We start from the raw sequence: 496418 nt of genomic DNA, 5'->3' as shown, positions 1-496418 counted from the left end.
ATTTTTTCCTCTGGTGAATTGTATTCAAGCTACACACTCTCACACCATGTCTACACTGGACGCGACAAAGCGACCTTTGAAAATCATTTGAACTTTGTGTCAGTAAGTCATAAATAGAACGAGGCATCAGTTTACTGTCAGGGATTTGTTGTGTCACGCTGCATCCGGTGTAGACAGCATCACTGATTATAATAGGTTCTATTGTATTTAGTTGCGCTGTCCAGTGTAGACACGGTGTTAGAACTCTCATTAAATATTGTTACATATGATGTATGTATGATGCCACTTATCATTGATAGATCTTTTCTATTTCAGAGACTAAAAATCATCGATAAACCACAAGGTCACTGTAACTTATTTCAAGAATAATAACAAAAAATAAATAAAAAGTGCATCTGTGACTTAATATTGCTTCTTATTTTTCAGTGGGTTGAAAGTTCTCATTAAACATTGCTTTCTTCTCATCTTTGTGCACTTTCATATGTTGTGCATGAATCAAATTAAACTTTAACTTTTTGACATCATAATATTGTAACGGTACGTGGTTGTGGATAATCGCACGGAGACAGGAGTAGACAGACGTAAAGGAGTATTTAATAGGCTTCAACACACATTGACCATTATAAACATGAAACCAAGACAAAGACTAAGAGAGAAAAGAGGACTTATAAAGGGACTGGAACAAAGGAACAAACGAGATTATTAATACAAAACAGGTCAATGGAATAAACGATGATTACCTAATGACAGGAAACCGGAACAAAACCAAATAAGGGTAAACAGGAACTAGACAGAAATCAACACATGACAGATATGGCCCCCCTCCCGGAAGGTGCGGGGGGGGGGGTTGGAGGCTGGAGCAGGGTCAGGACAGGGAGGAGACAAGGGAAGCCTCCAGGGCAAATCAGGAGACTCGGGTGGCAAGGGCGGATCGCGGACTCTTGGGGGCGCTCTAGAAGCGCAGACTCTTGGGGGTACTCTGGAAGCGTGGACTCTTGGGGGCGCTCTGGAAGCGAGGAGCTGGACGGAAACAGCGGAGACGACAGAGAGCTGGACGGGACCAGCGGAGACGTAGGAGACGATGGAGGGCTGGACGGGACCAGCGGAGACGAAGGAGATGGCCGGGACCAGCGGAGACGAAGGAGGGCTGGACGGGCACCCTCGTAACAGTTCCACCAGGGAGGGGGGGCGGGCACCCTGGAGGCCGCTGCAGGACCGGGTCAAGGGAGGCCTCCAGGGCGGATCGGTGGAGTGGGAGTCCTGCGGCCATGGCGGATCAGAAGACTCAGGAGGCCATGGCGGGATATGATGCTCGGGGAGCCATGGCCGATCAGGAGATTCGGGAAGCTTGGATGGCCCTGGCGGATCAGAAAGCTTAGACGACCATGGCGGGACAGGAGACATGGGAGGCCATGGTGGATCAGGAGACACGGGAGGCCATGGCGGATCAGGAGACACGGGAGGCCATGGCGGATCAGGAGGCTCGGGGAGCCATGGCGGATCAGGAGACACGGGAGGCTTGAGGGCGCTCTTGCAGCGCGGACATTTGGGGGTGCTCTTGCAGCGCGGATACTTGAGGGCGCTCGGGAGGCGCGGAGCTGGACGGGACCAGCGGTGATGCAGGAGAGCTGGACGGGACCAGCGGAGATACAGGAGAGCTGGACGGGACCAGCGGAGACTGGACGGGACCAGCGGAGACGCAGGAGAGCTGGACGGGACCAGCGGAGACGCAGGAGGGCGCTCTTGCAGCGCGGACTCTCGGCGGCGCTCTGACAGCGCAAATTCTCAGGGGTGCTCTGGAAGTATGGGACCAGCGGGGATGCAGGAGAGCTGGACGGGACCAGCGGAGACGCAGGAGAGCTGGACGGGACCAGCGGAGATGCAGGAGAGCTGGACGGGACCAGCGGAGACGAAGGAGAGCTGGACGGGACCAGCGGAGACGAAGGAGGGTACTTGCGAGGAGTGGGCTCTGGTGAGAGGACCGGAACAGGAAATTCGGGGGGTATCAACCTATCCAAAAGTGGCTGTTCCTGGAAGTGTGCTGGTGGGCCCGACTTAGCCGCAGGCGGAAACATCTTCGCAGCGGGCGGGACCCTCTTCGCCGTGGGCGGAACTGGGCTGAGGACAACTCCAGAGCTGTAGATGGTATGGGGAAGGTTGGGGCTGGGCAGGCGGCTCGGACCGTTGGTGCGGTATGTGGAGGTCCTTGGCGGGAGGTGAGCTGGTGCTTCAGCGGAGACTGGGCAGCGAGACTGAAAATCTTTCACCTCTTCCACTTTGAAGTTTGAAGAAATCAAAAACTGGAAGCTCACATCTGATTGTCTCGCTGTTCAGCCCCAGCTGAAAGCACGCACCCAAAGAGGCGTCAGGCCAGCTCAGCTGGGATAATGAGATAATTAACACAGACCAAGTGAATATGATGAATGATAATTAACTAATGACAGGAAAACCCAAATAAGGAAAAACAGGAACTGAAAGGAAAAATAGAAAAACCCTAAACTCCTGGCATCTGTAGTATTATACGGAACTGACCAACAACTCAAATTCAGTGATTATAACTCTCTTGCTTTATGTGGGATTCAGTCACAGAGAAGTTTGTGTTTTTCAAGGCACTTTGTGACGTTTCTTTCTTCATACACAAAAAAAGCGCAAATCTTTTACAAAATTTGATTTCTTGATGATTTAAAATTTTATAACAGTGATTTTATAATTTCAAATTAAAAAGTAGAAATGGAGGACTAATAAGCCTAGAAGTCAGGGCTCTACAGTGTGACCATTTCAGTTGCATTTGCGACTGAAAACTACTGCGTGCGTCTATGAAAAAATATTTAGGAGCACCAGTGCGACTGACCCAATCAGCATTTTTTTGTTTGTGCTGAGGGAGCTTTAAAGGTTTCTAACGTACTTACGTGTTTTTGCAGAGTTGAGTAATGTATCACAGACGTATTCTCTCATTATACCAAAAAAAAAAAGTGTGGACAGAGTGGAAATAAGAAATCCATTGTGCTGTGTAAGGAGCTTTGTTGACTATAATGGAGTTTTGTGAGATTGCGATGAACTAAGATGAACGACAGCTTTTAATGATTATTAAGAGAGTTTGCAAATGTGATACTGATTTAATACAACAGTTAATTAAACAAGAAGTTAATATTAAGTGACTTATATTGCAGGGCTTAAAGTTCTCCAGCATTGTGCCGGACCTCCGGCGTGCAGCATTTGGCTGTGGAAAAACATAATGCTAAAAAAAAAAAAAAAATTGTTTATCACTTTCGAGTCCATGAGTTCGCCTATCAATGGTATGGGAGGAGCACAGCTTTCACTCTCAACCAAACAAACATTACATGCCAATCAGAATATTTGCTTTTATAAACACAAGGCGTGCTATCAGAGTCGCATGCCTGATGAATGGAGAAGTGCGACACGTTAAAAAGCTTCGAGGCACAACGGTCAAAGATGTCCATCTAGCACATATTTACATAGAAAAGCTAATTAAAAAGCAGCAGAGCTTTGTAAACAGCTCAGAGTAATCATGTCATCTCCATAAGAACGATATGATTGCCAGGATTTTTGAAAAGGTCCTGTTGACACATGATCTATTAATGGTAACTTACCGGTAGGGGTTTGCGATATATATCGTCTGCGATAATATCGTAGTTGTTGTTTTAGCGATGTGCAATTTTGACATTATCGAGTATTTTGCAAAAACCAGCCAAAACACCCCTACAAAGTGCACGCATTAATTTCATGAAGTCTAGACTAGAGCGCATGCGCATTAGAGTGTGTTTCACTGCATGATTCAGTCTAATAAAATGCATTAAGAATGATCTCAAAATTCAAGATATGGGGGCAGAAAATGTATATACTGTATATCATTTCATATAGTTAAAATTACACAGAGTGCTGCTTTTTGTTCAAAAATAAGCATGATTGTGATATTGATTTTATACAACAGTTCAATAAACGACAAGTTAATATTAAGAGACTTACGCTTTAAACACCATATTGCCTGTTTTTGCTCGATTTCGCAAAAAAATAAAAAAAAAATAGAATTCCAAACAGCTACAGCACTGTTTTTTTTTGTGTCTCTGAACAACATGACAGTGATTTGTTCCTGAATGAATCAACCTTTTAAATATTTTAGTTCAGTCACAATGACTCACTTATTAACAGTGACTTGCTGTCACCTACTGGCGATTTTAATTTCACATTCAAAGTATCTGTTCATTTTAAAATAATTTCTGAGCTGATTTAAACAGTGTGTAAACACATTTAAATGCCATTCAGATTCTACTTCTGCAAAGATTAATTTAGTTGCTACTGGTTTAATTTGTTTGGTAACAGCCTAAATGTCTTATTATTCTAATTGACTGATTTGTAACAATTTGACTCAAAAGATGCACAATTTTAGAAAAAAAAGAATGGCTTCATAAAAGGTAAAATTGCTCATAAAAGATAAAAATCAATTTGAACTTAAATTAAAAGATTAATTAATCACTGATGTGAACTGACCACACAGAATATGAAGAATATCAAAAACTGCAGCTGTCCACGGTAGTCAGATATCAGCACAATAACACACTTGGCAAAATATAGTCTAATTATCTTTATCAAAAAATCCCAAAACATATTGAGATATCATTTTTTTTCAATATCGCACACACTTACTTACTGGTAATTTACCAGTAAATACTGTATGTGTGAAAGGGGCTAAACCTTTCCCCTGCATATGCTGTGAATTTGAGAAAATCATCTGGGAAAACAGTGTGCATTACCTCACTAGATTTGTAACTTAAATCATTTATACCTTTGCCAACACAGGAGAATACATCAACCTATTTCTAAATATGCCATGTATTGTACATCGCAATTTTAAAATAAAAGTTTCAGAGTTTACATGTGGCCAAATATTAAAATGTAATGGATTTAAATGTCCTTTTAATCACGCTATAAAGTGAAACTTCACCAGTCCGTTGGCGCCCTCTGCAGGTATTTGTTATAATACATACTTAAGTTGTTTATGGTCATATTATGTATACATAAATGACCATAACCAGCTTATGTATTATATATAGGCATATTATATTATGTATTTTAACAACGTTGTTCAATAAACCATGTAATTACTTGGTTTCGATATTTTATTTGCATCAATTATTATTGCCTTATCGTTAGGTTATATATAAATAGTCATACTAAAGCCTGGTTTTCACTTAAATCTGTTTGTTTTACAAAAAAATATCAGATTACTCAGTTGTCAAAATAATCAGTAGATTACTTGATTACCAAAATAATCATTAGTTACAACCCTAGATTAGTTAAAATATTTAAAAATACAACTGCATTGTTTTACTTTTTGTAATTAAAAGACAAATATTTAGTAAATGAAAATTTCTTAAAAATAGCATTAAAATATTGTCTCATTCTAGTGAACCAAGTGTCTGTATTTTGTCTCATCTCGTGAGCTAAGTGTATTGACACACCCCTAGTGTTGATAAGTGGTGATATACAGTGCCCTCCAAAAGTATCGGAACAGTAAAGACAAAATTGCTCTTTTGGCTGTGGAGTCAAGACAAAAGATGAATATGAGACAAAACTACAGAATGTCACATTTTATTATTGGGCAATTCAACTCATAGATGTTTTACCAGCTAAGAAGTTCAACACTTTTAGAGTTTCATCCCTCTATCTGATGTGAGCATAAATATTGGAACAGTTGCCTCACAGGTCTTTCTAAGTGATCAGTGGTCTCCTGTTGCATTAATTCTTCAGGTATTAAAAGCAGGGAATGTGTCGTATCAGTTATATCCATTACTTCTGTATTCTGAAGGATGCATTTCGATGCATTCGATGATGACACACAGCAAGCAATTTGGATGCTAAAAGAAAGGAGGAAGTCAATTAGAGCTATAGCAAAAACAAAGGGCATGGAGAAATCAAGAGTTTGGAAACCACCAGCAACTAACAATTACCTGTTCGGCTGAGAAAACAACAGTAGTTGATGACAGACAAATCATAAAAACTGTGAAAATGAACCCTAAAAGACGTGTCTGTAAAATCACAAACAACTTCCAGAAAGCTGGGGTGATGCTCTGACAATCTACTGTCCTCAGGAGACTTTGACACAGAATTACAGATGCTACACAGCAAGATGCAAACCTCTGACCAGCACCTAAACTAGAAAGGCAAGATTAGAGTTTACAAAAAAGCACAAAGGTGAGCCAGAAGAGTTTAGGAACTGTGTTTATGGACCAATGAGACAAAGATGAACCTTTATCTAAGTGATGGGAAAGCAAAAATGTGGAGAAAGAAAGGGAACTGCAAATGATCCCAAGCATACAGCCTCATCTGTAAAGCATGCTGGAGGTGGTGTCATGGCATGGGCATGCATGGCTGTCTCTGGAACAGGCCCTCTCTACTTTACTGATGACTTAATATATGATGACAGTAGCAGAATGAATTTGGAAGGGTACAAAACCATCTTGCCCACCAATATTCAAGAAAATGCCACCAGATCAGTGTTAATTTTGGCAGGCATTTTTGATTTATCAGTCTTAGTCTTTATTTTGAGACGAAAATGCTTAATAGTCTTAGTCACATTTTAGTCATTTGAGTCTTTCATAGTTTTAGTCTAGTTTTAGTCGACGAAAAGTCATTGCATTTTTGTCAACTTTTAGCCATTACTTTTAGTCAAACTGCAGTTACCAACATTTATTTTGGTAGCTATTTTATATGTAGTATTCTAACAAAAATAGTCATTAATTCTTCTCTCTTTAGACCAAATCAATTAAGTTTAGTTATGAGAAATTTGAATCAAGGATTGAATTTGGAAAAACTGGAATAAATTTTCATTTTTTGGTAGAGATATAAATTAAACTCATTTTTCAGATACAGTAGGTTTACTTAACAACTGATCGCGCGCTGTATGAGAACTGAAGAAGTGGAGCGTGTGCGAGAGAGAGCACTTCTATCATCGCGTTTCCGCCTATCGCACCTTCACTAACTTTAAGTTAATCGACAATGAATTGTGACTCCCGGGAAAAACAGGACGTCTGGTCACCCACTCCCTAACCCTTCGGGTGCTGAGACCATTGTTTCAGATCGCTAGTTCACGTTTTGGTAGCCTATCCGTCCACTGTGGCTGCCATGCCCTTTTCCAAAGACGCACATTTTGAAAGACAAGACAGTTAACTTAGCCTATAGGATGTATTTTGAATGTCCGGTAGTCCTCAAATAAAAATTTAAGTCCTGTCTCGTCTTGTTAATGAAGACGCGCATAAATTTCGTCATAGTTTTTATCATCAGAAATTTTTTTATCTTTTATCAAGACGAATATTTTTCGTCGTCGTCTTCGTCGACGAAATTAACACTGCACCAGATTCATTGGGGAGTGTTTTACAGGTGCTGGTCATAAAATTAGAATATCATGAAAATGAATCTAATATACAAGTGAAACTTGTATATTAGATTCATTCATTACACACAGACTAATATATTTCAAATGTTTATTTCCTTTAATTTTGATGATTATAACTGACAACTAATGAAAGTCCCAAATTCAGTATCTCAGAAAATTAGAATATCAATTAAGACCAATGCAAAAAAAAATGATCTTTAGAAATGTTGGCCAACTGAAAAGTATGAACATGAAAAGTATGAGCATGTACAGCACTCAATATTTAGTTGGGGCTCCTTTGGCCTGGATTACTGCAGCAATGCGGTGTGGCATGGAGTCGATCAGTCTGTGGCACTGCTCAGGTGTTATGAGAGCCCATGTTGCTCTGATAGTGGCCTTCAGCTCTTCTGAATTGTTGGGTCTGGCGTATTGCATCTTCCTCTTCACAATACCCCATAGGTTTTCTATGGGGTTAAGGTCAGGCGAGTTTGCTGGCCAATCAAGAACAGGGATACCATGGTCCTTAAACCAGGTACTGGTAGCTTTGGCAGTGTGTGCAGGTGCCAAGTCCTGTTGGAAAATAAAATCTGCATCTCCATAAAGTTGGTCAGCAGCAGGAAGCATGAAGTGCTCTAAAACTTCCTGGTAGACGCCTGTGTTGACCTTGGATCTCAGAAAACATGGCACCCCAAACCATCAATGACTGTGGAAACTTTACACTGGACCTCAAGCAACGTGGATTATGTGCCTCTCCTCTCTTCCTCCAGACTCTGGGACCTTGATTTCCAAAGGAAATGCAAAATTTACTTTCATCAGAGAACATAACTTTGGACCACTCAGCAGCAGTCCAGTCAAGACGCTTCTGATGCTGTCTCTTGTTCAAGAGTGGCTTGAGACAAGGAATGCGACAGCTGAAACCCATGTCTTGCATACGTCTGTGCGTGGTGGTTCTTGAAGCACTGACTCCAGCTGCAGTCCACTCTTTGTGAATCTCCCCCACATTTTTGAATGGGTTTTTTTTCACAATCCTCTCCAGGGTGCGGTTATCCCTATTGCTTGTACATTTTTTTCTACCACATCTTTTCCTTCCCTTCGCCTCTCTATTAATGTGCTTGGACACAGAGATCTGTGAACAGCCAGCCTCTTTAGCAATGACATTTGGTGTCTTGCCCTCCTTGTGCAAGGTGTCAATGGTCGTCTTTTGGACAACTGTCAAGTCAGCAGTCTTCCCCATGATTGTGTAGCCTACAGAACTAGACTGAGAGACCATTTAAAGGCTTTTGCAGGTGTCTTGAGTTAATTAGCTGATTAGAGTGTGGCACCAGGTGTCTTCAATATTGAACATTTTCACAATATTCTAATTTTCTGAGATACTGGCTGTGTTCGAAATGCCATACTATCATACTACTCTTACTATTTCTGCAGCATCCAGTATGTATGCTGCTCATAGTATGCACATTTGCTGTACTGTTTCCCAGAATGCAATGCGCTCCATGTGACCTTTCATCTTCAAACGCATAAGTGAAGAGGCGGGGAATAATAATTATAAATGTTACACTTGTATATGCACGTTTATACATATACATGTAATCTACAAACTATCGCTGTGCATTTAAAAACAATATAATTTGTAGTAGGACATAAATTGTACTTTAATCTCTACGGCACTTTTCCGATCAAGTCAAATGACGTCACCTTTAGCTCTATAGCGCTTTATACATTGTTTCAAAGATATTACATAATACTATTAATATTGCAGTAATATAATATATAAATAAATTATATATATAACTAGAATTAATATTTAAATTAAGCAAACAGAATTAAATTCAGATGCAAACAGCTCTAAAAAGAAATGGAATGTATTTACTCTAAGGACAAATAGACCAATTTGTTGTCAGAGGCTATTTACATTAACTCCGCCCACCAATGCCTGCCTGTGATAAACAGCTCTGCAGAAGACACGTGTATTTCTGTAGAATCAGTGGCGGAGAGAGTAAAAGATACGAGCTGCTGTTGATACGAGTGATCCGAGTTCGATTTCGGCTTTTGTCAAACTTGTGCAACTCCTTTTCCCATCACATACCAGATCACAAAGGCATTTATTTTCAATAAAAAAATTAAGTAAATATTTGAAAAGTGGAGATTAAACACCTCATTAATAATACAGTGTGCTTAGCTGTTAGTAGGTTTTTGTCCCAATAAAGTGGCGTTCATCAAATAAAATGTATGATAATTTACACTAAAATGTTGTTGTCTAATATGTTATTGCATACTGTTTTATAATGTACTATAGTATAAATATCTGCCACCTAACTACTATTTACACACCTGTTGCTAACACTGCTCCGGGTGTGTGTTCACGGTGTGTGTGTGTGTGTGTGTGCATTTGTTCACTACTCACTGCTGTGTGTGTGCACTTGGATGGGTTAAACGCAGAGCACCAATTTCGAGTATGGGTCACCATACTTGACAATACGTCACGACTTTTAAAGAAAATGCTGCTATTTTATTGTAAACATAATTTATCATTATTTGCACTTAGTGTAATTAGATTATATCACTTTTTCCACTTAGTGTAACTGCCAAAAATATTGTTCAGTTAAAGACAGCTCATTCAGTTCAGTCCATAGCCTATGTAAAGTTATTCAATTATGAAATGAGTTCAATTGGCCAATATTGTTTACTAGTATGAAGCCTTAATAACAAGCCTTTGTAAAAAGACTAGTTAGCACATTTGTTTGTAAGGTAACAACCTTCACAGCTGTGCTGAATTAATGTTTGTGTTTGTCATGTGACAATTAAGCATACTACTCTGAAACATTTGTTGCTAACTGTATACTGTTTCACACACTATGCTTTAAAAAATAGTACGCAGTATACACTGTGTACTGGGCAGTAAGCAGTATGCAGTAAGCAAGTATGCCATTTCGAACACAGCCACTGAATTTGGGACTTTCATTAGTTGTCAGTTATTATCATCAAAATTAAAGGAAATAAACATTTGAAATATATCAGTCTGTGTGTAAAGAATGAAACTTGTATATTCGATTCATTCATTATCTATAAAATTAGAATATCATGAAAAAGTTGATTTATTTCAGTAATACTCTAATTTTATGACCAGCACCTGTATATTGCATCAGGTCAATGACCCAAAACACCCTGCCAGTTCAGTCAAGGAGTTTATAAGAGCAAAGAAATGAAAAGTCTTAGATTGCCCAAGTCAGTCTCTAGATTTAAATCCGATTGAACATAAACTTCACCAGCTGAAGAGGAGAGTAAAGGCAGAAACTCCCCAAAACAAGCAACAATTGGAATTGGCTGCATTAAAGTTTATGAATGAAACTTGTATATTTACTTGTATACTTACACTATAAACTGTATACTTACACTATAATGTATACTTACACTATAAACTTGTATACTTACACTATAAACTGTATACTTACACTATAATGTATACTTACACTATAAACTTGTATACTTACACTATAAACTGTCTAATTACACTATAAACAGTCTAAAGTTGTTACTGTACAAAGCACAGTAAACTATTTCTATAAAATATTGCACTACTGTTATTTTGCATAGAATACATTGTTCTATCAATACTTTGCACACTCATCCAGCTGTATTTATTTATTACCACTGTTCTCACGTCTCTGCTGTTCATAATGTGTATATATAATCCTACATTGCTCTGTTCATAATGTACATACAATCCCTACATTGCATTCCTATTTATATTCTGTATATACTCTGCTCAATACTGTATATAGCAATTCCACTGTACATTCTGTAAATCATATCTTCACTTACTCTGCACTTATATGTATATAAAACACTATATTCTTGCACTTCTGGTTAGATGCTAACTGCATTTCATTAGCTCTGTACTTGTACTCTGCATAATGACAATAAAGTTGAATCTAATCTAATCTAAATCTAAAGCCTGGGAAAAGTATTTCAAAGGATGAGACCAAGAATCTGGTGATGTCTATGGGTCACAGACTCACTGCTGTGATTGTGCGCAAGGGATCTGCAACTAAATAATAGCTTTTAATCTTTTATATCTGCCTTATGTTCAACTGTCCCAATACTTATGCTCACATCAATGAGTGGGATGAACTCTAAAAGAGCTGTTCTTTTTATTTGGTAAAACATGTATGTGTTGAAACTGCTAATAATAAAATGTGACATTCTGTAGTTTTGTCTCATATTCATCTTTTAATCATATTTGCATTGTTCTGTGTTATAAACATTTTCATTATATTAAAGATTTATTGTTTTGAAAATGTTTATATAGAAAAGATTGATTAATTTAATGAAAAGCTAGAGTAAAGACTTTTAAACTGTTAAAAAAAAACTATTTCAGATAAATACTGCTCTTTTGAAAGTTCTATCCAAAGAATACTGAAAAATATAGTGGTTTCCACAAAAATATTGTGCAGCACAACTGTTTTCCACATTGATAAAAATCAGAAATGTTTCCTGAGCAGTAAATCAGTAGATTATAATTATTTATGAAGGATCATGGGACACTGAAGACTGGAGTAATGATGCTGGAAATTTAGTTCACAGGAATACATTACATTTTACAATGCATTCATATAGAAAACAATATTGTGTAGTTATATTTCACAAAATTACTGTTTTTATGGTATGTTTGATCAAATGCAGGCTTAAGATGTGATCAGGAATGTGTTTTTAAATTTACATGAAAGATGTATTTAATGTGTCAATAAAGATTTTGGTACTCTTTTGTGAATTGTCTTATTTTGACAGTAATTATGAATATGAAATATAAATATAATCATGAATTCACGGTTAGAATTAGGCCTGAAAAGACGTCTTTTCAACTTCAACTTTACAACCACATTTATTTGTCTTTTTGGATGTCTTTTTATAGATGTCTTTTCGACGACCCGAAAAAGACGTCTTTTCACCTTTACTTTTCAACCAAATTTTCAACGTTGTTTAGACGTCTGGCATTGTCGTCTTTTCAACAAGTTTTTGCTGGGTGGGGATATTTAGGCTATAGCTGATGGAAATGCCAAATATGGATTCAGTTTCTCATGTGTCGACACAATCTTTTTCCGAAAGAATCAGAAAGAATAAAGTCATCGTTACTTTTTGTTTTGTTTTAAAACCTATGATCGCCTGCTGCGATATTACTTTTGGCTGCGTCTAAAACGAGACATCTCTAGTTATATCAAGAAGTGTAAAACCTGCCAGCCAACAAGTAAGCCAAATCAAGTGTTGAAACCTGCACCTTTGAAACAAATTGAAACACGAGGGGGAAGTCGTGGCCTAATGGTTAGAGAGTCGGACTCGTACTCCAAAGGTTGCGGGTTCGAGTCTCCGGCCGGCAGGAATTGTAGGTGGGGGGAGTGAATGTCCAGCGCTCTCTCCACCCTCAATACCACGACTGAGGTGCCCTTGAGCAAGGCACCGAACCCCCAACTGCTCCCCGGGCGCCGCAGCATAAATGGCTGCCCACTGCTCCGGGTGTGTGTTCACGGTGTGTGTGTGTTCACTGCTGTGTGTGTGCACGTTGGATGGGTTAAATGCAGAGCACGAATTCCGAGTATGGGTCACCATACTTGGCAGTATGTCACTTCACTTCACTTCACTTCACTTCACTAAATTCAAGCTGCTGGTGAGCCTTTTGAACATCTCCTTGTTGATTGTGTTGGACCACTTCATCGTTCTAAATCGGGAAGTAATTATTTGTTTACCATGATGTGCTTGAACACGCGTTTTCCGGCAGCATATCCATTATGTAGTATTACTTCGTGTTCTATTGTGAGAGCATTAACTCAATTTATATATGTCTTTGGAATTCCAAAAATCATCCAAAGTGACCAAGGTTCGAATCTGACCTCATCTTTTCCAGCAAGTTCTGAAACAACTGCACATTAAGCATAATCAATCTACTGCGTATCACGCACAAAGTCAGGGTGCGTTGGAGAGAATTCATCAGTCTTTAAAATCGCTTGTTCGAGCATATTGTGTGCAATTAGATCAAGATTGGAAAGAGGGTTTAACCTGGATGATGTTAGCCGCTCGAAGTAGTACAGGAATGTACGAGTTTTAATGATTTAGTTTTTGGCCATAAAGTTTGTGGTCTTCTATCCATTTTTCGAGAGGTTGGACAACTTCCGGAGCCTCCAAAAAATTTGACAGCATATGTTTTGGGGTTCAAGAATCGACTTATTCAGGCAAGAGAACTTGCCAAAGTAAGCCTTGAAAAACATCAACAAAATATAAAGCGACTGTATGACCGGACAGTCGAACGCTGAGAGTTTGAACCGGGAGATCAACCAATAGCCAATAGTATCTTTTCCCTTCGAAGCCAAATTCGATGGCCCGTTTGTCGTGCAAACGTAAAATAAGTGATGAGAATTATGAGGTTACAACTTCATCAGGGAAAAAGTCAGTTAAACGGTACCATGTAAATTTGTTAATACCATACTATGAAAATAAGATTAAAGCTGTACCAAATAAGATATCTGCGCATTCTGTACTTTCTTCTGTATCTTTTTGTGGGTGGTGGGGGAAAGGTGAGTTTAGTGGGGGAGGAAGAGGAGACCATTTCTCCTGACGATTGTGTGTTCAGTGATCGTTTAAAAAATTCTGAGTCTTTGCAGAACGCCGAGGTGCAGGATGCAGCCGGTAACGGTCTGATGCAGTGAATGGGACCGCGGGCCGGTTCGTGTCCAGTGCCGAGGGCACAGTGCTGGCGTACGGCAGCCTGCTAGTCATGGCCCTGCTGTCCATCTTCTTCAGAGCGTTCAAATCTGTGGGCTGCTCCAAGAGCAAGAGGTAAGAGGAAGTTTAAAGTCACTACTCTATAGTTGAGAAAGAAGCATTGGCTCTTATTTGGGCATTGCAGCATCTTAATTCCAGTGCACCAATTGTTATATATACAGATCACAATCCTTTGACTTTCTTGAATTCTCTACAGTGTCCGAATTAGAGGTTGATCTGGTGGTCCCTGTTCTTGCAGTCTTTCTGCTTGGACAATCGTCATGTTCAAGGATCGGAAAATGTGGTAGCGGATGCTCTGTTGCGCTTTCCAAATATGCCATAATGTATTGAATATTTCTGGTGTTCTACCCCCCCCCCCCCACCTACAATGCACCGCGAAAACGAATGTACAACTGATGTACACTCAACCGCTAGAGATGACCCAGAATGCACTGTGAGAGTCGCGCGCTCTGAGTGAATTCCTGCGTCTCACTAGGAGATGGCGCCCGCAGCTGAATCATCCATTCATTGATTTTAGAAGCGCTCGTCCACGGCGTAATACAAGTGATACAACACAGGTACAAAATTAATTGTAAATTGACTATTAGGGTTTATAAATAATTTCCGTGACAGAGTTCAAGATAAATCCTTCAATCTTACTATTGCAGCTGCCTGTTTCAAATGATTATTAAACAGCAAGATTGGCGGCTCCACCTTTGATTTCCCTCCGATTGGCAGTTTATTTAGTGCATCTGCTGCTGCGGTTCAGACGACCTTTAAAAGAGATTACTACCAGAGACAAAGTGTGTTCGGATTTGGACTTGGGATTTTTTTTGGGATTTTTGGGTTGTTTGGTTTGATTTGTATTGTTTGTGCACTTTCACATTGCTACAACAGCACATTACACTAGCAGCCTGACACCCCACTTTACACACTGATGATAACCCAAACCCTAACGTTTTCAGAAATGTTATCTTTTCTGTTGTGTTTTGTTCTATTATAATGATTTACTTTTGAGCTTAATAAATCCTTTTCTTTTTGAGCTTTATGTTTGCGTGCGTCCCTCCTTTTGTTGTTTCTCTTTGAGCCAGGGGTTGTAACCATACATGCATACATACACATACTGTACATACATATATACACTATTATATTCTTTCCAAATTTCCTGTCTTTTTTAGATAATTGAACACTTCTTCTTTAATACTTGATTGCATTTGTCTATTCCCTAGTAACATCTTGAGTGATACTTTATCTTATCCCATCAAACCTAATTCATGATTAAGTTGATTTCTTTCTCTTTCATACGCATCACATTCTAGAAGAATGTGCTTTACTGTTTCTGGATTCCCACATTTATCACATCTGCCAGTTTCATGCTTCCCTATTTTGAGTAAATTGAAATTTTAAAGCTGAATGTCCAATCCTCAATCTTGTTATAATATCTTTCTTCCTACTCCCACATCTTATTCTCTCTTCACCTACATACCCCTGTATCTGGTAAAGATGCCTTCCTTTTGTTCCACTATCCCATATCTTTTGCCATATCTTTCTTACTTCAATTGAAATTATTCTCTTGATATCAGATTTGCTAATTGCTATATTAATTTCACTATGTGAATGATTCAGAGCCATCTTAGCCAAGCAGTCCACTTCCTCAATTCCCTCCAACCCAATATGAGCCGTTATCCATAGGAAGTATACCATTATCCCTAATTGTCTAATTCTATACAAGTACTGTAATACTTCATATATTAAATCTTGGCGTGCTGCATATTTTCCACTCACTAGACTTGTTAGTACAGACATTGAATCTGTACAAATTACAATATTATTTGGTTGTATTTCTTCAATCCATTGTAATGCTAATATAATTGTTATTAATTCTGTAGTAAACACAGACATGTAGGGAATTATTTTAAATGCAGGAATATATACTGCTGCTGCTGTCCTTCCCGATTCAGGGTCCTTCGAACCATCTGTAGATATCTGTAACTGAGAATAATATGCTTGATTTATATACCGTTGAACTACTATATTTATAGGAATGATCTTCTCCTTTTCATTTATTTCTTTTTGTATTTGAAGTCAATCAAAGGCATTGGGAACATCCACGGTGGAACCACTGGAATGGCAGAAGACGTATTTTCATATTTATTCAGGCCTAATCTATCTGCCACTTCTTTACTGTACAACCAAAGCTCTCTAAATCTTTATATTCATATTCCCAACAGTTTTTCAAAATATTTTTAATTGGATGATACTCTTTACACCTGCCCAATATTTCATCCTCAACTGTAAACCTACGGAGTCCTAGGGGCATTTCTCCCATCTGTACCTGTAACGCATTCACTGGAGAGGTTCTAAAAGCTCCACTACATATACGCAGAGCCTGTTATTGTACTACTTCAACTTTTTTAAGCAGAGTTTTGATCGCCGAACAATATACTATACTACCATAATCTATATTTGATCTTATTACTGCACCATATATTCTTTTCAATGATTGTGAATTTGCTCCCCAAACAGCACCTGATAAAAACCTTAATACATTAATTCCTCTTTTACACCTTTCAATTAATTTCTGTATATGTATTCCAAAATTTTATTTTGAATCCATCCACATACCCAGGAATCTGACGACCTTCACTTGCTCTAACTAATGACCATACATCTTAATGTTTAATATCGTATTATTATTCTTATTCGAAAAACAAATTACTTGAGTTTTTGCCACAGAAAAACAAAATCCCCATATCTTAGCCCATCTCTCTACCTCATTCACCGCATTTTGCACTTTGCTTTCCACAAATGAAATATTCCGACCCCTTTTCCATAGTGCTCCATCGTCTGGATATAGTGATCTACCTACGCTACTCTCTATACTGAAAAAAATATATAATTTATCATCAGGTTAAAAAGAATAGGGCTGCTTACACTTCCTTGCGGGGTTCCATTCTCGATCGAATATATTGGAGAATACTTCAACCCCACTCTAACTTGAATTGTTCTTCCAAACAAAAAATTTAAAATCCAATTGTACATTCTTCCATTAATTCCCAAACTTTCTAATTTCATTAATAACCCCTCTTTCCACAATATATCATAAGCTTTTTCTACATCAAAAAATACTCCCACTAACACCTCCTTCTTAATTTGAGCCTTTCTTATTTCATCTTCCAGATAAACTATAGAATACATAGTACTATGCCCCTAGTCTCGCGTAGCCAGACCTCAGACTGAAGGCTGAAGGTCTGGAATGTATGGTAGCTTTCATTGGCCAAGGCCCGCCCATGAGGCCATTTGACCGACATGTCAAACAGCCAATCACAGTTCGTTTCGTTCAGCGTCACGTTTTGGGGCGTGGAAATGTCATCACAATAAAAAAACGGTGTGTGAAACTCTTGGATGTATTTTAAAGTTTTTATGCCACAAACTTTAAATATTTCACATACTTTTGAAAATCCAGCGTTTAGTTGACCTGATAAGCGTTCGTCGTCACATTTGTAAACACGATGGTTTTCTTCTTTCGTGAGGGGGTTTGGTGCCACGGCATCTTTGTTTCCCGGCGGACCGAAAATAAACGCGACACTCGTGTCTCCCGGAAATCCGGTTTAATTCAACCAGTCAGGTGACGATTTCGACATTCCTGAAGTGTTTCCAGAAAAGTGTGCCATATGCATCTGACGTTTAGCCAATGTTCCGTGGGCGTGACGTCTGAGGCTGAGACTACTACGCCCCATTACGAAACCCACTTTGATATGCTGAGAAAATATTCCTACTCTCAATCACAAATATTAATCTATTCATGACCATCCGTTCCATGAGCTTGTATAGGTTGGATGTCAAAGCTATAGGTCTATAATTATTAGCCTTTGAATGATCTTTTCCTGATTTTGCAATCGGCACAATTACTCCTTGCTTCCAATCCACTGGCATGATCCCGGTTTTCCAAATCTTGTTAAAAAGATTTAAAACCATACCTAAAGTTTCATCTGATAAATGTTTAATCATCTCATAACAAATTTCATCTTTACCTGGGGACGTCTGCTTTACCCCTGCAATAGCTCTCTTCAATTCATACATTCATGTGAAGTCTTAAATGTACTAGCAGTCTCGATCTTTTTTTCAAATATGTGAATATTTTCTCTCACTTTCTCTTCCCTATGCTTCCTCATACTATCCGAAATATTCATACTACTGTGTACCATTACAAATGCTTCCGCTACCATCTCGGCTTTATCTTTATCAGAAACTGCAATTTTATCATTATTTACTAAAACCGGAATATTATAGATTCTCTGTATGCCTCCCATCTTCCCGATCATAGCCCATAAATCATGTATATCAATTTCTTCCCCTATTCTATTACAGAATTCTCTCCAGTATGTTCTTTTTGCTGTTCTTATTGCCCTCCTCACCATTGCTTGAGCTCTCTTATGGTTAATATAATCCTTAAACTGTAACGTATGGCGAATAAACAAAGCAGTTTCCCATAACTCAATGCGGCGTTATGTCACATTCTTATTCTTGATAGGGAGATGAGAGGGTCTGTATGGGGGGGTGGCCAAGATGCTGTCGTAGCAAGACAGGTTTGCTGGAGCTCTTAAAAACTTTGCTCAGATGCCGGGTTGTTTAACAAACAGTTAGTTTGTTAAGTTAGTTCATGTTCAGAACTAACTGGAAGATACAGTTTATATTATGAGTTAAGTAGCCTCCTTTAATTATATTTTTTTCTGTTGCATTTTTTTTGCTGTTTGAGCTTTACTGAAGACGCTTTTGCCAGCTAGTCGCTAATATTAACCCACGTGCTTTTGCTATAAATTGTTGTGTTGTCTTGTGAATATGGAGGAAAAAGAAGAAACTGTCCTTGCTATGCACAGCTATGCAAGGAGAACTCTAAACGCTGAATTGGATGCAGTTGTTGGACAGGCTGAGTTCACGCTTTTACCCGATACACCTGAACCGAACCCTGTGAAAAAAGTAAACCGAGCTCTGACAGTCCTTCAGTGAGTGATGCCATGCTAATGAGATTCATGCAGAGAATGGAGGCCATGCACGAAGAAACTTTGCGCCGAATTCAAGGACTTGAAAAAACGGAACTTGAAAACTCAAACTCTATTAAACAGATAATCAGCTCCCTCGAATTCCATGGTGAACAGGTGAAGCATTTGAATGAAAAAACTGAGGAACTGGAAAAGAGAATCGTAAGATTGGAGAAAGACAACGTCGCACTTCGTGATAAGTATAATGATCTGGATGCGTACAAGAGAAGATGGGATCTTCGCGTCGCTGGTTTTCCAGAGAAAGCAGGAGAGAACGTAAAGCAGATGATCATCGACCTCTTCAGCCAGGTTTCCCCGAGCATCGCTGCAGATCTACCCCGTGGAGTTGCCATCGCTCACAGGATGGGACCTCGTTCTGCTGCGGAAAGATCCTCTCGTCGCATAATTGTCTTATTTTCGTCGTGGTCCCAGCGGGACAAAGTTTGGAGAGATGCCAAAACGTCCGTCCTTCTCAGGGAAAAGAAGATCAAGATCTTCGAGGATCTTTTGCAGAAAAACAAGGATGCAAGATCTCTCCTGTGGCCGACGGTAGAGAAGGCGAGACGGGAAGGAAAGAGAGCTGGCTTTCACGGTCCATTTGCTGTGATTGAGGGTGAAAGAGGGACTGCTAAAGATGTAGCCAACACTTAACATGTTGGCAATGCTTATTCAACAAGCAACTGTTTCTTCAGTGATTAGCTTGATAAGTGTAAGAATTTTATTTTTTTATTTTTTTTGTAATGAGATGTTTTTTCATCTATTTATTTATCTATTTTTATTTTATTTATTTTTATACTTATATATATATATATATATATATATATATATATATACATATATATATAATTTTATATATATAATTTTATATATTTTTTTTATTTATTTATTGTTAATTATTTACTTTTACTTTGGGCTCTTATATCTTTATTCAAAAGCTGAAGTTTAAGCGTAGTCTTTGTTATTCTCGGAACTTAAACCTGAGCACCTTATTCCCGGTTGAGCTGCTGTTGCTCTTTTCGGAGGATAGTGATTGAACGAGTGTACTCTTTTGGTTCACTCAAACTTTGTTCATTTCTTTTCTTGTTTCTTTTCTTTTCTTGTTTCTTTTCTATATTGTTCGTGGTTCATGTCATTGTCTTTAATATCCTTTAATGGCAGGGGCCTCAGGGATAGTGTCAAACGAAAAGCTCTTTTTTTGTTTGCTAAAAAACACAAATCAGATTTCTGTTTTCTTCAGGAATGTCATTCGACTATTGATGATTACAAATGATGGAAATCTCAGTGGGGTAACGATATTTGGAGTTCACATGGCACCGAACACTCAGCTGGTGTAAGCATTTTGAGAAACAAATTTGGTGGGGATATATTAGGGTCAGAATCAGATAGCTTAGCATTTTCATTTATTAGTAATTTCACTTAACCAACAAACTGTAATTCTCGGAAACATATATGGGTACAATAATTCTTTGGATAATGAATTCTTTTTTAACAAATTAAATGAGAAGCTTACATATTGGTCTAATAAATGCATTTTTCATTCTAGGAGGAGATTTAAATGTGTCATTTAATAATTCTTTGGACAGATATCCTCCAAAAAGGACCGCTTGTTCTAGTCCTGCACTATTAGACCTAATAAACAAGTTTGAATTGGTTGACATTTGGAAAGAGAGATTCCCTAATAATTTAGAGTTTACTTGGGCCAATAAAAGTGGTTCAAGACAATCTCGTATTGATTATTGGCTCATATCAAAATGTGTCAAATTTTGATCTGAATGTCAGCATTCAATGTACCCCGTTGACCAACCACACAACTATCTTTATTAATACCCCTTTAATGGCAGATTATGTAACAGGCCAATGCAGAGCTTCTTTGTGGAAACTTAACAGTTCACTGTTAGAATTACCAGATGCAAAAATTAAAGAATTAATTGTTAGCTATTGGAAAACAGTCACAATTCTTTTGGTACCAATTGGGAGCTTTTTAAGTTTGAGACAGGTGTTTATTTAAGAAAAGTTGGAACACTTTTAGCCAAAAAAAGAAGGGTTCTTGAAGACAACCTAATCAGGAAGTTATCTCAGTCTAATAATTTTGATTGCATGTCTCTAGAAATTGCAGATTTGCAAATGAAATTGGATAAATTGTACTTATCAAAGGCTAGTGTAACGGTCCGGTGGTTGTGGCAAAAAGGTGCTCGACGAAAGTATAAACAAAAGTAGGAATCTTTTAATGAATAGCTTCAACACACTTAGGACACTATGTTAACTTAAGATCAGACAAACACAAAAGGCAGAACTGAGGACTTATAAAGGGGCTGGAACAAACGAGAAAACAAGATAATTGAATCAAACACAGGTGATGCATATAACTAATTAACAGAACTAGGTCAGAACTAAAGCAGGAAGAACCAAATAAGGGCAAAAAGGAAACCAAACAAACAGTTCTGTTACAGATATCGCCCCCCTCCCGGAAGGTGCGTCCCGCACTGTAACAGTAACATCGGGGAGGGGGGGCGGGCGTCCTGGAGGCTGGAGCAGGACCAGGATAGGACAGGGAAGCCTCCAGGACGGATCAGGAGCCTTGGGAGACCATGTCAGGACTGGAGATTCGGGAGGCCATGGCGGATCTGGAGACTCGGGAGTCCATGGTGGATCCGGAGCCTTAGGAGGCCATGGCAGGACTGGAGATTCGGGAGACCATGGCGGATCTGGAGACTCGGGAGTCCATGGCGGATCAGGGGCCTTGGAAGGGTCCTCGGACGACCATGGCGGATCAGGGTCCTCGGGCGACCATGGCGGATCTGGGTCCTCGGGCGGCCTTGGCGGATCGGGGTCCTCGGGCGGCCTCGGCGGATCGGGGTCCTCGGGCGGCCATGGCGTGTCGGGGTCCTCGGGAGACCATGGCGGATCGGGGTCCTCGGGCGGCCTTGGCGGATCGGGGTCCTCGGGAGGCCATGATGGATCTGGGTCCTTTGTGGCCTTGGCCTTTGGCCTGGCCACACAAACTGCGGCTATATGCCCCCCTCCCCAAATTTCTTTGGGAAAGTTCCCCTCTGGGGCCCACATTGGAGGAGCGGGCGCTGGAGGGCGCTCTGGAGGAGCGGGCGCTTGGGGGCGGTCTGGAGGAGCGGACGCTTGGGGGCGGTCTGGAGGAGCGGACGCTTGGGGGCACTCTGGAGGAGCGGACTCTTGGGGGCGCTCTGGAGGAGCGGGCACTTGGGGGCGCTCTGGAGGAGCGGGCACTTGGGGGCGCTCTGGAGGAGCGGGCACTTGGGGGCGCTCTGGAGGAGCGGGCACTTGGGGCTTGGGGGCGCTCTGGAGGCGCGGAGCTGGACGGAACCAGCGGAGACGAAGGAGAGCTGGACGGGACCAGCGTAGATGCAGGAGGGCGCGCTTGCAGCGCGGACATTAGAGGGCGCGCTTGCAGCGCGGACTTTAGAGGGCGCGCTTGCAGCGCGGACTTTAGAGGGCGCACGGAAGGCGCGGGGCTGGACGGGACCCGCGGGAACTCAGGTGGGCTGGACGGGACCAGCGGGAACTCAGGTGGGCTGGACGGGACCAGCGGGAACTCAGGTGGGCTGGACGGGACCAGCGGGAACTCAGGTGGGCTGGTCGGGACCAGCGGGAACTCAGGTGGGCTGGTCGGGACCAAGGTTATAATCGTTAACGAAAACGAACGAAAAAACGAAAACTAGGTGGGAAAAAACATTGTCGTTAACTGAAATAAAAATAAAAACGAGGCATTACAAAAAAACGATAACTAACTAAAACTGTAATGTGTGTTTGGCAAAACTAACTAAAATAAAATTATAGAGTAAATGTCCTTAGTTTTCGTCTTTGTCAAGGTCTTTAATTTTTTAACGCTATTTAGAACATGCAGCGTATTCTTTCAGCTGCATTTCCTTTCCCTGCTCTCCCTCCGCCTCTCTGTCACTCATGTGTTTCTCACATGCGCGCGCGCGCACACACACACACACACACACACACACAGCCCCTCCCCTCCGTGCACACCGCGTCTCCATGAGAACGACTTCCTTCGACGTTGAAAGTTCGCGAAAGGTTGGTATCTCCATCTCTTGAACACCTTCAATCAAACATTAATATAATATATAATATAATTTTGTCAGTGTGTTAATGTTGACCAGAGAAGCGATTATGCCTTCTTTAGAAAGTTAACTAGTCGCAAGTTTGAGGTAAAATGCACTTTTTGGTTGTGGTTGTCGATGTCAAAACACTATATAAGCTGTGATTCAAATATAATGTTATGTAATTTTTTTACTTTTACACTGAATGTTTGCTGCTTCAATCCAGATGAGTAGGCTATTGACTGTAGGCTATAGGGTAAATTTAGTATAGGGTGTGAAAATTGTACAGCTGTGGTATTTGTAGGGTGTGAATTCTAGAACATGTGTAGATTTTTGGTACGGCGTGTGGATTTAAGAGGTATTCTTACACATGCTCACACACTCTCGCACACACACACACTCAAGCAACACACACACACACACACACACACACACTCTTGCTCACTCGCACACACACACTCTTGCTCAATCGCGATCGCACGTACAAACACTCACACACGCTCACTCACCCATGCACACTCACTCACGCACACACCCACGGCACACACCCACACAAAAAAAAAATGAAAAGCTGTATTTTAAACAGCTGATTCATTAATGCAAGGGACTTACATTATTTTGTTTACCATGTTGGAACTTGTCGGGACACAAGTTTATTTTTTATTTTTATTAGTTATGTTCTTTTCTCAGATTGAGCTCCCTGACAATCTTGACAGAAATGTCTTGTGTGGCTCAAAAATGGGTTGAATACATGTGGTTCATGTATGTCTTCTTTAGTCTGTTGGCTATTTTGTTTTTTTCTTGGCACACGTACGTCACTTACACATTTTGCACTTACTGCGGAGACGGTTTACATAGCCTACATATTTGTGCCCATATGTACATTTTATGTACTGGTGTTATTGTTGAATAAATATTTTCTAAAATTGTATGATGGTTTTGTTGAGTTATTATTACACAATACTTTTTCTGACCTTTTTGAATCTTGCCCCTGACAAATAACCCAAATTACAAAAAAAGACAAACTAACACTAAAACTAATAAAAACTAAACTAAAACTAAGCATTTTCAAAAAATAAAAACTAAACTAAACTAGCAAACTCACTTTAAAAACTAATTAAAACTAAACTGAATTTGAAAACAAAAAGTCAAAACGAAACTAATGAAAAACTAATGAAAAATGCAAAACTATAATAACCCTGGTCGGGACCAGCGGGAACTCAGGTGGGCTGGTCGGGACCAGCGGGAACTCAGGTGGGCTGGTCGGGACCATCATCGCCGTGAACGGCGTAACGTTCCCCCATCAAGAGAGCTGGCGAGGGCGAGAGGCGCAAAAGCCAACACAAAACTTGCTGGGTCCCGGTTGGCGTAAGCCAAATCAAAAAACTGCGCGAGCTCGCCCATCTTCTGTGTCGGTCTGATCTTCTGTAACGGTCCGGTGGTTGTGGCAAAAAGGCGCTCGACGAAAGTACAAACAAAAGTAGGAATCTTTAATGAATAGCTTCAACACACTTAGGACACTATGTTAACTTAAGATCAGACAAACACAAAGGCAGAACTGAGGATTTATAAAGGGGCTGGAACAAATGAGAAAACAAGATAATTGAATCAAACACAGGTGATGCATATAACTAATTAACAGAACTAGGTCAGAACTAAAACAGGAAGAACCAAATAAGGACAAAAAGGAAACTAAACAAACAGTTCTGTTATAGCTAGGGGTGCTTATATAAGATCCAGGAAAAAATGGCTCAAAGAGGGAGAACTCAATTCCGCATATTTTTTTTTAAGCTAGAAAAGTGTCATTTTACCCTCTCAACAATTGAACAACTTTGTGTTGATTCCAATATTATTAAAGATCCAAAAGAAATAGCAAACTACAGTGCCAATTTTTATAAGAATCTTTATAGTTCAAGGTATTCAGAGCAGACAACGTCCTCATTTCTAGACTAGTTAACTACTTAATTATCTTAAGGTTATATCTGAAAGTGATAGATTTTTTTTTGTGATAGCATTGTTACTTCTGAGGAAGTACAAAGAGCAATTAAGAGTTTGAAAAACAATAAGTCCCCAGGGTATGATGAACTTACAGCTGAGCTGTACAAATTATTTGATGATGAACTTACTCCTTTTTTAACTCAGGTTTTTAGAGAAAGTATCGAAACATAGGCTTTACCTCCTACATTGATGCAAGGTATCATAACTTTAATTCCTAAACCTAAGAAAGATCTTACCAATTTAGACAACTGGTGACCCATCACACTCCTTAACAATGACTATAAAATTTCTACATAATATTTGCTAAAAGACTTAAAGATTGTTTGGATACTGTTATAGATGAGACTCGGTCTGGATTTATGAGGGACCGACATATAATCAATAATATTAGATTCGTTTTAGACTTATTGGATAATAGTGATTTGCTGTAACATAATAGTTTTATTCTTTTCCTGGGTTTTTATAAAGCTTTTGATTCAGTTGAACATAAATTTATATTTAAATCAGTGGAAAAATTTGGTTTTGGTGACTATTTTTGTAAGCAGGTAAGAACTCTATATAACAACTAGTATCACAATTAAATTAAAATGTGGTACTTTTCCTAGATTTTACTTGTCACGTGGTATTAGGCAAGGGTGTCCATTATCCCCTTATTTATTTTTACTAGTTTCCCAGATATTCGCTTCTTATATTTCTAATAGTGGTCTTCATGGTATCTCTATTGCTGACAAACAGATACTCATCAGTCAACTGGCTGATGATACCACTCTTGCATCCTTTTGCAAGATGCTAACCAAGTTCCTTTAGCATTAAAGTATATCCAGCAATTCTCCAAAGCATCAGGCCTGTTCTTGAACCACTCAAAGTGTGAACTTTGATGTCCATCAAAGAATTTAATTTGTCAGAAATGTGTACTATTCAAATCAAAGATCAGGTATCTTATTTAGGTGTTATTATAACAACAACAACAAAAAAATTAATTAGAAAGAAGCTCCTTAAATTTTAATCCATTAATTGAGAGTACTCAGAAAAAACTGAATGTGTGGCTCCAACGTGATCTCTCATTGAAGGGAAGAATCTTACTAGCCAAAGCTGGAGGTTTGTCAAGGTTAACATATGCTGCTCTCTCTTTGAATGCTGACACTGCCATTCTTAAAAAAAATGATACAATGCTTCTCAACTTTGTTTGGAAGAATAAAACTCATTTTATTAGAAAAGCTGTACTTATGAACACCATTGAGAAAGGGGGTTTAAACTTTCTTGATTTCACCACTTTAAACAACACCTTTAAAATAAATTGGATAAAAACTGTATGGAATCTGATCCCTAATGTTGTTTTTTCCAAACAAGGTGGTTTAAGTTTCTTATTAATCTGTAACTATAACATCGTGAAAATCCCTGTCAAATTATCTCTTTTTCATAGGCAAATGTTGTTGGCTTGGTCCCTAATTTTTAAACACAATTTTACACCTCATTCGTATCTAATCTGGAATAACAAGAATCTACTGTATAAACACAAACCTCTTTTTGTTTTTAAATTGGTTTAAAAATGGTATTATTTTTGTGTCTCAACTTTTCAATCAAAATGGTTCAATCTGTAATTACTCTGAGTTTTTAGCTAAGCATGGAATTCCTGTTAGTCCGAAAGAGTTTGTAATTGTTGCTGATGCAGTGCCACATGGGGTTCTCATGCTTTTTAAAGCTCTTTCTTTTCCAATCACATGTCACTCAGTGGATCTTTGTAAAACATTTGTTGAAAAACAGAGCCTTTCGTCATCCAAGTCAAAAAACAATAAGAAAATAGTTTCAGATGGAGTCTATTTCTGTGCTTTATGTAATCTCTTATTGGAATGGATTATTTAGCAAGTGATATTCCCTGGAAGAAAGTTTGGTCATTACCTCACAAATATTTAATTACTAACAAAATGAGAGAAATTGCATTTAAGTTGATTCATAGAATTTACCCGGATAAGTGTTCTCTTAAAAGACCTAAGAATTATATTAATACCAACTGTTCTTTCTGTTTAGAAAACAATGAAACTTCTTTATATTTATTCTGGAATTGCTCTTACACAACATCATTTTGGTGTGACATTCTTGACTTTATCAAATGTTATGTGAATCCTAATTGTGAGTTTACTTATAGCATTGTCATTTTTGGCTTTCATGAATGTGAAAAAAAGGTGATACTTATTTCATAAACCTTATTTTCCTGTTAGCTAATTATCATATTCATAAATGTAAATTTTCTAAATGCACACCTCTTTTTGTACGATTCAAACTTGAATTGAAAATGTATTTTAAATCTATTGAATTCTCTACGAACTTGAAAGCAATAAGAGCAGTGGCTTTGTTGAAGGACTTTGCACTTCCTCTGGACTGAAAAACCGAATGACCCTGCAGTGTTGTTGTGATTTGACGATGACTATTGTTATTGTAATTTTTAAAAAAAATTTCATGCATTCAATAAAAAAAAGAAAAAAAAAAGAGAGAGGGTCTGTATTACTTACTATTGGAGAAAGCATAACAGCTAATTCGGATCACGTGTCCCTTAATAACAAATCACATTACAGCCTTGACCTCATTGAATTTCGGTTAGAGTTGTGCGATACTCTTTGGCCATTTACGGATACCATAGGAATGAATGGGAAGTGCCGTAAACTGAATCCCACCTGTCGCAAAAGTCAGTGACTTCTCTTATAAAACAGCATTTTTTCATTGTAAACTCTAAAAACAGTTAAATCCAAAAGTATCGTTTAGTGTAAAACATGTTGAAGATTAGCAGATAGGCTGTCGATTCATTGAATGATAAGCCGTTTCCTCTAAAAAGATGTTTATTCAGCGTAGTGAAGCCTCCCCTCCATTGACATCCATTCAAAAACACAGCCTCTGGTCTCCTTTCCCACGTACTGCCAGACCGGAAGCGTTAGTTACACTTTTTCGGCTAATGGTTGCAGGCTTGCCTTCTAGTGGCTTTGTTTGAGATACGTTTTCTCTTGTGTGGTGGATGTGTCAGCCCAATCAGCAGCAACATGTATAAACCACGCGGTATTAAAGAGACAGCTCACACAATGGGTTCAAGTCGTTTACAAATGTGTCCGCTGCAGCTCGGTATACGCAACAGTTGAGGATATTTAGAAGACATGTTTGTCGTAGAATTTTTATAGTAACATAGCCTATCAACATGATGACGATGAATTTGTAAGCAAGTGTAGGCTAATTAACATCAAAATAAATTCACAAGAGCAAGTTTGTTTGCGCGTTTATTTACATTAAAGACAAACTAACTGAAATAATAAGCACAAGAATAGATCTGGAACTTCTTTAAGTCTGTCTAAACATCATGTAGTAATTGCAATGTATTCTGGTCCATATCCTTTCCTTAGGAAGGTGTGCTAGACACTGATTAATGTAACATAAAAATACTATAGCCTACATATTTATATATATTGCTATTGTATTGAGGAGTGACACTTTGATAAACGTTTCTATGCTCCTCTGATTATATAATGGTAAATATTACAATATCATAGCACAACAACAGTGATCAGCAATAATGATAAGCCTAATACTCACAATAAAAATAATAAGGTCATATAGATCATAACACAGTCTCGGTGGTAAGAAGTGGATTATCCTTCACCTCAAATGTTTGTCTTTTCATCCTGAAATGCGAGGCAAATGTTGGATCACAATAATTAGGAACCACAGTTTCCACAAATCCCTTCACTCGATATAGGGATGTTCTCTTTTATTCTGGACGGCAAGGGCAGTGACTGTAACATCAAGCATATTTTGTAGTATTAAACACGTATTTACTGTATACCGATTTCATCAGGCTCTGAAAATTCTTCAAAAAGAACACAAAGAACGGCCTTCTCAGCTTCCATAGTTGCAACACTTGCTTCATCAGAACAGGGTGTTCAACACACCACCGTTTCTGTTTAATAAACTTTTTGCACCACTTTGTCGGGGCTGAACGCAGCCCAGTTGGATGGAAACAGGCTGTAGACAGCAAATTTCACAGTTTTTTTTACGCACAGAATTTATTTGGCTCCAACAGAATATCACACAGCATGGGTTTAAAACTAAGTGTCTAGAGCCATTACAACAATGAACAAATTGAAATTCCTAGTCCAAGACAAAACAACAACAATAAAATGAAAATGAAAGAAATTATGAAAGTGAATAATTGAGTAACAAAAAATATTTTGGCTAAAATCAGATTAGTAATAATTTGATAATTGTGGGCTACCAAATTATGTACAAGGTAAATCAAATAAACAGTTGAAACACTGTATAAACACACATTTATAGACACCAAAATTGTAGATTGACATAAATTACAAGGATTAAGAAAATAATGGATTTGTTTTGCAATAAACACATTTTAGCTAAGAAAATGAAAACAAAACAAGGAAATGTTTCATTCAAAACTGCACTAAAGATAAACAAATTTTAAAAAGCTGAAAGACAAATTTATCTCCCTCCCTGCCTTCTATACAAACAAGCCAAACCTCTTGTAAAGAAAGGTTTTGACATTGTAGTAGTACTAGTAACAATAGCCTAAATGGAAACACATTAAATATTTATGAAAACGCCTACAAATGGCTTAAAAAGGAAGCAAAGGAAATGATGTGACTGGTATGCATGCACATTAACAGCCACACTTATCAGTTTAAAAACAAATATTTTAAAAAATCCAGTTTAGCCATTACTGTTTTCAGTCTTGTTTGTAACAGTATTGTGTACTGTTAAAACAAGTGTTTCCCAAGTGCCAACATAAAAGTAATTCTTACATATTACAAAATGGTAACAGACATTAATATTCATTTGTGTCCTTGGTGCACATTACATCAATACATAAAAAGAAATAGAACTCGCACTTTAAACAAATGAAAAAAAAAATAAAAAAGTTAAATAACTGCACACCTATATTCCTCTATACACATATTAATCTACATTTAATGAAAAAAAAAAGATATGGAGAGAAAGGTCTCCTTCAAATTTCCAGTCAATATTTCACTAAATTTGTGTCATTTGAACTGATGATTAGTGATATATTTAATGAACAGTTTCAGTGAAAAAAAAAACAAAAAACAAGATATAGTTAAGTTAAGATACAGCTACAATACAGTTGGGAAACTACTATAATCATCACATAATCATATGTCTGAGCATGAATTACAAACTTTCTCCATCTGCATGGAGAAAGGTCTTTCCACTTTCATATTATGAGGAATGCCTGTTAATAAACAAGTTTGCTATTTTAAGAATAAAACATTTTGCTATATATAAAGTAGGGGTAAAAAGAAGAAAAGAAACCACTAAGAAAGAAATCACTTACCCTTCCTTATGAATAACTATTAAATTCAGTACATACAAAACTACTTTCAGTATAACTATGTCTGCATTGTTCTTATGATCTTAAATGCCCATTAGAGGTTGAGAAAATCAGGACCATAATCCTGCCACCTCCAGCCAGAAAACACATTATAACATCAGCAATGCTGTGATCATACTGTATATGTTTTAATGTATCCATTGTGTCTGAAGCCCCTTAAGAAAGTTCAAAGTATAATGGTCAAAATGGTTTTAAAGCTGTAAAAAATAAATTGACAAAATTATGCAATTTTCCACTCTGGAATGTAGCAGTGCTGGCTGATGATAATCACTGCTGATTTAGGATTAAGGCTCTCGATGACTGCTGTATGTTTGCATCTTGTACTGTACATTAACACTGTATTTGATGCTTATTAATACTGATTGCTTTAGAATGCTGTTGTTATGGTTACTCAGAATAATAATACCACAAAACCACAGTATGTCCCATTTGTCAAATTTTCTTCTGACACCCTACGGAAGTCTATAAGAATGTAAAAATTTCAGCTCCAACAATACATAAACAGCATTTTTAACCTTAATATAGCTGCAAAAGAATGCACTTAAAATGTCATATTTACAACTCATAGCATAGAGAAGAAGCAACTATTTCTAACAAAGGAATGAATAAAAAATGACATTAGGCACAAAGGCTATAATACACAAAATGAGCAAATCAAAAAAAGAAAGAAAGAAAGAAAAAAGTCATAATGAAAGAGATGGCATCCTGCTGTTTTCAGTAGATCAGACTGTGTAGCTCACTGCTACTAAAAGAACCCCACTGAAGAGTGAACAAAAAAAAGGTTTGCAGATGGAGGGATGAATGTAGCAACTTTCCATGCATCACGTACACCATCCAATAATAAAGATTTCTGAGTTTCAGTTGCCTGCTTACTCTCGAGCGGACACAGATGGTGCATCTTGTGTCCTGCTATTTCCATAATTTGAGTCTTTTAGTTGTCACTCTCACTACAAGGTGAGAGTTAAACAACAGCAACACCGAGGCGCAGGAGGGCCAGTTGCCACACTGACCTTTTTTGCAATAAAGAAATCCAGCAATCAATCACACTTCTTACTTTCTCAAGCCACCAGCCAAGGCGTGACACCCTTCACAAAGTGAAAAAAGAGAAAAATTAACCCCCTTTAGAATAACACATATTTTTGTTTTGAATCGACAAAGACTGACAGGTAGTTAGTGATTTGCGGAAGCCATATACTTTGACCACATTACAAAGTGATATGTACGTGCTTGTTTCAGGGTGTGTGGATGGAGTCTTTAGTCTTTTAAGCTGATAGTATGGATTGGTGTGAACACACTAAACACACAAAGATCTTGTTTAAGACCCAAAGCCGATCCCTCTGTTGCCTCCTTCTTCTTCTTTTAGGTTAACCCTGTTAGTCTGTTTGGTATCCACTCTCATTCTGGGCCATGCAAATCAGGGCAAACACGCCCTTGTGAATAGTCTCTTACTGGTCAAGACTTTAAATTCCACAGTGCTGATGTGAATGTAACACATGTTGCCATGAGCACACTGAAATGACAAGAGCAGCTATGTGAAAGCTTCATGACGTTCTTTTCCCGGAATAAAAAAAAAAAAAAAAAGTATATACAAAAAAAGTGAAGCCTTATTTACAAACTCCATGCGTTTTGTGTTAGACCGATCACTGCAAAGAAAACACAAAGACACGTACATTTTAATATAAAAGGGAAAGAGTTTCAAAGGCCAAAGGATGTGAGCTACCACTCAATTGCTTACAGTGGTGGCCCAAATTAATAGAACACTTGGCATATTTAAAAGGTTTCAGTTGTTTTTGATGAATTGGCAATTATAATACCCATAAAACAAATAAAATAACTACAAGGTCATCATTATGCTCTATAAACCATAGAATACAGCCATTATAAGGAGATTTAGCTAATTTTCCTTACAAAAGGGGCAGTCGTGGCCTAATGGATAGAGAGTTGGACTTGTAACCCGAAGGTCGTGGGTTTGAGTCTCAGGTCTGGCAGGGATTGTAGATGGGGGAGTGAATAACCAACACTCTCTCCACCCTCAATACCACGACTGAGGTGAGACCCTTGAGCAAGGCACCAAACCCCCAACTGCTCCCTGGGCGCCGCAGCAATAGCTGCCCACTGCTCCGGGTGTATGTTCACTACTGTGTGTACACTTGGATGGGTTAAATGCAGAGCACAAATTCTGAGTATGGGTCATCATACTTGGCCACACACCACTTCCCCTTCCCTTTCCCCTCTCCCTTTCACTGTCAGTACCTGTTTCCATCACCCTCTTTTTATGCGCATTTTGAAGTATTGAAACTTCAAAATAGCATCAGAAACTAGTGATGGAAACGGCAAAATCGAAAAGAAATCCCTTAATTCACAAAAGTTTTTACGCTCGCTTTAAGTGGTTTTTGACTTGTGTGAAAAAGGCTTAATCCGAATAGGAAATGGAAACGCATTTAGCGAATAAATCCCGCACGAGCGTTCAAAAACATCATGTGACTTTGCGCTATAACCTGACTAACCAGCGGACTGATTTTGTTGCACAGCATCTGAAATCTTGTTATGGTCATTCTGAAATGCCCGAGCAAAGTCTGTCATCAAAGTATTTCTGCATAATTGCCACCGAGAACGGTCTGTCACAACTGCATTCCCAAACAGCTGATATTCACCTCCGAAAGCAAGACCGCATTTATTGTGTTTCATCTGCTCTCTCGAATTAAATGTCATTTTAAGTATATTCCTGAGAAGTACATAAAGCCCATTTCTGAGAAGTACATAAAAAGCAAACTAAAAGTATACTTTCCTATTTTTTAGTCTAAAAGAAGTATACTAATAGCACACTTGAATAAACTTCTTTTTCGTAAGGGTACATCTAGAGGCTTTGAATTTATACCAGTTGGTGGTGTGGCCTCAGTGACAAAACCCTGATGCTACCAATCACTTAATGAGCAGGATAGGCCTTGTACATTCAAAAGAATCACACAGCTGTGTCCTAAGATTCTTGCATCACCATTTAACCATGATTTGGCTTCTTCTGTGAAGGAACATGATTGTGTGACACTAGCAGGGTTTCCATCATAAGTTGCGAAATTAACTTATGCGCAAAATTGGAATATCGCATAAAACATTTGCCAATAAGCACCATTTCCATCCAACGAGTTAGAGAGAACAAAACCGTCACTTCCTGATAAACTGGCACTAAATATCACTAAGAAAAGTAGGAGAAGCCACTGATTATAATAATTCTCAAATATAATAAATTACATGCACGTATACTTGACTTATACTTAGAAAAAGTCTAAAACATTCTTGGAGCTAAACTTGTGCTCCAAGAATCCGTAATTTCATTGTTATATGGTAGGGGGAGCTAGTGCACATCTTCTGTACAGAATTTCCAAAAAACACAAGTGAAGAAGAAAAAGAAACAACAGATACTTCCACATGTAATCGCAGGCTGTGTCCAAATTCAGGGTCTGCATCCTCCTTAGGATCCTTCCTACCCGGTTGAAGGAGGAGGGATCCTCCGACGTCCGCAAAACCCGGAAGTCGGTGTTTGTGAATTTGGACAGCCTACCCTTCTTTCAGTTCCTTCCCTTACCCGTTGCTCATATCCTGTCGCCTAGCAACCGTGACAGCGCCAAGCAAGAAGCGGGAAAATGGACAAACAAAGAGTTATTCTCCTCATTTTAATTCTTTTGGAAGAAATAAAGCAATTAAATAAATTAAATACTTTCTTTGCTCGTTGTCGGAGAGTTTTTTATATCAGACTACAAGACAGTCACATCCAGGTAAGCCATTATAGCCTATTTTTATTTGTTTTTAAGTATCCTACTAATTTCTCCTACAAATTCATTGAGCCGAAGCATAAACTTTAGCTTGTTTTGTCAGAGAAACTCCTCTCCCACTCCACTACCGCTCGCTTCGTCCGCCATTACGCTCTGCCGAAAAGAATTATGGGATAGGTAGGACGGGAAAGGATCCACCACACCCATCCTTCCAATTCGGGGAAAAGGAGGACGTATTTGTGGGCCGCATTTGAAGGATCCTACGAATTTGGACAGCCTTCGTCGCGGCTCTGTGACGTAACATCCTTCAAATGAGTACTCCGAAGGATGCAGACCCTGAATTTGGACACAGCCTAAAACAATCATCTGACATAAAACAGCATCAAAACTGTGTAACGTTAAGGAATAAAATGTTCACCATTGACGAGGTAATAATTGGCTCCATCTACGTTTTGATTATCATTCTGAATCCAATTCATAGTCTTTTTTCAGCTTTTTGTTCAAAATGTTGTTTATTTCTTAATTTTTTCTTTATTTATGAGACTTACCCACATTCAAGCGTTTAAAAAACGAATGCATGAAGTTAGAATAAAATGTTTTTGTTTACAAGCAGATACCCTGTTCTTTCTTTGAATGTTTTGTATGTTCAGATATTCATATAACACAATTTATACAAATTAACACCTAAATAGGGACATAGTAGTATACTTAAAATATGATGTAAAGTTCACTTAAAGAAAACTTACAAGTATACTTGCATTCTATACTTCAAAGTGTACTAAAAATGCTACTACAAGTATTTAATTAGTAAACTATCAGTATACCTATAAGTTCACTTTTAGTATAGTTGCAGTATAAGATAAAAAGATTGATGTAAATTAGTTGTGTACTCAAAGTTTACTACTTTTATATACTTAAAAGTATACTTTTATATACTAGAAAGTGGGCCAATTAGTCCCAAGGAGTATTGAAATAGTACACTTACAAGTATACTACTAGTACACTGATATTTGTATACTTACTACATAAAGTATACTTAAAATATACTTGAACTTTACTTAAGTGTACTTAATAAAATAAACTTTAAGTATACTACTTTTTGGTAAGGGTAGTCTTGAAGCAAATGTTTATCTTTGAACATGGCTAAGGTGAAGAAGGAGCTAACGAGTAAGCAACAGGTTCATATAAAGGCCCTTTTTGATGCTGGCTGGAGTTACCGCCGCATAGCCAAGGATGTGAGATGCAGTCCAAAAGTACACTTTAGACTGCCATGATGTCAATTCACACTAGAACCGGAAGGTGAGAGGTAGAAAAAAAGAAATTTTCACACAGCCAAGTGAAGCATCTAAAAATTCTCAGTCTTAAGGACCAAAGAAAGACCTCATGAGAACTGCATGACAAGATCAACACCACAATGACTAATGGTGCAAAAGTGTTTTCAAGAACTGTGCATTGAAAACTGAGAGAAGAAGGGCTCGTTGGCAGAATAGCAGCAAAGAAACCATTACTGAAAGAGAAAAATAGAGTGAAACGCCTAAAATTTGCTCACCTTAAAGGACGTTTAGTATAAAGTGTTGTGGACGGATGAGTCCAAGTTTGAACAGTTTGGCAACAAGCGAAGGGTGTATGTTCGACGAGGGAAGGGGAGAGATTTGTTTCTCTTGTCAACAGTTAAACAGAGGGTGTAGTATTATGGTGTGGGGTGCCATTTCAGCCTCAGGAACAGGTGACAATGAAAATTAAGAAAGTGTACCACAACATTTTGGTGAGGCACAGAGTACCATCTGTGAGTCATCTTATTGGGCCTGGATTTATTTTCCAAGAGGACAATGACCCTAAATATTCTTCTATTATTGCCGGAACTACCTGCGATGGAAGGAATCTGCTGGAGCATTTAAAATGATGAACTGGCCCCCTCAAAGTCTGGACCTCAACCCCATTGAGCAAATTTGTGGCGAGTTGGAAAATAAGCTGGACAGATCTATTGTACATTCAAAGGAAAGCCTTTGGCTTGAGTTGCAGAAGGCATAAAATAACATTATTGTTGAAGTTCTCAGGAAGTATATTGACACTATGCCAGAGAGATATGCTGTAATTGCTGCAAAAGGTGGACATACCAAATATTAAAGTTAAAAGTGAATAAAAACAGTACGACTCACTTCACCTGATATTTGTTGTGCTCAGAACAAACATCTGAATGCTTCATGAACATTATGAAATTAAATAATGTTTTGGAGGCAAAAAAAGGTCAATATTTTCAGATCTGTCATGTGTTCTAATAATTTTGGCCACCACTGTATATATGAATACAAAAATTAATGTTGTCGACAAAGCTGTGGAATTGATAGCGAACATGTAATCACACTTTAAAAAATATCTATAGGATTTTTGAGGATCTTCTTAAACTTACCTTCTGCCAACATCCAGGCATTGGCAATCCATCTGGACCCTATAGTGGAGAAAAAATAAATATTAAATATTAATAATATATTATTAGTATATAAATATTACATTTATATATCAATAGTTGAAAGTTAACAAGGCTTTTGAGGTATTGTTTAACCATGCTGAAACCCCAAAGTGGCTAACCATAATGATGTGCTAAAAATAATTAATATAATTGTGAGACTGTGATGGTGCCAGTCAAAGGTGCACGCAGAGACAATGCTATTACAACAATAAAAAAAAAGAAACAAAAAGGTTTAATAGATTAATTTATGTTGAAACAAACCAGACATGGTAATGAGAAGCATGTTCGCTGATTCAAAAATAATTGGACACACTACAAACACTTAGTCTTTGATCAAATGTTGTAAAAAGCACAAGAAAAACGTAACCTTAAAGATTCATGCAAATTATCATTCACAATTTTACTAAAATTAAGTAGGACTTTTATATTGCATATATACTTTAAAACATGCCCTAATGCTCTAGCTTAATAACAAACGTTAATTCATATATGCAAAATGACACAGTCAAATGTATAGTTAACTGAAGTCTTTAAACATGGTGATTCAGGATATTGCTTGAAGACTTAATTTCTTCTCTTTCATAGGATTGAGTGCCCAATTGGAACAGATATATGAGAGGTAACAGGAGAGGGTCAAAGGCTGGGGAAGAGCGACTCATGCTGACACTGCACTAAATAATGTCTCAGGAGTGGTTTGACACAAGATGGATTATTTAAGGGATCCAAGGTTAATTAGTACTGGTTATTTCATCTTGGGAAATACTATTCAATAAGCAGAAAGTATTTAATTTTTTTTCACTTAGGACAACTAGAATAACATTAAATGCTATTCCAGAAGGTGAGAAAATCACTAAAATGCTGATAGAGGTGCTAGTGAGCAGTTAATGCAGTTTTAAGTGGCCACAGGATGCACAACTAAATGGATAGTATATATTGCAAACAAAAGGGTGTATGAAACTATAAGGGAATAAATGACTGCTATTGATGCTAAGATACAGTTGGAAAACTTAATGTTAAAATGCCTTTTGACTTTACCAATAGAAAGCAGACAGTACATGCAGTACATGTGTTAAATGTGAAAAGGCAATGGGATACCCTACATTAAGCTCTACTCCACTATTTATAAGTCATGCATGGAGGTTTAAATTAAAGCTTTTTCACCATAAGAAAGCATGAGAGGTGTTCAGCGATGTGGGCGCAAAGCTGGCAGCATGCACAGGAGAGGTAGGAAAAGAGGATACTGTACCAATTGGCACGGGGCATCCAGCCCATCCAGGCCAGGCTGACCTGGCTCGCCCTTTTCACCCTTAAAGCCCCGGAAACCCTGTGTTATAGAAATGGAACTGGGAGTGTTACTAGGATAGAGGCTGCAGGCGCCCTTCCGGCCTCCAGACGAGAGAGCACGGCACAGGGCAGAGAGGAGCGGTCCAGTGGATTTTTAGCAAACCACCATTTCTTGATATGACCAGTGTTTTAACTTATGCACTTGTAGACCAATTTGTCCTGGCTTTTGTCCTAGAAAGCACCAGGCTTGGTTTGCTAGATTTAGGAATTCCAGTATTTTTTTCCAGTAGGCTCCAGTTTTAAATGAATGTTTTTTTAGAAAAACAATGCAGATATTTCAGATATCAAGGATAATGTGGGTTACTATTTTAACCACGGGACTACTCTTCTCTTAAAGCTCCACTTTCTTCCGTTTTCCAGCTCTCAGCTGGGACATACCAGTGGGCAGGGTGCATCTAATCCAGGGGCACCCTGTTCTCCTTTCTCCCCCTTAGGCCCCTTTTTGCCCTTCTTTCCCTTCTCCCCCTGTGGACACAATAGCTTGGTCAGTGGAAGAATATGCCTGATCAGAGAAGTTTTGTATAGTGTTTTGCGACCAGTACGTCTGTTATTTTGTTTACTGTATTTAAAGGTGCACATAGTAGCCTAATTTGTTTATATTATATTGGTTGATATGGTAGTCTTGGATTTATATTGAAAAGTAGTGTTTACTGCATCATGCAAATGCTGATTACATTGTAAATATGCTCTGATCACTTATTTAATTAATTTAGTAGAAGTCTTGATATCATGTCAAAGTGCCAAATATGCCTTGTATCTCAATAGGAGACCAGCTCAAGCTAGTATATATATATACATATATATATATATATATATATATATATACTGTATATAGTGTATGTCAAGGTCAGGCGGCGAGGCATCTATTCATCGAGGTGGTGAAAGGTCTTCTGGTGTACATGGAACCAAAATTTCAACAACAGGTCCTTCAGTTCATGTACATGGCAGGGTGGTGGTGATGTAGCATTAACCCGCTTTTCGATTGGGTTCATGTCAGGTGAATTTGGAGGCCAAGGCATTCACAACAATTCAGCATCATGTTCCTCAAATTACTTGTAGATGATTCTGGCAGTGCAGCATGGTGCATTATCCTGTTGGTTATGGCCATTACCGGCAAGGAACACAGTTGCCATAAATGGGTGCATTGGTCTGCAATAATGTTACCTGACAGGTGTCAGTGATTGTGCCCACAGGCCTGTGTCTGCCCAACAGTGCATCCAGGTGCCATATCTGCTGTTGGTTATTGCCATATCCACGCTCAGCCATCGACATGATGCACCAGGAATCTTGATTCGTCAGACCAGGCCACTTTTTTTCAATCATCCATGGTCCAATCTCGATGCTCGATGATCTTGAGCCCATCTTATGCGTTGTTGGTGATGGTATGCATTTAGCATGGGGACCCGGCTGGGTCATTGGCTATGCAGGCCCATACGCAGAAGGCTGCAATTAACTGTGTGCTTTAATACATTGCCCTGATCACCACTGTAGTAGCTCCTGGTGATTTGTCACACAGTGGTCTTGTCGTTGTGAAAAATACGTGACAGCCTCCTCCTCAGTTGTGGATGAGACACGGCTAGGTGACGGTTTGTCGTTTGGCCATCCGTGCACTACTTTTAATACATTATTATTATATATTAACATATATTAACACTTTGTTTCCGAGATCGAAATTCCGAGGCCATCACAATCTGTTCTTTGTTAAAATCCGATAAATCAGTAGTTTTTTCATTCTAAAACCAAACACTTTACTGGCTGAAAGCTGGTCCTCGGGTGGTATATATACTGCTGTGTGAACTGCACCTGCAGCACCATTCGGTTGGCAGCTATGCTTATTGCTCTAGGCTGAGGGTGATCATAACATAATGGCTCATCAATTAGCAGTTATTGAACTGAAGTGTCCTGAATAATGACGCTATTGCATTACTAAGTTTAGTTTTTAAACAATCTGTATTATATAAAGTGCTAAAAATAAGGTGACTTGACTTAGGCATGACTGGAGTATTGAACATTAATTTAAACATTTTTCAAAGGTACTATTCATTCATTTAGGGGTGTTTAATGAGGAAAAGAATACTCTGTGCACCAATACCCACTGCAACAAAATATATTGGCAAAAATTTATTTATAAAAATCTTATTTCCTAAACTGAGTTGTCACAATATAAGGAATTAAATGCATAACTGAATGAAATAGTAAATTATTAATGTGGGGAAACATTTAATATTACATATATATATATATATATATATATATATATATATATATATATACAGGTCCTTTTCAAAAAATTAGCATATTGTGATAAAGTTCATTATTTTCTGTAATGTACTGATAAACATTAGACTTTCATATATTTTAGATTCATTACAACACAACTGAAGTAGTTCAAGCCTTTTATTGTTTTAATATTGATGATTTTGGCATACAGCTCATGAAAACCCAAAATTCCTATCTCAAAAAATTAGCATATCATGAAAAGGTTCTCTAAACGAGCTATTAACCTAATCATCTGAATCAACTAATTAACTCTAAACACCTGCAAAAGATTCCTGAGGCTTTTAAAAACTCCCAGCCTGGTTCATTACTCAAAACCGCAATCATGGGTAAGACTGCCGACCTGACTGCTGTCCAGAAGGCCATCATTGACACCCTCAAGCAAGAGGGTAAGACACAGAAAGAAATTTCTGAACGAATAGGCTGTTCCCAGATTGCTGTATCAAGGCACCTCAGTGGGAAGTCTGTGGGAAGGAAAAAGTGTGGCAGAAAACGCAGCACAACGAGAAGAGGTGACCGGACCCTGAGGAAGATTGTGGAGAAGGACCGATTCCAGACCTTGGGGGACCTGCGGAAGCAGTGGACTGAGTCTGGAGTAGAAACATCCAGAGCCACCATGTACAGGCGTGTGCAGAAAATGGGCTACAGGTGCCGCATTCCCCAGGTCAAGCCACTTTTGAACAGAGAAGCAGCACTGGACTGTTGCTCAGTGGTCCAAAGTACTTTTTTCGGATGAAAGCAAATTTTGCATGTCATTCGGAAATCAAGGTGCCAGAGTCTGGAGGAAGACTGGGGAGAGGGAAATGCCAAAATGCCTGAAGTCCAGTGTCAAGTACCCACAGTCAGTGATGGTCTGGGGTGCCATGTCAGCTGCTGGTGTTGGTCCACTGTGTTTTATCAAGGGCAGGGTCAATGCAGCTAGCTATCAGGAGATTTTGGAGCACTTCATGCTTCCATCTGCTGAAAAGCTTTATGGAGATGAAGATTTCATTTTTCAGCACGACCTGGCACCTGCTCACAGTGCCAAAACCACTGGTAAATGGTTTACTGACCATGGTATTACTGTGCTCAATTGGCCTGCCAACTCTCCTGACCTGAACCCCATAGAGAATCTGTGGGATATTGTGAAGAGAAAGTTGAGAGACGCAAGACCCAACACTCTGGATGAGCTTAAGGCCGCTATCGAAGCATCCTGGGCCTCCATAACACCTCAGCAGTGCCACAGGCTGATTGCCTCCATGCCACGCCGCATTGAAGCAGTCATTTCTGCAAAAGGATTCCCGACCAAGTATTGAGTCCATAACTGAACATAATTATTTGAAGGTTGACTTTTTTTGTATTAAAAACACTTTTCTTTTATTGGTCGGATGAAATATGCTAATTTTTTGAGATAGGAATTTTGGGTTTTCATGAGCTGTATGCCAAAATCATCAATATTAAAACAATAAAAGGCTTGAACTACTTTAGTTGTGTTGTAATGAATCTAAAATATATGAAAGTCTAATGTTTATCAGTACATTACAGAAAATAATGAACTTTATCACAATATGCTAATTTTTTGAAAAGGACCTGTATGTATATATATATATATATATATAATTAAAATCATGATAGTTTTACTTAAAAGTGTTGCTAGAAGGGAAAGGGAGGTTTTGAAAACAGGAAAAGTTAGATGGGAATATCAGATTGGAGGACATGGGATGAGAGACTGTCAATTACAGATGAAGGGAACAAGATTGACAGCAGTCTTACAGGGCACAAGGGAAGAGAAAGAGAAGCAGGGAAACACCCCACAAAAGCCCATCCCCAACAAACCACACAGGCAGAAAAACTGTATCTCCATGTTGTGACAAAAACAGAAAAGTCAGTTCTCGCCATTTTCTTGTTATAACAGTGAATTAAACATTATGCAAGAATTAAACATTATACACAAACAGTTCACCTTTGACATTCCAAGAGATTAGATTGATTTTGAATTTTAAATTATGACAATTAAAGGAAAATGAATCCATGGTAGATTGAATTAAACACCAAAACAAATGTGATGAAATGGTCATGCTGCATGCACACATATATTTTTAGGAAAGCGATAGAGTTTTCTGGAGAAATGACAAACTAGAAATAAAGCATCTCGGTCTTGGTTAGGCATGTAATCCTGGTTCCCACAATAAAGAGGACAGTATCAGGAGCTGACCCCCAGGGAATGTCTGAAGCACCCCTGTGTCACCAGAGCTTCATAAGGACATGCCCAAAGAATCACTCAGACTTTAATGCATTAAGTAAACAGAAGTGAATACATATGCTACAGGCTATGCAGAGTCTTGTTCTCTATTCAGGGAACCAGGGTTACATACATAACTGATACATACAGGTTTACATATTCCTTTCATATGTTCACTCGACCTATGAAAGCTGTCAGTAGCTGACACAATGGAAACCCTATACCATATACAGTATTTAAATGATAGAATTTAATAAAAGTGAAGGCAAACTCTATGCTCTAGAATCATCTTCAAGATTCAGCTCATGGATGCCCTGAAGTTGAAATTGAGCCAGGGCAGCATCTGTGCACTTTGTAAATGCATGAGGTGCTAAGACTAGGCCAAAAGCAATCACTCAATATTGGCAAACTTTGCCCCCAACATGATCTAAGTAAATCAAAATAAAATCTATTGTGATAAACCAACCTCCTTGCCGAATCTTTGCCATAATATATGTTTCCGCGTAAGCATTCAAAGTAAAAATAAAAATGCACTTCTGAAGAGTGTAGTTCCATGATGGGGTGTAAGGCAGGCTGCAACGTTTATTAAGAGGGCAATGATGGCATTTCTGCTGACATTGCGTATAGCCCTGCTCCACTAAATCTACGATGGTGGTGAAGTCAGAAGAAGGACCACTTAGTTCGGATTAGAGACACAAACTAAGAATCTCTAATTACAAGATCTCGATCACTCATTATGGAAATCTGGAAAGAACGGAAGCAGTCTTTACAATGGACACAAAGTATAACCATCCATAAAGCGCTTATTCAGTTTGGACTGCTTTCTTGCATCTGGCCAGTCCAGCTTTACCCTGTCGACAACATGTGAAACCATCTTAGTAAACTCTTTAAATCTAGAGAGGGCCACGCCTCCTGATTGCTAGGGGTCTTCAAACCTGAAAGAAACTGCACCATGTGCACACAGCTCATCATGAGTGAATTCAACTGGAGGAATACAGTTGACATGATCAGGTGAGAGAGAGAGAGAGAAAGATTGCCTCCATTGTCTCAGGTTTGATCCCCAGGGCTCCATCTCATGAGGTGGCACGACAACCTCACAGATAGGGGGTTGACCAATCTTCTGTCCTCAAAAAGAAGGTGAGCCAGGAGCAAATCACTTAAAGTTTTCACAGTGCACACAATCAGATGTACGACTGAGCACTGCTCAAGCATGAGAAATTAGGTATACACTTCCTAATTAATGAGCCACAAAGAGATGAGAGCCAAACAAGCTGGCTGCTGAAGCATAACATTTCAATGCAAAGAAAACACACAAACATTTATCACAGGCTAGATAAATCGCTTCCTGCATGAAGAATAAAAAATCTGAGGAGTTTTGGCATGGATGCTTTATTAAATACAGCAGAGGCTGTATTTCCTCTGCCAGCTAAGGAAGTACAACCTGCCACAGGAGCTGCTGAAACAGTTCTACTCTGCCATCATTGAGTCTGTTCATCTATGTCTGTTTGGTTTGGCTCAGCTACCAAAACAAAACAGACCTAAACGGACAGTCAGGACTGCTGAGAGGATTATTGGTGCCCCTCTACCCAACCTCCAAGATCTTTATATCTCCAGAGAGAGAAAAAGAAAGTCTCTCTGGACCCCTCACACCCAGCTCACTCTCTCTTTGAACTGTTACCCTCAGGCCGGCGCTACAGAATCACTGAGCACCAAAACAGCCAGACAAGAGAACAGTTTTTTTTCCCCCAGGCCATATCCCACCTGATCAACAAATAACACACGCCAGTACAGTAGATCTGTAAATAACTCATCAAACCTTCATCTGTACATAGGACACATTCACAGTTCGGTCTATGGACATTTTTATTTTCTGTATATTTTTATTTTTTTTTACTGTTGTTATTTATAATTTATTGTCTATTCTCTTCATTATTAGTGTTTTCATTACCTTAATTATATGTTGTCTGCACTATGTTTGTACTTCTGTACTGGAAGCTCCTTACACCAATACAAATTCCTTGTGTGTGTAAACACACTTGGCAATAGAGCTTTTTGATTCTGATTCTTATTCTGAAGCACACAGTGCCTTGAGTCTTTCTATTCGGGCTTCAGACAATTTATATGGGCTTCTGATGCAGAATCGAGTGAACCTATGAAAGGGAACCATATTTAATATTATGAAGGTTATATTTACGATAGTTTCAGCCTCAGACGTCACGCCCACGGACCGCTGGCTGAACGTCTGATGCATATGGCACACTTAGCTGGAAACACTTTCAGGAGTTTCAAAGTCGTCATTGGATTAGTTAAATTATACAGGATTTCCGGGAGACGTGCGCATCATGTTCTTTAACGTTCCGCCTTGAAACAAAGATGCCGCGATGCCAAACCCTCTCATGTTAGAAGAAAGCCGTCGTGTTTACAACTGTGACGATGAGTACTTATCAGGATCAACTAAATGCTGGATTTTCAAAAGTATGTGAAATATTTATAGTTCTTATTCATAGAATCTTTAAAATATGTCTAAGAGTTTTACGCACCAGTCTGTTATTGTGGACATTTCCATGCCCATAAACATGACGAGGCACAAATCTATACACATATTAATAAATTTGATTGAAAAAAAAAAAAAACAGTTGAAAGTGGGAGGGCGTTCCTTTTTTGCGCTGAGTTTATTACATAATTTATAACATTTCAAAAACAAAAATGTGCCAAGGTTACTGTAAATAATTTCAAGTGCCATGATAAAACATCTACAGTATAAAACCAGATGATTTTGTGTGATTAAATTAAACTACTTTTTATGACCACTGTCTGGAATTATATATTTAATTAAACAACTGTATGTTTAGATATGTTAAGACTTAAGTTTTAGACTTTTAAACAACTTAAAAACTGAAATGGGTCTGAATTTCCTGCTTACTACATATTGCAGTGGCACATTCCGTGACATTAAAAACTTAACATAGTGGCACAGTGTAAGTCTATGAAACAGGCAGGTGAAATGAAAAGAATCATGCAAGAGAAGAAGCCAATACAGGGCCATTACAAAAGCAAGAGCCTGTTGTCAATGGACTTACTCTGTATTTCTTGCTGGAGCAAGAATCATTGTAATAAATATTTTCACTTGACAATAAACTAAACAAAGAATGATTTTTTTTTTCTGGCTTTTATGATTATGGGATGGTAAAATGCTATGTTAGTAATGAAACTCTGAATGATGACAAACAAATATTTATACAAATACAGTTGGAGTAAAAAATAAGTGAACCCTTTGACTATACCAGAATTTTCTTTTTTTTTTCTTTTTTTATAAATTGGCTATACAATTAATGTGAACTAAACTACAACAATAGACAAACACAGTATACTAAAACAAACGAAAGTGCCAAAAACACTGCATAAACATTCATAGTGTAGGAAAATGTGGGTACTCTTACATCACCCTTAATGATTTTACATGAATAAGGAAACCATGTTTGTCTGTTGTTTCAACTTCAGTGAAGATCAGATTAAACTGTGTGAATACTTAATTCAGAAAATCAAAGAGTTCATAAACTTTTTCCTGCAACTATAAATATTGCTATTTGCTATTGTTATTGTAGAAGAGAATCCATTAAATGTAAGATCTTCACACTGATCTTCAACTCCATGGCCCACATTCGGTCTATATAAAGATGTGCCTAAACTGCTTTGAAAATGTCCATTGACATCAGATCTAATCAATAAAGAGTGAAAGTTTCATTCCCTGTTTCACAACATCTATGTCACAATCACCTTTTCTCCTCTTTCCCCCATGTTGCCCTTGTCTCCCTTTAAGCCTGGTAACCCCTGCAAAAATACAACTTCAAGTAATTACAAATGCCTGGACACTCAGCGGTTCAGGGGTAAAGATCTTCATAGATATTGCTGGCAGCTACTAGAGGGTAGAACAGTTGCAGGAAGCAACCCAGGAGACAATAAATGATAAGAGTCAACACATAAGCAGTAAATGAGTGACAACTCACATCCATTCCAGGTGTTCCAGCAGCTCCCTTCAAAAAAGAAGGAAAAAAGCAAAATATTTTCTGGAACTACAATACTGAATAATGTGACCATTATTAAATGGCCAAATAATTAACAATTCTTTGAATACTTACAGGTAACCCATACGGCCCTCTGGGTCCAGGATCACCAACATCACCCTTCTCACCCTGTGACAGGTACATTGAACAGCACCTTTTATATAAATAAATCTAGTGTATAGTATTACCATAAACCCTTAAATATGTTAAGACTGCTGTGTTGGTCATTTGAAATCCTGAGCTTAAAACAGTAAAACACTGTGAGAATTCAGGTAAATCAGAGGTTAAAAACATAAACCAGCATGCAATAGTCATATTATTACAGTGTAATAGTCTACATTACAGTTTATGCTAAAATTAGGGGAAAAAAAGCTGAAAACAAACACAGAATTCTAAATAAAAATAAAATAAATAAAATAATATAAAATATAATAAAACTTACTCTATCTCCCTTCGGACCTGCTGGACCAGGAGTCCCAATTGGTCCATCCATACCCTATTAATAAAGGAGTATATAAAGTTTTGTGGTTTCATAAAAACTTATGTCAACACTGCCGCTGCCGCTGCCGTGCTTTTTTTTTTTTTAAGATTCTGCTATGTTAATCTTTAGACTCTATCTTGCAAATGTAATTGGACATGCAAATCTCAAATAAATACACGGAGGAGCGTATAATAAATGGCATGTTAATGGATGAGCAAGTGTTAAATCTGTGTTAATATCAAACTCAGCAGCAGAGAGTATCTCCTGTTGTTGTTTAATCTCTCACTGTCACAGAGATCTTAAAGTCCATGTAAGGTCAATGCTGAGAATTGTTTGTAAACACATTATATATGTTAGAAATGCATTGCTGAAACATGTTACATTACAAAGACTGTGAACTATGTAGTACTTAACTGTGAAGTTAGACTGTTAAACAGCTTTTTACCATTTTTGTGATCAGGATTTTTTGGGCGGGGCTAAATCATGACTTGATGACGCGATCGAGCCACTGAGCATGGCCCCTTTTCCAACACTGTAGCTGTATCCTAATCCGTAGGCCATGTCCTCCGAAGTGCGCATTTGAAGACCGTTTGCGTCATGGCGGCGCGGTGAAGACCGTCCCAATTCACGATGCGTCCTCCGAAGGCTGCATTTGAAGGCCAATTGACGCACCGTGACGCAACGAACGCTGGCACAATTCGAAAGCGACTCCAAATGCACCCTTCGTTTAGCGAGAAAATGAAGGATACATCAGATGGATCCTTTGCAGCCTACCCTATCCCAGAATTCACAGCGCAATTCACAGCGCAATTTGAATAAAACAATCACAATTGTTTTATTCAAACAAAATAGTGGGTTCTGTGGCGGCCGATGAATGCACTTATTAATTAAGTATTGTGTTTTAATTTACTCAAATAACTAGCGAAACAAATGGTCAAAGTCAGGTATTAAAAAATGTGAACTGAAACTAATACCACTGCACAGATTCCTTTGTTAGGTGCTCTGAGGCATAAATTCTTGTAAATTGAGGGCTGAATATGATAACTCCTTTACTGGGGATAAAACTCTGCCAGTCCACAAAAATAAGATCTGATCCAGAAATATGATTTCTAGAGTAGCCTGTATGCATGTCTGTTTCATATTTTCTAACCTTAAGATTGCAGCCCTGTCTTAAAAATTTTCATAAGTCTTTCTTCTCTTAGGACAGTTCTGGAGAGAATGGGGCTGCTGGGAAATGTAAAAATATAATGAATGACGCTGTTCTGTACATTACTTTTGTAATTTAAGTTAGCCTATTTGTAAATGAAGCAAAGTTTCTGTGCATTGTTTTATTTTTGTATTATAAGTTGAAACTTAGAAATAAAAAACAAGTAGTAGTTCTGGAAATGTATTTTTGCAAAGCAAAAAACGATAAATTGGTCTGTACTTTTTTACAACTAATTACAAAATAACAGATTGGAAAAAAAATTGTAGGCCTATGTACACTTTCATTCAGCTGAGCAGAGAGACCCTGCTGGTGCTGCTGGACCTGGATGGGCTGCTAATAGAGAGCCTGGTGCAGCCTCTGCCAGTGGAACATCATCTGGGATTGTCTCCAGAGTGTTTGAGTACATATTTCCACTGTCCAGCACTGGGACGTTCAGGTTTATCCTGCAGTAGGGGTCTGGTCTGATTTAAGGAAAGGACTAATTGTGTAGAGCTATGACGCGTAAAGTAATTGGTGGAAGAAATATTAAGTTATTTTAGTAAAGTACTTTCGATAACTACTAATAGTGCATTAAGGAAAAACTGCATGCATCTAAAACCTTAATTAAAAGTATGATCTTTACTGTAATGTCCTTAAGGTATGAACAGTAAAAGTAAAGGTATGTATTCTGCAGAAAAAAAAATATATATATAAATGGTCTTGCTTTGTTGCACTATACTGTGTATGTTGCATTTTACTTCTGAATTTGTTCAAGGTTGTTACATTTAAAATACTTTATATAGGCTACTGTTGGGCAGTTCAATGTATAACAGTGCATCATATTGTAAAAGACGATGTTTTTGTAGTTTTACTGTCCTGTGAGGAAAAATAAAATAAAAAATCACTGATCTGTAGGCTATGTGAAAACAAGGAATTTATTTTGTTCCACTCCACCACTTTATTTTGCAAATGAAAGGATCAAAGTTTATTGATATAATATTAAAAATAGTTGCTGATTACAACTGCGTCTGATAACGAAGGCTGCTTCCGAGGACCGGTTGCCTATCAACTGTGACAGCTGTAGTTAACGAACGGCAGCAAAGTTTGTAAGTGGACTTTTTATATTCAGCTGCATCAAACTAAACACGGTTGAAAACCTGTTTAAATATGTTCACCATAGTCCATTTATGTACATAATAATCAATAATAAAATAACATAAAATCACATTTTGGTAAGATAAGTCAACTTTAAACCGCTTTATATTTTGTATTTTTTCATGTCATTGCAATATTAAAGTAAGTCTAAACCCAATACTAACATGCAAATTGTAATTCGGTAAGTAAAAGTAAAAAACTAACAATTCAGTCTCCATAGTTATTTTCATTTTCATTAACAAATAACATCCAAGGCAGCTCTCTTCTGGCACCGTTGCTACGCGACAGGAGCTGCAATTGGTAACATCTGCTGGTGCAATCAGGAAATCCTGTGAAGGCTAGACTGGAGTGGCCTTCGAAGGCCACGTTGGCCGCATCCTTCGAAGGATCCGTCCTCCGAAGGATGCAGTCTTTGAATTGGGACACAGCTTATGACGTGTGTTCGACTTGAAGCAGCGCTGCAGACCGACCAGTGTGTGACATTAAAGTACAGTGAGAGGTACAGAGAGCAGACGCTCCTGATGCTTTCGAATCACGGTACTTGATGGTTCTGCAGTGCTGCTTCAAGTCAAACACACCTAATAACTAGAGCACATTCGCATCAGTGGTTCATGGCTCAATCGCAAGTTACTGTCATCACCATCTTCATGTAAATGCATAATACGTGGTTGCGATCATTTACAAAACAGTTCGGTCTCCTTATTAAATAAGCTAGAAGATGACGGCAGCTTTCCCGCAAGTGGGCGTGGCTTCAGCGGTTGAGAGCAGACAATACTGCTTACTTTATTTTATTTACTTTTTTTTTTTAGCATTCAAATTTGACTGGGTGGTTAATAACACATTTTTATGTGGTGTGACTCACTTATTAATCTCATATTATCACTAATATTGACTTTACACAGACTTTAACATTAATGAAACATTACCAACGAGTCTAATCAAATCCCCCGTTCACCATAAATGTGTCACATGACCCATTTTGGTATTTTTTAAGATGTAGGATGGCACTTGGGGGGGCGAAACATGGCTGCTTAAGACTCACCCTGGGTCCCAGCTTGCCGTCCAAGCCAGATGCTCCCTGTGCATTTATGGAAGTATGAGTGGAGGTTTGAAAAGTGAGATTAGTACATGATGAACAGTCACTCGGACAAAAAAACCCATCTCAACATCTACGTAACAAACATAAACAAATGGACGTTTATCCAGCACAGTTTAAGGGGCAGCAAAGCAGGTCACAACAATGAAAACAAACAAATGGACAACTGTGAATGTGGTAATGGTTAGATGATTTTGAGTCAAAATAAGTGGGGATGAAATATGAAGATCCCAGGCTGCATGGCTGTTGTGTACTTACAGGGAGACCAAGGGGTCCTCTGTCACCCTTATGCCCAGGTTCCCCTCGCAGTCCCTTGAGACCATGCAACCCAGGTTCCCCCTAAGTGGAGAGGAGTGGCAGAGGACAGGGATTGCTGGGTAACATTTACTCAGGAGTCAACAATCTTGTCTTTTGATTTTTGGACAAATAACACAGCAATTTATTAAATCCTCCTGAATAAATTGCACTTGATAGTCTACAATGAGTTGGATAACTAAGAACCTTTTGGTATAGGAGTACACAGTGAGAGTTTAAGTGGTGAAGACGACCTGCTGCAAGTCTCACAGCATTCTGTATGTACAAAACAACACTGCTCAACTAATAACTTTCATCTTTGAAAAAGGTGATTTGCTCTCTGAACAATTGATGGCAAGCTTGCAGCATGTCTTAAACACCAAATATCAGTATTCCATAAAAAAGTAGGGATTAATTTGTGTAACAGCATTAACTGAATTAATTTAATTAACTACTGATTCCAATAGTAACAAAGTTAAGACACAGGCTTGGCTGTGTCATTGATATCAACAATAGCACAGATATGCTTCATCCCGTAATGATGTACCTTTGGCCCAGGGAATCCATGAGGACCCTGCAACACAACACAGCATTAATAATATCTTTACTTTACTTTAAACTTCATTGTCTGTTCAGATTTTCACCAAACAGTCATCTTTGTCACTGGCATAACAAATCTTATTGACAACTACACGCCACTTAAATACATACACAATCAAACACAAATTCAAAACATAAAAAACATGCCACTGGAACAAAGGATCTTTTCTATGTTCTTTTCAGCCAATAGTATGCACACCCTATGTCCTGAAGGGAGAACATCAAAGCAGGAATGGGGGGGGGGGTAGGTTTGGTCTAAATATATGGAGAGCGGGGTGATTTGAGGCTGTGGGGAAGTTGAGCCACCCCTAGGCCAGTGGTTTTCAAACCTGTCCTGCAAGCACCCCTTCCCTACACATTTTGTATGTCTCCCTTATCAGACACACCTGATTCAACTCATCAGCTCCTTAGTAGAGACTGCAAGACCTGAATTGGGTGTGTCTGACAAGTGAGACATGCAAAATTGTTTAGGGCAGGGGTGTATGCAGGACAGGTTTGAAAACCACTGCTCTAGGCAACCTTAAAAAAAAATTGTGATATGACCATAAATATATGAAGAGTTGTCCTTTTTACTTCCCCAGTGATGGAGAGAGGCCATGGCATAATTGGTAGCTACATTGTTAAATTTTTTTTTGTTGTTCAGAGGGATTTTTTATTTTCTTGTGTCTGAACAATTACAGCCAAATTACACCTGAAAAAAAACATATTTCTGCTTTAGGAAGTTATAATATAAGGCTATACTGTTAGCATGATGTTAGCTCTAAACTGATATAGGCTTGTTAAAATGGTTGGTGTAATTTGAGCCGAATGTCATGGGGTAAGTTGAGCCAGTCGCTCAGCCATTCTTATGGTTATAAAGTATTATTTCATTGTAATTCTACCTTATATTTTATAAATGTTAAACCAAACTTTTTATTTTATTTTATTTGGTTCTTTGTTTTGAACTTGAAAAACCCTGAATGGATGGTCAGTCCATCGCAAGGCTCACAAATAGATTTTAAGAATCCTTTTATTCAAGTTCTCTTCCTTTGATATAGCATGAGGTGAAAATATTTTACTTCAGCATTATCAATGGCACAGTTTAACTCCATGCGGCTCAACTTACCCTCTCCCTAGGCTCAATTTACCCCTCACTGGGGGCAAGCCCAGATCCCACTTTTTTTAGAGAGCCATATTTTGAAAGCAATTTATTTTGTATCCAAAGTGATTATTTCCGAGGATACACCACATCCTGTAACTTATGTACATATTGAAGTTGGACCCATTTACATTAGTGTCATGTGCTCACTTTTAACACATTGTAAGTAAAAACTGGTTTAAATTACCCCACTCTCCCCTACTGCAATTGCCCTTTTTTCCCATAAAGTGTGAAAACAAGTCTTGCAAAATATTCTGTTCCTGACCAGTGATCTTATTTGCTTCCTTAATTATTTTGTGTTTTTCTGTTTTATTGTTAAATTACCGTACCACAAAACAATATTGTATGTTAGAATGCTTTTAATCATTGATCTATAGACCATGTCAATCTCTTCCTAAGTCTTCCTATCAATATTAAAATTCCTTAATTTCCAAAGTATACCTAGACATTGTCTTGCCTTCTTATGGATGTGTTCCACATTACCCTGAAATGTGAAATTATCATCAATAATTATTCCCAAATATTTAAAATTTGAAACTTGCTCTACATTTGTAAAAAGACTGGCACATACATGGCCCATTTGTGCGGCACACTCACAGTGCTTTTAAGACCATCTGGACTGGCTGCCTTATTTGTTTTTATTCTCCGGAGCATGCTGATAACCTCTCGTTCCTGTATTCTCATAGGTTCAGATTGTAGGTCATTATCTCATTATTCAAATCAACTACACTATTGCCAAATCGTGAATAAAAAGCATTTAGGTTATTTGCAAAACTATGGGGGTCATCATACAGTTGAACCGGTTTCTTTTTTCTACCCATCACTGCGTTTAATCCCCTCTTTGCATCTCATATATTACCAGTTTTACATTTCTTCTCAACTTTCTCTATATGCTGTATTTGTCCCTTCTTTATCTTACAGTTAACTTTATCTTTATTTATAGCTTTATTTAGCTCTTTTACTTTATTTACCTCATTATGTAAAAAAAAGAAAAAAGATTGCTTTAGATTCCTTTTTAAAAAGGGGTAAAAGAGGGGCTAACCGTCCCTCTTCCCTCTAGTTGGCAATGGAAGGCTAATGTTAACAAAGGGAAAAGGATCTCAGGGACATAAGCGACGTGGTGATCATCAGCGTCCTGAGGCTGGCACTACTTGATCATTCTTTTCCCAATCTTTCTCCCCCCTCTAGTGTTGAGACACCCTCTGGTGATCTTGGCAACTGTAGTGATTTATTTTTCTTAGAGCCTAGCTATCTGAGGATAGCTATATGCTAGCTCAGTAATTGCTGCCCTTCTTATGGTTTTAACTAGCGGTCTCCTCGAGCCCTTGATTAGACAGTGCTATCTCCCCTGCTTGGCTTGTAAGCAGATAGCCCACTCTCTGTGGTCTGGGCAGTTTCGTGGGAAGGTTTTACATCTAAGGCTAGCTGTGTTTAAATTGTATTTTTGGTCTACGTGCTTTTCATAAGACCCTTAGAATATACATATCTGAGGATAGCCGTATTCTAGCTCAGCAGCTACTCTCCTTACTTGGGTTTAAGTAGCAATCTCTTTGAGCTCCTATCTAGAGGTTTTCTAGTTAGCCTCTTCAGTGGTCTTGTGTATCCAGGCTGGTATTAATCACATAGCATAGTTTATTTTAATTATTTATGTGTCTAGAAGTTGAGTGATTAATGAGACAATATACAACCAGCCGTTTGTTATCGCATAATAAACTGAAGGTGTCAAGGTTCTTAGCACTATGTTGTATTTTTTTTCTGTGATAACAACCAGCTAAATGTGCATTATTCCTAATGTAATGTAATATATTAAGACTGGTAAAGGGTTTTTGTTTCAAACGTAAACCACACTGTATTTATGTATGTGTGTGCGTGTGTTAGTGGGGTAAGAAGAAAAATCTTAATTCAAGATTTTATTAAAAAAAGTGTTACCATCCTATGCCATTTCTGTTGTGCATTTTTAACTCACCATGGGGCCAGGTGGTCCATGTGGACCAGGTGTTCCAGGGGGCCCAATAATCTGTTAATGTGAGCAAAATGAAAATATAAAATGAAATATATAGGTGTGTGTGTACATATATTTATATACAGTTGTGCTCATAAGTTTACATACCCCTTGCAGAATGTGTAAAATGTTAATAATTGAAATAAAATAAGAGGGATCATGAAAACTGCATGCTATTTTTTATTTAGTACTGTCCTGAATAAGCTATTTCACATAACAGATTTACCCTTGAATCTTAATACTGTGTGTCATTTCCTGGATGATCCACGACTGTTTTTGTATTTTGTGATAGTTGTTCATGAGTCCCTTGTTGGTCCTGAACAGTTCAGCTGCCTGCTGTTCTTCAGAAAAATCCTCCAGCTCTTGCACATTCTTTGGTTTCCCAGCATTTTCTGCATATTTGCCTGAATGACTATCGCCCAGTTGCCCTCACATCTATAGTCATGAAGGTTTTTGAGAGACTTGTAAAGAGCCACATTTGCTCCTCCATCCCTGATACTCTGGACCCTCTTCAGTTTGCCTATCGCCCAAACAGATCCACGGACGATGCCATTTCTCACGTTCTCCACTCTTCCCTCACACATTTGGATAGCAACAATGGAAATTATGTAAGGCTGCTATTCATTGACTATAGCTCAGCTTTCAACACTATAGTCCCCATCAAGCTGGCATCTAAACTCACAGACCTCGGCCTAAACTCCTCACTCTGTGACTGGATTCAAGACTTCCTCACCGGCAGACCTCAAGTGGTGAAAGTTGGCCAGGTCACCTCAAACTCCATCACTCTGAACATAGGAGCCCCACAGGGCTGTGTCCTGAGTCCCCTGCTCTACTCTCTCTACACGCATGACTGCGTGTCCTCTCACAGCTCCACATCTATTGTCAAATTCGCTGATGATACTGTGGTTCTGGGCCTCATCTCCAACAATGATGAGACCGCATACTTGGACAAGGTAGAGAGACTCACATCATGGTGCCAGGACAACTGTCTCTCTCTGAATGTGAGCAAAACTAAAGAGCTGATCATGGACTTCAGGAAGAGACAGCAGCAGCCCTACACTCCTCTTATGATCAGTGGGACCCCTGTGGAGAGGGTGAGTAGCTTCAAGTACCTCGGTGTAAACATCTCCGAGAACCTGACTTGGACCACACACATCCAAACTCAGGTAAAGAAAGCCAGGCAAAGACTGTACCATCTGCGACAGCTGAGGAAATTCAGGGTCTCACCAGCAATCCTGAAAACTTTCTATTCAGGGACCATAGAAAGTGTATTGATTCAGTGCATCTCAGTGTGGTATGGAAACAGCTCCAATCAGGACTGCAAAGCACTACAGAGAGTTGTGCGCTTAGCTGAGCGCATCTCAGGGTCTGCTCTCCCCTCTCTGCAGGACATCTACCTCAAACGCTGCAAAAATAGAGCTGTCAAAATAATCAAGGACTCAAATCACCCTGGTAACCAGCTATTCACTTTGCTTCCATCTGGTAAGCGCTTCCGTAGCCTGATGGCAAAAACTGAGAGACTTAGGAGGAGCTTCTTCCCCCAGGCCATCAGGCTCCTAAACTCTAACTCTGTGTCATAACATCACTTGACTCCATGTAAATATCACCTTATCAATAAGCTATTCATAATTTTTCTCTACCTCATATTGCTGCTATTATATACCCTGTACAACGTTTTTGCACATTATTTTGCACATTCCTCTTAGTACTATTTAAGTCAACAACATACTGACCTGCACATTTATATTTATATTTTTTATCTATCTTTTTATTTTATTCTTTTATTTTATTTTATTTTTTTTTATTTTTTTCTACTTTTCTTCTCTTAATATTTGTATACTTTATAATTGCACTGTCCTTGGAGCGGACCTGACCTACATTTCACTGCTGGTTATACTCTGTATAATTGTGTATGTGACAAATAAAACTCTTGAATCTTGAATCTTGAATCTTGATATTTGAACCCTTTCCAAAAGTGACTGTATGATTTTGAGATCCATATTTTCACACTGACGACAACTGAGGGTCTCATACACAACTATTACAAAAGGTGAAAACATGTACTGATGCTCAAGAAGGCAACACAATGCATCAAGAGCCGGGGGAAATTAAAGCTTTAGAACAGGATGATGAAGTGTAAATTCTTCTCATTTTGTTTGTTGTTTTATATATATATATATATATATATATATATATATATATATATTGTGGCGGGAGGAGCCAACGACAGACACAGTGGGCGTGGCGTCAAGCCTCGGAGAGGTTTTTATTAAACAATATTTAAAATAAAGTGTCCAAAGGGGGAAAAGTGTCCAAAATAAACAGGGATCTGGTGTCCTCGTTGTGCTGCGGGGCTCGTGAAGGAAGGCAGTGTTCAGGAGGGAAGGGTCCAGGTAAGGGGCGGAGTCCGGCGGCCGCACGCGCTCCCGTCTGGAGGTCCCGGGGCGCGGGTGACGGCGGCTTCTGTGGCGGCTTCGTCCAACTCCTTGATCCCCGGGTGCTCGACGGGATTCCACGGCCCGGCGTCCTCGCCCGACGGCCGTATCGCGGCTGCGGTGTCGGCCGGACTCGCGTCTCTGGCGGCGGCGGGTAGTTCCCTCTACGCACCCTTTCCTGGACCCACGAGGACACCAGCGTGCATGCACGGGGAAGAGACCGGTCTCCCGAGGAGAGGCGCGCTCGGAGTTTAAACGGCGGCGGTGATGAGGCTCCATTCACGTCAGGTGCGCCTCATCACACGCCGCCAGCCCTGGCTGTTTCAGCGCCCCTCCTCTCTCTCACACACCCACTCCCGTCGGGAGCCTGGTGAAGGGCGGCGAATAAGGGACGGGGTGGTGATGATGGACAGGGGGGAGGCAGCCGACTCGTCACAATATATATATATATATATATATATATATATATATATATATATATATATATATATATATATATATATATATATATACACAGTGGGGAAAAATTATTTCAAGATCTGCTGATTTTGTACGCTTGCCCACTGACAAAGAAATTATCAGTCTATAATTTTAATGGTAGGTTTATTTGAACAGTGAGAGACAGAATAACAACGACAACAAAAATCCAGAAAAATGCATTTCAAAAAAGTTATAAATTGATTTGCATTTTAATGAGTGAAATAAACACTGATTTAATGCAAGATATGACTTAGTACTTGGTGGCAGAACCCTTGTTGGCAATCACAGAGGCCAGACATTTCTTGTAGTTGGTCACCAGGTTTGCACACATCCCAGGAGGGATTTTGTCCCACTCCTCTTTGTAGATCCTCTTCAAGTCATTAAGGTTTTGAGGCTGACATTTGGCAACTGGAACCTTCAACTCTCTCCACAGAACTTCTATGGGATTAAGGTCTGGAGACTGGCTAGGCCACTCCAGGACCTTAATGTGCTTCTTCTTGAGCCACTCCTTTGTTGCCTTGGCCATGTGTTTTGGGTCATTGACATGCTGGAATACCCATCCACTACCCATTTTCAATGCCCTGGCCCTGACGATACATGGACCTGTCCATCGTCCCTTTGATGCGGTGCAGTTGTCCTGTCCCCTTAGTAGAACCCCCCCCCCCCAAAAAAAAAGCATAATGTTTCCACCCTTATGTTTGACGGTGGGGATGGTGTTCTTGGGGGCATTCCTCCTCCTCCAAACACGGTGAGTTGAGCTGATGCCAAAGGGCTCAATTTTGGTCTAATCTGACCACAACACTTTCACCCAGTTCTCCTCTGAATCATTTCAGACGGGCCTGTACATGTGCTTTCTTGAGCAGGGGGACCTTTCTTGAGCAGGCTGCAGGATTTCAGTCCTTCACGGCGTAGTGTGTTACCGATTGTTTTCTTGGTGACTATAGTCCCAGCTGCCTTGAGATCATTGACAAGATCCTCCCGTGTAGTTCTGGGCTGATTCCTCACCGTTCTTATGATCATTGAAACTCCACGAGGTGAGATCTTGCATGAAGGCCCAGACCGAGGGAGATTGACAGTTTCCTGTGTAATGTTTATGTAAAATGGTGCACTTTATTTTACAGTCCTATTTCTATATAATTTTATGGGTTTCGTTAAAATCAGTCTCAGCAAACAGACTTAAACATACACTCTCGGTAGTGACATTAAAAAAATGCAGAACACATTTTAACAAAGTTTCATAATTTACAAAGAAAATATAAAATAAACTTTTTTTTTTAACTTGAAAGAATCAACTAGAATCAAAAAGATACCTTTAAAAACAACAATGGAAAAAATACAAAAATTGTTTCAATATCATTTTCATAAGTTGAAATTTGGGAGTTAGGGTTCAGGACAGCCACCTCCCAATTGAAAGTACCCAATAAATTATGATTTTATATATATTAAGCTTACTAATATTTTAAATATTATTGTGGGCTTCAATAGATAATAGAATAATCTTAATAAACATCTAAGATTTGAATATTTAAATGCTTTTTAAATGTGTTTTTTGGTTGTGGGACAGCAGTTTGCACTAATTCTGTGAAGAAGATTAATAAACGTGCGATTAGTTTACTAATGCATAAAATGAACAGGGCAGCCCTGTTATTCAACATATGAATAAACTAGGGCAGCCCTATTTTATTCATATGTTATGCTATGTATGTCCTCTGTAGAGGACATCAGGACTTTAAAAAGCTCAGTTTTAAAAAAAATAAAAAGACATGAATAGACACGAAAAGGCAAAAATTGTGGGATTTTTGTTTTAATCACAAATCAATTTAAAATTTTTATACCAAAATTTATATAAAGATGATTCTCAACTATGTTAACTATAAAACTGTTAACTATAAATTATATTTTTACAGACCATTTTTCTTTATGCAAAATGTGCGTAAAATGGCCATAAATGGGTTTTCCCATTTTATATACGATGTATTCAAATTCAAATTCAAATTGTATTTGTCACATACATATACATACATAGTACGACATGTAGTGAAATGTATTGTACGACTGTCCAACAAATTGTCCAAAAAAATTAAGAAAAACCTCAAGTTTACAAAAATACAAATACAAAAAGTACAGTAAACATATATATAGAAATAAACTAGCAATAAAATAAAATAACAAATAGATATGAGAATAAAATAGATATGAAGAATAAAAATAGAATATGATTCTATATAGATTCTATAAAAAGTAAAGTGTATGTCAGTGATAAAGTGTCCATGTGCTGTGCAGTGCAGTAAAGTGTATAAGTGAGTAAAAGGAATACTAAAGACAAAAGACAAATGGTATGTAAGTCCCACTCATTTATCCTTACGTAACCTTCTACAAATTAGTGCAGATTGTAATTGAAAAATGTGCAAAGTGGAAGTGTGGGGTGATGTGATTAGAGTGGAGAGAGGTTAAGACTCCGAATGGCCTGCGGGAAGAAGCTCCTCCTCATTCTCTCTGTGTTCGCCTTCATGGAGCGGAAGCGCCTCCCTGAACGCAGCAGAGAAAAGAGTCCATTGTTGGGATGGCTGAGGTCCTTCACTATCTTCCTGGCCCTGGTCAGGCACCGCTTGCTGTAGATGTCCTGCAGGTCAGGGAGCTCGGTGTTGATGGTACGTTCCGCTGAACGCACCACCCTCTGGAGGGCTCGTCTGTCCTGCATAGTGCAGTTCCCGAACCAGGAAGTGATGCTGCCCGTCAGGACGCTCTCGATGGTGCAGGTGTAAAAAGTCTTAAGCACCCGAGAGGGAAGTCTAAAGTCCCTTAAGCGTCTCAGATGGTACAGACGCTGCCTGGCCTTCTTCACCAGGGTGCTGGTATGACAGGACCAAGTCAAGTCCTGCGTGATGTGAACACCCAGGTATCTGAAGCTGTCCACTCTCTCCACTGGAGTCCCGTTGATCGTGATCGGCTGGTATGACCGCTCCTGCTTCGTACTGAAGTCCACTATCAGCTCCTTAGTTTTGCTGATGTTCAGATGTAGACTATTCACCTGGCACCAACTCTCCATGTTCTTAATCTCCTGTATGTAGGCCGTCTCGTCGTTGTCTGAGATCAGGCCCAACACAAGAGTGTCATCAGCAAACTTGATGATGGTGGTGGAGTTGGAAGTGGCCGCACAGTCATAAGTGTACAGTGAGTACAGCAGGGGGCTCAGAACACAACCTTGAGGGGCTCCAGTACTTAGGGTGATGGAGGATGGGGTGTGTTTACCCATCCGTACGGCTTGCTGTCTGTCCTTCAGGAAGCTGGAGATCCATTGGCACAAGTATGTGCTGAGACCAAGGACCTCCAACTTGGAGGTGAGTGTGGAGGGAATTATGGTGTTAAACGCTGAACTGTAGTCCACAAACAGCATTTTTACATAATTCCCTTTTCTGCAGTCCAGGTGACTTGTTGTGGTGTGGAGGAGGTGTGAGATGGCATCCTCCGTGGAGCGGTTATGTCTGTATGCAAACTGTAGTGGATCCAGTGTGTCTGGTAGTGATGCAATGATGAAGTCTCTGACCAGTCTCTCAAAGCACTTCATCACCACTGATGTGAGGGCTACAGGGCGATAGTCGTTTAGGCAGGTGGGCTGGGGTTTCTTGGGGACAGGAACAATGGTGGACTTCTTAAAGCATGAGGGGACTATGGACTGTTCCAGGGAGAGGTTGAAGATCTCAGTGAACACCGGTGCTAGCTGTTCAGCGCAGGCCTTCAGAACCCGACCTGTGATGCCATCTGGTCCTGCTGCCTTCCTGATGTTCACTCTCCTGAATGCCCTCCTCATAACATGCTCCGTGATGGTGAACACGTTGTCCTCACCGGCTTCCTCAGCGTGCATGCAGTTAGCACTGCTAGCGCCGCTAGCGTGATTAGCTGCAGCCTCGAAGCGAGCATAAAAAGTGTTCAGCTCGTCAGCCAGAGAAGCGTCCGCATTCCCCGATCTGGAGGGTGGTGTTTTATAGTCCGTGATGGTTCTAAGTCCCTGCCATAAGCTCCTAGAGCCGCCATGTTGGAATTGCGACTCTAGTTTCCTCCCGTAGCGCTGCTTCGCCTCCTTCACCGCTCTGCGCGCGCTGTAAGATGCAGCCTTGTAGTCATCCATGTTCCCGGTGATGAGCCCTGTGTTGTAGGCAGCGGAGCGGGATCTCAGGGCGTCGCGGATGGTTTTATCCACCCACGGCTTCTGGTTGGGAAACGTCCTGATGATGGTTTTCTGCACCGTATCATCCATTAGTCTCTCTATAAATCCCACAACCGCTTCCGTAAACAAGCTGACGTCATCAGAGCTGCGCCGGAACATGTCCCAGTCTGCGTCATCTAGCGCGTCCTGCAGAGCGGCCACCGATTGGTCCGTCCAGCGTTGGACCTCCCTCTGCACCGGCCTGTTTCAGCCTCTGTTTGTAAACAGGCATGAGGAAGATGGCGGCGTGGTCCGATTTCCCAAACGGTGGTTGTGACTGTGCCTTGTAGCTGTTCTTGTATGGGGTGTAACAGTGATCTAATGTCCTTTCGCCCCTGGTGGGGCAGCTGATGTGCTGATGGAAGTTCGGCAGTGCACGCTTGAGGTTGGCACTGTTGAAATCTCCCAAAACAATGAATGCGGCGTCCCGGTGCTGTGTCTGGTGAAGGTGTAGTGTTTCATGTAAATCCCATATCACAGTGTCCATGTCCGCTTGAGGTGGAATATAAACGGCACTGACGATGACCGAGCTAAATTCCCGAGGGAGATAAAAAGGGCGACATTTGATGGTCAGAAGTTCAAGATTCGGTGTGCAGGAGCGTGAGAGGGGAACAATGCTCGCGCTGTCGCACCAGTGTTTGTTCACCATCAGACATACTCCACCTCCCCTAGTCTTCCCCGAGTCCAGCGTTCTGTCCATGCGGTAAACCGAGAAGGACTCGGCCGGCTGGATGGCGTGGTCTGGTACCGCTGGGTTCAGCCATGTGTCGGTGAAGCAGAGAAGGTTGCAGTCCCGAATGTCCCTCTGGAACTTGACTCTTGCCCTGAGGTCATCGAGTTTGTTATCCAGCGACTGGACATTGGCGAGCAGGACACTTGGTAAGGGAGCGCGGTGTGCGCGTGCCCTCAGCCTGTTCCTGACGCCGGCTCGTTTCCCTCGAGGACGCCGGTACGGGTCGCGTCCTTTGTTCCTCCTCAGGATCTCGCTCGGCCAGGATGGGTCCGGGTTCAAAAACGGCGAAAGGTGAGTGCATTGTGCACCAATAGAAATAAGAGTGGCCCTGTCGTATGTAAGAATGGCCATCTTACAAAAAGAAACCGGTGTTTATAGTTTACAATACGAAAAAATAACAAAAGAAGACAAGGTTTGGTCGGAGCAGTCGTGACGGCAGCCGATCTCACCGGCGCCATCTTAGCATCTAATTAGCAAAAAACAATGTATCTAATTTGCACATTGTTTTTGGGGCAACATAAAATGAAAAAAAATAACTGCAATAATGGGAGTAATCATTGGCAAGATTTCCATAATAATATCTAATATTTCATAGGAATAGTGATATATATATTTTTTGCCTATACATTTGTTGTGTCTCTCAAAATGTGTAATAAACATTTGTTATTAGTAAAAATGTGTTATTAGTGGACAAATGGCACCGATGATTGCAGCTATTGTGCGTCGCTCTTCAGTATTCGTGTTGTTTTTGTTTGTTTTTCCTGTTTTTTGTTTCTCAAATACGATCAGTTTTACCAGGGATGATCTGCTGAACATTCGGCAGAACACACCACAAAATCTTCTACCGGATTTTGATTTTCCGGACGTTTTGCTGGACATTGTAGTTGGCGGAGCCGTAGCTCTGGTGAAACGCTACAGGAGGAGGCGCAGACGGGGGAAGCGAGCTGGCGCGCTCGTGAAGCTTCGTCAGCGCGGATTTCGAACGCCATTGCCTAGCATCCATCTGGAGAATCTCCGATCTCTACCCAACAAAACGGACGAACTCCTTCTGCTCTCCCGGACAAACAAGGATTTTTCTAACTCTGCTGCTCTTTGTTTCACGGAAACCTGGCTGAATGGCGACATACCGGACAGCGTGCTACATCTGCCTAATTATCAGCTGATCAGAGCAGATCGGGACACGGAATCAACGGGGAAATCGCGCGGTGGCGGGACGTGCTTTTACATCAATGAGAGGTGGTGTACAGATGTAACTGTGTTAAAGAAGATGTGCTGTTCAGATGTAGAAACGCTCTTCATTAACTGCAAGCCGTTCTATTCGCCGCGGGAGTTCTGCTCGTTCATTCTCGTGAGTGTTTACATTCCACCACAAGCGCACGTGAGCACAGCTTTACAGAAACTCGCTGATCTGATCACAGAGAGTGAGCAACAACACCCGGACTCTGTCTTAATCATTCTCGGGGACTTTAATAAAGCAAACCTCTCCCGCGAACTGCCAAAACACAGACAGCACATCACATGTCCCACCAGAGACAGTAATATATTGGATCACTGTTACACAACAATAAAGGACGCATATCACTCGGTTCCACGAGCAGCTTTAGAACTCTCTGATCACTGTTTGGTTCATCTTATTCCGTCCTACAGTCAGAAACTTAAGTCTGCAAAGCCTGTATTAAGATCTGTTAAAAGATGGACTAACGAAACAGAGCGGGATCTACAAGCCTGTTTCGACCTCACTGATTGGACTGTTTTTGAAGCTGCAGCCAATGATCTGGACGAGCTCACAGAGACTGTAACATCTTATATCCGTTTCTGTGAGGATATGTGCATTCCTACCAGGACTCATCTATTCTACAACAATGACAAACCATGGTTCACTGCCAAACTCAGACAGCTCCGTCAGGCCAAAGAAGATGCTCACAAAAAGGGGGATAGTCTTGTACAAACAGGCCAAATACACTCAGGAAAAGGAGATCAGAGTGGCAAAGAGGAATTATTCTGACAAGCTCAGGAAAAAATTATCTTTCAGTGATCCTGCTTCAATGTGGATAGGAATGAAGGACATCACCAGTTACAAGACACCATCCCCCAGCACTCTGGAGAATCAACACCTGGCAGACTACTTAAACGCGTTCTTTTGTCGTTTTGAACGATCACCCCACACCCGCCCTGAACACCTCTTCACACAACCCCTCTCTCCCCCACATCTACAATTCAAATCAGCAAAGAAGATGTGTGCCAGGTCTTCAGGAAAAACAAAAGAAGGAAAGCACCAGGTCCAGGCTGCCTACAAATCTGTGCTGATCAGCTGGGCCCCATCTTCACACAGATATTCAATAGATCACTGGAGCTGTGTGAAGTCCCCTCATGCTTCAAACACTCCACCATCATCCCCGTCCCAAAGAAACCCAAAATTACTGGACTTAATGACTACAGACCTGTGGCCCTAATGTCTGTAGCCATGAAATCAATTGAAAGACTGGCTTTGGCTTATCTGAAGGACAACACTGGACCCTTACTGGGCCCCCTGCAGTTTGCCTACAGAGCAAACAGGTCTGTGGATGATGCAGTCATCATGGGACTGCACTTCATCCTGCAGCATCTGGACAGACCAGGGACTTATGTGAGTATCCTGTTTGTGGCCTTCAGCTCTGCTTTTAACGCCATCATCACGGAAACCCTTCAAAATAAACTAACCCAGCTCTCCGTCCCCACCTCCGTCTGCCAGTGGATCAACAGCTTCCTGACAGACAGACAGCAGTTAGTAAAGCTTGTTAAATTCACATCCAGCACCCACACCATCAGCACTGGAGCTCCTTAGGGCTGCGTTCTCTCCCCACTGCTCTTCTCCCTCTACACCAACGACTGCACATCTAAAGACCCCTCTGTCAAGCTCCTGAAGTTTGCAGACGACACCACACTGATCGGCCTCATCCAGGACGGTGACGAGTCTGCTTACAGACAGGAGGTTAAGGAGCTGGCTGTCTGGTGCAGTCTCAACAACCTGGAGCTTAACACGCTCAAAACTGTGGAGATGATTGTGGACTTCAGGAGAAACCCCCCTGCTCTCCCCCCACTCACCATCATGAACAGCACTGTGACTGCAGTGGAGTCATTCGGATTCATGGGCACCACCATCTCTCAGGACCTGAAGTGGGATATTCACATTGACTCCATTGTCAGGAAGGCCCAGCAGAGGTTGTACTTTCTTCGCCAGCTGAGGAAGTTCAACCTGCCACAGGACTTACTGAAACTGTTCTACTCCACCATCATTGAATCCATCCTCTGCACTTCTATAACTGTCTGGTTCAGCTCAGCTACCAAATCTGACCTCAGAAGACTACGGAGGGTAGTCCGGACTGCTGAGCGAATCATTGGTACAACCCTCCCCACTCTCCAAGAACTGTACTCATCCAGAGTGAGCAAAAGGTCTGGTAAAATCACTCTGGACCCCTCACACCCAGCACACTCCCTCTTTGAACTGTTACCGTCTGGTCGACGCTACAGAGCTCTGTGCACCAGAACGACCAGACACAGGAGCAGTTTCTTCCCTCAGTCAATACATCTCATGAACACTCAACAATAAACGTGGAACACACAACTAATACATTATCCATTCACCACACTCACTTATTTCATTTTTATTTTTCTCATTTCTAATTTGCACATACTTGACCTGTACATACATAGTTGTCTGTATTATATATTATGTTATTTTTTATTTAATTTTTTTGCTGTTTTGTACATTGGTTATTGGCTATTTGTTGTTATTTTGTTTTTATTATCTGTGTCCTGTCCTGTTGCTGTCTTTCTGTTGCACTGTGGAGCTTCTGTCACTACAACAAATTCCTTGTATGTGTAAACATACTTGGCCAATAAAGCTCATTCTCATTCTCATTCTCATTCTCATAAACATACTTTAAGTCCTGGTGTCCTCTACAGTGTACATGAATGAAATCGATGTCGAGATGTTCCTGAGATGTTGATTTATGACAAACAATTTGAAAATTAGTCAGATTTAAACGATCATTACAAAATATTAGCATATTTCCATAATGGTGTTAAATTTGATCACTAAATTAATGTCAGCCATTTTTAAAGACCAAGGAGAGGGAGTGGTCATGGTGAAACATCCACTCATTTGGTATCTATAAAAAAGCCCTGTATGTGCTCTGTTCAGGACATCCAGACTTAAAACTGTGGCATGTAAGGTCTCAGAGAAATCACTAAAAAAAATAGTGTCCTCTACAGATGACAATATATATCCATTATAAAGTGATTTTGTATCACACATGTAAATTTATAAAACTTTTACTCACAGTGCATGTATGTACTGCTACATACACAGGGATGTAAGGAGTAATGATTCATTTTATTTATTTTGAATGATTTGTGTACCATGTTAGGCCTGTTTCTGTGGTTGGTCTGTGCTTAATCACAGATTTTGGAGCACTTTATGCTTCCATCTGCTGACAATCTTTATGGAGATGCTGATTTCCTTTTACAGTAGGACTTTAGCACCTGCCCACAGTGCCAAAACCACTTCCAAGTGGTTTGCTGACCATGATATTACTGTGCTTGATTGGTCAGCCAACATGCCTGACCTGAACCCCCATATGGAATCTATGGGATATTTTCAAGAGAAAGATGAGAAACAGTCAATCCAACAATACAGACGAGCTGAAGGCTCAATAGTGCCTCAGCAGTGCCACAGGCTGATCGCTTCCATGCCACACCTCACTGATGCTGTAATTTGTGCTAAAGTAGCCCTGACCAAGTATTGAGTGCATAAATTAATATACTTTAAAGAACTTGAACTTTTCTGTTTTGAAAATCCTTTTTTTGATTGATCTCAGGAAATATTTTAATATTTTGAGATACTGGATTTTTGACTTTCATAAACTGTAAGCTCTAATCATCATTGTGTCAGGCCTGGGACCTGGAGGTGGTAGTTCTCTTATTCTCTCCCCATTATTATTGGTACACTCCTTTTCCTACCCCTAGACTTAAAAGGGGGTACATAACAGTACTGACATCATGTAAACTGCCAATCTAATAAGGATTGCTCCAAGTTTGCTACAGCTGTTGATGACTGTAAGTGCACACACATTCTTAATTCACATTTTGTTGGCTGTACTTACCGAGGGTCCCTGAGGGCCAGGCAAACCAGTGTCTCCTTTGTCTCCTTTCAGACCATTCACACCCTGTGGATGCATTACCAAGACATGACTTAAACAGTATCAATAATTACACATAATGTGAAATACCACAAGCATCAACGAATTACATTTTCAGATAATTTTACCTGTAATCCAGGAAGACCCATTGATCCCTTTTCTCCTGATATTCCAGGGATTCCCATGTCCCCCTTTGAACCTTTGTGACCCTGAGAACATGTGGATTATATTAATTATGACATAGGATTAAATAACAATTTAAAGTGTGGTTAGATTTGGGTCACACAACAGACAATAGGAGCTAGATAATTAGAATATTTTAGTCCTCTTACCCTTTCACCATCCAGCCCAGGAAGTCCAGGAACACCCTGATCACCCTGTGAATAGCAAAAATACTTATTTATAGGCTGAAATTAACTGCAATCACATTAGGATCTTTGACTTCACAAAGTTTGCAGTTGCAAAAACATGAAATGCTTGACTCTCACATAGGACCCTCATTTAATTCTCCATAATGGCCACATTGTTAATAGATTAAGTTGTTACCTTCATCCCCTTTGGTCCAATTGGTCCAGGCGGCCCAGGGGGACCCTATGTCGCAAAAATAAATAAAAGAAGAATATAAGAAAAATTATAATGTGAAGATAAATGCATCAAATATTTATTTATTTGTTTGGTAAATATGCACATAATTAATGACAAATGACACCTGCAGCACACAAGGGACACATTTCTCATTATATACAAAACATGACACTTGCAACGTGTCATTTCTTACTTCTGTGATAACAAACATAGGTTATATTGGAGAAGTCTAATCTGAGCACTCTGAATATAGATAGCTGAGAAAGAGTCTAGACAGACTGAACAACATTCGCACACTTTGATCCTTGTTATTAAACAAGTCTTTATGTTAAATCAGATAAAACAAATGTTAACAAATATTGGCACAGCAGCACATAGTGTTTCATAAATAAGGCACCTATAAGAGAATTAGCAGAATTATGGGAGACATGTTTATGGAAGTATTGAATTCATGCTGATCAAAAATACAGCACATATATAACACACAGACAAAACAGAGGTGAATTACCGTAACTGTAATAGTAGTTATCTTCTGTTGTCGTTTGGGAAGGAGGGAAGGTAAAAGATAAGATTACAGTTATGCATCAGACCAACCTGTGTGTTATGCCTTCTGTCTGTGCCCATTACTTTTCAATCCCCACATATAACTCTACTGTAGAGCGTTATCCATTATGCATTGTTGAGTTTGTATTTAAATTATTTAAAAGTTAATTCAGTGTGAACAGTCAGACTGAAGTTCATGCAATTTTATGTCAGTCCTTACTTTCAGTCATAATTCTTCTCGATTACTTGACCAGATATTAGGAATTGAGCACTTTGGCTTGTGATATGAAAGAATATCTTAACTTGTGCAGCTCATTACTGGTGGTTAGAAATATGATTTCCAATGAAAGATAATAAATATGATATGATTCCACTAACCTGAAGAGCCTCTTGGATGTTTCCATTGTAGTCTATGATTTCAGTTGTACCCTTGTCACCTTTCTCCCCAGGTGGCCCCTGAACAAAAAGAATATATTCATTAAGTGGGTAAATATAAATTCCAGTACTGTTTATTCTAAAAACACTAGGAACTTGGGACAATTGTGGGTAGAGCATCCAAAAACTTTACTCAAGTAAAAGTACAAATATATGTATATTTCACTGCCACAGCAATTGATTTGCTTTCAATTGACTGTAGGTTCATCCAATGCTATTTATGTTCTGCATGTTCTTAAATTTCCTGTTACAACTCTGAGTGAGAAACTGCTTTAAACAATTCAGTGCATGCAGGGAACTGAACAAATAATTCAAACTGATTTGCCAACCAATTTAGACTGTTTTGCCTATTGTTTGATCAAGGCTTTGAACAAAATCGTCAGTGTAGTGTCAGTGTATCTTGTTACTGTCTGCTTATTTACCAGCTGCATTATGCCCTGGATTTGTGAACAATCAATAAATCCTGAATGTTCTGGTTTCTTTCAGTCAAGTGCAACCTTAACCCAATTATATCAGCAAAAAAATAAAATAAAAAATGTTTCATACAACACAGCAATGAAATGATGTAAGATTAAAGCTAATGTACAGACCAGTGTTACATTTGCTAGTCAGAGTTGTCCAAAAATCATTTTAGACTTTACTCACTTGTGATCCTGTTGGGCCTACATCACCTGTGTCTCCTGAATCCCCCTGTAATGGACCAATATTATATTTAAGCGTTTTGAGAAAGTGTAATATTGGCTGTTTGTTATATCATGTCATATGTTTGTTTGTAATATGTAACACATTTTATTTGTTTTAATACTTTAGCTTTACATTTTAATTGTTTTAACTTTCAAATACATGCAGGTTACAAAAGAATAAAGAATGACCTTTGAACCTTTCGGGCCTGGTGCTCCTGATTCCCCCAGCTCTCCCTTATAGTTATTTGAAAACAGTTAAACACTTATCATCAACAACATTAAACATTCAGAGGCAACATGATAAAATCAGTTGTGTGTGGCCAGATTAATTATGGTCCATGTTATTGGTTGAGCAATAAGCTAATTAAATACTGGTGCAAAAACAAATAAATGTATTTTTTTCTAAAAGCCCCCCTTGAAAATTACAGAGGTGGTAATATTGATTACACCATATAACATTTTAAGACTTAGTTTTCTTGAGGTAATAATCAGAGATTGTTTATTTGAACTTTGGATGACTGTCAATTAATGGCTTTTATCTAACGGCTGGAGATTCACTATGTCTCATTTGTCTTTTGTTTATATAGACTGGGTAAATAACTCCTGCAGAAATTACCCACAGCATAAACACAGCTAATTGCAGTACTGTTGTTTGTGAAAAGATAACAGGTAGAAAAAAAACAACCCTTGTCTAAATCATATTTAAAATAAATATTTTCCTGAGAAAATTTGGTGGGAATCATAATTTCTTATCTGCAAAACAATTTAGTTATTTTAAAATCATATCCATACAGTCAGCCATTCAACTGTTTATCCTCTGTAGGGTCATATGGAATTATTTATCATTCCATGTTTTACCGTGCTTGCATGTAAACTTATTTGTGCTTTTTCCGTGACTTTCAAAAGATATACACTGCTCAAAAAAATTAAGGAAAAAATCATCACATCATAAGACCAATGACCTTAAACTTCAGGAATATTAATCTGTCCAGTTAAGAAGCATAAATGATTGAGAATCAGTTGAAAGTGACAACCCCCAAAAGGGAGGCTTTTGTGGGTGGTGGCCACAGACAATTGCTCTCTTCGTATCCTTGATTAATTTGTCTCTAGTTTTGAAAGTGCTTACAGCCTAGCACCATGAAGCTCGATTGCCATTTGCCAGAGAACATCAGAATTGACATGCCCACCATTACACAATAGTGGGAGAAAAGTGTTTTTTACGTTTGTAATATGTTTACATTTTATCTTATGAAAATGCATGGATTCGCTACAGGAGGCCTTTATTAACCCCCCGGAGCCGTGTGAGGCACATTTTATTATGGATGTGCGCACTTTATTTGACGACTTGTGGACAGTTGAACAGAAAAACCTGCTGACTGCAATGATAGAGCTTGGAATAGCCAGGACAATTTTTAATATAACTCTGATATGATTCAGCTGAAAGAAGAAAGTCATATACACCTAGGATGCCTCGAGGGTGAGTAGAACACAGGCTAATTTTCATTTTTTATTTTCTAACCCTTCAAGTGTTCCCTTAATTTTTTTTGAAAAGTGCATACATAGCTGTGCGTCATACTGGACATTATCTGCTCATTGTGACATTGAGACTTTTCTCTACATTAATGACTTTTCTCTTCCTCAGACGACCATTCCATCTATTTACTGCTCATCTTACCTTGTGTCCTGCTGGACCTGTCTCACCACGTTCACCCTTGCCAGGAGGTCCTTGTTCTCCTCTCTCTCCCTACAAAATATTTTTATTTATTTAGTTACTATTTTTATTATTATTTTTACAGTGATGTTTTTTTTTTTTGACCAGCTAAAACTAGCTTAAAAGGTACACATTTTGATATTACAAAAGTGATTTAGATCAGTGGTTCTCAACCAGGAGACCATGGTACACTAAACTTACAGGTGGTCCTCAGTAAGTTTTAAAATTATTTACATTTAGTTATATTAACAATCTTATTTAACAACAACAACGATAATAATAATAATAATGATAATAATAATGTACATCATATTTATGATTTTGTATATTTTTATTACAGTAGAAGTACCAGAAGTACATGTCAGCTTAGATGGAAAGGCCTTCAAATATTGTTTTGGACAAAGGGGACTTTGAAGTCAAACAAGCTGAGATTCAATTAATTAATAAACCACTCTTTTCTCCATGTGTACCTATTTCTTTGAAATGTCCAATAGAGGGCAATATGACAGCACATGCTGTATCTTGAAAGGCATTGATTAGATATTTTGTTTTTTCATAGGCGCCTCACTGCATTGCCTCTTACATAAATCTTACTTATTTAATCAAATACTGATTTAATATGTACATTGGTTTAATAATCTAAGTAATAAAAAAGTCTGGTAAACATTGTTTAAATTAAACTTTTCTCTCAGCAGATTGCAGAGTAGTACTCTCACACAAACTGAACAAACTTTAGTCATTTGTTGTTTGTTAACCTTTCAGTCCTTAACAGAGCTATCACTGACACATCTGAATGAAACCACAAACAATGACCACAATATTAAACTGTGATATATATCTTTCACTGGCTGTGTTACAAACAAACCTTAGTTCCTGGCAGGCCTGGAAGCCCAGGCTCACCTTGAGGCCCAAAGAATCCAGGTTCACCCTGCATACAGAAGCAACACATGGAACTGTCTGTCAATTACTAGGACTCGAGTCAAGTATCTAAATTAAAAAGGTGGAATACTGTAGACAAAAAACATTCCATAGCAGGTGTGTATTATTTGTCATTAAAGATTTTCTCACCTTGATGATGGTGCTAGTATGATTACCAACATTAATATAAAATTCTGATGCAAAAACATTCATGGTACTACACGAGAAGAATATCTGTGTCTTTGTGCTAGCATTGATATTTTCATCACATTCTCACTCCCAACTCGTCACATATTGATGCTTGGTCAGGACCCCTTGGCATCACATTTGACACACAGGGTACCCCTTTAGTGTAATTTTTCGACGTGCAGGGTCCTCGTCAATATGTGACGAGCTGGGAGTGAGAATGTGTTGATATTTTCAGTGCCAATTAACGAAAACATTCTAACCTCTCTTATTCAAGTAATGAACACTGTGTGCAGATGTAAGGGTCTCAATTTCAGAAACCTTAAAAAGAACATGAGAGCATCACATTTGCACAATGTTAGCATTCAGAGCCTTCAGCCTCTAAGTGAAAACAGGGTTATATAAAAATTGTGGGATTTTTACAAGGCCAGCAGGTTGTAAGCGTACAAAAGTATACAGGCAAACAAACCAAAACAGCAACAAGCATTATCTCATGCCTATTTGAGCATTCTTTGAATTGCAAACTTTTTTTCCCATTGCTCCAGTAGTTTTCCACTTACATTCTCATTATTTTCAAAAATAAATTTAGCCAATTTGGAACATGAACATCTGCAATCAGCTTTTAATTTTCAGTTCAGAAGGAAAGAAAGAAAACAATACTCCATTACAATATAGACCCTTTTTCTGTTAGTAAACATTGTGACATTTTTCTGTGGGTGGAGCTTAGCTGGAGGCAGAAAGATTCCACTGACCGCTTCACTAATGCTAACTATGAAGTCTGTTTAGCTTTTTTTTTAAAAATATTAACTGGAGAAATTCCGATTTTACCTGCATATGTAAGGTACAGATGCACTGTCCAGGACCGTGATTGTTATTTGAAAAGGTTAACTTGAATTAATTTTGAATTAAGTTTAAAAGGTTAAACGGACGAAACCAGATTGGCCGACCCACACATACTTTTACTCAAAAGATGGTCGATCTGACAGGATTCCCTCCGGTTGAGTGACTCACATCTAACGTGTATAGTTAAGACAAACTCACCGCGTCTATCTAGTCGTGAAGATGTATATATATTTCAATTTCAGCAGGCAACTATTTTTACAGTTACATTATTATTCCAGCCACAATTAATCACAACAATGTATATGCAATTACATATGATGCATATAAATTGTCAGTTTGTTGTTTTACACACATACACACATTATTTCATACACGACATAGTGAGATGCATAAGAAATCTTTAGACGCGCCCATAATAACAAAAGACAATACTTTATTGAACCTTTTCTGATAAGAAGTGTGCGCTGCAAATGCGAGCATTTTTGACGATCGCTTCTGTCCACTCCGCTCGTTTATCTTGTTTATTCACAGCTGTTGTCGGTTTTTGTCTGGCAGTGGCATCAGGTATGCCTTAAAATGTCAAATTGGAGCCTCTACAACATTGTTTCGGGCACCCAACATCACAACAAGATGATATTTTAAGCTCTTTGTGTAGCCAAATCTGCGCAGGTTTGAATGGGCCGCCTCCAGTTTTTCCTTTGTTTTGCCTCCAGCTAGCGCTGTGACGTAATTGGGAAGTCGGCCCTAAAAGGGTCAAAGTGGTGGAATCTCTGGAAGAGTGCTCTGTATGATTGGCAAAGTAACAATCTGATTCACTGATGAATCATTACCAAATTATTCCACAACCAATGAATCCCAATAATATGCATTTGGATAAACCAATATAAAGCACACTCTGTTTAAAACTAAATGAAGCCATGTCAAACAGGTTAATGTGAAGGATACATTGACACAATATTGTCGCACTTCAACAACTGTTATGGAGTCTCTAGACATGATATTGGCTGCTGTACATGGGGGATGGGTGGGATCAGAGGTTTTAGGTTTATGAAGAAACAACATTTACCTTAATCCCGGGGAGTCCAGGCAGGCCTGGAAGTCCTGGCTCACCCTATGTAGGAAAAGTGCAACAAATTACAGCCAAACCAAGCCACCACCTCTGGCGATGAGCCTGGAAACCCAGCTCAACCACAATTGGTTTCCTCTGAACCAAAAGATTTTCCCTGGTTCACCAACTAAAGTGAAAACCATCAAGATTCGAATTAAAGCTAAGACATATTGGCTATCTATTTGTGTTGTTGGATCATTTCCATCAGACTTTTCAAATTAATGGTACTGCCAGGCACAATGCATATAGAGGCCTATTAAAATTGGAAGGGCTGTACAATTATATCTGAAGGTTCTTCTTATTTCTCATGCTAAAAGATATGGATAATATGGATCCCATTAGACCATAAAATATATTATTATATTACTGCGTAATATAAGTATATTAGTACACAATGAGAGGTAGAAAAGTTTAATTTTCAGAAGGATTAACACAATACATCAAGTCACGTCACAGTTTGTCTTACATACTCTGCCAAAATAAATACACATGTAAAAAGTGAGTAGGACTAGTGCTCAAATGGTGAGGTTAAATAGATCCCAGACTGCAGTTTGAGGATTGTATGTTTTCACAGCACTACCTTTAAGTGCTGTAAATATGATGAACATTTCTGTAAGAGTAGAACTCAAACTGTTCTCTTGGGTCTCATACTGAATTTGGAGCAGATTAATTATTCAGAGAAACCTAACAGTGTTTTACGGGACAGAACAAGAACAAGTAATAAAGTGTGATGCAAACACACATAAAGAAAAAAAAACAAAGTAGACAAACTGTAATGCCATGGTGTAGATTTATGTTTTTTATCAGTATGTTTTCAGTTCATCTGACAATGGGCTATAAAGTTGTCCTCGCTAAAAACACTTTCTTTTTTCATCAGGTTGGTGCCTGACATTCACATGCTTATAAGCAGCAAGCAAATGTTGGTAAGCTTGGCCTTTTACAGCCATAAGGTGCAAAAAAGTTTGTACACTATAATACTCTTTTGTTAATCATTAATGACAACATGTTTTTATTAAAACAAATTATCAGTGTTCTCAATTAATGAATCAGCTGTCATTAAGACACATTGTTCCAAACTGTATATATATTTCAAAAGTGTATACTCTGGCTTGGAGTACAATATAAGCTCTGCAATTTTACCTTTTGTCCTCCGCGCCCTGGCTCGCCAGGCTCACCCTGTAATAATAAGAATGCTTATAAGGGCTCATCTGCATACACCAAATGAAAGATGACAAGTAGCATTAGTTAAAAATACAGACTTAGAGACAAAACTATTTCTGAGGTCCTGTCTTACCTTGATTCCAGCAGCAGAGGATCCAGCATCACCCTGTGAGAGATATAAAAATCATGGTAAATATATTTGATAGTCATTTGAAAGTGTAGTATCTTCTTCATTCCTCCTTCATTCTGGAAGTCATAATGCTGCTGAGCATGTAAAAGTCTCTATTTAAAGCAGTGCATAAAACAGCTGTACTGCTATTCAAATATAAGATTATTTGAGAAAAGCAGATTAGTGTCAATGAGCTTCCATTCGTTAAAGCTTCTCCCACTGTCATAATACCAACAGGAACGTAAAAAAGGAGGAAGGAGATAGTCATTGGTCAGGTATATTGTATCACATCATTTGTGCAGAAAGGTCATTCTGCTGTGAAATTGTCACAACATAATGTCATAACCTTGTTCTATTAAGGCAAAATATGTATGCACCACCCGGCAATTCTAGGATTCCAAAGGGAATTTGTAAAATCTTGCTCAGCAGGCTTATGTAGTTGCATTTTATGTTGTAATTTAACGGGAACAGAGATACTGGGTAAGGATAATACTTCATGTAAAGAACTTTAAAGTTATTTTAACATCTGGTAAGAGGGGGATTCAGAGTGAAATAACCTCAGTTATCTTGCTGCAGCCACTGTTTTAAGTGAACGTGAAAAGAGATCACAATCACAGATTTTAATGAGTGCAGGAAGACCGTTTTTAAGGGGCCGACATGGAAGACAGTGTCGAAATGCCTATGGTTTTTAAGCTAGAATTGATTTGGTATAATCCCTGGTAGGAATTTTGTAGTGAGGTCATGAGCATTATTGAGCAAGTTCATGGAGGGCATTCTGTTCATTTAAGGTTAGCTTCTGTTTTTATGGACATCAGTTAGTACCTTGATTGTACTATTATGCCCAAATTTCCACGCACCATTTAAACCTCCACATTCCATTGCAGTAATGAGGTTAAATATCACTGAGAATGAGCTTCTAATGATGATAGTAATCATCTTAATATGTCTCCTAAGCTAATGTTTAAGCACTAATTACAGTACTAACTCTCTTGCTGAATGCCATCATTTCATTTCATTTTTCATTCAATGAAACTGAACCACACATAAGGATTTATGCCGACATCATACATCAAGTCATGGCAACCTGAAAAAAATCATAAAATATGCTAGTTTACTTATCCTGCACACAAACACACTGCACCATCTGTGTCATATTAAACAGATGTGTGCCAGTGCAGAACAGATCATTGACATTCAAAACAGTGGGATGGTTGAGTTCAGTCTGGGTGAGAGAGCTGGCACAGTGGATGCACAGGTGCAGCAGAAGATGTGAAAATGTCTTCCCAATTCAAAGTGCCACGTTTCCCAAAGGAACAAAATCTGGAAAAAAAACACTGGTTTCAATCTCCTTGAGAAAGGCATGCAATGAGAAACCTCTCCATCTTTTGTCTTCTGATTTATTTTAGCAACTTTTATCTTTATACTGTGTGATCAGACATCAGACAAAAATGCATATGCATAAAACAAGACTTTTAATTTAAGTTTAGTGTTGTTTTGAAGTGGCCACCATTAGTAAGTGTTGTTTTGGCTACATCTATGCTTTTATGTCTTTTTTTTCTGATATTAAACGCCAAAGAATGTAGTAATGCATAATTTAGTTATCTTTGGTTTCGTTGCAACAGCAGAAATAAAATGAAAGTTTAATAACATTAATTTCAGGGTAGGTAGATGTCTTGGGGACTTGTGCAGTGCAGTGCACCAGCAGGCAGAGTATGATTGGTGCTGGTGGGAAAGAGCTAGGCCCACTGCCTGCTGCTGAATTTGCAGTTCCACTTCACATACATCTTGAGCTCAGCGGCAGTTGAGGAAAGCATGCGCTGGCTTTTATAGTCATCATTATAATGCAAGCTTTAATTGCTGCATTTTTTTTCTGCCATAAACTACACAACAGTTATAGCTCAATGTCAGTAAACTACTTCTGCTCTGCCCTAATCATCACCTCCACGTGTCATCTTTTGCCTTTTCTATGAATATTATTAGTGCACAATGAATGGATGAGTAAGCTATGCCAAGAAATTATTATACAATAATTTCCCCTCATCTGTTGCTGATGAACTGTCAGGCCCAAAGGCATATCTTTTTCTACTTTATAAATCAGTATAAAGTTGAAAGCACAATACATCAAAGTGTATTCTGTTGTGCACCTATCAAATATTGCAGAGATTTACATTGGTAACAATTTATCACTTCTGGTTCTGATTAAGTTATGTCTCCAGGCCTTATGTTATTCCATTACAGAAGCCACCAGTTTGCAAGTGTGAAATTCCATGCAGACTAATGACTTACAAAAACCTATTACAGCCAATAGCACTTCTGTTTTGTCAGCAAAAAGAAAACTGTTTTCTTTGCTGTTGTTAATGGTATTTCATTTGTTTTTCAGAAGAACCGCAGGATGATATGAAATGTGATGATTAAACATGGCTTATTCGGTCTCATAAAAATCTTTGCAACATGCCTTAACAAACAGACATGGTAGACTCATAATAAACCAAGACTATTAAAAGATCACATGGGAAAAGATGAACAAGAAACAACACAATAGCTACTGCCACTAAACATAACCTACTGAAAGTGAGTGCAATTATTTTGTTGCTAACAAATAAACGACAGCCAAGGGGGGTCACTGACAGATCACTTGATGTAAGGCACTTAATTTTTGTTTTCTGGGAAAAAAGGCAAAATAGTAAAAAAATGTATCTGTAGTTATGTTATTCAACCAAAAGGTCAAAATAACAGAGGTGAAGCATCATAAAAAAAAACATAAAAATGACACATGACACAGTCATTATTATCCAGACAGGATTTGATTTTTACTGAGGACCTCTGAGGTAAAGGTAATGGAATAGTGATGTTGTCAGCATGAAGGTCAGCTTTTTATTATAAAGAAAACTGCTTGCACAGTTTATGGACTGACTTAATGGAACTGTGATACTGGCACATGTCAGATAAATCAACTAAATGCATTTTTACGGTGGCCGAGAGAGCTCAACGCATTTACAATTCTCAGTACAATTCTCAGAGCTCAACTAATTACACACCCAGTTAAATATTTATACACATAACACCAAAATCGTTGTAAGTATGCATGCCTACTGGGAACGAAACATCAGATATGTGTTTAACACCATCCAATGACAGATACACAAATCAAAATAGCTAAATATTCAAAATAGCTTAAATATCAAAACAGCTAAATATTCTGCAGTGAAGTTTAATTGGATGTCATCGCCTTTATTTATATAGCGCTTTTAACAATACAGATTGTCAAAGCACTTAACAGTTTAAAATTGGACGATAGAGTGTCAGTTATGTATAATGATGAGATTAAACACTCAATTTTCAGTTAAAGGCATTTCATTATTGAATTCAGAGATGTCATTGTCTAGCTCAGTTTAGTTTAAATAGTATCTGTGCAATCAAATCGACGATAATCGCTAGAAATTAAGTGTCCCCAACTGAGCAAGCCAGAGGCGACAGCGGCAAGGACCAAAACTCCCTCTGTGACAGAATGGAGAAAAAAACCTTGGGAGAAACCAGGCTCAGTTGGGGGGCCAGGTCTCATCTGGCCAGACGAAACCTGCAGTTCAATTCCAACCGCAGCCATGTCAGATTGTGTAAAGGGCTTATCTGATTCCCGTGGTCTTGTCCCGATGGGGCATTTTAATTTATAATTTAATGTATTTGTTATATTTGTGTTTTATTAATTATTTGAAGTTTTTCATTTATATGATTTATTTATTTGCTCTAATTGTAATGTATAGTTTAATGCATTTATTGTTTCTCTGTCTATTTTTATAATATATATTTGTTTGATTATAATTTAAATTTATAGTTTAATTCATTTAAAATATTTCTATTGTATATATATAATACTATTTATTATTTTAAAATGTATTTATTCATTTTTAAAATTTGAATATGTTTATGTTTTAATTAAAACATTTTATGTACTACAACCCTTATGTATCTACAGCCCTTATGTGTGAAATAAAGAGAAAAAATATCTCAAATGTATTAACGCATAATTAAATTCATAAGAACATATTTAAGTAACGAGCAACAGTGCTGCTGTTCCAAATATCATCATGACTGCAATTACCTGTGGGCCATGGACACATGGTCTACCACTGAATCACAGGCTTGCTGATGTTTGGAACAGCAGCACATTTGCGAGTATGTGTGATATTGCTTTTGTAAAACACAGTGCGTCTGGGACATGCCCCACCAGGGTAGAAAATGTAGGCAGAAAATCAGCTTTGAAAAAGGTGGACTTACAGACAAATTTCTCTCTTCAGCTCTCTCTCTCTCTCTCTCTCTCTCTCTCTCTATATCCATCTCTCTCGAAAACTCTCTAAAACTCTGTATTTCACTTGTCTCAAGCCATATTCTCACTGCTGTTTTTATGGAACCCATTCAATAATACTATTATTACTAGCTAATAATTTTAGTTAGTGGATGCACAATATTATGAGATAAATAAATGAAATAAATAATAAAAAAAGCAGCACTAACTGTTGTATAATAACATTCGTATAATTAGCCTATAAATAATATACAGATTACATATCTTTAAGATAAGACAAGATAAGATAAGATAAGATAAGATAAGATAAGATATCATATAAGATTTTACTGACAATCTTGAGCAATGGTTCAATTGTTGATTTGTAAATAAAATATATTCTAGACCAATTTGTCCTTATTTTTTTATCTGTGTGCATAATAAAGGTAACATTATGCAATCTCAATTTTAGGAGAGATGGGAGATATTTTCTCATTCACAGGGTGGCATCCAAAACACTTGGCCATATTCTTATACATTCTGGATGTGTGCCTGCTTCTGCCATCATTATTTTTCTCTTTTCAGCTTTTTCCAGCATAGATTTTATTCCTCTAGCCTGTTTTTTTTTTGAGTACATGTCTTGGCATCCCCAGACGACATGTGTCAAAAGGTCTGTATGCTCTCTGAATGACTTATAATTAGTGCTGTCAAATGATTAATCACGATTAATCGTATCCAAAATAAAAGTTTTTGTTTACATAATATATGTGTCAGTCCTCTGTCATGTGTGTCATGTGTTCCCGCCTCGTGTCCATATTTGGTTTGTTTCCTGTCCTTGTTTAATGTGATCATTAGTTAATTCTTGTCCAGCCGTGTTCGTCTCATTATCTAGGATTATCCTGTGTATTTATAGTCCTGTCTGTTCAGTTTTATTTCATCTGGTCTACTCGTTACTCCCCGGTGTTCCTGCCTTGCCTTGTCTTGCCCTGCCTTGATGTCTGAAGTAAAGACTGTTATTTTGAAGTTACATCCTCGTCTGCGTGTTCCTCGTTCCTCTCTGCTGTGTCCACCTTGACAGAAGACCAGACATAACAGTAAGCGGCGCCCACTCACCTCGTTTTGTTTTCCGTTTTTCAAAAGTCTTTTGTTTTGTTTTGTTGCTGTGTGTCTGTTCCGCGGCAAGGAAGTTGCCGCTCGTAATCCCGCCATAGCCCACTGCAAGTCAGCGTGGGAGTTCGGCGGGAACGCTGCGAGTCCGCTGGCCGCGAGCCCTCCAGGCCCGCCGTTCGCGGGAGATCACGCCGCCATCCGCGGCTCACCCAGGCCGGTGGCCTGCCGCTGATTCAAGCCTGCCGGCCCGCCGCCATGGATCCAGTTACCCTATCATGGCCAGGAGTGCCGTGCCATGTCCCCAGAGACATGTTTTAGCCATGTTGTGTCCACAGGAGCAGTTTTAATACAGTCTTGTCTTGTCCAAGGAGACTCGTCAAGGGCCAGCGGCTCCTCTAGTCATGGCTGAGGAGGCCATTCCCAGCCGCCTGCCCCTCCTGTCGCAGAAGTGGAAGCGGTTCCTGAGGCAACCCTGTGAGGGCAGCTGACTCCACGTCATGCCCAGTATGGACCTCAGCTTCCGAGCTTGCCCACGGAGGGCTTCCTGCTCCTGTTGAGTGTCTTGTTCCTTTGTGGACTGTCCTGTCATGTCCTGTCCTGTGTGTCTAGCGCCGGAGGGCTCCTAATACCCCCGAGCTGCCTCATGAAAATTTTTTTGGGGGGGGGTTGAAGACCACCTGGTATGGCCTCCTGAACTCCCTGCACCGCCATGGCCTCCAGAGCTGCCAGCTCCGCTTGTGTTCGCCTCATTATCTATGATTATAATGTGTATTTATAGTCCTGTCTGTTCAGTTTGATTTCGTCTGGACTACTCGTTACTCCCCGGTGTTCCTGTCTGTGTCTGCCTTGCCTTGCCCTGCCTTGATGTCTGAAGTAAAGACTGTTATTTTGACGTTACATCCTCGTCTGCGTGTTCCTCGTTCCTCCCTGCTGGGTGCACCGTGACAATATGTGTGTACTTTGTATAATTTATATATATATATATATTATCAGAAAAATGTTATGTTTATATATTAAATATTTATATATGTTACGGGCGAAAGAGACGTGCGGATCCATTTGCAAGCTTTATTCAAAGGCGTGGTTACAAAACAAGCAAGGTTTATTCAGTGGCAAACAGGAACACAGACAAGACAAAGAGTAATCCTAGGGCAAGCGTGGGTCGACGATCGGCGAACAATATCCAACAGGGCAAGGCAGAGAGATAATCCAGGTACACGAGCAATAGTCCAAGAGCGGTGCAAACAGAGTCCGAATGGCAAGGCAAAGGGGCAAATCCAGGAAAAACAGGCAAGAATCAAAACACTAGAAAGCACACAAGGCAATGACTATGATAACTGCGTGGGCTCCGTAGAGTAGCTATCGCTAGGAGAGTAATATATGCTGTACAATACTCGGCAGAGAGGATGAGGAAGTCCATGGTTTATGTAGGGTGTGTGATCAGTGCAATCAGCTGTGTGTCGTCAGTGCAATGGATGATGGGAATTGTAGTCTGAGGTGGCGTGCAAAAGTTAGTGTGGTGAAAGAGTCCATGTGGTGAGCGAGTGACCTCTGGTGGTGAGTTAACGGAAGTTCATAGACCAGATTCATGACAATATAATATAATTTATATTAATATAAATATATAGATGTAAATACATGTAAATATTTTCCAAATATATACTGTATGTGTGTATTTATATATACATAATAAATATACACAGTACACACGCATATATAATATAAACAAAAACTTATTTTGGATGCGATTAATCACGATTAATCATTTGACAGCACTTATAATCAGTTATTTTGGTAAAAGTAGCTTTAATTGTGAAGACAGGACTGAGACAATGTTAACAATGTAATCATGTTAACAGAAACTAACTGTGCTAATATTGTCTCAATTTTATTTTTATTTAATTTTCTGTACAAAAATTGCAGTAAAGGTGTTTAAAAGGTGTTTAAAATATATCACTAGACAAACCAGATTTGAGTCATATCGATTTAGATATGGTGCTGGAAATGTGCCTGGTAGTTGCCCACTATAGCTCTTAAAGTGAAGAGCTGGAGTGAAGAGCAATGTGTAGCATTTGGACCAATCAGACACACGATTTTGCATTTGATTTAACAAATCAATTAGTTATTAGATTAACAAATAATCACAGATCCCTCACCCAATATACATACTGGCTGCCCGTATGTCTGTGATGACTCCCGGCTGCCGGTTCCATGGCAACCAATCTGATAACACCAGTTTTATTGCTCAAAGGAATGCGGGCAGAGCAACACCCTTAGGAAAGAGACATTATGCCATAACAATTGACTCTTCTCTAATTAATTCATAGGAAAACCTTTCTTTGAATGAACACACATATCTTCAGGTCATTGTGTGTATTATTACTGTTCTTGTATATGTTCTTGTGTATTGTATACTGTTTTATACATGCTTATGATAGATCACTAGTTAATATCACCTCACTTATATCATGTTTGCTCTCTATCAATTCATCTTCGGATGATCTAGCTTAGAGTGAATATTACATGTTGATACCTATGCAACATATTAGTGTCCTAAGAATGTTTAGTAGTTTGTGCATTAATCCCAGGCGAATTACCTATGCAAATTACCATGTTCAGAAACCAAGAGCCGTAAATGTTCCCTCCAAAAGTTCAAGACACCATTGGCTCTTTGACACCCCAGAGGTGTGACCTCTACAGCAGATAAAGCTCTCACATCAGTGACACCCTTCTAGTCTGCGGTTCTGTTAGATCCTAAGAGAATGAGAAGGATGTGAGCTAGAGCTCATCTGGACCCTTGAGTTTTTGTCCCCTGGACTAGTTTTAAAGGTGGTCGTTAGAGAAATTTGTGTTTCACAGACGTACTTGGTGATTTTAATCCCGTCCAAATCTGCCATGTCTGTGTTTTTCTCAGACAACCACTGTAATAATTCCAGAGAAAATTACCTACTGTTTTTCAGCAAACTCAGTGATCCTCTGAGAAAACTAATTCTGTCCAAATGCGATGTCTGTGATTGCCAGTGATTTGATTTTTTTTTACAACGCGTTTCCTTGTGTGTTTTGGCCAATGTGAATTACCGTAGACGCTCTTACCGCGCTCATGTCTGATATATTTGCATCCCAGCAAAGAGAAAAAAAAACAATAATAAAATCAAGAGCCAGAACACGTAACTGTTCAGACTGGCTATTAAATCAGCGTCGGGTAAAATTATCTGCGTTCATTTCTGCACTCAATTACATAATGCTTTAATTACATATGTACCTTTATGAAAATAAAGTAGTAAAGTAACCACACATTAACATGGTTTTGCTATACTAGCCATTTAGCTTCACCATAGTATTTGTGTGATTATGGTAATCAATCCAAATGACTATACGCAATGCACGCATACAGAGCACGTGATCTCTGAAACTCGCAGGTGTCCAAAACAGACCCTCCCACCACTGTAATAAACATGGAGATGTTAGTCCCGTCCGAATTGGTACATGTGTCACGGCTCTGGAAGAGAGATGAGGCGAGGACTCAAGTGCAGGAGAAAAGTGGGTCTTTTAATAATAAAGAGAAACAAAAAATGAACAAAAACCACCCCGAGGGGGAAAAACAGGCAGAGAACTGCAGTACATGCAAACATACCCACACACGACTACAAACATCTGACATTAAACAACGAAACGGCACAGGACTGCAGACACCAGGAGAATAAATGGGGAGACAAACGAGGAGGACACAGGTGAAGTGACTGAAACAATAATGAGATAACAAGGAGGGCAGGGTCAGACAATAGACAGGAGAGCACATGGCACCAACAACAAACAACAAGCCATATGCTCAAACAAACACACAGTGACATTTGGTGGCCAAACAGGGCACACCAGCAGGACCGTGACAACATGAAAATCACAGACGTCAGGTGATAAGAATCGAAACTCATACGTAGTTTAGAAAACTAGTCCCGTCCAAATAGGGCTTAAGTTATAGACCCCGTTATAAACGGTGCTGATGGTTTTATTCAGGTGGTTAACTGCCACCTGATGGTTTCATCCATCAACTCTCATTGGCCCTTTCCCCATGTATGAGTGATTGTATGTTTGTTTGTTTGTTAGACTAGTTTGCGTTAGTGTTTAGTTAATAAAACTCTTGTGCACAAATTACATAAGTTTCTGATTCTGCCTTGCAAATTAATGGCCCTTTACGATTTTTGATCCTTACTACATGCTGTAATGTATTAATACTTAGGAAAGTATTTTCTGTGGCCAAGAAAATATCCTTTCTTAGAGTTGATATGAACTTGCACTGAATGTTCGCTGCACGAACAGATTAGTTGATGGCAATTTATTTCTGCTACAGTTATTGCTGTCAGCAAATATAAATAATTGTAATTAATCACAATTAACTAATTATTTATATACAATTCCCCTTTGAGCTAATTTGCTACAATTGTGTAAATGTACAATTGTTGTTAATTTCATTTTGGAATTGAGTGAACATATATATATTCATCGTTATTAGAGTAAGGAAAGATCTATCTGATAAAATCAATTTAACTTTGAAATTATAAACAGAAAAACTATTGGTTGTGAACATGTGGGACAACATGGAATCAACAAGGAAGCTGATTTGCCAATGGCATGTCATGCTCATGTCTGATAGAGGCAGGTGTTTCTGATTATCAGCGTGCAGAGGTTCTTGTTTTGTGAAGTGCATACACTGCTCCTACCCAAGTTGGTGCTGCTTGTAAAACCAATGGAGAAAGATTGTTAAACCTCTGCGGATGTAATCATCAAGTTTGGATTAATTTGCATGCTGAGTTCACTCATTCAAGGACACCTAGGAAAAGAGTACACACTGCATGAAAAGAGTCAAATCTGGTAATATCTGGCCATGGTAAACTGCCGTGTAATTTCAGGTTTGCCGGATGTATGTGGAAATGACCTGAGCCGTGTTACACAGACCAGTAAATTTCCAGAAATACCCACGTACTCCGGTGTACATGGACATATACAGGAATCTGTGCAGTTTCATGGACATATACAGCTGAAACACTGCTGGTTGTGAGGACTGATGGCTGTCAGACCTTTCATATGTTAATGGCCATGGAAGTTTCAGCAAACAGCCTCAAAATAGTCTTAATATTACTGATCTCAAATATAGCTATAGCCATATTATTTTTGACAGAGCCATTAGAGAACATATCTATGTATGTTTTATAATTTGAAGGCATTCTCTCTCCAGTTCCATTCTTTCCATATTATTTCACAGAAATTATGACCTGGTCCTTTAGAAGTGGTTTCTCTAGCAGTATCTCTACCAATAGTGATTAATTCCCTCCAAAAAGTCAGTGTGTTATGAGGTATGATGTGTATCTTTTCCTGGGCAACAGTGGAACTGTTCAATAGTTGTGTTTAGTCAAAACTAGCAAAGAGAATATATATAATTATAATTATAAACTACATATAGATAAACAATACTTAAAGATATCTCCCCTGATAAATATTTTAAGTAAAAAGTGTCAAATAGCACTGATCTCCAAAATATCTAACTCTTCATAAATGATCCCCTCCCACAACCACAAACACACACACAAACATCTCCCACCCACCCCCCACAAACACACACACACACACACACACACATTTGTTTTTGTGAAAAGTGGGGACCCATAGGCGTAATGGTTTTTATACTGTACACACTGTATGTCCTATAGCCCTATACCAACCCTACACCTAAACTTAGCCCTCACCGGAGACTGTGCATTTAAACAGAAAGAATGGGCAAAATCGTGGAAACCGATAAAATTTCTCTGGCTTCAAAGCGTAACCCTATGAAAAACCTTGCGGTTTCTATCTCACAACGGTGTAACGAGGCCTAGAACAGTAATGCCGTTAAACACACGGATAAAGTCAAGATATCTAGAAATTGTAGGCGTACTTACCAGGGATCAGTCTGGTGTGTGAAAGAGTTAGAACAAGCATTTGTGTTTGTGTTGTTAGACCATATTGTTTTTATTGTCTCTATAAAGATTTGTAAGTTTATATTCATTTATGAACGCTGTTACAGAATTTGTCTTAGTGACGTTCAATGGAATATTTTATTAAAAGATAACGCAGAGGACTTATTGAGTAACACTCTGGCAAGTGTTCGCCCAAGTACCGGAAACCTGTAACTTTATCGTAATTATTTAAAAAGACATATAAGCATCATGCCTGTCTAGGGTGACCAGACGTCCCGAAAAATTCGGGACAGTCCCGAAATCTAAGCTGCTGTCCCGAATCCCGAATCCCGCTCTAATTGTCCCGAAAATTATACTGAAGCAAAATCTTAATTAGTTACTGTCTGATAAAACATAAAAAACTGTCCGTGGAGCAAGGTTGAGTCATCCTGCAGCCTGGCAACCAGCCCCCGCCGGCTGCTCATTGGCTGCAGCATCTTGTTTTTTTTTTTTTTTGGTTCATTAACTTCAGTTTGAAGTATAAAAATAGCCTAACGTTACTTCTATACTATATAAAATCATATGTATATGTAGGCTACTTATATTAATAAAAACATGATTGGTTCAGTCACTTTCGTTTGAAATTCATTATCTTTATTATTCATTACCCCCCCACCCCCCCACCCCCGTCCCGAATTTCAACCAATCTCATCTGGTCACCCTATGCCTGTCGCTTTTGTAACTGACTAAAAACTAATATTTAAGCTAAACAATCATTTGCGATTGTGAAAAAATAAGAGAATTAAGAAATGTTAAAAACTGCTGGCTGCCTGTTTTCTTAAAGAGCAGACAGACATGACAACGCTCAGTTACAGTTGCACCTGTTGCACCTCAGTTACAGTTGCACCAGACGTAAACCTAAAACACAATGACTGAATAAGACATCGCTTTCGCTTAAAACAACTGTGATTTATTAAAATCATGTTTAGAGTACAAAAAATAGTGTTTCCACACCATATTCAACTTGTAATGTGTAATTTTATGTACTCTAAATTAAATAGATGTACATGTAACAGTGAAATAGGAAGATCGAGGCCTTGTGTCGCGCGGCCTCTTTGTAGACGGACCAGAAAAAGCTCTACACCACAATCTCGGTTTAAAAACTCTCTTGACTTTCATTTGATTTTCTTAAAATGTATTTGTTCATGTTTCCTGCAAACACTCGCAGGCATGTTTGCCCAAACTCTGAGAATAGTCTTCATCTAAAAAACTGTACAAAAACAATGAAAAAAGGTATAGAGTGGCATCAGTTAATGGGGGCCGGCCATCAAAATCAACATTAAAACTTTAACAATAGTTTAGAGGAGAGTATTTCAGAATTAAGTATTTGTTATACTAATTCATATTTTCTGTTGTACAAACATATTTCCTGTATAAAAGACTACGTCTATGACCTTTTCAAGGGCATGCAGTTTAATGTTATGGTTCTTAATTGTGATCGTATTACAACAAGTCGACATAGTCCCTCTACCAAATCTGCCAAAAGTGGACAAAACAGAAAAATTTTGCAAGCGGCAGATGCTTATGACCGAAGGGTAGAACGCATAGGTCTAATATTTAATAGCAAACAGAAACGTTGAAAGAAACGAGTCGTTGGTATGACAAATAAAATGTGAATATTGTCATCAGCTATCTTGAACAAGAGGTCTAAATCTAGTGATGTAAGGAAAAAAGTAATTTATAATTCAACGTTTACAAAAATGAGCGGAATTGTCTGTATTCATATAGCAATTTTCTTAGTGGTTTGGTCTCTTGAGATACATATGGTTTTTGTTCTCACAAAATTCCTTTATATTTTTGTCAGTAGCCTCTTCAAGAGCGTGGAACTTTTAACAACCTCAGACTTTACTGAATGTGTAGCTTTGAGCTCGATGGTGAGATGTGTAAATCAGCAAGCCTTACTTTTTGTGTTGACGGTTTGTCGTATTTATTTTGAGATGGATAATTGTCCTAAAAGTAATAACAATTTAGTCAAACGTCTCAAGTAGAGAGTAATTTTCTGAACTTTTGTTTATTTCTATAAACATCGAATGCTGACGGCTCTAAGAAAGAAGGCATCACCTAAAGGCATATGCAATCCAACAAACAAAATGTGTACAGCGTCATCTGTAAATCTGATAATTTCACTTAGTAAAATGTCAGTCACAATAGATCGAGAGAGGTTTTTCTGTATTCTGTATGCATTATGGCACTTTTCATAAATGATGTGTAATTGTTTTCTATAGGTCTCTGGAAATTACAACTGTGGCCCCATAGATCTTGTTTGGAAAATATCTTTGGGCTCTGTATAGGGGGAAAGCATGGACGACATGGTTTATTCCATAATTATTCAATATGTGAGTCAAAAATAATAATAACCTAAGAAATAGTAATAAACAGGTGAAACAAGCTCAGCTGATACAACTCTTTAAATTCTGTGTCGGATGGTGAAAAATACACATTCTGTAGCTCGAGCAAAAATATTGAATAAAATATGATGAATGAATGTAAATGTAAATGTTTTCTTTGTTCGGTTAAGAAGGTTAATCTATTGGAACTTAGAAAATAAGAGCAAACAATTGAAAGATCAAATTATTTTAAATGTAGGTTTGTCAAAAAGAAAGAATAATCTTTTATCTGGTTTTGTTGCATTTAAAAATAAATAAATAAATCAAATCCTCTTCTTAAAACTTAACTCAAACTTAATTGGTCGCCTGATTCTCGTTTCATCGTGTATTCATCACATATTTATTAGTAATTAAGTTAAGTACTAAAGGTAAATCTTATAAAACAAAGAGAAGCGATTAATGACTTTGTAAGAACACAACGGGTACGAAACTACATTTGGTAACCTTTTATTCAAGCTTTAAAGGAAGTTTATGCTTTAAAACAATAAGTCTTATACAAATGCTGACCTTTCTGAATGGTGCCTGTGTGTGTGTGTGTGTGTGTGAGTATCTGTTTGGAGTTAGCATTCCCCATTTTTAAAAACACTGCAACAACCACATTTGTCAACATGGTTCTTTTGTAATATCATGTTTGGCCTTATATTTACTAGGAATACTACAACTCGGCAGGTATCCAAAGAATGCGCATCGCGGAATACAATTTGAATGTGTTTTTGTCTGTGGCGGCCTTTTGCCCCACAAGTGGTTGTTTAAACAAATAGTTTAAATGACCCAGAATGCTATGGGCTAGATCACTGGGGAAGTCATAAACTCACTCTTCAAAGACCAGCAGACAAGCGGTTACATCAACATGTGGTCTGTCTATATCTATTATATTTTCCACGAAGGCTATGTTTCGCCCAGATATTTATCACGCTGATAAAGGTCGGTTCAGAAAAGTCTGATCATATACAACAATAAGCGCGGAACTAGATCTTAGCTCCCACAGGATGTCAGATATTCACTGATATGTCAGAGAGGAATATGCTTTGAAATAAAATAAGTATAAAATCTTCCTAAAAGATACAACTTAAATGAGGAATTACCAGCTCCACGAATGACGTAAGAGATACGTCAGCGCTGTGACAAACACAAGCTCCTTCGCATTCATTTAAAACAAATGAAATATTTTCTAGTTTTATTTTTAAACATACAGAAATACTTTGACAACATGCTTTATTAAGTGTGTGAGGGGATTAAACTTTGAAGATAATGTTTGTGTTACATATGAGGGACTCTGACTGCGTGACGTGAAGTGAAAAGTTTTTTATTGACAGACTTGAGGATATGGAATGAGACAGGTAAGCGATGATTCTCAGATCTCCCGGGGAGCCATGGCGGGACTGGAGGCCTGGGGAGCCATGGCGGATCTGTGAGCTTGGACGGCCATGGTGGATCTGTGAGCTTGGAAGGCCATGGCGGATCTAGGAGCTTGGACGAAGCTTCCCCAAGAATTTTTTCCGGAGGGCTTGAACGAGGAACCATAGTGACCATCCCCCTGGCCACTATGGTTATCTAGGACAGGGATATATAGCCCCCCCAAAAAAATTATTGGGGAAGCTTCTCTCTGAAGGAGCGGGCTCCGGTGGGCGCTCAGGAAGCGCGATCACTTGAGGACGCTCAGGAGGAGCGGGCACTAGAGGGCGCTCGGACAGTGCGGACTCTTTGGGGCGCTCGGACTGCGCAAACTCTTGGGGGAGCTCGGACTGCACGGACACTTGGGGGCGCTCGAAGCGCGGACTCTTGGGGGCACTCTGGAAGCACGGACTCTTGGGGGCACTCTGGCAGTGTGGACTCTCGGGGGCGCTCTGGCAGCGCGAAGCTGGACGGGACCAGCGGAGACATAGGCGAACGCTTACGAGGAGTAGGAACTGGAGGGCACTTGCGAGGAGCAGGCACTGGAGGGCACATGCGAGGACCTTCTACCACCGGGTCTACCACACTTTCTGCTGGTGGACTAGCCTCATTTTTTGCCGGCGGGCTTGCCTCATTTTCTGCCGGCGAGCTTGGGTTGGCTGCGAACGGCGGTGGGCTTAGGTGACGAGGGGAGGATTTCAGCGTTGACCGGACAGATGTTATACATGGGTCTAATACTTTTGCCCCCAGGTCAGTGCTGTTGGAGGTCCACTTATGGGCTCGTGGGGACTTCAGGGAATGTGGGCTACCGCCGTCATTGGGGGAGATCTTGGGAGGAAGACTCTCCAGACACCGGATGACTGTCTCCTTCCAATTCAGGTTGGAGGTGTCTGGGAGCTTTGTGTGTTGATGGTATGTGATGTAATCCCGAGCCGGAACAGGGTCTTAAGGTATTGTTCTTCTAGGGCACTGGAGAGGGCGAGCAGCACGAATGCCCTTGCGAAATTCAGCGGGTCAGGATTCGAATGGGCCAGAGAAATAAATAGGGCTCGGTCATCCATTCTGTATTTGGTCCGGTCTTCTGTTACAGAAGAGGGACTCGGACTGCGTGACGTGATGTGAACAGGTTTTTATTGACAGACTTGAGGATATGGAATGAGACAGGTAAGCGGTGATTTTCCGGTGATCAGGAGGAATGGTAACTTGGAAATCCTCTTTAAACAGGAGACACGGAACAGGAGTACACCTCACCAACACAGTGGACCAGGACGAGACTCGGGAGCTGACAGACATGGGATCGCTGGAAGACACACTTGGGATGAAACACAGCAGGTAAGTAGACAAGACGGTATGTATCAGGCATAGAGATATGATTACTATTTCCTCTTCGTAGGAACGATTCGCGTAGAATGGTAGTAATGAGACCAGACACTGAATTGTTGTGAGGTGTGTGTATTTGAAGCCTTGTTGATGAGTGAAAGATGACGTGCAGGTGTGCTCAATCAAATGCTAAGTGAAACCAGGTGCGTGAGTGCATCGTGACTGGTGGAGAGATGACAGATCCGGGACAGTTTAAAATAAGAATTTTGAAAAAAAGTGATTGATGTGAAATAAATCTAATATAAATTATTCTTTAGTTGAAATAAGAATCACTGGACATCAGCTGAATTAGGGAAACTCTCTCTTAGAAAAAGGTTAGCAGACTAACTTGACACAATGCACTGTAACTCCGCCCCGTCTCTGAGCGGGTCTGAAGAATTCATTTCACTTTGGAGTTTAACACCTGGGAGGACCTAGGAAAATTGTTTATATTTCAACTTAAACATTTTTGTTTTATTTTTGTAAATCTTTCATTCCCAGAATGGACATCGTTGTTCACAGAAAAATGTAAGGCTATTTTATATTGTCACCTAAAACTATAGTAAATGCTTATTTTTATACAGTATGTTACATATAATCGCTGGCGCACTGAAGAAGATCTGACATTTGACATATTTTTCAGTATCTTAAAAATATATTAATGGTTAAAGTCTGATTATAGTGTATTCAGTACAAACCGAGTTACAATAATATATTAGCATAATGAATGTACATGTTTGTGTTTTGCGATTTATGATTACATTTCTTGAGTTTTCATAATTAAGATTATGAAATTGAGGCTTACAATCAATATTTTATCAAAAATGGATGTATACGCAGAAATATTTGTATGATGGGTAGGCGTACAGTTTGTACATTAAAAAATCATTATGCCTATATGGAGTGTCCCACAAGTCAGATGTGTAGTAATACTTCAAATGATAGACCTGATCAAAATTTGTCCCCGAGCATAACATATTTTTTAAACTATAAATTATACTAAATTATGTTTATGAAAATATAAAAATGTAGAAAGTTTACTGTGATGGCCACTTTTAGGGGATGATACAGTATAAAATTATATATTCATATAATGTAAATATGAATATAAAAATGTTAAATACTTGTTTAAAATGCATGATAAGTGATTTGCTTTGCTTTAGTAACGTTTGTTACTACGACATATACAATTATATATTTTATTTAATACCACTTTCTTTGTCTCTTTTTTAGCTTGAAATGTTTATGTATGTGTGTTTATATGATTTATCAGAACACAAATTTGTATGACATGGGAGCTACACTGATTTAACAACGTAAATGTGGTTTATGATTGCATTTCTGGACTCCTAATAATTCAGATCGCTTACAAACAATATTTATTAAATATGGAAATATGCATAATTTTTTGTGATGGGTAGTTGTACAGTTTGTACAGTAAAAAAACAAAAACAAAAAAAACATTATGTCTATGGAGTGTCCCCACAAACCAAATGTATAGTAATACTTCAAATGTTTGACCTGAGCATAACAGCTTTTTAAATGATAAATTATACTAGATTATATGAAAATATAAAAATGTAGAACGTTTACTGTGATGGGGAGGTTTAGGGGATGATAATGTGTAAAATTAATTAAGATAATGTAAACATGAATATAAAAGATTATAAATATAATGTAGAAACGTTAATTTTCAGTGAAACTGCTTTTGCAACAATTTCTTTTGTGAAAAAGTAAAAACATTAACGTTAATTGAACTAAATTGAATTGAACTAAATTGATTTGATATGGAAAGCCTCCATTAAACATGACAATGACATGTCCGGACATGTCGAGGTCCAAAATAAACCTTATGGTTTGGCCTGTTAAATCATATATATATTTTATTGCCCTTTACTTATTTTGACGTTGCTGGCTCCTCACTACAACATTTTTGGAGTGTAAATGTTTCGCTTTGTCTTATATCGTGTGTAATTGCATATTTATATTTATTTATATTCATTTGAATTTGAATTTATAAAGGGAAAGCCTTTTAAAAGCATTTAAAAGAGGAGAATAAGACTCGGGCTATTGAATAATCATGCGTGAGAGAGAGCGAGAGCTCCAAGTAGACTCAAAGTGACCGCATTTTGTGAGCATCCCATTTGAAGCACCGCTGACAAATCTTTTTTCCTCAAAGAAAAAAATGTTCTTTATTTATTGCTTTATTTTTCAATTTCAATTTCAATATTTTTAGTCATGTTATTTAAATCCTTTTTGTACAACCATCAGATTATATGTTGTTTTTTTTTTAACAGATTTATTCTGTCATTGCTCATCCTTCTTTTTCTCACATCTCCCATACAGAGAGAGCGAGAGAGAGAGAGAGAGAGAGAGAGAGAGTGAGAGCTCCAAGCAGACTCAAAGTAACCACATTTTGTGAGCGTCTCATTTGAAGCACGGCTGATAAAACTTTTTCTCAAAGAAAAATTTAAGGGTTTTATTTATTGGTTTATTCCCAATTCATTATTAGGCATGTTATTTAAGTCCTTTTTGTACAACCATCAGATTATATGTGCGGGCACATACATATTGTAATATGTTCTCGTTTTGAGCCATTCCACGTTTCCAGTCCTAGTTTCTAGTTCCAGTTCTAGTCTAAGTCTAGTCATTTCGTGTTGCCTTGTTGTTTGTTTCCTGATCTTCTGCCTGTGTATCTTGGATTAACCCTTTGCCTGCTGTTTCGGACTCTGTTTGCACCTCTCCTGGACTTTTGCCCATGTTATCGGATTACCCCTCTTGTCAAGACCTCTGGATATTGTTCGCCGATCGAAGATCCACGCTTGCCCTAGGATTACTCTTGTGCCTTGCCCGTGCCATACCCGTTTACTGTTATTTGACCCTGCCTGTGTTTTGACTATGTTTACAAATAAAAGCTTGCAATTGGATCCACTTGCCTCACGTCTCATTGGCTCCGTTACAGCATGTTCATTCATGTATTTTTTTTTTTTTTATCCCCCTGAGGTCGAAGCCCAGTGTGGTCTGTCTCGTATTTTCTTTATGACCACGAAAAGAGCTAAAAATATTCCATTAGTTTTGATCGTACAGATAAGAATAAGGTATCGTTTGAAACTGCAAAGGGTCTACTTTTATTTGTGTATAGTCATAACAACAACAAAACAATGCGCTTTTAAAAAAATAAAGAAAATAAACAGGGTGCGTTCTCTGCCCGCTGTCTCTGTCACTTCTCTTCACAGACACGTAAATAAAACAACCTGAATCTCCGTGAATACTCACCTCAAATACATGAGAAATATATGTATAAAAAGCTTGAAATGTCTACTTTTAAACGAAGTAAGTCATGTCCAAAACAAATATTCTCTGTTAAAGTTATCCGTATGAAACCAACATGATGTCCAGTTTCCCGTCTCAACTTATCAAAACTTTTAAGTTTTTATTCTCCTCAGAGATCACTTAGATCTTCAGTCTAGCTGTTATTAAATGTCCAGAAATCTCGTTTGAAAACAAAAGGCGACAGGTCTTTTTCAATCTATGCTCCAAAACTTTGGAACACACTACCCTTAACTATTAGAGCTTCTCCTACATTAAGCCACTTTAAAGCATCAATTAAAACGTACTCATAACTTACTCATAACTTGGTTTTATTTTTATGCATCTCTTAAATGATAGGGGTTGTAGTTTTTTGGGCTATAGCAGGTTATGAGTATTTTTGACCGTTATAAATTTTTGATTTTATTATCCTTTTAAGTTTTCGGATTGAATACTTTTTGGTTCTGTTTTATTTGTGTGTATTTTGCTTTGCTTATGAAGCAAATACATTTTGTGCTATATAAAAAAAGAAATTGTGCAAAAGGTGCTATATAAATAAATTTTGACCTTGACTCATTATATCTAATGCGGTCACGCCCACGCACGATCACGCTTTTCAAATTCAAATATCCACATGAGGTGCGCGTGAATATAAATGCCCACATCTCCTCCGCTTAAACAAGTTAATCCTGGCTACTTTCTGTTTCTGGAAGAAGATCTGCTGAGAGAAATAACCCAGAATAATTTTTGAATTTCTTTCAGAGCACAATATACACTATGGAAATGCCAGGTATGTGATGTTCATTTATATATTTCACCATGACACTCTACAAGTCAAAAGATTTGTAATGTTTTTGTAAAGAATTCTCTTCTGCTCACCAAGCCTGCATTTATTTGATCCAAAATACATAAAGTTGTATTTGCTAAAGCAGTAATATTGTGAAATATTTGTACTATTTAAAATAACTGCTTTCTATTTGAATATATTTTATTCCTGTGCTCAAAGCCAAATTTTCAGCATCATTACTCCAGTCTTACGCCAAGTGTAACAATATACACTATACCATTGAAAAGCTTGGAGTCAGTATATATAGAAATTAAAACTTTTATTTAGCACACAAGTGATGATAAAGACATTTATCATGTTACAAACGATGCTGTTCTTTTGAACTTTCTATTCATAAAAAAAACACTGAAAAATTCTCAGCTCTTTTCAACATAATAATACTAATACTAATAATAATATTAATATTTTTTGAGCAGCAAATCAGAATTAGAATGATTTCTGAAGGATCATGTGACTAAAAAAATATATACATTTATTTTGTCCTCACATTCTTTCTGGTAACTCTTCCCTCTCAGTCACGTACCTGACGTACCTGACTCATTATGCAGCTCATTATGCGGGCCTTTTCTTCTCAGGTGTGAATCATATCATTATCCAGGATAGCTCACACCCTCTCGCATAGACCCTTTTACTCAAAAAGTGACTTAAAAAAATTTAATCAATATATTGTTTTCTGTGAGCAAGTGAAGAAGATGATTTCCCATTATTTTGAAGCAAAAACTCTAGACTACAAGATCCAGTTCTCAAAAGTCTTGTGAACAAATATTTTGTGTGTTTTATGGCCTTATTCCAGTGACTTCAAAATTTTTGTTTTTCACTAACCACGCATAAATGTTGCTTTCTCAAAAACACAATCATGTACATAAGTGCTGCTAACATATTATTGTAGCCCAGTTTGTGCTGTTTACAGTGTTATTAGACTTTAGCCATTTATATGTTTATAAGCAACTGAAAAAAAAAAAAAATGTCAGGGCATTCCAAAACTTCTCCAGGGCCCCAAAAAACCCTCAGACCCCAGAGGGAGAATTTGAGTCCCGATGTCCTCTACCGAGGACATAACATAACTTATGAATGAAATATAATTTTTTAATATCTTTAATGCTCTAAACAATGTAAAGACATGGAAAAAACTTTTTTTTTCAAAACTTTTTTATCAGGTCTTAAGAGGTTAAGTAGGGTTGCATCAAAACTGTGCAGGGCTGTGGCCCTCCAGGAATTGAGTTTGACACCCCGGATCTATCTGATAAAATGAATTTAACCTTGAAATTATAAACAGAAAAACTATTGGTTGTGAACACGTAGGGCAACATGGAAGCAACAAGGAAGCTGATTGGCCAATGTCATGTCATGCTAATTTCTGATAGAGGCAGGTGTGTCTGATTATCAGCGTGCAGAGGTTATTGTTTGTGAAGTGCATACACTGCTCCTATCCAAGTTGGTGCTGCTTGTAAAACCAATGGAGAAAGACTGTCAAACCTGCTTGGATGGAATCATCAAGTTTGGATTAATTTGCATGCGGAGTTCATTCATTAAAGGAGTCCTGGGAAAAGCCACAAAGTTGATGTCCAACGTAAACTTAAGTGAACGTAAACAGTTGAGCAAAAAATCGGATGTGTATCATATTGGATGTATTGTCTCTTAAAGTGATCGCGCCTAATTTACTAGCTGCTAGCTGGCCTTAATGTTAATCCAAGATGTTAAATCAGAGAAAATGTTAATGTTAAATCGGAGAAAATCACTCACAGCTCTTTACTGAACTACTTTGTAGTTTAACAAGAATGAATCTACAGTATATTTAATTTATACAGTGAAGACTATGCAATGCTATTTTATATTTGATTATTCGGTTTCTGTACCTGGACACCTACAAACTTGAAAAAACTTAAACATTGTGTAAATAGCACAAATAAATATATAGAACAAACATATATAAACTATTTAAAACAGGGCCCACAGGTACAACCTGCCCACAGGTACGGCCCCGCAAACCCCAGCTACGGCCCGGGGAGCAGTGACAGATCAGTCAACTGTCCCAAGCATCTTTCACAGTCAACAGTATGTTGACTTCCTCAGTCCAACATAACTAGCTAATAACTTCAGTAACATTAGTATGCAGATCAATGAATGTGGGAGAAGGGGAGAGTGTGTCTGTGTACAGTAGTTAAAATGAATACAATGTTTATATCTCCTTGTTTCAGATGATGAGAGAGATGAGAACTCCTGGCCAGCCTTGTGGACTGAAGGTCAGGCTAGGGAATTTAAAAACAGGCACTCTTAAATGAGCATTGAAAATTGACAGCTGATAAAACCTGTGCTCCAGGGACCATATTCAGAAAAATGTAGCTCTTAACTGGCTGAGTTAGATGATTAATACAGTAGAAAATCAGTCCGGTCTCCCCAGCTGTAAATGTCATTGGCTGTCTTGTGTTGCTTATAATAAATTGACATGTTGATATCACATAAGCAGTCTTTCCGAAAGCTGTCAGTTACATGTAGATGCATATTGTACACATTAGTTAGTGGTGCTTATAGGGTGTCGCTTTTGGACGTCCGGGTGAGGGAGGGAAAAATCACAGTATGCTCACTACAAAAAACTAGACTACACCACTGCTTGCAAGTTGTTTGTATTGTAAGCGGTTTAGCATTTAATGTGCTAATTAGCCATGTGCAGTAACAGCATTTCATTTAGCGTTGCTGTTGAATCACTATATTTATGTTTTTTGATAAGTGATTTGTGAGTATATTAGTAAGTTTGTAGTCACTATCCTTAAATGTACTTATTTCACTGCTGTGTATTGCCTTTGCTCTTATATAATTATATTTATATATGGTTTGTGTTTGCTGTATACAGAGGCGTCATGCCCATTCAAAGTGAGATTTTTTGAGCCAAGTGGATTTTGAATGCAGCTTTCTAAAGATAAAAAATAGCCGAATAATATTTTCTATATTTGATACAATCACACCAACGTGATTAAATAGTTCAGCGCGTCATATCTTCAGCTGCTAAATTCAAATATGCATTTGCTGGCTGGCGCTGAGCCAAAGACAGATGCGTACAGCACTGCACATTATAACCAATCACACACGTTGCTGTTGAGTTTATGAATGCAATGACCAATTAGAGACGTTCAGATGAGTCATCACTAAAATGCCAGTATTTTCTTTACTTGCTTGCAGCAGACTGAATATTTCTTTCTGGCGAATTCTCTCGTTAGAAAAAACAAAGAGCAGATGTGTGTTTGAATCTATAAGTAAGATATTAATTTCACAGTGTAAACAGCTTAAGTGATTTTAATGGGAGTTTTTGAGAGTGCTTGAACTCTAGACTGTCAGTGAAAATGTTCTTTGATAATGTAAATGTTCTTTGCTCTCTTTCTGTACAATGAAAGTGTTATGATAAGTAGCCTAACTGACAATGTTAAATTCACATTAAATATAAAGTCAGTAGTATTAAAAATATGTTATAGCATGACACCCATATCTGTTACTTAAGTAAACATACAGGTTTTTATGCATAATTAATAGACTGCATTATTAGGCTACATTATTACATCGCCCACCATAGAACAACTAACAATCTATAAATATGAGGATCAAAATATTTCATGATGTAGTTAATGTGTTTGGGAATGTTTCGAATAAAAAGGAAAAATAAATAAAACATAAGTGCTATTGTGGCTGCTGTGTGTCACATGATGACCCCCCCCCCCCCACTCGTCCCCCCTGAAAAATAATGAGTGCATGACGCCCCTGCCTGTATTAAGCTAAACAGATCTGATTGAAGCACTGAACTTTTGCAAAGAAGATCAAGTTATTATTTGAAGGATCTTCAAATAAATAGCATTAGTAATCAAGAATCAGCTGTTTTGAGTGAATGCACCCTTCATTGTTGAATGAAGCCTTTATCAAGTCGGGGCCGACATTGAGGCTGAGAATCCCGAGATAACTTGACAAATATTACCATGTCTATAATGTTACCTAGACTCCTACTTGCAGACTTTGTGTTACACAATATTTAATTCATTCATTCAGCACTTACTCACTGTACAAGATCCATTGGTAAGCAAGTGATGCAATACTACATTTTTGCAAATCTGTTCTGATGAAGAAACAAGCTCATCTACATCTTCGGTGACCTGAGAGGTAATTGTTGGCAAATTTTCATTTTTGGTTGAACTATTCCTTTAACCACCATATTGCTGCCTACCGCTATAAAATTACATACTTTTAGAATAAAAAAAATATAACTACACTATTCTGCATAAAACAATTTAACCAAATTACTTAATAATATGAATAGTAAAATATATTTTTAATAAAAAAAAATAATAATGTAGTTTTAATAATTATAATTATATAATTAAAATAAATATAATTTCAGTCCACAGTGCAGAAATGATGTCCTATGAGTAGCAATTTCACAATATCACAGTCCACACTGACATACTGATGCTATAGTTAATCATGTTATGCACATTCAAATTTGTATAGAAATTTAGGCTGACCTTCTCTCCAGGGTCACCTTTTGGCCCCTCCTCTCCCATATCTCCCTGTCAGAATAAGCACAGAAAAAGCACAATTTTTATTATTTTAATGAGGTCATCGGATGCAAAATTCACTTTTCAAGTTGATTGAACATAAATGTGTGTTGGAAATTTGTGTACACATCCATACTATAATGATAAAAATCCACCCAGTTTTTTTTTAAATCCCTATTTTAAAATCCCCTTTCTCAAATCAGGCTGTGCTGAGATTCCTGTCAGAATGACATAGTTCTGTACAGACCGCTGTCACGACAGTTGATTGACAAGACATCTTTGACATCTTACCTTAGACCAGCCCTGAGTAAACTGAGCGGCAGAGGATTAACGTTACTTTCGCTTTGAAGTGAATGCGCCAATCCCAATCTACATAAATGCATTTATGTTCGACGGAATCATTCGTGATCCAGCTTTATCTACAGAAGAAGTGAGTATAAGGATTTTTATGAATCTTTGCAAATTGCCTTTCCTAATAATGTGCCAGTTTCACGGCTGAACTTTAGTATGCTCCATAGATATATATATACCTAGACCTCATTATGAACTGTTTCTATGGGCCACGATACGTAAGCCATCCGCCATTTTTGGAACAGTCTGCGAATCTTTGAGCGCACTGTGACTGTGTGCGTCTACAACAGCAAATTATATGCTTGTAAATCTTTGAATATTCATTGATTATTATGGTGAATGCGAGATGGCTGACGCGTCAACGTATCTGGAGCGGTCGAATAGGGAATCTACACATATCTATGGTCTGCTCATCACACCACAGTGTTTGTTGCTCATCACACCACAGAAGAGAAGGGCGGAGTCAGCAGAGCTCACTGGCATTTAAAGCAACATGGACTAGATCAGCGTGCTGAAAACAGAGCTGATTTTGACAGGGTAAAGAAGGTGGTTTTTACACTACCACTGAGAAATTTTAACCAAAGTATGTTATAGACTTTTCATTAAGACCCTAAATAATCATATCAACTTGTGTAAAATGGGCATCCGATGACCCCTTTAATACATACTGAACACAAGCAGTGTTGCCTCGTTGTAAACTGCTGTTTTATAGCCACAGACATATCACCCTGCAGATCAAGACCGGTTGCTCATGGTAGCTAAGCAGAGCTTAGCCTGGTCAGTACCTGGATGGGAGTCCATCCTGCGAAAACTAGGTTGCTGTTGGTAGAGGTGTTAGTGAGTCCAGCAGGGGTGCTCACCTTGTGGTCTGTGTGGGTCCTAATGCCCCAGTATAGTGATGGGGACACTATACTGTCAAAGAGCACTGTCTTTTGGATGAGACGTTAAACCGAGGTCCTGACTCTCTGTAGTCATTAAAAATCCCACGACACTCATCGTAAAGAGTAAGGGTGTAACCCCAGTGTTCTGGCCAAATTCCCTCCACTGGCCCTTGTCAATCATGGCCTCCCAATAAGAGGCCCTCCACTGGATTGGCTCTATGACTCTTTCTCCTCTCCACCTGTAGCTGATTTGTGTTGAGCGCACTTGTGCCTTTGTGCTGTGGCTGCCGTCGCATCATCCAAGTGGATGCTGCACACTGGTGGTGGTTGAGGAGAGACCCCCTATATGATTGTAAAGTACTTTGGGTGTATAGCAATACACAATAAAAGCATCCCCGTGTCCATCCCCGGAACACGATTTCAACCATGGGGGTTCAGGTTATGTTAGCATAGCATGCTACTCTCCAATCACTGAATTTTATGCTTTTTAGAGCTGTAACTGTAAGCATACATACATGGCTCTTTTATAACATGATCATGTCATCTGTACCTCGCACAGTTTTGTAGTTTGTCCGGGATATCAAAAGTAATTTAACAGTCCCATCTAGGGATAGCATGTAAATAAATCTCATGGCAGGTACACTTCAAAAGTTTGCAAACTTGAAAGCCTGTCTGCCAGATTGTAATAGTCTACTGTCAAATGTATATGAGTAATGTGGTCTATTGTGTAATTTGATTACACACAAACACTACACTTTAAACGATTAGCACACAAAGTATATGTGAAAATGTTTTTTTTCTCCAGTATCTTTAACAAAACTAAACATTTCTGTACTTCCTATGCTGTTCTTTTTGTTGTGGTTGTAATAGTGCTCACCTTATAAGTCAACATGGTTCTTAACTTTTGAAATCATTTGTCAACAAATGCACATGTCCACTGTAATTATAACAGTGAAATCCACTCACTTACCTGTAGGTCACAAAAACACATTAAATAAATATGCAGTTGCTTTAAGGGTAGGTCTATTAAAAAGTAAAGACAGTAAAGGTGATTTTAAAAATATAATGCAAAGAATGCAAGAGTCAAATTTTATTGTAGCCTAAGTAAAAGTGTAATTTCTTCAATGAAGTGGTAGTGGTGATAGCACTCTTTGCCCTTTCTATGTTTGATTCCAGCCATTTTAAACTCCACAGGAAAGTCTGGATGCACTCCAAGTCTATAGTGGGATGGTGTCTACTTAAGACTGTTTGAAACTGTCTGGGCGTTTGACACATTAAGATGAAATGGTCAGAAATTTGTCTAAATGAGCAATTTCTAAAGGAAATGTTGGTGGAAGCCTGTGGTTAAGGTTAAGTCTGGCAACGACGTCAAGCTATAATCCTAAATAGTAGTGATCCAAGGCATAAAGCAGAGGTCATCAAACTTGATCCTGGAGGGCCAGTGTCCTGCAGAGTTTAGCTCCAACTTGCCATACTGTTTTATGCATGCTTATGATAGATCACTAGTTAATATCACCTCACTTATACCATGTTTGGTCTCTATCAATTCGTCTTCGGATGATCTAATTCAGAGTGTATATTATATGTTGATACCTATGCAACATATTAGTGTTCTAAGAATCTTCACTAGTTTGTATCTCAACTTCTGATCCAGTTACATATGCAAATTACCATGCTTGGAGACAAAGAGTCGTAAACTTTCCCTCCAAAAGTTCAAGACACCATTGGCTCTTTGACACCCGAAAAGAGTGACCTCTATAGCAGATAAAGCTCTCACATTAGTGACCCGCCCCCCCAGTCTGCGGTTCTTTTAGATCCTAAGAGGATGAGGAGGATGTGAGCTCCTCAGCAACCCTTAAGTTTTGCGCCAGGCCTTGCTTGCCTTGACTTTCCATTCAACCAAAGATCCTCGGATCTCAGCAGATCTCTTTCTTAGCTCTTTTTCACTTTCTAACTGAGAAGAAACTCCCAATCACCATCGAGTCAGGACATCTTTGGAATTCATCACTCTTCAACCCGGAAGAACGTGATCGTGAATCCAAAACCTTGAAACCATCAAGACTTTCATCCGAGATTGCATCCAGACACTAGTCAACGACAAAGGCAATACAAGTATTGTACATTTAACTAAACGAAACAGAGGTTTAGTATAAGCTATAGACCCCGTTATAAACGGCGCTAATGGTTTTACTCAGGTGGTTAACTGACTCTTTTCATAGCTTCATTCTCTAGTTTCCTGATGGTTTCATCCATCAACTCTCATTTGCCCTTTCCCCATGTATAAGTGATTGTATGTTTGTTTGTTTGTTAGACTACTTTGTGTTAGTGTTTAGTTAATAAAACACTTGTGCACAAATTAAATGAGTTTCTGATACTGCCTTGGAAATTAATGTCCCTTTACGATTTTTGATCCTTACTACATGCTCTAATGTAGTGGTTCTCAACCGGTGGGCTACAGGATGGGAGGAAAAAAAAATTGCAATTTTTTTTTTATCACTAAACTACTGTCATAAAAAGTTATAGTTTTGTATATACATAACTCCTGAATAAAAATTAAAATGTGTTTGGACTGATTTAAAAAAAAGCGTTTTGAACAAATTTGATTGGTTTGTCGATAGTGAGCGCAAATGCAGGTGATCAGCGGTTTTATTAAGCGAGTCATTGAGTCGTTCATTCAAACGATTCGTTCAAATGGCCGATTCATCAAGAATGAGACAGATGTTTGTGGATGGGTCATTGAATCTTTGACTCAACCGATTCGTTCAAAACACTGAATCATTCAAAACACGATTGAGTGTTGCTGTGAGATGGCTGCAGCCTGCGGTGGACATCCAACCCCGCCCACATCCGAGCGTGACATCACAAGCCACGCCTGTGTCCAAATACGTCACATACCTATTATTTTGCACCAGGAAAAAGCATCGACAAGAAGATAAGCCTAATTGTTTGCAAACCGAAGCAAAAGAAGTTTGCTGTGTTGGTAAGTAAAAAAAAAAATATCTTTTGTCTTTAGGAAGACTTAAAACGTTGACAACTTGAATGTTTGTATGCATATGTAAACAACAGTTCAGCATGCTTATGTGTTTTGAACTGTACACAGGCACGTTATTACTTAGATATCACTTAACACATATATATATATATATATATATATATATATATATATATATATATATATATATATATATATATATATATATGTATATATGTATGTGTGTTTGTTTGTATGTGTGTGTGCGTGTTTGTGTGTGTGCGTGTGTGTGTGTGTTATCCAGCAAGAAGTGAAATGATGTGGTTCCTCAACCAAGATACTGTGGAAGGGTACTGTGATCAGTGTCATTAAAATATCATGTGTGTGGGGAGAGATGAATACATATGTGAGAGGGATAGACTGTGTATATGAGTAGGTAAGAGTGTTATCTAGCTATTATAAAAAAAGGGTTATTAAAAAAATTGCACATTCAGTTAGTTCATTTTATGTCACAAAAAAACAGTGCACTATATATTTATTAGTGCACTGATTCTTACAACATATAATGAATGTTGAGTTAATGTGCAATTTTTTTATAACACTCATCTCACCCAGATATGTACTTACCACCCCACACCACGCCACACACACACACACACGCACACACACACACACACACAAAAACACTCACTCACATACAGATGATATTTTTAATGATATACACTGATCACAGTAACTTGGTTGAGCAACCACATAATTTCACTATGAATTGCAGGATAACTCTGTGTTTGTGACATATTATCTTTGTATTATTCTATATGAATGGAAAGATCACATAATGATTGTCAATCTTTGTCATGTTTTACAGCATTCTACACATTTTTGTTCCTAGCCTGATGCAGAGCAGTTCTGCCGGGATGAGGTGTTCCTGCTGCAGTTTCACCAGTAAAGAAAGGTCTGGAGGAATGGTGGGAGCATTTCTCTAGATACTGTAGTGATTGATTTTTGTGGTTTAAAATCATAAATATTCTTGTATGCAAAATTATGAGGTAAATACTATTTAGTATGACAAATATTTAGTGGACCAACACACATGTATTCTGTATTTTTAACAGGAGTGCCAAGAGGACATAAAGTCGAAGTTTTTAAGAGACATTGGCCCAGTGTTGTGCTGGATACAGAGTCACCGTGAGTTATTCTGTGGGGAGGTGAAAGGGCCTGCTTTACTCCAGATGGATGGTAAAAATCAACAAAATGCCATCAAAGACTACCTGGGGTCGAATCAGATGAAGCAAGAGATGTCTTTTTATTCATCTCTCAGGACCTGCAGTGGGACATTCACATTCACACTCTCCAAGAACTGTACTTATCCAGAGTGAGCAAAAGGGCTGGCAAAATCCCTCTGGACCCCTCACATCCAGCACACAACCTCTTTGAACTGTTACCGTCTGGTCGACGCTACAGAGCTCTGAGCACCAGAACGACCAGACACAGGAACAGTTTCTTCCCTCAGGCCATATCTACCTCACAAACAGTTAAATGTTCTCCCCACTGTGCAATAAAATATGTGCAATACCAAATTATCCATACTTATATTTATTATACATATGTTTTTGATTTAATATATCATACATCTATCCACATTCCCTTGCATAATTTGTATATAGCACATCTGTACAATACGATATTCTGATTGTTTGAGTATCTGCAGGAGCTGGACACATTCATATCAAATTGTGTTGCTGAACAAGGCTTGAAAGTCCATGCCATGTTTCTGTGAATAATCTAACAAAGCAATGAATCTCTCTGTGTAGTTTATGTATGTATGTGTACTGCATTTCAAGAACTGTTTATCTGATCATTCAGCTGTTCATTTATGATAGTTGAAACATATCTCTTATAGAACATATTTTTTGTAAAAAAATGTATTTAGTTATTTTTGGAAAATAATAAATATAAAAATACCTAATGAATCAAGGGATGTCTGTTTATTCATCTTTAAATATGTGGAGGACCTGGACACACTTCATATGACGTTTTGTTGATGAACAAGGCCTGAATGTCAATGTCATGTTACTTGTTATAATCTATCAAAGCAAGCAATCTCTGTTCAGCAAATGTATGTGTCTCCTACTGCATACTGTATGGAGAACTGTCAATCCTTTCATTCAAATGTTAACACTTGATGATAAGTGGAACAACACAACTTTAGAAAATTAAATGACAATTATAAATTATAACAATGTGTTGTGACTTTTACAATAACAAAATCTAATTATCCCTTTTAAATTTTATAAATCTAAAAGGTGTCTTAGGTAGTTCGAAATCGATAGTAATAAATGAGAATTTATCTCATTACAATAAGGTTGAATAAGGTAAGGTGTAGAGGTTTTTTATTACAATTAGCCTAATTTAATCAACCTTAATCATTTAATCAAATTTAAGTGTTTTACAGGCTCTTGTGATGAGAAATCAGCTCTGTACATTAGACATATTAAATATATTACATTTAAGTTGTGCCATTTTAGCCTAGACATCCTTTAAATAAATAAGAAAACGTGTATTAGTAAAACGAAAGGCAACATTATTTTATTTAGATCCCAGAAACTGCTGCAAATTGCTTGGACAAAACGTTACTTCCGGGTTTCCCGGGGAATAACAAGAGGTGACGTATATTATAGGGCGTGGTTTCTGACGTAACATTTTGACGTGGGCGTGACTGTATTGGTATGGGCGTGGCTTGTGACGTCACACTTGGATGTGGGCGGGGTTTGCATGTCCACCGCAGGATGCAGCGAGCCCTACTTGGTGAGATGCGCTATGCTGTGATCTTTGTTTGGATTCATCGGGTCTATTTTCGCTGCTAAAATAGACCAAAACAATTTCATCAAAAATGTAAGTGACTTAATATTATTAACTTGTTTGTTGAACTGTCATATGAAATCAGTGTCACATTTTCAACCGTGAGGTGATGGTAAATTAAGTGATGGTCAATTGTCAGCTCTCTTGGTCGTCAGGTCGTGTGATGTATGTTGCTAAACTGTATTCAAATTAGGGGTGTGCGATATGACGATTTTTGATCGTGGACGATAAAAATGTCTCCACGATCTGCTTTTGAAGAAATATCGTAGTATGGTGCTACAGCACACATTATGTCAAAAACAGTTCTGGCTCCTCTGTCTCTATATACTGTACAACACAACATACAGCAGTAGAGTTACTCTGACAGGACACTGCACTTATTCGCGATCGCAAAAGTACATTATTTGCACACAAGCCTTGCTGGTTAAATGTTTAATTCGCGCGCTGGTCTGATGTGCGCTTTTTCTGAGCGCATACACCTGAAGCACGGACACTAAAAACCCTGTCTAACAGCGCCTGATTACTCAACTAACTTGTCTTTTGCGCTAATACTGTCAAACACACAAGGTTTACATACAGACTCAGTTGGTTATCTCTAAAATAAAAGTAAATAGTTAAGAGAGAAACAGATGTGTGCCTGTATATTAGATGCGTGCAGCTCTTAAAGGGACAGGACACTAAACGTGCTGTCGACTGTCATTAAAGGGATAGTTCACCCTAAAATTTAATTTCTGTCATTATTTACTCACTCACATGTTGTCCCAAACCTCTATTAATTTCTTGTGCTGAACCCAAAAGAAGATATTTTGAAGAATGAGGGTAACCAAACAGTTGCTGGTCCACATTGAATTTGATAATAGGAAAGAAGAATCCTATGGAAGTCACTGAGGACCAGCAACTGTTTGGTTTTCCACCTTCTTCAAAATAGCATTTATGTTCAGAAGAAGAAAGAAACGCATTCAGGTTTAAAACAACTTTTGAGTAAATGATGGTATAAAAATAAAACATTATGACAGAATTGACAGACAGATGACAGAATATTTATTTTTGGGGGATCTATTCATTTAACATTAACAAAACAACAAAACGCAAAGAGAAAAATCACTCACTATTCTTGACTGAAAACCTTTAATACAGTTGCTTTAGGAATCAGTCTATCTAGTGTTTTATTTTTATATTTGTTTATTCAATTTCATTGAATGCTCTGCTAAATACACCTATTGTGTATGTCCTGTTTTGCCGGCCTCTTCAGTCGCACACTACAGGAGAAGCCATTTTCAATGTCCTTGATATTTTTATCCATGAAAATGGTTTGGCTTGGGACCGATGCGTTGACCTATGCACGGATGGTGCGCAGGCAATGACGGGGCGTGAGCGTGGCCTAGGCTAGCTGCTCGCGTTCAGCAAGTAGCTCCACTTGTGAAATGGACACATTGCATGGTTCATCGCGAAGCACTAGCTGCTAAAAAAATGCCGGTTCTTTTTGACTCCGTGCTGAACCAATCCATGAAAATTATAAATCTCATCAAATCACGGCCGCTAAACAAATCACGGCACTGGGGCCCCAACTGCAATGAACCAGCTTTGGGGGGGCCCAGCTTGCAAAAGGTTGAGAACCCCTGCTCTAATGCATTAATACTTAGGAAAGTATTTTCTGTGGCCACGAAAATATTCTTTCTTAGAGTTGATATGAACTTAAGACACACCAAGCCAACGTTGGCCAACGTCGGGCTGACGGCGAGCGATGGTCGGGCTAGTTTGTTTGGTGTGTTCCACTCGTTGGCTCTTGTCGGGCTCACGTCAGCAGCAGTTTTTAGCCAAAGCGTTTTTAGCCACCTGACATGCTGTCAGAGAGCCCTCGCTGCTGAGGGGGATCGTGGTGCTGAGGAGGTAGGGCAGCATGAAGGAGCGGAGACCACCGATGGCTGCCCGAGGCAGTGGTGCTTGAGCTATTGTGCAACAGGTGCGACGGAAGGCTCGCTACCGTGCTCCATGGTCCAGGAGGGGTGGCTGCCGCCCAAGAGGGAGCGGACAAATTGGTGCCGTTCACCAGGAGGCCAGAACCTGCTGCCGCCCGCCATGTTGGGAAGGAGCAGGGAACGAGGGACTTGCTGCCAGCTGCCCTCAATCCGGAGAAGCCATTGCTGTCCGCCAGGAGGTGGAGGAGCGGTGAACCGTCCACCAAAGGATGTCCAGTACCATCGCATGGCACCACGAGTGAAAGCCTCTCAGCTGGTTGAGGACCGAGCGGTAGTGTGTCCGGGAACTGGAAAGAGTTTTTTTTTTTCCTCTCTCGCCTCTGTCTCTCCTCATCCTTCCATCTCCTTTTCTATCGCCTCGTCTGTCCTTACCCCCGGTACGCCGCAGCCACCCTGATTGGCCCCCCCAGCCTGCGAGGGGAGACGGGGGTATGTAATGAGTGGGGCAGGGCCGAGAGCTTTGGGAGCGGAGCAAGGCCGGTGGAGTTTAATGATAATGAGCAGCACCTGCACCACTCACCAGTCTCAAGTCCCACGGAGGAGCTCCGGAAGGATAAAAGGAGGAGTGACGACAGTTCAAGACGAGAGAGGACCAGGCCTGGACTTTATTTTGTGTGGGGCAGTCGTCCGTGAGGGGCTGTCGCTTTACTTTTGTGTTTGTTTATTTTTATTAGTAAATTGTTGAAATGTTTGTCGATTCCCGCTGCCTCCTTCCCGTTCTACAAACTGGTACACAGTAATATTAACTTCTCTATTGTTGTTCAAGTAGGATGATTGGTCGGTGTGGTATTTGTCCCGCCCCTCCTCCATTGATTGGACGGCTGGCTAAAAAGTGACAGTGACAAGCGCCAAAGATAAACTGGAGCTAAACAGTTCATCAACTCTCAGCTACAAAAAAAAACAAAACAAAACAAAAAAAACAAAGCAAACAAGCTTGTAAAATATTATAATGGCAGTGCATCAAAATTCAGTGTCATCAGTTTGCCAAAAAGAACACAGAATGTTTTACGCACTACTTACACGTGGGTAGGGAGCAGGTGTAAATTTCTTACGTACTAACTGTTTTGAAAATTCAAACATTTTCATGAAGCCAAAAATTTACGTCAGAACAGCCTTACGAACGATTTACATAAAAATGTGTTCTGCTTGTGTTTAATGAACGAGGCCCATTGAGTGTAACATTATATTGTTCTAACAGCAAATATGTGCATATCCCATCACAGGGGCGTAGTTTAGGTGGGGAGATAGGGGGATATAACCCCCTCCCAATAACCAGAACTAGCAAGTTTTGCTAGTTTGCTAGTGCCCCCCCCCCCCCCCATTTATACCACAGTTAATGGAAACCTATACAATCAGGCTATTAATTAATAGTTTAAATCACGCCTTCAGTGCTTTTATAAGCTCTAACTTTACTTACCAACCGAACAGAGCAGTTATCAGCACAATATGACTGAAGCAGCGCGTGAATCACTGTATACTCTGTGTGCGTACACCAGAGCGCTCGAGAAGTGTGATAACATTTGCGCGAGCCATTCCTATCGCAAAGCTGATGGTAAAATGTGTCATCTTTTTTAATTATTTAGAGAAATTAAACAATTAAGCTACTTAATTAAGCTACATTAAAAATCTATGGAGAAAGTCGAACAGTATCTAAAAAACGCAAATAAACTAAAAAGACTTGAACCAGAACTAACATATAGGCCTATTAAAATCTTTTTAAACTACTCATGATCACTTTTACTAGAGTATCACGTTTTATTGTAGGATTATTTATTGTGTAAAATTTGGTCTAATTTGTTGTAGAATTTATGAAATAATCTGTTAAAGGGGTGGTTGACTTTTTTTTCTAGGCTTGATTGTGTTTATGGGGTGCAGTCAAACATGTTCATGCTTCGTTTTTTTAAAAACACATTATTTTTAACATAATTTACCTTTATTCTACTCTGTCCCTGTCCTCTGTCTCTGTCCCTTCTCTGATAAACACCCCGATTATTTCCTGATTTTATGAAGCTCCTCCCTCAGAAATACACGATGGGCTCAGATTGGTTAGCTGGCTCAGTGTGTTGTGATTGGCTAAACAGCCTCTAGCGCACGTCTAAACGTCCCGCCCCTCGCCCCAGCGGCATGTGCTCCGGTTGTGTTGTAAACAATGGTGTCGTTTATATTGCTTATCAATGTGAGCCCGATTGAGACGCAGAGGATATTAGTAAAGAGGATCATGCAGTACTTGTGCAAGCATGGCTCTTAATTGTATGTTTGTTTGTTGTTGGTTCATACTTTTAGATTCATTGTTATTTGTAAGTGCTACTGCTTCTGTTAGCTTTTAATATACAGTTTTATTCTGATTAAAGTTTTAATACAGCACAGCAACTGCACGTGTGTCCGTGTATAACGCTTCTCATTTCTATGTGAAATAATTGGAACAGTTTGTTGGAGCTGATCTGACGATCTGAATGAGATAGAGAGAGAGATGCAGAGCAGGGGACGCTTGGAACAGGATTAAGAACCGTTGCTTTAGAACATCGATTTTGAAACTTCTAAATCCATTAAAATTGCTAGAAGACAGAATTGTGATTCATATATGAATAGATTTTTACGTGAACCCTAGTTTTTAGAAATCGCAATCAACCACCCATTTAGGGGTATAGATTTTTCCCTGTAGATTTATATTTGAACTGTGGCATGTTGTAGGTATTGATTCTAAATGTGCTGGGGGTTGTTTTTTCATAACAAATGCTATATTGATAACATAACTGTCACAAATCTGTGGCCTTCTGCTCGATAGCCACCAGAGGTCGCCTCTCCATCATATTGACTCTCACACCACGCAGCACACTGAACTACAATTCCCATCATTGCACTGACGACACACATACAGCTGATTGCACTAATCACGCTCACACCTGAGAGCTATCACACAATCACACAATCTACTTAAACCATGGACTTCCTCTTCCTCTCTGCCGAGCTTTATCCTGCGTATGCTGTTCACCCTTCTGTGTTTTGTTCTCTATTGTGTCTTGCCCGTGCCATGTCTGTTCACCAGTGTTTGATCCCGCCTGTGTATTGTCCTGTGTTTTGTTAAACTGTCTGTGTGTATGTCTAGCTCTGAGTCTGGTCCTGCGTTTAACACTCTCCATGTGTTAGCTGCCTTACCGAGCCTGTCCTGTGTTCTGTTAACCTGTCTGTGTGTATGTCTAGCTCTGAGTCTGGTCCTGCGTTTAACACTCTCCAAGTGTTAACTGCCTTACCGAGCCTGTCCTGTGTTTTCTGCTAACCTGTCTGTGTGTATGTCTAGCTCTTAGTTCGGTGTTTTGTAAGTCTTAGTTTAGTTTGTTTATAGTCTCGTTTCCTGTTTACTGCTTGTGTACCTGGATTATCTTTCTGTCTTGCCCCTTGGACTCTTGTATTTGGACTTGTTTGTATTATTAAAAGTTTGCACATGGATCCGCACGTCTCACGTCTTGTTCGACTCGTTACAATGACTGTAATAGAGTAACATAGTTAACAATTACTTGTTTATGTAGGATATATATTAGGGGTGCTCCGATCAGGATTTTTGAGGCCGAAAATCACAGAAAGCAGTATCTGGCGATCCGATACCGATCTTTTTAACCTGTTAACTCGCACCAAGACGTCAGTGCACCAAACGCTCTTTGTTTGCCCATGTCATTGTTTACAATAAATTAAGTGAAACAGGACAAAGTTAAGATAAAGTTAAAGGTCTAAGCCTCAAGCATCTACGACAGATCGCTGTTTTTGGACGGAAAGCTTATAAGGGATGTATTTGCTACATTTGTGTAAGCAGTAGACATCAAAACATGCAGAATAAAAAAGCAGTACATACCAGATTCATTGTAATAACGAGTGACAAACGCATCCACTGCTGCAAATCCCGGTTTAGTTAGAAAGATAAGGGTCCACGGAACAACATTCCATAGAGCACTTTTAGTCCAACGAAACAATAACGTTGTAATTTGGATGGTAATTCCTTTGTTTACGTTTCATTTCTTCAGCAGAGTTATTGTTTGTGTCCGTTATGGAATAAATTACGCTCAAAAACAGCGTCTTGGTGGTAAAAAAAACAATACGGTGTTGTAGCATACTGTGCCACAAAAAAAAAAAAGTCACAGATACACAGAATATTGTTTATTTGAATTTGGCACTCTCTCGTGACAGCGCGTGACACACGCTGTGACGCAGCTGTCATCTGACTGGGGCGTAACTAAGTGATCGCCTTTTTTCACAAATAACTCTTTTTCTTTTTTTTCTTCAACATTTTTCATATATGTGTGTTTTGTGGGAAATGTGGCTGTATCTGCATGATTACCATCTGTATGGACGCACATCAGTGTGTGATTACCGATTCTATGACGGCTATCTATGGTGACGCATTGCTGCCACAGGCATGATATTTTTTCCATTCAATTATGTTGTAATAACGGCATCTTTTCTCATAATAATGAGATGTTATATTGTAAAAACGATATAATTTTCTTGTTAAAACGAGATCTTTTCTCGTAATAACGAGATATGTCGTAAAAAATATATGTTTTCCGTTATAATATATATATGGTACATTATGTGAGGGAGCTGAGTGATTGTCCGCGCTGCTGTCGCCACAGTCTGACATAAACGAGGATCTGCACGCTGCTGAATAATACACTGTTTTAAATGTATTTTAATGTAGTGGTTTCAATTGTAACGGCATGTTTATTAGGATTAATCTCCAATCTGTCTACAATATAGTGTTATCCAATAACTGCACTCAGACCCATGAATTATTAGGCTAGCTATATGATCAGATCAAAACAGTTATTTTTGAATAATCGACTCTCCCCGTTTATGTCAGACTGTGGCGACAGCAGCGTGGACAGTTGCTCAGCTCCCCACATAATGTGTCACGAATCTGGTCCATGCTCTCCCGATTAACCACCACTAGAGGTCACCTGTTCACCACTATGACTTTTTCACTCACAACACATTGGACTCAATTTCCCATAATCCTTTGCACTGACGACATTCACAGCTGTTCACTATTTCGCCCACACCTGATCACCATTTCTCAATCAGTATCACTGTATTTAAGTCTGGGACTTCCTCTTGCTCGGGGCCGAGTATTGTTAGCGTTTATCACTTATCTAGAGATAGCAACTTTACAGAGCCATTGTTATAGTCTTGTCTTGCCTTGCTTTGTTTATCTTGCCGTGTCTGACCCTGCCCGTGTTTCCTGGATTTACCCCTTTGCCTTGCCGTTTGGATTATTGCTCTCGTCTCTGGATTATCTCTCTGCCTTGCCCCTTTGGATACTGTTCACTGATCGTCGACCCACGCTTGCTCCACGGATTGCTGTGTCTTGCCCTTGCCATACCTGTTTGCCACTGTCTGACCCTGCCTGTTTTCTGACCATGTTTTTTAATAAAGCCTTGCACATGGATCCGCATGTCTCACGTCTCGTCAGCCCCGTAATATAATGTACCATATATCTGAGAAATATTCTCAGAAAAATGATTGCAGGAATCTAATTTTTCATGGTATCAAATTTGAAATATAAACTCACGAGACACGTGACTTTCAACCCATTACTTTTCTGGATTGCTCCAGAACTTATTTCATGTATTTGTATATGAAAAAAAATAAATAAATAACATTCAGTGTGGAAAAAACATTTTTAAAGGCACGTCAGTGTCTATAACTTTTTATCTTTTTGAGTATTATCAACTCTGGATGATGGATAGTAAAGAATAGAGTGTTTTCTTTCCAAAGACACCTAAATTGTGTGTGTAGCACACCATTTTAATTTAGGTAGGTCAAATTCCCCTCTTAGGTGATTCTTGTGAGAGAGAATTTTTTTAATTTGAGGATTGGAGGGGGCATTTTTTAAGACATTTCACAAAAGTTTACTTGTATATTTATCTCACCTAAATGTCTGATCATCCAGTGCATTTTTGTTTTTACAATTGTGCAACCATTATTTTGATTTCAAATCCAAACATTGTTACTGAAAATGCTTTTTAATTGTGATCCTTTTTTCTTTTACAGTAATACAATCTTTATAGAGGTGTTTAAATGCAATAAATATAAGAAACACTTTATTCAATGCTTTTTACCTTTGCATTTAGGCTACATCTAGATTTATATGTTAAGTTGCTCAAGCAAGTGGCAAAACATTTAAACTACTTTTCTTATGTTATCACAAACAATCTAAATTAACTTATGACTGGCAGAAAACTGTCAGCTCTACTGAATTTTATTTTGCATTTAAATCTTTATTACAAGCAATCCTGCGGTTCATAAAGAACTTTGCTTTCCATACTTCCATGAGTGAATCTATTATTGTCTTGTTTATCTAAAAGTGCTCTTTTCCTTTAAACCTAGCCAAAAAAGCCACGTGATGACTCTGAAACACAGTAGACTTTAACTATATGCATTTATAGTGTAATTACTACATTTTCATGTCAATCCATATTCATATTTACCGCAAACAATGCGCTGTCACTTTAATTCAGTGCGTGCAGTACAGCAAAGATAGGCTCCGTGTGAAAATTATCTCTGCACTGCTGCAGACACATGGCTCCTGGAACGCACTACCGGACCGCAACCGCGTGCAGTGTTAACACTCTGATCCGTTACATGATGAGTGCGGAAAAATAGGCTACGCACCATTCACACGGCAAATGGAGTCATGTGAACCTGGCATTATGTATGTGCGCTGCGAGTGTGCATGAGCGCACGGTCTCCAGGAGAGCGCGCGAGAGCTGAATGGTTAAACACTGGCAAGAATTAAGAAGAAAAGCAATTTATAAACTTTAGTAACGATGCGACACTGCTTCTATTGTGCAATGACAATTCCTGTGCCAACTACGCAGCCTGTAGCTGGCTTATAATGCAGACGCGATGTGATTTGAAGCCATTTGCGCATTTTGAGAGGGAAAGCACACGCGGTGATTCACACAGGCTGTTTATGACATGATGTCTCACAGAAAGTTTCAAATTACTTTATATGTTATTTAATGAATAAATATGAATCGCACCTCACCTTCAGCATTATAATTATTTCACCCGCGCCTGACAGAGAAGGTGCTGCTGCATGTCATGCCAAACCTCTCACTGCACGCGCGTCATCAGCTAGAGATTGTTATTTTTTTTTTTATTCGGCCTTTTAGAGACCGCCGATCAAACATCCTAAAGCGATTATCGGCCAATAATGATCGGTACCTGATCAATTGGAGCACCCCTAATATATATATATATATATATATATATATATATATATATATATATATATATTCCTGTATATATATATATATATATATATATATATATATTCCTGTATATATATATATATATATAGGATATATATATATATCTATAGGATATATATATATCCTACGTAAACAAGTAATTGTTACTGATGTTACTCTATTACAGTTATGCTATCAACCAGCTTTGCATATCACAAAAGACCATTTCACAAAAAATATATAAGCAAACAAATAAAAAACAAAGCAAAAAAATTATCAGATAACTTTGAGAGGGAAAACGTTTTACCTTTTCACCCCGTTCACCTCTGTCACCCTGTTGGAAAGAAAATTAAGCAGTGGTGAATATAAAAAGGTTATAATCTCAAGCATCAAGGTATACTAAAGCACATAGCTTGGTCAGATTACTTCTGGAGTTAAATTCATTTTCAATTAAGATATGAGACTCAAGTTACAGCCATTTTACATGACCTCTGATGTAATGAACAGGGAATGCATCCATTTAAAATAAACCTTACTCACTACCAGACATACGCAGGCCTAATTCATACACTGAAACACAACAAATCATCTGGAGATGAATGTCTCACTTTTTGTATAAGGAATAACTGATGATGGGCAGTTGAATTAGTGAAAGGTGGTGATGTGACCACGTGCAGAGTCAATTATTCCATTTATACCACGGTTACCACAAAGCAGGGTTGGACTGGGACAAAAAAACGGCCCTGGTATTTTGGCCCAGACCGGCCCACTACATACGATCAAAATAGGGTAGCATCTTTGCACGCTCTTGAATATGTATACCAGCTTCTATTCCATAAAAGCACTAAAGCCATATAATAATAGGTAGGAAAGGGTGAGAGTTGACATTAAAAACTTCTAAAAAGTGTAATTTATTAATAAAATAAAACTATAATCCACACTGATGAATCCTAAAACTATAGGCCTATATAGTTATGACACCCTGTGTATGTACCTGTGTGTTTGAGGGAGAAAGGGAAGAGACATGATAAATTGTTGATCAGATGATCACTGTTTCCCATAGTATAGCATTATATAAACTGTAAACTTACTTAGTCAAATTTGTTAACTCCTTGGATGAACCTTTAAAAGCATAAGAAGGCATCCTGCGTGTGTGTGTGTGTGTGTGTGTGTGCAGTGGTGTATAAAGTACCCGAAAGCCATACTCAAGTAAAAGTACAGGTATCTTACCAAAAAATTACTTTGGTAGAAGTCTTCGTTTAGAATATTACTTGAGTAAAAGTCTTAAAGTATATGATAAACGTACTTAAGTATTGAAAGTAAAAGTACAAGTAAATGCAAAATGGAAAAGAAGCAAATAAATATATATATTATATATACATATTCATACAGCTTTATTAGCAAGATTGTGTTCAGTTTGAACTCTTTCTTCCATTTTGTATTTTTGGGTAAGAATAAGAAACACTTCATCCGGTACTTGGTGTCTTTCATTCCAACATAAGAAAACATTTCTGGAATCTGCATCTGAAATAGCATTAAGATGTATTTATTTACACAGTTTAATGTATCTCAGAGGGGACATGGATGCATTTAAACTGCAGTTACAGATGCATAAATAGGCCTAATGTTGTTTTTTTAACATAAAACATTGAATACTGATATTTGAAATAATTTAAAACATGAAAAAAATAGTCAAAATGTGAAATTAAAACCGTTAGTAGGTGACAGCAAAGACTTTGGTGACAGAAAGTGACCATTAATGAGTGGGTCATTGAGATTCAACCGATTAATTCAAACGACTGATTCATTCAGGAACAGAGCATTTGACGGTGTTAATGAGTGAATCACTGAATAATTTATTCAACCGATTCGTTCAAAAAGCGGATTCATTCAATAAGTACATCGTCCATTGCTCAGAGACGCAAAACAGTGCTGTGATCTTTGTTTGGAACTATTTTCTTTGGCAAAATTTAGCAAAAACAAGCAATAAGTCTAAAATGTAAGTCACTTATTGCTTACTGGACTTGTATGAAATGATTATTAAATGTGTTCATGCTGATATCTGCAGAAAAACTGTACTCTTTGTGTGATATAGATATAGTCCAGGTGATATGTGCAAAATTTAGAAGTTAACTATATTATATAAGTATAAAAAGCATACAGAAGCATTTTTGCCATCTACAATTTAGAATGCCTGGAATTTTTTAATACATTAATAAATCAACGTGCATGCACTCTGTGTGTGATTTGATGATATAGCCTACTTGATAATGTCAGATCACACATCATTACAACAACACTTACCCTATTATTGCAGAAGATATACTGTATATCACACACCCCAGACTCGACTTTGAGTGGAAAATGAATCATCCGCGATTGTGTGCGCACTTGTTTGCACGGTTTGCAGATAAGCAAAGCTGTTCTAACTTACAAACGCCAGACCACTGATTCTCAAACCTGCTTTCCTGCAGTCTGTGTTCTTCTGACTATTTTGTTGAAAGTAACGAATATGCTTCGGGGAAATGTATCGGAGTAAAAGTAAAAGTTGACTGAAATATAAAAACTCAAGTAGGCTACAGATACTCCCAAAAAATACTTAAGTACTGTAATGAAGTATTGTTACTTCGTTACAATACACCACTGCGTGTGTGTGTGTGTATGAGAGAGAGAGAGAGAGAGAGAGAGAGCGAGAGAGAGAGCGAGAGAGCCCAAAAGGGGAGTTGTTTAAAGATGTGATTGGGTCAGCCCAATGTCAATTAAGAAAATAACCAATGGGCTGCTGATTAAATGTCTCATGGGCCGGTCTGTCTGGGGGGAAAAAAAAAACCTAAACCGACTTTTTTTGACAAATACATTAAACTGCCGCAAAGACCACAGCGCCGTCAACTATTTTGGCAGAAAAAACTATAGGCTGCTAAGAGTTTTATGGGCCGATCAGACAAATATGGTATGAGAAGATGTATCGGCCCGGCCCAAAAAGTCAGCCCAGCGGGAAAATGCCCGGTCTGCCAGATGGCCAGTCTGTCCCTGCCACAGAGTCATTGTTCAGATGTTTTATTTCAAGATATTTATTCAGTTTTTGTTCATAAAACACTCTTTGTGTGTAGAACTACTTTCTTATGCATCTCATCCAAAGACTCTGGTGCCAATTCCAAAATTATATTTTAGAGCTAATAATGGAGGCCTGTCAATGACAGGCACACTAATGCATTAATGTAATTATTAGAGAGAGAGAGATCGAGATTAAGCCTGTGTGAATTATTGTACCTGAGTCTGTGTGTCTCAACATCTCTCTACTAACTACAGTGTCTCTACTAATAGTTAAACTGTAAGTCAGACCTGGCACTACTTTATAGCTGTGTGTTTGTTGGAAAATAAGCGCACAGCTTAGAAGGTTCACCAACCAATCAGATTGACAGCCCTGTGGTATAAAGATCAATTAACATATGATGACAAATGATCTGCATTTTATGATATTAGTTTTCCTCAGTCGATTTGACACATTTCTCCAAACTCAGGTCACTGTTCTCAAAACAGTTAACACAGTGAGCTCAGTGGTCAGGAAATTTCATACAAATTACAAATCATGCAAATAATTTTCTCAAAACTTTAAAATATCTGAAAAAGGGTTTTATACAAATCACAAACATTTATGTACCATTTGTCCAAACACAACAAACAAAACTATCATTTGTCATTCTATCAAATGAACATGGTATATTTTGGATTGGCCCTAAACTGAAAACTACTCCATTAAGCAAACACACAACACAGGAAATGCATTTTTCTTAAATTTTACACATTTATCACAACTGCCTTAGGGTAATAATAAAAGGTAAAATATACAAAGAGCAAGAACGAATGTGCCATAATAATAATAATAATAATAATAATAATAATAAATATAGCTGCAAGCAGCGATTACCGGGGTTCAAGCACTTAAGGTGGTCTTGGCCAACCTGGATGTATGGTTGACAGTTAAACGCATCCAAAATGGAGAATAGGCTCACAGACACACAACATACATACACACACAAACACACACACACACACACACTGACATTAAATAATTTAACTAGTATATTAAAACTCTATAAGCATATTTACACACACACACACACACACACACACACACACACACACACACACATACACAGACATACACACACATTTTGTTGCATAGATATATACTTGAAATAAATGATAATTGACAATACGTACAAGTCTTCTCTTTTAAAGAGTTTATATGTCATTTTCAGGTTTTACTGAAATCAGCATCAACAAAATTTATCTTTGCAATGCATCTGAAGTGGCATTTAGATGTATTTACACATACTTTAATGCAGCTCAGAGGGACATAGAATGCTAACCTGTGGTTACAAATGCGGAGACGCTATGGGAATGAGATACCAACGCCGCCAGACTGACAAGTCCCTGCCTGGTGTCAGGACGAGAGGACGGATGAGCCTGGAGTGGCTCGGATGTCGAGGTTATAGAACCTGGCGAAAGTCAGGGGCGTGGACCACCCAGCAGCGTTGCAGATGTCCTGAACCGGGACACCTGCCCAGAGGGCCTTGGAGGCTGCCACACCTCGGGTCGAGTGCGCTCTGACTCCCAGCGGCGGGGGACGCTCAGAGGCCTCGTATGCCAGAAAGATGGCATCCACTATCCACCTGCTAAGAGTGGGCTTCGTAGCAGGATGACCCCTCTTAGGGGGACCATAGCACACAAGCAGTTGGTCCGATTTCCTCCACAGGGATGTCCTGTGGATGTACGTGCCCGGTGCTCGCACTGGACATATACCATACAGTTTTGCTTCTCCTGGTCTGGCTCCCTGAAGGGAGGAGGACAGAAGGCCTGGAGTACGACTGGCTGTGGTACGACCGATGGGTCTTAGGTACATACCCCACGCGGGGGTAGAGAAATACTTTCGCCATGCCGGGCGCAAAGTCAATAGAGGCCGAAGACAGGGCCTGAAGGCCACTCACCCTCCTCAGAGAGGTGATAGCCAGCAAGAAAGCGGTCTTGATGGTGAGGAGTCTCTCAGTTATCTCCTCAATAGGCTCGAAAGGTGCCTTGCACAGAGCCTCAAGAACCACAGCCAGGAATGGGTTAACCCTGCAGAGAAACGGGCCTGCAGGAACTCCAGTACTGTACCAACTGGGCAGTTGACTGGGTCGAGCTGGCGGTCCCTGCACCAAGAAGTGAAAAGCCTCCACTTCAAGGCGTACAGTTTCCTCGTGGAGGGAGCTCTGGATTGGAGGATGGTCTCGACAACCTCGGTTGACAGACCGGAAGCTATGAGCTGTGCTCCCTCGGAGGCCACACCCACAGCTTCCACAACTCCGGGCGAGGGTGCACAATGGTGCCCCTGGCCTGTGAGAGGAGATCTCTCCTGACTGGAACCCGCCACGGGGTGCCCTCGAGGAGAGAAATCAGGTCCGAGAATCATACTCGGCCCAGCCAGAACGGTGCTACTAACAGTAGACTGACCTCGTCCCGGCGCACTCTCGCCAGAACTCCCGGGAGCGTACAGACGAAGCCTCGGCCAAGTTTGTACCATAGCGTCCAGTCCCAGAGGAGCTGGAGGAGCTAGAGAGAACCAGAGGGGACATTGTGCTGACTCTCGAGTCGCAAAGAGGTCCACCTGTGCCTGGCCAAAAACTCTCCAAATCTGCTTCCCCACCTCGGGGTGAAGCATCCATTCCCTGGGCCTCTGCCCCTGTCTCGACAGGACGTCTGCTCCCACATTGAGATGCCCAGGAATGTGCACAACTCTCAATGATAGGAGCTTGCCCTGGGACCACACAAGGATCTGGTGTGCCAGCTTTTACAAGGGGCGCGACCGCAGACCTCCTTGGTGGTTGATGTAAGAGACCAGTGCCGTGCTGTCGGTGCGCACCAGCACGTGGTGATCTCTTAGGTCTGGGAGGAAGTGCTTGAGTGCAAGGAACACAGCTAGGATCTCTAGCCAGTTGATATGCCACGTCAGGTGGCTACCACTCCACAGACCGCGGGCAGGGTGGCCACTCATGACCACACCCCAACCGGTGAGGGAGGCGTCCGTCGCAATTGACACGCGGCGACAAGGAGCTCCCAGCACCAGGCCCTGAGACAAGAACCAAGGGTTCCTCCACATGTCTAAGGCACGAATACAGCGTGACACTTAGGGAAACCCCCTTGGTCTTGAGCCACCACTGTAGGGATCTCATGTACAGCAGGCCGAACGGGATCACGTTGGACGCAGCTGCCATAAGCCCAAGCAGCCTCTACCACTGCTTGACAGTGAGCGACTGGCCCTCTCGCACTCTCATGACTGCCGTGAGGATCGACTCGATCCGAGCAGGGGACAACCGAGCCTGCATCGTGGTCGAATCCCACACCAATAAGTGGTTCTCTGAGCTGGAAAAAGCGCACTTTTCTTGGCGTTTAGTCTTAACCCCAAGTCTTTCATGTGGGCGAGAACGACATCTCGGTGCTGAATCGCCAACCGCTCTGATCGAGCAAGGATCAACCAATCGTCGATATAATTGAGTATGCGGATACCCTGCTGTCGCAACGGGACCAGTGCCGCATCCACACACTTGGTGAAAGTGCGGGGTGAGAGTGCTAGGCCAAAGGGAAGAACCCGATACTGGTACGCTTTGCCCCCGAAAGCGAACCTCAGGAACTTCCTGTGAGAAGGAAGGATGGAGACATGGAAATAGGTGTCTTTGAGATCTATCGTGACAAACCAGTCCTCAGACCTGATTTGAGACACGACCTGCTTGACAGTAAGCATCTTGAACTTCAGTTTTCTGACTGAGCGGTTCAGCAGACGCAAGTCCAGTATGGGCCTCAGCCCATACTGACCAAATTTTTATTTGACCAAAGATTGAGCTCTGGTGAAGATATCTAATTTTGTTCACAAGTTATAGCCTTTATTATAAAATTGGACCCCACTTTCGAACGTTTTGGCGCACCTTTGCGAAATTTAGTAAGTTGAAATTTCAACTTTGTTTGATAATTATTGATATTCACTGTCAAGAGAATGTTTCTGCAGTCGTTTGGTTCAGATTGGGCAAAAAACCTAGGACTAATTCGCAAATGTAGGTTTTGGACATTTTTGCGGAAAATTTTGCGGAAAAACCGGACCTCGCAGGGCGAATCTAATGTCGTGTTGACCCAAGGATTCTAAAAATATAACATTGAGTCTACGATATTTGAGTCTACGATAAGCGGTCTAGGAGTTATGAACGATTTCACGTTTCTGTTCACTGTAGCGCACCCCATAGGCTGATTGGGGCGAGTCTTTGCGTCAGAGTAGCGAGCCAGACTACTACCATCTGACAAACTTTCAGCTCTCTAGGCCATACAGTTTGTTCTGCACAAGTTTTTGTTTACATATCGTGTGTATACTGTGTATATTTATTATGTATATAAATACAAACACATGCATGTATATACTTAAGAAAAATATTTTATATTTATATATTAAATATATTTTTATATAATATAAATTATCTGAATATAAATATAAAAATGTAAATAAATGTATTTTCAAAATATATACTGTATGTGTGTGTCTTTATATACAAAATAAATATATACAGAAGACATACGTATATTGTGTAAACAAACTTATTTTGGATGCGATTAATCGTTTGACAGCACTAATATATATATATATATATTGTGACGAGTCGGCTGCCTCCCCCCTGTCCATCATCACCACCCCGTCCCGTATTCGCCGCCCTTCACCAGTCTCCCGACGGGAGTGGGTGTGTGAGAGAGGAAGGGCGCTGAACACCTAACATAGGGCTGGCGGCGTGTGATGAGGCGCACCTGATGTGAATAGAGCCTCATCACCGCCGCCGTTTAAACGCCGAGCGCGCCTCTCCTCGAGAGACCGGTCTCTTCCCCGTGCATGCACGCTGGTGTCCTCGTGGGTCCAGGAAGGGAGCGTCGAGGAGGACTGCCGCACCCGTTAGGCGGCTGACGGGCCAGGATGCCGGGCCGCCGAGTCCCCCAGAAGCGCCAGGAACCTAAGAGATGGACGAAGCCGCGCAAGAGACGCCGCCGCCACTCGCTCCCAGCCCCGAGAGGGGAGCGCGTGCGGCCACCGGACTCCGCCCCTTCCCTGGACCCTTCCCTGATGAACACTACCCTCCTTCACTAGTCCCGCGGCACAACGAGGACACCAGATTCCCCGTTTATTTGGACACTTTTCCCCTTGGACACTTTATTTTCCCTTTTTATTGTTTAATAAAAACCTCTCCGAGGCTTGACGCCACGCCCACTGTGTCTGTCGTTGGCTCCTCCCGCCACAGTGGTGGAGAATGCGGGCAGGCGGAGCCTAGACAGCGCAGTTGGGCAACATCAGATGGCGTCATCCCCTCTCGCTCGCAAGAAGCCGTCGAGCCCGTACGGGGACGGAGGAAGGACGGGGACAGCCTCCCAGCCACCAAAGGGGTAAGTGACGTTCTTTCTATTTGTCATTTACCCTGTGGCTGGTTGAGGCTGATAACTAATACCCGGTTCCTCTGTCCCGGTTCCGGCGCGGTGCGAGAGGGAGAGTTGCCCGGAGAGGAATCCCTGCCGACCGCTGGAGCCTGGTTGAGGAAGATAGCACTCCCGCGTGGGCGGCGACCCTCAGATGGGGATGTCGCTTGGGGGGGGGGGTGACGAGTCGGCTGCCTCCCCCCTGTCCATCATCACCACCCCGTCCCGTATTCGCCGCCCTCCTTCACTAGCCCCGCGGCACAACGAGGACACCAGATTCCCCGTTTATTTGGACACTTTTCCCCTTGGACACTTTATTTTCCCTTTTTATTGTTTAATAAAAACCTCTCCGAGGCTTGACGCCACGCCCACTGTGTCTGTCGTTGGCTCCTCCCGCCACAATATATATATATATATATATATATATATATATATATATATATATATATACACACATGTATGTACAGGTGCATCTCAATAAATTAGAATGTCGTGAAAAAGTTCATTTGTTTCTTGTAAGTTATTTCAAAAAGTGAAACTTTCATATATTTTAGATTCATTGCATGTAAAGTAAAACATTTCAAAAGTTTTTTTGTTTTAATTTTGATGATTAGAGCTTACATTGGAACCTACAATATTTACATTTGAGTTTCAATTAATGACCATCCCTACAGTATAAATTCCGGGTATCTTTTGTTCTTTGAAACCACAATAATGGAGAAGACTGCTAACTTGGCAATGATCCAGAAGATGAACATTGACGCCCTCCACAAAGAGGGTAAGTCACAGAGGGTCATTACTGAAAGGTGTGGCTGTTTACAGAGTGCTGTATGAAAGCATATTAAATGCAAAGTTGACTGGAAGGAAGAATTTGGGTAGGAAAAGGTGCACAAGCAACAGGGATGACTGCAAGCTTGAGAATACTGTCAAGCAAAGCTGATTCAAACACTTGTGAGAGCTTCACAAGGAGTGGACTGAAGCTGGAGTCACCACGCTCAGACTTCTTCGGGAAAAGGGCTACCAAGCCACTTCTGAACCAGAGACAATGTCAGAAGCGTCTTACCTGGGCTGTGGAGAAAAAGAACTGGACTGTTGCTCAGTGGTCCAAAGTCCTCTTTTCAGATGAAAGTTAGTTTTGCATTTCATTTGGAAATCAAGGTCCCAGAGTCTGGAGGAAGAGTGGAGAGGCACAGAATCCATGTTGCTTGAAGTCCAGTGTGAAGTTTCCACAGTCAGTGATGATTTGGGCTGCTATGTCATCTGCTGGTGTTGGTCCACTGTGTTTTCTGAAGTCTACAGTCAACACAGCCATCTACCAAGAAATTTTTAGAGCACTTCATGCTTCCTTCTGCTGACAAGCTTTATGGAGATGCTGATTTCAATTTCCAGCAGGACTTGGCACCTGCCCACACTGCCAAAGGTACCAAAAGCTGGTTCAATGACCATGGTGTTACTGTGCTTGATTGGCCAGCAAACTCGTCTGATCTGAACCCCATAGAGAATCTATGGGGTACTGTCAAGAGGAAGATGAGAGACATCAGACCCAACAATGCAGATGACCTGAAGGCTGCTATCAAAGCAACCTGGCCTTCCATACCACCTCAGAAGTGCCACAAACTGATCACCTCCATGCCACGCCGAATTGAGGCAGTAATTAAAGCAAAAGGAGCCCCTACCAAGTATTGAGTGCATATACAGTACCGTAATTTCCGGACTATAAGTCGCAACTTTTTTCCCACGCTTTGAACCTCGCGGCTTAAACAATGAAGCGGCTAATATATGGATTTTTCCCGCTTTCAAAATAAAAAAAAAATAATAATAATTCTGTGACGTGCTCAGTTTTTTTGGCTGCATGAAGCTTTCATTAGACCAATGAAATTGCCGAACGGTTTAAGGTCAAACAACTTTTTGTTTACTGTTTAGATTAAATCGAGCGCGCTCAAACTTCCCATCATTCTGATTATGGTAGTCATTTTGTCACCCTCATCATGGCAAACACACAAAGAAATGCATATGATGCAGCTTTCAAGTTGAAGGCGATTAATCTCGCTGTTGGAAAAGGAAATAGAGCTGCTGCACGGGAGCTTGGTCTTAATGAGTCTGTGATAATATGTTGGAAACAACAGCGTGAGGAATTGACTCAGTGCAAAAAGACAACTAAAGCTTTAGGCACCTGCGGCTTATAGACGAGCGGCTTATTTATGTTAAAAATAGTATTTTTTTAAAAATTCAGTGGGTGCGGCTTATATTCAGGTGCGCTCAATAGTCCGGAAATTACGATAAATGAACATACTTTCCAGAAGGCCAACAATTCACTAGAATACTTCATAAGACCAATACAAAAACATTTTTAATTTGTTGAGATGTAGGGGGTTTTCATGAGCTGTATGCCAAAATCATCAATATTAAAACAATGTGTGTGTGTCAATTACATACATACATACATACATACAGTCCTGTTCGCTACTACAATAGGTCCTGAGGTAACATCCAATTTCTTGATTGAGTCTCTCCACCTGACCATTAGACTCAGTATGATATCCCGAGGTGAGGCTGACATTGATGTCCAACTGCTTGCAAAACGCCTGCCATGCCCTTGAGGTGAACTGAGGGCCCTGGTCAGACACTTCAAAGGGGATATATTGCCCTCCGAAGGGCACTTCGGAGTGAAAACAATCATGGCCGCCATATTGAAGTGTCATTCCAAACCTAAGTGCTTAAAACTTTGGAATAAAGGATTTCGAAGGGTACAACTGATGGACACTTCGGGCCCCCGTGATCCTTTGCCCTGATTCTTTCCATGATGATCCTGCCTCCCACTCAAAAACTTTGTGAAGCTGGGAGATAAAATATTCAAACGAAGACTGTATGCGAGTGTCACTCTCCCGGACAGCGGATGCCCAATCTAAAAGCTTGCCCAGTTAAAAACGACATTACCACAGCTCATTTCTTGGATTCTTGGTTATAAGTTTTGGGTTGACTAGTGAAGAAAATCTTGCATTGACGAATAAACCCTCGACATAGTTCTGGTGAGCCATCAAACTTGTCAGGTAAAGCGAGTCTTACCGGACAGCTTTGAGAAGTGGAGAGAGAGCAGATGTATTGCGTGAGACTGTCATTGGCATTTCTCAGATGCACCAGCTGTTCCTGACATCTGTTGAGCAGCTCACTTTGGTAGGCGAACGCCGCTTGAAGCTGAGAGACTTCCGCTGGATCAATGTTTGGCAAAGTATTCTGTGAGGATGCCGTAGGCGACAACATGGAGCCAGTGTAAGATCCAAATGCAAGAAGTTTATTAACACTCAGCAAACAAATCCAAATCACAAGGCTGTATCGTAATAGGTGAGACAGGCTGGTTACAAGCAAACGTGAAGTCAGTTCAACAAGGCAGAAACTGTAATCCAAAAGGCAGTGGTCAAATAAGGTAGGCACAATGGTAATAACAATAGAGCAAAACTGGATGAGAAACGCTTGGTAAAGCAGTAAGAACTGGCAATACATCGCAGTGGGTATATGGGCCTGCATGGTTTAAATATGGTGCCAAACAGGAAGTAACCAATGAAGAAACAGACTGTCAGTATTCGGTGTGGTTGCTACCAACTTCATTCGTTACAGGTGAGCTCAGCAACATAAAAAGGCCTGGACAGAGGACAACAGTGGTGGATGATCAGAGAATCCTCTCCACGGTAAAGAAAAACCCTTTCACAACAACCAGCCAAGTAAAGAACACTCTCCAGGAGGTAGGCATGTCACTGTCAAAGTCTAAAATCAAGAGAAGACTTCGCAAGAGTATATACAGAGGTATATACAGGGTTCACCACAAGGTGCAAACAAGGCCAGATTAGACTTTGCCAAAAAAACATCTAAAAAACCCAGAACACTTTTGTAAATGCTCAAAGAAGAAAATGATCTAGACCAGGGGTGTGTCAAGTGATCACAAGCGAGACTATGTGTGCTCCAGAGCGGGACCAAAATTCCCCATGGTTAGTATTACCGTTTCATATTTCAGTTATCATTATAACCATATTTTATTACAGCGATTTGAACAACTGATGATAAATAAATAGGGTAAACGTACCTATTAAGCTCACCAAAATCTACATTGAGACATTTTTAGTGCACAAGATATTGGTTTCGGTACAAAAAGTTATGTTAAAATAAAATATGAATCTCTCACATAACAATATTTAATTTTATTTTAAATGACAAAATAATTTGAATGAAGATATACATAATTAAAACAAAAAGTCTGGCTGTGCTTAATGGATACATTTGTGTACCCTTTAAGCACACCCCTGTTCCCATTAAGCTCACATCATGTTTTATTAAAAATTCTTGTTTATTTAAAAAAAAAATTTATTTGAAGGTACAAAGTCAATCAAACAAACAAACAAATAAAAAAACACTAAAATCAAGCGACAGGGCATTCAATTTGATCAGTTATATATTCATAGTGAACATCAAGACTAGTCCACGTTCAGCTAAATAATACATATTGAAAAATTAAATAAAACACAAAACATTTCATTCATGGGGATGAACAGAAACAAAGCGCGCATTTCTTTGTGAGTTTGTTGTGATTGGAAGGAATTTAAAGTCAGCTAGTGTGTGATCCTCAGTCTTTTAGTGTATGATGGCCAGTTTTCCTTTGTGACCATTTACAAAGTCGTTAAGTGTATGATGCCTGGTGTTTTAAAAATTTGTTCACATTTTAAAAATTGTGTAATTTATTTCAGGCTTTAGTTGCTTTTTTCCTGGACAGATACGACAGGTTTCTGATGGACGACATGCCTCTTTCATCTTTGGGCATAAACTATAGTTATGTCTCGATTTTGTCATCTTAAAGCTGTTAAAATAAGTAATTAGACATTTTATAAAGATTAACTTAAAGTGATAACGATCAGTTAATACAGGTCCTTTTCAAAAAATTAGCATATTGTGATAAAGTTCATTATTTTCTGTAATGTACTGATAAACATTAGACTTTCATATATTTTAGATTCATTACAACACAACTGAAGTAGTTCAAGCCTTTTATTGTTTTAATATTGATGATTTTGGCATACAGCTCATGAAAACCCCCTAATCTCAAAAAATTAGCATATCATGAAAAGGTTCTCTAAACGAGCTATTAACCTAATAACAGTTATCATTATAACCATATTTTATTACAGCGATTTGAACAACTGATGATAAATAAATAGGGTAAACGTACCTATTAAGCTCACCAAAATCTACATTGAGACATTTTTAGTGCACAAGATATTGGTTTCGGTACAAAAAGTTATGTTAAAATAAAATATGAATCTCTCACATAACAATATTTAATTTTATTTTAAATGACAAAATAATTTGAATGAAGATATACATAATTAAAACAAAAAGTCTGGCTGTGCTTAATGGATACATTTGTGTACCCTTTAAGCACACCCCTGTTCCCATTAAGCTCACATCATGTTTTATTAAAAATTCTTGTTTATTTAAAAAAAAAATTTATTTGAAGGTACAAAGTCAATCAAACAAACAAACAAATAAAAAAACACTAAAATCAAGCGACAGGGCATTCAATTTGATCAGTTATATATTCATAGTGAACATCAAGACTAGTCCACGTTCAGCTAAATAATACATATTGAAAAATTAAATAAAACACAAAACATTTCATTCATGGGGATGAACAGAAACAAAGCGCGCATTTCTTTGTGAGTTTGTTGTGATTGGAAGGAATTTAAAGTCAGCTAGTGTGTGATCCTCAGTCTTTTAGTGTATGATGGCCAGTTTTCCTTTGTGACCATTTACAAAGTCGTTAAGTGTATGATGCCTGGTGTTTTAAAAATTTGTTCACATTTTAAAAATTGTGTAATTTATTTCAGGCTTTAGTTGCTTTTTTCCTGGACAGATACGACAGGTTTCTGATGGACGACATGCCTCTTTCATCTTTGGGCATAAACTATAGTTATGTCTCGATTTTGTCATCTTAAAGCTGTTAAAATAAGTAATTAGACATTTTATAAAGATTAACTTAAAGTGATAACGATCAGTTAATACAGGTCCTTTTCAAAAAATTAGCATATTGTGATAAAGTTCATTATTTTCTGTAATGTACTGATAAACATTAGACTTTCATATATTTTAGATTCATTACAACACAACTGAAGTAGTTCAAGCCTTTTATTGTTTTAATATTGATGATTTTGGCATACAGCTCATGAAAACCCCCTAATCTCAAAAAATTAGCATATCATGAAAAGGTTCTCTAAACGAGCTATTAACCTAATCATCTGAATCAACTAATTAACTCTAAACACCTGCAAAAGATTCCTGAGGCTTTTAAAAACTCCCAGCCTGGTTCATTACTCAAAACCGCAATCATGGGTAAGACTGCCGACCTGACTGCTGTCCAGAAGGCCATCATTGACACCCTCAAGCAAGAGGGTAAGACACAGAAAGAAATTTCTGAACGAATAGGCTGTTCCCAGAGTGCTGTATCAAGGCACCTCAGTGGGAAGTCTGTAGGAAGGAAAAAGTGTGGCAGAAAACGCAGCACAACGAGAAGAGGTGACCGGACCCGGAGGAAGATTGTGGAGAAGGACCGATTCCAGACCTTGGGGGACCTGCGGAAGCAGTGGACTGAGTCTGGAGTAGAAACATCCAGAGCCACCGTGTACAGGCGTGTGCAGGAAATGGGCTACAGATTTTGCATGTCATTCGGAAATCAAGGTGCCAGAGTCTGGAGGAAGACTGGGGAGAGGAAAATGACAAAATGCCTGAAGTCCAGTGTCAAGTACCCACAGTCAGTGATGGTCTGGGGTGCCATGTCAGCTGCTGGTGTTGGTCCACTGTGTTTTATCAAGGGCAGGGTCAATGCAGCTAGCTATCAGGAGATTTTGGAGCACTTCATGCTTCCATCTGCTGAAAAGCTTTATGGAGATGAAGATTTCATTTTTCAGCACGACCTGGCACCTGCTCACAGTGCCAAAACCACTGGTAAATGGTTTACTGACCATGGTATTACTGTGCTCAATTGGCCTGCCAACTCTCCTGACCTGAACCCCATAGAGAATCTGTGGGATATTGTGAAAAGAAAGTTGAGAGACGCAAGACCCAACACTCTGCATGAGCTTAAGGCCGCTATCGAAGCATCCTGGGCCTCCGTAACACCTCAGCAGTGCCACAGGCTGATTGCCTCCATGCCACGCCGCCTTGAAGCAGTCATTTCTGCAAAAGGATTCCCGACCAAGTATTGAGTGCATAACTGAACATAATTATTTGAAGGTTGACTTTTTTTGTATTAAAAACACTTTTCTTTTATTGGTCGGATGAAATATGCTAATTTTTTGAGATAGGAATTTTGGGTTTTCATGAGCTGTATGCCAAAATCATCAATATTAAAACAATACAAGGCTTGAACTACTTCAGTTGTGTTGTAATGAATCTAAAATATATGAAAGTCTAATGTTTATCAGTACATTACAGAAAATAATGAACTTTATCACAATATGCAAATTTTTTTAAAAGGACCTGTATTTAAAGTCTGTTTACATAGATGGTTAATGTGGAAGAGCTTAAATTTTTTATATATTTCATGTAATATTTATTAAAATGACAAGATTTTGCTAAATAAATAATCTAGTTCATGTATTAAGTTCATACATTTTAATATGAACAACTATTATTAACAATATCTATAAAATTATTATTTTTCTTATTTATGTCACACTGTAGCTGTGTGATTTTCATAGTAGTGCACCCTTTAAGCTCACCTCAAAATAATATGAAATCTTTACAAATTACAGCACTGTAAAATGACAGACCAGCAATAAACTGTCAATTTATAATATTATGGATGTAAAAGTACAAGCCAGTAATGCCTGTGAAGTAATATGTTAGCGTAGCACACAATCTTCTACAGCTAGTCAGCTAACTGTGTTCTGTAGCATCTGGGCTATGTTGCTAAACCTATCTTTTGGATCTAATGTAATTATTTCCCACATCCAAGTTCCAGGTTACAAAATGTTACTTCTGCAGTGCGCTGTGGCATGCTTTATGCGTGTGCTTTATTAAAGGCTCATAATAATGATTTAAATGGTTTATTAATAAACAAACGATTAGTCGACTAATGCTTAAAATTAACAACTACTAGTCGACCAGAAAAATCCTTAGTCGAGAACTGACCTACTATTTTATATTTAACATTAAAAATGACAATTAAAAATTACTTGAAAACCACAAAAAAGATGACTTCACTTTGAATGTCAACTCCATCATTGGCCCGTCACCACCATCAGACAGAAAATCGTACAGTGGTGACATCTGATGGTGTTGACAAGTTTGGCACTTCTTTCACAAAACAAATGGAGTACATGTATTAGACTTTTTTTTTTTTTTTTTGGTAGATGCTAGATGCTAATAGAACTTGCGTCAAGAGAATAAAATGATCTAAATAATTCAAATAATTACCTCAGAAATTGGAAGAAGGTGTTGACATATCATGGTTGTGACACAGGAAATATTAACGTTAGGATTTTAAATATTCTAAAACCATAAAACTAACCAGAGCCTGTTGTTTAGAGTGACAGCTGCCCCTGATGTACTCTGATTTTTTTGTTTTTTTACATTTTAATGACTGTCTGACGGCGTTGACAAAAAGTGAGGACACAGCTTTGAAACCTTATGAAACATGCATATGTCACTGAAAAACAACCTTGTTTTGATATGAGAATATTATTAAGTGTTGCTTTTGATAAAACAAGCTCTTTTTCATCATTTAAAAACATTTTTCTCCATTTTATAGCATATGAATAATTGAACCCTTCTCTGTGGAAACACTGTTTTAGATGTAGTGAGAAGACAATAAGTGTCATAGATTTTAGCTAATAAAGATAAAATTAAACTGAAGGGGATAATTGTGTTAAATACATTTTCTTTGATCCCAAATAACATTTACAATTGAAAATATTTTAATTTTTAAACCTAATAGCAGTTACCATTGCTGGACATGTTTGTCCCATGTCTCAAGAATCAGTGTCCTGTAATTTAAAAGTGTCTAAAGGCAAAAACAGGAAACTTACTGTGTATTCAAAAGATTCATAAGATTTTAAAGGAAGTGAAGATAACTGTTATCTTACCTTCATTCCATCGATACCTGGAATACCAGGTGGCCCAATGGAACCCTACAAGTGAAAATTACATATTGTCATTAGATATATTTAAAATAAATTACATATTGGCATTTAGATAAAGACATGTTTCTGAAAAAAATTAATAAATAAACACTTAGTAGTATCATTACAAAAAAATAAATTAAAAAAGTCTGAAATGCTCACAGAATAGAAAAATACATAAAAGTTTTAATGACCTATAATATTTTTAAAAATTATTTTAATGAGCTTGTAAGCAGTTGTAAAATAATTACATAAACCTACATTGCCACAGTGCATATCAACTGACTCTATACATTTATTTGCCATTCAAAGTGATGAAAACGGAGTAAAACATGGATTAGGCTTAAAAGATTTCTTATCCTATGATCTAGTGGTCAACCTTAGAATTACAGCCTTCATCTGTCAGTTGAAATGTCTGACAGTTTATAATTTGCTGTTTGGACCCAGAGAATCATAAATTTATGAAACTAAGCATGTTTCCTCAGAATGACTTGTTCTTCACACGTACAAAATTTTTGAGGTGTTTGGACAATGCAGTGAAGAAGATATACTGTAGGATATACTTTTTTTTTCCTTTTTTCCTTTTTCTTCTGTTAATTTAATAAATCACCATGGCAACACTGTTCAAGCTATCCAAAAGCCGTTAGCAATTTAGGTTCCTCAATGCCTTGGCATCAAGTAGACAAAGTTTAGTGTGAATTGACTGTTCGCAAAGAGCTTGATTGACAGGCGATCTGACCAATCAGAACGCAGATATTATGTGCCGCCGCTGCTATCCGCCATCTTGCCTGACAGGTCCATAGAAATCTAAAATTGAAACTTTTTAAATATAACTAAATATAAAAATGTGCAGAGGGTTAAGCGGTGCTGTTGTTGGCTGCCATAGTAACGGCAATAAGCTAAGGAATTCCTTTAAAATACTTGTTTTGCATACCAGAAAACCTGTTTTGTCCGGCGCTGTATGCATGGCTTGCAGCGCTTAAGTTAAAATACTGAGTGTGAAAGAAAAAAAAAAAAGTTAAAACGTGTGCTCTTATCATTCTGTGGACAAAATCCCATGAACTTTGCCCCGAATGGGAGCTTTATATGCACTTTATATGTACATATGCTCATGTTTTCAATGCAGCTATCCTCACGTCACTTCATGTCATCTTCCTACTCATTAAACTGACAGGTCCTTTACTACAAAAAGACGGTCACTGCAACACTAAAGTGATGAAACCATGGCGCCGTGTGCTTTTTTATACAATTTTCATAGGTTTCACGTTATATTGTCGCTTGTCGGCTCATAAAACATGTAAATGTGCATGCCCAGTAACCTTAGCTGCAGCTGTAACTTATCCCTTCTAGCCTTAACCACAAATCAGACAGGAGAGTAGATTAACTTCGGTGGACTTAAAGGAACAATATGTAAGTTTTTGCCACTAGAGGTCACATTTTCAAAACAATAACAAAGGTGAAGTTTGATGATGCTATGGAGGAGGATGTTCACGGATGAGGTAATGAATTAATTTTTTATTACCTGTACCTTCCATAGTTATTAAAACTTCAAATAAATTATACAGAATGCAAGCAAAGAACGTTTACACTGTCAAAGAACATTATGACTGACTTTGGTCTAGCGCGAGTTTAAGCACTCTCAAAAGAACTCAATTATAATCAGTAAAGCTGTCTATACACGGTTTTATGAATGAATCTCTCACATCATACGTACATCTGCACTTTGTTGTTTATGATGAGAGAATTCGTGTGAGAGCTGAATTCAGTCGGAGACGCGTGCGTGCAGTAAACAAAAAAACTCATCTGAATGCCTTTGATTGGCCATTGCACTCATAAGCTCAATGGACTCGTGTGTGACTGGTTATAATGCGCAACACTGTAAAAAAATGCTTAAAAAATCATGGTGCAACATTTAGCAGATCTAAATTTAATGCTGCGGTCAACACTTCATTTCATTTTCATTTTATTAGCGACAGCCGTAATGGATTTAGTTTAACTGTACAGCAGCATTTGTGTCTGTGTGTTGCCATAGTTTCTACAAGGAAACTGAGGATATGCGGATATTGCGTCATTGATTGGCAACAATTACCAGGGACTAGTCATTATTTAAAACTGGAATTTCTCTGGATTTACAAATCCTTGGGAACTTTTGGAATAACATAATTACACAACTATAACACTGTGCAAGTAGTTTTTGGATATTTTATTATGAAAATCTTACATATTGTACCTTTAAACTTGAAAAATGGTGTGTTCCGCGGTTGACAAAGTACTTTCTGATGTTTATGTTCATTTCGTGCTTTACGTAAATACGAAAAGACGATCAGTTCACATGTTTTAACTGAGGCAATACAGTGATCTGTCACGACACATTGAAGAGCCACAAAATGGTATTTATTGTTTGAATTTCTTTAAAAATTACAACATTTAAAAGCTGAGAGTCCTGAGACCTTGTTTCATACCAGACGTAACCTGCTCTGTATTGTCTTTCTGCACGTTGTCAGTTTCCTCTTTGCTCTACGATGTATTTTTCATTGCGTGAGAACATGATGTGTAATGTGTGAGAGAGGCATTGTTTGTCAGGGATTGCAACAGTAACTAAGGAGGGTGGGTCTTTGCGAATGGTCAATTGCATGAATCCTCTAGGAGCATGTAATAATGTACAGCCGGAATTTTCCAAAAAATCTGCATTTTCACCAAAATAGCAGAATTTAGAAAATTGTCCGTCTTGATTAGAACGATACATGTACAGAGTTTGGTGACCGACTGAAAAAACTAACCCCCCACTTTTGTGAAAGGTGGCGCTATGGAGTGCCTAATTATGAAACTCTGATGTGTGTGTTGAGATTCATGAAATTCTAAGCATGTTAATGGCTCGTTTCCACTGAGTGGTACGGTTCAGTACAGTATGGTACGGTACGCAATTATTTCCGTTTTCATTGTCAGAAGTTGTGAATGGTACCAAAATAGCGAACTGTACCTTACCACTTTTTTTGTACCCTTCCGTTGGGGTACCTAGTACAGCAAAGGGTACCAAAAGGCTTATTTACATCAGAGTGCGCAAACACAAAAATATATAATATTGTGGCGAGCGTCCCGAACCCTCATCAGCGTTGCCCTGGAGACGGACGAGAAACACCTGCACCCGCTCATCACGGGCTGATCGGCCACAGCTGAAACCTGTTGACCTGCGGCCAGATAAGCTGTGCAAGGCTGGCTGGAAGTGAGTCTGAACTCCCTTATGCTGAGAACTAACGTACCTTCTCCTCTTGATTTCCAGAAGCCAGTGTGTGACCGATCAGCACCGCCACGAGCACCGCACGGAATCACCACTCACAGGAAACCCTCACGGAGAGCACATACCCACCTCAGCGACCCACTCTGCACCTTACCACCCTTGTTTGTGAATAAATCCACCCTCCGGGGTATTTATTTTGAGCTCTCCTTGTCGTGTGATTCTTCCACCCCATCACAATATGTATTTATGTAATATATAATATGTATATATAGTGTATTTTATGATTTTATATATTCACACAGACAATAGCCGTTTCTTAATATACGTTCTTGTCTGTTCTTGTTGACTTGTGAAAGGTCATTGCCCAAAAACCCGCGTAATTTTCAAAATATTACTGTTATTGTGTAATGAAATGTAGTTTTAAGAGTTTTTCAGCCGAGAATGTAGTTCTTTAAAACTCAAATATGCAGTTTATTTATAAAGATAGCAAATTTTCCAAATAGGTGCTATGCTGATTTTGGAGCTCCACGCGATCACCGGGCGCTCAGTGCTCATGCATCCACATAGAGCAGCCTTACGCACGGCTAGTCCTTCCGACATTTGCCGCTGGCTCTGATGTCTCTGTAGTAATTAAACATGAGATACAATTCGTTTTGGGTTTATATAACAGGCATTCGTGGTCTCATGAATCTATTATTTGTTCCTGGTCATATCGTTTTGGCTGAGCACAAAAGTTATGTTTAATTTTATATATTTTCAAGATTCAAGAGTTTTTATTTGTCACATACACAATTATACAGGGTATAACCAGCAGTGAAATGTAGGTCAGGTCCGCTCCAAGGACAGTGCAATTATATAGAATACAAATATTAAGAAGGAGAAGTACAAAACATAAAATAAAATAAAAGAATAAAATAAAATAAGATAAGATAAAAAATATAAATATAAATGTGCAGGTCAGTATGTTGTTGACTTAAATGGTAATAAGAGGAATATGCAAAAATAATGTGCAAAAAGTTGTACAGGGTATTTGAATAGCAGCAATATGAGGTAGAGAAAAATTATGAATAGCTTATTGATATATGATATTTACATGGAGAAAAATTATGAATAGCTTATTGATATGGTGATATTTACATTGAGTCAAGTGATGTTATGACACAGAGTTACGAGTTTAGGAGCCTGATAGCCTGGGGGAAGAAGCTCCTCCTAAGTCTCTCAGTTTTTGCCATCAGGCTACGGAAGCGCTTACCAGATGGAAGCAAAGTGAATAGACGGTTAGCAGGGTGATTTGGGTCCTTGAAGATTTTAACAGCTCTGTTTTTGCAGCGTTTGAGGTAGATGTCCTGCAGAGAGGGGAGCGTAGACCCTGAGATGCGCTCAGCTAAGCGCACAACTCTCTGTAGTGCTTTGCAGTCCTGATTGGAGTTGTTTCCATACCACACTGAGATGCACTGAGTCAATACACTTTCTATGGTCCCTGAATAGAAAGTTTTCAGGATTGCTGGTGAGACCCTGAATTTCCTCAGCTGTCGCAGATGGTACAGTCTTTGCCTGGCTTTCTTAACCTGTGATTGGATGTGTGTAGTCCAAGTCAGGTTCTCGGAGATGTTTACGCCGAGGTACTTGAAGCTACTCACCCTCTCCACAGGGGTCCCACTGATCATAAGAGGAGTGTAGGGCTGCTGCTGTCTCTTCCTAAAGTCCATGATCAGCTCTTTAGTTTTGCTCACATTCAGAGAGAGACAGTTGTCCTGGCACCATGATGTGAGTCTCTCTACCTCATCCAAGTATGCGGTCTCATCGTTGTTGGAGATGAGGCCCAGAACCACAGTATCATCAGCGAATTTGACAATAGATGTGGAGCTGTGAGAGGACACGCAGTCATGCGTGTAGAGAGAGTAGAGCAGGGGACTCAGGACACAGCCCTGTGGGGCTCCTATGTTCAGAGTGATGGAGTTTGAGGTGAACTGGCCAACTTTCACCACTTGAGGTCTGCCGGTGAGGAAGTCTTGAATCCATTCACAGTGTGAGGAGTTTAGGCCGAGGTTTGTGAGTTTAGATGCCAGCTTGATGGGGACTATAGTGTTGAAAGCTGAGCTATAGTCAATGAATAGCAGCCTTACATAATTCCCATTGTTGCTGTCCAAGTGTGTGAGGGAAGAGTGGAGAACGTGAGAAATGGCATCGTCCGTGGATCTATTTGGGCGATAGGCAAACTGAAGAGGGTCCAAAGTATCAGGGATGGAGGAGCAGATGTGGCTCTTTACAAGTCTCTCAAAAACCTTCATGACTATAGATGTGAGGGCAACTGGGCGATAGTCATTCAGGCAAGAGGGTTTATTGTTCTTAGGCACAGGGATAATAATGGATTTTTTGAATGAAGTGGGAACCACGGAGATAGCAAGGGACTCATTAAAAATGGAAGTGAACAAACCAGCGAGCTGATCGGCGCAGGACCTCAGAACACGGCCGGTTATCCCATCAGGGGCAGATAAAATGGGCGGCAAATAATGGAAAGATGTTCCAGATGAGGCGAGCAGGAACGCGACAGAATGGAGATATTCCTGGGATCACACCATTTCTTGTTGATCATGAAACACACTCCTCCACCCCTGGATTTACCGGCCTCTGCTGTTCTGTCCGTCCGAAAGACAGCGAAGTTATCACTCGGCATTACAGCAGTGTCCGGGACTGAGGACGAAAGCCACGTTTCTGACAAACAAAGGATGTTACAGTCCCTAATGTCCCGTTGGAAACTAATCCTGGCTCTAAGATCGTCCATCTTATTCTCCAAGGATTGGACATTAGCGAGGAGAATGCTTGGAAGAGGAGGACTGTGAGCCCTTTTCCTGAGTCTGACTCGAATTCCAGCGCGCTTCCCGCGGTTTTTCTTGATCCGTCGCCTCGGGGGGGTATTGTTCGTCTCCGCGTTCCGAAGAATCTCCAGAGGCCACGCAGGATTCGTGGATAAAGTGTCCTGAAGCAGGTTGGTGTAGCGGTTTCCAATGTCCAAAAGTGTTTCTATGTTGTAGGTGATCAGTGCCGACGTGAAATGTGTAAAAAGAGAAAGTAAAAGTAAGCAAAATCTCAGTGGAGTGACCCGAACGGCGTCCGAACACAGCGGCGCCATATTTTAATTTACATTTGACTAAATTGTTTAATTTTGTCTTTATTTCCTCTTATATAAGCCTCTTATACTTTGTACATATACATTTATAATGGCTATTATTGTTCATTAAAACTGACATTTAACAAAAAGAGGCAGAGTTGTGCTTATTGTCACGCTTTATTGTCGATCGCTACTTTCTGGCATACACCACGCCTATCAAGTAAGGGTACTGTTGGCAGTGGAAACACAAGCTGGATCAGGGTATTCCGTCCCGAATCGTACCGTACTGTACTGACCCGTACTGCTCGGTGAAAACAAGCCATAAGTGTCTCAAAAACACTGGAAAAGAATATTAAAGTTTGACTTAATTTGTATTGTGAACTTTGAATTTGCAATATTGCAGTATTCACTGTAACTTTGTCATTGCAACATTTTAGTACAGCCTTCACTAATAGCTGCATTTGGATTTATATGGACCTACATGCACCCAGATCAACTTACGCCACTGCTACAGTATCTAAGTCCACAGATGGATGTTCCTAACTGTTTTCGGCAAATCCACATGCTTTGCGATGCCTCAGAACAGGCTTATGATTCTGTTGCTTATTTATGAACAGAAAACCCTGAACGAGGTGTTGAAGTGTCATTTCACACTGCTAGATCAAGAGTGGCCCGAAGTGAAAGCTATCTATGCCAAGGTTAGAACCCCCCCATTTTTTTTATTTTCTACTGTAAAACCATCAATTTCCTGTCAGGAGATTTGCCAAAGAAAACCTTTTTAAGTGATTCTGACAGACTGCTGTAATAAGGTCGCATACACGAAAAAGTAGCTGTTTACATTGGGTCCTCAGGACATGAGTCAGCCACGAAGCACACCCAAATGAGGCCCTGAGGTGAGCACAGTCATTAACACAGGAGTGTTTCATCGCCCCAATGTTCTGGGGAGTCTATCGATTGCTGACAGCTCAAACAAACAGCGTTAATGAGGTTACTTTAAAAAACACTGGCAGCTACCTAATGTCAAGTCAAAGTACATCAGCTAAGTCGGGACTTCCAAAAAAACGTGCACTACAGAAAAAAAAAAAAAAAACTACCACTGCACATGCTTTTTCCATACAGAGTATGGAGTTACAAATGTGTGTGTAACAGTACAGAAGCTCTAACAGGCCATGCATTATTATTATTATTTTTTTTTTTTTCATTCATGTCTTTACATGATATTGGTCAAAGGTCGCTCCACAGAAGAAGAGGTTCATGATGAGATAATGAAGTCTTGCCACACACCAGACTCAGTCCATCCCCATTTTGGAAGTCTACAGAATTGTTAGTTTAGTATTCTTACACGCAATACAAACCTTCTGAAACCAGAGTGCTGAAACCTTCTTCATCAGCCACTCTGCTCTGTCTGATTAAAGATAACAATGGAGGACGACAATGATGTGTCAGAATGAGATCTTGGCGCACCCCCTACTTGGTCTGTGCCCATGCCTCAGGATCATTCTTGCTCACCTCCGTAGACAACGCCGACCACTGGGGTTATAAAAAAACTCCTCTCCTCCAAACAGAAAACACGGTGGTGGTAGTGTACATAAATCACCAGAGGGAGTCAAATCACGGCCCTTAAAGAAGCATTCTTGGGGCAGCCAACATCTTGTATCGATTCGGGTAATGCATGTGAGAATGCTCATTGCCTGAGGTTTTTTTCTCTGATGCAATTCCCTCTGAGAGTGGATATGCTCACACAGCAATGGTGGAGTGTTCCTAAATATGCATTTCCCACGGTGAAGATCATGCATCTAGAAGTGGGCAAAATGAGGAAGGAGAGAGAGTTGGTCCTTTCGTACCCCTTTTCCCAGCCTGTGTCCTTTCTAAAATTGAATGTGTTTCCACTATTGAAAGGGGGGTTCTGGGTGGAAAAGATAAGTTCAACACTGGCTCTAAAAACTTGCTGGTCTTGAATAGAGCTGGGGAGCAGGGCAGCTGTAGTCTCTTTAAGCAATGTGATAACGTTGCACTATATTTCTTTATATGTCTAAACGGCAATCACATGCACTCTAAGTGTATGTGGCTGCTATAACAGCATATCATTCTTTAACTGATCCTGGTCTGCAAAAATGACCTGCCAATAAAATTTTTGAGAGGCACAAGAAGGTTGAATCCCCTCACGCTACATTGCCTCCTTGGGCATTAATGCAGTCAGCTAATTTACGAGAATTCTCTCTCAAGACAATGCTTTTAATCATGCTGGCTTCAGTAAAGCAAGACAAGGAGATGCAGTATCTTTGACTTACAGCTTGGGGGCATACAAATACATGCCAACTCCACTAGGAGTATGGCTTCCTCATGGTTATGGGTGAAGGGGTATCCATTCAGAGCATTTGCTTAGTGGCAGTGGTCCTCTCTGAATACCGTTGCCAGGTTTTATAATCTTGATGTGTCATCACTTCCATAACAATCCTGTGTATGTGTGCGAACGGATCAATCACTGGCTGTACAGCAATGCTTCGGAATGACTAAGGGAAGTGGAAGGACCTCAGGGACCACCAGACTTGGTACCCCTGGGATCACTGTAACCACTGGACTTGGGACCACTGAGTGAGGGTACTCTGGGACCACTGGACTTGGGACCGCTGCAAACCATAGCGGGCCTAGCTCCATGGCCTGAGGCGCACAGTTTCAACTCAGAGTTTGTTGAACCTCCTTATTGAAATGGGCCCCAGGGCCAGTATGTATATGTGGAAAAGCTGACTACTGTTTACATTTAATTCGACATCATCGCTGTTAACATTACTCGTTTCCCCATGTAGCCTACATGTAAGCAGCTTTCTCTACCACAAAGGAGATGATAATGCTATTTTACCTGACGCTACGGAATACTATATCTGAGGAAGACATTGTTTTCGGTTGCTTAGTTTCCTTAATTTTGTATCATGACTTGAGTGACGCTGAATTGTAATACTGGTTTTGCCCTTATACGTGACACTCCAGGATTCCCGAACGTCGCTTAATGTGAAAAACTAATACAGTGATATAAAAAAGACCTTAGAGGCAAGCAAATGTGGCCAGACGAATGCAATGTGTTACATTTTCTTTTATGATCACTTTTTCTAGCGCCATAAAGTTAGTTTTAGGTTTGTTGTTCCCTGGACATTCGATTTCCTTGCCACTGATCTATAGATTAATTATGTGTAAACTTTCTATGCATAAAAGTCCAGTCATAATGTTTTCATGCCAGATGTTTAAAGAAACAGTGAGATGGAGTAGAAAAGGATAAACCAGACCATATCTAATGCCTCATAGTGTTGTCAAAAATAACAATATTTCGATAAATATCGATACTGAAATATCTGAACGGTACCAATATTCATTTCCCGAAGTATCGATACACCAATACTAGCCGAGCTGTCACTTTCACTTCTCTCCAAAGGCGCGTGGACAAGCACCACACGTGACCGCACTCGTCTCCTTCGCTCTGGTTAAATAGCAAAAGTGAAGTGAATAGAAAGATGACTGCTCTGGTTGTTAAAGAACACAGCAGGAGCGCTATCTGTAGGGATCTATGATCTCCGCGATGCAGAGAACGCGCAAGGAATCGCGGAATCCAGTCATAAAAACGGAATTTACAGTTTAACGTGGAATGTCACGGAATTTGTCAAAGTTTGGATGAATTAATCAAAAGTAGGTCATTACACCTAAACCAAATCGCGATATGGACTAGTATCTGTAAATATTAAGCTGCAAAAGTCGATTTAAATATGAATCCTGCATGTTCTGCACGTCTCTGTGTGAATGTGCTGCACGTGCGGTTGTTTACTAATGTGGTGCTCGCGGTGATTTCAGCGTCTGCCGTCTCAATGAGGACATAAATACATCAACAATATCTCCAGAACTGATCTGAAAGTCACTTTACGAGCATTTTACCATTTAATTTGAGTAAAACTAGAGTCATATCATGCACACACAGAACTTTAAAAGTATTCACGGCAACCCGTCAAAATAAAAGTTTGGTTTAACTTAGCCTATTAAAGACCGACCGTGTGCCAGAAATAGGCTATATTACTATTATTTAGTAGAATGTACATAATACTACTACTGTTAATTTTTTTTAAAGAAATAATCACAAAATATTTTAATTTTAATAGTAAATCCCCTTCGTTTGCCAAAAATGTAAATGTTTAATTTTCATTAATTCAAATATAAATTAATTAAAATTGTTTTATGCCTTCATCTGATATCCAGTCAAATTTAAACACACAACACATAATTTCTGAGGGGGAAAACACATTTCATAAGGCTACTGTAAGAATAAATAAAAATTTATTTGTTTTTATTTATTCTTAAATAAATAAAATTTAATTTTATGCATTCAAATAACAGTATAACAATAACAGTTTTATTGGTAACAATAAAACATAGGGTGAGAAAAAAATAAAACATTTCATATGGCCCTAAACGTGTCATTTTTGTTACACTTTTAATAAATTAAATGTTAAATTGTATAATTCTCATGATTTTAATGAATTAGACATACTTTTAGATTAATAGTATTTAATTTGACCATTAAAAAAAAAAGAGTCGGAAAAAAACGGAATCCAGAAAAATTAAAATGGAAAACATTTAATGTAGAAAAAAATAAAACGTAATTTGGGGAAAAATAAAATGGATTTCATAGGGCCCTATATCTGGAAATATTTTGGTTATGAAGCAAATGAGAATATCAACAAATAGAACTTTGGATTTTAATTAGTACATGTATTAGTAAACGTTAGTTTCAATTAACATTTAACTAAGATTAATAAAAGATTAATAAATAAATCAACAAATGCAGTACCTCAAGACATTTTTTTGTTCATGTAAAATATACCGCATGTTCTCGACTTGTTACATTTATCTTTAAATTAAAAAAATGACCCCCTTAATATTGTGGCAGTTTTTTTCTCCATGGTATCGAAAATGGTATCGAATATCGATATTTTTCAAGATATCGTATCAAAGTTAGAAATTCCAGTATCGTGACAACACTAATGCCTCATATAATTTCTTGTACCTGCACAAAACCACAATTCCCCCAGTCTACTCTATGTTCTGTGTATAGCACTGAATCAAGCACAGTAATTAGGTGAAATATTATTACAATTTAAAATTAACTTTTTTTAAATATATTTTAAAATATTGTCACATAGACTCTACATGTAGACTTGATTTTTTGCACCGTTTTCCTGCTTTAGTTAATGTTTATGTTTAGCTGTGTATGCCTCTATTTAAGTTCATGTCTTTTCAGTTTGTGTTGTCCAGCCACATATAGATAGATGTGTGAGTTTTCCCCATATTCCTGTCTGCCTGAGAATTATTCTATTAAATACCTTTGATCCTTATATATTTGTTTTTGTGCATATGATTTATGCTACAAGTTGTGAGAGTTATTTATTCATGTGATGGCAAAGCTGAATTTTTAGTGCTGCCAAATATATTTAACATTTGCAAAATTTTATGGAAATTGTTAAACTTTTTTTTCCAGATTCTTTGATGAATATAAAGTTCAAAAGAACAACATTTATTTGAAGTAGAATGTTTTATAACAATCCACAAGTCTGTCACTTCCGATCAATTTAATGCATACTTGCTGAAAACAAAAGTATTAATTTCTTTCAAATATATATATATAAATTATATATATATATATATAGTTCTATCTTCTTAAGCAGAAACAGGTTTCCATGATTTGTGAAATGTTGATTACTTCAACTGTACAGTACCTTCTGTCCTGGAGGGCCTTCAGGTCCCTGAAAGGAGAAAATGATAAAAAGGAGTTAAAACGTACCAAAATGAATCAACTAAACCAGAGCAATTCTGGATATAAAGGAACAGTCTTCTACACTGTGATGTGCTTTAACTTTTTCTGCTAAATAACTAGTTAGACTGTTTAATGAGACGTGAATGATACTGATATTCAAAATCTGTTTTCTTAATAACCTTGCCACAATGTCATTTTTCAATATATTACACTGAGCACAAGAAAGTAGCAAGTCTTTGGAGTGTGTCCTTAAATCTAAGTCCAAAAAGAAAAGCCATTTCTTTGTCTGACTGGTTTAAGCATAGACCCAAAAATTTGTAGGTGTCTGTTCACTGGCAGGCAGAGAAACCAGTCTTATGCAAATTACCGCTCAAATTAACCACCTGATTAGCACAACAAAGCATTGCCTTAACAGTTATATAACAATTTTATGCAAAATAAGCATCATATCAGGTCATAAAAACAAGAATAATATGAAGCCTAGATTTGCCCTCAGATATTTGGCCATGTGACAGAGGTTGAACAGAGGCACAAAAGCACATTACAGGGCTTGGCCCTGAGTTGTGAAAGGGCACCATGCCTCCTCGCTATCCTAGAATAAACATAAATGCTCATCAAAATACATGCTCATCTGGCTTGGCTGGAAGGGCATTTGGCTCGCCTCATCACTGTAAAAAAAAAAGTTGCGCAAACTCAAAAATTTAAGGCAACCAGCTTCAGCAGATTTTTGAGTTTTCTCAACTTTTTATTGTAGAAACTTAAAACAACAGGTTAAGAAAACTAAAAAAATCTGCTGAAGCGTGTTGCCTATTCTCAACTTTTTTTTTTTTTTTACAGTGCTGTAAAAAATCAAACGTTTAAGAACTTAAAGGTTTAACATTTAAAAAGTAGTGCATATTTTTGATAAACTGAACATATAAATTGGCAAATTTATTTATTTTATTTTTTTTTAGAATGCTTGTAACTATGAATGTAAAACAATGACAAATGTGTTTCTTCATCAGACACACAAAATATCCATAATGCACAAGAATACATCTGAAATAATTAGAGGTACAATTGGCATCACACTACATTGATAATGTATGTAATTATTAAAGTTTTTGCTCAAAACCCACTTTAAATCATCATCGAGTGCTTGTAATAACTTCCGATTGTGATCTAAAATGGATTTTGATTCTATAATAGGCAGACATGCACTATTTGCACGTTTTATAATGGACTGATCGTGTCATAAACATCCTTTATTGTTAAAATAAATACCATGAAATCTTCACAATTATAAGTCTATTTGCTTTCATATTTCATGTGTAGAACAATATTTCTCTCTTTTTTATACGGAAGAGCAAGAGATACGATTACATGATTGACAGGTCTAGCTTTGACTCTCACACTTGTGGAAGAAAATGGACGGTGCTCGTCAGATCACATGATTCAACGGAGAATTAATATGTTATTCTCTATAAAGAACATGTGAGAATAGTCTGTTCTTAAATACCAACAATAACAAGAACTCAACATTCATTCTTCTCTCTTGCGGAAAAAGTCCTCTACTTCGGTGTTTTTACGCTCGTGCTCAATACAGTCTTCTGAGCTTGTAGCACCACCGCATCGTCCTTTTGGGTAAGAGCAGTTGCTCTGGTCATGTGATTTAATGCTCAAATCTTATTGCACTGTTTTTGCTTTGCGAAACTCAAAAGATTCGTCGGGCTGGATGAAAAAAAAACATTCGCATTTTCGGTGTGCGAATGTTCGTGGTCTGTGTGGAAGCATCCATAGGAAGCTGTTGTTTTATTCCTGCGCATCATCGCATGCGAAATTCATTTTGCTTTTTCGTGCTCAGTGTGGAAAGGCCTTTAGGCTGGAAATATCCAGAATTAGGTCAAACAAAAGGTGTCCATGGGAACGGAGCTAGTGAAACATACTCCATGCATTGAACATACAAGCATCATGCTCATGCAAACAGAGCCTGTCGTGTGCCCTCAGCTTTATGAGCTAATTGCATTTTTTTAATGTAGCCAAAAACCAAAAACCAAAAACAACATTGACTGCATCAGAAACAAACCCGTAAACTGATGTCCAGGGGCATTTTTTTTAACCGTATTAAATGTATGCATCATGAATATGGAATGTCACATTCTTAATTCCAATAGATAAATTCAGTTAAAATAATAAAGGGCTGTTACTAGTAAAAATCCAATCATTGTCAACAAAAGCCATCAGAGCCATCATTACTGAATGCATTTACACTGCAATTAGCCTACAAATGCATAAAATGTTATGAAATTAATGTTTTAAATTTTGAAGGCAGAACGTTTAATATGAAACTAAAACAGACACTAGGTGGCGTCAAGTCACTGTCTTAACATTTACATTTACATATTTAGCTGACGCTTTTATCCAAAGCGACTCACAATTGCTATATATGTCAGAGGTCACACGCCTCTGGAGCAACTAGTGGTTAAGTGTCTTGCTCAGGGACACATTGGTGTCTCACAGTGGATTCGAACCCGGGTCTCTCACACCAAAGGCATGTGTCTTATCCACTGCGCCATCACCACCCTTAACAAGTGAGTTCAATCCATTCAACTGATTTCTTAAAATAGGTTACACTGATTATTAGTTAATTCTTGTCCAGCTGTGTTTGTCTCATTATCTATGATTATCCTGTGTATTTATAGTCCTGTCTGTTCAGTTTGATTACGTCTGGTCTACTCGTTACTCCCCGGTGTTCCTGTCTGTGTCTAGATTGCATTGTCTTGCCCTGCCTTGCCTTGTTTAAATTAAAGACTATTATTTTGAGTTTATCCTCATCTCCGTGTTCTTGTATCCTCCTCGTGTGTGCACAGTGACAGAAGACCAGACCTACATATTAAGCGGCGCCCCTTCACACCGTTTAGTTTTTTCATTTTTAAAAGTCTTTTGTTTTGTTCCTGCCTGTCTGTTTTGTCCCCTGCGGCAAGGAAGTTGTCGCTCGTCATCCCGCCATAGCCCACGGCAAGTCAGCGTGGGAGTTCAGAAGGATAGCCGCGAGTGCTGCGAGTCTGCTGGCCGCAAGCCCTCAAGCCCGCCGTCCACAGGGAAAGCCAACCCGCTGTTGGCAGTATACTTGTTTACCTTTAACCTGTTAACCTTCGCCCCCCATTTTGGGCCTCACAGGTGAAAATAACCTACCTAAATTAAAACGGTAACAGTTCCTGACAAAGTGTGCTACACAAACAAATTAGGTATCTTTGGAAAGAAGACACTCTAGGCTTTACTATCCATCATCCAGAGTTGATAATGCTCAAAAAGATAAAAAGTTATAGACACTGACGTGCCTTGAAAAATATTTTTCCACATTGAATGTTTTTTTATTTCATATACAAACACATGAAATAAGTCCTGGAGCAATCTTCTCGAAAGCCACATGTCTCATGAGTTTATATTTCAAATTTGAAGAAGATACCATGAAAAATGAGATTCCTGCAATATTTTTTCTGAAACTATTTATAGTCTTCCCACCCCCCTGTTTGAGGAAAAATAACCACCAAATGTATTGCAGAATTATACAAACTATTTTAGTCATTATACATATTCCTGCATAGTTTTCAATTATACAATAATAGACCGAATTTTAGACACCATATAAGTGATTTATTTGAGCACTAAAAAATACCAAAATAATTATTTGAATAATAAAAAAGGAAAAAAAAATAACTGTATATAGTATGTATATATTCTGATTGTCAGACATAAACTGATATTGGCAGACATGGTCATACAGTCATCACACGCTGATGTGCGTCATACAGATGATAATCATAAAGATGGGCCATATAATCAATAATAGCTGATCATTGAATCACAATGATAGCCGTCATAGAGTCGGTAATAAACACGCTGATGTGCGTCCATACATATGATAATCATGCAGATACGGCCACATTCCCCACACAATACACACACACACACACATATAAAAAATGTTGAAGAAAAAAAAAGAATGTTTTTTTATGGAAAAGCAGATCGCTAAGTTACGCCCCGCTCAGATGACAGCTGCGTCACAGCGTGCGTCACTCAGGAGAGAGCGCCAAATTCAAATAAACTATATTCCACTTATCTGAGACAATTTTTTTCCGTGGATGGTCTCATTCTGTTTGTAAAACTGTATGCTACAACACCGTGTTGTTTTTTTACCACCAAGACGCTGTTTTTGAGCGTAATTTATTCCATAACGGACGCGAACAATAACTCTCCCGAAGAAATGAAATGTAAACAAAGGAATAGTCATCCTTATTACAACGTTATTGTTTTGTTGGACTAAAGTGCTCGCTGGGATGTTGTTCTGTGGACCCTTACCTCTCTTACTAAACTGGGATTTCAGCAGTGGACGCGTTTGTGGCTTGTCATTACAATGATAATGGTACGTACTGCTTTTTTATTCTGCATGTTTTGATGTGTACTGCTTACACAAATGTAGCAAATACATTCCTTATAAGCTTTCCATCGAAAAACAGCGATCTGTCGTCGATGCTTGAGGCTTAGACCTTCAGAATGATATATAGTTTGTCAAGATTAACTTTGTCCCGTTTCATTTATTCTATTAGAAAACAATGACACATGCAAACAAAGAGCGTTCACTGCGCCGTTGCTCTGGCAAAGGTTAACAGGTTAAGTGGTTGATGTGTCCCTGCTGGCGTAGCCAACAGTCTCCCTAGGTTTTATGACCCTGCTACATTCCTTTGAACAAGTGACAACTGCTTAGTCATATCTCCTAGCTTAAAACTAAATAAGGAAAGCCCTTTCTTTCTCCCTCTGTCTCTTCCTGATTTTATTTCAGTTTTGTTTATTTGATACCTTCATAATGACCAAACCTGTGAACCATCAGTGCTTTGAGTAATAGTTGGACCACACGTATAGCCAGGTCATCAGCTGACCCCTGCTTACAGACCCATCAACAAAGTTACTCAAACCCTCTACTTGTGTTCTTAGCACTCTATCTCACTAGCTGTCCCTCACCAGCTATTCACACCTTACACGGCCTACAGAGCCGTTCCCCATACAGATAGCCTAATGCCTCTGTACGTACTTGCACTTGCCTTCTGCCTCTCACTCTCTGGTGTTCCCCCAAGTTTGCCAGTGTGTCTCAGACATTCCACAGACATCCAGCCCTGCCAGCTCACCAGGACCACCTGAAATCCCGGCAGAGCACTGTGATGTACATCCTTCAGCCCAAAGCAGCCACTGACCTGCAATGGCAGAGAAAGGAACAGAAGTGGACACCTGACACCCAACCTGAACCACCAGGAGCTGACTAGCAACATCAATTCCTTGGCCCGCACCCTCAAGGGCCTCAGAGGTAAATGAACTGAACCTGCAAGTCACAGAGTTCTACAAGGAACTGACACTCGCTCAGCGAGAGAAGGCACAGAACGGATGCAAAGAACCTTACAGAATGGTGCAACAGAAGGAAATCACCAGTCTTCAGGAGGCTCTAACAGCTGCTGGACACCAAGCGCAGTGGGAAAAAGCATCAGACATGACTTGGAAAGAGAACTGTTTCACACAAAGTCACTGTTAAAAACACCATATTTGGAACTTAATGAGAGAGATTTGGAACTTAATGAGAGAGACACCAGATCTAAGGCCTTAGAAGGCCATCTACATGCAGCCAGAGCTGAAGTCCAAACTCTGACTCAGCAATTCTGCAACATTAACAAGGAGCATGACATGGTTCAGAGAGAACTGAAACAGTCCTACCAACTGTGCAAGGACTCAAGTAAAAGGCACCAGCTGCACGTCACACAGCCAGCAGTGTAAATCCCCTCACTCCTGTACACAGATACGAAGGGGGGAGCCAATGCCTTCTGTTTGACATTTCACAAGACAGCCTCCTGAAAACCTCTGCAGCTGCAGAAAGAAACGGGTTTATTCAGGCGAGCCCTGAAACAGCACATGGTGTGACACTCAAAGACCTCAACTGAATGGCCAGAAACATCCCTGCATTCACACCAGAACTTGCAGGAGAGAATGAGGTTTACGCTTACTTAAGAGAAATTGACTTTCACGTGCAGTCTTGGACCAGTGTGAAACACCAAGATAGACTCTATCTGCTCTGGATCACCGCTAGCCCAGAAGTGTGACGCTTCCTGGCTCGACAGCCAGAACACATCCAATCGGACTACCAGCAGCTTAAACAAGCTATCATAAATTAATTCTCGAACCCAGAATTGAACACGGACCTATCGCTGCCCTAGCCATCAAAGGGCCATCATGAAAATCCCCGTCATTACTACCACAGACTTTGACGAGCTCCAGTGAACCTGGGATGGAGGAGGACACCAGCTTTAAGAGCCTTTTCCTCCGAAACCTCCACCCTATTGTAAGTCACCATTTAGGCATTATGGCCTGCCACACAAAAAGTCCATCCACATACTGCGAAGGACAAACTTCTGACTCCTTGCCTGACGCAACACAGCATCATACCCCTCAAACACAGAGGACAGAGGACAGAGGAGCGCACAGCCCGAGCAAACTCAAAATCGCACGCTCCCACAGCGAGAACAAACCTGGAGCGTGAGTGTCCGAACCCCGACACGAAACCAGAACCGAGCCTGAACAAGACAGGAGTGCCGGGATCCAAACACCACGCCCCAACATGAAACAGAGCATGCAGACAAGAGAGCACGCAGCTCGAGCACACTCGAAGCCGCGCGGTCACCAGAAAACAAGACAAGAAGGGAGTGACCCTAGACCGAAGTGACAGAACCCTGACAACATCATGCCATAAAAATGGACTCTTCTCTAATTAATTCAAAGAAAAACCTTTCTTTGAATGAACACACATATCTTCAGGTCACTAGTTAATATCACTTTAGCTGTACCATGATTAGCCTCAATCAATTCGTCTTCGGGTGATCTATTTGAGATTTGTACTAAATATTCCTGTTGGAATAGAACATATGTTAGTGTTTTGGAATAATTATTTGATTTTGAGACATATTTGCAGTGTTTTGGTAGACATAGTGTATTGTGCTAGTGTATTATTGTAATTTGAAAATTAGTGTCGGAGTTTAGTTTACAATGTGCGATTTTGAGCATGAAATTAACTGTTTTGTCAATTGTATGTTGTAGGTGTGTTGGTGCGCTAAGAGTTTAGGAAAACTGTTAGAAGTATTGAAAAAATTGTCATAGCGATCGTAAAAAACAGTAATCACTGACAGCAATTTAATTTTGCCAGTAAAGCCTTTACTGCTGCAATTATGTCACTTTTCATTTACATTCCATGAAGTACTGATGATCCTTCACTATGTTGTTCACATACTATCACTATAATTTCCTTTCCCCTCTAGTCCCCTCATCAGGGAACTCCCTTAACCAATCCTTAAATCCAGGTCCCGAAATTGAGATTGACTCCCTTCATTAAAGTTGTCGTAAATCATTGCGAAACCCATTGTCAATTAAATCGAGGCGACCCGCCAAACCATGATCTTCACCGCTAATTGTGCCTTCTTCTTTCTGTTAAATCACTAGGAAGATGCTCAGACTTGCCGCCTTATTGAAATGCCTGAAATACGACAACAGCTCTTAGTCCAGAGTCACACCCTACAAACCTTTGGGAAATCTCTTAACGGCACCATTACAATTCTAAATACCCATAGCACCCTTCTAAACCAAACTATAACATCCATTAATAAACTATTTTCGGTCGTGCAAAGCGATTTAGCCCAAACACAACTCCTAACTACCCTCATGACCGACATGCTACGGGAAGTAAGCTCTTCGATAGATAACTTAGCCATGGGTAGGATTCCACACGACTTGATACCTCTTAGCCTTGTCCAAAACATCCTAACTTCGGCCACTGCGGGCCCTGCTAGTCCCATCCAAACCCATCTGGCATTTTCCCTGGGTAGTGCTATTCCCTTTGTAAGGAGTGGTCTGAACGCACACACCTAACACCAGACTTCTTGACGCCGTATGGACGGCCCTCCCTTAAACCTCCTGAGACCAGAAAAACATATATTTTGGGTTTTTGAGAGCCCTTGTCATTTGGAGAAACTACACAGAACCCTCCCTAACTGCTAACTCCATTAAGTCGCAGTAATTCAACAAAAATAGTGCAAAAGACTTTTACGAGCACGTCCAGGCACGGACCAGCCCAGACCTCCAAGAAAAGACCTTATGACCCGGCTATCACGCACATTCCTGAAAACGCGCGCCTTTTCTCTGTTGCGCTCCCTAAAACAGACAAAGGAATTCAACTGGTCCATGTTGCTATTGAAACAAAGAAAGAGAGCCACACCCTGAAGGAGTTTGTTTTAAAGAACCAAGTTAAACAAATTATACCCTGAAACAAAACACTATAGACAATATAGTTTATACATTAAAGGGTGTTTTTGTTTGTGACATTTATAAGCTGGTTGTGTGAACTTATGTAATCTTTTTCATGTAATCATTTTATATTCCTGATCACTAGTTGTTAATTTTCACATGATTAATATGTGTATTTAGAATTTAGGATCTGTTTATCAATGTATTTAACCCAGGAATATCCTCTGTGGTCACGTGTATTTTTGTGCATATCAAAATATAAGTGTTTGGTTTCTTTAGAAAGCTAACCTTATGAAGAATATTATGGTTGAATGAAAATGATCCGTTTTATCAACGCATGATTACAATAACGGATAGAAACTTGCTTGCAATAATTTGTTTCATGTGACCAATGACAGAACAAGATAATGTATGCAAAACACGCAACTATGCAGGGCGGGGCTCCGCCCACAGGAACACTTGCTATTGGATCAAACGCCCCGGAGGCAGATCCCAAATCGGCCCGTTAAAACGGATGCACAACCATGAAAAGGTTGAGGAGTTGAAAACTACAGGAGGCCACACACACGCCTCGCCCGTCTCTCGTTCTGCTCACGCTGCAAAGCGCTTCTCGCCTCTTAACACCACGGCTGAGTACTGCAAACAACCAAAGACTAACATCAAAAGTCAAGAACCAAACGATTTCCTGAAAGCTTCCTCACATCAGTACGACGACGACCAACCACTGAAGAGGGCTCTAGTCACACGACCTACCGAGCAGCCAATCCATATGCAGTCCGCCTCGACCAAAACAAAGGACGGACTTCACCTGAGGAAAAAGCCTGACTTTGAACCGAAGGAAAGACTGAGTTCGATCGAAACAACTGAAGGCACAAATCTCTTTATTGACTGAAACCGGGATACCCCTCGTTTGAGAGTAAAGATAGAATGATTCTCTGTCTATGAGTTTCCTCAAGCTAAAACGAGCATTAAGTTAGAACCTAAGACTCTCTTGAGATCCGAACAATTCATTGCAACGAATGTGTGTTTATGTCTGTTTTATGTTGTCTAGTCAGTAGTGTATTAGAGTTAGTGAATAAAACTTTGACTTAAGAAATCTTTTGTCTGTGTTATGTGATTTAACATGTCGTAACTATTTGCCAAAAAGATCGCGTTTTACCTAAGCTCATAAACCTGAGAACTAAGTTAACTAGTTGTTTATTTTGATCGTTGGCCGCGAGTAAAATAAACAAAATTGTTAAGAGATAACTTGCTGATATTAATGCTTGCTGGACAAGTCGTTAATAAGGTATGAGTTGGACATTCTAATTAATAACCATTAATCATATGAAGATCAACTCTTAGAAGTGATTCCCTAAAAGCTAAATAATAAAATAAATATTTGTAGGATTCATTTCCTACATTATTAATGGTGGAGGATGCGGGCATTAGTTTGATTTGAAAAATTCATAGCATATTAATAACTTGTGTATTTTTTCTATTTTTAACCGGAAAGAAATAGTTCATACACAGAGAGTCAAAGTTGGTTTCACTATTCTGTACTTACTTGTGGCAATGTGTTTTTGGAATGAAAGTGCAATGTGTTGTTGTTTAACCTGTTAGCCTGCACCAGAGCGACCTCGCACTGAACGCTCTTTGTTTGCATGTGTCATTGTTTTCTAATAGAATAAATGAAACGGGACAAAGTTAATCTTGTCAAACTCTATATCATTCTGAGGGTCTAAGCCTCAAGCATCGACGACAGATCGCTGTTTTTCGATGGAAAGCTTATAAGGAATGAGTGGCACAAATTTGCTACATTTGTGTAAGCAGTACACATCCAAACACGCAGAGTAAAAAAGCCGTACGTACCTTTATCATTGTAATAACGAGCCACAAACGCGTCCACTGCTGAAATCCCAGTTTAGTTAGAGAGGTAAGGGTCCACAGAAAAACATCCCAGCGAGCACTTTTAGTCCAGCGAAACAATAACGTTGTAATAAGGATGAATATTCCTTTGTTTACGTTTCATTTCTTCAGAGAGTTATTGTTCGCGTCCGTTATGGAATAAATTACGCTCAAAAACAGCGTCTTGGTGGTAAAAAAACAAAACGATTTTGTAGAATACGGTCTTACAAACATAATGAGACCGTCTACGGAAAAAAAAGTCTCAGAAAAGCGGAATATAGATTATTTGAATTTGGCGCTCCCTCCTGCCGGCAGTGACGCTTCTGTGACGCACGCTGTCATCTGAGCGGGGCATAACTTAGCGATCTGCTTTATCCATAAAAAACTGTTTTTTTTTTCTTCTACATTTTTTATATGTGTGTGTGTGTATTGTGTGGGGAATGTGGCCGTGTCTGCATGATTATAATCTGTATGGACGCACATCAGCGTGTTTATTAGCGACTCTATGACGGCTATCATTGTGATTCATTGATCAGCTATTATTGATTATATGGCCCATCTGTTTGATTATAATCTGAATGGAAGCACATCAGCGTGTGTTTACTGACTCTATGACCATGTCTGGCAATATCACTTCACGTCTGGCAGTGATATTTATCATTGTAATAACGAATAACGAAGAATACTTCAGTATACATACTATATACAAAGCATTTTTTTCTATTTTTTTTCCTTTTTTATTACTCAAATAATTATTTTTGTATTTTTTAGTGCTCAAATAAATCTGTCTATTATTTTATAATTGAAAAACTATGCAGGAACATGTATAATGACTAAAATAGCTTGTATAATTCTGCAATCCATTTGGTGGTTATTTTTCCTCAAACAGGGGGGTGGGGGGACTATAAATAGTTTCAGAAAAAATATTGCAGGAATCTCATTTTTCATGGTATCTTCTTCAAATTTGAAATATGAACTGATGAGACACATGGCTTTCGATCCATTACTTTTCTGGATTGCTCCAGGACTTATTTCATGTATTTGTATATGAAATAAAAAAAAACATTCAGTGTGGAAAAATATTTTTCAAGGCACGTCAGTGTCTATAACTTTTTATCTTTTTGAGCATTATCAACTCTGGATGATAGATAGTAAAGCCCAGAGTCTCTTCTTTCCAAAGATACCTAATTTGTTTGTGTAAGCACACTTTGTCACAAACTGTTACCATTTTAATTCAGGTAGGTTATTTTCACCTGCGAGGCCCTAAATGGGGTTGAAGGTTAACAGGTTAAAGATATAGCTTAAAACTGCAGTAAGATTAAAAGGTGTCCATGAGACATTTTAAGTCGCTCATAGCGCAGGAAAAGGAGAGAATATAAGCGTGTTCCTTTGTTCTCCCTCATAAGGCCTTTATAGTGTTGTGATAGTAAAGTGCGCGTCCCACTTTCTATTCCACCTATGGTTAAAATAAAAACTCCCTGGCGAAAACATTAACTTAGCTACGTAATGCATTTTCTGCCATTTTTGTAATTCACTAAAGAAGTGAAGTCGGCGCGCGGCACTCAGAAGGAGTGGCCAGATCGCGTCTGTGAGGGGGTATTTTATTGGATCAGTATTTTATAGTGTGATAAAAGAATCCACTGTGTTTTTCTTGTGAAGTCACGTGAAGTGATGCAGGAAACTGGCCCGCCGAGGCCAGGCTGTTAGATTGATAATTAATCTGTGGGTTAATTTGATTCGGTCTAAATAAATTGAGATTGTTAGCGCTATAAGAAAGAAACAAATCTAAATAGTGCTGTGTGGCTGTTGAAACCTGAGATACCCTGAAACTAGGTGTGTCACCATGGTAACGGCCTGACCGGAGGTCATCAGAAGACACTCCCGGAAATGTTGTAGTGCGCATGCGCAGCCGCGTGCGCCATTTTGAAGCTGTTGTAAACAATTAGCATAGCATTTGAAGCTAGTAGGTAGCATTAAAGCTTAGCCGAGCTGGTAGCATTGAAGGCTAGCGATTAGCACCTAGCATTTTGTGAGTTTGAATGCAGTGTGCTATGCCGTGTGTGTGTGTGTGTAAACGGTTAACTCTTTCACCGCTGAACTAACTCACACTGAATGTTACGTCATTCCTCTCTCTCTTGTGCATTATTAATGTTTTCTCTCCTCCTTGTTGAAAAGATTTTAACAAATACAGACGTCGATAAACTATTGTTAAGCAAGGCAGTTAATTTTATAGGAATAAAGGCATTTTATTCAGGATTGGTTTCCTCCCCTTGGAGTTAGACACAGTTAATATCAGACCTTAACTTCATTCACCTTGATAAAAGATAATTAATTCAATTATAAGTGCGCTCATGATTTTAGGATATCAGTGGGAGAATCGCTATGAAATATTTGAAACTGATAATTTGATTTCATCCCAGATTTGAAATTAAACTCATTTGAAAATAATTTCAGCTCCGGATTCCATATAGACTGATTGAGATAATTATGTGTGTTCTGATAATTTAACAATAACATTAAGATCGTAGTTATTAACTATCAATGTGTTTGATTTTCAGGCCCTGAAAATTTAAAATTTCCTTTTATAAATTGAGATTAATTTGTTTCTGAAGGTTCTGATGACACAAGGAATTAGTAACCTGTCAGATTTAGGGATGTGGAAGTTGTAAATTAATTTCATAATTAATTACGAATTGGAAAATTCTAATTTAATTTAATAATTAATTACAGTTCCTGTTTCATATTGGTTTCAGTGGCAATTGTGCTTGTAATTTTAATGACAAACCTCATTAAGATCTTGATACTCAGCTGTCAACTAGGAAAACCATTATAATATTAGAATATTATAATCAAATATATACATCCCTCTGGAAAGTTAATCTGAATCGATCCTATCAATTTTAATGATGACATCATGAAAAATTTAATAAGGAATCCCTATTTATAATTTGAAATTCTAAATTCAAATTGCAATTAAGTTTGTTCTGTCTACCTTATTCTCAATCCTTTAGTTACTTAATTAACACGGGAGTTAATTTAAATATACTTTTGCTTAGGTCTAATAGTCAATAGGGCATAAGAACTTTCTAATTAGCCAAACCCTTAGGTGTATCGACTCGACAGCACCACCGTGCCGCCATACTTGTTATTAATCTTGATATTGGGAGTAAATTCTAAAGCTCATTTTTCTCTTTTCTCTCTGCCACTATCTTCTGATTTGACTATTGCTACTGGTTGCTGGGATTTTGCCTGAGGGAAATCATAAACAGAACTATAAAGCTATCAAGCAGGTATTTGGAAACTTGAGAACGGCATTTCAAAATTTGTTTTCATTTTACCTTCCTCTTTGTGAAATCCTACCCCACTAGGTTGAAGCAGGTCAACGAAAAGGTAGGCGTCAGTGAGATTTCCAACACACACGAGGAACACGCTAACAGGCGTTGCGGTGTCAATCTTGCCATTACGGGACCAGTGCTGTCATTGTTATTATTTTCCTTCACCCCGGAGAAAAATATTAGCAATCACAGACTTACAAAAAAAAGCATTTTCCTTTCACAATCCTCTGACTAAGAAGCAACCTTCTGATATCAGACTTAACAAAAAAAAAAAGGAAATCTAATATCAGAAAGATATATTTTGTTTGAGTCCCTCTCCCTCATTTTGGCTTAGCTTAACCTTCGCCCTTGAAAAAAAAAAAGGAGAAGGGCTTTCCTTTACAGGAAATAGGTGAAGCATCCAATTATTACCCTGTTCCTTGCTCTGTTGTTGTTTTTCCTGTCTTTATCTGTTCTCTAGCTGTTCTACCTGTGTCTGTGTGTGTGTTCAATTTCTCCCACAGAGGCAACGAATTAGAAGCACACACCCCCCCCAGAGGATCACAGTCACCGAGAACCACACTCACCAACACTAGTACACACTCAACACTAGTACACACTCCTTTGTTTGTTGATTTGTTTTGTTTGGTTTCTTTTGTTTTGGTTTGTTTTGTTTTTCCCTTCAAGGTCTGTGTCAGTTGCGGTTGGAAAACTTCCCTCACCCGTCAGAACATGTCTCGCGCAACGGAACATGTCGGTCACTGGGACGATCTGGAAACATGGCTAAGTGCTGCAACCGACAGCCTCCTGCCTAAAGCCGCTGAAGCACTGAAACACCAGACACAAGACCAACTGGATGAAAACATCACAAGTCTCATGGCACAAGACCCAAGTCAAAGCTACAGTCACAAAGAATTAGCCAAGATTACCGGCTCCTTAAGCCACACACTCATCGCGACCCTCAAGTTGAGTGAGCTGCACAGCTCCAGCAGGAGTTGACACGCGCACAACGGCGCATCGAGCAGCTACAACTGGAAGCTCAGGAACGACGGGAAAAACCCGATGAGGTGAACCAAGGCGCTGAGGAGGAAATCAAAAGGCTAAAAGAAACCCTAGCAGCTACTAACAAAGAAATGCAACAAGTCAAGGCAGACTACGCTGATCGGTCCGAAAAGCTACAGTACGCGGAACAGCTGCTGGCGAAAGCAAAGGCCGACTTCAGGGACAAGAACGGCAGAATCAAAGCCCTTGAAACTCACCTGGATGAGTCAAGAAACGAGGTTAGCCGTCTAACATATCAGCTAGACTATGTCAAAGAAGAAGCTGATAGTCTCCAAGAGGAACTCAAGCATGCTTATGAACTGCGCCGTGAGCCATCAATGACACGAGACGCACCGACCTCACCCCTGCCAAGCGGGACTGGGTCACCTGTTCCTGGACTGACACATGAGGAAAGGATGGAGGGCGTGGAACGGAAACCTTCACCACCTGCCTCTAGAGAACTTTACCTCACTCTACCTCAGCCAAAAGCATCTGCGGCAGCCAGCCACAGATCATCGCACGGCTTGGACCTAAAAGACCTCGACAAGCTCGCCAGGAATATTGGCAAATTCACTCCAAGTGTGCCAAATAGCCAAAATGTCCAAGCGTATCTCCAAGACATCGATTTCCATCTGGAAATGCGACCTAACGTTACGGACAAAGATAGACTCTATTTGCTCCGAACAACATCCAGCTCTGAAGTTCGCAGCTTCCTGGACAGGCAGCCTGCTTACACAAAGACTGATTACCAACTGCCCTGAGAAGCCCTCATTAAAGAGTTCTCCGACCCTGAGTCCGAACAAGGTCTAGTGGCTGCACTGGAGACAAGACAAGGACGTCACGAACCTCCTCAAGCCTACTACAGCCGACTCAGACGAGCATACTTCGGAACTCGTAACGAACCTGACATGGAAGATGAACTAAACTTCAAAACTCTCTTCCTAAGGAACCTTCACCCCGGCGTAAGCCACCATCTTGGCGTTCTCGCATGTCCACGAACAATGACTGCTCAACAGTTGCGAGACTTGGCGCAGAAAGCCTACGGCAAACAGAAGATGGCCTCGGAAAAGAGCGGCAAAAGCTCAGCAGTTCTTGACTTCAACACTAACAGTCAAGGCCTGGCTCTAGAGGGCGCCCAACGCCAAGACAGTGCCAAGCCGCCTCCCAGAGAGTGGAATGCACCCTCGTCCAACAAAGAACGAGACTCCCACGCCGGTACCAGATCTAAACAGAGGTATGAACGCTTGGATGGACCGCGTGGATGTCAACGCTCACCTGGACGGCATTGGGAAAAGACATGGGACCAGCCAAGGCCTCATGAGAGTCAATGGGAAAGATCGTGGAACCAGCCAAGCTCGTTTGGAAACTCGAGAGGAAAAAATTCATGGGAATCCAACGGAAACGCCAAGGGAAAACGATAAAGTCACCCTGGAGCGACTAGCCCAAGGAATCGACGAAAGAATTCACAACGATTCCAAGCTGACCGAGCTCAAACTGAATCCATGCAAGAACAAAAGTCACCACCGTGTTTCGACTCACAAAAACTGATGGAAATGATGATGAAAAAATTCTTCCAACGGAAAGAGGAAGATCGGAGATGGGAAAAGAAAGAGAAACCAGATTCAGCCTGACTAGCGGCCGGACGAGAAGGCAGCGACCAGCTGGCCCAACCAGCCATGGAGAACAGCACTCCTTCATCTCACTCTCAGAGAACCGCAGTCACAATAACTTCAGATGGACACGAAACCCCATCTGAAAACCCAGCAACAGAGTTAGACATTAACTCAACACTCAAACCTCTAGATCACAGCAGCGTCCAGCAAACACCTGCTGATGAAACCACTCAAGTTCCTGAAAGTGCTGTCTTGGTTGTCTGCCACTCCTCCGAAGAATACCACATCAGCCCTGATATCCTAACCGTTTCCTCCCAAAATCCAGTCCCTCAACTCCTAGGCGATCTCGTTGAGAGAGGTATAGCAAAAAAGTTTTACCTCTCCATCATCATTGAACGACACATCAGAGTCGAAGCCCTTCTTGACACGGGAGCCGACATCACTCTAATGTCCACCGAGCTCCTCGAAAAGGTCCAAGAAAGAACAAAGGGGACTAATAGAACTCTCAGACTCCAGAGATGTGAGCTGGACCTCCAAGCATATTCCCACACGGGCCTCCAACTGAAACATGTGGCCCCAATCCACCTAACGGTTGGATCAATGGATCTCGTCCATCCAGTATACGTCTCATCACTCAAGACGTATCCACTTCTCATTGGGAAAGATCTGCTTAATCGCTTCGAACCGCTGATAGACTTCAAGCACCTAAAGATGTGGACACAAGTCCGCGAGCCTCTGCCTTGCCAGTCATTAGACTCCAACGAGTCGCAGTGTCAAGTCACAGACACCACCCTCAGTCCAGCGACTGATGATGCAATAGCAAAGCCTGTACCTGGATCAAGCACAAGCAACAAAGACCAGGACCCTCTCCTATGCTCACTGCAAGAGCCTGAATCAAACACAGGCCCCCATCGAGTCATGACTGCAATAGACGTTCAAGGCACATCAGTGTCCGACGCGGCACTAGCCCTGTGGGCAGAGAACTCAGCCATCAGCCTGAAGCTATTCAGCACAGTGAAGCAAAGACATCAGAGCCTACCACATGTCGCTAAGCACAGCCGCTTCCCTCTCAGTCCCTGGGCAACAACCATGGCCACCTCCAAGATCATCTGCGCTCTGGACATACGATGGAACAACAGACATCTGAGTCACTACTTCCTCGTCATTCCAGATCTACCGCACGACATCTATATTGGAGCGGATATCATGGTCCGGCTCAATGCTTACATTGACACTGTGAACGACATCATATGGGCTCCTCTGTCACACCAACTGACAACTGCAGTCAACCTCAAGAACCTCCAATCTGGTCAAACCATGCCCGATGCATGCGCTATGATCACGGAGCAAGAAGCCATAATACCTGCCTACAGCAAGAGTGTCAGCGTCCGCCTCAACATGCGACCTGGCCAAACTCTCAACAGTAAGCTAAGCTTCTTCCAACCTTCCAGGACCTGCCTGAAACTAGGACTGACCCTGGAAGCCACACCTCTCATCGAAGTGTCATCTCGTGCTGTGTATGTGCAATTCAACAACTGTACGGCCCAAGACATCCACGTTCCCAAAGCCAATCACCTGGGATGGCTCATCAGCCAGACATTCCATGACTTTGAACTGATGGTACCTGTCATAGGCCCTATACCAGCACATCTAATGCCAGACGAACACGAATACGACGACACCGTAATGTTCACAAAACCTCATGGAATCATTGCCATCACTTCCATTCTGCCGGTGTCCAGAGAAAGCGTCTGTCGATCAGAACTAACAGATGACACTCATCTCGCTGTCTATACTGTCTCAATACAGCCTGTGACGGAATCACCTCCACAGGTGAACACCGGGGTCCAACGCCCCTCAAATGACTTAACTGCAGAAGAACCCTACACCGGGTTCAATGCACAAATTCAGCAGATCCTGAGTGAGGCGGATGCCCTTCACAACGAAGTGGATCGCCAAGGACACTGTTGGATTACAAATTTATAAAATGATAAATCTAGGTTCCAATGTAATAGTATATAAACTGAAACAGTGTGTTTTACATTTTGAGGTACAGATGATGACATTCTAAGATGAAGTCAGGCAGCCCAGGTGTCTGAGACATTAACCTTTTGTCTTTAGGCACTTCCTGACCATTTGGGTGATACTGTCAGGCTGATTGGATTAGCACCTATGCATTTGAATCACACTGTTATGCTGATGATGTCAGGGCTAGGGAAATTCTGGTAATGGGCCGATTCCTGTACTGTGTTTGCATGCTTTGTTTAGATTGTCTCCACCTCTGTATCCCTCCCCCTCGAAATGTATATAAACTACAATGTATACTGTTTGAGTCAGACTTGGATGACTACAGCGACTACAGCGAGTTCTCAATAAAGAGTAACTTATCCCAAAGTCTCCTGGTCTCTGCTTTGACGAAGGAAAAAGTTTCCAACAACTCAAAGACATTCTGCACAAATACCGAGACTCTTTCGCAAAGGATTCTCTGGATTGTGGACTGACCAACATCCACACGGTGCGCATCCCGACAAACCCGAATGCGCCACCCACATTTGTGCGACAATACAAGATTCCAATAGCGTCATATGAGCCAGTGCAAGAAATTATTGACTCCATGCTGGAAAAGGGGGTCATCCGGCCCTGCAACAGCACATACTCTGCCCCGATATGGCCAGTCCTAAAACCTAACGGCAAATGGCGGCCCACCATCGACTATCGCAAGTTGAATCAACAAGTACCACTGTCACGATGGCCTATGACCCAATTGGATCAAGAAATCCCAAAGATCAAAGGCTCGACGATCCTGTCAACACTGGACGTCGCCTCCGGGTTCTGGACGATCCCTGTCCACCCCGATGACCAACACAAGTTAGCATTCACCTTTGGCAATCGACAGTACACCTTCACACGGTGTCCCTTCGGCTATGCCAACTCACCCGCTGAATTCAACATCTTTCTAAACAAAGCATGCCCTGACGCCAGAGCTAGAGGCAACCTCGTTTACGAAGATGTTTTGATGAAAAGCTCAAGTGTGGAAGACCACTTCAAGGAAATTGATCACGTCCTAAACCAGCTGACAACGGCAGGAGCCAAAATCGCTCTTCACAAAGGACAGTGGTGCGAAACCAAGGTGAACTATGTCGGACTGCTTGTCGGAAGAAACGGCATCGAGCCACAGTCTAACCGCACTCAAGCAATCCAAAGCATAAAAGCGCCGACTAACATCTCTGAACTGCGGAGCTTTCTGGGAGTGTGCAATTACTCGCGACAGTTCATCAAAGACTACGCTGACATTGCCCGACCACTAACCTCCCTCCTGAAAAAGGATGAAACCTTCGTCTGGACGGAAGCCCAGGACACCGCGATGAGCCAGCTCAAACAGCGCCTGTGCTCTGCCCCGTGTCTAGCTTACCCAGACCCCGGAAAAGAATTTTACTTGGATGCTGGATTCTCCAATCATTGCCTCAGCGCAGGCCTATACCATCTCCATGACAAAGACAAGCGAGTGGTCGCTTATGCCAGCAAAACGCTGCTTTCCCCAGAATGCAAGTACTCAGACTGCGAAAAAGCCTTACTTTGCACTGTGTGGGCTATCCAGCGTTTCTCGAATTACATCGGTGCACAGAAAGTCATCATCGAGACTTGTCACCAACCTGTCACCTTCCTACAACCTGCTCCTACCACCACAAGGGCAACTTACAAGCTGGAGCGGGAGTGGTCTGGCTCAACAACGACCCTTGCCCACCGCAACAATTCAACTTAGGCCCTCGCTCATCACAATATGCTGAAATAGCAGCCATCCTCATTACACTGCAAATGGCCGCATCCCACAACATCAAAGAATTCCTCATCTGTACCGATTCAAACTACGCCCGTCTCAGCTTCACCTGCCATTTAGCTGGATGGAAACAGAATGGATTCAAGACAGCTAACAACAAATCTGTCAAGCACCAGGAACTCTTCCAAGCAAGCGATGCAATTGTCACTGAACACGACATTATCATTTATTGGAAAAAGGTTCGAGGTCATTCACGTCAACCAGGACAAGACAAAGACTTCAATGACCAAGCCGATGCCCTCGCATCAAAGCAGGAGCATTACACGGAGAGTCCTGGACATTTCAATCCCTCCCACCCAACCCAACGGTGGCAGCCATTACCCGCCGCCAGCACGCCACTGGCGTTCACACCCCCACCTCCTCCCTCGTTACCCTATCACCTCAGTTCGCTACTGACGATCTGCTCACCCTCCAAACAGCGGATCCCACTCTGCGAACTATTGCGGCTCACATAGCCGACCCATTATCTCATCCTATTTCCACTTCCGACCTAACTGCTTCCTCTGAGCTCCGCACGCTCCACTCAATCAAGCACATGCTGCATCTGAGAGATGGTGTTCTCACATATGTCCCTGAGCCTCTCACTGCGCCAAAGCTCGTAGTGCCTCACGGCCAAAGGGGGATTTTGCTGACACACGCACACGATGCACCAGGCGCTGGACACCACGGTGCCAAGGCCACATACGAAACCCTCAAGCAAGTAGCATACTGGCCTGGCATGCAGCAGGACATAGCGGAATACGTAAAAGGATGCCTGGTGTGTTGCCAGTTCCAACCGGCAAACCCAAACCACCGAGCCCCACTGCAAAGAAAGGGAATGACTTTCCCATGGTCGGACCTCCAAATAGACTGGGTAGAACCCCTGCCACGGTCAACACGGGGTAACAAATACTTCCTCACCGTGGTCTGCGAATTCACAAAGTGGATAGAATGTCTCCCAGCTCCCAACGATACAGCAGAAACAACAGCCTGCCTGTTAATGAACCACATCTTCTCAAGATTTGGACTGCCTTTAAGGGTCAACTCTGACTGTGGAACCCACTTCACCGCTGCAATCATGCAGGAAGTGTGGAAACTCCTGGGCATACAGGCCAAGCTCCACATAAGTTTCCAACCAATGTCCTCAGGGCAAGTCGAACGTGGTAACCGAACAGTGGTCAGCATGTTAAAGAAGTATGTGTCCGCTAATCAAAAGGATTGGGATATCAAACTTCCACTGGTATTGATGGCCGCTCGAGCCACCCCTCACCGGTCCACCGGAGTACCCCCATTCACATTGATGACAGGGAGAAACATGACGCTACCGCTGCATCTGCTGTACCAACCCGGTGACCTGAACCTTGTCACTGCCTACACCACTCACCAGTACCTGGAAGAGTTGCATCAGCACCTGAGAGCGACTTTCGCCTTCGCGCAACAGCAACTGCAGCGAAGCGCAGAAGGTCGTAAAGCCTACTACGACCAAAAGGCCTCTCACCATGAGCTCAGTGTCGGAGACAAAGTGTGGTACTACCGCTTTGCCCAACCAAAGCAGAACACTTCCCATCACCTGGCAAAAAAGTTCTTACCTCGCTGGACAGGACCCCATGAGATAGTAGACAAGCTCTCACCTGTCGCCTACCGAATCAAAATCAGCCAAGGGCGCAGCGAGCCAATACTTCGATGGGTCCATCGAAACCAGATAAAGAGGCACCAGAGCTCCAGCCGACTGGCAAAGGGGGAAGATCAAACCCACTGACACAGACCGACACCCATACGCTCTACATCACACTAACATAATTTCTGTTGTTTAGGAAACATATAGCGACCTCGCTCAAACACTACACATACACTCTCTCCTCAGCTGCACTACTAGGGCCAACCTCTAGTAGAGAGGAGTTACTCCACACATGTGACACTCGTTTGCGGCCTCACCTCATTCGGTGTCCTTGTGTCTCTTTGTGTATCTTTTTTGTTTGTTGTGTCTCTTTTATGTTTTTCCCATTTTCCTTTTCTCAATCCAATCTCTCTTCTCCTCTAGTCCCCTCATCAGGAAACTCCCTTTACAAATTCCTTAAATCCAGGTCCCGAAATTGAGATTGACTCCCTTTAATAAGTCGTCGTAACTCGTTGTGAGAACCGTGGTCAACCGATCCAGGTAACCGGGCCATTCTCCTCAGTGTAACAATTATCGACGCTAATAACATTTACCGGCTCATAGATGTGGTGAATGTGGGATTTTGGCAAGGGAACACCTATGTCAAAATCCACACTCCTGAAGTCGTTGCGTATCACGATAACAACGAACAGTTGTATCTGGCCCCAAACCTAAAGATGTGTACACTCACGAAGGACATTCACTTCCTTTGCCCGAGTAAGCCTTTTATCCGCGATAATACTGAGGGCATCTGCGGCCTAGAATCCATAAGGCCCGACACTAGCTGCCCCGCCGAAGCGACACCACGTTCTCAAGTTGAGGTAACGCAAGCCGAAATTATCGGAAACCGATGGCTGGTCAACACCCCAGCGCGAACGGCTACCCTCACATACGATCAACACGACACCGCCACACGCATTATCCTACCTAACCAAACTCTATGGATCACGGTCCCTAAGGGCTCGATCCTCCATATTGACGATTTGGCGTTGTACCACCTTACCGACGACGAGTATCAGGCTGAAATCGAAATCTCACCTTTCTTCAAACAGCACTCCTTCACCCTTGATCCAGAATTGGAAGAAAGGATCAGGGAGGAAGGAACACAACTGATTGATTTAACTCCCGTTGATACAGCTTTAGAAGCTATCGCTCGCCTTCCGCCCGCTGGCGCGCCAATTATTCGGTCCTGGTCTGCCGCTGACACAGCGCTTTGCATCTCTACTATTGTAGGATATGTTGTGACTTTGACCCTGGCCTTCCTCCTACACAAACGAGTGAACGCCGTTCAAGAGTCTTGCAACAAATGCACGTCAGGCGTCCCGTGCATTTTCCGACGTGATAAAACTGACCAAGAACCCGAACCGGAGAACTCGACCAACCTGATTGAGATCACGCCTATACCACCTCGTCGAACCCCGGACAACTAAACCAATCAAAATAACCCCACTTCCAGTAACCCAGTTGTCTTCTCAAGTTTCTAACCTGTACATTCCAAAATTACCCTGCACCAGGATTCAGTCAGTGATGGAGATGTTGTTGTGCCTTGTGTGTGCCTGTTCTCCCTTCTTGTTCCAGCGCCCGCTAACGTTCACAACGGGAACCTCACCGAGCGAAGGGGGAATATGTAAGGAGTGGTCTGAACGCACACACCTAACACCAGACTTCTTGACGCCGTATGGACGGCCCTCCCTTAAACCTCCTGAGACCAGAAAAACATATATTTTGGGTTTTTGAGAGCCCTTGTCATTTGGAGAAACTACACAGAACCCTCCCTAACTGCTAACTCCATTAAGTCGCAGTAATTCAACAAAAATAGTGCAAAAGACTTTTACGAGCACGTCCAGGCACGGACCAGCCCAGACCTCCAAGAAAAGACCTTATGACCCGGCTATCACGCACATTCCTGAAAACGCGCGCCTTTTCTCTGTTGTGCTCCTTAAAACAGACAAAGGAATTCAACTGGTCCATGTTGCTATTGAAACAAAGAAAGATAGCCACACCCTGAAGGAGTTTGTTTTAACCCTCTGAGCCCGACAAACGCGAATACGCGTTTTGGGGCAGATTTTCCTGATAAGGCAGAAATGAGCTTGAATTACTCTGCCATTTTTGATCGTTCAGATAAGAGCAATACACCATTCGAATCTGTAAGGGGTCTTCTTTTATTTGTATACACTCATAATAACAACTAAACGTTGTGCTTTTGAAGAATAAAGAAAACAAACAGGGTGCGCTCTCTGTCTTCTCCGTCTCCGCGATCTGTTTTCAGAAATGCGTCACTAAAATGAAGTGTAACTCAGCAAATACTCAACACAGAAACATGAGAGTTATCTCTATAGGAAACCTGAAGTGTCCACTTTCAAATGAAGTAAGTCATATCGAAAACAAATATTCTGTGATGAAGTAATCCGTATGAAACCAACACGATGTTCAGTCTGTCCCGTCTAACTCATTATTTTTAATGAGATCCCGCCCCCTCGCGTTCACATGCAAATAACCACGTGACCCGCGCGCGCGGACCATAAACAAAGCGTCAGTGAAGAGTTCATCGCTGCTACTGTTACTTTCTGGAAGAAGACGCGCTGAGTAAAGGCTGGATTTCCTCAAAAGTTTGATGAATAAGTAAGTAATGTTTATGTTTTGCATTAGTTAACGTGTTATTGTGACATAAACTTGAACACATTACTAGATGGGTTGTTCCCAAATTACAACACGATAAATGCTACGCATCTCAGAATGTTTAGACCATGTTTATTATTAATAATATCTGTTCAAAAATATATTTTAATAGCGTGCTAAACGGTAACAATTAGTTCTCAGATATAAAATATATTTTTTATAGTGCAAAGTTCATCCTTTTATAGTATAAAGCATGAGTGAGTCTATGACTGCAGAATCATATCCTCTATACTATAAAATAATACATGATGTTCAGAATGGCTATATAACTACAAAATCATAGTTGGGTTTTCCCCAAACTATAATTCCTGACTAAAATGTTTGAAATCCAGTAAAACATTGTGAATATGATGGGCAATTCATTGTATTTAAATTTCTTAAGGCGCGAGTATGTTTTCATGCTCTTTATAAAACAATAAAAGTAATATGAGAGTACACATGATGAATGCTACGAGTCTAAGTATGTTTAGAACATGTTTATGATTAATAGCCTACTCTGTTCAAAAATAGAGTATAATTGCATGCTAAACAATAATTTGTTTCTCAAAAATAAAATGTCTCTTTTTTTTTTTACGATAATACAAAGCATGAATGAGTCTATGACTACAAAACCTATATATATATATATATATATATATATATAGATGCTCCTGATATAAACATGCTCACAAATGTTTTTTCTCTTTTTTGGATGTTTGTATTTTATTGAATCAGACACCTGCACCACAGATGATGAATCCTGCTGACTTTCAGTCTCTTCCAACTGTTTTCCTCTGAGAGCGCTGCACCAACATCAGAAGTTCAGAAAACACTTAAATAACACGTAAATATCAGGTATGATTTATCTGTTTCATTTGTTGAACAGAATCTGTTGCAGGAATGACTCAAAGTCTGTTCACATCTCTGTGGTTAGATCAGTGTGCACAATAATGTGTCTTTGACCCTCATTATGTATGTTTTGATTATACTGTGTTGTAAATAAAATACAAATCATTTAAAAACCCCATTTTTTCAGTCTCCTCACACTCTCTTACCTGCCTCAGTCACAGTCACACTGATGGCCCATTAGCAGCTTTAGGGGAGGGCCCTTTGTCTCTCAGGTGAGAATCACTTAATATTCAAGACCATTACCACTCCCTCGCATTTTGGCTTTAGATCACAAAACATGTCTTTAGACATTTAAATCAATATATTGTTTTCTGTGAATGAGTAAGCTGAATGATTTTCACATAATTGTGAAGTAAATATTCTAGCCTACAAGATCTGGTTCTCAAAAGTCTTGTAAACAATTGTTCTGTATGTGTTTTATGGTCTTATTTCAGGGAACCCCTATGTCAAAATCCACACCCCTGGAGTCGTTGCGTATCACGATAACAACGAGCAGTTGAATCTGGCCCAAACCTAAAAATGTGTACGTTCACTAAGGACATTCATCACCTCTGCCCGAGTAAACCCTTCGTCCGCAATAATACCGAGGGCATCTGCGGCCTCAAATCCATTAGACCCGATACTAGCTGCCCTGCCGAAGCAACACCATGTTCTCAAGTTGAGGTAACACAAGCTGAAATCATCGGAAACCGATGGCTAGTCAACACCCAAGCGCGAACAGCTACCCTCACATACAATTAACACGATACAGCCACGTGCATTATCCTGCCTGACCAAACTCTATGGATCGCTGTCCCTAAGGGCTCGATCCTCCATATCAACGAGTTAGCATTTTATCACCTTAACGACGACGAGTATCAGGCTGAAATCGAAATCTCACCCTTCTTCAAACAGCATTACTTCGTTCTCGATCCAGAATTGGAAGAAATGATCAAGGAGGAAGGAACGCAACACATTGACTTGACTCCTGTTGATACAGCTTTAGAAGCTATCGCTCGCCTTCCACCCGCTGGCGCACCAATCATTCGGTCTCGGACTGCCGCTGACACAGCGCTTTGCATCTCTACTATTGTAGGATATGTTGTGACATTGACACTGGCCTTCCTCCTACACAAGGGAGTGAACGCTGTTCAAGAGTCTTTCAACAAATGCACGTCCCTGTATTTTCCGACGTAATAAAACTGACCAAGAACCCGAACCTGAGAACTCAACCAACCTGATTGAGATCACGCCTATACCGCCTTGTTGAACCCCTGACAATTAAACCATGCGGAATGACCCAATTACCAATAATCCTAAAGAATGTACCCCTACGTCTTCTCAAGTTCCTAACGTGCTCATTCCTAAATTACCCTGCACCAGGATTCAGTCAGTGATGGAGATGTTGTTTATGTCTTGTGTTTGCCTGTTCTCTCTGTCTCTTGTTCCAGTGCCGGCTGACGTTCGCAATGGGAACCTCACCGAGCAAAAGGGGGATATATGTAGAGATTTCATATACAGAGATATCAAACAACTCACTCTAAGGAGAATCTAAAATCTTCCCCCTCTCTGAACCTTCACGAGTGCTAAGTTAATTATCACTACCGCTGACATCAATATCCTATAGTGGTTCCTGTCAGCATTTTCTTGTCCACTCAGAAGAGAAATTACTAACTTAATCAAGGAACAACAAAGGTTTTTTTGTATCCAGGACTACAAGAGTCTTTTTAGCAACCCACGGAGGACCCAGATCAGATCAGCATGTACAGTATAGATCATGAACTGATGCACTGATCCAACAGGAAACGGTGATTAAATTAAGTGACTGCCCCCAGGCCGACAAAAACACGAGATCTGTAACATGACCATCTCATGACTGCTGCGTGTCCATCTCCAACTGTTCTTTTAATGGACAAAAAAATTCAAACTTGCAGGAAGATTTCTCAAAAGGACAATAATTTAAAATCATTTAAAGTATTGGAGCAATATGCTTACCAATAACTGTGTTCTATGCCCATTTATGTGTGATGTATTAGTTCTAATCTTTAATTTGTAACCCTTTGTATTCTAGCAGGAAAAGCTATTAACGTGTGAAATATGTCGAGTTTGATTTCGTATGAATGGTCATGAAAAATGCAACAATTCAGGTGTGAAATTATATGTCGATTTTCAACATTATACGAATGATGAATACTTTTATAAGACGTTATTAGAAATATTCCCCACATGAAGATCACAGATTAGATTAAGCTTTGTGTCCAAAGAAGCACAGTGCGGGGCGGAGCTCCACCTACAGGGACAATCTGACTGGATCACACAGCGAATGGGAGGGACCGAAATCAGCCCCATAAAAATAGACACAAAGTCTGCTTTGAAAGAAACTTTGTCCATCACTGGTCGAGCTGCAAAGCGCTCACAGCCTTTACATCAGGCCGACCATTCAACAACCACCAATAATTCGTCAAACTTCTGAAGAAACCCTTGAAAGCCTGAAGCTACACGGAAGAAACTCAGAGAAGAGCTTCAAGTCTCGCTTCTCTCAAGGAACCAGGCAACCGCCAATCACAAGAGGGCATCCCCAGTGACATCACCCACAACATCAACAGCAGCCCCGGAGGTTCCCCTCGAACATGCAGGAACATGGGAAACACCAGATCAGCTATCGACTCAACTTGAAAAGCAAGTAACAAACAGTCTCCTTATCTGGCTGGTTGAATTAATCTTTAAAAGCAAAGATAGTAAGTTCCCTGCTTATGACTTCCTCAGGTTGAATTTAGAGAATTCTTGGAAAACGAGCATTAGAACCTTAAACTTTCTTCAAACCGCAATAACCTCTGAGCTGTGTGTGTGTGTGTGTGTGTTTTGTTTTGTTTTATTTAGCTTAGTTATGTATTGTAGAGTAACAGTTAGCAAATAAACGTGTTTCATTTTACAGAGCAGTGTTTGTGTTTTGTACTTGAGTGGCTACTGCCTTGAGCTGTTGGTCATTTGCTACCTTGCTTAAAATTTTATAATTTACTATTTTGTTTGTTTTGATTGTGGCCACGAAGCAAGATAAACTAAATTGTTGAGATATACTGATTTTAACAATCGCTGGACGATCATTGATAAGGTATAAATAATGAATATTGAATTAATATCAATTCAGCCAAATCAACCCCAATCTTTAAGACTTAATTCCCTAAAGCTAAAAATGAAATAATAAAATAAGAGCTAATTCTTACATGGTTATAATTTATTTTAGTCTCTTTCTTTCTCTGAGCATCTTGTTCACAGACGTTTTGGAACAGTACATCCTATTAATGTGTTCTTAGAGAATTTAATTGGAACTGGAATAATTTGGACATATAAGGTTCATGTAAAAATATATTTTTTACCATGGAATATGTTGTTACAAACTGCCTCTAAAAATCAATATTGAAATTCCAAAGTTGATAGGGACAATAAATGAAAGGCAGTTTTTCTGAATAACAACATTCACTAACAAAATTGCTTTGAATGACTGTGACAACATGACCTTACTCTTAAAACTCTCTCAGTTTTTCTAGCATTCCTTTTATTTCCATAAATGGATGCAGCACCTAGTCACTGGTTTTATAGAACATAAACTGCATTCATTAAAATAATCAAAACTTCTCGATGATACTCATTGTCATATGGGCCATTTCTGGTACTTAACGACACAGATAACTTACTACAACAGAGCCAATGACCAGTGTTGGGTAAGTTACTTTCAAAAAGTAATTAATTACAGTTACTAATTACTTCATCAATATTGTATTTAAATTACTTTACTAATTACTCTATCTGAAAAGTAACTTAGTTACTCAATAAGTAACTTAATTATTCAAATCGCTAATTAGGCTACATCTTAAAATCCCTATAAACCTTAATTGAAATTAAACTCTATATTCTTTCAATTCGAGTCAAACATAGAATAGTTTAGCCTTTTAGCTTTAAAACAACTGTAATACTTAAACATTTTTATGTAAAAAATTTAACCTCCTTTGGTTAACAAATAGAAATACTCTGCAAAATATCTGAATAACAAAAAGGCTTAAAAGTTAAACAATACATTTCAGTTTGGCAAGATGTTCAGGAAAAGCCCAACTAGTAAAATCTGTACAGGTTTATGTCAAAATAACACGTTAACTAATGTAGGAAAGAATAAATTACAGAAATGATCTTCTCTGCTGAATAATGTCAGATCGCGCTGTTCTTATGAGGTAAATTTCTCATAGCAGGTCTTCTTTCAAAAATTATGAATATTAGATGATTTTTTTTTTCTTAATATTTTACTTTTTTTTGTATCTAGGTGAGGGCATATGCGCGCAGGTGACTGCATATAATGAGCTCAGACACGGGAAAGACTGTACCTTGCTTTAGTTTCATACGGATTGCATAATCAGAAACATTAGTTTTTAATTTGAATTCGTTCAAGTGTCAAGTAGACACTTCAAGATTTTTAGATTCTATTGATTTTAGTCTCATATGTATCTGAGTCAGAGCCGGCGCCAGGGCACCTCCATCAGAGGGGCATTTGAATTTCTGGGGGGGGCACAAATCACGTTTTGTGTGTGTGAGTGTGGCGGGGGTTCGGGGTGTGATGGGAAGCGTGCAATCTGTGATTGCGTGCAGTTTCTGACGCTCGCTAAAGCGTGCAATCGCTTTCTTATGTGCGCTGTTTTACCGGTTTCACTTTCGCTTTCGAAAACGTTCAGCAAGAAGGGGAGAGAATGGAAAGTGGGGGGCACCGTAACTCTGCCCGCGAATGCCCCCTCTTGGTGCCGGCCCTGATTTAAGTATTTAAGGTTTCTCTGTGAATCAGGAAAATCTGAAAGTGAACGCACCCGCACGCGGAGGGTTAAAGCCGCTGCATTGAATATCTTTAGACAGTAAATTTAGATTTCAAATTCAATATTGCTTTTAGAACTGTTGAAATTATTTACTGTATGTAAGGCAAGTACTTTATAAGTAACTGTAATTAAATTACCTAAAAATGAACAGTAATCCCTTACTTTACTTTTTCAGTGGATAAGTAATTTAATTACAGTAACGCGTTACTTAGTAACGCGTTACACCCAACACTGCCAATGACTATACACATATGATGTTATAGCATCTAGCTAAATGTAGAATTGTGTATAACTGTATAGGTGAAGCTACTGTATGTTAGTTGCTGTAAATACAATGACACTTACCATTTGACCAATCTCTCCTGGCATTCCAGGGTCTCCCTGTGAGATACATAATATATACAGTAGTCAACATTTGAAGTGGATCAAAACCTTTCATCAAAAAGGTTGTCCTAAAATCTAAAACCAAAATGCTTTCTTGTCTTAAGACAACTTTGATTAACTTTTTTGATCCACTTCAAATGTTGACTATATTATTTAATGTTGACTATTGCTATATTTAACCGTTATTTAGAAACTTATATGAAAACAATAAAACTATTAACATCTCATCCATGCATCCATAGTCTTAATTTTATGAAAGGTTATTTCATATATTTCATATCATATTGAAGATGATATTAGGTTGATGAGACAAAACTACTATTTTTATTTGACATCTTTTAGACTTTTAAGGGAAAGAAACAGTTTGTGACAAACATCAAAACACTGCCCACTGTGTCATTACGTGTCTCAGGTGTCATACTTTATAATCTTGGTAGATGCTTTTTTAACTAAAGAGAAGAAAAGAGCATTTGCCAAAATTTTCAATCACAAAAATATACACGTGAAACATTCAAATATATCAGTTTCAAAGAAATTAGTGACAGAAGGGTTGAGAAAACAATACAACGATCTTGCCTGGAGTAAATACAATAAAGAGCCCTTCATATTATTACACTCTCGCCTTGGTCCAAATGAACAATTGAAAGTCCTGATAAATTTGTAAGCATGATCCTTCAACATGCTCTGCTTTTAGAGATACTTACACGGAGCCCTGGGTCTCCCCGAGGACCATCTTTTCCTGTGTCCCCTGGGGGTCCCCTGGGGCCTGGGGGACCTGGAGGTCCAGGAGGCCCTGGGGGTCCTGCTTGACCCTGGTCACCCTGTGACAGTAAAATTGTAAATATGTGAAACATTATTATAAGTCAAAGAATAAAGCATACATAAATGTTTATATGCAGTTTAAGGGTAAAAGCCTGAAAGGTTCATGAAAATGTGTAATCTCTCTTATCTCACATTAAAAAAAAACATTAGAATGAAGGTCCAATATATTTTAAGTGAAATCAGAGAATACACTTATGTGATCTTATGTAATTTTCAAGAAAATCAGGTCAATATAAAGTTTATTTTGAGTTTGTTTCAAGGAGTTTGAAACAGCTTGCCAAAGCAAACATTTTGAAAAAGGAAATTGTGTTATTGAAAGGAAAGCATGCAGGACATAGGCCTTATTTACATATTCAACTAAATGCCACTCTAAGCAGTATTGACAGCATCGGGATGTGCGATAACAGTGTACCTTTGCTTGCATATTTCAAACTTCTCTTTACCACTAAGTGAGGGAAAAAAATATAATTCACAGTCAGTATACTGGGGCATTCAGGCTATAGATGTAACGTTTACTCTCTATATTAATCCAATCAGTTATGATGGTACAGTTCCGTTTTACTGGGATGATTCCCTTTCACAATTTTGGAGCATAATTAAATAAAGATTTTAATAAACTCTGTCTGAGGCTGAGTATAAAACATAAATCATGTATATTAAGACATTTTTATTCATGCAAAGCTCTTGTGCTGGTTTTGATGGGACGGAAAGACAATCTGTCTGAGTAAGTGGAACAATACCATTTTGATTTATACATATTTGTGTTTTCAGTTTACTTATTCTGTATATTTTTGCTTTTAACAGACAACTCATACTTTGTAATTGTATGTGCAACAGGTCACTAACCACAATTCCACAAATAAGGATTAAGAATTCAGAGCCTCCTTATTTTTGCAGCCCTGATATTAGGCTGATATATCACAGAGATTATTCATGGTAACACTTTAGAATACTGTTCTGTCATTAATAAATAACTTCACAAGAACACTTGAGTAATGCAGTATTAGCACTCTAGTAACTACTATTAACTAACAAGAAACTGATTAATGAATTATCAAGTAATAGTGCTTAGTCCAATGTGGTAGTTTACTATTAGCTCATAGGTAACTACTACTTTTTCATACCTCCTAGAGAACTATGTTATGTTTAGATAGGACTCAATAACTACACCGTGTAGCTTCGTTTAGGCGTTTTACTGAATACCAACAACCTTATAATTTTACGACCTTTTCCGTCAATCCCTGTTTTAAACCTTAAAGGCACCATAACCTGTCACGCGCAGTGCATAACATAACAGAGTCCAACAGGACACAATCCTGAACGTTTTCAAACATAACATTCCCCCCCCCCCCGCCCCCTGGAAACTGAAACATAACATTTAGCCCACATTCCCCAGTGTCACTATCACCCTGTCACATAGTCCCCATGCCAGATGGGCGGTACCCTCAACCTCTGAGGGCGTGCTGGCCGTGAAGCTGCGTCGGGCGGTGCTGGAGGATTACCCCCCCCCCCCCCCCCGATTAGCTCTTGGCCTCGACTGCCAACCTAGAGCCGCTGCCAGATGTGAAGCAAGTGCTGCGGGGGCTGCGACTCTGTGCAGGCGGTTTGAGTGCCAACGAGTCCCATTCTCCAGTCTGTAAGTGGCCGGCCCCAACTGCTTAGTAACCCGCAGGGGCTCTGACCAGTATGACTGCAACTTATTTTGGCGATGGAGGTGTTTAATCCTGACCCAAACCCCTGGAGAAAGTGAGGGGGTCTGCACTCTGTGCGTGGCATCAAACCTCGCTTTCATCCCAGCCTGCGAACCTTTCACCTGAGCTCTGGCTTTCTGGAGCCCTGAACTCTCACGTGCAGGAGCTGGCTCAGCTCTCAAGCAGTCCAGTGGTTGCTTTAGTTCGCGCCCAATCATGAGCAATGCAGGTGACACTCCCGTGGTGGAATGCTTGGATGCCCGGATGGTCAGGAGAGTTTGGTTGAGTGCATCGCTGAAGCTTTTCCCCTCCTCCAGACAGGCTCGGATTCCATTTTTGAGAGTTTTATTCAGCCTTTCCACCCCTCCATTACTCTCTGGGTGATACACTGCCGTCCTGATGTGCTTAATGGACCGTACCGTGAGAAACTCTGAGAACTCTGCAGATGCAAATTGCGGCCCGTTATCCGTTGTGACAACACTGGGGAGGCCCCAGCGCCCAAAAAGGATGTCCAGGCGGTCGATGATGGAGTGTGCAGAGATGGAGCTCAGTTGAAAAACCTCTGGCCACTTCGAATGGAGATCGTGCACAACCAGCAGGTAGCGAGCGTGAGCAGGTGCCCCGTGAAGTTCGCCACAGAGGTCAACCTGAATATGTTCCCAAGGTGAAGACGGCCAAGGAGTCGGGGTGAGAGGGGCTGTGGCAGGCTGACCAGTTTTCCCACTCAGGAGGCAGCAAGCACAATTACGTACCAGCTCCTCAACATCAGGATCTATGTGGGGCCACCACACTGTGTCACGGCAGCGCTGCTTCACCTTGACCACCCCCAGGGTGCCCCTCATGCGCCATTTGTAGTACTCTGGACCTGAGACTCTCTGGAACGACCGCACGGTGGCCACGGGCCAGGCACACCGCCCCCCAGCAGGAGAGCTCGTTGCGGAAACGGTAATAGGGAAGCAGCCTGTCATCCACTTTGGCAGGCCAGCCGTCCTGGACGTAGGTACGGAGAGTTGTGAGGGCCTCATCAGCAGCTGAGGCCTGCTGCAGTTCCGCTAGAGTGACTACTGAACTGAGGGGCCCGTGCAGGATGTGGACCCAGTCTTCGTCGCTCTCTGCATCTGCTGCCACCCCGCCCGTCTCCTTCGTCACTGACACAGCTCTAGACAGGAGGTCGGCCACCGTGTTGGCCCGCCCAGGCATAAACTCCAGACTGAAGTTGTACTGGTTTAGCCTGTCAGCCCACCTCAGCAGTCTCATGGGCCTGTGCCCTGAGCCTTGAGTCGCCAGCAGTGCTGTCAGTGCTTGGTGGTCTGTACGGATGGTGAAAGGCCTCCCGTATAGGTAAACATGCCAGCGTTCGCACGCCCACAGGCAGGCCAGGGCCTCCCTCTCCCCCACTGAATACTTCTGTTCTGCAGGAGTAAGTGCCCGTGAGGCGAAAGCCACCGGGCGTTCCCCCCCTCTTGAATCTGGGAGAGCACAGCGCCTAGCGCTACCCCGGAGGCGTCGCAGGTGACCATGGTGGGCGCAATCAAGCTGAAATGGGTCAGTGTGGGCGGGGACGTGAGCTGCCGTTTGATGATGCGCACGGCTTCGTGGCAGGCTGGGGTCCAGTCCCACGTAACATCCTTCCTGAGCAGCCGGCGCAGGGGGGCCGTTGAGTCAGAGTAGTGTGGCATGAATCTAAGATAGTAGGCGGCCATCCCCAGGAAGGAAGACAGCTGGGATGGTGACTGCGGGTCTGGCAGGGACAGAATGGCCTCCGTGTGGGACATAATCGGGGCGATGCCCTTCTTCGAGAGTCTGAAGCCCAGGAACTCGACCTCCTCGACCCCGAACATGCATTTCTCAGAGTTCAGTGTGACCCCATGCTGTTCGAAACGCTGAAAGACCTGCTCCAAGCGATCGTCATGCAGTGCGGCGGAGGGCGCATGCACCACCACGTCATCCAGATAGATGGAGACACCCTGGATACCAGCCAGTACGAGTGACATTATCTTCTGAAAACAGCTCGGGGCTGATGAAAGTCCGAATGCCATGCGTTTAAATCTGAAAACCCCCACGTGCGTGACAAACGCTGTAAGATCCATGCTGGCCGGTGCCAGAGGGACCTGCAGGTAGCCGTTACGCAAGTCCATCTTACTGAACACGGAGGAGCCGTGGAAATGGCTAGTGAGCTCCTCAGCTGTAGGTAGGGGGTACTTATCAGGGATGATGGCTTTGTTTACATCCGTGAGGTCGACACAGAGTCGCACAGAGTCGTGAGGTCGACACAGAGTCCGCCCCCCTTTTTCTTGGCTATCACCAGGTTAGACACCCACGGCGAGGCGTTGACGGGCTCTATGACGTCTGCTTCCACCAGGCGATGCTGCTCGGCCTCCACAGCGTCACGGAGTGCCAGGGGAATGCGCCGGAGGGGTTGAATAATAGGGCGGACCGACAGGTCAACAGAAGGCTGGTGTACAAATCCAGGCATGCGGCCCAGCCTGTTGAACAGTAGTGGATAGCGGTCAGGCCATGAAGCGGCGACCTGCAGGACATGCAGGCCCCTAGCATCACTCACAGTACAACCCAGGGCAAGGAACAAGTCTAGGCCCATAATGTTAGCTCCCTTCCGGGTGATGCAGAACTTGGCGGCAGGTGCACATTGTTGATCATATCTGACAGGGAGGCGGGCCACACCCAGAGTGGAGATGGGGAAATGGCCGTAGCCTAACAGAGGTTTAGCCGCTGCTTCCAGAGGCACGTGACTGAAGAAGCGGTCATATGTAAATTTGTTCAGGATTGACACTTTAGCCCCTGTGTCCACGAGGAGTGGGATGAGAGCCGTGCCCACATGGCATGTGCAGAGCTTGAACGAAGGCTGTGAGGTCTGTACAGTGTTTATGGGAACAGCAGCAGTATCATGGCAAGCAGGAGAGGAGCGACAGCAGCGTGCAAAATGGTTCAACTTGTTGCAGTTACGACAACGTTTTCCCTGAGCAGGGCATGACTGATCTCTGGTTGCATCTTTAGGAGAGCCACAGTTGCTACAGCTCCTGTGCCCACTCTCCCTGGACCCCTTGTCCACTCTCTGTACATCCAAACTGTCACTCGCCCTGTCATCCGCCTCTGTGTGCAGAACTGACGGTGGTGATGATGTCACCGGCTCGTGCACAGCGCGGCCGAACTTGCGCGCCTCCATTAAGGCCGTTTCCAGCTGCTTTCCAATTACTAAAGCATCCGCTAGTGTCGTGGAGTCAGGCTCCAGTAAAAGTCTCTCTCTCAGGTGGTTACATGACGTTTTCTCTATTAACTGGTCAACTATAAGTCCATCCTCCAAAACCCCAAAATCACAAAATCCCGCCAGCTCACGTAATGCTGATACATAGTGGGAAACGGTCTCACCCGACTTTTGGGTCCTCTGACGAAACTCAAAACGGTGCATCCGCCAGCTTTTCCCGGAGCTGAAGTGAGCTTTCAAGGCGGCCGTGGCTGTGACGTACTTATTATCCGATAAGGTGAGCGTGGCGAAAATTCGCTGTCCCTCCTGCCCGAGACAATGGCGCAGAAGTGCGCACTTCCTCGCCTCCGCTAGGTCCGAGTGCCCCAAAGCCAGCAAATAATCCTCAAACGACGTCAACCAGCGATCCCAGGGAACAGCTGGATCACCGGGAACAGGTAGGAAAGGCGGCGGTGGCGGTAAGGCGAGTTCAGCCATCCTCGTTCGCCAATTGTTATGTTTAGATAGGACTCAATAACTACACCGTGTAGCTTCGTTTAGGCGTTTTACTGAATACCAACAACCTTACAATTTTACGACCTTTTCCGTCAATCCCTGCTTTAAACCTTAAAGGCACCATAACCTGTCACGCGCAGTGCATAACATAACAGAGTCCAACAGGACACAATCCTGAACGTTTTCAAACATAACAAACTACAAATAAATACTGTATACATGTTCACATGAATAATGCAAAACGTATAATTAATTCTAAGTTGAGAGTCATGGTAACCCATTAGTAATGATCCAAGTATTAACAAATCCTTCAAAATAAATGACTAATTATTTGTATCAATATTCTAAAGTTAATAACATGATAACTCTATACTAATGACTGAAATCATTGTAAGCTATTGAGGGTTTTGTAAAGTATTGGATAGTAATGACCCAAGTGTTACTACATCCTTCTAAAGCAATTACTGATTATTTGGATCAGTATTCTAAAGTGAAGATCATGATAACTCCCCAAGAATGACTGAAGTCATTGTAAACTTTTGAGGTTTTTGTAAGATTCTGGATAGTTATTCCTTCTATTTGATAACACTTGAGTCATTATCATGTTACCATGATCTTCACTTTAGAATACTGATCCAAATAATTAGTAATTCCTTTAGAAGGACGTAGCCACTCTTGAGTCATTACTATCCAAAACTTTATATATACCTCAAAAGCTTACAATGGCTTCAGTCAATATTAGGGAGTTATCGTGCTTTTCACTTTAGAATACTGATCCAAATAATAAGAAAATAATTCTGAAGGGTTTGGTAATACTTACTACTAATACTAGTGTAACTAGTAATACTATGGTAATACTAGTCATTACTAGCTGGATACCATGACCTTCTCTTTTGAATTAATTATACATTTTGCATTATTCACATTCATTATGAACCTGCATATAGTAGTTCTTAGTAGTTCTCGGGAAGATATGAAAAAAAAGTTTAGCTAACTTAACTGATTAGCTAATAGGGAACTACCACTTTCAACTGAGCGCTATTATTTACTGTAGTAATTTATTAATCAGGGTTTATTGTTAGTTAATAGTAGTTACTAGAATGCTAATAGTACATTAGTAATTTGTTCTTGTGTAGTTATTCATTAATGATGGAACAGTATTCTAAAGTGTTACTGTTAATTAATTTGAACTGTTATTAATTTTAACAGTTACTAGTCCAATTGAGCACTGAGGTTAAAGCTGAAGAATGGAAAGCAAATGCTGGACAAAAGATGAGAAGCCCAGTCTAATGGAGCAGTGAGAAAAAGAGCAGAATGAAGGCAAGCACTACCTTAATGAGTCGACGTTTAATGAGTTGCTGATCAGCAGAAAGAAAGCCATGATTTATCTTAGGGAAGACCATCTGAGCAGGTGTGAGGTCAAAAGAGGTCGGAGGTCAAAAGTGAGAGAAGTCGAAGAGGAGAGTTGCATGAGGTCCCGGAAAGAGGAAGAGAAAAGGGAATAAAAAGGGTACAAAATAAATTAGATTAAAGTAGTTGAAGTTGAGTCAGAGAACCCAATCCAGTACCTTCATGCATTAGTAAAAGTTAACATTTTCCATGGTGGCAGCAGTGGATGTCTTGACTGCCTTTGGAAAAGCCTGTAATTATCACTTTATGGGTGCTATGTCACCCACTCTGAGAGCGCCAATTTGAGAAAAAAAAAAAAAAAACCATGTCAACTTCTACTCACTGAAAGCACTGTCATTAGAGTTTTTTGGGGTTTTTTTTAAAGTCAAGGCAGACTACAGGAACTGCACACGCTGAAATCCATCATGCATATTTATTTGTCGTTGTCAGTGTACTCTAAATTAGACATTTAGATAGCAGGGCTATGTAATTGTCTAATTTAGAGTACACTGACAAACACTGGCACCTGTAATTACAAGAACAAAAATAATTTGTCACTATAGATTAAAATATTGCATGATATAGCCCTCTAATTATATTTGTGATTCTGGACATTTAAGCAGGTGGTAAAGGAATCATATTTTTGTGGTTTCGGGTTGGATTGTGGTAAACCAAAGATATCAGTTTCAAATACATTTCAACATTTTAGCATTTAATGTGTCTCTCATGAGTTATTACCTTCGTAGAATACAAGCAGACAGTGGTCAGACTATTTGGTGGTTAGAAAATATGAATCTTGTTTGAAATTAATCACACTTCACTGGCTTATTAGGGGAAAGAAACAGTTGCTCTGTTGTGAATGCATAAATTCCTGTCACCACACAGCATAATAATGACACCACTGGAACTGGGAACGAGGGTCATAATGAGAAAAAGTATTTTTTGATTGGTTGGAATGGATTTATCAGACACAATTGTGTTTGGGCCAAGTCTGTCATTGCATAGGCATTGGGGACAAATGCACTGTTGACACATCTCAGTGTGCCATCCATAGAGTCTGCCTTGGCCCTTTGGCTGCGCCAACAAACCTTCACAGTCAGGATTTGATTGCTGTGTAATGCAGCCAGAGTGGGGAGACCAGGAAGTCCCTGGGGACAAACAGCACAAAAATAGCACAATACAAATACAACACAGCATGACAATAAAAGCCATTCACTCCACAGAAGAGTTCTGCATCAGTTTTGCATCAGTATGACTCAAAATGTCAAGTTTAAAGGGTTTTTCTTTTTGACAAAGAGGTTTTCACACACTGCTCTATTATGATGCAAAAGGAATTTTGATTCGATCTCAGCAGTGCACTTAGCCAAAATTCAGACTATGGTTGTTTCTTACTCATTTACTTTGGATCTGTGCTCTTGCATTGTGTGCCAATACCCTTAAATTTAAAGTTCAATACTGTTTATAGTCTTGCAGGATTTGCTGTTTGATGCCTAATATCATAAAACTAAATTACTGATTATTTTATAAACTATGCTATGTAGCCTACATGTATTTATTTGTTTATTTTTTTGTCTTACTCAATGGAATTCTAACAACAACAGCAAAACAACACATCAGTTAAAATGCAGGGAAATACCATGTGTATGAGATATTCCATACCACCATGTTATGGGAAGTAATTTGAATTGTATGGCTCATTTAGTAGATGGATGCGAAGGAAACCACATCATCTTCTGTTTTGGTACTCAAGTAAAAAGCACTTGAAAATAAAATTACTGACAAAACAAAGTAGTTATAATTTCAAGTAATGGGTCCTTTTTAAAAGATATAGTGCCGCAAGCTAATCATGTTCAGAAATATTTAAAAGTTGAAAAATAAGAAAAGAAAAATATAAATTATGTATAAAAAGGGTTGCTAGGGTAATAGCTAAACAGAAGAGTACTGCTGTGTTTCTGTTAGTCTCCTGTCTATGTTTCATTAGGGCCCAAGCCAGTAAGGCGCAGGGCCCTATTGTTCTTCTAAGGATTATTATTTTTTTTTTTATTATTTTTTATTTCGACTATCCGGGTACTTTTGGGGGCCTTAACGTGCCCGAAAACTCTTGAAAATTTGCACGCACGTTGGAACCTGCGGCCATTAGGACGCCGCTGAGGCTGGGACCCGGGCGTGGCACAGGGGCTCTACGGCGCCCCCTGGAAAATTGTCAGAAAACTTGATGTATAGCTCACACATACTTGCACGTATTCATATGAAACTCGGTACACATATAGAACTCATTGAGCCGAACAACTTCCGAGCAGCATGTCATAGGCTCCGCCCAACAGGAAGTCGGCTATTCAGGGCTGTTTAAAAAGCGCATGCTCTGGAATTTGATATACTCCTCTGAGGATTTCCATACGATTGCCACCAAACTCGGTGAACATGATCTCAAGACATTGGGGACGCTAAATTGCGAAGATATTTTTGATATGTCGAACGGTTTGCCCGTGGCGAGGCGATGAAGTTATGGCGAAAAATGAGACACAGGAAATGCCTAATAACGTCCACATACATTGTATGATGTAGATCAAACTTCATTGATTTGTTCGTTGTGTGATGCCGATCGGATAGATGTGACTATTATGACTGAAAGTTATAGCGCCACCAACTGGCTGCAGGAAGTGTGTCGTTTTCAAAATGCTTTGAATTCAGCATCTTATTTTTACTCGATTTGCTTCAAACTTCACCAGAATAATGTCAAAACACGGCCGATGTAAAACTGCGAAGGGAATATTGATATCTAAAATTATGTTACCATGGCAACGTGTCAAAGTTGAAAATTCGTTTCTGGTGATTTTGAGGCAGATAACATGTTTAGAATGTCATGAAACTCAACACACATATCAGTATTAATGATAGTTAGACACTGGAAAAAGCTCATAAACGGGCGTGGAAGAGGCACTCTATAGCGCCACCTTTTGTCAAAAATGGGGGGGTTAGTTTTAGCTACAGACACCAAACTCGGTACATAAATTGTTCTTATTAATCCGGACAACTTTCTAATTTACAGTCATTAGCTACGACCAACAGGAAGTCGGCTATATTTATTTTAATGTGGGTTTTTTTAAAAAACGGGCTGTAAACAAATTAATACTCCTCCAAGCAAAAACACGGAAATCACACCAAACATTTTTTATCATGATGCCAAAATACTGAAGATGCTAAATTGCGGACGGATTTAGGATATCTTGAACGATGATTTAATGGCAATTTATTAAAGTTACAGTAAAAAAGATATATTTTTTTTTTTTTATCTTTTAAGAGCAGCTTCCAAACACTTCATAAAAAATTACATACACAGAACAATACAGTCTGAGGATATGTGATTAATTTCATGAATTTACAATACACTATGCTTAGGAGAAAATTTAAAAACTATCAGAGAGTTGATATAATGCTTCTGAGTGAGAGGTCCTGTCAGCCTGCAGCTGAGTGAGGGGTGGGGGTGGGGTGGGCTGTGAGTGACTGTGTGGATTTAGGCAGTGGGTGAGAGAGAGAAAGAGAGAGAGAGGGTCTGTTTTTTAAAATCTTTAAAAAATGCTTATAAATCATTAAAGATTTTGATAACACTTTATAATAAGGTCTCAATTCTTAACATTAGGAAATGCATTAATTAACGTGAACTAACAATGAAAAATATATTTTTACAGCATGTTAATTCTTCCATGATAGTATGAACTAACAAAGAACAATTTTTTTTAAAGCATTTATTAATCTTTTTAATGTTAGAAAAATAATCATGTTCAAAAGATTAACTTTAAAATGTAATAATATATAAACACATTTTGGAATTAATATTGATCAACATTAAATGGTATATAATTATTAATGATTATATATATAATGATAGCTACAGACACCAAACTCGGTACATAAATTGTTCTTATTAATCCGGACAACTTTCTAATTTACAGTCATTAGCTACGACCAACAGGAAATCGGCTATTTTTTTTTTTTATGTGTTTTTTTTTTTTTTTTTAAACGGGCTGTAAACAAATTCATACTCCTCCCAAGCAGAAACCAAAAATTCACACCAAACATTTTTTCACATGATTCCAAGATACTGAAGATGCTACATTGCGGACCGATTTAGGATATCTTGAACGGTGATTTAATGGCAATTTATTAAAATTACAGTAAAAAAGAACACTTTTTTTTTTTTTTTTTAAGAGCAGCTTCCAAACACTTCATAAAAAATTACATACACAGAACAAGACAGTCTGAGGATATGTGATTAATTCATGAATTTACAATACACTATGGCGAAAGGAACATTTTAAAACTTATCAGAGTTCTCCTGTCACTGTACTTCTAATGTGTGCGGTGGGTGACTGACTGTGTGAGTTCAGTGAGTGTGGAGGGAGAGAGAGAGAGAGAGGGTCTGTTTAAACTTCTCAATAAAATCCTTAAAAAATGCTTATAAAGCATTAAAGGTTTTGATAACACTTTATAATTAAGTCTCATTTGTTAACAGTAGGGAATGCATTAATTAACATGAACTAACAATGAAAAATATAGCATGTTAATTCTTCATTGATAGTATGAACTTACAATGAGCTAACAATGAACATAATATTTTTAATATTAGAAAAATAGTCATGCTCATAAGAAAACTTTAAATTTTAATAATATATTAACACATTTTGGAATTAATATTGATCATCATTAAATGGTATATAATTATTGTTGATGTTAACTAACAACAGTTAAATAATGTTGTTTTTTAACATTGGTTAATTCACAAATAACATGAAATATTAACAATATATTTTTTACTTTATTTATTTGTGTTAGTAAAAATTATTCATGTTAGTTAATGGAAAAATAAATCATTAACAAATGCTTATAAATCATTAAAAGCTTTGGTAACTATAATAATTTCTCATTTGTTAGCATTAGTAAATGCATTAACTAACATCAACTACCAATGAAAAATATATTTTGACAGAATTTAAAGTTTTATATGTTGTTCTGTGTGTTGTGTTTCACAGAGTTGATGGTTTGGATTAACCCTTTAATTGCCGTATCCCTTAAAACCAAACTGCCAGAGGGTTACTGTATTGTGTGTGCTCGCTGGGCACCGTTTTATCGATGCCACCGGGGTGGCGTATGCTGACGGCTTGGGCCCGTCATCGCTGCTCGCAGCTATATTTATTGTTTGTTTTGCAATAGATTTGATCAATTTGTATAGAGACAGCACAACTTAGTGCTGATCCACACCACCCTTTACAAGATGCCTGTGGTTAAAATAGTCCTTGGTTTTGGCTGCCATTTTGCTACAGTCAACTCTACTGTAAGCATGCATGTGTTACAGTTATGTTCTCTCTCTTTGTAGGAAAAAAAAAATCAGACTTAAGCGCCAGCCTATCAATATTTTATGATCAAGTTGTCCGCCAGACCCATTTACTGTATTGGGTTTAGTAAATGACTTATTCCTGAATTTTACAAGGACACGGAAATGTCACAGTGGTCCACTAGAATAGCATCAATTTGTTTTGTCCAACAACAACAACAAAACAAAATAAATATAATATAATCCACTAAAGATTAAGAAAATCAATGATACAGAGAAATTGGGCAGGGAAAATAAATGGTCTGACACACATATAGCTAGAATTTCCACTGATGAATAATCTGAAACCATAAATGTAATTTGTTAGACTGATCCAATGGATATTCCTTATCTATTTGTGTGCAAATCTGAATTCAGTGATGAACTGAAACATTTGGACTTGACATTATCAAACATTATATAGCACTAACACCAATCAGTTTCTAATACCCTTTTAAACTAAAATGTTAATTAATGCATTCATGACCGCATGGTTAGATTATTGTAATGCTTATTGGGTGGTTGCTCAGCTAGAGTTCTTACTAGAACCAGGATGTATGACCATATTAGCCCGGTTCTGTCAGCACTGCACTGGCTCCCTATTAAACATTGTATACTTTTTAAAATCTTGAAAATAACTTATGAAGCCCTTAATGGTTTAGCTTCCCAGTACGTGATCAATCTCTTATTGCATTATAGTCCTTCATGTCCACTGCGTTCTCAAAACTCTGGCCATTTGATAATACCTAGAATATCAAAATCAACTGTGGGTGGCAGATCCTTTTCCTATTTAGCGCCCAAACTCACTCCAGACACACTCTGTGAGTTTAAATCTAGATTAAAGACCCATCTCTTTAACCAGGCTCACACATAACACACTAACACATTTATATTATTCAAATCCATTAAAGGATTGTTAGGCTGCATTAATTAGGTCAACCTGAACCAGGAACACTTCCCATAACACCCAATGTACTTGTTACATCGTAAGAAGAATTGCATCTACACTAATATTAGTCTGTATCATTCTTATTCAGAGGTTTTAAAACTTAAAACTGGAGTTTAAATTGAGTGTTTACTATTGTCCTCTTGCATAATTGACACATTTTTTGTGTCTGTTTAACACTAAAGCTGCTTTGAAACAATCTGTATTGTATAAAGCACTATATAAATAAAGGTGACTTGGCTTAAACTTTATAACCTCACAGCACAGTGCTACAACACTAATTCAAGTTAATGATGACATGACTGATTGCAACACATTGAATGCTTGGTCTTCATTCACCCTTTGACCATGTTACCATTCACCATGGTAAATCTGGATTTCGATATGTGACCATTTTAGAGTTTTAAAGTTACAATCAAAGTACAATAGAACACAAAGGACAGAACAAGACATACACTTGTATTTGCTGTCTGAAGAAAAAAAATCAACTGATAAATATAAATAATAAAAGATATAAACGAAACATAAATTTTACAGGCATTACACTGATAATGAAGTTGGATTAAGTTTTGCCAAAAGAAAGAGGCAAGAATTGAAAGTAGCTTCTCATTATTTTGAACATTTTCTTACTTGATGTACAAAAACACAATGTTAACTTAGTATAATTTTATTTGGGTTATATGATGGATTTAAGATGGTGGTGCTAAGAAAGCCTGAAATGTTTTCCCCCTCAGATGGCAACTGAGTACACTGCGTGTCAAATTTAAAGCTTATGTTTTTAACCAGATGGTTTTTTAACCTTCATCAGGAAGCTGTTTGATTGTCTGTGTGTGAGAATCTCTATTTGTGGCTAGGAGTAAAAAAAAGAAAAGGAAAAAAAAGGAAAGGAAAAAATGTAAATTATTAGGAGATGTACATTGTGCCTGAGATTTATAGTGCCATATGATGGCCACAATCTCTGTGTTATATGTCTTGGAGCGAACCAGAAACTAGTCCTAAGGAACAAGAATGTGATGGGAGTTGAAGCAGATGAAGAATCAGAACCCTTGGAAGCCCTGCAGAATCATAGACTGTGCAATATTCAATTGTACCTTAGGCATATAGCCCAGTCTGGGGTGTAGGATTGCTTTAACCTACCTGGGCCAAACTCTGTGACAGACAGGGCCTGCAAATCTCTCTTTTTAAACTTTTTTTTTAAACCTATTCTTTTCACCTTCTCTGCCTGGCCTGTCAACCAAGGTCAAGCTAGGCTCTGCCCACACTACAGACCTTCGGGTCTTTGGCTGTGCCTCATACCTTCACCCCTTAAGCTCCGTCAGGCTTCTCCTTCCCTCCAGCTCAATCTTAGTCATCTGTCACACCTGTTCCACCTCAGTCCTCAGTAGGGCTTTTTCTGATGTGTCATGGTATAGATGCCGTTCCACCTTTTCGTTTCTGGATGCGGTCGTTACCTGGAACTGGGTGATGGTTACGTGTCTGGGTGTTAAGCATGCTGAGGTGGACCATCACTGCTCTAGCACTCCGCAACCAGTTGAGCTGCCAAAGGAACGTGCTGGGCCCTCTACAAGGAGCGTACCAGCAGTATCCTTAGGTGCTCCTCCCGCTCTGGCCGACATGAGGGACACCGACAACGATCGGTTCCTCAAGGTCAAAACCCTCTCACTCAACAAACAAACTGTGAGGGTCTATGGACCCTACTCCCGAAAGAGCACCCTAAAGGGCTCAGTTACCAGGGCAACCATCTGATAAGATTGTTTTATTGCTTAAAATTATGTGAGATGTGACGTTAAGTAAGAACGGACCCTTCTGAAACCCACGCAATGCCCATAAAAACAAAACTTTCCTCATTGTCACTCATAGACAAACCTTACTACAAATAAACATGCATTCCTGGACATTGTGTGCATGATTTTAACTGTCTTGAATAGTGTCTATTGCATTGTATTTTGTTGTATGCAAGCTTTATGAGTGAAGTACTAGTTAATGTAACCCCATGTCGTGCCTCCTATCTAACATATAGAACCATGTGCGATCTCCCTAGCCTGCGGAGATGTTTCTTGACCACAAAGAGTCAGACTAATACCACTGGAGTTCGTCCTCACTCAGCCCTGGAATTCACCATCATGGAAATGCCCTCGATCAGACATTTCACTCTCCCCGCTCCCAGCAGACTTTGCATCTTCATCTCTGGATTGCAACCTGCAGTTCCACTGCGGCCCACAGGGTCAGCAGTCCCCATTTTACACCAAGCCATGTGCTTACTTAGGAGAGAGGACTCTCTCAACCACAACAGAGTCAAGAAAAACCTCAGAGTTTCAAGAGATTGCAACTTCGGCCATTGAATGGAACCATCCAGACCTTCTTCAGAGGCTTCACGAGACTTTCGTTCCACAGCCAAGTCAAATACAAGTATCGTTCCTTTCAGAACACAGAGGTTTGTTGTAAGCTATCATATACTGTGCTTTGAATTAGAGACTGATGGTTCTTTCAGATGGTCAACTCAGCCTCATTCCCCGTTTCTGTCCGGTTTCATTTATCCAGTCTCACTTACCCTTCCCATGTACCACGTATGTGTGATTTGTGTGTGTGTGTGTGTGTATATATGTGTTTGTTTAGACTAGTTATGTGTTTGTGATTTAGTTAATAAAACTCTGTACACAATACATATGAGTATTTGTTTCTGATTCCCTGCAAAGTCAATTTAACGATTTTGATCTTGTTACATGCTCTGAGAAGAACTGTACCTTAAAAAGGGTATTTCCCTTTCCCTGGAAATTAAGATTTCTTTGAATTCATAAATTATCAATACTGAGTGTTCGCTGGATGGCCTGGTCAATTGATTGTACTGTAAATTCTGCTTTATCAAGGTAATTCTATTAACTTATCCAAATAGTATAATTAATTACAACGAGTTATGATGAATTATTAATATTCCCCCTTTGAGCTAGCACTACCCAGCCCATCTAGCTGGCTCCTGTGGACCATCAGACTTGGCTATTTGATTGAGTTTGCCCGGAGTCCCCCCTAGTTCACGGGCATCCACTTTGCATCAGTGAAGGCAGCCGATGCTCATGACTTGCGTGTGGAAATCGCAGTCCTACTAGCGAAGGACACAATAGAGTCAGTACCTCCAGCCGATATAAAGATGGGGTTTTACAGCCCCTACTTCATTGTACCCAAGAAAGGCAGTGGGTTATGACCGATCTTGAACCAGGCCCTTCATCTGTTACCGTTCAAGATCTTGACGCAGAAATACATCTTCGGGTGCATCCATCCCCGAGATTGGTTTGCAGTGATCAACCTGTAGGGCATGTACATTCATGTGTTGATCCTTCCATGCCACAGACCATTTGTGCGGTTAGCGTTCAAAGGACGTGCATATCAGTACAAGGTCCTGCCCTTCAGGCTGTCACTCTCCCCCCGTGTCTTCACGAAAGTTGCGGAGGTGGCTCCTGTTCCCCTCAGAGAGCAAGGTGTTCACATCCTCAACTATGTCGGTGATTGGCATATACTAGCAGAGTATCGGAATCAGTTGTGCAAGCACCAGGACCTGGTGTTCAGGCACCTCAGCCAGTTGGGTCTTCAGGTCAACTGAGAAAAGAGCAAACTCTCCCCAATTCAGAAGGTCTCTTTTCTCAGTATGGAGATGGATTCGGTCAAACAGACAGCACGCCTCACAGAGGAACATCCACGGTCGGTGTATAACTGCTTGAATTCGTTCAAGGGCAGGACAACGGTCCCACTGAAACAATTTCAGAGGCTCCTGGGGCATATGGCAGCTGCAGCAACAGTTACACCACTGGGGCTGCTTCACATGAGACTGCTTCAGCACTTGCTTCATGGCCGAGTCCCGTGGCAGCATGGCACTCATCGGGTCCAAGTTACACCGGCCTGCCGCCAAACCTTCATCCCATGGTCAGACCTTGCATTTCTGTGTTTAAATCTTTTTATTAAGGTATTCAATGAAACAATCCGATAGTTATATACATTACATACCATGAAATGGATGCCTCCACCACCGGCTGGGGTGCCATGTACAATGGGAAAGCAGGGGTGTGGACGGGCCCCCTACTGCAGTGGCATATCAATTGCTTAGAGTTGTTAGTGGTGCGCCTTGCCTTGAACCATCTCAAAGGGCACTTACAAAGCAAGTACGTGCTGGTCCGTACGGACAACACTGCGGCCGTTGCGTGCAATAACCAACAAGGTGGTCTCCCATCGCATGTTGCAACTCGCTTGCCATCTCCTCCTTTGGAATTGGAAGTTTCTGAGGTCACTTCATGCCATTCACATTCTGGGGATGCTCAATTGTGCAGACGACAAGCTGACATTAGCTGCAGCACTGGGAGAATGGAAACTCAATTCCCAGATGGTCCAGCTGATTTGAAGTCATTTCGGAGCCGCTCAGGTAGACCTGTTTGCCTCTCCATAAACCTCTAACTGCGTACTGCACGGACGCACTGGCACACAGCTGGTCGCAGGGCCTGCGCAAATATGAGTTCCCCCCAGTGAGCCCTATTAGCCCAACCTGAACTGGTTCCCAGAACTAATGCTCCTTGTGACAGCCCCTCCCTGGGAGATTCCACCGAGGAAGTATCTACTGACTCAGAGACAGGGGTACCCTATGGCACCTGCGTCCGGACCTCGGGAAACTCCATGTGTGGTCCCTGGATAGGACGCGGTGGTTCTAGGTGACTTACCCCAAGAGGTAGCAGACACCATCACTTCAGTGCGAGCACTATCTATGAGACATGCTTGTGCCTTGAAGTGGAACCTGTTCATCAAGTGGTGTTCTTCTCACCGAGAAGACCCTCAGAGATGCCCGATCAGAGTCGTGCTTTCCTTTCTGCTCAAGGGTTGGAGCGAAGGCTGTCTCTCTCCACCCTTGAAGTCTATGTCGTTGCTATTTCCGCTTATCATGAACCCGTGGAGGGAAAGTCAGTAGGGAAGGTTTCTTAGGGGAGCGAGAAGGTTGAATCCTCCTCGTCCTCCCTCTATACCCTCTTTGGACCTGACTCTGGTGCTCAGAGCACTGTAGCAGGGCCCATTTGAGCCGTTGCAGTCAGTCGAGCTAAAGTCTCTTTCAATGAAAACTCTGCTCATGGTTGCACTGGCTTCCATCAAGAGAGTAGGGGACCTGCACGTATTTTCAATCGATGAATCATGCCTAGAGTTTTGGGCTGGTTGACTCCCTGGTAACCCTGAGGCCCCGCCCCGGCTATGTGCCCAAGGTTCCTACTGCCCCCTTCAGGGATCAGGTAGTGAACCTGCAAGCGCTGCCCCTGGAGGAGGCAGACCCAGCCCTAACTTTACTCTACTCCGTCTGCACCTTAAGATGTTACGTGGACCAGACACAAAGCTTCAGGACATCAGATTAGCTCTTTGTCTGTTATGGAGGCCGGCAGAAGGGGAATGTCGTCTCTAAACAGAGGATGACCCACTGGATAGTGGATGCCATCACCCTGTCTGATCAGGAACAGGGTGTTCCCTGCCTGCTCAGGTTGCAATTCTACTAGGAGTGTTGCATCCTTCTGGGCTCTGGCTCGTGGCACCTCGCTGACAGATATTTGTAGAGCTTCAGGCTGGGTGACCCCCAACATGTTCGCTAGATTCTATAACCTTCGTGTTGAGACAGTGTCCTCCTGTGTTCTCACCTCAAATGGGTACAAGCACTGAGAGGCCACGGTTTAGTGTCGGCTTGCTAAACTGCTCCAGAGTGCCCGTACTGTAGGCCCTGTACAAGCTCCTCCATTTCCTCAGCAGCCAGACATGGCGGAGCATCTGGTTCCAGGCCCTCACTCGATGAATCCATGAGAACTGGTAGAGGGCTGGGTGCAGGAGGCTCGCACAGGACACTGGAAGGGGCAGCATCCATGGCGCTTTGGTAGGGATCCCCAATTCTTCGGCCATCGAAGTGATGTAGAGAGTGACCAATAGTTATCTCCCAAGGGTAACATGTAATGTGTGAAAAGCAACAGTCCTAGTACTGAGCCTTGAGGTACTTCATACTGCAACTGTGATCGGTATGATATCTCATGATTCATTGATACGAATTGATGGTGGTCAGATAAGTAAGATGCATTTCCAATAAGGCAAACAAAATTTTCTAGTTTATTTAAAAGAATGTTCTAGTCAATAGTTTCAAACTAATCACTAAGATCCAGTAGCACTAATAGAGAGATACAATAACGATCAGATGATAAGAGCAGGTCATGTGTATGAAAACAGCTCTCTGATGATAACAGTCTCTGTACTATGATACGGTCTAAATCCTGACTGGAAATCCTCACAGATATAATTTTTCTCTAAGAAAGAACATCGTTGTGAGGATACTAACTTTTCTAGTGTCTTTGACAGAAAAGGGAGATTTGAGATTTGAGATCTGTAGTGCACTATAGCGCACATCTGATGGGATACTGTAGCTGATGGCTGCATGGTTACAATTTTATCTCTAACAGTATCGATCTTGGAGGTAAAGTAGTTCATAAAGTCATTACTGCTGTGCTGTTGGGAAATGTCAATGCCTGTTGATGCTTTATGTTTTGTTAATTTAGCCACTGTATTGAATAAATACAAGGGTTGTATTTACATAATTGTAAAAGTGCTTTGGGTGTACGGCAATACACAATAAAAGCGCTATATAAATGCATCAGTCATTCATTCATTCAAATACCTGGGGTTGTGATTGTTTTCTTCTGAAAGAGATGAAAAGTAATCAGATATAGCAGTTTTTAAGGCTTTTTGTAGGAGAAAGTGCTTTCTCTCCATGCAATATGAAATACCTCTTCCAGCTGTGCTCCATTTTCCATGGTGCTCTCTTTAGCCCTCTATAGGACTAATTGTGAATTTACAGATTAAAAAATAACTGACTTTATATTTAGGAGTAAAATCCTTTCCCAAAATGTGTTTTCTTCATCTGACCAAAACGTCTTACTGTTTCAAAAAAACATTAAAAATCTTTATGAAAATTCAATTTTTTTTCTTGTGCTGCTATATTTGATTTGGAACTCGCACGTAAAAATATCTAAAACTTGACACAAATTCGGATGCAATTTCACTGCCTGAAAACCATGTCTTAGTGTTTCAAAAGCATTAAAACTATTTTAACATTGTGTTTCATCTTGGAATTTCAAATCAATTATCGTAGCATAAGTGAAAGTCAACAATACTTTTTTTTTTCAGTGTACCGCACAAATCCGACACATAAGTAGATGTTGAATTGTGCAGTCATCATTGGAGAATTGTTGCCTGTTAGTATAGTAATGCAAATAGACATTGACATCTTTCGTGACCTCTGGTTGTTGTATGGATCACATCTTTCAAACTAGCATACAATAATGTACCCAAATGCCTGACTTCCATAACAATCTATTCTTCATTACTGCCCTCACCCTCATTGCTTCCATCTTCCTTGGTCCTGAACAACTTGTTTTATTTATTTATTTATTACTACAACTACAATTGTCTGATGCACTCATATCACTATCATCAATACTTTCTGAAATAAGTACAGATTTGTCTCTCCATCTTCCAAAAATCTTCCAAAAATTTACCTAAAACACATGCATAATCGCTATTATACTGCCCACCAATGCTGGTCAATAGTACCAGTTACACAAAAAGGTGCATCACATAATAGGACTTTGTCAGTTACGCATGACACTCAGATTTGTTGGTCTCTGAGTTGTCGTTTTTATAAAAGTGAATTAAAAATGACAAAAAACTTTAGAAAGCACATTTGGATGTACAATTATATTTTTTATAACTTGAATTTATATGTATTTTGTAGTCTAAAATGAGCTCACTATGGAGCCTTGAAAGCATGTGACCTAACGTGCTAATGTCTGCTTTGCTACTTAGTTAATGTGAACAAAAAATGTGAAGAACACGACTAATACATTTTAATTTTACTGGTTGAAGGGGATGTCATTTGACATCACTAAAATACGGTTGGTTTGTTGGTTGAACATTAATATTTATATATTAATATTTTAAATGCAATTTAACGTCATTTATAAATGAAGATATCCCCTAGAGGGTTAGGGCACAAGAGGCCCTGACCAATGTTGTCTAACCCCAATAGAGTTGAGAATGTCTATAAATGCTGAGCCCAATACATCTTTTTCATTATCAACATGGATATTAAAACAAACAATTGAACTCTAAAAAAATGCTGGGTTGTTCTTTCAACCCAAATGCTGGGTTGAGACTGCTGGGTAAGGACGTTGGGTTGTTTTAACCCAGTCTGGGTTGAAAATTGGTCTTGATCTATAATCCAGCAGTGTTGAGTTGGGAACGCAGACGTGAAAGAGAGCATGCACGTCACATTAACATAGAGCGACACCAGTGCGAGAAGCTGCCATTTTCTCAGCGTCTTCAGATGATTGCGAGTGAAAGACGTTTATGGTATAGTTAAGATTAAAAATGTAACATTATCATTCATTGTTTGTGTCCGGGAGTATTTTGAGATTTCATGGAAGGCGGAAATAGTCCGAAAAGAGCTTATATTGAAAAATACGCAGACACGGTTCCCTGTCGATACTACACTCGTACTGGGTCGCTAGACGCTATGGGGAAAAACTTATTTTTCTCCGTGGACTGAAGACTTTTTCAATCACGCAGTGTGACTGCACGGCCATTGGTTCGTGCAGTAATAAAAAACAAACCAATGGCTCGTCAGTGGTACTGCACGAGCCTATGGCGGCCTGCCTGCTCTTCGAGCTGCTCCAGCGACCTGTGCAGATGCCAGCCTCGTCCCCTGCGGCCATCCGGTGAGTCTAAAATCAAATTTCTCTGAAAGAGCAAATTTCAAGCGACGTTGTTGCAAATGTCGCACTGCGAGTGTGGCTCGCGCAGGGAATTCTGCATGATGCAGAAGGGCAGTGAGCGCTTCGCCTCTGTGGGCAACGCCCACACAGACTGCGCGTTCATTGAGACAGAATGCTCACTCGAGTATGAGTCTCGCTCTTCTCCACTCGCTGGCCTTCTAGCAAGGCAGCTCCGCTCTTCCGTTTCTCCTCTCTCAGCAAGCTCGGAGAATGAAACGATAGGGCCACGGGGCTAAGTAACCGGTTTTGAGTGGTTTTGAGTGATCCCACACCGGCTCAAGAGCTCGCGTGCTCACTCTTACCGCAGCGCAGTGTTTTTACACGTGAGAATCACCGCCCCTCGTTACATGAGCGGCTATATCCTCTTGGGCGGACCGGAGTAAAAAGCTATCTTTGACAGCTTTGCGTGTGCGTGTGAGTCGCTAAAGCTGCTCCCTCACAAACAGACTGCTTTCGTCGAAAGCCGCCCCTAATTCGCTCAATATAAGGCGCCACCGCCTTCCCCGCTTTCATGTTCCTCTTCTCCCAGACACCTCGGAGGAAGGAACACTTAACTCGCGGAGCGGAGCGATCAGGCTTGAGTGATTGCACGTCAGTTTATCTCGTGTGCTCACTTTAATGTGCCGGAGTGTGTTAAACACGCGAGGATCAGCGCTCCTCATCGCACTGAGTGGCACAATCCATTTATACAGATCTTACAATACTGCGCTGGTTGGCCCCGCCTTCCCCGCTCTCACTCTCTGGAAACTGAGAGATCGCGGGGCTGAGCGGGCAGGCTCGAGTGATTTTTGCGCGCTGGCATAGCCCCACGTGTTTCACTCTGCACACAGCGCTTTGATCTGCCGGTGTGTTTGCACTAAGGATTAGCGCCTCTCGCAGCTCTTTGAATTGCTCGCGCTATTTTCACTATTAAGCTGTCCTTGCTGCGCTCGCGGTTATCCTACTTCAACGAAGTTGGCCCCGCCTCCCCTACTCTCGTGTTTCTCCCCTTTCAGTTACCTCGGAGAAGAAATATCAAATCGCGGGTTTGAGCGTTCAAGCTTGAGTGAATTTACGCTGGCCAAAGCCCCGTGTTTCACTCTCCATACAGCTTTTATCTGACAGCTGACTGTGTGTCTTGCCCTGCCTACGAACGTATCTGATGGGATGCGTGCATCAGTTTTTGATCTGCCAGGGTGGTAACACACAAAGATCATCAGCACCCCTCTTCTAATGAGTGGTTTGATCTTTTTAGGCAGATTGATAGAAAGGGCTGTCATTATGATTATCTCTGTCAGGATCAGACTCTAGACCCCGCCCACGGGGGAGTTAACTGCTCTCCTGATGGAAGCATTGAGTCTAGCGCCGAGAAACGGCCTCTGTCACGCCTCTGAACACCCCGTTTAGCTCGGTGTGTCGACGGCAATGTGTTTGTGTACATACTGTTGTGAACTGGGCCCATTTATATAGCGCCCACACAGCCGATCACTACTATAGTGAGGAAAAATAAAACGCAAACATTTTCAAAGGAATAATTTTCTCTTACCAGGTGTGTCGAGTCCCCACAAGGCGACTCACCACCCAAATTAATTCCAACACCCTTGCCACACGGGCCGAGGCCTGGCGGGCCATCCCCGGAGTGTTACAGTGGGTTCTGGGGATTATAGAAAGAGGTTATACACTTCAATTCGCTCGAGGACCCCCGCGGTACAGTGGCAGGGTCCCCACCTTAGTGCGGAGCATCAACGCTCACGTTCTGCGAGCCGAGGTGGAGAAATTGCTGGTGAAAGGAGCTATAGAAATAGTTCCCCCAGCTCAGAGCGAATCAGGCTTCTACAGCCGTTATTTCCTCGTCCCCAAAAAGGATGGCGGCCTCCGGCCCATCCTCGATCTCAGACGTCTGAACCGCGCCCTCATGAGACGGCCATTCAGAATGACTACATTGAAGCAGATTCTCTCGCAAATTCGCCCGGAGGACTGGTTCTTTTTGCTGGATCTGAAAGACACTTATTTTCACATCCAGATAGCCCCCCATCACAGACGATTCTTGAGATTCGCCTTCGAGGGTGTGGCTTATCAATACACGGTCCTGCCCTTCGGGCTGGCTCTAGCTCCCCACACTTTTACGAAGTACATAGACACGGCTCTCTCCCCGGCTCTCTCCCCTCTGAGACAGATGGGAATCCGTGTACTGAATTACCTCGACGACTGGCTCATTCTGGCACAGTCAGAGGCAGAGCTGGTAGCACACAGGTCCCTCCTCCTCAGGCACTTGGAGAACTTGGGACTCAGGATCAATTTAGCCAAGAGCTCCCTGTCCCCCAGCCAACGAACTTCGTTCCTGGGGACAGTTTTCGACTCCGCCTGCATGAAGGCGAAAGTCGCGCCAGATCGCATTCTGGCCATACGGCAGCTCGCGGCTTCCTTCAAGATTGGAGCCTCCTACCCACTCAGATCGTTTCAAAGGATGCTGGGCCTCATGGCCTCTGCATCACCAGTTCTTCGGTTGGGCCTTCTCAAGATGAGACCCCTTCAGTACTGGCTGAAACCTCTAATTCCGCCTCATGCGTGGCGTCATGGACGCATTCGCGTCAGGGTGAACCGGACCTGCGTGTCAGCCCTGGCCTCCTGGAAGAACCTGCAATGGTTCGAACAAGATGTGACAAAGGGTTTGGTTTACAGAAGGAAGGTTGTTACAACAGATGCTTCCAACATAGGTTGGGGAGCTCTGTGCAATGGCAAACCGACCTTCGGCTCCTGGACGAACGCAGAAGGACAGATGCACATCAACTGCCTTGAAATGAAAGCAGTATGTCGAGCTCTTCAGTTCTTCCTGCCAGTCCTGAAGGGACACCACGTGCTAGTCCGCTCGGACAACATGACAGTGGTGTCATACATAAATCGCCAGGGCGGGCTCACCTCGAAACGCCTTTTCGAGATGGCAGAGCGCCTCTTGGTATGGGCACATCTCAACCTGCATTCACTGAGAGCAGCTCATGTGCCCGGAGGAGCAGGATTCTGAACCAAGGAGCAGACATGAATGGCCCAACCTCCTTCTTTACGCTTTTCCCCCGATCGCTCTGATTCCTCAGGTAATCAGGCGGATCAGGGAATGCAAGCACAAAGTGCTTCTAGTGGCCCCACTCTGGAAGAACCAGCTTTGGATCCCGGAGTTATCGCAGCTGCTAATAGTGGCTCCGTGGCCTATTCCCCTGAGGCGAGACCTCCTCTCCCAGGCGAACAGAACGATCTGGCACCCCCAGCCCGAGCTGTGGGACCTGCATCTATGGGCACTCGATGGGACTCAGTAGATCTCCCCGAGAATGTCCTGAACACCATTGAACAGGCTAGAGCCCCGTCCACGAGACGCCTCTACGCCTCTAAATGGTCGGTTTTCTCCGCCTGGTGTCATGCCCGCGGTGAAGACCCGACAACATGTGACATATCAGTGATATTGTCATATCTACAGGAGCTGTTGGCCGCGCCCCTTCCACGCTCAAAGTCTACGTGGCAGCTATAGCAGCTTCTCACGCTCCTATAGCCGGACAGTCGGTGGGCCGGAACAACCTGGTTGTCCGTTTTCTGAAGGGATCTCGGAGGCTCAATCCCCCCCGACCCCTCACAGTCCCTGCATGGGACCTGCCCACGGTCCTGAGAGCCCTGAAGGGCCCTCCTTTTGAGCCACTACAATTTGCAAGCTTAAAAACACTGTCGCTCAAAACCGCTCTGCTACTAGCGCTAGCATCGGTAAAGCGAGTAGGTGACTTGCAGGCTCTCTCTGTAAACCCTGCCTGTCTTGAGTTTGGGCCTAACGACTCTAAGGTCGTCCTAAAACCAAAACACGACTATGTCCCTAAGGCGCTCTACACTCCGTTTAGAGCCCAGGTTATTACGCTCTCTGCGCTCCCCTCTTCTGAGGAGGACCAAGAGGCCAACCTTCTCTGCCCGGTCAGGGCATTGAGAATGTACATCGAGCGTTCCACGCCATTTAGGCAGACGGAACAACTCTTTGTCTGCTTTGGCGGCCGCACCAAGGGGTCTCCGGTCACAAAGCACAGAATATCTCGATGGTTAGTTGACGCTATCGCACTAGCATACTCCTCCCTGGGCCTCCAGAGCCCCATTGGAGTGAGGGCTCATTCCACGAGAGGCGTGGCCTCTTCTTGGGCATGGTCTAGTGGTGTGTCTATGGCAGACATTTGTGCGGCGGCCGGCTGGGCCTCGCCGTCCACATTTGCCAGGTTCTATAGCTTGGATGTCCCGGCCTTACAGGCTAGGGTTCTCTCTGCTTAGATGGCACACACCTGTCTTAAAGCGGTCCCCTCAGGCATTTCCTGATTCTCCAAGAACGCTCTTGACCCATTCCTGGTGCTGAGGCTGTACTTATGACCGTTGAAACGATTTCTAGGCTGGACAGACCTCTGAAGAGTTCGGTCCTCATGCCTCCTGCAGGATGCTTCCTGCTCATAATTGGTCCCTCTGAGCCTTACTGCTCAAGGCCAGTTTTATGGTTGTCGTTTCTCTTCATGGCATGGCGGGATTGTATTTGTTCCCCATAGCGTCTAGCGATGCAGTGCGAGTGTAGTATAGACAGGGAACGTACTCGGTTACTAACGTAACCTCGGTTCCCTTAGATACGGGAACGAGTACTGCGTACTATGCCATGCCATGCAGCTGCACTACTCAGGTCGTCGCTTCAGTCGAATTGGCCTGTTTTCCTATGGCGAAGTGCCCGCTTATATAGCCAGATGACCCCGCCCCTTCTGGCGGGCTCTGGCGCCAAAGGCTCGTGCAATACCACTGCGTGATTGAAAAAGTCTTCAGTCCTCGGAGAAAAAGGAGTTTTTCCCCATAGCGTCTAGCGACGCAGTATGATTACGTGCTCATATTTGATGTAATCCATTGATGTCTGTTTTTTTTTTCATTGCAGAACTCAAACCAACTTTGGAGTTGTCTGATTTGGAGAGTCATCATACTTGGTCTTTCTTTCTTAAAGGAATAGTTCACACAAAAAATTATTTACTTGCCCTCTTGTCAATCCAAACCTATAAGACTTTTGTCTATCTTTAGAACACAAATGAAGATATTTTTAAAACATAATTTTTTGTTAATCCATTGAGAGTCTAGATAATCAGTGTTTTCAAGCTTAAAAAATAGAGTTATTGTAGAAGTAATCCATGCCAATGTTTATATATGAATAAATTATATCATAGCGAACCTGTCTATTCAGAAAAAAATATTGGTCTCTCAGACTTGCAATGGAGGACAAAAAATAAGAGAATATAAAATATATTTATTTTTGTTATAAAGATTAGCAGAGTTTGTATGGCTTTGGAACATCATGGGAGAGAATAAATTATGACTCATTTATTTTTTTGGTGAACTAACCCTTTAAAAAGCAGCCCTCCATGCACATGAAAATTTGTGAGGTATGTGAATGTTTCTGTAAAGAAGTAGCTTTCTGAAAGCAATACATTTATTTAAACAATATTACATGCCCTCACACTAGTGCTGCCACTGTAGCATTCTAGAGCTCTGTGGCAGACAGAGACATTAAACAAACACACACAAAGTGGTTGAAATAATAAAACAGACTATTTACCTATCCTTACTGATGTGGATGCACCTCTATCTGAAAATAGATAGATTTTAATTAAAAGTTTTATTTTTTCAAATGTTTTTCTCATTTTGTGGCCACTGATGAAGAACAGGCAGTGACTGGTGAATGACCTTTCCCCCAAACTGATGCAACAGTGTTTTTAAAGGAGGAGGCTGCGCTGAACAATGTAAAAGATGTCACATGCCTGTGCTGTGCTACATGACTACATCAATTATGCTAACAAGATCATGAAAACTGGCAGTGATGCATGATCTGTATTCATAGACTATGAAACAAACTGTAAATGTATAATTTGTAAAAACAAAATGTTAAATGCTTGTTCTGTGTTTAGTAAAAATGGAGTTTACACTTTGTCATTTATACATATGCTCACATTCTTTCACACATATGCTTCTGTTAAATGTTATAATATCCGTGTTAATGTTGTGGCTTATTTGTGTATCAAAAAAGTCAAATTTTATCTTAAAAGTTATATTCAACAAATGTTCAATGCTTCATTTATAAACTCTGTAGCTGTTAATGGCATACTTTTCTGCATTTCTTCATATATGCATGCTACTTTTGACTGTTTTCTCTTGTTGTTTTTAAATAACTATTTACCTTTTGATAGTCATTCTGTGTGTGTAAAAGTGATTTTAAAATGAACAAGATTTGTAGGTTTAATGCCTAGCTTGATTTGGGTTCATTTTAGCCTAGCAAAGTCATTTTAAACCATAAAAAACACAGCATGCTGGGTCAAACATATATAACCCAACTTGTTGTGTCAAAACAACCCAGCGCTGGTTTCATCCCTTTTTGTCCCACCGCAGGGTTGCCAAAATAACCCAAATTGGGTTGTTTTAATAAACTGTAGCAACACCTCTCCATTTACATTTTGGACGTCTCATGTTTATCATATAATTTACAAAAAGGACTTTTGTAAAAGAGTCTCTGTGCTGAGAATTAACTGACTTCTGTGATGTGAGGCGACTAGCAGACGGTTGGTTTTGCTAGTTTGTCTGCTTCCTGACCTGGGCCCTAGTTATTTAAGTACAAACTCTAGGGAGAAGTGTGGCACCACACCTTGAGGGATGAAGACTATCCCTTTTCAACAGGTCAGGTCTGCCCCAAAAATTTATCCAATAGTCTGTAAAACCTATGTTATTCTACTATTCAGCTTCCACACTCCACACAAACACTTTAATAGCACATATTTATTAAGGTTAATGTTAGAGCGAGCGACCATCTCAATATTTAAGATCGATGAATGAAACGAACATTTGCATGTTCTGACCTGTACTGTAATTACCACACAGACCAGCTGTTAATAATCTGTTTGTCACAGACTACGCAACTTCGCCACTTTCTGTGGAAGTGACTAATACAATTTTGATCAACTAAGCCTCTTCTTGTTGACAAACAGTTGACTATTAGGCAGCCCTAATCCTCAGGCACCCTGGCTCCATCTCGGCCACGTCACTGCAGCTTCCCCTTGGTCTCCTGGGTCCTCATTTATAAAGTGTGCGTACGATCAGATTTGATCTTAGAGTACGTTTAAATCCACGGCAGAGCTCATATTTATAAAAACAGTCTTTGACATGGAAAAGTAGCATCACGTCAGGGTCTGAGCAGACGTGCGCACTTTTTATTGTCGGAGTACTGCAGGTTTTTGAAAATGTAAGCTGTTCTTGTAGCTGGCTGTTCTAAATTATGATGACTGGTGATATTTCATATGTTCATGACATTAATTAGGAGTCGTTTACAAGCAGAGAGCTGAAACCATTCAGTTGCGTGCAAGTTCAAGATCATTTGTGATTCATAGATTTCACATCTGAAAGAGATGCGTCCGCGCGTTTTCTGTTCGTATGTTCATTCTATGAATCACACGCACGCATATCCGAGATATGATCATAAGATCAAATTTAGGATGGTTTCTGTGCAACATTTTATAAATGAGGCCTCTGGTCTTTTGGTGTTGCCCAGTCTCTTCAGCTCTGTCTGGGTCTCTACTTCTACTAGCTCCACAGTCAGCATTCCCCTAGTTCCACCTGGCATCTGTTGGGTCAACTTGTCTCATACGGGAAGGGAAATCACATCCTTTATCCAATGTGACATATGTTGCTGGAAACACCCCAATATTTGGCTTAACATGAAGTCAGGTGACATACCATAGCACGTCAGAAAGACCAAAGGGCATCTACTTCAGGGACTCCGCAGTTTCTTTGTCTTCACGAAACTGCTAGTTTGCTGACTGTGTGTGTCAAAAAAAAGAAGATATACAATGTATTGTACATACATATCAACTTTACATATCACCTCAGTGATAAAACTCATGAATTCGGATGGCGATTTATTCACAGTGGAGGAGCGAGTTCTGCACTGCTCACGTGGCCAGTCACATGATTGTCTGCTGCAAATAAAATTCATTTTATTTACAAATTTATTCTTATTAGTGGTGCTTGCCAAAGGCAAGGCATCACTATTGTTATCTTGCATACTTATTATTCTGCTTCTTCTTATTCTTCTTCTGGACAAACATTCGGCGCGCTACTCCTCCCGCACTGTTTGTCACAGACCCATGAATGAGGTGTCAAATCGACCGGCTCATTGAGGAGAGGTGTGCTATATCTTTTCTAAGAGATCGGACCTACGATGTTCGCACAGCAGACGAAAAAGCAGGCAAAACAGTCCCATTGACTTACAATGGCAGAATGTTTGTGAATTTGAATCTCAACTGTCGCTTTCTCACACACACACACTCACACAAAAGTAGGCCCTTAGGAACCCGTTCTCTCTCTCTCTCTCTCTGTAACTCACACACACTCATTTAAATCATCTTTTAAGTAACCAATACGTAATGACCTATGATCTTCATGGCCACACTCTACAGCTTACAGCACCCTAGCAACCACCCCATAGACCTCAATTGAAAACCGATCAAAAGGGATATCTTTGGATAGAAGTGTCATAGAAACATGCCGGTTTTGCTCGTTTGACTCATGATCGTAAACAGGACTTCCCTCATGCATGCTACACATGCTAGCAGTGAATAGCTACATGCTAATAATGATTAGCTAAGTGTTAAATCAGGCTAAGAACATTCGGTAACACTTTATAATAACGTCCAGTTATAAGTAATTTATAAGTGATTAGTTAATGATTAAATAATCGTTTACAAAACATTCATAAGCAATTAATAAGTGATATGCTAACAATTTGTGTATGTTTTGTTAATTCATTTAAAAGTCATTTACAAGTAATTAGCTAATGATGAACTAATCATTTACAAAACATGACTATGCATTCATAGATGATTAATAATTGATATGTTAATATTTTTATCTATGTTTTGTAGAATAAGTTTTGAATCATTTACAAGTGATTAGATGATGATGAACTAATCATTTACAAAACATAACTATACATTCACAAATGATTAAGTATATGCTAACAATTTATAAATCTGTCATAAGTTATCTTTAAATATAGCATCATGAAATAATCAAACAGATTCTTAATGGTTAATAGTTAATAGTTAATATATTATTAATCACTTATAGATCATTGAAATGTCAACATTGTACTATTATCTCAATAAACATTATAAATCATTTACAAAGCTTTCTGCATCCCCTAATCTAAAGTGTAAACTAATCATCAGTTGTAAATGTTTTACAAACTTTATGGTTTCCAGTCGTGTGTGCGTAAATATATATATATATTCACAAACAACCTGTAACCTGGAAGGTTTGTAAAAATGAGGGTGCCACATTTAGATAATGCTGGATTGCACTCAAAATTTGAGGTGAGAACAAGCGGATGTTCCCCTTTCTCTCTCTTTGTGGCTGTGTTCAATCAGATCTAGAGTTACTTATATAAGAAACAAATACTCAATATATTCTACAGACCATGTAGCAACTTATCTGGTTAATTTAGGCCTCATTTATATCTCATGGTTCAAGTGTCCGAAGTTTCTCCTCCCATGTGACACAGATTTAATATGACGTGTAAGCAGAAAAAAGCACATTAATTCTAATATTCTCAGATTGGTTTCAGGCCCCATTTACAGTATATGTGAAAATAAATCAAATTTGAATCATATGTGCATTAGCATCTGCCATGTAAGCGGATAGATTGGATATTTCCCTGTCAATGTGAGTCGTACATCATTGACAAAAAGACAGTAGTGATTGACTTTGACTCAGGTGGATGGTTTTCTGTGCAGTGTTGCTACATCTGAGGTTTTCCCATGGAATTGGGCTACATTACACTTTTACCGCAGGTTGTTTTTCAGTCTGTGAGTCAAAGCAATCTCCTCCAACCCCGGAATGTGATTTTTAGGTAGAGGACCCCAGATGGAGATTAAACCCACAGAAAAATGCGACTGGGCTTGTTTTGAGCTAGTTTGGATTAGCAGTTAGCTAGTTCTGTTTTGCTACCCTGTTTGCGGGTCAGTAGATCTACTTTGGGTTGTTTAGACAAGTGTGTAATGTAAATGCAGATATCGGATATGGATCACTTGATGATATAAGTTGGTGGTAAAAAAAAAAGTAAATAAATAATTCAGATGCAGTCAAAAAAAAAATCGGAATTTGGCATTAAAGGGGTCATCGGATGCAAAATTCACTTTACAAGTTGTTTGAACATAAATGTGTGTTGGAAGTGTGTACACATCCATCCTATAATAATAAAAACGGAGTGTCTATTTACACTAAGTGCAAATAGCCCATCTTGTTGGCAAAGGCTATTTACACTAACTCCGCCCACTAACGTGTGATTGGGTTAGTCAAAATTAAGAAAAGAAGCTAGTTCAATGTCAGTTTCAGTGGTGTAGATGGTAATGCGCATGCTTTTTGACGCGAGCGACCCGAGTTCGAGCCCACCTTTTGCCAAACATTTTTTTCTCCCTTTCATCAAATCTCATATCGCATCAGAAAGGTATTTATTTTCAATAAAAAATTAAGGAAATAATCAAAAGGTTGAAAATAAAGTATTTGGTAGGGTTAGGGTAGGTGTAGGGAGGGCTTTATTGTCCCAATAAGGTGGCATCCATTTAATAAATTTGAATTAAAATTATAATTTACACTCAGTACGTTATTATTGCGTACTGTTTTATAATGTACTACAATACTGAGGTGCAGATAATTGCCACTATTTGCAATAAGTAGTATAAATAGCTTAGTGCAAATAGCATCTGTCACAAAAAAAAAATATGCTATTTGCACTTGGTGTAAATAACATCTAATTGCTATTTACACAGTGTAAATAGCGTCTATCGCTATTTACACTTAGTGCAAATAGCCGCTGCCTAATAAAAATCCACCCAGTGGTTTTTATAAAATCCCTGTTTTAAAACCCTCTCTCTCAAATCAGGCTTTTCTGAGGTTCCTGTCAGAATGATGTAGTTCTGCACAGGCCACTTCAACGATTGATTGACAAGGCCATCTTACTTTAGAAGAGAGAGTACAGGCTACTTTGTGTCATCAAATTTGATTGATGAGCGGGTCATAAAAAAAAGTTCTCTAAACAATCACCTCTAAGCCGCAGAGAAATGTTGATTTAGTTTTAGTTTTATTTATTTAGTTATTCACACTTAATTTAGTAATTCCTTTATTTACTCTTTTATTTTTGCCAGTCTTAACTTCTGGCAGGCTATAACAGTTTTAAACACGCAAACGCACGCACAAATATCTAACTGGAATGAAAGCAAATGTATACCACGTAATAAAATCAAGGCAGGATTCCTCTTTGATTTTCACTCCGTAACAGTTGTGGTGTGTTATAATTGAAACAGACGTACTTAATTAAATGTCTATGATACGAAATGCAAATATTTCGTCTCACGCAGTGCGTCGAAACGAGAATGGTGGCGGGGTGTATGATTACTGACGCGTCCATATCAGATCAAGGGGCTATATCAGATCTAAAGATGTTTCTGTGGTTGTGACTCATTTGCAATCTAATGAGATTGCGAGGGTCTGTCATTTTGAACTTTGGTGGTGTGTTAGGTAAAAAGTTCAGTGATCAAAATGGATATTGTTTCTAAGATGTTCAGCGATCAAAGGATCTCCATTGCATCTATTTATGACATGCACCTGCGAGAGTGAACTTCGTCAAAAAGTTCAGGGAAAAGTTCACTAACGGGTCAAAGGATGTGTGGACTTTTGAACCTTTTTACGACACATATCTGGTGAAGTTAAAAGTTAGGTAAAGTTTTAAGAAGAAAATATTTTTCCTAAGGAATACAGATATGTTTATAATGTAAAGCTGGTGAATGTGACTTCAAACTGATTTTCAGGATGACAGATAAAGAAGAACTCGATAAAAACAAACTTAAATAAATAGATGTCTCCAGAGGTGCTCGTTTTAATTAAACGACCTATATTATGGAAAAACGTTGTTTAATTTAGCTTATTTTACTTAGTTTATTTTCTTTATCCGATCTTTGATTGTTGCCACGCTTAAAAACGTATACACAATTATGTGGTATACATAATACAAACAAGAGAATAGATGTCTTTTATTTTCCAATGTAAGAATTACATCAGACCTACTTCAAACGCATATTCTGAATGAATGGTTTACATCAGTGCTTCCCAAACCTGTCCTGGAGGCCCCCCTGCCCTGCATCTTTTGTATGTCTCCCTTATCTAACACACCTGATTCCACTCATCAACTCGTTAGTAGAGACTGCAAGAACTAAATTGTGCGTGCCTGTTTAGGGAGACATACAAAATGTGCAGGCCATCACTGTACATTTTGCACATCAGGTGTAAAACACTAAAGATCAGATCAAAATACCACAAGTCTTCATGTGCCACAGAGATCTACATGTGTGAACAACACTAAAAACAACAATTGCTAAACAACACCAAAACAAGTGAACAAATTTCTGCCCACAGATCTGATTGTAATGAGAGCAACTAAAAGAAAAGCCATGGGCATCGGCCCATTGGAATTCACTATGATATGAATGATAAAAACACTGGTTAATCCAGAAAATTTCCCCAGCAGAACTGGGGTTTCTATTGCTCATGACACAGCAGACTGTGAAGGCTCAACTGCAAGAGCAGCTTCAGGTGTTACACACTCAGACTGCACTGAAACAGTAGCAGTAATTCAGATCTAAACAATGAGACTCAGTTTCATGTGAAATCTGGAATTAAAATGACCATACATGGTGAAACAGTTAAAATAATTCCACATGCCTGAATGTGGAACTGGTGAGAAGTTCAAAATTAACTGTGGTTCTCTCTGTATTTGTTTCTGTTTCAGGTTGTCCAATGCAATTCCTTGGAGGTCAGATACCAGGAAGGCACCTGGTCCCATCTGCCTCAAGCCAGGACAGCAGAATTGTTAGAATATAACCTGAAATGTGGGAGATGGGTGTGATGACACTTCAAGAGGCCATTCACACCTCACAATAGTACATCACTACACAAATATCTACATGGCACCGGAACTAAATTTTTGCAACACAGATTGTTATAGATTAGACTCCATACATCTCCCAGACATGAGCACACACCTCAACTATATCATCATCACCTGATCTATACTATCCAATCTGAACACTACACATCATAGAAGACAAATATGGCGTAGATCCCAAACATGGTACTCCTTGAAAGATCTATTGTCCATCTTCACACTAACAGAACTACATAGCTTCACACACATAGTACAGTAGGGTTAATCCCATGATGACAATCTAAAGAAAGACACACATAACAATTGCTATGTACAACCATCTGCCAACTCATGGGAAGCACATAATATACATATGCATGGCTACCGTCACAAATCGATGATTAAAATTCTGAACGCAAAGGCAAATCTGACATGAAAATTCAAAAGATTTAAACTTTCTGATTATTAATGGGATGCTTTGGCAAACCAGAGGGCCCACTGGTTTCCCAACGTATCACTAGTAACAGAAACATTATCAAAATGATACGATATGAAGTGCAGGCACTTCTGTTGATCAAGTACAAAGTTTGCAATTTGACTGTACCATCGAATGTGACCTAGCCTGCAACACACACACACACACACACACACTGTTACAAAGGATCCAGTATCTCCATTCTTGTATGAAACTTAAGCATGCTTTAAATCACTACCTTTAAATCTTAGGTGACTTCCATTGGAGAATTATACATAGATCTATAACTTTGTAATTTTGGGATTTAATTTGTATTATTCTTGCTAATATGGTTTAATGATGCGTACAATTTTTATAAATATATGAGTGCATTTACATGGAGCATTGTAATCGGTTTAAAAGTCCAATCCGAATGAAAATGATCCATATAAACACCTCAATCGGAATAAAAATGCCCAAACCGAATGAAATTGTAATCGGTTTGAGAGGGGTGGGATAAACCTTTCAACAAACCAAACAAAATTTTAATTCTACCATGTAAACCCGTTAAAACAATTACTTAGCATCTACGTCATCACATCAAGAGGTCGGGTCATCAGAACGTGAACATGTTCTGAAATTAAGCGCAATTTTCTGCTTTTCAGCTTAATGTTAGAAACAACACAATGATGATAGTGAAAGTATAGCTCAATGAAAATAAACAACTTGACCAAAATTTGCCTTTGTCTTTTTTTGTATTTATATAGATTACAGATTCATAATTTCCGATCTGCTTGAATTTATACATTCTCATGCCATGAATATTGTATGAAAACACGTTTGTTATATGTGATATAGCTCATTGCGATCACTCCCTGTGTTCATAAAGCAACGCTCATGATTCATTGTTCAGCAACTCTTGGTAAGAAATTGTGTATTTGTTCCATTTGAGTACAGTAAAACTTTGTAGTATCAGAGTACAACTCATTTCAGAGTTGCATTACAGAGGGGCGTATGATTTCTATGATCTCGTTCTGGCCATATGACTGAGCGCTCGAATGAACACAAGGGATTCAAATATTAACCTTTATTCTAAGCAAGTGCAAGCAACTATTTAAATATATTAACGTAAATATGGGCTTTTTTTTCCTCTGGTGACTTGTTTTTGTTGTCACTGTAGGCTATTATCGTATCCTAAAATCGAAAGCACAGGCACATGTAAACACCGTATTGGATTAGATTACGTCTCATGTAAACAGTCCACCGAATCTTTCAATCGGAATGATTTTAATCGGAATGACAAAAAAGTGTACATGTAAACGTGGCTACTGACTTTTTGCTACATTTCATTTGAGCCACTCAGATCAAGAATACTTAAATTCCACTACCATTAAACTCCATCATAGTGGTAGTGAAGAATGGGCTGCTTTAAATGGGACCACTTTATGACATATGAGACCTTAAAAGACACTTGAGACCCAATATACCATTTGCACTTGCTGACATTCTGAATCTACCTTATATTTTTTGTTTTGTTATATGTTCTGGTGCCAAATCTCACAGCTTTCTTCCCATTTTTAATGACATCAAGTTCATCATTGTTCAATCGTTAAGTCATTAAGATGCTGTTTAGATGTCTCACACAAAGCAGTGTGTAAACAGCGAGAACCCATCACCTGTTGGAGTCTGCCCAGAAATCTGCACAATTGGAGGTGACAAGATTCATCAAAAGAGGAAAGAAAGTCCTAGGGAAGGTGCCACTATAAACAGAAGTTTCTCCATGATGGAACGACACATCAAGTGAAAAAGGCCTGAATTTATTCAATGAACTATGCACATGGGTTGTTCTCAACCAGAAAGGTGAAACCCTGAAACTGTTCATCCGCCTGCTGAATTCAAGATGCATACACCTGTTGAGAATGGTGTAAACAAAGGCCTTTCTAAAGGCCACTACAACTGCAAATACTATATCACAAGGACCACAACAAGTGTCTGACAAGTGAACCCTTTGGGAATCATCTGGATTTGACCCGTTGGGGTCAAAGGGGGGTTAATCTGTCAGATTTACAAAACCTCAGACACTTTTATCTTCTGAGACAGACAATACACACACAGTGCATTAACATACAGACATCTATCACCAAACACCAATGACTTGTACATAAGGGTGCTGTCATTTTAGACACGTCCAAAACTGTTGCAACAGAGATGGATATATAATTTTTAAATACATGAATTATGTTCCCATCTTTGTTGCCACAGTTTTGTTAGTGCCTTTTTCTGTTCTAAAGAAGGTGGTGTCCCAACACTTTTGTCCTTATAGTGTCTATACAAGTCATTGGTGTTTGGTGATGAGTTTTTGGCTCAAGGTCTGCATTTAAAGTCACACCAGAGGTGTTCAGCTGGGATTAGGACTTGGCTTTCTGCAGACCAGTCAAGTTCTTCCACACTGACTGAATCAATCATGTCTTTTTGAACCGTGCCTTATACACAGAGGCACTGTCATGTTAGAATAGAAAAGGGTCCTGTCCAAACTTGCTTTAAAATTAGAAGCACACAATTCCTGAGAATATCATTATATGCTTTAGTAATTTCTACGAGTACAAATCTTAATGTTACTGTAGTCAAACATGTTCATTAGAAGGGGGTGACCCAATACTTTTGGCAATATAGTGTATTTCATAGTGCTAGCCATAACCTCTGATTATTGTTTGATTTTTAACTAAGTTGTTACATCAGTGACTGTACACAGCAAATTCGTCAGTGTTAAATTCCCAGTGTTAAAGCATGTCAGAGTAAAGTGTTGACGTTATAGAGTTAGATTTTGAGAAATTAACACTATCAGAGTTAGAAGCTGATTTGATTCAGTGTAAAACCACAGTGTTACAGGTAACCAACACTTGCCGGTGTTATTTCCAACATCCTGGTATTTATGCAGCGCTGTCACTGAAGAATCTTCAAGGCGCCATTTTCCCTCAGTTTCAGAATAGCAACTGGTAAGTCAAGCTACCTCAGTGTTTGTATTTTATAGACTTTCTGTGTGGAAATACAGTTATAAATGTACTGTTAGTTAAATGACTTAAGACAGAGGGACAAATTTTAAATTTGGGCGGATCAATCGTGGTTGTTTGTGGAGTTCGTCGAACTAAGCAGTACTTTCTTGACTTCTATATGTAACTTAGTCTATATGTAATACTTATTCTATACTTCTATCTTTGAATTTAATGTTATTTTAAGTAATTTAATGTACGTGCGTGTTTTAATGGCCGCGTTTTGCACTTTCACAGACATTAAGTAGTTGTATGCCCATGGACATGTAAGTTAAGGTTACTTTGGACATGGACAAGACGTTTTTTTTCTCTCCCGCATGGTGCCTAAAAGCATAACGTACATGTTAACGGTATTTCTGTCTCAGTAAAGGCTATTTTGTGCGCTGTTACAGCCACCAGTCTGTAAAAAAAAAAAAAAATCAACGTTTCCTTTAATTCGTATTTTAGCGCCCAAACGAGTGAGGGGAAGCTCAGTCTGCTCGTGCAGTTCTTCCAGGCGCCATTTTCCCTCGCTTAAGAGAGTTGCTGAAATATAACTGGTGAGTAAATCTACTTGTGTGCTTATTTTAGACTTTGTCTAGAAATTGTTTTTCATGTATTAGTAGAATTATTCCAGATACCGTAAATTTTGGCGGTTCAATCGTGGTTTGTGTAAGTTAGTTAGTTCGCCGAACTAAGCGGTAATTTCTTGACTTCTATTCAGTAACGTTACTGACAGCTAACGTTATTGGAATGCTATTCGAAGTAATTTAATTGTAACTTACGTGAGTGTGTTTTAATGGCCGCGTTTTGCACTTTCACAGACATTAAGTAAAGTTAGTTGTATGCCCATGGACATGGACAAGAAGTTTTTTTTTTCTCCCGCATGGTGCCTAAAAGCATAACGTACATGTTAACGGTATTTCTGTCTCAGTAAATACGTGTGTGTGTATATGTATGTATGTATGTAAATGTATATGTTTATTTTCAGCTTATTAAAAGGATTCTACTGGAGAAACCTGGTGGTGTAACAATCCTAAAGGATTATGAGGAAACTGGGAGCATATGTGATAGTTCCAGATGACAAATGGTGAACATGTTAGCAGCACACATGACAGAAACTGAAGGGTATATTATTCCTTAATGTTACATTGCATTTTACTTTCTTAAATTTTAATGGTGTAATACCATTCTATTGTTTCTGTGATACATTTTAAATTAGGAGGATTCCACAACGACTGACCAAGGAAAAATATGCCCATGGTATCATCAGCTTGTTCCCAGCCCTGAAAGATCCACTGTCTAAGAAAGGCTATGTAAGTTGTAATAAAATAAATTTAGAGAGCAGCTCCCATCAGCATCTGTGAATTGGTGCATTTCTTTCGTTAAATGCAGGTTTGTTCCTTCATCACAACTCTGCAACCTGTGTGTCAAGTAGAATTGCATGTTGTGTTTTGTTGTACTTAGGAGCATTTCTATGATGCACAGAGTGGATCAGGCTTCCTGGCTTGGAGGCTGAAGACTATACAAAGAAAGACAAAGCTTTGCCCTCACTCATCTAGTTCAGCAGTGGTGACAGGAGGTGGTCCGACACTCATCAGGAGTATAAACAACGAACATCAACTTGAGGAGGAGCAGTGTAGCAGGCTATTTCTTTGATGACCCATACCAATGATCAGGAGACCATATTCCAGAAGATGCAAGAAACATTTTGAGTATCGACAGAGACTGATCCACAAGACTGAAACTTCAGCTACAGTTTTGTCAGTGTTCCCAAGACTGTTGGACACACAAGGATTAGTAAGTTTAAAATGACTGTGGATATTACTGTAAATAAAGTGTCAGTAAGGAAGCATACAATTAATCCACACAATTTAACTGGTATATTGAAAGTCTTTTGAAGTAACATCAATTAGGTCTGATAAATTCAAACGTCAATTAATGTTAAAAAAATTTTGTCAGTCAAATGTTAAAACAATCTTGCATACCACATTAACGTTTATGTGGCCAACAATGTTTTGAGTTTGAGCCGATCTTCTCACTTCAAAAAGACATGGAATAAACTATTTGAATTGTATGAATTAATATCATGCTACCTTTACGTTTTGGAGTTTCAAAGTGTTGGTAGCTGTTGATTTTCATTATATTTGCATTTCACGAAGCTGAGAGTGAGTATTAAAGATATCTTTTGTGTTTCAAAGAATGACATCAGGGTGGTAAGTTTTCATTTTGGGTGAACTCTCCCTTAAATAATGTTCTGCTCCTTGCTTACTTTTTTTTTTTCTCCCCCATGTATCTTAATGTTTTAGATTCTTCAAGACTTCAGCCTTCTCTTTGGACCTGAAACGTCTGCTAGACTTCTAGAAAGGTGGCCATCATACAAACCAAAGTTGGAGGCATCAATGCTTGCATCGACACCGTATCTGGAACAGCTTTTACGATCAGCCAGAGAGGAACAAGGGGAATCCTGTGAAGACATCTTGAAAAGTATTTATATATTATATATTTTTGCATAATTTATTTTTATTATGTTGTTTTTGTTGTCGATTTGATTAAATTTGTATGACATACTAGTTTTTAGTAGTTGAATCAATTGTTTTTGCAGGTTGGGACAGTGATATGTCCACTTTACTTCTGCTGTTGCACGTCCTGTCACCTCAACCAGCTGGGAGAAAGAGGACTACTAAGATCAGTGCACGTCAAGCCGTGGATCACCTCGTAGATTTTCATAAAGTGTGTTATGATTTCATGAATTTGTACATACTCTAAACTCCATAAATCACTGAACTGAATATGTTCTTTTGAATATATTCTGGTATTTGATTTAGGGATGCCAACGATTAATCAACAATTGATTAATTGTCGATAATCCTTTAAACTGATTAAGCATGGACGCCATTAAAGGATTAGTTCACTCCAGAATGAAAATTTCCTAATAATTTACTAACCCATTGCCATCCAGGATGTTCATTCTTTTCTTTAGTCAAGAATAAATTAAGGTTTTTGAGGAAAACATTCCAGGATTCTTCTCCATATAGACGAGATCAACAGGTTTAGTTTCAGTGCAGCTTCAGAGGGCTCTACACGATCCAAGCCGGGGAATAAGGGTCTTATCTAGCGAAATGATAATTTTCTTAAAATACAGAAATTTATATACTTTTTAAGCACAAATTCTTGTGTTGCTGCATGACTTTCTTGCGTTACGTAGACTACTGTGTCGGTGCAGTTTACGTTCCGTTGAGTAAGACTAGATGTTCCCTTGTCTAGTTAGTCTCTCGACATTAAGTATAATAATTGCTTTCTATTTGAATATATTTTAAAAAGTAATTTAGTCCTGTGATTTCAAAGCTGAATTTTTGGCATCATTTCCTAGTTGAAACACCTTGATGCAGATCTGGCAAAGAGTGCAAGTTGAGTATATGTGTTTAAAAAGTATATGTTTTTTTATTTTTATAGTGTAAAGCCCTTTGAAACTGCAATTTGAACCTTTGCTGACATGGATGCACACATGTACCATTTGCCAGTGTGCTATTGATGCGTTGTATATTAGCCATTACATTTAATAATTAAATGGTTCTATTAAGTTATCCTTCACTGATTATTTTGTATAATCCTAGCCTTTTATTTATAATAAAAACATTTTCTTTGGGTGAGGATATTTGCGTTTTGAGTGTCATTTGCACATCCTGTCATGCCCGTGATGATGTACCACTGTGACACATCTAGCATTATTATAGTTAATGATTAATCGATTAATTGATCGTTAATTTTATTGACGATCGATCATGGGAATTTGTAGAAATTGACACTCTTAATGTGATTGCAATTCTTTTTTCCATACATTTCTTTCAGTCATGCCGGAGTCTTGAAGAGCACTTGGATGCAGATGAACGTCGGCAGCCGTATCTTCTTGCATCAGGAACCAGCAGACGAGTCTTTAGCACTAAAGCATCAGTTAGCTATAGCTTATCATTGGGAGTCACTTAACATCAGAGGTATTGAGTCAGGGCCAGTGAAAACTCAAATTTTGGGTGAATTAGATCATGATGAATTGGTTTGTGCACATTTTCAACTTGACAGCTCTGATACAGTACTTCATACTGCATGGGTAAGATGCAGTGGAATTGAATATCGGTGTGGATCTGCTGTTTGTATTGATGTGGTGGATGAAATGCCATTGTTTTGTAAAGTAGTTGCAATTATCCTAAGAAAGGAAGAAATACATTTTCTCTTGATGCAAATGGAGGCCAATTTTATTGAGCATCTGCATGCATTTCAGGTTGAAGGACTTGATAATTTTTGCATTGTAAAGCAACATGAACTGCAGCACCCCAAGCCCTTTGACCTTCAGATGTCATATGACTCCGATTCGTTCTTGTATGTTGTTACAGATTGATGCATTTTGTAGAGCACTTAAACTGCATGTGCTATGTTGTTAAATAAACAGTTGTGGCTTTGAAGGGTTTTGTTTAGCCTTTTTTTTTAAATTCTCAACATGTAACAGTTTAACATTTTACAACAGTTTGGAGTTTAAAACACTTATTGCAGTGTTGTTATTGAACTCTAATAGTGTTACATTTTAACACCCTTTTAGTGTTGGTAATATCAACAACTTATTGCAGTGTTGTTATTTAACTCTAATAGTGTTACATTTTAACACCATATTAGTGTTGGTAATATCAACACTTTTGAAAGTGTTACATTAACACTCATGTGGTGGTATCCATATATACACTAACAAAGTGTTAAATTTAACTCTCTTGTTGTTAAATTTTCGATTTCTGATTTGCTGTGTAGGGGGCTAAACATAACCACTATTTAAAGAAGGGTAAGCATGGGCGACTTATTAAATAGTTAGTCATAACCGCTTACTAATGATCAGACAGGAGAGTGACATAAATTCCTAATGAACGAGTAAATATAAAGTAAAAGTTAACTACAAAATCAAATGTCAGAGGAATACTAATTAGGAACAGGCAAACATCAAATTTGCATTTCAACCTAAATTCGAGGTCATAATAAAAATGGAGTCAGATTAGATAATAAAATGGAGTCAGATTTGAATGTAACCTGAATTTAATAACTTTGCGCATTGAAAAGACCGAATGTGCAAGAAACCTTCATCCACCATTGAATACCTTCCTTGGATCAATTGAGTGAGCCTTACAGAGAGAAACTGTTTCAACCAGCTAAAAGCTATCATTGAAACTTAGCACACATGCAAGAATAATGGAATGAGATATTTAAGTGATTTATTTCATAATCTGCCAAATGAAGCTAAATGCATTGTTAATCATCCTGTGAATTAATCAAGTTGTCAAGCAACTGAGCTGAAATTAATTACGTTCTTTGAATAATCTCCTAGTCTAGCATACTCATATGTCACTGTAATGTCAGACTATGTTAGGACCTCAATTCTACTACAAAACCTTCACCTTTATTGAATTGCAAGAATTGCAGGCAGACCTCTGGTACTGAACATATAAAATGGCTCCTTGAGGTGTTTATAGTTTGGCCTTTCCAAGCCTTTTTTTTTTTTAAACACACCATTAAGAATCCCATGCATCTCAAACATGCAGCCCACAAGGCCATATGGGAGATACAACACATTCATTCACTCATCGGAACAGGACATGCAAGAAACACAAAAAAAATTAAAAATAAAAACACATACCCTTGGTCCCTGGTCACCTTGATCCCCCTATAAAAAGAGAAAGAAAAAAAATAGAATAAGAGAATATCATTTTTAATATTGTACACGAATACAAGCAATGAAAGGAGTAATTTAAAACACTGGAGATATCCACATTCTCAAAAATGAATTGCAGTTGAGAGTAAAATCACTTATGATACAAATTGTCAAGGTCAGGAAGAGGAGTGAGTGTGCACACTCAAAACAATGTTTATAATCTTAACAGAAAACAAATGTGAATATGTTAGATTAATTGTTACAATACCTTACCATAAAACATTTACAACAAAACATTATATTACACATCATAATAATTATTAACAGTGAAAGAATATTTGTAGAAGTCCTGTAGTGACGTTTCATTTTAATAATTTATTTATATAATAACATTTCTTTTTGTTTATAATAATTTACATTACCTAAAGTACATAAAGGTATTGTTTAGTTAACGTTTATTGAATAATTTTATGATTAAACTAGTTAATGAAATACAGTCAGGTCCATAAATATTGGGACATCGACACAATTCTAAAAGTTTTGGCTCTATACACCACCACAATGGATTTCAAATGAAACGAACAAGATGTGCTTTAACTGCAGACTGTCAGCTTTAATTTGAGGGTATTTACATCCAAATACGGTGTACGAATTACAAAAGTTTGCATATGTGCCTCCCACTTGTTAAGGGACCAAAAGTAATGGGACAATTGGCTTCTCAGCTGTTCCATGACCAGGTGTGTGTTATTCCCTCATTATCCCAATTACAATGAGCAGATAAAAGGTCCAGAGTTCATTTCAAGTGTGCTATTTGCATTTGGAATCTGTTGCTGTCAACTGTCAAGATGAGATCCAAAGAGCTGTCACTATCAGTGAAGCTAACCATCATTAGGCTGAAAAAACAAAACAAACCCATCAGAGAGATAGCAAAAACAATAGGCGTGGCCAAAACAACTGTTTGGAACATTCTTAAAAAGAAGGAACGCACCGGTGAGCTCAGCAACACCAAAAGACCCGGAAGACCACGGAAAAAAACTGTGGTGGATGACCGAAGAATTCTTTCCCTGGTGAAGAAAACACCCTTCACAACAGTTGGCCCGATCAAGAACACTCTCCAGGAGGTAGGTGTATGTGTGTCAAAGTCGACAATCAAGAGAAGACTTCACCACAGTGAATACAGAGGGTTCACCACAAGATGTAAACCATTGGTGAGCCTCAAAAACAGGAAGGCCAGATTAGAGTTTGCCAAACGACATCTAAAAAAGCCTTCACAGTTCTGGAACAACAGATGAGACAGATGACAGATGAGACCAAGATCAACTTGTACCAGAGTGATGGGAAGAGAAGAGTATGGAGAAGGAAAGGAACTGCTCATGATCCTAAGCATACCACCTCATCAGTGAAGCATGGTGGTGGCAGTGTCATGGCGTGGGCATGTATGGCTGCCAGTGGAACTGGTTCTCTTGTATTTATTGATGATGTGACTGCTGACAAAAGCAGCAGGATGAATTCTGAAGTGTTTCGGGCAATATTATCTGCTCATATTCAGCCAAATGCTTCAGAACTCACTGGACGGCGCTTCACAGTGCAGATGGATAATGACCCAAAACATACTGCAAAAGCAACCAAAGAGTTTTTGAAGGGAAAGAAGTGGACTGTTATGCAATGGCCAAGTCAATCACCTGACCTGAATCCGATTGAGCATGCATTTCACTTGCTGAAGACAAAACTGAAGGGAAAATGCCCCAAGAACAAAAAGGAACTAAAGACGGTTGCAGTAGAGGCCTGGCAGAGCATCACCAGGGATGAAACCCAGCGTCTGGTGAGGTCTATGCGTTCCAGACTTCAGGCTGTAATTGACTGCAAAGGATTTGCAACCAAGTATTAAAAAGTGAAAGTTTGATTTATGATTATTATTCTGTCCCATTACTTTTGGTCCCTTAACCAGTGGGAGGCACATATGCAAACTGTTGTAATTCCTACACCGTTCACCTGATTTGGATGTAAATTAAAGCTGACAGTCTGCAGTTAAAGCACATCTTGTTCGTTTCATTTGAAATCCATTGTGGTGGTGTATAGAGCCAAAAATGTTAGAATTGTGTCGATGTCCCAATATTTATGGACCTGACTGTAAGGCACCAAAATACTATCCCATAATGCATGACATATTTTTGTAACTGCCAACCATAAAAATTTTATTCTTACCATTAACAAGTTTTTTTTTTTATTATTATTGTTAAATTAACATGATTAAAAAAGGAAAAAAAAAGAAACAATCTTGTTCTCCATTCAATGCCTTCATGCATCATGGAGAGCAGGCTATGTAGCACATCAGCGTAAATGGACTCTACGTGTGAAAGCAACTACGTGTGTGAAGAACCAAAAGCAAAATAAAGACATCAACACTGTCTTCCAAGAAAAGTACAAAATAATATAGTTTGTTTCTTTGGCAGTTTGAGCTTTCATAAGCCTCATGGCAAACTTTGGTTGATCAGGGAATGTCTTTATAATATTGGAAGTTCTGAATAATTTCAAGTAGGTACACAATGAATGCACAAAACTGCTGGTATTTACAGATTAAAATGCTGTGCTGCAGAACCTCTTCAGAAAAAAGCTCAAGAGCGCAAGAAAAAAGCTCACTCAGATCTTCTTTGTATCATGATCAAGTCAGCATGCAACTCCAGCGTAAAGGTCATTGCACACTGCGATGCAATTTTCACGTGCGTTTTTACGTATTCTCCATCCGTTCCTATCAAAATGCATGCTACAGATGCGAAAATGCAGAAAATCAAACCTGATCCGAATTTCTTTTGACAGACAAAAGTTTCGGAGGCAATGTGCAAACGTGATTGACACAACGTGAAGTATTTATTTTTTAACGTGCAAAAATTCTGGACTCAGTGTGCAATGACCTTAACTGTATGAAGGGAACGCAACTCGGGATGACCCTTCATACTTTGGCTGAGGACTCAGAGACAAATGAGATGCATGGCTGTTGATTGGAATGTCTTCAGAGAGTAGTTTACATTTAATTTTGGGATTTGTGGCCATCGTTACAGCAAATGCCAAATGGTAGCGACTGTAGAGAGTCCTGAACCTCTGCATGGGTGGGTTAAATTTTGAAACTCAGCTTTTGCAAAACATATCATGCAAGCTGGGTTTCCAGATGTATAATTGCCTGGACTCCAAATGCTATCAAAAGAGGAGGTTACACTTTATTTCGATAGTCCACTTTAGACATTCTACTAACTATAAGTAACTTTAACTACGTGACTTAACTACGTGTCAACTACATGTCAACTAATTCTCATTAATTTGCAACTACATGTCTGCTAACTCTCAATAGGGTAGGTGTAGGGTTAATAGAATAAGTTGACATACTTGCAAAGTTTCTAATACTCTGTATGTTGTATGTTGTGGACCCATCTAAATAAAGTGTTAGAAGTTATTAAGCAAACAGCCTACTAATACTCTAATGACTGCTAGTTGACATGTAGTTGCAAAGTTACTTACTGTTAGTAGAATGTCTAAAGTGGACTATCGAAATAAAGTGTTACCAAAGAGGATACACTCAGCCCTTTACATGAGGCATGTCAATGTTTCAAATGCAATATTTCTGCTCATTGGTCAATTACAAAATATCCATGCTGGAAAAGCATGTGTAGTGATGATCAAAACATTTTGGCTCTGTCTTGACTGCACTGCCACAACAATGTCTTTTCATAACATGTGAAGATATTCCAACACTTACTTTTAATATTTCTGTGCTGGATCACCGCTTGTTGAGACTAATAAAGACTAATAAAAACAATTTGGTCATTTTTCATGCTTGGCATCTGTTTTATATAGGGATGCTCTGTATTAATTAAAACACTTTAGCCTGGGGCCTGCTGGGAAGGCATTAATGTAGTGCACTGTGGATTTGTGAATGATGTGGGGATTTAGATATTCTAAAATGAGCCTTGAGGTCAGGGTCACTTCATAGTGACTGCAGAGCTCTATTGAAATGCATTCTCTATGGATCCATTCCTTATTAAATTAATTAACAACTAAGTAAAGAAATAATTTGGCATTTGACCAGAATACTTACACCTGAAATTAGAGAAGTAGGCATAGTGCTATGCGTCATATTCTCTATTGGTGGTAATTATATACATTGAGAATGAATCCTCTGGTATATGAATGAATCCTCTCCCTCTTTGTTTTTTACTCATATTCTCTCCTGGTTAACACATTTTTTTAACCATGTGATAGACTGAGTGAAGATATTAACTGGAAAATAAGTTTGTGTCAAATCAGTTGAAGCCCCAGGCCACCTATTACATCATCACTGTTGACCAGTACCAATCTGAAGGTGTTTAACAACTGGAGCAAAGTTTCCTGAAAGTGTACACAGGTAATCTATTTCAAACCATGAGAACACTTTCAAAAGCAACTGAGAAATGTGAATGTTTTGTTCAGAATTACATGACACTCTTCCATTTACATTTTAGTCATTACATCAGCCCTGACATGAAACATTCTGAAATATTTTTGATAATATACTTAATTTATATGTTTCTTTGTTTAAATAAAGAAACTGCCCTCTGCACTGACATTCCAACTGTCATCTTTAAATCCATAGCAACTAATATTATGGGATATTCAATATTTCTGCAGCTGTAAAAATGGGATACATGCATGGTTGCATAAATTGTTGATCTAAGAAGTGTTGAAAGGGCTCTTACCTTGTCACCTTTTGGACCAGGTGGACCCTAATTACAAAAGAGATGAAAAAATGAAAGGTTTGCTCCATAAACTGTAGTATTATAGTATTAATACTAAAAATATTATTGTAGTATTCTCATTAGGGATGCACTGATGTCACTTTTTCCAGTACTCACCCGATACCGATACTTTTATTTTTGGTACTTGCCAATACCGACATTTTCATTGCATTTCTAAATTTTTTCAAATATTGGGTACAGAAACCAAAAGAGGATATATAATGTTAATTGGTTAACTTCATTTATCAAATAGATACAGTCAAACCAAAATGTATTCAGACACCTTCAACATTTCTCACATTTTCACAGTTTATTTGCTATAGTTTATGGCAATAAAATATGACAAGAACTCAGAGTTAAACTTTGTCAGAACAAATTCAGCTTGATGTCAGATAACTTTGATAGAAAGGTATGTGATGGATTACAATCAATCAAAATTATACAGACAACTGTTAGTATGACAATGTTTACACAACTATCAATACTTTGTCAGGCAACCCTTAGACTTAATGACAGCCTGTATTCTCCTGGGCATGCTGTCATGCTGGGCATGTAGTCTCCAGGTTAGTGCAAACCTGAACTGGATATAATATGTCACAGTTTACTTTATTTTGCTATCCTCACTTACATAAATGAACTATAGTTTCCTGCACCCACTAGAAAAAAAATATCAAAAATTATATTTGGTCTCTGAACAATTTTTGGTTTGACTGTATATCCTTCAGTTATTTTCACACTTAATTATGCCCATTAAAATGTATTTTACACGTTTTTGTTACTTTCACTGTGTTTTTTTTTTTTTTTTTTTGCTCTATGGTACATCATCTTTAATTTAATAGAATTAGAGCTGCTCCATTGAAGTGGCTTAGTACTGTAATCACGCGTTTTGCTGTAATAATGCAGGGAACCACTTGTTATAAATCTCCTAACTGTGATATTGGTGATGCTGGGATTTATATTCCAAAGCCACTCATATAATGCAGAAACCAGTGGCGGCTCCTGGTCTTTCAAAGAGGGGAAGCTCATTTTCGGCCTACATCATAAAAATTGTCCATTTATTTATACGTAAATTATTTTCAAGAAAATGCTCTGTGACCCTGTCGTCTAGGCGTCTTTTCCAGTGACTTGACCAGTGTCCTCTCAATGGCCAGCAGAGCTAGGCTGCTTAAACGGCCTTGGCTTTAAACAGGAGAAACTCCTTTCTACACCTGCAGATGTAGCTCCAATTGTTGCCACTAATGAGTACAGTTTGTAAAGCTGAGGCATTGCATTGTCCAACTCCATGTCTTTAACCCTCTGGGGTCTGAGGGTGTTTTGGGGGCCTGGAGAAGCTTTGACATGCCCTGACATTTGTGCTTTTTTCAGTTGCTTATAAATATATAAATGGCTAAAGTCTAATAACACTGTAAACAGCACAAACCGGGCTACAATAATATGTTAGCAGCACTTATGTACTTGATTTTGTTTTTGAGAAAACAACGTTTATGCGTGGTTAGTGAAAAACTAACATTTTGAAGTCACTGAAATAAGGCCATAAAAAAACATACAGAACATTTGTTCACAAGACTTCTGAGAACTGGATCTTGTAGCCTAGAATTTTTGCTTCAAAATAATGTGAAAATCATCTTGTTTATTTGCTCACAGAAAACAATATATTGATTTTTTGAGTAAAAAGGGTCTATGCGAGAAGGCGTCAACCTTCACATTCACACCTGAGAACCTGAGACTGTCTGCTTAATATCTGCTAACACTTTATTTTGATGGGTCCACAACATACAACATACTGACTACGAGAAACTTTCCAAGTATATGTCAACTTATTATACTAACCCTAAACCTACCCTAACAGTCTACTCTGAGAGTTAGTAGAGATATAGTCGCAAATTAATGAGAATTAGTTAAAATGTAGTTGACATGTAGTTACAAAGTTATTTATAGTTAGTAGAATGTCTAAAGTGGACTATCAAAATAAAGTGTAACCTAATATTGTGATTTGCTGCTAAAAAAAAACATTTATTATGTTGAAAAGAGCTAAGAATTTTTTTATTTTTTGATGAATAAAAAGTTCAGAAGAACAGCATTGTTTGTAACATGACACATATCTTTATCATCACTTGTGTGCTAAATAAAAGTTTTAATTTCTATATATGCTGTCTCCAAGCTTTTGCACCTGGCATTTGCATAGTGTATATTGTTTATGTGCAGTTGCAAATGATACCTTGCTCTTATCTATACAATCAAATCTCGTGGAATATTTTTAGTTTGTATCGCTTCATAAAGAAAAGCGAGACAGCCCGCACCGGTGGGTTAAGGAACAACAAGTAATCACAGCTTTCTCCTGTTATGATGAGAATTGGCCAGCAATTTCGCCAAGCAAATACCAAGAAATAGGTTGCAGCAGTTTGTCAACCCGCTATGGGACTGAGCTCGAATAGCTTCAGCATCAGCGACTTCTTATAGTACACAATCGCTGTCAATCAAAAGGAGATGCAGTCTTTCGACAGACCCTCCAATCATCACGCAGAAGCCCGGAGTCCAGAATAATCACAGCATTTATCCAATGACTGTCTAGTTTCGAAGCACTGAAAAAAACTGTTCAAAGCAGCCCCATAGAAGTCAATGGACGCTTGCCTTCAACAGGGAAATACACTGATGCTACGGGAATATATGAGAAGGAAATCGAGTCATCTGCTATATGTAGCTGATTCTGAACGAACTCGTCTTCGAGATGAACGTGTTCTAACGCATTTTTAATCAATAAAATGTTAACACAATATTACATATTTGACCATAATTTTTTTAACATTATAGGGGAAGCCAAGCTTCCCTTGCAGTCTTACATAAATCCCCACTGGCAGAAACTCTCTTGAAGCAAGCAAATTGCACAACACGCGCACGTATTTGTAATGGTGAGAGGGACAAATACAGCCTAGCGCATTTCACACAGGCTGCTAGTTTCACTTTCGCCAGAAAGTCATGTATGCTTAAGGTTGAAAATAAATTATGTTTATAGTGAATGCCCCTATAAATTGTCTCATATTTACCATTTAGTTTTAATCCAAATAATGTGTGCTATGTCAGTGTACATCAATAAAGATCACACAACAGAAGTGCACGTGCTCTATCTCTCTCTCTGTCTCCCTCCCTCCATACCGTTAAGTAACTTGTGCATTGTTTTGCTTGTGTTTGACATATCTGACCGAACTACAAACTTTCCAGTGATGTCTGTGAGAAAGGGATATTCAATCGACAAGCTCGCACATCTGTGCCGGCTCGCGCTCAATCCACTCAGCGTTTTGCTTTTCAGCTCTCGCACATCAGCTATAAAGGCATCAATACTGAATGTTTAACATTATTCATTGCATACATCTGCTTCATAGACATCATTAATCTCTAATAACTCTATTTTAACAACAGCTGCCTGTTGTTCTGTTGTCCTGTTTCTTTGTCTGGATATTGCACTTATCACATGCTGTGTGTTATCAACGTTTGGTATTGGGGCATTTTAATGAGTACGAGTTTAAGTACAAGAGCTCAGTATCGGGTCCGATACCGATACCAGTATCGGTATTGGTGCATCCCTAATTGTCATTGTAAAATATTGCCATACAGTCTGTTCAATTCATTCAAATCATATGATTCCAATGAGAAAACATCACATAACAAGTAGACTGTTTGCTTTAAACGAATGGTTATTGTCATGGTGTAAAGAACAGAAACTGCTCTTTGTTAATAACTGGAATCTTTTCTGGGAGCGTCCTAGGCTTTTCCGTGCTGATGGCCTGCACCCCAGCAGAGTCGGAGCGGAACTCCTGTCAGACAACATCTCCAGGACGCTACGCTCCATCTGACTAGTAAGCCAACTTTCAAATAACTGCTATGATGACTTTTGTTCTACCCACTTAAAAGATAGAAGTACTTGCGTTGTCCAATCTATACAGACTGTGTCTGTTCCCCGAATAGCGAGGTCAAAATATAAATTTAATGTCGGATCTAGAAAAAATCTGATCGTGATTAAACCAGAAAACGCTAAATAAATTAACAAAAACTATTTTTAAAGCTTGGGCTCCTAAATATTAGATCACTCGCACCCAAAGCAGTTATTGTAAATTAAATGATCACAGATAATAATTTTGATGTACTCTGCCTGACTGAAACCTGGCTTAAACCAAATGAATATTTTGGTATAAATGAGTCTACTCCACCAAGCTACGGTTATAAACATGAGCCCCGTCAGACTGGTCGTGGCGGCGGTGTGGCAACAATATATAGTGATATTCTCAATGTTACTCAGAAAACAGGATACAGGAGGTTTAACTCATTCAAAATACTTCTGCTTAACGTTACACTGTTAGATATGCAAAATAAATCTCTCTTATCTCTTGCTCTGGCTACTATACTCTAATGTTGATAAAGTGCTAATTGTCGGAGATTTTAACATTCACGTTGATAATACAAATGATGCGTTAGGACTTGCGTTTACTGACCTAATAAACTCTTTTGGAGACAAGCAAAACGTAACCGGACCCACTCATCGTTTTAATCATACGCTAGATGTAATTATATCGCATGGAATTGATCTTACCGATATAGATATCGTACCTCAAGGTGATGATGTTACTGATCATTTCCTTGTATCGTGCATGCAGCGTATTACTGATATTAATTATATGGCTCCGCGTTATCGTCCGGGCAGAACTATTGTTCCAACCACCAAAAACAGATTCACAAATAACCTGCCTGATTTATCTCAACTGCTCTGTGTACCCATAAATACACATGAACTAGACGAAATGACTAGCAACATGGGCACTATCTTCTCTAACACATTAGCTGTTGCCCCCCTCAAATTTAAAAAGGTTAGAGAAAAACGTACTGCGCCATGGTACAACAGTTATACCCATTCTCTCAAGAAAGGAACTCGTAATCTTGAGCGCAAATGGAGAAAAACTAACTTGGACGTTTTTAGAATTGCGTAGAAAAACAGTATAACATGTACAGCTATAGACAGGCTCTAAAAGCTGCCAGGGTAAAGCATATCCGCAAACTCATAGATAATAACCAAAACAATCCAAGGTTCTTATTTAGCACAGTGGCTAGATTAACAAATAAACAGACACCGCCCGATCTAAATATTCCCTCACAGTTTAATAGTAATGACTTTATGAATTTCTTTACTGATAAAATAGATAACATCAGAAATACAATATCAAATGTAGATTCTACTGCGTCTAGTATTTCAGCTTCATTCATCGAACCCAAAGAAAAACTGCAGTGCTTTACAACTATAGGACAGGAAGAGCTAAATTAACTTATCAGTGCATCTAAACCAACAACGTGTTTATTAGATCCTATTCCCACTAAACTACTGAAAGAGTTGTTACCTGTAGCAGAAGAACCGCTTCTCAATATTATTAACTCATCGTTATCTTTAGGTCACGTCCCAAAACCATTCAAGCTGGCGGTTATTAAGCCTCTTATTAAGAAACCACAACTAGATTCTAATGAACTGGCAAATTACAGACCCATTTCAAATCTTCCGTTTATGTCTAAAATTTTAGAAAAAGTTGTGTCTGCTCAATTGTGCTCCTTCTTGCAAAAAAATGATCTCTATGAAGAATTTCAGTCAGGTTTCAGGCCTCACCATAGTACAGAAACTGCACTTGTTAAAATTACAAATGACTTGCTTCTTGCTTCAGACCAAGGCTGCATCTCATTGCTATTATTACTTGATCTTAGTGCTGCGTTCGACACTATAGACCATGACATACTCATAGATCGATTACAAAACTATACTGGTATTCAAGGGCAGGCTTTAAGATGGTTTAGATCCTACCTGTCCGATCGCTACCACTTTGTTCATTTAAAAGGAGAGTCATCACAATTATCACCAGTAAAGTATGGAGTACCACAAGGATATGTCAAATTTAAAAAGGTCCTCTGCTATTTTCAATATACATGTTGCCTCTTGGTAATATTATTACAAAATACGGGATTAGTTTTCATTGTTATGCTGATGATACTCAACTATATATCTCAACAAGACCAGATGAAACTTCTAAACTATCTAAGCTAATAGATTGTGTAAAAAATGTAAAAGATTGGATGACCAATAATTTCCTCCTATTAAATTCAGATAAGACAGAGATATTACTTATTGGACCAAAAAACAGTACACAGAATCTCTTGGATTACAATTTGCAACTAGACGGATGCACTGTCACGTCCTCTAAAGTAAAAAAATCTGGGTGTTATATTAGACAGCAACTTGTCCTTTGAAAATCATATTTTCCATGTTACAAAAACAGCATTCTTCCATCTTAGAAACATTGCCAAGCTTCGAAACATGCTACCTGTTTCTGATGCAGAAAAGCTAGTTCATGCATTCATGACCTCTAGACTGGACTATTGTAATGCACTGCTAAGGTGGTTGTCCTGCATCTTCAATAAACAAGCTACAGATAGTCCAAAATGCAGCGGCTAGAGTTCTTACCAGGTCAAGAAAATATGATCATATTACCCCAATTTTACAGTCTCTGCACTGGCTACCTATTCAGTTCCGTATCATTTACAAAATATTATTACTTGCCTATAAGGCCCTAAATGGTTTAGCTCCTGCGTACCTAACTTGTCTTCTACCACGATACAATCCAACCCGCTCCCTAAGGTCGCAAAACTCTGGACTTTTGGTAGTACCTAGGATAGCAAAGTCCACTAAAGGAGGTAGAGCTTTTTCACATATGGCTCCCAAACTCTGGAATAGCCTTCCTGATAACGTTCGGGGTTCAGACACACTCTCTCTGTTTAAATCTAGATTAAAGACACATCTCTTTAGCCAAGCATTCACATAATGCATCTTATAATCTTGTACTGCAGTTATATCTGATCAAATGTATGTTTATTATTATTCTTTAGCTTGGGTTGAACAAATCAGTTTTGCTTAGATGGAACAGCAGCTACGCTCATTATGTCTCTATTTGTTTCTCTGTCTCTGCCATGGGATTAACATCCCGTGGTAACTAGGAATGACAAGCTTCAGTCTGGATCCAACCCTTAAATGATCTGAGATGACCGAACACCTGAGAAAGATGATGCCAACCCCTCAGAGGACTTCGGAGGATGCCAAAGCTCAGACAACATACAGAATTACCCAATTTTGCCATAAGTCAAACATATTAAGGTTCTGCAATATAAAAATATATTGTGGAAACTTAAATTCCTGTAGAGCTGCTTTGCAACGATTTGTATCGTAAAAAGCGCTATACAAATAAACCTGAATTGAAAAAACTTGAACAAGTAAATGTTTAAAAGTAGTGGGTCATTCCATGTCAAATTGAGCAAATTTCAGAAACCTCCCTGGCTCATTTTCTTTCCCCTGAAGAAAGACAAATACTGTACAAAATATTATATAACATAGATTAATGCTTGACTGGGTAATCCACTATTTTGTAGAGAGGGGTTAAAATGACAATTTTCACCTTAGATTTGGAGCCAAATTGCAGGGGGTAAAAATGACTTTAGAAAGATGACAGCATCATTATGTTATTTTTCCACAGAGGTTGGTAGGTATATTAGTATAATTTGTTGACTTCAGCAATGTTTGTTGCATTATACGACAGTGTAAACAGTTCAGTTCAAGAGATCTCAGTAAGGACCCAAAAAGTAAACTTTTACAGTGTACACATTTTCTGAGGTCAAAAACAAACATGGGTCACTTTGCATTTTAGCTGATACTTTTTTATTTTAAAAAGGAATGTCTGAAGAACAAATACTGAAACCATAAATGTATCTTATATCCTTCTTTCAAAACAATTGCATAGAACATACCTGTCTGAGTATCACAAACATTATTATTATTATTTTTTGCCAATATGTCCGCCTGTCCTTTGATGGATTTAACCTGTTAACCCGCATCGGCCCGCGGGCGGGCCGGAAGGGCGTGGTCGGGCGTGGTCGGACTTTTTATTACCTTTGTTTTAGAACAATATTCAATCAATTATCATTAACTATATATCATTTGAAAGCTAAAACACTCAAGATTAACGATGTGAGCTTGTTTTTGAAATCAATACACCAGAGAGGAAAGGGTTAACAGAAATGCTGAAAGACCGGCCATTTAAAATGAACAAAGCGAACCGCAGTACTCACGTTTGATCGCCAATAGCGCTGGTCAGCTCAGACTATTCCAAGACACACCAGCATACATTTCAAGAGAAGGGTCCACTCTTCAAAATGCATCCACTTTTTAATCCAAAACAACGAAAAAATAGGGGAAAACACGATAGATCCTCCTTTGTTTACATAAGCGATTCGAGTTATAGTTATCGATAGCGTCCATTTTCCAATAAATATCGATTATAATTCGTATTCCAGCTTTGAAACGCCATCTATTTCCAGCAGAATCGTCTCTTCCGAGTAAGAATAGCCCTCCCTCGTCTCTCTCCTTCAATCGCAGGAGCTGTTATAACCCGGGACAGTAAGCGCGTCCGTGAATGGGTCAGCGAGGTGTCAATCCGGACACATCACAATAGGGGTGTTTGAACCCAGCCAATGCCTCGCCAGCACAGTTTTGATGGATGGAAGTGTTAGCCAACCACAAGGACGTTTAAAGTGATTGACAGTTTGAATAGTTTACGTAAGATTGTTTAGAGAATAGCTCGGCGTATTGTCCGTGTGTTTTCGTGCGCTCTCGGGTTACGCATGAAGCGTACACATAATGGCGTCGCAGCGCTACACAGACTGGCTATCAGCGAACAGATGTTGTCCAAAGCTCACATCTGAATCTCTCCATCGTGGATCTTCGACTTGAGAAGTGTTTCTGTGGCGTTTGGTGGTGTTTTGGAGGACGTGGGGAGAAAAATGGCTAATTTAGTAGCCGAATACGCGCTGAGATCGCTGGGAAGCGTGGATAGCATTAGCACGTAAGTGTCTCCACCCTCCTCTTGAATGTTTATGTGTCTTTATCATGTATTTGCAGCTTTTGTTTCATGTTAGCTGTTTTAGATTCTAAAAATGACAACGGAGAGGGATAATATGAGGGGATTACATGAGTTTTGTTCGTGTGGGTGGGTGGGTGTGTTTGTTTGTGGGTATGTCCCGGTTATTGTGTGTGTGTGCGTGCGCGCGTGTGTGTGTGTGTGTACAAAATGTAAACAGTGTTGCAAGTTTGATTTGTTTTGCTTACACACTTTCTCACTCTTTTTCTCTCACTCTTCCCTGTCTTTTCAGAGGTCTGGTGAATCCAGATGGTCAGAAAAAAAACCATTTTAGTGGCTGCTAGAGCGTCTTCCTCCACTGTAAATACTGTAAATAGTTTTTTTTTTTATTATTTAGTAATATTAGTAATAGTAATCTATTACTATATTAGTAAAATAGTAATATTCATAATATTCACCATATAAAATAAATAAAAAATACAAATGTTGTAAAAACAATGTATTTTGCATGTTTTGTGTTTTCACTAGTTCAAAAATGATCAAATCTGTTTTGGTTCACTGTTTTCATTATTGGAATTGTTCAGAATAAAGACTGTTTAGTTATGTTCAAATTCTGAAATAGTTTTGTGTTTTTTTGTGGTTTCATTGGTAGAGCAGTTCTGAATTGATATACATATGTAGTATGCAGTGTCTTATGGAGTCTCTAAATAGCATTTTTGAAAGGATTCCTAGACTTTTCTTGAAATAAAATATCCAAATGACTTTTCCAAAGCTTTTCTTGAAATGAAATACCATAAAGATGTACTTTCTGTAAGTCTTTACCTATAAAAAATTTATTATTTCATATTTTATTTCAGGAAATATTTAGGCGTTTTTTTTCAAAAATGCCATTTGTAGACTAACCAAATGACTAAATGAGTCAGCACTACAAATGCTGTTCAGAAATAGTTTTTTATTGTGTGTTTTGGTGGGCAGAGCAGTTCTGAATTGATATACATATATGTATTATGTAGTTTTGACTCATTTGGACATTTGTTTACAAAGTGTCTATTTGGGGTCTCCAAATGGCTTTTTTGAAAGGACGCCTAGATTTTTTTTAAATAAAAGCTTACAGAAACTACATTTTTGGGAGTATCATCCTCAAATTTGAATCAAAACATGGTCAGATGTTCAGCTTTATCTTTATGGTGTTTTCAGGCCTTTGGCATGAAAGTCTCATCCATTTTTCCCTTAGTGAGCTTCATTAAAACATATCGCGAGTCAATTTCATGTATATTTTACCTTGTTTTACTCTATTGCTATACTAATTTTGAGTTATTATGACTCTAGAGTAACAAAGGATCAAGTGTCTAGTTTCAAACAACACCAGATTTTTAAATATAGACCTTAGGGTTCAAGAGCTACAGACATTTTTATTTGGTTATATCGTTTTTTACAAAATGCTCAAAAATAGGGGCGCAGGGTAACAGGTTAAGGGTGCCAATACCACTCTGAAATACAGGTGCAGCATCTCTCAAGATCAGTTCCAGTTTTTCTTTAGTAGTTTGTGTAACAATATGCAGTGACTTGAGGTTTTTGATCTCGTTCCAGCCCTCTATTTGGTAATATGTACAAGTTTAGAATTTCTTTCTGGCTGTTATATTCTACTGTCACTGATATGTGAGAGAAAATTGCCAAATGGCTAATAAAAAGTTGTACCGTGAGGATGTGTTGCAAATATTATTCGCCGATTCTGACTCTGAAGGGGAATATTTGCCTTTTGGAAATGACGATCGGTCGTCTAATAATCGTGCTTCTCCTCTTTGCAGCGCAATGGTGCCACCGTGCAAGGCGAGAGTGTTCACAAAGCATAAATAAGTGATAATTTAGACCCTTTGCCCAATGGGGATGGGGGTGGCAGGGGTGGACGTGGTCATAGTGTCCACTGGCTCAGCATTGCTGATGACCGGCCAGATTGTGTCATTTGTTCTGATCACGCACGCCGGCAGACAAAGTACAGCAAACAGTGTGGGGTAGGTTTGTACGCTGTGCCATGCAATGAGAGGTACCATACTCTCAAGAACTATAAACTGTGTCACCTAGATACCTGATTGGGCAGATAGCTGGTCAACTGATCAAACAATAGGCACATGTCTTTTACTATGGCACAGTAATATAGTAATAATTTACTATTTTCTCCTGTTTTACAGTTTATTTCCTCTTTTCCTGATCATTTGGAATGAGGATAAAAAAAACATGCAAATAAGTTCAAACATCCATTCAATATCCATTATTGGTAACACTTTATAATAACGTTCAGTTGTAAGTCATTTATAACCGATTAGTTAATGATGAACTAATAATTTTCAAAACATTCATAAGCGATTAATAAGTGATGTGCTAACAATTTGTGTATGTTTTGTTAATTCATTTACAAGTCATTTACAAGTAATTAGCTAATGATGAAATAATAATTTACAAAATATGACTATGCGTTCATAGATGATTAATAAGTGATATGTTAATATTTTTATTTGTGTTTTGTAGATTAAGTTATAAATCATTTACAAGTGATTAGATGATGATGAACTAATCATTTACAAAACATGACTATACATTCATAAATGATTAACTAATATGCTGACGATTTATAGATCTGTCAGCTTTAGCTATATGGAATAAACACAAAACTAGATAATGATCTGAGATATTGTCGCTCTGCTGCAAAATTTAAACGCCACAGATATCAATTCCATGCGACAGTATTAAATATAGAGATGTCCAAACTATGGCCTGCGGGCCAACTGCGGCCCGCTATCACTCCTGTGGCGGCCCGCGAGGGATTTTTAAAAATCGTTTTCATCCAGCGCGTGAAGCATTTGTTCCAAAATAGCTAATTTGATGCAATATCAGTAATATCCAATAGATGGTGCTGTAGCCTGTAGGCCCTCACAGGGTCCCTCAGCAACCACCTCCACTTCCACGACAAGGGGGTGCTCCTGTGGACACAACACAAAACTGGCACTCCTGGCCGGAACTAGGAAAACGGCGGCGGCCGGCGGGCTTGACTCCCGTGAACGGCGGCGTGACTTGGGGGAGCCGCCGACGGTGGGTTGGCTTTCCCCACGGACGGCGGACTTGGGTGAGCCGCGAACGGTGGCGGATAACTCCCACGATAGGTGGGCTGGAGGGCTCGCGGCACTCGCGGTGATCCTGCCGAACTCCCACACAGTGAACTCCTTGCAGTGGGCTATGGCGGGATCATGAGTGGCGACTTCCTTGCCGCGGGGCAGACAAACACAGGAACAAAATAAAAACTAGAAAAAATGAAAAAACAAAAAGGAGTAAAAGGGCGCCGCTTACTGTTTGAGGTCTGGTCTTCTGTCACGGTGCACACACGAGCAGGATACAGGAACACGCAGACGAGGACGTAAACTCAAAATAACAGTCTTTACTGATGACATCAAGGCAGGGCAAGACAAGGCAAGGCTGACACAGACAGGAACACCGGGGAGTAACGAGTAGACCAGACAAAATCAAACAGAACAGACAGGACTATAAATACACAGGTAAATCATAGACAATTAGACAAACACGGCTGGACAAGAATTAACTACTGATTACATTTAACAAGGACAGCAAACAAACCAAATATGGACACAAGAGGCAGGAACACATGACACGCACCACAGAGGACTGACACAGTGGCACGTTTCAGATAGGGCTGTAGTACTGGAGTCCAGACTCGAGATGTTTTTCTGTCGTCTCTGACTTGTCTTGGACTCATTGGTATTTGGACTCGGACTTGTCTCGGACTTGGTCATTGGACTCGCCAAATGTTCTAGTTGGTCTCGACCGAGTCCAGCTATATATATGTTCGGAAAATGGGTAATGTAATTGGTTTAATTTACAATCCATCTAGCACGGGCATTGCCATTGGTCACTGCTGCGTCATGTGCCTGGCTCCGAGTGTGTGCGCTGCACAGAGGCATAATTAATTTTTATTTTGGTCACAGACACAATGTCGGTGAGTTGCATAATACAGTTTGGTTTTACAAAGTTCATTGGAGTTTTCCCTCGCTTCCACCTGACTTTCCTTCGCTTTTATATAGCTTATAAATGCCCGTGCGCATTTTACTTTTACTTTCAATAGCGCAATTTCGCGTCAATTGCTTATCTATAACTTACAACAACAAATTTTCTGCAATAAACATGGGACTTTTATTAACAAAATGAAAACACCATATGCTATAAGCCTAATATAAAATAACAAACTTACAAATGTTTAAAAGTAAAAAAAAAAAAAAAACGCGTTGTAGAACCAAATGAATAAGAAACAGAATGAATAAAAGCGAAATGAATAAAGCCTGGAGATCAAACACCTCGATGTAAAATAAAATAAATAACACAAAATTTAAATAAAGTAAAAATAAGCAAACACTAGGGCTATGGCTGGGCGATTTTTCAGATTTTATGGATTCATTTTTATCGAATTTAATGTTTTGCCACACATTTATTTTTTATAAATCAAGGAATCACGATTTTGAATAGAAATATTACGCTAGAATTAGACACTTTGACAATAACAGTAAAGAGAGAAGAACGATCCAACCGCATGTCGGCGCACATGATTAACCGCTCTCTTGTGATACTCTCTATGTCATTCACACAGAATGCGCTTTTGTGTTGACAAAGATGCAACGCGGGCAGTGGAATAGGAAAAAATGCAAGAAGATGAGAGTGAAACATCTTTTAACAACTAGATCGCCGTGTTTTTAGAAAGCTGTTTCATGCTGCAAGAGACGCGCAACAGTCAAACTTTCATGTTTACATAGAAAAAACTATGGAAAAGCAGCGTAATCAAATAAAAAAACTGTGAAGAACTACTACTGTATGTCTGATATTTCATGTTTGCATCAGGGTGACAGGTTGAAAACTACTGTTCATTGTTTTTACAGAGCATTTATAGTTAATAATAGCACTCTAGCTATTATTCAGTCATTTTGAATTTGAATTACTTGATAATTTGTTAAGCATTTTTCTTGTATCATTTCTGAACATATAATATGCATAAGAAACGTTTGTATAAGATGTAGTTGTAGTTCATGCATCTTTTCTGCAAAGATATTTAGTGATTTGTTTAACATTTACATCATGATTAATTTTTTAATTTTTTTAGCTTTTGATATGTAGCCACTGACTCGATTGTTGTTTTTATGTATATTTGTGCTTTTATTTATTGCTGTCTATTGTGTTTCTTATTTTTATACTGGAAAGCGCCCTGGGCACCTTTCAGGTTGTTGTATGGCGCTATATAAATAAAATTTGATTGATTGATTGATTGATGATGACAACGTCATGTGTGGTGCACTTAGAATATAATATTCTTTAACTAGAGGTTTAATAAAAAAAAGTTGCTTGAATCATGCTGTAGTTAAATTTTCAAGTTGACTAGTTAAAATTGTACAAAATCGAGAATTGGTCAAATATTCTATGAAAATCTTTTTTTTTTTTTGCCTTATCGTCCAGGCAAAAAAACAAAACAAAAAGAAACAAATAAAAAACCTTCCAATTTGTAATTTCTTTAATTTTTAATTGTCTGTTATCTAACTGAACTACATTATTTTTATTTCTACTATTAAGAATGGCCTCAGCTTAACACCTGTAATACTGTCTGTATCCCCCTATCCCCAGGGGATATATATTGCACCTATATTATCTGAAACTATATTATATTGTTATATAGAACAAGTAACAAGTTCAAGAATGGGAACATGTTGATTTATTTTTTAGACTTATGTTGCTTGTTCTTTGTAATATTTTCCATTGGCAGCCCAGAATGTGATTGTTACACTATAATACAAATGCTGAAAATGTGCACTTCAGCTTAGGCAAGGCAAGTTTATTTATATAGCATTTCATACACAGTGGTAATTCAAAGTGCTTTTTAGCACATCTGATCTCTTCTGGAAGCTGGTTCCAACTGCGGGCCGCATAATAGCTAAAAGCAGACTCCCCTTGTTTTGTGTGAAAACTTGGTATTTCTAACTGACTCGATCCTAATGATCTGAGTGGTCTGTTCGGTATATATTCAGTGAGCATATCAGCAATATATTTAGGTCCTGGGCCATTGAGTGACTTATAAACAAGTAAAAGTACTTTAAAATCAATCCTAAATGTAACTGGAAGCCAGTGTAAGGACCTGAGGACTGGTGTGATATGCTCAGATTTTCTGGTTCTAGTCAGAATCCTGGCAGCAGCGTTCTGGATGAGCTGCAGTTGTCTAATGGTCTTCTTGGGAAGGCCGGTGAGGAGACCATTACAGTAATCCACCCTGCTGGTGATAAAGGCATAAACAAGTTTCTCCAGCTTATGTGACTTTAGTGAAATTGCTAAACCTAAAGTAAATAAAATAGCCTAATTTGATCCTACAGTGTTGCTGCACATGCTTTTAGATCATTACAAATAATAATGCAAAATTATTATCTTAGAATAGAAGATATGCTGTCTCTCATGTCACATAAATTATCAATAGTTAAGTATGTGGTTTTGAAGAAGATTTTATTTTTATTTTCTTTCTGTTTTGACTGTCTCATTTGGACTTGGACTTGACTTGGACTCGAACCTCTTGGACTTGGACTTGACTTGGACTCGATAGTCCTGGTCTTGGACTTGTCTTGGACTCAATAAAGGTGGACTTGACTACAGCCCTAGTTTCAGAAGTGGCTCTCTGCAGGGCCTCACTAAAGATAGGTGCCTAGTCTATTTTTGACGGACGCCGTGTTCAAGCCGCGCAGCGAATACAATATAAAAAGTTAAATTAGCTATTTATTTTTATTTTTTTATTTTTATTTAGTCATTTAGCAGACGCTTTTATCCAAAGCGACTTACAAATGAGGACATAAGAAGCAATCAAAACCAACAAAAGAGCAACAACGTGCAAGTGCTATTACAAGTCTTGGTTAGCCTAACGCAGTACAGATAATTATTATTATTATTGTTGTTATTTTTTAATAAAAAGACATAGATAAAATACAATTAGAATAGATAGTGCTAGAGTTAGAGGGTCAAGTAAAGATGGAACAGATGAGTTTTTAGCCGTTTCTTGAAGATGGGTAAGGATTCGGCTGCTCGGATCGAGTTGGGCAGGTCATTCCACCAGATGGGAACAGTTAATGAAAAAGTCCTTGAAAGTGTTTTTCTGTGTTTTTGGGATGGTACAATAATTCGTTGTTCACTTGAAGAACGCAAGCTTCTAGAGGGCACATAAGTCTGAAGTAAAGAATTTAGGTAAAGGGGTGCAGAGCCAGTGGTGGTTCTGTAGGCAAACATTTATGCCTTGAATTTAATGCGAGCAGCTATTGGTAGCCAGTGCAAATTGATGAACAGAGGCGTGACGTGCGTTCTTTTCGGCTCATTAAAGATTAATCTTGCAGCGGCATTTTGGATTAATTGTAGAGGTTTAATAGAATTGGCTGGAAGACCTGCCAAGAGAGCATTGCAATAGTCAAGTCTGGACAGAACAAGAGCCTGAACAAGGAGTTGCGTTGCATGTTCCGAGAGAAAGGGCCTGATCTTCTTAATATTATATAATGCAAATCTGCAGGACCGGGCAGTTTTAACAATGTGGTCTGAGAAATTCAGCTTATCATCAATCACAACTCCAAGGTTTCTGGCTGTTTTTGAAGGAGTTATGGTAGATGAGCCTAACTGGAAGCTGAGATTGTGATGAAGCGATGGGTTAGCTGAAATTACAAGCAGTTCTGTCTTAGCTAGGTTGAGTTGAAGGTGATGGTCCATCATCCAGCAAGAAATGTCTGATAGACACGCTGAGATGCGAGCAGCTATCGTCGGATCATCAGGATGGAATGAGAGGTAGAGTTGAGTGTCATCAGCATAGCAGTGATATGAAAAGCCATGTTTCTGAATGACAGAACCTAGTGATGCCATGTAGACAGAAAAGAGAAGTGGTCCAAGAACTGAGCCCTGAGGCACCCCAGTAGCTAGATGTTGCGACTTGGATACCTCACCTCTCCAAGATACTTTGAAGGACCTATCAGAGAGGTAAGACTCAAACCACTGGAGTGCGGTTCCTGAGAAGCCCTTTCTCAATAGGGTTGACAAGAGGATCTGATGGTTGACTGTATCAAAAGCAGCAGACAAATCTAGCAAGATGAGTAATGAAGATTTGTCAGCCGCTCTTGCAAGTCTTAGGGCTTCAACAACAGAAAGCAAGGCAGTTTCGGTCGAATGTCCACTTCTGAAGCCAGATTGGTTACTGTCCAGGAGGTTGTTCTGTGTGAGAAAGACAGAGACTTGGTTGAACACAACTCGTTCAAGTGTTTTTGCAATGAAAGGAAGAAGGGAAACCGGTCTATAGTTCCCAAAAAGAGTTGGGTTAAGAGTGGGTTTTTTAAGAAGTGGAGTTATACGAGCCTGTTTAAATGCAGAGGGAAAAATTCCAGTGTGAAGGGATGTGTTAACGATGTGAGTGAGTGCAGGTACGACTGCAGGTGAAATGGCTTGAAGGAGATGAGATGGAATAGGATCAAGCGGACAGGTAGTAGGATGACTGGAAAGGATGAATTTAGAGACTTCTGCCTCAGAGAGTGGAGAGAAGGATGTGAACGAGTGTATGTTTGCTGGTAAGATATGTTTGATAGATTGTGGTGTGGAAAATTGTGCAGTGAGGTTTGTAATTTTATTAATGAAGAATGTGGCAAAGTCATCAGCTGTTAGAGATGATGAAGGAGGGGGAGGAGGAGGACAAAGGAGGGAGGAAAATGTTTTAAATAGCATGCGAGAGTTAGGTGAGTTGTTAATTTTGTCATGATAGTATGTCCTTTTAGCAGTGGAAACATTAGCAGAGAAGTCAGAGAGGAGTGATCGATATAAATTAAGGTCAGTAGGATTTTGTGATTTGCGCCATACCCTTTCTGCAGCCCTGAGTTTAGAACGATGTTTTTGGAGAACATCAGATAGCCAAGGGGCAGAAGGGGTACTACGGGCTGGCTTGGATGAAAAGGGGCAGAAAGTATCTAAACAAGACGTCAGAGTGGAACAGAAAGTATCAGTAGCACTGTTAGCATCAAGAGAGGATAACTGTTTATGGGGAGGAAGCGAAGATGAAACCATAGCAGATAGCCGGGAGGGTGAGAGTGAACGCAAGTTACGTCGAAAATTGACATGTGGAGGGATATGTGATGTGTCAGGAATCATGTTGAGGTTAAGAGTAAGGAGGAAGTGATCTGAGGTGTGCAGTGGAGTAACCAGCACATTATCAGTGGAGCAGTGCCGTGTGTAAATAAGGTCCAGTTGGTTCCCTGATTTGTGAGTAGCCGTAGTTAGCACTCTCTTGAGATCAAAAGACGCAAGCAGAGTGTGGAAGTCTGCAGCCTGAGGTTTATCTAGGTGGATGTTGAAGTCTCCAAGTAAGACAAAGGGAGTACCATCCTGAGGAAAGGTTGAGAGCAATAAATCTAATTCTTCCACAAAATTACCTAGTGATCCTGGAGGACGATAAACAACTACAAAATGGATTTTTAGAGGGTAGGTAATAGTAACCGAATGTGATTCAAAAGAGTTGTTGATACTCAGAGATGGTAAAGGAGTAAATGTCCAATTATTAGAGATGAGCAGACCAGTACCTCCACCTCTTCCAGTCAAACGGGGGGTGTGGGAAAAGGAGAAATTATTGGAGAGTGCTGCAGGTGTAACATTGTCCTCTGGTTTGATCCAGGTCTCTGTCAGGGCCAAGAGGTTTAACGTTGAATGACTAGAAATGGAAGTAATGAAATCAGCTTTGTTGACAGCAGACTGACAATTCCAGAGACCAATAGAAAAAGAAAATAATGTATTAGCAGACATAGGCAAAGTGCGCAGGTTGATAGGATTGCGCCGTCTACAGTGTGTGATGCGTGGTTTGCGAGTGGTAGTGATGGTAGTGATCTGGAAACACATAGTAAGAATAGGCTATATAAACTGAAACAGAAGTGAAACAAGTAGTAGGAATGATGATAATTAAAAATCGATACTTATGTCCTCTTCCGATGTCCCTGTCCGGTGGAGTCGCACGGTAGAGTCGATGGTCTTTACACTCTTCGGTCTTCACACGAGGAGGGCTTTACACGAGGGCTGCCGCGGTATAATAACCTTTTTTTTTTATACCCGTCAAACAAATCACTATTACAATTCAGCTGGACCCACTTTCCTGTTTATCACTAAAAATGGCCAAGCAAGTGCAGACACTGACAAGATATGCGATACAATACGAGACCAAACGCGATTTCAGCAACTCTCAACACAGTAAACAAAGCTATTTACACTACAAAACTGGCACAATTGTAAATAAGTTACTTGTTTTAAAAATGTGAAAGTGTTCATTTTGTTTTGAAAAATGCCTTGTATTGGAACCGTTTTAAAAATGCTTAAAATGCTCTGTAGACTTTCCAGTATCAGAACAACAACAGCATTCCAGTATGCCAGCGTTATCCCGTTATCCTCCTGCTCACGGGTGCTGTAATTTTGTGGGGAAAACATGGTGATGAATGAGAAAAGGCAAGTGAGTTTGTTTTGAGTTTGTATTGTGCATTTTCCAGCAACCACGCCGCTAGTTTCAGTTTCACGTTAAATATTTAAGGCTGTGCGTTTACAATATATGTTTATAGTGAATACCACTATAATTTGTGTTTGTTTTTTATTTATATTTTCGTTCTTTTTTCTATTCTGAACACTGCTAAATTTACAGGATTTTTGGGGAATATAAAAACATGGGTGGGGAATATAAAAATGTTTCTAATGTTTGTAAACATTTAGTTTATTTTACATTATTTCTGAATGAAATGATAAAATGTGTCTTATACATCGACTTGTACACCAATGCAACTTATCTGTGTGTCATAAACTGCTCATAAAAATAGGTAGAGATGGTATGCAGTACAGTAGTGAATGTCAATTTAGAATAAAAAAAAAAAAATCAAAGCTTCATTTGTCATAAACATTATGCGGCCCCTCACTTAATGTGGAAAACTTGATGTGGCCCTCGTGTCAAAAAGTTTGCCCACCCCTGATCTAGAGTATGATTTCGACAATGTGTAGGTCCTGACACGTGTTGTTTAGAATGTCTATAAATGCTGATCCCAACTAATCTTTTTCATCATCAACATTAAAATCACCAACAATTAGGACTTTATCTGCAGCCAGCACTAACTCAGATAGAAAATCAGCAAATTCTTTAATAAAGTCTGTATGGTACCCTGGTGGTCTATATAGAGTAGCCAGTACAAACATCACAGGGGATTTATCATTAGCACTTGTTTCTTTGGATAATGTTATATTAAGGACCATTACTTCGAACAAATTATACTTGAAACCCGACCTCTGAAAAATACTGAAAATATTGCTATAAATTGTAGCAACACCTCCCCCTTTACCTTTTGGATGCGGCTCATGTTTGTAACAGTAATCTTGGTGGGTAGACTCGTTTAAAGTAATGTAATCATTTGGTTTTAGCCAGGTTTCTGTCAAACAAAGCACATCTAGTTTATGGTCAGTGATCATACCATTTACAAAAAGTGCTTTTGTAGAAAGGGATCTAATATTCAATAAGCCAAGCTTTATCATGTGTTTATTTGTATTATATGTGTTTTTTATTTGTTGAACATCAATTAAATTGTTACTCTTAATTTGGTTTGGATGTTTTCTGTATTTTCTAGTTCAGGGAACAGACACAGTCTCTATAGTGTGATATCTAGGTGAAGGATTCTCTATGTGCTGAGAATTAACTGACTTCTGTGATGTGAGGCGGCTAGCAAACAGTCGGTTTAGCCAGTCTGTCTGCTTCCTGACCTAGGCCCCAGTTAGTCAAGTACGAACTCTAAGACTATGTGCCATATTTCTAGAGAGAAGAGCGGCACCACCCCAGGAGGGATGAGACCATCTCTTTTCAACAGGTCAGGTCTGCCCCCAAAATTCTTCCAATTGTCTATAAAACCTATGTTATTCTGCGGGCACCACTGTAGCATTTTGACCAATCAGTCACACAATTTTGCATTTGATTTAACAAATCAATTAGTTATTAGATTAACAAATGGTCACAGACCCCCCACCAAATACAAATACTGGTGCTGGTATGTCTGTCAATGACTCCAGGCCCCTGGTTTCATGGCAACTCATCTGATAACACTTGTTTTATTGCTCAATGGAATGCGGGTAGAGCAACACTTCCTCTTAGGAAAGACACATTACGTCATAAAATGGAATCTTCTCTAATTAATTCATAGAAAACCCTTTCTTTGAATGAACACACATATATTCAGGTCATTGTGTATATTATTACTGTTCTTGTTTACTGTATATGTTTTTGTGTATTGTACACCATTTTATGCATGCTTATGATAGATCACTAGTTAATATCACTTTAGCTGTATCATGTTTAGTCTCTATCAATTCGTCTTCGGATGATCTAATTGAGAGTGAATATTACATGTTGATACCTATGCAACATATTAGTGTCTTAAGAATCTTTAGAAGTTTGTGCATTAACCCAGCTGAATTACCTATGCAAATTACCATGTCCAGAGACAAAGAATCGTAAAACTTTCCCTCCAAAAATTCAGGACTCCATTGGCTCTTTGACACCCCAGAGGTGTGACCTGTATAGCAGATAAAGCTCTCACTTCAGAGACGCCCAGGCAGTAGGGATGGGTACCGAAATTAGGTATTAAATCGGTCTCGGGGCTAAAATATGAAAGACCGGAGTATCGATAAGCTCTGACGTTATCGGTACTTCTGTCGGTATTGGAGAAATTAAGAAAACACACATACATTTATTGTTGCTCTCTCTCTCTCTCTCTCTATATATATATATATATATATATAATGTCGCCAGCTGTTTTTATGTACAATAATATTCAAACATTTGTCTATGATGCATTTTTGCTATGCGTGATTCAGAAGCCAGATCGCGCTCACGCGGAGGAGCTTCAGCACACGCAACATGAAAGTCCTGTTTAATTATGATAGAAGAGAGAACCAACTATTCAAACATCTGCTCACACTTTAGGCCTGTGGCTGTTATATTAAGCTAAGTATTTTTTTCTTTTTCGATTTTGGCTTCCAAGGATTATAGCCGCATTTCTTCTCACAACTCCCTTCCCTTCCGGCGCGGATTCGTTCCTCCGAACCAAAATTTAACATCTGAATCAGCTCAATCAGTGATTGTTATAAAATGCCGTCTTTACTGTTGCTACATTGCAGGACATATTTGATAGTAAAACGTTGAAAGTACAATCTGCACAAGTGATGCTCTTCCCCAGGCTGAAATGTGTGTGCACGCGTGTGCCTGCGCGGCGGCGTGCTCCAAAACGGACAAGCAAAGTACACTTTGAGCTTCGGGCACGTCGAAATAACACACAAAAATATGCCACAAATGCGTTGCGTGTCAGTATATTGTCTTAAAGTGTCAGACTGGAGCTTGAGCCATCAATGTTAATCAAAGAACAAAATGCAAAGAGAAAATCACCCACAACGTTATAGCTTTAATAAACATAAATCTATCAGTACATACAGTGAAAACTATGCAGTGTTCATTTACATTTGATTACTTTTGTAACTATTACTTACCTGTACATTAATATTAGTAGACCTTCATGGAAAAATGAAAGCACTGTTTATTTCATTTCGTTTGTGTGTTTGTTTTATTGTATTTGTCAGTTTGTTTTACTTTGTTTCTTTGTTCATGTTGTTACTGTATCTTATCTTATGTATATAAAACACTAAAAATACCTGCACACTGGTGCATTTACAAATTGATGAAGTGCAGGCATTTTTAGTGTTTTATATACATAAGATAAGATACTGTAAGAATATTAACAAAGAAACAAAGTAAAACAAAAAGTACCGATAAGAATACCGTTAAAGTACCGGATCGATAAGCAGTATCGGTAAGAGTAGTAATACCGTTAAAACCTTAACGATACCCATCCCTACCAGGCAGTCTGCGGTTTTGTCAGATCCTAAGAGGATGTTAGCTAGAACTTTTTCTGGACCCTCTAAGTTTTTGTGCCAGGCCTTGCCGCCTTGAGTTTCCATTCAACAAAAGACCTCAGCAGATCTCTTTTCCACTCTCTACCTGGAAAGAACATTTCTACCTCAGAACATCTTTGGAATTCATCACTCTTCAACCCGGAAGAACGTGGTCGGGAATCCAAAACCTTGAGACCATTAAGACTTTCATCTGAGACTGCATTCCAGACACTCGTCACGACCAAATGCATTGCAAGTATTGTACATTTAACTAAACAAAACAAAACAGAGGTTATTAGTACAAGTTATAGACCCCGTTATAAACGATGCTGATGGATTTACTAGGGTGGCTTTTTTAAATGACTTTTTCCATAACTGAATTCTCTGGTTTTCCTGATGGTTTCATCCATCAACTCTCATTAGCCCTTTCCCCATGTATGAGTGATTGTACGCATGTATGTTTGTTTGTTAGACTAGTTTGCGTTAGTGTTTAGTTATTAAAAGTTGTGTGCACAAATTACATGAGTTTCTGGTTCTGGCTTGTAAATTAAATGTCTCTTTACGATTTTGACCCACGCTACATGCTCTAATGCATTAATAGGAAAGTATTTCCTGTGGCCAAGGAAATATCCTTTCTTAGAGTTGATACGAACTTACACTGAATGTTAGCTGGACGGACAGATCAGTTGATGGCAATTTAATTCTGCTACAGTTATTACTGTCAGCTGATATAAATAATTGTATTTATATACATATATATATATATATATATATATATATATATATATATATATGTTTTATAGACTCACGCATACTTTGTACTATCGTAAACAAAAAAATACCTTTTATATCTGAGAAACTAATTATTATTGTTTAGTACGTTATTTAAATCTATTTTTGAACAGAGTAGGCTATTAATCATAAACATGTTCTAAACATACTTAGACTCGTAGCATTGATCATGTTACAGTGTACTCTCATATTACTTTTATTGTTTTATATAGAGCAAGAAAACATCACTTCGAAATAAATTTCAATACAATGAATTGTCCATCACATTCAAACATTGTAGTCTGGAATTGCAGTTTGGGAAAAAACAACTATTTTGTAGTCATATAGTCTAGTATGTATGATTTTATAGTAGCTGTTATGATTCTGCAGCCATAGACTCACGGATGCTGTGAACTACAAAAGGATGTACTTTGTACTATAAAAAAGGATATTTTATATCTGAGAAACTAATTGTTATTGTTTAGCACGCTATTAAATCTTTTTGTGAACATTAAACATTCTTCATTCATCATGGTAGCATTCATCATGTTGTCGTTTGGGAAAAACCCAACTAAACGCGTTCAAGTTTGTCACAATAACACGCGAACTAATGCAAAAAGGAAGCATTACTTACTCATCAGATCGATCTTATCTTTTGGATGAACTCTTGCTCTTATTTTTAGGGAAATTCAGCCTTTACTCAGCGCATCTTCTTCCAGAAACTAACAGTATAGCAGTGCTGAACTCTTCACTGACGCTTCGGCATCTCCATGCGCGCGCGGGTCACGTGGTTATTTACAGGTGAACACGAGGGGGCGGGATCACATTAGAACTAATGAGTTAGACTAGACAGACTGAACAACGGGTCGGTTTCATATGGTTACTTTAACACATAATGTTCGTTTTCGATATGACTTAATTTGAAAGTAGACGCTTCGGGCTATAAATATAACTCCCATGTTTCTGTGTTGAGTATTTGCTGAGTTACACTTTATTTTAGTGACGCGTTACTATAAACAGATAGCGGAGATGGAAAAGACAGAGAGCGCACCCTGTTGGTTTTCTTTTTTTCCCCAAAACCACAAAGTTTTGTTGTAACCGTGAGTGTACACAAAAAAAAAATAGACACTTAACAGTTTCGATTGATGTATAACACTTATTTGTGTGACCAAAATCAACAGTATTTTTTGTGTCTTTTGCACTGATCTTAAAAAAACCGAGCTGGTATCACCGGCAATACAGCGGGCCCCAGAGGGTTAATACTATTTTTAGTGATCTATGTCTGGCGAAGTCGAACATCATTAGCGCCGACATGGATAACAAACTCACTGAATTTACGTTTAGCATTAGCCAGCACTTTTTAATTTGCCAAGATGTCAGGCGCTCTGGCTCCCAGTAAACATTGGACTATGGTGGCTGGTGTCTCTATTTTCACGTTCTGTCCAATAGAATCACCAATAACTTGAGCACTTTCATCAGGTTTCTCAGTGGGTGCATTACTGAGTGGGGAGAACCTGTTTGATGTTTTGATCGGAAGGGAAGAGCGGTGTTTTGACCTGCGACTAGGCCACCTCACAGTCACCCAGTTGCCCTGCTGCATGGGCTCTAATACCGGAACCGAACAATGTACAGGACTCCCTGAACTAGTCGCATCCAAAGCCGTATCTACAGCCCTCACATTCTTACTGTCCTCAACTAAAGTTTGGATGCGTATCTACAGTTCTAAAATCTTCTCTGTCAGACTAACTATTTCCCTGCATCTATCACATGTGAATCCCTCGCTGCTGACAGAGACAGATAAACTGTACATGTGGCAAACAGTGCAAGCAACAATAGCAGGAGAAGAAGCCATTACTCACCGTGATTGATGATTGATTCACTTACCACTGTTGTTTGATGAACTTGTGAAAAACAGAGCCAGAGGGAAATGAAACGGAGCGAGAAAAATTTAAACAATAATAGGCGCGAATGGAACCGCGAGTGACAAGCTAACCGGCTAATAAACGCTAACACGCTGCACTCGCGGTTATAAAAAGCAAACGATCAATTTAGTTAGATTAGTTTGATAGATAGTACCAGAAATATGGTGGAAATTAAATTATATATTATCACTTTAAACAACAGAGAGTGAAAGATAGAGATTCCACAAAAAAAAGCGAAGCTACATGGAGCTACAATCGTAAACCTCTCAGCAGCACGACAGACAGGAACAGCAAGGTGTCTCCCATTTCTCTTGATTATTGCTGAGATGTTTCTACACCTTGATTGGAGTCCACCTGTGGTCAATTAAATTGATTGGACATGATTTGGAAAGGCACACACCTCTCTATAAAAGGCCTCCCAGCTGACAATGCATATCAAAATGAAAACCAAGCCATGAGGTTAATAGACCCGCATGCAGAGCTCAGAGACAGGATTGTATCGAGGCACAGATCTGGGGAAGGCTACAAAAACTTTTCTGCTGCACTGAAGGCTCCCAAGAGCACAGTGGCACATCCAAGGCAAAGGCAAAAGAGTAATCCATGGAAAAGGCGAAGGTAAAGGCAGGTAGCAAACAATCAGAGTCAAGAATACAGTCCACAATCAAAACACTAAGGCAAGGCAAAACTAGGAAACTTGGAACACAATTAACTCACGGGAAACTAGGAAAACATACAAACATTCAATCACCAGCAAAGTCAGAGAGTGTGTGCTACTTTTAAAGTCCTTCTAATGTGAGACAGCTGTGAACTGATTATGAGATCTGATGAGACAGGTGATTGAAATTGATGATGTGTCCAGGCAGAGGATTATGGGAAATGGAGTCCAGGGTGAGTGTAAAAGGGAACAGGATGGGGTGCCCTCTAGCGGAGCTTGTGGGTACTCCAGCTAGAGAATGTGACAGAGGGTTGGAAGGGTTGGAAAAGGAAATACAGTGATCTTATCAAGAGTCTCCTTAGGCAAGACTAACAGGGTTGCAAGTTCAGTGGTCTCCTTGAGAGTGGCTGGACAGACAGGCCTTTCATTACCAGACGCATTATTGGAAACAGGACAAACAAACTGGCCAGTTCAGGCAAAATTGGAAGTGCATCACTGGGCGCCACCACCGCGCAAGGAGCTGAAGTGAGTGCCGCCACCTCACGACGTTCTGCAGTGTGCGCCACCACCTCTGGAAAAACTGCAGCGTGCACCATCGCCTCTGGGGACACAGCAGCGAGTGCCGCTACCTCGGGAGGTTCTGCAGCATCAGCTGCCACCTCTGGAGATGTCATAGCAGGCACCGCCGCCTCTAGAGTCTCAGCGGTGGTGTACGTGGCCCAGATACACCATAAAGCGACTCCCATTAAAGGAAGCGCTGCAGACAGGGCAATCAATTCAAGGTCAGGAGGGTTACAGTGAGCTGGTTTGGTGATACCAGCTGTGCCTACTGACTCCATGCTGAATGTCAGTCTAGGATACTGAAGAACCGACCTCGAAGACCTGGGTGCAACAGACAGGAAGTAACGAGACTCTGGATGATCAGCTGTGATGTAACTATGCTCTGGAAGATCAGCTGTGACGTGACGCGACTCTGGACAATCAGCTGTGACGTGAAGAGACACTGGACGGTCAGCTGTGACGTGACTCTGACTTGGCAGGATTGATGTGAGCAGGCTCTGGGTTGGCAGGCTTTGGCTTGGCAGGCTTGACGTGAACAGGCTCTGGTTTAACAGACTTGACGTGAGCAGGCTCTGGCTTGGCAGGCTTGATGTGAGCAGGCTCTGATTTAGCAGGCCTGACATGAGCAGGCTCTGGCTTGGCAGGCTTGACATGAGCAGTGTAGCGTCTGCTTAGGATCATTGATGGTTGTTTACACTTTGTCTTAAGAAACCCTTTTAGCCTTTTGACATTTGCATACAAATTACCTGGCCCCACCGTCTACGTTTATATGGGTGCTAAATTTAAATGGTTTTACCACTATCAAGAAGAGGCTAAACAGATCAGCTCTCTCTGGTCTCCCCATCAAACTTCAAACACATTCCAAAGAGGAGTAAATAAACCCCCTCCGGGGGGAGTCTGAGATTCTGGCAGTTTTAATTCCAGTAACTTTGTCGATTCACTTCAGACCAATCAACCCATAGCTGGAATGACGAAGCTTTCACTCCTAAAGGAAGTCATCAGGAATCTACGCATTATATATTCACCAGGACACTTTACTCAGCACCAACAAAACCAATGCAAGTAACCGCTTGTTAACTATTTAGATACGCTTCTAGGCTTCGACTCCTCTTAATTTAGGTGATGTGATTCTCTGATGGTTTTAACAGGTTGTGCTTAGCTGATGTGTAAATACTGCCATTACACTCTACGCTCTCTCTCTCTCTCTCTCTCTCTCTCTATGCCTTCCTTGCGTTGGCATCTATTATTTAATGTGTGTATGTTTGTGTCTAGTTAGATGTTGCATGTTCCCCTGTAGTGTAGTTTAATAAACATCCATATGCATTTGTGCTTGGTTGTCTGTGTCTGCTGCTCACAGAATGAGGTCACTTTAACGTTGCGGTTTTGTTACATGCTCTGTGAGCAATGTATCAGTAAGGAAATTTTTTTTTGTGGCCAAAGAAATAATTTTCCTTAGAGTCAATAGACGATTAAAACGGTCCGTACTGTGGACAAACAAATCATTTTATTGTACAATTAATGCTACAGTTAATTCCTGAAGATGCATATAATGGACAACATTCTGTTATGATTAATTATGTTCATCTCACTTTGAGCTAATTTGCTACAGCAGGCTCTGGAACGGCTCTGGAACATTTTGTGCACAGTCTCTGGGTTAGAAGCCAACTTATCAAAAGTCTCTGGAAGGACAGATACTGCAGAAGGGCCATGTTCCTGCCCCATGACACCCACAGTGAATGCAGAGCCACTTAGAATATAGTCCATAAAGTCTCTCAAAGAGCAATTAAAAGTAGGAAACTTGGAAAACAAGGAACTCATGGGAAACTAGGAAAACATTCAATCACCAGCAAAGTCAGAGAGTGTGTGTGCTACTTTTAAAGTCCTTCTAATGTGCGAAAGCAGTGAACTGATGATGAGATCTGATGAGACAGGTGACTGCAATTGATGATGTGTGCAGGCAGAGGATTAGGGGAAATGGAGTCCGGGGTGAGTGGAAAAGGGTACAGGATGGGGTGCCCTCTAGCGGAGCTCCTGGCCACTCCAGCTAGAGATCATGACAGTTAGACCTGTAAGAAGAAATGGTCTTGTTGCTGATACGCACACACTTATTTTCAACACATACCCAACTTCCAGACAGGCTGGCGTCTTCTGGAATTAACTCCCTTATCTCCTGAGACCATAAAACCAGGATCTAGCGAAGAAAATTCCCGTTTTGTCATTTTGAAAGAAAACAGGATTCTAATTTACTTGGCGCCAGATACTCCCCTGAATCTGACTCGTTGAGCGCCGTAATTCAAGAAAGTAATCGCTGAAGAAGACTTTTACGACCTCGCCCTTCTCCCAAAGGAGGGGGGATACGCGCCTGTTTTTCTCCGGCCATCGAAACAGGCAAAGAGAGCCACAGCTTGTTTAAAGACATTTTTAAAAGGGAACGAGTTATACTAAGTTTCTGCGACTGAAATTATACTTGAAAACAAAAACACTATATACCATATATTTACAACATATATATCAAAGGATGTTTTTGTGACATGTGAAAACTTGTTGCGTTATTTTGAACTTATGGTATTATGGTAATCTTTTTCCAGAATGTATAAATTTAAACTGGTCCCTAGATGCCAGTTCACATGCTTGATGTGATTATTTAGAATTCAGGATCGTTTAATCAATGCATTAACCACGTAATGAATATAAAGGATATGTATTTTTGTGCATGTCAAATGCCTAATGTTTGGTGTCAGACGAATACTAATTTCATGAATAATGTTGTGGTATGAATGAAAATGATCTGTTTTCATCAATGCATGATTACAATACGGATAGAAATCTGCTGTCGATAAGTTTTTAATGTGATAAAATAAATGAATGGACAATGTATGCACAACACGCAGCTTGCGATTGGATCAAACGCCCCACAGGAAGAATCCGATTGGATCAGGCGCCCGTGGGCGGATCCCAAATCGGCCCGTTAAGAACAGATGCGCAACTGAAAAGTTTGTGTTGGAGTTGAAAACTGAAAAGGAAGAGCTCACGCTCGCCTCGCTCGTCTCTCGTTCTGCTCACGCGCTGCAAAGCGCTTCTTGCCACTAACATCACAGCAGAGCATTGCAACCGCGATCAAAGTTCAACTTTGAAAGAAACTAACATCTGAAGCCAAGAACCAAATGACTTCCTGAGCGCTTCATCGAGTCAGAACGAAGCCCTCCAACTACTGAAGAGTACACTCGTGACACGACCTACCGAGCAGCCAATCAGCGCACGGTCTGCCTCGAACCCGGAAAGAACCGATCTCGACTGAGAGCAAAGTTTTCAGCAGAGACGTCTTCAACCGAAAAAGACTGAGTTCGATCGGAAACAACTGAAGAAACAGTAAGTCAAGCAGAATTTCTTAAATTGGCTGAAACTGGTGATATCTATCTGTTAAGAGTAAGGATAAAGAGTTCCTGCGTGTGATTTCCCTCAGGTTGAAACGAGCATTAGAACCTAAGACTCTCTTCAGATCAAAACAACTCATTACCTGTATGTATGTCTGTTTAAATTGTCTGTTTTGTGTTGTCTAGTTAGTATTGTGTTAGAGTAGTGAAATAAACTTTGATTATATTAAGAAATCTCTTGTCTGTGCTATGTGATTTTGCAATCGTAATTATTTGCCAGAAAGGTCGCGTTACCTACGCTCCTGAGCTTGATAACTAAAGTTAACTATTTGGGTTGTTTTATCATTGGCCAGCGAATAAGACAATAGACAAATGGTTAAGAAATAACGTGCTGATTTTAATACTTGCTGGACAAGTCGTTAATAAGGTATCGTTAACCAGGTATAAGTTGGATAATCTGATTAATAGCAATTAATCATATAATCATCTTAAGAGTGATTCCCTAAAAGCTCAAATAAAAATAATATGTGGTTAGAATACTACAGACCCTATTCCATCTAAGCTCCTAAAAGCGGTGATTCTATTATTAATTTGTCATTGTCATTAGGATATGTCCCCAAAACCTTCAAACTGGCTGTTATTAAGCCTCTCATTAAAAATGACCCGCTCTTATAATCCGATCATGGTCGTATCTCTCTATTAGGGCTACTTGATTTTAGCGCTGCGTTCGACACTATCGACCACAACATTCTTTGAATAGACTTTGTTGGCATTAGTGGAAGTGCATTAGCATGGTTCAAAATCATACTTATCTGACCACCATCAATTCATAGCAGTGAATGAAGAGTTATCATATCAATCACAAGTGCAGTATGGAGTACCTCAAGGCTCAGTGCTAGGGCCATTACTTTTCATGCTTTACATGTTACCCTTGGGAGATATTATCAGAAAATATAGTGTTAGCTTTCAATGTTATGCTGATGATGCTGAGCTCTATATTTCTTCATGGCCTGGCGAAACATACCAATTTGAAAAATTAATGAATGCATAGTTGAGAGAAAAAACTAGATGACGAGTAATTTCTTACTGCTAAATTCTGAAAAAAAACCAGAAGTGTTATCGCACCTAAAACCTCTGCATGTAATAACCTAGAACTGTCACGAATCCTGACCATGCACTTCCGTTCACTAGCCACCAGAGGTCACTCGTTCACCACACGGACTCATACACAGCTGTTCACAATGATCACACCCACACCTGAGAACCATCTCGCAATCACCATCACCCAAACACACACTATATAAGCCATGGACTTCCTCAGCATCGAGGCGGAGTATTGTTTAGCGTTTATCACTCGCATAGCGATAGCTACTCTACGGAGCCCTAGTCCTAGTCTTGCCTAGCCTGTTTACCTGTGTTTTGATACCTGCCTTGTTTCTTGGATTTACCCCTTTGCCTTGCCGTTTGGACTCTGTTCGCTCCCCGTTTGGACTATTGCTCTCGTTTCTGGATTATCTCTCTGCCTTGCCCCTTTGGATACTGTTCGCTGATCGTTGACCCACGCTTGCTCCACGGATTGCTCTGTCTTGTCCTTGCCATACCTGTTTGCCAATCTCTGACCCTGCCTGTTTTATGACCATGTTTTATAATAAAGCTTTGCATATGGATCCGCATGTCTCACGTCTCGTCAGCCCCGTAACAGAATACTCGGCCAACAAAGGATCCAGCGGCTTTACTTGTGGATATTGGCCAGGTAAGGACATTGCACGGATGCTATTAACCCTCGAGCAGGGCTCGCGACCGCTCGAGGTATATGTACAAGAGTACTTAGACCTCGCCTATTTTTCTGATCTGCCGGACTGTGCACTCATAGACTTCTTCTGTGAGGGCATTAATCAGCCTCTCAAGTCACGTTTAATCCGTGAGGGTCCCCGTACGTCACTCGCTCAGTATATGGACTATGCTTTGCGGTGTGTGGACTCTTCATTCACTGTGGGTGTCGCGGAGGAACGCAACACCGCACTCACTCGCAAAATGGCGGCAACAACAACACCACTTCAGGTCATTGCTGCCAAGCCAGAGTCTGCTCACGTCAAGCCAGAGTCTGCTCACGTCAAGCCAGAGTCTGCTCACGTCGTCGCTGTCAAGCCAGAGTCTGCTCACGTCGTCGCTGTCAAGCCAGAGTCTGCCCACGTCTCAGTGCTCCAGCCAGAGTCTGCCCACGTCTCAGTGCTCCAGCCAGAGTCACTTCACGCCCCAGCTCCTCAGCCAGAGTCTCTTCACGCCTCCGCCGAGCTGCCAGAGGCTGTCACCAGAGATCTAAGGTCAGTCCTTCGAGTTCCCTGTCTGATATCCAGCATAAGAGACCCACCACTGATATCGGTGGGAGCAGCTGGCATTCCCAGGGCCTCAACCCTGGCTGTTACAGAGACTGTTCCCCTGACCTCAGTGCTTCCTGTTATGGCGGTTGCCATTTTGAGTGTGTGGGCTGCACACTGTGCTCCTGAGGCCTCTCCTGTCCACGAGTGTGCTTCTGAGGCCTCTCCTGTCCACGAGTCTGCTCCAGTGCCTCCAGAGGTGGCGGCTTCCGCTGCAGAACCTCCCGAAGTGGTGGCACCTACTCCTGAACTCACGGTCTGCCCTGTCACGGCCACGGAGGCCATCCCTGAACTTGCTGTCTGCCCTGTCACGGCCACGGAGGCCGTTCCTGACCTCATGGTCTGCCCCGTCACGGCCACGGAGGCCGTTCTTGAACTCACGGTCTGCCCTGTCACGGCCATGGAGGCCGTTCCTGAATTCACGGTCTGCCCTGTCACGGCCACGGAGGCCGTTCCTGAACTCACTGTCTACCCTGTCACGGCCACGGAGGCCGTCCCTGAACTCACTGTCTGCCCTGTTACGGCCACGGAGGCTGTTCCTGAACTCACGGTCTGCCTTGTCACGGCCACGGAGGCCGTTCCTGACCTCATGGTCTGCCCTGTCACGGCCATGGAGGCCGTTCCCGAACTCCCTGTTTACCCTGTCACGGCCATGGAGGCTGTTCCTGAACTCACTGTCTGTCCTGTCACGGCTAAAGAGGCCGTCTGTGAGCTCACGCCCTGTCCTGTCACGGCTAAAGAGGCCGTCTGTGAGCTCACGCCCTGTCCTGTCACGGCTAAAGAGGCCGTCTGTGAGCTCTCGCCCTGTCCTGTCACGGCTAAAGAGGCCGTCTATGAATCCTCGTCCTGCCCTGCCGCGCCCCCTGAGATCATGAATGCTCTCCCTGTATTGTCTGTCTCTGCTCTCCCTGTGTTGTCTGTCTCTGTTTCCCCCAGATCTCAGACTCTGCCATGGTTTCCTGCCCAGTCTGCTTCCTGGCGAGGTTTTTCTGCTCAGGTCTGGTGGTTCTCTGCCCCGCCGTGGTGGTCTTCTGCCCGGGTCTGTTGGTCGTCTGCCCCGCCGTGGTGGTCTTCTGCCCCGCCGTGGTGGTCTTCTGCTCGGGTCTGGTGGTCGTCTGCCCTGCCGTGGTGGTCTTCTGCCCGGGTCTGTTGGTCGTCTGCCCCGCCGTGGTGGTCTTCTGCCCGGGTCTGGTGGTCGTCTGCCCCGCCGTGGTGGTCTTCTGCTCGGGTCTGGTGGTCGTCTGCTCCGCCGTGGTGGTCTTCTGCTCGGGTCTGGTGGTCGTCTGCTCCGCCGTGGGGGTCTTCTGCTCGGGTTTGGTGGTCTTCTACTCCGCTCTGGTGGGCTCTTGCTCTGTCCTGGTCTCAGGTTCAGCCTGGGTGTCCTGCTCTGCCGGTTCTGCCTCAGTCCCTGGTCTTCCCACTTCCTCACGGACCTGGCCCTCCGTCCCTCCCCCTGTTCCGCCTCCGCTCCACCGCCCTCCTGGACTATATAGGAGCGTCTGGAAGCCGCTTCTTGGGGGGGGCTATGTCACGAATCCTGACCATGCACTTCCGTTCACTAGCCACCAGAGGTCACTCGTTCACCACACGGACTCATACACAGCTATTCACAATGATCACGCCCACACCTGAGAACCATCTCGCAATCACCATCACCCAAACACACACTATATAAGCCATGGACTTCCTCAGCATCGAGGCGGAGTATTGTTTAGCGTTTATCACTCGCATAGCGATAGCTACTCTACGGAGCCCTAGTCCTAGTCTTGCCTAGCCTGTTTACCTGTGTTTTGATACCTGCCTTGTTTCTTGGACTTACCCCTTTGCCTTGCCGTTTGGACTCTGTTCGCTCCCCGTTTGGACTATTGCTCTCGTTTCTGGATTATCTCTCTGCCTTGCCCCTTTGGATACTGTTCGCTGATCGTTGACCCACGCTTGCTTCACGGATTGCTCTGTCTTGTCCTTGCCATACCTGTTTGCCAATCTCTGACCCTGCCTGTTTTATGACCATGTTTTACAATAAAGCTTTGCATATGGATCCGCATGTCTCACGTCTCATCAGCCCCGTAACAAGAACACTGTCTGATGGCTGGTCTGTCAATTCTTCGTCATCAGTTAGGTACCTAGGTTTGCTATTTGATAACAATCTTTCCTTTGAATGCCATTTTTTCTAGCATTTGTAAAACTGAATTTTTCCATCTCAAAAATATATCTAAATTACAACCTATACTCTCAATGTCAAATGCAGAAACATTAATGTGTTCATGACCTTAAGGTTAGATTATTGCTTTATTGGGTGGTTGTTTTGCACGGTTAATAAACAAACTCCAGTTGGTTCAAATGAAGCAGCTAGAGTTCTTACTAGAACCAGGAAGTATGACCATATTAGCCCGGTTCTGTCAGCACTGCACTGGCTCCCTATTAAACATCATATAGACTTTAAAATCTTGCTAATTACTTACAAAGCCCTGAATTGTTTAGCACCTCAGAACTTGAGTGAGCTCTTATCGCATTATAGTCCTCCATGTCCGCTGCATTCTCAAAACTCTGGCAATTTGATAAAACCTAGATCATCAAAATCAACTGCAGGCAGCAGATCCTTTTCCTATTTAGTGCCCAAACTCTGGAAAAATCGACCTAACACTGTTCAGGAGGCAGACACACTCTGTCAGTTTAAATCTAGATTAAAGACCCATCGCTTTAACCTGGTTTACACATAACACACTAAAACATTTCTAATATTTAAATTTGTTAAAAGATTGTTATGCTGCATTAATTAGGTCAACTGGAACCGGGAACACTTCCCATAACACCCGATGTACTTGTTACATCGTTAGAAGAATGGCATCTACACTAATATTAATCTGTTTCTATCTTATTCCGAGGTCACCGTAGCCACCAGATACCAAGTGAAGACCTTGTCACTCTCAGACAAGGAGTTTGTGGTCAAAGACGACCACAAACTCTTCGGCAACTGGAAACCTACATCAGGCAAGAATGGGACCAAATTCCAACACCAAAACTCCAGAAACTCATAACCTCTATGCCCAGACGTCTTCAAACTTTTGTGAAAAGTAGAGGAGATGCTACACCATGGTAAACATGCCCCCGTCCAAACTATTTTGAGACTTGTAGCAGGCATCAAATTTGAAAATAGCTCATTTTGTGCATAAAATTGTAAAATTTCTCAGTTTAAACATTTGTTGTGTCATCTATGGCTATGTTTACATTTGGCATTAACATGCGAGAATAACAAGAAGATCGGATCGTCAGTCAATCAGAACATGGCGTGTTTACACTTAATATCAGCTGACTTCTCTATCTGGATAACAGATCGGATCTGTCGTTCCCACGCAATATTTAAATAAGTCTGCAAAGGGTGGCCCCGGTGCGAAGTCAACCTGAAGTGGTGGGTTTTCTTTTGAAAACCATTTTCAGTCGCGGAAAATTTAACAAAGGAAATAACCGTGCGCTCAAATGAGCTGATTTTGTGCATAAAATTGTACAATTTCTGTTTAAACATTTGTTATGTTATCTATGGCTGTGTTTACACTTGGCATAAACATGCAATCACCATGATCCGATCAAGAAGATCGGATCGTCAGTCAATCAGAACACAGCGTGTTTACACTTGGCAACATCAGCTGACTTCTTTATCTGGATAACCGATCGGATCTGTCGTTCCCGTGCAATATTTAAATAAGTCGGCAAAGGGTAGCCCCGGTGCAAAGTCGACCTGAAGTGGTGGGTTTTCTTTTGAAAACCATTTTCAGTCGCAGGACATTTAACAAAGGAAAATAACTGTATGAGTCTCCCTAGTGCTCCATGGCCTCTCTCTCTTGACAGTTCGCGAGAGAGGAGGAGGGGTTTTGCATAACATCGACCTGCGAATGCAGACACGATGGCTGGATTGCATTGAGATGTGTCTTTGACTACCTCTGGACTAGGACACGCTGATTGGATAACATTTGTGCACAGTCTTTTCTGTGTGTATGTGGACAACATCCGGATACAGGTCACATGTTAATGCCAAGTGTAAATGCAGCCCATGTTCTATTGTGAATAAAATATTGGCTCACGTGATTTGAAAGTCTTTTAGTTTTCATTTTATTCAAATTTAAAAAACGTCCCAATATTTCAGGAATCCGGATTGTATTATATCCCTCAGGAGAAATTTGTCTTAGGCAGTTTAGAGCGCAGATCAAACATACAACAATACACCTATTCAATTACACTTCGCCAAAAAAAACAACACATATCACTCATACACATTCCTAATATTCACTCATACACAGTCCATATTACCCATCACATTACCCTACATAAGCAAATCTCTACATTTATCAATACTACCACTCCCAGCCAGTTCAAACAGTTTATAAAAGTTATTAAATTCATAAATGCTTTTTCAAATTCATTTAAAACCTGTATTTCTTTCTTATTTGAATTTTTTGGTCATTCCTCTCACAAAATCCCACAGCTTTTAGAATCTGAAGTTGAAATAGCTTCTCTAACACGTAAATTATGTTGCTCTCTCACCTCCCTCAATTTTCTTCTTAGTTCCCTTAGAATTTCTCTAAACTCCATTATATTATTATTTTTAAAAGCTTGATTTCTCCTCCTAATATATCAATTAATCTCGGGGGTAATATATTCCTTATTATTTGGATAGATCTTAATGGTCTGTTTTGGGACCACAGTATCAACACAAAAATGAATATACCTTGTAATCACTTCCGCAATACTGTCATCTTGATAGAAAACGTCCAAATTTGTATCCAGAAAAGAAACACTCAACTCCTCTTTTGTAGCATCCCTCCACACATTAACTGTTCTTAAAACCGGTTTACTCCTCCTAAAAGCAAAACTGTAAATAGGAATTAAATGGATGGTATTATGGTCTGAATTTGAAAGAGGAGGCCTAATCTTAGCTACATATGCTTCTTTAATGTTACCATAACATTTATCTAATATTTTATTTTTCCATGTACCATTACAAACATACTGCTGAAACCCTGGGAGAGCATAGTCCATCCTACAATGATTGAAATATCCTAATACAAATATCGGTGCATCAGGTTTGTTCTGTAATTGCTGATAGACACAATCAGCTATCCTTAAAGCAGCTTTTGATGCATAGAATATATATACAGCGCAGATTAAAATATTTCCATAGTCTATAATAAAATAAGGTCTAAGACTTAAACATATAAGTTCAAGATCAGGAGTACATACCGTATCCTTTACTGAATAATTTCTACACCAAGTGCCACCTCCTATTGTTTTCCCTGAGTTTTTATTCCTGCCATACGACATGAAAGTAAAGGTGTTTACTAGTCTGAGATTTATATCCCATATATATCCCAAGTTTATTGTTTAACTTTTTTTTGGAAAAACAAGCATCAACATTTGAAGCAACAAGTCATCTGTGGTTGAAAGCTGATGGAGGTTTTAACATGCTTGATTTTTTTAATGTTAATTATACTTTCAAATAGGGCTGCATGATGTAGCAAATTAGTTCAAAAGGGAATTATATATAAATAATTACAATTAATTATGATTAATTACAATTATTTATAACGGTTGACAGTAATAACTGTCGCAGAATTAAATTGCCATCGACTGATCTCTCCGTCCAGCGAACATTCAGTGTAAGTTCGTATCAACGCTAAGAAAGGATATTTCCTTGGCCACAGAAAATACTTTCCTATTAATGCATTAGAGAATGTAGCGAGGGTCAAAATCGTAAAGGGACATTTAATATGCAAGGCAGAATCAGAAACTCATGTAATTTGTGCACACAACTTTTATTAACTAAACACTAACGCAGACTAGTCTAACAAACAAACAAACTAACTAATAAACTAACATACAATCATTCATACATGGGAAAGGGCTAATGAGAGTTGATGGATGAAACCATCAGGAAAACCAGAGAATGCAGTTATGGAAAGAGTCATTTAACCACCTTAGTAAAACCATCAGTGCCATTCATAACGGGGTCTATAACTTATACTAAACCTCTGTTTCGTTTAGTTAAATGTTATACTTGCATTGCTTGGTTGTGACGAGTGTCTGGAATGCAGTCTCAGATGAAAGTCTTAATGGTTTCAAGGTTTTGGACTCCCGATCACGTTCTTCCGGGTTGAAGAGCGATGAATTCCAAAGATGTTCTGAGGTAGAAATGTTCTTCCAAGTAGTGAGTGGAAAAAGAGCTAAGAAAGAGATCTGCTGAGGTCCATGGAGCTTGGTTGAATAGAAAGACAAGGCCGCAAGACCTGGCACAAAACTTAAGTGTCCAGAAGAGTTTTAGCTCACATTCTCCTGGGATCTAACAGAACCGCAGACTGCCTGGGCATCTCTGAAGTGAGAGCTTTATCTGCTATAGAGGTCACACCTCTGGGGTGTCAAATACCCAATGGAGTCCTGGATTTTTGGAGGGAAAGTTTTACGACCCGTTGTCTCTGAACATGGTAATTTGCATAGGTAATTCGCCTGGGTTAATGCACAAACTTCTAAAGATTCTTAGGACACTAGTATGTTGCATAGGTATCGACATGTAATATTCACTCTCAATTAGATCACCCGAAGACGAATTGATAGAGACTAAACATGATGCAGCTAAAGTGATATTAACTAGTGATCTATCATAAGCATGCAGAAAACGGTGTACAATACACAAAAACATATACAAGAACAGTAATAATATACACAATGACAAAGATATGTGTGTTCATTCAAAGAAGGGTTTTCTATTAATTAATTAGAGAAGAGTCCATTTTATGGTCTTTTTCCCGAGAGGAAAGGAAGTGAGTTGCTCTGCCCGCATTCCTTTGATCAATAAAAGTGTTATCAGATGGGTTGCCATGGAACCAGAGGCCTGTTCTGCCTTTTTAGGTGTTAGATGCATTTCGGGGGAAGGGTCCACAGACCCTCATAGTTGTCCCTTTGGTTAGGTGAGGGGGATAAGAAATTATTTGTTAAATATAACAAATAGTTGTGTGTCTGATTGGTCAAAAATGCTTCAATTATTAAAGCGATTTTCATGCACATCTTGTCAGTAAAGCCGGATCTGTAAATATCCATCACCTGCTTTCAGATGGAGCAGCATTTACTACACAGAGCCATAGTTCACTGACAAGCTATGTGAGAAGAAAAAAAATACAAAATACATTTGCAGACGATATAATTATGAAATTGAAAAAGTAATTCGAAATATGGCAGCTGTTTGTTTAGCTTCTCAGTGAACTACAGCTCTGTGTATTAAATGCTGCTTAATTTGAAAGCATGTGAAAATACAACATTTAATAACGTTTTTACTCCAAACCCACTTCATAACGTCAGCTGAGTGTTTGAAATAAATTATTCTGAGATGATGTGGCTGAGATGATAAGGCACCCAACATATTTCATAAGCAGTTAAAAAAATCTATGTCGATTAAAATTATAATAAGACAAACTCAGACAAATCATATATTGTTGTAGTAGTGTGTTTATTAGTCACGTTGAATCAATGAAAGCAGTTAAATCTTATGTTTATTCAGCTACCGCTATAGGGATTTCCTGGATTTCTTCTACAGGACTTATTTGGAGTTTCCACGCGAAAGTGCCCTCTGGCCTTCGGATGGAGATTTACTACTGATCACAGAACTGTGCTTCACTGACAAGATGCGCATGACAATCGCAGCTTTTGCTTAATCGCGATTTCATTTCGATTTATCATGCACCCCTACTTTTAAAGTAAATTGGGTGAAGAATTGCGTTTGGTTCTTAGTCCCACACAGAATCTATAAAAAGGCGGGAGGCCTTAAAACTTTGTTAAATTGTAACTTTTCCCCTTCTAAACTCCCTATAAAACTTTCTAAATTCCATGAACAGGCACTTTCACAATTTCTCCCCGCATAGAGTGAAGCTATGGAACAACGAGAGCATTTTAGTAAAGAACAAGTCATTTATTTTTAAAGGGGTCATCAGATGCAAAATTCACTTTACAAGTTGTTTGAACATAAATGTGTGTTGGAAGTGTGTTCGCACATCCATCCTATAATGATAAAAATCCACACAGTGGTTTTTTTAAAACCCCCTTTCTCAAATCAGGCTGTTCTGAGAGTCCTGTCAGAATGACGTAGTTCTGCACAGGCCGCTGCCACGATAGTTGATTGACAAGACCGTCTTACCTTAGTCCTGCCCTGAGTTAGCAAGGGAAGACAAGATGTCTCCGATTAAGCGATTGAGGTGTTTTATTGGTGGATGTAATAATGAATATAGCAGTCGTCATTTACTCCCGACATCTGAGCCACTGAAGACGCAGAGGATTAACAGTACTTTCATTCTGAAGGGAATGCGACGATCCTGATATACATAAATGCACCTATGTTCACACGAATCATTCGTGATCTAGCTTCATCTACAGAAGAAATGAGTATAAGGGTTTTTATGACTCTTCCCAAATAATGTGCTAGTTAGCCAGTTTCGTGGCTGAAGTTTACAGTCTGCTCATCACTCCACGGAAGAGTGGGGCGGGGTCAGCAGAGCTCACTAGCATTTAAAGAAACATGGACTAAAAGCAGCTTGCTGAAAACAGAGCTGATTTTGACAGGGTGAAAAAGGTGTTTTTTACTCTATCATTGAGAAATTTTAACCAAAGTATGTTAGAGACTTTAGACCCTAAAAAATCATATCAAATTGTGTAAAATGGGCATCCGATGACCCCTTTAAGAATCAGCATGAAACATTTATAAATTATGTTTGTGATATGCTAGATACACAATGGAATGTTTATTCTTACAGTGATTTTATGTGTAAATAAAATTTCCCTGTTGTCCATAAGGAATGTCTTACAATGGTAAAAGCTATACCAAATGGTCTTGTTCACTTAATGAAATGTAAAAATAGAGTAGAATTTTGTGGTTGATGACAAAAGAATTTACAACCCAAAATGTAGCAATAAAATTATAATAATGAGATTACATCAAAATTTGGTAATGCTCACTTGAATTGTAATTTCTGTAATTTCAGTACCCTTGTTAAAGAATTTTGGTCTGAATTAATGATTACATAATAATTTTGGTCAAACTTTAGACAGATTTCACTATCTGTTATTTTTCTCATTGTAAACATAACATATAATATATAGGAAATGTATTTATTTTATTGGCAAAATACTATTTTCATAAATGTAAATTTTCTTCAACATTACCCAAATTATGTAATTTTCTTTGTAACTAAGTAATTACGACACTTAAAAACATTAACAAGTGTCAAATTTGTGAAACTATATAATGATCTGTTATGTACTGAGTTACTTCCTCTGTACCTTTTGTTTTACTTTTTTATATACATATCCTTTGTTGTCTTCCTGTATTATTTATGTTATTCATACTGTCCTCCAATGTTGTATTTAGTTGCTGTAGTTATTCTTGTTTATACCTATAATAAAAATAAAAATAAAAAAGTCTGTCGATTGACACCTGTGTTGATTGGCACAGGTCTAATTTACCTTAGACCTGCCCTGAGTGAGCTGTCAACAGTCCACCATTGTTTTGATGCCGGAGCAGGTGTAGCCAAGAATGTCTCCTAAGCAACTGAGGTGTTGTTGGATGTAATAATGAAGATAGCAGTCATCATTTACTCCCCACATCTGAGCCGCTGAAGACGCAAATTGATTACTTTTTTTCTTGAAGGGAATGCACCCTAAATCTATCTAAATGTGTATGTTCGCACAAATCATTCATGATCTAGTGAGTATAAGGGTTATTTTATGAATCTTTGCAAATCGGCTTTCCTAATAATGTGATAGTTAGCAAGTTCCGCGGCTAAATGCAGCTAAAGTTTACAGTCTGAGAACGGTTTGTCTCCCCACGGAAAAGAGGGGCGGGGTGAGCAGAGCTCATTAACATTTAAAGAGACATGCCCCGAAATGGGTTGCTGTGAACAGAGCTGTTTTTGACCAGGTAAAATGGATGTTGTTTTACACGACCATTGAGAAATTTTAACCAAAGTATGTTATTGACTTTTCATTATGACCAGAAAAAATCATATCAACTTGTGGAAAATGGGCATCCGATGACCCCTTTAATAGGTTGGTCAACCCCCTAAAATGAACATAAAACAAAACCTGAAATGATAAGTGAGATGTAAAAGTATAAAGATGTGCACTTCTAGATTAGTTAGACATGAGAATTGTTGACTATATTTTGCAGCACGGCGAACAACTTCCAAAGGGAAAACTGATGGAGGACTGGCTAAAAGTAATCATAGCAGAGTGGGAAAGAACAGATGACCACAAGTGGTTGGTGCTCCTCGGCAAAATCCTAGTGATGGAGGTTAGGTTAGGATAGGAAAACCACACTGGAAAACTAGGCAAGGAATGCCATCTGGTTCCTATATCCAAAGCATTTTACTTTGGAACAAAAAAGCTTTAATGACAGCTGCATGTGTGCGTCTCTTGGAACGTCAAGAGGGGGGAGTGGGGTTGCAGCATTGGCCATGTCATAAAAAGACCTTGGGGGTTCTGCATGTTGCCAGGTAAAAATAAATTTCCTGGGTCACATTGTAATTAAGGTGGTATGGCCAGGGAGGACTGTGAACACTAATGAAGCCAGTCATTCTATGACAGGAAGGGCCAATGACTGCTGGACGCCACCTCTCAGCACACTTCATCCTCCTGTGGTCTTCACATTTATAGAGTGGCTTTAACAGATTTGTAAAAAAGCTCATTAAAATGTATCAGATGAAACTGAATGTTGCTAACACTCTCAATATGTATACTACTTCAGTATTAACACTTAAAACATAATTGCTAATCTGTTTCCAAACTTGGCCCACATTAATATGTGGAAAGATTTCAGTCAATGATAAACATCTTTCATGAATTCAATAATGCGACACACACAAGCACTTTGGGCCAGACCTTGGGTCTAGGTCTTGTTTGTCAAACTCATAGCCGCTGTGACAAGTAAAACAGCTTGAGTCAGCAGGCACACTCATTGTTATTCAAATTAAGGAACATTTTATCATTATGCATACAATTTCTGAAAGATCTGGAGGGTCTTTGTTGCATAAATCTCTGCTCTGAAATCCTGCTGTGTGTTTCTGTATCCTTGGAGAAGAAAATGCAATCAAATATAAAAGTGCCTTGAAAAGGCAGTATGATTCATCAAGAGCTCAAAAGACAGTTCAGAGGCCACACAGTGTATTTAGTCAATTATTTTGAAAATGATTATTTACCTCATTGGCAAAATATTTAATTTTTTTAACCCCGATTATCAAAGACTGTTTAAGTTTGAATTTTACGAGGATCAGATAATCTCTTCTTCACTGCTATTAATTTTTACTACATTAACAGTCACTATATTAGCAGTCACTGAAAATACCAACTCCTAATGCACAGACTAACAGTCTGCCTGCAGCAAACACACTAATTCAGGAATGAAAAAAGTTAATGACTGTGAGTCCCTGATACTCAACTGATTGACTCAAACACGCTGATTCAATCAGGAATGTGTCACTACTGTGTGTTACTTGGACTAAACTCTTTTTGTTGGTGGAAGAAAATAAATAGCAGAAACTGGTAATCATAGATGGGCACAAATACATCAAAATATATTTAAAATAAAAATACTGTGTGGGAAAATGCATTTAAATACAAATACAGCATTTTGTATTTTGAAAATACACAAAATACATTTAAAACTGGCCATCCAGTGAAGTACCACTATTAAGGCCTGTTTACATCAAGAACGATAATTATAAAGATACCTACTGTATATTACTGTATTCTAAGTATGCAATGCAGTTGTGTCTAGGGATGGGTATCGTTAAGGTTTTAACGGTATTACTACTCTTATCGATACTGCTTATCGATCCGGTACTTTAACGGTATTCTTATCGGTACTTTTTGTTTTACTTTGTTTCTTTGTTCATATTCTTACAGTATCTTATCTTATGTATATAACACTAAAAATGCCTGCACTTCATCAATTTGTAAATGCACCAGTGTGCAGGTATTTTTAGTGTTTTATATATATAAGATAAGATACTGTAACAACATGAACAAAGAAACAAAGTAAAACAAACTGACAAATACAATAAAACAAACACACAAACGAAATGAAATAAACAGTGCTTTCATTTTTCCATGAAGGTCTACTAATATTAATGTTCAGGTAAGTAATAGTTACAAAAGTAATCAAATGTAAATGAGCACTGCATAGTTTTCACTGTATGTACTGATAGATTTATGCTTATTAAAGCTATAACGTTGTTCAGATTAAGAGCTGTGGGTGATTTTCTCTTTGCATTTTGTTCTTTGATTAACATTGATGGCTCAAGCTCCAGTCTGACACTTTAAGACAATATACTGACACGCATCGGATTTTCTCCCAACTGTTCTCGTCCACTTAAAACATAAAAGTGAAGACCCTCATAACCGGCCATTTTGACACATTGTGTGTGTATTTTTTGGCATATTTTTGTGTGTTATTTCGACACGCCCGAAGCTCAAAGTGTACTTGTCCGTTTTGGAGCACGCCGCCGCGCAGGCACACGCGCGCGCACACATTTCAGCCTGGGGAAAAGCAGATTGTACTTTAAACGTTTTACTATCAAATATGTCCTGCAATGTAGCAACAGTAAAGACGGCATTTTATAACAATCACTGATTGAGCTGATTCAGATGTTAAGTTTTGGTTCGGAGGAACGAATCCGCGCCGCTATGAAGGGAAGGGAGTTGTGCTAGAAGAAATGCGGCTATAATCCTTGGAATCCAAAATCGAAAAAAAAAAAAAAAAATACTTAGCTTAATATAACAGCCACAGGCCTAAAGTGTGAGCAGATGTTTGAATAGTTGGTTCTCTCTTCTATCATAATTAAACAGGACTTTCATGTTGCGTGTGCTGAAGCTCCGCGTGAGCGCGATCTGGCTTCTGAATTGCGCATAGCAAAAATGCATCATAGACAAATGTTTGAATATTATTGCACATAAAAACAGCTGGCGATATATATATATATATATATAGAGAGAGAGAGAGAAAGAGAGAAACAATAAATGTATGTGTGTTTTCTTAATTTCTCCAATACCGACAGAAGTACCGATAACGTCAGAGCTTATCGATACTCCGGTCTTTCATAATTTAGCCCCAAAGACCGATTTAATACCGAGTTTCGGTACCCATCCCTAGTTGTGTCATCTGTCACTTTAAATGCTCAAGCTCTTTAAAGCAGAAATGATTCCGATTGGCTGTCAATGTTTTTATCATTCATAATTTTTTTGTGCTGTTATGGTTATAGTTGTGGTGTGCTATCTGTCACCTTTACCCTTATTTATATAGCGCTTTTAACAATACAGATTGTGTCAAAGCACTTAACAGTATAATAATGGAGGATAAAGTGTCAGTAATGTATAATGATAAGATTAAACACTTAATTTTCAGTTAAAGGCATTTCATTATTGAATTCAGAGATGTCATTGTCTAGCTCAGTTTACTTTAAATAGCATCTGTGCAATCAAATCGACGATAATCGCTAGAAGTTAAGTGTCTCTGCTATTCACTGCTATTCACTTGAATTTAGGATGTACTCACCAGAGGTCGCGTTAACCGAAAATTCTCCGTCATTGATGAATTTTTTTTTAGCAGTGACAGAAATATTTGAAGGCCGTCCGTCATTTTGACAGATTACACTGAGAGTGATCTATTGTAATTTACAACTGCCTGTCCAGTTTTACCACGCCTGTCCAGTTGGTGGCGAGTGCGCTCCGGTGAGGCAGCGGAGCGTGGGATCATCAGCTCCAGAACAAAAATAAAAGTGTTAGGAATCTTTTGCGAGGCGAGTACCCTGTTTAAGCTATAGCGATCTATCAGACCACATTAAAGAGTGCCAAAATGGTATTTATTGCTTGAATTTCCTAATTAATTTTACAGAATTTGAAATCTGAGACTTTGTTTCATATCAAAAGTAACAACGTGATTAATTGGATGGAAGGTGCACTCTCTGTACTGTTCATTCATTAACTGAAAACAGCATCGATTGGGATATAATAATCGATATTGGTTCATAAAAATGAGAATCTATTAAAATTGAGAAATAAATGTTTTTTTTTTTTTTACCCAGCCCTAACATATTTTGTTTATAGTGGCCTCCGCTGTCACTGTGGTGTTGAACATGAAAAATTACACACAGTCTGTTCATCTGTTCTCATCATAAATATATAAATCCATAAACCTATATGCTCCTCCTGTATGTTCAATATTAAAAATGAAAATGAGAACAAAAAATAGAAGCAATTAAATGTGTTATCATAACTAAAATATGAAAATTAAAATGACAGGTAATAATAGATTATGACGGAATTTTTACGATCCTGTCCGTCAAAATTACGGAAAATGTTAAAGTGTACTGCAACCTCTGGTACTCACATTAGGGGATCTGATCCATGCTTGAGCGCGATTGACCCCCAAAGTCCAGTTCATTTCACAAGTGTGACTGCTCTGTACCGTGTCCAGTGCGATTCGTTTAACCATGCCCTGGCCCGCTTCAAGCGGTGACTCATGTGCGCTACACATTGGATTGGATTGGATTCAATTTATTGTCATTGCACATGTAGGTACAAGGCAACGAAATGCAATAGAGAAGAAGAGATACAGCATAACATGAGGAAAGAGAGGAGAAAAAAAAGTGTCTTCCCACGACGTCCTTGGAAGAGGGTGCAGTGAGAGAACAGACAAAAAAACCTCAGCATAAAGCACAGTCAACACAGAAACATAACTTGCATAGTAATCCTAGTTCAGACGAAACAGCCATCCGGCCAGCAGCCATTGCAGCGCAAACCCACGGACCCGTTAACACCTGACAGGATGAAGCGACGAAGGCGTGGGATGGGGGTAGGGAGGTGTATGAGTGTGTGTATGTGTAAGTTCGTGTGAGTTCGTATGCCTTGAAATCCGTCTCGCCAGCACTCCAAACCAGTCGACACAGTTCGCAGGTCGTGATGTGACATAGCAATTGCCATGGAAACGACCTTGGACAGAGCACAAGCGCCCGACAATAACAAGGTGTCTTTGGGAGGAGGGAATGGAAGAAAGAGCGTCTCCCTGCAGTATTCACCGGAGAGTTGATACCAGAGCGGCCTTGCCAAGCCGTTCTGTTGTGGGAAGCCGGAAAGAGATAAGATTGTTTTGTCTTAGTGCGAACAGCTGTCTTCCAGTTTCACAGCTATTCTCATTGTCCATTCTGATCTCCATGTCCGTCGATTTTTCTTTCCAAAGCCGAGAGCTTAGCCGTGATTGAATCCATATTGCGGTTAATCGCCTCAGTCTCCGAGGCGACCGCTCTGCCTACAGCTTCCATCATGACGGGCAGCCGTGAGAGGTGCCCGTCATGACACATGTAGTGTGATCACTAACCACGCCGGAGCATGGAACAGCTCATTTACTATTTTTGTATGTTATCATTATGACAGCAAAAATCTTTATTACTACTTGGATATCACGCTTTTCAATTAATTTCATTTCGAGTACATTTAGATTTATAATGGGTATGGTTCTCATCTTATTGATGAACAGGTAATGTAGTTTTTTGTGAGTAAAGCTGCAAATTCCACCATTAACCTCAGTTGCCTCTGTAATAATCCTGTTATATCTGTCTGTTAGGGAAAGGAAAATCGTGCTTGGGCTTTAGTACAAGGCAACTGTGCCTAGTGTGAGTATACCCTTAGAACATTTTTTTTTATATCTTTATTATTAGCATTATAGTTATCTTTTTCTTGGGGTACACACACAGAGAAAGCTGCTTATTACTCATTTATCTGTTTCTTTATCGCTCTGACGTGTAAATAACTCCTGCCCACTAAAAGCTCCACAGATATATTTGCATATAACGACGATATATAAATGATATAGAAAAAGTTCAATCGATTCACACTTTATATCATCACCGACATATATATATAGTAATATCTCCATAGCAAGCGGTAATGATTAAAGTTTAATGAACACATTTGGCAAACTAGTTGATAAAACCAAAATCTGACCAACAAGACTGACTAGTGCTAATGCTATGTTCCCCTTGCTAGTGCTCTTTTTTACCTGCTGGGACAGGTATGCTTTTTTCCCCCCACAAAAGCAAGATCACCTTGTTTTAACGTTAAAGTCATGCACACAGTAGTTCAATAACCATTTCAAGCATTTTGTATGGTTTATACACAGCAAAACAGCATGTACTTAACTGAAAATCCAGAATCATCACCAAGCTAACTGTAAAGATAGCACTGTGAATGATGATATAGCTGTCAACAAATGGGATGCTACATTTTATTCAAAATTAAATATCTTAAATATCTACGATTGTGGCTTTAATAGGATTTTCCCAGGAAACCTGGCGTCCTCCACAATTCCTATTCTTTCCAACAACAAAGCACTTGAATGTGACATGCTTGTAATCAGGAATTCTGAAATTGTCAGTATTATTCTTTATTTCCTTACAGGAATCCAGAAAATTTCATTGCCCAATTGTAGATGGAGTCATACAGCTGCAGCTCACGTGCATGAAAGTGGCATGTCTGAACTAGTTCATACAGGAAACCAGCAGTCTAATAAAGTGGATGATTGGCAAAAAGTATTTTATGTATTTTGAAAATACAAAAATCCTAAGCTTAAATGTATTTAAATACAAAATATATAGTATTTTGTATTTCAAATACGTATTTTAAATACATGTATTTGAAATACCGCCCATTCCTGCTGTTAATACTGTGTCTAAAATGTAACTTAATATTAAATTCTCATTTATTGAACTGTTATATAAAAGCAACATCACTCTCACAATCATGTTGTTTTCCTGAATATCAGTATGGTTAGGGAACACCAGCAGCGTACTTTTGCTTGTTGATACACTGTAGTCAGGGCTGGATTGGTAACCGGGCATATTCCCGGTGGGCCGACGAACTGAAGGGGCAGAATTTTTTGCCAAGGACCATCACACAGAGACTACAAGCAGCCAGTGGCCCATTGGTTTGTCTCCTGTATTGACAGCGTAAACCACCCAATCACAATGCGCTATAGATGGAGCGATGAAGTATTTTGCTCCACCTATATAAAGATCGCTTCACCCCAACTTCTTCCTCGTCTGCTTTTCCCATGTTTTCACAGAAGCTTTATCAAGAACAGGCTTGCACTACGGTGAGTGATGCGGGCCAAAGAGCCAGGCAGGAGGAGGAGAGGAGAGCAGTTGAATCGATAAAGTGCTTGATCGGGACTCGGAACGGAGGCAGGCATCTATCCTAATGTGTGCGCGTGCCATGAGGGTAGAATATGCAAACACTTTTTAATAAAACGTAAATTCGTCCCCCGCAATTTTTTGGCCAAGTCAAGTGTTACATGTATGTTCCTGTTTGCCCTTTTTTTGTTTCCTGTTCTCATTATTAGTTAATCATCGTTTATTCTCTTCACCTGTGTTGTATTACTCACCTCGTTAACTCTTTGGTTTCCCTGTCTTTATAAGCCTTCAGTTTCTGTATGTTCTTTGTCTTGGATTAATGCTCATTAAATGGAATATGTGTGTGTTGATGCTACTTCGTTCTCCTGGTTATTCTCCTGTCCTTTGTTTTGGAAATTATCTTTACTACAACCACCGTGACATCAAGTGTGTTCATAGAGGTTTCCATGGGCCAATGCGAATAAATCTAGATTTAAATTAGAAAATACACGATATTGTCGGACCTGACGTTTTATTCTTATCCAAAACAACTAGATTCCATAATACATATCTACACTGCCATTCAAAAGTTTTTGAACAGTAAGATTTTGAATGTTTTTTTAAAGAATTCTCTTCTGCTCACCAAGCCTGCATTTATTTGATCCAAAATACAGCAAAAGCAGTAGTATTGTGAAACATTCGTACTATTTAAAATAATTGCTTTCTATTTGAATATATTTAAAAATGTAATTAATTTCTGTGATCAAAGCCGAATTGTCAGCATCATTACTGCAGTCTTCAGTGTCACATGATCCTTCAGAAATAATTGTAATATGCTGATTTGCTGTATTTTGGATCAAATAAATGCAGACTTGGTGAGCAGAAGAGACTACTTTAAAAAAAATCGTACTGTTCAAAAACTTAACTTGAATGCTAGTGTACATCGTGTATATCATATATATATATATATATATATATATATATATATAATATACAGTGCCCTCCAATAATATTGGAACAGTAAAGACAAAATTGTTCTGTTGGCTGTTCAGTCAAGACATTTACAAATATGATTAAAAGATGAATATGAGACAAAACTACAGAATGTCACATTTTATTATTGGGTGATTCAACACATAGATGTGAAGTGAAGTGAAGTGAAGTGAAGTGACATTCAGCCAAGTATGGTGACCCATACTTGGAATTTGTGCTCTGCATTTAACCCATCCAACATGCACACACACAGCAGTAAACACACACACACTGTGAACATACACCCGGAGCAGTGGGCAGCCATTTTATGCTGCAGTGCCCGGGGAGCAGTTGGGGGTTCGGTGCCTTGCTCAAGGGCACCTCAGTCGTGGTATTGAGGGTGGAGAGAGCGCTGGACATTCACTCCCCCCACCTACAATCCCTGCCAGCCCGAGACTCGAACCCGCAACCTTTGGATTACAAGTGCGACTCTCTAACCATTAGGTCACGACTTCCCCAGCTGTTTTACCAGCTAAGAAGTTCAGCACTTTTAGAGTTTCATCCCCTATCTTTATGTGAGCATAAGTATTGGAACAGTTGCCTCACATGTCTTTCTAAGTGATCAGCTGTGTCCTGTTGCATTAATTCTTCCGATATTAAAAGCAGGGAATGTGTCGTATCAGTTGTATTACTTCTGCATTCTGAATCTTGCAATACATGATGACACACACAAACCAGGATGAAGATGAGGGAGCTGACTTTGAGAGAAAAGCAAGCAAATTGGATGCTAAAAGAAAAGAGGAAGTCAATTAGAGTTCTAGCAAAAACAAAGGGCATGGAGAAATCAAGAGTTTGGAAACCACCAGCGACATGAGCAACCAACAACTACCTGATCAGCTGAGAAAAAAGTACTTGATAACAGACAAATCATAAAAGCTGTGAACATGAACCCTAAACGACATGTCTGTAAAATCACCAACAACCTCCAGAAAGCTGGGGTGATGCTCTGACAATTTACTGTCCTCAGGAGACTTTGACACAGAATTACAGATGCTACACAGCAAGATGCAAACCTCTGACCAGCACCAAAAATAGAAAGGCAAGATTAGAGTTTGCAAAAAAGCAAAGAAGAGCCAGAGGAGTTTTGGAATTGTGTTTATGGACCGATGAGACAAAGATGAAGCTTTATCTAAGTGATGGGAAAGCAAAAATGTGGAGAAAAAAAAGGGAACTGCAAATGATCCCAAGCATACAGTCTCATCTGTAAAGCATGCTGGAGGTGGTCTCATGGCATGGGCATATATGGCTGCCTCTGGAACAGGCCCTCTCAACTTTGCTGATGACTTAATGTATGATGTCAGTAGCAGAATGAATTTGGAAGGGTACAAAACCATCTTGCCTACCAATATTCAAGAAAATGCCACCAGATTCATTGGGAAGTGCTTCATATTGCATCAGGACAATGACCCAAAACACCCTGCAACAGGAATTTATAAGGGCAAAGAAATAGAAAGTCTTAGATTGCCCAAATCAGTCTCCAGATTTAAATCTGATTGAACATGAATTTCACCATCTGAAGAGGAGAGTAAAGGCAGAAACTCTCCAAAACAAGCAACAATTGGAATTGGCTGCATTAAAGGCTGTGGAAAGTATTTCAAAGGATGAGACCAAGAGTCTGGTGATGTCTATGGGTCACAGACTCACTGCAGTGATTGTGCGCAAGGGATCTGCAACTAAATAATAGCTTTTAATCTGCCTTATGTTCAACTGTCCCAGTACTTATGCTCACATCAATGAATGGGATGAACTCTAAAAGTCCCGTTCTTTTTATTTGGTAAAACATGTATGTGTTGAAACGGCTAATAATAAAATGTGACATTCTGTAGTTTCTGTAGTTATACCTTTAATGGGCATTTTTTTACCTTTGTAAAGCCATTTTCTAAAAGTGTGCATCACCTCAGTCATTTTTTTTTATACATTTAATACAAGTCAATAATACATTTGAGCTGTTACCAAGCAGATGAAGTCAGTATTGACAAAATTAATCTTTGCAATGCAGAGGAAACATAGAAGTTGCATCTGAATGGTTATTTGTGAATGCCTCATTAGTTTCCACAGAGCACCTTCACTGTTGTGGTTACTGACGGTAGTAAACAAACATAAATAATCAACGATTCAGAGCAAATTCTTAACTTTTCCACACATATATACTTCTGTCATTTCCTCTATATGTGTGTTCATACCTCGCCTGTCTCACTGACATGATAATTAGCCACAAGTTTAGCACGTGTTTGAACTCAGACTCCCCTAAAGGAAGGGTGATCAAAGAGCAGCTGCAGAATGTTTTATTAACAGATGCACTAAATTATGGATGAGACCAAATGTGTGGCTCTCACTCTTAAGCACATTGTATAATATTTCACCATGACAAAGAGTTCTTCATCATGCAAAAAAAAGGACTCCTTATATATTAATATAGTAAAAAACATTATTTGTTAGTGTTGAAAAGCAGCTGCAGTACAAGTATCCGCCAAAAATGTACGTGTCACTTTAGAGCAGCAGATCTCAAGGTAAAAGTTCCTCAGATCATAATATACTTTAATGGCCAATTCAATACATCCACAATAATAAACAGTTACATCTACTAAACTGCTGAATGTTTTTTTTGAAAATCAAAGATAAAATTTTAAGCATATGTAGCTTATGTTTATTATGTAGGTTGTAGGTTGTTTAATTTTGGTTTAATTATTTATTGTTGTGAAGGTTAGGCTACATAACAGTGTATAGTGGAGCTAATTTGCTAGCACTTTGCATGTTAAATGACTGTTGGGATTTAGCTAGAGGGACGAAAAAAGAAGCAATACCTCCCTACCCTTCAACAGCATTATGTTCATAACACGAACCAGTAAAGATATTATGGGCCTTAAAATGACACTTGACACTTAAAATACTCTTGACCTTTGACTAGAAATGTGGGTAACTAAAAGGAAAAGGTTTGTTACATATAATTTCCAATCTAGAACAGCTGAACACATTCATGTTTTGTGACATCACTGTGGTGAGTATTTAAACCATCACTGTCTATTTCCTTTCCTGCAAAAAGCTAAATTTTCTGTGGGACAACCCTAAAGCTGCTCAACTAAAAGAACAGAACTGAAAGAACAGAAATGTGTTAATATATGTGACCCTGGCCCACAAAAACAGTTATAAGTAGCACAGGTATATTTGTAGTAATAGCCAACAATACACTGTATGGGTCAAAATTATTGATTTTACTTTTATGTCAAAAATCATTAGGATATAAAGATCAAAGAAGATTCCAAGAAGATATTTTGTAAATTTCTTACCGTAAATATATCAAAACTGAATTTTTGATTAGTAATATGCATTGCTAAGAACTTAATTTGGACAACTTTAAAGGTGATTTTCTCAATATTTTGATATTTTGCACCCTCAGATTCCAGATTTTCAAATAGTTGTATCTTGACCAAATATTGTCCTATCCTAACAAACCCTAAAATTAAACAATATTTTAATATAAATTAATGGCGCCCTAGACAAAATGTTTTATGGGTGCATGGGCCTCCCTATACAGGATGTAATGAGTGTCAAGCATGCATGAGCCCCTGAGATTGTTTTGGTGGGGCTCTCTGGAGCGAGCTGTTTTGAGTCCTTCTTTTTGGCCCTAAAGATGTCATTGCCAGTTGGTCAGTAGCATGAATAATGGTTGCCTACTCCTATTATAAAGTGGACTCATTGTTCCTCTAAAAATAGTTCCACCTGGTATATTCACAGGTATAGTCTGAAATATGACTGTTTTTCTAGTCTCTTTTTAACATTTTAGGTGGGTTGTTGTTCTTAGAATTCTTAAATAATAGGCTGTCATTTCACTGTAAAACTATGACGAGAAATGAAATGGAATCATAAGTGAAAGAAAAGGATGGAGTAACACTGACTTTTCCATGGAAATGGAAATGCACTCAAATGACCTGTAAATGGACTAAGGCCATTGAAAACCACATACATCCCTATTGTTCATCGGCAAGTAATAATCATTATTCACATATAATACAGTTAATTTATGTAGACAGCCAGTTCTGGTCAGAATTCAAGAGTATGAATAACTTTTATTTTCTGATACAGCCCATGTAAAAAATACAGTAGGCCTTTATTCTCACCATCAACCTGAAAAATCATAATATAAAATTCAAAACCTTTGACTACAACTAGGACAAATCATCTAACAACAAATTAGTGAGCTGCACACATGCATATCCTGTATAAAAGTCTTAAAGCATGATGTTGGGACAGTAATGTGATGCTTTTAAAGTCACATGTATTTTCATTTATCAACAAAATTGTTCCTTTTTTATATAATCTTCAATACTTTGCAGCCTATAACCCTAGATGGCTTTCAGGCGGTGTTGGTGCACACATCTATTGGACAAATATCTTTAAATTCCCTTTCTAAGCATTTGAGGAATTCAGTTACCTGATCATCATCATTGCCCTTGACTGCATGCATGAATTAAATATAAATACGGGTTGATCAGTTTGGTCAGCAGACAGCTTCAATCCATGTGAGGTAGAGAGTTCCAGTGATCAGTCTGCATACTGAAGCTAGACACTCTCTCTCTCTCTCTCTCTCTCTCTCTGTCTCTCTCACACTCTCTCAACATCTGGCAACCTTTTTTATTTTATATAGCTTTATAAATTTTTATAGCTTTTGCAGGGTGCCACAGGAGTTCATGGACCCATTTGAATGGGAATAATGTTCTCCTTTAGGAAGAACCATGTGTAAAATAGTAGTAAGAAAAAAGTGGAAAAACTTTTATGATGTCATCTCGATTCAAATAGTTTCAGTTTGAGTGTGACATACAATATTCTACCTGTTATAATGTTGAATTAGTCATGCACAAAGCATTCAGCTTGTTGCCATGGTACTTACAGGAGGTCCTGGGGAGAAAGCAGAAAATAAGAAAAAAAGAGTTATAATTTATTCAAATTTGTTACAGGTGAGATAATTTGCACATTTATGAAAGACATCCAGCAGCTGTTGCTGATACCCCCATCCATGTTCCAAAATTTTACTGGCTGAAAATGACGTTCTTTTTGATAAACCTAAATATTATAATATTTTTGATAGAGATGGAAAAATTCCATGATTGGCTTGCTTGGTCACTGGCTTACCGTTACCCAGCAAACCAGCAACTAGCACCCCATGCTGTGACCAAACCAGTTTATTTGTATACCTTATTGTTTTCTCTCACACCAGCATTTACAGGGTTAATTCTGGAAGTGAAAAAAAAAGCCTATATAAGGAAGACATAGAGCAGCTATGGCTGTTATTATTGTCATTTGGTATTCTGAATTATAACTTTACAATGAAGAGCTAATTTGTTTCCCTTTCTTAAGATGTAATCCTATTACATAAGGAATAGTAAAAAAAAAAAAAAAACTGAGTAGATTTACTCCTGAATTTAAATGCTTCTGCATAAAAAAATAAACTATTTTATCGAATCGTGAATAAAATGTATACAGAAATCTAGTAAAGGAACTTGTTTTAAAATCACTGAAGTTGACAATTATTTAACTATAATCAATAATTAATTTATAGACATATTTTTTCTCCATGTCATGTGCAGGAGTTAAAAAGGACATTTAAATAACGTGTAAAATGCTGAAATTTCAAAATTGTTCACATGTGATTCAGACACCGTTCACAAAGAAGCATTCCATAGAATCAATGGCATTAAGCAACACTGAATTTCAAAGTGGACAATATCTCTGTTATCACAACTTAAAATAGTTATAAGAGTAATAATGTAATGTTTAAACTAAACAACAACAAAAAAAAAAAGTCTGTGCTTGACTTAAAATTGTAAGTTTAATTAATTTTAGTCCATAGCAAAATTGTCTTTTACACCTAACCAATTTAACTTAGTTACAAAGAGTATTTATATAATAAAGTAAATATTAAAGAATTATTTACAATCATGGCCAAAAATATTGGCACTCTTGGTAAATATGGTCAAAGAAGGCTGTGAAAATTAATCTGCATTGTTAATCCTTTTTATCTTTTATGTAAAAAAATCACAAAAATCTAACCTTTCATTGGATAATAAGAATTTAAAATGGTGGGAAATATCATTATGAAATAAATGTTTTTTTCTCAAATACACTTAGGACACAATTATTAACACCCCTAGAAATTCTTATGAGTAAAATATCTCTGAAGTGTATTCCCATTCATATTCACAATTTTGAGCACTCCAGGGTGATTATGACCATGAATTCATCCAGCCATGGCTTCCTGTTTCACAGACATATAAATAGGAGGAAAAACAAAGCCCAGATTCCCTTAATCATCCATCACAATGAGAAATATAGCAGCAAGCAGCGATAACGGGAGTTCAAGCATTTTAAGGCCTAGGCCAACCTGGATGCATACCTGCCAGTGAAACTCATCGAAAATGTACAATAGGCTCACAGAAACACAAAAAACAAATAGAAATGAAATGGTTAAACAATCATATTAATAATCACACTAAGCTTGCTTACACACTCATACACAGACACACTCATACACGGACATACATGCAAACATATTTTGATGCAGATTTGAAATAAATGACAGGGGACTATACTTTTTGCAAGTCTTCTCCTTTTAAGAGTTTATATAGTCATTTTCATGTTTCTCTGTGATCATAATATGGCAAAATTGTAAAAACTGACATATCTGTATGAACAAAATGAATTAAATGTGATTTTAAATGTTATAACAGTGATTTTATAATATCTCCATAAGAAAACTTATGAACATTACTGTTTTAGTGTTTCATAAGCTTATTAGTGGTCTTCCGCTGCCATCTAACGGTTATAAATAGCAATTTCTCATACAACACTGTTTTTAACATTTATAACTATTACAGTGTTATTTTTTGCCCAATCTCTCTTAAATTTCGCATGCTTGTTTAGAATGAAATTATGCATCATTTTACACAGTTTGTGGGCTTTCTTTTAGTATTAATAGGCCTTTGGGTACACTATGTAAATAACATATTATAAAATGACCGGTTTATAGTTATTCAAATGCAAATGTTCAACATTGTTTTGATAATTATTGACCAAGAGCAGGGGTTTTCAAACTATGGGTCGCTCAATGCTATTTTCGAAAGACCAGGATTTAACCCTTTAGGCGCCAGGGTTTTTTGGAAAAAATACTGGATTTTGACATCAAGATTTCAAAAGCTTGTGGCTTGAAATGGTTAAAGATAGAGATCTACTGTAAACTAGAAAAACGTTGGGCATCACCGAAAGTTTATGTGGGGTGTAAATATGCTAATCTAATTTGCATATTATGACGTCATCAGGGGGCAGCCCTCTTGAATTTCATAATATTCAGGAAATAGTAGATATTCAATTGATGTTTTAACCTTATTTGCATGTTTTTTTTAATCTTTCTATCCTCATTGCAAATTATCAAAAGAGAGGAAACCAACAATAAAACAGGAGAAAGTACTAAATTATTACTATATTACTATTCTATGTAGTAGTAAAACGTGTGAACAGTAGCCTACTTTTTGATCAGTTCATCAGTAATATTCAGGAAATAATAGATATTGAATGGATGTTTGAACTTATTTGCATGTTTGTTTTTTGTCCTCATTACATATATATATTATAAGTAAAACAGGAGAAAGTAGTAAATTATTATTACATTACAGTGCCATAGTAAAACACATGTGCCTATTTTTTGATCAGTTGACCAGCTATCTGCCCAATCAGGTATCTAGGTGACACAGTTTATAGTTCTTGAGAGTATGGTAGCTCTCATTGCATGGCACAGCGCACAGACCTACCCACACTGACTGCATCTGTACTGTCTGCCGGCGGCCCTTTGAGCGCACGCGATCAAAACAAACGACGCAATCTGGCCGATTATCAGAGAGCAACAGCTCTCCTATGGACACTAAGACCACGTCCACCCCTGCCACCCCCATCCCCGTTGGGCAGTGTTGAAATGATCACTGTTTGTGCTTTGTGAATGATAGCGCCTTGTGTGGCGGCACCATTGTGCGGAAAAGATGCACACTGTAAAAAGTAATTTAAGTTTACTTAATTGCATTGTGCAAACTCGTTGCCTTAATTCAATTAAGTAATCTTAATTTAAGTAATCTTAACTCAAGTGTAATTTGTTTTATTTACTAATATATTAAAACTATTTCTTATTTTAAGGCCTATTTACTTTAGGCATTTAAGTTTAGTTAACTTAATTCAATCTGTGATCTGAGGAACACTGAGAATAGCTATACCTAGTTAAAAAAAAAACACAGCTCTCCACATTTCAAAACATTTATTTTTCAAAATGCAGAGAAATAATGTAAATCAACATGGTAATTTGTGATAGTTGTTCATTAACAATGCTTGAATCAGAAAAAAATCCCAAATTAAATGTTAAGAGTTGTACATTTACATTTAGCAGATGATTTTATCCAAAGGGACTTACAAATATAGACAATAGAAATAATCAAAACCAACAAAAGAGCATTTGAGAAGAATAATATTCCCTGAGCATGTAAAAATAATAAAAAGAATGCACACTCAATATACTTTAACTTACATAGTAACAAAAATATTTGCTCATACTGTCTAACTCCTTTGACATGTATTGCAGTGTCAACTTGTGCATCAAGTAAACACAATAGCTGAATCAAGAGAAAACATGAAAATAAACATGCAAGACCTTTCCTCTCCATGTTGTGCCCAAACAGGACAGGAATGCCATGGAGATCTGCAGTGTTGAAGAGTAACCTGTTTCCTAAAAAGAGGGAAGAGTATATAAAATGAGATTCCATGTTATTCTGTATGTGTAAAGAATTCATCTTATTTATTGTTTTTAATTGGCAATCCATTTAATTTAATGAGGTAGTCCTTCTAAAAATTTTAATTCTCTTATCATTTATCACCCTCATGCTAAGCTCCATGTATATTACTTTCTTCTGATAAATACAATGATTTTTAGAAAAATAACCAATCTCTGTGAGTCCAATGCCAATGCTTTTAAAAAACAAAACACAATTACACTCAATTGTGACAGTAATTCATGAGCCCAGTGGAGGAATAAATATCTACTAAAGACATCTTCACAACATCTCTCTCATTTTTGAAGCATGAACTTTAAGGGTCCCTTCCCCTAGCATTATATGGTCTCACATAGATGGATTATTTTTCTAAAAATCTTTAGATAGTGTTTATCTGAAGAAAAAAGTCATATACATCTGGGACAGTATAAGAATGAATAAATGATCAGATCATTTAAATTTTTGGGAAGAGTATCCCTTTAAAACATCCTTTCCAACATTCTTGGAATATATATATATATATATATATATATATATATTCCAAGAATACTCCATGAATTAGTCTTTTCAAGCTACAACATTTATTTAGTAAAGGACAGTTATTTATTAAGGAGTTATTTTCTCTTTATGTTTTGTTTGATTAACATTAATAACATTCCACAGCAGGTTTATTTAGGCTGCTGTCACTTTAAGAAGAAAGAATCTAATATACTGATCCACATCTGTTTTCTCCTGTTCGCGTTCACGTTCATTTTTGACATAACCGACTGTGTTTATGTGAATACTAAGAAAGATTGGTATTTTACAAATCTGTGTGTTTATGTCATTTCTTTCAAATGCCGCGAAACATAACACATTTCTGAAATTGAATACTGACAGGCATCAGCGCCCGCACAGAGATCCGTCGCGCGAGTGTCGAGCTCAGTGTTCTTTCCGCGTACTTTTAAAGTATCAGTCAAGCACATCCCGTTCTTTAATCTCCATTCATCCGCGCTTCATCACTCTAACGTGTCAGTAACTCAAACACTGAATACTGCGCTTATATATTTACCAGGGGCGACATAGACGACATAACAAAATGTATATTGACACTTTATATTCGACAAAACACGTGCATTAATCAATTAACTTTGACTTTAATATCATATAATCAAGTTCCTTAACATTAAACTCAAACTTATATGTATAAATACTCACCAGTGTTATTGTTTATCAGCCGAGGTCTTCCACAAAACAAGATGGCCGTTGATCTCCAAACCCTGATGACACGTCAGTGGTCACATGGCTTGCACAGCACTCAAACAAATCATGTAACCTTAACTAGGGACATTAGAGTAACTAGGAGTTTTAGCACAAATAGTAAGATTTAATAGATCTACATCAGTAAGGTAAACAAACAATAGCACTTTATGTAAAGTCAACAAAAATGATTGAGTTAGCAGGTTTGTTAGATTTTGCAGTGTACCGGGAGAAGCGCGATCATTAGATGGCTGATCGTCATTTCCAAAAGGCAAATATTCCCCTTCAGAGTCGGAATCGGCGAATAACATTTGCAACACATCCTCACAGTACAACTCTTTATTAGCCATTTGGCGATTTTCTCTCACAAATCTCACAATTTACTCGCACACTATGAACTGAATTGCTTTCCACATCAATGACACTATAGCTCACTTGCTCTGCTATTTCCTCGAACAACTTAGAATCGTCTAGAATCTAAGTACTACATGTCTGCCATATAGTGATTACACTATATTAGGAACTACAGTCTATTTCATGAAGTATGACATCTTGTCGCAATTTTGAGACTTTTGCACTTAGAGGGTTAAAACATGCGTTGCGTGTTTTGAAGCGCGGGCGCGCACAAGTTGTAATAACAGTGAGAGTCTCAGAGTGACGGTTAAAATGCTTAGTCCGCATTATTAATGAGAAGAAACTCGCTCACTTCACTGCGCTGTGTTCTGCATGAGATTGCATACACCGGGAAATTCAAATGTTGTGAAGACTGTTTCAGGTATGTTTATGTTCATGCATTTGTATCATCTGTTTGAACTCGGTGCTGTATCTTTCCGAGAGATGTAAAGAGTTTGTTGTTTTCGTTCCTTTAATCCATAAATGGTCTGTAAAAAGCATTTCACATGTACGGTGTGAGCAGGGCACAAATGCGGGGTTAATTTATCACTATACAAACATTTCCACATGCTAGCATAACAGAATTTACAAAATTTCTTATTATATTCATGCCATATCATCACTATATAGAGGGGAAAAAATGTGCCTTTTGAAGAGAACATTTATTTGTCACAACAGAGAAACAGATCACAACGTACCCTAATCAGAAGCCATGGATGAACAAGGAAGTGCGGCTCTTGCTGAAAGCCCGCAACACTGCTTTCAGATCAGATGACGCTCAGGCCTACAGCATATCCAGGGCTAACCTGAAGAGGGGCATCAAGAAGGCCAAGCACTGCTACAAGCTAAAGGTAGAGGAGCATTTTTCCAACTCTGACCCCCGGCGCATGTGGCAGGGCATCCAGGTCATCAGTGACTACAAGCCATGCAACTCCACTCCAACGGTCACAGACGTCTCCTTCCTTAATGAGCTAAATGACTTTTATGCTCGCTTTGACAACAACAACAAGGAGACAGCCACCAAGATCACACTCTCAGGAGACCATCAGACCCTCAAACTCACCTCCACAGATGTCTGCACAGCATTGAGCCGGATCAACGCATACAAGGCTGCTGGCCCCAGGCTGCTGGCCTGGACGTGTGCTCAGGACATGTGCAGAGCAGCTCGCAGGGATCTTCACAGACATTTTCAACCTGTCACTCACCCAAGCAATGGTGCCAACATGCTTTAAGTCCACATCCATTGTGCCATGGCCTGGACGTGTGCTCAGGACATGTGCAGAGCAGCTCGCAGGGGTCTTCACAGACATTTTCAACTTGTCACTCACCCAAGCAATGGTGCCAACATGCTTTAAGTCCACATCCATTGTGCCAGTGCCGAAACACTCCTCCCCAACGTGCCTGAATGACTACCGCCCCGTAGCACTCACACCCATTGTTATAAAGTGCTTTGAGCGACTGGTCCTGGCACACCTCAAGAACTGCCTCCCACCCACACTGGACCCACATCAATTTGCCTATAGAAGCAATAGAAGCACTGAGGATGCAGTAGGCACAGTACTGCACTCAGTACTCACACACCTGGAAAACAACAACACATATGCACGGATATTGTTTGTTGATTTCAGCTCAGCATTCAACACCGTCATTCCCTCCAAGCTGACCACTAAACTTGGAGACTTGGGTGTTAACACCTCCCTTTGCAGCTGGATTATGGACTTTCTGACCAACAGACCTCAGCATGTTAGGTCAGGCCTCACCTGCTCCACCACCATCACACTCAACACCGGCGTACCACAGGGCTGTGTGCTGAGTCCATTTCTCTACTCCCTCTACACCCATGACTGCAGGCCTGTGCATGGATCCAACTCCATCATCAAGTTTGCTGACGACACCACAGTGATTGGCCTCATCAGAGACAACGATGAGACTGCCTACAGGGAGGAGGTACAGCACCTGGCTGCATGGTGTGCTGACAATAGCCTGCTCCTCAACACCAGCAAGACAAAGGAACTTATTGTGGACTTCAGGAAGAAGAAAAGTGGAACGCATGACCCCATCCACATTAACGGGATGGTTGTTGAACGTGTCTCCAGCTTCAAGTTCCTGGGAACCCACATCTCGGAGGACCTGACCTGGACCACCAACACATCCAGCCTAGTCAAGAAGGCTCACCAACGCCTCTTCTTCCTTAGGACACTGAAGAAGAACCACCTGTCTCCAACCATCCAGCTGAACTTCTACCGGTGTGCAATTGAAAGCATCCTGACCAACTGCATCACAGTCTGGTATGGGAACTGCTCAGCTGCTGACCGCAAGGCACTACAGAGGGTGGTGAAAACCGCCCAACGCATCACAGGGACACCACTTCCTGCCATTGAGGACGTCCAGAGAAAACGCTGTTTACGTCGAGCTCGCGGCATTCTTAAGGACTCCTCTCACCCTGACCATAGACTGTTTAACTTACTGCCCTCTGGGAGGCGCTTCAGGAGCCTCCGAACAAGGACAAGCAGACTCAGGAACAGCTTTTTCCCTACAGCTGTTTCCCTACTAAACTCTGCCCAATGATACCCCCCCCTCACACACCACTACAAACTTTTCACCCCTCCCCATCATCAAATCGATTAAAAAACAAAACAAAAAAACAACCAATCTACACACTGAGTACTATGTACTGTAAATTTTTATTTCTATGCACTTTCAATGTTCATTGCACTAGTGTTTATATATCTTAATTTATAGCTTATTCATATCCATTAGTAATTATTTTCATAGTTTTTGCTCATAGTGTACATACATTTACTGCACAACCCATCTGTATAGTATGTTCATATCACCCATCTGTATATCATACTGATAGTATTTAAAAACTTGTAAATTATGTCCATAGTACTACTGCCTTATCTGTATATTCTGTACATATGTAACATATTGTAGGCACTGTATATCCTGTACCTCTGCTTATTGCACTTCTGGTTAGATGCTAACTGCATTTCGTTGCCCTGTACCTTACATGTGCAATGACAATAAAGTTGAATCTAATCTAATCTAATTTATTTAACATCGCAAAAGTAAATTTATGGCTGAAATAAATTGGTAATTTCGGTTTTAAGTGTTTATTTAAAATGAGACATGTTTATTATTTTTTACAGTTATTGCACAAGTATTTTAATCTCCAAACTGTTTGAACTGTTGAATTCTTATGCTTTGAAAAAAAAAAAAGGTTTTGGGTTGTGAAGGCATTTTTCAGCGCTGAACCTCAGCGCTGATGAGTTTAACAACACTCGCAGCGCGGATTACAGTTCATAGCCGTACCAGAGTGAGCGCATTTCGAGGTTTCATGGACATATTTCAAAGACTCATTAACGTATGTAAATGAAGAAATTAAAATGTAAATATTAGTAGTGACATTTTACAGTGGCACTATAAAATAAAATGGTTATTTTACTTAAATACTTAATTTCTGCCATATTATGCTTTTAATTATGTTTAAGCTTATAGTAATGTCAATCGTTTTTTGATCTCAAATATTTTGGTGGGTCTTGAAATAGGTTATACTTGTCTAGGTGGGTCGTGGAATGGAAACGTTTGGGAACGCCTGACCTAGAGAGTCTAGAGAACAGTGCTGCACTGATTTGATTGATTTTGAGTTAAAAACTGAAGGCTAGTTGACAAAAGCATGTTTTTTAAATAATCTCAAATACTTAAAGAACAGTTTGATTGGCAGCAGTGATCGTAGAAGGAAAGTTGATCAGAATGAGAAGATCTATTGTATGATATGAAGATAGAGTTTATTTGTGAATATATGATTAATTTTTAGCAATTTGAGGCCATTTACTATAGATATCTTGTGTTTTTGAAACCTTTTTAGCTCTTATAGCGACACTTATGGTCTGATCTCTATGAAACTTTGCATGCTTGTTAAGAGTTGTCTGTCACATGTTTTCACCAAGTTTCATAAAGTTATGAGTTTCGTTTAGGTTTTATAAGCTTTTAGGTATATGTGGCCATTCCCCTTTTCTAAATGACGAGTTATAGCTAACCACAGGACAAAATTCAACATTTTTATTTTTTTTGATAATAATTGATCTAGAGAGTCCACAGAATATTGCTGCTGTGGTTTGATCGAGATTGAATAAAAAACCTAGGACTAGTCCGCAAAAGTAGGTTTTTAACATATTTGTGAATATTTAATAAAGGATTTGATTGACAGCAATGGTTCTTTAGGCAAAGTTGTGCATTATGTGGAGAACTATCAAATGATATGGGGGGTGGTGATGGCGCAGTGGATAAGACACATGCCTTTGGTGTGAGAGACCCGGGTTCGAATCCACTGTGAGACACCAATGTGTCCCTGAGCAAGACACTTAACCCCTACTTGCTCCAGAGGCGTGCGACCTCTGATATATATAGCAATTGTAAGTCGCTTTGGATAAAAGCGTCAGCTAAATGTAAAATGTAAATGTATATGCATATTGTGTGGATGTGTGAAACACCATGTGATTACAAAGCCAGAAAATATTGTTAGTGCCAACTAGTAGCCGATTTCTTTCAAAATTATTACAGACCTTTAGGGCCATGAGTCGAACATGTCCACTGAGTTTTGTGCCGATTGACCTCCGTTAACCTTGTCAAATAGGTGCTTAAAAGTTTTTGGCCATGTTTTTTTTACATACGCGAATGTCCTCATAGAATTTTCTGCCACTTCGGACAAAGACACAGCAAACCAAATTTCAAGTCGATCGGACCAATGGTTACCCATTTGTAGTTTGTTTTTTTTAATCTTATAGCGCCACCAAGTGGCAGGTCAGTGCAATCTTTTTTAATTTTACCAAGGTTTTTAATCCTACATACATGTACCAAGTTTGGTGAAGATATCTCATTTCATTCACAAGTTATAGCCTTTTTTGTCAAATTGGCCTGCAACTTTTAAAAGTTTTGGGGCCCCATCGCAAAAGTGAGTCAAAATTTAAACTTTTTTTTTTTGATAATTATTGATGTTCACTGTCCAGAGAACATTTCTGCAGTGGTTTGGTTCCGATTGGCAGGGGCGTGTCTACATGGTGGCCAGGGGTGGCACCGCCCCCCCCTGAAATAGGCTTGTTTAACTGCATCTAGCGTATCTTGGCATGTGTAGGCAGCTGCCTAGGGCCACTTTCTTTCTCTTCTTTATTAATTTTAGGCATTTTAGCGTGATCTAAATGACAAATGTCGAGAGCGCATAATGTTACGCGATCATGTAATGCCCGAGCACGAATCTCTCCACTCGCAAGCGGATTTCCTTCACTCACACAAAACTGGACGTGTGCTTTTAAATCTACATTGTTCTTTTATGAATTGGCTCGGGTCTCACTCAGATATTGTGTGTATGCTCAAACGTTATCCTCTCATCACTGAAGACCAGAAAAGCTTTTTTTTCTAATTCAAGTGAAGAGTAGGCTTTTCTCACTAAATGGAAGCAAGCTGAATATAGATAGCCTTCTCCAGTTATTAATTTTATTAATACTTATTTTAGTTAAGTGCTTAAATTGTAAATATGCATTTATTAAATTATTTTATGTAGTACATTTGTATTTTGTTGTTTTTGTATATAGTTATAGAAGCATATCAACCAGGTTCCAGAAATAATCACTAAGGCTGCTTCTGAAATAAGTGGGGGTGCTCTCTTAATGCACATTTTCACATATTTTGTCCCTTCTATTGCTATCAATATGCTGCTACTTCGAGAGCGAATCCCGCATAAATATGCAGATGTCATTCCCAAAACTTTGCGACGTGTGTGTGGGCAAAAAACAAAGTTCTACATTTTAAATCGATTGCTTAGAAAGCTCGCAAAGAGTGCTCATAACCAATAAAGCTGTCACTCTTTGTTCATCGCGATCTCACAAAGTTCTGTGAGGACCAATGAATCTCACACTGTGCAATTAATAGCCTATATAATATAGGCCTATTAACATTGTGTATCAAACCCCTCCCCCCGGCCACCCTCTTTTAAGGCAGTGCCCCAGACTGGCCCCCCCATTTAAAATGCTCTAGACACGCCCCTGCCGATTGGGCGAAAAATCTAGAACTAGTTCGCAAAAGTAGGTTTTGAACATAATTGAGCATATTTAAATAACACTTCAATTGATGGCAGTAATCCTAGAGGCCAAGTTGTTCAGAATGAGGAGATCTATCTTATGGTATGAAGAACTTGTGTTTGTGTGAATATATGAAGAGCTCTTTTCCAAAATTCTATAAATCCATTTGAATAGTTTTCATGAAAATGACTTTTTTTTTTACCTAGACCCATACATTTTTTTAATATTCAATTTATCCTGTTAAAATGGTCTGTTGGCTCAGTCTGAACATGTTAAACAATGATTGTTAAATGAAACAACAATATTGTCGATTATAAATTCAAAGGTTTTTTTTTTTCAAAGCGCTACCATCCTTTTTTTTTTTAAATGTTGGTTTATGTCTTTTAAAAAAAAAAAAAAACAAGAGAACATGCAACATATGACATTAGGGACTCTATACTATAAATTAATATAAATCAAATAAATGCAAATGCATGAAATAAATAACAACCAAATAAAATAAATAGTAACAAACTAAATAGTAAAATAAAATAAATATTTTCAATTTCATAAAATGTTCACAACAATGTTAACATTACATTCAAATCATTTAGTAACAAATTTAGGTTAATAGTCATTCAATGCCGAACCTGTAAAAAGTAATGATAGTAATGATAACAATATTCAATAGGCAAGTTATTTAGTAATACATTCAAAGTCTTTTTTTTAGTAAAGTGTCAAATCTGTAACAAGTAGGACCAATTTGTCCTCTACATATGCATGAAAAAACGAATTATTAAAAATATTCAATAATGATAACGATATTCAATAGGCAAGTCATTCAGTAATACATTGGCATTCAGTGAAGTGTCAAACCCGTAAACAGTTGTCCGCTATACATAAAACAAATCACATAGTGTGTGTGTGTGTGAGAGAGAGAGAGAGAGAGAGAGAGAGTGCGTGAGCATGGATCACTCTGCATCTTCATCACTATGGCCTGCATTGTCAGTCACCTGATACAGTGCATCATCATAAAAAGCCCTCACCACATCAGACACACCTATTGCTCCTAATAGTGCCAGCACATCAGGCTTCTTTGCGGCCTTCACAGAGGTCCGCTTTGGAAGTAACTCAGGTTTCAGGTCAGCCCACCGCTTGCCCCGCTTTAATACACTATGGAAACAAAACTCCCCATTGTAAGCCGTCTTTAAACCAACCTTGTTGGTACTCAAGTCAAGCATGCATGCTTCACTGATTTTAAAGCTCTTCTGAGCCTTAACACACTCTTTTGTGGCTGACCTATAATCAAACGCCTCCCAGTCTGTGCCATAAATGTGAACATGGCCGAATTGCTGCAGGATGTCATGGTATTCCTGTGGTAGCAGAATTGTGTAAATTTTTACACAGAATTGCCCGATATTCTGCTCAATTCTGCCAAAGACTCTGTGAAGGGAGAAAACTGTGGCCCCTTACTGGAAATGTGTGCTCTATGCCAAGGTTGGGAAAAAACTGACGAAGTTCCATGAGCATGGACACCATGTTCATGTTTTTGTTTTGCCCAAAACAAGAGTCGCTGAACAGCCGATGCCCCCTGGATCTGCTGACTTTGTCCTGAAGTCGAACCTTGAGGCAGTCACTCAGCGCAGAAGCAATCATATTGCTGTCTTTGCTACTCTTTTTCTCCTGCCACACGTAGAGATGGACATCATCTTTTTTCTGGTGACTGTTCTCACCATGGTGCACAACAACACCAAACAGGTACAGATACATCTGCCATGAGTAATAGGCCTGTCCTATTGGGGTTTTTGGAAGGACCATGGCTGTGTCCAAATTCAGGGTCTGCATCCTTCGGAGTACTCATTTGAAGGATGTTATGTCACAGCGCCGCGACGAAGGCTGTCCAAATTCGTAGGATCCTTCAAATGTGGCCCACAAATACGTCCTCCTTTTCCCCGAATTGGAAGGATGGGTGTGGTGGATCCTTTCCCGTCCTACCTATCCCATAATTCTTTTCGGCAGAGCGTAATGGCGGACGAAGCGAGCGGTAGCGGAGTGGGAGAGGAGTTTCTCTGACAAAACAAGCTAAAGTTTATGCTTCGGCTCAATGAATTTGTAGGAGAAATTAGTAGAATACTTAAAAACAAATAAAAATAGGCTATAATGGCTTACCTGGATGTGACTGTCTTGTAGTCTGATATAAAAAACTCTCCGACAACGAGCAAAGAAAGTATTTAATTTATTTAATTGCTTTATTTCTTCCAAAAGAATTAAAATGAGGAGAATAACTCTTTGTTTGTCCATTTTCCCGCTTCTTGCTTGGCGCTGTCACGGTTGCTAGGCGACAGGATATGAGCAACGGGTAAGGGAGGGAACTGAAAGAAGGGTAGGCTGTCCAAATTCACAAACACCGACTTCCGGGTTTTGCGGACGTCGTAGGATCCCTCCTCCTTCAACCGGGTAGGAAGGATCCTAAGGAGGATGCAGACCCTGAATTTGGACACAGCCCATGTTTTGCATCATATCAGAACAGAGGGGCACATGTCCTTCAGCAACCCTGCCTAACAGGTCATAAAACATTCTGATTGGTTGAGAGGACATATCGCATTTATGCTAAAAACAGCTTCGGCGCTTATAGCGGTTTGGAAAGAAACTGCATCTTGCAGTACATTTTAAACAAGGACATATAGCAATTTGGCATAAAAAATTTGAACGTTTATCGCATTTTGGTAAAGAGTTCTTCATATTAACTTTTTTTTACAATTTACTTTCATGTACAATTTAAATATTGTGTTTTTGAAGGCCTCTTTTACTGTTAGGCCGTGTTCACACTTGGCGTCTTTTTTGACTAGAAAAAGTTGACAAGAGCGTTGTTTTAATGAAAAACAAAGCTGGCAGCGTCTGTTACAAATAGCAGCGGAGAGCGTCTTTTGTTGTCATAGCAACAGCTGTAACAGTAGCCTAGCGCTGTGTACTGCAGAAATGTCAAGAAAGAGTAAAAAGTTGGCTCTTGCGTTGGCTTTTGAAGTTAACGGGAAAGAAAATGTCGATTCACAACGACGTTTGTGGGTGCACGACATTATACGGGGAAGGAACCAATATTATGATAAGAGTTTTGTGCTCATATCATACAGCTCCTTGTGCTCCGAAACTAGTACGTGCAGTCTATCTACCGGCACCTTCTCCATTTTTCTTCTTGTTGTTATGGAAACGACAGATCTCGCTACTCGCTTGTCATTGGTCAGCTGTCAAAAAGGCGCTTGACGTAGGGCGTTTTTTTCAGAAAAGTTGAAATTTTTTCAACTCGAAAAAACGCTTTGAGCTGCAGAAAAAGACGCCGGTGGTGGCGTTTTAAAAAGCGCTCAGGACTTTTTTTGAAAACATGGTTTACTCCATAGGATTATAATGTAAAACAGACGCCGGCAGCTTCGAAAAAGACGCCAAGTGTGAACACGGCCTTAGAGCGCCACCTATGGTCCGATCTCCATTAAACTCATCATGCTTGTTAACAGTCATCTGACACGTTTTCACTAATGTTTGTAAAGTTTCAAGTTTTTGTTTAGGTCTTATAGGCTTTTGGGTTTATGTGGCCAGCCCCCTTTTTAAATGAGCCAATTATAGCTAACCAAAAGATAAAATTAATTTTTTTTTCGATAATTATTGATCTAGAGATTCCAGAGATTATTGCTGCAGTGGTTTGATCTAGACTGAGCAAAAAAACAGAGACTAGTTTGCAAAAGTAGGTTTTTAACATATTTCTGAATAATTAATGAACGATTTGATTGACAGCAATAATTATTGAGGCAAAGTTGCTCATCATGAGGAGTTCTATCAAATGATATGTATATTGTGTGGATATGTAAAACACCATGTGATTACGGAGCCAAAAATCTTGTTAGCGCCAACTAGGGGCCGATTTCTTTCAAAATTCTTACAGACCTTTAGGGCCATGATTTGAACATGCCCACCTAGTTTCGTTCCGATCAACTTCTGTTAACCTTGTCTAATAAGTGCTCAAACTTCATTGGCCAATGACGGCCATGTTTTTTTTAGATACTCCAATGTCCTCATAGACCCTTATGGCACATTGGACAAAGACCCTGCATACCAATTTTCAAGTCGATCGAACTAACGCTTCCATAGTTATAGCTGTTTTTATATTTTTTCAATCTTATAACGCCACCAAGTGGCAAAGCTGCGCAATTTTTTTTATTTTACCAAATATTAAGCTCATACACAGGTGTACCGAGTTTGGTGAAGATATCTAATTTTTTTCATCAGTTATAGCCTTTTTCTTTTAATTGGACCTCGACTTTCGAACGTTTTGGGGCCCCATTGCAAAATTTCTACTTTTTTTTTATAATTATTAATATTCACTATCCAGAGAATATTTCTGCAGTGGTTTCTTTCCGATCGGGTGAAAAACCTTGGACTAGTTCGCAAAAGCAGTTTTCGGATATCACTCAATTTTGCGGAAAAACAGGGCCTCCTAAACCCTCAATCACAAATTTTGCCTTGACCTGAGTATTCCAAAAATGTAAAAAATTTTGAGTCTACTTCAAGCGGTTTAGGAGCTATTAGCGTTTACGCATTTTTGATTGCTGTAGCGCCCCCTATAGGCCGATTGGGGCGAGTCTTTGGATCTGAGTAGCGAGCAATACTACTACGTTTTGACCAAGTTTCAGCTCTCTAGGCCTTACGGTTTGGTCTGCACGATCAGTTTTACCGGAGAAGAAGAATAATAAAATAAAAAAAATCCTAACAATTACAATAGGGTTTCAGCACTACGTGCTTGAACCCCTAAAAACCAAAGAATATATTTCTGATGTGCAGCAAAAGATAATTGAGCTTCACAAATTAGTGAAGTGGTTTTAAGAAAAGAGCTAGAGCAGTGAAAATTCACATTTCCACCATCAGGGCAATGGATTAACAATGCACATTAATTTTCACAACCTTCTTTGATCATATTTACCAAGGGTGCCTATATTTTTGGCCATGACTGTAAATATTCATCTGATTTCTTGAAATAATTATATTTGTAAAAGTCAACATCTTAAACTTAAAAGCATGAATGCAGTTTAAAGCCAGAGAGACACAGCATCATATGCAGTAGATGAATGTAAAGTGCCCTTTAAGCGAGTGAGAGTTTTATATGAAAACTCTGTGGCCAGAGTTTTTATTAGCCATGAGTACTTTGATTCAGGTCTTGGGTTATCTAACTGCTTATGAATGGCTCAGGCCTTGTGCATTCAACACTGATGACCAGTTTTGCTTCAGCACAGATAACCGCAGCAGCTTGACTTGAGGAGATTTCCACTGCCTTTTCAAACTCTAACCCAACCAAAGACTCCCAGCATCCCACCCAAACAACTATCTCTTCATTTTCAAACTCATTTTACTTATGTTTGCTTATGTCACTCTGAACTTAAGTTCCTACATAAACACCCTGGTATTTCTCTCATTTTTCAATTAGCTGGTTGCTGTGGTCTGTAGGTGACCAGATAAAAGGATGTTCCATTTAGCCTAAAGGTCTACGTTTCCCAGGTTTGGAAACCCTCTATCCAGACAAACACTGATGTGAATGTGGATGGATTCAGCTTGCCTTTGCACTGCTTTAGTGGTGCAGTTAAAAAAAAAATCTCCCTAAAATAGCTAATATCTTTCTCAACTGTTGACTGATGAGAAGCACAGACACCAAATTTGTTTTCTGACAGAAGCACCATACGCCTGACCCAGACATGGAGGAAAATAGCATCAATGGAGAGAAGCTTTATTTGTGTTTTATTTGAGTCTAAGTGAGGAAAAACAACAACAACAATCCCTAGAGTGCTGAGATGTTCATATAGACATATATAGGAGTCTTTACTTCTAAGAGAAAATGCATCGTTTCTATGAGGGTGAGTCTAACAAAACAGCTCAAATGGATCATTGGCATGATTTTTTTTTTTAAGTAATAGGGAACGTCCAAAATTAAGAAATATTTCTGTGACGATCAAGTGATTTGTTTTGGCTTGACTTCAGACCACATCGTGGATGTACTTTTTCATCACAGCCATACACCATGCTGTTTCTGCAAAGACCATGAGACTATTGTCCTTGCATAATAGAAGGATTGTCCTGATTTTCCTTTTGATGTTTATTGTTGTAAAAAATGGCAAAACACCCCCCCTCCCAAAAAAAAAAACCTTTTTATTATCTATTTATTTAATTAAAATATATATATATATATTTAATCCAATGTGTCACATTTACACATTAAAACACACATTTTTTACAAGATAAACTCACAATAAAAAATCTAATAGAATCCAGTACTCTGTGACAGAGAATGCACCTGTACATGGAGTAATTTGAATGAGCTTTTTATGGTTTATGGAGAATAGAGAGGGTAGTACAGAGGGTAGTCCTTGTATAATCAACATGTTCCACTTCAGTTTACCACTGATACTCTACATATACATAATTGAGATTGAAGATTTTTTCTTCCATTTAATGTGATCCTGGAGCTGTGCAAATGCACATGTGTCTTCCAGAAAATGTCTGGGCCCATTTGAACAGGATTTTTGTGGCTGGCCTGTGTCTGCACCTCTAACTGCAGGTTCAGTAAAAATTTAACTAATGGTAACAGCTACTATAATAAACCAAACCCTTTGGAATGTTAGTTACTGGACACAGAATCCAATGCTAGCATTTAATTGTACTGAAAGATTCCTCAAGCACTTGGAAATTGTGGTTAAGGGGAACATTTATTAACTTCCCCACAGATTGTGGCCAGCAAATCATTCTCATGATTTAACAGTTTGAAAACTTGGAGTTAAAACACACTCACCAGAGTCTCCATTGCGTCCTCTTCTTCCCCTTTTGCCTGGTGGACCTACAGCAGGTGAGAAAACATTGTTTAAATGTTGTTATCATGAGTAAATTTAAAATGCACTTCAGGCACATATTTAAGTAAGATTGTTCTGGTAAGAAAACGCTACCTCATAATCCTTAAAGTTAAAATGTTAAGCTAAGTTAACTTCAAATGTAAGAGTGGCATGAGTGAAAAGAGATGAATTTACAGACATTAGTGTGACCTTGAGTGTAACACCCTTGAGTTTTACACATTAAATGTGAATCATAACCTAGAAAAACGTAGACTATGCCTTTTGTATCTATCTGTACATGTACAGTATTTGTGACAGATATCTGCATGATGTTTTAAAATTCAGACAGAAAAGTCAACAGATGAATGCAGTAATACAGCTGTCTTAATTTCTGCTCTACGGACCTATCAAAATTGTAAGACTTTGTTGCCAATGTCCCAAAAGCCTTTTTCTAATTAAAACTCTTAGAATAATCCAAAATCATAAAAATCAAGACCTGAATGCAATTTCTAAAAAATAAAATGAAATAAGAATTGGTTACACTTTACTTAAAGGGGTGTGCATAAGACTGACATGGCACCTTCATAATCATGACATGACACGTCATAAATATGAAGGTTTTTATGCATGTTTATGACAACTGTCATTAAGTGTCATTCTCTCAGTGATGTAATTTTTAATGCAAAGATGACATTGTTTGAGATGTCTTTGTTATGGGCTAGGGTTAGGGGTAAGGGTAGGGGTAGGGGTAGGTTAGGGCAAATAATGTCATCTTTGCAATAAAAAGTGACATAACTGAGCGAATGACACTTAATGACAGTTGTCATGTCATCACTATGAAGGTGTCATGTCAGTCTTATGCACACCCCTTCAAGTAAAGTGTTACCTAAAAATTAATAAATTACTATTTAATTAATTTGTTTGTTTGATGATGCATGAGGTCAAGTTGGTACATTTGTTTGGCAGAAATGTTTTGCGGATGCATGGTAAATTTATTTTGTAAGTTTTGTGCACCACTCGAGTACATACACAATCTAAACATCTTCCAGTGTACCAAAAATTAAGGCCAACCTGTGGTCTGAAACACAATGATATCAAAGACACTAGAAGGCAAGCCTGCAACCTTTAGCCAAAAAATGTAACGGCTAATGCTAACACTTCTGCTTTGGCAGTACGTGGGAAAGGAGAACAGAGGCTGTTTTTTTTAATGGATGTCAATGGAGGAGAGGCTTCACTACGCTGAATAAACAGCTTTTTAGAGGAAACAGCTTTTCATTTAATTAATCGACAGCCTCTGATAATCTTCAACATGTTTTACATTAAACAATACTTTTGGATTTAACTATTTTTAGAGTTTACCATGAGAAAAGGGTGACATGGGAGTGGATTTTCAAACCTCTCCCGTCCCACACTCACTCCCACAAAAAAAAATAAAAAATCCTGTCCCATCCCAATCCCATGAAAAAACTGGGGGGAAATCCCCTCCCGTTCCTCCTAGATTCTTGATGAATTCCTTTAGGAATGAAAGCTTCATCATTCCAGCTATGGGTTGATTGGTCCGAAGTGAATCGACAAAGATACTGAACTTAAAACTGCCAGAAGCTCAGTCTCCCCCTGGAAGGGGAGCCGCAAGATTTCCAAGGTGATAAGTGTGTCTCCAGGGCACTGAAAGTAAAAAGAAGAACCTCGTCTTTTGGGTGTGGGAGCAGTTTTATCTGGTTTCCCTGTAACACCCATTTTGGTTAGTTTGACCATTAACAAGGTACATAGTTTCAGCGGGAAAGTGTTTCTTTGTCCCACTTGACACCTCATTTGCATGTTTTATGACTGATCTGGAGAATCAGTGTAATTTTTCCCACAGTACAGTAAAAATAGTATGATGCATTTCACGATCACATAGTGTACATCATTGTTTGAGGAATAAAGAGCAGATCATTTTTGATATCAAGAAAGATACATCTAAAAGATATTAAACCAGAGATACATTCATACATCTGAATATGAGTGTTTAGAGCTTACTAACGAATAACGAGTGGTAACTAGGCTAATATAATAAGGAAACATACAAACAACACATGCATATACCAGATACATTTGTAACTGCCCGGTGTACTGTATTACCACATAGACCAGCCCTTAATGATCTGTCCATCACGGACTGCGTCATTCACTTGGACAGCCACACCAGAGCAAACAGGAGGAGAGCATAAAGAGACAGGGCAACTAGAATTGAGTTCAGAATTAAAATATACAGTTTATAGTTTATTTATATAAAAGGTATATTTGTACGGAGCTCATGGTGGTGGAAAGATTTCGGGGGGTATTATATTGGGTTCTCTCGCAAAGATGTTTGCGTTCTCTCGCAAAACTTTTGCGTTCTCTCGCAAAGATGTTTGCGTTCCCTCGCAAAACTTTGCGTTCTCTTGCAAAAGTTTTGCGAGAGAACGCAAACATCTTTGCGAGAGAACGCAAAGTTTTGCGAGGGAACGCAAAAGTTTTGCGAGAGAACGCAAAAGATTTGAAAAATATTTTTTCCTCCCACCCCAAATTTTTTCACCCACCCCGAAATCTTTCCACCACCATGAGCTCTTAGGGGCTCCGTATATTTGTGTATAAAGTTGGGTATCATATGTTATTACAACTCCCGGTCCTGCCCACTCCCTCTGACATTTTTTCCTGTCCCGTCCCAATCACGTGATTAATAGTGATTTTGTTGCTACAAGTGATTCAGCTTACAGCACTTCTCATTCATTCCTATAGTATCCGTAAACAACGATTGAGTGTCGCACAACTCTGACTGAAATTCAGTTATGTCAAGGCTGTAATGTGATTGGGTATTAAGGCACACATGATCCAAGGCAGCCGTTACGCTTTCTCCAATAGTAAGTAATACAGACCCTTTCATCTCCCTATGGTAAGACAGTCTCTGATGATACTGTCTAAAGAATGTGTTTGTGCATTCTTAGCTGCCCTTTTAAAAATCAAATAAATATATAATGACACATGAACTTAAAGACTCTGCCAAACCTTATAGACTTTATGCCAGAAAATTTATTTTACAAAAACTGTTAAGGGGGCATGAACTGAGGAGCTAAGAAAAAATATCAAGCTAAAAACTTTATAACTGCATTATATAACTGATGACCTGTCTGATGATAGGAATATATATAGACAGTGTTGTACGCTGTATGCCTAGGCCAATATGTTGATTCGCAAATTTGGTATGTGCTCAGGATCTGTCACGACTATACTTTTTAAACCATACTGTACCCCTATGTATACTGCTCATTTGTGGTGGCATTACAGAAAGAGCAGCATGCAGAGACTTAATGTAGCTTATAATGATGATATGTGATTGCTGCTTGGCGATGGAGCAGTGCAAGCCAAATATTTGTCATTGCTGGTGTGCCAACCTGCGTTGCTGTGATGCGTAATCTCATGTACAGATGTATGTGTAGGTTATCAGAATCTGTAAATAGTATAATTTTAACACTGATGAACTTGGCACTAATTTCAGTCAGGCTTTTTTTTAAATATGTGGAATCATTGGCGTTTTAGTACACATGTAAATATGTGATATTGTGGATTCTGTCCTTGTGTGTGTATTTGTATGTTTTATTGTTGTGTCTTTGTTTGGACCGAGTGTGTCCTTAATAAAAGTTTTTGATTGATTGATTTGAAACCAACATTCCCTTGATCTTTTAAAATATAAGTAGTCATTGTACTCTAAAAACCTCTTTTAAGTATCAGAATTGAAAACTATCCCATTAGTCTCAAAACAGCATATATTGAACCCAGTCTGCCAAAACGACAGCTTGTGGAATGTACCACTCTATGATGTATTAGTGTGGCTAAACACTGCCTAAGAAGAAGATCAACGCTGTCTGTTAAGCCCCTCCCACCGATTTGCACATGTTATTGTAAATAACAAGAGAACAAGAGAGAGAGGCAAACACTGGTCTATGCAGAAACCAAACGATAAAGATGCTTTGAATACAACAAGATGCTGTGCAGTTCCCAGTTGTGGAAATACAGTCTTTGCATCATTACTTCTGATCCCAATGTTAGGAAAGATTGGATAAACTTTATTTTGAAGGAAGTTCCATACCAGGGATGAACTGCTGAACATTCGGCAGAACACACCACAAAATCTTTTACGGAATTTCGATTATTCCGATGTTTTGCTGAATGTTGTAGTTGGCGGAGCTGCCTAGCATCCATCTGGCGAATCTCCGCTCTCTACCCAACAAAACGGACGAACTCCTTCTGCTATCCAGGATAAACAAGGATTTTTCAAACTTGGCTGCTCTGTGCTTCACGGAAACCTGGCTGAACGACGACATTCCGGACCGCGCATTAAGTCTGCTCGGCTTTCAGCTATTTAGAGCAGACCGCATCGCAGAATCAATGGGGAAATTGCACGGCGACAGGACATGCTTTTACATCAACAAACGGTGGTGTACAGATGTAACTGTTAAAGAAGATGTGCTCTCCCGATCTTGAAACACTCTTCATTAACTGAAAACCTTTCTATTCGCCGCGGGAGATTTGCTTATTCATTCTGGTGAGTGTTTACATTCCTCCGCGAGCGCATGTGAGCTCGGCTTTACAGAAATTCGCTGATATGATCACAGAGAATGAGCAACAACACCCAGACTCTGTTTTAATAATTTTCTGGGACTTTAATAAAGCAAATCTCTCACGTGAACTGCCAAAATACAAACAGCATGTTACATGTCCCACCAGAGACAGTAATATACTGGGTCACTGTTACACAGCAATAAAGGATGCATATCACTCTGTCCCATGGGCAGCTTTGGGGCTCTCTAATAACTGTTTAGTTCATCTCATACCGACCTACAGGCAGAAACTGAAATCGGCTAAACCTATATTAAGGACTGTAAAAATATGGACTAATGAAGCAGAGCGGGATTTACAAGCCTGTTTCTCTCTCACTGATTGGACTGTTTTTGAAGCTGCTGCTGCCACCGATCTGGACGAGCTCACAGAGACTGTAAGATCATATATCAGTTTCTGTAAGGATATGTGCATTCCTATGAGAACTCATTTAACTTACAACAATGACAAACCATGATTCACTGCAAAACTCAGCCAGCTCCGTCAGGCCAAAGAAGATGCTCGCAGGAACGGGGACAGAGACTTGTACAAACAGGCCAAATACACACTGGAAAAGGAGATCAGAGTGGCAAAGAGGAATTATTCCGAAAACCTACAGATTCAGTTCTCTTCTAGTGACACGGCTTCAGTGTGGAAAGGTCTGAAAGACATCACCAATTACAAGACACCATCCCCCAACACTGTGGAGAATCAACAACTGGCAGACAATCTGAATGAGTTTTATTGCAGATTTGAAAAAACACCATTCACACCTCCTGCAACCCCCATCTCCCCCACACCTGCAATTCAGTTCAGTGAAGATGACGTGCGCCAGGTATTCAGAAAGAACAAGAGAAGAAAGGCACCCAGCCCAGACGGTGTGACACCAGCCTGTCTGAAAACTTGCGCTGACCAGCTGGCGCCCATCTTCACACAGATCTTCAAGCATGAGGAGGCTTCACACAGCCCCAGTGATCTTTTGGAGATGTGTGAAGTCCCCTCATGCTTCAAACGCTCCACCATCATCCCCGTCCCAAAGAAACCCAAAATTACTGGACTTAATGACTACAGACCTGTGGCTCTAACGTCTGTGGCCATGAAATCATTTGAAAGACTGGTTTTGGCTGATTTGAAGAACATCACTGGATCCTTACTAGACCCCTGCAGTTTGCCTACAGAGCAAACAGGTCTGTGAATGATGCAGTCAATATGGGACTGCATTATGTTCTGCAGCATCTGGACAGACCAGGGACTTATGTGAGGATCCTGTTTGTAGACTTCAGCTCTGCTTTTAACACCATCATCCCATCACTCCTCCAGCCCAAATTAACTCAGCTCTCCGTGCCCACCTCCATCTGTCAATGGATCACCAGTTTCCTGACAGACAGGCAGCAGCTAGTGCGGCTGGGAAAATTCTCATCCATCAGCACTGGTGCCCCTCAGGGCTGTGTTCTCTCCCCACTACTCTTCTCCCTCTACACCAATGACTGCATCTCTAAAGACCCCTCTGTCAAGCTCCTAAAGTTTGCAGTCAACACCACACTCATCGGCCTCATCCAGGACGGTGACGAGTCTGCTATCTGGTGCAGTCTCAACAACCTGAAGCTGAACACGCTCAAAACAGTGGCGATGACCATGGACTTCATGAGAAACCCCCCCTGCTCCCCCCCCCCCACTCACCATCATGAACAGCACTGTGGCTGCAGTGGAGTCATTCAGATTCCTGGGCACCACAGTCTCCCAGGACCTGAAGTGGGACAAACACATTGAGTCCATTGTGAAAAAGGCCCAGCAGAGGCTGTACTTCCTTCACCAGCTGAGGAAGTTCAACCTACCACAGGAGCTTCTGAAACAGTTCTACTCCACCATCATTGAATCCATCCTCTGCACTTCTATAACTGTCTGGTTCAGCTCAGCTACCAAATCTGACCTCAGAAGACTACAGAGGGTAGTCCGGACTGCTGAGCAAATCATTGGTACAACCCTACCCACTCTCCAAGAATCCAGAGTGAGTAAAAGGGCTAAGAAAATCACTCTGGACCCCTCACGCCCAGCACACTCCCTCTTTGAACTGTTGGCGTCTGGTCGACGGTACAGAGCTCTGAGCACCAGAACGACCAGACACAGGAACAGTTTCTTCCCTCAGGCAATCCATCTCATGAACACTTGACAATAAATGGGGAACACACAACACTATAATACATTATTTATTTAACACACATACTTATTTACATTTAAAATTTGCACATATCATAATTGTATATACATAATTGTCTATATTATATATTGTGTTTTTTGCTATTTTGCACATTGTTTATTTGTATATTATTCTTTTTATTATCTGTTTCTTGTCTTGTCGCTGTCATTCTGTTTCACTGTGGAGCTTCTGTCACTAAAACAAATTCCTCGTATGTGTAAACATACCTGGCAATAAAGTTCATTCTGATTCTGATTCTGTGTGTGTTCTTTGTTGTAGCTGTCAATTTTTCATTTCTTACTAGTGAGTTTTATGGGTTTGGTTGGCTTGGGGGGGTCGTGTGTTTTTCCTCCATTGTGGATGTGCTGTGGTGTCACCACTTCAGATTTTGACATTACTGACATAACTGACATTTTTGACAAATTATGTTAACAAAATCAATATTTTATAGTCTTCAAATTTATGTCTATGGGTGATTTTTTGGGGGGAGTGGGGGGGTTTAGGGTGTGTGTGAGAGAGTAATCGTTCTGCATTGTGAACATGTGGAAGGGTTGCCACTTGTGTATTTTGTGGTCTGCGTTGTGGTGGATTGATTTATATTATTTGAAAAAATTAAAAAGTAAAGGTATCAATTTTATCGTTTCCCCATTCATTTCAATGCGGGGTCCCCAGAGACCCCAAACATAATGGCTGTGACTTTTTTTCACACTAACATAGAACCAGATATCAATCCAGTTTAATTTTTTATTTGGAGAGCTACCAAGTGTTGACAGCCGTACAAAGTCTCATGCCATTTAGATAAAGGGATTTTCTTTTTCATCAAACATCATTTGGGGTCAAAAAGACCCCATACAGTGCACAAGTTTTAAACTATTTTACATGCATAGTAGTGAGGAGTTGTTCATGAACAATTCTATCAATTTGATTGAGTCTCCAGAGTCTTCATGAACATCGAGTTTTCTCAGCAAGAAATTTGTTAATTTTGTGTTGTATGCCCAACATACAACACAAATGTTGTATGTTGTCTGTTTCCTGGTTCTTTACAGGTTCGGGTACAAGTTGTTCGTTCATTGTGTGACAGCCCAATAGACTAGAGGTTATGCAGTCTGAACTGGAAAGAGAAATAATTAGTTCACCTCCCAAATCTTCGGGGTCGAGTCGATTTTTCTTTTGTTATGTGACGTGACAGCAGTGTTAATTTTGATTTAGTTTTAGTCATAGTGTTTTGACTAAAATGCCATTTAGTTTTAGTCATATTTTAGTCATCTGAATCTACAGTAAATTTAGTCGGCTAAAATTTAATGGGTTTAGTTACAGTGCATTTATTAAGCATTTCACTAAAATTTCCAAACTCATTAGGCTATATAGGTTTGATGTTGTTTTTTTTTTTTGTTTTTTTTATCATGATAGACTGCAATTTAACTCTGGTGACACACAACATGCCTTTGTTAAAATTAAATAAACCCACTTCTCATAAAGAACAAGAACATGGTCTTCTTTTTAATGAAATACCAATAGTTATATAGGCTAATTATGCATTTTTTATATAAAAATTTGTTTACAATATTCTTCATTCTTTCAAGCAGACATATTTATTTCTATAAATAAATTTAGATTAATCTTTAGGGCTACTAAAGTTTTTCAGTCAAGAGCAGTGAGTGATTGTATGTATTTCTTTTGTTGCTTGATTAAAATCAATGACACGGACATTAGCAACTAAATTAGGCTGCTATCCCTTTAAAACCGAATGTACGGTGACGGATGCAATGGATGCAAAGTACTGATTCACGTTCTCCCTACTGTTTACGTTCACAGCTGTTTATGTGAATACTTATCAAAACGGACATTTTGACATCATTTTCACGTCGCATGAACAGAGAAATAGACACAACGAGTACTCACGCGCTGAGACGCGCTTTCTGTGTGTGTATGCTTCAGTGTCTGTGCTTAGAAAACCTGTGTTGTCAGGATTATTCATATGCCTGCTCTCCTCTTACTCCCACAAATTGACATTTTTGAACGTTTTAATGCGCCGTGCAGCAAGTGTATTTTAGCTTATGTCCCACCGGTTCATATGTTCGCATCTAACCTTCTATGCAGCAGATTCGTTCTGAATTAATCTCTTCCCAAATTGTCCCTCCTTAACATTTTCGTCTCGTTTTTATTCATTGACAAAAATGTCAATAGATTTGCATAATCATTTTTGTTATTCAAAAAGAGTTTCCGTTCGTTATCGTCTCGTTATCGTCAGTGAAAAAAATGTTGACGAAAATTATGATGAAAATTATTCGGCAACAAAATTAACACTGTGTGACAGCAGTATTGGATGCAGAAATTAGTTAATTAGTTTGTTGTAAGATATTGAGCTGGGAAGTGGGCATGTGACAAAAGAATGAACAACTCAAACGAGAGATGAAATTATCAATTTTGTTTCTGGGACTGCATAGCCTTATAGCCTATGGGGCTGTGACAGAATTAATTAATGACTTGAACCTGAATATTTGAGACATGAACTAATCAATTCTCTTTCTGGTACAGACAGCATAGCTTTAGCTGAATGAAGGTCTTAAACCCGGAGACTTGAGATGTCAACTAATCAATTCTGTTTCCGGTACAGACTGCATATATTTAGTTCCATTAACTAAATATGCAGTCTGTACTGGAAACAGAAAAATGTGACAAAAAAATTAATTACTCAGATCGGTAGGTGAGGAAGATGAACAGACTGCATAACCTGAAAAAGGAATGAATCATTTAGTTTTCTCATAATCTGGCCTAGGTTACATTATAGTTTTTACTTTCTTTCTTTCTTTCTTTCTTTCTTTCTCGAAATGTCATGTAAGTAGATGTGTTGGGGAATTTGGCTGTTAACATGTAACATTTTAATTATATTCTGCTGAAATGAATGAAAGAGTATTTGTTAATATTGATGAATGAGATTCAAGGATTCAAATCAGTAAAATGATCTGAACTTCCCATCACTATTATATACAAGAAAAACATTCAATAGGCATTTATCACAGCGATTCAATGCTGTAAAACTCATTTTCATTCAATGCACTATAAATAAAGCATCAACATATGCAGACATTTCCCAACAGCATAGCAGTAATGACTATGATTTTTTTAGTTACAATATTGATGTTATCAGAGAGAAAATTAACATGCAACAGTCTGCTCACACCAGTGCACTATAGACCATCTGAAGAATAAATCTATCCATTGTACAAAAAAGCCCCAAAATACTAACTGTAATTTTAAAATGTATTTTTTTGTCATTTTGAAATTTAGTTTTAAACTATCCTTTAAATGGCTATATTTTACATATTTGTCAGCAAGAAGATTTTAATAATTTATAAAATCTTTATACAATCATTTATCGTATAGCCTGTATCATTGTCCTAGTTTGTCCTAGTGTATTTTGATTTTGGACTGTTTATACCAGGGGTACCCAACCCTGTTCCTGGAGATCTATCTTCCTGAAGAGTTCAGCACTAATCCTGATCAAATACAACTGAACCAACTAATTAGGATCTGAAGGAGCACTTGATAATTACAGACAGATGTGTTTGATTAGGGTTGGAACTGAACTCTGCAGAAAGATGGATCTACAAGAACAGGGTTGGGCACCCCTGGTTTATACATTTTGTGATTATTTGCTGCCTGCCCTGACCTTTGCCTGTTTTTGTGGATTACTATTTTGCCTGTGGATGATACTGTTTTTGCTGGCGTTTTGACCCTGCCTGTTCTGACCTCGTTTTTTAATAAAGCCTGCATTTGGATCCACTAGCCTACTCTGTTGTCACGACTCTCACATTACAGAATTATCAGCCACACCTGGATCCAATGGCTTTATTGAGTGTTCCATTTAGGGGTGACCCTGAATAGTTGACGATTCGATGCTTCGAAAGGAGGAGCCTGATTCGATTACAAATCTCGCAGTTGAATATTTGAGGGGTGTTATGATCATGCCATTTTGGCTATATGTGTTTGCTCAATGTCTGATTTCACATAGAACTACCGGTTTTCTCCCAATAAGTCAATACAGCCTATTAAGATAATGTTGTAATTAAGAATCTGAAAAGAAAGAAGCTTTTAATAAATATTTTTAACAGGCGTGAATAAATCCAACCACCCCTACAGATTTAAATTTCACTTAATCCAACATCTTGGCAGCAAGGATTTAATCTTTAACAAGACAGAGTGAAAGACTGATTTTTTTCAATCAGGTAGGGTATAAGTGATTTCAAAATATTTCAGCCGGTCTATATATATATAGTGCATATATTATTTATATAATATACATTTGAGTTACGCTGCACTAAAGTGCTTGTAATACTACGGTGATATCTCTTCAACACGCAGTGCGAGCAGGACAAACAACAATGCAGAATATTAATAACTATGACTGGGACTGTCATATACATAACACTATAATGAGAACACTATTATAATAAATCGCTGTTAATTATTAGAGTTTAGTTGCCATCATGCTGTCTGAACAGACTAGCACGTGGTGTCCCTTCAAGACTGACAGAAAGATCCGAAGAGCTTGACATACTGCCGTCATTTCAAGGCAGTTGATGTGCAGCTGGCCTTCCGCATTCGTCCTGGAGCCGAGGGTCGGTCTGCCATCACACAGAGCCCCCCAACCTGTGTTGGAAGCATCTGTCGTGACAACATTTCTTCTGCAAACCAAACCCATCATCATGCCCTGCTCAAACCAGCACAGGTCCTTCCTGGGGGCCAGCATGACGCCCCGCATGAGTCGGAATTAGAGGTTTCAACCAGTACTGAAGGGGTCTCATTATGAGAAGGCCCAACCGAAGAACTGGTGATACGGAGGCCATGAGACCCAGCATCCTTTGAAATGCTTTGAGAGGGTAGGAGGCTCCATTTCTGAAGGAAACCGTAAGCTGCTGTATAGCCAGTGCACGATCTGGCGCGACTATCACCCTCATGCGGGCTGAGTCGAAAACTGTCCCCAGGAACGAAGTTCGTTGGCTGGGGGACAGAGAGCTCTTGGCAAAATTTATCCTGAGTCCCAGGCGCTCCAAGTGACTGAGGAGGAGGGACCTGTGGGCTATTAGCTCGGCCTTCAACTGCGCTAGAATAAGCCAATCGTCGAGGTGATTCAGGACACGGACTCCCATCTGTCTCAGAGGAGAGAGGGCCGTGTCCATGCACTTTGTAAAAGTGCGAGGAACCAGAGCCAGCCCAAAGGGCAGGACCATGTATTGATAAGCCATTCCCTCAAAGGCGAATCTCAAGAATCTTATGTGACAGTGGACTATCTGGACGTGAAAGTAAGCATCTTTCAGATCCAGCGAAAAGAACCAGTCCCCTGGGCGAATTTGCGAGAGGATCTGCTTAAGAATCAGAATCAGAATCAGAATGAGCTTTATTGGCCAAGTATGTTTACACATACAAGGAATTTGTTGTAGTGACAGAAGCTCCACAGTGCAACAGAAGGACAGTAACAGGACAGGACACAGGTAATGAAACAAAATAACAGGAAATAGCCAATGACCAATGTACAAAGCAGCAAAACAAAAATAAAAAATACACAATATATAATATAGGCGACTATGTATGTACAGGTCAAGTATGTGCAAATTAGAAATGAGAAAATAAAATAAGTGAGTGTGGTGAATGGCTAATGTATTAGTTGTGTGTTCTACGTTTATTTATTGAGTGTTCATGAGATGTATTGACTGAGGGAAGAAACTGTTCCTGTGTCTGGTCGTTCTGGTGCTCAGAGCTCTGTAGCGTCGACCAGATGGTAAAAGTTCAAAGAGGTTGTGTGCTGGATGTGAGGGGTCCAGAGTGATTTTACCAGCCTTTTTGCTCACTCTGGATAAGTACAGTTCTTGGAGAGTGGGGAGGGTTGTACCAATGATTCGCTCAGCAGTCCGGACTACCCTCCGTAGTCTTCTGAGGTCAGATTTGGTAGCTGAGCTGAACCAGACAGTTATTGAGGTGCAGAGGATGGATTCAGTGATGGCAGAGTAGAACTGTTTCAGTAAGTCCTGTGGCAGGTTGAACTTCCTCAGCTGGCGAAGAAAGTACAACCTCTGCTGGGCCTTCCTGACAATGGAGTCAATGTGAATATCCCACTTCAGGTCCTGAGAGATGGTGGTGCCCAGGAATCTGAATGACTCCACTGCAGTCACGGTGCTGTTCATGATGGTGAGTGGGGGGAGAGCAGGGGGGTTTCTCCTGAAGTCCACGATCATCTCCACCGTTTTGAGCGTGTTAAGCTCCAGGTTGTTGAGACTGCACCAGACAGCCAGCTCCTTAACCTCCTGTCTGTAAGCAGACTCGTCACCGTCCTGGATGAGGCCGATCAGTGTGGTGTCGTCTGCGAACTTCAGGAACTTGACAGAGGGGTCTTTAGATGTGCAGTCGTAGGTGTAGAGGGAGAAGAGCAGTGGGGAGAGTACGCAGCCCTGAGGAGCTCCAGTGCTGATGGTTCGAGTGCTGGATGTGAATTTGCCAAGCTTTACTAACTGCTGTCTGTCTGTCAGGAAGCTGTTGATCCACTGGCAGACGGAGGTGGGGACGGAGAGCTGAGTTAGTTTATTTTGAAGGGTTTCCGGGATAATGGTGTTAAAAGCAGAGCTGAAGTCCACAAACAGGATCCTCACATAAGTCCCTGGTCTGTCCAGATGCTGCAGGATGAAGTGCAGTCCCATGTTGACTGCATCATCCACAGACCTGTTTGCTCTGTAGGCAAACTGTAGGGGGTCCAGTAAGGGTCCAGTGATGTCCTTCAGATGAGCCAGAACCAGTCTTTCGAATGATTTCATGGCTACAGACGTTAGTGCCACAGGTCTGTAGTCATTAAGTCCAGTAATTTTGTGTTTCTTTGGGACGGGGATGATGGTGGAGCGTTTGAAGCATGAGGGGACTTCACACAGCTCCAGTGATCTATTGAAGATCTGTGTGAAGATGGGGGCCAGCTGCTCAGCACAGATTTTTAGGCAGGCTGGTGACACACCATCTGGACCAGGTGCTTTCCTTCTTTTGTTCTTCCTGAAGACCTGGCACACATCGTCTTCGCTGATTTGAATTGTAGGTGTGAGGGAGAGAGGGGTTGCTGGAGGTGTGAATGGTTGTGTGGAGGGGTGTTCTGGGCGGGTGTGGGGTGATCGTTCAAAACGACAAAAGAACTCGTTTAAGTCGTCTGCCAGGTGTTGATTCTCCAGAGTGCTGGGGGGTGGTGTTTTGTAGCTGGTGATGTCCTTTAATCCTAGCCACACTGAAGCCGGATCGCTGGAAGATAATTTGTTCCGGAGCTTGTCAGAATAATTCCTCTTTGCCACTCTGATCTCCTTTTCCAGTGTGTATTTGGCCTGTTTGTACAAGACTTTATCCCCCTTTCTGTGAGCATCTTCTTTGGCCTGACGGAGCTGTCTGAGTTTGGCAGTGAACCATGGTTTGTCATTGTTGTAGAACAGATGAGTCCTGGTAGGAATGCACATGTCCTCACAGAAACTGATATAAGATGTTACCGTCTCTGTGAGCTCGTCCAGGTCATTTGCCGCAGCTTCAAAAACAGTCCAATCAGTCAGGTCGAAACAGGCTTGTAAATCCCGCTCTGTTTCGTTAGTCCATCTTTTAACAGATCTTAATACAGGCTTCGCAGACTTAAGTTTCTGCCTGTAGGATGGAATAAGATGAACCAAACAGTGATCAGAGAGTCCTAAAGCTGCTCGTGGAACCGAGTGATATGCGTCCTTTATTGTTGTGTAACAGTGATCCAATATATTACTGTCTCTGGTGGGACATGTAACATGCTGTCTGTATTTTGGCAGTTCACGGGAGAGATTTGCTTTATTAAAGTCCCCGAGAATGATTAAAACAGAGTCCGGGTGTTGTTGTTCACTCTCTGTGATCAGATCAGCGAGTTTCTGTTGAGCTGTGCTCACGTGCGCTTGCGGTGGAATGTAAACACTCACGAGAATGAACGAGCAGAACTCCCGCGGCGAATAGAACGGCTTGCAGTTAATGAAGAGCGTTTCTAGATCTGAACAGCACATCTTCTTTAACACAGTTACATCTGTACACCACCTCTCATTGATGTAAAAGCATGTCCCGCCGCCGCGCGATTTCCCCGTTGATTCTGTGTCCCGATCTGCTCTTATCAGCTGGTAATTAGGCAGATGGATCGCGCTGTCCGGTATGTCGCCATTCAACCAGGTTTCCGTGAAACATAGAGCAGCAGAGTTAGAAAAGTCCTTGTTTGTCCGGGAGAGCAGAAGGAGTTCGTCCGTTTTGTTGGGTAGAGAGCGGAGATTCGCCAGATGGATGCTAGGCCACGCCGTTCTAAATCCGCGCTGACGAAGTTTCACGAGCGCGCCGGCTCGCTTTCCCCGTCTGCGCCTCCTGTAGCGTTTGACCAGAGCTATGGCTCCGCCAACTGCAATGTCCAGCAAAACGTCCGAAAAATCAAAAACCGGTAGAAGATTAAGGGTAGTCATTCTGAACGGCCATTTCATGAGGGCACGGTTCAGACGCCTGACATCGAGGATGGGCCGGAGGCTTTATTTTTTATTAAATAAAAAATAAATTATTATTTTTTATTAAAAAAAATATTTTTTATGAAAAAAATTATTTTTTATTAAAAAAAATATTTTGTATTTTTTATTAAAAAAATTATTTTTTATTTTTTATTAAAAAAATTATTTTTTTATTAAAATTATTAAAAATAAATTATTTCCTCATCCTTTTTGGGGATGAGGAAATAATAGCTGTAGAAGCCTGACTCGCTCTGAGTTGGAGGAACTGTCTTTATGGCCCCTTTTGCCACCAAATTCTTTACCTCGGCTCGCAGAACGTGAGCGTTGCTGCTCAGCACTAAGGTGGAGACCACGCCGCTGATCTGCGGGGGTCTTCGAGCGAATTGAAGTGAATAACCTCATTCTGTAATCCCCAGAACCCAATGAGACACTCTGGGGATGGCCTGCCAGGCCTCATTCCATGTGGCAAGGGGTTGGATTAGTTCGGGTGGTGAGTCGCCGTGTGGGGACTCGACACACCTGGTAACTGGAAGAGGAAATTTGCTCTCTTTTTGAAAATGTTTGTTTTTTATTTTTCTTGCTATAACAGCGGCTGTATGTGAGGGCACTTTTGGAATGGACCAGTGATTCACAACAGTTTCTGGAACAAACATACTGTCATTGGAACCAGAACCGAACGGGGTGCTTTAAGGCAAAACAGAGGGTCTTGGTGGCCCTCAGAGCCAGGTCTGAAAGCTGCGGCATCAGGTCCTGACTCATCCATGGTCTGGAGGAGTTTGGCCTGAAAGACCTGGAGCACAGCCATGGAATGAAGCGCTGAGGCGGCCTGCCTGGCGGAGGAATAAGCTTGTCTAGCGAGGGCAGAAGTCATCCTGCAGGGCTTGGAGGGGTGAGCGACTTTCGGTGCGCTACCACTGCCTCGTCGAGAGGGGGCATCCTCTCGTAGTCCTTCTCTTTGGCGCCGTCCACTGAGGAGAGAGAGCGAAGGCGAGCCGAGTATGGAATGTGCCGCGACTTCGTACGCTCCTTATGGACCTCCGTGAAAAACGGAGAGGCTCGCTGACGAGGGGCCGAGGGCCCTGGCAGGAACCATTCGTCCAGATGACTACGAGTGGGCTCCTCCGGCGTAGACCAATCCAAACCCAGCTCGTCGACTGCCTAGAGAGGATGTGGAAAAGCTCGGCATCCATCCCTGGCTTCGAGTCGCTGGGCTCGGCAGTCCCTTAGTCCCTTTGCCCCACTGTTTTTTCCTCACAAATGCCTCGCAACAAAGCTCTTTTAGAGAAATTTGCTATTTTAGGCTCGCCGGATGGCAGCAGGGAATGAGCTGGTGTACACGTCAATCGCTGATGCAGCTCGGCGAGCGGGCAGAAACAGCGAGAAGGCGCAGAAGAAAAGGCAGCTTCAATCCACAGCGAGGCATGTCAACGGCGAGCGTCTTGAGTCCTGAGATCAGCGAAGGGAAGAAGTCGTCTCTGAAGGAGAACTGATCTGATTACCTATGGCGAAGCGCCCGCTTATATAGCCAGATGGCCCCGCCCATTCTGGCGGGCTCTGGCGGGCTTTACCGCCATAGGCTCATGCAGCACCACTGCCGAGCCATTGGTTCGTTTTTTATTCACTGAACGAACCAAAGGCCGTGCAGTCACACTGCATGATTGAAAAAGTCTTCAGTCCTCTGAGAAAAATTTGTTTTCCAGTACGAGTGAAGTATCGAAAGGGAACTGGAGTTGTCCCAGGAGGCCTAAAAATCTGTACTATCAACAATCATAGTACAACACTTAAAATCTACCCCCCGCCCAGCTTCTCTAAAGGAGAGGCCATGATTTTTTACATGGTCAATTAGGGTAATTCTGATTTCATTTGAAATTCATGTCCTTTCACCCTGTTGTCCACTTCCTCTCTGTCCATGTCTTCTTACAGTTTCTGCTCTTGCTCTTTCCACTACACCAGTCCCCTGCTCTCTACTCATCTCTTCTCCCTTTCCTTGTCCTCTCATCTTTTCTCACATCTTCCTCTCTGCTCACCTCTTTCTACATGTTCCTCTCTTCTTCTTTTGTCTCATTACACCCCTTTCTCTGCCCACTCCACCACATTATATAAACTTACACCTCTTTCTTTATCTCCGTTTTTATTTGTATTTCTTTTATTTATATGTATTATTATTATTATGCAAATTTGTTCTTGCTCTTTGTATACTTTTCTCTTTTATTCTTACTCTAAAGCAATTGTGATAAATGTGCAAACGATTAGGAAAACTGGTTTTCCTGTGTGTATGATTAACCAAATTGTTATCAGTTTAGGGCTAATCGAAAATATACCATGTTCATTTGATATGTAGGATATCAGAGCGAATCAGACCATTTAAGAATCGAAGAATTGATCGGATTGGTGTTAGAACCTCCAAAAGAGCAAATTCCACAGAGAGGCCCCAAGGCAACAGGACGTCATAAATAGGATCCCTAGTATCAGCCCGTCTGAAGAAAGCCTAACCAACAAGCCTCTTTCACAGAACAACTTGCAACATTACAAACAAAAGTAACACTTATTGATAATTCCAACTCAGGAAGGAGACTGTCAAATTTGGGCAATTAATCAAGATTAATGGTCAAAGGGATGCACTGCTTGACCGTCACATGCACATCTGTGATAGAAATCAGGAGCTACAGACTTTCTTGGATTGGTTTCCCCCATCCAAGACACAGACCAGACTGAAATTCCTTTGTTGACAGAACCTGACCTTTTTTTTCTACACAGAACTACACAGAGACTGTCTTTTCCATATGCACCTAAAATCATCTTAAATGGACTTATGAGCAACTAATTATTTATATGCATAACTTAATGTAAGTAACCCACACATTTGACTATCATGTTTAATCCCATATTGTATGTCTTTTTAATAACTAGTGAATAGCTTAATAGTTAATATTAATGTTTGGTATGCATAAGTTTGAAAAATCATGCTTTAAATAGGGCTGGGCGATATATCGAATGTGATTTGCCTGCGCATCTCGTCATTAAAGCCTGTTCCTTGATTAGCGGAAAATCTCCATCACCTGTTTTCAAATGGAGCGGTATTTAAAACACAGCACCGTAGTTCACTGACAAGATACACAATATCGCGTTCACTATTGAAGGCTATATTTCTTCGATAATGAACACGATATTGCGTAGCTCGTCAGTGATCTGCAGCTCCGTGTATTAAATGCTGTTCCATTTGAAAACAGGTGATGAAGATTTACCGCTAATCAAAGAACCGGCTTTACTGACGAGATGCGCATGCATATCGCATGAGATATATTGCCCAGCCCTAGCTTTAAACGTTTCTTCCAATCAATTCTTTGTCAAATGTATCATAGTCTTGTTATAGAAATCATGTCCAAAATTATATTCTACAAGAGCGGGAAAATTCGGACCATGTGACTGTCACGAGTCCGGGTCCTGCACTCCTCCCTGGCGCCACAGGAGGCCGCCATCTCCCGTTCTCTCGGACTCATCTCCCATATCACTTACACCTGCCACATAACACAAACCCATGTGCTCAGACAAGACAGTGACATCTGGTGGCCAACCAGGGCACACCCACAGGATACGTGACACTGACCGATTCATGATTTACCGCTAATCAAAGAACCGGCTTTACTGACGAGATGCGCATGCATATCGCATGAGATATATTGCCCAGCCCTAGCTTTAAACGTTTCTTCCAATCAATTCTTTGTCAAATGTATCATAGTCTTGTTATAGAAATCATGTCCAAAATTATATTCTACAAGAGCGGGAAAATTCGGACCATGTGACCGATTCATGATTTATGATGGGTGGAGAAACAGAGCAACACCCCCGGCTAAGATAATATCTAATTGGTCAACACACCAGTTGGGATGTGTTTAAAAGCCGAGTTTAAATACTCAGGACACCATCAAATCTCTCCCTTCTCTCTTCTCTTCTAACTTTTTAGCCATGCTTTTTGTCATCACTTTCTGCATTCTTTGAGTGCCATTCCAGCGTGCTTCGGCCTGCACGCCAGCTGCTACCACGATGAGAAGAAAACCACCTAGTCCTTACATCCCTTTGTTCTTTTACTTTAGTTTATTTTCTTTCCGTTGAGAGTTTTAAGTTAAGTTTGCAGCAAAGTCCAGCTCCGACTGCACCCGCTTCAAACTTCAACCAGCAACTGACTCCAAAAGCATCTTCAGCCAACGCCCAAGATTTCACTACAAATGACTACTGAACTTCCAGCCAATCAGCAACCTCGTGAAACCCCCTTTCTGCAAGGACAATGACAAAAGGGAATCCCTTAACACAAAGGCAACACAACGCAAGTAACCTCGAGATTCTAGCTGAGCTCGTTCATTTAATATAAATTTTAGCCTCATTGAGAAACTCAATGCCAGGGTTAATTAAGTGATTGATGGTTGTTTAGGTCTATGCAATTGCACATATTGCTATAAACATGGGATGTCACATTTTCATTCTCTAAAATCATACTTTCCTCACTTTCTCTCTTTCTGCAACTTGTATGAATGTGTGAATGCGTGTGGTCATGTATTAGATTAGTTTATATGTTTTAGATTTATCCAATAAAGTCTTATTTATATTGAAAAGAGAAGTATCTTGTGTTTTGTGATTACAAGTTAATGTCTTAAACTGCCGATCTTGTTACCTGTTTGAGGAAAAATAACCACCAAATGTATTGCAGAATTATACAAACTATTTTAGTCATTATACATATTCCTGCATAGTTTTTCAATTATAAAATAATAGACATAATTTTAGACATAATATAAGTGATTTATTTGAGCACTAAAAAATACAAAAATAATTATTTGAGTTATAAAAAAGGAATAAAAATGCTTTGTATATAGTATGTATGTACAGGTATATATTCTGATTGCCAGACATAAACTGATATTGGCAGACGTGGTCATACAGTAATCACACGCTGATGTACGTCCATACATATGATAATCATGCAGATGGGCCATATAATCAATAATAGCTGATCAATGAATCACAATGATAGCCGTCATAGAATCGGTAATAAACACGCTGATGTGCGTCCATACATATGATAATCATGCAGATACGGCCACATTCCCCACACAATACACACACACATATAAAAAATGTTGAAGAAAAATAAAAAGAAAGTTTTTTTATGGACAAGGCAGATCGCTAAGTTACATTAAGTAAGTAAGTTAATCAGTTAACTGATTAAGTTAACTGATTAACTTAAGATATAAGTTAATACAGTAAGTTAATCGCTAAGTAAGCTCAGATGACAGCTGCGTCACAGCGTGCATCACGCTTTCAGGAGAGAGCGCCAAATTCAAATAAACTATATTCCACTTATCTGAGACTTTTTTTTCCATGGACGGTCTCATTCTGTTTGTAAAACTGTATGCTACAGCACCGTGTTATTTTTTTACCACCAAGATGCTGTTTTAGAGCGTAATTTATTCCATAACAGACGCGAACAATAACTCTCCCGAAGAAATGAAATGTAAATGTAACATTAAGAGTTACTTGACACAGGGACAGGTCACTCTAGGCACCCGATATTGGACCAGTGACTAGGTTCGTTACAGGAGGGTAAGTGATCAAGGCACACAAGGACACAGATGATAGCTGAAAATGACTCAAATGTATTTTGTTGGTGCAAAATTAATAATAATAAGAAAAACAAATGTAATACAACCACAACAACAATTGAAGAAAAATTAATAAAAACAAATGAAATAATTGTTCTCTTCAATCCCTTGTTGTTCTTTTTGGTATTTTTTTGAGCTCTGCTCGCTATTTACATAGGTTTATAAAAAGCTTTCTTTTCTATTTGTTTCTAGGTATTCAACTTATATTTCAGTTGTTTAGTTTCTACTTTGGTTTATAGATATTTAGTTTTACTAACTGTTAGTTTAATAAAAGCTTTTCTTATCTTTAGGTTTTTATATCTTTATATAAAAACTCATAGAAAATATGAACCCAAATTAAAACAATTGAAATAAGAAAAGAAAAGTACAAAATCACAATAGTTCAATTTGAAGCAATTTGAAAACAATTCCAACAATATAACAGTCAATAACTTCTCAGTCTGTGTATAAATGAATGTCTCTTTGTCATCCAAAGTGGAAAAATATGTTAGTATGTGCAAAAGATGAAAACTTTGTTTCAACAGTCAATGGTGCAAAATGATCGCTTAAGGAAAAGTCCGATCCTACCGATCAGAATATATGCAATGAACTGGATTCCACCTGATCAGTAGAAGCACTAATCCATTGGAACGCACAGGATTACTCCGTCCGCACTTCTCAAATTCACAGAGGTTCAGTTGGGAGGCTCGCCATCTCATGGTATGAAGGGTTTGATCCAATCACACCAAAAAAACCTGACCAAATCCGGGGTTCATATGCTTTTAACCCACATTGGATTTCACAGGGGTTCTCAATCAACAATCATCAGCGGCAATGTCAACAATCACGTTCTAAAAATAAGCCAATATAGTTAAATAATAGGTCTGCCACATATTATACATCATATTATTTGAATATTAGAAAGGATTATTTAGATATTTGCCTCAGATTCATCTTAGTTTTTTTCTCTCTCGCGATCAGCAATGTGTGTGTCTCTCGTTGCTTTCGCGTCTCGTCTCGATGAGGTCACGCGCAATCTCCGTCAATATGTTAATTAGGCATTTAGTCATTTTATCAATTTATCATTTTAAACTGCAATGACGTTATTCAGCTTTTTGTTTAATACTTTCAGTATTTTATTAGAAATATAATTATTTGAAAATTATATTATTTTCTTTCTGTTTCTTAAATAGCTGAATTCTTACTTGTGTTACATAAACAAAGGAATATTCATCCTTATTACAACGTTATTGTTTCGCTGGATTAAAAGTGCTCGCTGGGATGTTGTTCTGTGGACCCTTACCTCTCTAACTAAACTGGGATTTCAGCAGTGGATGCGTTTGTGGCTCGTTATTACAATGATAATGGTACGTACTGCTTTTTTATTCTGCATGTTTTGATGTGTACTGCTTACACAAATGTAGCAAATACATTCCTTATAAGCTTTCCATCGAAAAACAACGATCTGTCGTCGATGCTTGAGGCTTAGATCTTCAGAATGTTATATAGTTTGTCAAGATGAACTTTGTCCCGTTTCATTTATTCTATTAGAAAACAATGACACATGCAAACAAAGAGCGTTCAGTGCACCGTCGCTCTGGCAAAGCTTAACAGGTTATTAGTGTTTTCACTATATTTTGGATTTTAATATCCAGTGCAGAGTTGATGTTATACGGCTCGTTCAGTGAATCGCTGCCAACTCAGTGATCAGCCGTGAAACAGTGGTTCAAGTTGATAAATGATTCCCTTTGAGCTAAATTGACCTGTTTCCCTGACATTACATTACATATAAAGGGGGGAAAGGGAAGTGGTGTGTGGCCAAGTATGGTGACCCATACTCGAAATTTGTGCTCTGCATTTAACCCATCCAAGTGTACACACAGTAGTGAACATACACCCTGAGCAGTGGGCAGGCAATGCTGCGGCACCCAGGGACCAGTTGGGGGTTCAAGGGCCTCACCTCAGTCATGGTATTGAGGGTGGAGAGAGTGTTGGTTATTCACTCCCCCCACCTACAATCCCTGCCGGACCCAAGACTCGAACCCACAACCTTCGGGTTACAAGTCCAACTCTCTATCCATTAGACCACGACTGCCCCAATTGTTTGTGTAAAACATTTTTTTCCAGATATGTTAAAGTATTGGTTTGTTGTATTAACAATTGTGAAAACATTTGAGAGTTTTGTGCACATTGTTTTGTGAAAATTATTTGCAATGATTTTGAATTTGTGTGAAATTAATCCGTTTAGGACAATTACAAAGTATTCGGATCACTGTGTTAACTATTTTGAGAACAGTGACCTGAGTTTGGAGAAATGTGTCAAATCGATTGAGAAAAACTGTAATCTGCTCTTATGTCCCCACCAATGTCAAAAGCTTCTATACTGTATTGGTGCATACAATTTTCAACAAGCATTGTTCAATACTGAAATCACATTTTCAAAACTGTTCAAACATTTAGTGAAACAGAAGTCTATACTAAACAAACTGAATAATATTTCATTGTTTTCAGACAAAATGCATTCAGTGACCACATTTCTCAAAATCAGTTTTGTCATTCATACTCCACAATCTCCAAAACACTATATATTTTCAAATGCTAACAAATTGCTTTCAAAATTGTTAAAAGCACATTCAAAATAGAACGATGGTAATTTCCATGCATTTCTGCAGTAATTACTTTGAAATATAGAAAATATTAGCAGAAAATAAAATAATCAAGCTAATTGAAATTTAAACTGAAAGCCTACTCAGTCCTGCTTTAGTAGCATTACCATGTTTTAGTAAAAGGGGATAGCTTGGAAATGATTTTGTTTGGAAATATGGATCAGGTTGGTTGGGAAAGTAGAGTAGTAGAGAGAGCATGGAGGATGAAGGAGAGGAAGACCAAGAGCCCGGTGGAGCTGGTGGGAGGACAGTGGAAACGAGGGAGCTATGAGCCAAGGTGGAGCCGATGGTTCGGAGGACCGAGATGGAGTCAAGGGCTCGGAGGTGGAGCCAGGGGATCCTCACACCTTGGCAGAGCTGGAGGCTGGAAGTCCCGAGGCGATGGATCAAAGGCTGACAGGCAACAGTGGGACTTGGGCTGAGGAACTGACTGGTTTAACACTTTAACCTTCAACCCCATTTAGGGCCTCGCAGGTGAAAATAACCTACCTGAATTAAAATGGTAACAGTTTGTGACAAAGTGTGCTTACACAAACAAATTAGGTATCTTTGGAAAGAAGAGACTCTGGGCTTTACTATCTATCATCCAGAGTTGATAATGCTCAAAAAGATAAAAAGTTATAGACACTGACGTGCCTTGAAAAATATTTTTCCACACTGAATGTTTTTTTATTTCATATACAAATACATGAAATAAGTCCTGGAGCAATCCAGAAAAGTAATGGATCGAAAGCCATGTGTCTCATCAGTTCATATTTCAAATTTGAAGAAGATACCATGAAAAATGAGATTCCTGCAATATTTTTTCTGAAACTATTTATAGTCCCCCCACCCCCCTGTTTGAGGAAAAATAACCACCAAATGGATTGCAGAATTATACAAGCTATTTTAGTCATTATACATGTTCCTGCATAGTTTTTCAATTATAAAATAATAGACAGATTTATTTGAGCACTAAAAAATACAAAAATAATTATTTGAGTAATAAAAAAGGAAAAAAAATAGAAAAAAATGCTTTGTATATAGTATGTATACTGAAGTATTCTTCGTTATTCGTTATTACAATGATAAATATCACTGCCAGACGTGAAGTGATATTGCCAGACATGGTCATAGAGTCAGTAAACACACGCTGATGTGCTTCCATTCAGATTATAATCAAACAGATGGGCCATATAATCAATAATAGCTGATCAATGAATCACAATGATAGCCGTCATAGAGTCGCTAATAAACACGCTGATGTGCGTCCATACAGATTATAATCATGCAGACACGGCCACATTCCCCACACAATACACACACACACACATATAAAAAATGTAGAAGAAAAAAAAAACAGTTTTTTATGGATAAAGCAGATCGCTAAGTTATGCCCCGCTCAGATGACAGCGTGCGTCACAGAAGCGTCACTGCCGGCAGGAGGGAGCGCCAAATTCAAATAATCTATATTCCGCTTTTCTGAGACTTTTTTTTCCGTAGACGGTCTCATTATGTTTGTAAGACCGTATTCTACAAAATCGTTTTGTTTTTTTACCACCAAGACGCTGTTTTTGAGCGTAATTTATTCCATAACGGACGCGAACAATAACTCTCTGAAGAAATGAAACGTAAACAAAGGAATATTCATCCTTATTACAACGTTATTGTTTCGCTGGACTAAAAGTGCTCGCTGGGATGTTTTTCTGTGGACCCTTACCTCTCTAACTAAACTGGGATTTCAGCAGTGGACGCGTTTGTGGCTCGTTATTACAATGATAAAGGTACGTACGGCTTTTTTACTCTGCGTGTTTGGATGTGTACTGCTTACACAAATGTAGCAAATTTGTGCCACTCATTCCTTATAAGCTTTCCATCGAAAAACAGCGATCTGTCGTCGATGCTTGAGGCTTAGACCCTCAGAATGATATAGAGTTTGACAAGATTAACTTTGTCCCGTTTCATTTATTCTATTAGAAAACAATGACACATGCAAACAAAGAGCGTTCAGTGCGAGGTCGCTCTGGTGCAGGCTAACAGGTTAAGAGGAGGCGGGAGAGGGAGGCTGGGAGGGAACACGGGAGGATTTGAGCTGGGCGGAACCAGCAGAGACGCAGGAGTTTCAGGGCTGGATGGAACCAGCGGAGACACAGGAGATTCAGGACAGTGTAATACCTCCCCAAACCAGTCAATAAGATCCCTTTCGAAGATGTCCAAAAGTTCCTCAAAATGGTTCCCAGAAACCAGTTGCACTTCCCTCTAAGCCCTCGATCACCACAAAAACTCCCTCGGGAATTGACGATGTGCCGGCTCACACACTTGGTCACACCACTCCTGAGGTTCAGGCTCCGGGGTGATGATTGGCTCAGTCGCGGGTCTCGGATCTGGCTCATGTGTCACGGCAGGCTCAGGCACTCCGTCTGAAGTGGGCTCTGGCGAAATCTCCGTACAGCGGGATGACGGCTGGCTGGTGTCTGGTATGAGAGTGGAGCTGGAGATGTCTTCCTCGGCAGGGCAGACGGAGAAATAGTCCATTTCTCTCCAGCACCCACTCCACACAAGCGGCGAAATTGACCTTTGGACCGTCGGCTGGCAGGCATGCCTTACACCGCTCGCTCAGGTTGGCGATGTAGAAAACACAGAGCGAGCAGTCCGGGAAGTGAGTAAGGCACGCCAGATCGATAAAGTCCCTGGTGTGGTCTTCCAGCGGACGGTCCTGCTGCTCCAGGCAAAGCAGCTGGACTGCGGGCAGGTCCATAATGGGAGAGGGGAGGGAAAAAAACAAACAAAAGAAAAACGCCGCTAAAATACTCAACTGAGGGTCTGCTATTCTGTTAGGGGTGTCTGGTGTGTAAAAATAAAGAGCACAATGAAGGAATACAAAAGGAGTTCTTTTAATTAATCACCGACTGAGACGAGCACAACCAAACGTAAATCCTAAATAATAGCAGACAAAGGAACATGGGAGAACACAGGCCTTAAATACTAAACGTAATCATGGGGAAACAGAAACAGGTGAGGAGCTAATTAACTAATCAGGGCAACTAAGGAAAACTAGGTCAATGGAAGACATGGCAAAACACAACTAAAACAGAACAACATGTAACAGTCCTAGAGAAGCATAAAATAAGGATGAAGCAATTGTACACTGTACCCTTTGAGAGAAACAGTGAATGTGTGAAAGAACTCCGCTATCAGTATGTCCAGGTAAGATGTCTGTTCAGTTACCAAACAGGGTACATACAGTTATGTATAATATAAATAACTGTAAAACTGTCTGTAATTTAGAGGGTAATGGAGGTAAAGCCAGGTGAACGCCACATACTTTTATCTTTGTGGATGAAGCTGGATTCAACCTGGCAAAAACACACTGAAGGGGAAGAAATGTGGTTGGACAGAGAGCAACATGGATTTCCCAGGCCAGAGAGGAGCTAACATCACAATGTGTGCAGCACTGTCCAATGATGGGTTGTTGTTACACAAACCACTCATTGGCCCCTACAATACAAAGAGGCTCATTTCTCTTCTGGATGACCTACATAATCAGCTTGTGCCAGCAGAGGAGAGAGAGGCATCAAACTCTCCTACCTTCATTGTTGTGTGGGATAATGTGGCATTCCACCACTCTGCTGCAATCAGAGACTGGTTTGCTGTACATCCCAGGGTGTCAGTATTATATTTGCCTCCATACTCCCCTTTCTTAAACCCCATAGGGGAGTTTTTCTCTGTGTGGAGGTGGAAGGTTTATGACCACCATCCATATGACCATGGCAATGAATGCAGGGTGTGGAGACATTTCTCCTGAAGACTGTTGGATTAGACATTCCAGAAGGTACTTTCCAAGATGCAGTGCCAGACAAGACATCAGATGTGATGTTGATGAAAACTTGTGGCCGAATGCAAGAGAGAGGGAGGACTAAAACACTCACAGTATTTTACAATGAGTGATTAGACTACACATTGTTGATCCCCTTCCCCTTTTCACCATTTTACAGTTTTTCTCGATTGCTAACACACTATAACTGATTCATTTGACCCAATTTATCAAACCATTTATACAGTTCTCAAAACAAAAACACATTTCTTAAAACTTTTAACACATTTCACCTGTTTTCACACACCTTCCAATTTGCTTAGTGTTTTCTGCAAACCTCTACACAAGAACGGCATCATTTTGCACAGGTTTAACCATGTTCTCATTTAGAAAACACAAACACAAAATACAGCTACCTCAAAAATCACAAAATGAACACAAATAGCACACATTTATCCATGTGTGAACATTATGTAGCAAAACTGATGACACATAGGTCAGAATCTCAGGATGATATGAACAGGAGCACAGCTGATTATGTGTTTTGGAAAATGAATCAATGGGATACAAAGATGAATAGGAGGACAAAAGAAAAATGAAGGGGATGAGTTCAAGGGTCATTTGTTCCTTGTGCAATATAAAGAATTATAGTTGACCATGTTCTTGTGCATGGAACGATCATAAGGAAAGCTGGCTTGCAGGCTCATCAACAGGGTTTTACACTACTTACACATTACACTTACCGTACATAGTAGCAGTACTTCAGATGAGAGGACTTTCAATATTCTTTGTACTGTAAATACTGTACCATACACTCTCAAATTTGTACCTGTTGAATTGATTTGTAGGCAAGTACTTCTTACATGTATTTGTGCAGAACTCAGAGTTGACTGTCTAGGGGAGGCAGAGAAAATCTTTTGTCAGAAGACTAAGAAACTGCTATAGTATAACAAATAAGGATATTACCAATACTGTAATGCAACTTGGCAGAGGATGCAAGTGTTATTTATTTATTGTTGTACAGTAACTGACAGTATATTCCAATGTGTGTTTACTGTATATTCTGTTGTTTAATTTTTGTACTTTTCTCTTCGAGGGCCTCAGTTATAAAGTGTGCATATGCTCAGATTTAATCTTAGTGTGTGCACGCTTAAATCCACGCCAGCGCTCATATTTGCGATCAGTCTCAGGTGTGAGCGTGGGATTAGTGAAATAGCTGCAGGGAAATGTAGTCCGGGGTAATGTGAAACAGTCTGTGCAATGAGAGAGTCATTATGGTGGAGGAGTGACCTCTGGTGGCGAGCGAATGGAAGTCCATGGACCGGATTTGTGACAGTCGGAGTATTGCAGGTTTTTTTAAATGTAAGCTTTTCTTGCAGCTTGCTGTTCTAAATTATGATGATTGGTGATATTTTATATGTTAATGACATTAATTAGGAGTTGTTTACAAGGCAGAGAGCTGAAAACATTCAATTGCGTGCAAGTTCAAGATTATTTGTGATTCATAGATTTCACATCTGAGAGAGACGCGTACGTGCGTTTTCTGTTCGTACGTTCATTCTATGAATCAAACGTACACATATTCAAGATATGATCGTAAGATCAAATTTAGGATGGTTTCTGCACAACATTTTATAATGTTGCTACAAACCAGCTACAAAATACCACCCCCCAGCACTCTGGAGAATCAACACCTGGCAGACGACTTAAACGAGTTCTTTTGTCGTTTTGAACGATCACCCCACACCCGCCCAGAACACCCCTCCACACAACCATTCACACCTCCAGCAACCCCTCTCTCCCCCACACCTACAATTCAAATCAGCGAAGACGATGTGTGCCAGGTCTTCAGGAAGAACAAAAGAAGGAAAGCACCTCGTCCAGATGGTGTGTCACCAGCCTGCCTAAAAATCTGTGCTGATCAGCTGGCCCCCATCTTCACACAGATCTTCAATAGATCACTGGAGCTGTGTGAAGTCCCCTCATGCTTCAAACGCTCCACCATCATCCCCGTCCCAAAGAAACACAAAATTACTGGACTTAATGACTACAGACCTGTGGCCCTAATGTCTGTAGCCATGAAATCATTCGAAAGACTGGTTCTGGCTCATCTGAAGGACATCACTGGACCCTTACTGGACCCCTGCAGTTTGCCTACAGAGCAAACAGGTCTGTGGATGATGCAGTCAACATGGGACTGCACTTCATCCTGCAGCATCTGGACAGACCAGGGACTTATGTGAGGATCCTGTTTGTGGACTTCAGCTCTGCTTTTAACACCATTATCCCGGAAACCCTTCAAAATAAACTGACACAGCTCTCCGTCCCCACCTCCGTCTGCCAGTGGATCAACAGCTTCCTGATAGACAGACAGCAGTTAGTAAAGCTTGGCAAATTCACATCCAGCACTCGAACCATCAGCACTGGAGCTCCTCAGGGCTGTGTTCTCTCCCCACTGCTCTTCTCCCTCTACACCAACGACTGCACATCTAAAGACCCCTCTGTCAAGCTCCTGAAGTTCGCAGACGACACCACACTGATCGGCCTCATCCAGGACGGTGACGAGTCTGCTTACAGACAGGAGGTTAAGGAGCTGGCTGTCTGGTGCAGTCTCAACAACCTGGAGCTTAACACGCTCAAAACGGTGGAGATGATCGTGGACTTCAGGAGAAACCCCCCTGCTCTCCCCCCACTCACCATCATGAACAGCACTGTGACTGCAGTGGAGTCATTCAGATTCCTGGGCACCACCATCTCTCAGGACCTGAAGTGGGATATTCACATTGACTCCATTGTCAGGAAGGCCCAGCAGAGGTTGTACTTTCTTCGCCAGCTGAGGAAGTTCAACCTGCCACAGGACTTACTGAAACAGTTCTACTCTGCCATCATTGAATCCATCCTCTGCACCTCAATAACTGTCTGGTTCAGCTCAGCTACCAAATCTGACCTCAGAAGACTACGGAGGGTAGTCCGGACTGCTGAGCGAATCATTGGTACAACCCTCCCCACTCTCCAAGAACTGTACTTATCCAGAGTGAGCAAAAAGGCTGGTAAAATCACTCTGGAACCCTCACATCCAGCACACAACCTCTTTGAACTTTTACCGTCTGGTCGACGCTACAGAGCTCTGAGCACCAGAACGACCAGACACAGGAACAGTTTCTTCCCTCAGTCAATACATCTCATGAACACTCAATAAATAAACGTAGAACACACAACTAATACATTATCCATTCACCACACTCACTTATTTTATTTTCTCATTTCTAATTTGCACATACTTGACCTGTACATACATAGTCGCCTATATTATATATTATATATTGTGTTTTTTTTTTTTTTTTTTTTTGCTGCTTTGTACATTGGTTATTGGCTATTTCCTGTTATTTTGTTTCATTACCTGTGTCCTGTCCTGTTACTGTCTTTCTGTTGCACTGTGGAGCTTCTGTCACTATAACAAATTCCTTGTCTGTGTAAACATACTTGGCCAATAAAGCTCATTCTGATTCTGATTCTGATAAATGAGGCCCCTAGTGATTTTCATCTACTGCAAGATAACTTTACAGTAGTGTAATGAAAGTAAACTTTTCTGTAAAAACAGTTTTGAAAATGTGGCTTCAGTATTGAATATTGCATGTTAGCAATTACAAAAACTGTAAAAGATAGCATCTTTCTGCTGGTTCAGAAAGACTGAATGTAACTATTCTTTTACATTCAGAATTGCCTGGAGCATTTCCATTCACATTATCCTTTGAAATTAAACCTTATGGCAGAAAGAACAGTGAAAGTGTGCCAATCATACATAAACAAATGAAAAATAATATTCTTGGTTTAGTACAAGTTTAAGATCAATCAACAAACATTTATTTTCAAGATCAACAAAAAATATACAAACATTCAAAACTCTCAAATCAGGTAGAAAGATATGAGCAGAGAGGAGGATGTAAAAAAAGAGGAGAAGATAAGGAGAGGGAGAATAGACTAGTAGAGAGGAAGGCATTGGTGTAGTGGAAAGAGCAAGAGGAGAAACTCTAAGAAATGGGTAGAGAAGAAGTGGACAGCACAGCAGGGTGGAAGGAGTGGTAGAAGGTACAGACAAATTTCAAAATAAATCAGTTACCCTAATTGACCATGTAAGAAATCATGGCCTATCCTTTTGAGAAGCTAGGACACATATCTTAAGAGTCTGTCAATACATTTCTGTATTTCTATATGAATATTGCTATGATTTTGATCATATTTTGCAGATTTGTTGTGCTCTAAGGACAAATTCAGTTTTTTACAAGTAAACGTCCATACTGTGACGAGTCGGCTGCCTCCCCCCCCTGTCCATCATCACCACCCCGTCCCATATTCGCCGCCCTTCACCAGGCTCCCGACAGGAGTGGGTGTGTGAGAGAGGAGGGGCGCTGAAACAGCCAGGGCTGGCGGCGTGTGATGAGGCGCACCTGACGTGAATAGAGCCTCATCACCGCCGCCGTTAAATGCCGAACGCGCCTCTCCTCGTGAGACCGGTCTCTCCCCCGTGCATGCACGCTGGTGTCCTCGTGGGTCCAGGAAGGGAGCGTCGAGGAGGACTGCCGCACCCGTTAGGCGGCTGACGGGCCAGGATGCCGGGCCGCCGAATCCCCCAGAAGCGCCGGGATGCCCGAAGATGGACGAAGCCGCGCAAGAGACGCCGCCGCCACTCGCTCCCGGCCCCGAGAGGGGAGCGCGTGCGGCCACCGGACTCCGCCCCTTCCCTGGACCCTTCCCTCCTGAACACTGCCCTCCTGCACAGCCCCGCAGCACGACGAGGACACCAGATCCCTGTTTATTTTGGACACTTTTCCCCCTTTGGACACTTTATTTTAATATACTGTTTAATAAAAACCTCTCCGAGGCTTGACGCCACGCCCACTGTGTCTGTCGTTGGCTCCTCCCGCCACAATACATTTCTCAGAATTTATGTTTGAGAACTTTCAGGTGTACAATCAAGTTTATTTTGAATAGAACAAGAGCATTATTGACAAGGTGGTCCAGAACAACACCACCAGCCACAAAGTAAGAGGCCTGTGGAGAGGTTGAGACAGGAGCTTGTCAATCATGGTTTCAATCTTTTGTTTTATAATCATTAGAAGAGAAAAGGTAATTATTCTGCTAAAAGTTAGGTATTATTTTAGCTGTTAACCATTTTTATGGTTATTTTAGCTTGAAACTGAATATAATTTTACAAGACAAAGATTAGGAAGTTATTTTCACACTAAAATCACACATATTATTTACAAGCTGTACTGTTGAAACAGTATTTTATTGTTTGCATCCATTTACATTCACTCAAAAAAAAAAAAATATTATTTGCATATATTTGATTTTATTTAAATCGTTTTTTTTTTTTAAAGTATGAACTCCGATTACTTAGGATCAATATAAATCTATTAACTATCAAAACTATTAGATTTGATCAGTTAAAATTATGAATAGGGTTTAAATAAAGCTGGCTCTGAAACAATTCAGATCCAATTAGATGCAGTTTTTTACAATCGCTATGACATTTTTTTCAATACTAATTTTCCTAAACTCTTAACACACCAACACACCTACAACACACACTTGACACACTACATCTACCAAAACACTACAAACATGTCTCAAAACCAAATTATTATTCCAAAACACTAACACATGTTCTCTTCCAACAGGAACATTTAGTCAATCATAGCACAATATCATAAAAACACTAACATCAGACGGAATTACAGAAACTGCATTATTTTAAGTGTCAGGTCTGACCTTATATAATGGACAGTATATTGCATTGATCATAGATTGTGTTTTACACTACAGTTTTGGCTGCAGATCTACTAAAATCTCACATGTATGCAGGAGTGCACTTTTCCACACAAGATCAGCCCAAAGAGGTCCTCTTTTACTGTATATCATATGGTTGTGCGATTGAAAGAACCTTAACACCTGAGTGTGTTACCTAGATGGGAATCAGCTGTGATTTATATATTTGCATAACTTCAATCAGCTCTTTCTCATTAGAAATGGAATAAAATACAAGGGACATATTTGTGTTTCAATTCACAATATGAATAACTGTTCAGTTTGACGTAAGCATATTACAGTTTTTGTTTTTATTGATAACAAGCATTGTTCAATACTGAAACCACATTTTCAAAACTGTTCATAGAGTCTGCATTACCAACATGAATCTTGGCCAAACAGTTGATCTCACCTCCAAAACTCACTCAGACCAACAAAACACTTCATATAGGTCTCAAAACAAGCTTGTTTCATCATAACACTGGGAACAATTCTCATTCAAAATACATTTAATTTGTAACACACTGATTTAAAAAAAAACAATAAAAACAGGGAGCATTACATAATAGATTAACTTTTATCTTAGAAGTTTGAATGATTTGTCACATAAGTATTTCTTTACTGGATAAGAATAACATCTTTTCATTTTACTAACTGTATTACAGCAAAAAGAATGAGTGAGAAAAGCGGCTGTTACGGAAGAGGTTCCTGTACCGCCTCCCTCGCACCACCAGAGGGAGCCATCGCCCGAATATTAGCCATCTCATGAACTCCAATTCCCATCATGCCTCATACCTGGGACTGATTGCACTCCACACCTGCACCTCATTAACACACACACATATAAACCATTCACACACAGCACCACACTGCGAAATCTTGATTTGCCCTGGCTGTCATTTCTGAGTGTTATTACCTGTGTTTGTTTTGTACCTCTCGACCCTTGGACTGTTTAATGTTACTGATTGTTCTCTGCCTGCCCAACTTGGATTTGTTTACTGGACCCTTGATTATCGCTGCCTGCCTCGACCTTTTGCCTGCTTCTCGACTCTGTCTCTGCCTTGCCTCGATTGTTCAGTTTGCTGGTGTTTGACCCTGCCTGTTTGACCATTCTAAATAAATTTGCAAATGGATCCAACCCAGTCTGGTCCTTCACAACAGCAGCATTTCCACCATTTCCAGCATTTCCAGACATTCTTTATATACCGAAAACAAAAACCCATCAACATTTACAAAATTTACATGAAAATGAATTTACGAAAATTTACGTGAAAAATAAAAAACATAAAAATAAATATATAAAGTTGAGAAAAATATATATATAATAAAAACAAATCATACAAGACATCAGGACAGGTGAACTGGATACTGTAAGTGAGTGTGAACATGAATGTGTGTGATGGACTGGCCATCTGTCCAGGGGGTTTTCCTGCCTATGACCCAGGAAAGGACCCAGCCTCCTCATGACTCTACATAGGACAAGTTCTTTGAAAAATGTATGGAACAGATGGATGGGTAGATGTTCACTACTGTGAGGGTTGGCTTGCCTTTCAGCTGAAATTGCATTTAGTTGTGTTTGAAGGCTATGGATAGCACTCAAGGCTATGGATAGCATCCTGATCCACAACTTAGCATAAGCTTCTCCTGGAGGACTCAGTCTCAGTGCACCGTGGAGGAAAATTGTAACTAGTGGGTCTCTCCTGAAAGACTGACCACCGAGAGGGGCGTGGTAAGCCGCTAGGGCCGCCAAGGAAGCCTTCAAGGTGGAGTGGAATAACCCTGCAGAGAACAGTACCTGCAAGAACCCCGGAGCTGAACCAACTAACTGAACCAACTGGGCAGTAAACGGGGTCGAGCTGGCGGTTGCCGCGTCAAGAAGTGAAGGTTCACTTTTAAGAGTACAGTTTCCTCATGGAGGGAGCTCTGGACTGGAGAATGGTGTCAGCAACCTCAATTGAGAGACCGGAGCTTATGAGCTGTGCCCCCTCAGGGGCCATATCCAGTTCCAAAACTCCCGGGCAGGGGGGAAGGCCCCACCTGAGAGAGGAGAACCCCCCTGATGGAAATCTCTTACGGCGAGCCGTCGAGAAGGGAATTCTGGTCCGAAAAGTGTACTCGGCCTGGCTAGAATGGGGCTACTAGCAGCAGACGGACCCCGTTCCGGCGCATTCTCTCCAGAATTCCCAGGAGCAGAGCAATCGGGGGAAGGCATACAGACAAAGCCACGGCCAAGTCTGTATCACGGCGTCCAGTCCAGATGGGACAGTGCGATGTCTCCCCGGTCGCAAAAATATCCACCTGAGCCTGGCAAAACATTCTCCAAATCTGACACACCACATGTGGGTGGAGTCTCCATTCCCCGAACCTCGGCCCCTGTCTTGACAGGTTGTCTGCTCCCTGATTGAGATGTCCAGGCTTGTGAACTGCTCTTAGTGAAAGGAGTTTCCCTTGGGCCCATACAAGGATCTGGTATGCCAGCTTGTACAAGGGGAGCAAACACAGACCTCCCTGGTGGTTGATGTACGAGACCCCCTCTGCGCACCAACACATGGCGGTCTCTCATGTCTGCGAGGAAGTGTTTGACCGCGGACAGGGTGGCCACTCATGACCGCACCCCAACTGGTGAGGGCCACATCTGTCGTTAACGTTAAGCGATGAAAAGGAACTCCCAGCTCTGGGCCCTATGACAAGAACCAAGGTTTCCTCCACATGTCTAAGGCACGAAAGCATCGCTGTGTAACCTTGATCATGCAAAGTGGATTTCCCCTCGGGGAAAACCCTTGGTCTTAAGCCACCACTGTAGGGGTCTCATGTACGGCAGGCCAAAATATATCAGACCCATTGTAGTATTAAATCAGAATCATTATTCTAATTTTAGCTTTTAGGGAATCACTCTTAAGATTCGATATTTATATGATTAATTGAGATTAATCAGAATGTCCAAATTATACCTTGTTAACGATACCTTATTAACGACTTGTCCAGCAAGTATTAAAATCAGCATGTTTATCTTTTAACCATTGTGTTTATCTCATTCGCGGCCAACGATAAAACAAATCAAATAGTTAACTTTAGTTATCAAGCTCATGAGCACAGGTAACGCGATCTTTTGGCAAGTAATTAAGATTTGACAAATCACATAGCAACAGACATGAGATTTCTTAATAGAATCAAAGTTTATTTTAAGCAACACAAAACAAAAGACGTAAACACACACATTCGTTGCAATGGATTGTTCTGACCTGAAGAGAGTCTTAGGTTCTAATGACTCACACACGGAAGAACTCTATCTTTACTCTTAAAAGATAAATACAACCAATTCAGCCAATTCAGGAGATTTTGTCTTACTGTCTTTTGCAATTCGGTCGAGTTCAGGCTTTTTCTTCGGTTCAAGTCTCTACTTCAACTTTTCTGCTTTCAGTTGAATTCAGTTCCTTCCCAGTTCGAGACGGACCATGCGCGGATTGGCGGCTTGGGAGGTCTTCGTCACAAGGGTACTCTTCAGTGGTTGGTTGGCTTGGTTCTGACTTGGTGACGCTCTCAGGAAGTCGTTTCCGTTCCTTAGCTTCAGATGTTAAAGTTCTCTCGAAGTTTAACTGAGTCTTGATCGCTGTTGCAATGCTCGGCCGTGATGTTAGTGGCAAGAAGCTTTTTTTTGGGGGGCCGAAGTCTCCTATTGAGAATGGCAGTCCTCAGACTGCTTGGGGCAGGACCCAATATGATACATTTGGCAGAGGCTCTCATACCGCCAGATGACCTGCTAAGGGAACCAGTCTCTCGAGATTGGCCACTGGTGTACTTAGAGCAGCTAACTTAGAGTCCTGAAGCAGAGGACGGCCAATCTAACTGCTCTGGAGACCTCCTTGGAGGTAGAGAGCCTCCCAGAACCTCTACGTTTCTGGGCAGAAGCTGAGAGAAGCACTCGCTGGAGACCGCTGTGCCCTGAAGCACCGTGGGTATCAGGGTTGATAGATTGATCCCCTGAGGGCACTGAGGAGAGACAGGCACAGTATGATGAGGTGTACACCGCTCTTCCCCAGAGGGGCCAGCCCTCAGAAACCCTGGGCCAAGGCGTCAGGACATTCTAGCCGAAGACTATCTAGCAAGAATGATGGTCCGCAGATCCAACTTCTGCTTAGAAGCCTTCGGGTCGTGAGTGCCGCTCTGACTCCAAATATTCTGGGGGAGTACAAGAAGCGACGCTCACCAAACGAGGAGCTGGAACACGGCTCGGGCTGCTCCCACCCAGCAGCCCCTAATGACCACATCAACTTTCTCAGAGGAAGAGCGGTATAACACCATGCACCTTACTCGAGAAATTAATCCTAAGAGCTCGCTGCATTTAGAGAGTGAGGGAGGAGAAAGGGTGCCCATCTCTAGAACCCTGCTGAATAAATAAATATATCTAACTTCTCCAGCCAGTTGAACATACAACATTTAATTCCTCAGAATTAAATACAATCAAACAACCAGACAAGTAAACACGGTCTGATATGAAATAAGATACAATATAAAGAATCGTGAATGACAGTAATGCACGTGTTGCCTTGACAAAGCACGAACCATCCGATTCTACATTCATAAGGCTTTCTTCCCTCTTTTTTCAAGAGCTGACTGTGCGTGCTCTGCTCCAAAACAAACCCCACATAAATTGCATGCATCCCCACCCCTTATTTTAGCGAGGGCAGGGAGAACGAGCAATCTAAAAATGCAGTCTGTCATATGCAAACAACATCAATCTCCTCGGAAAAAGATAGCTGCAGCAGGGAGCTCTCACTCAGAGGGGAAAGAGACCGCAGCGCGGGCTTCCGAACCCAGAGAGAGAGCACTAGATCTAGAGAAAAAGGCGGAGAAAAAGCGAGCCCATCTCCAACCCGTCCGCTAGATCCATGTGTAATCCTCACAATCTCAAATGCCGTGCCTCAGCAGCAGCAGGACCGGAACTGCAAGATCACAAACACAGACACACTCCTCGAAGCATCCCCTGTAGGAGCGGAGCATTTGCAGTGGGCAGAAGCACAATCAGCCCCCTCAAGAGCTGACTGTGTGAGCTCCGCTCCCAAAAAAACTGTGTGTTATCCCCACCCGTAACGTTATTAACCCGTAAAATCATTAGAGAAAAATACAGTGCTTCATTTTGTAGTAAAGTTGAACTGTTTACTTAAGCGTGTGTTTAGATGGCTGTGTCATCGGATGCCCATTTTCAGATGTCCGGAGTACATGATGACTGCTTTTTTCAGTATTACATCCAAAAATAAAGCACTCCAATTGCTTAATCTGAGACATCTTGTCCTCCCTTGCTCCAGAGTCAACACAATGGCGGTCGGACTGTTTACAGCTCACTCAGCTCTCTCAGCTCACTCAAGACGGGTCTAAGGTAAGACGCTAGTGACAATCAACTATCTTGGGAGGGGCCTGTACAAAACTATGTCATTCTAACAGGAACCTCAGAACAGCGTGATTTGAGAGAGGGGATTTTAAAATAGGGATTAAAAAAAAACACACTGAGTGGATTTTTAGCATTATAGGATGGATGTGTACACACACTTCCAACACACATGAATGTTCAAACAACTTGAAAAGTTAATTTTGCATCCAATGACCCCTTTAATTGTTTTGAGAGCAATTACATTACTTTGGAGAAAAGTGTCAAATTGATTGAGAAAAACTGTAATTTCTTTCACAAATAAAAAAAGAGAAGAAAAATGTAGCAATGCCAAAGATTTGAATGTTAATGTATATTGTTACAAAATATTTATATTTCTAAACTTCTTAAAAACAAAAAAAACATTAATAATCTTACTGATCTCAAATGGCATATGATATATCAGATATCAGGACATCTAAAGTCATTGTACTTATGTATTGCAAATACAAAAATGTACATAAAATACATACAATGTGACTTGAGAGGTTCAAATAGAAGGCCTGATAAACCTTCCAGGACTGTAGAAAGTTTCCAGGAAGGAACTCTCATTGAACGGATAGGCCCCAGTCTGGCACCACGTAAATTACTGCTTTGGAGCTTACAATCTCCTTGTAGAGCTTTAGCATTTACAGCGGCCTAAACCTCAGCCAAGAGACCAGAATCAAGAAGTGGGTCCCCGTCAGGGGCCAAACCCAACACTGCAAAAAATGCTTTTCTTACTTAGATTTTTTGTCTTGTTTTGTCTTGTCTTGTCTGCCAATGGGGTAAGCAAAATAATCTTATTTCAAACAGAAAACGAGATTATTTTGCTTACTCCATTGGCAGATTATTTTGCTTGTTTCAAGCAACAACACTTAATTTTTACATTTTTTTTTTCTGAAAATAAGACAATAATTTTTACTTATCTAGAAAAACCTTCCTGATTTAAGAATTTCTAGATGTTTTTGCTGGAAACAAGACAAAAAAAATCTATGTAATAAAAGTATTTTTTGCAGTGAAAGTTTCCATATCTTGGATAGGGGTGCCATATTGAGCCCCACACCTGAGAGAGAAGGTCTCTCCTGATGGAAATTTCCCAAGGAGAGCCTTACATTTACATATAATCATTTAGCAGATGCTTTCATCAAAGCAACTTCCAGGAGTGAAACTAGTTCTGAGAACCCTACTAAGGCTAGCCAAAATGAGCACACAATGTTGTGGTGTAACACATTCTCCCCTGAGGGGGCTTTCCCTCAAACCATCTGAATGCTTCTGTGACACGCAATCAAAGCCAAATCCTAGATATTCTAGGCAATATAGAAATCCTGGCCAGGATGCGTAACTTACATACTCTGGAGGGTAATGATTGCCATCTCCAGGACAACACCAATGAAGGTGAAATATTGTTAGCCAACGTCTCTTTAACCTATATATATTTATGGCCTTCTAGCCTCATGATAGATGACTAATTAGACATTGCAGGGTTGACAATGTAATATTTGAAGAATTTAAGTGCTTAGTGTAATTATAAAGTTGTGTTTGTATCACACTTGAGATTGTTCATAGTTTAGTCCCTAATCATGCTGATCACAGCTACGTGCTGTTAAAAGTGTGCTGGGTGAGTATTAGGATAATACTACAGTATATATGACTAAGAGAGTAATGTTCAACTATAAACATTCCCAATAAACATTCACTAGATAAGTGTTGGTGGGAAATCTAAGACTCATCCCATCAGGAATCTCCCAAACCAGTTATTTACCCACAGAAAAGAAAAATCTAATATTTCTCCTAGACAGAAATGAGGTTACTTTAAGATCGAAAAAGCACAGTATAGGGACAATATGAGGGCAGAACAGCACAATATACATTTTCATTCATCCTACCTATGCTGTAGTTCAAACTGTATTATTTTAATAATTTTTAAAGTGCTGCCTCCTTCTTAATTTCCCCCCACAAATGTACAGTATATTTATTAAAATATTGCAGGTCAACACAATGTTTTATGCACTGTATGCACATTTTATACAGATACTTATCTGGATGTAAGCCCATAGGGAAAATAAGGGAGACTTAGATGAGATTCTCATATATCTCTCATTTTAGTATCAACAGCATTTCAGATGTTTTTCCTAAAATTCCTTTGGAGAAACAGAAGTAGACACAAATGAGACATGAGAAATATTTGAGAACAAAAGAGTCAAAACTGAAAATGTGGAGCAAACAATTAAAATAAATAATAATTAAATAAATAATAATAAACAAGCAAACATAGAATTTATTGTCTCGCTGCAATCTCTATCAAGACTCCATTATAGGAATATTTTAATGATGTTTTATTAACAAGGTTCGGAAGGAGCACGATCGGATACTCAACTAATTTGGCGCAGGTGCAACTCGTTTAGCTAACTATCCTAATGAGCACAATGCGTATAAATATGCAGACTGCCTACTTCTGTCTCATGACAGTTTTCTGGCATCCCTCCTCCATCACCACTCCTCACCCTAATCTATTTTATCCCATATTAGGGATAGGGGGAGTTCTCTGGGTTCGGGCCATATTCCGGGCTCAGAGCCCTCCTCCAGGACAGCACGCCAAAATATGCCTATTTGCTATCAGATTACATGTAAGGGTGAACTCGTGAATTGCTCAGTGGTTGCTTTTTCTAACCTTAGGAAACTTCGTTGTGATTCTTATGTATTTCTCATTTTAGTCTCAACAGTGTCTCAGATATTTCTCCTTAGCTAGAGACTCTGGATCTCTCACATTTTTCTCCTCAAAAGTTTAGAAGAGATCTCAACAACATCACGCACTGTGCTGAGATTTTTCTCCTACACTAAAGACTAGAGACTTCACACATTTGTCTCCTCTAAATTTCAGAAGCGATCTCAATAACTTTAGAAAGTGTGTACCAAGTCAAATGCCTCAATATAAGCTCAAACATTTCTACTATATAGTAGATATGCATTAATAATCAAATAAGTCAATTAATAACCAAGACTGAGTCATAAGTCATTCATGTGCCTTTCAGCAAAGAAACATCCAGGGTTACATTTTCTGTTTTGATTAAGGCCAGAGTATCCAGCTAAGGAGAAAAATCTGAGCATAGTGTGTGATAGTGTTGAGATCTTGTTTGAAACTTTGGAGGAGACCAATCTGAGACCACCAGAGTCTCTAGCTAAGGAGAAATATCTGACCACAGTGTGTGATTTGTTGAGATCTATTCTATTTAAAAAAGACAAATGTGAGAGATCCAGTGTCTGTAGCTAAGGAGAAATATCTGAGAACAGTGTGTGATGTTGTTGAAACCCTTATGAAAAAGAAGTTTATTCAAGTGTGCTATTAGTATACTTCTTTTAAACTAAAAATTGTAAAGAATACTTTTAGTTTACTTTTTATGTACTCTCAGAAATGGGCTTTATGTACTTCTCAGGAATATACTTTTGACATTTAAGTATACTTGACTTATACTTAGAAAAAGTCTAAATATATTTGAGCTATACTCCTACAGTCCATGTTTTCATTGTTATACGGTAGGGGGAACTAGTACACATCTTCTGTACAGAATTTAAAAAACGAAAAAGTGAAGAAGAAACCGAAACAACAGATGCTTCCACATGTAATCTAACATCATCATCTGACATAAAACAGCATCGAAACTGTGTAACATTATGGAATAAAATGTCAACCAATAAAGAGGTAATAATGACTGTCAAGCTTTGGGGTGTTGAACAACTCCATCTGTTTTGATTATCAGTCTGAATCCAATTCTTATTCTTTTTTCAGCTTTTTGTTCAAATGTTTATTTCTTTTTTATTTATGAAACTTACATTCAAGTGTTTAAAAAAAAATGCATGAAGCTAGTATAAAATGTTTTCGTTTACAAGCAGATACCCTGTTCTTTCTTTTGATGTTTTGTATGTTCAGATATTCATATAATAAAATATATACAAATTAATAGCTAAATAGGGATATAGTAGTATACTTAAAGTATGATGTAAAGCTCACTTAAAGAAAACTTATGAGTATACTCGCAGTATAAAACTACTAAACAAGTAGTTTACTGAGACTATACTTCAAAAGTTTACTAAAAATGCTACTACTAAGTAGCTAAGTAAAATGCTAAGTATTTAATTAGTAAACTATCAGTATACCTATGTTCACTTTTAGTATAGCTGCAGTACAAGCTAAAAAACATTGATGTAAACTAGTTGTGTACTCAAAGTGTACTACTGTTATACTTAAAATATACTTAAAAGTATACTTTTATATACTAGAAAGTGGGGTAATTTAGTCTCAAGGAGTATTGAAATAGTACACTTACAAGTACACTATTAGTACACTAATATTTATATACGTACTATATAAAGTATACTTATAAATATACTTGAAGCATACTACTTTTTGGTAAGGGAAATGTGAGAGCTCCCGACTCTTTAGTGTAGGAGAAAAATCTGAGCACAGTGTGATTGTTAGGAATTTGGACTTCAGTTCCGTCTTTTTCTGGTTGATCTATATGTTCCTGCTTTTCCTTATATGGATTTGTTCCTGTTCAGTTTAGTATTCATTTGCTCATTAGTCTTTATTAGTTAACTCCCATCACCTGTTCACCCCTCGTTAGCTGCACTATTTAAAGTCATCTTTTCTGTTCAGTGTTTGTCGGTGATTGTTTATGTTAACAGTGTCTCAGCTACTCTGCTTTATATTTGCTTGTGAGCATTAAAAGTTCTGTTTAAAGATATCCCTCGTTGCTGTCGTCCTTGGAGGGACTGTAACAGAATCAACGACCGTAAAAAGGAAAGTATGCGGTTGGAGCTGGCTTCCATCAATGTAGCCCCGAAGAATAATCCTTCTGGGGCTACAATCTTTATCTTTCAAGACGGAGGGGATTTGGAAGATTATGTGCGGAAGTTTGTGGACAAATGCCATCTTGCCACATGTGACGACCTCACCTTAATGGAGGGATTCTGGTGCGGGCTGGACCACGATATCCGCTTCGTCATGCCCAGAGCTGATCCGTGCTGGTCGTTAAGTAGTTACATCAACTTCGCACTGTGGATCATTGGATCAGCATTCACCGTGGACGAAGCGATGTCCAGCCTGCAGTCGTCACATGTGGCCGCCACACCACCGTCTGTTCCGCCAGCCCTTCCCCACGTGAGCTCCGCCTCACTGGCTACCGTGGTAGCGAACACCATTCCACCGCCTTCTGCTGCCCTCGCAAGCCAGCCGCCATCTGCTACCAATGCTAACCTGCTTACCTCTCCCCTGTCGAGTCAGCCGGTTATCCTAAATGTGCCCCTAGGGATATTAGTGGAGTACGAGGGCATGTCCTGGACTCCAGTTCTCGCTCCTCCACTGCTCGCTCCGCCTATATTTGTGCCATCAGAGTCTGCCTCTACGGGGTCGGTTCCTCCAGAGCCCCTGCTGGTCCTGTCCAGCTCTCCTTCATCTCCGCTGCTCCCGTCTAGATCTCCTATGAATCAGCCGGTCACGTCCAGCTCTCCTGAGTACCCGCTGGTCCCATCCAGTTTCGCGCTGTCCGAGCGCTCCTTAGAATCCAAGCTTCCAGAGCGTCCCGAGAATCTGCGCTTTCCGAGCGCTCCTTAGAATCCATGCTGCCAGAGCGTCCCCGAGAAGCCGCGCTGTCCGAGTGCCCCCGAGTGTCCGCGCGCCCCCAAGAGTCCGCACTGTCCGAGCACCCTCAAGTGCCCGCTCCTCCCGAGCGCCCCACAGAGCCCGCTCCTCCAGAGCGCCCAACAGAGCCCGCTCCTTCTCAACGGCTCCCAGAGGGGAACTTCCCCAAGAATATTTTGGGGGGGGGGGGGGGGGCATATAGTCACGGCCTGTGTGGACAGGCCAAGGGCCAAGGCCACGGAACCCACTGATCGGCCGTCCAAGCCCACAGATCCACCATGGCCATCCAAGCCCACAGATCCACCATGGCCTCCCAAGTCTCCAGTCCCGCCATGGCCTCCCGAGTCTCCAGTCTTGGCCTCCTGAAAGAATTATACGCCCATGGTCTCCCGACTCCCCTGTCCCACCATGGCCACCGGACTCCCCTGTCCCATTATGGCCGCCGGACTCCCCTGATCCGCCATGGCCGCTGGACTCCCCTGATCCGCCATGGCCGCCGGACTCCCCTGATCCGCCCTGGAGGCCTCCCTTGTCCCGGTCCTGCATTGGCATCCAGGGCGCCCTCCCTCCCCGGTAGAACTGTTGCGGCGTGAGACGCGCATTCTGGGAGGGGGGAGTAATGTTAGGAGTTTGGCCTTCAGTTCCATCTGTTTCTGGTTGATCTATATGTTCCTGCTTTTCCTTATGGTTTTGTTCCTGTTCAGTTTAGTATTCATTTGCTCATTAGTCTTTATTAGTTAACTCCCATCACCAGTTCACCCCTCGTTAGCTGCACTATTTAAAGTCATCTTTTCTGTTCAATGTTTGTCGGTGATTGTTTATGTTAACAGTGTCTCAGCTACTCTGCTTTATATTTGCTTGTGAGCATTAAAAGTTCTGTTTAAAGATATCCCTCGTTGCTTAATCTGCATTGTTAATCCTTTTGATCTTTTATCTAAAAATAATCACAAAAATCTAACCTTTCATTGGATAATAAGAATTTAAAACGAGGGGGGGGGGGGTATATCATTATGAAATAAATGTTTTTTTCTTCTCAAATACACGTTGGACACAATTTTTGCCACCCCTAGAAATTCTAATGAGTAAAAAAAATATCTCTGAAGTATATTCCCATTCATATTCCCAATTTTGAGCACTCCAGGGTGATTATGAACATGAAATTATCCAGCCATGGCTTCCTGTTTCACAGAAATATAAACAGGAGGGAAAACAAAGCCCAAATTCCCCATCATCCATCACAATAACAAAAACCAAATAATATATTTATGATGTGCAGCAAAAGATAATTGAGCTTCACAAATTTGTGAAGTGGCTTTAAGAAAAGAGCTAGAGCGGTGAAAATTCCCATTTCCACCAACAGGGCAATAATTAAGAATTTCCAATCAACATAAAATGTTACGAAACTGCCTCGAAGAGGACGTGTGTCTATATCGTCCTAATGCATGGTGAGAAGGAGAGTTTGAGTGGCTAAAGACTCTCCAAGGACCACAGCTGGAGAATTGCAGAAAATAGTTGAGTCTCGGGGTCAGAAAACCTTTAAAATAACTTTAAAATAACATCACCTACATCAAAACATGTTGTTTGGGAGGGTTTCAAGAAAAATTCTCCTAGCTCATCCAAAAACAAAATCCAGCATATTCAGTTATCAGACACGACTGGAACTTCAAATGGGACTGATTTCTATGGTCAGATGAAAAAAAAAAAAAAGAGCTTTTTAGCAACAAACACTCGAGATGGGTTTGGTGAACACAGGAATAAAAAGTACCCTATGTGTACCAGTGTTAATTTCGTTGACGACGACGACAACGAAAAATATTCGTCAACGAACCTTTTTTCTGTGACTAAGACGAGACGTTGACGAGCTAAAACTAATTAACTAACTTATCTGATGATAAAAACTATCACGAAATTTATGCGCGTCTTCATTAACAAGACGAGACGGGACTAAGATGTTATTTGAGGACTACCGGATATTCAAAATACATCCTATAGCAGGGATCCTCAAATCTGGACCATTCCTGCAGAGTTTAGCTCTAACCCTAATCAAACACACCTGAGCTGCTAATCAGAGTCTTCAAGATCATTAGAAAATCACAGCTGGGTGAGTTTGATCAGGGTTGGAGCTAAACTCTGCAGCAGATTGGCCCTCCAGGGTAAGATTTGAGGAACCCTGTCCTATAGGCTAAATTAACTGTCTTGCCTTTCAAAATGTGCGTCTCTGTCATTGGATAAGGTGCGTTTGCATGGCAGCCGCAGTGGACGGATAGGCTACCAAAACGCGAACTAGCGATCTGAAACAATGGCCTCAGCACCCGAAGGGTTAGGGAGTGGGTGACCAGACGTCCCGTTTTTCCCGGGAGTCACAATTCATTGTCGATTAACTTAAAGTCAGTGAAGGTGCGATAGGCGGAAACGCGCTGATAGAAGTGCTCTCTCTCGCGCGCGCTCCACTTCTTCAATTCTCATACAGCACGCGATCAGTTCTCAGTGCTCAAATACACACACAGCAGTCCAAATGTCTCTCATGTAGAGTATCTCACGGAAATACAGTCCGTTATGGTTTAAGTGAGCTTAAACAAGTGGGTGAAAACTGAATGTATGTCAGTAGGCTATTACATGCATACCTTCCGTCTTAAATGGACAGCATTCCTAATTATCTGTGTCATAAATGTTAACCAACAAAAGATGTTAAATAAATGTATACTTGTTAAGTAAACCTACTGTATCTGAAAATGAGTTTAATTTATATCTCTATCAAAAAATGAAGATTTATTCCAGTTTTTCCAAATTCAATCCTTGATTCAAATTTCTCATAACTAAGCTTAATTGATTTGGTCTAAAGAGAGAAGAATTAATGACTATTTTTGTTTGAATACTACATATATAATAGCTTCCAAAATAAATGTTGGTAACTGCAGTTTGACTAAAAGTAATGGCTAAAAGTTGACAAAAATTCAATGACTTTTCGTCGACTAAAACTAGACTAAAACTATGAAAGACTCAAATGACTAAAATGTGACTAAGACTATTAAGCATTTTCGTCTCAAGATAAAGACTAAGACTAAATTAAAAATGCCTGCCAAAATTAACACTGATGTGTACAATGAAATATACTGCTGTATTTTTGATGTTCTGGGCCTATATTTCTGCTGGAGGTCCTGGACATCTTGTTTAGACACATGGCATCATGGATTCTATCAAATACCAACAGATAAAAAAAGTGACTGACTGTTAGAAATCTTATAATGGGCCATGTTTGGATCTTCCAACTGTACAATATCCAAACACAAACCTCAAAAACAACACAAAATGGGTCACTGAGCACTAAACCAAGCTTCTGCTATGGCCATTCCAGTCCTCTGACCTGAACCCTATATAAAATGAGTATGGTGAACTGGAGAGAAGAAGCACCAACATGGAGCTGGGAATCTGAAGGGTCTGGAGTGATTCTGGATTAAGGAATGGTCTCTGATCTCTTGTCAGGTGTTCTGTAACCTCATCAGGCATTATAGGAGACAATTTAGAGCTGTTAAACTGGCAAATGGAGGTTTCAAAAAGTATTGAATAAAAGGGTGCCATTAATTGTGGCCAATGTGTATTAGAGAGAAACATTTATTTCATAATGATACCCCCCCCCCCCCTCATTTTAAATTCTTATTATCCAATAAAACGTTAGATTTTTGTGATTTAAAAAAATAATAAAAGATCAAAAGGATTAACAATGCAGATTAATTTTCACAGCCTTCTTTGATCATATTTACCAAGGGTGCCGATATTTTTGGCCATGAATGTATATTTACATACATGCATAAATGGGCTGTACAAGACAAAATTTTAATGCTAAACAAAGCAAAAACAAAACAAACAAACAAACTCTGGTACACTAGTGTTGTAAGTCTTGCACTTGCAAGTCCTTTCTAGTGTGTTTGGAAAATGTGGTGTATATACAATGCTGGACATTGAAGATAAGTTTAAACATTTAAACTAGTAAACCTTGATATTCTGAAATGTTTAATCCTATTTAGTTTTAGTATTTACAATATTATTAAAAGTTTAACATTTCTCCTAAAATAAAACTGAAGACATCTTAAGACAAAGCTGATATCTACTCTTGATATTCTACTCTGAAAGCTAATATTCTACTCTGCCATCATTGAATCCATCCTCTGCACTTCAATAGCTGTCTGATTCAGCTCAGGTACCAAATCTGACCTCAGAAGACTACAGAGGTTAGTCCGGACTGCTGAGCAAATCATTGGTACAACCCTCCCTACTCTCCAAGAACTGTACTTATCCAGAGTGAGCAAAAGTGCTGGCAAAATCACTCTGGACCCCTCACATCCAGCACACTCCCTCTTTGAACGGTTGCCATCTGGTCGACGCTACAGAGCTCTGAGCACCAGAATGGCCAGGCACAGAAACACCCTCGGGCAATCCATCTCATGAACACTTGACAAATAATTGTGGAACACACACTATTTATACACTTATACACTAATTTATCTAACACATATAGGGGAAGTCGTGGCCTAATGGTTAGAGAGTCGGACTCGTAATCCAAAGGTTGCGGGCTCGAGTCTCGGGCCGGCAGGGATTGTAGGTGGGGGGAGTGAATGTCCAGCGCTCTCTCCACCCTCAATACCACGACTGAGGTGCCCTTGAGCAAGGCACTGAACCCCCAACTGCTCCCCGGGCGCCGCAGCATAAATGGCTGCCCACTGCTCCGGGTGTGTGTTCACGGTGTGTGTGTGTGTGTGTGTGTTCACTGCTGTGTGTGTGCACGATGGCTGGGTTAAATGCAGAGCACGAATTCCGAGTATGGGTCACCATATTTGGCAGTATGTCACTTCACTTTCACTTTTTCACTTTCATATACTTAGTCTACATTTCAATTTGCACATAATATACCTGTACATACAAAACTATTGTAATATACCTGTACATACAATTGTCAATTTGTATATTGTTATTTCCTACTTGTTCAATTTTTTTATTCTTCTTTTATTATCTGTGTTTTTGTTCTGTCACTGTATTTTTGTTGTGACTTGACTTGATGTTGTTGAGATCTCCTTTAAAGCTTTAAAGGAAATAATTTTGAGAGCCCATAGGAAAGAGAAATCAAAAGTGAGATCTTTTATCATCTCAAACGTTTCTCCTAGACAGAAATGAGGTTAGTTTAAGATCGAATGTAGATTTTTTTCTTGAGTCTCCTTCTTCTCAAACTTTTTCTCAAGCTAAAACTCTAACAATCTCACAATGGTCTCCTTAACAGCTTTAAAAGAGATCTCAAAAACATCATACACTGTGCTCAAATATTTCTCCTTAGCTAGATACTGTGGATCTCTCATATTTGTCTCCTTTAAAGCTTTAGAAGAGATCACAACAACATCACACACTGTGCTCAGATTTTTCTCCTACCAAAATTTTATACCAAATTTTTTTTAAGGTAAGTGCTTGCAAACAATTTATTTTAGCTACATTTAAATAATAATAATAAAATGTTGAAAGTTGGTCAGCTAAATGTGTTTATTTAAATGTAGCTAAAATAAATTGATTGCAACCACTTACCGTTTTTTCAGTGTAGAGACTCTGGATATCTCACATTTATCTTTTCCAAAGTTTAGAAGAGAGCTCAACAACATCACACACTGTGCTTAAGAGTTTTCTCCGTAGCTAGAGACTCTGGATCGCTCACATTTGTTTCCTCAAAAATTTTTAAGTCAAAATGTATTGGTTATATACTACAATCACAAGGGCAGCTGTTTCTTCTACAAGACCAAAAATTAACAAATTTCATCAACATCAAAATATTTACAGACAGATTAATTAAACCTGTCGCTCTTATCTCTTAAGTTGTTGTGCTTGTTATAACGTCATAAATCACATGATAACGTCAACATGGCGGATCACATTCATACTCAACGAGATTTGGCTGTAGAATACAAACTCTTTTAGTGCTCGTTATGTAAGTACTTATTGAAAATAAGTACCTACTTATTGAGTATGCCATTTTGGATGCAGCCATTATGTTTTTCTCGATACTTCTCCTTCAAAAGTTGTCCAAATTTGGCTCGAATGATCTTTGCACTGAGCTGCACAGAAATGACAGAACATTCCCTGGATTCCTTGGGTTATGCCAGTTCTGACAATATCTCACTCGTCATTTTCCATGAATGTGCCTGTCTGCCATTATGAAGTAGATGAAAAATAGTTATTTCACTCTTCCTCCTACAAATTTTGTCCAATTTTGTCCAAAATCGAATCAGATGATCTTTGAACTGAGCCACACAGAGATGACTGAACGGATTTTTGATATTTGCTACCGTTCTCGAGAAATACCTCTCCAAAATACACTGTGCCTGTGTTTGTTGATGTGCTAGTTAGCTTAGCATGCTAAAAACACTGAAACCTGAACTCAGCAGCCTGGTGAACTTGCAAGAGCGCCTAGCTCAATGTATTGTGCCATGGAGCTCTAATGCTTCATGTTATGGGTTAGAAACTCAGTGTGACACATGCCCAGAACGCAAGAGGTACTGTCGTGAGAAATGATGCAGTAGTTGCTTCTGTTGCAGGCGTTGTGCCTTTTCACGGATGATTATTATTTTGAATTGATTCTCGGTTGAACAGCAGCAGTGGGAACCCCATCTTCACAGTGGTGCAGCAAGATGTGTGACAGGCACTTGATCTGGGGTCAGTTGTTCAAAAAGTTCTGGATAAGTTTATCTGGATCAGAATGATTTGGAAATCTCATGTTTTGCTATCCAGGATCAGGTAAGCCATCTTACTTTCGTGCCAGTTTTTGAAAGCAAAATAGGATAGGATCACCCTGATCCAGATAAACACTTTTTCAGATTTCCAAATCTGGATTACTACTGCTCTACGGAGCCCCTAAAGATATGGAATGCCACTCCTGCCATAATTATAAATAAATAAATTAATAAATGTACAAAGAAAAGTAAAAAAGCAAAAATAAATAATTATTTATAATTGTATTTCCTTCGTGTGTTTTTTTTCCCCACATTTATTTTTTATTTATACATTTATTTATTTCCACTTTTATTTATTTTCACATTCATGTATTTAAGTATTTATTTATTTCTTTATTTATTTCCACATTTATTAATTTCTACATTTATTTATTTTCACATTTATTTATTCTTACATTTCTTTGTCCATAGGGTAATGAGGAGGGCGTGTTTTACCTCAGGAATAGCAATCGAGCTAGAGTAGTCGAGGGGTAAGCTTTGAGGCCACAGTGACACCTTGTGGTGCCCAAACGAAGTACAAGAAGTGTAGCCTACATGATGCGCCTGTTGATAGTGTGGGATGAATGACTTTTTTTTTAATGTAACCAAAAACAACATTGACAGCAACAGAAACAAACCTGTAAACTGATGTTCAGGGGCATTTAAAAAAATAAACATATTAAATGTATGCATCATGAATATGGAATGCCATGTTCTTAATTCCAATCGATAAATTCAGTTAAAAATAATAAAGGGCTGTTACTAGTAAAAATCCAATCACTATCAACAAAAGCCATCAGAGCCATCATTACTGAATACATTTACACGGCAATTAGCCTACAAATGCATAAAATGTAATGAAATTAATGTTTTAAATTTTGAAGGCAGAAATATGTCAATCAATTAAATGATAAATATACAAATAAATATAAAGTATGAATATGAAACTAAAACAAACACTAGGTGGCGCCAAGAAACTGTCTTAACGAGTAAGTTCAATCCATTCAACTGATTCCTTCAAATAAGTTACGCTGATTACGAAAACACCACTATTTGTTGCCACGGTCCAGCTGTGGATTTGTTTCTGTGATAAATATATGTAGGCCTAATGTGTTATTTAAAAAAAAATATATATATTTTCATGACAAAATTATCAAAAAGATGGCAGGTAGGGGATTTGTTCGGGGGAGCACGACTTCTTATGTTGAGAGAATGACATTTATTTATCGTGGCCATGCGTTTAATGCACAAACCTGCTTGACCATAGAAACCTTGGCTATTCAGAGATGGATATTATGAATACATTAATATAATGTTTTGAATTTAAGAAAGTGCAGAATTAAGAATTATTATATTAACCCATACTGCACATACCATGCAGGTCAATATGTACCCTAATTCTTCCTTTCTTTATTATTAGTAGTAGTAGTGTTAGTATTATCATCATCAGCATCATCATCATTATCATAGCCTATATCCAAAATAAAATTAAGGCAGCAGCTATGTCATGAATCCGGTCCATGGACTTCCATTCGCTCGCCACCAGAGGTCACTCCTCCATTACATTGACTCTCACACCACACAGACTGTTACATATTACCCTGGACTGCATTTCCCATCATTCATTACACTAAGTACACACAGCTGTCTCAATCACACGCTCACACCTGAGAATTATCACACAATTACACACCCTACATAAAGCATGGACTTCCTTTCATAGATCGCCGAGTATTGTTCTGCATATAGCACTCTCCTAGTGTTAGCTGCCTTACCGTGCCATTCTGTGTTTTTGGTTCCAGTATTGTTCTGCGTTAATCATCTCTCCAAGTGATAGCTGCGATACAGAACCTGTTTATGGTTTTCTAGCCTGTGTTTCCTGGATTAACCCTTTGCCTTGCCGGTCGGACTCTGTTTGCACCTCGCTTGGACTATTGCTCGTGTACCAGGATTATCTCTCTGCCTTGCCCTGTTGGATATTGTTCGCCGATCAAAGACCCAAGCTTGCCCTAGGATTACTCCGTATCTAGCCCATGCCTTACCTGTTTGCTGGTGTTTTGACCCTGCCTGCCTTTTGACCACGTCCCTGTTTAATAAAGCTTGCAAATGGATCTGCACATCTCTCGTCTCGTTTGCCCTGTTACAGAATACTCGGTCCAGCAGTTTTTCTGAGGAACATTGGCCAGGTATGGACATGGCAAGAATTTTGTTAGCCCTTAAACAAGGCTCGCAATCACTGGAGAACTATGTCTTCAAATTTTTAGCCATTGCAAACTATTGTGATCTACCAGAATGTTTATTAATAGAGTTTTTCTATGATGGCATTAATCAATCCCTACGAGTTTAGACGCGAGGGTCCGCGTTCATCACTCTCTCAGTTTATGGATTATGCTCTGTTGACTATTGGCTCTTTGTTTACCGTGTCTGTGACTGAAATGGCGGACGCTCCGGAGCACGTTCGCAAAATAGCGGTCACAACAACACCCAGTCAAGTCACAGCTGATCTTCATAAGTCCAGTCATGTCACAGCTGATTGTCGTGAGTCCAGCCAAGTCACAGCTGATTGTCGTGAGTCCAGCCAAGTCACAGTTCATCGTCATGAGTCCAGTCAAGTCACAGCTGATCATCATGAGTCCAGTCAGGTTACAGCTGATCATCAGTCTTGTCCCAGCTGACTGTCCTGGGTCTCGCTACATCGCTGTTGATCGTCCAGAGTCTGATTACTTCCTGTCTGCTGCACCCAGATCTTTAAGGTCAGTCTCTCGGTATCGCAGTCTGATATCTAGTGTGAGGGATGCTCCGCTGGTGTCTGCACGTACAGCTGGTATCCACAAATCCACTCACTCTAACTCACCTGTTCCTGAACTAACTCCCTTGTCTGAAGCATTTCCCTGTATGGGGGCTGTTTTATGTTGCGTCTGGGCTGCGTACACCACCATAGAACTGCATGAGTTGGTGTCCACTGTGATGTATCCAGAGGTGGTGGTGCCCAGCAACAATTTCTGTCTGTTACCTTATGAGACTACTGTAGAACCTCCAGAGGTGGCGATACAGAACCTGTTTATGGTTCTCTAGCATCTGCTGCAGAACCTCCAGAGGTGTCAGTGTTGCTCAATTATGAACTCCCAGTGTGTCCTGTCATTGTCAAGGAGACTGTTGCCTGTCCTGTCACATCCAGAAGGGCTGTCCCTGAACACTCGTCCAGTCCAGAACTGGCCTTGGAGGCCGATTGTGAATTATTGGCCTGTCCTAATCTAGCCAAAGAAGTTGTCTTTTGAATTAGCAGCCTTGTCTGTCATTGTCAAAGAGGCCACTAATGAACGGTCTGTTTGTACAGTCACAACTAATCAGACTGAAAATGAACAGTCTGCCAAACCAGTTTCAGCCAAGGAGTTTCCCTTTGAACTATCTGTCTGTCCTGCTCCCACTGAATCTGAGTGTGAAATATCTGCCTGTCTAATATCACTTACTGAAATGTTTGCCAGTCCAGTTTCAGCCAGTGCACCTGGTTTTGATCTGTCAGCCTGTCCCCTGCTTCCAGGTGTGTCTAATTCTGAATCATTTGCCGTTCGGACTCTGTTTGCACCTCGCTTGGACTATTGCTCGTGTACCTGGATTATCTCTCTGCCTTGCCCTGTTGGATATTGTTCACCGATCAAAGACCCTAATGTATTCGTAATATTAATTTCTGAATATCCAAGGTTGCTATGGTCATGCAGGTTCGTGCATTATGGCCACGAGAAATAAACATCTTTCTCTCAACATAAGAAGTCGTGCTCCCCCGAACATTTGATCATTTTGTCATGAAAGTTTTTTTTTTTTTTTACATAACACATTAGGTGTACATATAATTATCATAGAAACAAATCCACAGCTGAACCGCGGCAACAAATAGTGCTGTTTTCATAATCAGCATAACCCATTTGAAGGAATCAGTTGAATGGATTGAAGTCACTCATTAAGACAGAAACTTGGCGCCACCTAGTGTCTGTTTTAGTTTCATATTAAACGTATAATGTAATTGATTGACATATTTCTGCCTTCAAAATTTAAAACATTAATTTCATAAAATTTTATACATTTGTAGGCTAACTGCAGTGTAAATGCATTCAGCAATGATGGCTATAATGGCTTTTGTTGACACTGATTGGATTTTTACTAGTAAAAGCCCTTTATTATTTTAACTGAATTTATCAATTGGAATTAAGAATGTGGCATTCCATATACATGATGCATACATTTAATGTTTTTTTTTTTTTTTTTTTTTTTTTATTAAATGCCCCTGGACATCAGTTTATGTGTTTGTTTCTGTTGCTGTCAATGTTGCTTTTGATTTTGATTACATTCAAAAAATGCAGTTAGCTCAAAGAGCTGAGTGCACACAACAGGCGCTGTTTGGATGAGCATGATGCATGGCTTGTGTGTTTCACTAGCTCCGTTCCCATGGACACCTTTTGTTTGACCTAATTCTGGATATTTCCAGCCTAAGACTTGATTAATCCGTAGCTGTGTCTACACCAAGAGAACCCATTATAATCAGTTGATGCGGTGACTGTCCATACGGGAAGAGGTGCGAGGCAACAAATCTTCTACAGTAACTGATGCCTCCTTTTAATCTGAATCTTGGAAACATGCGTTGTATGCATTGAAAGTGAAACAAAAAAAAACAGTGTGCATAAGATAGCTATTGCATGCTTTTGCGAGCTTCAGCAAATGCACGCGATCACAGATTGCACGCTTACCAGCTGAAACAACCCCCCCATGTGAAACTGAAATAATAACCCGTGATATAAGATTTTGGCCATATCACCCATCTAAGTGAAGTGAAGTGACATACTGCCAAGTATGGTGACCCATACTCGGAATTCGTGCTCTGCATTTAACCCACCCAACGTGCACACACACAGCAGTGAACACACACACACACCGTGAACACACACCCGGAGCAGTGGGCAGCCATTTATGCTGCGGCGCCCAGGGAGCAGTTGGGGGTTCGGTGCCTTGCTCAAGGGCACCTCAGTCGTGGTATTGAGGGTGGAGAGAGCGCTGGACATTCACTGCCCCCACCTACAATCCCTGCCAGCCCGAGACTCGAACCAGCAACCTTTGGATTACAAGTCCGACTCTCTAACCATTAGGCCACGACTTCCCCAGTCGTGGCCTGGAATGAAGTCATTCATCCCACACTATTCTTGGGCACACACCATGTCCCACCAGAGGAAGTAATATATTGGATCACTGTTACACCACAATAAAGAATGCATATCACTCTGTTCCACGGGCAGCTTTGGGGCTCTCTGATCACTGCCTGGTTCATCTTATACCAACCTACAGGCAAAAACTTAAATCTCCTAAACCTGTAGTAAAGACTGTAAAGAGATGGACCAACGAGACAGAGTGGGTTTTACAAGCCTGTCTTAACCTTACAGATTGGAGTGTTTTTGAAGCTGCTGGTACAGATCTGGACGAGCTCACAAAGACTGTAACATCTTATATCAGTTTCTGTGAGGATATGTGCATTCCTACCAGGTCTCATTTAACCTAAAACAACGACAAACCGTGGTTCACTGCAAAACTCAGACAGCTCCATCAGGCCAAAGAAGATGCCTACAGGAAGGAGGACAAGGTCTTGTATAAACAGGCCAAATTCCCACTGGAAAAGGAGATCAGAGTGGCAAAGAGGAATTATTCTGAAAAACTAAGGATTCAATTCACTTCCAGCTACCATGGACTTCTTCAGTCAGATCGCCGAGTATCGTCTGTGTTTATCGCTCTCCTAGTGATAGCACTTTACAGAGCCATGACCTGTCTTAGTTTCTAGTTTCTAATTCCTAGCTCTAGTTTAGTCTCGTTGTGTTTCCAGATTTCCTAGTTCCTGATTCTTGCCCACGTATTTTGGATTAACCCTTTGCTTGCTGTTTCGGACTGTGTTTGCTCCTCGCCTGGACTTTTGCTCACGTTTACGGATCTTGTCTAGCCCTCTGGATATCGTTTGCTGATCGAAGACCCACGCTTGTCCTAGGATTACTCTTTGTCTTGCCTGTGTTTTACCTGTTTGACATTATCTGAATCTTGCCTATTTAACCCTCTGGGGCCGACAAACGCGCATACGCGTTTTGGGGCAGATTTTCCTGATAAGGCAGAAATGAGATTGAATTACTCTGCCATTTTTGATCATTCAGATAAGAGCAATACACCATTCGAATCTGTAAGGGGTCTACTTTTATTTGTATACACTCATAATAACAACTAAACTTTGCACTTTTGAAGAATAAAGAAAACAAACAGGGTGCACTTTCTGTCTTCTCCATCTCTGCGAACTGTTTTCAGAAACGTGTCACTAAAATGAAGTGTAACTCAGCAAATACTCGACACACAGACATGAGAGTTATCTCTATAGACAGCTTGAAGTGTCTACTTTCAAATGAATTTCTTTCGAAAACAAATATTCTGTGATGAAGTAATCCGTATGAAACCAACACGATGTTCAGTCTGTCCCGTCTAACTCATTATTTTTAATGGGATCCCGCCCCCTCGTGTTCACATGTAAATAACCACATGATCCGCGCACGCTTGGAGACGCCCAACATAAACAAAGAGTCAGGAGTGAAGAGTTCCTCATGGCTACACTGTTAGTTTCTGGAAGAAGACGCGCTGAGTAAAGGCTGGATTTCCCTCAAAATAAGAGCAACAGTTCATCAAGTAGAGAAGATCGATCTGATGAGTAAGTAATGTTTATTTTTTGCCTTAGTTAACGTGTTATTGTGACATAAACTTGAACACATTACTAGTTGGGGTTTTCCCAAACTACAACACGATGAATGCTACACATCTAAGAAAGTTTAGACCATGTTTATTATTAATAATCTGTTCACAAATATATTTTAATAGCATGCTAAATGATAACAATTAGTTCTCAGATATAAAATATATTTTTATAGTACGAAGTACATCCTTTTAAAGTTCAAAGCATGCGTGAGTCTATGGCTACGTCCACACGAAGCCAGATTTCTCCCTATCCGATCTTTTTTTTTGCCTCAAATTCCGTAAACACGGAGGAAATATCTGTCCACACGGAATCACTCAAAACGACTGAAAACGATGTAGTACACATGCCAGACCAATATGTGGCGCTGTAATTCTGCCACAGAGATACACAAAAAAACAGAGAAGAAGACTTGGACCATGTGCGTAAACCTTGCGCGCTGAATACAAACTAACACACAAAGCAGAAGATTTAGCTTTAATAAAACTAATGAGCTCAGTAGGTTCTGCAGCACGAACACAGGCACGTAGTCTGACATTGTTGTAGTCGCTGTTATGTGACGCAGCGGTGTCTGATTAGGGGCGAGACGTGGGCTGATGACGTCATCGTTTCAGAAAATATACGGATTCGCCGTCCACGCGAAAACATGAAAACGGCGTTTTCAAATTTATCCACCATGGGACCCGGTTTCAAAAATGATTGGTTTCACTCTTCGAAAATGCCGGTTTCGTGCGGACGAAACGCCTATACGGTAAAAAATGTATGCGTGTGGATGGGGCCTATGACTGCAGAATCATATCTTCTATACAATAAAATCATACATGATGTTCAGGATGGCTATATGACTACAAAATCATAGTTGGGTTTTCCCCAAACTATAATTCCTGACTAAAATGTTTGAAATCCAGTAAAACATTTTGAATATGATGGGCAATTCATTGTATTTAAATTTCTTAAGGCGCGAGTATGTTTTCATGCTCTATATAAAACAATAAAAGTAATATGAGAGTACATTGTAACATGATGAATGCTAAGTATGTTTAGAACATGTTTATGATTAATAGCCTACTTTGTTCAAAAATAGATTTTAATAGTGTGCTAAACAATAATAATTAGTTTCTCAAAAATAAAATGTCTTTTTTTACGATAATACAAAGCATGCATGAGTCTATGGCTACAAAACATATATATATATATATATATATATATATATATATATATATATATATATATATATATATATATAGATGCTCCTGATATAAACATGCTCACAAATGTTTTTTTTATTTTGATTTTTTTTGGTTGTTTGTATTTTATTGAATCAGATACCTGCACCACACATGATGAATCCTGCTGACTTTCAGTCTCTTCCAACTGTTTTCCTCTGAGAGCGCTGCACCAACATCAGATGTTAAACTACACTGATATTCTATGGTAAAACAAGATCCTTGACTACTGATAATGTTTTTTTCTTCTTGAATCCATGGAAAGTAGCAGAAACACTTAAATAACACGTAAATGGGCCATTCTACAGAATTGGTGCAAACTGCTGTCCCTCATGGGGAAGTCGTGGCCTAATGGTTAGAGAGTCGGACTTGTAATCCGAAGGTTGCGGGTTCGAGTTTCCGGCCGGCAGGAATTGTAGGTGGGGGGAGTGAATGTCCAGCGCTCTCTCCACCCTCAATACCACGACTGAGGTGCCCTTGAGCAAGGCACCGAACCCACAACTGCTCCCCGGGCGCTGCAGCATAAAATGGCTGCCCACTGCTCCAGGTGTATGTTCACTGTGTGTGTGTTCACTGCTGTGTGTGTGCACGTTGGATGGGTTAAATGCAGAGCACGAATTCCGAGTATGGGTCACCATACTTGGCTGAATGTCACTTCACTCATCCAAAAAACACATTTGAAAAGTATTTAATTATTAAAATCTTAGATGTTTACTAAGATCCTTCAATTATCTATTGAAACCCACAATAATATTTAAGATATCAGCAAGCTTTATATATATAAAATCATCATTTATGGGCTACTTTCAATTAGGAAGTGGCTGTCCCAAACCCTAACCCCTAAATTTCAACTTGTGAAAATGATATTGAAAAGTTTTTTGCAAATTTTTCCATTCTTGTTTTAAAAAAATATATTTTTGTTTTGTTTTTTAAAATGAAGTTAAAAAAAATATTTATTTTATATTTTATTTTTAAATCATGAAACTTTATCTAAGAAAACGTGTCCTGCATTTTCATGTCACTACCAAAACAGTGAATGTTGTAGTCCATTGGCTGTGACTGATTTTAACCACACCCCTACATTTTTGATCAGGAAATATTCCTGTGTCCTTCTCTCTAATGTGCTATATGGTGAGTAGATTTGATCCCATCGTTTTGAGGTAAATGTGTTCTAAAGTCTAAAAATCTGTGTGTAACTTTAAGGAATGTCACTACCAAACTCATTTTTTCTGCTATTGAGAAAACTTTTTTGGATGTTATTCCATAAAATTTAGTTGTTATATGTGTTCAACTGTTCTGACCAGTGATTGCTAACCATGTGCTGATTAGCATCTTCGAGCTAGGCTCAAAAGTATCTAAAATTGTCACTACCAAAACAGTCACAACCGAAACATGTCTTGAGGTTTTGGTTGTGACATTATTGTTTTAGTAGTGACAAAAGGGAACACATAATCCTTTATTTGGAGGAATAAACTACATTTTAGTACAGTTATGCAAATAATTACTACTGTAGTATGTTTTAGTAGTGTTTTAGTATGCGAGATTCTGTTAAAATTCTGTAATGTGATGAGGTTACAATTACTTAAGGTTGCAGTCCATGATACTAGCTTAGGTGTAAGGTTGTTGACAGTAATGTTAATTTTTATGATTAACTTGACAGGGAGAATGACATAAAACACCAACATGCCTAAAAAAAATTGAAAAACTACAGCAGAGAGAATACAAACAAAGGTTGAGGGAAAACCCAGTGAAGTACGAGGAATACTTAAGGAAAGAAAGAGAAAGAAATAAGAAATGAAGGGAAGAAGGAAAGTTGAAGAGTATCAGTGAATTATCTGACAGGGAGCAAAGACATGTCAGAAAAGCATGGAGGAAAAGACAGAAAAGACACAGGATGATGGTGAAAATACAAAAAGAGGTGGAGACATTTTGCAGGGCTTCCACACCACCTAGCACTTCCAGTGAGGGTGATCAGACACCAGTGCACATACACACTGGGGGAAAAGGGAGAAAATGAGCAAAAATCAGTACCTATAGAAAATGTCAGAAGTTAGACCAGAAGATTTTTGTTTACTAGGATGAGAGTTGCTGAAATCGCGTTTGGTCTCGTACTGTATCGTGTATCTTGTCAGTGTGTGCACTTGCTTGGCCATTTGTAGTTGATAAACAGGAAAGTGGGTTCAAGCGCCAGCAGAAGGCAGTGTAATGGAAGTGGTCTTTAAGAGAAGCAGTCTATCAGCGGAAGTTTAAAATCAGCTCGTAAGTGTATTTACTTGTCTCAGTGTTTAGCGCATTTGCCGTTGCTAGGAAACGCTTATTTTGTTTACTAGGATGAGAGTTGCTGAAATCGCGTTTGGTCTCGTACTGTATCGTGTATCTTGTCAGTGTGTGCACTTGCTTGGCCATTTGTAGTTGATAAACAGGAAAGTGGGTTCAAGCGCCAGCAGAAGGCAGTGTAATGGAAGTGGTCTTTAAGAGAAGCAGTCTATCAGCGGAAGTTTAAAATCAGCTCGTAAGTGTATTTACTTGTCTCAGTGTTTAGCGCATTTGCCGTTGCTAGGAAACGCTTATTTTGTTTACTAGGATGAGAGTTGCTGAAATCGCGTTTGGTCTCGTACTGTATCGTGTATCTTGTCAGTGTGTGCACTTGCTTGGCCATTTGTAGTTGATAAACAGGAAAGTGGGTCCAGCTGAATTGAAATGATCATTTGTTAGATTGGTATAATAAAGGTTATTATACCGCGGCAGCGGTCGCGGCAGTCGTCCTGTGAAGCCCTCTTAGTGTGAAGACCAAAGAGTGTAAAGACCATCGACTCTACCGTGCGACTCCACCGGGCAGGGACACCGGCAAAGGATAGTAGTAGCTTTTTATTTAATTTTTTTCATTGATATGTTTATTATTGAAATGTTGTTGTTATATGCATGTCAATTTTATTTAATTTCTTTATTTTCTTAAATATGTGGGTAGATAGTATTTATAGAGTTGTAACTTTTTAGTTTTAGTTACTTTTTCTTATTTGTAAGTCGCTTTGGACAAAAGCGTCTGCTAAATGACAAAAGTAAGTAAGTAAGTAAGATCAAAGAAATCCAGAGGAGAGAATACAAATATAGAAAGAGATATCAAAGGTTGAGGCAGAAGTTGACACGAGACCAATGTTCTCCAAGGTCGAAGACTCAGAAGGATGTAAAGAAGCACAGACTTCCCAAACAAGTCAGAAAGACTCTTCTTTTTCACAACACACTTACACTCACCTAAAGGATTATTAGGAACACCATACTAATACTGTGTTTGACCCCCTTTCGCCTTCAGAACTGCCTTAATTCTACGTGGCATTGATTCAACAAGGTGCTGAAAGCATTCTTTAGAAATGTTGGCCCATATTCATAGGATAGCATCTTGCAGTTGATGGAGATTTGTGGGATGCACATCCAGGGCACGAAGCTCCCATGACACCACATCCCAAAGATGCTCTATTGGGTTGAGATCTGGTGACTGTGGGGGCCATTTTAGTACAGTGAACTCATTGTCATGTTCAAGAAACCAATTTGAAATGATTCGAGCTTTGTGACATGGTGCATTATCCTGCTGGAAGTAGCCATCAGAGGATGGGTACATGTTGGTCATAAAGGGATGGACATGGTCAGAAACAATGCTCAGGAAGGCCGTGGCATTTAAACGATGCCCAATTGGCACTAAGGGGCCTAAAGTGTGCCAAGAAAACATCCCCCACACCATTACACCACCACCACCAGCCTGCACAGTGGTAACAAGGCATGATGGATCCATGTTCTCATTCTGTTTACGCCAAATTCTGACTCTACCATCTGAATGTCTCAACAGAAATCGAGACTCATCAGACCAGGCAACCTTTTTCCAGTCTTCAACCGTCCAATTTTGGTGAGCTCGTGCAAATTGTAGCCTCTTTTTCCTATTTGTAGTGGAGATGAGTGGTACCCGGTGGGGTCTTCTGCTGTTGTAGCCCATCCGCCTCAAGGTTGTGCGTGTTGTGGCTTCACAAATGCTTTGCTGCATTCTCCTCTGACCTCTAGCATCAACAAGGCATTTTCGCCCACAGGACTGCCGCATACTGGATGTTTTTCCCTTTTCACACCATTCTCTGTAAACCCTAGAAATGGTTGTGCGTGAAAATCCCAGTAACTGAGCAGATTGTGAAATACTCAGACCGGCCCGTCTGGCACCAACAACCATGCCACGCTCAAAATTGCTTAAATCACCTTTCTTTCCCATTCTGACATTCAGTTTGGAGTTCAGGAGATTGTCTTGACCAGGACCACACCCCTAAATGCATTGAAGCAACTGCCATGTGATTGGTTGATTAGGTAATTGCATTAATGAGAAATTGAACAGGTGTTCCTAATAAGCCTTTAGGTGAGTGTATACACCAAATACAGGATAAACACAAGTCTGCAAGTTATAAAGAGAAACATTCACTCAGAAGAGCTTTCACAAACGGGCTTCTTAGAAAATACAAACTTGTCTCTATGATAAGAAAATGTGTTGGTATCTCCCACAAAGGGTTCAACAAGTCTGAAAACCACCAATGTCTTGGGTTCACCTATCAGAGCAATCACAAACAAAATAACATGATTATTGTCATCTCGGCTTAGAAAATGTTTGACTATGTTCGAGTATCAGCAGGGAAGAAGGAAACCATCACAAGATTTAAAACAAAGAAACAAAAGAGGTTTCTCTCTGACACAATGATGAATTTGTATCAGAAACTGATGCTGGAGATGCCCGACCTGAAGCTATCCTGTTCACTTTTCTGTAGAATAAAGCCGTTTTGGATTGTTGCTCCAAATATCAATAATAGGGAGACATGTATCTGCAAAGTGCATGATGTTATATTAACATAAAATGTGGACCGTCTGATTCAGCCATGGCAAACTAAGTATTGTGGTCACTACCAAAACCTTACTGTCACTACCAAAAATGTGCAGTCACTACCGTAACATGGGATGTTTTGTCAAAAATAAAGTATATTGAATTATCAACCAAGATGTTATGATAGTGTTTGGTTCAATGCATATTCAAACTAATGAATCCTTAACTTTGAAATCAGTACGATAAACTTTATGCCTTCTACAAAGAAAGATTGGGTTCAAAATACATTAAATCTCATAAATTACAATTTAAAATATTATTAAAATTATAATCTTTATTGATTTAACCTGTAAAAATATTTTTTTTTAAATAGAAAAACTATATATTTATAAGGTAGATGTAAACAAAATCTTAATAGGTCATTATAAGCCTTCTTATTAAATTATTTAATATTGTGTTTCGGTAGTGACAAATTTGGGGAGAAGGAAAATATTCCAGCATTTTCTGAAAATACAATATGAGAATTAACTGCACAATTACTAGAAAAGCGTACCTTGGATATTATACAATTTGCATACATGCAAAATTTGTGGGAAAAAACAAAAAAAATTGAAGATGTTTCCAACTCTGACTTTGCACCAATTCTGTAGAATGGCCCAAATATCAGGTATGATTTATTTGTTTCACTTGTTGAACAGAATCTGTTGCAGGAATGACTCAAAGTCTGTAAAGCATCTCTGTGGTTAGATCAGTGTGCACAATAATGTGTCTTTTGACCTTCATTATGTATGTTTTGATTATACTGTGTTGTAAATAAAATACAAATAATTTAAAAAATCCATTTTTTCAATCTCCTCACATTCTCTCTGACCTGCCTCAAAGTCACAGTCACACTGATGGCCCATTAGCAGCCTTTAGGGGAGGGCCCTTTGTCTCTCAGGTGAAAATCACTTAATATTCAAGGCCATTACCACTCCCTCGCATATTGGCTTTTAATCACAAAACATGTCTTTAAAAATTTAAATCAGTGTATTGTTTTCTGTGAGCAAATAAACAAGATGATTTTCACATAATTTTGAAGCAAACAAACTACAAGATCCAGTTCTCAAAAGTCTTGTGAACGTGATGTGTTTTATGGTCTTATTTCAGTATTTTTGACTAACCACGCATTAACGTTGATTTCTCAAAAACACAATTGTGTACATAAATGCTGCTAACATATTATTGTAGCCCAGTTTGTGCTGTTTACAGTGTTATTAGACTTTAGCCATTTATATTTTTATAAGTAACTGAAAAAAGCACAAATGTCAGGGCATGTCGAAAGTTCTCCAGGCCCCCAAAACACCCTCAGACCCCAGAGAGTTAATGACGTCGTCTCTGAATAAAAGCCTTGCAAATATATCCGCACGTCTCCTTCGCCCCGTAACAGAATACTCGGCCACACAAGGATCCAGCGGCTTGTCAAGTGGACTCTGGCCAGGTATGGACATTGTAAGACTGATCACTCGAGAGCTATATTCAAGAGTATTTAGAGATTGCTAATTATTCTGATTTGCCTGGCTGTGTGCTCATAGACTTTTTTTGTGAGGCCATTAACCAGCCGCTCAAATCTGAGCTGTTCATCTCTAAGTGATTTTATGGACTATGCTTTATTGACTGTTGGTTCAGTGTTCACTTTGGGTGTCGTGGAGGAACCCAACACCCCACTCACTCATGTAATGGCAGCCGCACTAGAGCACGAGCACAAAATGGTGGATCATCTGAGTCATCTGATCATCACAACTGATCATCATGAGTCAAATCAAATCACAGCTGATCTTCGTGAGTCCAGTCAAGTCACCATTGATTTTCATGAGTCCAGTCAAGTCACAGTTGATTTTCATGAGTCCAGTCAAGTCCCCGTTGATCGTCATTAGTCCAGTCAAGTCACCATTGATCTTCACGAATGCAGTCAAGCCACAGTTGATCTTCATGAATCCAGTCAAGTCACAGTTGATCGTTATGAATCGTCATGGCTAAGTAGGCCGTCTGTGAACTCTTGCCGCCTGTGCTGTCATGGCTAAGGAGGCCGTCAGTGAACTCTTGCTTTGCTCTGGGAGGGCTGATGGGCCCATCTCCGAACTCTCGTCCTGATCTGAATCAGCCTTGGAGGCTGATTGTGGTCTGTCTGTCTGTCTAGATGCTGATTTTGAACTCTCTGTCCTGCCCATTTCTGTCAATCTGTCTGATCATGAACTGTCAGTCTACCCAGGATCAACCTATGCATCAGTTTTTGAATTGTCTGCCTGTCCCATTTCCCCTAATGAGCCTAATGTTGAACCACCTGTCTGTCCAGTTCCTAACAAGAGACCTGTTATCTGCCCCATTAGTTCAGTTGTGAGCCCAGAAACTGTAAATGCACTACATGCACTCCTGTTAACCCTATCACTGCCATAGAGACCATTTATGAACTGTCTTCTTGTTCTGTTTCTCCAAATGTGTCTGTCTTGACAGTCCCAGTTAGGGAGTCTGTTTATGAACTGCTTTCCTGTCCAGTTCCAGTCAATGAGTCAGATTTTGAACTGTCTCCCTGTCCAGTTCCAGTCAATGAATTAAATTTTTAATTGTCTGCCAGTCTAGTTTTGATCAGGGAGTTTGGTTTTGGACTGTCTGCCCTCTCAGTTGCCACCAGGGAAAATATTGATGGACTTCTTATGTTCCCTGCCTCGGTACATGCTTTCTCTGTTTCTTGTGTCTCAGTTTTCCCTAGGTCCCAGTCTCTACCTGGGGTTTCTGTTCCGTCTGCTCCGCCGTGGTGGTCTACTACTCGGGTCTGGTGGTCTTCTGCTCCGCTGTGGTGGTCTTCTACTCCGGTCTGGTGGTCTTCTGCTCAGGTCTGGTGGTCTTCTGCTCCGTCTGCTCCAGTCTGGTGGTCTTCTACTCCGGTCTGGTGGTCTTCTGCTCCGCGGGTGGGTTTCACTCACCACCAGAGGTCACTCGCTCACCACATGGACTCTTGCACTACACTACTGTTGCACTTCACCCAGTTCCCATCATCCATTGCACTGATGACACACACACAGCTGATTCCCATCTGTAGCATCTGCTTATGATCCTTAATGGTCATTGTGGCTTTATGTCTTAAAAGACCCCTTTTAGCCTTTGACATTAGCTAAATAATTCACAGACCTGGCCCCACATTCTACATTTACATGGGTGCTTAATTGCCAGTGGTTGTCCTCCCACTGTCAGATGCTAAGCAGCAGAATTGACTATCTGTTCTCTCCATCGGACTTCAAACACATTCCAGAGAACTAAATGACCCTCGGTACCAGGCCTGGCTGACCAGTGGACTACCTCCACGAGTACAACACACAACACACACGCATGGAGACATTTCCTTTATTTAGACCATAATTAATCAGTTACAAAGGTATCTGGTATAGGCACGTGTTGTTTGTATGTTTCCTTATTATATTAGCCTAGTGACCACTCGTTATTTGTATTAGTGAGCTCTAAATACTCATATCCAGGTGTATGAATGTATCTCTGGTTTAACATCTGCTAGATGTCTCTTTCTTGATATCAAAATGATCTGCTCTTTATTTCTCAAACAATGATGTACACTGTGACCTCGTGAAATACATCATAATATTATTACGGTACTGTGGGAAGAATTACACCGATCGAGCAGAACAGTCATAAAACATGCAAATGAGATGTCAAGTGAGACAAAGAAACACTTTCCCGCTGAAACTATGTGCCTTGTTATTGGTCAGACTGACCAAGAATGGGTGTAACAACAGGGTCAGATAAAACTTCGCCCACACCCAAAAGGCGAGTTTTCTTCTCTTTACCTTGGGTGCCCTAGAGACACTCATCACTGTGGAAACCTTGCGACTCCCCTTTCGGGGGGAGTCCGAGCTTCTGGCAGTTTTGAGTTCAGTAACTTTGGCGATTTAACTTCCGACCAATCAACCCACGGCTGGAATGACGAAGCTTTCACACCTAAAGGAATTCATCAAGAATCTGCGCATTATACATGCAGCCAGGACACTTTACTCAGTACCAACAAAACCAGTGCAAGTAACCGCTTGTTAACTATTTAGATGTGCTTTCTAGGCTTCGACCCCTTTTGATTAAGGTGATGTAATTCTTTGATGGTTCTAACAGGTTGTGTTTAGCTGATGTGCAAATCCTGCCATTATGCCCTCTCTTGCGCGCGAGCGCTCCCTCTCTCCTCCCCCCTCTCTCTCCATGCCTTCCGTGCGTTGGCATCTATGTTTAATGTGTGTACAGTGGTGTGAAAAAGTGTTGGACCCCTTCCTGATTTTTTTTTTTTTTTTTTGCATGTTTGTCACACTTATTTGTTTCAGATCATCAAACAAATTTAAATATTAATCAAAGATAACACAAGTAAACACAGCATGCAGTTTTTGAATTAAGTTTTTTATTATGAAGGGAAAACAAAATCCAAACCCACATGGCCCTGTGTGAAAAAGTGCTTGCCCCCTAAACCTAATAACTGGTTGGGCCACCCTTAGCAGCAACAACTGCAATCAAGCGTTTGTGATAACTTGCAATGAGTCTGTTACAGCGCTGTGGAGGAATTTTGGCCCACTCATCTTGGCAGAATTGTTGTAATTCAGCCATATTGGAGGGTTTTCGAGCATGAAACGCCTTTTTAAGGTCATGCCACAGCATCTCAATAGGATTCAGGTCAGGACTTTACTAGGCCACTCCAAAGTCTTCATTTTGTTTTTCTTCAACCATTCAGAGGTGGATTTGCTGCTGTGTTTTGGATCATTGTCCTGCTGCAGAACCCAAGTTCGCTTCAGCTTGAGGTCACGAACAGATGGCTGGACATTGTCCTTCAGGATTTTTTGGTAGACAGTTGAATTCATGGTTCCATTTATCACAGCAAGTCTTCCAGGTCCTGAAGCAGCAAAACAGCCCCAGACCATCACACTACCACCACCATATTTTACTGTTGGCATGATGTTCTTTTTCTGAAATGCTGTGTTACTTTTACGCCAGATGTAATGGGACACACACCTTCCAAAAAGGCAAACACTTTTTCACACAGGGCCATGTGAGTTTGGATTTTGTTTTTACTTCATAAAAAAAACCTTCACTTAAAATCTGCATGTTGTGTTTACTTGTGTTATCTTTTATTAATATTTAAAGTGTGACAAACATGCAAAATAAAATAAAAAATCACGAAGGGGGCCAACAATTTTTCACACCACTGTATGTTTGTGTTTAGTTCAATGTTGCATGTTCCCCTGTAGTGTAGTTTAATAAACATCCATATGTATTCACACTTGGTTGTCTGTGTCTGCTGCTCACAGAAACGAGGTCACTTTAACGTTCCGGTTTTGTTACATGATAATGAGTGATGTATTAATAAGGAAATTATTTTTCATGACCAGAGAAATGATTTTCCTTAGAGTCAATAGACGATTGAAACTGTCCATACTGCGGAAGAACAAATCATTTTATTGTACTATTATTGCTACAGTTAATTCCTGAAGATGAATATATAATTGATGATAACCCGTTATGATAAATTATGTTCATCTCACTTTGAGCTAATTTGCTACAATTAAATGAATAATTTGGTACAATGCACTTATTGTGTACATACATGTTTTTACATTGTACTTATATTCTAAAAAATACTTGCATGTAGTTACATCTGAAATTAATTTCTGTAATTACATTTATAATTACAATGTTGACTCATCCCTTACAGCTTAACCCACCCTTAAACCTACCCATACTACCAAACCTGTCCCTAACCTTACCCATATCCCACCTCAATAGCAGCAAAAGTGTTTTGCAATACAATATGACCACAATAAGTACACTGTGCCTATTATATGACGTAAGTACATAGTAGTTGAGGCCACCTAATATAAAGTGGGACCCAAGATTTGATCCAATCCGAACAGATTACTTTTGAACAACTGGCCCCTGGAGATTGTGGGATCGATTCTTGTGTGGTGCAACTTTATACAATTGTGTGTAATGTTTTTATATTTTTATTTCTTAAATATTAAATGTACTAATCATTCTTACTTTTCTTTGGATTAAAAATAAGCATATTGTTTTTAGCCTATTTTTAAAAACTATAGAAAGTAAAGAATTACAGAACAATTCAAAACTTTAAAAACCAAAGTATTTTAATGTTCTATTTAAAGTTGTGGAACCCTTGAAACAGGCTTGGCCCTGTGCTGTATTTGTAATTATAGTACGAAGAAAAAGAAAAAAAAAGGGGGGGGGGGGGGTTAGACTGCATTATTTAGGGAAACCAGAACTTGCATTAACACACCTAGTACTTGCTGAATTAACATTTTACTTCAAATAAAATTTATTACAACTAAACATATAAAGACAAGAAAACTTTGTTCTTGATCCAGGCTTTAAAGCTTCTTTGTAGTTTTCTTAATGAAAAGTTATAGATCTTTCAAGAGTTTAACTATGGTATTAGTAAGATCATTGCAGTCACAAGTACATAAAACTCATGGAATTTGTAATGACGAAAAAAATATCCTTAATACATGTATTCAACCATACTGTTGCGAAGGACCAGACGGAGTTAGATCCATTTGCAGCTCTTTATTCGGGATAGTCAAAGAAGCAGGGTCAATCAACAGCAAACTGAGCAATGTAGGCGAGGCAGAGACAGAGTTGTGAATACAGGCAGAAGATCGGGGCAGGCAGCAAGAATCAGAATCCGAATTACAATCCAGGTCAGGGCAGGCAGCAAACAATCAATAACGGTAAACAGTCCAAGGTCAAAACTCACAGAAAACAAACACGGGAAAACAAACAAACAAACAAACAAACACTGGGAAAACAAACAAATAACGCTCAGAAATGACAGCCGGGGCAAATCAAGACTTCGCGGAGTGTCTGTGTGATGTGGCAGCTTATATGTGTGTGTGTTAATGAGATGCAGGTGTGTGAGTGCAATCAGTCCCAGGTAAAAGGCATTATGGGAAATGGAGTCCGAATCAAAACTAATACTCAGGCGATGGCTCCCTCTGGTGGTGCGAGGGAGGCGGCACAGGAACCTCCTCTGTAACAGAGCCCTCCCCCTGCGAGCGGCTCCTGAAGCGAGGAGGCAATCGACGCCGGGGTCTTCCTCGAGGTCGGGGGGCCGGCTTCTCCGGGTGCGTGCGATGGAACTCTTCGGTGAGAGTGGGGTCGAGAATGTCATCGGCATTGACCCATGAACGCTCCTCCGGGCCGAATCCCTCCCAGTCGACCAGGTATTGCAGTTTACCCCCCCGGCGTCTGGAATCGAGCAACTCGTGCACACGGTACGCCTCCTCGCCGTCAATCAGGATAGGCGGGGGGGTCTGGGAAACGGTTCCTTCATCCGTAGCTCCGCTCGGACCACCAGCGGGTTTCAGCAGGGAAACATGGAAAGTGGGAGAGACACGATAATTAGCAGGTAAATCTAAACGGAATGATACTGGAGTAATCTGTCTAACAATTTGGAATGGACCAACATACCTGGGACTGAGTTTCTTGGAGGGTAATCTGAGGCGGAGATCCCTGGTGGATAGCCAGACCCACTGACCAGGGGTGTATGCTGGAGCAGAGCGTCGGTGACGGTTGGCCTGGTGTTCTTGACATCTTCCTGCGTGTAGTAGATGGGTGTGAGCGCGGTCCCAGACGGCCTCACTATTCTGTAGCCACTCCGTTACTGAAGGCAGGTCGGTGGGTTCCCCTGACCAGGGGAATAGCGGTGGTTGGTAACCCAGGATACACTTGAATGGAGTCATTCCTGTGGCAGGTTTGGTGAGGGAATTTTGTGCATACTCGGCCCAGAACAGATATCTACTCCAATTGGGTTGATTTTGTTGGCAGTAAGATCTCAGGAATCGTATTACCTCTTGATTTAGCCTTTCAGTTTGTCCGTTAGATTCTGGGTGATAACCGGATGTGAGGCTGACATTGATATTCAGGTGCTTGAAGAAGGCGGACCATACTCGGGAGGTGAACTGTGGACCTCGATCGGACACAATGTCTTCGGGGAGACCGTAGAAACGAAACACCTGATTGCATAATAGTTCTGCGGTTTCAAAGGATGTGGGCAGTTTAGGTAGAGGAATGAGGCGGCAGGCTTTGGAGAAACGGTCGATGATAGTGAGTATGGTGGTGTTACCTTGTGAGGTGGGCAGGTCGGTAATGAAGTCAATTGCGATATGTGACCAAGGTCGTTGTGGTGTGGGCAATGGAGTCAGAAGACCGGCGGGTAATTGTCTGGGGGTTTTTGAGGTGTTACAGCTGGTGCAATTGCGGCTGAAGGTAATAGTGTCCTTTAACAAAGAGGGCCACCAGAAACGATTACGGAGGAGTTGTGTTGTGGCTGCTATTCCGGGGTGACCTGAGCTGGGTGTTGTGTGTACCTGGGTGATGAGTTGTTTGCGGAGGATCTCGGGAACATAGGTGAGGTTGGCTGGGCATTCGGCTGGGGGTGTCTCTTGGCTGTTCAGTTGGTTGATTTCTGTCATTATGTCCCACTGTACGGGGGCTACAAGCAGGCTCTCCGGGATTATGTTTTCGGCCGGGGTAGTGGGAACTGTTTCCTCCGCTTGGCGGGATAGTGCATCGGCTTTCGTGTTCTTGGATCCTGGGCGGTAGGTAACAGAGAAGTTGAAGCGGGTGAAGAACAACGCCCATCTAGCCTGACGTGGATTCAAGCGTTTAGCTTAACGGAGGTATTCCAAGTTCTTGTGGTCGGTGAGTACAATGAATGGGTGTTTGGATCCCTCTAGCCAATGTCGCCACTCCTCGAGGGCCAATTTTATTGCCAGGACTTCGCGATTGCCCACATCGTAATTACGTTCAGCTTCAGACAATTTGCGAGAGAAAAAGGCGCATGGATACATCTTGGCCGGTTGTCCCTGACGTTGTGACAAGACTGCCCCCACTCCTGTGCTGGAGGCGTCGACCTCGACGATAAACTGCCTCTCCGAATCTGGGTGTCGTAAGATGGGTGCAGAGGTAAATCGGGCTTTCAGTTCATCGAATGCCTGCAGTGATTCTGGAGTCCAACTCAAACGGGTAGTATCACGTTTCGTCATAGTAGTTAGTGGTGATGCGTTGGTACTGAAGTTCCTGATGAATCGACGGTAGAAATTAGCGAATCCTAGGAAGCGTTGAAGTTCCTTCACCGTTTGCGGTAGAGGCCACTCTAGCACAGCACTAACCTTTTTGTCTTCCATGGCAACCCCCTGCTGACTGATCACGTATCCCAGAAATGCGATGCTGGTCTGATGAAATTCGCACTTCTCAGCTTTTGCATAAAGTTGATGTTGGATCAGACGATTGAGCACAGATCGGACATGACGGACATGATCTTCCATGGTGTTGGAATAGATTAAAATATCAATGTAGACTATCACCCACTTGTTCAGCATGTCTCGGAAAATGTCATTGACAAAGGATTGGAAGACGGATGGACTGTTGGCTAGGCCGAAGGGCATAACTAGATATTCGTAGTGCCCACTAGTGGTCGAGAAGGCAGTCTTCCAGTCATCCCCCTCCCGGATGAGATTGTAGGCATTGCGCAGATCTAATTTTGTGTAAAGTCTTGCTCGATTGGGTTGTTCTAGAGCGGCTGGTACCAGGGGCAGTGGGTAACGAAATTTCACTGTGATCTCATTTAGGCCACGATAGTCAATGCAAGGCCTTAAACCCCCATCTTTTTTCTTTACGAAAAAAAATCCTGCTGAAGCTGGTGAAGATGAGGGCCTAATGAAGCCCTTGGTTAATTCTTCCTCGATGTAGTTTTTCATCGCTTCAGACTCAGGCTGTGAGAGAGGAAAAATTCTTCCCTTAGGGGGCGTGGTACCAGGCAAAAGATCAATCGCACAGTCTACAGAGCGGTGCTCGGGCAATTGAGAGGCTTTTTTCTTACTAAAGGCCTCGGAGAGATCAGAGTACTCGGTTGGCAGGTTCAGGTTAACATTATCTGAAGTAGGTGAGTCGGAAACCTTACTTTGGATCCTTGTGACCTTGGACAAGCAGCGATCTTGACAGGATGGATCCCACTGAATGATCTGATTCTCTCTCCATGAAATGTGAGGGTTATGGGTGCGCAGCCAGGGAAGTCCTAAGATGATGGAATGTATGGATGAATTGATGACGTAGAAGCGGATGGTTTCAGTATGCAAGGTTCCAATGAGCAGTTTAGCCTCCTCTGTGATTTGAAGGATCCTTCCCTCGCCGATTGGTCGTCCGTCTAGCGCTTCCACTGCCAAGGGTGAGTTACAGGGGCTTAGTTTCAAATGGCACTGAGTGGCAAACTGGCTTGAAATAAAATTTCCGGCTGCCCCAGAATCTATGAGTGCTGATGTACTAAATACTTCGTTCGGGGTAATTAACTGAGCTGGCAGATTAAAACAAGATGAGGAATGGGTATTTTGGAAGGGTTGACTCACCGGCTGAGATCTTGAGGAAGGACGTACAGGACAGGAATTCCTCATGTGTCCAGGTTGACCACAGTAAAGGCAGAGGTGGTTTTGTATACGACGTTCACGTTCCTCTGGCGTGAGGTGAGTAGCTCCGATCTGCATAGGTTCATGATCTATGACCGCCTCATGTGAGACTCGGACTTGAGCTCGTGTAGAGCGTCTTGAGCGAAGCAAATTATCTACTCATATGGCGAGTTCGATGAATTCGTTCAGGTTCTTACCCTCGTCACGACAAGCCAGTTCGGACTGCAATTCGTTCCTTAATCCTTTCCTGAATAGCAGTTTAAGGGTGTCCTCTACCCAGGTGGTTTGGGCTGCGAGTGTGCGGAAAGAGAGGGCGTATTCTGCTGCCGAGTTACTTCTCTGGGTTAAAGTCAGTAATTGTTCACCAGCATCTCCTCTCTCCGTGACATGTTCAAACACCTCCTTAAACTGTTGCAGAAAAGCCTCGAAGGTAGGAAAAGTGGAACCATCCGTTCTCCAAACTGCTGTTGCCCATTCTAACGCTCTCCCAGATAAGAGCGAACACACAAAAGCTATGCGACTTGATTCAGTGGGATATAATAACGGTTGCTGGTTGTTGTGACGCCAGCTGAGATGCTTGAGCTGATAATTCATTGGAGATCTGTGCGAGGGCCGCTGGATCATTTATCGGCAAAGTCTTCTGTTGCGAAGGACCAGACGGAGTTAGATCCATTTGCAGCTCTTTATTCGGGATAGTCAAAGAAGCAGGGTCAATCAACAGCAAACTGAGCAATGTAGGCGAGGCAGAGACAGAGTTGTGAATACAGGCAGAAGATCGGGGCAGGCAGCAAGAATCAGAATCCGAATTACAATCCAGGTCAGGGCAGGCAGCAAACAATCAATAACGGTAAACAGTCCAAGGTCAAAACTCACAGAAAACAAACACAGGAAATAACGCTCAGAAATGACAGCCGGGGCAAATCAAGACTTCGCGGAGTGTCTGTGTGATGTGGCAGCTTATATGTGTGTGTGTTAATGAGATGCAGGTGTGTGAGTGCAATCAGTCCCAGGTAAGAGGCATTATGGGAAATGGAGTCCGAATCAAAACTAATACTCAGGCGATGGCTCCCTCTGGTGGTGCGAGGGAGGCAGCACAGGAACCTCCTCTGTAACACACACTCAGCACATAATTTGAAAGTAAATGATCAATTTTGAAGTGAGCAGCCAGTGAGAAATTTGCTATCCCATGAGGAGCTGAGAAGCTGTCATAATCAAGTTATAAAAAAAAGAAAATAAAAATATCCTTGAATAAACTATGAACAAAACTTTTATAAAAATGACTTATATTCCCCAATAATTAATACATGTATAATTGGAAGTTTCTAGTATTCTGGAAGATGTTGATTAGCTGGTATAGGTGCATGAACTACACTTTGCAGAAAGTTTCCAGCAGAATTTGGCCCTCTTGTATTAACTAAATTTCACCATATTATGAAGTGTAAAATAATTATTAATTAAAATCTGGAAAATAGTTATTGTTTCACAGCAATTCCACAAACATTTTTAGGTAGACTGAAGATAGACCTCCAAATTCTGAACAAGGCAGGCTTTTGTTGATATTTAAGTTGGACACTTGTCCTCTATAATTACAAAGGTCATCCCTGACATTGAAAACCATGTAAAAACAGGAAACTCACAGTGAGCTCACTTAAATGGTAGTATATCCATTACTTTTCTGACAGTGTGACAACCTCCTATTTTCTGTCTGTCTATCTCTCATAAAGCAGATTTATCGTAATTTTGACAGTTTGTTACAGTGTCTATCAGGTGACTGAGAGATGGCATACGCTTGTTAACTGTGATAACCAAAAAACCTGATTTCTTGAGAAAATGGGAAATATTTATCTTAACTAAGATGATTGCGAGCACCCTTTTGTCCCAGTTGGTATTGATTCAATGATCTTGAAAGATTGAGGTGTATCTAATTTTGAGGAAGAAATTTGGATAATGACTTTCCTTAAATATATATATTTTTGATACTGTAGATACATCAACTAATCTTAACTGTTGTACACATGGTGTATATTTGTCCACAGAGCAAATTACCTTTCTCCACAAAACGGACTCTTGATCCTTTTCTTTCTTTTTTTCTTCAAAAGTCCATTTAGTCTAACAATGCAGGCAATATGTGTATGTGTGTGTGGGGGGGGGGGGGGGGGTAATCATGATTTTGCACGGATTATATTTACTACATCAGACAGTTCAAACAACTGAGGAGGGGTGGCTCATGCAGTGTGTCTGCCTCTAATGACCAACTAGGAGAGGGACTGTGGTGTCTTACATATCCTAAAAAACAAACAAACAAAAAAACACTTGCTATTTATAGTGTAGGAGGCAAACAATACATGCACGACCTACTACATTTGCTGGAATTCTGAAGTGAGCAGCCAGCCATCTTTTGTCATTTTTTTTCTTTCTCTGTGTCTGTGGATTCTGATGCATGGCACCCCAGCATTTCTCTCATGCAGTCTATTTCAGACTGTGGTTAAAGTGCCAATGTGGTCTGTTTGTATGAATGTGTGTTTGTGTTGTTGCTGAAATGTCTAGCTGTTTATCAGGCAGATGGCACTGGCAAACACAGACACACACAAGTAGCCACACGCACACAGTCATCCAATAGTAAAAATAAGCTGCCCACAGAAGCACCTGACATGACAACTGTCTCTGAGCTGAAGCCTGAGAATGTAGCCTGAGAACTCGCTAAAGCCAACAGACTGACTCCTATTTCAAAGCATAGTGAACAAGGCTCCGGTGTCCCTCAAATAATTCTGAGACCAGGGACCTCTGCCCTCTACGACTTCTCCCAGGATCATTTCCACCTCCAGAACTTTCATATGCTGTCCTCTCACAACCTTTGACATTTCCTCATCTTTCATGCGCCGTTAAATCTCCTCAAGTTTATGTCTGATGTTGCTTTGTAAAAGAACTGTTCTTGATTTGTAACATTCCTTCTTTTGAAGTAATATTCTGATAGATAAGATACAAATACTTTAGTTGTTAAATGAGATAAATATATTTACCTGGTAAACCTTTAATTGACAGTAAGAAATTTGATTAATATTATCACTTAAAGAGTTGAAAATAAAATAAAATTAAAATTAAAATTAGGGCTGTCATAGTTGATGCATTAATAATGGGTTAACGCAAATAAATTTTATTAACAATTAACGCAGCACGCATATTCTGTTTGACCCGTGGCCTAGCCTGTAGTTGGAGAAATGGAGATGCACAGTGTTGCCAACTTAGCGCCTTTGCAGACCCCTTTAGAGACTTTTTTCCCCTTCAAAAAAGTTCCTGCAACAAATATTTAAGGTTTGCCCAAATATTTAGTTTCTAAGACTTGCAGCTACTGCAGTGCGAGCGCGAGGTTTTGCTTTCCCAACGCGCACACACCTCTCTCTCTCTCCCTCTCTGTGCGTTTACATTGTTCAGCGAGCGGCGGAGAGGAGCAGCACTTTCAGTTAAACACAGAAATTATGTTGCTTCTCTAATTTTACATGCAAGTATAGCTGAAATCACAGCACAGCTATTGTCTTTATCTTATATTTATTTGATTTCATCAGACGACGGCTCGATTATCAGGATTTTTGTGCAGATTAACATCTTGGAAGGGAGAGCTGGTTATGTAGTCTCAATGGGTCAGATTTCAGTCACTATTTCATATTCATTCCGTTGTCTGACAACAGAAACAGTAAAATATATCAATGACAGTTTTATTGAGAATTTAGTTGCATCAAAATACAGTATGTGGGCACAGAGGGGCAAACAAATGTAATAATAAATAATAAATGTACATTTTACATTTTCAGAAGAAGTGAGCTTCCCTGTTGTGCAAAAAAGTAAACAGGTTTGTGTAAGTAAATTTACCAGTGCAAAGAAAGAGAAGTAATGTGAACCTGGAATTTATTTTTTCATATGTGACCCTGGACCACAAAACCAGTCATATTAAGGGTCAATTTTTCGAAATTGAGATTTATACATCATCTGAAAGCTGAATAAATAAGCTGTCGATTGATGTATGGTTTGTTGGGATAGGACAGTATTTGGCTGAAATACAACTGTTTCAAAATCTGGAATCTGAGGTTGCAAAAAAATCTAAATATTGAGAAAATTGCCTTTAAAGTTGTCCAAATTAAGTTCTTAGCAATGCATATCACTAATCAAAAATGTAACTTTTGATATATTTACTGTGGAAAATGTATAAAATATCTTCATGGAACATGATCTTTACTTAATGTCCTAATGATTTTTGGCATAAAAGAAAAATCAATAATTTTGACCCATACAGTGTATTTTTGGCTATTGCTACAAATATACCCCAGCGACTTAAGACTGGTTTACTGGTCCAGAGTCACATATGTCTATTAGACATGAACAAGTTCTTTGAAAAACATCTATGACCTTTGAAACATGTCTAGTCTTCATGCTCTATGTTGACTATGGTATCAATAATAATAAACATATATTTGCATAAAGCATCCATATTTGATCATGCCCATGTTGATTAGACTATTAAAAACTTGAAAATTATAAATTTAAGGTACATTTACAACAAATACATATGTGAGATTAAGTTGTGATTAATCACGAGTTAACTCATGGCAATCATGCGATTAATCTTGATTAAATATTTTAATCGATTGACAGCCCTAATAAGAATAAAAAGAAGCAAAAGGATAACAAGTTTATTTGTAAAATAGAAAATACAATATAGGTGTACACCTGTCTGAGAACAATCCCCCCTCTTTGAATATTAACAGTTCATTCTGTTACATGTTTAACATGTTAACCTGCACCCCACCCTCCTCCCCTCTATTTTTGATTTTCATAACTCCTGGTACAAATTAATAAATGGTTGTCACTAAAATAAAGGTGAATCAAACTGGATTCTGTAGCCCTTTTTTATTCAGAAATTCTAAAAAGCTGGAATGTGACAAGTTTGTATCCCTGAAAAGTCAAAGATTTAAATGTTGGCCATGTCTGCACCATGGCATCCAGTTCCAGAGAAGCTGGATGTGATAGGGAGAACCACAGCGGACAGTGGGTCATCTATTGTGACGCAAATAGTTCCACCACCAACTGGCCAAGCTTTTTCCAAATGAACTCCGCTGACAAATACCTCTGCCTCACTAAACATTGAGACAGTGATTACTCGATTTCTGGCAACACAACACCATACAACGTCAACGTACAATGTTGTAGAAAGTCACTGCTACTATTAATAAAGAAGAGGCAGTACCTATATCTTTTTGATATTATGATGCTCCTTAAACATATTGTTCTGTTCCATATTCTTACAATATTTCACACCTGTCTAGCGATGTTTATGCTGACATACACTTAAAAATGGTCTGTCTTTTCAAATCTTCTCTCATGTTTCATTATATTTAATTGGTTGACTTGTACATTTTATATTTTGTACTTCTGAAATGTGAAAAAATCTTGTAAAAAATAGAAATAATGAAATACAAATATTCTATTTTATACAAAATAGAAGGGGTAAAGGCTATAATCATAGTTGGTATAGTATCAGACTTTACTGATCAGTGTGCACTTAATGCATTTAACATTATATGAAATTCAAGTTCAAAGTTCAGTCGCATCAATGGAGTTAACAAGGTTTTTGACCAGCGAATGGCGGAGATGGAGTGTTAGTCTGTCATTAGAACAGACTAACTGACTCTGTTATCTGAGGCAGCAAGTGCATCGCATTATATGCTTTCATCAACTTTTACAGGTTATATAACGCATTGTAGCTATATGGGTGCTTAGTTTTTCTTGTTGTTTAATAGACTTGCTCAAAATCTCTTATTAAGCACTTATGTACAGGACATTTAAACGTATATTGGCTAGACGGCAAATAACCTACTTCTTCTCTGCTCTTCAAGCACACAAAAACATTAGCCTTTACAGACATAGTGTTTGAGTAGAGAAAATGCTGTTCTTTTCAAACATTAATTATTTATTTACCCTTTCATTGTGAAAAAGCGAAAGAGATTTGATTCTTTGACCACTGAAATTGTGTGCAATTTACTGTTATTGTTATTAGCCTATTATTATTGGTTATATGTTTATTTTAGTTTATATTCAATTTAACAACAGTAAATTTGTAAATGAAATAGTGTTTAATTGTGTAATGAATCATTCACACTTTTATTGTCATAATTGTCAGGTGTTTACAGTACTTGCAAAATATGTGAGAGCAAATACTAGCATAAATATAGCTGGATGTATAGCTGACAGTGAAATGCATCGAAAATGGACAACAGGCTCACAGACAGACAGACACCCACACACACATTGAAATGAAATGGTTAAACTATCATATTAATAATCAGTAAGCATGCTTACACACACATGGATATAGTGTACACACACACACATTTTGTGGCAGATATAGATATTTGAAATAAATGATAAGTGACAATACTTTTTGCAAGTCTTCTCTTTTTGAGAGTTTATGCGTCATTTTCAGGTTTCTCTGTCATCATAATATGGCAAAATTGTAAAAACTGTTATATCTGTATGAACAAAATGTTAAACTTTAACTAAATGTGATTTAAAATGTTATAACTGATTTTATAGCATCTCCATAAGCAAAATATGAAAAGTACTGTTTTAGAGTTTAATAAGCCCATTAGTGATCTTCCACTGTCATCTAGTGGTTAGAAATTGCAATTTCTCATACAACACTGTGGTTTTAATCTTTATAACTGTTATAGTGTTATTTTTTGCCCAATCTCTCTTAAATTTTGCATGCTTCTTTAGAATGAGATGATGCATCATTTTATTGTTTTTCCTGTTTTTTGTTAGTCAAATACGATCAGTTTTACCAGGGATGGCCTGCTGAACATTCGGCAGAACACACCACAAAATCTTTTACCGGATTTTGACTATTCGGACGTTTTGCTGGACATTGTAGTTGACAGAGCCGTAGCTCTGGTCAAATGCTTCAGGGGCAAGCACAGACGGGGGAAGCGAGCCGGCGGCGCGTTCGTCAGCGCGGATTTCGAATGCCGTTGCCTAGCATCCATCTGGCAAATCTCCGCTCTCTACCCAACAAAACGGATGAACTGCTTCTGCTCCCCCAGACAGACAAGGATTTTTCTAACTCTGCTGCTCTGTGTTTCACGGAAACCTGGCTAAATGGCGACATACCGGACAGCGCGTTACATCTGCCTAATTTCCAGCTGATCAGAGCAGATCGCGATGCGGAATCAACGGGGAAATCACGCGGTGGCGGGATGTGCTTTTACATCAATGAGAGGAGGTGTACAGATGTAATTGTGTTAAAGAAGATGTGCTGTTCAGATCTAGAAACGCTCTTCGTTAACTGCAAGCCGTTCTATTCGCCGCAGGAGTTCTGCTCGTTCATTCTGGTGACAGTCTACATTCCACCGCAAGCGCACGTGAGCACAGCTTTACAGAAACTCGCTGATATGATCACAGAGAGTGAGCAACAACACCCGGACTCTGTTTTAATCATTCTCGGGGACTTTAATAAAGCAAATCTCTCCCACGAACTGCCCAAATACAGACAGCACATCACATGTCCCACCAGAGACAGTAATATACTGGATTACTGTTACACAGCGATAAAGGACGCATATCACTCGCATATCTGATCACTTTTTGGTTCATCTTATTCCGTCCTACAGGCAGAAACTTAAATCTGCAAAACCTGTATTAAGATCTGTTAAAAGATGGACTAATGAAACAGAGCGGGATTTACAAGCCTTTTTCTCTCTCACTGATTGGACTGTTTTTGAAAATGCTGCCATCGATTAGGACGGGCTCACAGAAACTGTAACTTCATATATCAGTTTCTGTGAGGATATGTGCATTCCTACCAGGACTCATCTAACTTACAACAACGACAAACCATGGTTCACTGCAAAACTTAGACAGCTCCGTCAGGCCAAAGAAGATGCTTACAGAAAGGGGGATAAAGTCTTGTATAAACAGGCCAAATACACATTGGAAAAGGAGGTCAGAGTGGCAAAGAGGAATTATTCTGACAAGCTAAGGAAAAAAATATATTCCAGTGATCCTGCTTCAGTGTGAAAAGGTATGAAAGACATCACCAGTTACAAGTCACCATCCCCCAGCGCTCTGGAGAATCAACAACTGGCAGACAATTTGAATGTATTTTACTGTAGGTTTGAAAAAACAACCCACACCCACCCTGGACACCTCTCCACACAACCATTAATACCTCCAGCAACCCCCCTCTCCCCCACACCTACAATTCAAATCAGAGAAGATGACGTGTGCCAGGTCTTCAGAAAGAACAAAAGAAGGTAAGCACCAGGTCCAGACAGTGTGTCACCAGCCTGCCTAAAAGCCTGTGCTGATCAGCTGGCCCCCATCTTCACACAGATCTTCAACAGATCACTGGAGCTGTGTGAAGTCCCCTCGTGCTTCAAACGCTCCACTATCATCCCCGTTCCAAAGAAACCCCAAATTACTGGACTTAATGACTACAGACCTGTGGCTCTAACATCTGTGGCCATGAAATCATTTGAAAGACTGGTTTTGGCTTATCTGAAGGACATCACTCGACCCATACTGGACCCCCTGCAGTTTGCCTACAGAGCAAACAGGTCTGTGGATGATGCTGTCAATATGGGACTGCACTTCATCCTGCAGCATCTGGACAGACCAGGGTCTTATGTGAGGATCCTGTTTGTGGACTTCAGCTCTGCTTTTAACACCATCATCACGGACACCCTTCAGAATAAACTAACTCAGCTCTCCGTTCCAAATTCTGTCCGTCAGTGGATCAACAACTTCCTGACAGACAGGCAGCAGTTAGTAAAGCTTGGTAAATTCACATCCAGCACCCGCACCATCAGCACTGGAGCTCCTCAGGGCTGCGTTCTCTCCCCACTGCTTTTCTCCCTCTACACCAACGACTGATGATACTCAGGTCTATATTTCTTCGCGGCCCAGTGAAACACACCAAATTGAGAAACTAACGGAATGCATAGTCGATAAAAAAACTGTATGACGAGTAACTTCTTACTGCTAAATTCTGAGAAAAAAGAGGTGTTAATTATCAGACCTAAAAACCCCACAAATCTAACACTTGATGGCTGCTCTGTCAATTCTTATTCATCAGTTAGGAACCTAGGTGTGCTGTTTGATAGCAATATTTAATTTGAAAGCCATGTTTCTAGCATCTGTAAAACTGCGTTTTTCCATCTCAAAAACATATCTAAATTGCAACCTATGTTCTCAATGCAGAAATAATAATTCATGCATTTATGTTAGACTATTGTAATGCTTTATTTGGTGGTTGTTCTGCACGCTTGATCAACAAATTACAGTTGGTCCAAAATGCAGCAGCTAGAGTCCTTACTAGAACCAGGAAGTACGGCCATATTAGACCGGTTCTGTCAACACTGCATTGGCTCCCCATCAAACATCGTATAGATTTTAAAAACTTGTTAATTACTTATAAATCCCTGAATGGCTTAGCTCCTCAGTACTTGAGGGAGCTCATATCACATTATAGTCCTCCACGTCTGCTGCGTTCTCAAAACTCTGGGCATTTGATAATACCTAGAATATCAAAATCGACTGTGGGCGGCAGATCCTTTTCCTATTTAGCACCCAAATTCTGGAACAATCTACCTAATACTGTTCGGGAGGCAGACCCACTCTGTCAGTTTAAATCTAGATTAAAGACATTTCTTTAACCTGGTTTACACATAACACACTAATACACTTCTATTATTCAAATCCATTAAAGGATTGTTAGGCTGCATTAATTAGATCAATCGGAACCGGGATCACTCCCCACAACACATGATGTACTCGTTACATCATAAGAAGAATGGCATCTACGCTAATATTTGTCTGTTTCTATTCTGTTTCTCTCTCCGTGTCCGGATCAGATGGTGGATCGGTGCCGGGAGATGATGTATGTGGCCCTGATCGTCGGCAGAGGCCGGACACCTGGATGAGCGCCAGGGACATATCCCCAGTCACCGTAGCCACCGATCCGGTCCGTATCCAGCCCAGATGGTCACTGCAGTCACCGGATCCAGTCCGTATCCAGATCAGATGGTGGATCAGCACCCAGAGAAGACCTCTACAGCCTTGAACGTCAGCGGAGAACAGGACACCGAGATGAGCGCCAGAGACAGATCCCCAGTGAGGGCCCCGCCACTTAGACAGCCATCGGGAAAGACCACTGGAACCAGTTGAGCCCTTCAATCTGACTTTGCTGCAGTTGGAATTGAACTGCTGGTTTGTTTGGCCAGAGGAGAACTGGCCCCCCGACTGAGCCTGGTTTCTCCCAAGGTTTATTTCTCCATTCGGTCACCGATGGAGTTTTGGTTCCTTGCCGCTGTCGCCTCTGGCTTGCTTAGTTGGGGACACTTCATTTCCAGCGATATCGTCGACCTGATTGCAAAGACACTATTTAAACTGAACTGAGCTGGATGATGACATCACCTCAATCTGCTGACTCCTCGTTACACAAGACTTCGCCAACTAACGATCCAGCAGCCATCATGCAATTGTCAACAGAGTAATCTGCCCAAGCTAATCAACTCGCTATACACCAGCACCAGCTCACTCGACTCACCTCTCTCACCGAGGAGCTTGTCAAAACGTTACAGAATCTCAGCGTAGCAGCACCGCAACCCGTCTCTGCACAAATGGCCGCTCCCGTACATGCCATGCCCAGCCAAAATCCCGCTGTAAGTCCACGACTTGCTTTTCCTGACAAATTTGGTGGAGATTCGTCTAAATGTAAGGGATTTCTTTTATAATGCTCCCTCTTTGTGAACCAACAACCCATGCTGTATCCTACGGATTTGGGGAAAATTTCCTTTGTGTGCTCGTTGTTGACTGGAAAGGCATTAGAGTGGGCTACTGCTGGGTGGAGAGCAGATGGCTCAACATTTCCCTCGTTCTAGGTGTTTTTACAGCGCTTTAAAGAAGTTTTCGATCAGCCCGCAGGAGGCAAGAGTGCTGGTGAACAACTTCTCATGTTAAACCAAGGGATATAGAACGCAGCGGAATATGCAATATCCTTCCGCACTCTAGCTGCACAAACTGACTGGACTGAGGATGCTTTGAAATTACTGTTCTGAAAAGGATTAAGTCTGGAACTTCAACCAGAGCTGGCGTGTCGCGATGAAGGAAGAACTTTGAACGAATTCATTGAATTATCCATCCAGATGATAACCTAATAAGGTCACGGCAACCCGCTCGTGCTCTGGCCAGCGATACCCCCGTTTTTGCATCCAATAGTGAACCCATGCAACTTGGATACACTCACTTGACACCTGAAGAACGAGAATGATGGTTACAACATCATCTCTGCTTGTACTGTGGAAAGGCCAGCCATCTCAAAACTTCATGCCCCGTTCGTCCTCTCAACCCGAATTCAAAATCGGTGAGTTCCTGTTTTCATTTTAGTCAATCTACCTCCAGTTTCAGAATTCCAATAACTCTTACCAGCGGAGATAAAATGATTTTCACAAATGCCTTGTTAGATTCAGGAGCTGCTGGCAATTTCATCTCTGCTGAATTTGCTCAACATAATTTGAAATTAACCCCTTGTGATTCTCATTTGGTAGTGGCAGCGTTAGACGGCCGACCCCTCGGAAGGGGAAAAATTTCCCACCTCACAGAGGAAATTCACCATACTTGGCCGTATGTCACGTCACTTTAATCCAAATCTCCACGACAACTACCCGCAGGTCTGCTTCAACCACTACCGATTCCTCAACGCCTCTGGTTATATCGCCATCAACTTTGTCACAGACCTCCCCATTTCTCAAAGTAACACCACTGTATTAACTGTAATTGATCGTTTCTCCAAAACATGTCGCTTGATTCCCCTGCCAAAGCTCGCTTTTATGGTTTCCCAGAGGATATTGTATCGGATTGTGGCCCTCAATTCACATCTAGAGTCTGGTCTTCATTCTTCAAACAACTTAACGTGAACATCAGTCTTACTGTCAAGTGTCCCCAACTGAGCAAGCCAGAGTGGCAAGGAACCAAACTCCCTCTGTGACAGAAAGGAGAAAAAAAAAACTTTGGGAGAAACCAGGCTCAGTCGGAGGACCAGTTCTTCTCTGGCCAGGATATTATTGTTTATTTCTTGCTTAATTATTGATTTAATTAACATTTTAAATGTATAAATGTATTATATTTCTATTTTTATATTGTTGCCATTTCTAACAATAATAGTATTATGTAGTTATGTATTTTATTATATTTTTAGTTATTTTGTTTTATTTTTAGTTTTGTTGTATTTTTAGTCGAGGTCTTCACTGAGCATATGTCCCCGGGGCTATTGTTGTGACCTGGACTGTTTCTTGTTTCTGGATTCTCTGCCGCCTGCCCTGGCCTGCTTCTGTTTACTGGACTGTGATTCTATGCTATTACTGCCCGGATCTTAGCCTGTACTGTTCACGCCCTTATCTCGCCTTTACGGCTGCTTATCTGTATTGTTCTGCTGTTAAATAAACTGCATATGGATCCTCAATCTGCTGACTCCTTGTTACTCTAACACTAGCTTCTCTAATCTTTTTGTATAATTGATAATTGTCTTTTTATTTATTGTACAATTAACAAAAGCAAAAAAGGCCTCTAACACTAGCTTCCTCTATTTTTCTATTCTATCTGTTTTATTTTTATTTATTATATCATTTAAAAAAAACAACCTTGCTACGTGTACTGCACTAAGCTAACTGAGACTTGTTATAGCACTTGCATATCATTGCTCTTTTGTTGATTTTGATTGCTTTGGATAAAAGCGTCTGCTAAATGACTAATGTAATGTAAAATTTTCCTTGCTTATGCATTTCCATTGTTGTTCAGTCTTGGGTATTTTTGAATACCAGACAAGACTTGCTGTTAACAGGGTTTGGGTATTGACAGCTCTGCTGACTTGTTGTTTTGTTACCGAACAAACTGATATTTTCTGTCGGGATCTGGCATCCAGGGCTGGATCCTAATTATTATCTGGTGTGGAAACCCGATCTAAGACTGTCAATCACTCATTCTCTGCTTTATTTGCAATGTAGAATCACAGCTCCACACTTTTGAGAGAGACTTGAATCAATTTATTTGTGTCAATTTATAAACCTCATTGTACGCCCTCTGAAAATGCTGGGTTGATTTGACTCAATTTTGAGTTTATAATCAGTAACCCAACTGTACTTGGGTGACGTGCATGTTCTCTTTCACATCCACATTCTCAACCAAGTTCAAACTCAAATTATTCTCTGTGTGCTGATACCACTCCTCCTGTCCATGATTCCAGCGTCCATGACAGTAATATATGTGAAAAACAGAAGAATCCTTATCGAATTTGAGAGGAGTGAGAACTTATGAAATATACTATGGCAAAGAGTGCATTCTTTTAAAACTTGATTGGTAACTGTGAGTGGGAACTAAAACCTGACAAATGGCATCTGAAACAAGCCTGTCTGAGCTTGTGGAATTTATGACAAGAAAGTATAAAACGGGGGAAAAGTAATCGAAACTTTGCCAGGATCACCATCCACCATTTTGAAATTTAATTATGAAAATGGCTGCAGCAAACATTTTTTTTTTCGTGGCCTTGTGATCCTATGTTGAGGGAACAACATAATGGCAAATTATAAACTTTCAGACATTTCAACTGACAGATGAAGGCCATAATACTAAGGTTAACCAATAGATGGAGTCATAGGAGAAGAAATCTTTTCATCTTTTAATCTTTTACAGAATGAAAAATAAATGCCTAGAATCAGTTGACACTGTACTGGCAATATAATGTAGTTTTATATTATTATTTTACAAATTCTTACAGATTATTAAAATCATTTTAAAAACATATACATTATTAAACGTTTTAACTATCCTTATCTTTCTGTGTGTGTGTGTGTGTGTGTGTGTGTCTGTTTCACACTTTCATTGCTGAAACCCATAGGCCTGCATAGTCCCGTCATCGTTGATTGCAGCTATATTCTAAAATAGTTTTTTATATAATGCTTTTGGTCCTTTTGAATGTTTCCTGTGTTTTTACATGCTTGCTGTATTTACTGTGTCGGCTTTTCTTCATTTGCTTGTGGCACCTCTGGTGCGTGGCCCCAAATTGCTGCTTGCAGCTATATTTATTATTATTATTCTGGCTGGCAAATTATGGCAGCCCTATTAATCTTACATAGGAAAATTACTGATGAACATGAACAGACGCCTGACCAAATAGCAGTAGTTGACTAAAAGCCTAATTTAACTAATAAAATAAATAAATAAATAAGCATGTTAAAATACATCAGCTAAACTTTTTAACACTTTATTTTCCACATTACTTGTAAGTAAGAATCATGTTACTGAACAAACACTCTGGTTTTCCAAAGCTGATGAACTATAAGAAATCCTTGAACTATTTTTAAGCTTTGTTATGACTAAATGTGAGACAGTAATGACCAGACTGCAACTAAGTACTTCAGTAGCTTTCATTGCCTGCAACATAGCACCAGTAGGTGTGGTGATGGACATCCACTCAAATAGCAGAGTCACCATTCATTTGGCGTCTGCCTATCTCCTCTGTCCATCTTATTTTCTTTTTCTAATAATGGCCAGCTTCTCTATTTTAGAAGAAGAATTTGTTAATTGGCTGTCACCTGAGAATGTTTTTATTTCCACATCAGTTTGTCAGCTTCTCTCATCTTACGTAGGTAGGCGTTACAATCTGAAAAACTAAACATCAATGACTACAGTCATTTTCTTGTAAATTGCTCATTTTAGTAATTTGTAATATATATATATATATATATATATATATATATATATATATATATATTTGGTCTTAGCAACATAAAGATGTGTTTTCATTTCATTACATTTAAATGCATTCAGACTGCAAACAGACGTTTACAACTAAGAATTTGCTGCTCTGGATATTCAGCAGTGGCACGGAAAAGTAAGGATTATTAAAATAAGGAATATTTTAATCCAAATATAATTTACCACAGTATAAAATTTTGATCATTTACCTTCATCAAACTATAATGGGATATAAAAATACAAAAAAAAAAAAACAGAGACAGCCATGAGAATGATCAGAGCGGAGAATCATCTAATGAGTGAACACCAGAAAAAGAATCCTTTTGTTTCTTGTGGTTAGCCCATTCCCCATGTTTCTTTCATGTGTGCATCTCAGACCAAGAGCCCATTCGCAGCAGAGGCTGCCAGGGAAACAACACATGATTGCTAATAAGATCTGAGTAAGGTATAAATGTATTACATCAATTAAATTCAATAACACAAAACCACCCTGTTAGTTTTCTCTAAAAAGTATAACTCTGTTCTAAAACACGAACCCAAACCTGCCAAGTGTGAACACACATCAGAAATGAATGAATGAATGAATGAATGAATGAATGAATGAATGAATGAATGAATGAATGAACGAATGAACGAATGAATGGGAAAACTGTCTGGCTAGCAGGCAAAAAAGTACATTTCCAACCATGATGAGTCTCAGACAATAGTTTACAGTCATATATTATAAAGATTTTCAAAGCATAAAACTCTGAGCCTTGTCACATGAGGCGTCAAATAGCATGTTTAAAAGTGCCTGGCTTTCTGTATAGAATATTTCAGCAGTGTTTAGAGAGCATGATTCATACTGAAACTCGAGAATATTCACCTGTCATTGATCTGAAAAGCTTGATGCATGATCCTGAAAGATCAGGAGGCAAAAAGGGGGAGGTCTATAGAAAATAAGCATGTGTGAATATATATGTGAACATTTTAATTAACATGATAGTCCATCCAAAAATTAAATTGTTGTTTAAAACCTCTATGTATGTCAGCTGTTGAACACAAAATATGACATTTTGAAGAATGTTGGTAACCAAACAGTATGATGGTAGCCACTGACTTCCACAGTATGGAGAAAGAAAGAAAGAAAGAAAGAAAGAAAGAAAGAAAGAAAGAAAGAAAGAAAGAAAGAAAGATTTATTAAAAAAGAAAAACTGTAATATCACATGGTCCTAAGTATTCAGACCCTTTGCTGTGACATTCATATATTTAACTTAGGTGCTGTCCATTTCTTTGGATCATCCTTGAGATGGTTCTACACCTTCATTTGAGTCCAGCTGTGTTTGATTATACTGACTGGACTTTATTAGGATAGCCACACACCTGTCTATATAAGACCTTACAGCTCACAGTACATGTCAGAGCACATGAGAATCATGAGGTCAAAGGAACTGCCTGAAGAGCTCAGAGACAGAATTGTGGCAAGGCACAGATCTGGCCAAGGTTACAAAAACATTTCTGCTGTACTTAAGGTTCCTAAGAGCACAGTGGCATCCATAATCCTTAAATGGAAGACGTTTGGGACGACCAGAACCCTTCCTAGAGCTGGCCATCCGGCCAAACTGAGCTGTCGGGGGAGAAGAGCCTTGGTGAGAGAGGTAAAGAAGAATCCAAAGATCACTGTGGCTGAGCTCCAGAGATGCAGTCGGGAGATGGGAGAAAGTTGTAGAAAGTCAACCATCACTGCAGCCCTCCACCAGTCGGGGATTTATGGCCGAGTGGCCCGACGGAAGCCTCTCCTCAGTGCAAGACACAAAAAAAAACCTGAAGGACCACAAGATGGTGAGAAATAAGATTCTCTGGTCTGATGAGACCAAGATAGAACTTTTTGGCCTTAATTCTAAGCGGTATGTGTGGAGAAAACCAGGCACTGCTCATCACCTGTCCAATACAGTCCCAACAGTGAAGCATGGTGGTGGCAGCATCATGCTGTGGGGGTGTTTTTCAGCTGGAGGGACAGGACGACTGGTTGCAATCAAAGGAAAGATGAATGCGGCCAAGTACAGGGATATCCTGGACGAAAACCTTCTCCAGAGTGCTCAGGACCTCAGACTCGGCCGAAGGTTTACCTTCCAACAAGACAATGACCCTAAGCACACAGCTAAAATAACGAAGGAGTGGCTTCACAACAACTCCGTGACTGTTCTTGAATGGCCCAGCCAGAGCCTCGACTTAAACCCAATTGAGCATCTCCGGAGAGACCTAAAAATGGCTGTCCACCAGCGTTTACCATCCAACCTGACAGAACTGGAGAGGATCTGCAAGGAGGAATGGCAGAGGATCCCCAAATCCAGGTGTGAAAAACTTGTTGCATCTTTCCCAAAAAGACTCATGGCTGTATTAGATCAAAAGGGTGCTTCTACTAAATACTGAGCAAAGGGTCTGAATACTTAGGACCATGTGATATTTCAGTTTTTCTTTTTTAATAAATCTCCAAAAATGTCAACAATTCTGTGTTTTTCTGTCAATATGGGGTGCTGTGTGTACATTAATGAGGAAAAAAATAAACTTAAATGATTTTAGCAAATGGCTGCAATATAACAAAGAGTGAAAAATTTAAGGGGGTCTGAATACTTTCCGTACCCACTGTATGTATATGTGTACAATGTAAAAACATGCATGTACACAATAAGTGCATTGTACCAAATGATTAATTTAAATGTAAGTACATAATAGTTAAGGCCACCTAATATAAAGTGAGACCAAAATACCTACTTTTGAGTTCAGCAGAAGAAAGAAACTCATACAGGTTTGTGTCACGAATCAGGCCTCTGTGGCTCTCTCCGATCACCACTGGAGGGCACCCTCTCCCAAATACTAGTTTCGCTGACTTCATTTTCCATACACCCCGTGTCTGGGACTGATTACTGCACAGGTGTTTCCCCTTAACCAGCCTATTTAAACTGCTGCGGGACTCTCATCATTTGCGAAGTCTTGTTTTGCTACGGCTAACTCTTCTGAGCATTTATCTCCTGTTGTTTGATTTCCCTGTTTATGATCATGGACTGTTCTACCTCTCGTGATTCTCTGCTGCCTGCCTTTGTGACCCTGTTATTGGATATCATTCTCTGTGCCCTGTTTGCCAACTGCCCCGACTCTAGCTTGGTTATCATTTACTCTATTGGATTATCTCTGTTATCTCTGACACCGTTGATCGACTCTTGCTTTTTTGACTTTGAGACTGTTTTAATAAAGTTGCAAATGGATCCGCATGCCTCTGACCCACCATTACAGAAGACTTTGCCAACCACAGATCCAGCAGCTTTTCATCATCTCCCCACCGAGGTTTCCGCTCAAGCCTCCATGTTAGCATCACATCAACAACAACAACTTCAACGACTCACCTCGCTCACGGAGGAGCTTGTAAAGACACTGCAGGTTCTACACATCACTAATCCGGAGCCCAACATTCCACCGCCTGCTCCACCGCAACCCAGTTCAAGTCCTTCTACCACCAGCCCACGCCTGGCATTTCCTGAAAAATTTGACGGCTCGCAAGATAAGTGTAAAGACTTTCTATTACAATGCTCCCTGTTTGTTAATCAGCAGCCACAGTTATACCCCACTGATGATAGTTGGGTTTCATTCGTTTGTTCTCTGCTGACTGGGCGAGCTCTAGACTGGGCTACTGGAATGTGGGAAGAGGAACGTTTGTCATTTCCATCATTTGACCATTTTTTACAATGCTTCTGTGAGGTCTTTGAACATTCAGCGGGCGGAAAGGAGGCTGGGGAATAGTTGCTCTGCGCCAGGGATGGAGCACAGCCGCGGATTATGCTCTTACTTTTCGCGCCCTCGCTGCACAAACTAGCTGGAGGGACAATCCGCTCAAATTACTGTACCGCAAGGGGCTCTCCGCTGAATTACAGTCAGAACTCGCCTGCCATGATGAGGGAAAGACTCTTCATTGATCTCTCTATCCGCATTGATAATCTGATGCGTTCACGCCGTACTCAACGCCATGTTCCTGTACACAGTCAGGCAGCCGCGGCTTTCCCCCGAACCTATGCAAACTGGATTTACTCATCTCACCTTAGAAGAAAGGGAGAAACGGGGCGTGAGGGGGGGGATCACGTGACCCTTCGACGGCGATGCAGGCTTAGTCTTTCGCTCTGCTCACTTTGCCATATTTTGTATGATCCTGTCAGTAAAATTTTAACCGCTCTGCATTGGACCTGTCATGAGTGCTAAGGCAGACAAAGGGGATCGGAAAAGAGAGATTGAGCAATCGCCAATGAAGAAAACATTCAGAGATTCCGCCATCTCCAGAGAAGACCTCGGCGATGCTATTGCTAGCCGCATCGAACTAGCATTTAAAGAGCAGAAAAACATGTTGAATTCGGTTGTGAATTTGGCAGTAAGAGAGACGATGGACTCTGTGCTGATTCCAGCATTATGCAAACTGCGTGAAGACATACAAGTGACCAACAAGTCTGTTAAAGAGCTAAGAGAGGAGTTTGAGGCCATAGCTACCGCGGCGAAGCAGACATGTGACCGCGTAGATTCTGTTCAAGCAGCTGCACGTGAGGATAGGAGGACAGTCACGGGCTTAAGAAATCAGCTGGAGCGACTCACCGAGAAGGTGACGGATATGGAGGACAGGTGCAGGAGGAACAACGTACGACGTGGGGCTGCCAGAGGGGGCTGAGGGATCCGACGCGGCTGGTTTCCTCAGAGTTAATATTTCTAAGTGGATTCCTTCCTTGAAGGGCCGTGACGTTGAGATTGACCAGGCACATCGTGTGTATGACGGAGGGAGGGGCTCCGATCGGCCGCGCACTCTCATCTTCCTTGTATTGAGATGGCATGACAGATCAAATATCCTGAAGGGTGCTCGGCAGGCTTATCCGGTGAAATGCGCACAGAACAATGTCACACTGCTATTTTTTCCCGACTTTAGTCCAGCTACAGTGATCAGGAGAAAGGCATTTGGTCTGGTTTTGAAGATGACAGCGCTTGGTCTCCAGCCCTTCCTCATCTATCCGGCCGTAATTAAACTACGGCACAAAGGGGAACAGAAAAGCTTAGATTCCCCTCAGAAAGCGGAGGATTTTATTAGCTCCCTGTCCCAGCAGAAGACGTATGCCGCGGCTCTGCGCGGGGGAACGGCGGCCGCTGTCTCTCCAGCCCGGCAGGAGGAGTTTGATGGCCGGGATGAACATAGTCCCAGCTGCCCAGGAGTGGATGATGGCAGAATGGACATGGACGCTGGCTAAACCAATTTTTTGCTTTTTTGTTCTCTCCCCTCTACTACTGAGATATTGTTGCTATATATCCGGTACAACGATCTTGTTGCTGGCAAGACCGACACCCCTTTTGTTCTCTTTTGGAGGGGACTAATGGAGAGTTGGTTTAATTTAAAATATTTTTTGGCAGTACAAGCTTTTTGGGAGACATGTCCTGCGTTGGAGTGGATCGGTCACGAACCATCACTATTTTTTGTTGCTTAGTCAGACCTATGTTCTTGGTAATGTGCGGTCTGAGTTGTTCCTTGTTTAAGGTTGTCGGTTGTTCATGTTTTTATATTGTTTTTACTTTTTACAACAGACATTTATACTTTTATTTATTTTACCTTATTTCTAAAGGGATTTTTCATCTAGGAGGTTTGGTATCTAAAATACACATGAACGTTTACACGCTATATATTCAATGCATACTCTAAATATTTTATCACTAAATGTGAATGGTTTAAATTCTGCTGTTAAACGAACTCGTGTGTTAGAATATTTACACCGTAAATCTATTTCCTGTGCCCTAATTCAAGAGACACATTTAAAGCAATCCGACGTGGCACGTTTCCAGAATAAGTATTACAAATTAGCAGCTTTTTCCTGCGCTCAAAATAAAACTAAGGGGGTGCTTATCCTTGTTAACAGGAAGTTAAATTTAACAATTGAACACCTTGGTAGTGATGAGAAGGGTAGATTTGTTTTTATCCGATGCAAAATATATAATAATAGGTTAGCCTTGGTCTCTATTTATGGTCCCAATGAAACAGACAGTGCATTCCTTTCACAGATTTCCAAAACTCTGCTTGAGCAGATTGATTGCCCTTTAGTGGTGGGTGAGGATTTTAATGCTGTCATAAATCCTGCTTTAGATAAATCTCAATCTGATACAACAGCTAATCCATCCTCTAAATTACTGAATAAATTTATGACTGAGCTTAACGTAATCGATCTTTGGAGAATTCAGAATACTGAATCTAAGGACTTCACTTTTTTCTCTAATAGACACAAGATTTTCTCTAGGATAGACTACATATTTCTCAGCCCATCTTTAATTTCGTCTGATTCCTCCATCTCTATATTACCAATTTTATTATCTGACCATAAAATCATCGGATGATCAGGTCACCACAAACCCTGTGGCAATTAATGAAATATTTAAAGGTTTCTACACAAATCTATATAAAGCCGAAACAGATTTTGATGAACCAATTTGTAAGCAGTATTTAGATAAACTGGAACTGCCTCGGATCTCACAGATGGATAAAGAATCTTTGGAGGCCCCATTAAGTTTGGAGGAACTCCATGTCTCTTTAAAAAGCCTTCAAAAGGGTAAATCGCCGGGCCTAGATGCCCCCCCCCCCCCCCCCCCCCCCGAATTATATTTAGAAATTTGGGATTTGGTAGGGACATTTATGCTTAATTCATTTAATTTTGCAATTGAACATGGGGTATTTCATAGAGATCAAAAAACATCACTGATTTCATTACTTCTTAAAAAAGGGAAAGATCCATTAGATTGTTCCAACTACAGACCAATTTCTCTTATCTCATGTGATCTAAAACTTTATGCTAAAGTTTTTGCTTCTCGTATGGAGAAGGTAATTCATAGTCTGATCAAGGAGGACCAAACTGGTTTCATCAAGGGGCGCAATGCATATGATAATATGCGTCGACTCCTTCATATTCTTGACTTTGCAGACTCCCACCCAACCCCTTGTGCAGTCTTTTCACTTGATGCAGAAAAAGCCTTTGACAGGCTAGAGTGGAATTATATGTGGGCAGTTTTGCAATGTTTCGGCTTCGGTGAACACTTCATTTCTATGATTAAGACATTATACCACTCACCTGCAGCATCAGTCATAACTGGTAAAGTTATTTCCCCCCCATTCCCTTTACAGCGGGGAACGAGGCAGGGCTGTCCGCTTTCCCCCTTATTGTTTTGTCTATCTCTTGAACCCTTAGCACAAGCCATCAGGAAATCTGGAGTATCGATTAAGATTCATGACCATAATCATAGTATTTCATTGTACGCTGATGATATTATTCTATATTTGATGTTTCAGTCTCTAATATAATTAAGGAATTTGATCATTTTAGTAGCTTATCAGGATATAAAATAAATTGGAGCAAATCTGCTTTAATGCCAATTAACAATATTAAAGTTAATTGTTCTATTCCCTCATTCATCCCTATTAAGGAATCTTTCACCTATCTGGGCATTACCATATATAAAAGCATTCATAAGATTGGCAGGGACAATTTTAATAATATTTTAGTTAAGGTCAAGGATGACATTCAAAGATGGAAAAATATTAACGTTTCCCTCCAAGGAAGAATCTAAGATTAATTTGTTAAGATGAATTTGTTACCTCGATTTAATTTTTTTTTTCTCTATGCTACCGCTTTCTCCCCCTCCAGGTTACTTTAAGGAGATCAACTCCATAATTACGAAATTTGTCTAGAATGATAAATGCCCCAGAATTAAACTTACCACATTACAACATCCTAATAGCGCAGGAGGACTGGCTGTACCAAATTTTGAACTGTATTATTGGTCGTTCCAGCTTAAGGCTCTTCATACTTGGGTTGATCCTCAATCTACAGTTTCTTGGAGAGTGATTGAAGCTGACAAGGTTAAACCAAATAGACTCCAAGATATTTTATTTACTGGCACAGGGAAAAAAGGGGATAATTATAAATTTGGTCCGGTTGTGGCCAACTCTATTAAAATCTGGAAAACGGTTGAACGTCGGATAGGAGGACCCTTTAAATTTTGTAATAGTACACCTTTATGGCACAATTTTAATTTTGTATGCGGAAATCGCCCATTTGTCCAATCCTCTTTGACTTCTTTAGGTGTAAACACGTGCGGTGATATATATGATAACCAGGGCCTATGTTCATTTCAGACGTTAAGAACCAAATTTTGTCTACCAGCATCTGCATATTTTGTCTTTCTTCAATTACATTCCGCTCTCAAAGCGTATGGCGTTCCTTGGTCTTCTCCCGTTTCCTCTCATCCTATGCGGGACTGGATTGCACCATCTGCTGGTCGGCCATCTGCTTCCTTAATATATAATAAGATTCTTGATTGCATTATAAAACCTCTTTCTATTAAAACTATTTGGAATAGGGAATTATCTGACCTTAATTTATCTGTCGACTGGGAGACGGTGTGGTCTAATCTCAGTTTAACGTCTAAAAATCTGGCTCATCGTCTTATTCACTTCAAAGTCATTCATAGAGCATGCATAACTCCTTACAAAAAATTCAAAATGAAACTACAATCAAATTTCAACTTACTACATCATCAGGTACTTTTCTGCATAGGTTTTGTGAATGTCCTATCACCTACATGTGTCCATCAGTCTATGGACACATGTAAACCTGGTTTTATCATCCTTACTACAAATTGATTGGTCAGTTCACCCAAGTTTGTGTCTTCTTAATGATGATGCTGGTCTCTGTATAAGTTCGATGCAAAAGAGAATGTTGTTTGCTAGCTTTACAGCTGCGAAGAAGACCATAATACAGAACTGGTTTACACCGCATATGTGTGGGAAAACATATTGGATCCGTAGCCTCCTGCAAATAGTCTCTTGTGAATGTACAACAGCACGAATCAATGGGGCCAAGCCTTCTACCATTGATGCTTGGCAGTGCTTTCTCTTTGAAATGCGTGACTGTATGGAGGAGTGACTTCTGTGGGTTTCTTTTTTCTGTCCTTCATTTTCTCTCTCCTTTTGACTGGACTTGCGGGGGCAGCGGAAAATTTCATTGATGTCAAGTTTGCCAAATCTCATAATCTCCCTCTCGTTTCATGTGCATCCCGGGTGGCAGTGGCAGCCTTAGATGGTCGTCCCTTGTGCACGGGACAGGTCAAGTTCACCACAGAAGACCTGCTCCTCAGAACTGGCACACTTCACACAGAGACTGTTTACCTATTCACCATAGAATCTCCTCGGAACCCCTGGCTAGAGAAACACAACCCCAGAATCTCCTGGACTAACAAACAGATATTACAATGGTCTGACTACTGTCAACAAAGGTGCATGCTCCTCAATCTACAGCCCTCTGTTCCACTATCAACCAAGACAGCAGGGGTCTCATCTATTTCAAGGTTACCTTCTGCATACCACGACCTCGCTGTAGTCTTTAGCAAAACCAAGGCCTCACAACTTCCTCCTCACCGACCAAGTGACTGCGCCATTGACCCTCTTCCTGGATCAAGTCCCTTTAGAGGCAGAGTTTTCTTACTATCTCAACCCGAATCTGAAGCCATGAAGGCTTATATTGAGGAGGAATTATCAAAGGGCTTCATTAGACCATCTACCTCACCCGCTTCAGCCGGCTTCTTCTTGTCAAGAAAAAAGATGGCGGTCTCTGTCCATGCATCGACTACCGCAGTCTTAAAGATATAACAGTCAAGTTTTGCTACCCTCTGCCACTAGTCCCAGCAGCTCTGGAGCAACTTCGCACCGCCAAATACTTCACTAAACTCAATCTCCGCAGCACCTACAATCTTATCCGCATCCGGGAGGGTGACGAGTGGAAGATAGCTTTCTCTACGACGTCTGGACACTATGCCGTTCGGATTGGTCAATAGTCCTTCAGTAGTACAAGCCTTCATCAATGACGTCTTCCGTTACATGCTGAATCAATGGGACATAGTTTATATTGACGATATCCTGATCTATTCAGATACCCTGGACTCACATGTGCAGCACGTGCGAGCGGTGCTTCAGCAGCTCATTGACAATCATTTGTATGCCAAAATAGAGAAATGCGAGTTCCACCAAACAGTCATCTCTTTCCTGTGCTATATCATCAGCACTGAGGGAGTAGCCATGGATGACAAGAAGGTGACATCTGTACTCAATTGGCCACAACCGACTACTGTTAAGGAACTTCAATGCTTCTTGGGCTTTGCCAATTTCTATAGGCGTTTCATTAGGAACTTTAGCACCATTGCTGCACCTCTCACCACCATGCTTAGGAGAGGGAAACAACGTCTATCCTGGTCACCATCCGCTTCAAGGGCCTTTCAACATCTAAAGAAGCGCTTCACCTCCGCACCCATTCTGCACCACCCTGACCCCGAATTAGAGTTCATTGTGGAGGTTGATGCTTCCAACACAGGCATTGGAGCGGTTCTCTCTCAGCGGCATGGTAATCTTCCCAAGCTCTTCCCGTGTGCCTTCTACTCCCGGAAACTCAACTCTGCAGAGCAAAACTATGATGTAGGCAATAGGGAGCTGCTAGCTATGAAAGCAGCCATCGAGGAGTGGCGTCACTGGCTGAAGGGGGCCAAAATTCCCTTTTTAGTCCCAACAGATCACCGCAACCTCAAATATCTCAAATCAGCTAAACGACTCAACCCACAGCAGGCAAGATGGTCCCTGTTTTTCACTCGATTTAATTTCAAAGTAACCTATCATCCAGGCTCAAATAACTCTAAGGCGGATGTACTCTCCAGGCAGTTTGAATCATCTCAGACCCCTCTGTCCAACAAATCTATAATCCCCTTTGCCCTCATCCTCGCTCCTGTTCAATGGGATATAATGACAGAGATCCCAGAGGCCCAGAACAGCGAACCTCCACCGCCAGAATGTCCGCATGACCGCACCTACGTTCCACTTAATCTTCGTCAATGTGTGATGCAGTGGGTTCATATCTTTCCCAGCTCAGGTCAGCAAAAATGTGGAAGTCAAGCCTTTGTCTCTTACATGGATCTGTCCCAAACAGCACTTTCAACCCTCATGCTCCTCCTTTATGACAAGCCATTTTAACACAATCTATAAGCCATACTAGTATCTAGTTTCATGCTACAAGTACTTATCTTTTAGATACTAGTATCTTTCCCATTAAGTAGTAATACATATTCAATAGCTACCAGTGCTTATTCTTTAGCTATTAGTGCTTATTCTTTAGGTACTAGTGTCTTTTGTAAAGTTACTAGTACTTATTCATTAGATACTAGTTCTTATTTATTAGATACTAGTACTTATTCCAATAGTGACTAGTATTTAATTATACTCTTCTTGTTAAGACAAAATAGAACTAGTTCTTATTTTTTAGTTTCTAGTAACTTTTTAGACCAGAGATATCCTGAACTTAATAGATACTAGTACTTTTTAAATTAGCATTTCTGCCCAGTATGCTAATCATATGTTGAATATTAATGAACCAGCAATATTTAGGAGATAGATTAGGCAAGAAACAGAAAGGAGATGGATGTACCTTTTTTGTGTGGAAACCACATAGAAAAGAAACAATCATTTGTACACAAGCACATGGAAAACCTTTTTTGTAAACACTGTAATTACCTAAACAAATTAGCCTAATGTGTTTGTTGGTCGTCGAGTGACCTCTAGTGGCAGGATGGAGATAAGACACCAATTTTATTATCAGTTATTTTCCTCTTTTTCCTTCAGTAAAAACAATAAATATATCAGGGGTGTACATTAATGTTTTTGCATATAGCACTGGTTTAGCTTTAGCTACATAACATGCAGATAGACGTTTTACTGATAAACAATGATTGCGACAATATATGGTTTTATCTGTGTTCTTCAAGCCATCTCGGGTATTTTTATAAGAATAAAGTATGTTTAAAATGCAATTCTAATCGACATAGCCTTTATCACTGTAATAATATAAAGTGGTATTATTTCTGCCTCATTCTGTTTAATGAAACCGTGTCAGATCACAAAAGGAACATATTTCAAACGCTCGACTGATATTATGATGTGAATCTGGAGTAAAAACATGTCAATATACTTTTGTTGGACAACAGGTTTGTAATCTTTTCTTTGTGTTTTTATGATAACCAATTAGCAAGGTAGGCTAACATACAAAGCCAGTTAGCCCTACTTAATCAAATTAAATCAGCATATTAACCCTTTAGGCGCCAGGGTTTTTTGGAAAAAATGCTGGATTTTGACATCAAGATTTCAAAAGCTTGTGGCTTGAAAGGGCTTAAAGATAGAGATCTACTGTAAATAAGAAAAATGTTGGGCATGACCGAAAGTTTGTGTGGGGTGTAAATATACTCATGTAATTTGCATATTATGACGTCATTAGGGGCGGCCCTCTTGAATTTCATAATATTTAGGAAATAGTAGATATTGAATTGATGTTTGATTTTTTTGTTTGTTTTTTTTTTTTTCTTTTTCTCCTCATTCCAAATAATCAGAAAAGAGGAAACCAACAATAAAACAGGAGAAAGTACTAAATTATTACTATATTACTATACTATATAGTAGTAAAACGCATGTGAACAGTAGCCTACTTTTTGATCAGTTCATCAGTAATATTCAGGAAATAATAGATATTGAATGGATGTTTGAACTTATTTGCATGTTGTTGTTGTTGTTGTTTTTTTGTCTTTTTATCCTAATTCAAAATGATCAGGAAAAGAGGAAATCAACAGTAAAACAGGAGAAAGTAGTAAATTATTACTATATTACTGTGCCATAGTAAAATACATGTGCCTATTTTTTGATCAGTTGACCAGCTATCTGCCCAATCAGGTATCTATGTGACACAGTTTATAGTTCTTGAGAGTATGGTACCTCTCATTGCATGGCACAGCGCACAGACATACCCCACACACCGCACCTGTACTGTCTGCCGGCGGCCCTTAGAGCGCGCGATCAGAACAAACAGCGCAATCTGGCCGATTATGAGAGAGCAACAGCTCTCCTATGGACACTAAGACCACGTCCACCCCTGCCACCCCCATCCCCGTTGGGCAAAGTGTTGAAATGATCACTTGTTTGTGCTTTGTGAACGATCGCGCCTTGCGCAGCGGCACCGTTGCGCGGAAAAGATGTACCGGGAGAAGCGCGATCATTAGACGGCCGATCGTCATTTCCAAAAGGCAAATATTCCCCTTCAGAGTCAGAATCGGCGAATCACATTTGCAACACATCCTCACAGTACAACATTTTATTAGCCGTTTGGCGATTTTCTCTCACAAATCTCACAATTTACTCAGACGCTATGAACTGAATTGCTTCCGCATCAATGACACGATAGCTCACTTACTCTGCTATTTCCTCGAACAATTTTGGTCTAGAATCGAAGTACTACATGTCTGCCATCTAGTGGAAGGGAATACAAATGAGCCATTACACCAGATTAGGAACTACAGCCCATTTCATGAAGTATGACGTCTTGTCGCAAATTTGCGACTTTGGCGCTTAGAGGGTTAATGTATGTATTGCCATGTGGACTCCGTTTGGACGGTTGAGAGGTACTCATGTTTATGCAATGATTTGTTTGCATTAAGATATCTCCAAATACATTCTTACTAGTTCTTTATGAGGTTGAAGATATTGCCAAATGAACAGGCAGTGGTAGTTATTCTGTTTGTGATATCATCTTTTAATTTCTGACTGGTAATTATTGCAATAGTGACTAGTATCTATTTAAATATTACTAGTAAGTATCTAAAGAATAAGTACTAGTATCTAATAAATAAGTAATAGTATTTAATCAATAAGTACTCGTATCTAATGAAAAAGTACTAGTACCTAATATATAAGTACTAGTATCTAATATATAAGTACTAGTATCTAATGAATAAGTACTAGTATATAATGAATAAGTACTAGTACCTAATAAATAAGCACTAGTATCTAATGAAAACGTACTAGTATCTACTGATTAAGTACTAGTATATAATGAATAAGTACTAGTATCTTTACAAAAGACACTAGTACCTAAAGAATAAGCACTAGTAGTTAATTAATAAGTACTAGTACTTAATGGAAATAGATACTAGTATTTAAAAAATAAGTACCAGTAACGTTAAATTAGATACTAGTGCAGCTTATGGATTAAATGTTAAAACGGCTTGCCATACCTCCTTCACCTACTTGCCTCATGAACTGTTGGGTAACAGTGTGTTTACATTTACATGTATGCATTTAGCAGACACTTTTATCAAAATCAACATACAAAAGGAACAAAACCAATTCATCAAAGAGGTAACAATATTTGTAATATGCCAAGCTAGATTTATTAGACAACTAGATTACATAGCATTCTAGAGATGAGGGGAAGTACAGGGAAGAGAATGTGTCAGTGCATAGCTTGTGAATTCCTAACCAGTCCAGCTCGGCAAAAAAGGTGCAAATTAGTAAAAAAAAATAAAAATCCCCGCTAAATAGTTTGTCTTCCATTTTTAAATAGTTTTCTTTAAATGTTTGGGAAGAGCTTTTTGAATTTAACTTCTACTTGTATGTATTTAGAATTAGAAATAGTTGCACAGCTCTTTTTGAGAATGTGTTGACATTATACTTGTATATATATTCTCATTATAAATAGATAAAAGTGGTTATGCTCAGTACAACCCTTAATTTTCAACAGCTACCCTTAAACTACATTTTTGATATTGTAGGTAGGTCATAGCATTACCACAGTTGAGTCGCCACCGGATTTATCTATTTAAGTTTGTTTGGTTTGAGTGACCCCATATATATGATCATTTTAAATAAAGCTTGGGGTCTGTAAATGTTCCCCACTGGGTCTTGTGAACAACCTGATTGTGTTTTTGGGCTGCCTAAGATGGCTGGCAGATATGAGAGTATCTAAGATGAACGTCACTAGGTTACATATGTAACCCTAGTTCCCTGAGGGAACGAGATGCTGTGCAGAAACACTTTGGGAATGCTTGTGCGTGACTGTCTTAAAGCATGTGTGAATGACAATGCCCACATTTCCATACTGACAATTGCCTGTCTAGTGTGAAATCATGATGAGCACAGCTAAGACAGAAGCACCTGAGAGTCTGGAGTGGTACCATACTTCTTCTAGCCTCAAGCATCACGAATGAATCATGTTACCAATGGGGTAAGCAGTGTAAAGAACACTCTGGTAAGCAGCTACATGGTAAGCAGCTATAGCCACCATGCACACCCTTAAAGGGGTTAGTTCAGCCAAAAATGAAAATTAGCCCATGTTTTACTCACCCTCAAGGCATCCTAGGTATACATGACTTTCTTCTTTCAGACGAATCCAATCGGAGTTACATTAAATGGAGTCCCATTTTGGGACTCACAGCTGAAAATGACCTACCTAAATTAAAATGGTAACAGTTCCTTACAACAGTGTGCTACACACACAATTCATATATCTTTGGAATGAAGACAATTTAGGCTTTACTATCCATCATCCAGAGTTGATAATACTCAAAAAGATTGCAAGTTATAGACACTGAAGTGCCTTGAAAAATGTTTTTATAAAACTGAATGTTTTTTTAATTTTATTTTATTTTTATTTTATTTACAAATACATGAAAACAGTTCTGCAACCATCCAGAAAAGTAATAGATTGAAAGTCGCATGTCTCATGAGTTCATATTTCAAATTTGAAGAAGATACCATGAAAAATTAGATTCCTGCAACCATTTTTCTGAGACTATGTCTAGTCCCCCCCCCCACATTTGAGGAAAAATAAGAACCAAATGTATTGAAGAGCTCCACAAACTATTTTGCCCTGGAGTTTGGCCCAAGCATGGCCAGAGCATTCCTTTAGCATCCCAGACCCGGGTATGTCCCTAAGTTGCCCACTTCCTCGCCAGGTCCTATAGTACTGCAAGTCTTTTGTCCTCTTCCCTTCCAGGAATCAGGAAAGACCAATCTGCTCTGTCCACTGGACGCTTACAATTACAGAGCTGCCCAGTGGCATATGCAGATTAGTTATTCATTTTCTTTGGTCCACCTAAGAGAGGGGTTCCAGTGACCAAGCAAACCACTGTTGGTGGGTGATTGAGACCATCACACTGGCCTATGAGTCCTCTGGCCTCCAGTCCCCTATAGGGGTCAGAGCGCACTCGACGATGGGTATGGCGGCCTCCAAGGCCTTATCAGTGGTCCTTCAGGATGTTTGTGCTGTGGCAGGCTGTTCCTCTCCGAACACATTCATCCGTTTCTACAGTTTGGACCTGACATCTACCCCAGTGTCCCATGTTTTCTTATCTTGGTGTGCTCGGCAGATACACACCAAATAGGGACTTGCTCGTATGGCACAGTGGGTATTCTCGTTTCGATGCAGCTCGAGTTCCTGTAGGGGAACGTCTCAAGGTTACGCATGTACATACTGTAAATACATACTTGAGCCTAAAATGCCTAAAAAACAATAAGCTTGATTAGGGATAGTAAAGATCCATTTACAAAACCAGAAATATAAAATAACTTTAATTTGTATTTTATTTTTTAAATACAGTTGATAATGTGATAATGTTAAATACAGTCAGAAAATGTAAAAAAAAAATAATAATAATAATAAAAAAAAAAATATATATATATATATATATATATATATTTAATACAGTTTTATTCAGGCTATCCGAACACTCTGATTGAGCGCTACAGAGTTTCACTGTCCGTCAAGCGATTCTGTGCTATTTTGAGTTCATCTGAACGGATGTGCAGCGCACCTGTATTTGACGTACCGTAAACTCTACTGTAATGCTAGTGGATCTCTAGTGAGATCGCTTGCTGTTCCTGCCTGCCATACTGCTGTTTGTAGCTCCGTGTAGCTTTGTTTATCTGAAGAAATCTCTATCTTACTCTATCTGTTGTTTACATCGCTAAAGTATAATTTAATTCTCACCATATTTATGATTTAAAACTAATTTGACATCATACGCCTTTAATCCCTTAATCTAAACCGTGAACGCTGCACATAGCAGCGTGTTAGCATTCCGTTAGCCTATTAGCTTGTCAATTGCATCTCCATTCACATTTTCTAACGCTTCTTCTCTCTCTCCCTCTGTTTCTTTTCTCTCTCACTCCTTTTTTTTACAAGTCCATCAAACAACTGTGGTGAGTCAGAATAACTCTACAAGGTGAGTCATGGCTTCTCCTTGCATCGTCACCTGCACCACTTGCTACATGTACAGTTTATCTGTCTTTGTCAGCAGCTAGGGATTCACATGTGATAATTGCAGGGAAATGTTAGGCTGACAGAGAAGATTTCAGAATCCGTTCCGATCAAAACATCAAACAGGTTCTCCCCACTCAGTGATGCACCGACTGAGAAACCTGATGAAAATGTTCTAGTTATTGGTGATTCTACTGTATGGAATGTGAAAATAGAGACACCAGCCACCATAGTCCAAAGTTTACCGTCCAAAGTAAGATTGTTATTCACATCGGAGCTAATGATGTTCGACTTTGCTGGTCGGAGATCACTAAAAATAATGTTAAAGAGGTGTGTGAACTTGCAAGTACGATTACAGACACTGTAATATGCTCTGGTCTGCTCCCTGCTTACCGGGGTGATGAGATTCATAGCAGACTGTCGTCACTCAGTGGCTGGATGTCTAAGTGGCACCCGCAAGATAATATAGGTTTTATAGACAATTGGACAAGTTTTTGGGTCAGACCTGACCTGTTGAAAAGAGATGGTCTTCATCTCTCCTGGGGTAGTGCCGCTCTTCTCTCTAGAAATATGGCACATAGTCTTAGAGTTTGTACTTGACTAACTGTGGCCTAGGTCAGGAAGCAGACAGACTAGCTAAACCAGGGGTTGGCAACCCGCGGCACCCGGCTCTTTCATCCCTCTGTGGTGGCTTTTTCTCTGTCAAGTGTGTTAAAGTAGAGGTTTTCAAGGGCCAATGTGAATAAATTTAAATTAAAAGAGAAAAGTCACGTAATTTTGTATACGTTTTATTCGTATCCCACTATCTCTGTAGCTAAGTTGAATAACAAGCATAAAACATAACTGATGAAATGTGAAGATGATATGCTTTATGTGTGTTTTTCAAGTCCTCTCCAGGTAATAAATATGTATTATACAGTGGTAATTGACAGCATTAATTACAGTACAGTGGTAATTGACAGCATTAATTACAGTACAGAAGCTATAAAATATATGTTCTGCCTTATTCTGTGATAAAAATGGAAAAAAAAATGTTTGTAGTATATATACTGATTGTACAATCATAACCATAAAATTGTCATTAGTAAAATATTTATCAAAAATATTAAAGAAGACAAATTATTGGTTACTGTCCAGCAGTGTATTTGATTTCTTAGCCAATTAAAAATAAGAGATAATATTTTTTGTCAATTATACAGTACATACATAAATAAATATTATAATAATTATTATTATTATTACTACATTTGACATTTCTGTCCCCCTCACTTCTGAAATGATTTCTGCTCCCCTGCTCTGTAACATAACTGAATATAAAACTTTAGCTATACTCAGTGTTATCTTTTTTTGGGCATCAAATATTTTGTGGGAAAGGGACCAAAACGGCTCTTTTGACGTTGAAGGTTGCAGACCCCTGGGCTAAACCGATCGTCTGCTAGCCGCCTCATGTCACAGAAATCAGTTAATTCTCAGCACATAGAGACTTTTTCATCTAGATATCACACTACTCATGGTGACGCGAATAGACATCCTGCGGCACGATTTGCGCGAATGAGGCGGCGCGAATTGAGCGTTTCGGGGGTTTGACGCGCGTATCGCGCAAGTTGAAAAATCTGAACTTTGGCGGATATTCGCGCCGCGTTAACCAATCAGGAGCTTGCTCTAGTAGTGACGTGATTACGAGCGGAGGCAGAAATCCGAAACAACAATAGAGGACAAAATCATTGTCACTGTATGTGGATACCCGGAGCTGTACCATAAACCAAAGATTACCTGTTAGATTTACCCAAAATTAATTATATCTTATGTTTATCCACTACAGAGACATCAGAGCCAGTAGCAAATGTCAGAAGGACTAGCCGAGGTTATGCTCCTCTCTTCGGAATACATGAACACAAGCGCCCGGTGATCGCCTGGAGCTCACGCTGTTTTTATAAATAAACCGCAGATTTGATTTTTTAAACTACATTCTACATTCTACTACATAACTAAATTCTACTACATAACTACATTCTCGGCTGAAATACACGCGTCCAGTGTTTCCATAGCACATAAAGTGCAACTGCCCTCTCAACAAAATCCATGTCAGCCATTTCGCAACGAGACTGGAGCCGCCTGGCAGAAGCCCCTCCCATATCGCAAATTTGCGTCTGTTGTGAAGCAAATTTCATGCGCGAATGAAGCGAGTAAACTCTAAATGTTCAAGGTAAAGGGGGAGGTGTTGCTATAATTTATAGCAATATCTTCAATATTTCTCACAGGTTGGGTTTCAAGTATAATTCAATCGAAGTAATGGTGCTTCATATAACGTTATCCAAAGAAACAAGTGTTAATGATAAATCCCCTGTCATGTTTGTACTGGCTACTATATACAGGCCACCAGGGCACCATACAGACTTTATTAAAGAATTTGCTGATTCTCTATCTAAGTTAGTGCTGGCTGCAGATAAAGTCCTAATTGTTGGTGATTTTAATATCCATGTTGATAATGAAAAAGATTCGTTGGGATCAGCATTTATAGACATTCTAAACTCTTGCTGTTAAACAACACTTGTCAGGGCCTACTCATTGTCGAAATCATACTCTAGATTTAATACTGTCACATGGAATTGATGTCAGTGGTGTTGGAATTTTGCAGCAGAGCGATGATATCTCAGATCATTATCTAGTTTTGTGTATATTCCATATAGCTAAAGCTGTAAAGCCAACTCCTTGTTACAAATATTGTAGAACCATCACCTCGACCACAAAAGACTGCTTTATAAATAATCTTCCTGACTTATCTCAGTTCCTCAGCATATCCAATAGCTCAGAACAACTTAGATGATGTAACCGAAACTATGGACTCTCTCTTTTCTAGCACTTTAGATACGGTTGCTTCTTTACGCTTAAGGAAGATTAAGGAAAAGAGTCCAACACCGAGGAATAATGAGCACCCTCGGGCCCTAAAGAGAGCAGCCCGGAAAATGGAGCGCAGCTGGAGAAAAAAAAAATTAGAGGTATTTCGTATTGTTTGGCGGGAAAATAATCTCTCCTACAGGAAAGCCTTAAAAACTGCTAGATCTGCTTACTTTACGTCTCTTTTAGGAGAAAACAAACACAACCCCAAGTATTTATTTAATACATTGGCTAAATTAACAAAAAATATAACATCAGCAGATGTAAACATTACCCAGCAGCACAGTAGTAATGATTATATGAACTACTTTACTTCCAAGTTTGAAACTATTAGAGATAAAATTGTAACCATGCAGGTGTCAGCATCAGTCTCACATCAGATAGTACGCTATAGATCCCCTGAGGAACAATTCCACTCATTCTCTTCTATTGGAAATTAAGAATTGTATAAACTTGTTAAATCATCTAAACCAACAACCTGTATGTTAGACCCTGTTCCATCTAAGCTCCTAAAAGAGGTGCTTCCAGAAGTAATAGATCTTCTCTTGACTATTATTAACTCATCATTGAGGTCCCATTTTTTGTTAGTGGCCTACAGATCATTCTCAAAATAACCTAAAAGTAGGCCTACAGTTAAAAAGGGCTTATTCAGAATAAAAAAATTTAAATAAAATTATTCCAAATGGTACCATAATATAACCAGTTATTTTTTAAAATCAAGACCTTTAAAAACCTTTTTAAGACCTGCACTTGACATTTCTGCCTTTAAACAATTTTTAAGAAAAGGGATGAGTCAAAAGTATCAATTATTATATTAATTTAAACAATTATTATCAATCAATTATCAAAATATTAAATTACAAAAATCTAAACAATTAAGTCACTAAGATATATGTTATGCATTAGATTCATGTTGATCCACCGGTTCACATTTAAAAATATATTGCAAAAATAGCAGATGGGCTTACTGAAAATGAAAATTCGTTCTCTGCTGGCAGGTTTCGCTTTCAGAACTGCAGAAATATAGCGTTTTTTAAATTTAATTGCATTATTAATCTATATAGCAATTCTTGTCTTTCCGTTCCCAAATTTAGGTCCTCTTATAATGCCCACCATTTATAATGTACCATTTAAGAGTTTTCATGGCCTTACATTTAAACAATTAAACTAAAGACTTTTTAAGGACCCGTGGAAACCTGAAGAACATAGTTTAGTGCAAACATTTCTGTCATGCATTTGGCAAAAAGGTTTTGTTGACTATGAATTTTACCTTTGAAATTTGAGCGAAGTTCAACTCTGGGGCGTCTGTGCGCAGTGCTGTGATGGCAATTTAAATAAAAATATAGATTTCCAAACATATAGGTATCCCCTTAAACTTGGTAAAAAGATAATCTGTTTACCATCTTGACTGGAAAATACTGTTTTCATGGTCAGTTTTGCATTTATTGTTTGCTAATGTTAGTGAATGTTTACATTAGAGTGTACGTCCTACTAAGCTGTAATTAATAAGGTGAGCAGCTGGAAACTAGCCATCTCTCCTGGTTGGAGATAGTATTAACATCATAAACTGAAAGCAATCTTCATGTGACTGACTTTTCGAATGTTTTATAATTGATCATCCGAGTCTAATATGATCCAGCAGGCCGTACTAAAATAAATTGTGGGCCGTATACCGCCAGTTGCCCATTCCTGGTGTACAGTAAATTATATAGCTCAGCAAACTTCGGATACGAACCCGGGTCGATTGCGTCAAAAGATAAATCTGTGAGCCTCATGCTCTACTGCTTACACCACTGAGGACGTCAAAATGAATGCATCGTTTTTTCATCTTGAATGTCAACCAGCCATTGGTAGCTGGAGTTACTGTAAATAGCGTTTGCCAACAAGCGCACTATTTGCACAACGTAAAGACACTAATTTTTTTTTTTCTTCCCCTCGCTTGGGCCCCAAGTGCACATGGGCCCCTGGGCCCCTGGGCCCGTGCCCATAATGCCCATTGGATAATCCGGCCCTGACTGTATGTCCACAGGAGAACTGAGGCAGCTTGCAGTGCGAGCCTGGGACAGTGAGAGGGTAGGCACAAACAGGAAAGACAGAGAGCCAGATACATCGGTCCTTGAATCTCAAAATGATAGTAAGATTTCCTTTCAAATGGAAGTGTCAGAACTCCCCCAGAACAGGTTTGTCCATCCCAGCAATCTTCAGCAGAGCACCCAGAGCCCTGGCTTATCAGGTTACAGGGGACATAACAGTCACAGACATGCCCCCAGAAAGGAGAGCAAGCAATGAGATGACAGAGAGCAAAGACCGAAGAAGGGTAGAGATGGGTATGAGAATGACCATAAACAGTGTAGTCATTACAGAAGTAAGAAATCTAGAGGAACTGAGAGTAAGGATGCTGAGTACTTAGCAAAGATACTTTGACCCTCAAAGACCTCAAGTCAGAGGAGAACACCTCCAATGACAGAGACCAGGGCGGTATAAAAAACACTTCTCAGAAATGCTCTTAAGCTACAAGATTCATGTCTTTTACAACAAACACGGTGAAATATGTGAAATATGCTTACTTTTGAGTTTTGTTTATTTTAAGCTCGAAGTAATCCTCACTCGAACACTGTAGATTGAAGTGGTGGGCTAAAGTGCACACAAGCTAGGAAAGTGTAGGTGGAGATTGAGAAGGAAATTCTCAATAAACAAATATTTCTTGCTGTTGAATTTTGATGTAAAATCATCTATCTATCTATCTATCTATCTATCTCTAGACTTTCAAACTTCAGTCGTTTTAAAACGTATTCAAAGTTTAAGGCTAGGCTTTTTCAAGCCAATCTCAAAGTTTGTTCACAAACTTTACTCATTTAGTTGATCCTGCTATTTCCTCTTTATCGTAATCAAGCATGGCAAGCCATCATTAGAATATAGTATATTCACTCCCTGTGGGTCTCATTCACTAATAATTAAGAATTATTGTAAATTATACGTATTTATATGAACATCCGAACTTCTCACAAAAACTTTCCGTCTAATTCACAACGTGCATATGCACATGAATTTGTTCTTAACCTCGTCCTAAATGTAAGTGAATTTGGAGTATTCTAAATGAGCCGCCGTGTGGACGAGGTTGACCATTTGCATAAAACACACCCAGACCATCTCCATATAAGGGCTTTCCACACACTCTTTCCTTTACAGCCTTTTGTACCTCTAGTCAAGGACACTCCACACAACCCCATATGACACGTACTGTCTAAAGATGCACTCTCATCAGATCTTTGAGCAATGCCAAGAGCGCAGTTCTCAAAATCAGTTCATACACGATAAAACACAGTTTATACAAACCTAGTTTACAGAGCTTTCATTTGCTGGCTGTACATGTGCTGTCATTATGTCTTTTGTCATAAAAGACAAGGTAACCGTTACAACCAAAGATAATGGTTCAAATTTTGTGAAGGCTTTCAGCGTCTTTGCAGAAGTTCAAAGAACCATTCAAGACAGAGTAAAGAAGGATGAGGAAGAAGAGGAAGGACACTTTATAAATGTCACAGACATTTTAAATTAAACAAAAGAAGTACCTAATCAGTGATGCGCCTGCCATATCCTCAACCTGGTTGCAACAAGAGACACTGAGGGTGCTTTGACCCAGTCAGAGGCCTTTAAAAAAGTTTCAAGATCAATGATTGGCAAATGCCAGAGGGGGTATCATTGTGTTGTTTAATCAACGTTACCCCCAAGTTTCACTCTTTTGAATGTCTGGTTTTGACTTTTTCTAAACACTTTACTACTGTTATTGCTACTATCTAAAGACCTCCAAAGTCTTTTTATCGGAATTTGCTGATTTGTTGTCCACGTGGTGCCTTAACTTTAAGAGTCCTTGGGGACTTTAACATCCATGTTGAAGAAAAAGACTCTGGATTGATTGACAAAGGACATCTTGTCTCTTTTAGAGTGTTTGGATTTGAAAGAACTAGTGGACTTTTCTACTCGTAACAAAGGTCACACCTTGGATTTAGTGCTTACTTACTTACTTATGTCATTTAGCAGACGCTTTTGTGCAAAGCGACTTACAAATAAGAAAAAGTAACTAAAACTAAAAGTTACAACTCTATAAATACTATATACCCACATATTTAAGAAAATAAAGAAATTAAATAAAATTGACACATGCATATAACAACATTTCAATACTAAACATAAATGAAAAAACTAAAATAAAAAGCGATACTTCTATCCCTTGCCGGTGTCCCTTCCCGGTGCAGTCGCACGGTAGAGTTGATGGTCTTTACACTCTTCGGTCTTCACACTAAGAGGGCTTCACACGACTACTGCCGTGACCGCTGCCGCGGTATAATAACCTCTTTTATACCAATCCAACAAATCCCCATTTCAATTCAGCTGGATCTACTTTCCTGTTTATCACTAAAAATGGCCAAGCAAGTGCACACACTGACAAGATACGCGATACAGTACGAGACCAAACGCGATTTCAGCACCTCTCAACACAGTAAACAAAATAAGCATTTCCTAGCAACGGCAAATGCGCTAAACACTGAGACAAGTAAATACACTTACTTTCTTTAGTGATTACTAATAGTTAATTTTTGTCACTGCCTACCACTGTAGACTTAGGGTTGTCTGACCACTTGGCTATCCTTTCTTAATATGGAACTGTCATGTACACAAAAGATAAATTATCGTACATGGAAATCGATTGATCTTCAGGATTTCTCTGCTTTTATTGAGTCATCTGTTAGTGGTCTTTCTCCATTTGACTCCCTGGAGGACAAAGTCCATGTGTTAAATTCTGCTCTCCTCTCTGCTTTGAACTCTTTACACATAGGAAAGCTCGATCTGTGTCCTATGTACGCTCTGCTCCTTGGTACAATGATAAGCTGTGCTCCAAGAAGGCAGCTTGCCGTAAGATGGAGCATAGGTGGCGTTCATCTGGCCAGAATGTTCATCACCTAGCATGGAAGACCATTTAAATGAATATGAGGCAGGAATTGCATCTGTCAGGTCTCAGTACTTCTCACAGATAATTGTAAATAATCAAAATAATCCCAGACAATTCATTCATGTCATTAACAAAATCCTGAAAGGCAACTGCACTTCTAGCATACCCATTACGACTAATCTCTGTGATAGGTTCCTTGATTTTTTCAGTTCTAAGACTGATAAGGCTCAAAGCTGTATGAGTACCCTTACGAAAAATAAGTTTATTCAAGTGTGCTATTAGTATACTTCTTTTAAACTAAAAAATAGGAAATTATACTTTTAGTTTACTTTTTATGTACTTCTCAGAAATGGGCTTTATGTACTTCTCAGGAAGATCCTTAAAATTACATTTAAGTATACTTGACTTATAAAAAGTCTAAATATATTTGAGCTATACTTGTGCTCCTACAATCTGTGTTTTCATTGTTATACGGTAGGGGGGGGCGCTAGTACACATCTTCTGAAAAAAAGAATTTCCAAAAAAAAGTGAAGAAACCGAAACAACAGATACTTCCACATGTAATCTAACAGGATCATCTGACATAAAACAACATCGAAACTGTGTAACATTGTGGAATAAAATGTCAACCAATGAAGACGTAATAATGGCTGTCAAGCTTTGGGGTGTTGATCCACTCCATCTACGTTTTGATTATCATTCTGAATCCAATTCTTAGTATTTTTTCAGCTTTTTGTTCAAAATGTTTATTTCTTTCTTTATTTTATTTTTTTATTTATTTATGAAACTTACATTCAAGTGTTTAAAAAAAGAATGCAAGAGGCTAGAATAAGATGTTTTAGTTTACAAGCAGATACCCTGTTCTTTCTTTTGATGTTTTGTATGTTCAGATATTCATAAAACAAAATATATACAAATTAATACCTAAATAGGGACATAGTAGTATACTTATCCCTTGATGTAGGGACTAAGTATAAATACTTGATGTAAAGTTTGTTTAATGAAAACTTACAAGTATACTTGCAGTATAAATCTACCAAACTAGTAGTTTACTGAGACTATACTTCAAAGTGTACTAAAATTGCTACTACAATTGCTACTACAAGTATTTAATTAGTAAAATATCAGTATACCTATAAGTTCAATTTTAGTATAGCTGCAGTACAAGCTAAAAACATTGATGTAAACTAGTTTACCACAGTTATACTTAAAGTATACTTCTATATACTAGAAAGTGGGCCAATTTAGTCTCAAGGAGTATTGAAATAGTATACTTACAATATACTACTAGTACACTGATATTTGTATACTTACTACATAAAGTATACTTAAAATATACTTGAACTTTACTTGAAGTATACTACTTTTTGGTAAGGGTACTTTTGGTACTTCTGTTTCGCCAGATCTTGCTCTTAATACCATTCAGTTCTCTGGAGCCCCTCTTTCAAATTTCTCCACACTTGATTTAATTTCTCTGGGCAAAGAAGTTTCACAAATGAAGGCAGCTACCTCCATAGTTGATCTTGTACCGAAATGTTTATTTAAAGCATGTTTTGCTTGTGTGGGCACTGTCGTGTTGAGTATTGTTAATGACTCCCTGGGCTCTGGTGTTGTGCCAGCAACTTTCAAAAACGTTTCAGTTACCCCTATACCAAAAAGACTAACACTGACCTGGACAATTTCAATAATTACTGGCCCATTTAAAATCTCCCCTTTTTAGCCAAAATTCTGAAGCGAACTATGGCATCTCAATTACATACCCACCTTACACTTAATAATTTGTTTGAACCTTTTCTATCTGGATTCCGTAAGTTTCATAGCAAAAAAAACTCATTAGTGAAGATTACTAATGACTTGTTACTTGCTGCGGACTCTGGCTGGCTGTCAATTTTGATTCTTCTTGATCTCAGCATGGCCTTTGACACGGTTGATTATTCTCTTATATTCTCTCAGATGGAATCTGTGTTTGGTATTACAGAGACTGCATTAAACTGGTTCAAGTCTTACCTCTCAGACCACAGGCAGTTTGTTTCCATGGGTGGATACAAGTCTAAAATTAGCTCAGTCAAATTTGGGGTACCGCATGGATCACTTCTGAGTCAATTGCTCTTCTGTATGTATATTTTCCCTCTTGGTCATTTTCTTACATCTCTAGATCTTTATAGGCTCTATATCTATATATCTCTAAGATACCCAAAAGCCTATCAAACCTAAACGAAAACTCTAAAATTTACGAAACTTGGTGAAAACATGTCAGATGACTCTTAACAAGCATGCAAAGTTTCATGGAGATTGGATCATAGGTGGCACTATAACTATAAAGGCCGCAAAAACACAGTATTTCTATAGTAAATGACCTCAAATTGCAATAAAATGTTCATAATATTCACTTATACACTATATCTTCATATCATACGATAGATCTTCTCATTCTGAACAACTTTATCTCTAGGATCACTGCTGTCAATTAAACTGTTCTTTAAGTATTTGAGATTATTTTAAAAAAAAAAACGTACTTTTGTGAACTAGCCCTCAGTTTTTAACTCAAAATCAATACAATCAGTGCAGTACTATTCTCTAGTCTCTCTAGGTCAATAATTATCAAAAAATGTTGAACATTTGCACTTGGAAAACTATAAACCGGTCATTTTATAATATGTACCCAAAGGCTATAAATCCTAAAAGAAAGCCCACAACTTCTCACAAAACTGTATAAAATGATGCATAATTTCATTCTAAACAAGCATGCAAAATTTAAAAGAGATTGAGCAAAAAATAACACTATAATAGTTATAAAGGTTAAAAAGGTGTTGTATGAGAAATTGCAATTATAACCACTAGATGGCAGGGGAAGACCACTAATGGGCTCATTAAATGCACTAAAACGGTACTGTTCATAGGTTTGCTTATGGAGACATTATAAAAACACTGTTATAACATTTAAAATCATACCATTTTGTTCATACAGATGTCAGTTTTTACAATTTTGCCATATTATGATCACAGAGAAACCTGATAATGACATATAAACTCTTAAAAAGAGAAGACTTGCAGTAAGTATTGTCACCTATCATTTATTTCAAATATCTATCTATATCTGCAACAAAATGTGTGTGTCTCTCTGTGTAAGCATGCTTATTGAGTATCAATATACTAGTTTAATCATTTCATTTCAGAGTGTGTGTCTGTGAGCCTATTCTCCATTTTGGAAGTGTTTTACTGTCAGTTAAACATCAAGGTTGCCCAAGACGACCTTAAAGACCTTAAAGTGCTTGAACCCCGGTAATCGCTGCTTGCAGCTATATTTTTTATTTATTTTTTTATTTATAAAGTACTTATTATTTTTAAATATTAAAGTTTAATCATCAAATTAAGCTTTCAGGATTTAAATTGGATGAAGCGACTATGTTTTAATCAGCAAGTTACCACAGAAGTGTGAGCCCTTTGTACAGACTGTCAATATATCACACACAAACTAGTAAGACATTTTTTTTCTATCCCACACATTTTCCTAAACTTTATCTGAGTAAAATATTACTGTGGAATGTTGTTTTATCTTGTGTGGTTTGAGAACCGTCCATTATCGGCTGTTGTTATTTGCAGCTACGCCTTTTTATCTGTAAGTTTAGTTACCAAGTACTTCTAAATATTTGCATTAAAAAAGAGCCAGCAAAGCGTAATGTGGCGACAGGATAGCATGTTTTATTCATGGAAAAGTAACAGAGTAAGACACAACAGCATTGTAATTTGGTTTGTTATTTACTGTCGTCACACAATTTATGCAACCGACACATGTCCCAATCTTTATCTAAGCAAAAGATATGTGTATGTGACCAAAATTCATAATTCTTGTGTGATTACTGTGAATGTGTGTATTCAAACTGCTGCTAGCGTGATTGTAAAAATAGCTGCAGATGAAAAGACAGAATCTGTCCTTTTTTCTTTTTTTTGAGATTGCATTTATTTTTTTGTGGGGAAACTCTGTAATTAGTTAATTAGAGAAGCTATCTATTTTTTATTTCCTTGTCCCTGTAGTTCAACTACTGAAGGCTGACTTTTTATAGAAGCAAAGGACTCGCACTTTAAGAAAATGTATTGTTTTTTCATATTATAAACACCTGTATAGTAATCATACACCTAAAAATAGTATCATTTACTCAACTTTATGTTGTCTCAAACTCATACACTGTTAAAAATATAATTAACAAAATGTTGGAAGAGCAAAAATATCGAAGTTGAACTAATTTTCTTGCTTGGGTTTAGTTGAGAAGACCTATTATAATTCTGCACAAGTATATTTTAAAAATATTAAATGAAGAGTTATTTTCAAATCCAGTCAACATTCAGAATGTCAATGTTGACTAAACTAATAAAAACAAATCCAGCCAATACTGAGATCATTCCGCACATGCATGAGCCTGAGTGACAGAGAAACAACAACCGCCATCTTGTCAGGTAAATGTCACCAAATAAATGTTAGAATTTATCAACAAAATCATACAACATATTCAGTGTTTTTGAGTGGAAATTTAGAAGTGTTTTGTAAGGTATTTCTCAGAAGAAAACTGGATATTCAAGTTAAGGGTGTTTTCACACCTGGCCCGTTGTTTCGAAACCTGGCACGCTTCACCACTTAGCTCGGTTCATTTGGGCATATATGTGACCGCGGCAATTGCGCTCGGATCCGCGCCAAAACAATCGGTCCAAGATCGCCTGAACAAGGTGGTCTCAGCTCGATTTAAAACGAACTCTGGAGCAGTTCGGTTGCAGTGAGAAAGCAATCCAATCCAACGGACCAAAGAACCAGGCTACATCACACTGTATAATGGGTAATTACGGAAGTTCAGTGAAAAGCAGTGGGTGAGCACGTCTTCGACATTCAAAATCAAAGTGCGCCTTTCATTTTATAATGCCGTCTTAATGCTCTTCGTAGTAGGTGCATTTTAACAATGTTTTGCTGATGAATCCTAGACTCCTGCTCAAAATGATGAATTAATAAATATATTGACAGCTACAAAAAAAACAACAACAATAAGCCCTCAAAGCTGTTGCCGTTCCATCCTGAGTTTGCCTCTCTTTCCAAATGAATCATTAATTGTCATTCCAGCTCTGAGTCTGTGGAACTTTGACCAATGAAAGGACAGTTTACTCGCACGTGACTTGTATTAACAATTTTGGTCTGTTTAGGAACTTTGCCATGTGAAAGCGAACTGCACCAACAATAAAAAGCAACATTGTAATAATTTGAATCCCCGTTTCAGAAACAAAGCAATTTATCTACTGGTGTGAAATCACCTGTAGGTTTAATTTTGGCATGTTGTATGATATTTGTGTGTTTACGTGACGTTAAAAGATATGAAGAGATTACATGGTCTTTCACTCTTTAGAAGTCATTGATGCTTACTATGAATAACCAAAATTTTTACATTACAAAAATGTGATGTAAACCACAGTAACACCAAGTTACCATGGGCGTGTTGAATGGGTTTTTGCGTGTTGCAAACTTTTGCAATTGTCCTGTGAAGTTAAAAGACGACTGTAAACTAACAACCAGCCACAGTGAAATGGGGTGAATTCCAAACAGTGTTTCTGGCCTTGTGAATGGCACTTCGGAATGGCAGTTCTTTCCGAACGAAAATGAACAACTGAATCGTTTCATAAGACCATTATCAAAGCAGGGTGCTTCTCAGTCCGTTCCCTAAATAAAGAATCAGTATGTTGTGCACACGAGTTCATGAGTCCTTACTAGAATATCTAACACTTGACGGCTGCTCTGTCAATTCTTCGTCATCAGTTAGGAACCTAGGTGTGCTGTTTGATAGCAATCTTTCAATCTTTAATTTAAAAGCAATGTTTCTAGCATCTGTAAAACTGCGTTTTTCCATCTCAAAAACATATCTAAATTGCGACCTATGCTCTCAAAGTCAAATGCAGAAATACTAATTCATGCATTTATGACCTCAAGGTTAGACTATTGTAATGCTTTTTTGGGTGGTTGTTCTGCACGCTTGATGAACAAATTACAGTTGGTCCAAAATGCAGCAGCTAGAGTCCTTACTAGAACCAGGAAGTACGACCATATTAGCCCGGTTCTGTCAACACTGTGTAGGATATCATAGACTGAATCAGACCATTTTTAAGATGCATTGGAACATTGAAACCTGAGGAGCTGGAATGCAGAGAGGCCTTAAGGAACAGGACGTCATAAATCTAGTTTGGGGCAAGCAACTCCCAACTAGCAAGCCTTTTTCACCAAACAACTTACAACACTGAGGAAAAAAGAAACACTTATTGATAATTCCAATTCAAGAAGGAGACTGTCAAATTGGTTGCAAGTAATCAAGACTGATGTTCACACGTAAACCTGTGATAGAAAATCATTAGCTACAGACTCTTTCGGGCGTGTCTCCACACATAAAAGACCTTCCAAACCAACATTCCTTCTCTAAAGAACATGCCTCGTTCTCCATAGAACCACATAAAGACTTTCATTTTCAATTTTAATGAAACTAATAATTTCTATGCATAACTGCATATTGTGTATGTAACCCATTTGAATATCCTTGTTTTAATAACTCAATATGTCTTGCTTTTAATGAGTATTGAATGGCTCGAGCCTTAAAGAGACCTATTGCATGTTTAGTATCTATGAGTTTGAGAATTCATGCTTGAAATGTTTCTTCCAATCAATTCTTTGTCAAATGCATCATAGTCGTATTATGAAATCATGTTCAAAAAGGTATATTTTGCCAAAGCCTCTAAAATTCGGACCATGTGACTGATAACAGGCTGATTTATGATGTGAAGAACACACCCTAGCTAAGCAAGGACAATACCTAATTGGTCAATACGTCCAGATAGGACGGTCCAGAAGCTGAGTTTAAAACCTCAGGACATCCTCCATTCTCTCTCTTGCCTTTTACTCTCTCCAACTCTCGTCCCTCTCACCGCGTGCGTGCTGCTCTTTGAGCGTGCCCTGGCCCACGTGCCATAATGAGAAAGAAAACAACTTAGTCTCATTACATCATTTTATTTTATTATTTTACTTTAGTTTCTTTTCTTTCCGTGGAGTTTCGTGTTCTAATGTAAGTTTGCTACAAAGTCTAGCTCCGACCCGTTTCAAACTTCAACCAGAAAGAACTCTGCATCCTCAGCCAACGCCCAAGAGACATCACTTCAAAGACTACTGAACCTCCAGCCAATCAGACACTTCGGGGAACCCCCTGTCTGCAACGACGACACAAAGGAAACCCCGTAACACAGGCAAGCAAGCAATGCCTCCAAATACTGAATTGGTGACTTTAATGTAAATTTTAGCCTCATTGAGAAACTCAAAGCGAGGGTTAAATAAGTGATTGATGGTTGTTCAGGTCTATGCAATATTACATATTGCTGTGAACTTGGGATTTCACATTTCCATTCTCTTAAACTCATCCTTTCCTCACTCTCTCTCTTTCTGCAACGTGTGAATGTGTGAATGCTTGTGTTCATGTGTTAGATTAGTTTATGTCTTAGGTTTATATAAATAAAACTGATTTATATTTTAAAAGAGAAGTATCTTGTGTTTTCTGCTCACAAGTTAATGCCTTAATCTGTCGATTTCGTTACTGTGCTAGTTAATAGTGTTTTCACTATATTTGGGATTTTAATATCCAGTGCAGAGTTTGTTATACGGCTCGTTCAGTGAATCGCCGTAACACTGATTCTGTTCGAATCCCTATAAAATCATAAATGATTCCCTTTGAGCTAAATTAAACTATTTGTTTAAATTGCGTATTAATATTATAATGTAATTAACCTTACATTTATTGGTGGAGAATGCGGGCAGATTAATCTAAATTGTGAGCATAAACCAAGTATTTAATATTTTTCTATTGCCGCGGATGAGAGACGAGACTTGTGTGTGTGCGCGTGCGCGTGAGTGACGTCAGCTGCGCGCGCCCCGCTTGAATGAATGAGAGACGCGTCTGAGCAGAGACTAGTGTGTGTGTGTGTGTGCGTCAGCTGCGCGCGCCCCTCTTGAACAACACAGAGAAGGCTGTAACTGAGCAAAAGAGCTTCTCAAACTGCAGTAAGTGAACTTAAAGTTAACATCTGAGATCGTACAATAAGGTCGAAATTGAGCGTGTTCCTCTCTTTCTGTAATGCCTTTTATTTATAGTTGAAGTGATGTCCTGCGGGTTCCAGGTCAGTCAGTAGCTATTCTCCTGAATCTCAGTCTGTTAGCAGAACGAAGCTAAACTGCAGTGATTAAACGGGGAATAAATCAGTGTATAAAGAATAGTTTTGAGCGTGTTCCTCAATCCTATTTATCAGAGCCATTATTATTCATAGTTTGATTAGCAGTGCGTGTTCCATTGTTAAATCATCTATGACTCCCTCAGTTAAACATTAGACAATAACGCTTGTCTGTTTGTGTAACTGTTCACTAAGTGAAGTTAATCTCGCTCAACACCGCGTGTGTCCGGGAGATTTTAATGGGAGTTTTAAAAGCTTTATCAAGTAAAGTTTAACTTTGAACCAACAGCGAAGAAAACCTGTTGTGTTTATGCGTTATATTCTGATACAGCACTGTTTCCCTGCAGTACCAAGCTGCTATTTTAATAAAGTTTAACTCTGAACGAACTGAGAGTTTAAGCGCCACATCGCAGAACAGCTAAAAGCGGTGTTGTTTATTTGTACAGTGTGGAAATGCGCTGACATTTCATGTAACACGCTTAACTGTACTGGCAATGCAACGTTTGTTTTGGTTTCCACAGTTACGATCGTGACACGGAAGTCTTAACCTACTTCCGGAGCAACTTTGTACTGCGCACGCGCAGCACATTGATGCTGATGTAAACAAACTCTAAAGCTAACGAAACAGTTGTTTACCTGGTACAAGTTTATGCTAAAGATTAGCCTCAAAGGTTAGCAGTTAGCATTAACCTCCGGTGGTTTAATACAGTGTGTATGTTTGGAAAGCTAAAGTGGTTTAACCCTTTAAACACCTCTCAACTAATAGACTTGTTGGTCTTCCTCTTTCTTATTTCTCTAAATTCTCACTTCTTACCACTTATTTGCATTTTACTAGAAAGGGAAATACTAGTTCACAATTATTAATTGTGCCAAATTCAAAATTTAATTAAAACATTAAATTTATTTGGAATCATTCAAATTTCCCTCAGATCATTTCATATGATCAATACTTCTATTATTCTCTTCTGGGCCTAATCATTTTAGATACAAATAAGTCTTGAACTTGGAAAGTTTAAGTAAACTTATTCTATCTAATCGATTTATTACCCATATTAATAGATTCTATTCAGACTTATACTCACTCATTACTTTATTGCGTTTTATTCCCTCATTCTTCCTGTTTTGGTTATAGACTTAGCCACTATTTTCTATTTTTATTTACTGATTTTCTCCTTTATTTAATTTCAATTTTACTTTGTCTCACCTGAGCATTAATAGGAGACATTGTTTTCCGTCACTACGAGTTCAAATAAATTTAAGAGACAAATCTCTTTCACCAAAATTTATTTTTGTTAAGTTGTGTAGCAACTGAAAACAACGCTCTACTCGTAGTCGGCATAACTGCTTGCTAGTGGACTAGCATTTACTGTCTCTTTCTCTTCTCTCCTGTTCTCTCCTGCTTTCTTTCATCTTCACTTTTCACATTTGTGGGGACCTGTAAGAACCATCAATCAATTCTAAGTGAATGAGATACACAAGCTTGTCAAAAGGACTAATCATCTTTACGAATTTGATTGTAATCGTTCTTCCTAACCTCCCTACATTAAAAACGCAATCAAAATTTTAACATCTCATGCAACGCTGAGATCAATTTTAATAGAGACGTTTTGAGCAACCGTTGCCTTTGCAGCCTCCCTGGTGAGCGGTCCAACTGTAAGGTGTACGTTGTCAATCCTGTCAGACTAAAAAGAGATATCAGAATTATTATTATATTCATCTGTCGAGAACAGAGATTTAATAATATTGTTTGCCTCTTGATAACATTTAATTGAAAAAAATAAAATAAATAATTTCTCATTTGAAAAAAAAGGGAATTGTTTATTTTAATTGAATTTGCTTTTCACCTGTTTCTCTCTTTCCCCTCTTCCTCATTAGAGTGACGAAGTCTTCACATCTTTAGTCTACCACCTAGACACTGCGACCAACACAGTCGTCACCACCACACTACATTAGTGGTTCAAAATCACTGACACAACACTTAGTTGCCTCACCCACACATAGGCTTTTACTCCACACAGATCTGTGTCAGTCTCTCTTCTCCCTAGCGTGCCAACATGCCGCAGACTGCAAACCCCTTTGCACAAGGGGAAGATGGGAACACTTGGCTGAGAGGCACGACAGACAGCCTCACCCCCAAGACCCTTGAACTGTTATTATTTCTAATAATAATCCTAATCCTGAGAAGATTCCTGACACAAGATTCAAGCCAGAACAACAACCACGAGGAGCTAGTCAAAATCACTAGCTCTCTAAGCTATGCCTTCACGACCCAGCTGAAACTGAGCGACAAGCACGTCACTCACCTTCAAGAGGAGCTGACATGTGTTCAACGCCGCATAGACAAGCTGGAAGTGAAAGTTCAAGATCAACACAAAGCACCCAACGAAAGGGAGCAGGAATCAACGGAACGAGTTAAGGAGCTCCAAGCAGCCCTGACAGCAGCTCAGCTCGACCAACAACATGCAAAGGCTGCCCAGAAAGACCTGGTAAACAGACTCCAGTATGCTGAACAGCTCCTAGAGAAAGCCAAGCATGACATCAGCGACAAGAATGCTGAAATCAGTGCCTTCAAAGACCACCTTGAAAGGTACAGTTCTGAAATAGACACTCTGACCCAACAACTAGACGATACCAACGATCAGCTCTACATGGTCAGAAAAGAACTTAAACATGCTGATGAGCAGAAACAAGAGCCAAGACGAGAGAAACAGCTCTCAGCCTCACCTCTGCTGAGCAGAGCAGAGTCCCACATCCAAGAACTGGTATACAGCGAAAGAAGCGAAGAGCCACAACCCAAAACCTCACCTGCCTTCGCCACAGAACTCTTTCCTGTCAACGAAAGAAAACCTCCCATCCAAGCAGACCTCGGAGCTGCACATGGGATGACCATCAAAGACCTCGACAAGCTGTCTAAAAACATCAGCAAGTTCAACCCGAACTCCACAGAGGGCCACACCATCCAGGCCCATCTTCAAGATATCGACTTCTATCTGGAAATGAGACCTCATGTGACTGACAGAGACAGGTTATACCTCCTTAGAGCCACATCCAGTTCTGAGGTACGAAACTTTCTAGATCGACAGCCCAGTCGAACGAAGTCAGACTACCAGCTACTTCGTGAAGTCCTGATTAAAGAGTTTACAGACTATGAATCTGAACATGGACTTTTGACTGCCTTAGAAACCAAACAAGGTCGACAAGAGGCTCCACAAGCTTACTACAACCGACTCCGACAAGCTTACTTCGGTGCACACAACGAACCTGACCTTGAAGAGGATGTGAACTTCAAAAGCCTCTTCCTAAGAAATCTGCACCCTGGAGTCAGCCACCATCTAGGCGTCATGGCCTGTCCAGGCTCCATGACCATCCAACAGTTGCGTGACCTAACACAGAAGGCCTACAACAAGCAGAAGATGGCCTCAAAGAAAGGTAACACAACCTCCACACTCTTGAACTCTGTCAACAAAGACTCAAGCTTTGCACTGGACGACACCCAGTTGCATCACAACACCAGAGTCCTCTATCAAGAGCACAGAGAACGTGACCCCCATGTCCACGACAGCTATCAGCCCAACCGCTGGAAAAATCCATGGGACCAACCACGCTTCTCAAGAAACCACAACAACTGGAAACCTAACCAGACATCCAAAGGTAATCGCCTGACTCATCCAAGGGCGACTCGTGTGGGTAAGCGACAACGAAACCCACCTCAGCACCACTCAGACATGCACAGCGCTGAGTATGCACAAGAACAAGACGGCTTACCATCAGAAGACATGGAACAAGTCATGAAACAACTGAACGAGTTCCTTCAAGATAAGATGAACACGGATGACTACAAAATTGAGTCATGCTCACTGTGACCAGCGACAGAACGGAAGGCCGGTGATCACATGGTACAACACCATATCAGAGATGACAAGCACCTGTTCAACAACCACCCAGAATGAACAAGTCTCTCACGGCCAACCAATGATGAAAACTGAGGTACCAGAGAACATCACCTCAGTCACCCATCACTCACTAGCAAACTGCTAAATGAACTAAAACTTCAAGAACCACATTCACGTCTGTGCAACAGCAACCACCAAAGCACAGAAGGTCAGAAAGTCTGCCACATCCAGAAGGCAGCACAAGAGGAATGCAACATAGGAGACGAAGTTTGCACCCCAGCTTCACACAGCCATGCCAAACTACCTCTGACTGTCTGCTTAAGAACTTCCTGCCTTGCTGGACTGACCCCCATTAGATCATGGACACGCCCTCATCCACGCCAAGGATGCAGAGGGCCAGTCTTCACTGACATACCAGAAAAGGGGGAAGACAACACAGACTGAAACAGATCTGACCACACCTACACTACACCACTAACACACATAACATTACCTATACCCAGAGGTAACCACATCTACTGATAACACATTCCACAAACATATTCTTCTCACAAGTAAGAATATACAAATTGGAGCATGACAATGTTACATACACCACCGTGAAGAAACATGCAGCTATCCTCACAATAGGTAGAACACCTGACACTAAGTTAAGGTACATTACTCCCTAGCTGCACATGACATCCTAGCTCAACAGAAGTTGCAAACCACGCTAGGAAAACCCACAGCAGCTTTGTTTTTGTTTTGTTCTTCTTTCACCTATACTTTTCCTTCCCCTCTTTCTTTAGTAGGTGAAACACCTAGACACCCTGCAAGGGTCAAATGTCTGATATTAGGATTGACTCGTCACACCTAATATCCGCAAGCCACTCTAAACTGAATGGAAGCCAGAGAGCTCCATGCACGATAGGTCAATTCATTTTACCACAAATGATGCCACCAGAAACTAAAGGTGAACATTCATAAGTTAAGACAACTTAGAAGGAACAAACAAATTTAAATCACAAAACTTGATCGAAGGATCAAAGTATTCAACCGAATTAGAACAACAATTTCCAAATTGAATTGTTCAATTTACTAAACCATACTGACTAATTGAATATAACCGTCTGTACCTCAAATAACCTGAGGACCTGCACCAATACAGTAACTGTTATGGAGGTGTTGTCTTGTTGTTTGCTGTGTTCTTGTCTGCTTCTTCTGCCTTTGTGTTTCCAGCGCTCGACGACGTCTTCAACTAAACACCTCGCCGATCGAAAGGGGGAGATGTAGGATATCATAGACTGAATCAGACCATTTTTAAGATGCATTGGAACATTGAAACCTGAGGAGCTGGAATGCAGAGAGGCCTTAAGGAACAGGACGTCATAAATCTAGTTTGGGGCAAGCAACTCCCAACTAGCAAGCCTTTTTCACCAAACAACTTACAACACTGAGGAAAAAAGAAACACTTATTGATAATTCCAATTCAAGAAGGAGACTGTCAAATTGGTTGCAAGTAATCAAGACTGATGTTCACACGTAAACCTGTGATAGAAAATCATTAGCTACAGACTCTTTCGGGCGTGTCTCCACACATAAAAGACCTTCCAAACCAACATTCCTTCTCTAAAGAACATGCCTCGTTCTCCATAGAACCACATAAAGACTTTCATTTTCAATTTTAATGAAACTAATAATTTCTATGCATAACTGCATATTGTGTATGTAACCCATTTGAATATCCTTGTTTTAATAACTCAATATGTCTTGCTTTTAATGAGTATTGAATGGCTCGAGCCTTAAAGAGACCTATTGCATGTTTAGTATCTATGAGTTTGAGAATTCATGCTTGAAATGTTTCTTCCAATCAATTCTTTGTCAAATGCATCATAGTCGTATTATGAAATCATGTTCAAAAAGGTATATTTTGCCAAAGCCTCTAAAATTCGGACCATGTGACTGATAACAGGCTGATTTATGATGTGAAGAACACACCCTAGCTAAGCAAGGACAATACCTAATTGGTCAATACGTCCAGATAGGACGGTCCAGAAGCTGAGTTTAAAACCTCAGGACATCCTCCATTCTCTCTCTTGCCTTTTACTCTCTCCAACTCTCGTCCCTCTCACCGCGTGCGTGCTGCTCTTTGAGCGTGCCCTGGCCCACGTGCCATAATGAGAAAGAAAACAACTTAGTCTCATTACATCATTTTATTTTATTATTTTACTTTAGTTTCTTTTCTTTCCGTGGAGTTTCGTGTTCTAATGTAAGTTTGCTACAAAGTCTAGCTCCGACCCGTTTCAAACTTCAACCAGAAAGAACTCTGCATCCTCAGCCAACGCCCAAGAGACATCACTTCAAAGACTACTGAACCTCCAGCCAATCAGACACTTCGGGGAACCCCCTGTCTGCAACGACGACACAAAGGAAACCCCGTAACACAGGCAAGCAAGCAATGCCTCCAAATACTGAATTGGTGACTTTAATGTAAATTTTAGCCTCATTGAGAAACTCAAAGCGAGGGTTAAATAAGTGATTGATGGTTGTTCAGGTCTATGCAATATTACATATTGCTGTGAACTTGGGATTTCACATTTCCATTCTCTTAAACTCATCCTTTCCTCACTCTCTCTCTTTCTGCAACGTGTGAATGTGTGAATGCTTGTGTTCATGTGTTAGATTAGTTTATGTCTTAGGTTTATATAAATAAAACTGATTTATATTTTAAAAGAGAAGTATCTTGTGTTTTCTGCTCACAAGTTAATGCCTTAATCTGTCGATTTCGTTACTGTGCTAGTTAATAGTGTTTTCACTATATTTGGGATTTTAATATCCAGTGCAGAGTTTGTTATACGGCTCGTTCAGTGAATCGCCGTAACACTGATTCTGTTCGAATCCCTATAAAATCATAAATGATTCCCTTTGAGCTAAATTAAACTATTTGTTTAAATTGCGTATTAATATTATAATGTAATTAACCTTACAACTGCATTGCCTCCCCATCAAACATCGTATAGAGTTTAAAATCTTGTTAATTACTTATAAAGCCCTGAATGGCTTAGCTCCTCAGTACTTGAGCGAGCTCTTATCACATTATAGTCCTCCACGTCTGCTGCTGGGTTCTCAAAAATCTGGCCATTTGATAATACCTAGAAGATCAAAATCGACTGCAGGCGGCAGATCCTTTTCCTATTTAGCACCCAAACTCTGGAACAATCTACCTAATACTGTTCGTGAGGCAGACACACTCTGTCAGTTTAAATCTAGATTAAAAACACATTTTTTTAAGATGGCTTACACATAACACACTAATACACTTCTATTATTCAAATCCGTTAAAGGATTGTTAGGCTGCATTAATTAGACCAACCGGAACCGGGAACACTCCCCATAACACATGATGTACTCGTTACATCATAAGAAGAATGGCATCTACGCTAATATTTGTCTATTTCTATTCTGTTTCTCAGTCCGTGTCCAGATCAGATGGTGGATCGGCGCCGGGAGATGATGTATGTGGCCCTGATCGTCGGCGGAGGCCGGACACCTGGATGAGCCACGGGGACATATCCCCAATCACCGTAGCCACCCGATCCGGTCCGTATCCAGCCCAGATGGTCACTGCAGTCACCAGATCCAGTGCGTATCCAGATCAGATGGTGGATCAGCACCCAGAGACGACCTCTACAGCCCTGAACGTCAGCGGCTGTAGAACCTCCCAAGGTTTTTTTCTCCATTCTGTCACCGATGGAGTTTTGGTTCCTTGCCGCTGTCGCCTCTGGCTTGCTTAGTTGGGGACACTTCATTTCCAGCGATATCGTCGACCTGATTGCAAAGACGGTGATCTGTCACTGCTCCCATGCACTGCATGTTTTTTAAGCCTTGCCAATTAAAAAAAATCAAGTGATTCGTGTCACCTGAGGCATCAGCAGCTTCAGGGGCAGGTTTACGAAAACACAGAAAGAGTGCAGTTTGAGTTTGCTTTCGTTTCATATCTCCTTTAGTGATTCACGTTCAATTCTACACAAGAGTTGCACAATAGCACTGATCATCAACAGAAACACGGCGTGATTTTCAAAACGTTGATGCTTTGCAACAGACGGGGTGAATTTATGAATGAACGTGTGAAATTTCTGTTACAAAATGATGTTGTTACATATCCTCACGCTTTTTTAAGTGGGTATACGGAAATCCTTGACCTTTCCTAGTGGGTATACGGCGTATACCTGCGTATCACGTAGATTACACCACTGGTCTCAACTGAAAAAACAAAAATATGCTGCCCTATTAATACGCTCACACCTGGGCGTTTTCAGCTGGGGCACGTTCAGGCTCACACCGGTGCCCAACGTTTTGCTCCGGTTTCTGGGTTGAATGACATGTTTCCTGGAAACAGTGTGCAACGGGGTTTGAGATACGTTTTCTCTTGTTTGGTGGGTGTGTCAAAAATGTCAGCCCAATCAGCAGCAATGTGTATATAAACCACGCAGTATTAAAGAGACAGATCGCACAATGGCTCCAAGTCAAGTCATTTAATATGTGTCCGCTGCAGCTCGGTATGCGCAACAATTGAAGATATTATAAGACTTGTTTGTCGTAAGAGTTTTATAGTAACATAGCATATCAACATGATGATGATGAATTTGTAAGTAAATGTAATTATAATCTAAATAAATTCACAAGAGCAAGTATATTGTTTTCACATCTTTACATTAAAGGCAAAATAACTGAAATAATAAGAGCACAAGTGTAGATCTGGAACTTCTTTAAGTCTGTCTAAATATATAGTAATTGCAATGTCTTCTGGTTCATATAATTTCCTTAGGAAGGTGTGCTAGACACTGATTAATGTAACATAAAATTACTATACATATTTATATATTTTGCTATTGTATTGTGGAGTGATACTTTCATATACTTTTCTATGCTCCTCTGATTATATAATGGTAAATATTACAATATCATAGCACAACAACAGTGATCAGCAATAATGATAAGCCTAATACTCACAATAAAAATAATAACGTCAAATAGATCATAACACAGTATCGGAGGTAAGAAGTGGATTATCCTTCGCCTGAAATGTCTTTTCGTCCTGAAATGCGAGGAAAATGTTGGATCAAAATAATTAGGAACCACAGTTTCCACCAATCCCTTCACTCGATTGGGATGTTCTCTTTTATTCTGGACGGCAAGGGCAGTGACTGTAACATCGAGCGTATTTTGCAGTATTAAAAATGTATTTATACCGATTTCATCGGGCTCTGAAAATTCTTCAAAAAAAACACACAGAGTGGCCTTCTCAGCTGCCATAGTTTCAACACTTGCGTCATCAGAACAGGGTGTTCAACGCATCACCGTTTCCGTTTAATAAACGTTTTGCACCGTTTTCTTGGGGCTGTACACAGCCCTGGCTTTGGTGGACACGTGGCCTGATTGTTGTTACTTGAAGCTACACATACAGCCTGTGTTTAGTTTTCTTATTTACTTTTTATTTAAGTACTTTTTATTTAAAAGTTAAATGAAAACTGTACTGTACTTGAATAAAGATTAAAGGCATCATATGATGTTTTTTTAAAGATCATTATTTTGTGTATTTGGTGTAACAGAATATGTTGACGTGCTTTAATGTTCAAAAAACACATTATTTTTCAAATACTGTACATTATTGTAGCTCCTCTATGCACCACCTCTCTCAAACGCGTCATTTTCTACAAAGTCCCTCCTTCCGACAAGTGCAGTCTGCTCTGATTGGCCAACTGACCCAGTGCATTGTGATTGGCCGAACACAGCAAACACTCGTCGGAAATGTAACGCCCCTTTCCATAATCGTGAGCTTCCTCTTTCAAAATAAATGTATAGACAGTTAATAATGTCCTTAGTTTTACCATCAGTTCAAGCCCGAAAGGGGAACAGTCACGTGACAGACACAGTGATGAAGCTCGTATGTGTTTGCACACAAGCCGCGATACTCCACATTTGATACAAGCGCAAAACTCCGCATTTGAACAGTCAATAGCAAATACTTAAACTAATAACAAAACATACTTACAGTCGCTGATTCAGAAGCGCCAGATTGTCATAGCAAAGTCAGAATTACCTCCTCTCCTAGGTTCACGAAACGGTCGTCCATAAAATGCGTTGCTGTTCTGTTGTAAGTAATCTTAATGATTCCTAAATGCATTTACTTTCAGAAGGCCAAATAAAGTGCTTTTGCTTTCGCATAGAAACACACAACGTCTCCCTGACATGGCTGCATCAACACTACTGCGGTTACTGAAACCACACCTTATTTCTTTGCCTGCACATTTGGGCGGCATTACGCAATTATTTCCACATATTGACGTAGACATGTGGGGGCGTGTTTAAATGAGCCGTTTTAGGGGGATGTGGACGAGTCTTAAGTTTTATAAAGAATATCTCTTTGGTTTTGAGACTTTAGTCTTTGCAACTTCAGGAATCTTATCTATGCACAATCAGCTTGTAACACTCCAAAGAGAAAGGAAAACTTGAAATCGCATCATATGACCCCTTTAAATTAAAATGTATTGTAGCTACTTAAAAGTGAAATAAAAACTAAGTTACTGTACTTAAATGTTAAGTACGATACATTTTCATTTAGTCTAAGTACAGTTTTTTAACATTTAAGTACAGTACAGTTTTTATTTCACTTTTAGATACAATATATTTTAATTTAATAAGTTTTTTATTTACCTGGAAGTAAGCACAGTGCAGTGTTAATGTTCAAACTGTGTATTTACAATATTTTAAGAGGTTGACAATAATAAATATTCTTATTAGGAATAAAACTGACTGGTTTTTTTTTTTTTTAACTGTACATAGTGCTACTGCATTTTAATGTTGGTCATAATGGTGGTACTTGGAAAGCCAAATATTTTCTGAAGTGGTACTTGTGGTGAAGTGGTAAAGTTTGAGGACCACTGGTTTAGAATACAAGCAACAAGTAGCACATTAAGTTCCTTCTGACCTTAGGTTACCTGCCTGTGACTCCTTGCTTGATCCTTCTTAAGTATATCGTATATCATAGACCCTAACCAAACACACCTGAGCATGCTAATCAATGTCTTCAGGATCATTAGAAAATCACAGGTAGGTGAGTTTGATAAGAGTTGGAGCTAAACTCTGCAGGAAAGTGGATCTTGTGTGCCAGATTTGAGGATCACTGGTCTGATGCAACAGGTCAGTCATCAAACCAGTATGATGCATGCTGCAGAGTTTAGTTCCAATTTGCCTCAACACACCTGCCTAGAAGTTTCAAGTATACCTAGCAAGACCTTGATTGGCTAGTTCAGATGTGTTTGATTAACATAGTATTGTTCTGTCCTTCTTAAGAGACTCTCGCTGCACTATTTACAAAACCGAAATTATGGATCTGATCAACTGGTCTCTTAACGCAATTGACACCATCTTTTCGACTAGGAAAGCGGGATCTGGAGAACCGGAATGTCCCGCTGGGACGTTTGCTGCTGGCTACACGATGGACGCATGGGAGAGATGGCGGGTCGTGTGTCTGGCGGCTCTCTCCGTGGAGGACATTGAAGACATCTTCTTATTCGGAACCATGATAACTGGGTTTCTGCTATTTGGATTAGGCGTTGCCCTAAACTATCGGAAAATTAAGGAGACGGGACTGGCTATCCAAAACCTCTCAAGGCTGCCCGTCATGATTGAGGCTGTAGGCAGAGCGGTCGCCTCTGAAACAGAGACGATTAACCGCAATATGGATTCGATCACGGCTAAGCTCTCGGCTTTGGAAAGGAAAATTGATGGACAAGGAGATCAGAATGGACAATGAGAATAGCTGTGAAACTGGAAGACAGTTGTTCGCCCAAAGACAAAACAATCTTATCTCTTTCCGGCTTCCCACAACAGAACGGCTTGGCAAGGCCACTCTGGTATCAACTCTCCTGTGAATACTGCAGGGAGACGCTCTTTCTTCCCTCCCCCCATCAAACACCTTGTTATTGTCGGGCGCTTGTGCTCTGTCCAAGTTCGTTTCCATGGCAATTGCTATGTCGCATCACAACCTGCGAACTGAGTCGACTGGTTTGGAGTGCTGGCGAAACGGATTTCAAGGCATACGAACTCACACGAACTTACACATACACACACTCATACACCTCCCTACCCCCATCCCACGCCTTCGTCGCTTCATCCTGTCAGTTGATAACGGGTCTGTGTGTTTGCGCTGTAATGGCTGCTGGCCGGATGGCTGTTTCGTCTGAACTAGGATTACTATGCAAGTTATGTTCCTGTGTTGACTGTGCTCTATGCTGAGGTTTTTGTCTGTTCTCACACTGCACTCTCGTTCAGGAGCGTAGTGTGAGGACAATTTTTTTCTCCTCTCTTTCCTCATGTTATGCTGTATTTCTTCTTCTTTATTGCATTTCGTTGCCTTGTACCTACATGTGCAATGACAATAAATTGAATCCAATCCAATCCAATTAGGGTTGGAGCTAAACTCTGCAGGACACCGGTCCTCCAGGACCAAGTTTGGTTGCCAATGATCTAGCCCAAATGAGACTTTGGTTCAACTGGTAAAAGAGAAATATCTCCCTGGTGCAGAGTATCTCTCCTCTTGGTGTGGATTTGGACTCAGTCACTATGACAACATGCCTTTCAGAGGATCATGCTCAGTCAGTGCTGAACTGCTTGAGAACGCTCAAATAAAAAACAGCGGTCCCTCTCAAATACTTTGAGAGGTTCCTGAGGCATATGTCATCCTCAGCCACGGTTACGACATTGGGATTGATCCATATGAGACCGCTTCAGAACTGGCTTCATATGTGCGTCCTGAGATGGGCATGGTGCCGAGTCATACATTGTGTGAGCATCACACCAGAGTGTTGCTGCACTTTCAGCCTTTGAAAAGACATCTCAGTTCTATGGGCAAGTGTGCCCTTGGAACAGGTGTCCAGATGCATTGTTGTATCAACAGATGCATCCAAGATGGGCTGGGGTACTGTATGCAATGGGCGTGCAGCCTCTGATGTCTGGATGGGCACTTGACTGCATTGGCATAACAATTGTTGACTGTGATTTTGGTCTTGAGGAGGCTTCGGCCAAGGAAAGCACGTGTTGGTCCGGATGGACAGATGTTCACTGCCATCGCATGTCACAACTCGCCCGCCATCTCTTACTATGGAGCCAGCAGGGATTAAAGTCATGCAGGTCAGCAGGTCATGCTCAAAGGTGAGTGGAGGCTACACCCCCAGACAGTCCAGCTGATTTTGAGTTGATTTAGTCAGGCACCCATTGTCCATTGTGCCTGACACCCGCATTTGGCCAGCAGACTCTCACGTTATTCTGAGACCCTGGCCTGGATATGTGCACAAGGTTCCCACCATTTCTTTTAGAGATCAAGTGGTAACCTTCAAGCTATCCCCCTGCAAGAGGGGGACCCTGACCTGTCTCTTCTGTGCCAAGTGCGAGCACTATGCATCTATTTGGAACACACACAGAGTTTCAGACAATGTGAACAGCTCTTTGTCTTATTTGGAGGTCAGCAGAAGGGTAATGCTGTCTCCAAACAAAGCTCCAAACCTCATTTATAAAGTGTGTGTACGCTCAGATTTGATCTTAGAGTGTGCTTATGATTAAATCCACGCCAGCGCTCATATTTCTAAAGATGGTCTTTGATGTGGAAAAGTGCTTAGCGTCACATCAGGGTCTGAGCAGACGTACGCACTTTTTATTGTTGGAGTATTGCAGGTTTTTTAAAATGTAAGCTTTTCTTGCAGCTCACTGTTCTAAAATATGATGATTGGTGATATTTTATATGCTAATGACATTAATTAGGAGTCGTTTACAAGGCAGAGAGCTGAAACCATTCATTTGCGTGCAAGTTCAAGATCATTTGCTATTCATAGATTTCACATTCATTCTATGAATCAAACGTACCCATATTCGAGATACGATCGTAAGATCACATTTAAGATGGTTTCTGCACAACATTTTATAAATGAGGCCCCAGGGGTGTTGCTGCTTTGTCAGCTTTGGCAAATAGTGCCATATATACACACATAATAATAAACAAAAAAATTATGAAAACTTTGTTCTTTTGTGAAACAAATAAACAAATAACTCTCTGCTGCCTTGGCCTCTGTGATCTTCATTTTGAAACGTGTCATAAAAATGAACTGAAACTCGAAAAACTCGAACATGAAAAAAATGAAGAGATATTTACATTTAGTCATTTAGCAGACGCTTTTATCCAAAGCGACTTACAAATGAGGACAATGGAAGCAATAAAAATCAACAAAAGAGCAACATTATGCAAGTGCTAAGGTGGTTAGATTCAGTTAGCCTAAAGCAGTACACGTAGCAAGGTTGTTGTTTTTTTTATTATATAATAAATTAAAAAGAAAACAGATAGAATAGAAAAAGAATAGAGTAAGCTAGTGTTACTTTTTTTTTTTTTTGGTTAATAAAGTTTTAGTAAATGAATAGAGTGTAAGTCTAAAAGGGACAATTTTTTAAGAATAGAATTAGAATAGAGACTGCTAGAGTTAGAGGGTCAAATAAAGATGGAAGAGATGTGTTTTTAGCTGATTCTTGAAGATGGCTAAGGACTGAGTTGGACAGGTCATTCCACCAGGAGGGAACATTTAATTTAAAGTCTGTGAAAGTGATTTTGTGCCTTTTTGCGATGACACAATAATGCGCCGTTCACTTGCAGAATGCAAGCTTCTAGAGGGCACATAAGTCTGAAGTAATGAATTTAGGTAAAGGGGTGCAGAGTCAGTGGTGGTTTTGTAGGAAAACATTAATACATTGAATTTTATGCGTGCAGCTATTGGTAGCCAGTTCAAATTGATAAACAGAGGGGTGACATGCATTCTTTTCGGCTCATTAAAAATGTATCTTGCTGCCGCGTTCTGGATTATTTGTAAATGTTTGATAGAACTGGCTGGAAGGCCTGTCAAGAGAGCATTGCAATAGTCTAGCCTGGACAGAACAAGAGTTTGAACAAGGATTTATGAATCATGTTTCGAAATGACTATCGCCCAGTTGCCCTCACATCTATAGTCATGAAGGTTTTTGAGAGACTTGTAAAGAGCCACATCTGCTCCTCCGTCCCTGATACTTTGGACCCTCTTCAGTTTGCCTATCGCCCAAACAGATCTACAGACGATGCCATCTCTCACGTCCTCCACTCTTCCCTCACACACTTGGACAGCAACAATGGGAATTATGTAAGGCTGCTATTCATTGATTATAGCTCAGCTTTCAACACTATAGTCCCCATCAAGCTGGCTTCTAATCTCACAAACCGCGGCCTAAACTCCTCACTCTGGGACTGGATTCAAGACTTCCTCACCGGCAGACCTCAAGTGGTGAAAGTTGGCCAGTTCACCTCAAACTCCATCACCCTGAACGTAGGAGCCCCACAGGGCTGTGTCCTGAGTCCCCTGCCTTATTCTCTCTACACGCATGACTGCGTATCCTCTCACAGCTCCACATCTATTGTCAAATTCGCTGATGATATTGTGGTTCTGGGCCTCATCTCCAACAACGATGAGACCGCATACTTGGACGAGGTAGAGAGACTCACATCATGGTGCCAGGACAACTGTCTCTCGCTGAATGTGAGCAAAACTAAAGAGCTGATCATGGACTTTAGGAAGAGACAGCAGCAGCCCTACACTCTTATGATCAGTGGGACACCTGTGGAGAGGGTGAGCAACTTCAAGTACCTCGGTGTAAACATCTCCGAGAACCTGACTTGGACTACACACATCCAAACACAGGTTAAGAAAGCCAGGCAAAGACTGTACCATCTGCGACAGCTGAGGAAATTCAGGGTCTCACCAACAATCCTGAAAACGTTCTATTCAGGGACAATAGAAAGTGTATTGACTCAGTGCATCTCAGTGTGGTATGGAAACAGCTCCAATCAGGACTGCAAAGCACTACAGAGAGTTGTGCGCTTAGCTGAGCACATCTCAGGGTCTGCTCTCCCCTCTCTGCAGGACATCTACCTCAAACGCTGCAAAAATAGAGCTGTTAAAATAATCAAGGACTCAAATCACCCTGGTAACCATCTATTCACTTTGCTTCCATCTGGTAAGCGCTTCCGTAGCCTGATGGCAAAGAGACTTAGGAGGAGCTTCTTCCCCCAGGCCATCAGGATCCTAAACTCTGCGTCATAACATCACATGACTCCACGTATATACCACTATATCAATAGCTATTCATATTTTTTCTCTACCTCATATTGCTGCTATTTAAATACCCTGGACAACTTTTTGCATTTTGCACATTCTTTTTGCACATTCCTCTTATTACTATTTAAGCCAACAACATACCGACCTGTACTGACCTGCACATTTATATTTTTTTATCTTTTATTTTATTTTATTCCTCTTATTTTTTCTACTTTTCTTTTTCTTAATATTTGTATTCTATATAATTGCACTGTCCTTGGAGAGGACCTGACCTACATTTCACTGCTGGTTATACCCTGTATAATTGTGTATGTGACAAATAAAAATCTTGAATCTTGAATCTTGAAAGAAAAGGCCTGATTTTCTTGATGTTGAATAAAGCAAATCTGCAGGACTGGGTAGTTTCAGCAATGTGGTCAGCTGATCATCAATCATAACTCCCAAGGTTTCTGTCTGTTTTGAAGGAGTTATGGTTGATGTGCCTAACTGGATGGTGAAATTGTGATGAGACAATGTGTTTGATGGAAACACAAGCAGTTCTGTCTTGGCAAGGTTGAGATTTTAAGGTGATGGCCCTTCATTCAGCAAGAAATGTCTGCTAGACAAACATAATACAGTTGGGCAAAAAAGTATTTAGTCAGCCACCAATTGTGCAAGTTCTCCCACTTAAAAAGATGAGAGAGGCCTGTAATTTTCATCATAGGTACACTTCAACTATGAGAGACAGAATGGGGGGAAAGAATCCAGGAAATCACATTGTAGGATTTTTTATGAATTAATTGGTAAATTCCTCTGTAAAATAAGTATTTGGTCACCTACAAACAAGCAAGATTTCTGGTTCTCACAGACCTGTAACTTCTTCTTTAAGAGGCTCCTCTGTCCTCCACTCGTTACCTGTATTAATGGCACCTGTTTGAACTCGTTATCAGTATAAAAGACACCTGTCCACAACCTCAAACAGTAACACTCCAAACTCCACTACGGCCAAGACCAAAGAGCTGTCGAAAGACACCAGAAACAAAATTGTAGACCTGCACCAGGCTGGGAAGACTGAATCTGCAATAGGCAAGCAGCTTGGTGTGAAGAAATCAACTGTGGGAGCAATTATTAGAAAATGGAAGACATACAAGACCACTGATAATCTCCCTCGATCTGGGGCTCCACGCAAGATCTCACCCCGTGGGGTCAAAATAATCACAAGAACGGTGAGCAAAAATCCCAGAACCACACGGGGGGACCTAGTGAATGACCTACAGAGAGCTGGGACCAAAGTAACAAAGGCTACCATCAGTAACACACTACGCCGCCAGAGACTCAAATCCTGTAGTGCCAGACGTGTCCCCCTGCTTAAGTCAGTACATTTCCGGGCCCGTCTGAATTTTGCTAGAGAGCATTTGGATGATCCAGAAGAGGATTGGGAGAATGTCATATGGTCAGATGAAACCAAAATAGAACTTTTTGGTAAAAACTCAACTCGTCGTGTTTGGAGGAGAAAGCATGCTGAGTTTCATCCAAAGAACACCATACCTACTGTGAAGCATGTGGGTGGAAACATCATGCTTTGGGGCTGTTTTTCTACAAAGGGACCAGGACGACTGATCCGTGTAAAGGAAAGAATGAATGGGGCCATGTATCGTGAGATTTTGAGTGAAAACCTCCTTCCATCAGCAAGGGCATTGAAGATGAAACGTGGCTGGGTCTTTCAGCATGACAATGATCCCAAACACACCACCCGGGCAACGAAGGAGTGGCTTCGTAAGAAGCATTTCAAGGTCCTGGAGTGGCCTAGCCAGTCTCCACATCTCAACCCCATAGAAAATGTTTGGGAGTTGAAAGTCCGTGTTGCCCAGCGACAGCCCAAAAACATCACTGCTCTAGAGGAGATCTGCATAGAGGAATGGGCCAAAATACCAGCAACTGTGTGTGAAAACCTTGTGAAGACTTACAGAAAACGTTTGACCTCTGTCATTGTTATATACCCTTTTTGGCAAAGTATTGAGATGAACTTTTGTTATTGACCAAATACTTATTTTCCACCATAATTTGCAAATAAATTCTTTAAAAAGCAGACAATGTGATTTTCCTGGATTCTTTCCCTCCATTCTGTCTCTCATAGTTGAAGTGTACCTATGATGAAAATCACAGGCCTCTCTCATCTTTTTAAGTGGGAGAACTTGCACAATTGGTGGCTGACTAAATACTTTTTTGCTAATATACAGTGTATCTATAGAAAGCTTGATATGTCTACTTTTAAACAAAGTAACCCTTACACAAAGAAAATATATTTCCTAATATATGAATGAACAAAATATTAAATGACATGACAGTATATTACAAATTATACAGAATAATATATTGTGTAAATATATTACAATATATTGAATAATAGATAAGGAATTGCCGCTTTCATATATTGAAAAATGTGTGACAATATATTTAGTTATAAATCACAATATATGTAATTTTATATTCAGTAATACACTTTATAATGTAGATAAGATATGATACAGCATGTGTAAAAATATATTGAACATATATTTACTTACGCAGTATAGACACACATATATGGAAATATATATTTCTTATTTTTAACAATCATTTATGATGTATATGTTTCATAATTTAAAAAATAGTTTACTAGTTTACAATAGTATAAGCACACCCTCTCATACTAAACACTTAGTGAACAAACTATCACTGTGCTGAAAAGTGCGCAGCCATTACTTTTTAAATAAAGTAATATTTAATTTAATCATCATCCTAACTAGAGATCGACCGATATATCGATTTACCGATATTTTTCCCGATATTTAAGCATTTTTCCATAATCGAATATCGGTTTTGTAATATCGGATTCCCCGATAAACACCGCCATCTTGTGGACGTTTTCAGAATTGCGCGCAGGATCGCAATTGCAGCGCATCTGAGGGGAGACGAGACAGCAACGGCGTGCAGGTACTTGATTTGCTGTAGTTAGTAAACTATTTAATATTACAGGCATTAATGCACAAATTAGATGTATTACATAAATGCCTGATATATAGTTTAAATGCAACTTGGCTCTAAGAAATATGATAAATAAGATACTCTGTCAAGCCCTGTCCCTTTAAAGATAGGCTATAACTTTGCCTGAAATAACACAGCCATGAATTAGCACATGGTGGAAATAAAAGCGCTGAATTTAATTCTCTCTGTGGTCTATTAGTCTCGTGAAGTCGGAGTCACATAGATAATCCGTCGAGTCCTCTCCCAATAAAGACGTAACTTTGCATGAATTAAATAATACAGCCATGAATGATTGCATGTTGGAAAGAAAAGCATTGAATGTAATTCTCTCTCTGTTGTCTATATGCTCATCATTAGTCTCGTGAAGCCGCTTTCATATTGCAGTTCACTCAGCGGTTGATGCTCAAGAAATGCTCAGCACGGCCACCGCATGTAACTTTTAACAAGATTCACTTTTTTGAAGCACCCTAAATTGTATTAACACTTACTATATAACCATTATTTCGTTTATAAACATCTAAATTAATACAACTCTATGGAAATTAATAATTTATTATCTCCGCGATCGATCGCAGTTTGAGTAGCCTATAGTTCTGTGTAAAGGCATATAAACCGCGCTGTCAGCAGCATAATTTAGAGCATGCCAGTTGAGAAATGCAATAAAATACAATGCTTGTTATACTCCAATATTCCAGAGAATATTATTCCGTGAATTAACATTATCCAGTGAATTATTCTTCACTCTTTATCCTATTAAACAGCTTATAAACCTACTAAAACTGTAGTTAAAAATGAAGTTGATATGACTCCTTTCCTTTATTTTCTCCATTTGAAAACATTAGACTTTCTATGTTCATTTTGCTTACTGCTAATATTAGTGTTGCTGCTAAAGCTTTTTATAAATAAAATGTTTTTTATTGTTGTAATACGAAGATTAAATTGAACATGACAGGGCTCTAGACTGCGACCAAAATGGTAATTGTTTGCGAGTTAAAATTTGACGTGGTCGCATTTGTACGAGTGCCAGGTCTGCGCTACTCCAAAGCGTCTGCTTCATACAGCGCGCGCTGCCAGCCGCAGCACATTATAGCAGGAGTCAGATTTCACTGATCACGTGAAGAGAGGTGCTATCAGCACGAGCGCTTAGTGGGTAGAGCCTGGTTCATACTCGCCGCGTCAGCACGAGCGTGAAGGTGCGCGTCGCGGATGGAGCGCAACGGATGGATTTGTTTTCAAACTAAAGTAAAAGACCGCTTCTTAAACCAGAGAAGGTGAATGTGGTGGTATTCTTGTAGAAAAAACTCCTGTCAGCTACAGCCAGTTTAGTTTTACTTTTCTTTTTGTTTTCGTTTTGAGAAGCTTGTTATCTTTGCTGTTTACCTCAGGTTATGCTATGGAGGCTTTCCTTAATTAAAAAAATATATATATTAATATTTATTTGCTTCCTCAGAGTTTGCTAAACATTCTGTAATATACTAGGTATATAGTACAGCATGTGGTGTGTCCTATGCCATGCCTCGTCTTATTCGTTTTTGTTGATAAATGTTATGTAAGAGTTTTTCATTGTCAACGTACTGTTTTATTGTTGTTGCGCTTTTTAATTAAGAATAACAATGAATCCATCTTTTGTTTTAGTCTTAAAAAGTTAAAGGTGTATAGATATAAGCAAAACAGACAATGATCTTTTCTTGTAAAATGTGACACCAAGATCGCAAATTTGAAAGTAAAAAGCGCACGAAAAAAGGAATTCCTGTTCACAAAATTTAAATCACAAATAATACAGATGAAAAAGAACAAGTTGAATGTTGAAAACTTTCGTTACCATATAACTATAAACTATGATAAAAGTTCATCAGCATGCAAATGTTGTAGCAAAAACAAAAAACAAATTGCAACCAAATTATGTGCTCGTGCGCAAAAGTGAGATCAGTGGGAAGAATGAGTCTAGAGCCCTGCGTGAAAGACTGCTAATTCTCCAAAAAAAATTTGTTAAGATGACTGAAAGGAGGAAAAACCAAAGTGAAGTATGGACTTACTTCACGCAGTCATTTATTTACTTTATAACAGTAAATAAATATCGGTTCTGCATATCGGTTATCGGGCACATAGACATGCAAATAATTGGTATCGGTATCGGTTCTAAAAAATCAATATCGGTCGATCACTAATCCTAACCACAGGTTCTACTCTCCAGCACAATGGTAACCCCACAAACTTACACAAGAAACCCTTTTACATTTCAAAATAATACAACATTAAACACTAACAGATCTCCCTCTATATTAATATTGAGCAAAAACACATGAAATAACACTTATTTTAACATTTTACTCTCCTTTTAACAGTCAGAAGCAAAGCATGCTGGGAACTAGAGATCTGCTTTAACATTCATATACATGTTTACATACATTCACATTTACTGTATATGGGAACATCTATGAGCAATATATACTCAATAAAGGATCAAACATTATGAATATTAGATGTATCTTTGTCCTCATTTCTAAATATATGTGTATGTATCAATATATAGCCATATATTATATTGCTGTATATTGAAAAATATGTGACCCTGGACCACAAAACCAGTCTTAAGTGTAAATTTTTCAAAATTGAGATTTATACATCAAATGAAAGCTGGATAAATAAGCTTTCCATTGATGTATGGTTTGTTAGGATCGGACAATATTTGGCCGAGATACAACTATTTGAAAATCTGGAATCTGAGGGTGCAAAAAAAAAATCTAAATATTGAGAAAATCGCCTTTAAAGTTGTCCAAATGAAGATCTTAGCAATGCATATTACTAATCAAAAATTAAGTTTTGATATGTAAGACATTTACAAAATATCTTCATGGAACATGATCTTAATATCCAAATGATTTTTGGCATAGAAGAAAAATCAATAATTTTGAACCATACAATGTATTTTTGGCTATTGCTACAAATATACCCCAGCGACTTAAGACTGGTTTTGTGGTCCAGGGTCACATATAAGCACTAGTTTCCAATATATGGAAATGTATTATGTAATATATCGCATTATATTTTGCAGTATATTCCCATATATTTTTGTTTTGTAAGGGAAGTCTTATTGAAAAAAAATATTCTGTGATAAAGTAATCTGTATGAAAGGTGAATCCGTACGCGGTCGTCTTATATCCAGGGTCTAAAGCCGGGCTCACACTGTGCGATTTTTAATAGTCTTTTGCGATTGTTGCTTGTCACACTGTACGAACATGATCCCCATGTCAGACTGTAGGATCTCAGTTGTCTTAATGTCAGACTGTACGACAGTCAAGACGCGACAAAAACGGACATACTTTTTTTTTTTTTCAAAAACGGACGTAGGCCTACTCAAGAAGACTTGTCCGGAGTTTTACGTCATCAATACGTGACCCGCGTTCTCTCGCTATAATGGTAGCTAGCAAACAACAGCAATGTGTAGCGTTAGTTTTATTAATTACATGTCTTGATGTTTAAAAAAAAAACGAAAAAGCTTGTGGAGCAAGTCATGGCTGGGCAAAAGAGGACTTTATGGACTTCCAGTTCTACAGAGCGAACTTCAGGTAATTTTGTTATTCGAGTTTAAACATCCTGCCTCTTAATAAATAAACTTTAAGTAAACTTTACTTTGTACATATATTGTTTTTACAAATAACGAAGTTGAAGTTTGAAGTTGTCGCGCTAATTGCGTCATCAAGTTCAGTGCTCCTATTGGTTCTTGGTTTGACGGTAGTCGTAGGAGATGTCACACTGCAGGAAAGTGTCTGAAATCTTTTGACACTGCCAGAATTTAATCGGAGGAAAAAATTGATCGCAGCGGTCATTAATCGGCTGTCGGTGAACATGTCAAACCAGCGATCTAGACAACCGATTTTAGCCTAGGATTATAGGAATCTTTTAGGATTTTAGGATTTTCAAAATGTGTCTCAGACGACCAAATCGTGGCCAAAATCGCACAGTGTGAGCCGGGCTTAAGACTTGTCAGTCAGTAATACACCCATAACAATAGGTGGTGCCAAATACACGTAAAACAAGTGTGCCATGAAATATGTAATGTAATGTGTAAAGACCGCGAGTGAAAGCAAACGAAAAAGAAAAGCTTACAGCGGCATGAGTTGTGACTGTCATGTTAGCCTGATGGGACCAAAGTTCCTCTGTAAGTGATTTTAAAGCGTAAGACAGTACACAGATTTGAATACTACAATAAGATTTCACTTATTGATATTACAATCGTCCATGTGAGATGCGCGGACATGTAAATGTAACCACCTCTGTAAACAGAGCAGCAAGATTTTTTTAATCTCAGCTAGCCTACTGTTAGTTTCTGGAAGAATACATGCTGTGAGGAATAAGGAAAAGAGATGCGACTCATGGCTTGATCCAGCGGAGGACATCATTTACATGAGTAAGTCTTTCTTTTATTAGCCTACTTGCATTAGTTGTTATTGTGTTACTGTGAAATAACTTGTAGGGGAGCGCAGGGCACAAACTAACGCTGGGTTAGTTGTAACACACGTGGTTTATATACTTCCACATATGCTAACAAAACCCAATTTACGTTATTTACTAGTTGCCATATCAACACTATAAAAAAGTGCGCCAAAATTCAAAAGCCTTTTGAAGATATCACTGAATATTTATTTTACCATAGTAAAAGTACATTTCTGGCTGAAGTAATCTTTATTTATTTGAAAAAGTCTCACGATGCCAGGATTTTTTTTTTCTTTTGTTTAATGTTCTATAAAAAAAAATAAAAGAAATACACAAAAGTAATGTGTTTACAATGTAACACCAAAGAATGTTTAGATAAAACTTTACTGTAATTCTGTTCGCGAATATATGTAGATGTTTATGACGTGCTTAACAATAATAATTTAGTTTTCCAGATATAAAATGTTTTTGTATTGTATAATACATACAAAGCATGCTTATGTTTAAGACTATAAAATCATATTTTTTATTTATTCATTCATTCATTCATTTAGGAGCTACGAGTGACCAATTAGTGATTGCTAATGTGATAAGATAGTTTCTCCTATATCAACATGCTAACAGAATTTGTTTTTTTTGTGTGTGACCAGATACCTTGAAGACTTTACTTCTCTGACAGTGCTGTACCAACATCAGAACTACATTAGGCTAATGTTTTACATAAAATATATGGTAAAATAACCTCCATGACTACTGATGATGGTGCTGTTTTTTTTTTTTTTTTTTTTATTGAATCCATGGAAAGCAGCAGCAGACACTGAAAATACCATGTAAGGTTTATTTGTTTCAACATTTCAACAGGATGTGTTTCAGCAATGACAGAAACGTGTCTTACTGTTCACATCTCTGTGGTTAGATCAGTGTGCTCCACGATGTGTCTTTGACCTTCACTGTACATTTTGATTATACTGTGTTAAATAAAACACAAATACAAATCCCCATTATTTTACTCTCCTCACATTCTTTGTTACCTGCTTCACAGACACATTAGTGACTGGTGGCTCATTAGGGGAGACCCTTTGTCTCTCAAGTGTGAATCACTAAATATTCATGGTCATTGTCACTCCCTCGCATAAGGGCATTCTATCACAGAACATGTCTTACAAATGTTAAATTAATATTTAGTTGTCTATGAAATAGTAAACATGATGATTTTCACATCATTTTGTGGCAAAAACTCTAGTCTACAACATCCAGTTCTCAAAAGTCTTGTCAACAAATGTTTTGTATGTGTTTTAGGGCCTTATTTCAGTGATTTAAAAATATTTTTTCACTAATCCTGCATAAACATTGTTTTCTCAAAAACAAAAACATGTACATTGATGCTGTTTACATATTATTGTAGCCCAGTTTGTGCTAATTAAAGTGTAATCAGACTTCAAACCTCAGATCCTACAAATCCAAAAAAAAAAAAAAAAAAAATCCTACAAATTCAATAGGATTGCAGCCCTTCATGCTTGGACTCCTAATAATTATATAAGCAGAATATGCAGTCTGACCGAATTGTATTCAGATTAACAAAAATGTGTAAACCGTCAGCAAAGGGGGCTGCTCACACTGAGTAAGAAGATACTGATGACAGTATTTCTTCAACCTTCATTTTGATCAATCATCAATAAGCATGTTGCTCCTGTTTTAGGCTATATCATGAGGCAAATCTATTCACAAGCTGACCTTCTTTACAATGTGACATGAAATACAGTTGGCATTTGGCTTCTGTTTATGTGCCAAGCATGCTCAGAGTTGTACCGAGGTCTCTTAATTAATTAGAAATGAGTTAATTAATTAGAAAAGTGAAAAAAGACAGAAAAAAAATTAAGGACTTAAGTTTGCCTACTTCTCCTTTTTCATAAGAAACACAAATTTCATTGGAGTAGTGTGTATTTCATAAGTACTAGTATGTACTAAAAATTGTTCAGTTAATGAGACACTTTGGTCTAGACCTGCAGGACAAGGTTTCATAAGAAATTTCTAGCTGTAGTCCTATAGTGCCATATGTAACAGCAGTTTCAGGACAGCACCACTAACCTTAAGTTCAATGAGGCTATAATTTCCACTTAGACTGTTGGCCTGGCGCTGCTGTCCTGAAACAGCTGTCATGTATGCCGCTGTGAGTCTGCAGCAGGATGCTATTGCTTTTCACACACTGTCAGTAGATCCAGGACAAGAACAGGTGCAAAGCTCATAGAGCAGCCCACAACTCACTGCACAGACTCTAGCATGTGTGCTGTATGCTTACTGGATCAATTCTATGTATAGTTTAAAAGCCTGAGGTAGCAGCATAAGGCAATCCACACATAGTTACAAAGGTACAGAGATCACAACACTCAGAACACTGGAAAGAATGAGGCTTAGTGTGGCATTCTGCCCCTCAAATTCAACAACTGATGTGTGATGGATGAAGTCACCTTAGTTTTTTTTAAAAATTCTCAAATAACATGATCATATCAATCACCTATTTTTGTCAATGAAATCAGTTGACACCATTTTGCGCTCTTATCTTATCTGAGTTATTATTTGCCAATTGTTTTCAAGTTAAAAGGTTTTTGTTGTGGTTGTGGTTGTTTTTGAAGAGTTGCACCATGCAACATTTTTCAAATTGAACTTATTATTATTGTTGTTGTGGTTGTTGTTGTTAGGGGTTCAAGCACATAGTGCAGAAACTCAGTTGTTTTTGTAGGAATTATTATTATTATTATTATTATTCTGCTCTAAAACTGATCATGCAGCCCAAACCTTAAGGCCCAGAGAGCTGATACTTTGAAAGATGGTAGTACTCTCCCTGTCACGAATCCTGGCCATGCTCTTCCGTTAACTCGCCACCAGATGTCACTCACTCACCACATGGACTCGTACAGCACACTGGACTACAGTTCCCACAATCCATTGCACTGACGACACGCAGCTGATTACACGGATCACACAGCTGAATTCACTGATCACCCCATCACACACACTATTTAACCTGGGACTTCCTCTTGCTCTCGGCCGAGTATTATTTGCATTTATCACTCTCCTAGCGATAGCAAATTTACAGAGCCATTGTCTTTGTCTTAAGTCATAGTCTTAGTCTTGCCTTGTTTTCCTGCCGTGTTTGACCCTGCCCGTGTTTACTGGATTAACCCTTAACCTCTGCCGTTTGGACTCTGTTTGCTCCCTGTTTGGACTTTTGCTCTCGCTTTTGGATTATCTCTCTGCCTTGCCCTTTGGATACTGTTCGCTGATCGTCGACCCACGCTTGTTCCACGTATTGCTTTGTCTTGCCCTTGCCATACCTGTTTGCCACTATCTGACCCTGCCTGTTTCTGACCATGTTTTATAATAAAGCTTTGCATATGGATCCGCACGTCTCATGTCTCGTCAGCCCCGTAACAGAATACTCAGCCGTAAGAGGATCCAGCGGCTTTTCTAGTAGACATTGGCCAGGTATGGACACTGCACTACTGTTGTTATCCCTCGAGCAGGGTTCGAGACCGCTCGAGGAATACATACAAGAGTTTTTAGATCTTGCTTATTTTTCTGATCTGCCGGACTATGCACTAATAGACTTTTTTTGTGAGGGCATTAATCAGCCGCTCAAACGACAGTTAATCCGTGAGGGTCCCCGTGCATCACTCAGTCAATTTATGGACTATGCTTTGCTGTGTGTGGGCTCTTCTTTTACTGTGGGTGTCGCGGAGGAACGCAACACCGCACTCACTAACAAAATGGCGGCAGCAACAACACCCCTTCATGTCATTGCTCACGTCAAGCCAGAGTCTGCTCACGTCAAGCCAGAGTCTGCTCACGTCAAGCCAGAGTCTGCTCACGTCGTCGCTGTCAAGCCAGAGTCTGCCCACGTCTCAGTGCTCCAGCCAGAGTCTGCCCACGTCTCAGTGCTCCAGCCAGAGTCTGCCCACGTCTCAGTGCTCCAGCCAGAGTCTCTTCACGCCTCCTCTGAGCTGCCAGAGGCTGTCACCAGAGATTTAGGGTCAGTCCTTCGAGTTCCGTGTCTGGTTTCCAGCATAAGGGACCCACCACTGATATCAGTGCGAGCAGCTGGCCTTCCCAGGGCCTCAACCCTGGCTGTTACAGTGACTGTTCCCCTGACCTCAGTGCTTCCCGTTATGGCGGTCGCCATTTTGAGTGTGTGGGCTGCACACTGTGGTCCTGAGGCCTCTCCTGTCCACGAGTCTGTTCCTGAGGCCTCTCCTGTCCACGAGTCTGTTCCTGAGGCCTCTCCTGTCCACGAGTCTGCCCCAGAACCTCCAGAGGAGGCGGCGTCCACTGCAGAACCACCAGAGGTGGCAGCTTCCGCTGCAGAACCTCCCGAGGTGGTGGCGCCCACTCATGAACTCACTGTCTGCCTTGTCACGGCCACGGAGGCCGTCCCTGAACTCGCTGTTTGCCCTGTCACGGCCACAGAGGCCGTTCCTGTACTCACTGTCTGCCTTGTCACGGCCACGGAGGCCGTTCCTGACCTCATGGTCTGCCCTGTCACGGTCATGGAGGCCGTTCCCGAACTCACTGTCTACCCTGTCACGGCCAAAGAGGCCGTTCCTGAACTCACTGTCTACCCTGTCACGGTCATGGAGGCCGTCCCTGAACTCACTGTCTGCCCTGTCACGGCCAAAGAGGCCATCTGTGAGCTCACGCCCTGTTCTGTCACGGCTAAAGAGGCCGTCTGTGAGCTCACGCCCTGTCCTGTCACAGCTCAAGAGGCCGTCTGTGAGCTCTCGCCCTGTCCTGTCACGGCTAAAGAGGCCGTCTGTGAGCTCTCGCCCTGTCCTGTCACGGCTAAAGAGGCCGTCTGTGAACTCTCGCCCTGTCCTGTCACGGCTAAAAACGCCGTCTATGAATCCTCGTCCTGCCCTGCCGCGCCCCCTGAGATCATGAATGCTCTCCCTGTATTGTCTGTCTCTGCTCTCCCTGTGTTGTCTGTCTCTGTTTCCCCCAGATCTCATGGTTTCCTGCCCAGTCTGCTTCCTGGCAAGGGTTTTCTGCTCAGGTCTGGTGGTCCTCTGCCCTGCCGTGGTGGTCTTCTGCTCGGGTCTGGTGGTCGTCTGCCCCGTCGTGGTGGTCTTCTGCTCGGGTCTGGTGGTCGTCTGCCCCGCCGTGGTGGTCTTCTGCTCGGGTCTGGTGGTCGTCTGCTCCGCTGTGCTGGTCTTCTGCTCTGGTTTGGTGGTCTTCTGCTCGGGTCTGGTGGTCGTCTGCCCCGCCATGGTGGTCTTCTGCTCGGTTCTGGTGGTCGTCTGCTCCGCCGTGGTGGTCTTCTGCTCGGGTCTGGTGGTCATCTGCTCCGCCCTGGTGGTCATCTGCTCCGTCTGCTCCGCCCTGGTGGGCTCTTGCTCTGTCCTGGTCTCCGGTTCCGGCTGGATGTCCTGCTCTGCCCCGATCCCCGGTCTTCCCACTTCCTCACGGACCTGGCCCTCCGTTCCCTCCCCCTGTTCCGCCTCCGCTCCACCGCCCTCCTGGACTATATAGGAGCGTCTGGAAGCCGCTCCTTGGGGGGGGGGGCTATGTCACGAATCTGGTCCATGCTCTCCCGATTAACCACCACTAGAGGTCACCCGTTCACCACTATGACTTTTTCACTCACAACACATTGGACTCAATTTCCCATAATCCTTTGCACTGACGACATTCACAGCTGTTCACCATTTCGCCCACACCTGATCACCATTTTCCAATCACCACCACACACCATATAAGCCTGGGACTTGCTCTTGCTCAGGGCCGAGTATTGTTAGCATTTATCACTCCCCAAGCGATAGCAACTTTACAGAGCCATATAGCCATTGTCTTAGCCTTAGTCTTGCCTTGTTTTCCTGCCGTGTCTGACCCTGCCCGTGTTTACTGGATTTACCCTTAGCCTCTGCCGTTTGGACTCTGTTCGCTCCCCGTTTGGACTTATTGCTCTCGTCTCTGGATTATCTCTCTGCCTTGCCCCTTTGGATACTGTTTGTTGATCGTCGACCCACGCTTGCTCCACGGACTGCTTTGTCTTGCCCTTGCCATACCTGTTTGCCACTATCTGACCCTGCCTGTTTACTGACCATGTTTTAGAATAAAGCTTTGCATATGGATCCGCACGTCTCACGTCTCGTCAGCCCCGTAACAATATCTATACAAGACCAATGATTCAAAGGTCCATTCATAAAGTGAGCCGTTTACTGAAGTATTGAATGAATCAGTAATTTGAATGAAGCAAATGAATTAATGACTCATAAAGACATTTACCACCACCAACTGTCAGTTTTAGTTTATTATTTAGAGTATTAATTTATTTAAAAAAAAAGATGACTGACTTCTTTTGTGGAATATAAAAGAAGGTATTTTGAAGACTTTTAGTAACAGCTGTTGACTTCCATTGCATAAATGAAAAAAAAAGTTTCTCAAATTCTCTTACGTTCCATAGTTTATGTTAGGACGTTGTAGCCTAAACATTTATGTGTAATACATTTTATGTTGTCTTTCTAAAGCTACTATTTGTAATGTCTACTTAATACTTAAAACTCATTTAGCTTTAAATCAGGGGTTTCCAATGCTGGTCCTGGAGATCTACCTTCAGTTCCAACCCTGATCAAACACACCTGTCTGTAATTATCAAGTGCTCCTTAATTAGTTGATTCAATTGTATTTGATCAGGTTTGAAGCTGATCTTTACAGGAAGGTAGATCTCCAGGAACGGGATTGGGCACCCCTGCTTTAAATAATATTTTGGGGGTATTTTCACAGCCAAATGTAATTTGTGATTAATTAAATGAACTAACTGACACATCATGTAATTAATTAGATTGGTAATTAATAACATTTTAATTGCTTGTATTTTTGTTCACATTTAAATTTTTAATAATGAACCTACAGAATGAGCATACAGGCTTATGCATTTATTTATTTATGAAGAGAACAGATAAACAGAAACTGTGCATCACTTTTCATGTTCAACACCGCACTCCGCAGTGAAAGCAGAGGCAACTAAATACAACAAAGCATGCTAGTGTAACGGAACTAGTCAGACACGGAAGGTGAGTAAAAGATAAAGAGTTTATTCAAGCTCGTGCAAGGTGTCAGGTGAAGGATCGTCTTGAAGACAGGTGAGGAACAGTTCATTCGTGACAATAGTGCTCCGTGCACAAAGGACTGATCCTATGCTTCTCCTTCTCACAGGTCTCCAAGGTTCCTGGGTCCAAGAGGCGAAGGAGAGCGTCCCGGGAATCTTCACAGAATTATTTCAGGAGCTGAGAGGATGACAAGGAGCAAAACAACAGGTAAGTAACTTCAGGTAGGATACTCAGACTGTAGAGCTAGTTGAGAGCGTCGGTCCTTGAGGTGTCGCTACTTCAGCTTTGTAAAGCAGCAGAGATGGTCCATGGAGTAATCCTGTTACGTCAAGATCGGACGATGAAGTGAGCTGAGGGAAGTGCTTTTATGTGGCTGGTGATAACGAGGTGCAGGTGCCGGTGATGATTGGAGATACACAGGTGATAGTGATGAGTGACGGGGAAGACGGGCCATTCTGTGACATTACCTCCCCCTCCCGGACGGCGCGTCCCGCGACGTAACAATAATACCGGGGAGGGGGGGTGGGCGCCCTGGAGGCTGGAGCAGAACCTGGACAGGACAGGGAAGCCTCCAGGGCGGATCAGGAGCCTTAGGAAGCCAGGGCAGGACTGGAGGCTCGGGAGACCATGGCGGGACTGGAGACTCGGGAGGCCTTGGCGGGACTGGAGACTCGGGGAGCCATGGTGGATCAGGAGACTCGGGGAGCCATGGCGGATCAGGAGGCTTGGGGAGCCATGGCCCTATTTTTTGGGGAGCCCAAAGGGATTCATGAGACCATGCGAAATGAGCCATAGTGGCCCTGACCAATGTCCCTAGCAAGGCCACTATGGCTACCAGGATTACAGGAATATAGCCCCCCCCCCAAAATTTCTTTGGGAATGTTCCCCACAAGGGGTCTCACTGGAGGAGCAGGCTCTGTGGGGCGCTCTGGAGGAGCGGGCTCTAGGGGGCGCTCCAGAGGAGCGGGCACCCGAGGGCGCTCTGGAGGGGCGGAGTCTAGGGGGCGCTCCGGAGGAGCGGGCACCCGAGGGCGCTCTGGAGGAGCGGATTCTTGGAGGCGCCCGGGGGGCGCGGAGCTGGATAGAACCAGCGAAGACGCAGGAGGACGCTCTTGCAGCGCGGACACCTGAGGGCGCTCTTGCAGCGCGGACATTAGAGGGCGCTCTTGCAGCGCGGACATGTGAGGGCGCTCTTGCAGCGCGGACATGTGAGGGCGCTCTTGCAGCGCGGACATGTGAGGGCGCTCTTGCAGCGGTGGGCTGGACGGGACCAGCGGGAACTCAGGTGGGCTGGACGGGACCAGCGGGAACTCAGGTGGGCTGGACGGGACCAGCGGGAACTCAGGTGGGCTGGACGGGACCAGCGGGAACTCAGGTGGGCTGGACGGGACCAGCGGGAACTCCGGTGGGCCGGACGGGACCAGCGGAGACGAAGGCGAGCTGGGCGGGACCAGCGGAGCTTCAGGTGGGCTCTTGCGAGGTGTAGGAATAGGTGGGCACAGACGAGGAGTAGGCAATGGAAGGCACTGGCGAGAAGACATGGGAGAAAGAACGGGAGCCGAGAACTCCGGAGGAAGAGCCTCATCCATTAGCCCCTCGTTCTGTGTTGGCGGAGCCTGAGTGTGAGTGGGCTGTTGAATCATCCTTGCTGACTCGGGAGGTGGAGGAGCAAACATAGCAACCGGAGGCCGTTTGCCTGTGACAAGGGAAAAGGACTTCAGCGCTGACCTAACAGATATTCCTGATGGATCCAATACACTCGCCCTCAGATCAGCACTATTGGAAACCCTCTTCCGGGTTCGTGGGTAAACGGGCCTCGTTGCGGGTGATGGACTTGAAAAGGCGGCAGCCACGGGACTGGGATCAGTAGGTGGCACATCCTCCATTTCGCCGACATCATAAGAAGATCCCGCAATCCATAAAGCGAAGTTTACGTACTGCTCTAAAGACCAGTAGGGATCGCTGTGTGGCATAAGACTCCGGATTTCCTCCTCCAGTCCAACTCTAAATCCCTCCATCAAAGTGACATCGCTACACAGGGCCCGGTAACTGGAGGCGAGGAACTCCTCCGAATACTCCTCCACACTTCTGCCATTTTGGAAGAGGAAGATGATACATCCTCCAGTGAGGTTATCCTCTTCCCTGGGCCGCACCTTTATGGAGGCAATCGCCAACCTCATCTTCGGTTAAAGGTCCGATCTTCTGTAACGGAACTAGTCAGACACGGAAGGTGAGTAAAAGATAAAGAGTTTATTCAAGCTCGTGCAAGGTGTCAGGTGAAGGATCGTCTTGAAGACAGGTGAGGAACAGTTCATTCGTGACAATAGTGCTCCGTGCACAAAGGACTGATCCTATGCTTCTCCTTCTCACAGGTCTCCAAGGTTCCTGGGTCCAAGAGGCGAAGGAGAGCGTCCCGGGAATCTTCACAGAATTATTTCAGGAGCTGAGAGGATGACAAGGAGCAAAACAACAGGTAAGTAACTTCAGGTAGGATACTCAGACTGTAGAGCTAGTTGAGAGCGTCGGTCCTTGAGGTGTCGCTACTTCAGCTTTGTAAAGCAGCAGAGATGGTCCATGGAGTAATCCTGTTACGTCAAGATCGGACGATGAAGTGAGCTGAGGGAAGTGCTTTTATGTGGCTGGTGATAACGAGGTGCAGGTGCCGGTGATGATTGGAGATACACAGGTGATAGTGATGAGTGACGGGGAAGACGGGCCATTCTGTGACAGCTAGGGCTGGGTAAAAAAAATAAAATTCTCGATTTTAATAGATTCTCATTTTTATGAACCAATATCGATTCTTAAATCCCAATCAATGCTGTTTTCATTTGATGAATAAACAATACATATAGTGCAACTCCCATCCAATGAATCGAAATGGGCTAAGGTTTTGATATGAAACAAAGTCTCAGATTTCAATTTCGGTCCATTTTATTAGGAAATTCAAGCAATAAATACTGTTTTGGTGCTCTTTAATGTGACGTTATAGATCGCAGTATACACCTCAAATCAAGCGAAGCGGCAGCGCACATGAACTCATCTCTTTGCACTCACCACTAACTGGACAGGGGTGGGAATTACAGTTATAAATTACAATAGCTCAGCCTCAGTGTAATCTGTCAAAGTAACGGACGGCCTTCGGATTTTTCTGTCACTTCTAAAAAAAATTATGCAATGCAATCTCTATGAGTTCCGGGAGGGCTAGCACTAATGTGCCTTTGTCATCATGCGTGACCTTAACTTGTGCAGCGATTGGTCAGAACAAACATACCGCTAATAAGAAGAAATATGAAGTCAGGACTAGTCTGTATGGGCTGAATAAAGCAAACCAGTATCTTACCAGTGAAGTTTTGATGGATGGCGATTGTAATGGAGGTAAAGGCGATTACAGTCAGTGACTCGAACCCGCAACCTTTGGATCACGAGTCCAACTCTCTAACCATTAGGCCACGACTTTATTCGTCAAGTGGTGATTTTTTTTGATTACCAGAAAGCAGTGACATTAGGAAAGCACATTTCTTTTCATCTGAGTAAAACTGTTCTTCCTGCTTAAGCGATCGATTGGGCTGCAGCGGTCCGGGAGACAGATCGTTTGTTTCGTACCTCCTATGAGTATTTTGTTCAACAGTTACATGATGTGTTTGAATATCCCACTGGGGGCAAGGATATAGCTACACAATTGCTTCATATGTCTCAAGGTAACTGCACCGCTGCAGATTACGCTATCGACTTTAGAACGCTCGCTGCTCAAAGTGGATGGAATGACATCTCGTTAAAGGCTGTATTTCAACAAAGTTTGAACCTCGACCTACAGTCTGAACTGGCTTGCAAGGGTTCATTTACTGAATATATAACTCTCGTTATTAAGCTCGATAACCTTATGAGGAATGCTCCCAATGGAAAAACTGTCCAGCAATCACAGGCCAGCGCTCCAGTCACACACCAGCTCTGCCATGTTCCTCAACCTACTTCAATGCCTAGCCAGGAGCCCATGCAACTGGGGTTCTCGAGACTCACTGAAGAGGAGAGAACTCGACGATATCAACTCAATCTATGCTACTACTGCAGTGAAACAGGCCACCACAGCATAGCATGTCCACACAAAGCCCGGAGAAACACCAAGATTACTACCTGGGTGAGTGTTGAACAATTTTCTCTCCTCCCTACCAAATCATTGACTTTTCCTGTTTGTCTATCTACTGAAAGTACTTTCATTGATTTAACAGCGCTGATCGATTCTGGATGCCAGTTTTGTCCTGGCATCATGGTGAACTAACCCATTGGTCTAGATTCTGCCAAACCCATTGCATGCACTCAGCCATAATCAAGCCCTGTTTGACGACAAGCATCAAAAGCCCAAACACTACTCAAACCATTAAGAATCCTTCCTGTTATGATGAATTCAGTGAAGTTTTTAGTAAAATTAAGGCCACACAGTTACCAACTAATCGACTATGGGACTGCGCTATTGACTTGTTACCCAATACCATGCATCATAAAAGCAAAGTCTACCCTCTGTCACGCAACAAGACTCAAGCCATGGAAGACTACATAGAAGAAGCCATGAACTCTGGATTTATCCGTTCCTCCACTTCACCAGCTGCCGCAGGATTTTTCTTTGTGGAAAAGAAAGATGGAGGCTTACGGCCGTGCATAGATTACAGAGGTTTAAATAACGTGACTGTCAAGTTCCGCTACCCCTTCCATTGGTTCCTTCAGCACTGGAACAACTACGTGAGGCCAGGATCTATACTAAGCTTGACCTCAGAAGCGCATACAACCTGATCAGAATTTGTGAGGGTGATGAATGGAAGACTGCCTTTCTCACCACTAGGGGCACTATGAGTACCTGGTCATGTCATATGGACTTGCTAACTCCCCAGCAGTCTTCCAGTCTTTCATCAATGAAATCTTCTGAGATCTACTGAACCAGTGTGTAGTGACACACATTGATAACATCCTTCCTTGGGTACAACATCAGTCATCAAGGTGTCGAGATGGATGACTCTAAGGTCAAAGCAGTCACAGACTGGCCTCAACCCACTACAGTAAAAGAACTTCAGAGATTTCTCGGCTTTGCAAACTTCTACAGATGCTTCATTCGTAACTACAGTCTGATTGCATCCCCCCCTAACGTCACTGTTAAAAGGCAAACCATCAAAACTCAAATGGACTGAAGAAGCTACCCAAGCCTTCACCAAACTCAAGAACAGTTTTACCACAGCCCCGATTCTCAAGCATTCTGATCCTAACCTTTCCTTCATGTTAGAAGTAGATGCGTCTGATTGCGGGATTGGAGCCGTTCTTTCACAGTGTCATGGTCAACCAGGTAAACTCTACCCTTGCGCATTCTTCTCAAGAAAATTGACTTCTGCTCAGCGCAACTATGATGTAGGCAATAAAGAACTTTTATCTATGAAGGCAGCGATAGAAGAGTGGAGACATTTGCTTGAGGGAGCAGTCCATCCGTTCCAAGTTATCACCGACCATAAAAATCTAGAATACATCAAGAGGGGCAAACGCTTGAATCCACGTCAAGCCCATTATTCTTCACCCTTTCCAGTTTACCGTCACCTACAGACTGGGCAGCAAGAACTGTAAGGCTGATGCTCTATCCAGATGTCATGATCGTACAACAGACAATGTCACACCTGAATCTATTCTTCCACCATCTGTTATTGCTCTAGTAACCTGGGACATTATGGAAGAGATCCAACGAGCCCATCAGCAAGAACCACCACCAGACAACTGTCCCCCAAATAAACACTTTGTGCCTCAAGGTTTACGTCTCCGAGTCATGCAATGGGTTCACACATGTCTGAGCTCAAGACATCCTGGAATTTCACGCGCTCTCCGTCTATTACAGAATAGACCAAAGATGTGGTAAGTATGCTATGTCAAGTCCTGCCAAACTTGCGCTCAATCCAAGACCCCCAAGGAACTACCTTCTGGTCTCCTCCAACCGTTACCAATTCCTCAATGTCCTTGGTCACACTTGTCCATAGAATTCCTTCCATGGGCTAAGTATGCTCAAAACTCCCTAACTCATTCCTCCACTGGCGTGACCCCTTTCCAGTGCATCTTGGGTTATCAACCCCCCTTGTTCCCGTGGTCAGGTGAACCCTCAACAGTACATGCAGTCGATGACTGGATGAGGGGCAGTGAGAGGGTGTGGGACAGTGCCCATGTCCGTTTACAGAGAGCCGTCAGAACACAAGAGTTCCAGGCCAACAGACGTCGTCGCCCACACCCTCCCTACCAACCAGGACAAAGGATCTGGCTTTCTAAGAGGGACCTCAAACTGCGACTACCGAGCAGGAAGCTCAGCCCCGGTATGTTGGCCCATTTAAAATAATTAAACAAATTAATTAGGTCACGTACCAGCTTGAGCTTCCTACTAATTACCGGATCTCTCCCTCCTTCCATGTCTCGCTCCTCAAGCCGGTCCACCCGGATGCTGACCCCAATGCTGAGAACCAAGAGCCACCACCACCGCTGGATATAGATGGATCACCAGCGTACAAGGTGAATGAGTTGCTGGACTCAAAACGTTGAGGGGGTTCAGCTCCAATATCTGGTGGACTGGGAGGGCTATGAACCTGAGGAGAGATCATGGGTAGCTGCCCCCGACATCCTGGATCCTTCACTCATCGAAGACTTTCATCGAGCCAGATCCGATCGTCCAGCACCACGGGGACGTCCTCGTCGAGCGCCAGGAGGCGCTCATGGGGGGGGGGGGGTGTTCTGTAACGCCATGCCAGCAGAGGGAGCCCTCACCCGAGTACTCACTGGTACCACTCCCTCTGCTGCTTCTGTGATCACTTCCTGTTTGGCAGCCATTTAAGCATGGCCAGGCCAAACAGACCTTGCGAAGTAGTGCCAGTTTCACTGCCTTACCGAGCGTTTCCATCGTCTTGTTTTGTTTGCTACATGTATGATTTATCGCCTGTTTCTCTGGATTTTTGCCTTTAGGATTACCCTCTTGTTTGTTTGGCGACTGGACTGAATACTGTGATTTTGACTTCTTTGCCTGTGACCATGACTCTGATTTTTGCCTCACGATTTGGATTGTTGAATGGTTCCTCATTAAACTTCTGCAAATGGATTCTAACACAGCCTCAGCCTCACCCTCATTACAATGATAGAAGAGGTGTATTTAAGTCACTGGATGTATAAATTGCATTTTAATGTATTCTGAATAAAAGGCATTTTGAACCACTTTTTATATTCAACTAAGCAATAAAGTTGCAAGTTATACATAAGGAGCAGTTACATGTTGCCAAGACCATACCATTGTCCATCCATACCATCTTCACCAAACATCAGGACATGACATGGTTAACAGATTTGTGGCAAGAAATATTTTAACGATTAAACAGCTGTTTTTTTGTTTTTTGTTTTTCTCCCAGATGATTGTCTTTTATTTTTCAAATGTATTCAGGGATGAAGGACCATTAACGTTAATGCAGAACACCTGGCATGTTTCACTTGTCATTAAGTAGAAACATGCTATAAAACTGGTGTACAGCTGGTACTGCTGGTACATGCTGGCTGAGTGAACACGGATTAAGTGCTTTGCTCAAGGGCACAAAGAAATTATTTTAGTAACTCCTGATTAGATACAGTGGGCTTATAAAGTCTAAGACACGGTAAAATGCTTGTATTTTGCATTAATTTCTTATTTAATGTATAAAAATAATTTAATCTTCTTAAATGACAAATTACAGTCTCCTTGGCATTGAACAAATGTTTGTGCAAATCCTAATGAGACATATGATTTGAAATTATTCCATAAAAGCATGTTTGTTTTCAAGTTTAGATGACAAGATATAAGATTTTCGATAAGGTATCAGACCTATCAAAGTTAAAACTGGCTATAGAAAAACTATAGAAACATTTCATAACAGTGTGTTTAGAAAGACTAAAAATCTATTTTTTCCACATCAAATTAGATTTTCAGTGTGGCATTGATTTTACATATTTGCTGCACCCCCCCAAAAAATATATATATATATTTAAAAAAAATGTAATTAAAAATTGTAAAATTTAAAAAAAATTATAACAAAAAAAATGTCTGTATGTGTATAGACCACTTTGGTTACACTTCTAAAGCAGAAGCATGAGGCCACCTCTATTTCTGCTTTTCAGCTGCTCTCTTTGCTCATCCAGTGCCAGTTCTCTGTTGTCAAAGATCAAATCCACTACTGGTGGACATAGGCCATAAACAGAAGTTAAAATTTCCCAGCATGTCCTTCTGTATTCAGGGTTGATGTCTGGTTGGCATCTGTGGTATCTCTCAGTAACGCTTCTGCCTTTCGACTGTGATGATTGATGAATGGATTTATTAACGTGTCCTCCAAGCCAGACTGCCATCACTGTACTGACCTGACTCACAGTAACAGTTTGAGCGTCTATATAAATGTTCTAAGATATGAATGTTATCTTAAAGAGGCTATAATAGAATAATGTGCCCATGATCATACTACTTAATTGCATTGCATCATATAAAATATGATGCAATATACAATTAAATATTATGATCAAGGGCACATTACAATATTGTATATGATGCGATATACAATTAAGTTTAGGGTCATATACTGTATTTTTGTTTGATTTCTTATGAATCTCCAACTCATGTACATCTTATACTTCCCAACACTGTGAGCAAGTTGACAGTTTAGAGAGCATGTTCTATTATTGCCTCAGTTTGTTTGACTGTGATGGTGTGCAGGTAATATAATGGTGTGCAGGTAATATAATGCAACACAAACAGAATTTTGTTTAATGTGAGAAAAGTAGCATGTGATTTAAAAAACTACACATTTGAGCAACTAAGCAACTGTAACACTACTGTTTGCTTTAGTTGGGCTTTTTGTACTTTAATGTTGTTTTCATTGTCACTTGTAACAATGTGCTAAAATACATTTTTTGAGGCAATGAAAACTAAGATCCACTGGGATCAGATGATGGTGACTGTATTCATTGTGAGGATATTTAAATAATTGCTCATGAGTGTTTTGTGTTTTTTATGTATGATATTACAGCAGTGGTATGGTATCATACTTTAATGAACACAACTGAGCAGAACAGAACAGAACACTGAATCAGTTAGGCATCAAGAATCAGCATATGAAACTCAACAATGGTTACAATAAACAAAAGTAAATGTTATGCTGAAATGCATGTTGGGTATAAACATAGTACAAAACTCATTCATGACTCCCAGCATGCATTGCAGTTGATCTGTTTATCTGAATTAGTTTGATGAGTCACTTTTCAAAAAAGTAATCTACTCCATTTTAATTTGAAAACATCTCTTTCTTTATTAATGTGTAAGTGTTTATATTGAAACACTATTGTGAGCACTGAAAGAGAATTAACTTAATGAATAGCAAGAGTCAAGAGCCCAACTAAAGTAAACACTGATTAAAATAATGTGGTTTGTTGAAATTTAAAAAAGAAAATTCTACATTAATTGCGGGTGCAAACGTGATATTAATTCAAAGCCATTAACAATGACAAATCAACTATTTTTAACATTGATTCAATGGTTTTCACCTGCTCTCTTGCTAAGTTACTCCCCAACAATGGACCACATAACTCATCCCAACTGAAAGAGAATCCCCTATTTTTTCTGCCTTTGAGGTAATGGGCTTTTGAAAGGTAAAAGTCTCAGAGAGCTTCGAAAAAAAAAAAAAAAAATATGCTGCTTGACAGGATAAACAACTCTTAATCTCAAGGGATTATCCAGGGTTACCATTTCAGTATGAGTTAAAAATTAGATGGCATCAGGACTCTACGTAAAGCTGCATGGCTCTGCAGATTATGGGTTGCACTTTGCACAGAGCCTATATTGATTTTATAGCCTTTATGGCTCTTTGTACAAGACATATCCACAATATCAACCCACAAAAAAACGGGGGGATAATAAAAAGTCTTTGGTAAAGACTTGTGAAAAATATCCCCAACCGCATCAAATTGTTTCAGATTTCTCTCGGAAGGGATATCACAAAAGATCTGTTGCAGCCAAAACCTAGGCTCAGCAAGAAACTGTGAAGACAGAAGCTGGAGCACAATTGCCTTACAGTTTCCTCTTTGACTATTTTCTGCACATATGGTATCGGCTTCAGTGGCATACTCTAAACACTAACAGCTGGGCAGTGCTCGTGTGGCAGACCCTACTACCCTGTTCCCCTAATTCCCCTGTGTGCTGTCGCTAATGTACAGGCAAATACATTAGTATCTGTCTCTGAGGCATTGGCTCCCCAACCCCCTTCTTCTTGTGATGCAGGGGCTGTCTGGGTAAATGCAGAGGAGCCTAACCATATATATATATATATATATATATATATATATATATATATATATATATATATATACTGTTATAAATTGCTGTAGATTTAGCAGCACAGTACTGTAAAAACCTACAGTACAATACCACATTTATGCAATACAGTAAAATACTGTAATTTATATTGCATTCTGGGTCATTTTGACTTGGCGGGAATATTTTACAGTATATTTTAGTGTTGCTGTAACCTTTCTGTAGCCTGACTGTAATAAACAGGGCAATAATACAGGACTGCTGTAAATAGCGTGCCACCTGATGTCACATCACAGACAACACAGCTGCTGCTGACCGGAGAGAGACGCAGAACGGAGGATTTATGCAAGTTCGGTAAGTTAATTTGATTATCATGTTTTTATGATATAGTTTACATGGTTTTTAGTGTGGAATGAAACCGCGAGTTCAGCCGCGAAGGTTATAATCTCCTCCCTAAAAGATGTAGTCGAAACTCTGTGAGTTAATTTAAGCACTCTTTCGCCCGCTGCTCTCCTGACATTTTCACATCTAGTGAATTAGATTATGGTTTATTTTGACCAAAACTAGAGTTGATGCTTATTGGAATTGTGGAAAGACAAACCCAGACCATTTTGGTGCTGTCAGTGACAAACCGGAGCACTTTTTAATACATACCTGTACATACATTTTTTTGCGGTGCGCAAAAAAGAAAAAAAAGATTTGCAGACCGCTTCACGGTTGTGGTTAATACTGGACAAAGTCACTTACTCACATGTAAGTAACCACGTGAGCCGCGCGCGCATGGAGACGCCCAACATAAACAAAGAGTCAGGAGTGAAGAGTTAATCGCGGCTATACTGTTAGTTTCTGGAAGAAGACGCGCTGAGTAAAGGCTGGATTTCCCTCAAAATAAGAGCAAGAGTTCATCCAGAAGAGAAGATCAATCTGATGAGAATGCTTCTTTTTTGCATTAGTTAGCATGTTATTGTGACAAACTTGAACACGTTTAGTTGGGTTTTTCCCAAACGGCAACATGATGAATGCTACGCATTTAAGAATGTTTAGAAGAATGTTTAATGTTCACAAATAGATTTAATAGCATGCTAAACAATAACAATTAGTTTCTCAGATATAAAATATCCTTTTTTATAGTACAAAGTACATCCTTTTGTAGAACAAAGCATACGTGAGTCTATGGCTACAGAATCATAACAGCTACTATAAAATCATACATATCAAACTATATGACTACAAAATCATAGTTGTTTTTTCCCAAACTGTAATTCCAGACTACAATGTTTGAATATGATGGGCAATTCATTGTATTTAAATTTCTTTCGACGTGATGTTTTCATGCTCTATATAAAACAATAAAAGTAATATGAGAGTACACTGTAACATGATGAATGCTACGAGTCTAAGTATGTTTAGAACATGTTTATGATTAATAATCTTCATCTCCTTGCACTGGCTACCAGAGGCAGCTCGCATCCAGTTCAAGACACTGATGCTTGCGTACAGAACTACCACAGGCTCAGCACCCTCCTACTTCCACTCACTATTACGAACCTACATCCCCTCCAGAAGTTTGAGATCTGCTAGTGAGCGACACCTTGTGGTACCATCACAGAGAGGCTCAAAATCAAAGCAACAACTGAAAACTCATCTCTTTCGGCAGTACTTGACTTCATCCTAAACTCAAAAAAAAAAAAACTCTTTCCCTCTATCTTTCTCTCCGCTTACTAGATTGTACTTATTTGAACAATGACTGAGACTTGGTGTTACGAGCACTTCCTCTGTCTGATTGCCTCTTCAAGATTAATCGCTTTTTGTATTCCCCAATTGTAAGTCGCTTTGGATAAAAGCGTCTGCCAAATGACTAAATGTAAATGTGAATGTAAATGTAATAGCCTACTCTGTTCAAAAATAGATTTAAATAACGTACTAAACAATAATAATTTGTTTCTCAGAAAAATATCCTTTTTTATAGTACAAAGTACATTATTTTGTAGAACAAAGCATACTTGAGTCTTTGGCTACAGAATCATCAAACATCTCAAAACATCTCAAGGGCCCCAAACTCACCTCAGACCCCAGAGGGTTAACAAAAGGCAGACACAGTCCAGAAACAGAAACAGATCAGACAGGATCTGAAAAACAACTTAAACAAAAAGAGGGATGTGACACAATTCCGGCGACCTAGTGCTTGCATCAGTCCACATATCAACAACTAATAATCAGCCCAGAGAGGCGTGGGGAAGGAGTGTAAATAGCCATCAGAATAGGCAGCAGCTGTGTGTGTGTGAGTAGGTGCACAGGTGTGTGGAGTTAAGGTAAAGGAGTCTGGGAGGATGGGTGATGGCGACCTCTGGTGGTGAGAGGGAGAAACACAGAGCCCGGACCCCTGACAGAACCCCTCCTCTAAGGAACGGCTTCCAGTTGTTCCACCTAAAACACACAAAGGTTCAGGAGGGAGGTTGAAAAGAGGTTGACCGGGGGGGGCAGGCCCGTGTAGCGGAAGAAGGTCTGGAGACAGAAGTAGACGAGGGTGCCAGGATGGTACCGGCAGAGCAAGAGGCGAGGACAGATAGGGTGGGTTAATCCAGGGAGTGTCGGGGCAGGGCAAAGTTCAAGAGCTGGTGCTGCCGCCTCTGGGAAATAGTGAGCGGACACCGCCGCCTTGGGAAAACCGCGAGCAGACATCGCCGCCTCTGGAGCTTTGTGAGCGGACACCGCCGCCTCGGGAGGAAAGTGAGCAGGCACCGCCACCTTGGAAGGAGCGTGAGGGGACATTGCTGCTTGGGGAAAACCTAAAGCGAGCTCTGCCACCTCGGGAAGGCCTGAAGCGAGCTTGAAAATATGTTCCAAACACATAAATATCCATCACGCATATAGTTTGTGCGTCGATCTAATGCATTCTGTTCGCCTTAAAACGATACATTCAGTCAAAAACCTGACCAAAAGACAGACAGACAGACAAAACCTCAACGATAGCTGAGATGGATCGGGAGGGAGGTCAAAATTATTATTATTCTTCGGCACAATAACATACCGGGTCCGAGAAATCTGATACCCTTACTGCAGATTTTCTCGATATTCTTTATTCTAGTTGTAATTTTCCTCTTATTCGATCATAAACCTGCAAGAGTTAAAGAAAATTCCTTAATTTATAACATTTTTACATTCTCTAAGTAAAAAAATCAAATCAGGTGTTTTACGTTCAGATTTGTCTGATCGTTTTCCGATAATGCATTATTCTGTAATTAGGGTTAACAGGGTTAAATTCTCAAAAGTGTAGTGCCTAGTAGACCAGGACAAACACGCAAATTAATTTCAAGACAGCACATTCCTTAGCAGGAGTTAACTTCCACTCCCAGCATCTGCATTTGACTGGCTGGCCGATTTCCTGCCCTAAATCTCCTCATCTCAGGAGACCTCTAAAACCAGGATAAATTTGAGGGAGCATCTGGATGTATTCCAGAACAGGACTTTACTGTGGCTTTCTTATCACTTAAACATAATTCAACCAGAAACAGGACAAAGACCTCTGGATCTGGACACGACCTCCTGACTGCTTAACATGTAATTCAATGATTGTATCAACCAGGAGAGACGGTTTTACAACTAACGTCCAAGCAAAGAATAACACCAGATCTCCATGAGAATGACATTCCCGCGACCTCCCGTTTCTCCCCAGCAGAGAAACGCGCCTTTTCTTCTTATTGGCAGAACAAAGAAGATCGGACCTTTATGGGTGTTCCAAAAGACATAATAATTGATGCTGCTACCTATAGATATATAGATATAGATATATAGATATATATTGATTGATTGATTGATTGAGGTTGTGTGTTTATTTTGTCTTTCATATGCTTGGTGTGATTATTTAGAAGGTAGCATGTTAATCGATGCATTAACCCATGTAGTATATAAAATTAAGGTATGTACTTTGTGTATACTAAATACCTGTTGTTTGATTTTGAATGAAAGCTAGTTGCGTCAGCAATAATTTGGTGTGGATGAAAGTTGACTTTTTTCATCATAATGTATGATTAAAACACTTATAGGGATTTGCTAGGGCATATTCTTCATTTACTCACAGAAAACTGAGCCGTGCGGGGTGGGGCTCCACCCTACAGAAACACTTGTGATTGGATCAAACAGCAAAAGGGGCGGACTGAAATCAGCCCGTTAAAGACAGACGCCCAGCTTTGCTTAGTGCTTGCTGCTTGCTCGCGCGCTGTTTGAAACTTCCGCTCCTCATCTGATCGCGCTGTTGAGCGCTCTCAGCCATACACCATCTGGCGAGGATCCACACATGCCTTCGAAGTTCTGACCAAAGAAACTTTAACACCTGAAGCCGAAAGAACTCTAAACAGACTTCCTAAGAGCATCATCACGTCACAGAGAAGCCAACCAATCACAAGAGGGCATCCCCAGTGACATCACGCAACAGCGATTTCAGCAGCCAATCCGCACCCGGGGTTCCCTCAACCAGGAAAAGAACGAAACAACTCAACTCAGAGCAATAATCACATAATTCTTCATAATTCTGCTGGAAACTGTTTGCATTCATCTTTAAGAGTAAAGATAGTAAAGTTCCTTGCTTGTGACTCCCTCAGGTTGAAGTTAGAGCATTCTTGGAAACGAGCATTAGAACCTTAAACACTCTTCAAATCAAAACAATTCATTGCCTGCAGTGTGTGTGTTTGTTTGTGTGTGTACGTATTTTATAGTACGTATTAGTGGTGTTGTAGAGTAGCAAATAAACTTTGATTTATTAAGAAATCTTTGTCTGGTGCTATGTGATTTTCAAGTCTTAAACTATTTGCCAAAGATCGCGTTACCTATGCTAAAATTTACCTATGCTAAAATTACCTATGCTAAAACATTGCCTAATCAATTCGGTATTACTGTGGCCACAAGAATAATCTGAATTGTTAAAACATACTGGTTGTAATGCTTGCTGGACAAGTCGTTAATGAGGTATCGTTAATAAGGTATAAGTTGGATGTTTTGATTACTATCCATTAATCATACGAATATGAAATCGATTTCCAGAAACTAAAATTAAATTAATAGTTCTAAAATTACTACAAAAGAAATACAACAACAATTAAATTATATTTCTTTTAGGACATATTTCTGGTCTGTCTACGATGTGTGCATTCACAAGATAAACCGAGCGTGAAAAGCGGGTGTTTGTGTCTTTGTTTCCTACAAACAACTCTTTCACTTCAAACTTTTCTAACTATTACGCTTGAAGCAACGCATTTCACAGTACATACACAGATACACGTTTCTTTTGCATATGTCTCTCAACAATAGTTAGGTAAATGACATACAGTTGATACGTTATTTTAAGCGAAACGTGGGATGATTTGTCTTTTGTTTTTTTTTGTCCACACCGATGCTTTGATACCCACGTTTTAGACGTCCGTCTTTTAAGTCTGACCCAGATGTCTCAATATTTTGCTCTTCTTTTTATGAAAACGTGCGGTAAGCAGTTTTTGTCCTCATCTGCAGTATACCGACGCATTTTAACACGTCATAAATTCCAATAGTTAGTTAGTAATCAGAGCTGCATTCTAATTTATATTTAACATTTTTCATCTACCTACATGTTTAACGGTGCTACTGTTCTAGGTCTCCTCACGTCGTTGCGAGATATAAACCGCAAAGTTTTTCAGTGTTAAGCTTTGAAACCAGAATGATTTTTAAGTTTCCATGACTTTGTGCGCTCTTTCTGTCTGAATTTGTTTACCACAGTTTCACCATCCTTATCTTATTTTCCCCCACCTAATTGTGATTGTTAGGCCTTACGCTTGCTAGTTTTTGCCGTTCATAGAAGTCGATATTTCTGCAAATTTGTTTGATTCAATAAAATATTGCGTCTTCATTCGAGACATTTGTTACATTATTGTATCAGAGATAAGATACAAGATCGTTTCTTATTAAATATCATTAAATTGATAACAGACAAACAAAAAACTTATCTTGGTCGTGACCAATGTTTATGACTTGCTGGCGACAACCCACCCTGTACGCCACGCAACAGGTTGAGGGCAGTTCCGAAATCTAAAACCGACGATGACTGGCCTGATAGAGTCAGTTACGTTGCTACCAGGTTTGAAAGTGCAAACGGCGGAGCTACGGTCTTGTCAATCAAAACGTTATATACATGGATCGACAGAATCAGCTTCAAGAATCCAATTCGTCTGAGCCTGACGTGCTCTGCAATTTTTCTACTGATAACGCTTCGGTGGATCTGAACCATAAACCGGAAATTGAAACTGAATGTGAAATTCCGCAGGACTGCCATGGATTAAAACAGTCAATCAAGATTCTAGGAAATGGCGACAATGCTCTGTATCGGTTAGGGGACAAAACGTATCTCTTGGAAAGAATCGAATTCTGAAAAAGTCGTCTGACGCTGCGCAAAAGCTAATGGATCGTGACTGGAGTTCTGGCGATGTTGCAGATGAGCGACTGGAGCGCAACAGCGGTACAGGAAAAACGTGTTTTGTAAACGACGTCATAGACCCCGCGTTTAAACTACATTACAGAGGACAAATGAACGGTCTGATGAGTAAGATCATAGCAACGGCGTGCGATCCAAATCACAATTGTACGGGAGATACCGAACGCGAAACAAACCTCAAGAACGAAATGAAAATTGTAAGAAGCTTAAAATATCCATGGCCTGATTTGACTAGCATGTTTCTCACCATCAAAGAGTCGGTCTGTGTAACAACGAGAAAAATTCTGGATGCGATGTCTGAGATGGACATTAACGAGGCTCTCTGTCTGTGTACATCTGTAACAGATCAGTGTCTTGTAGAGATACCTGGTGTGATTCTAAAAGTTTTTAAGATGATCTGTTTTGATCAATTAACTTTTTACCTAACATTCTAACAAAGTTCATGATGCCAGATCCCCTCAAAAACTCATTAGATTGCAAATGAGTCGCATCCCCAGAAACATCTTTAGATGTTTTACAACGGACCTCTTGATCTGATACGGACAGTTCAGTAATCATACGGAGAGATGCACAGCGGCCGTTTTCGTTTCACACCGTTGCGTGAGACAAAATATTTACATTTCGTAAGATGTTGTAAAACTTTTTGGTGTCTAATTACGGCTGAAAATCCAAAGACCCCTGCCAAAACATTTGCTTTCATTCCAGTTTGTACACACACTAGTTTTAAGATTGGAAAAAAAATCAAAGAGTAAATAAAGGTATTAAGTGTGAATAACTAAACTAAAATAAAACAACATTTTCCTGTGGGTTAGAGGCGAATGTTTAGAAAACTTGTGTAACCAAATTTTTAAAGCGAAAAAAGTCTGGGTTATACAGCACGGCAGAAGTCTTAAGCTTGACAAAAATCAAAGGGTAAATAAAGGAATTATGGCACTTAAAATAAGACAGAACAAACATTGTTTTTTAAAATTGTAATGTTACAAGATTTTAACAAGTATCTTGTACTCTGCTATTTTTTATTTCACACCACGGTAAGATAAGTCAACTCTATTTTCTTTAACTTTGTATCTGTAATAAACTTGAACCTGTTATAAACTCAAAAGTGCAACAGATTTTGGCATACACTAAACTAACGAGTCAGATGTATTTTGCACTCACCTATTCTTCTTTTTATTTAACTTTGTCAAACTATCTAGTTTTAAATTGCTATGATAGAAAAACTACCGTATCTAATGCTTTTTATTTGTTTTGCTTTTTAACTTTTCCTAAAATTGTTTTAACAACACTAGATTGTCTTGACTTGTAGGGAAAAACAGTCATTGCACGTTTTACGTGTATGTTTGATGTTTTGTTTTTGTTTTTTCTTTATGTATGTGAAAACACTTTAATAAAAACTCCCCTTTATACCATTTAACACAATTTCACCATTTAAAGTTTAAAGCACATAACAGTTTCAACGGGCCACACAAAAACACATTGTCATAAATTCCTTAAGTTCACCGGGGTGGATAACCAGATGGCCACTTAGACGGGTTTGGGGTGTACAAACAGGTGTCCGAACAGGTGTCCAGTTGTACAACCTCTGCTGGGCCTTTCTGACAATGGAGTCTATGTGAGTATCCCACTTCAGGTCCTGGGAGATGGTGGTGCCCAGGAATCTGAATGACTCCACTGCACCACACAGTGCTGTTCATGATGGTGAGTGGGGGGAGAGATGGGGGTGTTTCTCCTGAAGTCCACTATCATCTCCACAGTTTTGAGCGTGTTAAGCTCCAGGTTGTTAAGACTGCACCAGACAGCCAGCTCCTTAACCTCCTGTCTGTAAGCAGACTCGTCACTGTCCTGGATGAGGCCGATCAGTGTGGTGTCGTCTGCAAACTTCAGGAGCTTGACAGAGGGGTCTTTAGAGGTGCAGTCGTTGGTGTAGAGGGAGAAGAGCAGTGGGGAGAGAACGCAGCCCTGAGGAGCTGGATGTGAATTTACCAAGCTTTACTAACCTGCTGTCTGTCTGTCAGGAAGCTGTTGATCCACTGACAGACGGAGGTGGGGACGGAGAGCTGGGTTAGTTTATTTTGAAGGGTTTCCGTGATGATGGTGTTAAAAGCGGAGCTGAAGTCCACAAACAGGATCCTCACATAAGTCCCTGGTCTGTCCAGATGCTGCAGGATGAAGTGCAGTCCCATGTTGAATGCATCATCCACAGACCTGTTTGCTCTGTAGGCAAACTGCAGGGGGTCCAGTAAGGGTCCAGTGATGTCCTTCAGATAAGCCAAAACCAGTCTTTCAAATGATTTCATGGCTACAGACGTTAGGGCCACAGGCCTGTGGTCATTAAGTCCAGTAATTTTGGGTTTCTTTGGGACGGGGATGACGGTGGACCGTTTGAAGCATGAGGGGACTTCACACAGCTCCAGTGATCTGTTGAAGATCTGTGTGAAGATGGGAGCCAGCTGATCAGCACAGATTTTTAGGCAGGCTGGTGACACACCGTCTGGGCCTGGTGGTTTCCTTCTTTTGTTCTTCCTGAAGACCTGGCACACATCTTCTTCGCTGATTTGAATTGTAGGTGTGGGGGAGAGAGGGGTTGCTGGAGGTGTGAATGGTTGTGTGGAGAGGTGTTCAGGGCAGGTGTGGGGTGATCTTTCAAAACGACAATAGAACTAGTTCAAGTCATCTGCCAAGTGTTGATTCTCCAGAGTGCTGGGGGATGGTGTCTTGTAACTGGTGATATCCTTCATTCCTATCCACATTGAAGCAGGATCACTGGAAGATAATTTTTTCCTTAGCTTGTCAGAACAATTCCTCTTTGCCACTCTGGTCTCCTTTTCCAGTGTGTATTTGGCCTGTTTGTACAAGACTTTATCCCCCTTTCTGTAAGCATCTTCTTTGGCCTAACGGAGCTGTCTGAGTTTTGCAGTGAACCATGGTTTGTCATTGTTGTAGATTATATGAGTCCTGTTAGGAATGCACATATCCTCACAGAAACTGATATAAGATCATGTTACAGTCTCTGTAAGCTCGTCCAGATCATTTGCAGCAGCTTCAAAAACAGTCCAATCAGTGAGATCGAAACAGGCTTGTAGATGTAGGCTTGTAGGCTTGTTTCGTTAGTCCATCTTTTAACAGATCTTAATACAGGCTTTGCAGATTTAAGTTTCTGCCTGTAGGACGGTATAAGATGAACCAAACAGTGATCAGAGAGTCCTAAAGCTGCTCGTGGAACCGAGTGATATGCGTCCTTTATCGCTGTGTAACAGTGATCCAATATATTACTGTCTCTGGTGGGACATGTGATGTGCTGTCTGTATTTTGGCAGTTCACGAGAGAGATTCGCTTTATTAAAGTCCCCGAGAATGATAAAAACAGAGTCTGGGTGTTGTTGTTCTGTGTCTGTGATCAGATCAGCGAGTTTCTGTAAAGCTGTGCTCACGTGCGCTTGCGGTGGAATGTAGACACTCATGAGAATGAACGAGCAGAACTCCCGCGGCGAGTAGAACGGCTTGCAGTTAATGAAGAGCGTTTCTAGATCTGAACAGCACATCTTCTTTAACACAGTTACATCAGTACACCACCTCTCATTGATGTAAAAGCACGTTCCGCTGCCACGCGATTTCCCCGTTGATTCCGTTCTGATTCTCTGATCAGCTGGTAATTAGGCACGCTGTCCGGTATGTCGCCATTCAATCAAAATCCGGTAAAAGATTTTGTGGTGTGTTCTGCCGAATGTTCAGCAGGTCATCCCTGGTAAAACTGATCGTATTTGAAAAACAAAAAAACAGGAAAAACAAACAAAAAAAGTACAAACACTGAAGAGCAACGCACAATAGCTGCCATCATCGGCGCCATCTTGGCCATTTCTATATTTATAATACATAAGAATACCCTTATAAAGGCATTGTAATGAATGCATAATTCATAATAAAAAAACTTATAATATGTCATATCATCTTATGAATATTCATAAGAACAGTATTTACTTATTTGTGGTTATAGCTTTTAAGAGTATGATGATTTATAACACAGTGAACATGTCGCATCCACTCATAGTTATAATGTATTATAAGTGTCATATCTTGCCATCTTTCTTGCTACTTTACTTAAAGCAATAAATATTTTTTTTTTATCAAACAGCCATAAGATCAGATACCAGATCAGATGCTTTGAACAATTTTTACTGTAATATCAGTTTGATAGTTCTGATGGTATCCTTTAGACAGCTGTTAAGTAACTCTGTAACTACATGTCAACTAGCAGCCATTAGAGTATTAGTAGTATGTCTGCTAACTATATGCTAACACTTTATTTTGATGGTTCCCCAAAAGACAAACTGACTACAAGTAACTTTGCAAGTACATCAACATTCTACCTACACTAACCTTAACTTAAGCCTACTAGTACTCTAATGAGGGTCAGTTGACATGTAGTTGCAAAATTGCTTCTAGTCAATAAACTAAGGGGACCATCAAAATAAAACGTAACCTAACATATAAACATAGCATTTTTTTCAGTTGAAATGATTAACTAGCTCACATCAACATTAATATTAGCCTCACAGGGAACACCCAAATAACACTCCACACCTAGCCACTTACAAGATTTAGTAAGATACTGTGCAAATAAGCATTATAATGTATTATAATTGTTGTTTTTATGATATTATAATTTTTTTTTTATAATGCATTATGCACTCATTATAATGTATTATAAATATGGGCTTCATAGAAAGTGTTACCGACATTTAATCTGTCAATTATAATTGTGACGATGTGACATTCGACAAATCAGATGATGTTCTGTTTGGATGAAAGGCTCCGGCTTCCTCTTATTCTAACGACGTCAGTGTCAATGCTCAGTCAGCCTTGGGGTGTCTGTCAAGAATTGTTCCTGTATATCCTCTTGTCCTGGCATTCCTTATTCTCCAGCTGTGTTTCATTTTGTACCTGTGTTTGTTTTATTTTGCATTTGGATCCACCTCATCTTGCCTTTATTCAGTCTAGCATTACAGAACGACTGACCAGTTATGAATCCAGCAATAAGGTGGATCCGCCTGCATCACTGGATCAGCCCATTTGAGACTGGCTCTGAGTCTGAAGGACATACCACTAAGATGCAGCTAGCATCTCTGTGGTGGTACCAAGTCTAAGGAGAGTTCTCAGAGCTACTCTCACTGTCAGTTGTCTCCCTGTTATGGCGATGGCCATTTTATGTGTTTGGGCTTTACACTGCTCTCCAGCCCATGAGCATGCTAGAGCCTGTTTCAGCCCATGAGTCCACTCCAGAACCTGTTCCAGCCCATGAGTCCACTCCAGAGCCTGCTAATGCTGAAAAGCTCAGGCACCAGCCTGTGAGTTCGCTGCCTGTCCTGTCTCAACCGCAAAAGTCATCCAAGGAGGCCATTTCTGAACCCTTTAGTCTGTCAGGTTTGATACACTCCTTGAGGCCAGTGTTAACCGCTCTGTGCTTTATGTTCCAGTTCTGTCAGATGTGCCCTGGGGGTCTTCGGCTCCACTGTGGCTATCATCAGCTCTGCCTTCTCCATTTCAATGGTCCTCAGCTAAACCTTGGTGGTCTTTGGCCCTGTCTGCTCTGCTGTGGTCATCTGCAAAGTTGTGGTGGTCTTCCGTCCCATCTGCTCAGCTGTGGTGTTCATCTGCTCCACCGTGGGGATCTTTGGTCCCATCTGCTCTGCTGGGGTTGTCTTAACCTGTTAACCTTTGCCAGAGCGATGGCGCACTGAACGCTCTTTGTTTGCATGTGTCATTGTTTTCTAATAGAATAAATGAAACGGGACAAAGTTAATCTTGACAAACTATATATCATTCTGAAGGTCTAAGCCTCAAGCATCGACGACAGATCGCTGTTTTTCGATGGAAAGCTTATAAGGAATGTATTTGCTACATTTGTGTAAGCAGTACACATCAAAACATGCAGAATAAAAAAGCAGTACGTACCATTATCATTGTAATAACGAGCCACAAATCCCAATTTAGTTAGAGAGGTAAGGGTCCACAGAACAACATCCCATAGAGCACTTTTAGTCCAACTAAACAATAACGTTGTAATAAGGATGACTATTCCTTTGTTTACATTTTATTTCTTCGGGAGAGTTATTGTTTGCGTCCGTTATGGAATAAATTACGCTCAAAAACAGCGTCTTGGTGGTAAAAAAAACAACACGGTGTTGTAGCATACAGTTTTACAAACAGAATGAGACCGTCCACGGAAAAAAAAGTCTCAGATAAGCGGAATATAGTTTATTTGAATTTGGCGCTCTGTCCTGAGTGACGCTGTAAGGGAACTGTTGTGTGTGTGTCATGTGTTCCTGCCTTTTGTGCCCATATTTGGTTTGTTTCCTGTCATGTCATTAGTAGTTCATTCTGTTCAGCTGTGTTTGTCTCATTATCTATGATTTGCGTGTGTATTTATAGTTCTGTCTGTTCAGTTTCGTGTGGTCTGGTCTACTCGTTACTTCCCGGTGTTCTTGTTGATGTCTGTGTCTTGCCCTGCCTTGTCTTGCCCTGCCTTGATGTCAGTAAAGTGTGTTATTTGAGTTTATATCCTCGTCTGCGTGTTCCTGGTTCCTCCCTCGTGTGTGCACCGTGACAGACGCATGCTGTGACTCATTTTTTATGTGTGTGTGTGTATTGTGTGGGGATTGTGGCCGTATCTGCATGATTATCATCTGTATGGACGCACATCAGAGTGTTTATTACCGACGCTATGATGGCTATCATTGTGATTTAATGATCAGCTATTATTGATTATATGGCCCATCTCTTTGATTATCATCTGTATGGATGCACATCAGCGTGTGATTACTGACTATATGACCATGTCTGCCAATATCACTTCATGTCTGGCAATCAGAATATATACTTCAGTATACATACTATATACAAAGCAATTTTTTTCTATTTTTTTTCCTTTTTTATTACTCAAATAATTATTTTTGTATTTTTTAGTGCTCAAATAAATCACTTATCACTAGAAGTCCCAGAGAGCAGCCATTTGGCTTTTCTACCTATAAAACCCGCAGGACAGCCGATGGGCTGGAAGGCTTTAGGCTAATATCCTTAATCAGCTGTGAACAGTTGCTTTTGTTATGTAAACAATGTGGGGCCATGCTGAGCCACTTCAAGGAAACTTGTGTTTCACAGCCATCTTAGGGAGAAATCAACACACGTTTTTTTTTCCTTTGTTGCTGAGATTTATTGATAAAAACAGTACAAAATAAAATAAAAAAGAAACCAACCATTTGTACACATATTTACAAATAATATTAAAAAGTGAGTGAGTACATTCCAGCAATCACTCACAATCCTGGCACTGCCATGGTATCTCCCGTCTGCATTTACCACATGTGTATCTGTAGCAGTGAACACATCGCACAGTGGCATGATTGTTCTTGCATTGGTGTTTGACCTGACACATGGCTCTTTTTCCAGGGCTAGGTGTGGAGGGTTGTGTCCGAAGCAATTGTTCTTTTCTTGCCTTCTTCGCACACATATGAGAGTTAGCCAACTCTCTTGCAAGCTCCACCAGGAAGTCCACCCGTCTTTCCTGCCTTCCGGTGCATGCTTGATACAGCACATGTGCATTCAGTGCTGCCATGTCAATCATGTTATAGAACACGGCAACTGGCCAGCGCCGTGTCCCTGTGCGGACAGTGTACTCCCGCACCATCTGGTCCATCACATCCACGCCGCACTTTGTGGTGTTGTAAAGGGTGACAGTGTTTGGCTTCCTTTTGGTGGTATTATCAGTCTGAATCACGCTGTGCATGCTGCTAAGAATGTAGACGGTCGTCTTCCGTTTGGGCGCATACGCCGTCAGCGTAGCAGCAGTGGTTGAAAACACCTAATAAATAAGATAAATTGTTATTTTCATAGCACTTTTACACACAATGACACAATGACACTTGGCGGTGTTGATTCTAAAAATTAGAAACACATAAACATAGAACCACAAAAGACCTGCAACATACCTGAGTGGTGAATTCATTGCGATCTGTGTGTCTAGCGGATTGAGGGATTTCCCGGCGAATCTTGTTGACTGTGCCGAGGATGGTGGTTTTCCGGCTAAGAAGTGTATGCGCAAGTGATAGCGATGTGAAGAAATTGTCCGTGGTAACATTTCTGCCCTTGTCTAGGAATGGTTCCATCAGCCTCATCACTACATTTTCAGACAGTCTCTCTCCACTGGGACGACTAGGGTCCTTGCCAAGATATGGGAGGACATTACAAATGTACTTGGATTTTAGGTCGCAAGCCACCCAAAACTTGTCAGGTTTAGTTGCAATATACTGCAGGAAACAGCAGCGAGTCTTTGACGGGAAAAGCTGTTCATCAACGGTGATATGTAGACCAGGGTTGTAGGATGTGATGCAATTGGTGACAAATGATCCCCACACACTGGAAATTGCAGCAAACTTATCAGTGAGTCTTCTCTGCATTTTCTTTTCTTGGAGAGGAGGTTCGTACACCACAGAATTCTTGAGTTGAAATCAAGTTCTCTGCTTTTAGCAGCCCTCCCTCCCCCACACATACAAACAAGCCACCAGCAACCATTCACACACACACCCCCAACCCCCCTGCAGATTGCTCAGGTAATGACCACATTTACACATGAATTGATGCTAATGATAGCCAAAAGACTAGCCAGTTAGCATCCACTTAGCAAAAAGAGGGTTACAAATTTCTGGGACTTCTAGTGTTATATGATGTCTAAAATTCTGTCTATTATTTTATAATTGAAAAACTATGCAGGAATATGTATAATGACTAAAATAGTTTGTATAGTTCTGCAATACATTTGGTGGTTATTTTTCCTCAAACGGGGGGGTGGGAGGACTATAAATAGTTTCAGAAAAAATATTGCAGGAATCTAATTTTTCATGGTATCTTCTTCAAATTTGAAATATAAACTCATGAGACACGTGGCTTTCAATCCATTACTTTTCTGGATTGCTCCAGGACTTATTTCATGTATTTGTATATGAAATAAAAAAACATTCAGTGTGGAAAAATATTTTTCAAGGCACGTCAGTGTCTATAACTTTTTATCTTTTTGAGCATTATCAACTCTGCATGATGGATAGTAAAGCATACAGTGGCTTCTTTCCAAAGATACCTAATTTGTTTGTGTAGCACACTTTGTCAGGAACTGTTACCGTTTTAATTTAGGTAGGTTATTTTCACCTGTGAGGCCCAAAATGGGGGCCAAAGGTTAACAGGTTAATGCACATTCACTTTTAGTCTAGGACTACAGTAACAGCATGTTCACACAGCGCACTGTCAGTCAATAAATGGGAAAAAAGTATCTGCCGTTACTTTTTGAAAAAGTAACTCAGATATTTTCTTGTAATTTAAAAAGTAATGCGTTACTTAAAGTAATATTACGTAACTCGCGTTACTTGTAATGCGTTACCCCCAACACTGCTTAACAGTATCAAATTGTAGGATAGAGTGTCAGTAATGTATAATAATAAGATTAAACACTCAATTTCAGTTAAAGGCATTTCATTATTGAATTCAGTGATGTCATTGTCTTGCTCAGTTTAGTTTAAATAGTATCTGTGAAATCAAATTGACGATAATTGCTAGAAATCAACTGAGCAAGCCAGAGGCGACAGTGGCAAGGAACCAACTTTACACTTGTCACTTGTCAGTTTAAAGCATTTGATCCGTGAACAATGTTTACGTTAGTTTTTGGATTTAATACTGAAAACAGAAACATGAGAGATGGCACCTTTTTTCATTTAAAAAAAAAATAAAAATTTAAATAATGTGGATTTTTAATGGAAATTTAATGTTTTCAACATTAGATCCAAACCGGCATTTAAATTCAATAATTTCTTGTCTTGTTTCTGCTACACACCATGGTTCATCTTTCACCATCTGTGCCTGTCTTGTAGGTTTCGGGACACTGAACAAATTAGCCCTGATGCAACCTTCTCAGAAGTATTTTTGTGAGCTGAGGTTAGGTATTAAAACAAGTCTCTTGTTCTGATGACATCCATCAAATTAATCCGTCTTATTGGTTTTGGTCGAATCATTGCTGTTTGGACTAGTTATGGCCAGGTTTTCTGTTCACATTAAACTTTTCTAAAGGACAATACACTTTAAATTCCAAATCCAGGCCCAGCATCCTAATACTCAGCAAATAATATTCATATGATATTGTGCATTACCAAAGTTCGTCTCAAAATATTTTCAGGTATTTCCAGAGAATCAATCATACACACATTACAATAGTCTGTTCCCCACAATCCAACAATGAACACAAATAAATAACTGCAGGATTGAGATTATGTAACAATACATGAGTCATAACACATTCAATGTTGTAGTCAGGGCCATACACACGTATACGTCATATGTTTACCTTCTGCTCAGTTTACATATTATAACATCTAAGGATATTTGCGTATACCATCAGTATACCCTTCTGTTTTTTTGTCTGTAATCTACTGTCATTTTAGCTTCCCATTTAACTGTGTCCCATGCTGCTGTTTGAAACTTATGATTCTCTTTTTTATTTTTTTTATTGGTGTATCACTACTTTTATTCTACCTTTTCCCACCCATCATCGACTGAGTGTGCATGTCCACTGCAGCAAGAGAACTAAGACACAGGCTGTAAGGAAATATGGCAGCAAGTAGAGACACTCTCACAATGAGCATCGGCAAGTAAAATGAATAAAAGAACATTTAACAACAAGTTAAATAACTGAAAAATCACACCCAAGGTGTGATTGACATTGTTTCATGACATGAAACCAGAATTATCCCAAGAATTATCCATACATATGGAAACCTGTTTGCACCAAGACTGCACACTTTGTGATAAATTGTCATATTGCAAGACAATTATTAAACTTAAGTACATCAGAACACAGGGTCCAACTGCTTTGCTGCCTTAAACGTCACATATTTTACACCTTTCAGGAGTTTTATTTTAGGTGTTTATGTCCTTAAGAATATATATTTGAGGTATAAGTACCAAAACATCTCAATATATTTGTACAGCTCCTCTCTCAGGAGCTCTGGTAAGAACAGGTCGAACAGTCGATTTTGGCCTGTCTAATTAATATTCATTAGTCTCTCTTCTGATTGGCCTGTTGTTTTCTGAGTGACGCATGGCCAGGCCAACCACAGGTAGACCTTTTAGGGCCAATGTCACAATTACGTCACTGTTCTAGCTGGAGGCAAAACAAAGAGAAACTGGAGGCGGCCCATTCAAAACAGTGCAGATTCGACCACATAAGGAGCTTAAAATATCATCTTGTTGTGATGTTGGGTGCCAGAATCAACGTAATACAGCCTCAAAATTTGATCACATACCTGCTGCCACTGCCAGACAAAAAACCAACGACAGCTGTGGTTAAATGCGATAAAACGAGCAGACTGGACACAAATTATCACCAAAAATGCTTGCATTTGCTTCGCACTCTTCTTATCAGAAAGGGTTCAATAAAGTATTGTCTTTTGTTGTTATGGGTGCGTCTAAAGATTTCTTGCATCTCACGACTATGTTGTGTATGAAATAATGTCTGTGTGCATGCGTGTAAAACAACAAACTGATGATTTATATATATAATCATTTGTAATTGTATATTGTTGTGATTAATTGTGGCTGGAATAATAATGTAGCTGTAAAAATAGTTGCCTGCTGAAACTGAAATGTATATAGCCTACATCTTCATCATGACTAGATAGACACGGTGAGTTTGTCTTTACTATACACATTACTACACATGTAATCCACCTCATAGTAACAATCCTGTCAGATCGTCCATCCTTGGAGTGAGCGTGTAACATTACAGGTCAGCCGATCTGGTTTTGTCCGTAAAAGTCAAAAAGGTTAACATGTTTCCTCGTCTTTGTTGTTGCTCAGCAATGGCATGAACAAGGTGTTGTCTGGGGGTTTGGCAAAAGGAGGTTGGGACGGTGGTCGGTGCTCGGGGTGCTGACTGAGTAGATCGGAAGTCACATTTTTACAGAAGTCACAACGGCTCGTGAAAAATCACAGCTACTTTATGCAGGCTGTGTGCATTTTACTGAGGATTGACTCTTTTGAAACTTATATGGTAGATACAAAGCCCCTAGATCTCTGTTATCATGAAAAAAGTCTGGAAATTTCAGTTTTGACAATATGGGACCTTTAATAAACTCCTGTTTATGCAGTTTCCTTATTAGAGCCAACCAAGCTGCTGGATGTTTTGTGATTCAGTACGACTGAGGGGGCGTTTTCTCGTGGGAAAGTGACATCAGTGCATACCCTCTATACTAGAACAACATGCCAACACTCATGCTCATTATAATGCCAATGTTTTGTTCCCTATTTTATTTGTCGTGTGTCTTTTTTTGTTAACACTACTCATTGTGGCCTGCAAGAAAATGAACAAATGCCCCAGCATACTAAGAAAAGTTCATTCATAGATCTTTTAGATTTTATCCAACACAGCTTTTGAAAGTGATGTCTTCCAATCACATAACTCATATTGTGATGTTCAGTAGTTACAATACAATTAGCAGCAGAGCACAGATCACAGACTTGACTCGGTTCAGTCAAACCAGTTGTCTAATTATTCATATATGAGAATCATCCGTTAGATCATAACTGGCTCATTATCTAGAATCCACAGATATGACCTTTTAATGTTACAACTTTCCTTTGTAAAACCTAGCACCCAGTACCCACCAGCCCCCTAAACTAGGACAGATGACCTGTTGTGTGAATGACCAGGTCAGGGGAATCCCTGTTTGAAGAGACATTGGTCAGGGTAGAGAAAGAGGTGGGAATATGTCTGCTGGAAGACAGAGGAGTCTTTGTGATTCAGAACACTGTGGATTCATATCCACAAGGGTCTCTCATACACAGAGACAACCACAACTGTAGTAGACAGTACAGCTGTCTATATGTGTCTGTAAATATGACTGCTTATTCATAAAGATACTGCTGTGCAAGGCAGATGCCTAAGTTAATGTATTCAGCTATTGTTAAGACCTACACTAATTGTGAAGGTCACATCTGACGGGCCACATCTGTTGTGGGTGAAGTTACCACTATATGCATCCTAAAGCAATGTCTCTTGCCTCAACCCCATTTCCAGTTCCAGTTATCTATGGAAAGAGGCCAAGAGCTGGACAACAGAGCATCAGAATGGCTCCCTGATAGTCCTTGTGTTCCCCTTTATAATAACTGACATTCTTCCGCTTGTACTCTCACTTAGTCTCTCACTCACTCTGCTGTATTTTTTTGTTTGTTTGTTTTGTTTTGGCCGCTTGCAAGGCATATCATCTCCAGATTCTTCATCATTTCTTGTTTTCTGTCCTAAAGATCACTTTAAAGAAATGATCTCTATAAAATATTCTCTTTCATGATTTTCTATTCTAGAAAGTATGAAGCCCATCAAAAATGTGATTGTATGGAAAAAAGTGGTTTGATTTAATAGTTTTATTTATGCGTGGGTTACCGTAAATAAATCTGGCTAAAATGTTCTAGTATTTATAGCCTAATGTATAAGTGCACAAATTAATTGTATTTACCAGGCCACATGACTCCAGAAAGCAAAGTAAAGTAGTGGGGGTGGGGTTCATGTCCCTAACCCCCATCTTACACCCAAAGTATTTACCAACACAAGTTCTAGTGTCTGTCAAATGCAGACAATTGGCTTTACAGTCTAACTGGGTATCTGCATGGCGTCATGTAGCATGTAATAATTACACAGTCCACCTTTCGGGGCTGGCTGGCATATAGGCTTTTTAAGATGCGTATATCGATATCTTTTCAAAAATCATTTATATCAATATACAATACTGTGATTCTTTTATTTATTTAAATGTTTGTTCTTCTTTAAAAAGTAACTGTTGTTTTAGAATGTAATGTTTATATTTTAACACTTTGTTGGCTATAATGTAGGCTATAGCTTAACCTACAAAAATACTATGGCTATATTTGTTATATCCTTCAGTTTGCACATTGTCAGCCCTGAGACAAATATACAAGTCAGGTCATTTGTCTATCCAGGGCAGATTTTGAATCCTGGTGCTCCAACTGTCCAGGTTTTATGATCAACACACCATGTTTTTTCACGTTTTTCTATTGGCATTTGTGATAAAAGTTTTTGAAATTATAGCTAACCCTATAAAAAATGAGTGTTTCCCTTCCCACAGATCTATGTAATGACTGGATTGCTCATTGTTTTCTCTTGCTGCATTGTGGATTGCTATATAATGACTGGATTGCTCATTCCCTACCGGCAGAGGACATCATGGACTGACAGCCAAAATCGTGACCTAAAATCACCCGATATGAAGCGAATCAGTCACACAGGATTAGATTTTAGGATATGTGTATGTAAATTACTTGCTACTTAAGATGTTATTTGTAATGTTTATGGTCTGTTCAGGCAGGATAAGCAATATATATATATATATATATATATATATATATATATATATATATATAGCTTATCCTGCCTATAATATATACTAGTGCTGTCAATCGATTAAAAAAATTTATTGCGTTTAATCGCAAATTTAAAATACTAGGATTTACCTGTAAATATGCTGAAATAAAGGAATACATGACAAACTAGTTTAAGGAAACAGAACCTTTCACACCTCCGCAAGGTATGAGACATAATCCTTATTATTCTTTTGTTTTAATTCAGCCATTATCAGCCTTTATACTGGCAATATAATGTTTACCAAGCCACATCGCTTCAATCCCAGTACACATTTACCCAACTATTATCAAAAGTATTTCTAAATAAATATAACAAAGCATTTTCTTGCGACCTTACATTAAGTATTATGATAAAATGCATGAAGAAGAATTGGACCTGTTCTGCAGGTGCATTAGAGAAAACATTAGCATCATGTTACATAAGACAATTTATGAGATTAATAGTACACTTTTACTCTGAACTCACTTTAAACCACCATCGAGTGTTGGTAATAACTTTCTTTTGCGATCACATGTGTATATACACTTTGGGTGGCTGCGGTACATTATAAAAGTAGCCAAAAAAAAAAACGCAACCCACGGTTCTGTAATTTTTCCTGCGACTGTATTTTCAAAATAGCCCAATTGTGCGGGAAAACCGCAACACTGGTTCACTGTACCCTTATCGCATATGAGTATACATATCTCTCGCGCACTGTTGCTCTCTCTCTCTCGGACACACTCGCTCTTTCTCTCCGTGTTCGCTTTGCTTTCATCTAGCCCTGCGCCTCATAGTCACACAATCCCTGCGTCCCAGTGTGCATACTATCCACCCTATCTGCCCTAAATAGTATTGAAAATTACTAATATCTCACAGAATTTAGGATGGATAGTGTGCACATTGGGGGCAATGATTACCTTCCGCGCTGCGATGACTGCAAGAAGTTGGGGTCAAACCTTATCAAACGAATAATTTGAGTTAAAAAAATATTAACGCGGTAATTGTTTTAGATTAATCGCATGCGTTAACGCGTTAACGTTGACAGCCCTAACACTATATTGTGTTACAATTTCAGGTTTTAGTAATTTCCATGAGTACAAATCTTAATGTTTAAGTATATAATGATATTCTAGGGAATTGTGTGCTTCTAATTTTATTGCAACAGTTTGGACAGGGCCCATTTCTATTCTAACATGACAATGCCTCTGTGTATAAAGCAAGGTACAAGAAGAAATTATGGATTCAGTCAGTGTGGAAGAAATTGACAGTTCTGCATAAAGCAAAGTCCTAATCTCAGCTGAACACCTCTGGTGTGACTTTAAATGCAGACCTTGAGCCGAAAACTCATCACCAAACACCAATGATTTGTACATACACTATATGGACAAAAGTATTGGGACACCCCCTTCTTTAGAACAGAAGAAGGTACTTCCAAAATTGTGGCAACAAAGATGGAAGCATAATTCACGTATTTAAAAACTGCATTTCCATCTCTGTTGCAACAGTTTTGAAGTTGTCTAAAATTACTGTACCCATATACAAGTCATTGGTGTTGGAAACCAGACACCCATCAAGCAAAAATTTGAAAAGTGCTATTGATGGAGACTGTGGCTTATTATAGTTGTATACTTGCAGTAACTCCTTTCTACTAAATATTACATCCCTCCAAATTTCCTCTCAAAAGGTTGTGTGTAATAGACTATTGATCATTGTTGACGTTGCCACTTTTTCAGCACTAATGATTACCTTTACTTTATTATTATGGAGGGGTGATCAGCTTAGTACCATGATTTGACTCTGGCTTGCCTATTCGAGTTAATTTGACTGAATATGTTGTAATGCATTTTAACCCATTTGACTAGGCAAACTAGTCATAAAAATTGTCTTTTGTGAAAATTTTGCACACATTAGAAGTCATATCATCTGTGTGCTTGTCTTCTGTTCATGTCCTATAAGCGCACTTTATTTGCTCTGCTACACTGACTCTTAACACTTTCAGTCAGTGTTAGTTCAGCCTGACTTTGGATTATTGAACCTCAGCTACAAGTATTTATTTTTTTTTCCATCTCCTGGTTGAATTAAGCATTTTCAGTGTTTCAGCCCAAAGACATTCACTCAGCTTTGAAACTGACATATCATTCATTTTATAAACTGTTTGCACTACAAAAAACAAATTGCCATTCTGTAAATCTCAAGTAACTAAGACAACAAATTACCGGTAATTGAGAAAAAAATCAAGCATTTGAGTTAGAGGATAAATTACTATTTAGTTGTCATTTGTCATGCAGCAAAATTTAAAAGTAGACTATAATACACCTTCCACTTATGTTTTGTATGCCTTAACAAAAACAAAGAAACAAAAATGAGTGTTGTAAAAAGCACTATTAAGGGAGATAATAACAGGGCACTAGATCATGTAATACAGCAGCTTTTGTCCCGCTGAGTGCCCCAAAATGACATACTCCAGAATCTGAATATTAAATTCACATTATCACTTGCCAAATTCATGATGACATCTCTTCTTATCTAGGCCTATCAACCAGACTCATTTCAATCCTGTCTTCTGCATTCTGGTGGACATTGCATACCATCAATAACCCCTTCATAAACAGCAACTTAAATTTTAGTATGGCAAGCATTTACTGCCCAAAATTAACTAATATTTTATGTAACTTTTTTGTTTTAAATGTATTACTATTAAACTGATTTTTGATCACTACTAGGAAATCATATAGTGACCATTACTTTTTTTTTGAAGTATCCATTAGATAATTTCCAGTGGCACGGTTTTTTAACTCCAGTACTGGGTAACCAGAATGTTTTAGATGTCTCGCTAATTAAAACACCTAATTTAAAGCATTGCTTTTTTAGTGTGTTGAATAGGTAGACATCTAAAACATACTGGGAGGTAGGATCCAAGGACTAGAGATGAGAAACACTGGTTTATAGCATAGTATAGTTTATAGTATGTATTCCAGTTCTTCTTCTTCCAGTAGTTCTTATTTGTTAGAAAATAATACTTGAGTATTCATTTATTTATTACATTTTGTACCTTTTTTACTTGTCATATATAACAGTTAGTCAGAATGGTTAGTTTAATCGAAATATTACTAATAAGATTAACAATATAAATAGATATAATTGTACTGCATGTTCTTCAACAATTCAAAAAAATATATATATATATAAACTAAAATAAATAAAAATACTAGTCTAAAAATTGGGTACTAGTGTCTTTTGAGTACTAGGAAAACTGGAATCCTAGTTAATAAGAAATACTAGTAGGCTATATAAGAAATAAATATAGATATCAAATGAATGACAATGAAATTCCACCAGTGAAAACCAACAATATACACACACACACACATATACACACATATACATATATATAAAGGCAGTACCTGGTGGGCAGTTGCATTCAGGTGGTGAGACTTGACGGGCAGTCCTTATTCTAACCAAGTGTTCATAAGAACGCTGTCAGAATCAATAGATAAAAGAAACAAGTAAATGCTTAGCCCTAAATGTAGATGACATGACGGTGCATTGGCCACTGTCATACAGGTGTGTGGAGTATTTTGTTTTTGTAAGAAAATATGACAGTGATGTTAACTTCACTCATTGTCTTGAGTTGAAGCTGTGGATGGAATGCTCACCTGTGACAGCAGCTCATCCACTCGCTCCTGGATCATTGAATTAAATTGATCCATGGAGATCCCATGAAACGGGTTTAAGACCCCCGCGCCACATCCAATCTCCAGATCCACGATTTTGTCCTTCATATCACTGGTCTGAACACTCAGTAAAAAGCAAAAGGCGAAGGACACAAGAGAAAACACAAACTGCATCACATCCACTGTAGCTCCGAGACAGTGCCGTCGCTTGCCATGATCGGTTTCGTTCTCCATTTTCGCCGCGTTTCGGGAATCCTTATTTGCTCCTAAAACCCTCATGACTCACTCTCAACCGTATACTACTATGTGCAATCACCAGTACTGTCGGGAGAAGAATGACCGAGTCTATCACTGTGTATTATTTCAATTTGTCTCGGCGCGGTGCGCGCTCATGCACTGAAAGACAGTGTGAGCGGCGACTGGTTCACGGCTTGTACTAGCCCTCTGCGAACTTGTTGAGCTACTGGAAAGAACCCCATGCAAGCGTTTAGCCCAGCCTAGTTCTTACGAGGAAGCCGTGACAGATTTTGTGGCAAGAAACGTTAAAACGCAAACGAGTGGCAAATGTTTTGCGCATTCCACACAATCCATTCAACAGAACGCCTCTGAATCAACGCGATCCATGAAAAACCTTTAGACCTCACAGAGTCACTCTTTAAATCACCTAGGTTGCATTAATGTTTATCATGAGAGGTAGTAAAAGCGTATAAAATGTTTCAGTGGGATTTTCCATTGAACAACGATGTCCATAATTATGCACAAATAGGGCATTGTGAGTAAATATATGAGGGACTGTTGTTGATGTTGTTGTTTTAGTTACATGTCTTGTAATAAACTACATCGCCATATTTGCCTGGTGCATGTGAAAGCAGTTAAGAACCTATAGAACCACTACTACATAATTAACGTAAATAATAATAATAATAATAATAATAATAATAATGTGAAGAGTCTACTGTAATATTAAATGATTGATTGATTGATTGATTGATTGATTGATTGATTGATTGATTAATTGATTGAAAACATGAACACTGTAAATGTTGTGCATATTATTATTGCAGTAATCAAATGTACATGTTCAGAACACTTAGGCTGATGATACAGTGGGCATTTTTTTGAGCAATGTTGCTGGGCAACTTTGGGAAATGTTGCCATCAATGGGCAACCTGGTGAGACACAGGGCCCACGACCGATCTAAAATATCCAGATAGAAATTGGTTACTCATTCTCAATGGGAAAGTGCCAAAAAAGTTGCCCAGCAAAATTGCTCAAAGTGTTGCCCTGTGTATCATCAGCCTTAGGGGGCATTTACATGACAACGTATTCAGCCAAAAATGGGAAACTTTTTATGTTTTGCCTGTTTGCTACGTGCTCGAACCCCTAAAAAAAAAAGTGTCTCCCCCAGTTTCTCTTCCTCCGAATTAAAGGTCACTATAGAGACAGAGCGCCTTTAGGACACGATTGTTTGGGGAAAACAATCCAAAGCTCTCCATTGATCATTTCTCAAACAAAAGGAAGGTAAGAAAAAGGGGCACTGATAAAGACCAATAAAATTTTGTTTCTCAATTTATCTCCTCCTCTCAGGTTCACACAGGGTGGTGAAATAATCCTTTTACATAATTAAAAATAATGAATGTTTGCTGTCGCCGAATACGTTTCCCTCTAGTGGGCGCAGTTTTCAGAGTAATATTACACATTGCACTCTATACTTTTGTGTCCTTAATCTCTAGTTTTTGGGGTCGACAGCTTATAAAAACATAGTTCTGGGGTTTTTAACTTGTTTACTGTACACCTTGTCACATAGCAGCTTTTATACATTGTTCTGTTTTTTGTTAAAAGTCAGAAATGACAAGGGGCCTGTTCTTCGTACGACGATAACTCAGTTCGCTGCATCTGATTGTTGACGACTTCACTTGGTCTTGGATTGGTTGGTTCTTCAAAGCTTATCCCAGAGTTGCTGTCATAGCAACAGGTCCGTAAATTTAAACCTGCTTGGGAGCAGGATTATTTCATATAAATAGGATTAGATCGCATCTTTTTAAGCAGAATTGATACTTAAAATCTGTCCCAGCCACTGCTACTTTATTAGAAGAGTACCCTAGTGATCCAGGGACAGGAATTTAAATAAAAAAATTAATTGAACATTTAATATAATAATGTTGTGTAGTCTATAATACTATAGACACAGTCCGTTTTACTCACTGAAATATTTTTTCATATTAAAATAATTACTTTGTAATTGTTTTAGAATCTTACACACATGCCAAAACTACAGTTAATCTGAGACGTGCTTTAATTTGAGTGGTGACAGCTATTATGGGAGTGGCTTGATGGAGCGCAGGAGAGGCAGATAACTTGATCCTGACCCTTAAGAAACTTTAATGCTGTCACTTGAACAAATCTGTTTCAAAGATCAAATTAAATGAATTGCTAATTTAAAAATTATCATTAATATAAATAATTGGGAATCATGTAAAAAAAAAATTAAAGTAAAATAAAAAAGTGCCCATTTCATTTATCGATTATAACATTTATTTAGTTTTGTTCGCTTGGCTGTTTCCTTATAAAAGTCCAGAAATGTATCAAGTTTTTCGTCAGTTGTCTTTTTTAATTATATGATGTTATTACATTGCTGTCTTACTGCCAGCTAATCCCTGCATTCCTGATTGTGGTTTCGAGTATCGATACATAGCCCCTGTTAAACTAACCCATGAATACGCAATTAACTTAATCCAGCTACTAATCATCAACAACAGGTGCACTGGAAGAACCAAATTAGACAGATCCTGATTAGCGTGATGATATCATCTGGGATGTCATTTGATCTCAGATGTAAAAAGCAACGAATGAAAACCGGGCCTCAGTTCTGTTATTGCAACATTCATCATCAAACATTAAAGTTGTTAGATTCTGTGTAAAAATATAAAGGATTTTCAAAACAAACATAATTCCAAGGCGAGAAAGTGTACTATTATAGATACATGTTGTGTTTGTTCTGTAAAATGTTGTTACTTTTTAAAGAGAACAGCCACAGGCTCCACACACTTCTACCTGCAACAGCCTCTTATAAGTCTATAGCCTCACCAGAGGCCTGTGGTCGGCGAGTGAGTGCCCCCTTGTGATGCCATGACAGAGAGGCACAAAATCACTTACCAGAACATTCTTGTTTAGTTCCTTGCTGGTGGAATGATCTTCCTAACCTTATACTGGAAAGCCAAATCCCTGATGATATTCAAGAAACAGCTGAAAACTCATCTCTTCTGCAATCTTGCTGATCCTTAAAAACAACCTCTTCTTCATTGCTTACTCTATTTCTTACATAACGTCATGTTCTACAGTGGGTACAAAAAGTCTACACATGCCTATTACAATAGCAGCTTTCTGAGATGAAACTTAATCCAAGTAAAATTATGTAATCTTCTCTAATTTATCAATCCTAGTGTCTCCACTTGTTGATGATGGGCTTCACAGTATTTCAATGGCATATCTGATGTCTTGGAAATACTTTTGGTCCATTCTCCTGATTGGTACCTTATCATACTGAGATCCCAAGACTCCCTTTATAAGATCCTTGCAGACCATGGCTTTAGTGATTAAAGTGCGAGCACGAATATGCCAAGATAATCCCACAAATAACTGGTGATTTTTTTAAATTCAGGATTAATCAGAATCACTTAAATGATGACTGTAGGATTATAAATGACTTTTTAGTGTAAATGTAATTAATTAATTCTAAACACAGTGCAATGTTTGGTCCCACTTTATATTAAGTTGCCTTAATGACTATGTACTTACATCAAAAAATAAGTACAATGTACTTATTGTGTTCATATTGTATTGCAAAACACTTTAGGTGTTATTGAGGTGGGATATGGGTAAAGTTAGGGACAGGTTTGGTGGTAAGGGCAGGTTTAAGGGTAGGTTAAGGTGTAAGGGATAGGCCAACAGTGTAATTATAAATGTAATTACAGAAATTAATTACAGATGTAATTACATGCAGGTATTTTAAATATATAAGTACATTGTAAAAACATGTATGTACACAATAAGTGCATTGTACTAAACGATTAATTTACGGGGGGGGGGGGGGGGGGGGGGGGGTTCAATCGCTAACAAGCGTTTACCAATACGTAAAGTACTTTTTCTAAACTCAACACAGCAACATACCTACATCACACAGTCAAATAGTTTCTGACCAAAACCACATTTTGTTAAATGAATACAAACTCTACATTTCAAAATGCTGAACACCTTTTCTTCATATACTAACTCTATCAAAACACAGCAAGCCCGATTCAAAATCGAGTCATTTGGTCAAAACATTAGCACTGGTTTTCTATCCAACAGGAACATATAGTCAATTATAATGCATAGACTGTCAAACTGCTAACAATTAATGGCATTACAAAAACTGCATTACTTATCATGTCTCAGTTCGACCTGTATAGAACATACAATATGAGATCCATTAAAAAATATGACAACGACAACAACAATAATAATAATTCAGCCAGCAAGTTCATTTTTGTGTGTGTGAGTGGACAGCATAGTGAAGGATCATCAGTACTTTATTGAATGTAAAAGAAAAGTAATGTTTCCTGCTGGAGAATGGAGGAGGAGGAGGAAGATCTACTGCTGGGACGTCAATTTTTTCACAGAGCAAAGCAAACAGTTCCTTATGCGTAGCTCCAGTTGGAGCCGGGATATCGTGTCTATATAAGGTTTCCAGTAACTTCGGCAGTGGCCAGTCAATGATGCTGGGAGGACTAACGTTACATGGTTTAGTTGCCAGACGAGAGCTTCGACGGACAGAGGCGTTGCTTTCGTCTTGAATGGCTTCCTCTGCTTGCTTGATTTGATGCTGTGTTTCTTCGATGGATTCGACTTGCCATTGGTCTTCATCATTTGCGGCAGTAGACATGGTCAGCAGTTGGGTGAGTAACGTTACAGCAAAATATACGAAAAATCGCATCTTTATTGCCAGAAGCTGCGCTCTTGCAAGCAATGCAGAGGAAGCAGCCAAGCAGGCACACTGAAGAATGACTTTAAATACGGCGCCCTGTTTGATAGGGACCAATTGAGTGCTTAGGAATCAGATCAGCTGTAGGTCTAGATGGGTATCAGCTGATAGCGGAGCTTGACTACGCGGCCTGCCTGAACTGACGCTGAACGCTATATTGACTGAATATTGTGTGAAAACAACATGAATTGTGTTAATGGTATGGTCACAACAGATGGATGTTGTGTTAATTGTGTTTAGAGTTTTGAAAATGTGACTACATATTGGACAAAGGGATGTTAGCAATTGAAAAAAAAATTGTAAATCTAAGTACATAGTCGTTAAGGCCACTTAATATAAAGTGGGACCCAATGTTTTATTATAAAATTGTGTGTACATTAATGGATAACAATTTATTTTGATGGTACCCTTTAGACATTCTGTTGAGTAACTTTGCATCTACATGTCAACTACCAGTCATTAGATTATCAGTAGACTTAATATCTGCTAACGTCTAGCTTTTGATGATCCCACAACAGACATTTTACTGACTATAAGTAACTTTGCAACTTTTGCTTTACTAATACATTCTGTACTTACAGTTAACAGAATGTCTAAAGGGGATCATCACAACAGTGTAACCCATTTATGCAACCAGGTAATTTTAGGTTATATTTTCCTTTAGTTTCTGTTTGTTTCTTAAATTCTGTTAGTTTTAATATTACATTAAATGTAGAACATGATCTGACATGATTTCATTATTCATTTGTTACATCTCAGAAAGCTGCAATTTTAACAGGGGTGACGCTCTGCAGACTTTTTATACCCACTGAAGCTACTGCTATAGAGCTCTCACGTGACCCAGTCTGTTTAGGGTATGGCAAGCTGTTTTGTAGCAAATTAGCTCAAAGTGAGATGAACATAATTTATCATAACGGGTTGTTATCCATTATATATTCATCTTCAGGAATTAACTGTAGCATTAATAGTACAATACAATTAATTTGCGTGTCTGCAGTACGGACAGTTTCATTCGTCTATTGACTCTAAGGAAAATTATTTCTCTGGTCACGAAAAATAATTTCCTTATTAGTACATCGCTCATTAGCATGTAACAAAACCGGAACGTTAAAGTGACCTCGTTCTGTGAGCCGCAGACACAGACAACCAAGTGTGAATACTAAACTACTCAATGTTTATTAAACTACACTACAAGGGGAACATGTAACATTGAACTAAACACAAACATACACACATTAAACATAGATGCCAACGCAAGGAAGGCATGGAGTGAGAGAGAGAGAGAGAGTGAGAGAGAGAGAGAGAGAGAGAGAGAGAGAGAGAGAGCATAATAGCAGGACTTGCACATCAACTAAACACAACCTGTTAGAACCATCAAAGAATTACATCACCTTAATCAAAAGGGGTCGAAGCCTAGAAGCGCATCTAAATAGTTAATAAGCGGTTACTTGCACTGGTTTGTTGATGCTGAGTAAAGTGTCCTGCTGCATGTATAATGTGTTTCTTAATTCTTGATGAATTCCTTTAGGAGTGAAAGCTTTGTTATTCCAGCCACGGGTTGATTGGTCCGAAGTTAAATCGCCAAAGTTACTGAGCTCAAAGCTGCCAGGAGCTCGGACTCCCCCCAAAAGGGGAGTCGCGAGGTTTCTCCGGTGATGTGTGTCTCTAGGGCACCGAAGGTAAAGATAAGACCATTCCTTTTGGGTGTGGAAGAAG

General features: G+C 39.9%; 1 protein-coding gene across 1 annotated transcript; it reads right to left on the bottom strand.

Moving 5' to 3' along the window:
• Positions 1-31730: 31730 nt before the first annotated feature.
• On the bottom strand, positions 31731-489706 carry col25a1 (collagen type XXV alpha 1 chain; the record flags this gene model as incomplete). The annotated part of the gene is made up of 37 exons (XM_079435639.1): positions 489662-489706; positions 489410-489482; positions 301705-301757; positions 227528-227554; positions 222786-222812; positions 186584-186643; positions 185438-185509; positions 178580-178696; positions 177837-177872; positions 147407-147433; positions 135265-135309; positions 101332-101376; positions 76112-76144; positions 75958-75993; positions 74776-74820; positions 72628-72690; positions 71727-71795; positions 70241-70285; positions 70014-70058; positions 69312-69389; positions 68899-68922; positions 68352-68396; positions 68138-68182; positions 67934-68014; positions 67770-67832; positions 54735-54785; positions 51578-51604; positions 50995-51075; positions 50683-50718; positions 47261-47314; positions 46894-46947; positions 46762-46788; positions 46532-46585; positions 38635-38721; positions 38159-38236; positions 36853-36891; positions 31731-31757 (listed from the first exon to the last, which is right to left on the bottom strand). Exons 1-37 carry the CDS (start codon positions 489695-489697, stop codon positions 31731-31733), a joined length of 1905 nt encoding a protein of 634 aa, XP_079291765.1. The 5' UTR covers positions 489698-489706.
• Positions 489707-496418: the final 6712 nt, after the last annotated feature.

The sequence above is a fragment of the Barbus barbus genome (assembly GCF_936440315.1).
Source record: "Barbus barbus genome assembly, chromosome: 2".
Taxonomy (NCBI): domain Eukaryota; kingdom Metazoa; phylum Chordata; class Actinopteri; order Cypriniformes; family Cyprinidae; genus Barbus; species Barbus barbus.
Note: the sequence above shows the minus strand (reverse complement) of the source record. Positions and strands in the feature narration are given on the sequence as shown.